The 442,817-nt window shown below is 40.4% G+C and overlaps 3 protein-coding genes across 6 annotated transcripts; 2 read left to right on the plus strand and 1 right to left on the minus strand.

Moving 5' to 3' along the window:
- The first annotated feature begins 86,110 nt into the window (after window positions 1-86,110).
- Window positions 86,111-315,047, plus strand: SNTB1 (syntrophin beta 1). Of its 2 annotated transcripts, XM_004580704.2 has the most exons (7): window positions 86,114-87,072; window positions 185,905-186,121; window positions 232,870-233,077; window positions 281,960-282,099; window positions 305,015-305,211; window positions 310,701-310,891; window positions 314,940-315,047. In XM_004580704.2, exons 1-7 carry the CDS (start codon window positions 86,493-86,495, stop codon window positions 315,030-315,032), a joined length of 1,626 nt encoding a protein of 541 aa, XP_004580761.2. In that variant the 5' UTR covers window positions 86,114-86,492; the 3' UTR covers window positions 315,033-315,047. The 2 variants fall into 2 exon arrangements, with proteins under 2 accessions (XP_058524500.1, XP_004580761.2); XM_058668517.1 differs by lacking the exon at window positions 310,701-310,891 and having other exon boundaries at window positions 86,111-87,072.
- Window positions 315,048-327,449: 12,402 nt separating this feature from the next.
- On the minus strand, window positions 327,450-396,050 carry MTBP (MDM2 binding protein). Of its 2 annotated transcripts, XM_058668516.1 has the most exons (22): window positions 395,737-395,842; window positions 394,899-394,979; window positions 393,114-393,187; window positions 392,880-393,031; window positions 391,078-391,136; window positions 389,075-389,219; window positions 388,048-388,165; window positions 385,517-385,651; window positions 383,219-383,313; window positions 381,138-381,210; window positions 379,249-379,366; window positions 361,433-361,606; window positions 359,414-359,521; window positions 353,036-353,197; window positions 351,672-351,789; window positions 346,082-346,237; window positions 343,977-344,072; window positions 338,027-338,293; window positions 335,860-336,109; window positions 334,903-335,016; window positions 328,681-328,746; window positions 327,450-328,109 (listed from the first exon to the last, which is right to left on the minus strand). In XM_058668516.1, the coding sequence occupies exons 1-22, from the start codon at window positions 395,840-395,842 to the stop codon at window positions 328,071-328,073; spliced, it is 2,706 nt and encodes a 901-aa protein (XP_058524499.1). In that variant the 3' UTR covers window positions 327,450-328,070. The 2 variants fall into 2 exon arrangements, with proteins under 2 accessions (XP_058524499.1, XP_058524498.1); XM_058668515.1 differs by lacking the exons at window positions 393,114-393,187; window positions 395,737-395,842 and adding an exon at window positions 395,912-396,050 and having other exon boundaries at window positions 327,457-328,109.
- A 45-nt stretch (window positions 396,051-396,095) lies between these two features.
- MRPL13 (mitochondrial ribosomal protein L13) lies at window positions 396,096-437,982 on the plus strand. 2 transcript variants are annotated; one of them, XM_004580823.3, is made up of 7 exons: window positions 396,096-396,226; window positions 396,965-397,088; window positions 409,322-409,415; window positions 413,587-413,647; window positions 420,135-420,221; window positions 423,633-423,754; window positions 437,934-437,982. In XM_004580823.3, the coding sequence occupies exons 1-7, from the start codon at window positions 396,200-396,202 to the stop codon at window positions 437,956-437,958; spliced, it is 540 nt and encodes a 179-aa protein (XP_004580880.2). In that variant the 5' UTR covers window positions 396,096-396,199; the 3' UTR covers window positions 437,959-437,982. The 2 variants fall into 2 exon arrangements, with proteins under 2 accessions (XP_004580880.2, XP_058524502.1); XM_058668519.1 differs by lacking the exon at window positions 420,135-420,221.
- Window positions 437,983-442,817: the final 4,835 nt, after the last annotated feature.

Raw genomic sequence — 442,817 nt, forward strand, 5'->3', positions numbered from 1 at the left:
CTGATGTATAAAAAGCATTAAACTAAATACGTTATTAAGCTTTTTTCCTTTATTCAGGTTAGCTTGGCCTACTAGCCCCAAGCTATTATTCTCCTATCAGTGTAGAATCTCTACAGAGAAAGACTCACAGTAAAACCCATGAGGAAGAAACTTGGGCTTTGAGGACAGCTGAGAAAATGTGGCTTCCTACATTGTATCTTATAGTCTTCAAATATGCTGGGGTCCGTTTGGATACTTACAAATATTTTGGAACTATGTTCTTTTTTCCTTCATAGGAGGAAATATTTTTTATTGTTACTTGAAGAGGCCCAAGCAGTAGTGTTCATTTTTCCTCATCCAAGGTGAGAATCCACTGAAACAGAATCAGCAAATGAAACGAAAAACCGAATTTAAGGCTGAAAACATATTATGGTAATTCTTTTGTGCAGCCACATTGGGTTACCTGATTCAACCCTGGAACTGACACATGAATTCATAGGTAGCTCTGGACTACCTCAGACCCGTTCCCTCCAGGACAAGGCCTTTACAGCAATATTTTCATCATGGCCCAGAGGAAACAACAGCTCATGTTTTATGTAAGCAGGGAGGACCAAAAGGTAAGTTTTGAGTGTCTAATTTCTCTCTCACAATCAGCATTAAAACACCACCTCTCAGCCCACAGATGGAATGTCTAAAGGACAGAAAGAAAGACACTGGTGGGTAATCGTTCATGTAGAAACATGAATGGAGAGTAACATTGTTCCTAACGACTACAGTTACATGTGCGTCTTCCATCCTCCAGCTGTGGAAGTCAGTCATGCCAGTTAGCCTGGGCTCACATTCATGACACTTTCAGGGACGCAAATAGCTTCCACTTTGCTTCCAGTTTCTGAGGCTATTTCACCCTCTGCTTCTCAATTTCTACAAATTTTCTTCAAGAGTGGTGCTGCACAAGCCCCTGTTTTGACCCTGTTCTGATTTTAAGGTTTGAAAAGCATATGTGATTTCACAGAATATTTCCTACATCAAGTCTTTTGTCTAGCTACAGACTTATGCACCCTCACTCTGAGCAAATGCCTTACTTTGTCTGCTCTGCTTCTCATCAGAATCTCTGTCCTCATCTCCACACACTCAAGTTGCAGGACAGGTTCTGGCACACATTATACGCTCAAAACCTGTGGTGTGTACCTGAGAGAAAGAACACAACAAACAAGAAAGAACATGGGGAAGGAAGAAGAAAAGAAGAAAGTTCTCAAGAACTTAAACACGGAGCAAAAAATGCTTGAAAATCTTGGTCTATGAATAAGAAGCAGAAATATAGCTGTGATAATTAAGCATAGGTCCAATGTTGAATAACTTTCTGAACCTGGAGCAATTGGTTAAGCTTTCTGACTTCTCAGTTATAAAATGAAGAGCCATATTTATTCTAGTGAATTGGTTCGAAAGGAATCATGCTACTGTCTGAAAATGCCTAAGACAATGTAATAAACACTCAATTAAAAAGTGGTTAAATTAAACACATTTTTTTTAAAGATTTACTTTATTTTTTTTTTTGGAAATTCAGATATATAGAGAGGATGAGAGACAGAGAGAAGAATTTTCATCCAATGATTGACACCCCAAGCAGCCACAACAGCCAGAGCTCAGCCAACCTGAATCCGGGAGCCGGGAGCCTCCTCCAGGTCTCCCACATGGGTGTAGGGTCCCAAGGCCTTGAGTCATCCTTGATCACTTTCCCAGGTCATCAGTAGGGAGCTTGAAGCGAAGCAAGGCCTCTGGGATTAGAACCTCATCCATATTGGATCCTGGCACGTGCAAGGGGAGGACTCCAACCACTAGGCTACTGCGTCAGCCCTGAATTAAGCACATATTCTAAATCAGCAATATTCTGACAACAGCTGAATTCTTTAAAGTTTTCACTTAACTCCATCTCAGGTTTGAAAATCCTGGAGTTAACAAAGATACATGGATTAGGTCTGCAACATGGAGTAATTTCACTTAGAGCTCTTTATACAAAACTACAACAAATATAAGAATATGGGCTGACTCCAATGTGTCTTTAGGTGGGCATTAGGGGAGCATCCACCCACTGTGCAACTAGCAGGCCAGCTGTGCAATGGAGCAACTCAATGCTCATCTGAAACCTTGTTAATTAAAACTAGTGTACATTGTCTTAGATAGTTTCTAAAAGCACTGCTGTACAACAGAGCGTAATTGTGGTTACCAAAACAGTTTCTCTTCTGTGAGGGAGATTAAAAGCAATAATACATTTAACTTTCTACTATGAATTCCTTATTAAACTTGTGTACAATTGAATGAATTATAGAATCTCTTCCACACCTTGAGTACTAGACATCACAGCCTACAATTGAACTTAGAGTTATCAGAGCAAAGGAAGGGTACAATTAGGATCTAGGATTGGGACTCTAGGTTCCTGTACTGGTTTCTCTTGAGCTAGAAACTGGACTCAGTTTTGTATTACCCTTAAAGTAGCCATGCAGTATAACTCCCAACGATACTTCTAAAGAAGATGCTGTATTTTACCTCTTGTGGAATGAAGACTGTCTTAATGCCTACCAAATATCATTCCTAATACATGGTGGATATAAGTGGTGGTTACCAGAGTTAACACCAACAACCACAAAGAATGAAAGAAAAAAGCAAATGGAAGAAACTTTGAAGAACTGAATGAATAATGAATGAATAAATGAAAGTCTTAAGATTCTTCAAAATCTATCAAGCTGTGCTTATTCAGGCATTGACTTTACACATTCAAAACTAGAGTTCATACGGCGCGACACAATGCAATCTAAGGATTTTAATCCATGTTAACCTGATTTACAAATCAGTGATCAACTAATCAGAAAGTGTAATTACTAACCTACCTTGAGAAATTTTAGCTTGTTGTATACAAAACACCTGGTTCAATTTCTCACAACATACAACAATATTTGCCAACTGTGTATATTATTTAGTCAATTCAATAAATATGCAGTGACCACACACTATGAGTCAGACCCTTAACTTACCATAGGAGAAACATTCTTCAATATATCTTTTCTGTTGGGACAAGAGGTAAGCCTTTCTGATGAGAAAGTCTGTATAGGCAACTTGATAAAACTGGAAGTTTCCTTGTTCCATAAGAAATCAGAGAAAGGAGAATTTATATAGCTTCGTGATAATTATACCAAAATCTGATCAGTTCATATTTGCATCCTCCTGTTCTTAACCTAGCCTGTCGTTTTGAAAAGAGTTAGCTCACAGTTCTTAGATTATGTTTAGCATTTCATCCTGGATGTGCTTGCCCTGGGATTTCTTGAGTTTCAAGCAGATTGTCACACATTATCTTCTTATTAAATTATTCACATGTCCCCATAAAACCCATCCAATGATTAGCATACACTGGACAACTGGAAGTCTCTAAAAAAATCCTATGTAATAGTGACTAAACCTTCTGAGACAGAGATATACACATTAACAAATGTAAAAACATGGTGGAGGATAACAACACAGTTGAAATCCCAACTTTCATTAAGCTGGGGGAAAAAATGAGGTACAGAATTGTTAAAACCAGAGAGAAGCAAAGAAGGACCAGAAAGAGCCATGTTTCACAAACAAATGAAATATTCCCAAAGATAGTATTATGCATATACATGTATCTATGTAGCGAGCAACCATATGTGTACTCATTTCCGAGGGTTTCTGTAACAGCACTGACAAGCTGGATGACTTAAACAACATCAATTTACTATCTGGAAGGTCTTGAAACTAGAGCTTCCAATCAAGATATCAGCTACATCGATACCTCTTGAGGGCTGTGATGGAGCAACCCTTGTATGTCTCTTTCTTGGCTTCTGTTCATTCACTAGCAACCTTTGGTAGGCTTGGGGTTTTGTTTGCTTGTTCGGCCTCAATGACTGCCATCAGGTGCTTGCAGGATTCCACCTGTGTGCATTTGCTCCTGTGTCTACATTGCCTTTTTCATAAGAACTCTAATCCTATTGGATTATAGTCCACCCCAGTGGCTGCATCCATTGTAACCTGATTTCTCTGTAAGGGCTATGTGTCCTAATTGAGGTACCTTCTAAAGACACTGGGACCTAGTATTTCAGACTGCTTTTTTTCTGGTACATAATTAGGGTTATAACAATATGTTTATCATTCATACAAGATTTCTGCACAAATACTCAAGAAAATATTTAAATAAAAATCCTCTCAAATGTTGGATTATGATAACAGGAATTTTTTCCTGCCTACTTCCTATTACTGTTGGAACTGTAATGCATAACTAAACACTGGGGCTGTTTCGCCAGCATCCTATATTTGTGCTGGTTCAATTCCTGGCTATTACACTTCTGAGTTAGTTCCCTGAACATGCGCCTAGAAAAGCAGCTGAATGTGCTGAATACCCCTGCATGTGGGAGACTCAGAAGAAGTTCCTGGCACCTGGCTTTAGCCTGCTGCTGCCCTGGACCACGTAATCATTTAGGGAGTGAGCCGAGAGCTCTCTCTCCTCTCTTCCTCTTTCTTTTTCTCTCTCTTCTCTGTCTCTGTCTGTCTGTCTGTCTGTCCCTCTCTCTTTCTCTCCACCTCTTCCCTTTCGCTGTAACTCTGCTTTTCAAATAAATAATCCTTAAAATGAAACTGTTTATTATATTCTCACCTCTAAAAATTACAACATTAGACGCAATTAACACATCCTGCATTGTGTTAATAGAAACAGGCCATGGAGCATTTAAAAGAAATCGTATTGCTGTCCCAATCATTTTGTCTGAAACAAACTCTGGAAGAGGAAGTCTAGATTCTGCTTCCAGTGATGCATTTGTAAGCCGTATAACTGAGGCTCCTACAGCCGAGGTAGCCTAATCTCTTTTGGACACAATGCCCAGTATGCGTTTGGCCACCAATGTGGGCAAAAGGCAAGATCTGTGACCCACTTTTGAGTGACCAGAGCTTATTTGTTAATGTCAAACATTTTGTTGTTCTTAAAAAGTGGATTAACCTGGAATTTGCTGTCTCTGCTGTGATCCGCTGAAAGGGCTGCAATTAGAGTCAGGCAAGGCCATCTGAGGCACAGGCCGATTCTGCTGCATGTGCACTTGGCAGGCTTCTCTGAGTGGTTCCACAATACCAGGCTTCTAGTTTTCTCTGAGTGGTTCCACCATGCCAGAACTTTAAGGCCATAAGGGCGTTTCCCATGGGGCCCAGCCAGAGAATTTCAAGACGTGCCTTTCATCAGTGCATTTAAGGCCAACACCACACAAAATTTATTTCAGCTGTCTCTCAGCTCCATTCTCACTTCAGTAGACTGAAAGGTTGACTAATGGAAACCTTTGATTTCAGAGGCACTCTGAGGTTGTGTTGAAAGAGGAGACTTTTTATGCTGAAATAGAGAAATGATATTTGATTCATCAATTGATGAGAAGCTTTAATACTCAAAGATCTGCCTGAGTAGCTGACATTAAATTACTAATGTAGGAATGTAGTAATTTACTAATCACAGGGATATCATAAAATATCATAATAGAAAGGCATATCTGTACTAGCTCTGTTTAATATTTAAGGTTCAACTGTCTGATATTTCTAGCATCCAGTATTAGGATATGTAATTCAATCAAGGAAACAAGGGGGAGCATTCTTTCTCACCATAACAAAACCAGTTTATTGTTTAAAAGAAGTGGGTCCAATTAATGTGTAGACTTGATATTAAGAAAAGCATGAAGTATAATTACTATTGTCCCAGGGTCAGGCTTTTTTTTTTGCAACTTGACTTCTCATTTTGGAGGCTAGAGATCTACTAAATGTTCAGCCATCACATTTGCTATTTGAGCAAGAAGATATAAGGGCCAAAAGGCTTCTACTTGGTGGAAGGCCTTCCCATTAGACTTAAATGTACATACCATGTGTCAGGATTGTGTCATATCACCATTGCTGTTTAGACTACGTTTGGAAAAGGGGAGTGCATAGCTATCTAATCCTTGTGCTGTAGGAAAGCAAAATAGAAAGTATTTGAGCATTTCATGGACTGAACAAATATGTGACCAAAGTAGGGACTATAAACCTATTTGAAGCTTATTGGATACGCTATTTACGTATATTTATCTTCACATTAAGATGAGAGTTTAGGATTTAGAGAAATTACATTTTCATAAGATGTAGAAATAGGATTCAAGCTCCATTGTATCTCCAAAGTTTCTGCTTCTACAAGGAATTTAGCTTCATTTAGTTATGAATCTATATAGTTTCTCTTTCAACACCTCAAACCAGAGTAATGCCTCTTCTATACTGTGAAATAACAATCAAGACTGCAGTTGGTAACCCTAACCCTAATCCTAACCCTAACCCTAACTTTTTTTTTTCTTTTTCAGTGGATCCAGATCAGGAAGTTTTATTGCTAACATGCAGGAAGAGTACCCATGTAGTACAAAAATATGTCTTCATACAAACTTTTTTATGACTTTTTCCATTTTGTGTCTTTACAATAGGACCTCTCCATGTGCAGCAGCCAGTGAGGGCGAGCCCAAGCTCCTCTCTGATTAACTTTAGGACACAGCACAATTGACCTTTCTGTGGGCTATTGGAGATAAATCCTGTGAGCCCTGTTGCACCACTGTCGCTGCTGTTCTCTCGATGTAATGGGCAGCACTATTTCCATTTTGTGGCCAGTGATAAAGTCCCCAAATGGATTTAAGTACTGGTAATTGTCACCACCTTTGGTAGTGGTTCAAATTGAAAAACTAATATAGTCATTTTGTGGTCATTTCCTTTGAAACAGTAAGTAGAAGAATGATTGAGCCATTTCCCCAAAAAGCAAAAAGAAACAATTCTCAGAACTTTTGCAAAAAAAAAAAAGTGATCACCCAGATGCTTATCAAATGTGATTGCTAAAGAGGAACCTAATGGCTGGGGTTAGGCAGGTTTGAGTTGGCTGCTTGATACTGCAAACGGTGGATCAAGTGCACAGAGTGTGAGGAGCCGCCTGTGATTTTGACAATAAACCACAATCATAAAGGAGTCTGTGGCTCACTCCAGAGACCAAGTCTTCCACTTGCTACAATGACAGTTCATCTTCACAGTGTACTGCCTCATGGTCTGAAAGCTCTTGTGGAATGCAGAGAACTATCACTTCAAGATAACTCCTACACTTTCTCCCAATGCTGACCGGTCCTCCTCAGCAAGAGTAAAGCAGTTGTGTCCTTGAGAACAGCAACTAAACTTCCTGACATGTGGGAAGTATACAGTATATTACTGTCGTACCAGGAAGGGGGCAGTGTTAGAGAACTGACTTTGGAAATTGGGCCAGAGTAAATGACTCATCCATTCATTCTACAAATCTTTATTGATCACCTACTGAGTTAATGCTCACCTTGAGCCTATTTTGACCAACTTGAGTGCAGACCACTGGAGAAGAGAGCCTTGCTGTAGCATTTGGGCCCAGTTAAGCCAGGCAGCTTCACATTTATTAATGGCTATAGTGTAAATAAACCTATCTTATCACCCTTCCCAGGAACAAGGGAAAAATAAGTCCCGTATGACTGAGAGCATGAAAAATTAATTCTTACTCTGACTTGAAAGGATTTTCAAGTCTTAACAAGTAGAAACCTTTGGTTAAATAGCAAAACATTAAAGAGATTTCTGAGAATTAAACAGGGCTTATGCCAAAATAAGCAAAAGCTATTAGTCATCTGCTCAGTTATCCAATTGTTTATAAAGTATGGTCTTTAAAATGTGTGTGCATTGAACGTTTGGAGATGTTAATGGTAATGGGATATGAACTAGTGACCAGTCTCTCTTAGCACTTTTTAAAATTGGTTTGAACTAGGTACCAAATTCATTAATTTCTTATATTTCGACACCCTTCTCATCTAGTGAAAAATTTCAAATTTTATTAAAATGTCATCCTAGACCATAACTTCTCCAAGTGTTGAAAGTGTCCCTTCATACCTTCTGTTAACATAAAGCTTGGATTATACAATATTCTGAATTTATTTTTAAATAAATGGATATATGGAGTGAGGAGTTAGCCCAGTGATTAAGATGTAGGTAAAACATTCTTATCCCAGAGCCAGCTTGTGGCTTAACAGATGAAACTGCTGCTTGTTATGCTAGTATCCCATGTTCATGCCCTTTCATGTCCTAGAAGCTCCACTTTGGATCCAACTCCCTGTTACTACACTTGGAAAAGCAGTTGAAGGCAGTCCAACTACTTGGTCTTATGCACTCACATGGAGACCCGCATAAAGCTCCTGTGTTCTAGCTTCCACCCGGCACAGCCCTGAACATTGTGGCTGTATAGAAATTTAGGATGTACACCAGAGGATGCTTCTCTCTCTCTCTCTCTCTCTTTCTCTCTCACCCGCGCTCTTTTTCTCTCACATACACACACACACGTAATAAATGAATTATATATATCAATGGATAAGCTAAGTTCTATTTCAAACATAAAATTTACAGTAGCTTAGCAAAATCATGTACATCAGAAGTACATACGTAGTCAATTTTTAAAATTTTAACAAATAGTCAAAGCAAACGGGTGAGTGGATTTTCAATATTTTGCTATCTTAACTCACCAAAGTTCCTTGAGATATTCCTGTGAAGAGGACAAGTTGCATCCTAATTGACTCAGATTGCTCTCACTGATGAATGGGTGAGCTCAACAATAAATGCTTATTTCTCATGGTTCTGGACATGCGAACTCCAAGCTCAAGGTACAGGAACACACCACGTCCTCTGCAGCACCCTTCCCTCACTAGACAGCTTTCTCTCACTGTGTCCTCACAGAGCAGGGAAGAACATGCAAACCATTTCACGCTGCCTTTTGAAGGGTACTTACCCTACTCAAGGACTCCAGCCTTGTAACGCAGCCAGCCTCCAAATGCATCACCACATTGCAAGCAAGTTTAGGAATTCAAAATATGAAATGAGGGTGGATGTAAATATTCAGCCCATAGCAAAATAACTCCTGAGATGAAGTCTCAGGTGTTATTTTGCTTCTGAGTAGCCTAGGTATTATTTACAACTCACTTTGTGTATAGCACCAACTCCACATTGCTTTACTGCTTATTAAATTTGTATACAGCTTCACATCACAACACCACCAGTAGCTACTAACTTGGTGTTATTTTATTTTATTGTCCAATACTTATTTACTTGGAAGTGAGAAACAGATTTTTCTATAAACTTCATATTGAAATAGATTCATTTATTAAATCAAATCTACATATCAAATCATTGAAATAATCTGGAAAAATAATTTTCTCTGTAGCTTTTGTTTCTCTTTTATTTTCTTGTGATCTTTAATAAACATAACATTATCTTGCAAGGATATTAAAGTGTACAAAGTATAGCTAATAAATTCTGGGACACAGCAATATAATGCATTATTTATTTTTTAGAATTTCAGTAAAACTATACCTGAACATGTGAATAGCAAACACTTAACAGATGTACTGGGCATTGACAAAGAGGATCTTTTTTCTTCTCCACTTGAAGAAGTTCTCTATTTAGTCAGGAGTAAGTTGAATTAATCCTAACAATTTGTGTGGTGGAAAACCAAGACACTAGAACTTCGATTCAATCCAAGGATAGATACCCCTGGTTGCCTAAGCTCTGACTGGATTCTAAGCTCCACATGTCTGGACATGCTTCTGCAGCCTAAGATTGACTCCAATTCCATCCCGTGAACCTGCACGGTTCCAATGAATCTGAATGTTGCTCCACCGTGTTCTCAGCAGAAGCCTAAAAGAAGCCAAATGATATCATAAACAGATTTGTAGACTTTTGCCCAATATAGTAAGCCGAAGAAGATTCCTAGGAGAGTCTCCACATTTTCAGGAAAAAAGAATTGCCAGAAATACCACCCACATGGATGAAAGAAACCAAGGTAGGTAAAGGGGAGAGAGAAGTCTTGAGAACACGTAAGAGAACTACAAACCTGAAAACATGGCCACCACTCTTGAAATAAAAAGAATTCAAAGAATAGAAAGGGGCACAAATGACAGAACCAAAAGCCACAAAGAATTATTTCCAAACTGTTAATCCTGCTTGAGGACTACTAAATCTCAAAGCTACTAAATCTACAGATAGATTGTAGATTTATGACAAGCTGATCCCTCCACACCTCCCATTTCCCTCTCTTGAACAAGATTATTTGTGGCAACTATCTCACAGGAGTTCACAACTGTATGTTTTCTGTGTGGAGAGATAGCATAGGTTTTCAATGCCCATGCCTTTAGCTTGAGAGGAACCTCATTTAAAGACCATACTTAAGCAACATTCTAGAAGCCCCATTCAAATCTGGCATATATAAAATTGAAAGCAAAGTATACTACAATGTACGGGATGCAATGAATGCAGTGCTCAGGAAGAAACTTATGCCTATAGGTAGATTAATTTTAAAAGAGAAAAGATTAAAAATAAATAACCTAGGAAGCAACATTTTAAAACTTGGGGGAAAAAGAAGATAAATTAAAGCCAAAGCATTGGGTAGGAAATAAAGGTTGGACTAGACGCAAATAAAATACAGAATTTTAAAACAGGAGTAACAACAAAATCAAAATTTTGTCATTTCACAAAGAAAATCAACAACATTTGAAAAAATATGTGTAATAGTCAAATTCTTAAAGTGAGAAATGAAACTATGAAGATATCTAGTGATTTTGCAGAAATTAAAATGTAACTATATATTGGGTTGCCAAAATAATATGGACAAATCTTATGAACACAGAAGCTAGAAGCTGTTAAAACAGGCTAATATTGTATATTATATATATATATCTCTATATATACTTATATATGGAAGTATCTATATACATATATAAAATATATTTTATATATTATGTATATTTTAAAATGTGAATAAACCCATATAAAACAAACTCAATCAGTTATCAATTAGAGATAGCTTTACTGGCTATTTCTACTAAGCATTTAAAGGAGATTTATACCAATAATTTCTTTCAAAAATTATAATAAAGAAACATTTTCTTATTCCTTATTTAAAGCTAATGTTAACCTGATGTTAAAGCTAGATAAACGCACAAGAAAACAAAAATGTTCACTAATATTCTGTATGAGTACAGTGCAAAAAGCCTTGATAACACCTTAGTGGCCCCAAATCAGCAACATATTTAAAGATGCTTACCTTGACAAAGTAGGATACAAGGGTGTTTCAATATCCAAAATAAATTAGTATAACAGATCATATTCATAGAATTTTAAAAATGTGTTGTTATCTCAAAACACAGTGAAAAAGCATTTGACAGACTCCAACATCCTTTCAAGATAGAAAAAAATTCTGAACTAGCAAAACAAGGTAACTCTGTCATCCTGATAAAGCATATCCCTGAAAAACTTGCAAGCTAACGACATTATTATCTGTTAAAAATGTCATCTCTAGGGCTGGTATTGTGGTATAGCATGGAAAGTTGCTGCCTAAAACATTGACTTTGTGTGTGGATGCTTGTTTGCACCCCAGCTGCTCCACTTCCCATCCAGCTCCCTACTATGGCCTGGAAAAAGCAGCAGAAAATGGCTTAAGTGTGTGGAATCCTGTCCCTCATATGGAAGAACGGGCTGAAAACCCTGGCTCCTGACTTCAGCCAGGCCCAGCACAGATTGCTGCTGTCATTTGGGAAGTAAATCAAATCTCTACCTGTCCTTGTGTTTCTTTGACTTTCAAAAAACAAAGCCCACCCTCCCCATTCCTATTTAACGTTCTATTCTGCGTAATCTGGGGATTAAAAAAAGAAAGGAGGGAGGAAGGAAACAAGGAAACCCAATATGGAAAGGAAGAAAGTATGTCTATTTGCAGGTGACATGAGACTTGGCAAACTGAACTTAAAATTCATATGAAAGTCAAGAGACCATGAATAAACAAAACACTCTTATAAATAAAACAAAGGTGATCTCTCTTACTGCCAAATTTCAAAACTTACTGCAAACCTGCAGTTGTCAAGTGAGTGTGTTAACTGGATGAGGGTAGTTTACATGTAGATAAATGAAATAGAATTGAGAGTACAAAAATAAATGAAATAGAATTGAGAGTATAAAAATAAATGTACGCATCTGTGGTCAACTGAGTTTTCTTACATAAGCATCGGTACATTCAATAGGGAAAGAACAATCTTATCAACAATTAAAGCAGAGGCAACTGGATAGCCATTTATAAAAGAATAAAGTTGTTTTCTTACTGCACAATACATATTAAAGTTAGTTCAGAATACATCAAAAACCTAACATTAAGGCTTATAATCTAAAGCTCTTGGAAGGTTGAGTTAAATATTGATAACCTTATTAAGCAATGTTTCTCAAATATAACATCGAAACCATAAGAAACAGAACAAAGAGATAAATTTAACTTACCCAGAAATTTAGAATTTATACACAATAAAGGGAACTATCAAGAAAGTGAAGGGATCAGGATTGTGGCACTGTATGTTAAGCTGCCCCCCACCATGTCAGCGTCCCATATTAGAGTATGAGTTCAAATCCCCACTGATTTGTTCCCTAGCCTGCTCCCCACTGATGTGCCTGCGAAAGCAGCAGAAAGACAAGAGGAATACTTTGGCTGTGTCACCCATGCAAAAGAACCATTTGTCCCAAGTGCCTGGCTTCAGCTTACCAATCCCCAGTTTTTACAGCTATTTATTTAGACAGTGAAACAGTAGACACCAACCTGGCTTTTGATTAAATAAGATACATTAAAAAAAAAAGGACAGAAATGAAGAAACCAAGTGATAAGAATGTGGCATAGTGCGTAAAACCACTGCCTACGGAGCCAGGATCTCATACAGGTTCCATTTCCAGTCCTGGCTACTCTATCACTGATCCAGCTCCCTACTAATGTACCCACCAATAAAAACATAAGAAATGTGGGGAAACATCGATTACTCCAACAAAACTGACACTTTTCAAAGCCACCAGAAAATCAAATTGTGTTTTTAATCAGGAACACCAATGATTTTTTGCTAACAAAAAATTGTGAAAATCTATGCTAAAATGTATCCCTTCGTTGCTGAACTATCTGTGGCATTTATTTTGAAGCACTTTATTTCATCTATTTCATTTCTTCTTCATTATAAAATTTGTTTAACATTATCATTTGTTTTAGAAAGACACAGTAACAAATCTGAGCGTAGGATTTTCCTCACTATGAACATTTCGGGCCAGATATTTCTTGGTGATGGCCACTGTCTTGTGTTCTCTGGAAGACTGAACAGTGCGTTACCAGTTTCCATCTCTTTTCAATATTCATGATAGCCAAGGTGACCTCAAGCATTGCCAACTCTCCCCTGAAGGAGAAAATCTCCAGTTGAGAGTCAATGCTTAGGTGCTCTAATTTAGCAGAGAGAATCCATTATGAGAGGTTGTGCTTTAACTACAGACTTGCTGCAACAGTAGATATGTATATTTGAGTCTAAAAAACAAGGAAAGAGACCCAATATTATGCCCCCCAAATAAACCATATGGACTGCCCATATGCCAAGCCCTATCCTTTCCAACCCACAATCCTAATATCACATCCCTAGACTTTGGAACTTCTAATAGCTCCTTTACCTCTGCTCATCAAGGAGTATTTTACTTCCACCACAACTACAAAAAAATTATTATTTTGGTCCTAATTTCTTCAGATCACTATCTTCCATTGAATATCTGCAAGATACACATAATCAAAGAAGAGTAAGCTTTCGCCCACCCAACTTTGTGCTACAGAAGATGGGAAATTAATTGCATTGTGTCCTTCTAAGTCTCAGGAATGGGAAACTGCCCACAGGTAGGATGAAATTTTAAATCTGTGAAGACTAGGAGAATGGCAATATCTATCAAATATGAGGTCAACGGGTGTTAGGTTTGCTTCTGATAACAAGGAGATTTAAAGGACATAGTAAGTTCCTTGCCCTAATTATGGAACGTTGGATTACCTCACAGAATGGTGAGTATGGATTTAGGTCTAACTAAATCAGGATTTGCTGAGATTTCTGAGATTACAATAAATCCCATAAATGATCTAGAGTCGACATTTATCAGGCCAAGTGCATAGCACTGTCCTATATTCAGCAAGAACAAACTGCCTGTTGATTTTGGAAGACCCTCAGATTATAAGTGAAAATAATGTTTTTTTAAAAGATTTATTTATTCTTACCCACTTTCCTGTAGCCCTTGACCCTTTGTGCCCTAATCAACTATGTAAAGATTATCAAAATAAAATAATTTAAGAAAGATTTATTTATTTTCATTTGAAAGGCAGATTTTACAGAGAGGACAGACAGAGAAAGGGGTCTTCCCAATGGTTGATCGTTCACTCCTCAATTGGTCATGAGGACCAGAGCTGAGCCAGTATGAAGCTGGAAGCTAGGACTTTCTTCTGTGTCTCCCACGTGAGTGCAGTGTCCCAAGGACTTGGCCCATTTTCTGCTGCTCTGCTGGGCCATGAACAGAGAGCTGGACTGGAGTGGGAGCAACTAGGGCACAAACTAACATCCATTTGGGGTGCCAGTGCCACAGGGCTGAGGGTTAGGTGCCCAGGTTCTGAAAAGAACATTTTAATCAGAGATAAACAAGGAAATGTTAATTCGAGAAAGTTACTTAGAAAAGAAGGAATTGAAAGATAACGGTTGTTGGTGCTGTGATGGATGACACAATGCTTCCCTCAGTGCTGCAATGCCACAAAACAGACCACAGTCACACACGCAGTGCTCGTTACCGCTAATGGGAGTCTAGCATCCAAGGGTGATCATGCCCTTGGGAGATGAACATCACTTTTTTTGGATAAATTAACATTGAGAGAACCTTTGTCATAAATAATTCTTGCCACTTAAGAAACATTTACCCCACTGCAACAGAGTGAGATCTGCAGGGGCAGCTCACAGACCCACGGAGCTGTCTTTCAGATCCAAAAAGGCACAAACAGCAAAATAGGTAAAAGAAATAAAGAAGAGGGGTTGGGATTAGCAGAATTTGCAATGGCTGTCGTATGTACATAATACAAAATACTTGGGTCCAAGAGGAAAATCCAGCTACCATTCCCAAGACTTGTAGTTTACTGTTTTGTGTTAACATTTTTAAAGTGAATAGAAAAACAAAACAAGAAATAAAGCAACGATTTGGAGCCACAGCCCATTCAACCAGGAACTTTGCCCTTGGCAGCATTAATAAAATCGATCTCATGAAGGGAAATATCATCCTATGTTATTTAAAATCATAAGTGAATGGAAGAAAGAAGGAAAAGCAAGCAATAGTCTCCTGCCTCTGCTCATGTAGTCATTCGGGGACACAGGCTCTTCCAATCGCCCCTGATGGCCTTTGGAGTCCATCACTAGATCCACTGCATTTAGCTGATTGATGAATAAAGAGTGAATCTGGACTGAATAGGAGGTTTAGAGACCAGGTCTATAGGTGGCAAAAATAATTTTTTTTCTCATACTCCAGCATCAATGATATAATATTCTTCACAAGAAAAGCCAGAAACAATCTAGATATGTGCCCAGAAGTTAGAGGGAGTGGTTTGGTCAACAACAATGTTTAGCTTTGCTAATGTAGTTCTTCCCAAGCTTGTTTTCCAATCTGAAGAATCTTTGACCACTGCAGTTTTATAACCTTGATCATGTGGCTAGCCTGCCCTTTAAATTCTTCAACACAGTTATTACCTGAGACGTATGTTTTACACACCACAGTAGAGGAAAAGTCAGAGATGAGAAGGGAGGGTATGAAAGGAGAAAAGACAGCTAAGGAGTAGTGATTCCTAAACATCTCATTTCACAGATGAGCAGCCTGAGTGCCAAGGAGAAGTGACATGCTGAAGACCACACACTTCAATTACAAAATCAAAACTTCAATACAGTTCTCTAAATTCTATTTTTAGGATTTTTCTTATTTGAGAGGCCTGGAGACAAAGATGGAAACAGACAGACCGATGCAGAGAGAAATAGAATCTCTTTGATCCCTCAAATGCTCACAACACAGAGGACTGAGGGCCAATGCTGGGAACTAAATGCTATCCATATCTTCCATATGGGTGACAGGAATGTAATTATTTGAGTTGTCAATAATTTCCCAAACTCTATACAAGCAGGAAATTTGAGAAAAGAGCCAAAGTCAGGAATTTAACCCAGGTACCCAGATGTAGGACTTCAGCATCTTAAAACACTAAACACTTCTCATAGGATTTGCACCATTGCCTCATTGTTTAAAACGCATGCATACCAAATATTGGTACAAATAGTCAATGACTTTTCTAAGTAGATTTAATACTGCTGGCTAATATCAGAAATATTTGATAAGCATTCCAAGAATTTACAGCAGCAGCCTCTGGTCCATGCATAGGTGCCTTAAACCTCTGAAATTTAAGTATTCGGAGATAGTTCAAAATCAATTTCAGGATCTCTCAGTCTATCATTGACATTCACTCATTTTTATTTCTGTTTTTAGATTGGCCTGACTCCCTCTTCCTGCAGAGAAGCTATTTGCATATGTCGGGAATCATGGTCCTTCACAACAGCCCTACGTGTTTTAAATTGAGATTCAAAGACAATAATGGGGTGGGCAGAATAGCTGGTCTGGGCTGGAGGCTGCGGCTTTTTGTTCCCCTGGCTGCTGCATGGCTATGGCCAGGATGACTCAGGCTGCCCAGCGGTGCGCTCATTCATCCAGAGTGGATATACAGAGAGGAGGAGAGACAGAGAGAAAGATTTTCCGTCGGATGATTTACTCCCCAAGTGACCTCAACGGCCAGAGCTGAGCCAATCTGAAGCCAGGAGCCAGGAATTTCTTCCAGGTCTCCTACACTGGTGCAGGATCCCAAGGCTTTGGGCTGTCCTAGACTGCTTTCCCAGACCACAAGTGGGAAGCTGGCTGGGAAGCAGGGGTGCAGTGATTAGAACCAGTACCCATATAGGATCCCGGCCAAGGCAAGGACTTTAGCTGCTAGGCTACCACGCTTGGCCTCAGATTGGACTTTTAATGAGCCTAGATTAGTGGATTTAAATGACAATATAGCGAGGTAGAGTAAATACTATGAATGACACTCTTAACAGAATCGTGAGGGATAGAGAAGAACTTCTGTATCCAGGAAAGGGCTGCAGAACACACTAAGCAAAGGAAACTTAGTGGTGATCATAGTCTATTCTGCTTTCTGGTTAGGAAAAGGATGTTACACACACAAAAACTAGAATATGGTTCCAATGCACAAGCTAAAATCCAAGCAACATTTACAACCATAGGCACCTGACACATCAATAATCTACCAGTCAACATGCAGCTTCAAGATGGTTTTCTTCCTCTCTTTTAGTTAAAAACCAGTCAGCAGGCGTATAGTAGAAGTAGGATCGCTCTGTCAAGTTATTCCTACTCTTCATACAAAATAACACAGTTATAATTGTTTTAGGTTAGTATAAAAAATCAAAATTAAGATAACCACAGATGCAGAAAAAAAGTAGAGATAAATATTGAGTTTGGAAAATAGGATGTAAATATTCTTATTTCATCTTTCTCATCTTGAAGATCATGAAATAGAAAATCAGAGAAGCGAATTCATCTAGTTAGGTATGTAGAGTTGTATAGACTAAGCCCTGAGTTAAACTAGCACTTCTTTTCATGTCTTATAGCACTTGTTTCCCTTGTGTACTGATTCCCAAAGTTCATAATTCTAGCTTACATTATTACAGTTAAAATCTTTCAAAAGATCTAAACATAAACGGACAGTTGTCAACAGGGCAGAGAATTTATTGGATCTAGCAACTCTCAATTCTTAAAACAGAAAGTATGTTATTTTTCAATCAGAATTCTCTTTATGCTTTTTTTGGAAGATTAATTCATTTATTTGAAAGGCAGTTTTAGGAAGAGATGGAATAACAGAGAGAGAGATAGGAAGAGAGAGAGGGAAAAAGATACAGGGATGCTATCAGCTGCTTCACTTCATAGTGGCCACAACAGCCAGGGTTGCACTGGTAGAAGCCAATATTTCTTCTGGGTCCCACATGTGGCTAACAGGGCCCTGTGGACTTCAGCTATCCTCCATTACTTTCCCAGACACACTGATAGGGAGTGAGTTGGAAGTAGCATTTCCAATACACAAACCAGCATTCCTACGGGATGCCAGTATTGCAGCCTGTGGTTTACTCCACTATGCCAGAATACTGGCCCCAGAATTCTTCTGTATTTTTGTTTCTAAATGCACAGTTACATAATACCAAGAAAAACAATGGTGGCTCCTACAGAATCAAACGTTAAAATTGTACATGGATGTATGTAAAATTAATTACCACTTGCAAAACTTGCATGAATCATAATAGATATTTTTCAGACTTGGTTCCAGAAATCTTTTCAGAAAAACATCTTTCTACTTCTGGGTCTCCAGGCAATTATACAAAGTATGATTAGAAAAAAAATTCCTAAATACTTGAACAATTATTAAAAAGTTATATTCAAATACTTGATTGGGTATTGTTCCAAAATACACCCTGGATACCACCATAATTATTCTTAACTTTTCTTAATTTAGTTGAAATTAAGTTGTTTTTCTTGATCAATAAACTGCTCAAGATGAAGTATTAAAAATCCTTAATCATCAAATGCAAATTAAAATGAGGTAACATATTTTACCCATTAGTTTAGGAAATAATAAAAGTACTAATAGAGCAAAAAACACCCATTGTAAGGCTGGAAGGGAGAGCCGTGGGGAGGGAAGGAACTGGAGAGGGGAAGCAGACCGCAGTGCCTACTAAGTTGTCATAAAATAATAATAATAAAAAGAATGTGTGGAAAAGTACATTCTCATATATATTCAGAGCAAATATGTAGAAATAATTCTTATTATCCAATAATTCTTATCCAAGAATTCTTTTGTGTACTTTAATCTAAGAAAATAATAATCACTACAATATATGGCATAGAGAAAATAATATCATTAGATCCAAATAAAATATAGGATTAAATAACTTAGAAACACTACATAAGATAAAATATTTTTTGACATATAGAATCAGGAATTAATTAGTGCTAAATAAACCTTACACTGAGCCCAGTGCGATAGCCTAGTGTTTAAAGTTCTCACCTTGCGCTCTGGGAATCCACTTGGGTGCTGCTTCTTGTCCCGGCTGCTCCACTTTCCATCCAGCTCCCTGCTTCTGGAATAGGAAAGCAGTAGAGGATGGCCTGAAGCCTTGGGACCCTGCACCCACATGGGAAACCTGGAAAAAAAACTCCTGACTTCAGAAATGTCCAGGCTTCAGATACTGGCTTAGCTATACCCATTGCAGCCAATTGGGAAGTGAGCCAGCAGACAGAAGCTCCTTTTCTCTGTATCTCCATCTCTCTGTAAATCTGCCTTTACATTAAAATAAATGCATAAATAAATAATGACTAAATCTTAAAACCTTACTTTGTCTGTATAATGAAATCCCAGATTGCCATTTTTTAACAGGCAGAAGTACAACCTAATTCTTATAAAATTGATGTAATATGTCTTCTAAGCTATGAAAACACAGAGATGCACACGGTAAAACACAAATATTTTAAAAGTATATGTGTTAAAAAAATTAGTAGAGGTTAGTTCTGCCTGAGTACAGTATAGTGTCTATTTTAAATTTTGAAACCAGTAATTAATGACTTGTACATGTTGATACATGCGTGTGTGTGTGTGTGTGTGTGTGTGTGTAAAACCTCCTATCAGAAATGCCTGGGAACTAGACTTTCAAAAATACTGGTTTATGCACGACACTCATTGCAGACTGTTCCCTAATAATATTTTCTCCAGTAACAGGGAAGCACCTCAGGAAGACAGTAAATCAAGGCAGAAAACCAACCCACAGTCTCTGTGTCTCTGCACGCATCCTGTCATTCTAGCGTGCCCACGTCAATGTCAGTGGTCGAGTGACAGAACAATGTCAGGCCTTCATCACAGTGCGTGGTCTTGCAGTCCACCTCTGCTGGGTGAACACAGACTGAAGATAACCTCTTTTTCTGAAAGTGCTCTCTTATTGCCTTTTAAAAGCATGAGTCAGTCCCAGAATGGCTAAGGCTCATTACTTTAATATAACCATGTGAAGGAACTTACAGTCACATGTCCAGGGCTAATGGATTCTGCTCCTAAAAAAGGCATAATTTTGGGCTCTTCTTCCGGTTTCCTGTAGCGTTTCCATGGAAGCAAATGTGAGGTGGGGGGTGAACTCTACTCATCTCAGGTTGAGGAGCTGTAAGAGCAGTTAAGAGACATAAAATTTGTCCTATTTGGGTGTTGCTTGGGTCTGACCATGGGCATATAATTGGCCACAGCAGGGGAGCCTGAGGTAATGTGGGATTTAAAGGCCAGACCAATGAAAGCTTCAGCAAAGTAAAACTCCATTGGCATCTCCTCCAAATCGCTACATGGCAAGCCACTGCCAAGCCATCATGAGTCTGCTGGCCATTTGTCCGAAGGAAGGTGGATGACATCTTGTCAGGCTGTGCAGCACAACGGAGAAAGCACTCTCAAAGCTCATCCTACAACATGATTTAATAAAACTCCAAGTCAAATTGAATGGGACATCAAAATATGACTTCCCTGAAATGAACTAAACCAAGAAGTACACAATGACCTCAACTATCAGTTAACTTTCTGTTGCCAGTACTTATCCTTGTGTGGCTTTCCAGTCTCCCTCCAAGCCACAGATGTCAGTTAGCATGCTGGAAAGGGTCTTAACCATTATAAGTAAGGGATGCAAACTCCAAAGCAGTTCTTCTGACCTCAGTGTGGAAATTTGGGCTCAAGTATTAGATGCCATACCATCCATTAAATTCCAGGAAGATGCCAAAAGCATCCTTGGAGATGCTAGATACAAGTGGCAGGAAAGAACATGTCAATACAAGGCAATTTCTACATAGGATTTCCTGGTGTACCTGCCAGTGAAATCAGATATTCATCACACTAGATATTTATTTTTAACTGTATATTCTTCTTCACACTGGCCCAATTTGTACCAACTTTTATCACTATCACAAGCCCATCTGTTAGGAAAAAAGTTGCTTAGACACAGAGAACTTTTTATCCTACTGTTTAACCAATGAAAAAAGCTAAGTGGTCAAATGTCCAGGGCTTTTTTTAAAATAAAAGCTTATTTTATTTTTATTTGAAAGACTGGATTATGAAGAGAAGGATAGACAGAGACATATTCTGTTCACTCCACAAACGCCGCAACAGCCAGAGCTGCGGCAGCCTGAGGGCAGGAGCCAGGGTTTCTTCTGAGTCTCCCAGATGGCTGAAAGGTCCCAAGGACTTGGGCCATCTTCCATCACCTATCCCAGGCCATAAGCAGGGAGCTGGATAGGAAGAGAGCAGCCAGGACACCAACTGGGCACATATGAGATGCCAACACCAAGGGCAGAGGCTCAGCCTGTTGCACCATGGTACCACCCCCAACTATGTGCAGATTCTTAATATCAACTTCTCAAAAGAAATTCCATTAGCACCCACATGTGTCCATTATAAATTCTTAATATATCAATGCTATAAAAACAATCACAAATGAGGAAGACAATCTTCATTGTGCAGCTTGCATTTTGAAGTGGAAGAGATTGTACTATGATCAGAATAATTTGCCCAAAAGTTCATGTTTTGGAAACTTACTCCTCAAATTCATATTAATTATACTCAGAGGTGTGGTCTTTTGGAAAATATTAAAATTAGATTAGGTTATGAGAGTGGGGCCCTCTCTGTCTTGACATGTGAGCCCTTCACCATAATATGATGCAATAAAGTAACACGCATGCAGTTCAAACAACATCCCAGCTCCATATTCTTGGATTTCTCAATCTCCAGCACCATGATTCAAATAGGCTTCCATTCTTTATAAGTTACCCAGCCTGAAGAATTTGGTTTAACAACATACAATAGATAAGGACAGATTGATATGTTAAGCTGTACTGCAAAATGAAAAATAAACAGCGTGGAGAGTTTTTCTTCTTCACTACGGTCAAATCCTTCCTTTTTAGAATTTCATTAATAGTTTCTATCACTCGTTTTCATCCACTCAGCAAAAATTTGCTGCACCATTGTGGTGTTTCAAACTTAAAAGCTGGTTCTTAATTCCCAGCTGAGGACATCTCTTGTCCTATCACATAATTGAGCATCTATTACATCTTCTCTCTTCCATCAAGAAGCCGTTTGTGAAGGGCTAGAATCATGGCGAATCTTTGCCTGACTCTTAATCCTCTGTGATATGTTAGCAACCTATCTCCCCAGTCTCATGCCTACCTTTCTCTTCCACATATACTCTATGCCAAATAACCCAGATTACTGATAGGTGACAAATGAAGTATTCCCAAACCTGTTGGACAGAATGGGTTCAGACTGATAGTTCCCCATGAACATGTGTTAGTAAATTCTTTCCTATAGAAGTCTGTCCAGATTGGGTGCCTTAAATAAACAAAGTAAAATACAACAGTTACCTCTCTCTTTTAATCAAAAGTGCTCAGCTAAAATTTTCCCAAATCATAGTGGAAGATTGCCTGAATACTATACTATGAAATTAAGCAGAGGGGACAAACAGAGGGAAACGAATTGAGAAATGCAATTTTGAACTCTGCAATATTTCCTAAAGTAGAGAAGTTTTTGTCTCATGAAGGGAGATGTAACTAAAACAAATGTATCTGATTACAAGAGCAATTTAGAGAAAAGAGCTGATGGAAACATTTAACTAACTATACCAAACACATCAAACATGTTTTTGATAGGCATTTGGCCTTAGTGGTTAAGATACTGGTTATATCTTGTGCTTCCCACATTACACTACTCATGTCAGCTGGTGACTACAGCTTTCTATTTTACAAATTCTATGAGATTACCATTGGAGCTAATGTAATTGAGTTCCTGGTACTCCTGTGGAACAGCTGGATTGTATTCCTGGTTTCTGTCTTCGGTCTAGCCATCCTAGGCCTTTGTAGGATTGCTGAGAATGAACCAGTAGTTATCCCCTCAATCTCTCTATCTATATCTCTCCCTCTCTATCTCTGCCTCTCTGTCTCCACCTCTCTTTCTCCCTCCAGATTTCTGCTTCTCAAATAAATAAATATTTTTAATTGATTTCACTGCATCTCCACAAACAATGCTTTTTATTTTACTACAGAAAAATACAAAGATTAGATGGCATGTCAATAATCTAATTCCTCATATTTACTTTTCACTTGCAAAGTTTTGAGGACTGGCTAACCAGAACCAAATTTCAGATTTCATTTGAGAAAAATCTATGCTTACATGAAAGAAACAATTAAAGAAATTATAAAAGACAGAATGAGAGAGAAAAAGAATCTAGACTTGTGAACATTTTTATGCATATTAATGTATTAAGAAGAAACAAATTGCTTAAAATATCCAAAAAGAAATAGATAGCCTGAACAGCCAATGAATTTTTCGTTAAGAAACTTCTAATACAGAAATATCCAGTTCCCAAGGGTTTCACTGGGAAATTCTATCAGATACATAAGGAAAATGTAATTCCCATTCCTCACAAATTCTTCCGAGAGAGGGAAACAATTTTCAATACATTCTACTTGGGCAATGTTAATCTAAACTTAAATCAGACAAAACTATCAAAAAAATACAAATAAAGCAAGCTACTGACATCCATTAATGTTCCAGCAAATGCAACTCTGCAAAATACGAAAACAGGGGGACATTATGTCAAACGTGTATTCTATCAAGGCAAAACCTACTTCACATTAAGAACTTACTTTCTTTTTTTTTTTTTTTTTTGTAACACACTGGTTACTCACAACCATGTCAATTCCATAATGTTGCAAATTGCTGTTGACGTTATGTCGGGACTCTTATTTGAATGGGATGACATTCTGCCAGCTCTAACAACGGACCAGAAATGGTCTCCCCAAGAGACTGTTCAACCCATCTGGACAATAAATAGCTGGACTTTATACTTGGTATATGTTTACAAGGAAAGAATCTTGATTGAATTTGAACTGTAATACTGCATCAAGGTGGAGGAAGCCACCAGGGGGGAGGGGGGTGGGGGGGATTCCCAGAGCCTATGAAACTGTCACATAATGCAAAATAATTAAAAAAAAGAAAAGAAAAAGAAAGTCAGTGTAGTGCATTTTGTGAACAAACCCAAAGCAAGATACATGGCATCCTCTCACTACATTCAGATAAAGCACTTGAAAAACTTCAGGCCTCACTCATGGTTTCAAATGCTGTCATTTTGATACAATGGATAACGCGCTACTTGGGATGCTCAAAGCTCATTTAAGAATGCTGGTTCAAGTCCTCATTATTGGTATTCTATTCCAATTTCCTGCTCATGTACAAAATTGGAGGCAGTAAATGTTAGTCCAAATACTTGGGTCTTTGCCAGCCATGTGGGTGAGCCGTATTATGTTCTGAAACCTTGACTTTGGTCTAGCCCACCCCAGGATTTTACAAGTAACCCAGCAGATGGGAAATCTTTCTCTCCTTCTCAACCTGTCTCTATCTGTATCTCCTTCTGCTTTTGAAATTAAAAATAAATACACAGGGCCCAGCACCATGGCCTGGTGGCTAAATCCCCACGTTGTACACCCAAAATCCCACGTGGGCTCCATTTCATGTTCTGCTGCTTCACTTCCATATCTTTCTTGCTCTCTCTCTCTCTCTCTCTCTCTTTTTCTCTCTCTCTCCCTCTCTCTCCCTACTTGTGGCCTGGGAAAGCAGTGGAGCATGGCCCAAAGCCTTGGGACCTACCTGTACCCACGTGGAAGACCTGGAGGAGTTTCCTGGCTCCTGGATTCAAATAGGCTCAGCTCTGGCCATTTTAGCCACTTGGGGAATGAACCAGTGGTTGGAGGATCTTTGTCTCTCCTTCTCTCTGTAAATCTGACTTTCCAATAAAAATAACTATAATAGAAATAAATAAATAAACAAAAATTTAGAAAGAAAATAGAAGTCAGTCACAAGAGAAAATATTCATAGTACCGTGTATCTGGCAGAATACTTGTATTAATAATATATATCAAATATATTATATCCTACAAAGCAATAATAAGATTATAACCTGATTTAAAAGCATATATATGGATAATGTTCTTTATAAAATAATATAGCATAAAATAATATGCACAAAAATGGCAAATCTGTGAAAGTATGCTTCTCTTTCATCATCAAAAAAATACAGAGAGAGTCTTGAGACATGCGATGAGCATTTGGCCTAGTGGACAAGATCCCACACCCATAGGAGAGTTCCTGAGCTTGAGTGTGACTGAGCTGCAGCTTGTAGCCTTGTATCACCGCAGACCCTCAGAGACATCAGAACAGCTCTAGTAATTTGTTCTCTCTCATCCACATTGAACACCTAGATTAAATTCCTGACTCCTGGCTTTAGCCAGGCTAGTCCTGGCCATCACTGGCATTAGGGGAGCGAACCAGTGGATAAAAGACTCTCTCTGTCTCTCTCTCTCTTTATTTCTCTCTCTCTCTTTATTTCTCTCTCTCTCTCTCTCTCTCTCTCTCTCCTTCTCTCTCTCTCATTTTCTCCTGTCTCTAACAACAACAGCAAAATAAATGAAACCATGAGATAATAACACCTCCACTACAATGGCTAGTATTTAAAACAGTCACAATACCACTTAGTTTCATACTGTCAAGAATATAAAACAATGAATGTGTCTCTTGTATTGTAAAAGCACTCTACAAAAACTGTGGCAATTTTTAACGAAGTTACATGTGCTAATCATATATTCAGAAATTCCATTCCTATGATTTTTTTTCCTAGAGGAACAGAAACATTAGGTCAAACTAGTATTCAAGGCCACATTTATTCGTTATAGTCCCATATACAAAGACTTAATACTGCCATCATCATTTGAATCACAAAACAAATCATAGTACACGACCAAGCCATAAAATAAAATTTAGTAACAAAATGGAAAGAATTATTGATAAATGATTTAATAGCATCAATTAATATCAACAATACCTAAGTGAAAGAAATAATTGTGTACTGAGATTCTACTCATGTAGAATTCTAAAAAAGCCAGACTCTAATAAAGAAAAAAGGTCAATAGCTACTGAAAACCAAGTGAGCTTTATCTTTAAGAGATATAAAGAGACTTCTTACGGTGATGAGAAATTCTTGACCATGAATGCTATGAGAAACCCATCAGGAATGACAGAGGTCGTCCATCTTGATACAGATGGCATTGGAATGGCTATGCATACATTCATATAAAAACCCACTAAACTGCATGCTTAAAATTGGCACATTTTGCACCATAATATTTAAGTTTCTGGGAACTGAAATTTAAAATCATGGAAACTCATACATAAGCTTAAAAACAAAGGTAAAACAAAAATTCTGACATATCCTTAGAACACATGACACGGTTCTAGCTCTTTGGATGAAGGTCTGAAGTTGGGAGAAAAAGCTTTGGGAACATTTTCTTTATAAAAATCCTTTGTGATGGGTTTAGGTGAATTCCCAAGATCAGATAAGTGGGGCCTTCAAACCTTACAAAGGAAGAGCAAAGCTTGGTTTATTTAAGATAGCAACATTTGTTCCTTACCACTTCAAGTTGTTATTTCTTCTTCGATTTCCATATCATCCGACAGTGAATAGACTGGGCATGACTGGGCATGACTGGGCATGACTGGGGGGCTGCGAGTTGTTTTTTAAGCCCCTCTTATTCTGAGTGGTGTTGTCTACCAAGGGGAGTGAGTTAACCTACCCGGTGATTTCCAATTTCCTATCTAAGAAAATTTCATGGATAGTAATAATACATCAGCTCCTGCTGACCAAATAGCTGTTGCTGGCTGATTCCTGTGCTGGAAATGTTCCATGAAGTATCTCCAACCTTGCGTGGTAACTTATATCTAAATGCAACATAAAAAGCAGGAAAATGAAAGTCCACATAGGCTATGAATGGGGGAGTCATTATTTATTATGATAAATAATAATAAATATTATTTATTACCATCATGTCCTAGCAACTGAAAACAATGTCAGAAACAAAATGTTCCAATGGGACAACCGCATGTCTCATGTGCTACTCACTTGAGACATCTTTGCATCAAAGTTAAATTATTTGCCACAGAACTGCAGATGACGGAATAGATTTACATACATAACCACCTCATTTCAAAGCCTTGGGATTAAGCCTTCATGAGGGTCATTTTTGTTCAGAAACTATCTTGAAATTCCAATCTTTCCTACATAGTGCTAAGGTCGCCTATGAAATACCTTGTACTCAAGAAATACATAGGCTTTATTGGTTAATGCTCTGCCTACACGTGCTGGCATTCCATACGGGTGCCAGTTCATGTCACAGCTGCTCCATTTCAGTTCCAGCTTCCTGTTAATGTTCTTGGAAAGGCAGTAAAGGAAGCCCAAGTCCTTGGAACCTTGCACCTGTGTGGGAGACACTGTGCGGTTCCTGACTCCTGGTTCTTGGGCTCCTGACTTAGGATCGGCTCAAGCCCAGCCCTTGCTACCGTTTGAGGAGTAAACCAGTGGCAGAAGATCCTCCTCTTTGTCACTCCTCTCTGTAAATCTGCCTTTGTGATACAAATAAGCAAACCTTTTTTTTTAATATGTAGGATTACCTTCTACATATCTGTGTTATGTCCAAGCCACTGAGCTCTAATAGTGCAAAAACCAATGTCTCTGTTCTGGAGCTTACATTCCAGTAGGCTGAGATGTGAAGCGAATAAGAAAATGCAGGCAAGCAGTATTGTCAAATGGGAACAAATGACTGAGGAAAGAAAAAAAGCTGAGGAGCTAGGACTGCAGTACAAGTGCATCAGTATCCAGAAGCCATCAGTCACATGTAACTCTGGGATATTTACAATGTGGAAATGGAATTACTACAAAAGTGGAAAGCGTTTATGGGTTTGGATTTCAGACTTACTACTGAAGAAACCAGAAAATGTCTCATTCATACTTTGTAGGTATCTATTACATACTGTTAAGGGGTAGAGTGCGTATGCATAAAATTTACTGTTTACTATTTCCACATAGCATATTCATCCCAGCATTCTTTCTTTGAACAGTTTCAAGCTTTCATTTTGTATTCTTTTCTCTCCATATGGAAATTTATTAAAATATTTTTTCTAACACAGATCTGGCAATGAATCTCACTTGCTCATATGCAAATACTTATTTTTCATTTATTTATAAAACTATCTTATTTATTTATAAAGATATGTTATTTAGAAAACTGAATAAGGAATTGAGAATCCAGGCTAGCGTCTTTGCATTTTCTGCACTTAGCACATACTGTGCTATTGAGTTCTGGGCCTACACAGTTTGTTATTAGACACTTGTATATTGCTATCTATTTCTCTCTGCTTAATGTGTGTTTTCGTTCTCTGGCTGCTTTTAAGATTTATTTTTTTGTCAAAAGCATCCAACAATTTTAACATAATATGTCCAGATGAGATTTTATTTTTCTGTTTATACTGCTGGAGAGTCAATTGAACATCTTGAATAGGCATCAAATTTCCAGGAAAAAAATTGGCTAGCATTTCTTTTATTTTTTCAGTAAGCTTATGATTTCCTTGCAGGTATTTGTAATAGCTGTCTTAAAGGATTTCCTTGAAGCATTTTACAATGCTTCCTTCAAGGTCCTTGTCTACCAATTCCATTTCCTTTGTCATTTTTGATCTGTTTCCAATGACTGATGCCTCTCCTTGCAGTGGGTTTTATTTTTCTACTTCTTCTATGTCTAATACTTTTCCAAAATTACAGACTGGAAGATACATTCTTTACATTGCTGAGTACTGGGGTTAAAAATATACACTCCATAAAAAAAAGAAAAAAAATGGAGTTTTTCTAAAAAACATTTAAGCAATTTGTTGATTAGCTGGAACTCTCCTGTATTTGTATAAGCTGTGTAGCCCCAGTTTAGTGTGTTCTTTGCTGTAAGAACTGCCTATTTGGCTCGGAGGGCCTGACCCAAAGGCTTGGCCATTGCAACAGTCGGTGAGTGAACTATCCAGTGGAAGATCTCTTTCTAACTGACTTTCAAATGAATACATATATCTTCCAAAAAAATAGAGTGGAGAATATTGCAAATAAGTAAACAGCTATATTTCATGGATTGACCATTTGATTATCTTCACATCAATGTTGATCCAGATCTGTAATTTTTCAGACCAAAGTCTTGCTCTGTAGTTATTAGTAGTTAACCTGTCTCTACTAAATTGTGGATTGAATTGTAAAACTTTAGGCCCTAAACTGTATTTTCCCCCATGGAGGTACTCAAAAAAAACAAAAGTAGAAAATAAATACACATTCATTGGAAATTGGGTGTCTGATATCTGCAAACTCAGTAACAGCACCAAGGATAATATGGAATAAGAAGATGAATCGAAAAGAAAACCTTTTGAAAAAAACCAAAATATCCTAATTGTCATGATGTCGATCACTAAATACAAAATAAAAATAACAATAAAGCTCATTAAAGACTAGCAACTCTTCATAAAGAACACAAGGAGGTCTAAGACCACCCCAATGGCATATTTTTTCCCTCATGAAAATCCTAGCACTTTCTATATGGAACTGATAGAATATTACTAGGCACAATGTGAAAGCTACTTATAGATAAGGACCATTCCATGTCTACTATCTCATAATTATTTAGGTGTAGCACTCTTTCCAATGTCAATAGTCAATCAATCTTTATAAAATGTATCTATTATTTTTTTCTTCCTTTGTTTTAGTCTATCTTATGGAGCTATTGGAAATACAGGAAATTGGGCAAGTTATAGAAAAAGAGGTTTGTTTTGGCTTACCGTTCTGGAAGATGGACAGTCTAAGAGCTGGGTTTGAACGCATGACAGAAAACAGATGGAAGGAGAACAGATGTGTGGAAGAGACAAAACCTTAAGGACTTGACAAAAACTCACTCTAGTGCTAGCTAATTTATTTCCACTTGAACAAGAATTTATTGCTTTGAAAGATAGTAATTAATTCCTCTTCACAACCTTTCACATCTTAAAGTCCACATCACCCACCACCACCACTCTAAACAATAAAATCAGTGGGATGAATACATCCAAACCACATAGTCCCATCGTGGTATTCCTCTCAGCTGAGAACACTGGCTCCTCCCTTCCTCATGAATAATCTTATAGAGTGGTACTATGCACACAGGCATCAGAACGACCCAGATTAACACCCCACAATCATCCATTACTACTTACAGAAGTGTGGGTTGTAACAGAAAGAAGAATCTCTAAAATTATCCCATGTATAAAAGGAGAATAAAGTAGGATATCTGGACATCTGGGTCCATCAAGATACCAGCAGGATGCTAATGACACCATTGTGTTTGGTCATTGAGGGAAATTTAATACAAGAACCAGTCAGTAAGATGTGGGCAGGGTTTGGTTTGGGGGACTCAGCAGCAGGGAGCGATGACCACATGTAAACCTAAAGAGGCAAGATGAGAGCAACAGCTGGTGCTGAGCTGTACAGAAAGATTGCCTAACAGTAGCTGAACCTTTTGGGAGAAGGATGCAGCCAATGCCCAACAACCCAGAGAAATAGTATCCTGATGCCACTCTCTTCCCACCTTCCTGAGGCTTCCAGGACCTCCTACTGATGCAACCCACGAGGAAGCAAGAGAATAAGAGTGAAAGGCAGGGAGAAGAACATGTGCGTGTGAAGTAGGGGTGGGGAGGCAGGTGGAAGGCTTATAAATAGGATGATAACTCATGGTGTTATTTTAAGGAGTAGATGAAATGGCCAGGTGACAAAGGGTGCACACTGTAAGCTGATGATTCACACACCAGCTGTTGAAAGATCCATAGCGTCAGGCAGATGGTTCCACTTTGCCTCTTTGGCATCCTCTTCCCTTCCTCTTAGGTTTTGACTCCTGTCCGTGTTCTCCATTTCCAGTCTTTAGAATTCCTGTCTAGTTCTTCCCAGAGGCCTGATTTCACCCCTCCCTTGGAACCTTTACTGCTTCCATCAGTTGGTGAACACTTGCCTTTCATGAAAAATTGTAGTTGAGTATTTCTAGCCTGGAAACGAGTCTGTTGTCAGAGAAATCCCCTTTCCCCATCCCTGAAAACATTCCCAGTTGAAATAAATGGGAAAAAGCATGAATGCAGTCAAAGCTTAGACATTACTCCATGGACGCAGAACTGTGGCAATGATTTTAATGCATCCAAACAGATGGAACGTTTAGTCCAGAAAGGTAAGCACCATCCAACAGAAAATAGGAAGGCAAGAAGGGAAAAGAAAGAAAGAGAGAAAGAAAGTGAGAAAGAAAGGGAGAAAGAGAGAAAGAAAGAAAGAAAAGAAAAGAAAAGAAAAGGAAAAAGAAAAGAAAGAAGGACAGAGAATGCAAATCCACCAGCATAGTAGAAATTATACTGGAGATCCAAATTGTGAGAAAAGAGAATGAACTCCAGACTCAAAGACCATTCATTTATGAAAATCACTAAGCTGGTATGTATCAAGTGGGAACAGTACAGGTTTGAAAACTTCCATGCATATAATCTAATTTCTTGGAACACAGGAAGATATCCACCATACAGTCATGCAAACCAAAGTCAAACTGTATACTCTTCTTCCTCACGTTGTCTACAACTGCTAGCTGTTCTCAACATCAACCTAGGCCCCTGCAATCTGCCTGAAGCTTCACTGAGACCCCTCTTCTGTTTGTCACTTTTTCATCAATGTCAAGTATTTTCTAGGGAAAAAGAAGCACAGTACTACTTAGATTTAAACCTGTCAAACATTCTGGACACAGCAAACAGTCTAAACAAAGCAACCCCAAAGGATGTCAGTCAAAAGTGACTCAGAGTTTGCCTGCATGATGTCTGTACCCTCATGGACAATGCTTTTCACCGTCCATTCAGTCATGACTTGAACAGACACAAAGCAATGTCTTATTCAATTGACGTGGTAGGTTCGGCTCTGGATTTTGCTTCCCCTTGGACTCAGCTGTGTTCTTCCTAGCTTTTCTCTACAACTAGTTTGAACAAAGCACTTTCATAGGCTGTGCTTTAGGGAACTAATGCTAATCCATGGACACACTTGTCTTTAATTCAGTGCTCTAGGAAGGGAATGTGAAGACTACAGGAATCCTCTTTCCTGTTTATTCCTACAGTCCTTGCCTACCATTCAATGATTACTAGCATTTCTTAGTAACAGCAATTTCACAGGATGCGGCAGAGTTGCAAGATCCTGGGTGATCACGGCCCTGCACATCAAACTTTGGGCCCCAAGAAGAGTTAGGATACAGACAGCTGGATTGGGACTGAATTAGTCCTGAGAGCCCTTGACCATTCAGGTTTGAAAATCAAACGTTTTAAGGTTATCTCTCCCAACCCCTCTAACAACACCTCCAGGAAAGGAGTCGCTGCTAGCAACATCCATGAACAGGACAGCTTAGGTGGTTGTTTTCTCTGAATGATTTCCCTTCATGGAAAGCAAAGGAAAAAAGTTTCATGTGATTTTTTTCATTTGATATTCGTTGAATTATTATGTTTATGTTTCATGATGTAGAAGCATTATGAGTGCCAAAATAGACCTGTATTTTTTCATTCATCCTTAAAATGTATGAAATGTAGCCATGAAGGCTGACAACCCAGGGGATTAGCACTAGCTAATCAAAGTCAGAAGACAAAAGGGAATCAGCATAGAAAACCATGCAATAAACATGTAGTGGGGCCCTTACAGATTTGCAGTTTCTGACTTGCCTCATGAGAACACTTTTTACATAAGCTATTTAGCTTTTTGTTAATGGCAAAAAGAAAGTATTTCCTCCTTTATCTGAAATGTAGAGTTAACTTCACTGTACATAAAATGCCTTTCAAATACAACTGCTTTGTCTAATGATAGCACATGTTATAAATATTGCTGGAAGGTACATGGACCTCTTCAAGTAACCAAAGACCTCATCATAGTTATCACAGTCAGAAGAAATTCTAGTGGTCAAACACATTACAAGGGCCAGCGGACAACACTTCTAAAGAGTAAGAATCAACTCACAGACACCAGCTTTCTTACCCTTTCTTGTCTTTTACATATTTTTAAATGATACATTGAAAAATCAAAGAAGAAAAAACTACTATGACCATTACCTCACAACAGAACTTTAACACCAGTTGTAAGGAAATTATTTCAGAATTTCAAAATTCTTTTGAAAACAAAATGAAAATTCAGTAAATGTTTTTCTCATCTCATGTCCATTCTAATTGCTCTGTTATAGCATCTTCCAAAGGGTGTGTGGATGTGAGCTTTCTGACACACTGTGCTTTCCATGAGTCGGGCTTAGACAGCACTGTTCTTTTTTCCCCATTTTAGAGATTAACATGAGTGAAACTTCAAAAATCTGTTCAAGTTGTAGCTAGTGAACTATGTGATTAATATTTAACTCTTACCAGTATTGCGCCATAGCCAGCTGCAGAACCAGCACCCCATATGGACACTGGCTCAGTCCCCAGCATTTCCACTTCCCATGCAGCTCCCTGTTAATGGCCTGGGAAGCATGGCTCCAAGCCTTAGGCCCCTTCACCCACTTGGGAGACCTGGAAGGAAATCCTGGCTGCCAGTTTTAGACAGACCCAACTCTGGTAGGCGTGGCCGCTTGAGGAGTGAACCAATGGATGAAAGAGCTTTGTCCCTCTGTCTCCCCTCCCAGTTCGTAACTCTGACTTTCAAGTAAAAAATAAACAAACCTGAAAAAAAATAAAATGAAAAAGATCCAACTCCAATTTCCCAACTATGTATGATCATTGGCCTGTTTCTCAATATTCCAATTGTTTCGGTCAGTGTTTGCAAAAAGCAATGGTCTATAAATATTTCTTGTTGTTGTTAATTGTAAATTTTACCAGATATCCTAGACAGTGAAACAACACTAATGTGTTAAAGTAAATTTCTTTTAAATGATGATTGACACTTGTGTTTAGTCTCCCCATTTTCCTCTGCAAGAGAACCATGGTTTGGCTCAGGGTGACTGGTGTTTCCTAAGCTCCCCTGTGGCAAAGGGCAGCTCTGTCACATTGTTGTGATAGAGGAGTTGGAACTGCAATTCACCAAGAAGGAAGACTGGAAAACCTCTAAAAAGAGATTCATTAGGCTATTTTTTTATATGAAGTTTGGGTAAACCAAGTCTTCTGTGTACTTAATGTGAAGTGAAAAGTCTTCATCTAGAGGAACCAATGAAGATTTTAGACAGTGGATAGAGTCAGAAGCTCACCCAATCTTCCTTTTGTAGCTCATGCTTTTGTTTCTTCATTGGCTCACTTCCCACCCAAAAAAAGTTTGTGTTGGATTCTTAATGCCTTCTAGGTATTGCTAGCAAATAGAGATCTCTAAGTATTATCAAAGCATTATTTTCAAGACTTTAAAACTATGAATCAGATACCATAAAGAATCATAGATTACTTAAATAAAGTAATATTATTTAGTGGCCATTATCACACAACATACAAAAAATGAAGGATTGGAAAACAATATGCAAGTAAAATTTCTAGACTAGGTATAAACCTAATAAAATGTCCTCTGAAGGTAAATTTTCTACAGAAGGGAAATTATTTGTATCTTTATTTTTAAAAAAAAGTATGAAGTGGGTAGGATCGAGCTGGACCACAACACCCATTGGTTCAAGTGGAAGACAGGCCTGGAAACAGAATAGCCCAGCAATGGCAACGACCAGCATGAGCATAAGCTGATTGGGGTGACGGACAACGCCGGACCCTGTACTGGCAAATTCACACAAGAATCAGGTTTGGCATCATCTCAGATGAACTTTCTTTGGGGATCCCTCCAATTGAACTGCTGATCTCAGAACCCCAATCATGAAGAGACCATGTCAGCCAGTGGATTCTGAATAGGTTTCATCGCAATTGGAACAGCGAGATTGGCAGCAATTCAGACCTGTTGAACTATCAAAACTGTTTGAGCAGGACCCTCAGAGCGTGCCTCACATCGGGGACCTGGGATGAGTAGGAGGCTGGGTAGGGCTTCTCCCTTTGTTTCTTCCCTGACCCCAGATACAGGGAAAAAATGATGATATTAGTATGGAAACAATGGTATTGCTAAGTAAAATCATTAAAAAAATAAATTAATTAAAAAAAAAATAAGATCTACAATTGAAAATGTAATGGCAGTGATCTTGGGTTCTGGTCCATAATTAAAAGGATAGCTAGTGTATGCATCTTCTTGATTAGTAAGTAGTCCTTGGGTAGACATATAGCCCAGTGCTCCAGAATGAAATAACATGTAGTCTCCTAGGCTTTGTTTCAAGTAGCAGAAAATTTGTGGAACAATTAGAGGTTTCTATGGGTTTTCCTTTGCCGCCATTTTTTCTTCCCCCAAGGAAAGCAGGGACTGAAGAAAATGAAGTCCTCAATAGATTTACATACATCATTGTGTTTAATTCTTACCCAGCTAAGTAAAACAATTATCATTGAACACATATTTTTTTAATTTCTTATTTTTCTGTGTTTTTTTTTTTTTTAGATTTATTTCATTTATTTGAAAGGCAGAACTGTAGAGTTCATCCCCCAATGGCACCCTTCCATGTCCTGGCACATTGGAACAGCCTCTCCAGTAACCAGACGCATATTGTAAGGGATTCCAGGTTTTTCCTTTTCAGTCATTGTCAGGTTTCTATTCCCCAGAAACAGCCTTAGAAGTCACATTAATTGGGAGTGGTTTCCTTAACTTCTGAAAGCATGCTGCTCTTCCTGCCGTCTCCTCTTCACAGATGCCCGCTCCACGTCTCTGTGCCTTCATCATTTCTTTCCCTCCAAAGCCATGTCATTCCCTGAAGTCACAGCGGAGAAGCTTTTTCCTTGCAGGTCAGACAGACTTCTCATGACATTCAGCGCTTCCAGGCACTGGATGACAGAGCAGCTGCTCTAGGGAAACCTGAGCCGCTGGAGGAGAGGGTTTCTGGAATGTCTTTGCACTCCAGCACAGGCTGTGCCTGGGGTGGCAAGTCAGTCCGAGATACATTTGGCTGTGAACTAAGAGACATATGACACAGAGCTGTTCCCTTGGTACAAAATGTCTCAGCTCCATATGGCCTGAGCATAATTGAGATTGACCTTTTGGGCGAGTGGAGTGGAGTCTTTCACAAAGAATTGTTAAAAAAAAAAAAGAGCCCCTTGCCCTCCCAGTAGTGGAGGTTGTGGAGGGCTGCTTTAGGCTCTTTAGCCAAGAATGCAGTCCTTCAGAGCTCCCCACAGACCATCCCTGCTTAGGAGTTGTGGTGAACTCATTTCCTGCCGCTGAGCTGCAGCTATGTGCTTGTGCAACGCAGTGGGCCTTGGAATCCAAGCGCAGCGGTGCTGTAGGGAGTGTATGTCACCACCTCTCCCCCTTTACAAAGAACCCCACCTGAGCCTCTAGATTCAAATCACAGAAATCATGGGACAGGAGGGGGAAAAATAAGAAGGTGGGCCCCCTCCTACCGTTTTCCTCAATCAACCACGGAGATGTTTAAATATTCAGCTGCCAGCGTGTTTCCTGGGGCGTTAGTGAAATCCCTCAAGCCACAGTTTAATAGTCCGTACTTCCCCATTGCTCTGTATTTGTAGAGATGGCGTAACATTGGTCAGGAGGCAGTAAAGTAGAACACATTGCAAACACTTCAACAGAGCCTCCACATCTCTGAATAGTCCTAATCTCCAAATGTCTGGGAGCGTGTGATTATCACAGGTGAGCCTTGAAGTTGAACTGGAATTCAATGTGCTTAGCTTATTGAACTCCCTGAGGGTCTGAAAGAAGAGGCTCTACCCTAGGAGAAAAGATATTTTTATTTCCTTCAGAAGGACAAATAAGTGTCAGGCCACATGTCCCAATCCTAGACCAGTGGCCAGTGCATGAATTTTAGGCTCTAAATCAAGCAAACACACCGTTTGTGTGGTTGGTTGGTTGTTTGTTTTAAATCATTCTTTCTTAAAAAGTTTATCTCCATAATGACAAAACTGAAAAATATTTCTAAAACTATTTATGGCATGAGATTGAATGTAAGAATATCCAAGAAAATTGAAAATTCAAGTTAGGGTGTCTTGTTAAGCTGCCAATATTAGGATGAGTTATAAAGACATACAATTTATAAATTATTGTGTATTTCTTCCATAAAAAATATATTCTTTCCTTTATTTCAGTACATCAGTAATTATGTTGCTAAAGATTTTCACATAATTTATGTTCTGCTGAAAACTAAACCCAATTACACAAGCTTCTCTTGAGTCATTGTAGTTTTCAGTCTTTATATAGCTAGTTTAACTTTAGGTAAATGCTCTTCCGCAGCAACTGTACTTGGAATTAACATAGAATTCTTTAAACAATACTTATATTCTGAAAATAAACATTATTGTATGTATCATTTTAAATGTCTTCATTTGGTCATATGTAATACAGTATCATTTCAGAAACATCATAAAATGCATGCTTTTTATGATACAAAGCACATTACACTGTAATTTTATCTCCCCCTTTAAGAACTTTAAACTGCCTATTACTCATATTTTCTCAAATCTGTTTTATCAGCTAGTGAATCTTATAGCAAGAATTTCATTTTGTTGTTTTAACATTTGTCAGTATTCCCAATGCATATCTGAGGGTGGTCAGAGCACTACATATGGCATGTTCAACAGGATAGTACCTTTTGGCTAACTCCACAAAACAACGTAAATCATCTGGATCGATCCTGATACCAATACTTTAGGTACAGCGGAGAGCAGTTTCCCTGTGAAAGATGCAAATTATGTCCCTAATATGTTACGCAAGATATTTCTGTATCTCGGCCAGTATTTTACCTTTCAAACTTTTTCCTTAGTTCGGAAATTCCCCCAAAGGCCCACGTGTGCAAATGGTTACTGAATTAAGATATTAAGCCCTGGTCTAGTGTCTGAAGGTGGGGCCTATGGGAAGTGATTAGTTTGGATCAAGTTGTTCAGTGGGGCCTGTGAGCTGATCACCGTGCATTGAAAAGAGAGACACATGGGCATGAAGCGCCCTCTCTGCAGCTCAGTTCTCTGCTCGTGTTCCAACATCTACTCGCTTGATGGGACAATGGTGCTGTCAATCTTAGACTGTGAATCTCAACACTGTAAGTTGAAATAAATCTTTTTTCTTCATAATTTTTTTCAGCCAGTTATTTGGCAGAATGACGAAAAGCTGACAGGGGACAGCTTTTTGCAAGCCACCTCTTGCAATATTGGCATCCTTTACTTGAGTCCTGGTTGGACACCCAGCTACTTTGTTTCAATCTGTTTCTTGCTAATGTGTGTGGAAATTCAGATGATGGTCCCAGTCCTCGCCTCCTCTGCCTTTGTAGGAGACTCCATTTGATTTCTTGACCTCTGGCTTCTGGCTGACTGAATCCGGGCTATTACGGGAATTTAAGCAGTGAACCTGCAATTGAAAGATCTCTCTACTGGTTTCCATCCTTCTCACTCTCTGTCACTCTGTTTTTCACATAAACAATAAGTAATCTTCTCAAAAAAAAAAAAAACCCTGCTAGATATGTATGCCTCTGAAGTTTGTGCTACTATCCTAGCTCTGCCATCAGTGATATTTAAATGACTTTAGTAAAGTGCAATATATCAAATTATTTTTAAGTTTGTTCATTTGTACAAAGTATTTCAGTAACAAAATAGAATTATTTGTACTTTTAGCTTCTGTGTCAATTTGGTGATGTACAGAATCAAACGATGAGAGTGTGCAGTGGGATTTCCTGCAGTGCCGGAGACAGTCTCTGCAGTGCCACAGTCCTTCACACATGTGCGTGTGAAGAGTTCGAAATAAAATGCTGAGAATCTTGATTTTTAATTTGTAATTTAGGTCATTAGAATTTACATACCTACTGGTGACTTCCATATTGCACAGCACAACCCTACCTATATATAAAAATTAAAAGTGAACTGAATTTTTTTAATTACAAAATATTCTTCAGTTGCCATTATAATTCCATTTATACAGCTTTGCAAATTACCTCCTTGTCCCCACTATAAAGTCCCATTTTATTATTTAAAAGCTTCTTATTTTATGTTATCCAGGAAGGATCCGTAAAGAAAGTATATTTATCTTTTTCTGTTTATTTATTTATTTTTACTTTAAAGGCAGAGTGACAGATTGGGAGGTGGGGGACAGGAAACACAGCAAGAGATCTTGTATGTGCTGATTCACTCTTTAACTGCCTATACCAGCCAGGGCTGGATCAAGTCAAAACCAGGAACCTGGATGCCAAGGGCCCTACTGAGGCCAACCGCTGCCTTTCCAGATACAATATGAGTAAGCTGGACTGGAAGAGGGATAGCCAGGAGTCCAACCATCCCTCCAATATGGGATCCTGGTAATGCACACGGTGGCTTGACCTGCACCATGCATTAGCCTCTCGGTGCTTACTTATGAGTCGTGCCACTCAAATTCTTCCCATATTCTAACTCAAGTTCTTCCAATACTCTTAACTGTCTGCAAGCGGATGGATTAATGTAAATGTGTTTTGCTGGGTGCTGAGCCGTGTAAGGTGAGACTTTCTAAAGCAGAACCCTAAGACCATGGTCCCTCTTGACCAATTAATTCTAGGGAAAGACATGCAAGTGAGAGAGGTGATACTGGTTTGAAATGGGAAGAATATGAGGAATGGGAGTTGGATGTGTGTATTACTTTATTCTGTGTCCTTCCTTGCTGTGTATACTCAGGATGCCTAAGATGTGGAGACAAATGGTGGTTGGCAGCTTCTGACCTTGCTTTCCAAACATTCGTTATTATGAGACAGAAGGCCTGCATCTTATACACTTGATAAGTTACAGAAAAGTTATACATAGAAAAATTGAATGAATGAGACAGCTCACTTCCATACATTATCCACCATCTCTAAATGAGGATTTGATCAGCTGTTCTTTGTGGTTCAATACAGCAGCACATCAAGCTATAGTCCTGTGGGGACTTGGCAGCTCCCATCTAATCTCTTGGACTCAGTTGTTATCTGTTAAGACTAGTTTGCATAGCGCAAAAAAAGAACCCCTTGTCTAAGTACCTCACTAATATACTTTAACAATCATCATTTGGATTTCTACGTGAAATTTCTCTATCATGAGAAGACCAGACAAATGGCCCTCCAAGCATTGCTCATTATGGAAACACCATTTCAGGGACACCAAACTAGTTTTCTAGAGCTGTTACAACAAAGCACCACAAACTGAGTGACTCATACAACCAGAGTTTGTTTGCTCATATTTCTGGAGGCTAACATTCAAGATCAAGGAATGGACAGGGCACAACTCCTTTTATAAGCTCTAGGGTGGGATTCACTGCAGGCTTGTCTCCTAGCTTCTGGTTGCTCCTCAACACTCTGGGTCTATGCCTGCGTCCAAATTTCACCTCTTTTATAGGCTATTGATTGTACTGAGGCTGCATTTGCCAGTAGAACAACATCTTGACAAATTATCTTTGCACAATCCATATTGCAAAGCAAGTTCATATTTTGAGGTTCTGAGAGTTCATGATTTCAGTGTTTGAATTTGGTGGATTATAATGTGACCCAGAGCACAGCCATTCCAGATTCGTCTATTTTAACTATACTGCTGTGCTGCATTCATAAAGTATTTTCTTTCTTTCTAGAAAACCTCATATATTTACCAGGTAGATTATGCATCATTTTCATTTTATGCACAGTGAATGAGAGGAGCAGAAAGAACCTGACATTCCTAAATTCACACAATTGATTCTAACCCTAATTTCTAGGCAATTCATTTCCAAGGCTGATTTATATTGTCTCATCTCCACACAATTTTTGTGTTTCTAAAGATGCCTTTATTGCTGTTACTCTAATTCCATCTGACTGAAAGTTTAAGATCTGCTTAGTATTGCTTGCTTTTCTTGTCCATGAATATCCCAACTTAAGCTGTTGTGATGTTGTTTAGTCAATAGAACATGATAAACAGTTCAAGAGACTAAACCTGGGTTCTCAGTCTTCCCAAGAGGAACTCAGATGATTTGTGACTCTGAAACCCAAGATCTGGATTCCTCAGCATCAGCAGCATTACTGGAAATCTTGCTGATGGAGTTTCTGCACTTCCTCAAAAGCAAACCAGAGAAGCAACACAAAAAGCTAATGTTGGAAGTACAGCAGTACTCAGTGTTACTCCGTGGAGGAATATATTAACTGTAACAGCTCAGATGGAATAACATAATCTCAATAATAAAATAGACCCACTAAAATTCACTTTATAGATCATAAATCACTTTACAAATGTTAGTTCTTATATGCTAGAAGGAAAATTCCACCGTTGTCCCAGGGAGCCTTTGAACTGGCTACCTCTGCTGTTAACACAAGCAACAGTTTTCTGGAAATTCAGAGTCCATCATTGCTTCCATTTGCATGCTGACCATGAAAAACTCGTGACGTGTACAGAGGTGAATGGTGTAAGCCTGAGGCCCAGCTGGGCACCACTCCATTAGATGACCAGAGTGTGTGGAAGAAGCTGTGAATGGGAGGGCTTGTCTGGAAAGAATTGCATGGAAAATGTTGTGGGTCCTCATCCTGTTTCCTGCTATGTGCTCTAAATAGCTCTTGTTTGGCTTGGTCTTGCATTTAAACTCTACCATAATCATATTATTTCTTTCTTTCCTCTCCCTCCACACCAAGGAATCTTTATTTGTTCTAAGGCTTCAGTATGGATTGGGAAAGACAGACTTAATTCAATAGTATTCTGGTTATTTCTGAATTTTTCGGAGCTACTGAATGAAGATTTTGACTGCTCTCTTTTCTGATCCTCCCTTGACCTCTACAAGCTAATGGAAATTCATGTATAATAACAGGAAATGCTTCAGACCTCAGTACAAAGAAATCAGATTAGTGGAGACAAGTAAGTCCTCTCCTAAACATATTATTACTACCCAAAGATCTGATCGATGCAAAATTCATAGTGGACATTCCTACTACAATACAAGACAAGCAATTAGATGTGTGTGCTGCTACAACAAAATGCATTAGATTAGGTAATGTATAAAGAACAGAGAAATTTTATTTCTCACTCACTTGGAGGCTGGAAAATCTCAATGTACTGGCAGATTTGTTGCCTGGTGAGAGCTGTTCTAGGTATACAAAATGGTGCCTGTTGGCTACATAGGGGTCAAGCTGAAGTGCATGAATGGACTCCCAAGATCCTTTTACACATCTATATTCTCATCTACCAAGTCCTTCCTCTTAACACTATCAGATTGGTGGTTTGGCTTCAACATAGGTTTGGGGGGTCATATTCAGACCATTAGCAATAAGTCTTTTTAAACAAAATTAAATTAAAAACTCATGGTTCAATGGCTAAATCCTCACTTTGCAAGGACCAGGATCCCACATAGACACCAACTGATTTACCAGCTGCTCCACCTCCCATCCAGCTCCCTGCTTGTGGCCAGGGAAAGCAATAGAGATTGGCCAAAGTCTCGGGATCCTGTACTCATGTGGGAGACCTAAAAGAAGCTCTTGGCTCCTAGCTTCAAATTGGCTCAGCTCCAGCCATTGTGGCCACATGGGGGGTGAACCAAAAGATGGAAGATCTTTTTCTCTGTGTCTCCTTCTCTCTGTAAAAGTGATCTGTCTTTCCAATAAAAGTAAATAAATCCAAAACAAACTTTAGGAGCCAGCATCGTGGCATAGCAGATAAAACCACCACATGAATTTCCAGAATCCCATCTGGATGCCAGTTCCTGTCCTAGATGCTCCACTTCCAATCCAGCTCTCTGCTAAGGGCCTGAGAAAGCAACAAAATATGACCCACTTGTTTGGGTCTTTGCCACTTATGTGGGACACTCAGGAGAAGCTCTTGCTTGGCTTCTGGGTTTGGCCTGGCCCAATTCTAACCATTGCAGCCATCTGGGGAATGAACCAATGGATGGAAGATCTATCTTTTCCTCTCCATGTCTTGCTGTGACTCTGACTCTTTCAAATAAATAAAAGCATGATATATATATGATATATATCATATATATATATTTGCAAATACCCCCAAAACTGCCCTTCCCAAATGTATCACACAGAGCTAGTTTGATATAACAAATGAGAGTCTCAGGAGAACAAAAGAAAAGAAAAACTGTCCAGGACAAACCAAGAAGACTGCATGTTACACTGTGAACTGAACTGCAGAAAATGCTAGCATATTCCTTTGGCGTTCAACAGCTCTCCTCAGGCAGCAGTGAGAAAACACTTACAGAAAGGCTACATCAAATAGCACGCCAATCTACTTCTGAGATCTGCCAGAATAAAACTCAAAAGGCCAGCAGAAATTCAAAGGTTTCCCTTTCTTAATAATTTATTCACCCATTTGTAAAATATTTATTGGAGTCTCTTCTTGTAATGCCATGCAACATTCAGTCATTCAACAGATATGTACAGGGTAGATGCTGTGCATCAGGATACACACTGCGCATCCAATAACAGCCCAGAACCTTGAGATCTAATAGTTAACAGCTTCTAGAAAGATCTAACCCTCCACAGGGTGCTGTGATCAATCATCCTGTGATGACAAATAAAGCAGGGGTATGGAATAGGGAGTGTGGAGGCAATTCAGTGCACAAGTTTGGACAAGGAAAGGATCATTGAAGGTAAGTTTGAGCAAAGCTCTTAAGCAGGTGAGGACAACAACCATGGATACCTACTTAAAGAACTTTCCAGGCAAAGGAGTAGCAGTCCCTGGCGGCTGAATTTTCAACAAAGCTGCAGGGTCATCCATTCTGAGAACATGACTGCTTAATTTAAAAAATCAACGTATAAGGCCAGGTGAGGTAGCCCAGTGGCTAAATCCTCGCCTTGCATGTGCCAGGATCCCATATGGGCACTGGTTCTAATTCCAGTAGCACCACTTCCCATCCAGTTCCCTGCTTGTGGCCTGGGAAAACAGTCAAGAATGGTGCAAGGCCTTGGGACCCTGCACCCACATGGGAGACCCGGGAAAAGCTCCTGGATTCTGGGTTCAGATTGGTGCAGCTCCAGCTGTTGTGGCTGCTTGAGCAATCAGTGGACAGAAGATTTTCTTCTCTGTCTCTCCTCTCTGTATATCTGACTTTCCAATAACAATAAATAAAATCTAAAAAAAAAATTGGCATATAGCTTTTTCTTGATGCATGATAAGATTTGGCCCAAAAACCCATTGTAAATTAAAAATATCATAAGTGAAAACTACGTTTAAAACACTTAACCTTCAAAACCTCAACGTTTGTTTCTACACAATGTACATCACTTTTACATGACAATGAAGACAAAGTATCCTAATGGGAAAAGCCTTGTCACACATATTGGGACGCTGTGTATTCCCTTCTGCTTTGCCTTGCTTCCAAAATGATTTGGAAACAGACTCTCAAGCCTGTGTACTTCAATGTAAAGCTTAAGTGTGAGGCTAATGCTTTGCTGAGGAATTGCTTCTACCAAGATGACTTCTTCCCTAGTCCTTTTAGTAATACAAAGAGCAGAAGGAAGGATTTCAAGTAAATGCTCTGAAAGTAAAAGTAAAGTCACCACAGGACCTCTTTCTCCCAAGGGCAAATTCCTCAACAAGAAGCTCACAGGAGGAACAGTGACCAGGAGGCAGAAGCTGCTAAGCCCCAAAGCTGATTCTGGGGACTGTGATGTGATTTCCTTTTATCATTTTTGGATCAGACCCCTTTCCAATTAGGGATCACAGCTGCTAAGAATAAAGTGGTGCCTGTTTCCCTGGCAGAGGCACAATGGCCCACTCAGGCCATCAATGGGAATCATTGTGCTGAAAATATGGCCATTGAGATTGTGAAAATGCTAATGGAATTAATTTCTCTTTCAGTGTTGATTGTCACCCAGCTATTTTTTTTTTCTCAAAAAAAAAGGACGAGAGGGTTTTATTTTACTTATGGAACAAGAATATTTCTCATGAAAATAAAGATTTGGAATTTTAAAACTTTCTGGAACTTGTGCTATCATTTGTTCAACCAGATCATTTCTGGAGGGTAATGCAATAGTGCAACCCCAAGAGATCAAATTTCTTGATTCAAGTAACAGTGCTTCCTAAGGGCAGATTAGAGCTGGGACCCAGTCTGCTCAGCTCCACCCAGCATCATTCCCTATAGCAGGAAGTCCTTCCATACCAGTCAGTCCAGGAGAATAAAAAGAATATAACCCACAGATAGAGGCATGTTCCCAGAGGCAATGTGTTATATGGCTTGCATGAACTTTAGATTTCAAGACTCGTGAAAGCATGGAACCACCTCATTCAGATGTCCTGATTTCTGTTGGTCAGTCACTCCTTCCAAAAAGGTGAGGGAGCTTCAGTCATCTGAATGAATCACCCTGACAGTAAGCCTCAATATAAAAGGAAGTCCCACTCGCTTTCTGGAGGAGGAAAAAGAAAGAAGGAAGGAAAGTAGGAACGGAGGAAAGGAGGTAGGGAGGGAAAGAAAGAAAGAAAGAAGGAGAAAGAAGGAAAGAAAGAAAAAGAAAGAAAAGGAGAAAGAAAGGAAAGAAAAAGAAAGAAAGGGAAGAAAATAAAAGAGAAAAGAAAAAAAAGGGAAAGAAGGGCCCAGCGCCGTAGCCTAGTGCCGTAAGTTCTCTGCTAACAAGCTCAGGGGTCCCATATGGGTACCCCGGTTGCTCCACTTTCCATCCAGCTCCCTGCTTGTGGCCTGGGATAGCAGTTGAGATCAGCCCAAGGCCTTAGGACCCTGTACCGACATGGGAGACCCAGCAAAAGCTTCTGGTTTCTGGCTCACGGCTCCGGATCTGCTCAGCTCTGACTGTTGCAGCGACTTGGAGAGCGAACCAGTGGAACAAAGATCTTTCTCTCTGTCTCTTCTTTCTGTAAGTCTGACTTTCCAATAAAAATAAATAAATCTTTTTTTTTTAAGCAGCTACTTAAAAGAATAAAAGTCTTTTAAAAAAAAAAGGAAGGAAGCAAGGAAGAAAGAAATTGTTTGAGTCAGTCCACACTTAGATTAAGCCAATTCCACTTTATCTACATATTGTCATTACCAGTAAACACAGACCTGCTTTAGACCTACTGTTTTAGCACAAGTAAAACTGCAAACTGAAATTCAGGGCTTTTTGTTTTTAAATATTTCATGTGATCTTTAGTCCAACAAAAGCATTAATAATACCTTGTAAAATGTCAAGTCCTGTACTAGGAATGGTTTTCCTCTCCTGCTGTGATTTGCAACGTGCCTATATTCACTTTAGGAGTCTCTTGTAGCACAGGTTCAGCTGCTGCCTGCACAAGCATCCCAAATGGCTGCTGGTTTCAGTCAAAGCTGCTCCATTTCTGATCAAGCTCCCTGCCAGTGAGGCTGAAACACCTCTGTACCCACAGCGGAGATCTAGATGGTGTTCCAGAATCCTGGTTTGGACCTGCGAAGCTCATGCCACTGCAGCTACTTGGGAAGTGAACAAGCATATAGAAGATTCTCTCTCTCTCTCTCTCTCTTTCTTTCTTTCCCTGTCTCTATCTCCCTCTGTCTCTCTATTTCTCTCAGTCTCCCTTTTCTACAATGCTGCTTGTCAAATAAATAATTTTTAAAAATTTATTTACTATCTCTCAGTTCTAGTCTATTCATCCTTAAGATAGGAAGTTTTTATACTTGAATACTCTCCTTGAGATATTTCTCTCTTCTTTCTATAGCCCTGCCTCTCAAATAAATACTTTTTTAAAAAAAGAAAACATTTATTTAGTTTCTCTCAGTTTTTGTCTAACCATCTTTAGGATAGGAAATCTCAATGCTTGCATATTTTCCTTGAGATATTCACATGCAAAAGATAAATGTAATCTGGAAATGTTACAAATGCAAAGACTAAAAACAATCCTGGAGGACAGTTGTTCACAGCAGTAACAGGCCAGCGACTGTTCTAGTGCTTTTAACTCAGATAATAAAGCAGCATAGGCTGAGTAGCTTAAGCAACATGCATTGATTTCTCATAGTTGTAGGTTGGGATGTTACATGATGAACACAGAGAGATTTCTGGAAGTCCCGGGCCATAGTGCCAATCAATGTGCTTTCTGGCAAGGGCCTTCCTCTTGGCTTTTAGGAAGCCAAGATATCTATTTTCACAGGATAAACAAAGAGAGCTCAAACTTCCTTCCTTTTTCTTATGACATCATTAATTGGAATCTACCCTCCAAACTTCATCTGGCACGAATAACCCTCCAAAGGCCCTGCATCCTTGCATAATCACACTGGGAGTTAGGACTTCAACACATGAAATGTGAGACACAATTCAGTTCATAGCAGCTAGGGCCTTTAACTCATTCCTGCATCCTAGAAGATTTGCAGTGTTACTTCTTGATGGCCAACAGTAACTGAGCCATAGCAAAGAGCAGTGTTTGCTGAGACTCCAAGGACTCCAAGGACTACCAGGTGCAGGGGAGGGGATTCAAACCATGTCAGTTAGCAGTGAAAGTGCCGACATAAACACCATGCATGTGCGACTTTTAGAATGCCAACTCTGGATAAACTAGTTAAACGGGTTTAAAATTCCATGCACTTAACAACGATATACATCCCCATCTCCAGGAACAGAAATCATCTCCCAAGGCCAAATGCCTTACCTCCTGATACAAATTCCAAAAACATCAAAGGCAATCATTGAAATCACATCTTCAGTCAATCGGTCTACAAATTTGACAGCTTAATCAAGAGATGTGTGGTCCTCACTTCTTTTTTCAGTCTAAGACTGGGTAATTCCAGGGTGTTACAATTCTGTTTTTAAAACCTTTACTCAAAGTTCATACAAAGGGTTTCAGAAACTGACTTTCACTGCAAGTTCAAATCCTTTCTCAATCACAAGCAAGAAGCTAATAAATAAAAATAAAATTCAGAAAAATTAAGAATAAAATTTGCTATCTCGATGAATTCTTTCGAACATCAAACATCCAAGAAGAACAAAATGTGTACTTTGAAATTGTCTTTCCTTTTATTTATGAAAAACAGTGGAGGCGCTGCTCACACGGCCCATATGCATGTGACATGTGTTACATTTATCACACCGCATATCCCAAATCCACATATGTGGTCATTATTGTGCTGTTCAGTACATAGACATTGGCATTGCTTTTCACTCATAGAAAACTCCTTGTTTTGTTTAGCCTTAAAACAACCCTATAACAAAACTCAAAGATGTCCATTCACTCCCAGTTTATAGATTTAAAACTAAGGGTTGAAGAGCTTAAATGATGTTCATGGGAAAGGCTAATAGATCTAATAATGTGTTGGAGTAAGAAGGAAATGGATTCTAGAGTTGACCAGGTGCGTCGTTCATACCACCTGCTTCTCCGTCTCTTCTATCATCCCTCCTTTCTCTCCTCCTTCCAGCAGTCAGTAACCACTGAACTCCCTGAATTAGGTCACACAAGCATTAAATTCAGATATTTATTGGCAAATCTGTGGCATTCCAATAACCCCATTCCAATAACCCAAAAGCAATAATCCCAGACATAATGAATGCCAAGCTTGACATTTTAGCTCCATTTCACCTTTCAAAACATGATCCTACTCTACACTTTAGGTACCTGGGGAGCTAAAATGGATTAACTTGAATGCTTTTCAATGGTACTCTTGATTTACACTTTCAGCCATTCCTGTTGAGGTCACATGGCTATTCTGTTGTACGCGTGAGAATAAAGACTTAGGGAATCAAAGTTTGATAAAATGAAGAGAGTTTTGTCCATCTGTCAGAACTTGTGTTGGAGGCTGAGGGAAGAGGAGAAAGTTCTCACCTCATTGGCAAGTCTATAGTCCTTATAACCTTGATGCTGACTTTTGTTTTCAGTAAAAAATGCAAATTTTAATTTCTGTACACAAACATAGTCCTTTCCCTCTCCCATGACAAGTTCTGGCCTTTTCAGCCTTCATTCAAAAAATGAAGACACATCTCCAATCTGCTCATTGTGAAGTCTGAATGAGAGACTTGTATCTGAAGACAATGAGCATTTTTATGATTACTATCCTAGCAGGGGTCAGGGCTGGAGAAATTGTAAATGAAAAGGAAAAAGAGAAGAGGGAGGAAGGAAAAACCAGCATGGTAAAACTATAAAACTGTGTGTGTAACTCAGTTCTGTTGTCCACATTTGATTCCTCCATGAAAGGGGAGAAATGGGTCTTGCCTGGAGTATGTAGAAAGACTTGCTACTCCTGCAATTGTTAACAAGTATTAGCAAGGAAAAAATATCACAACGGATAAGAGCGGGCTAGGTTACAAGTCTAGTAAACACAGGGCTAAGAAAACCTAAAGATTTTAAGTACATAAAGATTTCCACACATAAACTTTAATATACAAATAGAACGGTTAGGTGAATATAGATTCAGCAAATTTAACAAATGTACATGATCCGGGTCTCCCTCCAATTTTCCCATTGTTTTCATTCTGTTTTTGCTCCTTTTCCCCAACAACCTAGCCACAGGGCTGAAGGGTAAGCCTTCTGCTTTTCCAGGGACCCTCAACTTGGGTGGTCCATTATTCTCTTTGCTTCCACTAGGATATTTGACAATGAGAGTGCTGGGAATATCGCTAAATATGAGTGCAAATGGAATTTACTGAGCTCACATTGAGCCTACAAATGTTGGCAAGAGGTGGAAGGGTGTATAAGCATCCAACCAGGATTTTCAAGGAATAAATACAAATCCAAGTGATGTTAGTGTCCCAGATACACTCCAGCTGCTGAGCAAGAGAAGGAAATGATGAGAAGGAACTGTCTTCTATGGCTCTATATTATGAACATTGCTCATGCCGTTCTCTGATTAACAATAGAGCAGAAGAAAAGAATCACCCCGTACTGTCGGCATCATTCTTACTAATGTGGCATTTGTATCATGGAAAACAGCTGTGTCTCTTTTTCCTTATTTTCCTGGCATCTCTGCTTTTGGAGATTCAAGCCTTGCCCTCTCTCTAGATCTATTTGGTGTGAAAAGGATGAACTCTGCACCCGTAGATCAAGGAAAACAGGAGGCCAGAATATTCCACTCTATGGTCAAAGGTCCATAGCGCCTTCTCTTTTCTTTTCTTTTTTTTTTTTTTTAACATTTTATTTATCTATCTATTTATTTATTTATTTATTATTGGAAAGATATATTTAAACAAAGCAGCAGAGACAAAGAGAAAGGTCTTTTATCCACTGGTTCATCATCAGAACGACTATAACAGCCAAACCTGAGCTGACCCAATGTCAGGAGCCAAGAGTCTCCTCCAGCTTTCCCACATGGGCGCAGGGTCCCATGGCCTTAGGCCATCCTCCACTGCTTTCCCAGGTCACAAGCCTGGAGTTGGGTGGGAAGTAGAGTTATCAGGATACAACCAGATGCTGGTGCTTGCAGTGGAAGAATTAGCCAGTTGAGCCATTGTGCCAGCCCCCAAGGTAAGCCTATGTCAAAATTTCTGTTACAACTTTTAAGAATGAGAAGTCTTGTTCTCTGTGATCATTATCACTGCTCTGAGTGTGAGCATAGATAGTGAAGCCATGCTGCTCATCATATTAGAAATGGCTTCCTGAGATTCATTTCAAAACTGAGGAAGATAGAATTGAGAGAGAGAGAGAGAGAAAGAGAAGGAGAGAGAGAGAGGAGACAATTTCCTGATGGCATTATTTGTGCCACTGGATCAGGAATGCAAGGTGGTTTTATTAAAATTTCAAGTGATTTTCTAACACATCTTCAGTGTAACTATGCTTTAAAAATACCTTTTCCACAGTAAAATGTTGATTGCCCTTATGATGACACAAACAGCGATTTTAAAAAAAGGTGTGCTGCAACTGACATTAGTACTGGCAAAGAAGAAATATAATTTTTCTATTGATCATTCTTTGTTTCCCAAAGTGCTTCTGTTAAGTAGAGCATCTAAGGGCAGAGAACACATTTTAATTTGTGTCTTCTGAGTCACATTAGTAGTCAATGTGTCCAAAGTGCTTTTTGAGGGGCCCAGCAAGGTAGCCTTGGCTTGCATTACCAGGATTCCAACAAAAATAAATAAATCTTAACATTTAAAACAGTGCTTTTTTGAGATGAGATTATTCAGCAGCAAACCCACATTTTTCTAGCATAATGATAACTACTTTTCAGGATGCTAATTGACCCACCTGCCATGAAAGAACAATTTTACCTTTGCATTAATAACTAGAGACATCATACTTAAGTGTCTTATTTATTAATTCACAAGCTAAAATATCTTCAGTGGAAGATATATATGCTTTTTGTATTACAATAGCAATGAAAATACATTGCAAAGAAGAATGTTTGGCATTGCTGTGTACCTCCTGAAAATAAAGTGCTGCTTGTGTCGAAGCCACAAAAGAAAACCCATTATTTTCATTATTTCTTCATCATTGTTTCTATAAATGTGAAAAACATTTCCATATTTCTCAAAAAAATAGACCTTATTGAATAAACCCACTTTCAACACCTGCCTAACAAATACTACTTTGTGCTGCTTCTATTCTGTCTATAAAAGGTGAAAAAATTATTAAATTCTACTTCTTAGTATTTAAATAAAACCTGACTTGTGAAAATATAAGTCCAGGAAGGATATCAAAATCCAGCCTTGAAAAACTTGAAAAACTAGCAGTCTAACTAATAATGAGAGATTACCCAGATTCTTTCCTCAAATGCAAAAACAATGCTGTGATCTCTGTTATGTTATCCAAATATTCATTTTTTCTGCATTATGTTTTGATCCATGCCCTATTGCACTGGATATCAGATGCTTGCTGCACCATTTGAAGGGACTTAATTTTTTCCCCAAGGACTGTGAGGATTTTTGTGAAATCCTCCCAACAGAATCAAAACTATTTGGAAAGTAACATTAATAGCCCTACTGTTTGAGGAAAGTGAGAGGGCCATGAATATCTAATACAGAGAGCCAAGCACAGTGCAGCTCTTATAAACCTTGAATCTAAAAATAAGCATTTTCATGACACTTGTTGGAAAAGAGTTGTTCTGAAAGAATATTCTACAAATCAGTTAAATCCAAATGCCTATTTTTAAAATCAGTTTTGAATGCTCTACTGAATAGTAAAGGAGCAATTCACTAGTCGCAGGCATTGGTGGCTGTCGGATTACCTGTTTTCCACAGCCAAGGTGCCCTCAAATAGACTGACATGCTCATTTATTAAAACGGCTCCCCAAGGTCAGAAAAGTGCAGTGAGTACTGAAAAGCACAAGAACTCTTGTCAGCAACCAGATTCTTTCCCAGGATATCCCACCTGCTTTGTATTTAATACCAATCCAACTGGAATTTTGCAAAATTCTGACTATCTGGTTTCTAAACCAAGTGTTATTTCTTTCAAAATTAGCCAGGGGTTGGTGTGGTGGTGCAGCAAACTAACCCAGTGCCCTATGGTGCTTGCATCCCATATGGGTATCAGTTTTTGTCCCAGCTGCTCCATTTCTAATCCAGCTCACTGTATTAGGCCTAGAAAAGCGGTGGGGAATGGCAGGAGTTCTTGAGATCCTGCGCCTGTGTGGGAGACCTACAAGAAGCTCCTAGCTCCCAACTTCACATTGTTTTAATTCTGGCTGTTGTGGTCATCTGGAAAGTCATCTAGCAGATGCAAGAACTTATCTCTCTTTTTTTGTTACATTTTATTATTATTATTATTATCATTTTATGATACAATTCCATAGGCTCCTGGCATTTCCCTTATCCCCTCCCCAATTCCCTCCCCCCACCTAGTTCCTCAATATCACTACTAAAGTATAGTTCTTCATACACAGTCATATGCCCATCGTTGCAGGCATGGACAATGGCAGAGTCCAGCATCCTATTGTCAAGACACAGTGAACAGTTTCATTGTAAGTCCATCTTTGTCTGGAAGTAGAAATGCATACTACATTGTATCCTCACATCTGGATATGTTTGTCTCCATTTCACAGCTACTGTACATCCCCTTGAATGAAAAGTCATGATACAAAATCAACAATAGAAAGAAAAATAGAGATTTACAATGCCATGAAGTTAAAAGACATGTTACTAGAAATGACAGTCTCCATTACACAGCTACTATACATCCCCTTAAATGAAAAGCCACAAAACAAAATCAACATCAGGGAGAAAAAAGAAATTAACAACACCAAAAAGTTAAATAACATGCTACTAAATGACTAAAATGTAGCTGAAGAAGTGAAAATCAAGAACCTTCTTGAAGAAAATGATGCTACTCTATGATCTATGAGTCATTGAATGATTTAATCAGAAGAAAGTGTTTTGAAGAGATGAAACTAACAGAAAACAGCAAAACCCATGCGATATAGTTTTTGCTAATTTTTGTTGGTGAAGTGTGTCTTTTCTAGACAACAAATAGATGGGTTTTGCTTTTTTAATCCAGTCTACTAATCTATGTTTGAGCTTAAGCCATTTACGCTCAGAGTTTAATATGTATGGATGGTATTTTGGTCCTGTCATTTTAGGAATGGGTTGTCCATTGGTTTAGTTTTCTGTTGTCGTTTTACTGGGATGTTCTTCCCATTTGCCTTTGGTTTTGTTATATATTAAAAACTCACAATAGAGCCAGCAATTGTGGCACAGTAAGCTGGCCCTCCACATACAGCTCTGCCATCCCATAGGGGTGCCAGTTTGTGTCCCAGCTGCACCAGTTCCCATTCAGCTTTCCCTGCTTCTGACCTATGAAGGCATCAGAGGATGGTGCAAGTCCTTGGGACCTGCAATTATGTGGGATATCCGGAAGAAGTTCCTGGCTTCCAGCTTGGGATCAGCTCAGCTCTTACTATTGTTACCATTTGGAGAGTGAATCAGTGATAGGGGAATCTCTCTCTATTTATCCTTCTCTCTAAAATCTGCTGTTCATATAAAAATACAATGAGTTTTTGAAGAAAAAATACTACAAGAAAGAATTTAATATCATTTATTTTATATTGTCTACAATTAAAATTATTATTTTGCGATACAGTGCTTTTAAAAAAATATTTATTTCATTTCTATTGGAAAGGTAGATATACAAAGAGAAGGAGGGACACAGGTAAAGATCTTCTGTCTGCTGTTTCACTCCCCAAATTGCCAAAATAGACAGAGCTGAGCCAATCCAAAGCCAAGAGCTTCTTCTGGGTGTCGCCAGGTGCAGAGTCCCAAGGCTTGGAGGCATCCGCCCCTGCTCTCCCAGGCCACAAGCAGGAAGCAGGATGAGAAGTGGAGCAGCCTGGATATGAACCAGTGACCATATAGGATCCCAGTACCCATGTGGTATCCCTTTATTTGCAAAGTGAGGATTTAGCCACTAGGCTATTAAGCTGGGCCTGCGATAAGTGTCAAACATACATTAGCAACATGAGTTTTACATGTTGACCTTGTTTCCATTGGTGACTCATATAATTTTGCACATTTTCTTGAATATAGTAATTACCTACTTTTCTCATCTCACTTTGAAACTAACTTGGAGACAGCCATGTAAGTGAAACAAGTGGAAATAAAAATGTGAACTCTACTTGTTGATTAGAGATTATGTGTTTTGTTCAGTTTATTAAGCTTCCACTGCAATTCCGGCATCGCTCATGGGTACTAATTTGAGTCCTGGCTAAGAGTTGAGACTCTTATATATGTGTTGTGGCTTTTGTGTTGTAAAAAATATATAATGTTTTTGTAATTGACAGGAAAGCTGGAAAGTAGCCCCTATTGCCCAAACATTGAGAGATTCATGGAAGCAGCATTCCAAATTGCTTTGCAATTCATTTCCAAATTTCTTCCATTTCAGCCCATTTGACCTGTGACTTCAGACCAGGACAACATATCTTGTTGTAGATCCTCTTCTTGCCTTTAGGTGTAAGTCACTATTCAGTTTCACTGGCCATGGTCCTTGATGTTATCAATCATTTTTTTGGTTCTCTCCTGCCCATCGGGGCTTGCATAGGGAAGAATCATATCCTAGTATTTCCTGTGTAGCTTTCCCAGATAATTCTAAATGGTCAAAAAACATAAACCCTTAGACTAAGATGACACAGCTTTGAGCTGTTTGTCCCTAAGCAGTACGAAGTCTTCTACATGAAGTGAGCGTCACTTCCCATAGCTCATTTAATACTATCAAGGTTATTGTTATGAGCCCTGCAAGAAGAGGGGAAAGTTTGTGCCCCCCAAAATCCATGGCCACTAGAAGCTCTGGGAAGTTACTGAGACTGTAAACATAACATGATCACTGATCAGAAAATCAGGATACTGAAGAATAAGATTTATGTGACAGAATCCATTCATTAAGAAACTATTGAACTTGCATTGATCTATTAAATTTAATTCTAACCCTCTACTCCATCTACAAGGCTGACAGAGTATCAAATATCAGCTCTTTCTGAGAATACCTCCTCTCAGTTTTGTACCAGAATATGGGATTAGAAGGTTAGTTATGGAACAAAATCAGGAACAGGGTTCCAATTTTCAAGCTAAAGGTTAACTCTGATATCTCAGAATCTAACCCCATAGCATTCCCTTAGCCTCTGACTGACTGCTAACTTTCATACCAGTTTCAGGGCCTAGAAAATATTTTTAAGGTCCAACCTCTCAATGTACTTGCCATCATCTTAGTTTTTGAGTTTTATCTGTTGTTAAGAACAGTCACTAAGCATTGCATAATATATAGATCCCTACAGGTCTGGGAACATGCAATTCACTCTCCTCTTTTCCATTCAGGAGAATCTCTGTACTTTTCTTTGCCCTCTAATCACTTATAATCAAGTCAGTTCTTTTTTAATGCTCATAGGATTTGATAAAGGAGTTTTTGACTTCCATTTGCTTTTACTAAGGTTCCAGTTCCTAACAGGTAAGGTTGCAAAACATGGTACAGCAAAGAATAATGGAAGACACAAAGAAAAAAAGCATAAATGGGTGGTTTAGCCAACTAGCCTAAAACAAATCCTATGAAAGTCAGAGCTTTAGACAGAGACCTCTTTGGCATATACTATCTCTAGTAACTAATGTAATATGTGGTTCACCTGATACGGATTAAATAAAGTAATGAATGAATATTCAGCAAGATTCATATCTACTCACCTTTCCCAAGGTCTACCATGTAAACTGCTTCCATCATTGTCTCAAAATTGGGATATCAATATAGCAATAACCTCACCACACAGAAAGAGGCCTCACCACTTTAGTTTGAACCGTCTGCAGTGCATACATCACACAAGCAAGATACAATTAGGAGCATTTGAAGCATCTCTTGATCAAGCAAAATGTCTGTAATTCTATATGTGGAAATTTGATGGCATGACAGCTAATTCTCTGACCAATTCAAATGTGAAACGATTCTGAAGAGCACTGCTAGGGCAATAGACTGCAAAATCAGCTTCCATTACAACGACAATAAATGAAAAGATAACATGGACTGCAGTAAGGCTCTGAAGCCTTCACTATGTCCTCAGGTTGACAGAACTCAATTTCTTGCTTCACCCACTAAAACATGATTTGTATCTACTCCTATCTTTCCCTCCTTCCCTCCCTCTGCAGAGCCAAAGTATGTCTTCTCTCCTTTTGAAAGCAAAGCATGATCATCCGGCTGTGCTTCGGGTCTGTATAGTTATATATATATATAAACTACATATATATATATATATATATATATATATATATATACACACACACACACATATATACATATATTTAGCAACCTAAATGTGTGATTCTCACCAATATTTTGTGCCATCAATAAGCCAACTATGGCTCCCCCTAAGTTACTTCTAAACTCCACAAGTTTTCTCATTCCAGAATGCAGGCTAAGAACAGATCCCAGGCAGACCGCATTATCTTCATGATACAAGAGACCTGATGATGGGTGTCAAGTCCATGTGCACTCTGTTGAGCTGAGCATTTCAGGTGACTAAACCCAAAGCCAATGGGATGGAGACTTATATATTTTAAAGGGAAGACAAAGTGAGGTTTTTTTGCAAAGTAACACAGCTTCCCCTAGGAGCTCTATCATTCTACTATTAAATGATCCTTTTTACTCTATTCCTTCAAATTCCCTCCAACTTTCCTCCATCCTCACTGCCTTTCCTCCATAAATAAGGAAGACAAATAAAATAAATGGTAAATCATCTTTCAAATACAAGTTCCCTTTATCTATTGCTCCTATTCTCCCTTCTCCTAAGATTCCTATAAACAGAATGAAATCTGATGTCATTATCTTAACATTTCCCACCCTGTTTAAAAAAAAACTTTAAATGGTTGTTTCTGAGATTATCAGTTTTCTCTTAGTAAACCCAATGAGAAACTTCTCAATCTTCACTGTCATGACATATTTGTTGGACAGTTTAGGCTCTCACTTCATTCAGGATCTTTAAAACAATCTCTTTGTTTACTTCCTATTCTCATGGCTATAAACTCTAAGCATCCTTTGAAAACTCATTTTCCTTCTGTTCTGTGTTTGTGAGAACCTAGTTAGCAATACGTCCTTCTCTCATCTCACTTTGAAACTAACTTGGAGACAGCCATGTAAGTGAAACAAGTGGAAATAAAAATGTGAACTCTACGTGTTGATTAGAGACGATGTTTTGGTAAAGTTTATTAAGTTTCCACCTGCAGTTCTGGCATCCCTTATAACCAATGGTTTGAGTTCTGGCTTCTCTACTCTGATACATGCGTTAATACAAACTACATATTGGAGGTATGGCTTAGATGTACAGGAATAATGAATTTCCTATATATGAAACATTGTAGTAATCAGATATGTTGACTGAATTACAGGTGGTGAAAAGTTCTCACAGGCCTCCTTATAATAGCAGAATTTTTTTTAAACTTCGTTTCAGATAGTTCTCTGTAGGGAAGCACATCACAAATAAAAGAGAATAAATGACTGAACCTCCCTTACTATGAAAATGCAAGCCCTGCTTTCTAGAACCATAAGTAAAAGCGATTGACAAGACAATGTGAGCTCAGGCCTGTCACAGTAATGGCAGTCTATCGATAAAAATGCAAGCTCAGAGGAAAGGAACTTCACCCTTCAAGCAATGCTTTGACCCCATTGAACCTCTCTCTTTAACACTGATGTTCATCAGTGGCAATCATCTGTTGAAGACTCCCTCAACAATTTGTTGTGTCCCTCAAGACACAAATAAGGTCTATCCATGTCTTGAACAATGTGAACATGCATTGTGTCTCTACCTTTCGTATAAGGACACCAGTCATGCCAGATTAAAGTCTACCTAACATTTGGATTTTGAAGATGAAATTTTTAAACTTACAGAATTTTTAAGTGATGAGGATGAAGGCATATGTTTTTTGGTGGTTTAAGTTGGAACTCATCAATTTGTTGGTAAAGGGATAAATAATAAATAGTTGGGGTTCTGAAGGATAGACGATCTCAGGTGTAACTATTCTATCCTCTGCCATTAAAACAGGAAAATAATCACAGGCAACATGCCAATCAATGAGCACCCTGCACTCCAATTCAGACTTCATTATAGACACTAGAATGTGAACTTGATATGTGTTTCCTGTGTCATAAAATATTCCTCTTCTTCTAGCTTTTTAAACCTGCTTTTTAGAATGTCAAAGTACCCATTAGTAAAAAAAAAAAAAAAAAAAAGTCCACATGCAAACAGGTGGCAAGCCAGATTTGACCCAAGGGTATTTCGTAGCCAGCTGATCCTTGCTTTAAAACATTTGATGGACTTGGCATAATGACTCAATCACAAATCCTTGCCTTGAACGCACCAGGATCCCATATGGGCACAAGTCCATATCCCAGCTACTCTACCTACCATTCAGCTCCCTGCTTATGGCCTGGGAAAACAGTAGAGGATGAATGGCCCAAAGCCTTGGGACCCTGAACCCACATGGAAGAAATAGAAGAAGCTCCAGGTTCCTGGCTTCAAATTGGCTCAAGTCTGGCCATTTGGGGAGTAAACCAATGGATGGAAGATCTTTCTCTCTGACTCTCCTTCTATCCAGAAATTTGGTCTGCTTTTCCAACAAAAATAAACCCATGTTATGTTATGAGTGTTATATGTTGTGTATAAACTAAAATTGAAGTGTAGGTGAGGTGGTCACAGAAGGTGGCTGGGAACTCGCATTTACTTTTAACATGTTGGCTACTCATTACTATGTCAATTAATTCCATGATGATGTAAATTTTTGCTGATGGTATGTTGGAGCTTTCAATTGACTGGGATGATACTCTGCTGGCTCTGTCTTCAGACCAGAGAGGGTATACCTAAGAAGCCGTTGAACTTGACTGGACAATAAGATGCTGGACTCTAGGTTTGGTATACGCTTGCAATGGGGGAATCTCAACTGAACTTGAGCTGTGGTTATGCAACAAGATGGAGGAATCCACCATGGTGGGAGGGTTTGGGGAGGGGTGGGGAGAATCCAAGTACCTATGTAACTGTGTCACATAATACAATGTAATTAATGAAGTAAAAATAATAAATAATAAAAAAAATTTTTTTTTGATGTCTGGATTCCCCTTTGATTCTGGCTTTTAGTCTTTCCCATTTATAATAGCTGGAATCATTGTTGGTTTTATTTTACTTTTATTAAGGTGTGAGTTATTAGATTTTCTTTGGAATCTTCTAAGGTAAAAAATAATTTCTCACCTTCTCGAAGTGTCACTTAACAGAAAGCTAAGAATGTCACTGCCATTAGCAGTTATGGCTAGAACCCAGCACCGTCTCTCTTCCCTGCTGAGACTGAAATATTTGGCAGGACTTCACTTCTTGTTCTTTCAGCCTAGAACTTTGTTTTGTTTTCAATTTGTTTTCCCTTGCTATCCTTCAGCACATCTCTAGATTACGAAGTCTGTACCCTTCTAGGTCTAAACAGGAAGGCCGATGATAAGACAATAATGACTGTCGAAAATAACCCTTCAGTTCATTGCTACTGGAAAACACTGAGTAAGCTGGGAAACATTCCTTCTATTTCCAAATGATGAGAAATTGAGGACAAATGTAGAAACTGTGATTTCTGGTTGCAAAAGATTCTTCTTGGCAAAAATTCTAAGTGAAATTATTCAGGTTTAAGTCTGATCATTGTAAAGTCTGGGGAAGCGTAGAGTTTGCTTTTTCAGCGTTTCTAACCCTTTTTGTTGTCCTTTTTATCTGTGTAAAAGGTACTGTGTAGTATATAAGATACTACCTGTGTAGTATCTGCTTACTACCCTGCCCCCTTAAGAACCCAGGGTCCTCAAAATGTCCATAATTAGTTCCTTGATTAAAACCATGTACAGATGGACATCTGTTGGATTAGAACTGTATCCATCATAATATCCATCATATATCGCTTTTACCACAGCCACTAAGTGACTACTTTAACATCCATTTTTGCTTTATTTATCTGCAATAAAATCAGAAATTATTACCTAGACCATGACTGTCTAGCATAAAGCCAAATGTCCTTGTCTGCCTCACCATGAGCTTCCTTAGCTGTGAGAAAAAGACTAACACCTGAACAATGACATGACAGAAGGACTGCTGTTTACCAGCTTTCAGAAATAATATTTAGGTCTCTAGTATGAATTCCCCTCATCCTCTCCTTTCAGTCCCCTCTTATTCAAATAAAAATACTGCCGCTGAAGTTTCAATATTCACTTCGACCACAAATAAAAATATGTGGCCAGATATGAGGAATTGTGGGTACAGCCCTGGAACAAACAGCTATTCCTGATTTCACACACCACCACATTAGCTCTGGACTACCTCTGGGTATGTGTGTGTGTGTGTGTGTGTGTGTGTGTGTGTGTGTGTGTTAAGACCCGTTAGCTTCTCCAGGCTGCTGTTTCATTGAGTACTAAATTACTATGACACAGCTCTTAGTAACCTCACTAACTTTAAATAGATAAAATAATGAAGTTAATGAAATTCTTATGGGGAGAAATAATGGCTTTCTGGCTTTTTGAGGCAGTTGAGTGTTTACACTATCCAGCAAGAGGTGGCTGGTAAATGTGGGCACAGCCACCTGCAAGGCTATTGCAACAATTTCCTGCCTTATTTGTCAGACCCAGATCAGAACTCAGTCCAGCTCTGCACTTCAAATTCTAGCACAAACTCCAGATTTCCTCCACCCATACCTGCACAGCTGCTTCCCTGCTCAGGGTGTGGCTCAGAGTAAATGCACTTGTTTTTGTAATAGTTCCTTATCACAAAGAAATGCCAAGTGTCTATTATTGTTATTAATGTTATCATTGTTAGTGTCTTTGATGCTTTGGGCTTGATATTGACAGAACTTATTCTTCATCGTATAATTTGATTCTTGTTTATTTTACGTCCATATGAATTCACTTAACAAATTGTTTTAATTGCAAGAAAGATAAGCATTTACCTTTAAAAATATTGAAATTGTATGTAACTCAATAAAATTAAATTTCTAACCCCTCTTCCCACACTGATTTCTCTTGTTGGCTACCATTATTAATAGCCTCACAGATACATACCTTCAAATATATTCTGATATATTCTGTGAATAGAGAAGTATGCAAAGACAGATAAAGGGGCACTGGAGAGCGAGGGAGAGATGCATGTACATATTTTTTATATTAAAAAGTTCCTACAGTACATACTTTTCCACTATGTGCTATGGATGCTTAATACTATTTGAACATATTTTAAAATGTTTGCCTAGCATTTCTTGTTAAGACACCTAAATTGATTTCAATTTTGTACTTAAAAACAAAGTTCCAGTCAACTTCCTAGAATGATATTGCGCCTGACAGAAAAGTTCTGTAAGATAGAATAGCTGGCTCCAGTGAATGTATATCACAATCAATTTCCCAGAAGGGTTCTTTTAACATGTGGCCCACTGATAGGGAATGCAAGCTCCATCTCCCCACACTTTACAATCGGGGTCACCAAATTTCCCTGAAAGGTTTTTAAAAGTGCTTTATTGTTTTATTTTTTACAAGGGTGCTAAGATACTCCTCAAAAACTTGTCATCCTTTAATTCACTTTTAAAATGAGGTGTTTTTTTGTTTGGGTATGTCATTTCTGCATTTGAATATTCCCTTTAGGATTTAGGATGTTTGTGCCCCAGACTGCCTCACTTAGGAATCTCAATGTGATTTCCGGGTTATGATACAAAATGTGAATCACTAATTCAGGAGTCTGTGCAAAATCTTGTTATAGAACTAGTGTTTGTAACTTACCCATGAGGCTAAGTCTCCTTCATCATTCACTTAAAAGAAAAAAATTTTTTAACAAAAAAGGATAATAAGACTACTATTGCAGTGCAGCAGTTGAAGTCACCACCTCAGATGCTAGCATCCCACATGCTAGCATTGGTTGGAGTTCCAGCTGCTCCACTTGCAATCCAACTAATGTGCCTGGAAAGGCTGTAAAAGATGGCCCAAGTACTTGGATCCCTGCCACTCATGTAAAAGGATCAGAAGGAATCCCAGGCTTCTGACTTAGCCTGATGTGGCTAGCATATTCATTTCAGAAGTAAATTAGCAGTTGGAGATTGCTCTTTCTCTCTCATCAGCTATTTCAGATAAAAATATATTTTTATATCGCGCGAAACTGGCAGCGATTCATAACTGGAGAACTATTAACACCACTTGAGCACATATCTCAGAGCATGCCCCACATCCGGGACTCGGGGTGGGCGGGAAACCGGGTGGGGCTTCTCCCTCAATATCCCCCTTTACCTCAGATACATGATGGAAACAATATTGACATAATAGCATTACCCACTTCCCTATCCCCCTGAACCTTTTTTTTTCTTTTTTTTTTCTTCTTTTTCCCTTAACTGTAATTAACTATGTAAAGATTGTCAACAACAATACATAAAATAAAAAAACAAAAAAAACCAAACAAACAAAAATATATTTTAGTTCAACCCATTCTTACTTACTCAAGTCCCCTCTCTCCTCTACATATGTTGCAAAATTTTATATTTCATTCACCTGAGGAAAAACTTCTATTCAGAAAACTGGCCACAAACAGGGAGCCGGATGGGAAGCAGAGCAGTTGGAATATGAATCAGTGCCCATATGGGATGCTGGCACTTGCAAGCAGAGGATTCACCAGTTTAGTCATCCTGCCAACTCCTGTCCTATTTTATATATTTCCAGCTAGATAAGCCATCTGACCTCTGAGAATAACTTCATACCAGTTGATATTAATTAGTCAATCCACAGTTACTCATGCTTTTCCAAGCTATCCATGCCCTTCTCATCTCCACTTGATCTGCGAGATAATCCATAACCAATATTTTTCTTATGTTCTATCTCAATAGTTCACAACTTCAACCCTATCCCCTCTAAAGATGACCAGTCACATGCTGGGTACTGAAGTGTTCTGCCCCATCACCACAGGCTCCTGTGTTTATTCAGTGAGTCGGAATGCCATGGTAAAACTCTCAAGGATTTTGACAAGTTGCAGAAGTAGAGTTGAAACCAAGTTCTGTCACTGACCAGCTATGATCTTGAGCAAGTTACTCAAGAGTTTCCTCCACTGTTAAATGAACAACCTCATTGATCTGGGAAAAAAAAATCATTGTGAGGATTAAATCAGAAAACCATAATATTTCTGTGTTTGACACATGATATGAAACTATTCTTTATTTTTTCTTGTGAAATACAAATTGCTCATTACTTGAGAAAAGAAACTAAATCTCTGAATTTTCTTTTGTTGATTTCAGAAAATGTCCAGGTCAGACTATTGGTTGATTATTCAGTAATTGCTTCAGAAATTACTGCAATATTCACATAACATTGAGAGCAAACATGATAGGGACATTTGACCCATATTTAAAAGTTGGTAACCTCAACGGAGTTGGCACAGTATTACAGAGAGCAGAAAATCTCCACACTAAAGAAAACTTGGTGGAGGATGGTGTTGTGGTGCACCAGGTTGTCACTGCCTATGATGGCAGTGACAAATATCAATGATGTCTTGAATCTCAGCTACTCCACTTTATATCCAGCTCCCTGCTAATGTTCCTGACAAAACAACAAAAGGTGGTCCACACCATTGGGTCCCTGCACCCATGTGGGAGACCCCAGTTGGAGTTCTAAGCTCTCAAATTTGGTCTAACTTAATTGATCATCTTGGGAGTGAATAAATAAATAGAAGCTCTCCTCTCTCTCTTTCACCCTCTCACTGTAACTTGGTCTTTCCAATAAAACACATACCTCTTAAAACAAAAACAAAAGAAAATTTGAGTGATATTAACCCATCTGAATTCAAAAATCTTACCAAGCTTTTCTGTCCTTGCCAGTGTATCATGCTTCCCAACACTCAACCTGCATACTCTTCAGGGTCAATCATCATATTAGTGCTGGAAATGAAAACAATTAAAAAAATATTAGAGTGAAGATCTGTAAGGCCTCAGAACTCCTGGATAAGTTAGACTTCTTGCTACCATCTAGGGAAGTAAGGAAGAGGAAGGCTTTATGCCTGGAAGCTTTGCGAATCTCTGAACACTGCCAGGATCTGAAACCTTGAAATGTGTATATAATCTCATAACCTGGGTGACTGAGGAGTGAACAAGGATCAAGCATTACTTCCCCAGGCTGCCCAGAACCAGACACGCTTGTCTCCATAAATGCTACTCATTCACCTGAGTCAATCCTGATGGGGCCAAGGCTAATTCTCAATTTTAAGGAGAATCACTGGGTGACAAAGTCCAGGTACTTTCCCAGAAATATTCTCCTCTGGCTTTGCCATGTTTTCAGAGAATATTACTAATTCCATAGATTCAAATAACGAAACTTTATGCAAGTCTTGCTTCTGTGAGCTTTTAAATATTGTTCTCCTTTCTTTTTATATTTTTGGTACTGATTTGTGTAGATTTTTTTCTCTTAACAACTGGGAGCTTGAAAATGGAGAGAAAATTAGCATTTGATAACTGTTTCTTACATTTTTGCAGCAGCAGTTACTCTGATGGAGAAACCAAAATGTCTACCATGTTATTTCTGTGCAGTATTTGGGCACTGGAGTAAGTTGAAGGAATCCAACAATACACAAGGAAGGCCAGCTGGCTAGCTGCCAGAAAATCCACCTTGGGAATTTTATTTGTTGCAGGAATCAAATCAACAGGGCTTTTCAAGCTCATAGGCTTACATGTGCTGTACACTTACGATGTCAACAGAAACCTAGATCTCCAGTTCAGCTGCTTGAACTCAGACTTGCACATTCTTAAGCTTAAGACCAAATTTAGTCTGCAGAAGATTTTTTTTTTGTGGTTTATTTGTGAGGTTAAATGATGCTTTACACAGTTTGAGCAAATTTGAAAAATCATGATGAGCCCACTTCTGTATAGCCTTGGCAGACCAGAAGATTTGGCCCCTCCATTTTCCCACATGCCAACTGTGGCTGGATTGGGTTGAACAGTGATGCTCTTCTACTGTGCAAGTTTGCACATCTTCCTCATGTTTTATTATTACTCAGTATTAGGGTTACTTATCATGGTACTTGCATTGCTTTGCTTGTAATAGAAATATATCTCTCTTACAGTTATGTCTCCATTAAAATTGGGGAAGTGGAAAGTAAGAATAGATACATTCTCCCAGGAAAATTGAAAGTACATGAATTTCTTTGAGTGGGGAAGAATAAACACTCCAAAACAGTCATATTTACTACAAATGGAAATATATACAATATACATAAGAAATGTACTTAAAATAAACATGCATTGTGGTCCTTCAAAAAAATAAACATTATGATATAGTCCTATATACTGTACATGGAAATATAATATGTGCAAGACTAGCATTTTGAATGAACACAATTGTTGATTCTTCAAAACACTCATGCAAATGATGCTCATTTTGGTGCAAAGAAGTATTTTGAAATTCACAAATGCTATCTTAATAATAATTATAATTATTTTCTTTTTTAAGATTTTTTTTGAGGTTTGGTTTTTCATACACAAAAAGATTATTTTTATTGAAAAGACATATCTGAAAGAGGAAGAGACAGGGAGAGAGAAAGAACTTCCATCTACTGGTTGACTCCCCAAATGGCCAGAGCAGCCAGAGTTGAGCCGACCTAAAGCCAGGAGCCTGAAGTCTCTTCCAGATCTCCCACACAGGTGCAGGATTTCAAGCCTTTGGGCCGTGCTTTACTGTTTACCCAGACTACAAGCAGGGAGCTGGATGGGAAGTAAAGGATCCAGGACACAAACCAGCACTCATATGAGATCTCAGCACTTACAAGAGGAGGGTTTAGCCATTGAGCAATCGTGCTGGGCTTTATAATTATTTTCTTTTTTTTTTTTTTTTTTTTTTTTTTTTTTTTTTTTTTTTAAAGATTTATTTTATTTTTTATTACAAAGTCAGAAATACTGAGAGGAGGAGAGACAGAGAGGAAGTGGAGCTGCCGGGATTAGAACCAGCAGCCATATGGGATTAAGGCGAGGACCTTAGCCACCAGGCCACGCCGCCGAGCCCTATAATTATTTTCCATGAGGTTTTCTGTGGTTCCATCACACATCATCATCATCATCATCATCATGAATTCATCACATTACAACCTTCTCTGGTCCACACAACAGAATCACAATGTTAGTGTTCAGAGAATTCTAGAATTCTGATCATATTTTTGATCACCTGATAATTTGGCACTGTTGCCACAAAACCTGAGTTCATTCTATCCTGATCATATTGGACAAAAACGCTCTTTTATAAACAAAAATGATGAGTAAATGGAGGATTAGAGAATGGGAAGAAGGATAGGAAGGAAGGGAGGGAGGAAAGGAAAGAAGGAAGCAAAGAATGATGAAGAAAATGGAAGAAAATAAGGGAAGGAGGAAGAAAAGAATCATAGATGGAAGAAGAGGGAGAGAGGAAAGGGACAGAGGGACAAGGTATGGAAACAGAGAAGAGGAGAGAAGGAGAAGGAAATTCCCATGGTATCCTAACAAGTTATTTTAGTTGCTTGACTTTCTGAAAATAAAATGAAAATCAGTAAAATGGCTTTTCATTTCCTTGGTGAAAACCTCAATATATTCAATGGCTGCATCATTACTAGTGACAGAGGAACAGCTACAGAAAGCTTATGGGATAGTTTAAAACATAGCCAAAGATTAAATCTCTGGAAGAAAGGCTGGTCCTTTGGGAGGTTTACCTTTCAAAATAATTTTAAAGGCCCTAAATCAAAGCACCTAGGAGATGAAATATGGAGGCTAGAACTGCCAGAGATGGAAAGGGCATATGATGTGGAATCTTTCTAACATCTGACGTTTCGACTTCCACTCACAATGAATGTTCATTATTTCTTGGCATTCCAAGGCCCCATTTATGAAACTGGGATGATTTCTGCTTTACAGATGCAGATTGTGAGAAGGCATGCCAAGCCAGCCCATCAGGGCCACGCACACATGCTGGTTCTGATTCCCTTTGTGTTTCCTTCACAGGTTATAAAAATACTCAACCTGAACTGGAAATCTTACTACAGTCATTCCACCGCCTCTCACCCTGATATCCAGGCTTGTCTACTTTTACTGGTGCCCTAGCACTTTCCCTAGTACTTTAGTACCGGGGAAACATTAGAGTAAGGATTATTCTTTTTCTGAAAATAGCCAGATATAAATAATTCAAGCTCTGTAATTGTTGTAGTATCTGTCATGCCTATCTGATATTGCCTGTCATTGTAGCATGAAAGCAGTCACAGACAATATTTAAACAACTGTGTATGGTTGTATAGACATAAAACTCTCTTTATGGAAACAGACAGTTGACTCACAGGTCACAGTTTGCCATTCCTGGAATCATCAGTGTCCTATATATAGTTCTTTCCATCCTAAAATATTGTTAAAATTTTAGAGGAAGGAGAGAAGGGAGCAAAGAGAATGGAAAAAAATAGCTTAAAGAACTCAATGAACTAAGAATGTAGTAGATTCTCTTTCTACTGGTTTTAAGTGATTTGATTTCATTAGTTTGCCACTTACCATTTTAGTAATCTCAAACCTAGTGGTAGGACTGGCTAATCTTTGTAAGTCAGTTCTATTGTGTAGATTTTGTGAAATGTATTGCTTGTGCTATTTTATTTAATCTTTACAACAATTCCACAAGATGAAAGCGATTTGTAAATACATATCTAACAGATGCTATAAGAAATTAAAATATAAATTCAGCTGTTTTTGAAAATTCATTTAATCATTTATTTACCTGAAAGACAGAGAGATAGACAAGTTCCCAAATTCTGATCCACTCCCCAAATGTTCACAATAGCTGGGACTGGATCAGGGACCAGAAATTCAATTTGCATCATTCACATGGGTTGCAGGAACCAATTCTGTGACCTATCACCTGCTGCTTCCCAGGGTGTACATCAACAAGTAGCTGGAACTGGAAGCAAAGCCAGGCCTTGAACAAGCATGAAACACAGGTGTCGCAAGAGGTGTCTTAGCCATTACAGCAAATGTTCACTCACCCTTAACTTTAGGCCGCTTGACATCATAGTTATTTAACCATTAGTGTTAGGTTCTCTACACATAAAAATGGATTCCTAATTTATAACTTTCCTATTTCTGTTAAACATTGCAGTCTTGGAAATATATGAAAATGTCTGGGCCACAACTAGGGGACACTAAATGAATTCATTTTTCTTTTCCTACCCTCAAAGCATCCACAAATATCCAACCATTATCAGTTAGTGAATACTTACAATGTTCTTATCATTGATCAAGAGCTGTTGGTTTCTGGGAGAAGGACATTTTAGCCCTGGCTTTGCCTCCAAGGATGTATGACTTTGGGATTTCTTGCGGCATCTACTCAATATTTTGTTAAGATTTATTATATTTTTATTTTGAAGTCAGATTCATATAGAAAAGGGGAGAGAGAGAGACTCCGTCTGCTTGTTCACTCCCTCAAGGGCCAGAATAGATAGAGCTGAGCTGATCTGAAATCGGGAGCTTCTTCTGGGTCTCCCACGTTGGAGCAGGTGCCAAGGATTTGAGCCATCCTCCTATGCTTTCTCAGGTTATAGACAGAGAGCTGAATTTGAAGTGGAGCATCCAGGACATGATTCTATGCCCATAGGCCAGTACCACAGGTAAGAAGCTGCCCTGCTACATGAACTTCTTGGCCCCTGCCCAGTCTTTTTTTTTTTTAAAGTACTATCTTATTAGCATCCAAATCCTCTGATAAAATACTCATTCCTAAGGCCCAGAGCAATGATGATTCAATTGTCTAATTCTCCACCTTTAAATGCCAGCAACCCATAGGCGAGCTGATTCATGTTCTGCCTGCTCCATTTCCCATTCAGCGTCCTGCTTGTGGCCTAGGAAACCAGTGAAGGATAGTCCCTTTACCCAAATGGGAGAACTAGCAGAGGCTCCTGGATCATTACTTTTGGCTTCAGATTGGCTCAACTCCTGCTGTTGCAGCCTTTGGGGACTCAGCCAGTAGTAGGATGGGAAATCCTTCTCTCTGTCTTTCCTTCTCTGTAAAATCTGCCTTTTCAACTAAAAAAAAAAAAACAAATATTTAAAAAACCATTTCTGGATTCCACTTAAGACTTGAATTATGTGAATCTTTAGGGTGGGGCTCAGAGGTCTGTTTTATTATCTCCAGCTCTATAGTATTAAGTTTGCAAAAGAATTGAAGCTACTGTGCAAAGAATATCACATGATTCTCCTATTGCTAAATTTGCATATTTGTTTCATGGATTCATTTTTCTTGTTTTTGCTTTCCTTTCTGCATCTGAAAGTCAGGCCATGGATCCTTTATTTCTCCATTTAAAAATTAGTTACAGGTCACAGGGCAGTAGCCTGGGGGCTGGAGTCCTCACCATGCATGCACCAGGATCCCATATAGGCACCTATTCATCTCCTGGCTGCTCCACTTCCCATGCAGCTCCCTGCTTGAGGCCTGGAAGGCAGCTGAGGATGGCCCAAAGCATTGGGACCCTGATCCCCCTTAGAAGACCCAGAGGAGGCTCCTGGTTTCTGGCTTCTGGCTACCCATTGGCTCAGCTCCAGCCAATGCAGCCAATTTTGCAGTGAATCAGCTTTCTTTCTATTTCTCCTCTCTGTAAATCTGAAATCCAATAAAAATAAATAAAGCTTAAAAAAAATTATAGGCATCAGGTCTTCCTTGAACACATCAGCACACGTCTTCTAAGAACAAAGGCTTTCTATACCAGAGAATCATCATTATAATTTGACGCCCTTACATTCAGCTTTTGCATTTTTATTGCTGTCATTTTCCATGATACAGTTTTGTAGGCATAGTGATTCCCCACTCCAAATCCTCTTCCCCCCTCATCATTCTCCCCCCAACACTTGCCCTAAATTATTACACTAGTACAGCCCTTCAGCAATAGTCATAAGTCCAACATGCTACTCTTTTTTTTTTTAAAGATTTATTCATTTTATTACAGCCAGATATACAAAGAGGAGGACAGACAGAGAGGAAGATCTTCCGTCCGATGATTCACTCCCCAAGTGAGCCGCAACGGGCCGATGTGCGCCGATCCGAAGCAGGGAACCTGGAACCTCTTCCGGGTCTCCCACGTGGGTGCAGTGTCCCAATGCATTGGGCCGTCCTCAACTGCTTTCCCAAGCCACAAGCAGGGAGCTGGATGGGAAGTGGAGCTGCTGGGATTAGAACCGGCGCCCATATGGGATCCCGGGGCGTTCAAGGCGAGGACTTTAGCTGCTAGGCCACGCCGCCGGGCCCCAACATGCTACTCTTTAAGTGTATCGGGGCATTAAAGATATAGACAATTGTGGAAAGCCTAGTATATTGTCAGGGTATATGTAACACTTTCATTGGGAGCCCTCCTTTTATTATGGAACAGAAATACATGCTGCAATATATCTTCACTTTCCAGCATGCTGGTCTCCATTATACAGCAAGTCTATGAGAATGTATGTAAATACATGTTTACCTATAAATATATTTGCTTTTTATTTTAAGTGAAGATTACCTTATATCAGAGAGAACATATGAGATTCGTCTTTTTTGAGATTAGCTTAATGGTCTCTAAGTGGGACCATTTTGCTGCGAATGGTCGAATGTCATTCTTTTTATTGGCTGAGTAGTATTCCATAGAGTAGATGTACAACACTTTCTTTATCTATTCTGTCAATGGGCATCTGGGTTGTTTCCATGTCTTCACTATTGTGAATTGTGCTGGAATAATTATAGGGTTGCAGGTCACTTGCTCATATGCAAATTCCACTTCCTTTGGAGTGTGATACCTGAGTCATATGATAGACTCAATTTTCAGTTGTCTCAGCACTCTCTATGCTGTCTTTCAAAGTTACTGCACTTGCACCAGCAGTGGAGTAGGGTACCCTTTCCCAGTTTCCAAGCCAGCAGGTGTTGTTAGTAGTTTTCAGAATGCAGATGCAATTAGATTCTTAAATATAGTCTATGATTACAGCTTTTCACTTGTCAATAATGTCCCTGCAGTTTCTCTTTGAAAATTCCAGCCAAGATGTTTTATCTTATTTGGTTTTTATATTGCTTGTGTTTAGCTTTCCTTCACTTAGAACAATTCCGCTTTATGTCTTCCATGACAATTTGGAAGAGTCCAACCCATTTATTTTGTAGAAATTCTCCCATTCTGTATCTGCCTGTCTGTTCACATTTAGGTAGGAGATTAGGTCAGGTATATTCAAGGTGCTTTGACTGGAATATATTCTAGGGCCAAACTGAACTACAAAAAAATGTCAAACCTGCTCAGTAGGACTGTGTTGTATTGCTATTAGAATGGTAACTCTGAAACATGGTCCTTTTTGGTTGTAGGATACAGCAAAATGAATAAGTATTTTTGAAACCCAGATTTCTCACCTACCAGGAAATAAAAATAAGAAAATAACTGGTGGTACTTGATTTAATTGAAGATCTGAATGCGATCTCTGTCTTCTTTGGGAGCAATAATAAACCTAATCTCCAAATCTTGGTTTTTACATGGCAATCCCCAGCTCAAGTAACCAGGGACTCTTGAAGGAATGACTGATCCTAGAGCTGGCAGACAACAAAAATAACTCTATATGAAGGAAAACTCTTCAGTGCATAAATATGCCTTGCTAATAAAAATAGAATTATTAAATTTAATGCCTGCATTTTTAACATACTCCCTAGGTGATTCAAATTCCCTTGACTATTTTGGAACAAGTATTAGATGTTACCCTGAAAGCCTTTTAATTCTGTAAGAATTGCAAACTCATAAACACTGCTCCTTCCCTGAAAGAACTAATACTCAACATAAATTTATGGAGATTGAGGATGCTAGTTAGTCCCTAGCGGTTTGCTTTCTCATTTCAAATACTTCTTGGGTCAGGGGTTGCATTGCAGCAGGGATGCCCACGTCCCCACACTGAAGTGACTGGTGTAAGTCCTGGTTACCCTGTTTCCAACCTAGCTTTCTGCTGTAATGTGCTTGGGAGGTGGCAGATGATGGCGTAAGTATGTAAGTTCCTATTTCCCACATAGGAGACTTGAATGGAGTTTCTGTATCTTGACTTTGACATCATCTAGTCCCTAGTTCTTGCAGGCATTTGGGAAGTAAACCCAAGAATGGAAGTAGTTATTTCATATCTGTGTGTGTGTGTGTCTCCCCTTTCAATTAAACTAATGTTTTTAATGGTAAAATAAAAAAAAATGCTTTTTAGCTGTTTTTCTTCATTGTTTTCTATCTCATTATAACTACTATTGAAATTCGTCATTTTAAGTCGTTTGCTCCTGGAAGAATTTTTTCTTCCGCCTGTGTCTACTGAAATCCTGCTGCAGCATAAAATATCCATACTCACAGTTACATCCTTGAAGATGGGTGAAGGGAGCTCCTTCCAGGCTCCAAGCAAACTTCACCTTTTACTTGCCCTCACTTCCTTTGTCCCTTCATCAGGCAGAGTCTAATGGACACATAGATAAGTCCAGTGTTTTGTGATTCCTCAGAGAGCCTGAGTTTTCATTTCAGATGTAAAGTACAAAAGCTGTGCTTTGCCTTTAACATGCTGTCTTCCTCTTAGCCTCCAACTTTTACAGTTCATTAAAGCTGCTTTTGCATCATTCTCGTTTAGTTAAAAAGCAATTCAAAAATTTACACATAAATTACTATAAAATTCTCTCCTTGAAGCCAACTATTTCCTTTATGTCCTATATCCAATTTTATTGCCAGAGCTGTCAGTTTTTCTTTCAATATTTTTCAATAGTCATTTTTTTCCATTTTCCCCACCATTATCCAAAAGCTATGGTTGCTCTCTCCATAGAGTTTTTATCTTAAAAATATTACACTCTCTTCTAAACAAACAATATTGTTTTAGTCCATTTTGTTTGGCTATAACAAAATACTTGATCCAGATAATTTATAAAAGAACAGAAACTTACGGACTATAGCCTTTCATGCCTATATTCAAAACAGCGGCAGACCCAGTGCTTGGAGAAGGCCTGATTTCTTCCTCAAATATGTCACTTTGGTCCTGCAAGACATATGAATGCAATCTTGTCACATGGCCACGGAGAAGAAAGGGCAAAAAGGCTTAGGATACTTTCACCTAACCCTTTCATAAGATCTAAGACACTGATCTCCAAAACGCAACACCTATCTATACTATCATATTTGACACAAAGTTTCCAAAATATGAACTTTTAGGGGAAGAAACATGTATTAAGCATATACTAAAACAGCATTCTACTCCTATTTTCACAAAGTTCATTTTTCTCACACACAAATTGCGTTTGTTCAATCCCAATAACCCTAATCTTAACTCATTCCAGTTTCAATTTGAAATTCAAGTACAAAGCCTCATCCAAGTCTAGGATGAGCGAGCTCAAAGTAGGATTCACCCTCATGCTCATTGTACTCCAATTACAAAACTTCAGCATCAAACAGGTTGCACGCTTCCAAAATATGATAACAACATAGGCATAGGGTAGAAATTTCTGTTTTAAAAAGGAAAAGTAGGAAAGATGAGAGGTACCAGATCCTGGAATTGACTGAAGCTCATCAAGGCAAACCTTAAGTTCAAGATTTGAGAAATATTGTCTTTTATACAATGACCAGCTTTTCAAACACACCTGGATGGGACTTTGAGTTTGGAAGACTCAAGAATTCACCCTCAAGATTTGCAGGGTGTAGTTCATCCAGAGGTTTTGGAGGAGTTGAATTCTAGTGCTTGTAGCACTCTGGGGCAGGAATTGTATGCTGATGGCTTTATAGTCCTTCAGTGTCAAGGAAGGTCTCTGCTGGGCATCATACAAGCTGGGGCTCTGTTCTGCATCGCCTTCCCAGAGATCATTCTCTGCCCAGGTCCCGAGGCTTTCTGAGGTACCCTTTGATACCTCTGTGCAGGATCTTCATCTCTTGCACTCAATGCACCTAGAATGTTGGCACTGCACAGACACTGCATAAGCCAGCTGCTTATGTCACAGCTGGCACATCCATGGAATATAACACTAGAATTTATAGAGCAGACACTTCAGGTTTTCTAGGAGATAAGTTCTGAAGTCGCATGGGTGCCCTGGGCTCCTAGCTTAAATCTCCTGCTTCGAGGTCCTGACTCTAGCCTGTAACAGAAATGGTGCCCCAGAAGATGTCCAAAATACCTTCAGGGTCATTCTTCCATTGTTTTAGGGAACAGCATCTGGCTTTCTTTCATCCTGTCTAAATCCTTTATGAAATAGTAGGTTGGCAATAAGATAAGGCGATATAATCTATAAACCAACAATTAATGTCAGAATACTTAAGATCTACATCGAAAATCTGTAAAACCTACTATACCCTCAATACGCTATGTTAACCTGTAATGTTGGGGAGTGCAGGGAAATCTTTCAGGACCATAAAAAGAGTGAGAAAAAAGTACAATATAGCCTATCAAGATCAAATCTGGTAATTCATAGATAACAGACTCAAAGCGGCACTAAACAACACTAAAACTACTATACCAATGCATGAGGGGGGAATCGGGTGCGATCCTGACAACCTCTTAACAGGAGGTCATGTGCGTGGAGCAGGGGAGCACTCCAGAGAGGAGCAGGTGGTAAGGAGGAAGCTTGGATCCCAACCATGAAGACTCCCAGACCTTCGCCACAAACTATTAATACGAGCAACAAGGACTATATCCCAACTGCCAAGGAGGCCACAGGGAATTGGATGCCCTCGGAGGCCGAGTACTCTGAGGTCACCCACCCCCAACCGGAGCTTCCACAGGGGATGGAAGAAGTCCAAACACTACCGTGCAGAAACCAACGTCATCGGAAAGACAACCAGAAGCCCTGAGTGGTCTGCAGAAACAGAAGAACAATAAACGTCCTTCGGGACCAGGGAGGAGAGCTTTCTCTGGTCCGAGCCTGGCTCCACCTCTGGACCCCCCCCTCCCTCGCAATGACCATCAGGATCGCTTCAAAAACCTCTCACAGCAAACAAACAATCATACAAACTAAAAAAAAAAAAAAAAAAAAAAAACCTAAAATAAATAAACAACAGAAAGTAGAACTTGAAATCTGACAGGAAAGAGCTGGCATGGATTGGCTCATGCCTCGCTGGGTGGGTCACAAAGATTAGTTTTACTCCTCACCATGGTGTTGAGGATTTTCCTGCACACCCCCCCCCCCCAAAAAAAAATGTTCTGCACCTAAAATGTTGACATATATCTTGTTAGAGTTACAAGCCAGTCTGGATTATCCTAAAATCTGCCAAGATCAGCAAAATTTTACTTCAACACAACAACTGGCTAAATACTAAGATGAAATGGACATGAAACAGCTGAATGGTGCCTTATGGCCATTTTAAGGTATAGAGCAGCCGGTTCTGTATATGAACTAAATTGAAATGTCAATGAGCTAATCATAGGTTGTGGCTAGGACTTGTTTTCCTTTTTTTTTTTTTTTTTATTTATTTTTTTTCTTTTTAATACACTGGTTACTCAAAACCATGTCAACTCCATAACATTGCAAATTGCTGTTGATGTTATATTGGGACTCTTAATTGACTGTGATGATATTCTGCCAGCTCAAACTTCAGACCAGAAAAGGTCTCCCCAAGAAACTGTTCAACCAATCTGGACAATAAGTAGCTGGACTCTATGCTTGGTATATGTTTGCAATGAAAGAATCTTGATTGAATCTGAACTGTAATACTGCATCAAGGTGGAGGAATCCACCGGGGGAGGGGAGGGGGAGGGAGGGGGGGATACCCAGAGCCTATGAAACTGTCACATAATGCAAAATAATTAACAATAAAAAAAAAAAAAAAAAAAGAAATAGTAGGTTGGTCATACCCTTGGTATTCTCTCTCAAACATGACAACTCATTCTTTACATTGCCAGGGTCAGAATTTTCCAAATAGCTTCTTTTGGCCTCATTCTTTTAAATTATAAATCCCATCTTTTACTTATTCTTATGTCCTCATATTTCCTACAAGCAGTGAAAAGAGACCATGAAGCATGCTGACATGTTGCTAAGATACTTCTTCGGTCATATCCTGGTTCTCCTTTGAGTTTTGCCTTCCAGAAAGTACTGAATCATGGACACAATTCAGGCAAATGGCTCGCTTCTGTAAAATGAAGATGACCTTTACTACAGTTTCCAACACTTGGTTTTTCATTCCCATCTGTTAGCTCATCAGCATTGCTCTTACTTGTCGATAATTCTACCGTTATTTTGGCTGCAACACAGTAATCTTTTAGAAGATTGGGGCTCTTGCTACAACTCTCCTCTTTTTGGGACTTCAAGAGACTAGCCCTTTATATTCCTGCTGTTACCCATTACTAGTTCCAAAATCCACTTCCATATTTTTAGGTAAGAGTGATAGCAACACCTCTCTTTCACTACCAATCAAATCTCATCTGGCTCTGCTGTTATAATCAAACATCTGAGAGTAAATAATTAATGAAGAGACATGAATTGACTTCTCACAGTTCTGGAAATTATGGCTTGAAAAGACATGGGACCCATGCAGTTACGTACGACCCAACATCATAGGTTGGCTATACTCATGGGATGGAGGCATAGTTGAGTCTGTACTACACAGGCATCCAACCATCCACCACCGTCATCAGATGCTGGACTTATGGGGTCACCTCATCTTGACCTATGAACCTCTCCAAACCCTGAGTCAAACTAAACTCTCTTCATAAGCAGCTCCTATTCCGTAGTCTGCTTACAGTAATAAAAATCTGACTAATAAAGGTATGAATTACAAAATCAGAGTCCCAGTAGGTTTGATGTGTCATAAGGGTAAGGGCTTAGTCTCTGCTTCCAAGATGAATCCTGTTACTGCATTCTTCAGCAGGAACAAACACTGTATGCTGACACAGCTGAAGGCATGGAAGAGTTTACTCTGTTAGATGGCAGAAGAGATGAAAAGGGAGAAAAGATCCATCTCATTCCCACCAGCCCTTTGATGAGGTTACTTAATCCTATCACAGGGGCTGCGCCCGCAAGTCTTAAAAAGACCTACTTAACAGTTCCATGGTGACTATTAGGTTCTAATCTTTGATTTGCAGTTGAGTACACAGATTTACACTGTAGCAAATGATGCCTTTTTCTAGGCCCTTGACTCAATGCCTTTGGACCACAACTTGTGTATTCTGTTCTTCACTCAAACTGACAAACATAAAATAAACCTGGCTTCCTTCTTTCAATCTAACAAAACATCAATTCCTGGTAAATTCTCCCATCTTTCTGGCTTCCTAAATTCATACCTGGTATATACTAACAGGTAAAAGCCCAAGTTTTGAAGAAAATAGATAGAAATGAAACAGGTTTGAATTTTGGATCAAACACTTACAGGAAATGTGACCTTGGTGTACCCAACATTCTCATTTGTATCATAAGAATATTAACTTCTACTTCAAATGGTGGCTATTTGGAAGCAATGGTTTATATTGTGCTTATATGGGATTTAACTCAAGTAAAAGGTTTACAAAGAAATCTAATTGGCTACTCTTTGTCTTCCTAGTTCTCTAAGCAGTAAATTATCACACGCTAATCAGTCTGTCTTTAAATCCTCTCTTTTATTTCCACATTGAAGGTGATTCTTAGCCACCCTTCCTGGGCTATTTAACCACCTCTTTACTTTTGTGTCTTCAGTTCACCGAAGGCTTGTGATCTGATTGTTTGCAAGGAATCTTGTGAACACACTTAAGGTTTTAGCAGCTAATCCATTTCTCATTCTGTCTCCAATATCCTTCCTATTATAGCTCTCTCTTGATTAAGATAAGTGAATGGCTTCTCACTATCTTAGGATAAATTCTATAGTAACAGAATTATGATAATATTTGCTGTGACTCAGTTTTCTACCCAGAGTAGCTCCAACAGACATCTCTTTCTTTTGGTGAGTTTTGTATCGATCCCATTTTAGCCGTGGAGCACAGAGGATGTCAGTCATGCCCTGTCTCTGTAGATGCACAGGTAACCCAAACTGAGTCACCTGGTTTCTTGCTTCTTTTAGATACATATTTTTTTCCAAATTAAGATGCAGGGAAAAATATTTTGGAACCGTATCTCGGCATCATGAATTTTGGGGTTGCCAGCGACCATGGCTTGACTTTGTATAACCTGAAAGAATGAGGTGTTAGTATAAAGTTATTGCGGTAATTGAGGCTAGTTTCTCCCAGATCACAGATTACATAGTTTACGTAGATTGGCTATAAAAGTTACTATATTCCCATTGGCACCAGTTGGGATGCCAACATTTGAAGCCAAGTATTGTGACCAATAACATTATCTTTCTGCTTGGTCACCAGTGGGGATAAACTTTGCTTCCTGTCTTTATTCCACTTGATCTTTCTGCTAGAAATGTATTCTCTTTTTTTTTTTTTTTTACTCTTCTGAAATTTGTCGTTAAATTTAAGACTTAGCTCCAAATCCTACTTCCTACTTCTTCCATAAAGCTCAATTTCTCTGCCTCATGCATAAGAGAATAAACTTCAAAATTTAAAATCTGAATGCATTGGTTTATTACTCATATCATTCATTCTTGTTCTGCTTTTCCTATCTACTAAATTTGGATAACTCTGAGCTCAATGAAATCACATGATCAAATAAAAAAGAATGCATTCAAATTCTTTAATACACCAAAAGGTCGCTAAAGATACACAGAAAGCCAAATTAGGCCTGGCACAGTGGTCTGATGACTAAAGTTCTCCTTGAACATGCCATGATCCCACATGGCTGCCGGTTCTAGTCCCAGCAGCCCCGCTTCCCATCCAGCTCCCTTCTTGTGGTCTAAGAAAGCAGTAAAGAATGTTCCAAAGTCTTGGGACCCTGCTCCCGTGTGGGAGACAGAAGAAGCTCCTGGCTCCTGGCTTCAGATTAGCTCAGCTCCAGCCATTGAGGCCACTTGGGGAGTGAATCAGAGGATGGAAGATCTTTCTTTGTCTCTCTCCTCTCTGTATATCTGACTTTCCAATAAAAATAAATACACCTTTTAAAAAAGATACATAAAAAAAACCAAATCTACCATATGACCCAGGTGTCCTCCACCTTGGAATGTGTACAAAGGAAGTAAAATCAACATATGGAAGAGATATCTGCTCTTCCATGTTTAAAGCAACCTAGCTCAAAATAGCAGATACACAGTCCATCAAGATATCCATTAATTGGTGGCTGGATAAAGCAAATGTGGCACAGATACACAATGGAATATTACTTAGCCATTAAAAGGATGAAATCCTGACAATTGCAAGAAATTGAATGAAGTTGGATATCATTTTGTTAAGTGAATTAAACCAGGCACAAAATGACAAATATCACATGGTTTCTATTTGTGGAAGTTAATATGAATCTAGAAGTTTATCATTTGGTGTTTAGGCATAAATACTGCTTCACTGAATTATACAATGCATATGACAGTATACTCATTATGATCATCGTTGTGAATTCCTCATTTTGTGATTTAATATTCTTATATTTAAGAAAAATATGGTATATATATACATAGTCTCTACACATAAACTGTGAAAATGATAAAAAATTTTCAAATTTTAAAGCAAGTACATATTACAATATATAATACATATTTATTGTATGTAATATAGACTTTATTTATTATATATGTAATATATACTACATACATATGGATACATCTGCCTAATAGTGAGGAATATGTTGAAAAGGAGAAACATAAACACCCATAAAAGTCCATGCTGTCACAGGTCCAACAGTGAAAAATCATCGAGGCCAGCCTTGTAGGGCGGCAGGTTAATCACACTTACGTCTCAGAAGATCATTTCTTTCGAGTGTCAGTTGTTCTACTTCCTATTCAGCTCCCTGTTCATGTTCTTGGGAGCACAGTAGAAAATGGTCCAACTACTGGGTCCTTTGCTTCCTGCATTGGAAAAACAGACATATTTTAGGATCCACAGGCTCCAGCCGCTGCAGCCATTTTTAGAGTGAACTAGCAGATGGAAAACCTCTCTCTATATCTTTTTCTCCCTCTTTCCCTCTCACTTGATAACTCTACCTTTCAAATGAATAAATATGAGACTCCTTGACCAGTACACGCTCACATGCTTTCCAGATAAGGCTGTTGTTTCTAAAGACTAATTTTAGTTGCAGTTACAGTTAGGTAATGTAGCACTGCTGTTTGTCATAGAGTCCAAGACCCTCAACCTTTGCCTGAAACATCAGCTAGTATTGAAACCTACATTCTTTATTTTTTCTGTACATATGTATTTATGACAAAATTTAGCTTATTAACTAGGTACAATAAGAGATTAATAATAATAGCTAATAATGGGACAGTTAAAACAATGTAACTGTAATGAAAGTTGTGTAAAAGTGATTTCTCTCACTTTTTTTCCATTTCCTTGAAGTGGCCAAGCATATACAGAATAAATACACTAGACAGAGAAATGATCAGTGTCCCAAGAAGGTACTTGTAAATGGTGCATTATTGCATCACATTACACAGCAGAGAAATTTAAAATGTATGGATTGTTTCTTCCTGAAATTTTCCATTAGTGTTTTCAGACCACAGTTGACCACAGATAACTGAAATTGAAAGCAAAGCCAAGGGTGAGGGATAATTCTGTATAAGGAGGAGCTAAGAAATCCATCTAAGTTGAAAGAGAATACGCACACAGCCACAGAAGCTTCAGTACAGAGTTAACGGAGAGGATGTCTCGGGGTGGGGAGGGACTTGGGGGCAGGAAGGAGTTATTTGAGTGAGTTATAAACAACATGTGCTATCAGATTGTGATGCAAAGCAAGGAAGGAAGTTTGCCATTTCTCATGGGTAAGGGACAACACACAAAAAGCACTCCCTAAAGCAAATGGAGGCATCAGAGAAAGGAGCTACGGGGAGATTTCTTCATACACACCAACCTCTTTTGGAATCTGAAGAGCAGCTTAGCAAAATTTTAAATTGCTTATTTTAAATATAATCGCATTAATTTAAAGATGAATGGGAATTTCTTATTTTTTGTCACTATCCTGCCTACTTAGACCAACTTAACAAAGTTTCTAGTATGCAGTGAAATATCTTGTTTTCTAAAATTGTCACATGGATTGTGTTTGACAGTCCAAGCACAATGAGTAAGCAAAAAGGCTTACCTGACCAACTGCCTAGCTGAAAGTCAGTGGTGGTCTATCTAGTTTATCAGGGATCTGCAGGCGTTTCTGAAGTCTATTAAAATGATGATGCACCTGTTAGACAACTGGACACACCTGTGCCCTCCCTCCTTCCCAGGGCCTTATCTTTAAGACAGGAATCACTAACCTAGCATTGATGATGTAAAATCTGGAGAATGTTCCCAGACTGGCTCAAGTTCTGCTAACAGCCACCAAGTTCTGCGCACGCGTTCTTTGCATACTTCCCCTCTTCCAGCTTTCCATCTCTGGGCCTGCAGCACCTCCCTTAGCTCTTTATTCATTCAGTTAAATCAGTGTGTATTTACATAAATAAGCCCTGCCTTGGGGGTGTGGGGGTTGTATTTCCACTGCTCCCACTGCTCCTAGTTCATTTTGTTCAATACTCCCAGACCCTGACCAGATCTTTGGGTCCGCTTCTTCACTGCTCACTTTCCATCCACTCTATATTCTGTGTATTGGGAAACCACTCCTACAAACACTTAATTCAGGAGGCCATAGTAGTGGTGCACTGGGTTAAGCTATCTCGTATGCATTGTAGTTCGAGTCTCAGTTGCTCCGCTTCCAATTCAGGCCCCCTGATTAAAAAAAAAAAAATCTGGGAAAGCAATGGATGACAACATTATTTGTGTCCATGTTCATGTCACCCAAAGAAGACCCAGATGGAGTTATAGGCTCCCAGCTTCTCCTAGTCCAGCAGTAGCCAGCCACTAGGACATGACCAACAGATAAAAGCATTCTCTCTCTCTTACTCAAACACCTTCTTTCACATAAATAAATGGTTTTTAGAAAAATATTTTTCTTTAGAAAACAATACCATGAATATACTAATCGTATTTCCAAAACTAAATATAGGAGCATGTGTTCTAAAAAGTAGACATATCCTTAGAAGATAACAACAATATTTGAAATTAGCAATATCGCTCAAATTTTAGGTATGTGATTAGTGAAGCTACAGACAAGAGGTGAAGGTGTGTGCTAGGATCCCCCAAAGTGCTCTTTATGCAGGGGTCTAGTCCATCCCCCAAAGCCTCTCTTTTTCCCCAAGGTTTTCCTCACCACTTGGACCTCAGTTTTGTACCTTGAACAGAAAAGCTAGTTTCTTCAGCAAACGATTTGCACTGACTCCTTCTCAACCTGGGATACTGTCCCTACAGAGTGTCCTCCATCTGACTTAGTCCTTGTGTTACCTTCTCTCAAAGGCTGTCCTTATTAAGTCACTCCTGATCCTTTTACTCTGTTTTCTAGGTTTCTCAACACTTGGTTATATCTTAAAAATATCCTATATTTTGGGAGTCTTCCTCCACCTCCACCCTACCATCTACTATGATGCATTTTTTTTTCTTTGGGGCTCTGCTGGTTGGTCTGTTCCCACATCCCAGCCTGACAGGTACACAACTTTGACATGAACAGGTGAAAACTGTTCTCTCCACTGTCGCGGCCAGCTGTGCCCATAACTCGGACACGGCGAAGGTCCGGGGGTCAGGCGAAGGTCCAGGGATCAGGCGAAGGTCCGGGGGTCAGGCGAAGGTCCGGGGGTCAAGCACCGACACGTGGAGACCAGCGATGGTGGGAGAAGTCTCTCTCCAGCCTCTCTTTATTACCCCTGTATATACTCTTTCCCCCCCAGCCCGTTAGGGCGCCACTAAGGCGCCAATGAGTCTGATTAGATCAGGTGCTATAGCCGCAGGCCCAATTCCGGAGTGCTCCGCTTAACGAGTGTTAATTAACTCATTAGCTCACAACACTCCACCACCCAGCTCCACTGGAGTTGAGCAGTGTATGCTTAACTGCTCTTGCAAGTCTAATTCCTGCCCATTTTGTAAGGAAAATATCATATCTGTTGGGGTTAGGGGTGGTAGGGTGGTGGGGTGAAGGACCTGATTTTGGATGGGTGGGCAAATTTGGATACAAAAAGAAGAAATAGAGCAAGGCTCAGTGGTAGAAATGAGGCATTGGATCTAATTTCTGACATACTAAAGCTGAACTGGTTGTAGGAATACCTATATGGCATTGGCATGAACTGACTGTGGAGCTGGTACCTCATTGCTCCACTGTGAGATTAAAATACCACACCTATTCAATAAGGAAGCTGAAAATCCCTCTGGTTCCCATATGAGGTTAGTAGGATTTCTTGATGGGAGTTAGAATGAAGCATTAGAGACCAGACATGCAGGATTGTCTGAGGCATACAATAAGCCTACTGGGAAACTGGCCTTTGGCCCAGCCCTTAAGCCACTGACTGGCTCCTCCACTTCAGAGCCAGCTTCCGGCTAATGCACCTTCTGGGAGTTAGTAGGTGAAGATATAAGTGGGCAAGTCTTTGACATGTCGTATATCTTCAATCAGATTCGATATGATTGAATTTCTGGCTCCTAGCTTCAACCTGGGACAGTCATGGCCATTTCAGGTATGTATGGAATGAATTAGCCAATGGAAGGTCTTACCATCTTTGCGTCTTTAAAATACAATGAAAATGAATAAATAAATAAAACTTTAAAAAGTCTCCTAGGCTCACAAGATCACAATACTCACCACTTTCCCTGTATTGACACGTATAAAGGGGGAAAAAAGCTATGTCAAATCAGGAGGGTAGAGTGTTTCTGAGCCTTAGGTGGAAAGTTTTGAATATTCTCAACACAAAGTAATGATAAATGTTCCAAATGATGGATATGCTAATATCCTGCTTTATTCATTACATAATAAATGCATGAATTCAGTCACATTGTATTTCATAAACATGCAATTAAGTACCAATTTTTAAAAAATGAAAAGGAAGGGCAGAAACCAGATGCCACCATTCTACCTACAGTCCAGAGAAAGGACTTGCCTCCTGCCCAGTGGCAAGGCTCCTCAAGGCATTGAGGAACTCAGACTCCACAGCCAACAGACTGAGCATTTTCAGGAGAATGTGAGACAGCGACCTCAGAGCTTAGACCCTTCACATCTAGTTTCAAATCCTAACTCCGCATCTTACTAAATGCATAACTGAAACAAGTTATTAAACCTGCAGCTCTATTTCACCTGTGAAATGGGAAGCAGAATAATGGTAAGGACCCCCAAGAATTGCCTGGAGGATTGACTTACAAATGTATGTAAAGCACTTACAGGAGAGGCTGTAATTACACATCCGTTGGCAAAACCATGCCTGCATAACAGGCATGCCATAGGCCTAATTACATAAAATATTTGTCTCCTCTCACTCTGATGCAACTTGCCATAAGCAGCATATTCCTCTGCAACCTAGCTTTTCTCAAACAGGAGGGAAAATACGCTTTTCAAAGAGATTCTAGAAATACCTTCCCAAAGCCTTACAGCAAACTGATCAGGGCCATGTGGTTGTATCTTGGCCTCCCACGTTGTTGGATGTTGATGGCAAGGTTTCTGGTCTGATTGTAGAACTGTTTGTTTCTCAGTCTTCACCGGGACCTTCGGGCGTCTTGCTCAGCCTCCGCGTGCTAGGATTAGGACACAGACACCAGGCTCTGCAGGCCGGAAGAAAGAAACTTCTGAGGCCTCAACCTCTACAACGTGGCCTTTCCTCCCAACAGTGACGCCACCAGAGCAAGTGTCCTGTCTCATTCTGTACCACACTGAGACACTCAAGAGGCCCAGAAGCTGTTGTCCCTGCTGTGGGCACCTTTCCATAAAAGAATAAAGTGCTTCTGGAAGGAAATGAGTTTTAAAATAATACAAGAAAGAACAGGCTGAAGAGAGAGAGGACTGTAAATGGGCACATTAACACAAGGGCTCTTTCCGGTTGGCCAGCAAAAGCTCATGTGTTTTCAGCACACCTTGTGGCCCTGGCTGGAACTCCATTCATTAGGAATGCAGCTGAGCTCTTAAGCATCCCTGATTAAAAGGGCCAAGGAACTTTCAAGGAGAAGAGTTATCAAGGTGAACACACACCTGTGTTCAGGAAGATAGCTTTCCTCCAGGTGATAGGAAAGGACAGTGAGGAGGAAAGGAGATGTGGTTGAGCAGCAAGAAACACTCTGAGTGGAATCTGAGACCACTTGTGGGAGACATGGAGGTAAAGAACTTGAAGGTTCAAGGAAAGGAGAACTCTGGGACATACGCCTGTGACATGGATGGTGTTGGCATCTCTGGACTGGCCTGGAAGATGATGACCCACAAACTGAATACTCTCACCCTGAGAAAAAGCCTGAGATCCGAACAAGAAAGGTACAAAGGAACCCTGGAGACACAAACGATTCCATCAGAGGATTTCCCCATTGGTACCTCAAGAAGAAGGAGGAAGCTACAGGAAACAGTTGCCTCAGCGCTGGGGTGGCAAGCAGCAGATCAGAAGCGCACAGCGCCTGAAGAATTGGAGCTGGAGAAACGTTGTCCCTGGAGTCTGAGGCAGTGACCTGTTGAAAACCTGAGGGCATGGAGAACCTTCGCAGAATCTGGCCGAACAGACCGCAGGGTTAGCTTTCCCTCTCGAACCTCGATTTGGCCAGGCCCCCCATCTGAGTCTAACTGCTTTCCTGAGAGTCTTCCGACAAGGAGGCACAGGTCTTCCGACAAGGAGGCACTCAGCAGAAGTTGCCAAGTGCTGGCTTGGAGAGACCAGACTGCAGACAAAACCGAGGGTTAAGACTCTGGAACAGTTCTGCTGGTTGGGTGTGAGAGCGAAAAGGACAGAACTCAGGACGCACATGCTAAAGGTGAGGGGTGGGCGCCCACGGAGATGAAAAGGGGCTGCGGAAGCTTAGTCCCCGGGCGCCAAGGTCTGGCCCGGAGTGCAACGAGTGACCGCTGCTGCGGCTGGAACAGGTGAGCTGCCGGCGGGAGGGCGCGCGGTCCCCGCCCTTCCCCGAGGCGTGCCGCGTCCTCCGGACTCTCCCCAGGGCTAGGCTGTTGTACAGGTCTCCTTGGCAAGGGGTTTTGCAACTGGCAGCTGGATTTTTTTTCCCCTCCCCTGTCTCGGTCTCTCCTTCTTTTAGGTTGCTCCACCCCGCCCAGGATCAGGCTAGGGGGAACCGGCTTGGCTGCAGCTGCCAACCCGCGCCGAGTGCGCCTGCGAACTCCGCGCGCAGCCGCCTGCGTGCCGGGCGCGCTCAGCTCGCTGCTCCGGACACCGGGGCCTGCTCCACGCAACCCTTCCCCACTTTTACCCCTCTTTGCAATTACATGGCGTTTTAAGAATGCCGGAAAGATGGCGGTAGCTGCGGCGGCGGCAGCGGCAGCGGCTGGGCCGGCCGGTGGGGGAGCCGGCCGGGCTCAGCGGAGCGGGCTGCTGGAAGTTTTGGTGCGGGATCGCTGGCACAAAGTTCTGGTGAACTTGAGCGAAGACGCCCTGGTTCTGAGCTGCGAGGAGGGCGCTGCGGCGTACAACGGCATCGGAACTACCACCAATAATGGTTCGTTCTGCAGGGGCGCCGGGGCCGGGCACCCAGGAGCGGGCGGCGCGCAACCCCCGGACTCGCCCGCCGGAGTCCGCACAGCCTTTACCGACCTGCCCGAGCAGGTGCCCGAGTCTATCTCGAACCAGAAGCGCGGGGTAAAAGTGCTGAAGCAGGAACTGGGTGGCCTGGGCATCAGCATCAAGGGGGGCAAGGAGAACAAGATGCCGATCCTTATCAGCAAGATCTTCAAGGGGCTGGCGGCCGACCAGACCCAAGCCCTGTACGTGGGAGACGCCATCCTGTCCGTGAACGGAGCCGACTTGCGGGACGCCACCCATGACGAGGCGGTGCAGGCTCTGAAGCGCGCTGGCAAAGAAGTACTGCTGGAAGGTAAGGGGTTAACCGCCGGGCGGGCCGCAGGCACCTGGTTCTCTCCCCACTGCCCGCGCCTGGCCGCGCAAGGCACCTGGCTGTGTGGGTGCAGCCTGAAGGGTTCGGCAGCTTTTGTGTGTGTGTGTGTGTGTGTGTGTGTGTGTGTGTGTGTGACAACTTTTACCGGTCCTGAGCAACTTGTCCCCCTTCACCCCTTCTATGTACCAGAAAAGGTACACAGAAAGACACCGGAGCTGGGTCGTCTGGGGGAAAGCTCTGCTTAATGCGAGGTGCTTCATTTTCGCCTGCGAGTCACCCAAGCGTAGTATGTGTAGAAGCTATACGAAGTGCAATGCACGTGGCAAAGCGGGTTCGCTCAGTAGTCGCGATTCATGGTTTTCTCCTGTGCAAAATTTCCCTCTCCAAAGCCTGGACAAGCCAGGTGACGGAATTGAATCAGGAAGGAGTCAAAGCTAATGAGCAATGTTTCAACGCCCAAATTCCCGTGCACCCTTCTCTGTTTGCCGCCTGCAGTTTGGAGAGCTCGGGGAGTTGTGCCAAGGGCTAGAAGATGTGTTGCAATTTTAGGCAGAAGTTCACTTCCCCTGTGGGTGTTTGGCCGGTCAGTCGAGATTCCAGGCTCCTCTGGGTGCAGAGATGGGTGAAGGGGTTTTCCTGCCTACATTTTCTGAGAGGTGGAGACAGGATTGCTTTAGCAGTTTCCCCTGAGCGGGAGGAGTTTTAATAGTTATCTCCTGAGGTCTGATGTCTGAGTGTGACTAGAGAAGTTGTTTCTGGAGCCTGTGCCCTTAAGGGTGAGATATGAGCTGCAAGAGAGTAAATGGACCACGTGTCTGCAGCTGTAGCTGCATCTCTCATTTGGTACCTACTCCTCTTCTTAGCATTGTGTGCATAGCTCTGCCTGCGCTGGCATCCTGGGAGTTGTCTGTTCGGCCTCCTCTTTACCATATGTACTGAACAGTAGATTTGGGGAAACTGACTTTGCAGCTAATGCAACTCCCTTGTGGGCAAGACAGAGGGCTTTTTTCCTCTCCCTTGTTTGTGCAGAGACGCTTCGATATCTTTGTATTTAATTTAATTAGCACCCTGGATTCAGAATGTGGAAGTCTGTTTGCTTTGGCTTGATGATTAACATAAGTAAACAACAAAAAGTTGTGTTTTTTTTTTTTTTTTTTTTTTTGGCCAAACTGTGTGGTGTTTGTGTGAGAAGGGGCAGCTGGGATCTGGGTAGGTGTAGTTTGGACTCTAAACTGCTGGGAACCTGTGCTCAGACTGCAGTACTGACTTAGTCCTAGGGAAGGGTGCAAGAGCCTGGCCATTTCAATTCTTAGGCACTGCTCTATAGCTTGTGTCTTCCTTAACTCCTTGGTTTCAACGTAATCAAAATCACTTGGCAAAGAGTTAAAAAAAAATCTCATCAAAAAAAAAAAAGGAGGAAAATGTGACTCCCTACAGTTGAAAGTAAGAGAAACAAAAAACAAACAACACTTGAGCAGTTTTGTTACTAGGGAAGCAACTGAAAAGTGAGTTGCACGGAAATCTCTGGTAGGCATTCTTAGGCTGTTTTGTTGCAAGCAGGACCTCAGCAGCAGAGCCCGTGGCCTCCTGGGCGTGAATCACGCTCCGCCCAGTGCTCGAGGTCTCACCCCCTCCAGAGTTTTCTAAAATCTGCATAGGACAGACTCCTCATACAAGCCAGAGTGTTGTTGCTGGGTCCTGGGGAGGCAGTCATACACCGTGACGCTAAACATCATGATCTCCTCTTGCGCAGACTGGCCAAGTTCAGGGCGTCCAAAGGGACTTGTTGGAACTGCCTTAAGGGTTTCTGAAAAATCACACCCTTCTTCCTCATATTCAGGCATGCAGTGCACATTCCGGACTTCTACGTAGAAAAGGCTTTGGGAATGTCATCTAGTTGGATGTGATGACTAAGGGAGGTGCTTAAGGTAATTGTGGCAAATTTAGAACGTTTGTTTTCTGGCTTGTCTTTTGAGGGATTTGATGGAATATCCCAAACACCATTAACATTCCATGTCATGCACCCCCTAGTGGAGAGTTCCTCCCTCTACCTGTGGAACATCAGGAAAATGGAAAGTTTTCCTTTTTTTTCTTTTCTTTTCTTTTTTTTTTTTTTTTTAAGATTTATTTTATTTATATTGGAAAGACAGATATACAGAGAGGAAGATCTTCTGTCTGCTGATTCACTCCACAAGGGGCCAAGGGGCCACAATGGCCGGAGCTGCGCCGATCTAAAGCCATGAGCCAGTAGCCTCCTCTGTATCTCCCACTCAGGTACAGGATCCCAAGGCCTTGGGCCGTCCTTGACTGCCTTCCCAGGCCACAAGCAGGGAGCTGGATGGGAAATAGGACCGCCGGGATTAGAACCGGCGCCCATATGGGATCCTGGCATGTGCAAGGTGAGGACTTTGCCGCTAGGCTACTACTGCGCCAGGTCAAAAAGGGAAACTGCGACTTGGCCAATGTCAGCGTCTTGGTCTTGGTTCTAATCACAGATTCAGCCAGAGAAGTGTGTGAACCTCCCTGAGCCTCAGAACCTTCATCTATTAGAACTGCTCACTTGGTAGTGCTGCCTCTGAGAAAGAGTTCCCAGATAAAAGGCCTGTGTTTCATGTCGGCTTAGCGTATTTCTTTCTGCAGTTCAAGTGAAATGTTGATGAAATCGCGTTGGCCACAGGAAAAGTCCTTTCTTCTTCCTCTACTGATTTTTACTTAATTTTTATTATAAAGGTGTAATTGTGAGATGTCATCCCTCTGGGACCACAAGAGTTAAACAGTATCTTGGGGAAAAGAGAGTTGTAAAAATAGCTGACATTTCTGTGCACTTATGTATATCAGGCTTTCTTACAGGTGCTCATGTGATATTTATTGTACTCTGTGAGACCAGTAATACTGTTGTTCCTTTTGCTGATTAGGAGATTAATGTTTGTGGATATTAGATTATCTGCTTAAAGTCATGTAGGTAGAAGGCTTCCAGCTCCATCTGAATCAGGAGCTCCAATGTTTTAACCTCTAGCTCTGAGCTTTGTTGGATGTGGATGGATCTGTGTGCCTGAGCCAGCTGAGTTTACTGGGCTCAAGACATTCTTCTCCGCTTCTCCCATGTTCTGATGTGTTTAGGTCAGCCCTGAGCAGGAAAGAGTGATTGTGTGAACTATTTTGAAGGGTGAGACAGGAAGGAGGATACAGTCTCAAAAGCCTGGAACACTACAGATCTGGCTGTCAAAAAGAAATGGCTGATATGTTCCAAGTCTACGGTGACACCCATAGCCAACAAGGAGACGAAACTCTAATTCAAACGATGCATGAACTCTGACAGTTGAGACATCGTTTAAGCAAGCATCAATTCTAGGTAAGATCAGAAGTGCTCACACCATGAACTCACGTAGGTGGTTCATGAACAGAGACCCTGAGTTCAGCCATATGCTGGACCACACAACACCATAGAAACCATTCACATAGGTGCTAGAGTAAAGGCTTGTGATGGAGCTGGGCAGGGCACATGGACACAGACCTCCTTGGCAGCTTTGGGAAAGGGGAGGACTTTTTGCTGTATAACTTAAAGGACTTATAATTGAAACATGTCAATATTTTTGTAACAGAATCTGCAAGAAAATGGATTTTTACATAATCTTGCAGAGGTTGCAATTTGCGAATCTGGAGGTGGGAGTAGAACGACCATCCCTGGGCCCATCCACAAGGCCTCTGATGGGACTGAACTGGAATAAATGGAACCTCAGAGGCAAGCAGCAGTGTTGGCATGGATGCTGCCTGACAGAGGTGCCCCCAACTCTGGTTCCCCAGGGATGCTTGGCCGTTGAGGTCATCTCTAGCCTGATTTGCACAGTCACAGTCATTGTCTGGGACTGGAAGTGGGCATGGCAGAGCAAGAAGGTGGTTTGATTTGCTGGTATTAAATCTCAGGATTGGGACAGCATTTGAACTTTCAAAAATCTTACTTAGAATGTGCAAATTTGTGTTTGTGTGTGTGTGTGTGTGTGTGTGTGTATGTATATGTGTAGTCAAAGATTTAGAAATTGAAGTCTTGAAACAAGGGTTCTTTTTTCTGATAGTTTCGCTTTTTTTAAGCTGCTTCATCTTTTTTGGGCCTTTGTTTTTCTCTTTGAAAATCTGGGAAGGTGAGTTAGTTAAACGATCGCTGAATCTCATTCTGTTCTACCTTCTGAATTCAGACGCCCTGGGCATTTTGAATCACAAATTTGTAGCACTCTGTTGCTGTGAAACAAACCTCCTAAATAATGTAGTCTAATTGTAGTAGAACATTTTAAAAAATCAATATAATTTCTTAACAATAATATAAAGGGGGAAGTAAATGACTTAAGTGTTTTAATAGATAAATGTAGGGGTACTGCTAAATCAGAGGTTGGCACCTCCCCTCATCCAAGGAATCCCTGGAATACTCCGTAAATGTCCGCACTGCCACCGGTCAAGGTGCTAACTTCCCCTCCTCAACTTTTCTGAGAGCAAATGCCTTATGAGTGTTTTTGTTTTCTTTTTCTTTAATTAATTTTATTTATTTTTATTTTTTATATTTATTATTATTATTATTTTATGATATAGTTTTATAAGACCTGGGATTTCCCTTCCTCTCTCCCCAAGTCCCCCCTCCCCACTGAGTTCCCCACTATTATTACTAAAGTATAGTTCTTCATAAGCATTGATATGCCCATCGTTGCAGGCATGGGACAATGGCAGTGTCCAGCATCCTATTGTCAAGATATAATTAACAGTTTTATTGGGAGTCCATCTTTGATCTGGAAGTAGAGATGTATACTGCATTGTATCCTCACATCTGGATATAATAGTCTTCTTTACACAGTTACTATACATTCCCTTAAATGAAAAGTCACAATACAAAATCAACAACAGAGAGAGATAAATAGAAATTTACAACGTCATGAAGTTAAATAACGTGCCTCTGGATATGATAGTCTCCATTGCACAGTTAATGTACATCCCCTTAAATGAAAAGCCATAAAGCTGCCTCACTGCTTCGGAGTTCTAAACCTTTCACCTGCTCTTTTTACATACTTGTGTGTAGTGACAACTAACACTTTTAGATTGTGCCACACAGTTTAAGCACTTTATGTAGCTGAACTCATTGGACCCCATGCAATGGATACTTAGGAAACTGAGATGCAGAATTTAGGCTACTTGCCAAATCCACACAGTGTGTAAGGGCTGACTCGGATTCCAGCACAGGCCTCCAGAGTCTGATGTCTTATCTCCAGGAGAGCTAAGCATGGAGGGATGTGCTATCTCCAAGTTGTTTTTAAAAGAGAAGCTCCAACTGAATAGAACGCTTTGTCCTAATGAGGTCCTTTACTTTCTTGCCTGGTGTATTAATTTTCTATTGCTGCTATAAAACATGACCAGAAGCCCTTGTAAATTAAAGCAACAGAAGTGTGTTGTCTTACAGTTTTTTTAAGTCAGGATTGCATGAGCAACACACAAACCAGCATGTCTGCATTTCTTTCTGCAGGCCCCCAAAGACAATGTTTCTTTGCTTTCATAAGAAGCTTGTGGGAATTTCCCATGTACCTTGGCTCGTGGTTCTCTCCCATTTGGAAAGCCTGTAGTGGTAACTGAGTCTTTCTCATGTCAATCCAACTCCCACTTCTCTTCTGTCTCCTTTTTGCATTATGTTGGTCACTCCCAACGTGAACCATGATCAGTTTTGTATTTTAAGGTTGGCTAATTAGGAACCTTAATTCCGTCTTCAACCCTAGCTCTGCCGTTTTATCGTATAAGGGCACGTATTCATAGGATTCACAGGATCACTGTGACGTGGGCGTTTTGCAGGAGGAAGTATTTAATGCCTATCAAACCAGACTGGCTGAGCCTCTGTAAACACTCACTGCCTCTCATCGCAGCAAAGTTTCTCATTCATTCATTTGCTTACTAATGTCACAAGTAGTTTGTTCTGTCTTCCATGTGCCACATACCACCAGGACATTGCCCACAGCAAGTAACATTCCAGTGCCAGGTACAGGTAAGTGCTGTGCAAGTGCCTACAGGAAGGAACAGAAAAAGGACTCAGCCAGGTCATTAGGAGTGTGGTCTCTATGAAGGGAATATCTGGTCTGTTCTTGAAGAAGGCTTTGGGAAGTAAGTTCCTCATAGCATCCCCTGAAAGTGTGTGTGCCTTGGCGATGGACAGTTAACATTATGTTATGCTCTGCAGAGAGAAGGAATAAATAAACATCTTTAAAGACCCAGGAAGCACTCAGCATAGACAAATCTTGAAAGACAGTTAAAGTATCAGAACCACTCAGGTAACTCCTTAGGAGTTACCTTCCCCACATCATGGTCTGTAAGGCACCGTCAAATGACCATCCTCCATCCCTGGGTGCTGATGTAGTTTGACAGCAAGGAGCAGCCCCCTTCCTCTCGTTATCCTTTGGACACATGAGGAAACAAACAAGCAACATGTGTCCCACCCAGCTTTATACCTGACCCTTCCCACCCTAATCGAAGACTCACATGGGTGTGCAGCCCTCTCAACTATGCAAATAATACTAAAAAGAAAAGAATTTTGTCTTAAAGAAAGTTGATAACACGGGACCCAAACAAGATTTTTTCTAAGATTTATTTATTTTCACTAGAAAGTCAGATATATTATGGGGAGGAAGAGAGACAAAAAGATCTTCCGTCTGATGATTCACTCCCCAAGTGGCCGCAACTGCCGGTGCTGAACCTGTCCGAAGCCAGGAGCTTATCCTGGGTCTCCCATGTAGGTGCAGGGTCCTGAGGCTTTGGGCCGTCCTCAGCTGCTTTCCCAGGCCACAAGCAGGGAGCTGGAAGGGAAGCAGGGCTGCCGGGACACAAACTGGCACCCATATGGCGCATGTGCAAGGCGAGAACTTGTAGCCACTAGACTACTACTACCCCAGGTCCCAGACAGGATTGCAATTATCTACTGATTATGCTTATTACCGTCGTTCTTCACTTTTACCACATTCTATTGTTTGGGATCTACAAGTCTGAATATGTGACTGGGGAGACAAAAACTGCTTCAATTTTTAAACTTTTTTTTTTTTGAGCATGTATATCAGCAGCAAAGTCAAGACTCTATTCCTTCAGTGATGTGGTGTTTCTGCCAGGATGGGTTATGTTCTTCATGTTCAGCCATGCATCTTAGCAGTCACCCCATGGAGAATGTATTAAAAATAACTCACCGCACGGCTCCCTGTTTATGAAAAGCATCTAGCTGAAGCCACCAGTGGTTGGCTTGGTGAAGGAAAATTATTCTCCAGCAGCTTCTGGCCTACTAAGCGTTCTATTTGAAATGACACATTTCAAAGCAGTTAATGTTAAAGGAAAGCCAGAAGTCCCTGTGCATTTATGTCTAGTGTTTTATATACCAAACCTCATTACCCACTTCACTGGCCCTGATCTATAATAATGCTTGCCTTTAGCTTCTGCCTGCAGAGTGAGGCTTAAGAGAAAATATATTATTACCGACCACGAAATCAATGTCCTAACAGACAGGCAGATGAGTCTCTCTCAGAGTAGGAACCCCAAATGGGAAAGTTCATGATTCATTCTGATGCTAATGAACATTAAAAAATGATGACTGGTGCTTTAGTTCAGGATTTAATAACTGCTGCTCCTCCTGTGGTTGGGAGCATCTTTCCTAACGTGGAAACGTGGGAGAAGATGGAGCTAAAGGGGGCGGGCTGCTGAGTACTGTTGCTTTGACACATCCAGTCATTCGCCTTGCTGCTCAACCTGCCATTCTTCTCTCATCAGAGCGCCTTCTCAAAGCAGCCTAGTGCAATGCTTTAAAGGATGACAGATTTACTTCGGGCTGAAATTTTCATCCCAAATCTTTCTAGCTGTGTGGGTTCATATAAGATGTTTAAGCCAAAGTCTCAATTTCTTCATCAGTAAAGAAAAATTCCTCTTGGTGGGCTGGCTGTGAAGGGTTCTGTGATTATGTTTGTAAAGAAGTTAGCTCATTTCCTAGGACATAGTAAGCAGTAAATACTAACTAGAAAATATGTCACATCTTATGTTTAGTTAGAGATGCTTAATTCATATAAGATAATGATTATTTGTAAAGTCTTTTGGAGAAACAGAATAAATTGGGTTTTTCTATATTAGGAGACTGAATGGTTTCCTGGCTATCCAAGGAGAATTAGCTTGTTTTGTATGGATGAGAGGTACACTCATGTAGGGTACATTTCACTCATGAATTTTAGTAGCATCAGACGTTTTCCATCAGCCAGACAACAGGATAGGCTGTTTTGGATTCTGGTGGGAAAATATTAAATCTACATTAAAATGCAGGTTATTCAGAAACATGCAGAAAAATATTTTGTAAAGGGAAAAGTCAACGTATAAGCATTTAATGTACAGAGCGAAATTCAAAGTTCTTTGCAAAAAAAAATTCTGGTAATCACAGGAAAATGAAGTTTGTTGTTGTTTTCTTTTTATTGATGTGTTTGTTTGAAAGCCAGAGCTAAGGAGATAGAGGGAGAGACAGACTGAGTGAGATCTTTCGTCCCCTGGTTCATTCCCCAAATGCCTGGCCAGTGTTGAACCAGGTGGAAACAAGGAGCCAAGAACTCTACCCAAGCCTCCCATGTGGGTGACAGGGACTCAGGCACCTGGGCTGTCTCCCACTGCCTTTTTTGAGGTGCATTAGCAGGGAGCTGGATGGGAATTGAATACAAGTGGAATCAGTGCTCAAATGACTTGCCAGTTATCACAGGTGGTAGTTTAGCTTGATGTTTAGCTACAACACTGCTCCCAAGTGTGGAAGTTTCATTAACTAAAAGTTTATATAAAATTTATGAAATCGGTGTTATACTTCAGCTTTTTAATTGTATTTATTGAACTTCACAGACTTCAAGAGACCATCCAGGGAATGGTATGCCATTGCTTGTGTATTTTTATGAAAGAAACAAAGTCTACTATTTGGCAACTAGTAGAATGGCTGATTAAAGTTGGGGCCTCACAGGGCTGTGTCTTCAGGTGCAGGGAGTATAAAAATGATAAAGACAGGACAACGGAAAAACTTGACATCTCGAATTTGGTATTAGCAGAAAGAATAAACAGTATCTCTCCTAATAATTTGAATTGCAAGTCAACATAATAAATATTAGCCCTAAATTCACAATGCTATTGTGAGTTTAAAATAATGTTTTGGCAGGTAATTTAATTCCAGAGGTCTTTCAGGTTAGAAGGCCCCTGAGTAAGTGATGAGAGCAGTTGTGAATATGCCCTGGAAGAGCTCAGCATTTGTCCCTGGCTCTGATGCTGCGGAGGAACCAGCAATTTTAAGGCACATTCTCAAAGCAGGGATGTTGAGATACGAAAGGACACAGTGCAGTTTGAATAGATGGAATACGGTGTGCAAAAGTGGCATAAGACTATTAAGAGAATGAATTTTCTTTTCATATTTGTAAGGGAACTTAGTACACTGAAGTAAAAATCTGTGTAGGAATGAGATGAAACTTCTGCACTTCTCAAAATTGACCAGAGGGGAGACCAATATAGAGCAATAAATTACATTTCGGAAAATTTTGTGAGGTAATAACAGCAAATTAGAATGGAGCAAATCCTGTTACACAGCTTATGCAATGACCAGGGAAGAAGGTGTTTGGAATATGTGAAGCCAAAAAAGTTCTTTACAGAAGTAATTTATGTAGTGAGGTTACGTAAGCTAAGAGAAACTTAAAATATAGATAATTATTTGGCAATTTGAGGCCTTGCATTTCAAATACTTTAATCTGAAACATTCTTTGATCTGCAATAAAAATCAACATTAATGAATTTTTGTTTTTGGTCAGTAGTCCTGTTTCTTTCTCTGCTTTCTGCTTCATTTTTGGAATTTTTCTAAGTCAAAATAGTGAAGTCATAACATTCCTTTGCTTAATTGCTCTCAGAAACCCTCCTGCCTAGAATATGAAATGGTGTATTCTCTTTAATTTGTCTTATAATGTTAAAATATATATTCTAATGTGTATTCATATTATAATTTATTTCAACTTCCAAAGTAATACACCTGTACTGGTATTCCTCAATAAATCAGTTCTACTCATTATTGACTAAATCAATCTGTATTGATAAAACAATATTTTACAGTCAGAAATGTTCTATAATTAGTTGTCCTGGAGTTATTGCTTCTCTGTCTTCCATTTGAGATATATATGTGTGTGTGTGTGTGTGTGTGTGTGTGTGTATAGATATATGTATATATGTAATTTTTTTCTCACTTGGAAATAGACTCATCAGAGTTCTAGGACTACTTTACTTTTTTCCAAATGCTCATACATATCAAAGAACCCGCCCATGTGTTTGTTTTGTTGGTGCTCTGAAGCTCTGGCTCTCTGTACCGGCCTGTTCCTGGCCCAGGGCATGACCCTCTGCCTCAGGCCGCCCTTGGCTCCCTCCTGTCCTGTCCACTCTTGGTATATGCTCCCACGTTTTGCAGAAACACATTTTCTAGGAGCTTCCTGAGAAACATGTTTGGGAGGGCAATATCTGAAACCATTTTTATACCCTATGGATTAATAATTTGAGTATGATCTCCTAACATAGCTGCCATGTTCCTTTAGCATTATCCAGGATTGCTGGAGAGAAATGTTATTTTAATTTCCTCTTTTTTATGTGTACCTGTTTCTTCTTTCTAGAAGCTTCTGTAACTTCTGAAAATGATTTGTTATTTTGAAAAGCAGAGTTACAGAGACAATGAGATAGAGATCTTCCACTCTCTGGTTCAGTCCTCAAATGGCCATAGCTGTGCCAGCCTGAAGCTATGAGCAGAAACTCCAAGCCTCCCATGTGAGTGTAGGTGCCCATGTATTGAGGGCATGTTCCATTGCTTTTCCAGGCGATTTTGTAGGCAGCTGGACTGGAAGTGGAACAGCTAAGCCCCACACTGCTGCCCATTTGGGATGGGCAAGCAGCTTAAACCATTGTACTACGGCTTCCAGGCCCATGACTTCCTTTCTTAGTATTGATGTTCTAATCTATATATAATGATATGCTTTGATGCAGGACTGTTGTTAATAATTTTCACTAAATATCTGATGGACACAAACCAGCAAAATCAGGTGTGTAGGGGTGACATGGGTGCATAGGGTGCTACAATTAATTTGTAAGAGTACCATAAAAAAGTTTAAAATTCCAGGGAAACCATTAACCTGAGTTTCAACATTGCTACCTGCCTTCAAGGATGTGATATCTTTGATAAGCTAGATTTTCTGTAGTGAACCAAATGAGGGTGCCTTTGCCCACTGTAATGCAACATTTGAAAAATGTAGTTCACAGCAAATGTTAAGTGTTTAGGACATAAAGGCCTATTCTGGTTTTTCTCAAGGAGGGGGAGCACAACTGCCTAATAAACAGAATTGTTAGATATTTTAGGGGCCTAAAGATATTGAAAAAAATTGCCTGACACATGAAGGACACTGGTTAGCATGAAAGTTAGAGTCATTTGGATATTGGATCTCCTTTACTGATCACCTAATAGACTGAGTTTTGTTGTGGTCTTGGTTTCTTTGTTTCAGTTGCCTCTCTTTTTCGTTCTTGTTTTTCTGAAGATTTACTGCATTTTTATCTATAACACTTATATTGATTTTTCATTCCCTCTGCCACACAAGTCTCTTTCTTATTCTGATTGTTTCTTTTTAAATATAATATCTTCTTCTTGTTTTGTGAATGTAATACCTTTGTCTTTCTGAGCATGTTAATAGTCTTTTTTTGCTGTTCTTGTTTTTTGGAAATATTTATGCTATTTTTACTTAACAAGCAGAGTTGCAAAGAGAAGGAATGAGAGAGGGAGGGAGAGAGAGAGCTTTGATGTGCTGGTCCACTTGGTTCACTCCCCAGATGGCCTCAATGGCTGAAACTGAGCCAGTCTGAACCCCAGAGCCTCTTTCTAGATTTCCCAAGTGGTGCAAGGGCCCAAGGACTTGAGCCATCCTCTTCTTTCCCGGGCCATAAGCAGGGAACTGCACTTGAATTGGAGCAGCCAGAATATGAAACAGTACCCATATAGTGTGCTGGTGCCACAGGTGGAAGTTTAGACTACTACACCATGGACACTGGCCTCAACAGTGTTTATGAAGATTTTTTGTTTTTACCAATAATGATTCAGGTGTCTCTAGGTTCTTTTCTGTTCCATTTTTGATTCTGCCCTATCTGTCTGATAATTTCTAAAATAGATTTCAAGATTTTGTTCAATGCTGCTGTGCTCTAAGAAGGTTGAACCTGAGATAAGAATCTAAGTGCAAGGAGTGTATTTGTGCAGTTGGGACAGCTGAGGGTGTCTGGAGGCGTGGCAGTTACGGTGCTGCTTGCCACGTGTATCCTATCTTAGTGCCTGAGATTGAATCCTGTTTTCACTTCTGGTTTCAATTTCCTGCAAATGTGCACCCTGGGAGGCAGCAGGTGCTGGCTCTAGTTGCTGGATGCCTGCCACAGGTACGAGAGAGAAGGAGCTGGACTCATGCCCTACTCCCTGTCTTCAGCCTGTCCCAACCCTGGCAGCTGCAGCTGTTCTGGGAGTAAACCAGCACATGGAGAAATTCTCTTCCTTCCAAATAAATAAAATCAACAAATGTTAAAGGACGTTGGGGCTGTATTATGAAGAAACACTAGTACTAGAGTGGAAATGTGAGACACAAAAAGAATGACCTTTAGCTCCAGTGTGAATTGCTGAACCCTTGTAGAGCTGAGGAGGTGCTGGGCAAGACGTGAGGAAACTGAATAGAACTTGAACTCTGCATCCATCAGTTCCTTAAGGGTTGCCTCTAGGTCATTAACTCTTCCAGTTATCATGGCCGTGTTAGAGTACTCCCAAGGAAAAGATGCCCTCCGGGAGAGAACCACAAGTATTCTCTCTTTGCGGTCTTTATCCATGGAGTTGAATGCAGAGGAGCCAAACATGCTAACTGGAGGCTCTGTCAGAAGCACATGTGCTAATCTCACAGTGTTCAGAGGAACTCATGATGGAGGATGTATTGGATGTACCCCTATACACATTTTCATCTTGAATCTTTTGTCAACAGCTGGTTCAGACATCGCTGATATTGAGTGTGTTGTCTTTGGGAAGCCTTGCCAGGTAATACAGTGGGGAAGTTGCAACAGATTTTTTATTTCTTTGATTTTGTGGCTAGCATAGTCTTAAAGATCCAGTTGGAAGCTCACTGCAAAGTTCCTGTGCGTAAGTATGTATCAGCTGATGAGCTGTACTAAGAGAAAGTGCTGTAGACATCAGCATTTCTCAGCCTCTATGCCTTGGTGTTTTGGACCAGATCACTATGGTAGGGGATTGTTCTTTGTACTGTAGATTTCTGCCGCGTTTCTGATCTCTATGCACTCTCCCCTTCGCTGTAATAAACAAAGGTGCCCATAGACTCCGCCTCAAGGGAGAACAACATTTTCAGTTGATAGACACTGAAGTGGTTATCAGACTTGACCGTACCTTGGAAATGTCTGGGAATCCTAAAACATAAACTCTTATGATGGACTCCTTTCCCCAAGAGATTTTGATTTTAATTAATCTGGGCATTAAGATATGTGAACCTCCCCCAGGTGATTCAGTGTATCATAAAGAATGAAAACTCGTGGCCATTCACTGAAAAAAAAAATAGTGAGAGACTGAGTGAAAGCAAGCCAGGAGTGATGAGTTTTGTGCTGAGCTTCAGTGAACCAATAACCACTTCAATGATCTGGCGGAAGTGCAGCTTCAAGTGCTTGTCATATGCAAGGGGTCATCTTTCGCTTCAGCTTAGATTCTCAGTTTGCTTTGGAGCAAGCTGAAGACCTTAACCACAAGCTTCTCTTTTGATGGTGTTTTTCTTGTTTGTTACAACAAGGCAACCATTGAGTCACAGGTAGAATCGGAACAAAGTGGAAAAACTTGCTTTGTGACCTTCTGCAGTCCTCTCACCTGTCCAGACCTTGTTTGTCTTGCTGACAACTTGCAGATAGTAACTGAACTTAAGTGACATAACTGTGAGAATGAAATGCAGAACTTCGTGCAGTATCTGGCTTGGGGAATTCAAAGCTAATGCCTGCGATTATGACCTATTTGATTTCTCCAACGTAGTGCAAGCGCTTGACAAAGGATCAGGCGTTTTGCACCTGAAGACTTCAGTGAACTGAATTGTTTGTTGGTTATAAGCTATACTCTTAACACAGCAGGATTGGTGCTAGATTAAGAAACAGCAGGTCTCATTAGTGAGATGTACTGACCAGAAAATAATGTATGTGGCTTTGGGTCAACCATAGGCCTTTGTTAAAATAATCCCTAGTTTTAAAAAAAAACCATAAAAATTCAAATTGAATTTCATAATTTTCAAACAGTTTAAATATTGAAGAGTTTTAGCTAGGTACTTTTTATTTTAACTTGGAATGTTTCACCACATTGACATTTCTCATTGTGCCAGAAAATGTACTCTTCTCAGATTTATCTTTACTTCAGTTAGGAAATGACAGGCGATCATGTTTCTCATATGGTGTTCTTATCAAACTGTATTTATCAAAGGAGAAAATGAAAGAAGCTTCTTTAGCTATTCTAAGCACAGCATCGAGTTGTGTGTCCATTTTTTTCAAAGAAAGAAACTTATAAATGATTTGTAAAATTTCATCCTTGGCCACTTTAGCTTTATGGATGTATACTTCATATGCATCTATAAGTATGTGTAGATAATGTAAAACAATGGATATAGACATATATATATATACACTTGAGAAAAATTGAACATTTCCTTGAAACCCAGCCTGCACAGGACAAGCACTTCACACTGTGTGTCTACTTTCCTGCATACTACAAAGAGTAAGTGAGGGGAAAATCTAGAAAGCTTGGAACAGTAAAGAATATTTTTGTTGTATAACCAAGATCTAGTGTGATACAGAGGAATTCCTCCATGTCTGCCACCATTCACTTCCACACTGTCAAAACAGCATGCTTGCCACACGCAATGGGCTGAATGTTCATCTTTTACCTCTGTATTGCAATAGGCTCACAAGGCAGTTCTCAGCACTGTCAGCCCATGCATTTTTGGTTTTCATATCCAGGCCTATTTTACTGATTCTGGTTTTTCCTCTTTGGTCTTTCTGGATTTCCATAGTTTGCTCCTGTTATAAGTTGAATGTATCTTCTTAATATTCCTGTGCTGATCATAAGCCCCAGAAACTCAAAATGTTACTTTATTTGGGAATAGTTATTGTAGATGTAATTAGCTAAAATGAACTGATATTGGTGTAGAATGAGTCCCTAAGCCAGTGTTTACAAGAAGGGAGTATTTGATACACAGGCAGAGGGACGTGTGCACATACAATTGGGGTCAAAGTAATACGTCTACAGCCCTAGGAATCACAGATTACCAGACAGCATGAGAAGCTAGGAGAGGGGCACTGGACACATGTCTCATTCCTGGCCCTCAGAAGGAGCCAACCTAGCTTACACCTTGATGTTGGACTTCAGCCTCCAACTGCAAAAACAGTAATTCTTTCTGTTAGAGATGCCCTGCTTGTGAACTAGCACACTCAGTATAGGAAATTTTAGAAAACAACTAATAAGGATGTAGCAAGAAGTCTATGGAGTGGGTGATAGTAAGTCTAGTAGGATATACTTGCTGTTCGTTGAATGTATAATGATACCACTGGACTTTATTATAACTTCAAATAAATTCCTCGTCTTTAGCTGTGTGGTCAGCACAGAAAGAGCTGGGTAGTGACAAATACTGTTTCACTTGATTCATGTTTATGAAATAAATGTGCATGGGTCTCTGTTACTATGTGTGCAACTCTTATAATTTGTCATCATGTGTGTTTGCCTTAGTACAGTGCATTAGACAGCCTTTCCATTACTGCAGAGAATTCTGAGGTGGCTGAGTTATAAACAGAAGCATCTTGTTAGTTTTGCTGAAGGATGTTTCAGGGTCTCAATAGCATAGTAGACTTCAGCTCTCTTCAGAGACCCATCCATGGCAAATGACAGAGCACAAATCTTGTAGCCAGACAGGAAGCAAAATGCATCATTCCATATCAGGGTTTTGCTTTTTGTTTGCTGTTTTTGTTTTGACCACAGTCTCCCAAGGACTCAAGAGGCCACAGAACTACCTGGGGAACATCCTCATTACCAGCGATCTCAGGGTCTCTTGCCAGGCCCTGTCACAAGAAGGTCCCACCACCTCCCCAATAGTACCCAGAAACTCAGCCTTGGGAAACTTTGAATAGAAACTTAATCTTTGTGCAACTGGACTCACATGTGGGTTTCAGTGAGAGTCCTGGCCCTTCCAGTTTTGATGTGCCAGTGGTCCTGGTAGAGCAGTGATGATGACATGGACACCTACCCCCCGCCCCATGAGAGACCCAAATGGAGTTCTTGGCTTCTGGCTTTGGTCTGGCCCAGCTTTGGCTGCAGCTGCTATTTGAAGAGTGAACCAGTGGGTGGAAGATCTCACTAACTCTGCCTTTCAAATAAATAAAATTTTTAATTGAATTCGAACTCTTCCTGCAATTGTCTTGATAGGGCCAGATGAAATTATTTCATGGGCCTTTTGTAGCCTTCCCCCCAGACTGTATGTTCCCCAAACAAACATATATTCAATGAATGAATGGCTTTCTCCAAGTAACCCAACACTCAACAGAGAATGTTCTGGTTAATTAACTTGGAAATAAAAGAGGGATTTTTCCCTCAAAGTCCTCTATGTAAGAATATGAAAAAAATGTGGTCCAGAGAAGGCTTAGAAAAGAAAAGGTGATTTTGTCCGAGTTGCTCAGCATTCTAGCTCAGTGGGTGCCATCAGGCTTCTGGATATTGTATGATCATAAGGAGTTCTGTAAGTGTTTCCAGCTTGTGGTGAATAATCATCAAGTTAACCTTTTCCTGAATTATTTACTTATGTATTTATTTGGAAAGCAGAGTAATAGGGAAGGCAAAAAGGCAGGGAAAGAGGGATGGAGAAATGGAGGAAGAAAGAGAGAGTAGCAGAGAGATACCTTCCCAGTGCTTGTTGGCTTGCCAGAAGCCTGCATGAGCTGACTTACCCACACTGAAACCAAGAGCCGGAGACTTCACCTGCATCTCTTATGTGGGTGGCAGGAAACTAAGAATCGGGGCTCTCATCTGCTGCCTCTCTGACTCATTAGCAGTAAGGCCAATCAGAAGCAGGTGGAGCAGCTAGCCTTGAATTGGGTTCCCTGATAAGGGATGTAGACATCTCAACGAACATTTTAAGCTGCTGTGCCACCTTCCTGCCCTATTTAAGCATCCTCATACTGAATATGTCAGTTACTTCCTCATTCCTTCAGGTTGACTCATAAGGAGAGTGGGAACCAAGCAGAAGAACTTTATCTCCTGGACATCACCGTACTCTTGTCATAACTAAACCTATTGCAGAATTTTTGCCTTCTTCAGCATAAAAATATATCACAATTGACCTATATTAAAAATGAGTTGAAGCGCATATTCCTCATTGAGAAAGACACTATGAGTTAGTCATATCTCTTCAAGTTCTTTCATGTGCTTCAAATAAACAACGGTATGAAGACTTAAAAATACTGTAATAATGTGTTTTCTGGAAGCAACATTAAAATTCAAATTAATTCTTTGGTTGTTAATGCGTTTCAGAATCTTGTAAATAGGATTTTTAAAATCATCTCAGAAAAATCTTTGCTTGACTAGTTGTAACAAGGTAAGGATTGCAATTAACTTCTAGAACCCAACGATGCAACTCTTCATACTTTTTGTTTGAAGAAGCCCAGGACACTAAAGTTGGTGACCTAGATTTGGTCACTTCAGTGGAACACTCAACAGCTCATATCCTGATGGATTAAATTTGAGAACAGCGGTTTTTTTTCCATTGGCGGCCTGTGTCTTGTCTCTCGGATTGCAACTTGCTTATCTTTTCAGCAGGACAATTAGAAGCGGTTATCCCAATTGTTACAGAAAAATCCACAGGGAGGTTACTGTATTTAATGTTTCAGAAAACTCTCTTTTGAAGGTGATAACAGTATTTCTTAATCACTATGCCGTTGGGCAAGCACAGGTGTGTTGCCTATCTTTAAATCATTCTTTCCTTAGGACATAATGTTGTTCTTTGAAAGTATTTGGCTCTTTTTCCATCTCTTTCCTCCCACCCACACCTTAGGCCAAAGAAGGCATATTTCCCAGATCGATTTTCAGCACCCAACAAGGTGTTCTTTCACAGACTCCTGAGTAATGTTTTTTAACTCATTCTCCCCCAGTAGCATGACCAATTTTATGATGTGTATTTCATGTTCACTTCAGGCCTGCAGAGAGTGAGTGTTATCAAAGCACTAGACTCCCCCACGCTTGCCATCTACTGAAAGAAACAGTCTTATTGAGGGGAGGGGAAGTTTCCTCCGCTTCTCTGAGTCTGCTTTGCGTTACAGTCAGGCAGCACCGTGGTACCACAGACCATTCTACACTAGCAATGCAAAGACTGGGTTTTGGAATTGCGCATGTTAGTTACACTGGAAGAATGCCGAAGACTTGTTGATGTGAATCTGAAACTCTGAAATGAGCTACCTTTTAATTTTAATTGCAGGATAAATCTTCAAACCTGCAGTTAGCCTTCACAGTGAGCTAACGTTCCAGGCTCAAGCAACTTTTCAAGTTCTGCCATAGATCTTGAAAGGTTTCTGCCTACCTTCTGAAGCCGTACAGAACAGGACTTGCCACAGGATGTGGCCAGAAGCAGGCAGTTAGTTTATATTTGGATAAATATTAATGAATGAGTACAAATGCAAATATCTCTATCTACTTCTACTTTTTTGGAAGACCATTTATTTTTTTTCTGTTTGTTTTATGACACCGTTTAATAGGCACTGGGGTCTCCCTTCCCCCTCCCCAAGTCCCTCCCTTCCCCTTCCCCACTCTTCGCCCCTCCATCCTTACAATGGATGTCTTTCATGAGTTTTCACATGTCCATCATGTGCCACTGAGGTGTCTCCCAAAAATGTAGATTATTAGCCGTATCGCGAGTCCATCCTTGTGCTTCATGCATGAGAACATACTTCTCTCTATTCCCACATATGAACATATTAAGTTCCGCTACACTTCCATTATGCATCCCTTTGACTGCAGTCCACTACAGGAAGAAAAGCAAGAAAAAGAACGTAAAAGAAAAAAATAGTGTACCTTCACCCACATGAGGTCGATGAACACACAGTAAAGGTATCAGTGTGACACTGGGGTGGTGAAAAACAGTGTCCAGAATCTTCACATGGGAACAGATGCCAGTATGTGTCCTGTGTGGCACTGATGAGATTACGATAACAGCATTTTACAAGCATTCTACACCAAGACTATTCTAATTCCAAATTCAGGTGGGAGAGAAGGACTGATGGATATGGCTGGGTCATGCGTCTCTTCTTTGCTTAGATGCAAAAAAAAAAAAAAAAAACCAAAACTAGGCCAGATACTGATTCAGCAGAATTCTGAGCAGACAGTGGGAGCAGGGGCGCAGGGGTCATGGGTGCCCTCCACATGGTGAAGTAGCTTATAAATCAGCGTTCACTGGGATACAGTTGGGGTTCAGGCACCTGGAAAGCACAGCAAAGAACAAGGAAGCTGCTGCTTTCTTGCCTTTGCTCTTGAAATTAGACACAGGTTGAACAGCAGTGGTCAGAAGTGGAAGGGGTTATGAAGGGTCACAGAGTGGTTTTTCCAGCCCTTGGTCAGGGCAAGTAAGAGGAGCGAGTATTTGGGTAAAGAGAAGGTGATTTTTTTTTCCACTAGAAAGCATAATTTAGTCTATCTTTTCATTATGGGTATTAATATAACTCACTTTCTCTCCATATCTCATTATGATTATACAATTGCTTATTGAATATGCAAGACCAAACCCAAATGTAGCATTGCTTTCATTTTAAATAATGCATTCCAGTTCTAAGTAGTAGTATTACAAATTTGAGGAAAGCAGCTAACTTTCAGATTGGGATTTGCTCGAGACTGTTGAAGGACTCTGTGAAAACAGAGTGAGTGAAATGAGTTCATGAAAATAAACAAAATGAGAAGCAGGCATAATTGGAAGACCGTCAGCTTCATTTAATTCATATGATTTATTCTCAGGAGGAATATTCGCCGTTCTCCATTCGTTTGCTGGCACAATTTGTGATCAAAATGAACCCAGAAGCAAGCCTCCAGGTTAATGTATATTTACAAATTACAAACAACTATTGATCAGACATACATGGTAGTTTCACTTTTATAGTTTCTGGGAAGAGACACACGTGTCCTTGTTGAAAAGATCTGGACATGAATGTTGACTGGAAATCAAAGGCAAACCTGTTTCACTTGTTTTTCTTTCTGATTCAAAGCAAAAGGTAAATATCACAGTCAAAGAAAAAAGCAAATTGGTTTTTAACTTTTTTATGTTTTTTTCTCACTTTGAAGTGTGCAGACTTCATTGACCAGCACAGGTATAACTACAAAGACCTCTTAAAATATGACACATCTGTTAAAGGGCTGAACATTTTTTTTAAATTTGTATTTTCCATGATACTGTGCCATAGCCTCAGGAATTTGTTCTGAGGGTTGAACATTTTAATGTATCCATTTGGTGGGTGCTTTCACTTTACTGCACTCTATTATAGAACATTTGCCATGTTTATTATGTGCAATCTATATCTCACAGTTTTAATAAGGGTAGGAATATGTATTCATATTTGTCTATATTTTAAATGGTTATTTCTTCCCTTAATCTGGAAGCATCCTAGACTATATATTCTTTTGAATGAGATAATGCTGTCATTAACAGATTCTATTTTATTTAAAAGAGGATTTAAAAATAGATGTACGTAAGTGAATTTACCTGATAAATCTTGTTTTAAAATTTAACTTTTAGTGGGAAAATTTTTCCAAGAAAAAAAGAGAAGCTTCAGTACATTTTGTAAATATTTATTTTTTTATTTTTTTTTAAAGATTTATTTATTTTATTACAGTCAGATATACACAGAGGAGGAGAGACAGAGAGGAAGATCTTCCACCTGATGATTCAATCCCCAAGTGAGCCGCAACGGGCCGGTGCGCGTGGATCCGATGCCGGGAACCAGGAACCTCTTCCAGGTCTCCCACGCGGGTGCAGGGTCCCAAAGCTTTGGGCCGTCCTCAACTGCTTTTCCAGGCCACAAGCAGGGAGCTGGATGGGAAGTGGAGCTGCCGGGATTAGAACTGGCGCCCATATGGGATCCCGGGGCTTTCAAGGCGAGGACTTTAGCCGCTAGGCCACGCTGCCGGGCCCTGTAAATATTTAAAGGAAGACTTCAAGGCTCTGGTCATCTCCTGGTGTTAAGGGTCAAATTCTGTTCTTCCCAAATTCATGTACTGAAATTTTCACTCCCAGCTCTTCCAAAAGTGATGATGACTATCGATACACTTAACTAAAAATGAGGTCATACTAGAATTAGATGAGCCCCTACTGCAATATTGCTGGTCTCCCCGTGTAAAGTAACAATTGACTCAAACGGGCTGCCATAAAGGGAGGATCATGTGGAGAGATACAGGAAAAAATGCTCATTCATGGCTGAGCGACGGGGAGACAGCCAGATCAGATTCTCCCCACATAGCCCCTTGTAAGGAACCGAAGAACCAACCCTGCTGACACCTGGATTAGGACTTCTGGTTCTAGAAACTGCTGTCCTTTAAAACCGCATTTATGGTACGCTGCAACCACAGATGAAGGAATAAGCTTGGCTGTGTAATGAATCCCATCAGTGACGGTGGCCATGCCAGGGGCCATGGTTTCTCTCCACGACAGATTCCCACTTTGGAAATTCTGATTCCTCACTCCAGCTCTTGGAGCTTTTTCTTGTTCTCTTGAACATTAGATGTTTATAATGTCTAGGGAGGCTGTGCTAGGATGTGAAAATTTCCCATGAGGTCCTATGAAATTGTCTGAAAAATTCTGAATGTATTCGTTCCCTATTTTGTGAAATGAATAGCCAGGGGCAGTATGGGAGCCTGTGAGCAAGGCAGAGCCCTAATAGAAAGCTGGTTTTTTGCTATGGCTCTGGTTCGCTGCTCTCAGGTAGTTCATGAACCTAGTCTTTTTGTTCATAAAATGGAAGATAGATCTTTTGATGACTCTGAATTGAAACATCTATTTTACAGAAAACAATGTTGATGGGCATGTAACCATGACATTGAGTGGGTTTCATTTTGCACTAAAGCTTAGAATGAGCGGCACAGCCTTGTTTACCCTCCGCAGTCTCCTCTACCGCCAGCTCACTCCCCAGAGGAAGCCACTTTCAACCGCTTCCGTATTTAGCTCTCGGTGGTTACCACCCTAACTTTAATAAGATGCTGATGCTGCATTTCCTTATGATCAACTCCAGACATTATCTCTTCACTTTCCCAACTTACTGAAGAATCACTGATTCAGCAGCCGATCCCGATAGCCTGCAGGTGAACAGGCCTCACACAGCAGCACTCTTGATGGAGCTAATGAGAAAAAAGAGTTTTTGCCTCAGTTAAAGGGAAGCCGGGGAGTAGACAGTTATTTTCACAGGATGTAACACAGGACAGGAAAGAGTTGGCTTAATTCTTGAGCTCATATTGGGTCTGACTTATTAGGTTTCTTACTCTTTTACATTTCTCAGATTAGCTACTTTACATGAAGCTTTAAAACTCAACTTCAAATGACAGATGTTACTTTAGTAAATAGGAAAAATATCTGATAGTTCATAACTTTAGCAAAAAATGTATCACTTATTAAGAAATGCTTAGCTTAAAAGACTAAGTATTTTATTCTTTGACCAAACTGCTGTGAAGATGTCAGTTAAGGCAGGTACTGTGACCATAACATCCAGAGGTGGGCCAGGATTTAGTCATGAACCAGGAGTTTCATCTGGGTCTCCCATGTGGGACAGGAATCCAAGCTCTTGGGCCACCTTCCATGCTTTTCCAGGCACATTAGCCGGGGACTAGATTGGAAGTGGAGCAACTGGGGCTCATAAAAGAAGCCAGCCTATCAGGTGGCACCTTAACCTGCTATGGCACAGTTCTGGTGCCATTTGATTCAGTTTTGCAACTCTTCCTCACCAGGAATTTGCTCTTGGTTATCCATTGAGTAAAATATAAAACAGGAAGCCGACTTGATGAAATGGTAACTGTTTCCTGGAAACAGCATACTACAATTCTGATTTTTCTAGAAATGCTATTAAGTAAATGACTTTGACTTGTAATGTAGAAAACCTCCATATTGATGATGGCAATGAAATTTACAGGTTGATTACTTTGAGTTACTTGGAGTTCCATTCTGATAATCTGACCCATCTGCAGTTCATTTCTAACTAAGTTTTTCTGATGGACAGATAAAGTTGAACAGATTTGTAAAGTACCAGATGATGCTTCAGTACATGTTTGCAAGGTGTAGTGTTCAGATCGGTGTAAGCATATCTCTGTCCTCAAGTATTTATCATTTTTGTGGCAAAAAACATACTCTCTTTAAGATATATAGCACATGATCTTTATGTCTTAGTCACTCTGCTGTGCAGTGAGGCACTAAAATTGCATCTTTTCCCTCTGTATAGCTTAACCAGCTAACTCACATTCACCTACCCCTCCTTATCTCCAGTCTCTCTCCACAGAGACAGAAAACTTAATGGTTAATGTTTTTTATAAATCATTATCTTTTTAAAAGATGCTTTTATTTGGATGACAGAATGACAAATGGAGTGACAGGACTCTTCTGTCTACAATCAAACTCCCCAAATGGTTGCAAAAGCCAGGGCTGGGCCAAGCCAAAGCCTGGAGTGTGGAGCTCCACCCAGGTCTATGCTATGGGTGGTAGAGGTCCAAGCAATTGGATTGTCTTCCTCTGCTTTCACAGGCAACACAATCAGAAGAGCACAGCCAGAACCAGGACCTATGCTCTGATATGGAATGCTGACATCTCAAACAGAGGTTTAACTGCACCACAAATGCCAGTTCCTATATTTCATTGTTCAGTGTGCCACAGCCACAGACAGAGATCAGTGACAAAGCCTAAGAGGTGATATTGAATGACGTGAAATGGGGTAAGAAAAAAAGTGTGCAGGGGTTATGTTTTTAGTGCTGTCTGCTGCTGAACAGACCTCTTTCTGGAAACTCTTCTTACCTGACTTGTTCCATGATGTCATTGTTTTCCAGCTGCGTGTAGTACCATGCGCCTTTCCTCACTAGATCATGCTTTTCCCTACATCTCTGACAGAATTTCCTAAAGTCCCATCAGTGTTACCTTGTTTGTAGACAACTCACAAATCTCTTACCGTTGTCTCTATCTTGAACTTGAAGCATGTCCACTGGACATTGCTACATGGATGACCTAGACGTTTCTCAAGCATGACATACCCCAAACTGAAATCTTCATCTTTGTGTCCTGTTAAATTCTACCACCACCACCCCTCCTGCCACCATACCCTGCAAGTGGGTATCAGGCTTATGATCTCTCCACTTACCCAGACCAGAAAGCCAAGGTTGCCCTCAGCCAAGGCTGTTCCCAGAGTTCTGTTCATTTTACCCAAGTTGGCAAATCATCATAGTTGTGCTCTCAGTTCTTGCTTTCTCTAGTCTTTAGCCCTCATTTTTGACATTCATTCCTGGTCACAACTGTTTTACTTAACAGAGGTTGTCTACTGTCATTTTCTTACTAAAAAAAAAAAAAAAAAGACGAAAGAAAGAAAAAAAATCTGTGATTAGATTATCAAGATGCAACTGAAACCTTATAGTGTGATTCTGCTCCCTTTCAAAATCTACTCAGCATAATATACCTAGGTCCCCATATTGAGCTTGGCATGCATTACAGGCCTCATGAATAAATGAAGAACAAATAAGTGAACGAATCCATGAATGAACAAATGACTCAACAGATATTGAGCCTGCCAAACATATGCGTGTCTCCTGCCAGGAAACCTATTTCCCTCCTTCTGCAGTGGGCTAAGTCATATTCAATGTCATTGTTAAGTATTTCTAGAATATTCCAGTGTCAATCACTTTCTTCCCAATTTGCAATCCTGGGATATTTCATTCCAATTGCAGCTGTAGCAATTAATGTATGTCATGATTATTAATGTCGGGCTTTTGGGTGTGACCAAGATGGGACCCTTGATAGAAGTGAAGGCTCGGCTCCTAACACAAAACTTGTCACACACAGGAAATCAAACCACATTAGAGTCCTCACTGCCGCTAATTTTATTCCATCTTATAATATTTCTCTCAAAGTTCTGCAGTAGCTCCACAAGTATTTTTCTCTCCACTATTTTATCATTGTGGAATATATTCTGCTCAGCCCTGATGCAGGAATCCTTTTGTTCTAACAATGAGCAGTTTGTAGAAATACTAAAGGTTGTGGTTTTCCCCAAAGCATCTGAAGTTTCACCCTGTTTTGGTGACTCTGGTCATTTTCAGGCACCCTAGGGTTGTAAATAAACAGAATATCATTTTGTAAGTTAAAAGAGATTCTTCAATACATTTTTAGCTGCCTAACCATTTCACTCTATTTATACTCTCAGAGTAAATATAGAGTCAGGAAGAAATGTTCCTGGGAACAGGAAGGACACATATCTGAACCTAAAGGGAATTTAATAGCTTCGTATTTTGCCTGCTAACTGGAGTCTGGGAACCCAACTAAGTTGTATCAAAGAAGTATAATGATTGTGGTTTGACTAGACCATCTTCCTATGCAAAGTAATTCTGGTTGTGGCCAAGGTAAATGTCAGGACATGGTTCACAGAGCTGTACTTTGCAGAACTACAGAATGATTTTTTAGACTTGGTGGGGTGGAGGGTGAGAGCTCAGAAAGCAGTGTGTCCAACCGCAGTGTTCTGTTGCTGCTGCTGCAAATTCACCATTAATTGGCATTGCTTATAATTTTGCTCATTTACAGTGGGGCTTTGGGGAATACTGTTGCCTTCATGTTGTCTAAATATGTCCCTACCGCCAGTGACTTGACAACTTGGGGTGTTGTAATGGCATTGTATTGCTTGGGATAGACATCCAGTTTCCTGTATCAAAAGGAGACATTTCTGCTGGGATTTAACCTTCTGAGCCACTTTGGTGGGAAAAAAAAGAAGTGGCCCTAAAAATGCTTCTAGTCACCCGTGGCTTGCTAAGTACTGAGTGCTTATTAATTCATTAATCCTTTCCATTAACCCTGAGAGAGAGATAGTTGTTAAGTTTTGTTTCCATCTTGTCAAAGGCTGTGGATTGGAAGCACAGATATGTATTGCCATTTGGGGGCACACCCTGACAAATCCTATTTTGCAGTGTCTGAAGTCAATATTTAGCAGTTGATTTTTTCTCCTTCAAATCCAAGGTGACTCTGCTTTCTGTAGCCATCAATCATAAATTCTCACTGGGGAAACCTAACAGAGGCACTGGCTGAAAAATACAACCTCGAGAGCAATACACTGGCTCAGGTGGATGGGAGAATGGATACTGGTAATATTAGGACCATCATACTTGATTTGGGTGTTTTTTCCAAATTCCATGTGTTGGTCAGTCTTTTCAATATCCTGTTTATCCTTTTGTAACCAACTGTCTCCTGCTAATTTCCTTAAAATATTCATGAGGCATACAGCAGCACTCACAGGTATTCTTTCATGGGACCCAATCCCTGATGTCTGGAAAGTTCTGACCTTCTGCATTATGAATCCAGATAGTAGAAACATAAAATGTTGGTGATTGGTACTGGATGCTTGTGGCTGCAACTGGGACATAATTGCTGTTTCAGTGAAGAGCCTCATTCCTGTCCTTTACATCTCTTTTTGGAGGTAATACCTGGGGCTGATCCCAGCCACGGGGTTCCACTTCAGAGACACCTCTTACCTTCTGATTGTTTTCTTAATGAAGTCTGCAGAGCCCAACAACATACAGACTGCTTATTCATCCATGTGTGCATGCATTAGTTCAGCAGGTGTGTTTTCATTATGTACCTTGTGACTAGGATATGCTCAGCTCTTGAGTGGAGGTAGAGATACCAGCACGCCCAGGCTTAAGAACGGGGTAGGTCCTGTAGCGCTCGGTTTCACAACCATAAAAAGCCTGAAGTTGAGACCCTTGGCTTTGTTATTGAATAAATTTTCAATTTTCTTTTAGAGAAGGATGATTTGTAAAATGGGAGTGTTTAGAAATCTGTGAGAGTTTTGGTGAGTCTGCCCTGTTATGTTTTAATGCTCTCTGGATGGAAGTTCAGGGGTGGGAGAGTTTCCTTGTGTTTGTGGCTCACATACCCTCCTTCTATCTCATTACCTGACAAGAGATCAGGCGTCCTTCTCTCCAACAAAGAGAGAATACAGTACACCCAGATCACATGAGTGTTCAGTAACAGAAAGGCTACCAGTCACCACCAGTGCTGTGTGTGAGCAAATGGAATAGACTTGAAAAGGTATAGGATTGTTCCACAGAGCCATAGGCAGTTGGTGGCATAATAAGACTTGGAGGGCCCCTCATCTGATGTGTTCTCTTTGTCTCTGCGACATGAGGACCTTGCCAAGAGAACAACGCTAAGAGTATGCTTGATCTTGCTCCATAGTCATTGGTATCATGCCGCAGAGCAGGGGCTGATTTCACTTGCTCCTTCCCTTCCCATCTCCTTTCCTTCCTCTCTCCATTTGCTTTTATCATTTTCTTCTCTGACCTTATATTCCTTCTCTGCCTTCTCTTTTTAATATTGAGTACAGTCTTGCTTTTTGCTCATTAATGGTGTTTTGTGTGCTATACTTCTCCATTGTTCTGGCCAACAATGGGGGTTGACCCACATCAAAAGCAGAAAGTTTGGTTTTTAATCAGGACAATATTTGCATTGTGGACTTTGATCTTGGCTTTAGCCTGGGGCCTGTACAAGACATTACCGCGATAGTGAACTCAGCTTTGCCTTTCCTCCAGAACTGGGGTCATCAGGATGTGGTTAGCTTGTTGTAGAACAAGTATCACTAGGATTAAGAGCTTGCAAGCAGCTTTTCTCAGCAAATTCTCACCATATGAGAAAGACAAAGAGGAGAATACCCCTCAAGAAGCAATTCCTTCTCTTCCTAATATACAAGGAAGACCTACTAGGCTACAGTGACTCCATGTTTCTTCCTGTTTGTTCTGTTTCCTTGAGTTTTAGACAGGTGCAACATGACAAAAGTTTTACTCTGTTCTTGGAGCTCCAGAATTATGAGTGGATGTCACCACTCAGTGTTCCACAAACTTTTCAAACAGCACACTCAGACTGAAGTTACCATTTCCTCTGAGAAACTTGGTATTCCTCTCCAGTTTCTATAATTTGCCACCAGGTTCCCAAGCTACAAACTTTGGATTCATCTCATACTCTTTTTTCTCATTTACTGTGTTCTGTCGATTCTGCCACCTAAATGAATCCAATTACTGCCTCCTCTCCACTCCATACGCTACTCAGTTGTCAGAGAGAGTTGTCTGAAATGCAAATCTGCCTATACCTTTCTCCTTCTTTGAGAGCTCTAAGCATCCCCGTACTGAGGGGTTTACGTCCACATCATATGTATGATACTGACAAGGGGTCCTTCCTGCCCTAGCTACATTTGGCGAGGCAGCCCTACAGAGCAGCCCTGTTATGACCACCCCTGCACAATAGCAGAGTCCACCATGCCTTCCTGATGACAGTATCTATGTTTTGCTCCAGTTAACACATTGGCTGCACTTGTCTTTCCCTTTCAGTTACTACCAGTTCTCCTTTATCTTCTATCAAAGGTCTGTTCTCACTGCATTTGTTAAGTCTTCTGAGGCCTCCCAGGTGGTTGCTGCTGTATCCTTTCACTTGGATTTGATTTATTAGAAGGCACACATGCAGCAGTTAAACCAGACAGATCTTAAGGACTGGTTTCACACTGAACATCAGGACATTATCCATAATAGAAACACACTGCCAATTTCATACAACTTTTGAGGGATTGAAACAGGCTCCAATAAATGTTAGTTTCCTTCTGATACAGCTTGTATAGGATTTGATTTTGTCTCTTAAGGATCCATGTGTTAGAAGCTTGGCTATCAGTGGTGATGTTAAGAGGTGGTGGGACTTATTTAATAAGACATTGTTACTGGCTCAGCTGTCTTGGGTTTCCTATCTCACAATGTGATCTCTGTCTGCCAGCCAATACAAATTCCTCACTATATTGTATCATGCCCTTGAACTTCTATAACCTGTGAGCTGGATGAACATCATTTTTGGTAAATATTTATCTTTTTATTTGAAAGGCAGATTCACAGGGAAAGAAGGAGGGACAAAGACATCTTCCTTCACTCCCCAAATGGCCATGAGATAATGTGATGCCAAAAAGCAGGAGTTTCTGGATTTTCCACATGGGTGCAGGGACCCGAAGCCTTGGGCCATCCTCTGATGCTTTCCCAGGCTGTAAACAGGAAGCTGAATCTAAAGTGGAGCAGCCAGAATATAAACCAGTGCCCATATGAGATGCTGGTCCTGCAAGTGGAGGCTTAACCAAGTATTCCATGGTGTGGGTTCCAATAAATCTCTCTCTCTTTTTTTTTTGTGAAATACCCAGTCCTGGATAATTCATTACAGTAACATGAGATGAACTAATACGCCTTTCTACTGCATATTGCTGGCAGATTGCATGGTGATTAAAAGTATATGGATCAGAATTTTAAGAGTGTGGTTCTAAAACCAAGCCCCTGAGATGCGCTTATATGGATGACCTTGAACAAATTGTTCATTTGTTTGAACAAATTATTCTTCTTTAATCTTCCTTATCACTGTAATAATAGTATCTATCTCATAGGGTGCTTGGGAATTCAAGTGAGATAAGTATAAAGTTACTGTGTTTAGCACACTGTAATCACATAATGAGTGTTGACTGTAGTCATTTTCTTCCCACACTTGCCCTGCTCTATCATAATTATTTGTTTACATGGTCATACCCCAACCAACCTGAGGATTCCTAAAGAGACCAGATGGTTCCTTACTCACACTTGCATTCTCCATCACTGCCATCAAACACAGTGCCAGCACTGAGAAGTCGTTCCTTCAGATGAATCCAACAGGGAACATTTCCTCTAAAACTGTAGTTCTATACTACAGAACAATACAATACAAGCTTCTTTAATGCAGCCTTCATCCTTATATCCATGCCAGTTTCGAAGCTAGTTTTGAAGGAGCTTTCCCTCCACCATTACACCGAGTTCATTCGGGTCTCAGTTCCAGTTTCTTTACTGGTTTTTCTGGATTTCTCATGCCTTTATCTTCAATGGGATGTGGACATCAAAATAACAGGACTTACTTTCTTCTGTTGGCTTTTGAGCTGCACATTTATTATAGATTTTTTTTAATGAATAGCAACACTTGGTCATGTGGCATTTAGTATTAGCGTTTGCCCCCAACCCCCTTCTTTATTCTTCTATTCTCATTCTCCCCCAGTGCCCCTCCAGCCATGAATAAGTATAGTTGGTCCCTGGTTTAGAATTGGGAACTCCCAAATTTGCTCCACACCCAAGTCTATTGGTTTAAATCTGGTCCTATCATTCTTCCTGTCTATAGAAGGAACACACAATTTGGGGATGTTATCCACTTTTCTCATTGCAGTGTAGTTGGAGCAAGTGACATTGGATGCCAGGAGATTATGTATTCATCTTCTTTCTTGAAAGGAATATCTGAGGGACATTCTAGAAAAATCTGAACAGAATAGTTAAAGGGCAGAGATAAAGCAAGTATTAAACAGTCAATCACTAGAAATCCAAAAGGAAAATTCTAATCAACAGGGTTAAATTCTCTGATAATATGATTTAAATCAAAACCCTATATTTGAGGTTAAATTTCCAAGAAGTCAAGCTTTGGGTTTTTAAAGCAAGTGTTATAACCGCTGTCAAATCAGTCACACCAGTTGGAAATGATTATATATATACACATAATGTGTATGTGTGGGTGTATTAAACAGAGAGGGAGAAAGACACACACATTTTTCCATCTGCTGGTTCTCTCCTCAAATGACAACAGCCACTGAAGCAGTCACAGCAAAGCAAGGATCCAGAAACTTAATCTGTATCTCCCACAAGGGTAGCGGGGATCCAGCCACAGGAGCCATTGGTTGCTGTCCACTAGCGTGCGCATCAACAGAATGCAGCAGTCTGCAGCTGGAGCTAGGATTTGAACCCACATACTCTGACAGGGATACAGCTGTGCCAAGTGGCATCTTAATTTTTGCACCAAAACCCCACCCCTGGAAAGAGCTTTAGATTAAGAACAAACGAAACACCCAGCAAGGGTTGCTCCAGGGCACCCTGCTGGCTACTAGAGGGGAGAAAAAGTAACCACTCTCAGGTTTACATATAATCTTAGTTGTATTTATCTTCTTAGCAAAAAGATCACTTAATGTGTTGGAATAGAATTTATTTATGCACTTCCCTCCAGATCTGCTTTTATTGTTCAGAAACAGAACATTTCCGGATGCATTTTCCTGAAGAGTAATTATTTCAGCACTCTTCAGGCAACAGAAATGCTAGATTGTGAGAGAAATTCAACACCCAGAATGCCCCTCACTTCTGTAAATCTTATCTTTCATCACAGTCTTCTGATTCAAAGGTTTAGCTATTGATGAGTCCTTGTGCATGTCTCTTTTCCAAAATGTTGTTCACCTGCCTCTGCGATAGAAGTTTCTTATGTTTCTGTTCTGTTCCAGCCACAGACCCAATGTCACTGCATCGCTCAAGTCTCTTTGGTATCCCCACTTAATAAATCCTTTCACCTCTCCGCTGAGTGACCAACCTCCTGGTTAAAAACTCTAGAAAAATGACAGCATTTCTAAAATCTTGAAATTTTATCAAAAATTTGAAAAATTGACATAAAAGGTAAATTTAGTTTGGTGTAAAAATATTGTGAAATCCATACATGGTGGTTCGTAGTATGTGATTTCCACGGACTTTTTAAAGAGCCCTCATAAATGATCTGGAGTGAGTTTTCCTGTTGGAAATTCTGAGACCATTACTGATTACCTTCACCTGCCTTTCCCCTTTTCCAACCTAATTAAGATATAAACAGGGATCAGTACCAGAAAGAAAGAAAAAAAAAAAACCTGCATAGTCAAGTCAAATCAGAATGTTGCGTTTAAATAAGATAAATCTGTCTTTAAAAGTCTGTATTTTAAGAGTTGCATTTTTCACATAGGAGTTATATTCTCCTTTTTAGTATTTCCAGGGTTTTTTTTGGTTTTTTTTTTTTTTTTTTTTTGGTAAGTTCTGATTTTCAGGTAAACAGTTGAAATCAAAGAAACGTCCCATTATTAAGAAATGAGGTGAAAGAAGTAGGGACAGAATCCACAGTGACCTCATAAAATGATAGGTGGTTGTTGTCCTTTAGTCATTCCTCCCACCAGGATCAACATCTGTTGGAAGGAATAGCTACCTGGCAGTGTAGGATGTAGAGCATCCCAAGGGCGATCACTTTACAGTTAGATGTTGAAATTGCTGCAGATACACACTGATAAGGAGAGATGTTTTTTTCCTGATAAAAAGACTATTTTTCTCCTTATCTCTCCTTACCATTTGACGGAGTCCGTGTTTACTCATTCGTATGTCTGTTGTCTGCCTTCCTCACTATGACATACTTAGATATAAATGATGCCGCTGTTGTTAGACTACAACCATTGCTAGTGTTTGCGCAGAGGCAGCCCCACTGTGTGTGATTGTCTTCCATGAATATCCCCTTGATGAAGCCCTGAAAATATGTGTTGCTGTTTGTCACCTGCTCCTGGCTCAGGGGCACTGCACTTGATGGAAAATCAGTTGATTTGTGCTGATTCATTGCCATTTCGGCAGTGTGGAGACACTATGTTCCCCAGGAGACTGCAATGAGATCCTATAGAGGTGAGACAGTGTCTGTCCCAGGAAAATCCTTCCTGGCTCTGCTATTTTCTGTGGCAAGTTTCAGAGAAGAAAATGTGTCCTTCTTTCCAGGAGAGCACTTAGAAATCAAAATGATTGTTTGGTTCTTGGGTAGATTAAAAAACCGATGGAATGCACTTGGGGCTAAATAATCTGGGAAATCACTGTGTGGGTTGTTTGCGACTGTCTCCTCTGAGTGATCCCTGCAGGATCTCTGGAGGGTGTAGAGAAGCTGAGTGATTCCTCCACTTCATCAGATTCATCATTTACAGTTAATCTAGGAGATGGAGCTTAGTATTGCAAAGTGTAGAGAGGTATAAATGACAGTTACTAGTATATTAATAAGAATGGCATTGTGCTAATTAAGCAACGTGACAAGGATTTCATAATAGAAGGGACATCTTGGGATATGCATTGTATGTTTTGTTTCATTTAACCTTCAGAACAAACCCTCTGTAGAACTGTTATCCACCTTCACAGATGGAGAGCCTGCTGCACAGCAGAGTAAAGATTTCTCTAGAATCACACAATGTGAGAGCCCAGTTCCAAACCAAGGAGGTCTGACTCTAGAGCCTGGATTGTAAACAGCTGCCCCACTCCATCTGTATTCCAAGCTGTTTGTCATATATTGAAATATAAATGCATGGTGTGTGTGTGTGTGTGTGTGTGTGTGTGTGTGTGTGTGTGTGTGTGACAGTGCATTGGGTGGGAAGGAATTTTAGAAGCAGTGTATCTGAGGTTCCTATCCAGTGCAGGGATTTCCAGGGAATCATCATTCAACTTAGCTTGTATTTTAAGGTCAGGTACATAAAAATACCAAGGGTCAGCATCAGAGTTGAATGCTAATCATTCTGTAGCTATGGAAACAAGCTAGACTACATAGAACAACAAGGGTTCTTAAAAGATAATTAAAAACGCAACAAAAGGAGAATGCACACACAAGGCAATGGCTAGGCCGAGGAACCCGAGTAAGTTAATAAAAGCTGACTAAGGCAGGAATGAAGCAAATATATAAACACCGAATTTCTTGTGATTTATAGGAAAGAATCAAACTTGTGTGTGTCTGTAAGATCGTGTCTTTCACATGAAAATAAATAAATATTTTTTTTAAATGTGTGGTGCAAAAACTCTTGGAAATACAAAGATTAAATTTGTGGTAAAAGTTTGAGCTTTGTCGACCTGGCTATTATAAATTCATGAAAATAAAGCAATACTTATGAGTCAAAGGAAGGACACAACTCCACTGACCTCTTCAGGAAATTAACCTCTTTAGTTACTAATATATTTCCCATTTGTCTTTTGATATTGTTTATAGTATTTTTCCATGTACAAATTTCTTCTAAAAATTTCTACAGTCAAATTTAGTGTTTTCAAAATAGCACTCATCTATGGAAGGGACTTAAGATATTTTAATAGGTGGATGATTCTTCTCATACATTATCCATCCATAATTTGTTGATTACTTTGTAAAAGATATGTTGTTTTTTTTTAAAGATTTATTTTATTTTTATTACAAAGTCAGATATACTGAGAGGAGGAGAGATAGAGAGGAAGTGGAGCTGCCGGGATTAGAACCAGCAGCCATATGGGATTAAGGTGAGGACCTTAGCCACTAGGCCATGCTGCCAAGCCCCAAGATATGTTGTTTTAAATGACCTATAAATGTTATATTCTAAAATAAATTATATTGATGCCATACTTTCCAGAATATAAAATATATCCAGATAACTTTTTCCAGATACCAACTAGGTCATTGATTAAAAAAAAAAGAGTTCAGATATTTTTGTTTCTTCATTGAGTAGGGCAAAGCCCTGCATAACTATGTGTTACAAGAAAATTTATTTCTGCTGCTCCAGGAAGAAAGAACATTTGAAAAATTACAAACCTGCGGCATCACAGTGGCATAGTGGGCTAATCTTCTACCTGTAGCTCTAACATCCTATATTGGGGCCATTAGAGTCCCAGTTGCTTCACTGCTAATCCAGCTCCCTGCTTGTTGGCCTGGAAAAACAATGAAGGATGGTCCAAGGCCCTGGGTCCCTCACCCACGTGGGAGATCTGGAGGAAGCTCCTGGCTCCTGGTTTTGGATCTGCCTAGTTCTGTCCATTACAATCAATTGGGAAGTAAACCACTGAATGGATGCTTTTTCTCTCTCCTCATTCTCTCTAACTTTAGTTTTCAAATAAAAAGTTTTTTTTTTTTAATTTTAAAGTCCAACGATATAATCAGCTCCTTATTGCAATTGCCTGTGGCTTAGCAAGCTAGGGATTTTTCTGAATGCTCCAGGAAACTTGTATCTTTTTCTCTGCAGTCCTCTATCTGCTTTTTGAGAATACTCTGCATTTTTTCCATGGTCATAATTACTGAATAGTTTGTAAGAAATAACCATATACAATTATGGACACATGTAAGATCACTCTATCTGGATGTGAAAGGAAATTTTGTGGGATCATGTCAGTTGTGCGAGAGAAAGAAGTTTCTGAGACAGTTGAGCATAGCAGTGGGAGACTGGCTTAGAGTTGGAGGAGTTGGTTCGACTCCAGTAGTATACTCGCCTAGGATCTCCACAGCCTCACTTTCCTTCTCGGTAAAAGTAGGGCATTAAAACTACTGCCTACGACTGTTGTCAGGCATCTTTAAAAGTGTAACTGGTCTACATACATTTCAAAATAAGGACTATCTCATATGTCTTAGCATTTTTAGTACCCTGTGTGGATTAAATTCTGCTGTGAGATGTTGCTTCCTTTTGTTGATTGTGCATGCCTGCTGTGAACTAAACATTGTACTGGATTCTTTGGGTATAAACAAAGATGACTAAACTGTGTACTTTTTTTCCAATGACCATAGATTTTAGTTGTATAGTAGTATGGAGTCAGAATACAAGCAAAATACACCATTGCGTCGATAAGGCCCAAAGCACTGTAATTTGAACTGGAGAATGAGCGACAGATATGGCACAGTAACTCACATTGGCACAGAGCCTGTGGATGAATAGCAGCTGGGTTGCCAAATCAAGGAAAGCCCCTGCACCAACCCCAAACAATCCCTTTCTTTCATGCAGGTAACAAGAGATGACAGCTCAGAGATCAGGTCCTACTGTTAGCTTTTCATGGCCCAACGTCCCTCTTTTCATCCTGATTAGAGGATAAAGGAAATGGGCTTCCTGGTTAGTCTCATCCTGGTAAACATTTTGCCTGCTTTGCAAAACCACCGCCTTGGTTAAGTGCAGTTTCTGAACCTGCAGTTGGTTGAGAACAGCAGGGCCTTTGTCAGTGAATAGAGCTGTAGTGACAGGGAGGACATTCATAAAAATGCTGGTATGTCTCATGCTCTGTGCCAGCTGGTGCTATTAATGGCCCTGTATGTCTCTTAATCATCATTATTATCAATCTTTAAAGCCAGGATATAATGAGTGATCACATGCACTTCTCTCAAGTCCATAGTAGTGGTGGCTTCTAAACAGGGCTGTTATCCCACTGAACCGAGAGGTTAAGGGGACTAAGTTGTTTATGAACAATCTCTCACATTGTTTACTGTTTTCCAGTATCTTTTCTTTAATTAAGAACTGGCAATCCATGACCTGAAGTTCATGGTTAGTTAGAATTGAATGAATCTAGTTCATGGTCTAAGTTACTAAATGGGGAAAAAAAAAAAAAAAAAAAAAGAGGAGCCCTTCTTTTCAAAGTCTCCAGTAGCTCCATCAAGGAATGCCCAGTGTCTATTCAAAATTTAATTTATAGGTATTGTACAGCAGCTTGTAAAATGTCTGGGAAATGAGCATATAAAAAATGGACTCTGCTAGCCGGCCTTTATCAGCAACATTCTATGAAGAGGGGTTTTCAAAAAGTTTGTGAAAAAAATCCTTTTATGAAAACCTATGCATGAATTTCAAATCTTTTTACATCAAGAGAAATCTATATTTTAATTCCATTTTAGCATAAAGCTATCAGCATGTCCTCAGATATGGATAAGGCCTGGAAGAGATGTCTCCAATGAAAAAGATATGAAAGATGGGCATTCAGCTTAAAAGAAAAAGAACCTGCATCTCATATCAGAGTACTTTGGTTCAATTTCCTCCTCTGATTCCTGATTCTCTTTCCTGTTAATGCACACGCTGGAAGGCTCCAGTAACTAGGTCCCTGCCAGGCCTAGGCGAGATCTGAACAGTGTCCAACAGATGGGGCTCTCTTTTCCTATTGAAAAAAAGTTCTTCAGATGCTTTGGTCATTCAGATATGCTATTAAAAATACCAAATACCAATGCAGTTTGCATCTTTTCTTTCAAATCAAAGACGGACTCCCAATGAAACTGCTAAATACATATCTTGACAATAGAATGCTGGATTCTGCCATTGTCCTTTCCTACAATGTCAGCATACACCTAAATAGCAGAACGACTGTTATCTGAAGGACTATATTATTGTAATAAAATAGGGGAAATCAGTGGGGGAGGAGGACAGGTAAAGTGCCAGGGCCTTTGGAATTGCATCATAAAATAATTAATTAAAAAAAAAAGAAAGATCTATGTTTGGGTGTGTCCTTCAACTGGCTGATCAGATCAATTTTCCCAAATGTGGCCATAGCTTCCAGTTTACCAAGCTAGAGGCTAGTACGCAGTCCCAGAGATGTTACAGTGGTGGTGGTGCGGTAAGTGTGAAGGTGGTGGGTACAGTTCAGCATAGAGGTTGGGTAATCATAGCCCTTGGGCCAATTGCAGTCCACACTTGTTTTTGTTCATCTGCCTGGAGTAGGGCATGCTTATCGCTTGCTCTAGTAATGTTAAAAATTGAAGTTCCCTCTGAGGTTCTTGTTTTCATCTTCTCTGTGCCCTGGCTCTCCCTAGAGACTCCTTAACAAATAGCATCTGGATGTTGAAGTTATTTTCATCTGCAATCCTATGTTATGCAGGAATCCTGGTGATATCCTACCAAAATGGGAAATTGAGGGTAGAGAGAAAACACTTAATAATCCCATGATTGTCAGTCCTTAATGAATATCTGTCATTATAAACCTAATAATGTTTTACGCTTTTTGCTTGTTTATGCTTTTTATTTATTTTTCTGTTAGGTTGATTACCTTTTATTATTTATTTAAGATTAGATTCCCTTTTGTTGCAGTTGTGTTTCCCAGGTATTTTTTCACTTTGCTTATAGAATTTATGGAGAAAGTTTTAAAATATTAATACATTTGCCTACATGAAATTATTCACAATCATTTGGGGGTTTTCTTTTTCACCACCTGGGGAGTCAAGAAGGCTAATTGTGTGTTTTTCTTTGCCTAGACCAGCAGGCTCTGGAAAAAAAAAAAAAAGCTCAGTAAATTAGGCTCTGATATCATATAGTCATATGATATATTTAATCATAGAACTGTGTTCTGAGAACTTTAGGTGATGTCATCATTGTGTGGATATCATAGAGTACATTTACACAAAGACGGTTATGGTATCACTAAGTGATACAATCTTACCGGGTCCCAGTGACCCCTGAAATTCTCCTAACCAGAATGGAACCATTTGGATATATTTAGAAATGACTGCTTTTCTCTCACCCTCCTGGATATGAGGGGATTTTTCTTTGATCTTCACAGGAAAAATCAAGGGGTATCCTCAAGGATGAGCCTTAAGGAATCTTAATTTCTTCAACTAGGCCATGATTAGTTTTCAGTAATTAAATAATTACTGCCTTTCAGTAGCAATTTATTAATTAGTTTTCAAGAGTTAATCATTATCACCTTCTTAAGTATTATTCCTCCTTCCTGCCAACGCCAGTAGGATCTCTGTGTGCAGGAAGATAAGAGTGTGTCCAGTTTGGAGGTGTTCATTTGCTCTGACTTCATCTCTCCATTCTACCTAAGAAAGGGTGTCAATTTCAGTTTTTTTGTCTCTGTTGTTGTGAGGAGAGAAGCAGGGACACGCTCTCCAAACATGCAGCCAGAAACCAAAATCCACCATCTGTTTTTGTATAACCTGTGAGCTAAGACTGGATTTTGCAGCAATGTATTATTGAAAGACATAAAAGTAACCATTTTGTGGCATTGAAGAACTTATATCAAATTTAAATTTCAGTATTCATGAATAAAATTCTATTGGAGGTAGCAATTTTCATTCACTCACGTTGTTTATAGCAAAAATGTGTGTTTGTATTTGAACAGCGCTTCACTGAGAAAATTTGCTGGGCTCCGGTTTAGTGTACTCTAGACAGAGCTCCTGGTTCAATTCGGATCGATTGACCCTGTTCTTAGGCTGAAATTCTGTGGTTGAATCGCTGCGGCATGCTGGAGCTCATCTTGAGAAGTGGAGCTGAAGGAAGACTCAGGCCTGCCCTCCCCTATCCTCCAGGCTGCTGGCGGACACCGAAAGGGCAACCTGCAGGATTGTGTTATAGAGTCACAGTGATGGCATTGGGAGTTGAGGCTTGGCCAGTCATTCAACTCAGGTTGTTTGGTACAACAGGAAGTGATTGATGATGGGACAAGTGATGATTTTCCCAGGAGGGCAGCAGGATGCTCATATGCTGTATACTCCCTGCATATTTCTGCACATCTCAACGTTGGAGTAGAAATACTTGATATTTCTGGATTGGTCATGGACTTTTCCAGTAGTGTTTACTTGCTTATTCTAGTTTGGATTTCATGTGAAAACAGAAGCTAAACCACATAAACTGTTTAGCTCACATATATAATATGTGTTTAGTACGATCTTGACAGGGAATAAAAACTTCATAACTCTTAATCCTTATTACTAGGAAGTCAAAACTGCTTCCTCTGTAAAGCAAGTAAATGTTGAAGAAAATCCGTGCTAACATTTGAGGTAGAACAGAATAGAAGCAGGAAGAAATATGACCAGGGTTTTGTTATGCATCTAAGATGACTTTCCTACAGCCCAGGGTGTTCTCGAGAAAGTAATGTAGCCATTGTTAGACCTGCTAAGGAGGCTAAACTATTGAGGTTAGCTTGATTTGCAAATGAGCAATGGATGTGTGTTTTTCTGTCAGTGTCCATAAACTGCAACCCTGATTGTATAACATGCTACGGTTTGTCTTGCAAACAAAGGTTTCGTTGCTTGCTGCCACCTTTATCAGAATGATTATGAAACCTTCCCAAGAGATCTTGTAAGTTTGCACTGCATGTTGATGAAGCTGGAAGCATAATGAAACTGATGGCCCATGCAGAATTAACTGAGGCACAAAGAAAGAGCATGCTCCGGATGGGCTTACAGCTGTCATAGAATTGACTTGATGAGGAGCTCTAACTCAAAGATCACCTTTATGAGACCTGCATCTTACCATCATTCAGACTCTTCTTGAAGGCATCCAGAGGTAGAGTTCGAACTCATGCCCTCACCTTAACCCATGTGCATTAGGATTGACTAATAATACTGCATTGATCAACCATCTTGCTGCAAGAGAGGTACAGAATCCAGCCAAAAGAAAACAAGAAAAAAATGCACATTTATTAGCTCTGCTGACAAAATATGGACAAATGCCAGCGATGTGTAGACATGAAGTCTGAATATTGGTAATCAAACAAATTTCTCATCTTGTTCACATCCTTCTACTTTCCTGCTTTCCACTTTCCATCGCTGATTTTCTCAGGTCGGCTCTTCCAGTGAGTGGAAAGCACAGCCACAGCTGACCTCCTCAGACCAGGCATCACTGTCTCACAGTGAGGAAGGATCCAGGATTTGTTCTTTCTGGTCCCTGTGTTCTCTGTGTGGGAGAGTGAGCTGATTCGCTTCACCCTCACCCAGGGTCTATGTCTGTATCCAGGAAAAAAGGACACCCTCATGAGAATATTGTGGTGGGAAGAGGGAAAAGTTTTCCCAGCAGGGAGGAATGAGAGGTGCCGAAATGAGAGGTAGCTGTGAGACACATCTTGGGTGATTTGGAGTAACTGTGAATTTCATCTGAACACTTACACATCATAAAGTTTCACCTTCTGTTGTAACACAAGATGAATCCTATCTCCCTTCTCTGTGACTTCTGTTATAGGTATATATAGCTGCCCCCAGTTTTTCATGGCCTAGGTCTTCTGACACTGTGCCTTGCAGCTCTAGTAAGAAACCCTTAGACTTCTCCCTGCTCCCCTTTCTTTAGCATCCTTAATCACCTGATCACCTGCCTCACCCTGGCTTCAGCTCTCAGGAGTTCCCCTTCAGACTGATCAACCCAAGACCACAAAGGAATGCTGTAAGTCCTGGGTCTGGCCCACCAAGTAAAGTGTGACCTGGAGAAATTGATTCAACCTTTTGCATTGTTGTGTAAAGACGAAGCACTACTTACGAGCAGTGCCCGTCCCAAAGGCCGGCATGTGGTAGACGTAGAGTAACCAAACACTTCGGTTTCCACTCCTTGTTCTTATCTGTTCTCGGCACTCCCCCATAATATTTCAATTTGTTCTCATGCAGAAAAAGACCAGATTCTTCTTATCCTGGGGAAGACTTCCTGACGAGGCAGTCAAAATCAGACCTTGGGATTTTTATTTCTTCTTTCCCGCAGTCCTTAGATTTCAGTCTCAGCTCTTGGACGGGGCATGTAGTGGTTGCTTTTCTCTTGCTTTCAACCTCAGGTTGTAAGCCAATTGTCTTGAGGAAAATAAAAGTCCATTATCCTATGCCAGGTAATCAGACAGAGTGTGGATTCCATCCAGATGAGCTGTTACAGGCCCTGCAGGTAGAAGTGACTCTTTCTAGGGGTCTTTGCTGAGTGCTAGCTCAACTTATTTAACTCAAATTTAAAAAAATAGTTTTCATATTTTTACCCTGGGTAGGTGACTTGGTATATGAGACTCACCAAATATTCACTCTAACCTACTCTTCTAGCTCAGACTCCGTTATCCTCTTACACTCACCTACTACCCATCTAGATCAAGTCAATTCAACATTTTCTAAGCCTGAACTACGAATAATCACCTCTGAACATTATCTCACACTCTAATGAATATCTCACACCAAACCATCTTTGTTACCACTGCCATCCATTCAACCATTCACACCAGTCCATCCATCCACTGGGGAACAAGTACTGTTATAGGTATTGCAGATAAAGATGTCAATAAAGTCCAAATATCTAACATCAGAATTTATAGTCTAGTGTAAGAAATACAGCAACCATATAAAGTGACACTTTATAGCTTTTTAAGCAGTAGGTGCATAAGTAAGTGAAAATGAAAGCAAAGAATTTGAAAATGCTGTCAAGGATTGGAGAGGTAACAATGGACTGTATTATCCATGCTCATTGTGCTTCATAGAATAGAATGATTTGAAGGAATGGGGAAGGCAAGGCCATTTATTGAAAAGTCTAACTCAATTTAGAAATTTCTTTGACAGGATTTCTGAAAGGTTGTCATTTACACAGATACCACCACTCTTAAAGATGTAAGCCTAGGAGCTGGATAGACTTTGTTGGAGTACTAACTCAACTGTTTGCTTCTGTGTTATCCTGTCCGAGCAATTCACCCTCTAGAGTTAGCGTTCCTTCTCTGTGAGGTGACAGAAATGCTATTTATTTCAGAGCATTAATGACTGGGAATTAAATACATGTCATTATTATAGCAAAACTTAGAACATCATAAATACTCAATATATGTTGCCTATTGTTATCTTTATTATTTCATACATAGGATGAATCTAAACAATAAATTAGCTCATGCATTTGGCATCATGCTTGGTATTACTCTCACCAGCACTACTACCATTATTGTTAATATTTATTTTAACACAGGAGATTCATTGTCCCATAGTTAGCAAGCTTACTCTTTAAACCATTCATTTACTAAATGTGTCTTTATATGAATGCAAATGTGCCTTATATATGAACTTCATGCAAGGTTCTGTTTCTGATCCCTGGATGATTAACTCTGAAGTCAGTGATATAGAGCCCAAGATAGTGTTTGGTTATCCCTAAAAGCGAGAGTCCATGACACATTTTCCTCTTCTGAAGTTCTCAAGCCATTTCTGTTAATATCACTCATTCTTAAAATTTTACATTTATCGTCTCATAGCTCTTGCCTGTGTTCATGTTTAATTCAAACCATACCCCCCAAAATAAATAACATGGATTAAGGATATTGTCCTATATTAAAAAAAACACATATATATATTTTCCTGGAAGACCTATCTCTGTGTTTCTATCTTTGCCTTGGCACTACAACAACATGTGTCCACGTGACACTGTTGTGTTCAAGGTCACTGACAACTAACCAAACTGGTTGAACTGGGAACTAGTCACATTGTCCCAGATCCAAAAGCTACTTATGTTTTGCTAAAACATCTTCTATTATCCCAGTTTTTTCATATGCAAGTTACTGTTGTGCCTTTTAACTATGTTACTGCTAACTCATAAGCATGTTTGTATTTTCCTCTTTATTTACAGCTACATATACTACATATGTAGTAGTGCAAGTTTATTTTTTCATGTTCATGTGACATTAATACAAAGACAATAGATTCAGTGTAGTTCATGGATCAAGTCTTTTTTGTTATTTTTGTTTATTAATTTTATTATTTTTTAAAGATTTATTTATTTTTTTTAATTACAAAGTCAGATGTACAGAGAGGAGGAGAGACAGAGAGGAAGATCTTCCATCCAATGATTCACTCCCCAAGTGACTGCAACGGGCCGGTGCTGCGCCGATCCGAAGCAGGGAACCAGGAACCTCTTCCGGGTCTCCCACGCAGGTGCAGCGTCCCATGGCTTTGGGCTGTCCTCGACTGCTTTCCCAGGCCACAAGCAGGGAGCTGGATGGGAAGTGGAGCTGCTGGGATTAGAACCGGTGCCCATATGGGATCCCAGGGCGTTCAAGAGGAGGACTTTAGCCGCTAGGCCATGCCGCCGGGCCCCATGTGTCAAGTCTAAATGTAATATTTCCTTCCTTTCTTCCTCTTTTTTCAGCTCTTCTTTTCAGTGTCTTAGATAATGTATTTTTCGTTTACAATGTGGTGGAGGGCTTAATATTGCACCAAATAAATAGCACAACAAGTGAAAAGCAGAAGTAGTGATGGGGTTCCTAAGCTCATGTAGCCTTTGCCTGTTTGCTCTTTTTGTTTGAGGATATATTGTAGGACAGGCTTCCAAATCAACTTGCTTCTACTGTTCTCCTAAGGAAAATTTAGTAAGCATTCGCTTTGTTATCAAATATACGCATACATTTTATATGTATGATGTCATTTAATCTTCATAATCACTCCATGAATTTGGACCAGTTATTATCCTTATTTAGATATAAGAAAACTGAGTTAAAGAATCATGGCTCCGGAATTAGATTTCGCAGCAATCTTATATGGTTCTATAAGGCCTTGTGTGGCAATGAAATCTTTTGAGGGCTCTTTCCTTGATGATGTAGTCTCTCCCTACTTAATTATACTTTCAAATAGAAGGTGAATTATTCTTATAGGCTAGAAATGGAAGACACTGGAAAATGCTTACTATGCCATTAATTTACCAATTTTAGTTTAGTTTTAGTTTTAAGCTCCAAATTTGTGGCAAATTAAGATGAATATATCTTTTGGTTCCTCAGTTTTGTTTAGAAAAAGTCATTGCATGCTCCAACTTTTTTGGCACATAGCAATTGGGTGAAATAAGATACAAATGTAATTCTGCTAATTAAAAGTGTTAAATGTATCACTCATTTCACCATTGAATTCTCTTTAATACATGGCTATTTCCTTCCCAGGAAATGGTGGTGTAATCAGTTGACTTCACACACCCTCTTGAATCATCCTGATGCTGGTTTTATTTACTGCTAACTTCTGCCTTTCTTAGTCTTTTTTCTTTTTGGTGAAGGTGGGGGGCAGGGAGGGAAGTATTTCAACATATGCATGCAATGTTAAGTGATCTGATCAACCTGCCAGCATCCGCACCTAAACCCTTCACGTCTGGAGCCTCCCAGCATCATTCTCTTGGCAATCACACACTAGAGAACTTGGGTTTGAGATTTATATTTATCTGCATTGCACTGTGCAGCACTAGATCCTTTGTCTTGTACATGACTATGTTTTTATACCCCCTGGCCCATCTGTCTCTATTCTACTTCTCTCCCGCGTCTCTAACAATCATGTTCACTCAGCGTTCACAGTTCCACATGTTCTGCATTCCCAGGGATTCAGGGACTCGTCCAGCCTTGGGCAACTTCTCAGTTATTTGGGGTGGCAGGGTCATGCTCATTGAATCATTGGATCGTTTGAAGCTCCATTGAAGAATATGGAATATCTTATGAGAAATCTGAGAGGGTTACTCTGAGGCTGGATGGAAATTAACCTGGAGATGGGATCGGATGGGTGGGTAATGAAGGGATGGGACTTCAAATTTGGGAGGTGGAAATGGCTTGACAGTCTAGAACAGTACATGAAGGAAGGGGTTTTGAAAGTTATTTCAGGGCATTCTACTAAGTTTCAAACAATTTGAAAGGTGTGGGGCTGGAGAGCCCCTGGCAAATGAGTGTAGCTGAGCTGATATGAAGGAGGTGGGTTAATAAAGCCCAGCCACCTGTCCTTCCCCAGCTCCAGCCTTTACTGATTACCTGCTGCCATGCCATGCTCTTGTCTCATTGTGTATTTCATCTTCAGTTGGGGGCAAATCAATATTGAGGGAGGTTTGTGGCAACACTGAGGGAGGTGTGTGGGAACACAGAAATCATAAGACCACCTCCCACAGCTGGCAGGTTATAACATTTGAAATGACATACAAACCGAGTGGTAACTTGTGCCTTTTGTGCTTAATAACATTAAGCTACAACAAGGTGAACAACAAAGAAAAGGTTAGAAAAGCTTTCTGACATAATTTCTAACGTTGTATGCAGGCACCGTACTAAAATGTTACGTGATTTTTCTCTGTTAATCATTCCTTTTTGATCCTCACTCTATAGAAAGAGAAAAAAAAAAAAAGACTGTGTAGAGTTGAAAGTAGGTAACTTAAGATGATATAACTATGAAGTGTGGAACCAAAGGACATGGAACTTTTAAAAAAATAATTGTCTAGAAGGAAGTTTTAGCTATGAGCTGAATCCATAAGGGTAAAGAAAAATTAAAGGCCAGCTGTGAGACCAGACATTCTCTTCCAGTGCCAATAACAATGTTGTCACCATGGCAGGTGTAGTTATGATCATGGGGGCAGACATCTTGCACATAAGATGCATTTTTCAAGATAGAAGTTGGATGGTAATTCAAATATGGTTATTAGAAGAAGCTGAAATTGACACAGAAGTAGTCAGAGTGTTCTGACATCCTGAGATGATCCTTCTCTTCCAGCCAGGGATCAGACAGGAGATTCCATCATTAGTGATTAATATCCTTGAATTGCTTTTCTGGGTGTCATCTTCATGCAGGCAACATCTTCATCACCTACCAAAATCTGTGGAAATTCAGAGATTTTTCACATTTACCTCCCCAACTTTCTATGCCAAGATAACATTGTGTTCTTGTTGAACCTTTTGCTTATATATTAAATCTCATTTTATTAACCTCCCTTGCCCCCGTATCACCAGAACATCTCTGTTTTGTGACTCTGACCACTTTTAAAATTGACAGTTGGGCAAGCATATGCTGTCTGATTTCTCTCCTTCTCAGAAAGCAGTGCTGTATTATTTCAAGCAGCAGGCTGAGTCTCTGAGTCTCCAGCCGGATGATTTGTGATAGTTGCACTGGGAGGATGGTTGCAAAAAGGGGAGTTATTTTAAATTTGCCAGGGAATTTTCCCTGTCCTTAAATCAGAATTCCTTTTGCTAATATGTAAGTCTGGTGCTGCTTGGAAAATAGAAAGCAGGCTTTAATTTTCCCACCTGACACCTCCTGGGAGGGAAAAGTCCCTTCTTTTTATTCTTCCACAAACAGGCATGGTAATCCTTCCTGAGCCAATTCTATTATAGCAGAATGCCCGGGGTAATCAATTGTTTTATAATCAATTTCCTCTTCTGTGGCATCTTTCTCCTAAGAGTTAGAGGGAGCCTCGTGGACTCCATTGGCAGTATTATTACAGAGTGGAACGCAGGGTCCTGCATCTGAGGACAAAGATTTAGGAGAGAGGGAATCCAGGAAGACAGTTCTGTTTTGATGAATGCAAGGTAAGCACTCTGCATTAATGACCTAGGATGACTCCTAGAAAAACCAGCTCAATGGATAAATATCTAACAAGGAATTCCAGGCAAGCCAGTGAGCAGTGTTAGGCAGATAGGAGTCCAGCAAGTTATTTCACACCATGGTCATTCAATAAATCTCTATTCACTGATGAGTTTTGTAAGTGATTTAATTCAAGATATTTGTTGAATTCCTACTGTGTGCCAGATATTGGGGCTTGGTTCTGAGGACACAGAGTGCTGAAGCTGCTGCTTACGTCTGCAGCAGAGCATGGACTGTTCACAGTAAGTGATGTGAAGAAGCCCATAAGAAAGAAGACACAGGAGACAAACCTAATAAAGGTGATAAGGAGACATAAGAGGACAAATGAGCACTAGGAAGAGGCAATCTTTAGAGCAGAGGTTACAAACTGGCTGATTGACAATCATCTGATTGTCAATAAATATTGACAATAAATAAAATATTGTCAATAAATAAAATAAATATTCTTTCAAGCCAAAACTGAAAAGTCTGAGGGGTAGATGCACACAGACCCTTGCCTGCATGCACGTTCACACACACTCATGCATATATCCTTAGAGATTCTCATGGCTCTGTCACTTTAGCTGAGGCCAAAGTGGCCTTTTGCATAGGGAAGTCAAGCTTTAGTTACTCACAACTTCCATCCTGTGCACAATAACAGACATGTTCCTTATAGAAAGTAAGTGACTTTGTTTTGCATCTGACACCTTGCCTCTCTGCACATTTAATTTTGAAAAAAAATGCTGCTGAAGGGGTGGGGGTGTCAGTTTTATTTTGAGAAGTGTCAGAAAGGAAGTGGCTCGAGTATTGCTGAATGTTGAAATGTTAATTCAGTGGAAAATAGGGATGGGCATGTCATGCAGGGAGGGTTAGAAAGTGATGGGTGAGCAAGAGTGCAAGAGTGTGAGCTAACAGGGGAGCTTTGAGTATTTTGGTGGAACTGTAATGTTGGAAAAGGGATTGGGGCAACAGGAGAAGGACAGGTGGTGGGACACCTTGCTTTGCAAACTGAGGGATTTGCATCCATTTGCACCTGTTTTTTTTTTTTTTTAAGAAAATGTTTGTTTGAAAGGTAAAGTTACACAGAGAAACAGATTTCTTCCATCCAATGGCTCAAATCATTATAACGGCAAGGGCTGTACCAGGCCAAATCCAAAATCTTCATCTGAGTCTCCCACATGGGTTAATTTGCCCAAGCGCTTGGGGTATTCCTCTGCTGCTGCTGCTTGCTCGCTCACATGTATTAACAGGGAGCAGAATGGGAATTGCACTAGTCAGGAATCCAGTCATTCCCACGTGGGATGCTGGCATTTCAGGTGACAGCTTAACCCCCTACATCACAACACCAGCCCCTACACATAGCTTCTTTCTGTCTGTAGTGTCATCTGCCCGAAGACACTAATGCAACGAATCATAATTCTAAAAACGAATAAAGTCAGTTAGTTACTAAGGCCAGAATTCTGAGACTATCCTGGAAGTTTTTGTCTATAACCATTAATTCAGTTATTATAAACCCTGCCAGTTCCACCTTCTCAATAGTCCTCCGTTTCCACTCCTTTGCTTCTCACTTGTTCCCTGCATTCTTTCCAAACCTTTTCATGGTTTTCAGTGTTTGTTCTCAGTCAGGACTTCTCCGTGACATCACCCTTCAAATCCCTAATTGTCACTAACTTGAATGAGTTACCCTGACTGAGCCCCACTGCTTCCTCTGATTTGACCAACTTAAGTCTATGTGTACAGATGTTCTCAAAACATCCTTATGCTTCTTCTTGATAGACCATTTAACAGTTCAATTGCAGTGTGATTATCTGCTCAGTCACTCTCACCATCACTCAACTGTGAGCTTTAAGAAAGTAGGGGTGAAATTATGTCTGTCTTGCCCACTGCACCATACCAGCAAGATTCAGATAGTACCTGCTGCTGTAATATAAAAATAAAAAAATAATAATTCACTTACAAAAATAATACTTTATTTTACAAACAATATAGTGGAGGAGTAATTCCTGCCATAATGAGTATTAGTAACACAATGGCTGTTTGAGCAAAAGAACTTCATTCATTCAATATATGTTGGATGCTCATTATGGCTGGATTGCTTTATGGAGATAGGTTAAGAAATAAATAAATCAAAGAGATGGGAAAGGAAGAAAGATTAGAAGGATTACAAAAACAAAACAGGAGGAATCATCTGTTTTTGTAATAGAGGAATTTAATAACAATGGCTGGTCCTGCTGACTCAACTGAAATTTTTACCTACTTCTTAATAATTAAAATAATCATGCTGTATGAGTCCAAATTAAAGGTGAAAAATTTTGTTCCTATCCCATGATTGCTAGAAACTAATGAATTTTAAGTTTGGAAAGAACTGTGTTATGCTTTAGTTTAAATACTTCTTAAAGAAGACAGAAAAGCTAGCCTTGAGAGAAATGAGAGATGTGTACAGAGGAGCATTTACGTTGGCACAGACCGGGTCATGCTACATTTCCGGACAATGCCCCTGGGGCAGTAACTGAACTCTGAAGGTGAGAAAGAAAGTTGGTTCCTAACTTCCTGTAAGTCTGTCTTGGTTTCCTTTCTTGAAAACATTTGTTGGCATTTGTGCAAAAGACTTTAACAATTCTCAAAGAAAAAAAAAACCCTCAAAAGGCAACCACAAGAGAGTCATAGCATACAGGCAACTGCAAGATTACCAGAAAACAAGAATAAAAGTCACCAGGTAAAGACAGAGAGGGATGATCATGGTTTATATGGAGTGCATCGATCTAACTTGTAACCATGGAGAAAATCAATAGGCGTAGGAGACTCCTTAAAGGTGAGTTGACTTCTCAGTAAGCAGTTTGATCAACTGCTAGCACGCAATGAAAGGAGGCATGAATTAGCCTCAGTCACAACTAGATTTTGCAAACACAAAAGGAAGAGAGAAAATGCTTTTCCTTTCTCCTCCTGCTACCAGTGGATTGTTGAAATCTTGTCCAAGCAATTAGTTTGAATGCTTGGGAAAATGGTTCCTCGGAAGAACTAGATAGAAACAGAACACAGCCCAAGTTTTATATCAAATGATCCTTTAAAAAAATGTCCTCTCAATTATTATTAAGCCTTTCTCTGATTCAGAGTTTGAAAAATCAGGCAAACTAGCAGATGCTTATTATAAAACATGTTAGAAATGTTTTGGGGTCTGGCAGAATAGCCTTCCCCCCACTGCTCCACTTCCCATCCAGCTCCCTGCCTATGGCCTGGGAAAGCACTAGAGGGTGGCCCAGGGCCTTGGGGCCCTGCACCTGCATGGGAGACCCAAAGGAAGCTCCTGACTCCTGGCTTCGGATTAGCTAAACTCCAGTTATTACAGCCATTGAAGAGTAGAAGGTAGATTTCTCTCTGTTTTCTCCTTCTCTCTGTAAATTGGCCTTTCTGATAAAAGATAAAAGAATTCTTTAAGAAAAAAAAACATTGTTTTTCTAATTTATATTTTATAAGCTAACATGCATTATTTCTTTGCCGAGTACCAGGCACCATATTATACTAAATCCACACAACAGCTACAGTTACACAAAAGTCACTGTGAGGTTAGCACTATTTTTTTTATTTGTCAAAAGGAATTTAGGTTCAGACAGGTGCAGATGTCTTACTTCAAGCCCCACAGCTGTGAGGTTGCACGACAGGAGATTAAATGCTTCAGTCTGTCTGGCTCCAAATCCTGGGCTATTGTCCTGCCACCAAGCTTAATGAAACCAGATGACTGCCTTGTGCAATAAGGCAAAGGATGTGGAATCAGTGCCATTTTAGTCTATTCTTGGTCATGGAAGTATTAACAATAACTCTGGGCGAAAATTTTATTTGGAAAGAATTTTTATTTATTTAATTCATTTGGAGGAAAAGAGAACAAGCTCCAATCCATTATTTCACCCCCTGAAATGCCTGCAAGGGCCAAGGCTCGCCATCTCAAAGTCAGGAGCTGAGTACACAATCCTTTCCTCCCACGTGAGTGCCGGGGACCCAATCTTTGAGCCAACACCTGTTGCCTCTCACAGTGACCATTAGCAGGAATCTGGAATTGAGATGGGAGTTAAGAGTGGAACCCTCTGGTACAGGATGTATGAAGCCAAGTGGCATTTTAACCAGTACACCAAACTCTCATTCCAGGAATTCCCATTTTAAAATTTTCCTTTGAAATTCTGCACCTTGAAAGTGCACAGATAATCAAAGAGGCAACAGGCTTCCCCTTCCCTGGGAAGCTCCGGGCTGTTCCTGCGGATTCGCGGCCCTCTGAGCCTTGACTCCAGCTTTCCGCAGGCAGCAGGACGCATCACCATCCCCTTCCCTCCAGTCTCTGCAATTCCTGCATGTGCCAGATGCTACAGAAAACAGAGCCTTTGTATTGAATTTCAAGACCACAATTCCCAGACCACGGAAGGATGAGGACCAATATTTTCGTATTCCGTCATCTCTATTTTTGTGGATAGTATTTTTAGAGCAAGTTAAAAAGGAAGGGAAAAACCCACCCCCAAACAACTTCCTGATTTAATACAGAGGATGCAGAAGTCCTCATGAGTGCACAGGATATCAACTGTTGCTACAACAGAGTTCATTTCAGCAGAAAGCCGGTGCACTTTATCTGAGAAGACACCTGTTAGCCCAGGAGAAAGTGGAGAGTGGAAGGCTTAGTGTTTATTTGTGAAGCTCACAGTCACTCTTGCACAGCACCAGACAGTTAAGATTCTTGTGAGCTACTCCATTTGAAAATCTCATGAAGTGCAAAATGGCTCAGAATGTATTAAATGTATTTCTGATTGGGGAAAAAAATAGATGAAGAAAGAGGAAAAATAATATATTTTTAAATCTCTCTATCCAAAGATAACACTTTCTTAAGTTAGCAAAGTGTTTGGGATAATTTTATTTATATTCTACAAAGAAGAAAATTCCAAAAAGTTCGTGGAAATGGAATTAGAGAATAAATTACACTTTGGTTAAAAAAAAATGTGTCCAATGTGCAGTCTTTTTGTAATGTGTATTCTCCATGAATTTTTTGAAGACTATTCCTGTGTGACTATGGATTTGCCTGTTTCTTTTTTTTTTTTTTTTGAGATTTATTTATTTTTAGTAGAAAGGCGTATATACAGAAGAGGAGAGACAGAGAGGAAGATCTTCAGTCCGATGATTCACTCTCCAAGCAGCCGCAACGGCTGGAGCTGAGCCAATCCAAAACCAGGAGCCCAGAGCTTCTTCTGGGTCACCCACGTGTGTGCAGGATCCCAAGGATTTGGGCCATCCTCAACTGCTTTCCCAGGCCCCAAGCAGGGAGCTGGATGGCAAACAGGGCCGCCAGGACTAGAACCAGCGACCATATGGGATTCCGGCATGTGCAAGGTGAGGACCTTAACCACTACACTATTGCGCTGGGCCCTGCCTGTTTCTTATTTAAACAAAATAACAACTTTTATGTATCTTTTACTTGCCTTTCCCTTTACTCAAGAGATAGAGAGACAGACAGAACTCCTATCCGCTGGTTGATGCCCCAAATGTCCATAGCAGTCAAGGCCAGACCAGGATGAAGCAGGTATAAGGAACCCAATTCAGGTATCTCATAGGGATGTCAGGGACCCACGTAAAGAAGCCTGCCGCCTCCCAGGGTCTGTGCTGGCAGGAAGCTGAAGTCTTGAGACAGCATAAAGTATGAAACCTGGTGACTGTGATTGGAGATCCAGGTGTTTCAACTCGTGTCTTACCCAGTAAGTCAGACACTATCTCAACCATTTTTTAAAATGTATTTGGATATATTTCTCCGGTGCAAAATAAATTCATTGTTTTGGAATTTTCTTTGGCTGAATCTATAAGAGTTAATTGTGCATCTGTAGCTGTCTACTTAACATTGATTGATTGATTGATTGATTGATTGATTGATTTTCCGTGGTATGGTCTTGTAGGTATAGGATTTCCCCCCTCCACCTGCTCTTCCTTCCATTATTCACCCTCCTACCATTCCCTCAGCCCCATATTATTACACTAGTATAGACCTTCAACAATAGTCACATGTCTAACATTCTGCTATTTAAGTGTATCATGGAATTATAGATATAGGCAATGGTAGAAAATCTAGCACATTGTCAAGGTATATTTAACAATATTAAAAACCGCCCTTTCATTCAAGATTAGAGATGTATTCTGCAACAGATCTTCACTTATCAGTATGCTAGTTTCCATTATACAGTTCGTCTAAGAGAATACAAGAATATAAATGTTTACTAGTATATCCATTTATTTTTTATTTTGAGTGAGGTTTCCCTTGTATCAGAGAGAACATATGATACCTGTCCTTTTGGGATTGGCTTATTTGCTGTGCATAATGGTCTCTAGTTGTGATCATTTTGTTGCAAATGGTAGAATTTCATTCTTTTTATTGGCTGTCTAATATTCCATGGAGAAAACGTACTAGTTTCTATATCTGTTCCTTTTAACTGTCCACGGTATTGGTCTTGTATTTGAGTCTTGGTTCAGTACCTGCTGATTTTCTTGGAATAAACAAAAGTGATATTCATGGACTAAAAGTTCTACATGTACTAAAGATGATTTAACTGTGCTCTGAAAAGAGGTCTCAGTCTACAATGTGGAAAAAGAAAACATCTTTACCCATCCTGAGCATTTTGATTCTCAGTAATAACAATAAATAATTACTTAACTGCTATCTGTTTATTCATCTCAACTTTACACTAAGTACTACAATTAATCATAAGGGAACACTATAAATATTATTTGGAAAAATATCTGTATGGCTTTCCAACCCTGGGACTACACCCTTGGGCATGTTCTTACAGGATAACACTGAGAGAACAGGAAAAGTACCCTACATGATTGTGTTAGTCTTGGGAGAAAGAGCAGCAGTTAGAAGAGAGAAGACACTGAGATGAAAAAAGATACCCGGTGACATGGTGGCTAGTAAGACTTCAGCAGAGACCTGCCAGACAGAAATTCTATATGATGTGGAGAGCAGAAAAAAAAATGGCTGAAGAATTGCATTGTGTCTAAAGTTGATTTTAAATTGTTTCCTGTTTTTCTACAAACAAGAGTTTGGAGCCTGCTTCCCAAGTTTTTAACAAAATTTTGCTAAACAAAACCTGTTATGGAAGTGTGCTCAGGTGAATTAGGAAGAAAGAAATGCTTTCATGAGTGAAGGAAGCACAAGGGCCAGTGCATTCAGGGGACGTACTGTGAGAAATATTATAGATTTAAGCTAGGAGGGAGAATCAACAAAACTGTGATGGTAGATTGATTCTGCTTCTGTCCTGTAATCTTCAGAAGTAAGTTCCAGGGGACTGCTGAAATTCTCTCTGTTTTGGGGCTGTATCAGATAGTTTGGGCAGGAAAATACTGTAGCAGAGATAGGGTTTGATTCAAAAAACCACGCAAGAATATGGGTCCCAGGAACTGGCAACAATGGGGACCCAATAGCACATTCAAGCTTAAGGAGGTAAAGGTGAGACTTTTGTCTTCAAGGGCTAATCTGAGATGGAGCCATGAAAGATACCCGTCCACCCCATGACAAAGACCCTAGTAGATATTTAGGTGGAGGACACTGTGACTTCCCTTTGGCCCAGTCTTGTCTGTGCTCCTACTAGGTGTACCACATGAAAGCCGCGTAAGGCTGGATATTACAGCCTCTGGTGATCAAGTCTCTAGGATACCAAGATGGGCAGAGTGGATCTTGGACTTAAGAGCCAGGATGGAAAGTAGCCTGAATTTTTTCATAGCCAGAAAAATAATCTCATCAACCAGGGAAAGTTTGGGGCATTTGTGTTCTAATGAGCTGCTAAATTATTTAATCAGAATGGTACTGTATTATTGCCATTCTGTAGTTTGTTTCTGAAGAACATGGCAACAACACTAGGTGCTTTTGACAGCAGAAATGCATGACTTTTAGTTTCTTTTGTTTTGGTTCTAGGCATTGGAAATATTGTCTAAATTAATCTGCATAATGAATCTATTCAAGAGTTCCTTTTTCCCCAGGAAAAAAAAAAAACTGCTAAGACCAAAAAACAATAATAAAATATTAAAATGAAAAAAAAATGATCCCCCAAGTTTCTCAGTAATGATTGCAGTATGTTATTATTACTGGTAAAAATGCAATTGAATTATGCCACTGTAAACATACTCAGAGTAACTTACAGTTTAGATCAGAAAGGAAGGCACTTGCTATAGCGTGAAAAGATGAACTGGGATGTCCACTTGTCCATGAGAGTGGCTGGGTTCATGCATTAACTTTTTTTTTTAAAGATTTATTTATTTTATTACAAAGTCAGATATACAGAGAGGAGGAGAGACAGAGAGGAAGATCTTCTGTCCGATGATTCACTCCCCAAGTGAGCCTCAACGGGCCGATGCGCGCCAATCCGAAGCCGGGAACCAGGAACCTCCTCCGGGTCTCCCACGCGGGTGCAGGGTCCCAATGTCATGCATTAACTTTGATTTTACCTTCCTGCTAATCTGTGATGGCTCAAGTCCCTGACCTCTACCAAGGAAATCTGGATGGAATTCCAGGCTCCTAACTTGACCTGGGCTCAGCCGTAGTTGTTGCCGGCATCTGAGGATTCAAACAATGGATGGGTTTCCTCAGAAGAAAAAGCTACGTTATTTTGTTTTGTCATGCTTTGTGGTATGACAATAGTGTGTACTGTCCTTTAGTCAGAGACACACATTTCAAAGCAGATTTAGGCCATTTCAGCACCACCTGCTGATGTAGTAATGATGGCAACCCCAAAGCCCTGCTCATGTAAGGTATCTGCACCCTTAAAGTACCTGGTATCCATTTAATATTTTATTCATAAATTTCAAGGGCATCATAGGTTTATCAGAGGAGAGGGAATTACTACCTTACCTTTACTGCAGAACAAGTTCAAAGTTCGATTTTCATCTTCTGTCACAGATGCACAGCCCCTTAAGCAAAGCCCTTCATGGTCCCTCACTCAGCTTCCCAAGAACATGGTGATTCCCATCTCCAGTACAGCTGTAGAAACAACAGAACTATGTTGGCCCGGTTTTTGGGAACTCCAAGTAAGAAGCATAGGAAAGATGAATAGTTATCTCTATGTTATATGCAATTTCCTGACTCGAGATGAACATGAAAACTGGGGCAGTCAGCCTCTAGGATGTGTGTCCTTTGAAGGTCAAGCTTCATTGGGATTGCTCTCACACCCCCTGTCTTAATCAGAGCTGTCCTTGTGGAACAATTAAGCAGGAACATCCATAAAGAAGAAGGTCTGCTTCCATAGCACAAGCATTGACTTAAAACCCAAGAATGCCAGAGCTGGTTGCCAACTCTGAGCCTTCTTTATTACTGACAGGAGAAAACAACAAAGTAATTAATTGGTATTAGGGCTCTATTAATGGAATGGCCACAAACCCAGCAGGGCTCTAACAGCATTATGGATTTCACCTGTTCTCCATTACAGGTGGGATTCTCATCATCAGTCTAAGAGGAACATGGTTCTATTATGCAGTAACCTGCTTACAGAATTTTCTTTTGACCCTTCCTTGAAATGTAACTATGTTGGTCTTAGGATATGAACATGAATATGAATTACTTTATATATTTGCAAACACAAAGCCATGTAGGGTACACCAAGAAATTTCTGAGTAGTAATATTGGCCCCTCTGGGATTTTGCCTAATACTTTAGAATTGAGCAAATGCCAACTTGTACCACCGGCAGAAGGTATGTCATTAACCTTGTTCAGCAAATTAGTTCCGTATCTTCGATGTGCACACACTTGAGGCATAACATCCTGATAGGTGAATGTTTATTTCAAAGCAAAAGTAGAAATCTTTTTAATTATTTCATGATAAATCTTTTGAGTTACACTCTGTTGTGATGATATCAGTAATGATGGATAAAAAGAACAAGACAGATAATTTGCTGTGCTGAGACACCCTGGGCTGAGACAATGCCTTGAGGCTCCTTGCACGCCCTCCGCTATGATCAGCAAGGGTGGGGGCAGCATTTCTCTGCATTCCTTTTCTGATTTTCAGCTACATTGCTTAGCACTGACCTTCACAGTCTCAACAGGCCCTTTGGGGACTTCCAAAGGTCCTAAAAAATTATTACTGCAGTTTGGTCCTAACTCCTGTCATGTTTATCTTGAGTACTTTGCTTTTACATACCTGGAATTTCTGTACATGCTGCAAACATATATATATTTTAAAGAAGAATCCATACTCTGCATGCAGTTGAACCTAGGAGACCACGTACCAAGGCGTGCCCGTGCCTATTTTCCTCTCTTCTCTTTCCAAAATAAACCAGAGGCCCCCGGCCTGGCTTCCAGAAATCCAAACTTTGTTCTGTACCTCCTCTGACTTACAGTAGAACCTTTGCATCCCTTATGTGTGCCCAAACTCATCTGACCCTAAAATATTTTTGAATAATGAAGATGTAAACTCTTAAAGCTACATATGGTCTTTATGTCATATTTCTCCCTGTTTTTTCCTCTTTTGTACTCCCTTCGCTTTCCTCCTACTACTTCTATTTCTTTTTTTTTTTTTTTAATAGCTTTAAAAAATATAGAGCTATCCTTCAGGCTGGTCTAGAGACTCAACAGGCTAATCCTTCACCTGTCAGCACTGCCATCCTTGTGGATGTAGTTCCTAGTCTTGGTTGTTCCATTTCCAATACAGCTCCATGCGTATGGACTTGGAAAAGCTATGTAAAATGGCTCAATCCCTTGAACCCCTGCAATCACATGGGAGACCCAGAAGTAACTTTTGGCTCCTGGCTTCAGACTCAGCTGTGATCATTGCAGCCATTTGAGGAGTAAACCAGCAGGTGGAAGATCTCTCTCTCTGTCTCTCCTTCTCTCACACACACTATCCTAAACATCCAGGCCACATAAAAAACAGACAGATATCCATACGAGCCCAGGCAGAATGATTGCTGTTCACTTACCACTGATAGAAAAAAATAAAAATAAAGATGAGACTCAGATCCATAATTTTTTAAAAATTAGAAGAGGATAAAATACTACTAGCTATTCTTAGCTGAATATCAGTGTATAGAACATGAATTAACGTTACCTACTGATTTTTAATGAAAGGAAATAAAATCAGTAGTTGCTATCAAGACTTGACACACTTGAACATACATGCAATATAATCATGCACGGATATGCTTATCAAAAAGGAAAAGTTGGAGTTGGAGGCAGTGAACACTGTGAAGCTGAGTCCTTGGAGGCAAACTCACTGCTCTGAGGGCACAGCAGGGTGGCAGATGTGAAGTTAGCATGCCTAAACACAAATGAAATCTTGTTGTTAAGACTTAACCCTTGTCGCAACACTTCCTGAGCTGTGCTGCAACCAATTTTAAGTCTCTTGGAATCTGTAAAATGACCTTAATAATTGTACTCATTTAATGGAGCTTCTGTGACATTTAACTGTGTAAATTCAAATGTGTTTGGCACATGGTAGATATTCCGAAAGAGTTAGCTTTGGCTATTGTTATTTTTTTTTTAAATTACAAAATCACTTAAAGACTGCACTGTGGGGAAGGTCTGGAGGTAAGCTGGAGACTTGAATGTAGATGCTTCATTCTTCATGCAATGTGCAATTCATGACCATTTTAATGGTTAAAAGTTGGAGAAGTTATCACAGCAGTGGCTGCTATGGACTTTACCTTCTCTGTTTGCCACAGGAATAAGCGATACATCCGTTCCCTGTATCACCCTCCTCATCTCACTACAGTTAAAGAGTCTGTGTACAAAAACAGATCATAGTAGAGGCAGACAACTACTCTCGCATCAGATTTCTTTCAGAGCCGTTGGGCTGGTTTTCCTTGCATCCAGATTGGTGACTGTATAGGAACAAGAAGCCATCCATAACTGTCTCATTTGCTGCGTATGCTAGCTCCAATTCTTTCATTAATTTTGAAATTTAGTTAAGTCACACAGTATTTACGATCCTCGGCATCTCACAATTAAATTAGTAATAGCAACAGTTTGTCATCAAACCAGGCAAAAAAAATCTGAAGAATTAGAAATCACTGTACAAGTCCAAGTGCTTTGTAAATATTTAATACCTTCCAGTTAAGGAAAATGTCAGGAGAGTGTGGAACCCAACATTAATCTTTTTGTTATGACAGCTCTTTAAATGTGTTTAATACCTCAATCCAAACACTGGGTGTTCTGAACTTTTCAGAACATTTCTCCTTTTCTTGTTTTCTCCCCAAATGCTTTTCATCGAATATCAAAGGTCAGTTCATTCTTACTCCTCTGTGAAAAGGGATTTCAGTTCCTTAGGTTATACAGTGTACTTCTTGCTGCCCACCCTGAGTTCCTAAAAGCTCATATGGAAAAACCTTAGGCTTCTTGGGAAATTCCCTTCATATGACAAAAGTATGGCTTTGTGTTTGAACTGAGTTGAATACCATTGTTCTGGAACAGCTGATTTTGTTAGATGTCTTCTCTTCTTATTAGGTGAGCTTATGGACAGGATTAAGTTAGTTCCCTTTCAGCTTCCAAGATGTACTAGATCCTTGTTATTAACCAGATTCTACATGTGCTACCATGAGCAAGGCTAACTGATTAATAGAAAGTGGACAGGTAAACAGGGTGTAAGTAAATAAGGAGATCGTTTTAAAACATAGTTTTGAATAGTGCATGGAGCACTCGCCAGGCCCCTCTTGCTCTTGAAATTACAAGAGTTTTGCAGTAAACATTTGGCTGTTATTTCTCAGAGAATATTTGCCGTTCTCAGAGGGTAGCTTTTGCTCCCATTGTTAATAGCTGTGCCCACACCCACTTCAGCTGCTAAACAGAAGCATAATTCTTGTAAACAGTGATTGCCTTGCATTATCAGTTTGTTCCTGCTTCACACAAGTCACTGATAAGTGGAGTCTAAAAAAAGAAAAGAAGAAAAGAGACTAGATTGGAATTCTGAGGGCGGCCATGTGTCTATTGAACAATCCTAAGCTGCGTCTTCTTTGCTATTCAGGAATACCCACTCAGCACTCCACCCCTTAAGGTGCCGCTTGCAGCTACCTGAGGCTACGTATCTTATAACTGTATGGAGCTTTGAAATTCATAGAGGGACTTTATGTGCATTATCTTTTGGGCTTTAAAAGTGCTATTTTTTAAAAAATTATTTATTTGAAATTCAGAACTACACAGAGAAAGAGACAGAGACAGCGAACTTCCATCTGCTGGCCCACTCCCCACATTGTCTCAAAAGCCAGGGTTGGTCCAGGCCAAAACCAGGAGCCAGGAACTGCTGAGTTCCTAATGCAGTTGCAGTGGTCCATGTACATGGACCATCATGTGCTAGGCGCACCAACAGCGAGCTGAATTTGAAACAAGCAACCAAGACTGAAGCCACAGTCCATGTGGATACTGTGCTACTGATGGAGATTTCACTCCCGTAGCACAGTGCCAGCTCCTAACGTATTATTTTGGAGGCTTTAATGATGATGTCCAGTGGCAATTCTGGAATACAAAGCTTGGAATTATGGGGGAGAAACGTTTCTGCTACATTGAAAAAGGAGAGTGAATAAATGAAAGCAAAGAGGGAAAGAAGTCAGTGACTTAGCCTTAATTACTTCATTGCCTCAAAATATAATACCTGTATCATATTGGTCTCACAGCATCTTGGATCAACTGCAGTAGATCCTACAAGAATGCACTACTTCATTTAAGAAGTACTCAGGAGGCTCTAGTGTGTGTTATTACACATAGCACTACAATTCATGGAACATGGGCATCTTTATTCAGGGTGTTGTTACACAATACCACACGTACATGACTTCAAACAATGGAAATTCACTTCACACCATTATGGAGCCTGGGAAGTCCTGAGATCAAGAGGAATTTGCTGTCTGGCAAGGACCCATTTCTTGGTGGATAGATGGATCTTCTGTGTTCTGCCGTAGCAGGGGGATTGGGGGCCTTTCATGCTGCAGGATCTGCCGCATACTCATAACAGATCCTATTAGTTGATTCATCTAAAAGTGTTTCATTCACTGGCCAACTACACTCTAAAGCTCCAACTTTGAAGTAACACCATAGTATTTATTGACCCATTAACGAATTGGCTTTACCACCTAGATATTGCTTTCTTCGACATGGAAGGATAGAAAATGAGATTATACATTATGACACATGAGAAAAGGTTGAGAAAACCTCTGTCTTGGAGGGTAACCAGAAGGAAGTCAGTACAGTACTGCTAGGGGAAGTGGAGAGTGTGCTGAAGCCAGGCTTCAAGAAGGCAGCCCTTGTCATGGCTGACCCTGGCACTGTCCTGGGCCATCAGAGTCAACAGCCACTTTGGTCCTCCTAGTGACTTTTGGCCGCTAAAATTCCCCAAACCTCTGGATACTGCTTGTACTTAAGTCTGTCAGTGTGTGCTCTGATTTTCTGTTTTGTTTGTTTTTTCCATCGAAAATCACCAGTGTAGAGAACATGAGGTCACCATGGGACATAGTTGCCTTCCCAAGGATCATGCACTATACACCATGAGATGTGTTTGAACTGAGAATACCTGCATGTTTTAACTCTCACTTCTTTGGTGCTTCATAGTTGACAAAATGTCTATTTTAAATGGTTTGTCATTTGCTTAGATAATCACCTCTGGGAAGTTGCTATGGCTGCTATGTGGAAGGAAATGAAGGTGACAATAGTCCTCACAAGAAGCCTTAGAATTCAGTGGGACAACATATGAGACATTGTCCAATGTTCCCTTGGATGTGCAGAAGTCATATTTCTGATGTTGGTATGTTACCAACAAAGAAACACATTTTAAGAATGTGTAAGACATTGGAGGTCACGAGACAAGCCAAAGGGGAATCTGCCCTCTGCCACTCTACCAAGTTCACGGTGAACAAGCACAGTGTACTTAAGTTTTAATTTCACATTACTGACTCTTCAGAGGAGGCAGAAGAAAAGAATGTGAAGGAGGAATTTTCAAATGTTGATGGGTTCAGTCACAAATGAAAGATAATGAGTATCTTACCCTGGAGTGATTAGGATATCATAGAGAAGTCATAGGTGCCTGTGCCTAAGGTGTATCATGCAATCAGAAGGGCTTATGATAATGAATGCATTTAATTTTACTCTATCTTCAGGCTTCTGCCATTTCAGCCTTTGCATATTAATAGATGGGTGTTAATCTCTGGGGAGCCCAGGGTGAAGCAGAGGTCTTTGGTAATAAACTTGTAGCTGGTTCAGTTACAGGTATCCATGAAGCTATTTTACATCTGCTTTTCTTCTTGACTTACCAATGTGTATCTTGGAAGTTAGTTCCAGCAGCAAGAGTTTTGATCTTAAAACTTGATCAAACTTTGAGGATAGAATTACGTTCATTGGCTCTGGATTTCTTCCACCACATTTGCAGTTATATTTTCTAGTATCTGCCTGTTACAAAGCTTTATTGCGTAGGGTTTTTTGTTTGTTTATTTGTGTGTGTGTGTGTGTGTGTGTGTGTGTGTGTGTGTGTGTGTTTGCAAGATACCTTCCATTATATACACCCATTACTTCCAAAATACCTGCCACAGCTGGGGCTGCAGGATAAACCCGAAGTGTGATTCACATTTTCCATATGGGTGACAAGGTCTCGTCTACTTGAATCAAGATCTACCTGAGCCTTCCAGAGTGTGCATTTCCAAGAAATGGGAATGGATGTGGAGCTGGGGCAGGATCCAGACACTCATATACAGAATGTAGGAGTCGCTAGCAATGACTTTGCTACTGCAATGATCTCCTGCCCCTGCCAGGTGTATTGTTAACCAGGGCCTCTTCAGAATATCTATCAGCTTTTGTGCTGGGCCCTAGTGATTATATTTCCAATTCCCCATCGTTCATCAGCCCAGAGACTGCATTCCAAAGAGAATGCTTAGCAGTCATACTTGTGGAAATATTATCAACCAACCTGAGAACTGTCCGAATCAATCCGTTTCTGCTTCCTGCCACTTAATGCTCCTTCCTAGGAGAATCTTAAGATGATAATTTATTTTTCTGCATATTAGTTTGCTAAGGATGTTGTGACAAAATGCCATAGACCAGGGGCTGGCATTGTGGCACAGCACATTAAGCTGTCGCTTACAATGCCAGCATTTTATTTTAGAGCACAAGTTTGGGTCTCGGTGAGTATTTATGGTCATTTGGGGTGGGAACCAACAATGAAAGGTATTTCTCTCTCTCTCTCTTTCTCTCTCTCTCTCTTTCTGTCTCAGCCTCTCCCAGTCATTCTTCCAAATTGATTTTTTTTTCTAATGCCACAGACTAGTGTTTGCAACAACATAAATTTATTTTGTAATACTCCTGAAAATCCGAAGTTCAAGGTTAGGATGTCAGGAGTTTCAGTTACTCGTTAGACCTATGTCTTTGACCTGAAGATGGCCAACTTTCTTTCACTAGATCTGTACTTGGCCCTTTTCTGTACACACCAGCCCATGGTCTCTTATTTTGTGTGTCCTTCATATTATAAGCATACTCAGCATTTCTATTAGATTAGGACCTATGCTAGCGCCTCATTCTAATGTAATCTCATGTTTAAAGTTTCCATCTTTGTGATCTTAAATACGCTTTAGGGTTACAACTTCACCATGTACCTTTGGAGAAGGGCACGGTTCAGCCACAACACCTTGTTGGCAATAATGTCTTCATGCCTTAGACCAAGCTGAAGCTGAGAACTCAGTTAAGGTCTCCCATTGTTGTGGCAGGAACACAGCATCTCCAACCACTGCTTGTCGTTTCAGCAGCAGAGCTAGACTCAGACCCAGGTACTCCAGTATGGGATGTAGGCATCTGAAGTAGTATCTTAACCAGTAGGTCAAAAGCGTGCATTGAACTCTTCTCTTATTTAAAAAATTTGAATGACAGAATTAAAGAGAAACAGATATGTTGCATCCACTGCACCATTCTCAAGTGATCACAGCATCTGGACCCGGGCAAGGCTATTGTCAGGAGCTAGGAGCTTCATCCTGGTTTCCCATGTGAGTGCCAGGGACCAGAGTATTTAAGTCATCTTCATTGATTTCTCAGACACATCAGCAGGAAGCTGGATAGGAATAAGGTAGCTGGGACTCAAACTGGCACCTACATGGGAGAGTGGTGTTGCAGGATTAACCCACTACACCCCAACACTGATCCTTGGACTCTTAAGGTAAAATGTGGGGCAGACTTTTGTTTTCTTCCTTAAATCTCCCTGAATACATTTTTAAAAATTTTATTTGAAAGGTAGAGTTCCAGAGATAGAGAGAGAAAGAGTTCCTCCATCTGCTGATTCACTCCCCAAATGGTCACAATGATTGGAGATGTGTTGATCTGAAGCCAGATGCCTCTTCTGGGTCTCCCAGATGGATATAGGGGCCCAAGGAATTGAACCAGTCTCCAGTGTTTTCCCACATTATGAGCAGAGAGCTGAATTGCAAGAGGAGCGGCATAGGGAACCAACCAGTGCCCTATGGAATGCTGACATTACAGAAGTTTAGCCTATACACCATAACACTGCACCTCCCCGACCCATTTTGATTCATTTCTTCATGAAGTCTTTCTATTCTTTTTACTCATTCTCTAAGAATTTCTCATTTACAAAGTAGTGACAATGTGCATATCTAATTGTTAGTGTTGCCATCAGACATGAAATCTGGCACATAGCAAGTTCACAATAAATATTAGCATCCATTTGTACTGTACTATTAAAACTTGGTAAGTTTCTTCCATTAGAAGCTTCTTCCTTAGGGTTGGCATTGTGGCATGGTTTGTAAAGCTGCAGCCTGTGGTGCTGCCATCCCATATGGAGACTGATTCATGTCCTGGAGGCTTTGCTTCTGATCTAGCTTCCTGCTAATGGCCTGGGAATGCATCGTTAAGAAGTTCTTGGCTGCTGGTTTTCCACTAGCTCAGCACTGATGGTTGCAGCCATCTGGTGAATGGACCAATGGATAATTCCTCTCTCTCTCATTCCCTCTTTGTAGCTGTGACTTTCAAAATGAATATATAAATCGTTTTTAAAAAGCTTCTTTATTTCCATTGTGTTTATTATTTGCATTCAGCAAGATACTTATTAATTTCCTGTTGTATTCTAAACACTCTACATTCTTTAGATTTATTGATGATGCTTAATTTCTCACTGTAAGTTTTGAGGTAGAGTTATTAATAAAAAATTTTTCAATGCTGGGATATTGCCTGAAACGACAGATACTGAGCTTACAGTACAGTGGGAAAGTCAGATGTTGAACCAGTAATTACTACAAAGTAATTACACCAGCCTACTTCTCCTTGGGGCAAATGTCTGCTTCTCCATAATGATTACTGGATCCTGGGGTTTAAACAGAATTGCCTTACTGTTTCTAAATGCTGCATGTTGTGAAATTACATCATCAAACTCTCAAATTTTTTATGCATCTTAGTATAATTCTGAGAACAGTTCTGGAAGAGAGCAGAGGGGATGTGAATGTTTGTATTTTTCAGGTAAGAGTTGATTATTTATAATTATCTAGTAAGTAAGAAATGAAAAGCCATGCTTCATTTCTTCTTCCAAATCGGACCACAGGGTTTGGAAGTCCTGACCAGCATCTTTAGGGAAAGCAACTGAAGAAAGAGAAGCATTGGCTGTTGACTAAAAGGGAGATTAGAAAACGCTAACCTACTAGGGCTAGTGTTTTTGCACAGTGGGTTAAGCTGCTACCTGCAGTGCCAGCACCCCATATCAGAGTCCTTGCTGCTCTGCTTCTCACCCAGCTCTGCTCATCTACCCAGGAAAGCAGCACGGAGAGCCCTAACTTTTGTGGCTCCTGACACTCACATGGAAGACCCTGGTGGAGTTTCTGGCTCCTGCCCTCTCGTGGTTTAGTTCTGGCTACTGAGGCCATTTGTGGCATGAACTAGAGGACAGCAGATCTATCTGTTAATTTCTGTAACTCTGCCTTTCAACTAAATTATTTTAAAAAGAAAAATGAGACCCACTGACTCTGGAAATGCAGAAGCACTGAGCCTGTGCCCTGCCATGTGACAGCAGGCAGAACAAAGATCCATATTATAGGAGGAAAATGGCACAGATAACTGTGCAGACACTGTCTATGACCAACTAAAGTCAACTTTCAGAGCCCGCGAGTGAAAACTTCACAGTAAAACAGAGAGCTTGCCCACACAAAGTGATCCCTGAGGTATGATGACTCACTCCAGGAAATCAAACAGGCCAGCCAATGATTCTTGAGTAAGTTATGTTCTTCTTTTTCACTCTTTTGAGTTTCTTAGAGAGGATATCTATCTTTTTCGTATTTTGTGTATATATTGTTTTACTACTCATCAGGTTTGTTAGATGACATTAGCTTCTGCCACAAACCCTGTCGTGTTTGAAATAACATCTGGGGAAACATTGTGGATATTGCAGGAACACCATAGTCCTAGTGAACATGTTCTCATAATATTACTCTGTATGGGGCAAACGTTGGAGAACCTGGGTTTGACACTAAACTTTAGATCTAGACTCCATCGTCCTGTCCGTGTTCATCCTGGTAGGTAGCTGTGATGACTCAAAGTTCCTAATATTCATGTTGGGGACCTGAATTGAGATTCAAGATCCTGGTTTTGGCCTAGGCCAGTCCTGGTCAGTATGCAGGTTTGCGGTATGAATGAGTGAATGGGAACCCTCTCTGTCTCTTTGTTTCTTTGACCCTCAAAGAGATAAATAAACACTCCTCTGCAACAGTTGTGTTATGCTCTGAAGTATAAACTCCTGCTAGTGTGGCAAACGGAGCTGACTAATGCCTTTCTACTGGGTAGTGTGCAGTGTCTGACTGGAATTTTTGCATGCTACCTATTCGTAGAATGTTCCTCAGTTCAAAATAGAAAGGATCTACTTTGAGCAAAGAGTACATGAAAGCAAGGGAGGAAATAATAATCTTTTCATGTTGAAGAATCCAGAACCCACATCCTCAGAGCAAGGTTTCCGCTTTCCCAAATAGGAGGAGTAATAGGAAAAGTCTTTGTTTAAAAAGTGAGCCATGGTGAACATTTGACCTAGTAGATAACGTGTTGGTGGAGATGCCTGTGCCTCATATTAGAGTACTTGGGTTTAAGCTAGCTCGGGCTCCACGCCAGCTTCCTGCTTATGCAGACCCCAAAAGGCAATAGTGACAACTCCAGTAGTTGGGTCGATGACACCTACATGTAAGATCTGGATTGAATTTCCAACTGGCAATCTTGGTCCAGGACAATCACGGGCATTCAGAGGGTGAACAAGCCAATGAAACCGCTTTCTTCTCTCTTTATTTGGCTCTTGCTGTTCCTCTGGCTCATCCATGTCTCTGCCTCTTACATAAATATTTCTAAAAGTGAGTCCTGCTAGATTTAGCTAACATCATTTTGAATGTTTTCACTCCCTCTCCCCTTTTTAAATCATGAACTGTAATTCTTTCTTCCTCTTCTTAGGTCAAAGTTTTAGAAATGGCTTTTGTTAACCAAAGGAGACTTGGAAAAGAGTGCCTGGTTTACCCAAAAGTCATATTAGCACTTTGAAGAAAAGAACACAGCTATAGCACCCTATTAAACATTTCAGTAATAAAATTCTTTACAAAGGTTTGGAGCTTTCTAACTTTTAATTTCCATATCCACATGGAGAGATGAGCATCTTGGAAAGAGCCAAATTAGTTCCCAGGGCAGTCAAAGGAGGCTCTGATATTGAAACACTGCTCGTTGCATGTACAGTCCTCCTATTTTAATGAAATAAAATCATCATGCTGGTCCCCTGTGCCAAGATTATACAGCATTCGGGAATACTACATGATTCCAGTTCAAGTTCATTTTAGGGGAATTTAAAAATTCAACAAGTCATAATCGTAACCCAGAATCAAGCTTATGGTCTCTTGGAACAGCTGGAGTGCAGGTGATAGAGCGAAAACAGTTCCATTAGAGCCCTCTGCAGGGTTTGCGTCTGGTTCTGGTACTCACTAGCTGAGATTCAGGGCCAGTCTCCTGTGCCATGGGAGGAACCAGGCATTTGCATGATGACTGAGAGCCTTTCCTGCGTTGACTTCATGGTACTCTTGTCGGGTAGAGGAGCTAGCTTTTTCCAAAGAAGTCATAAATAAAACCAGATGACTCAGAAGTCCTCTATTCAGACCTAGTCCTTGCAAGTTTCCATAAGTCCCCTTACAGAAAGATTTTGACCCTATCAATTCTCATTTGTTATTATTTGAAAGGCATAGTGTGTGTGTGTGTGTGTGTGTGTGTGTGTGTATGAGAGAGAGAGAGAGAGAGAGAGAGAGAGAGAGAGAGAGAATCTTCCATCAACTAGTTCACTTCCTAAGTGGCTGACATGGCCAGATTTGGGCCAGACCAAAGCCAGAAGCTTGGAGTCTAATGTCTAATGTTTGTAACACTGGCCATCTCTCAGTCTCTGGACGTGAAATAAATGCCTCTTGTTACAGAATATGTGTGGCTGTTGTGTATGGTGGATGCTTCATTTCTTTAACTGTGAAAGAAAAATGAGAGTTAAGCATTCTCTTTTCCTTATTGAACACACCAAAAATAACATCAGAATTTAATTTGAATTTATAAAATTGTAGTTTATTCATGGAGCTAAAAAAAAAAACCTGTATTCTTTCTTCTTAGCTATTATTTCATAAGCCACTATGTGACAGATCTTGTACTCAATTCCCTCTCCGGATATATGCCCTTTGAAGTTTTAAAGTCACTGTAAACAATAGGTAATATTATTTCTCTTTCATAGGAGAAGTAAATGAAGTGTAAAGTTATTCAGTAACCAGCTTGGGGTTACTCAACCTGTATTAGTATGGAATTTTGAACTCATCCCATTGACCCTAATTGTCATATATACACTTACAGTACAGAATTTTTTAATTGAGATTTTTTGAGACCCCTTGTATACATGGATTTCAAAATGTTTGCACCAAAACAAAAATATTTTAATTCCATATGCCCATACATACTTCACAGTACTTTGAAATGCCCGTGTGTTATGAGTAAATTGAGAGACTTACGTAGTCTTCTCCTTTGTAATGACGATTTACTGTAAAATGAAACTTATTTTGAAGTCCTTTTCATGCACATCTCTTAAATATTTAGCAATCAGTAGAATAGTTTTGGGCTTAGTTTTGTTGAACGGATTCTTGTATTTGTGGGTGGACATGCCCTGTGGGGCTGTTGACAGAATAAATGGAACACCAGTTGTACCTAAGTTGAGACAAGATGAGATGACTATTTCTCAGCGGTTGTATCTGCACTTTGGCTTGATGTCACAGCCACTGGCATGGTGTCTGTATGGGGCGGCAGTGCTCATAGAGTGCTGGGACATTAACCTGCACCTCTGCTTGAAAAATACATGAATGGAAAGAATTGGATCTAACAAACCAAGTCTCATGCTAGACAGGTTTTTCAGTAGCACCATCAATCTGTAATGATAAACTGAGCATCACAGCCACTATACTCCTTCAATATGCTGAGAAAACAACAGGATTTGCATTGGGGAAGGGCTGTTTGAATGTTTATCTATTTACCTTTTTGAATTTCAAAGGCAAAGACACAGAGACAACTAGACAAACAGCTCTTACATCCACTGATTTTCTACCAAAATACCCACAACAGCCAGAGTTTGGCCAAATTGAAGTTGGATTTGAACTCCATTCAAATCTCCTGTGTTGGTGTCAGGAACCTAAGTACTTGAAATGTCATATGCTTCCTTGTAGAGTACACGTTAGTGGGAAGCTGGGTCATTTGTGCAAGCAGGGATTGATTCCAAGCACAACGTGGGATGGAGGTAAACCAGGAAGTGGCTTAACCTACTGCACCATCATTTCTGCAGCCATTTTTGAATTCTTTGATAAGCTTGGGTTCATATTGCAATTGATAGCTTTTGTAATTATAAACACATGGGGAAACTTACTTTAAAAATATGAATGTGAAAGGCAGAGTTACAGAGAAGGAAAGGTAGAAGTGCAGAGAGATGTTTTATCCACTGGTTCACTCCCCAAATGGCTAAAACAGCCAGAGTTGGGCCACAGTGAGCCAGGAGCCGGTTCTCCCATGTGGCTAAAAAATCCGAAGTATCTCTCCCTGCTTTCCATCACACAAGAAAGCTGAGAAAAATTATTCTGGATGCTAGCATTCTCATCTCCATTAATTCCCCTTTACTACAGGAAGCTCTTGTCCAATATAGCAAAAAGACCACAGGGTCAAACTCATTCAGAATCTGTTAGCTGTTGATTAGCCCAGTAAGCAGCAAGTTGAGAATTCTCATAGGGCATTACTCATCTCATTACTGGGAACATAGTAAATTTCACATCAGAATGGTAAAAATCCTTGCTTCTTCATGAATCTCTTCTGTGTTAGCCTGGCTCTACTGCAGCCCGTATCTCGTTGAAATATTCTATATACTGTGGAGAAACTGTTTAGCTAGTTTTCCTTTTCTCTGAAAACAGTGGGCCGGCTTTACTCAGTGTTAAGCATCCTACACTCACAGCAAACAATGAGGTGCTTACCACTGTTGATATTACTAGTTTTATTAGACCAGAAATTGAGTAGGAAAATCAAATGACTGGCTCACAGTGATACCTCTAATCCATGGACCCTGGGCTGCCTGACACTAATATTCCTGTTCCTAGTACCATACCTGCCTCTTACACGGACTGAAAGAATCTTGGAGTTCACAGATAACCTCAGTTCACAGCAGGACTATTTCTCTGAAACTATATGACACTTCCTGCAGCAATTTTAATTTATTGCAACTAGAAATTACAAAATGAGGCCGACTTTGAGCCTTCATGTCTGAGATTCCATACTCTTTACTGTGTTAGCCAGCAGGTAGTAAGAGTTGCTTAATCAAGTGCATTTTTCTGTCCTCTGTTACTTCATCTCTAAGTCTTTTATGCAGGAAACCTCCACATCTTTCAATCTCTTGATCACAGCAGGTTCTCTGTATTTCCTGCAGTGTAATGCAAAAGTAGAGGGAAGAAATTGTTGCCTGAGAATTCTGGCCAACATTATTTAAGATGAAGAGGAGCACAGCAGATTGACTATTAGATTATTAGCTCTGGCAATGCCAAGGATGTTTGCTTGTCACCATTCAAATTGCAGATTTTTGTGACTATTTGATTACCAGCACTATTCCACATTGCCAGGATATGCTTCTTCAAAAGTTACTGGAAGTTCATTGTCGATTGCCACTAGTTCCATGCACTCCTTACATCATGGATCTTTGTAATTCTGGCAGAAAGTCCACATACTAGCTCTAATTTTCCCTCTGAAGATTCATGTTTTTCCTTATGTGCTATGAAAGGAGTATGATAAAACTATTATCTTTCTGCTGCGGGGTGCTTTCCCTTGTAATGATTACTGAAACAGACATTTATTTCACAACATCCACTATCATCTTATGTGTTATTTGAAATCCATGAAACATTTTTCCAAAAATGTTGTGTATGATGACCAACAGTTTTTCAGGGAATGTCTGACAGGGAACTAGGAAAGAAATGATCATTGGAATACTCAAATCATATTCGGATTTTTTTTCAATGTTTGCTAATGATTTCTTTTAAAACTATCCATCTTCTGAGTAGATTTTTAAAATTCTAATGAAAACATGTCTTTAAGCATGAGTGGAATAGTTTGTTTATATCCTCTGTGAGTAGAGAAAATTTTACTTCTTATTAAATACATACATGTTAGAAACAAACACCTTTATTAAAGTGGGAAGAAAAAATTAATAGTTTCAAAATGTTAAGCATCTAACTTATCAAGCCTGTCTTGACTCTAATCAACTCTCAGACTGATCAGATCAACGGTGATAACTTCTTTTTGCTTCTGGTACCAACAGTCTACGTTGTTGTCATTGTCTGTGACAATTCAGTGATCTCATTAGTAGTATTAAATTTTCTTATGGTGATTTTTAAGAATGGCTTCCTGGGATGCAGGTGTAGCCATTGAAGAAGATAGCAGACAATGTTTAAGATTTCCTCAGTCTTGTGTTATGATGGCAACATGCTCCCAACCACCTGCTTCCTCGTGTGTTCTATTAGATTAGAGAAGCAGAGTCCATCTGAGACAAGGGGCTGCCTGGGTGCAGGCCGTTTCTTTGGAAGATGTCATAAGAAGTGCAATGGAAGCCCGTTGAGCATGCACTGTGGAGCTGGTTTTTCTTTGGGAAACTGGACGAAATCTCTTTCAGAAATCTTTTGACGAGTTTCCCAAACATACCTAAAGGGTATCAAGGTTGGAGTATTATCCACTAACTCTTCACCTCGCCCTTGCTCCCTCTGCTGCCCTGCTCTGCCCAGCCTCACAGTGTGGAGAAGTATAGACAGAATGAGTTCTGTAACTTTCGAGATTGCTGAGGTTTGAGATGCTGGGAAGCTCTCAGAGTCTAGAGGAAATGTTCACCATGGCTGTTGCTGGAGACAGTGTATTCGATCAGTGGTGGCCCCCACTGTCTGCTGTCCCATGTCCTGGCGCCTCCTTACCCATCCTTCATCCCCACCTTCCAGCCTGCTCCCCGCTCTTCCCTCCCTGTCCTGTGCTTCTGTCCTTGGCCCTCAATGATTCCTATGACTTGCTGTGTTCCCCTTGCGCCCATCCCCAACCTCTCTGCTGTCTTCCTAATCTGACTTCATGTTTGCCAATCCTCCTCCCTCTCTAGCTAATACCATCCTTTTCTAGGGCCTTATCCCTCTTACCTGCTTTCCGTCTCATCAAAATAGCCCCAGCAAACAGTGGCTTAAAACCTCAACTCTTATATTGGACCAAACATTGTACACTACATTGTGAAGTAATCTGCAGCTGTACACTTAAAATCTAGTACTTGTTTTCCATCAAATTACTGAACCCTCTTCCCTGTTCCATGTTCCGTAAATGGGAGTCTACTAAAAATAACTTCAGCATTTGAGAGCTGGAATGTGGTGAAAGTTTTATGTGCATGTGGAGAACTTTATTCTGAGTGTTGGAGGAGACACATACCTCTGCCTAGGAGATGACATTTTGGTAGAACTCAGCAGTTAAGGCCTGCAATAGATTTCATTAATGCAGGCAGACCCTGGCCCATGGATGTTAACTTTCCTTGAGGACTGAAATATGTCAGAGTTTACAAGAGCTCTGATGTACTGTCCTTACAGGGTTGTTGTCCAGGGTAACCAGGCTGACCTTAGAGCAAAAATCAAAAAGCTCCAAAGTCTTGCAGTCTCTGCTGTGTGCCACGGTTGTCCCCAAAGCTCCTGGCAGGAAGCTTTTCCTGATGAATGAGCTGGAACACACACACACACACACACACACACACACACGAGCTTGAGTGGATGCACAGCTTTTCATTAAAGTGAGTCCTAAATCCACAGTTTCAACCATTGTGGATCAAAAATATTTGGGAAAAAATGTACCCATAGTAAGTATGTAGATGTTTTATCTTGCCATTCCTTCAACGTACAGTATGTCATTATTTATAGTACATGCATAAGGAGCTTAGGCTTTTTAAAAGTATACAGAATGATTCTGTAAGTTCTACGCAAATGCTGGGTCACTTTACCTAAGGGACTCAAGCATCCATGGGTTTTGGTATTGTTTGAAGGTTGTTAAAACCAATCCCCCATAGACACCGAAGGCTGATTTATGTAATACAGGTACAATATCATGCCATGTGTAACTCATTTGAGTCTTCCTTATTCATCAAGTAACAGCATAACTTTGAGTATTATCTTGTATAAACACATCACTATTCTCAGAGTTTGGAGAAGTGTTGTAAAAAATGACCAGATTGGAGTTAAATTTTGAAGTCTGCACTAATGGTGTCATTTCTTTCCCCCGAAGAGATCTACATAAAACATCTTAAATAGCATAAATAAAAGTGGCACTAGGGCTAGCTTTATATAAATTCATCTCATAAGTGCAGCTGTGTCACATTTGCTCACGAAAAACCCGGCCAATTAGAGTAGTAAGGCTGCTTCAATTAGACAGCAGTTTTAATTGGAAGTTAAGGATGGCAGCTGAAGTTTTATGTGAGCCTCAGCATGTTTTGGTTCTATGGGAGTGGGAGGGCTATGGTCTGCACAGGTCAGTCTTTGTGTTCATTATAGCTCCACAAATTCCATTGCAATGAACTAAATACATCCTGCAAGACAGGTCAGACTTCAGGGGCTAAACAGAAAAGTCACAGCCCAAACCTGACTGCCACTACGTGGCAGAGTTTCTTGTCAGACACATTTAAATGCAAGAGTGCCACTTTTTATTACAATTTCTTTAAATAATCAACTAAGTTTTCAGTTAAAAATTAAATTTTAACTAAATGTCTGTATAACTCCTTAAAGCATTCTTTATAGATGCTTTACATGACACCCTAGGAATTTCTAAAAGTCATGAGGAAATAAATCCACTGATTTAGTTTCCCCTCTGAAATCTCATTTATTTATAAGGCCTGCAAAACAAGGAACCTACCCAAAACTGCTACAGGAGTGCAGTCAAGTATTTAAATCCCCTAATTATGGTCCTAAAGTTCTTTCTTTGACCTAAGTCTCTTAAGCTGCTGCCTAAGCCTGGTATAGTATGTAGAAGGCTCATGGAAAATCCTTGGTGACTGATAGATTGAGACGTGTGTGTGTGTGTGTGTGTGTGTGTGTGAGAGAGAGAGAGAGAGAGAGAGAGAGAGAGAGAGAGGTAATTGATCATTTTTGTTCTGTCTAAATAAATATGAAATGCTTTCCCACCCACTGCTGAATTGGCACTGGGATAACCAATGAGGCGTCAGCATCATTTTTGATGAGGTTACTGTCCCGTCAACCTAGAAATCACCTTGTCAAGGTACCACCATACAGAAGATGCTTGAGTCACTATATTGTCAATGTTTGAGCTTCTAAAAGATACTCGGCTGTGCAGTTAATAACACTTAATGAGTCTGTAATACACCTTGTCCAAATTCAGCATCGGGCAAGAATTGGTGGTGGATCAAATAGAAAGGAAAAGCCAATCATTTGACCTGCATGTTTGAGTAAGTGATTGCTCAAGAAGAAATCTTATTCTTTTTATAAGTATGCTTCCAGACTTAATTTACCACTTATCATAATATTAAACAAGTAAAAGGTAGAAAAATCACAGTTCCATTGGAGGATCAAACAAGTGTTAAAAATAGCAAACATATCCCAATGTGATCATTTCATTCCTATCCAGATTTTATACTATATATTAACTGCTGCATATTAAAGAATTCTTGATGATATTCTTTTTATGACTGAGTAGTGTTCCATTTTGTGTATACATATATTGCATTATCTTTATTCAGTCAGCAGTTGATGGAAATATAGGTTGATTCCATATCTTAGATATTATAAATTGAGCTGCCATGGGCATGGAGATACAAGTAACTCTCTTTAAGTATCATGAGTTGATTTTTATATAAGGTGTAAGGTAGGGATCTTGTTTCATACTTCTGCACATATGGATGAATTTGTTGAAGAGAGTGTCCTTTTTCTAGGAATTGATTTCAGGTCATTGTCAAAGATTAGTTGGCTGTAGATATGTGAATTAATTTCTGGGATTTTGTTCTATTCCATTGACATACATATCTATTTTATGTGCCAGTACTAGGACATTTTGGTTAAAACTGCCATGTAGTATGTCTTGAATTCTGCTATTGTGATGCCTCTGGATTTTTGTTTAAATTGCATTAGCTATTTGGAGTCTCTTGTTTCAATATGAATCATAACATCTCTAGATCTAAGAAGAATGATGTTGATATTTTGATTGGGATTGCATTAAACTGTAAATTGGTTTTGCTAGTATGGACAATTTGATATTCTATCAACCCATAACATGGAAGATTTTTCTGTTATGCTTGTCTTCCATTAGTTTCTTGAATGCTTCATAATTTTCATTGTAAAGATCTTTCATTTCTTTGGTTAAATTAATATAAGGCATTCAACATTTTTTTAGTTATTGTGACTGGCAATGAGTTTACAGTTTTTTTTTTTCTCAGAGAGGTTGTTGTCTGAGTAAACAAAGGTTATTAATATTATGTGCTGATTTTTTATCCTGCAACTTTACCAAACTCTCTCTCTGCAATGGTCTTACTGGAGTGTTTTGGTTCCTCTATCAATGCATCTCAAGGACATGTGGCAATGACTTCAATACAAATGGAGGTCCAAATACTGCAGGTCTGAACTTATTTGTGTTACCAATCAGCATTGCAAAAGTTAAATAAATTTTTTGCAGCCATAATCTCATTGAATCATACTGAAAATTCTCAAGCTCCTTGGATTTCCACTCCAGAGCTCTGTATAGCAAATCCTGGGGACTTGATGATGGAATACTGTGGCTCAGAGACCCTCAGAAGGACAGACAGGGAAGAGGGATGCTCTCAGGCCTTGGACTGAAGGTTGGAGCCAACTAGACAAGCAAGTGCAGTCTTAAAGGGGGATATAGGCTCCAGGTTGGCACATCCTACTGCCCTGGAGGACTCTTTACCCTAAGGGAAGAGGTGTGGCCAGAGGAAGAACAACCTAGAAGCTTCAAAAGTAAAGGGGACATAGGCCTCCCTTGCCTTTTTCATTGGCAGGACCGCTCAGGGCTTTCCTTCCACCTCAAGTCTGTCCTTGGGACTGCTGAATTCTCCCTTTTTGAAGCACCTGAAGAAAGAGGGCTTTGTTTTGCCTCTCATTTTGTTTTCTCTAAAAATACCCTGAAGATCATCTGCTTCTAAGTGTGGGATGGAATCACAGCCTCTAACTCTGACCCTGTTTCCACGCCTGGAGTTAGGCGACTAAAAGCACATCAGGCTAGAGAGTCTCCATCAATCAGACTGACAGCAGAGAATCTGAAGGCACTGCGGGAGCAAAAACAGAAATTGAGGAATCAGAGCTTTTGTCACATTTCCTGGGCTATTGGAGTCACTCAAGTAACCGTTCGGTATGGACCAGCTCTCTGTATGGGCCCCATGTTTTAGCTCCTAATGTGTGCAATAGGAGAACTGTAATTGAGTGGGCTGTTGGAATGGGGTTCAGCTGGCCACATTTCAGCCTCTGTGCTAGCAGGTGATATTTCATATCCTCTAGGCAGGATGGAAGGGAACATTAAGCTGCATTTCCATTATCACTAAGGTGCTTAGTGGCCTAAGGATCAGAATGAGAATTCTAATCAGTCTGCCTAATGTTTACCTGGGAAGCCTCCCACAGAACTAGCATGAGTTTGCATGGGAAATCTGAATCACCTTCCTTACTCTAAAAACAGATCTGCCAAAATTCCTAAAAATTGAAGCATAAGGGAATCAGCAATGAGTTAAAAGACCCTAGACTGTGGACAAAATGGTCACTTCTGGGTAACCTAAGGACTTCTGCAGAGGGGATTGGCTCTTTCAAATGAAACATTAAAATCCAGGACAAAGGCCGGGAAAGGATAAGTAAGGAAATTAATGTTCAGAAAAGCCCATACTCTGGTCCTCTTGGCCTTTGCCCTCATCTGAATTATTTAGCAGTTGCCAAACCACTTAATAGGACTAGGAAAATGTGCTGCTTCCCATTCTAATTCATGGTAGTTGAGAATTCAGGTTGATGGGGTCAAGGGCATCTAAACTGAATACCAATGTGAGGCTGAATTCCTAAGCTGTTGTGTTCCAGACTGTTTACAGCTGTGGGCACAGATAGTAAGTTCTTATTACTATTAAAAGTTCTTATTATCTATCAAAATTCTGAATATCCACTGCCCAGACAGGAACCTATCTCTAGCATGCTTAAGTGGGAAAGGATACATATTTGCAAAGTCAGCGGCTGGAGTCCATGATAAATTACTGGGACTGACCATCACAAAAATAGAGTGTTTTGCTTACGATGTGAGCTAAAGAGTCAGTTTTGTTCTTTTTGCGTGTGTAAAGCAAATAACATGATGTTAGTACTTTAGGGATAAAAAGTTAAATTCCTAGTATAAGAAAGCACTTTGAAGCCTGCTTTGAAAGAAAATTGTTACAGATCATTATAAAATAGTGAAATTTTGCACACAGTCTCTTCTTTATTGTCAGTCAACCTGTGGCAGGACTGCTTGAAGTGGATAATTTATTCCTATATTCATTCATTCATTCATTATTCATACATCTACCAAATACGTCCTGGACCCAAACTGAACTTAGCACTAAAACCGCAGGGATGAAAGATGAACATTGCTTCTCTAAGGAGCCAGGATTCTGGTGGGAGAGGTGAGTATGTGAACCATTCCTCATGACTCCCTGGAGAAAGGGTGCTGGGAGCTCTGTGGGCTGAGGAGAAGCACGCGGATTCAATCCGAAGGAACCTTGCAGGGAAACGTGGCCATCACTGCTTGATGTTGGTTCGTGTACGCTTCTGGAGTCCTTACTTCCTTGGTGAGTTGCACATGCACACTTGCCTTTTGGATCAACCTCAGTTAAGATGACTTTCTCAAAACACTGCCTCCACTTACCAAAAAGTAGGACAGGATCATGAGTTTAGGTGTGTTTTGTACATATGAAACAAAGAGAGGAAGAACGCTGGAGAATGGCGCCACCACTCTTCCATGTCACTTCTGTCACTGGAGATGATTCTCTGATCTGTGGCAAGTGATTCTGTATTAATTCCTGACATCACACGAAATCTCATCTAGTAGTTTCATTGGGTCCCCCATATCCTTTTATTTATTTATTTATTTATTTTGCTGTGCTATCATCATCTTTTGCTTACACGTCATTTCAAAGGAATGTCTTCAGTTTGTGAAATCCAAGTCTTATTTGGCTTATTTTTTTTTTTAACACTTTTCTTCCTCATGTGAGACGAATCAATTTGCTGCAGTTTTCTGGGCTCCACTAAGTAACTGCAAGCCTCATTTTTTTTTTAGAGAATGAAGAATCTTGAGCACTGCATAAAAATAAATAGAAACCCCACTTAAATATAGGTAATTTTTTCTTTGTTGAGTTAGAATAATGAGCCAAGTTCCATGTTTCTTTCACAAGGATATGAGACAAGCAGATGATTTGACTTTCAAGCATTTGGGCTAGATTTGTCTTGGGTAAGCGGAGGGGTTAAAATAAATGTTGAGTGACCTTGGGTATACCTTATTAAAAGGAATGGAGCATGTTTGTAGAGGGAAACGAAGAGAAAGTTACAAAATGAAAGTTGCTTTTAAAAAATCGTAGCATACAGTTAGAACAGAATCAGAATGTAGAATCAGAATTAGAACAGAATGTGACTATGATAGTGATTTTTCTCTTTTGAATGTATGGAATTTCCTCAATGTAGCTCATCTTTTCGCAGAAATTTGAGGCTGCTGACAGATCAAATGGTTTAACATTTCAAATCATTTCAGTATTCCGCAAATGCAATAAATATCAAGGTAGCTTGTGTTGAGTGCAAGAACAGATGTTGTTTCTGCAGGAAGCAGGAGGGAAGCTTCAAGCCACAGACTTACAGCAACTCTGAGATTTATTCTATGTGCTTCCCTGAATGTAGTTTGTTACTTTTGACTGTGGTAGTTTGATAAATTTGCCATCCATTGATGTTTCATTTGGTGGACAGCTTTCTTGCCTGAGTTGTCTCCTGGATCAGAGACCACTGGCTTGTCTTCCAATTGAATTAACAGAGGCTTCGGAACTTTGTTTTTGAAGGCTTTGAATATATCTTTATAATTAGCCTTCTAAGGGTGGTTCTTAAGAATCGATAGTACTTAGGAATGGTGCCTGCTTCTTATCTCCACTTTGTAGACCATGTTACAAAGTGAAATGCTAGGAAAGGACTTGCCTGTGTACCTCAATGATTCTGTTTCCTCTTGCATTAAGAAATTAATTACTGCGCCAAACTGCCCTCCATGAAATGTGATATACATATTGTCCTTGTGAGGGTCGGCTGTGGGTCTCTTGGGAAAACCGAATTACACAGATGGACAGAGCTCACAGTACACACATTGACTCCTGCTGGAAACATCATTATGGATGGCATTATACACACTGGTGTCTCGAATGTGATGTGATGTAGGCAGGGCTCCGTCTCTACAGGGGTGAGAGATAATACAAGAAAATAAATCATAAATATTCCTGGAAGGTACATTTGGAGTCTCTGCAGAGGAGGAAACTAATTTTTCACCTAATAGATTATTCAACTAAGAAGAGTTAAAAATTCAAATACAAGGGTACTTCAAAAACTTTGTAAGAAAATAGGAATGAAAGATAAGCTTATTTTCAAATAGAAAAAATTGAAATCCATGCATTATTTTTCATGTAATAAGCATATAAAAAAGAGAGAGAGAACCCCCCCTGATTATGTGTTTATAGATTGGAATAATCTTAAACAGGTAAAGAGTATGAAATAAGAAGTGCTAATTAGGAACTTGTTTCTCCAGATATACTCCAGCTATAACAGACTTAAATATTCCTCCTCATGGTTTAAGTACTGTCCTGTTCTTGGATTTCTTCTTTGGAATAATAATAATCTTTTTAGCTGCCCCTATATGGTTAATAAAATGCATGATCTATTTTAATGCTTGTATCACATTTTTGTTATTGGTAATGGCCTGTTATTAATAAATTCACCATGGATCAATCTCAAAAAGATACATTGAGTAAAATAAACCAGAAATACACAGCAAAAATACATGTGGTATGCTTCTATTTATAGACTATTGTGGAATCAGCAAATCTTGTTAGAAATCGGGTCAATGACTGTTTTTTGGTAGGGGGAGGTAGTGAATGAGAAAGAAGGGCAGTGTCTCGGCTGATGAAAAATCTTCTGTGTCCTTATTCAAACAGAAACATGTGCTTAATATCTAACATTTCAATCTGTAAATTGTATTTAATTAAAAAAATAGTATTGCTGTGGAATGTGTGTATGTGTGTGAGAGAGAAGAGGCTGAAAGAAAGACTAAACTGGTTGTTTATGCTCATGCACGTGCAAGACAGTATTGCACCTGAACTCACATGATCTTATTCCAGACCTTCACTCTAAAGCCATGTCCAATAATTCTAACATACACATTGCCCCAAAATTGGGGTCAGTGCGCTTTCAGATGCTTTTTTTTCAAGGCGATAGAGATAGATTTCTGAAACCACAAGAGTTTTATCCTCAACGAATGAGTGGAAAGGGACTAGCATCACAGATCCAGAGCCTGTGTGATAGTTAATGCGGAGTGCTGGACCCTAAAGCCTGGACAAGTCTACTCTGCCACATATTAGGCATGTGATGTTGGACATGTAAAACTACCTCAGCCTCAGCTTCTTCAAATGTGAAACAAATTGAAATCAAGCATACATGTGGCTAGTCATGGACAACTCAATGGTGTGTGTGAATTGTTAGTTCAAGGTTTACCATTACTATTCTCAAAAGTTGTGGTTTACAGAAGCAATAAATGTGCCTATGATATGAATGTCTTCCATGGTGAGGTTTTTCTGTTAGGTACTTTTCTCTAAATGTCCACATAATTTATCATCACATTAAAGAAACACATAGAAAATTGAAGTTCTGTATCTCTCTGTCCTCTTTGTTTGGCAGCAGGTGTTGCTCAAAAGTTTAGGGTTGTGTGAATTTCGAGCACTGCAGGAATGTGTCATGTATTTCTATGTTCTGGCAGAAAATGCATGCAAGTGTAATTGACTTACACATCTGCAGTTCCGTGAACTCTGAGTATGAATCACTGAAGTATGTCTTGATGTTTATAAATGATTGCAGACCTAGAAAGAACTGTTTCTTAGAAGTAATCAGGAAATTATGCGGCAGGGTGTGGGTGGACTTGCTTAAAGAGAAGATTCCATTTAGGAAGTATTTGGTCATTTTTCAAGGATGAAAAGCAGGAAAAAGGAAAGAATCCCTTTCTGTTCTTTTGAAATGTGATTAACAGGAGAAACTGCTTTGATGGTAAAACGTTCCTTCTCTGTGCCGTCTGTGTTATTATAGATAGCGTATTAGGCTATACATGTTTGAGTATTTATCAGATCACTCCTGAGCCTTCTCAGGTCACAAATTCTGTATTGACTTTACTCTTGCCCAACAAGGTAAAATATTTAAAGAAGCATTGTCTGCTGAAACAAACAGAAAAAAGAATGAAGTTTGGGTCCTGTGGAGCAGTCTGAGCTCCTGGCTCCAAGACACCGGAGCACATGCATAGTTACTGCTTGCATGGTGCGTTTGTGTGGACGGGAGCCTGGAGGCTAAGTTGCGGGATGACATGAGCAAGTGCGCATTCTCTAACTCACGGACAGACTTCTCATTAAACATGTGTTCTGAGGGAGCCTTGGGACTTGGGGGTATTGGGTGTACTTTATCTTAGGGCAACAAAATTTAGGAAGTATAAAGATGTTTAGAACGTATGTGACATTTAAAGGTGTTGATTATATGGTGATAGCCCAAATTCTTTTTCAGCCCTTAGAAAACTGTTAAGTTCACATACCTAAGAAATAGTCCTCTTACCCTATTAGCACTTGTTATCAGCAACAACATGAAATGCAAAATTAGCAAAGGGGTAACAGAGAGAGGTTGGATAAAAATAACAAAATATAGTTGAAAAGAATCGGCAATTCCACAGGACAGTGGGACAACTGTGGATCCGCAGCAGTATAATGTAGTGTATGAAGAGCTGGAATCAAGAGCCTAATAGGCTCCAAACATGGAAAAATGGAGGGGGATTGGGATGCTGATTGCCCAGTTTGATTACTTTACATCATACGCTTCTGTTGAGATATTACACAGTGCCCATTAGAGATGTATACATATTATCAAGTTATTTTTAAATAAAGAAAAAAATACCTGAAATATTTTTTTCAGACTGCTTGCCCCAACCATCTTGTTGAAACTTTGTATTTTCTGCAGCTAGTACTTGGATTCCAATGCTCTGCTACAGTCAGTAGTTTATCTCTTAAACGACTCAGCAAGACTTTCGCTTGGGTTCTTATTTTCAAGGTTGTTTGAAATGTTCACATCCCATGTCCCAGTGCCAGAGTTTGAGTCCCAGCTCTGTTTCCAATCGAGCTTCCCTGCAGTGCACACACTGGGAACATCAGGTAATGACCCAAGTGCTCAGACCCCTCCCACCCAGTTGGGCGACTGTATTGAATTCCAGACTCCTGACTTTGATCTTGCCCTAAGCAGCTGTTTTGGACTTTTGGAGAAACAACAAGGTAATGAAGATCTCAAATTATTTGTCTATTTCTGTTTCTTCCACTGCATTTTAAATGAGTGAAAATAAATACTTTGTGTTTACATAGCACATGCAAATATGCCCTAAAATATTTTCTGGAAATTGTTTTAAGATTCTTATTGCTACCTAGGCAGAGTTACCCTTTAGAACACATCTGAACATAGGTTACCATCTGATTTAATGTTTCTAACCAATTCAAGTGTTTCAGGTTATTAGCCCCTGTTTTGCAAATGCAGCAATTGAGGCTTTGGGAGGTCAAAAAAGGTTTCAGAAAGCCATTTGTGGAGCAGTAAGGAGGGTGAACCAAACTGGTCTGATTCAAAGTCTGTATTCTTTTAGCTGAACTATGCTAGTTCTTGAATAAACCAGTAGGTTTCCTGTTTAGTTTGCACTTTCCCTTCAATACCCACAACATCCTCTTTCTTCTGCCCAGCTCCAAGATTAGATCAGAGAACACAGTGTTTCAGAATAAGAGGAGAGTTTTAGGTCATCGCTTCAATTCAACAGCTCCTTCCATCTTCAGCTTAGACCTTTGCCTTTTGTCCTTTGGGTTGGTCCTCACGTGTCTGCAAAGAAGGCTGGAAGAAGGAGCAGAAATGGATAACTTATAATAAAAGAAAAATCACTAAGATTACAGTCCCTAAAATGCCTCGAGAGTGTTTTATGCCCTTGCTCTTGTTCTCTGTATCGGTTTCTTGGGTGGAAAGAGCGAAGGAAACTATCATTATGGTTTACATTTTTTTCTATATAGCAGACACTTTAGATATATATTTGGTTTAACTAACACGTATAACAATGCAAAGGCGTTAGTGTTGTTGTTTTTTTTCTTTCACAGAGAAAGGGAGACATAGAAATCGAGAGACCTCCCGTCTACTGATTCACTTCCCAGATGGCCGCAATAGCCAGTGCTGGGGCAAACAAAAGCCAAGAGCCAGGAATTTCATCTGAATGTCCCACATAGGTGGCTGTGGCTCACATACTTGGGCCATCTTTTGCCACTTTTCCCAGTCCATTAGCATGGAACTAAGTTGCAAGTAGAGAAGGCCAGGCATGAGCTGGTGTCCATTTAAGGTGCCAGCATAGCAGGCAGCTGCTTCACTTGCTATGTAACCATGCTGGCCCTTGTTTTCCTCTCCTTTCAAGAAAGCGCTTCTTAGGCTTAGAAAGCTTGAACACCTTGTCCATGATCTCAAAGCACTTTGGAGACTGAAGATTTTAAGGTAAATCAGACTTCAAATGGTTGGTTAGAGCAGCCCAGTAGGGAAAAGAAAGGGCTTTGGACTCAAATACAGGTTTGTATGGAACACCCTGAGTTTGAGTATATCGAGCCTTCTGCGTCCTCTTCTGCTCGTGGTTTGTAAGAACTCTGTGTCACAAGATTATTGTGAGAATTGAAGAACATTATCCAAGTAAAAGCTTGGCTATTCAGTTAGCACGCTGGATATGCTAACTGCTATGACTGTTAGGCTGCATCTCCTCCCACTGGGACTGGGATGAAGCTATACCCTCTTTCTAGAGCTTCAGACTCCCAGGTCTACTGTCATTGACCTTTGTCTCCCCTTGGCTGTTCCTTCCCCATATCAAATTTGACATCCCCGCAGCTGAAATAGCTCACTCCCATAACCCAAGCCTGCACTGCTTCCCATTTATTTATTTACTTATTTATCCTTTCCAATGATATCAGTGTTTACCTAATTAACCAAGGTGGTTAAAATCCCCAACTTTATAGATAAGGAAGCTTCAAAATAATAGAGGGCTAAATGAGTTGCTAACCACTGCACAGAGACTTAGGACCTCAGCTGTGAGAAAATGTAGGCGCCCTTTTCTACTCCTGCCTTCCTTTTTGCCTCTCACTTACTCATTCAGATTTTTTTTTCTTAGCTTTTCAGTTCTTATGCCTTGTACTGCTTCTTGTTTCTAATTGGCCCACACATGGAGATACCAGAGAGTGTTATTATTTCTGTCCTGATTCTCAGGAAGCTTATAAAGCTTCCACATTGAGAATGCCCCATGTCCCTTTGTTTTTTCCATGATGGATATTCTCTGTCAAATGTGGGAAGGTATCTTCCACTTTTGCTAAGAACAATGTGTTCTTGTCTTACTCTTTCTGTTAGAGATTATAAAATATGAAATATTTTTTTCTCATGTAAGTGATCATGCATTTTTCTAATTTTATAAGTATACTAAATAAATGATTTTATATAAATATATATGATCATGCATACAAAAATAAATAATATATTTTCTAGTGTTTAACCAATCTGTGTTATTCACATAGTTCATACTTAGTCATACCCCATTATGGTCTTTCTGTGGTACTGGGCTTACATTGCTCACATTTTGTTTTGCGGCTTTGCATGTATCTTTATGAATGAAATGGGCTGGAAGTTTTGCTTTATGAAGTTCGGCTTCTCTATTTTTGTTACTGAAGTTATGCTGGCTTCATGGTCTTAATTGGAGAGCCTCTTTCTGTTTTATAAATTTTTAATTATTTTCCTCTACTTTAACTGCAGAGAAACAGAGGGAGAGCTTCCCTGTCCTGGTTCGCTACCCAAATGTCAGCAAAACCTGGGTTGTGTCAGGCTGAAATCTGGAGCTCAAAACTCAATCTCCCTACGTGGGTGACAGGGACCCTGTACTGTCTGAGCCACCATCGCCTCTTGCCTTCCAGGGTACACAACTACAGGAAGCTGCATTGAAAGTAGGACTCTAACCCAAACACTCTAATATGGGATGTGGGCATTGCAAATGGTGTCTTAAGCTCTATACCAAATGCTCACTCCAGCCTCTTTCTTCAGTCTCTGACATAATTTAAGATTTCAAAGAGTTAATCTTTCAAAACTGGGAGAATTAATATAAATTGGTTCTGTGGCTTTCTCTGTGAGAAGAATTTTAACCTGTGTTTCTATTCCTTTAAAAGTTAGCAAGATTGTGCTCTCTGTTTCTATTCATGTCAGTTTCAGTAAGTCTATTTTTTCTAGGAATCTGTGAATTCAGAGTTTTCAGCTTTATTGGCATTAACCTGACAAACTTGTTCTTTGAACATTTTAGAGATCGTTGTTTTCTCTGCTATTGTATCTCAGTGTTGTTTCCCGATTCATGTATACTGATTTTCTGTCCCCTTTTCATTGCACTCTGTGTCATAGAGGTTTGTGTTTCAGAGTTTCCTATACAACCTTTAGATGTCTCCCTTATGGCAGCTGTAGACTATTCTGATGATTTAAATTCTGATATAATTATTGCTGCATGGTATGTGTAATCCTCCACCTTTTATCTGTAGGTTTTCCCAATGTAAGCAGCAACTCATTGCTCAGTAGGCACAGATATCTAACCCTTCTCTACATGTCGCTTGAACTACTTAGACTGTTACAGCTGTGGCTACGGTAAAAAGATTTTCAAATTACATTTAGAAGCTCCATATCCAGTGCTTATGTGAGGTACGATATTTAAACTTTCTGAATCTCAATTTTCCCACCTTTTTTATTGCTGCAATTTTCTATATAGGTTTATGTATTTAAAAAAAAAAACTATACTGACTCTCCCTGAAGCTCACCATCATAGCTGCCTTATTCCCTTGAAAAAAGTCCCTGCCATCTGGTCTGCTTAGAGCCAAGGGGAGGTTCTGAAGGTTTGGAGTTAAATCCTGTGAGATCTGATGCTCTTGCGTCTGACAGCCACGTCAAGAAGGGTATTGAGGCACCTCAAGCACCTTCATCCAGTTCCTGGACACTCTTTTCTGAAACAGTAGTCCAAGAAAAGTTTGACCTCTAGGAGAAAAAATGTTGTTGAGGTCATGTGAGTTGGGTTTAGGTCAGTTCCATAAATACATGTTCTGTGTGCAAGACATACTTGTGTATATGGTGTGTTGGAAGAGGGTAGAATTTGGTGAACAAAGTTGTTAGCCCCTCTTTTGTTAACAGGAGTTTATTTGGGCTTCCCATTCTGGTCAAGGAACTTCACCTGGAAATGGCCTTCTTGCTTGTTGACTCCTGTGTAGTGCATGGCATCGCATGTAAATGTGTGCGTGTGTCTATTCTCTGATGTCTTTTTCTCTCTTCTTTCAAAGCTATCAGACTCCAAACGTGGAGGTTCTGCCATGAGAACCTTCCTGTGGTCCTAAATGCCTTTCAAAGGCCATAGTTCTATATATCAGAACTGAATGAGGTTTCCTCCCACTTACTAACTCACAATAGGGATTAACTTCCAACATGGATAGTGTAGGGAAAAAAAACACATTCATAGCATAAGTAGAACCCAGATGAAACAAGGAATACATAGGTTAGGCCTCCTGCTAGTTTTATGGAACCCACTGTTTAAATGCTGCCCCTCACCATCTTCCCTACCCTCAGGTAGGTACTTTTGTGGTTAGCTTGGGTCTACAGCACGTCCAGTCTGTGTTGTAGAAGTAATCCCTTTTGCCTGAATCTGTCCCTGATAGTGATATTTTGTTCATACAATATGGTCTCGTTTGGAGCTTTATGACTCTGGACTTCTGTTACTGGAAAGCAGCTAGCACTTACTGAGCCCTAAGTCTGATATTTAGGATGCTAGTGCCAAGCTACACCTAAAATAAGAGCTTTATTTTTTCTCCTTGGATACCTGTAAAGAGGAAGCTGGAGAGGTACTTTCTGCATTGTGATGTACATCACATTCACAAGATGATTGATTTTTCTGTCGAGTAATAAGTGAGTAAAAAATATGGAGTTGCATGTTCAGGCATCCTTTCTGCCTATTACTTCCTTATTTTAAATTTTAGGATATAGCCGTTTAAATAGCTACTAAATTTTCTCAAAGAACAGCAATTATTTATGAAGGTAAAGGGGCTAGCTGGCAAATAGTCGGGGAAACATTTGCATCATTAATCCATGTCCTGTTGGTTCATATTAGTATTAGATAAATAATCTTTGGGTTATTGGTTGCATATACTGAATGATTTTCTGTAGTAATGTCCAGGTTTTCCATTGATACACTGACTTTTCATGTATGATTGCACAATCTTCATAAGTAGAAATTTGTAAGTCCAACTGAGTAGCATCAAGCAATATCTGGTCTACACGACACGCAGATTTGAGTGTAAATTTATGGGCTGAGAATTAATAATGAAATGATACTTGCAAGTATTTATGATTTTACTGGTTTTAGAGTTATAAAAGAGATGGGTGTTCTATCCATGCATTCGCTCATTGAAATCTCACAGTGACAGGAACAGCAACAGTGTAGCAGTAGCATTTAGTGTGCCAGGGGTGTGTGAGGAACTATTTTGTTGTAAGGGCTTTGGCTATATCTAATAAAGCTACTTAATGCTTGCAACAATCCCATGAGATAGGTACTGTTACTAGCTAATGAAGACAAAGTAATAAAGAGAGATTACATGCCCTGCTCAAAGAAACCCAACTTGTAAGTGAAAGATTTGGAATTTAAACCAAGGTAATCCAGTTCTGGAGCTGTTAAATTTAACTCCTGTGGTTGTAGTGATTCTCCAAGGAATATGTTGTTTTTCTCATTTTTCATTTGAGTCTAAGACTCAATAGCTTGATAAACTGTCCCATTGTCACGTAGTTACTATATAACTAATAAGTATGTAATAATGAAGAAATGCACAGAAAGATTTTACCTGATAATAAAGCTGAGAACTGACCTAATTAGATTGGAATCTTTGGATTAGGCACTGTAATTAACTGCATTCCAGAAGGAATTACACAGAATGAAAACTTGAAGAGATTTAAGAAACAAGCTGCTATTCCGCATGCTAGAATCCTCTGCAGTATGACTTGGAAATAGCAATCAGGTTTCCACTGAATGTTACTAGCAACTGGGAAGTCATCACCTCACAATTTTTTTCTTATGTTCATCTCAAATCTTAGTACTATAATTTGTATTCATTCACTGTTACTCTGCAGAGGTACACAAAATGAGTTAAACTCAATAGTTATTTAGGTCTTCTCTTCTCTAGATGAATAAACCTGAATAATGGTAGCTGACAATTACGGTGCTGCTGTGCCAAATTGTAATCTCTCTTTTTTTTTTTTAAGATTTATTCACTTTATTACAGTCAGATATACAGAGAGGAGGAGAGACAGAGAGGAAGATCTTCCGTCCGATGATTCACTCCCCAACCAAATTGTAATCTCAAAACCATCTTATGAGATGGATGAAGGAACTGACACATGCGTAGACAGGGATTGGCTTAGGACTGCTGAGATGACTCATGGAAGAGCTAGGGTTTGGACTCCAGCAGCTGGACACAAAGCTTAGGCACTTAGCCTCTGTGGTCATGATGCCTCTCATTCCGTAGATTCTTCCCTTATCTCTTGATCCTATCAACAGCCAGCCACACTCACCACTTTCCATATATATTGGCTGTCTGATTAGGGCTTCAGGAATGAGCTGATCATGAAGGGAAAGAAAGGAACTGTCCTCAACTTCTCTAGACACTGTGCTACAGTCAGCAGAGCACAGCACTGTAATGCTTTATCACAGCAACCAACCATGAACGTCCCAAGAGCCTTCCTTTACATGAACTGTTTACAACACAGTTCTATCAAACATGTTACAGTAATTTTTATTTTAATTTTTAATACACAGTGGCAGAACTTTCTATCTGACTCCTATTGTATTTTCTCAGTTTCAGCCTCTGGGAACGTTTTATGTATTTATTTGTTTGTTTATTTATTTATTTATTTATTTATTTATTTATTTATTTATAGGCAGAGAGATGGACAGAAAGATAAGGACAGAGCTCCTCTGCAAGTATTCACAAGGCTGGGAATGGGCTAAGCAGAAGTTGGGATCTGGGGAATTACTCCAGGTCTTCCATGTGAGTGGCAGAAACCCAACCACATGAGCCATTCCTGTAATCAGTAGTAGAGACTGGGGTTTGAAACCTGGCACTTTGATATAGGAGGCAGGCCTAGCAACTGGTGTTTTCATCTCTATGCCAAATGCCCAACTTCTATGTGAAACTCTTAAGACGCTAATGTTGTCATCTAACACGTTGGGTACTTCTCCCCATAGGTATCTGGAAACCTAAAGTAGTGAAATCAACACTCGTTTCAAAGCTTTTCTATCAGGTTCACCTGTTAACACATTTGTTCTTTAAGAGAATGTGGACCAACAGTTCTCCAATACGCGGAGGCTAAGGTAGCTTGTTCTGTTGATACCAACACAACACCACAGAATGGGAAGGCTATAAGGGCAAGAAGTTCATTTAGGTGCCCAGGTTTGGTCCAAGGTCGAGAGTCTGAGCCTGGTGGTTTCCTTCTTGCTGGAAGATTCCTGAGGCGTGTGTGTGTGTGTGTGTGTGTATGTGTGAGTGTGTGTGTGTGTATGTGTGTGAGTGTGTTTATGTCCTTGGACATCTCCATGTCTGTTACTGGAAAGCCTCCAGTTTTCCATCTTGGGGGCTTCATTCTGACTGCCTTAACTTATTCTAATTACCCCCCAAAGGTTCTGGATCAAAACAGCATATTTGAATGAAGTTTCTGCTCTCTTCATGGTTCACAATGGGGATGAAATATCAGCATGAGTTTTGGAGGAGCAAAAAAAAAAATCTCATTCACACTCCAGCAGAGGCCAGTTCAACAATAGTTGCAGCCCCTGCCTCTCCTGGCTTGTCTTTTCTTTGCAGCACCAAACACATGTATCAGTTTAAAATAGACTGAAATCAAAATATGGCAAAGAGAAAGGTCACTGTGGAGGCATGATTTCTAGAATTTTGTGGTTAGAGAAGCATTTGGTCACATGTAGAGGCAGCTTCCAGGAGTCAGGGAAGAGTCTGTGGAGTGATTCCAAGTGGGGGCTTTGGGGTTGCACCATCTCACTCCCAACCTCAGCTCCAAACATTGCTCAGGCATGAGAGCAGGTGCTTCACTTCCCTACTCCCTGCCACAATGCCTTTGCTTATGAACTTAGGCATAACAATGCATCTACTCTGAGAATATAAATTTTTGAATTGTTCCTAAAAGAACTGTGTGCTCCACAACATTTCCAGGGCATGGCAAGCAGTCAATATTTGCTCCATATTGGTACTGTTCCAACATTGGAGCTGTGAACAAGGACCAGTGAATTAACTCTGGGAGCTTCAAAAGACCCAAGTCCACTAAAGTACATCCCTTTCAGAGCAGTGCCTTATCATTTATTTAATAATTCTACCCCTCCCACAACATGCACCTGTATACTGAAATACAAGAACCAAAGAGAGCCAGTCTGTCTTGCTTACTGTTGATAACACCAACACTCTGGACCCTCCCATAGCAAGACCTCATTAAACATTTGTTGAACTGATAAATAATCAATAGGCTTCGGTTGGTTGTAGGATTACCTTTGGGAGAGGATGCTTTTCCTGGGCTCGCTGGCTTACTCTGGTGGCAATGTTCTTGTTTTGTTAAAGAACTAAGTAAACTATTTAAAATAGAGTACTTTGGGGAGATATTCTTTTACTTGAAGGTCAATGATGTCTCAAGAAATTCACAATCAGTATGTTATTCTCCTGAATCCACATACAAGAATCTAGCCCCTTCATGCAAAGTGCCCTTGTGACCTCTTAAGAACCTTCATGGACCAACCTAATAAAGTTGAGGTGAAATAAATATTGGTAAGAGAAGGAAAAATATGATTCTTCTAGACAGTGCTGCCAAACCAAAGAAAAGGGCACTTGAGATTGTCGTCTCAATATAACTTTATCTTCATATATTGTCAGGTGCCTGTAGGGCTTGGTTAAATTCAGGAGACACATCTGCCCTAGCCTTTTGTCTAAAATTTGGCATGCATTTTAATAAGGTTGTTTGCTCATGATGACACAAATAGCAAGATGAGATCAGACTTATTCTTTCTTATGCTGTTAGAAGCAGCAGCTTCCCACGGAATCATACAATGTTTGAAGGGTACAGACTTCATTTCCCTTCTTTGACAGGTGAGGAAAATAAGATTGGAGAGGTGAAGTGACTTGCCCAGGGCCGGGGAGCTGGTTAGAACTAAAACTGTAATCTTGGTCCCAGGCTCCCTGGACCAATTCTCTTTCCACTACACCATTCTGCCTTCTGAGAGATTCACTGGAGGTTTAAGAAACTGGTATTGCCTTTTTCATCACTCCTTAGTCCTTTTAGATTCCCTTGGCATCTTTCCTTTCTGTGATGACTTAGAAAAATGCCAATAAGGGGAAGTCTTATATTGCATTTTGTTGGCAAATTCTGCTGTCTTCAGCCTGTCCCCAACCTGAATGTTTTGCAGATCTGAACACCCAGGTTTCTTGCTTCCTACTGATCTTCATTTCCCTACACTGTGCTTTCATCTTTCAGAGTAATGAAGTATTCCTTGGCTTCCTGTAAGCTGGAAATCCCCTTTTTGTTTTATTTGTTATTATTTTATTTTTTAAAGAAAATGTGAACATTATTTCACAGTGGCCTTCTGGTTCCTTAGAAACCAGCCTGGCAGGAGAGTTGATTGGATTTTGCCTAAAGCATTTCCTCATTAGTAGCTTATGTGTGCTTCTTTTTTTTTTTAAATGTCATCTGGCTGCCCAACAAAGATTTAATTGTGGCAACTTGGAGAATTAGCAAACTTGGGCTTTATTGTACATTCTTTTGAAAATCTTACAACTGCCTGTCCATCAAATGAACTGCCAACATATTGCAAGTGACTTGGTGGATTATTGGTTTGAAGAACATTTCTTAACTGCTCTCCTCCCCTTTATTTGCAACTAAAGATTGGAATTTTAATTGCTCAACTACAGTTTTTGATTCAGGATGCCCAGAAAGGGCATACCTTATTAATTAGTTCTGATTATTAAGCACTATGAACTGGGCCTGGCTGCCTCTTGATCAGTTTCAACAGCTCTTTGCCTGAAATTGCTGTCTGTAAGCACACGGAGGTGTAATTATACAGACATTGGCAATTCAGTTCTGCCAGGTTAAACCCTCTATTATGAATACATATTGTGATGTCTTAAAAGGTGTTTATTGAAATGCCATAGTTTAACAGTTCAAGCTTACAAAATTAAGCTCTCTTATGTTACAAGCAACAGTCTCTTAATTGAATGTTTTCTCCTAGGACATAGAAACATAGCTTCAAAACACACTCACACGCACACACACACACACACACACGCACCTACAGACACATCCAATTACTACAAAATAAGAAGAATAGTGAGAGACAGAAATACTTGGGCTTAAAAACAGGAGTTTGGAACTTTCCAGCCTGCCTCCACCTTGGTTGTATAACATACGTCTTGTTATGTGTCTGTAGTAGAATGGGGATGCTCATGCTGGCATTCTCAGGTTTAGTGAGTTTCAAATGAGGTAGGAAGCCTGATATCATGGCTCAACTGGCTAATCCTCTCCTTGCAAGCACCAGGATCTTTTAAGGGCACTGGTTGCGGCTATTAGGGAAGTGAACCAGCAGATTAAAGATCTTTCTCTTTTCCTTTCCTTCTCTCTATAAATCTGCCCTCTCAATAAATATAAATAAATAAATGATACAATTTTAAAAAATCAAATCAAATGAGGTAGTACACAAAGGAGACTTAAAGAATGAGAAACACGGACATAGATTTACTTGTGTTTATGTGCTGTCACATTCCGTTAAGCTTTGAAAGAATTAGGGATGTCTCCCTGTGGCAAAAGCCCCACACTGTCCTAATATCTGTTCATTTTTTTTTCTTCATCTATGGCTATAACCTCCTCTCACTACCAATTTTTAGCCAAGTGGTTGTATGGTAACTGTGCACAGTAAGAAGAACGTTTGTTTTCCAACCAGAGGAAGCGATGTGACTGAGTTCTGATCTGTGGCTTATAATCCGATCTTGTATGTCAGTCTAAAAAGTGCTCTTCATGGAGGAAAGGTGTGATGCTCTTTACTTCTTCCTCCTTTCTCATAATGGGAATTTGGTCTTTTTGTTATAATGTGTGTGTGTGTGTATGTATATATATATATATATATATATATGTATATATATATATAGTTTGTTTGTTTGAAATGTAGAATGACAGATTGAGAAGGACAGTGTGAGAGCGAAAGAAATCTTCCATTCACAAATGATTGTAACAACCAGATTTGGACTAGGCCAAAACCAGAACCCAGGAACTTCATGGCGATCTCACAGGCTCAGGTCCATCTTTCGTTGCCTTCGCAGGCACATTAGCAGGAAGCTGGGTTAGATGTGCAGTGGCTGGGGCTCAGGTTGGCACTCTGATAGGGGATGTGTGCATCCGAAAGGGCAGCTCTGTCCTCTGAGCCACAACACTGGACTGTACGAACGTGGTCTAGATGTATAGAGGGCAAGAACCATTTTTGATTTATTAGATGGCATACTGGGGCAACAGTAGAAGGGGAACAAAACTATGATTCCTTGCAACTTCACGGAGCAGAACATCCCCAGCCACCCGTTTATTTAGTTCACGCTAGACTTTTGCCAAATGTGTAACCAAGCTCTGTATTCTTCAGTACATGAATTTTGGGTTCCTATTGCAGACAAATCGAGTCTTAGACCAGTTTTACCTCTAGGAATTAGATGATAGTTTCGTTGTGTCGACAATCATGTGCACAGATCTCAGGACCCTAGGACAGAGAGAACCATGGTAGTGTTTGACATACTCTGTTCTTACGAGCAGCACTGCTTTCCTACCCACAAACATGGCAACACAGCCCTCTCCATCAGGATATACAGCCCCAGACCTCGAGTGCTTGACCTTAGAATTAAACCTGTGGCTGATGGCCAAACACTGTGCAAGTTACTTAGAATCCTTTCCAGCAAGAAGGGCTATTCTGACAATTTTTTTAAATTGCTCTGGCCCAGAAATGATGAGATTTTTGGAAAAAGACAATAAGAATTTTGCTGTGATTTCTTTGTTATGCAGAAAGGCAAATTTTTGCATTTTTGTCCCTTACCAAAAACAAGCAAGCATGCGGAACACAGGGGCTCTAAGTAGAGCTGTGTTGTTTACTCTCCCTGAGGACAGTGATAATAACCTGTAACCTCTTGTATCTCCTTTAATTCAGACACATATTTTGTGGTTGTGCCAGAGATTTTTGAGACTCATTCCGTGATGCTAAGAGTTTCTCGCAACACTCGCAGAAGACAGAGGTGACATCTGACGCTTTCAGAAAATATGGTTTCTGAGAAAAGCTAAGCCTTTAAGCCCACTCCATGGAGAAAAGCGAGCACTGACTTTTGTCCTAATAGTAAAGTTCATGGGTATTGTTCAGTAAAACAGGTTTCTTGAGCGTGTGCATTGTTATTTTTGTGTCAGGAGAATTGTTAAGCTCTGCCATCCTCCGCCCTTTTGGGGCTCCAGTTAAATCTATACTAGTCCTTTTCACCTCATTTTTCACGTTTTCTTGCTGTTTCCTATGTTCTGTCTTTATGTATCATTGTCTTACAAAAATATCATTTATTTTTATCTGTCATTCAATAATTGCTTTTCCGACCTAACTGGATTTGTTACTACTAATAAAAGTAAACGTTCTGTCTCTTTTCCCAGGTTTCATCACTTTCTGGAAGCTTGCTAGTCACTCTGCGATAGGTGTGGTCCTTACTACTATCAGTTCTTGTTCGTGACACCTAGATCTTTGGATGTGACATGTTCTTTATTTACTGCTTGCTTATTCTGCTTGAAAAGGATTCCGAGAGATTTCTAAAAGCCTAGAATGAAGTTGCTAGAAAAGGTTTGCATTTCATTCTTCAAAAATTCTCAGAGACTGAGTTGGCCACCTCCTTAAACCAGGTTGAAGATTTCACACAAGCAGCCACACCATCTCCTTACTTCTCTTCTTTTGTAAATGAAACTTCTTTTAATCATGGACTGTTTTTAATCACCTCTCATAACCCTCAAACTTTTAAAAGACTGACCATTTTTGGCTGATTGAATGAATGAATGAATTTTGGCTGAATGAATAGTTCGATTCTTCCATTTTACATGAAAACTTCTATGCTTTTAATTTCAGTGGGTAAGCCCTGCTTTGTACAGTCTTATTCACAATGAGGTGTACTTTTTTCAAGGCATTGTGGTGTGTTCAGATTTTTTCTTTGTAAATTCCTCTACTGCTGTGCCACATAGGGAGTGCTGATTTGGTGAATATTCAAGATTCACACTTGCTACATTTTTCATGCTTCTGTGCTTGAAGAAGAGAATTCCTGGAATTCTTCACACCTAACATGTATGTTTAGAATAAGTCTTGTGTATCTCTACCAGTCATCCCCAAAGATCTTAAGAACATGTGTCTGTATTCTAATATCTTGTCCCAGTCTCACTTTCTAGTTCTCACTAAAGCCGATCTTTGATTCTGCCTTGAAGAACATTTTGAATGTCATTACTGCCAATAAAATAAGACCCAAATCTGTTAACTGTGCCCTGATGTCTATAATAGTAACCTGCAAAGCATGATCTACATAAAGTCGCTAGTGTTCACAAGAAACAGACTGATCCTAAGAAACATTTCCTTTTAGTAGAGCTTGGAAAGAATAGCCATTTATTCTTGTATTACTATTTACACATAGACACCTAATTAAAAAAACTATAACTTATCCACATCTTCTAAAAACTTTAAGTTTCATTTTGTGGAAAAGAGGACTCTACACGTTCATTCTGAAGCTTGAATGTGGGTAGATGTATAAACTCTCATTCAATAACTAGCATATCAAGCATATAATAAATGTTCCTTCTCTATAATTACTCCTAATTGAGGCCTAAGTTTTCTTCCCCATGAAATTGCAAATATTGTGCATAGAGTGTATTATATAAAAGAAAGATTGCTGTTCTTCTTTCTAATTCTTAAAATCCAGGCTACCCTTTCAGGACAAGTTACAGTGCCACCTTGTCCCTCCTTCTTGAACCATTAATCCACACCTTCAACAAGGGGACAATAACGAAGTCAGAAAAAAATCTTAAAAACATCACAGCTGATGCTTGATTTTCAAGCATATTAAGGAGTGTAATTCTACAGTGTACGGAGCTATGCAGTGTTCTATCTTCTACTAAATGGTTTTAGAGAAAAGGAAATAGAAACTTCAAAAGAGTCCGGAGCTTCCTCTGGATTTCCCATGTGGGTGTCAAGTCCAAGTCTTTGGGCCAACCTGTGCTGTTTTCTCAGGCCATAAGCAGGGAGCTAGATGGGAAGTGGTACCCATAGGAGGTCCCAGAATGTGCAAAGCAAGAATTTAGCCACTGAGCCATCATCCCAGACCCAATGGTTGTGTTTTTTATAACTGTGATGGAGTAAGAACACCCAAGTAAGAGCACATGTCCATATTACACATATTTGGATATATTTGATCTGCTTATTAAATTGTTGTCAACTTGACCGTCTTTTATGTTCCTGGATTCATTTATTATTCACAGACTCTCACAAGTTTGTTTGCTTTTTAATTCTAGTTATAAAACTCAGCTCCTTTTTTGACTGCTTTGGCTTACCTGTGTTCCCTAGAAATTGAACTTGTGTCTTGGGTTGGCACCTCTGTAGCCTCCCAGACCTAGTAGCTTCTTTTGAACCAAGAGCAGTTTCCCAAAGAAGTGAGCAGCTGTGGATTGTTCTCGTCCAATCCACAGTAGCTAGAAATTGATAGAAGGAACCTAGGTGGGGCACCAAGACCAGATTTGAAAGGCAGATTTACAGAAAGAAGGACTGAGTGAAAGATTTTCTATCCACTGGTTCACTCTCAAATGGCCTCAATGGCCAGAACTGAGCTAATCCAAAGCCAGAAATCAGGAGCTTCTTTTGGGTCTCCCATATAGGTGCAGGGGTCCAAATATTTGAGCCATCCGCTGCTGCTTTCCCAAGCCATAAGCAGGGAGCTGGTCAGAAGTGGAGCAGTTAGAACATGAACCATCACCTTACAGGATGCTGGTACTGCAGATAGGGGCTTAACCCAGTAAATAATACTGAGGCAAACATATCAAAGAGCAGAATTGTAGTTTGTCCCACTTGTTTTTAAGATCTCATGAATGTGCATATAGCTAAATATTAAAATGCTATAAAAGGTTGATGAATAGTCAAAATCTTCTTCCTCATCATCTTCACTTGTATTTCTGCTTCCCAAAACTACCATTTGTTCATGTCTTCCTATATGTCACTGCTAGTTGTACTAATTATATTTGTGCTAGTACGCTTATTATTTTCCACACAAGGATAAGCTGTAGGTTGCTGTAGGTTACTGGGTTTTTCTACAAATCTTCAACCTTGCATTCTTTTTTACTTCAACACATCAGTTTACCTCATTTTAAAAATGTATAAATGTTTTACAACTTATTTAACCTGCCTTATTTTTAGCTCTCAAAAGCGGTGCTTTTGCCTTTATGGATTTATGCCACTACAGAAGAGTGCTTTATTTGTATTTCTTTGTATATATATTTTTCTAGCACCATTAAGTTGAAAATGTTATCTTTGCTTCCCAAAAGAAAAGCAGTGTTCTTGACGGTGAGTGTACCTGCCAGTGTTGCACTTTTTACAGAGTCAGGTGTTTTTTAGAATGTTATGTTTCCTCTCTCTGTGTGCTTGTTTCTACCCTGTTTTTAGCAGGATGAGAGTATCTACATGGGAAACACAGAAGCTGTCGCTGTACAAACCTAGAAGCAATTCTCAACTACGGAGCACTATAATAGCAAGTTCTAGGCCCATATTTGTGTATAATTTAAATAATAGGATATTATGTGGAGAGGGACAGAACATCTGAATCTTCTTCAGACTTACAGAGGTTCAGTATGAAAACCTCATCCAGAGTAAGGCCCTATTAAAAGCACAGTGAGAGGTTCCAAAAGTTCTGCCTGGAGGTGCTTGAAAGTACTTGTTGTGTTTCTCTTGCAGTGAAGTACATGCGGGAAGCCACTCCCTACGTGAAGAAAGGATCGCCTGTTTCAGAGATAGGATGGGAAACACCACCACCGGAATCCCCTCGGTTAGGGGGCAGCTCCTCAGACCCTCTGTCGTCACAGCCCTTCTCCTTCCATAGAGACCGGAAAAGCATCCCCCTCAAAATGTGCTATGTCACACGGAGTATGGCCTTGGCTGACCCTGAGAACAGGTAAGGAGAACCAAAAATTCTTAGTATCTCAGCAGCAACTTGGCCTTGAGGTGAAAAGGGGGCCTCTTTTCAGATTCTGAAAACATTTGTAGTATCCAAGATTGATTTTGATTCTGGAAAGAGGTGGAGCATCTTGGAAGTAGATCTTGAGTGTCTGAGCTTGACCAGAGTCAGTCTGTTAACATTGATTGGACAAGTTTTCTAGAATACTAGGCCTTAGTTTTGTCGTGAGGTTAACTGATGTAAGTATCTTTTTGGGTTGTAAGAATTAAATGAGAAAATTTGTATGAAATGCCTAGCACTGCAAACCTTTTGTGAATAGGAACTACCATTGTAGTTACAGTCCATGTTTAACATTTAGCAACTTCGCCTCTGTAAGCCTCACAGATCACCAATGTGTTTTCAGGGAGTTCAAGTCTTAAAGTTATTTTCTACTATAATTCTCTTTGTGTTCAAGAGAGGCAAAGGAACACATTCAGTCCAAGCCTGGAGAGGCATTTCCCAAATCTGTTCATGTGCATGCCACAGGGTAGACCAATCACCTAAGATGCATGGCACATATTAGAAGTCCAGTTAAGAGAAAGTACCTATTTGGGGTCGCTCTTCCCTAAAAGTGTTAATTTAACTCATCAAACAACAACGACAACAAAAAGTAAATTGGAGGAAAATGAGATGTATACAGAAAGAGGCAGAATTGAGTTAGCAAATGGGGAATCTTTGGTGACCTTTGCATCTTATTAAAGCATTAAAAATAGATCCTACTCTACTGGTTATTATTTCTGGCAAATGGGAAGACAGCTGCAACCCATTAAGTAGGAATATTTAGGTAGGTTCAAAGTTGCTGATACAAATAAGCCAAGTGGAAGGAAGTAAAAAAGAAAGTTACTTCTTGGGTCCAGCTCAATGTTTTTTTTCATTCCCATCTCAGTAAGCTTGCACTAAGAAGCTGCTCAGGTCCTAGTGGCTCCAACAAGTTGCATGATTTTACTGATCCACTTTTCCTGCTCCTCGTATGTCAGTTGTTTGTACATAAAGAGCAGCTGGTTGCACAAGAGGACTAGCAAGTTTCAGCAAAAGAGGAGACAGCAAACAGATGGGGAAAGAGGCATTGATGATCCACTCCCACCTTGTTTTTTGTTCTATTCCCTTGATGATTTTGGCTGCTTTTCTGGACTACAGTTGATATCTTGAATGCTGTGAGTTTTCCCTGGCCTCTTTCCAACACAATCAAGTCCTTTCTCCCAAAGAATCCAAAATGGAGGGTTTCAGACATGACGAGTTCACAATTGATAGTGTATCTTGTAACAGCCATTAAACTGATTTAGACCTAGACTGCGAAGTGGTAACCTACAGGAAAAACCAGCTCCTGGGTGCTTTTATATTGATCAGTGCAATGTTTTGAAGAATTCAAAATTAGTTGCCATATTAAATAATTTGGAAATTCCACATTAAAGATGTTGGCTTTACTAGAAATTTGGAAGAATCGATAAAGTCATGGTTGATGATATCATGTAACTAATAATGTTATCCGTATTTGCTACAGGCAGGTATCCAATCTACCAGTAGAGGTTTCTCTTTGGCAAGGTTATTAACTCTGCTTGTCAGTATTACCTTATACATATAGAATCCAAGTAGTGATTCCATCCTTGTCACCATTCTACAGGTGAAAAATTGAGACTGTCTGTGTACATGTCCAAAGTCAGATAGCTTGTATAAAGTCTAACTGAGCCTCAAAACCTAGAGACTGGATGGCAGTGTTGGTTTACCATTTCCAGGAAAACTGTGGAACCAAAGAATTTAGAAGTGATTCGTACATGGGAGACTTTAGATAGATCATTTCTAGAGTTTCTTCCATCAGTGAGTTTACAAGCTCCTAAGTCATTTAAAAACATTAGACTTTCATCCAAATATTGAAAACTCTGGTGTGTGTATCCACTCAGTAAAGGAGAATGAATTTTAGAGATATGTGTCAATGCTCTTCTAGTCTTCTGCTGATGAGTGTCTGTAGAGTTTTCCCTGTGGGAGAGGGGCAGGCCTGTCCACTAGAGAAACAGCAGGGCAGAATTGAAAATGAAAATACAGCTAAGCCAGATGGCTTAAGAGGGGTCTTCAGGACCCAGTGGACCCCAGACTTATATTAATAAAATGTTGAACCTAAAGGAGACTTGCCCATAGTTGAAGAAAAGAAGAAAAAAAGCAAATGGTTTATGTACTTGTTTTATATGCTGAGTAGAGTCTAAAATGTGAAATCTACAAAATCCAACTTTGTGCTAAAATGACAGGAGACACATTTAACACTAAGTGATTTTAGAATGTGAAAAATAAAAAAAATACAAAGTAAATACAAACTATCAACAACTAAAAGCATTGATTTTGATCTTGATACATGGCAAGGTGAAATGCAGGCTGAAAGCACAAAATAAGACAAGGAAATAATGATTTATGCAGAAAACTTGAATTTACAAGGAACTTGTAATAATAATGAATGTGTATCAACAGAGGCATAGCAGCAACCTTGATAGCAGAAAGTACAAAAATGTAGGAAGAAATAGTCAGAAACATGCTCATATTAGAAAATGTAATATATACCACTCTCAGTCCAAGCCAGAGTATTACATGCCACAAGATAAGCAGGGATAAAGAAGGCCCAATGGTGTAATTAATAAGACAGCTTTGGATATATTGCAGACTTTATAGTATGATGGTAGAGAATCTGTCTTATTTTCAAGTACACTGAAAACATTCATAAAATTGGATATATATTTAACCACAAAGAAAATGCTACAAGTTCCACAAGGTGGTAAGAGTGCAATAAAATTGGAAGATCAGTAAAAAAAGAAAATTACATAAAGCCTCTGTTAGATTTATTTTTTGTAATTTATTGATTTTCATTGTGTTTACAAGTTTGAGATAGGTGATGGACTGTTTTATTGATTTTCCATCACCTGTCCATTCTCCAAATGTCCACAAATTTGGGATTTTCCAAGGTCAGAAGCCAAGATCCAGGAACTCGATCCATATCTCCTGTGGTTGGCAGGGACCTAATAATTTGAGCTATCACCTGGTGTCTATTAGCAGGTGGTTAAAATTGGAAGTGGAGCCAGAACTCAAACCTAAGCACTCTGATATGGACTGTGGGTATCCTAAGTTGCTTCTTATCCAACCTACTATATCCCTGTCCTATCTAAACAAAATTTCAGTTATTTATTTTTACTGCAAAGCCAAATTTATAGAGAGGAGAGACATAGAGAAAGATCTTCCATCTACTAATTCACTGCCCAAGTAGGCGCAATGGATAGAGCTGAGCCATTCAGGAGCCAGGAGCTTCATCTGGATCTCCCATACTGGTTCCTAAGACTTTGGGCCATCCTTTATTGCTCTCCCAGGCCACAAACAGGGAGCTACATGGGAAGCGGAGCAGCCGGCATACCAACCTGTGCCCATGGGGATCCTGCAAGGAGAGGACTTTAGCCACTGGGCTACCACACTGGACACCTGTGTATAAATTTTAAAGACTCTGCCTAAAATAATTCTAAAAACAAAAAAGGAACAGCAATAAAAACTCTACTGTTTCTTAAATAAACTAGTAATCATGAAAAAATAGTTATCAGAACTTAAAAACAACAAGGAAAGCAAGAGTATAGATTTTACATAGCTAGACCCATAGGATACTCTCAGTTCTTCTATATATGCATGAATTTAAGCGAGAATCTCATTTAATCCAAACTACATATTGAGGTGCTAGGTACTGTGATCGTTATTGGATAGAACTGAGAGTTAAAGCAAGCTGTGGATTTAGGATTGACATTGAAGTCTGGGTAATACCACGCCCAATTTTAGAAGCATTTCCCCCCATTACCTCTGACTTCAACACATCACAGATAAGTTCACCTCAACTGTACACACCTTTACCAGGAATTACTGGTCTCCTGGGTGCATCAAGCTGAGGACAGATGATGAATGTCCCAGCATCTAGAAGCCAGGGTCCTTGGAGGATGGCAAGCAGCTACTTGCAGTTTGCATTTAAAATGCAAAAGTGCACCATCTTAAATAGAAACAGGAATGGAACAGCAGGCAAGCTTGCTGCTATCTCTGTATAAAGGTCACGCAGCAGGCATTGAATCCACAAGAATATGTCACTGCTGGTGGTTGACAATGATTACAACAATTATTATTCTGCCTCTAAATGCCTTGTTCTTCATATTTGGCTCTTCCCCTTCACAGCGACTGCTTTCGTCCAGGCCACATCTCAGCCCTTCAGATAACTTAGATGTATTTCCTACCATAGGCTTTGTCTCTACTTTATACCTTTCATTTCATCCTCCATCTGCTTTTCACCTAGCAAGCCAAGAAATTTGGCCAATGGTTCCCTAACGCAGATGCTAATGTCTAAATCCCTCAATATTGCCTAAGCTTCTACTAGGTTTTGGTTTTTCCCTAACTGTCCAGCTTCTGCTTATCTCAGACTTAATGCTCCAGCAACCCTTCCTCAGTTGGTAGACCACTTAGTTGATATTCCCCCCCAAAGTTCATGTATCGGAAACCTAATCCCGAAATTCATACGCTGGTGGTATTAGGAGTGATTGGGATGATATTGTGAAATTGTGGCCTCTTTGATGGTAGCAGTAGCTTTGCTAGAGAAGGGAAACCTGAGCACCTGTGGTTTGTCTGCCCTGCCGAGCGCTGCCCTCTTATGGTTAAGTTGAAGCAGGGTATTCTACAAGAAGCTGAGCAAATGTTGACACCACTCTCCTGGATCTCCCAGCCTACAGAACTGTGAGCCAAAACAACTTCTGCTCTTCATAAGAAATTATCCAGTCTTGGGTATTTGTTATAGCAACAGGATCAGTTCCCAAGCTTCTTTTAGTTACCTTGTATTATCATTTTAATGCACAAGATTTTGAGAATTTTTCTTAGTATAAAGTAGGCATTCAAAATGTTTCTGTTTTTAACATTTTTGTCTGTAAGAAGATCTTCTTTAAAGGAAATCTTCCATTAAATATCCTTGAGAATAAGGTGAGAAATAAAAACACAATTCTAGCTTGATAGACATGGAAAAGTTCAACCAACCAAGACAACCCATCAAGCAAACGTGTTCCTGAATGGAGAGCAGCTGAACTAATGCGGACAGTTGACACAGCATTAGTCATCACTAATGCACTCCTATGGTTAAGTAGAGAGATGCAACCTTTCTTCAAAAACCCTATAAATCTCTATTTATGATGCCAGATTTAAAAATTCACTGAAAATTCTGTCCTATTTGAAATGGAAAAACTCTGCTCAGGATGCTATCATAGTGACAGATGTGATCTGGAACATCTGAGGTGGCTGTGTGTCCTCAGTGCAGCACCTGAGTTTCAGTCAAGGAGCATGAGAGGCCTGAGTTAGTGGATCATGGCACGGATCCATCTCTAAGAGGTCGGAGTCACATTAACCTAATGGAATTCACTTAGAAGAACAAATCAAGTTGTCAAACAGGCAGAAACGCTCCTGTGGGAGACCTATACATCCTTCTAGTATAGACAAACTATACTGTGAGGCAAATGTAAATATAAGCATGATTCCAGAAGACCAAGCATCTCAAACAATGTTGAATCCCCAGATGGCCTAGACAATATCTTTCTCTATGTAGCCAAGTTATCTGGGAAATTGTCACAGAAGTTATTTGACAAATGTGTAATCAATACAAGAGATAGTAACAGACATTAAGAAGTGCATTTTGTAGGAGGCAGCTAAAAGTGCTCCCATCAAGGATGGTGAGAACCTTTCCAAGGTGACTGTTATATAACCTTGTTCTTTGTTCAACATTCCCTCTCCTAGGGGTCGTTAGCAAATTACCTGGGGTTTCTCCCTCCTCCCAGGGCTTTACGCTAACCTCTTCAATGTACATAGTTGTTCTGATGCGCATAGGAACTGTGGATTTGATTTTTCCATATCAAATATAATCACTTTCCAGTCCTGATTTCCTGAAGTTGTTTCTGTAGCTCCTACTTCAGAGTTTTAGATACACATCCGTTTAGCTGCACATTTATAGACCAATGGTTCTTTGGGACTACCAAAAAAAGAGTAATTATTTTGATATTTTAGCTTTATTTTCTTCTTTCCCTGTGTTTAGGGATACATTGTTGCCCCCACTACAACCACTACCACACATATCCACACACCTTACACGAGGCTCCCAGTTGAACTCACTGAAATGCGAATGCTACTAATGCGTTCTCTATTTCAGTGCTTCAACACTGAAGATTGATGAGGTGCTCAGGTGTGCCTTGCATTTTCAGTAAACTCTTGTTTATGAAAAGTGCTTCTCAATTTTGCTCTTGGTTGGCTTAAAAGTAAACTATTGATAAGAGGCCATGGTTGACATTCCGTTTTGGAAATAAGGAAAATGTAACGGAATGCATAATGGTGTTACACTAAGTAGATACATTTGAAGTATCTATAGCAGAGATCTAAATGAACTAAGTTTTAGCATCAACGAACAAAGCTGTCTATTTGAAGTTAAATATTAGGGGTTTGAAAATCCCAATCTGTCACTTTATTTTTTTAGGTAAGTGTTTCTCTTCTTGATTCCTTTTCTGTTATGGCTCGAATGTTGGTGTGCCTGCAAAATGTATGTGTTGGAGCCTAATATTCAATACTGTAGTATTTAAACATGAAGCCTTTGAAATGTAATTAAGTTATGAAATTAATCCCTCCTAAATAGGGTTCATGGCCATGTAGAAGAGTTTCCCTGATTCAGCTTGCCTTGCCACTAGACGAGGTCACACACAGCATGTACTGGGGCAGGGGGGTCTGTGTCCTCACTGGATGGCAAGTTTGCTGGTGCCTTGGACTCCCCAGCTTGAGAACTAGGAGTAATACTCTCAAAAACAAACAAAAATGACCTAGCCTTTCTATTGCAGCCTGAACAAACAAAAACAGAAGCTGGCACCAAAAAAAAAAATGGGGTATTGCTACAACATAGCCTAGGAGATCTGTAGAAAAATCCTTCATCTTTTCAGAGATTATGTAAGTAACTGGTTATAATGTGGGAAGATATGGATGGTCAGAGCAATTCTGCTAATAGTACAAATAGAAGAGAAATGGTACTGGTTGAAGTCAATCTGTGTTTTAACTTGGCAAGGAAGTTAATTATGATCATGTCCTAGTGTTTGTGGAAAGAGAAGCTGGTGGGTGATAAACTAGGATATTTGGCAGAAGAACTATCTAAAACAAGAAATACCTAAAGCAAGCACAGCATGACTTCACCTTTTCTCTTATAGTAAAATTCTAGTAAAGAGAAACACATTAAAGATGTAATTTAAAAAAATCAAAGAAGAAGCAAACAGAAGGGAATTCTCAGCCTGGCCATTCTGTAAAGGATGAAAAACACTATTCCAAGGAAATAACAAAAGGAGTTTCTGAGAAAACCTTTGATAAGAAGATGAGAATGAATAGGTGAAAGCCAGAGGTATGCACCTCAGCAATGCGACTGTGACTTTAAAGGCATTACAGTCATCTTGGGGAAAGACTGTCCATCCCATCACAGGCTCAGAATTCTAGAACTTTGGAAACAACAGCTTCAAGACTCTATTCTCCCACCTCACGGTGCAAAACTCCTCAGCCACCCATGCTGTTACTCAAGCTGCTTCTGTGGAAGGCACCTATGCTCAACAGTGGCAGCATCCGCGTAGATCCATCTTCTGTACAGAAGTTTCAGGGCATGGCCACTTCCACCTAGACTTCAAAGCATGCCTTGGAGTGCCTCAGACAGAGCAAAAAGCAAAGCACACCAGGAGAGCTACCTCTAGGATCATGCCCCCCACGACCTTAGGAGCAGTGCTGCCCTGGGAGAACATCAGACAAGTTCCTTACCACCCAGGGTTTGGTCTGAGACTGCCTTGAGCCTTCGACCCAACAGTGAAAACATTCTGTCTGGAAAATGGAACTGTGGTTCAAAGAAAATTATCCTGGAGACTTCAGGTTTAAATTTTGACCCTGCTGAGCTTGATGGCCTGTTGTCCCTTTCTTCGTCTCCATTTCTGTAGTTTGCAATGGGAATATCTATGCTCATCCAGTCCTGCATACTAATTTACAAGCATGAAACATGGCAGATTTCTCAGCCAGGGTGGAGACTGCCTCAAAATGAAGCATGCTTTGAGCCTCACCCATATCTGATACGTAGGTGAGACTTCAGAATGTAGACTTTAGAGATGGCATTGGAACAAGTTAAGACTAGTGACTTTTAGGATGAAATGAGCATATTTTGCATAACAAAAGGACAAGAATTTTGGAGGTTTAGGGGTTAGAATCCTAGAACATGATTGGTTGTTTCTTTTAAAGTGTGTATGCTGAAACCTATACTAAGTGATTAGTAGGTTAGAGTCTGCCCTTATTCACAGGCTTGAGGGAGTGAATTTGCCTACCATGTTAAAACATGTGCCAGGAAGACTGTAGGAATAGACCCTCCCTGGTCTGGATATTGAGTTTCTTAGCCTTCAAAACTATGGATGACAAAGTCCGATTGCTTATAAGTTTCCTAGTCTAAGATACTTTATGATGATTGCACAGATGGACTCAGACGGCATCTACACAATGTGGCTGTTGAACCGACTTGGTATGATTGGTGTGATGGTCAGATGCCTTCATGTTGGCATCTTCTCGTGTTTAGCAGGACAACTGGCGTCAATGTAGCTCCCTGTCACAATAACCTCATTACTAGATGCAGGGGAAGAAGACTCGTGTGTGTGTATAGATCAGAGAGGTCTTTCCAGGACATGTTCCAAAGCTGCTGCTCAGAAATCATGTTGTAAGAAAAGTTTTCACGAGGTTTCTCAGGCCTTGTAGATTTCTGAATTTTTTTTTGCAAAAACCTCAGTTCCGAGTTTTCTCAATTCAAGGACTTCCAAGGCCTTAATCATTATCTTCATATCAAAGTTCAAGTTCTCAGCCCCTCAGCTACTGTCTGATGCACTACCCAATGCTACTTGTGATCCCACCTGCGCCCTACTTACCAGGGATGGCTTAAGGTTTTTACTACCTGCCGCATGCCCCTTTTTGACACCTGTGACATTCATTTCTTTACTTTTTTTTCTTGCAAGATCAGCATTACTTTAAAACACAAATCAGCAAATTTTCCTAATTATACTTTAGCTAGCATGTCCAGGTGTTATCAGTTGGGTTTTTTGTTTATTTGTTTGTTTGTGTTTTTGTAGATGATTATCTTACTGGAACTAGTAACCCGCAGTGTAATGATTTGCTTGTAATTAGCTCAGTATATCATGAATAAAAGTTATTGCCCCAATTTTTTTCAATCGCAATTTAAAATGTCAGTTTTATTTTCGGTCAGATACTTAAAAATGTGCAGTTTTTTAATTTGGAAGGCAAATTTACAGAGAGAGGAGATACCAATCTTCCTTCTGCTGGTTTACTCCCCAATGACAGTCGTGGCCTGAGCTGAGCAAATCCAAACCTAGGAGACAGAAGTTTTTTTAGGTCTTCTGCCTCGCTCCAGGGGCCTGGAGTACTTGGGCCATCTTCCACTGCTTTCTCTGGCACATGAGCAGGGAGCTGGATCTGAAGTGGAGCTGATGCCCCTGTGAGATACCTGCACTGCACGTGGAGGCTTAACTTACTATGCCACAGCGCTGGCACCTCCAGATTTAAAACTGAGACAAAACAAAAAATGAGTATGTCTTTGGATAATCCGATCTTCAAATTCAATTTACTAGTTGCTCTCTAAGGATAAGAAGACAATTTTGGTCATGCTTAATTGAGCTATCTATCTATCTGCAGTTGCTTTTCATGTGGACAAACCCAAATGAAATACTTTGTTACTGCACAAATGCTATGTGTAAGAAGAAAAGTAATGTGGATTTTTGATTTGAGAAATATAGAAACAAGAAGTTATAGTAGCATTTCAACAATTTGAGATGAAAGGAAAGGGAAGGTTTGGGGAAATTGTATTGGATTAATCAGAAGTTTTCAACAGAAAACAAGTCCTAAGTTGTCAGTTATGAATGAGATAAAGAGGCATTGCCTGGTAACATATACAATAAATCTAACAAATAGATAAATAGATCAGATGTTCCCTTTTAAAAATTACCTTCAATAAAATGTTCAATGTTATCAAAACAATTAAGACACGCAATTTAAAATTCAAACAAATCTGAAATATGGTTTGTTTTTGAAAAAATACAGACCAACTGAAACAGATCTGTACAACATGTTCACATCATTAATTTGACAAATGCCAATTTCCCTGTTTGGTCTCTACATACCTCTCTGTGGAAGGATGTTGGACTTCTGAGAAAGATTTGCTTCTGGTTTTTACCTGCTGATGGAGAAAGGCAGAGAGAAAAAGAGCTCCATAACCTGGGTTCACTCCACAGATGCCTGTGGCCAGTGGGAAGGCAGACAACAGTGGAGGTCCCTGGTAGCAGGAGGAGTAGCAAGGATTCAGTCACTTGAGCCATCATTAGCAGGAAGCTGGAATAAGGAGCCAGAGCTGGGAATCAAACCTGGGCACTTGGATGTGGATTTTTCTAAGCTTGCTTTCTTTCCAGTTATTTATCATAGCTTTCAATTTATTTTTTCATGAATATATTTTGTTTCATCAGAATGTCTCCCATGAATATGTTTTGTCTATATTGTAGCTACTGTATTTCATCTCTCTCTCTCTGTCTCTCTCTCTTTTTGTTGTTGTTGTTCTCTGAATGTTTATCACAGAATTTTATTCTTGTTTTGTGGATGCTGAATTTTCTATTAAAACTTAGATTCTTAATGATAGATTTATTGTTTTATTTATTTAGTTAGTCATTTTGGAAAGGCAGATTTACAAAGAGAAAGAGATGTAGAGAGGAAGATCTCCTGTCTACTGGTTCACTCCCCATGTGTCCACAGTGGCTAGAGCTGAGCCAGTCCAAAGCCAAGAGCCAGGAGCTTCTGGGTCTCCCACATGGGTACAGGGTCCAAGACTTTGGTGCATCCTCTACTGCTTTCCTAGGCCACAAGCAAGGAGCTGGAAGGGAAGTGGAGCAGTCAGAATATGAAATGGCTCCCATATGGGATCCTGGGGCATGCAAGGCAAGCACTTCAGCCACTAGGCTTGAAATTGAGTCTTTGATAATTTGTAATTTTAATTTTTGTTTTCATTTTATTTATTTATCTCTTGTATTTGGTTTTCTGTTTGGTTGGCTGTTTGGATCTTTCTCTTACTTACTGGAGATATTGTGCCCAACCTGTGGTGATTCTTTGCTATTTACTTGTTACATTGGGAGACCAAGAAACCTATTGGAATCTAGGTGCACGGGTGGACCTTAACAACCAGTGAAGATTTGCGGAGAGTTATTGCTTGGCAACCTGGCCTTATAATAAGGCTCCTTGCAATTCTTCAGCTGTCCATGTTTAGTAGTTTTCTGCGGGTCTGTCCAGCACTTAGAGGAGAATCATGCAGTGTCTTGTTGTATGTGGTTAGGGTGAAAAGTCAGAGGATACCTGGACAGTAGCACTGAGAGATTGCCAAGACTCCCAAGCTGTCTTCCCACAGGGCCTTACATTTCAGGGTGGACCTGAAAACCCTCTATGGGGCTTCAGATCCACTGCTGATTGTAAAGAGCCAAGGGGCACCCATCTGGCTGAAATCCTCTTTGAGCGTCTTGTGGCTGTAACTTTCTTCACTCCTCCTCTGCAGGGTTGATGAGCTGACACCACTGCTATAAGTCCCTCAGTTAAGTATGGGGCTCTTACTTCTCCTACTTCTCTTATTCTGTTATGGGAGTACACCTATTTCACTGTCTTTTTACTGATACCTTATTTGGGAGAGGAGAGTAACATGAATGGCCTAGACACTGTCAATAGAATACACAAAAGTTTCATTTTAATGAGCTTAAAAAACATTTTCATAGCCTATTTATTTTAAAGAAAATCTATTTCTTCAGAAATAAACTTCAGTATTCATACTAATTTTCATACATTTTTAATTGGTAGGGCATGAATTAGTAAGATTTCGCTGGCAATGGTAAGCTAGTTAAAAAACAAATTTAAGTATCTCTGATTTGCCTTGAGAAAGAAAGTTGAGGTGAGGACATGTGAAGTGTGGCTCCATGATTTCATCAACACAAAACTTAAAAGTTTACTTTAGCTTATTCTTGTACCTCTGAGCATCATTCCAGGAAACCTTCCGTTTCCCCTCTTCTGAGAAGAACACTTGGAGTGCTTGAACTTGCCCATGTGAGTGCTGAAGGATTTTTTCCAATGTTGAACCTCAATGTCTAGGTCTTAATCTTTTGATCTTGATATATTAATTTAACTCTGTTTGGTTTGCCAAATCTACCCCAGGATTTTCCAGCTAAGACAGTGAAGAATCTGGAAATAATTCAAAACTGTTATTTAAGCTTACCCACTCTATTATTCTAGTGCAAAAGGGGACTTCACAGAGAGGCACTTGACCTCTCTTTTGATGCACATGTGGAATTTTGTTTCCTTTAGTGGAGAATGGGTTTGTGTTATGGAACATGCAGGTGCATTTAGAACGACGATGTACAGAGTATGTTTGTCTGCTAATGGAGGCTCTTTCTTCTGATTGAATCTCTTTCCTTAAATTTCAGTTCATAAATAGACATTCTGATTATCAAAATTCTTTGCCAAGTGTCTTTTTTTTTTTGCACTGACTATAATTCGGTAATTCGTAGAAATTACCGAATACAGAAGGGATGTCTAATGTGATCTTAGTCAAGGCCCTGGGAAGGACGTTGGTATCATCATTGAATGGTAACAGGTACTGTGCACAGAGAAAAGAAACCAGCAACAGTTGGAAAGCACTTGGGGCTTACCAACAGCAAGAAAGTACTTCCTATTCCTGAATCTGGAGAGCCAAGAGTGCAAATTACTGTAACCTTGAGGAGTGTAGTCCTGGAGAAGAGAAGAAGCCCTTCTGGGGTTGAGATGGCTGTGTGACAAGTATGTCCTAACATTTCTCCTCTGCTGCCCCAGAATGTTCTGTTGATGCTTCCAAATATTTGCACCCCAATGGCAGCTGAAATCTGCTGAGCCTGAGGATGCCATTTGATCCACAGAGGTTGACATCTTGGAGCAAAGAAATAGACACAGATAAGAAAATGAATGTGGAGGCAAAAATGAAAAGTATGATTTCTATTCTGGCCATTTGAAAACAGGTTGTCAGGCATAATGCAAGCAATAACTAGTTATTAAAAAATATATGGTTCATGCAAGCACTTCACCTCAAAACCCCGCTGGATGAACATTCATGGACTGCTTTGAACAATATGCATAGTTTCCTACACTAGCTAGAGTTGGATAAACATTTCCTAAGTTACTATGACATCAGGTAGATCTAGAGGCTTTGGTGCAACACAAGTTGTTTCAGCTAAGCTGGAAACTGCAGAGGGACCATGCAGCAGGGAGTGCTCAGGGCAGCTTTTCCCTGAAATGCATTTGGAAACAAATTCTTTCACTTTTCTCAGATAGTGGCAGAGGAGAAGTTTAGCAAGAACCTCGTCTTGCGATGTGACAGAGCTGCAGGCTGAGAGAGGCACAGGTAAGAGTGTGGCTGTCATTGTACGGAACCGATTTTGACAGTGAAGTACCCATAAAAGGCACCAGATCAGCCAGAGGTGTCAGGAGAAGAGGGTGGGACCTCCCTCTGCCTCAGTCAGAATCCAAAATATAAGCTTGACAGTCCTTTTAACACTAACTTGCTTCTTTTTTTATTTTTTAAAATTTATTATTATTATTGGAAAGCCGGATATACAGAGAGGAGGAGAGACAGAGAGGAAGATCTTCCATCCGATGCTTCACTCCTCAAGTGAGCCACAACGGGCCGATGTGCGCCGATCTGAAGCCGGGAACCAGGAACCTCCTCCAGGTCTCCCACGTGGGTGCAGGGTCCCAAAGCTTTGGGCCGTCCTCGACTGCTTTCCCAGGCCACAAGCAGGGAGCTGGATGGGAAGTGGAGCTGCCGGGATTAGAACCGGCATCCATATGGGATCCCAGGGCGTTCAAGGCACGGACTTTAGCTGCTAGGCCACGCCACCGGGCCCAACACTAACTTGCTTCTACATGGGATGCTAAATCATTTGCACTTTATGTGCATACTTTTACTTTAGTGTAAATTCTTGCCCCCATTACCCCAGGATAAAACTCTCTGCCTCATCTGGGTTATGAAACACACAACCAGTGCCAAGAAGTGCAATTTGTTTTCCTTGCCTGTGTTATTAAACATTCAGGCAATCAGAAAATGTTTCCTCATGCTACCTGGAAACAGACCTCTACATCCAGAAGTTGAAGTTCTTGGAGCTAATTTCTCAAGCTCTCTGGCAATACTTCTTTTTTTTTTTTTTTTTTTTTTTTTTTTTTTTTTTTTAAACTGGATATGTTGTGTAGTCTTGAAGAGATAATGGACTTTCAGGCCAGGCCAACCTGGATTGGATTACAGGCTTCTTTTTTTTCTCCCAAAATTATTATCTGAATGATTTGGGAAATTTACAAAATGTCTTTTAATTTTTTAATATGTATTAACTAAGAACGATAGTGTCTCTGTATTTGCTATTTTAGAATAAGTTGATTTTCACCTAATGTCTGGGACATGACAAGTGTGTAGCAATTGTAATTTCCCCCTTTCTTTAAATTGTCCAACTCTGTTATGTTATCGATGTTATGAAGGTCTACTAACATACTTTTAGATAGTTTTTAGGAAGTGCTGAGAAATCCTGAGGTGGAATAATGAGTTAAAAACTACAAAATAACTGTTTGATAGGTGAAGAACACATGATTTTATACGTTTCTGTCTGATCCACATCTATAGTGACCAACAGTGTAAAGTACTAGGTCAGTTTTTAAATAACATCTTGAGGTTAATTTCTCCAGGAAACCCAAAGCCAAGCCTTGAGTTACTAAGAAGATAGAGAATCCTACCAAGGCCACTATGATTCTACAGAAATATTCTAAAAAAGCTTTGCTGGCATGGTTCTGTAGCAGCTGTCAGACAAACAGAAACAGAAAATGATATATAAGCAGGCTATATGACCCAGAATGGAAAGTTTGCACCAAAATATTTCTGCTGATACCCTAGTAATCCCAAGATCCTATTGACTTCATTTAGTAGCATTTTCTCAGGTTTCCTAAATCTGTTATCCTTGTACAATAGTGAAGTTCCTGTGCAACCAGCCATACAGAACACATTTTCTGTCGGTTTTCTTTCCCCTTCCACCTCTTTAGTTCTACAGAGAGTTCTTTTGTGTTCCATCCACTTTTTTTTCTGAATTCTTTAGACATGAAGAAGTAGACCATTTTAAGTCAGATAGTTATAGCTTTCTGTGTCTGTAAAAGAGAAAGAAACTAATGAAATAAATTGATGAATGAATAAAAAGGAATTAATAAAGGGATTGTTGCTTTCTTATAAAACTGCATGTTGTAGCAGAAACATCATGTGGCTTTGGAAACAGAAGGACCTATGTTTGAAAAATACCTCTCTGTGACTGCAAACACCTTACTTTCCCTCACTGAGCCAGTTAAACAGTCTATACGATGGGCATAACTATATTTATAATTCAGGATCGCTACACAGTTTAAACACCTCTCAAAGTATGTAGCACCTTAAATAGCATGATTGATTTTAACCTGGAAATAAATAAAGCACTGAATGGAAAGGCATATCTCCCAGGAACAGGAAGTTTACTCTGACATTTGGAAGGAAAGAATTTATTATGAAGTTCATTTACATGAATTTTAAAACTAAAACATGAGACTTCAAACAAATGTATGCTTTTACTTATTTTTGATAGAATCTAGAGTTCCCAACGGCACACATTTACTTATTTCAGAAGTTGTTAGAACTCATTTGTGTGACGATATTTAGCAAATGTTATTCAGGATACAGTGGAAGAAATAGAAACTGGTTTAAATAACTTTAAAAAGGGATTTAATATAAGGAGGCTTTTTTTTTTCTTTTCGCCTACAAGATATCATTGGAAGGATTCAGAAAAAAGCATCTACATTGTGTCCCTGTTACCCTTAGAACTCTATGACACAATATAAGCAGCAATGGCAGCCAAAACAAGACCAGGACCACCTCTTCACTTCTGCCTTTATACAATTTTCTCTTTTGTCTCTGGCTGCGCATTTTTTTAGAACATTTATTTTCTTTTTCATGGAAAGGCAGATTTACAGAGAGAAGTGACAGAAAGATCTTCCATATGTTGGTTCATTACCCAAGTGGCTGCAATAGCCATAACTGAGCCCATCTGAAGTCAGGAGCCAGGAGCTTCTTCCAGGTCTCCCTTTTGGGTGGAGGGTCCCAAGACTTGGGGCCGTCCTCTATTGCTTTCAGGGAGCTGGTTGGAAAATGGTGTAATCGAGACATAGAGGATCCTGGAGCTTGCAAGGCAAGGATCTAGCCACTAGACTACTATGCTTGGCCCCACATTTTTTTTTTAAATACATAGAAATCCTCCTTTGCGTTTGATGCCATCCATGTGAGAGAACACGACTCAAAGGTTCAAGTTGAAATGCAGCTGGGCCTTAATACATTGAAGGCTTATGGAATCATTCCTGTGACTGCAGTTCAGAGTTGTGGCTGTAAGAGGCTTCATCCTGGTGGCTGAATCCCTTTCCCTCTAGGTGTGGGAGATACCTTTGTTGAAGAGGAACCCTTGCTTCTGTTTATTTCAGCAAAACTAGATGTGACTATGGGAAGGTGCTAGAATTTCTCTCTGTTCATGGCATTTTTTCTTCCTTGTTTATAATTAATTGCTTTTGAAGACAAAGCTGACGACTGTTGATAAACAAAGAACAGACACTTGAAAACGCTTGGCCCTGGCCTCTCTACCCATTGTCTCATATTTTCAGCTGTACTAGCTTTAATGCCATAATTCTGGGGAGAAAAATTAGCCTTGTCCTTTGGAGCATTGATATGGAAATCAAATGAGATCATGTAGGCTGATGTACTTCAGAAACCATGAAGCTACAGGAATTCAAACAAATAAACAAAGTTACTAAAGCTGTCCAGGGCACATCAGCCTCAGTTGTCTCTGAGGCCCACAAGAAACCCAAAGCCTAATGCTGGCAACGACTAAATGGAATACGCTTCTTTGGGCTGCATCTCCAGGTGTTGTGACATAGTAATTTAATGTTTATTCTTGACTTGATGTGATTGGCCTGAGTACAGTAGCCTCACTTGCTTTTGCTTGTCCCAGTGCCCAGCACAGTGATTGGCCTAGAGTGGACGTTCATCCTTGGATGACCATTTATATGGATGAATGGATTAATAAGTGCTTTAAGAAAAGAGAAGACCCAGGAGTTAAAGAAGCGCTTTAATAAGCTCTTTCCCATTCAGCTTCTCTATAGTCTGCTTGTTGCCCTGGACAAGACCAAATGGTGCCTTGGAAATTTTCCTGGATAGTTGTGGTCCCCAGGTGGAAAAATTCTTCTCTGAAATGATTGCCTCATTCAGTACATCAGGTTATAAAGCAAGAGAGTCATCAGATCTGAGGAAACCTAGCTACTGACCATGACCACAGTGCAACTTACTCACTTTGGTTTTTCCAAGGGAGGCCAACTCTGGCCTCTGTTGGCCTCTTTGTTGGAGTTGGATAGCTTGAAGATCTCTATGAGTGGCCTCTCTGCTCGGGGAAATAATTAACCTTGCCTTTGGCAGCTTGTGGAGGCTCCTGGCTCTCTGTGGGTTCCTTGACTTGTAGCTACATTGCTCCAGCCTCTCCCTACACCCTTCCTGGTTCGGATTTGGTTGTGAGTTTTCTCCCAATCAGGACCCAGTCATTGAACTGAGGGCTTACTGAGTCAAATATGATCTCAATTTAACTAACTACAACTGTGAAGATCCCATTTCTACGTAAGGCCATAGTCTTAGGCTCTGAGTAGATGTGGATTGTATTTTATACAAATTTTAATTATTTATTTATTTGAAAGAGTTACAGTCGAAGAGGGAGAGACAGAGATTTTCTATCCACTGGTACATCTTCCAGATGGACACAACAGTTTGGGCTGAGCCAAGCTTAAGCCAGGAGCCAAGAGCATGTTCAAGTTCTCCCACATGTGTAGCAAGGGCCCAAGTATTTCAGTCATTTTCTGTTGTTTTCCCAGCTTTTTGCAGGGAAGTGGATTAGAAATGGAGCAACCAGAACACAAACTGGCAGCTGTAAGTGTTACTCGCATTGCAGGTAATATCTTTACTTGCTATGCCACAATACCATACCTAGTCATGAATTTTAGAGATATACTATTTAACCCATTACCTCAGGAAATGGTACATCTCAAATCCCCAAGTAAGATTTCCAGTTCAGGGCCCACTACGGTAGCCTAGCAGCTAAAGCCCTCGCTGTGCACATGCCAGGATACCATATCAGCACCAATTCTATTCCCAGGAGCCCTGCTTCCCATGCAGCTCCCTGCTTGTGGCCTGAGAAAGCAGCCAAGACAGCCCAAAGCCTTGGGACCCTGCACCCGAGTGGGAGACTCAGAAGAAGCCCCTAGCTCCTGGCTTCAGATCGGCTCAGCTCCAGTCATTGCGGCTGCTTGGGGAATGAATCATTAGACAAAAGATCTTCCTCTCTGTCTCTCTTCCTCTCTGTATATCTGACTTTGTAATAAAAATAAATCTTCTTTAAAAAAAAAAAAGGTTCCCAGTTCATGGTTACAAAGAACATGGACTAGTAAAAGTGGAACTACTCATGAAGGAGCTCAAGAATCTGCCATTTTGACACATTTCTAGACAAATCTAACAGTTGAGTTGGTGTCCAAAATGATTTTTTAAAAGAAACCAAAGCAAACATCCCAAGGTATACAACTTGATTCTACCGGCCTGAGAGCAAACAGTGGTTCTGCCATTCCCTAGGGAACTTGAGTCCCTCTGACCTTCAGTTTGTTCATCTTTGGAATAGCACCAATTATAGTACTACATTGTAGGGTTGCTAAAAATGGAATGAACACTGAGGAAATGAATTTTGCATGGTACAGAGCTCCCAGGAGACAGATGTTAGTCCCTAACCCATAACTTCTGGATTGGGGTTCCCCCATGTGCTTTCTGTGGAAACCTGGTTTCCTCAGGGAATTAATTCCTCAGGGAATTAGCCCATGGAATTCTTTTGAAGAGTTAAGTTCCCCAGGGAACTTTTCAATTGGCCCCTATTTATGAAAATACAGAATGTACACACTTATTAGGAAGTCTTCAGTGAATATGGCAATGTGTTTTTGACTTCTGCTTGGAACCATCCTCCCACCTCCCTACTTATCAGCTCCTAACATTAGCTTCACAAGCTACCCAGCATCCCTCTGTTCTGATACAAATATCACCTACTCAGAAGTTCTTTGCATATCTTTCTCAACACACAATCATTGTTACTGTTATTCTGAGAAAATATGGTTTCCAGCACTTGCTATGCTAACACCCAGGCAAGTGAAAGCACTAGGTTTAAGCCCTGACCCACTTTACCTCCAAAGTTCATACATCGAAATAGCATCACATTACATCCTCTGTCTTCAGACCCCTCCAGAAAGTGCTTGAACCCATCAGACAGCGTGAGGGGAAGAGAGCATATTTTCTCCACTAAATGAGTCTTTGCTGACATCCATCCCGAACCACAAACCCACATCTCATTCATTGTGTCCTGAAGTCCAGCACCAGGCCTGACAGTAATTCCCCAACAGTTCCAACTCAGCTAGGCAATATCCCTATCATTGGAAATTTGTAGGAATACAAATTCCTAGAGGTCTTAAGGTTTGACCCAAGAATCTGCATTTCATCAGGCTCTCCACATGATTCTGGTAGACACTCAAATCTGAGATCCAAAAAGATGACAGCTTCTTGCCTACAACTCAAAATCAAAGTCAAGTTAGATTCTTGAGCTCTGTGTACTCCTACCAACCAACCCTTGCTTAAGCGGCTTTGTAGCTCATGTTGTCAAATTATTATTCCCTAGTTTTCTCTCTGCATTTTTGGGATTTGGCCTGGTACATACTTTATTACCCAGTATCACTTTTTCTGCTTGACACTTAAAAGGGACCTGACAAATGTCATCTCACCAAATGAGTGAATTCATGAGTAACAGGGGAGCTAGATAGACTTGTACTTTCTAGAAAGTTAGAAATTTTAAGAGGGGACAAAAACCTTGGAGAAATTTTATCCCAGAGGAAGCAAGTTCAACAGAGAATGCTTCTGGGTTTATAAAAGTGATTTAATTCAAAATGAGACAGTGAGGAAGATCTTGATGTTTTGTAGCTCTTTGCTATATTAAGGGACAACAGTAGCTTTGTATCACCCAGGGGTTTATGTGAGATCTCAGAGCCAACTCCAGGCTTATGGTATCAGAATCTGCATTTTAATGAGACTCATTCTATTATGGCCTGATAGATATTTTCATTTGACTAGATCACAGGATTTTACCAATCTCACCTTGTGTGCTGTGGTTGTTTCTTTTTTTATTTTCTAGAGATTAAGTTCAATTTCTTAGTGAATTTATGTGTGTCAGGAGTTTACTAGGGAGGAGATAGTGGTGGGAAGATTAATTAAATCTGCACAGTGCCTTGGAACTAAAGCTTTAACAAATGATCAGAGCAGTCTCTTTGTTGCAGATGTGATAAGTGCTTTCTCATCTGGAGTAGCACCCACCCTGGCTCACATCCAGGCAGAATTTCAGCTGCTCCAACTCAGGAAGGTCAACAGATCTGCTCAAGCAATGTTTTGTCACATGCTCATCTCAAACCTTCAACCACACTAGAGATGGTATATGAAAGACAGCCCAATGATGTCATCAGTGTTGGGCCCTTACTCCCATGTCCTTGATTCCTTTCAGTCCTAGGATGGAGTGATTTGAACCTTCATTTCTTCCTCTCTGAAGTAGAGCCACATTTCTATTATGGCTGTGGGAGCAGAGGAATAGCATTAAGCAGAGAAATCAACAGCTCATCAGCACAAAGTATTTCCCCCTAGATTTCAAAAGTCATGTGGTTTGAGCTTCTTACTTTCTCCATCTGTTCATGATGCAAAGTTAGTGATGGTATTGCCAGGCACCAGAAGAATGGAGGGAATGTTAAAAGCATGGATCATGTATATATCTTATCGTATCCCTTCCACTTAGTGGTTTCTGTCAACTGATACCAGGAATGCAGAAACTCTGTGAGACTGATTTGTCTTTAAAGTCACAGTGCTGAGTATGCAGTAGCTGCTCAGTAAATACCTTTAAATCACCTAAAGTGAATACAATCTAATTGCATGCTAGAGCACCCAAGATAGCAAGTGTCATAATGTCTTCATAATAAACACCATCACACTGAAAAGGTGGCATCTTAAAGACTTACTTTAAAAGGTAATATATTATATGTATACATATACATATATACACTTTTTTTTTTCTAAATTGGAAAGTCAGATATACAGAGAGGAGGAGAGAAAGAGAGGAAGATCTTCCATCCGCTGATTCACTTCCCAAGCAGCTGCAATGGCCGGAGCTGCACAGATCAGAAGCCAGGATCCAGGAGTGTCTTCCAGGTCTCCCACTCAGGTACAGGGTCCCAAGGCTTTGGACTGACCTCAACTCCTATCCCAGACCACAAGCAGGGACCTGGATGGGAAATGGAACAGCCAAGATTAAAACTGGTGCCCATATGGGACCCTGGCACGTGCAAAGTGAGGACTTAAGCTGCTGGTTCCCGCACAGGGCCCAAGACGTACATCTTCCATTCTAGGCAAGATGAAAATCAGTAGAAACTAAATTTACTATTCAACTAAAAAAATAGGAGAGGTATGTAATACAATACTCAAAACCTTGATCATCAGGCCATGATTCCTGAGATATGGAACAAAGTGACCCTTTTCCAGCTGACTGCATGGAGAGAGTTTGAGATTATGACACAAAGAGAAACCCAAGTGGAGTTCAGCTGGCTCCTTGAGTTGAGAAAACAGAGCTGAGACTCAGAAGATGCAAAGAGCTGGTGAGCCCGAGGCGGATGCCAGGGTGGAGTGAGTTCTGGAGATAGAGAAAGGTCCCACCAAGTTCCACCGGGCACTGATCAGTACACGTGTATGATTAACCTATGTAAGCCCATAGAAAACCCACCCCCAAGAATGAAAGGTAAAGGTACTGAGTGCTCCCACACCCAGGAATGGCACCTGGCCGCAGTTCATGGGCCCAGTGGCATGGCCTAGCGGCTAAAGTCCTCGCCTTGAGCGCACCAGGATCCCATATGGGCGCCGGTTCTAATCCCAGCAGCGCCACTTCCCATCCAGCTCCCTGCTTGTAGCCTGGGAAAGCAGCCGAGGATGGTCCAAAGCCTTGGGACCCTGCACCCGTGTGGGAGACCTAGAAAAAGTTCCTGGTCTTTGGCTCTGGATCGGCGCAGTACCAGCCATTGTGCTCACTTGGGAAGTGAATCATTGGACAGAAGATCTTCCTCTCTCTCTCTCCTCTCTGTATATCTGACTTTGTAATAAAAATAAATAAATCTTTTTTTAAAAAAAAAAAAGAATGCCACAGTTTGGGGGCACAGGCTATTGTCTCCAGCGGGCCCCACTGTAGAGGGAACAGCAGCACTCTGGTCCTGCTTAACAAATCTGTACAGCAACACCGGAAAAGAGAGTGAATGTTTCCCACCTAACAGTGTCCCAGAAAAAACGCTGAAGAGTATTTTTAGAAACATAAAAAATATTCAGCACTCAATAAAATAAAATTCACAAAGTCTGGCATCTACTGAAAAAACTACCAGTCATGCAGGGAAGTAGCTCAGGATGTAGAAGCTCAATCAAGGGACAATAACCCAGAACTGGCACGGATGTTGAAATTACCCAACACACACCTTAATACAGCTTCTTTTATCTGATAAAGACATCACATTTTTAAAGATGCAAGTCAAACATTTAGAGATGAAAAATACAATGTTTGAATACAACTCACGCTGTATGGGGCTCATAGAATCTAACCACAATGCAACAGAGAAAATATTGCCTTGAACGTTCAGAAAAATCAGTGAGCTGTGCTGCATAGCCAATCTGACTAACATAACAATTTAGAGTCCTTAAGGGGCATGAGGAACTGAAAATATTGCCCAAATGTGATTAAAAACTATAAACCCATCAATCCACAGAAGCTCGATAAACCGTAACTACAAAAAAAAAAAAAATCAGGCGCGAACAAGTGACACCAAGGCACATGTAATCCTAACGCCCAACAGTGCTAGGAAACCTCAGCAAGCAGAGAAGCACGCCACGTGCAGGGAAGAGCTGATTTCTTAGTAGAAGCAAAGCAAGTGAAAGCATCAAACAGTATCTTTCTAGTACCCTCCCCCCAAAATAATAACAGGTCCAGTTAACAGTCTGTACCCCCAAAATTAAAGTAAAATAAGGACTTATTCAGACCTACAGAGACTGAAAGACGTCATCATTTCCAATCTGGCACTGCAGGAAGTGCCGGAAGAAGACTTAAGGCAGAAGGGAAATTATATGCAAATAGAAATATGCATATGCAGAAAGGATTGACCAGTTGTTGAGATGACATATACTTCTCCCCTGTTGATGTGTCAATGCCACTCAAAAGGTGAGTTTTCAAACAGAAATTGACAAACTGATTCTAAAACTCATCTGGAAATGAAGAGGACCTGGAAGAGCCCAATAACTGAGGAAACCCAACATGAAGGAGTAACACCCCTCATCCACGACATTTTTTCAAGTTTTATCAAAACAGTGCAGAATTGACATCAAAAGAGATACATTGATTGGAAAACCCTAGCAGAGTGGCCAGAAGTAGACTCACGTGTTCATAAATAACTGATTTTCAATTGATGTTCAGGGGTGATTCAATGGAGAAAAATTGTTCTTTCAAGAAAAATGTATTTTAAGGGCTTTTTTTAAAGAAAAAAAAAAGAAGAGTCACAGTGATAAGTCAAGACAGATCTTTCATCTGCTGGTTCACTCCACCAAATGGCCACAGTGGTGAGAGCTCAGCCAATCTGAAGCCAGTAGCTTCCTCTGGGTCTCCCAGGCGGATGCAGGGGGGCAATCACTTGGGCTATTCCCCACTGCCTTCCCAGTAAAAAAGCAGGGAGCTGGATCTGAAGTGGAGCATCCAGGACCAGAAATGACACCCACGAGGGAAACTGCCAGTGCAGGGGGGGGATTAGCTTTCTATGCCATTACATATAAAAACAAGTTCAGAGGTATCAGCAACCTAAACGTGAAATTAAAAATTATAAACCATGCCTAGCATGGTAGCCTAGCAGCTAAAGTCCTCTCCTTCAGTAGTGCCGGAATCCCATATTGGCATCGGTTCTAGTCCCAGCAGCCCTGCTTCCCATACAGCTCCCTATTTGTAGCCTAGGAAAGCAGTCAAAGATGGCCCAAAACCTTGGGACCCTGCACCCGCGTGGGGAACCCAGAAGAAGCTCTTGGCTCCTGGCTTTGGATCGGCTCAGCTCTGACCATTGCTGTCACTTGGCGAGTGAATCATCAGACGGAAGATCTTCCTCTCCGTCTCTTCTCCTCTCTGTATATCTGCTTTTCCAATGGAAAAAAAAAATAAATCTTTTTAAAAAACTATAAACCTTCTGGTAGAAAATATAGAAAACTTGCTAATTGGTATTTGGCAATAGTTACAGAAATTGCAGCAAAAACACAATCCCTAACATGGGAAGTGATAAATTGGATTTGTTTAAAATTAAGAATTAATTCTTAGAAAAATGAAACCCAAGCTACGCATTGATCAAAAACATTCACAGAGCATATGTTTGTATGTTATTTGTATCCAGAATATGGTTGCACCTCCTTAACATGAAAATCAAAAATCAGAAGTGCTTTGAAATTTGAAACTTTTTGAAGACAGACTTGATGCTCAGAAAGTTTCAGATTTTGGAGAAGTTTGGATTTTCAAAAGTTTTGTTAGGAAACTTCAAATGGTAACATCTATGCAAATATAAAAAAGATCTTTAAAACCTCTGAAATCTAAGATATCTCCTCTCCCAAGTTCTCTGGATAAAGAATGCCCATCTATTTTCCATAAAAGGAAACTCCAAACTGAATGATAAAAATACAATGGATGCAATGTTGAAAAGGCTTTGTTTTTGTTTATTTGCTTGTTCTTGGCAAGCACCATAGAACGTAAATGCGTAACAGTAAGTATGTGTAAAAATGTTTCACATTACTGGTTATTAAAATCATTCAAATAAAAATGATAATGTGATACCCCCGCACAACACATTAAGATGGATAAAATTCAAAGAATATGGCAGAGATACCTGAGAGCTTGAAACTTCATACACTTCTGTTTGAAACTGGAAAATAATATAACCAGTTTGATACAATTTGACAATTCCTTAAAATGTGAAACAGAAACCTGCTGGTAGAATCAGCTATTCTACTCCTAGCCTTTTACCCAAGAGCAATGAAAGCCCATGCCCATACAAAAGCATAAATATTCATGGCAGCATTATTTGCAGTAACTAAAATGTATAAACCATTCTATGTGTCCATCAAGAGGTGAATAAGCAGTGCCCAGTGAATTGCTACGCAGCCATAAAAGTGAATAAACTGATAACATGTGCTATAAAATAGATGAACCTGAAAATAATTATACTGTGCCAGATTGAAGGAGTAATGTATGCAATATGTATCTACATACTTTATACATCATGAATCCATTTATAAAGACTTTAGAGAATGGCAGCTGGTCTCTGGATAGAAAAGTGTGCAGAGGAAGGCCATAAGATAATATATAGTGAGTGTGTTCCAATTTCCTGTTTACTTTGGGGTGGGTGTTTAGCCTAGTGGTTAAAATGTCCCTATCCAATGTTGAAGATGATACCTGCATATGGGTCGGAAAGCTGGCTCTGACCTGGGTGCAAGCTCCCTTCCGATGTCGACTCTGGGAGGCAGCAGTGAGAGCTCGAGTGTTTGGATGCTGACCAGCGCAAGATATTGTGAACATTTCTATACTGACTCAATGAATGAGAGGTTCATTCCCTCTTCTGCTTCCCTCTCTTCCCCTCAATATTTGCAAGGGTGTATGTGTATTTCTGCTTAAATAAATACTTAATAAACAAATACTGCTTAAACAAGTGCTTAAAATCTTATTGTACACTTTAATACAGTTAGGTAAATATGTTACATATGTTATAGCTCAATAGAGCTAGTGTAAAGAAAACGTTGCGGTATTGCAGAAAGTTTTCTGGATGGAGCCACAATGTTGGCCACCCTTGAACACTCTCGGTTTGCATTCCTTTCTGTCCCTGGTGGTGCTTCCCCCACAGAATGAAATGCCCTCTCTCGGTTCTCCACCTGTCAAAATCCTCTTTTTCCCTAAGCTCCATGTTAACCCTCCTTTGATACTCTGTTTCCTAATGGAACTCCTGTTCTGCTGCGTGTGAGAACTGTAATTATTTTGGTACCGTCCTCCATACCAGGCTATAAATGACTTGGGCTACATCTGATTTATCTTTGTATCTGCTGCCTTCCCATTCCAGTGAAACCTCTGTGCCCGTGGATGAGTACTTTTTGACATTAAGTATTGAAAGGTAAAGTTGTTACAAAAATAACTAGTATTAGTTCAGAAATCAAGTGGCCATTACAGAATGCTCCTCTTACTTCACTATGATTCATCTGTTTGAATCTAAAGGTTTTAGAATCTAAGGATGTTTTCCTTTGTAATCACACTGCCCATCATTGAGTGCTTTCCTCTCACCCTTCTTAACCTGCCATGATCTCACTGGAACGCAAGGCTGATTGTGTCTCTCTGTTCCAGTAGTCTGTCAGTTCCTCCCGTCAGTTTATCCCTTCACATCCATGCCTCGCTTTCCTCTGTTCTAAGTTACTCAGAAATTGCCTGCAGATCCCATCACATTTAGTACAGTTTTGCACTTTGTGTTTCAAGCTCAAGCTGCTGTTCTCCTTTCAATACTTTCTTCCTTTTTGGTCCAGCTGACTTCCCTGTCTTCTAAAGTGAGCTCCAGGCTTACGATTCTTCCAGTCTTGGTCCCTGTTATAACTCATCCCATTCTGTTTTAAAAAAGAGTTTTTTGTTTATTTTTATTGGAAAGGCGTATTTACAGAGATGGGGAGAAACAGAAAGATCTTCCATCCACTGGTTCACTCTTAAATGACAACCACGGCTGGAGCTGAACCAGTCCAAAGCCAGCAGCCAGGAGTTTCATCTGGGTACCCCCCCCCCCCCGCCATGGATACAGGGTTCTAAGACTTTGGGCCATCCTCCACTACATTACCAGGCCACAAGCAGGGAGCTGAATGGGAACTGGAGCAACCAGGACATGAACTAGCACCCATGTGGGATCCCAGAGTTTGCAAGGAAAGGTCTTAGCTACTTGAGCCATTTTGTTGGGCCCAACTCAACTCACTGTTATCTATGGATGAGAAAGCAAACACAGAGAGGTTAAAATCTGTTCAGGGCTGCTTTGATCTCAGTATGAGGACCAATGCCACTAGCTCCATCAACAATGACAGACACTGAGCAATGCAGTCTCTCATGTGGATGGGAAACAGTGACTTTTTTTTGCTGGCCGTACCTCCCACACTGGTTTTTACGCATAATAAGATCCTGGAAGGCCATTTCTGTGTTATCTTACTCAGAATTTCTGAGAGAGTATATCAGAGAATTACTGGTAGAGGAGGGACTTTCAATAAAGATTTTTGAATGAGCTATTCAAAAATGATGTAGGTGTTCTGTACTTGGGCCACCTCACAATCCTTGCTTCTTGCACTTGGAGTTTGGGAGGGCACAGGCGCTTTTGTTGTAGTAAAAAGCAACCCATGATAATTAATTGTTAAGAAGCACTCACAGAGATTGCCCAAGGCTGTGATGCTGGGTGTAAACTTTAATCACATCGCTCACGCGTCTGGAGGGAGATGTTTAGAACAGTGAGACGCTAAGGCAGGTGTCCCAGCTCTGGTAGGAAACAGAACAAACAACATTCCCTTCCATCTTATCCCATTTGTGTTTTACCTCCATGCCCAGAATCAAAAGTTTAAAGTAACTATTTTCCTGTTCTACATCTTTAAATATATTTTCTTCTGTGGAACTTTAAATAAAGGAATGATCTCAAAATGAAACAAATCAAACCCCTTAACTTTGCTGCTTCACAGAGATCAACTTATTCCCAACTTGTCTGGCAGCTTGCCATTTACTGCAAGAATGAAGAAGATTGAATTTCATGTAATGTGACCTTCTTAAAACTCAGGATGAACATTTGCATAATTCTGATTTTCGCCCTCTCTTATAACAAGCACAGAATTGTATGACAATTTAAAACTTGTCTATAGAATTCAGATACAGTTTTGTGGATATTTGATTTATTTGTGCTTGTTTAAATCCTTCAGGTAATGGAGATGATTATTGCTATCTACAAAAGAGGTGAAAGTGTCTTTGAGAAAAGCTTTCACAGAGAAAATAATTATGATGCTGTCATTTTCATAAAACCTTTGACAGTGAAATATTACAAAGTTACCACAGTGTGTGTTTGAAACAGAGAAAGAGCTATTGGCCCCAGTGCAGGGCCAGCCCTCTAGAAAAATTGCAAGGAAGGTTGCATTTGCCTCTAGCACACTGCAGGATTTTTGCTCCTTCCTCACTTTCTGAGCTTGGGTAAGCTTGATTATTAAGAAATTCAGATTCCAGGTTCAGTAGTATCAGTATCTGAAAGCACTTGCATAAATCACTTCTCTCCAACTTCCACCAGTGAAATTAGCCACCAGGTTCAGTGACATATAATTCCCTGTAGATGATCTGTCCCATCTTTGATTATGGAGTTGTACACACATGTAACTTGGATAACATGGTTCCCGCTCTTCCTCTATCTGATGCCCCATTCCAAAATCTCCTATGGTCCTTTGTGTTTCCAGAGCCCATATGTTCTGGGGTCTTTGGTGTGACTGATCCTCTTCAGATCCAACCCAGCTCTTGTCTTCATCCCTCTCTTAGGTCCTCTTTTCTGTACCACTGCAGCTGCTGATGGTCTGTATAGAAGCCTCATGAGCACCAAAGGCTTAATGTACTGCCTTACAGAGGTCATACCTCTTTGCATATATGGGTGCCCTAAAGACACACTGTTTTGCCCTGTCTACTCTTTTCTTCTCTTCCTTCCTCACATAGAAAAAATCAGAATAGAATGGACGAGCAAGTGTCTTGGTGAACCAGTATTCTGTTTCTACATGTATGCACTGCCAGCTTTGTGTGGTTGATTACTATTGAAGTAAAAAAAAAGAGAGAGAGAGGCAGTAAAATGCTCTCTGCTCCTAAAACAGAGATAGATTATTCTCCCGCATAATGAATTCCTCATGCTGTCTGAAAACTTAAGAAAGTATGTGGTTGCCTGGCTTGTTACAGTATATTCACAACATTGTTTCGGACAATATCTTTGGTGACATTTCCTTCTCGTCATGCACTTAATGCTGTATCTGAGAGGTACCAGGTGCTCAAAGTAACTGGTGAGTTAGTGAGTGAAAAGACACTTTCCTCACAGTTTTGTAAATGATCAGACAGATACATCTCAGTATTGCGAATGACGCTCTGACATAAGCCAGTTGTGTGGTATCCATCACTGTTGTTCCTGTTGGACCTCAGCACTTGGGATTCCTAATCCCCGTTGCATTCATTCCCTGTCATCTTTTATCCTGCTGTGCACATTTGCAAGACCACAGACCTCTCAATGGAATCTGGGGAAGACTTGCAAGATTGGTTATTTTAGCCTAGAAGTTTTTGTCGATGGTAAAGTATCTGATAATATCAAATAAGTATTTCTGAACTTACTGCCACTGTACATAACCATGAAAATTATCCTTCTCATGGGATATTGAGACATTTTTTACTTTCTTTAATACGCTGAGTTGCTTTATACTTGAAGGACTTTATGTTTGGCATTAAATTCCACTCTTCCAGAGTGAAAGATTTAACTTCTAGTAAGAGAAAAACAGAACTGTAGGAGCTGCCATTGTGCTGCAGTGGGTTAAGCCACTGCCTGCAGTGCCAGCAACTTAAATGATGTCAGTTTGAGTCCTGGCTGCTACACTTCTGATCCAGATTCCTGCTAACATGCCTGAGAGCACAGTGGAGTGAAGCCAAGAACCTGCACTGAACCTCTGCCACCCACATGGGAGACCCAGATAAAGCCCCTTCTGGCTGGCCCAATCCCAGCCCTTGTAGCCATTTGGGGAGTGAGCCAGAAGATGGAAGATCTGCTTCTCCCCTCTCCTCACTGTATAACTCTGCCTTCTTATTAGATAAATGTTTAAAACAAAAAAATTATAAAGGGGATATATATATAATATAGGTGATGAGACACTTGAGCTTTTCAAAAAATTAATTGAAAAATAAAATTTAAAGACTAATTTATTTTGGTACACGAAAAATTGAAATTTCATAGTTTGACTTTTTTGTAGTAGGCATTTTAAATGAACTTCTTGAAAAGTTCTAAACTGTTAAGATCAATCAGGATCTGTTATCAAATAGGTAAAAGCAGGAGTATAGCCAAGATGAGATGAGCTCCCTAGGAGAAGCTTAAGTGACCTGTCTCTAGGGAGCTATCCAGAAATGGCACTAAAGCACCACACTTCCATGCCCATGGCATACCTAGTGAATGCCTGGCACTTTTCCTGTGAGGAGACCTCAGACTCCTTTTAAAGACATTGTTTTCTATGTCATCAAACTTGTTCTAGAAAATAAAACTTCTATGATCCATCTACATAAGTAATTTCCCTAACTGCACTGCAACACTCAGTTTACCCAGGTCTTCAGAAATGGAGAGACAGGATCACACATAAAATGGAGACTGAATGTTTCAATTATCAGTTAATTAATTAATTAATTAGTTAATTAAACAAATAGGAGGCATCACTGATGATCATGCTTATTTATGGAGAGGATGTTAGCATCACTCAAACAACAGGACCATGAAATCCAGCAGACCCAAACAGACTTAGGGTGTAACCGATGCAAGTTTGAGATTATAACAAGACATTTGAAATAGAGATAGAGATATTGATCATTTAATCCGTATCCTCTGTTTGTCTTTGTGAATGGCATTGCCATTCTGCTGTTTAAGCCAAATACGTAAGAAATATATTATCACTCTCTGTTCCTCCCCATTATCCATCAAAGTTCTACATATTTTCTACACGTTTTCATAAATCCACGTATGAGCATATTCTATGTTGTTTGTGGAAGGAGGCTGGTGTTGTACAGTAGAAAGTGAAACCACTGCCTGCAATGCCTTCATCCCTCGCGGGTGCCTGTTCAAGTCCCAGCTCTGTGCTTCTGATCAAATTCCCTGCTAGTAGCCTGGGAAAGGCAATGAGAGATGTCCCAGATATTTGGAATACTGCTACCTATGTGGGAAATTCAAATGGAGTTCCAAGCTCCCGGCTTTCCTACTTCAGTCCTGGCCATTCTGGCCATTTGCGGAGTGAACCAACAGGAGAAAAAGCTTTCTCTCTTTCTCTCTCTCTCTCTTTCAAATAAATAAGTTAAAAAATAAGTTATTTCTTGTTTATCTGAAATTAAACTTCAACTGACCATCTTAAATTTTGCTTGCTAGATCAGGCAACCATAACTCAAAATAATCTACAATTTTTAATAAAAAAAATCAGGCCTTAGACTCCAAATGCTATGCTATGAATTAATGCATAGGATAGATTATCTGTATGACAGACTCATATATTAACACCAGATGTACATTTGCTTAACCTGCATAGCATTTTGTATGTTTAGATGGCATTTTCTCTGCTAAGCATGGTCAAGCCACAGAATATTTGATGAGGACCCGGCACGGTGGCCTAGTGGCTAAGGTCCTCTTCTTAATGCACCAGGATCCCATATGGGCATCAGTTCTAATCCCAGCTGCCCCGCTTCCCATCCAGCTCCCTGCTTGTGGCCTGGGAAAACAGCGAGGATGGCCCAAAGTCTTTGGACCCTGCACCCATGTGGGAGACATGGAAACAACAGCTCCTCGCTTCAGATCGGCACAAGTCTGGCCATCATGGTCATTTGGAGAGTGAATCATCGGATGGATCTTTGTCTCTCCTCTCTTGTATATCTGACTTTGCAACAAAAATAAATTTTAAGATATTTTTAAAAACCAATATTTGATGAGTACAGATGAAGTGTATAGTGGGTAAACAAAACCTTAGTTTTGACATTAGCTGACTCCTTTTCTAAAACCTTGATAACCATATCATATCCACAGGAAAATGCGAAGTGCTGAAATTCTTCACACATCTTTTCAGTTTATGTGTTGCTAAAAAATAAAACAAACAAAAAAAACCCTAACCAATATGAGATACTGTCAGGCTTCCTCAGACCTTAACAAACCCTCTATCATGCATGACCTGTTTTTGAAATGAGATTTTGTGAAATACAGCACACCTTTTCTGGTATCTTTGCCATCAGCAGATTGCTATTGGCACATTTCTTAGAGGGTCTCCATAGCTCTCATCATGACAGCATGCTACTTGCTTCTACATTCCCAGCTGGGGACTGTAGATTCAGGCAATAGAACCAACCTTAGGTTCAGGATAATAGGACACTCGCTTATTTCCCAAAGACTTCTGAGAAGGTTAGGAACACCTCACAACACCTAACCAACCTGTGAGTGCTGCACTAGGGAAAACAACATTCTTGCCATCCACAATTAATAGCCATCTTAATTCACACACCTACTTCGGCTTGCACCAGTGACCCTCAAGACTGGCCAAGATCTGCTGCTGCCACCACCAGGAGCTGGGTGCCCCCATTTGCCAAAAGATAAATTGTATGCATATCTATCTCTTCATATTGCCTATCTCAAGCTTTATGTTTTGAAATTTTTATTTATCTAAAGTAGAGAGACAGATGGGTGGAGAGGGAAAAAAGTCAGAGAGAGAGATTTCCCATTTGCCAATTCACTTACTAGATGCCTGCAACAGTTGCGGCTGGGCCAAATCATAACCAGAAGCTGGGAACTCAATTGAGTTTTACCATTTGTGTTGCCATGACGCAAGTATTTGAGCCATCACCTGCTACCTCCCACAGGGTACATTAGCAGGAAGATAGAGCCAGAACTCTGAGCCAAATGTGGATCCAGGTACTCTGGTGTGGCCTGAGAGTCTTATATGGTGCCTTAACCACTGGGCCAACATTACCCCCCCAAATATCGCTATTTTGTGTGAATGGCTCTGTGCCCCAGCAGCAAGGAAAGTTGAGAACTTGAATTCTGGCTTCTGTAGTAGGTAAACTCAGCTTACAATTTAGAAAGCTTTCCAAGTAAACAAAGTGGATGTTCAAAAGGTAACAGCAACTGACCAATATTGAGGGGGAAAAGGCACATATACTTTGATGTCAAATATGTCTTACAATCATTCTCTTCTGTGGAACATAATCGTTAAAACACAGGCTGCAGAATCAGGTGCCCTTAGGTTCCAGTTCCAGTTTGGCCTATTCCTGATGAGGAGAGGTCAGATAGCATAGCCCTTTTAATAGGCTGTCTTCTCACCCTAGAAGTAGACACATGAATAACACTCACCCCACAGTGGATGGCGTGAGGATACTGTGAAAAAAGTAAAGAAGCATGGTGGTGGAGATTAAATCCCCTGAAACAGATACTCATCATCATAAGTGTTGTTGCTGCCGGTCATCTTGCTTTTTAAATAATTTATTTTATTTATTTAAAAGTCATAGTTACAGAGAGAGAGAAAGGGCAAGATATCACCTTAGAGAAAGATATATTGTATCTGCTAATTCACTCCCCAAATGGATAAGAAGGGCAGGGCTAAACCAGGCTGAAACAGGAGCCCTTAGATTCTGCTGGGTCTGCCACATGCACGCAAGGGCCTAGGCATTTGGACATGCTCCACTGCTTTAGCAGGAAGCTGGACTGGAAGTAAAGCAGCAGGGATTGGACTGGTACCCACGTGGGATGCAGGCCCCCCAAGCAGTGGCTGCAGTGCCGAACTCATCACACCTTCATAAGTCTTTTTCCTGACAAGCACATAAGAGTGCTTTCTTTCTTAGCAAGTTTCAGCAATGACATTATTGCAGAAGGTGTGCAACAGTTTTTTTTTTATTTTTATTTTTTTTAATTATTTATTGTTTAACTTCAGTAATTACATTGTATTATGTGACATAATTACATAGATACTTGGGTTCTCCCCACCCCTCCCCAAACCCTCCCACCATGGTGGATTCCTCCACCTTGTTGCATAACCACAGCTCAAGTTCAGTTGAGATTTCCCCATTGCAAGCGTATACCAAACATAGAGTCCAGCATCTTATTGTCCCGTCAAGTTCAACGGCTTCTTAGGTATACCCTCTCTGGTCTGATGACAGAGCCAGCAGAGTATCATCCCAGTCAATTGAAAGCTCCAACATACCATCAGCAAAAATTTACATCATTATGGAATTAATTGACATAGTAATGAGTAACCAATATGTTAAAAGTAAATGCGGGTTCCCAGCCACCTTCTGTGACCACCTCACCTATACTTCAATTTTAGTTTATACACAACATATAACATTCAAAACATAACATGTTATACATAACATCATATCATCTTAAATTAAGGCAAACATGTGGTATTTAACCTTTTGGGATTGGCTCATTTCCCTTAGCATTATGGTTTCCAGTTTGGCCCATTTGGCCACAAAGAACTGCATTTTGTTTTTTTTAATAGCTGAGTAGTATTCCATGGAGTAGATGAACCATAGCTTTCTTATCCAATCCTCTGTTGATGGGCATTTTGGTTGTTTCCATGTTTTTGCAATTACTGATTGTGCTGCTATGAACATAGGAGTGCATGTTGGTTTCTCATAGAACAAGTGTTCTGGATATATTCCTAGGAGTGCTATTGCTGGATCATACGGTATGTTGAATTTGAGTTGTTTCAATATTCTCCATACTGATTTCCATAGAGCCTGTACCAGCCTGCAGCCCCACCAGCAGTGGAGTAGGGTTCCCTTTTCCCCGCAACCTCGCCAACAAGTGTCGTTGGTGCTTTTATTCATGTGGGCCAGTCTTACTGGCGTTAGGTGGTACCTCAACAAATTTTTCTTCCTACTGACCTCGGTGAAAAAAGTAGAAAATAAGGAAAAGCAGAGATATGAAGAAGTCCTCAAAATCCCACCATCTAGAGAAAACTATTGCTAACAGTGTAGTGCGTGTTTGTATGTTAGCACATGCTTTTAGCCACCATGGAAGCACCAACTGGTTGAGTTGGATGGGCCCACAATGTCCATGTGATATGAGCTGCCGTGACTCCCAAGGTGGCTGTAGGCTAGCCAGTTCCACCCTCTGGGCAGCCTTCATCTGTGTTCGCTGCACCTTCACCCTGGAAGGGGAAAGCTCCCTTGGAATTCTTGTTGCTAGGTTGCAAGTTTTGTTCTATTCACTAATTTTGTTTTAGGAAGCCTCAGGTTTTATATGTTAGTCTCATGTTTCTAAACAAGCAGAGTAGAGAATGCTGGGAGATTCTTTGGCTCAGTAGGGGCTTTTGAGAGAGCAAGAGGGGAAGAAAATTATTCTTTTATTGTGAGATTTGCCAAATGGTCTCTGAAAAGCTGTGATATCATTCATGTGCTGTGCCAAGCTGGATCGAAACTGCTCATCTTGGCAGCCATCTAGAGTGAGTGTATAACTCCTTGGGGTGAGTATAGGCTTTTATCAGAAATAGTTCCATAGGCAGTATTTACATAACTGTGGTGGAGTGTGAGAATAAACACAGCTGTGGCATTGCCCTAAATATTTCTATTCAGCAGGGAATTAAAAGAGAACTTTATCGCTGAACTACAGATAAACACAATTCATCAAGCAGTGGTCAGTTCAACTGGGGAACAAAATAGGAGTTATAAAAGATTGGCCGGCTGAAAATAGCTCCAATCAGCCATCCTGACTTCATGGCTCCTTTGCTCCCTCCCTCCCTCTCCTTCCGTAGTTCCAGAAATGTAGGACTCATCCACTCACGAGGAAGTTGTCTGGAGTTCTTTACTCCGAGAAGAAGCTAACTTCCTGCTTGGAGGGCAAGGTCAAGTTTCCGGTGGGGCCTACCTGAGTCTACACATTAAGAGCTGCCTTGTTCTTGTCTCTCATTTACTTCAGGACTATGGTGTGGAGTGTTTGGTGGGAGGAGATGTTTTAACTGCATTGTGTGTGGAAAGGGACGCTTGAATGTCATGCTTATAAACTGTCTGCTTCAGACAGTTTCTGGGTATTCAGATATTATCAGCATCAGTGTGGTCCTGATTCAACAGTGCACACGAAGGTAGTTCCATGCTCTGTCAGTTTCCAGAACTTCTATTACAAAATCCAACACACTAGACTATTTTAAAGAAAAATGGTAAAAATCAAGATTGTGGCAGGTTGATTACTTCTGAAGACTTGTGTCTCCTAGCTCTGTGTAGTTCCTAGGGTTTTGGGTCTTCCTTGCCTTGTGGTTATATCATTCCAAGCTTTACCCCCATCTTCACATCGACTTCATGTCTGTGTGTTTCTTCGAGTTTTTTTTTTTTGTCTGTCCCAATTACACTAATTTATTTCAGACCTATCTGAATCCAACAAGTGGATGAATGAGATTAATAGATTAGGCATCCCATCCCAATTCTTAGATTACATCTGTAAAGATTCAATTTCAAATAAATCATACTTTGAGGTTCCTCATGAATAAGAATTTTGGAGGATTTTTAGAACAGGGACCATTTGAATCACTTGCCTCTACAGCACCAAATACATGCCAGGAACTCCATTAAACATCCTGGGATATTCTAAAATTGGCTGTTATCAAATACTGTAAAAAAGGAAAGAGAGATCATCACATTTTTCCAACTCCATTTTACACTCCAAGAGATTCACTGGAATTTTCTGTTTCAGTATGCATGCCTTGACTATTAGCAATGTAGATAACAGCCAGTTAGCTTGTATATGATGCACATGTCCAGATAATACAAAAGTGTGTTCACTAATATGGGACCTTTTTCTAAAAACTGAGTTTCCAAATGCTAGAACCATAGATGGAAAGTGCTAATGTCAGCATTTCGCAACTGGTGCTGTAATCATTGTGTGAAGGTTGTTGTTACCTCCCTCATTATCGCATCAGCATCACTCTTGCTATTATCAATCCTTTGCTACAGTGAATGAGGAAACTTGAGGTTCATAGAAATTTAGTGACTGACTTGTGGCCAGTGTCTGAGTCAGAGCTTGCAAGTTGTTTTTAAAAATAGCCCAACTCCTATCTGCTCCAGCAAAAAAGGGCACAGATAAGCAGAGTTGGGATGGGGCTAGATCCAGTCTGTCGGGCCTCAGCTCTGCTTTCCTCTGTGTTGGGTGTATTGGTTGGCAGAGTCTCTCCACTTGATGGCAAGATGGCTGCCCCAGACCTCTGACTATCTGACCGCTCAGTCTATGTGATGAGGAAAGCTTTTTCATAACAATGAGTCCAGTGGAAGTCGTAGGTGAGGATCTCCCTGACCTAAATGCTGTCATACCTACAATCTTCTGACATCTAGTCCTCAGACCACACAGAATGAGAGTAAGGAGAAAGCCTGCTACCGGAGGAAAGAGAAATCGGGACCAGGCACCCAACGACCACCAGCTGTCCATGAGGAAGCCTGGTTTATAAATGGCAGAACCTAAATTTGCACAAGGTTAATTAAATCATTAGCCTAATCATGCTTCTTCTGTATTCACCTTTTCCTCTTCAATTATATTGAATGAATAATACATGCAGGTGGAACCAAATTCAAAAGATTCGGAGTGGTGCTGGAAGTGTAACTTCTGATCTTATTCTCCTGTGCTTTTCTCTTTCCTACTGCATTGCACACTTTTGACTGTCTGACCTGAATCATTTCAACAATCCAGGCTCAGTTGCATTTTAATGCATTCCTTAGTTATTCCTCAACCATAGTTTTTCTTAGTTTCTTTTTCTTCCTTTCCCCTCTTCCCATTTCACATCCTCATCTTTCTATGTGTTTAAATATTGATAAGTAATTAGTGTCCTTTAACTGCCTTTTAAGAAAAATGTGCAACATTAAATATTTCATTCTACAAAATGCTCCTTCTTTGATTTGTTGGCAGTAAAATAAACAAAGAATAAATCATCTCCTCCTCTCTTTTCAGCCACCTTTGTTTCAGGTTAACATAAGCCATGGAATAGCACAGGAACTTGAATACATGTTTATAGCTCTATTATGGCCACAATGCATGTTAACTTGTATCCAGAATTCATATTACTATTTTGAGTAGAAAAAAAATGTTACATTAGGGTAAAAGTCATATCTTATTTAGTTTGCTTAAATCTTTAAGTATCTAACATGTATCTTTCCCTAAAATGAGTTTTTTTTTCTATTTCAAGGTATAAGAAATAGTCCTTATATAATTTTTTAAATGTTTGTCTATTTTCAACTACTAGAAAGGCACCATGGCAGGCAAAGAGAAAGACAGATTTCCTATTTACTGATTTATTTCCAAAATGTGCACAACCGTAAGAGCAGAATAAGGCTGAAGCCAAAAGCCTGGAACTCTATCTGAGTCTCCCACAGGTAGGACAGAAGCCTAGAACCATCATCTTGAACTTGAACCGTCATCTGCTGCCTCCGAGGATGCATTAACAGGAAGCTAGATTGGAAGCAAAATAGCTCAGACTTGAAGTAGAATTCTGCTAAGGGGTAGTAGCATCCTAGATGGTGGTTTAACTCCATGTGCTATGATGCCCACTGTTGTATGTTTTGGCATTCCCCAGGGTTTACTATATCCTGGTGGACAAATAATCTGGAAAAGAGTTGGACCAAAGACTGCCCTGCAAGAGTCATTGGCACACTATAAGTTTATTATGCACAAAATTGGGAAGACTGTTGATGAAAATGAGCTTGGCACTGCAACACCTCATACATATGTTATTATAGAATCTTCCCTATTGTCTTGAGAGGAAAGCATATTGAGACATTCCACAGCGAGACATTTGAGACTCAGAGGAGAGGTAATTTGCCTAAGATCTCACAACCAACAAATCTTAGGGCCAATCTGAAGTGCAAACCCATGTATCTTTCAACATGCATGCTTTACACTGAAGAGAACAAGGGCTGCTAGAAAGACTAGTTAATCAGCTGGTCTTAATGAAATAATATGTCTCTTATTACACTGTGATGTGCATTGCACTGAGTCACATTTCGTTTAAGTGGGATGAGAAGTCGAATTAAAGAATGTGCTTTTAGATCTGTGCTAGGTGATGCATATATATATAAATATATATAATTGAAAAATAAGATTTTTGTGCAAAAAAATGGAGCTAAATGCATAGCCTTTTCACAATATGCATTTCACATGACCCTTTTAAAAATTTTTTTGTTTGAAAAGCAGCGACACAGATAGAGAGATGGATAGAGACAGGAGTCCCATCTACTGATTCATTCCCCAGACTTCTGTTATAGCCAGGGCTTGGCAAGGTAGAAGTCATGATCCAGGAACTCCGTCTGCATTTCCAAAATGGGTGTAAGGACTCAGTTCTGTGTGCCACCACCTGCTGCCTCCCAGGAAGTACAAGCGCGGGAAGCTAGATTCAAGGTTGGATGTGAGGATCAAACAGGTATTCCAGTATGGAATTAGAGCATCTCCAGCAGCACCCAAGGGGTGTGTGATCACCCCATGACCTTATCTAGAATCTTGAGTTGTCACCAAGGAGTTTTTTTTTGGACTTTCTGGACTCCAGATAAGCACCACTTTCTTTAGATAGTAGAGCTCACTAGTACAAAAAATAATTGTGTACCTCAGTTTCTTCCTCTCCTTTGGATTTGATTGGATTGAGGGAAGTGGGTAAACCAAGGTAACTTTATTCTTTTGTTTATTCATTGCACACTTTGAGAACCTTTGCTGAGCAGAGTAGGATCTGGTGTTTAAACTTTGCCTCAAAAGTAGTAAAGGAAACCCCAGCCCTTTACTTTCAGGCTGCAACAGAAACAAAACAAATGAAAATGACAGAAGCTCCTTCATTGTGCTACGGCAGAAGTAATGGCCAGTGATGTATATGCTGAGTATCTTGGAGTATGATAAGCAGAATAGAAGACAGAAGGGATTTGGACATTAATAATTGAACCAAGTCTTACTTATATGCAAGCTATATGTATACAGCTTGTATAGTTTCCTGTCTGTCCATTTTACCTTAAAAATTAATAATAATAATACGTGCTGTCAAAACCTGGGTCTCCACATCACTGCCCTACACCTCTGTTTACAAGTCTGCCTACTCTGAAGGGCAAGCTGACAACTCAACCATGAATATTGTTCTTTTTTTTTTCTATTTTCCTGATATCATTCAGGTGTATGTGTGTGTGTGTGTGTGTGTGTGTGTGTGTGTGTGTGTGTGTATGTATGTTTGTCCCACCTGGAGAATGGCTGCTTCTCAATCTGTCTGTTCTTGAAAAACAAGCCTAATTCTTCAAAAGATATTATTGTAAATGGAACACTTGCAAGTTTTAAATTCCTGGAATAATATGTCTTGATAGAATACTTTGAAAGGCAAATTGGTTTTTAGTAATACTCCCAGAGAATGCTAGCTTTGTTCTGCTTATGACTTTAAAGGAGAACTTTGGGAGAGGAGAAACATTCCTATGGTCTTACTGCCCATTTCTTTGGAAATTGCCCAAGAGGCATGTGATTTTTTTTTTTCCTTCTGGATGAGGAGAAATGTCACCTACACCCACTTCTGTTTCAGCAAGTAAGACCTTAAGAGTTTAAATGAGGAGACTTGTTTTGTGAATTTCTTAAGAATGCTAATTACTACTAAAACCCCTCCAGAGACATACCACTTTCCAGATCTTACCTTTTCTACAATTTAGTTTGTGGGTAGAAAGACTTCTTCCCCCAGGTTGGTTTCAAATGTTAATGAGGCCAGGTTGCATTGAGACTTCTTACTTTCAGGTGCTCTGCAAAATAGTTATTTTGAAAATCCGAAGTAGGTTTTTATCAGAAGTACGACACTATTGGGCATATTTGTTGATGACAAAATAGTGGGCCTCAAACCCTGCAGAAGGCAGTGGCTGCCCTCCAATTGGTTGTGTCCAGTCTACAGGAAAGGGCACTTGTCACATAGTGCTTAAATTCATAGGCCTTTGATTCTAACATGATTTTGAATTTCAGTATCAGCAGTTTTGTGCCCTGATGTACATTTCTTCCTCCATTCTCCCTCCATGCTTCAATTTTTTTTTGTTAAATGAGGTTAATAACTCCAATCAGGGCTTTAGGAACATTGCATATAATAACATAAGTGGATTTCAAATTTTGCATGGCACAGAGTACATTTGCAATGAATGGCAGTAGAATTGTTGAGGGATAAAGGAAATTAATAAATTTCATGTAGCTTGGAATTTCCCAACCCTTATATCTTTTGACAGCAAACATGCATGAATAAGTTGTAAATATTTACATATATATAGGCAGATAGATATAGATAGATAAGTGAATACTTTTTTTCATTCTTACAATGAAAATCATCAATCTAAAAGTCATAGACACAGGAAAGAGATCCTTGGTTTCCCAGGAATTTGGAGTGGTGTTCAGAAAGGGAGGTCATGATGGAAAGTTTAGCATCTTCTTAGAGAGGAATATTTATTTGAAAGGGTGAGTCACAGAGGGGAGGGAGGGCAAGCAAGAAGTCAAGTGAGAGAAAGAGAGCAGGAGACAGAGAAAGAGACCCATGCATTTGGGCTAATTTCCACTGCTTTTGGGCATCCTGGCAATGAAGCAGTCAGATTTAAACCAGTACTCATATAGGATCCCAGAATTACAGGCAGCAACCTAACCTATTACACCAGAATGCCAGCCCAAAAAGTACTGTATATTGATTATAGTGGTACTTGTACAAATCTACACATGATATAATGGCAGGGAATTATCCATCCTCATTATACCAACATCAGCCTATTCACTTTAATATTGTAATATGGTCTGTAAAATATAGCATTTAAGGAGCCAGTGCAATGGCTCAATAGACTATTCCTCCATGTGCAAGCACCCACATCCCATACAGGCGCTGGCTCGTGTCCCAGATACTGGAATACTTCCATCCAGCTGTCTGACTGTGGTCTGGGAAAGCAGCAGAGGATGATCCAAAGCCTTGGGCCCTGCATCCTCTTGAGATATACAGAGGAAGCTCCTGACCCTGGCTTCCGATCAGATCAGCTCTAGCCATTGTAGCCATTTGCGGAGCAAACCAATAGATGAAAGATATTTCTGTGTCTTCTTTTATCTATAAATCTACCTTTCCAATGAAAATAAATAAATCTTACATATGTGTGTTAAACTAGATGAAAAGTATACTAAATTGTGCAATTTCATATTTATATATAATTAATTCCCCCTCCCCAAAATAAAAATACGTTTCCATGAGATTGCACTTCCCACGTCGAGGTAGCTGGGAGCAGCTTGCTCGTGGGGACTTGGGGTTGCAGGCTTGCAGGGGAATAGGGGAATAGCGCTGGTAAGGATGTGCAGGGACCCAGGGGTTCACATCCAGGCAGTCTGAGTAAGCCTGGAGAGTTCCCCATGTGTTTGATCCTAGGCAGTGTGGGGAGATGGGAGGAAAGTACCCCAGGTTAGCATGCTGGCCTTGTGTGCTGGTAGACCAGACCTAGGGAACTTTGAATGAGCCTGGATCTTGGCTATATGGAGGTCCCAGGCCAACATACATGCCAGGAGCTTGGGATGCTGGTGAGCCGGCAGAGCTCTAGACCAGCACAGCATCCACTGAACTTCGCAAGGTTAAGTTGGGGAACCCAAGCTTTCCTGGGCACAAGGATTACAAATTGATTGGAGAAAGGAGCAGGGAGATATGGGGGAGGGAGAACCACTGAAGGAATGTGTTACAGGTGACTTCTGATGGACTCCCAATGATAAGACCAGTGTATTTGCTGTTAAGTTAGAAGACTAAGACCAGATGAATTAGAGCTGGAATAATTAGCATGAAACACTGCTGACTAACACACCAGCCTACATAAAAGCTAGGGCTGGGTGCCTGCCTGGCAGGGAGAGATCACAGTACCAGCCAGTGAGTGTCAGAATAGCGGGTGGGTAATGTTAGGCTGAGCCATGACACTAACCAGCATGTGAAAGACCAGGTACAGGGGTAGATTCTGTGGAGGATATATAGGCCTACCATGGTGGAGCTGCAATTCCCACTGGTTAGCTTAAGAGCTGGAGGTGGTGATGGGCTGAGCTAAGTATGACCACTCATACTTAGGGGTCGGGAATAGGCTTGGTTGGTCCAGGCTGCAGCACCCAAAGATACACCCAAGAAGAGAGTGTGGGACCGACAGGCCACAATATCCACCAGCTAGCTCATACAAAGGACAGGACAGAGAGGGAAGATTATTCTGGGTAAGGGTTTAGCATCCCTGGCATGTGTGAGATTTGGGTCTAGGAGTCGGCATGGTGGGAAAACTTGATAAACACCCCTGGTAGGCCATAGTTCCTGCCTAGAGAGCATGGGGTTCAGGCTGTTGTTGGTCAGTCAGAGCAAGGTAGCTTCATGTATCAGCAAGTATGTGGGTTGTTTTATAAGGGGGGTGGACAGGGCAGCATTAGGTCAACCTTAGCCTACTGGCATGTGCAGAAGCCAGGCTGGAGTGCAGATATGCCAGGCCAGGCTATCACATTTACTGGTTTGCATGAGCCAGGGATGGGAGCAGACAGAGCAGGTACAGCACCCACCAGTCAGAGTTGGGACTGGGGGCAGGCCACAATAGGTCAGGCTGCTGCAGCATCCGATAACAGGAGCCAAGATGGGGAATGGGCTTTGCCAAGCTGGGTCAGAGCAACCACTGGCATGCACAATATATACATGGCTGGTAGCAGTCCTGGTTGGGGAGCTAATTGGATGCCCTAACTGGGTTATGATTTCCACTGGTGAGTGCGAGAGCCAGAATGGGAGTTGGCAATCTGGGCTGGATATGACTGAGTATCACTCAGAATGGATGTGTACTGGGTATGGGGTGTGCCAGACTGGGCTAGACTCCAGCAGCCCCTACTGCTGGTAAGAGCCAGGGTGGCTATAGGATAAGCTGCACTTCATCTCTGCCCCCTGCTGAACCACACAAAATCTGTGTCTGGGCATGGACCAGCTGTGGCTGAGCTGTAAAACCCAACAGTAAGAACGAGAATGGAAGTGGTCCAGTTGGGCAAGGTCACTGTTCCTGCCAGAATGTGAACTAAGTCAGGCTAGGCCAAGGACCTACTAGATCTGCCACTTGGAGGAGGCCTGTTAGAAGATATATGGGAACTCCTCTGTCAGGACGCAGTACCTGCAGGTGAGCACAGGAGCCAAGGCTGGGTGCAACCCAGAACAGGCTAGGTTACCATACCCACCAGCACACCTATGGGTCAGGTCTATGGACAGGCCAGGTTAGGCGAGTTCATAACATTCAGTGGTAGATCTGAGAACCAGGAACAGGTACAGGACAGGCCAGGTCAGACCACAATACCAGCTAGTTCATATTAGGGCCAGAACTGGGAGATGGCTGTGTTGGACTAGGTTGCAGCACCCACCAGCATGAGTTGGTACTGGTGATAGGCCAAGCCAGGCCACGCTACAGCACCCACCAGCACATGTGAGACCTGGAGGTTGGGTTGTGAGCCGAGTAGGGGGCCTTTAGGAGACTCCCATGCTGAGCCACTGCCCTCACTGGTAAGTATGAGAGCTGGGATCAGGGGCAGACTGGTCCGGGCAAGGCTACAACACCTTTTGGCCTGCATATGAGTTGGATTGTGGGAGAACCAGGCTGGGCTAACTAACTGTACCCACTGATGTGTGTGTGAGCCAGAGTGTACAGGTTGGTTGGGCTTTGCTACAGCATCAGCTGGCAAGTGCAGGGACTAGGAGCAAATCCTTTCAAGCTAGACTGCAGAACCACTTGGAGAATGCAAGGCTGGGAGTGAACCTTTACAGAAACTGTGGGGACTTCTCTGATGGGCTACTATTCCCACTGGTGAGCATGAGAACCAGAGTTGGGGAAGGCATGGCTAGACAGGAGGTGGCACCCGCTGACATGAGTGTGGACTGGATAGTGTGGTTGTTTGGGTTGAGCTAGGCTTCAATGCCCATAGACATGTATGAGAGCTGAATGGAGTGTGGGAGAGACTGAACCAGCCTGATGCACATACTGGCAAGCGTGGAAATGAGGGCTGGGGACAGGCCTGGTAGGGATTACTGGGGATCACTCCAACTAGGCTGCAGCTCCCGCTAGTGTACATGAAGACAAGTGTGTAGTGGCCATGTCAGGCTGGGTTGCAGCACCCATTGATTTGCATAGAAGTTGGGGCTGCAGATGGAACTGACCCAGCAACTGCAACTACCAGTGTGTGTGTAGGCTGATGTGGATGGCAAGCAGAGCCATACCCAATACTGGCAGGCACACACATGAATCAAGTCTGCAATCACCTCGGAAGAGCGTTCTTTGGGGCTCTCCACAACTGAACCTCTGGAATCAGAACTCCAGTCATGGGGAGAATTGCAGGTTCTGTGGTCTGACCATGGAGTGCATGTGTCATAGCTGGGCCTGTTCAATGCCTTAGATGAAGCAATGGATGGCATACACAGATGCACATGGGGACATGGCAGTCCTTTGGAGCCTGCAGAGGACATCTGATATCATAACAGAGAAAGGAAAGCAGAACAATTGATCAACTACCTCAGCCAAGAGTTGGCAACAAATATCTGGGTGATGGAGACTCGAAGTTGGACTGTGTCAGCCAGTGGACCTTGGAGGGATTTTATCATTCTGGGAGTGGTGAGACTAACAGCATTTCAGAACTATTGAACTATCAAAATCCACTTGAGCAGGAACCTCAGAGCATGCTCCACATCAGAGACCCTGAGATGAGATCAGCTGGCCATCCCCCATCCCCGGATACTGAGACAGTTGGAAGGTTTGGTGTGGCTTCTCTCCTTATCTCCTGCCTTCCCCCAGATATGGGAAGAAGAAAAAAGAGAATGTGGAAACAGTAGTCTTACCCACTTTCCCCTGACCCTCAATCCTTCCCATCATGATTAATTATGTCAACATCATCAAAAATAAAATAAGGTAAATAAAAGTTTCCATGAAGCATTTTCTCCTTTTATCACAGTGACACGGTAAGATTTGTCCCTCTGTATTGTCACTGAGCCAACTTGAGTTTTGGCATACTGTTGGTGTTCGACTTGAAATATAACATGGCTAGTGTGTCTCTCCCACTTGATACTCTTTTTGGTCCAATTCACTCCTTTACTACAAAAGTCCAAGGATTAAGTGGTGGTTAAATGTGTGATAGATAAGTTTCCTGAAGAATGGAAAACTCAGTCATGTTTAATTCTAAAATACTTTCAATTGATTAACACTGAGCAGTAGGCTGAGGTATATAGTTAGATATTTCTGTCTGCTTCCTGCCAACAGCAACAGCAAGGATGTGAGTATATTATTAAAATTCTCTGTGGCTTGAGGAGCAAAGGGAATTAGTATTGGTGCAGAAGTCTTGATGTAACACCGCTAATAATTTAATCAACCCAATAGCAGGGAAACCAGACATCCTTAATTCACGTGATTTCCTAGTTGCATAGCTGTGCCTGTAATATGTAGTTCAGTGTCCGGACACTTGATAAGTATTCATCGGTAAGTAAATGAATGGTGTGACCATTGAGGTAAACCAAGAAAGAATGACAGAAGAAAGGAAAATAATTAGTCCATCTTTGTGATTGAGGTCTTGACAAAGCAATATCCACAGGGAAGTTTCTGAATCTTCTCTCTTTGCTTCTCTAGGCAGCTTGAAATCCACTCTCCAGATGCTAAGCATACAGTGATCCTAAGGAGTAAGGACTCAGCTACTGCCCTGGCTTGGTTCAGTGCTATCCATTCCAACGTTAGTGACCTGCTGAGCCGAGTGATGGTGGAGGTGAAGGAGCAACTGGGGAAAACCGGCATTGCCGGGGGCCGAGAAATCAGACATCTTGGCTGGCTTGCAGAAAAGGTAAGAACATCACTCTCTGTAATCATTTTCCCCTGAATTCCCACCAAACTTGTAACCACCGAAGTTCTCTGGTTCATTCCTACAACCTATAGTTTTGCATTATATTTGCAAAACTTGTCATAATCAGCTCAGATTCCCCCACATATAATCAACTGTGGCAAATTCTAGGTGATTCCTAATTGTTGGAAGGGTGAATGAGCAAATTGATGAATACCTTCACTTTCATGTCTGTGTATAAAGGGCAGGAAAAAGAAACTCACTACAGTTGTTGTCTTGGGAGGCCTAGAAGTTGAAATTGTTCCTCCAGAGGGTTTGTGTGGGTTTTCATTAACCTGATCCATTAATCATCCAGACATTTTCACTACAAATGAATTCTACATTTAAGAATAACAGCAATAACAGTAACAGCTTTTTGAGTTCCTCAAACAGCTACTAGGTGCTGTTTTGTATATTATCATATAGTTTACTCTTAACACAGAAGATTCTGAATGTCATCATCAAACACCTACATTTCTGAGGTTCAGCACCAGGCAGGAGGGCCAGGGCTATGTGAACACACAGAGGATTAAGATTGACTCTCAACAAGGACAGTTGTTGTGGAGGAGACCATGTCCTATTATAATTGTCACTTGATTTGTTTTTCAGTTTTGTGGTCTGGTGGCCATTTCTTGGGTATTATTCCTCCACTTCATTTCAAAAGGGTGAGCCTTTTCCATTGTCCTGAAACCTGATTGCTGCCCCTTGAAATCGACCTTCTGTGCTCAGGGACTCAGAGCTTTTGGTACAGTTTGACCTCCCGGTGACTCACATTCTAACAGGCAGTAAGCAGGAATAATGATCATTGCAATAACAGCTTTTCTGCCAATGAGCCCTGTCATCTGAGAAGGTCCAGTCTAATGCACTTGAAAATAATACTTGAACACTGTATTCAGCTGTTTTCCAGGAGTATTCTTTGTGCAGTTTCACACATGGGTCACAGCCACAAAGTTCAACACAAAAGGAAAGAACAGTTCCCTGAAACTTAGAGTAGCAAAAAGCCCATCATTATTACAAACTGTGGTCCTTCTGTATCCCTCCTTGAGTGGAGGGAACCACGTGCCTGTGAATGATTAAACAGACAAGACAGAAAAGGGTGGTTTCTCAGTGCAGAGGCTGTACTGTGGAGGCCACGGGAGGCTTCCCAGCATTCACATCCCTGGACCTGCTAACCAGCTGAGGTGATCTCAGCCTCAGTGGTTAGGATATGTCTTCCTCATCTCTTTAAACACAGTGACTATGTTTAAAGGCATTGTCATTTGAAGAATTGAAAGGGTGTTGTGTCATTAGTAGTGACATTGGAATACTTACCAGCGATCTCATTTTATCATGTATAAATTATAACAATTACTAGGCATTCCTATGCAGCAGTAGTAAAGATGTATAAAAAAAAACTTTCTTGTTTTTATAATACTATTGTTGTTATGGCATATAAAATAATTATAATAAATGTCTCAAGTCTATGATGGTATGTATTCATAAAGATAATATTGATTTAGTGATAGTTGTTAGAGACAAGGATATCTGTTATTTCCTTCATCTATAAAGCCTATTTTAAATTATCATGTATCAAGTGCATGAGAGTAAATTCAAATTACAATTAGTTTGAATAAATATTTGATACTGAATCCTGTGGGAACATCTGAATGTTTTTTAGAAAGATGTTACAATGAAAGGCAAATCCTTCACACTACTTTCTTATCACAAATGTCACAGACTCCACTTGGTATTTGTGAATACATAAAGTGTGATCCTGTATACATTCTGTTGTAGTTTACCTCAAATTTCTGTTATTTGTCTTTTCCTATTTTGTTAAGTTTTAGGTTTTTGGATTACTAATAGCTCTGTGATGAACATGTACAGAATGTATTTAATTCTGAGTTTTTGGAAGTGACATTTCCATGAAATAAAAAAACAAAATAGTATAAAACAGCATTGCCTTCCTTTTCAAAATCTGATTCAATACGAATCCTGAAACCTTGACACTACTTAGGAGGCAAACGTAATATTTACGTTATTCATCTCGGTGAGAGAGTCTGAGGGCTTGAAGAGTAGCTCCTAAGAAATAATGAGCTCTTAGATAAATGAGTAGAGAAAGTTTTGTGCTAAGAAAGGAAAGGGAGAGTAAGAGAAGGGCTAAGGTTAATATTAATACAGTTTAGAGGGAGCGCAAGCCAGAGATTGGTCTAGAAAAGAAGCTTATCTCAGAGGAAGATGACAAGCAATTCTATCCCATAAGGCACCCAGTTGTGGATGGTTATAAGATTATGAGAGATGTTGAGATGATTTAGGTGTGGTCTGATGCAGAGAGCCTTCATATACAAAACGATAGAGAAGGCAACTAAGGCCGTGCCAGCCAACCTCTTCTTTCAATGACTGGGGAATCTGCAACCAACAGCATGAAAGAGGGCTTATCTGAAGCTACACTCACCACTAAGATAGAGAAATCATGTAAGAGTAGGATGATTTGGTGGTATTTCTTCTATCCAGTTCTTGGAAGCAATATATTTGTGTTTCTTTCAATTCTGGTGGTATTTCTTCACCCTCTCTACAGTATGAATTTGGTGTTGGGCCAATAGCTTCTGAGCTGCTCAGATTCCCTTGTCCTCCTTCATGGCCCTTGTACACGCTATGACACTTCTGTGCTGTTTTCCCACAGGAAAGCATGATGTGTCCTGCAGGCACACATGCATGTCATTGGAAAGCCTTCTCTGAGCAGAGCAATCTCAAATCTCTCAATTTCAGCCTCCATGACGGCCAAGTAATGCATCAGTACTAATCCCTACCATGAATTACAAAATGTGTCATGCCCCAAACATGTTTTCAAACTGTTTCTAGTTCATCTTTTAAAATTAGTTATCTATTGAGGTGTCTTCAGTGGTCCAGTTTCTGACAAGGGAAAGACATGCTGTGCTCTGCCTCTGTCTGCCGAGAGAAGCAGGAATAAACAGGAGCACAGCAGAACTGCAGAATCTTGTTTTTTGTCCCCTTCCTCAGACTTCTCATTACCTTGTTATCTCTGCAAATGATTTCGTGTAAATATTAAAAATGCAAGAACACAGCACAGCAAACACCTCAGCTGGGAGCTCTGACATTCAAGATCATTCTCAGATTTTACTCACTCCCGTTTAAGCTGCTTTCAAATGAGAACGTTTATATAGGTTTAGATGGCTGTGCCTCCCCACGGCGTTATTGGAGGAAAGGAAATTGGTAGTTGATGTATATTATGTGCTAGCCTGTTTCAGTCAGTGTGCTTTAAATAATCCCAAACCTGTGAGGCAAGCTTAGAGAATCTAAACACCTCTTCTAAGATCACTCCCCTTGGTAAGTTGCAAAATTAGAATTTGAACTTTCTGTTGCTGAAATTCAGCATTTCTACTAATCTGAGCTCAGGAAACATCTGTTCACCTGAGTAAGTAAGGCCTCCCAGAATTTGTGCTCCTAACTGGATCGGGGGTCAAAAAGCACAAGTTCAGAACTAACAGAGCAAGTAAAATAATTTGAGTCCTGTCTTAAAAATTAATAAAGCAAATACATGTATTGGAGCAGAACAGTGCTTATTAAAACATTCTGTTCTCTTCTGGTCTTCATTCCCTTGACATTAAAAGAAGAAAATCAGCAAGGAGTGATTCTCTCTCTCTTTTTCCTTCTATTCTTGACCATGAGGATTAATCCAGTCTCCCTAATTAGGTCCCTTGTTTTCTCTCCCATGCAATAATTCTTTCCTCACCCGCCTTTTTCTGCTGCTTTCTAATTTTGTTCTTTGACAATCCAAAGAACAGGTCCTCCTCCATAGATTTCAACCATCTTTTAAGGGACACACTAGGGGAAGACAGTATTCATGCACATGTACGCACACACACACACACACACACACACACAGGACAGAGAGCTGAACTTGCTTTGCACATTTCTAAACCACAAGCATTTTGGTCATCATGATGTAATTTAGTAGCAGCTTCTCAACAGCATGGATCAAATTTCATTTAGCATTGTATACTAAGAATGAATAATTTCATAAAGTTCACATTTCACTGCTATCACTTTAATTCACAGATCAGGATATCAAGAGCACACAATATGCATCTTGATGATGGCCAATGACTTTACTGATTTTAAAGTCTGTTGGTGACTGATCACCTCAGATCTGGTCTTCAGTTTACACACATGCTGCAAGGTGTTGCACTAGTATTTCCTCCATGTCTTTCAGTGATAAATCTACATTTTACCAGAAGAAACTGTAAACAATGGATAATAGAAAGAAGGGATTGTCCAGCAAAGCTGATAGTGCCATAAAGGGATAAAAGTTATGAAGCTAGGGCTGGAATCTCAATCAAGCACAAATGATATTATAGAAAAAATAGTCAACCATGGAAATGTTTCCACAGATACTATTCAAGAGGCCCTTGGAAGGCAACTAGAACTTAGTTAAGGTTATAAATCTGCAGCTAGAGGTGAAGAGAGTAGCTGTGATTAGAGGATGAAGGTGCACAGAGGAAGGAATGCCAGTGAAAATCCACGTGCAAGGGACACTCAGAGAAAACTGACATCAGTAAAAATGTAAAGGACAAAATGTTGCTAACTGCTCCAAACTTGCAAAGGGATATGATGATTTGTCATGACATAGAAACAATGCTTATTCTGAGTCACAAATTATTTGAGGCAGAGAGGGCAACAAACCCTATGGGAACTATTGCCGATCTGTTTTTACACATAATTTAGACATTGCTATGTGATTTTTAAAATTAAATTTGTATATGAATTTGAAAAGCAGAATGACAAAGACAGGGAGACAGTGAAACAAAGATAGAGCTCTTCCATGCCCTGCTTTTTCACTCCTCAAATGTCTGCAAAGCCAGGGATTGGCCAATGCATGAAAAGAATCAGGGGCTCCAAATACATGAGCTATCACCCGCCATCTCCACGGGTGCACATGAACAAGAAATTGGACAGGAGATGAAAACCAATTCAAAACCCAGCACTCCAACATAGAATGTGAGTGTACCACATGATGGTTTAATCCGATGTCCTGCACAATGCCAGTTCCCAATGTGGATAAGGCTTTTTATTCAATTCTTATTCATTTGAAAGACAGAGTGAATCAATGAGAGCACTTTTTAAAAATTTTCTGATTTGTTACTGAAATATGTATAACAGCTGGGACTGGGCCAAGGTCAAATACAAGTACTGGGAATTCAATCCAGGTCTTCTATATAAGTGACCAAAATCAATTACTTGAACCAATACCATTGTCTCCATAGGTTTGATTGGCAAGAAACTGGAGTCAAGAACTTGAGCCCAGAGTAGAACCAATGCCCCACGCTGTGGGACATAGGCATCTTAATCACTAGCTTAAAATCTGTTGCTGTTGAAACGTTTTTACAAATACAGAAAGCATTTTAATTCTCTTTTTGGAGTGCTCGGAATTGTAGATTATTGATTGAACATTAATTTTACTGGTTTTTCATTTTGTTATGATAGTAAGATAGATCTTAATAATTTGCTAAAAATCTTCAGGGATCAGGGAGCAGTCCTTATTTCCCCAACTGAGTATTAAGATAGTTAATATGGTTGCATTTTCATGGTCTCTTTTGTTATTCTGCAGTCTTGTGCAAAGGTAGGACTGCCCATTTTTCACTCTCCCTACCCTCTCCTCCACCTTGTTTGTATAATCTTCCTTCCTTTACCTGGCTAGTCTCTGTATCCACTGGTTCTTGGAGGCAGGCATCATTTTAGGTTATTTGTCTTCTTCAAATGTACTTCTCATTTGTTAGCAAGCACCATTAATTTTGTTTCAATAGTTTAAATGTTTTTATTCCTCTCCAATTCCGAGTAACATAGCTATACTCTAGTTCCATTGCCTAGTTGTATTAGACGAATCTCAAAGGTAAATGTACAATAGCCCTGGCCTGAACAAAGCAGACTGCTAGTAATCAAGATCTTGACAGTGTAATTAATGGAATGATATTTTTGGAGTCTGTAAATGCATCAACCTCATCATCTGCCGCAAAGGTCGGAATTACACACCCCTTCTCACAAGAGAAAATAGTTTCTGACCTGAGAAACTCCCATGGAAGAAGAGATCCTAATTGCACTGCTGTTCTGGCTGCCCATTGCTTACTTCCCGCCTTAAATCACAACTTCAACGGCATCCCCCTACCTGCCTGAATCACTTCTGAAAGGACCAAGATTGTGGAGAACCTGGCAACAGTTTGGGGATCTGGCCAATCAGCCTTTTACTACAAGTGTTCAAATGTGCCTGTTTGATTTTACCCCCGATTGTCTCCACTTCACTTTGCTTCTAGTAACGCAAAGCATTTTGAATTGAGAAGAGTGGGTAGTTGGGGGGCAGAGGCAGCTGTAGTGAAGGTATGAAAATATGCCCACATTTCTGCATGGCTTCCCAGTGCGATTGGGCAGTGTAGGTCACTCCCAGGAGGCTGGAAACATCAGAGCTGCCCCAGGAAGAGAGAGGTGGTCTGCAGAGATCCTCCTTGAGGGGAGATACATCCAGTGACACATGAGCCCACTTGTCTCTCTGATCAGGACTCTAGAACTTGAGGTAGAAAGTTTCCTGACCCTGGCTGTGGCTAACCTTGGTTTATTGGGTATTAGACACATTGCCCCACCTCTATAAAATGAATGTCACTCAGAAAAGCTGCTTAATTTTCATAAAGAAAAAAAATGATTTGTCCATTGATTTCTGCTATTTGATTTTTCTGATTATGTCCTGTTAGTAAGAGAGGAATTTCCTACCCTAAACATGATGTGAAAGCTAAGCACACAGAAGCCAGTACTGGACAGCTGAGAGTGATGCAAGATCATCAGTCACAGATCCTCAGAGCCCAGAGAGGGGGATGGTGCATGTCACGTAATCACACGTGGGCTTGCACTGGGGAGCAAAATGCAATAGCAGAGTCTGAAGGAAGCAGGCTTTATAGTAACAAGGAGGGAGGTGCTTACTGGTTTCCATGAGAAAATGTGATTTGCTTGCTTTAATAATTTTGTGGGTTGTTATGGAAGCAAAATCCATTATGTTGAGAACCAGGTGGAAAGCCGCTGTTCCAGTAGAACTAGCCATTTACGAGAAATCTTTCCCACTTGTTAGTAGGTTCCCACATGAGGGCTATGTGAGGTTCAAAGAGGTAATACAAGTCACATGGCTCAATGTCTGAGAATCCTGTTGACTATGGATCTGAGGTGAAGCTACTCAGGGAATGGCTTACAGAGGCAGACTCTGAGAAAAAAAAAATCTGGAAGAGAGCAATTGAGGCAGAAATACAGGGAAGAAGCTAAACCAAAACATAGCATCAGCTGAAATCTGAGGTCTACCTCATCCCCTGGGAGCTCGGGCGTGAGAATGGCTGCACAGAGCTCTCCACCCTAAGCAAAAGGTCCAGGATTCTGTCTACTCAAGTAAGCCGGCCACTGGCTAGGGGCTGCTTGGTGGCGGGAGGGGTAGTGTGGAAATTGGGGGTGGTGGTGGAGAGAGGCTAGTCCCGTCTGCCAAAGGCAGATCCCTAGAGAAGGTAAGGGCTATGCTACGAGTACTCAACACTAACATCAGCTGGGGCTGGGACATCTGACCTAATACAGGGAATTTTGCCTGGGACTAAGAGATTTTACCATGAGTACTGATGTGTTCCCCTAGGGACAAAATTTCAAGTTTTACATTGGATCTCTTAGTGGAAGCAAGATAAAGACAGTGGCTCATTTTGAGATGGGCTGAAAGAGCTGCCTCCTAGATGTTTACTTTTATTTACAGTTATATTCAATTTCCACAAACTCATGCTGGATTTATTTATGTCATATCATTCCACAATCACATCATAGAAATATTGTATCTTAGTGCTTTGAAATTCTCAGATGTCTTTTAAGAGTCCCTTTACATTCTTAAAATTTTGGTTTGAACTTTTATTGCTTTATTGCTATTATTATTATTATTCAAGATGAAGATATACACAAAGAGATAGAAAGTAGAGAGATCTTCCTTTCACTGATTCATTCCCAAGTGCTGTCAGTGGTACAAACTGGACCAGGTACCACAGACACTTAGTAAGCTTTCATTGTGGAAGAACTACTAAACACTACTTGTCAGCAATTTTATGTTAGTTGATCACAGTCATGTAAATATTTTATAGTAGGAATAACACTAAAAGTCACATTCCAGGGCCAGTGTCATGGCTCAACCTGCTAATCCCTTGCTTGCAAGTACCAATATCCCTTATCAGCACCAGTTAATGCACTGCCTGCTCTGGTCCCCATCCAGTTCCCTGCTTAGGGACTGAGAAAGCAGGGCAGGATGGCCTAAACAATGGGACCCTGTACCCTTGTGAGAGACCCAGAAGAAGCTCCTGGCTCCAGGCTTTGGATTGGCTCGTCTCCAGCCTTTATAGTCATTTGATGATCCTGTCACTATAGTTCAGCCATCTGAGTGTGTTGGGGATTTCTAGGGTAATGTGTGCAACCTGGCGAGATCAGCCATAGGAACAGAGGTTGAGGGTACTTGCTAGAGAGGAAAAACCAAAAAGTAAATCTTTGGGAAAATGAAGAGGAGTGAATAAAGACTGAAATTTTGGGAAATACCAGAACATGAAAAAGACCGCAATGTATTGGCTTCTAGTCATAATACATTGGCCAATACATCTTTCTAGCAAAAGAATGAACATTCTGCTCCTGCTGTGAGGTCTTCTAGAATAGCGTTTGCAATGATTGGTGCCGCACACTACTTTACTTTGACACACGAAGCATATAGTTGTATAGTTTGGCTAATACTCCAACCTTTTCCCTCTTTCCACATTTCCCCAGTGTCTCACTTCTGGTTCTGTTAGTTTCTGCTTTATTTCCAACATCACCTTGGGAAAACTACACTCTGCTTCTTCCAGATGCAGGTTTCCTGGAATTTTTAGTTTACCTAGAGGGCAACTTTATATTTCATACCTTACTTGTGTGAAAATAAGGAAAATGCAAAGAAACCCAAATGGATTCTTTTCAGAGGGACTGAAAAAAAAAAAAAAACCCGCAGTGGAGGCCTTTCTAGGCATGTCTGAGTATTCCACATTACCTTCAGGAGAACACTTTTCTGTGCCCAGATCCTTCAACACTAAAACTATGGTCAACCAAGTCAGTGTGCAAGAACACACAACTGCCACTGATATCTGTGTAAATGTGGGGTTGGGGCACTGTGTACATTTTAGAGTATGTGTTTGCCCGCTGTACAATATAATCAGTCATATCTTAGCTGTTGAAATAAGCAGCAAGCATGTTGGCTAAGGTAAATTTAAGAAATGAGGTTGGAGTCTAGAAAATAGAAGAACTCATTGATGGATAGAGGAGTAGACCGAGAAGGGTTGATTTTGAATGTGTATGGATTTTGTACACTTAACTTGGGTTTTAATAACCACTCTGTTCCCTAGTTGTCGGAGACCTTTGATAAGTTTCTTTAAACATCAATGCTTGTGTCTGTAGCCAAAAAAAGACACTAATAACTATCTCAAGAGAATTTAAAAAGCAGAAGTGAAGTCCTCCATGTGCTGCGTTTGGCACAATGTGAGCACAGAACATACAGTGAATTCTTGCCTCAGGTGAGGACAGTCAGCTCTCTGGCTTACACAGGTTATTAGAAAGGTAACACTCACTCCACAGGAGAACTTTCAAAGCAGAATTTGTATGAACGCCTTTCGTGATCCTTGCATTTGGATGCTACTTCTTGCTAAAAATATGTAGTGCCTTAGAGTCATCTAGCTTTGTAATTTTTACTTTATTCCTACTTCTATTTTCTGGTGAAAAATGACCATTGCATTGTAGTCTCCTCATCATGTGTCTTTTAAGGCCATTTTAACCAAGAGAGTGAATGCCCACATGTGGACTACGTGTCTTCAATGCCTCCCTATAAATTATAAAAACATCTTACAAAAGCTTATATAAGCGTGGTTAAATAAGACCACTATAACTAACAATGCAAAAATAGATTGTTAACAAATATTTAGAGGCTGGGACAGTAGTTCACTTGGCTAATTCTCTGCCTGCAAGTTCCAGTACCTCGTATGGGAACCTGTTCACATTCTAGCTGTTCGGCGTCCCATCCAGCTCTCTGCTCATGGCATGGGAAAGCAGTAGAGGACAGTCAAAAATTTGGAAGACTTGGAAGAAGCTCCTGGCTTCAGGCCTGAGCAGGTCTGGCCATTCCAACCATCTGGGGACTGAACCAGAGGATGAAAGATCTGTCTGTCTCTCCTTTCTGTAAAATCTGCCTTTCCAATAAAAATAAAGTTTAAAAACTGAAATATTTAAATAATTTATTCTTAATTCCTACTTTTTGATGGACAGATGTCAGTAGTTGAACTTGCAGGAAATTAGGGGATACTGGTAACTTTTACTGAGACTAACATTAATATGTATTGTGATTTTTTTTCTTATGCTTTCTGAATCTTAAACTTGAGTTATGGCAAGCAAGAACTTTGCTGGGTTTTTTTTTTAACCTTTTGAAGCAGACAGATTTCTGAAAGCTCCACCATGAATCACAATGTTGTCTGAAGAACTGTAGGAATCAGCTGCTCCTGGTATTATTCCCCAAGTTGACATTCTGCACCCCAAGCTTCAAAGCAGTAGAACAAGCAGTCACTAGGCTGAAATGTTACGTTAGTCAGAGTCCAGCGGCCATAAAACCAAATGGAACTATCACTAGAAGATGATTTAGCAGCTAACCATTTTTCTGTTTTTAAGCAAGCACATTATTTTTAGAAACAAACATATGGTCAGTCATTTGCTTATCTACCTGATAACTATTATTCAGCACCTATAATTCATTCATTTGATGAATGACTATACCAAGTACCAGCAGCATTCCAAGCAGGTAAATACTTGGACTGTTACGATGGTGACTAAGTCAGACCAATTTGTTGCTATGCTGGAGTTCACTTGCTTCCCAAAAGATGCATATTATGTAAGAAAAGAAACAACTTAGTGATATATGCTGTAAAGGGAATCAGTGAGTTAGATATAACGGAGAAGGAAGTCATTCTGGGCATTTTTATAAATAATAAGGTTGAGTTAGAGATAAAAAGATATTCTCAGAGAACTCACAAATGAAGAAGAAAAACATGGAAACTCAGAGTTTCAAATAGAGAATACCATGTGCTGCACTATATGTATTCAACTAGTGATAACTGGTAGAAAGGAATCAACTAACTTGGCCTTTGAGGCTAAGAAAGGTCTCCAGCTGAATCTCTAAGATCAAGTACAAGAAGACTTTCTGATTTTAGGATTAGCATGTACAAAAGAGTAAAGGCATGGACTCTATGGCTTCATGTAAGAATCGCCATTCGTCTCGGATGCCTGGAGCACTGGAATATATATATCAGAAGGTGATATTGTCTTCCTTAGCAGTTCTGCCTTCACTCCTGGCTGCTGTATTCTATTTTGGATTTCTTTGACAATTCCTTAGCAATGTATGAGAGTTTACTTTGGTTTACATGTGCGCTCTCCTTAGTCTAAATGGATTCTCTCTCTTCTTTTCCCTTCAGCCTGCCCGGTTGCACGCATCATCCTTCACAGTGTCAGAAAATAGCTCTAGTCTCACAGAACTTGGTAACTGGCAATGAGTTTTGAGTAGGGAAGGAGATTGGGTGTGTTGTGCCAACCACAGTTTATCAAAAGACCCTTGTACCAAAATGTGTAAGGATGTTGAATGACATATATCCCTCTGGAAAATAATTCAACAGTATTTTTAAGTGCCTACTACTAGGGCAAATGCTCCTTCTACTATACTGCTAGTATTTGTGAGCTTTACAAGTTCATTCAATTTTTACCAAGTATATATAAATGTGAAAGCTCAGGAGTCCATTTCTTATAAAAAAATCATGTTGGTGTTTATGAAATACAGTGTCACCTTTCATGTAGGGGCTACAACAGTGTGCAATGAACACCCCCATGTTCCCTCCCATAGGAATATTCTTTTTTATTTATTATTTTTAATTCATTAATTACATTGTATTATGTGACACAGTTTCATAGGTACTTGGATTCTCCCCACCCCTCCCCAAACTCTCCCACCATGGTGGATTCCTCCATCTTGTTGCATAACCACAGTTCAAGTTCAGTTGAGATTCCCCCATTGCAAGCATATACCAAACATAGAGTCCAGCATCTTATTGTCCAGTCAAGTTCAACGGCTTCTTAGGTATACCCTTTCTGGTCTGAAGACAGAGCCAGCAGAGTATCATCGTGATCAATTAAAAGCTCCAACATACCATCAGCAAAAATTTACATCATTATGGAATTAATTGACATAGTAATGAGTAACCAATATGGTAAAAGTAAATGCGAGTTCCCAGCCACCTTCTGTGACCACCTCATTGACATTTCAATTTTAGTTTATACACAATATATAACATACATAACATAACATGCTATACATAACATCATATCATCTTAAATTAAGGCAGACATGTGGTGTTTAACCTTTTGGGATTGGCTCATTTCCCTTAGCATTATGATTTCCAGTTTGGCCATAGGAATATTCTTATTGGGTGTCACAGCTCTAAGAATTATACAAGTAACGTTGGCTTGGTGTTTGTGGAATGATTTCCAGTATGTTATTTTCTTTAGCACTCATACAACTCAGTGATTTAACCACCAGAGAGCCGTACACTAGATGAGTATAAGTATTCTTACAAGGTTATGTGCTGCAGAAACTGATACCCTTCTGGGAAGAACACAAGAATTGTGGCTGATGTTGTGTATGCTTCACTGTCATCATTGTGCAAAGTGCTTATCGGAATGCCTCCAGCCCAAAAAGAGTGTGGCTACTGAAAATAAGATGCACTCTTGGAATTGTGCTGACATGAAAGCAGATCTGACATTTGATTTTTCATTTTACAAAAATGAATTCATGGCCTGCAATTTTAGATTTTTGTTGTTTTGTGTGTTCATTATTTTGTTTCAAAAACTGGATTATAAAATTAAGTCAATTTTAAGTATTGTATCGTGTAATAACCCCTAAAATCACCAGCTGCCAGTACTCTCTACCTCACCATTCCACCCTCATGGACAAGGTCCTGTTAAATACTTGCTTTGGGCTCAGGTATTTGGTACAGTGATTGAGATTCCATTGGGGACTCTGCATTCCTTATATGGTGCCTGCAGATCCAGCCTCTGTGCTGCTTCCCCTCCATCTTCCTGAATGTACGTTCTGGAAGGCAGCAGGAGCTTACTCAAGTAATCGAGTCCCTACCACGCACTTGGAAGAACACGATGGAGTTCTAGGATCCTGGCTTTGGCATGACCTGGTCCTGCCTACTTTGAGTATCTGGGGAGTAAACAAAAAAATTGAAGGTTTCTGTCTCTGTGTGTGTGTGTTTGTGTGTTCACATATTCATGTTTGTGCATGCATACTTTAAGTAAAATTATAAGTAGAAATTTAGGAAGAAAAGTTTCTTAGAATCATGCCAGAGTTGGCCATCTGACTTGCATAACTGAGGTCTGTTTCCTGCAAGAACATGTGATAGGAAGTGTTTAGGCAGTACTTGTGTATCAAATGATAAACTGCAGAGGATAATGTGAATTTAGTTAAGAAAGAAATTGGTAGGTAAAGAAAAAATACAAAGGAAAGGGAAGGAAAAGAAGCAGAATGGAAAGGGAAAGGGAAGGGAAGGGAAAAGGAAGGAAAGGAAAGGGAGATGAAACATGTTGTCTATAATTATTTTACTCCCATTAAATTTAAACCAGCTTATGTTGTTCAAATGATAAATATAACATTTGGACTCGAAGAGACTGACTTGAAATCTTTCATCCTTGACCTTGGACTGCTCACTTGGATCTCTGATGAATGGTATATGATTCCTGGAAATATGATAATGCCACTTGCATGTTCTGCTTTCACTTACTTTGCCGTTCAATCCAATAAATCCTTCATGTGAGCAGAAAGGCAAATCAGTCACCATGAAGTCCATGGGTCCTGCAAAGAGATGTTTTTCCTTCCCTGAATTTTTCATGAAGCCCCGTAATCATTGTCTTCCCCAATGGCTACTTTGAACAAGATGGGTTCTGTGTGTGCTGCAGCACTGACACCAAGCTGTTGACCTTTGTATTCAAGAGGCCCTCAGCTGCTGCTCTGACCCAAGCTTATGCATATTGTGGGCTCCACCATGTCAGTTCTCGGATCTGATACTAATGTGCAGCTAATGAGTTGCATGGTGTACATATTAACTTTGGCTCCGGCAGTGCTGACGCCAGATGCATAGTGAGACCCTCAGTGTGCTGGCATCTTAATAGACGTGAGCAGAGATATACTGCAGATTGGCTGTGTCATGGCCCATGGGATGTAATAAGCAATCAGGAGGTGGAAAAAAAACATGCCATTGTCTTATACCTCCTCTTAAATAAAAAAGAAAATGCCTGCACATCAGAGAGATGCTTTATGAACTGTGAAATAGGAAGGAAAGTTGAAATGTTTGAAGAGTCAGGTAATGGATTTTATTACCAAAAAGAAATAGACATATAATCTTGCTGTTGGCTAGCAGTAGATTTAAGACCTCAAGGCACAGCCACGTGGCACTGACCACAAGGACATTGTTGACATTTCAAGGCAGTGTTGTGTTATCTTTTTTTAAGAGGTGGCAGGCCAGAGCCAAGGCACAGAAGGACATGCCACTCTAGCCTTTGGAAGGCTGTTTCCAAATGGGAGTTGTGTAAGCAATGTCTACCAGGACATTCGGGGAGATGTAATATGTTTTCTGAAAAGGAATTGTGTCAATTATGTTACTGTGCTCAGGGTTCAGAGCTCTGTTCCTCACCCTTGGTTTAAGGCACATTGCTTGAAATGATTAAAATATTGAGATACTTGATGGTGAGCTCAGCTAAAATACTAAGGTTGCCTACTCAACTTTAAACAAACTCTTCAGTTTTCCCCAACTGTTCTTATTATAAATGAGACAAAAAAGACTCAGAAAAACAAATGATTTTGCAATCTACTGTCTTGTGTCCTGTAAGCATTTACTCATATAAGAAAGAAGGTTGGAGAAGGCTTTGTTGCATGTTGGGTAAATCCACCACCTATGATACCTGCTTCCCTAAGGGTGCAGGTTCTAGTCCCGGTTGCTCCACATCTGATTCAGCTCCCTACTAATGTGCCTGGGGAGGCAGCAGAAGATGGCCCAAGTACTTAGGTCCCTGCACCCATGTGGGAGACCTGGGTGGAATTCTAGGCTCTGAGAGCCCCTGTGAATGTACGATGTTTTGTTTAAGGGAAAACACAGATTGAGTTTCTAGCACCTGGCTCTATGCAAGCTGTTGTATTTGGGGAATGGACTAATGGATGGAAGGTGTGTCTCTCTCCCCCACCCCTACCACCACTGCCTTGTACATGTGTGCTCATGTGTGTGTTTTCCTATACCTTTCAAATAAATTAACAAATAATAACAAAAAGAGAGCATGGAATATGGAACAAGTTCCCATGTTTATCATTCACAAGACATGTGATCTGGGAAAATTACTTCAATGTTCTAAGCTCCAGCTTTCTTTGAAAGGGGTATAATAGCTACTTTGCAAAGATTTTTGTGTCCATTATGTATGTATGCAATGCGCTTGTCACTTCATCTGATATAATAAGATCTCATTCACAGTAATAGCTACTGGCATTGTTATGGTGAGGACCACTATGCAAAGTGGAAACATCAATTAAACATGATCATTCCCCAGAATGCACATTGTCCAGTGCCAGAGTTAAATTTGAGCAATTAACTGCAGGCATCATGATAAGCACTGCAGGGAGGCATGAAGAAAATCAAACAGAAGCTCTGCGATGCACTCTGATTTCAGAGGCCCAGAAGGGCCCTGCAGTGAAAACATTTGGCTAACCCAGAAGGATATTGGCTGTCTTTTAGGTGAAACTCAACCTTTGTGAGGCACAGAACAAAGCAATCCCAGGAGTACTGGCTCCTGTCACCTCACGTTTCAAAAGTGATTATTCTTTCTCACTTAAATGTCATCATATATTATTGTAGGAAGCATGGAAAAATAATGCTATCAGTATTCTGAAATGCAGTTCTAGTTTACTAACTGATTTTTTTAGCTGTTCACTAGTATTTGCAGGCTAGATTTTGCTGCTGCTGATGGTATAATTGGCTGCCAGGTGGCCAAAAGTGATCGCAAACAAGGACCTAATCAATTCTAGGTTTCCTGATAAATAAGACTAATAAAAGCCACTCATTGCTTTCATAAGCTCTCTAGTAAGTATTTTCAAGAAAATGTGTGCTGAGTGACTTAGCCATTCACACATTCTAAACACAATAATTAACTGGAATAGTCAACCTCCTGGAGAATCCCTAAGGAAAGGGAAAGTTTCGTGCGAAAAGCATGGATTTAGCAAATCTCAGTATGGCACCGTTCATAGTAGTACATGTTCACAAAGAGCATGCCAGCATTTCAGGTGTTTCCAACAAAGTCCAAGAGTGGCCAGTGCCACTGGAGTTTTGTCTGCCCAGACGTGCAATAAGCAGTGATGAAGTGAGCCAAGGTTCATTTCTTTATCTCTCAGGCAGAAAGGGGAAATAATGATAAAATTAATATGGTTTCCTATTTGTGTACTTGATGGTACTTTTATTGCTTTTAAACTATTAGCACATGCTTATTATAAAAATGTTGCCTGTTTAGTTTTTCAGTGTTTTGGTGGATTTTGGCAAAGGTGGCTGTGCAGGACCAGGCAGTTTTCCCCAGAGAGATCCTACGGAGAGCAGGTTACTAAACGTTCCAGCTGACTGGGTGGAAGGCACTCTGCTCTTGGCCGGAGCAGCATCTTCTGATGGCTAAAAATGCCCTGCCGCAGCCCCTGCCGCCTCCTGGCGGGACACTCAGAATGCTCTGATGTCGTTTCATCACCAGTATAGGACAAGTTTCAGCATGGAGCTAAGCTCCTGGTCTGCTGCTTAGCTGCTTTTAGTTTAACACACGTTTCACACAGGAGAAAAGCTGCCAGTTCTGCACTACGGTTTTTCCTGTGTTAGAATTCTTGGTTTTCCTTTTTCTTTTTTATTGTATCTATGCAGTTTTTTCTTCTACTGTATTTATTATTTTGACCATAATCATTTTTGTTACTTTTAATTTCTACTTATTTTGAAATAAGACAGTATACAGGGTACTTTATATGTTTATTTTTTACCTACCTGAAAGACAGAATGACAAAGAACTCTCCCAAAACCACTGGTTTACTTCCCAAATGCCTGAAAAAGCCAGAGCAGCCCCAGGCCAAAGCTAAGAGCCAGGAACTCTGTCTTGGTTTCTCTTTGGGAGACAAGCATCCAAGCAGTTGAACTTCATCACCCGGCTCCCATAATATCTTAGCAGGAAGCTGGCTCAGAAATGGAGTAGCTGAGATGTGAACTGAGTCCTTACATGTCACTTTTACATTTCACTTTTACATTTCACTTTTCCTCTGTTGGAGCATTGTTATAGGTTGCTGAAAGAAACTTGAATCCCATAGAACTTCTGGGTTACCTGGGACCTAACGGATACAGCATTTAAGCCTGGGAGCATAGAACAACAGAGCCCACCTGCCTTCATTACATATCCTATACATCCGTGGTTCTCAACTTTTACTGGCATTGCTCTCACCTGTAGCTCTTGATTTGGTTGAGTAAGTAGATCTGGAACATTGGAGGGAGACTCTGAAAATTAACACATTCAGCTAACTCCCAGACAGTTCCGATGGTGTTGGATCCAAATCACCATTTGAGAAAGGCTGCTTTAGAATGGTGTTTCTCCAAAAGACTGGTGATGACTGGGAAGTAAATACAGAAGAATTCAGGATTTCTTCTGAGGAAGATGAAAATGTTCCAAGCTTTAATTTTGATAGTAGCTCTACCATTCTGGGAATAAAAGAAAAATAAGAGAGTTATGTACTTTAAATGAAAGAACTTGTGGTATATAAATTATGTAGCCTTAGATCTGGCTCTAGGTGCTGTAATTTATTAGGAGGTATTGAAATTAATTTGATGAGTTATGAATATTTTTCTTGGAAAGCAGCAGAATGTATATTAAAAAGTATATTGGTCAGCATTCCCTAGAAACATGGAAGCAATACACTATGTGTGTACAGATAGGCAGAGATTGTCAGCAGTTGGCTCATGTGGTTAGAGAAATTGGCAAGTCTGAAATCTTCAGTGGAAACTGGCAACCTGAAAAATATGGCAAAAGCTGAAACTGCTGAAGTGACTCCAGAGGCAGCGTGAATATAGAATTTCTTCCTCTTGCAGGAATCTCTGTCTTTTCTCTAGTTCTGTAATGGATGGGATACAGGATGCAGCCTGTTCCACTGTGGAAGGGTGATTGCTGTGTGCAGGCTACTGACTCAAACATCAGTCTCCTTTCTTTTTTTTCTTTTTCTTTTTTTTTTTTTTTTTATCTTAGGAGGTTTATTCGAACGGGGCAGGAACAGGGTAGAGGTGGTGAAGATCAGGAAAGAAGGGGAGAAAGGAGAGAGGAAAGAGAGAGGGAGAGACCAGAGAGACTAGAGAGGGAGGGATAAGAGAGACCAGAGAGCGGGCCACACCTGGGGGGACCTTTCTGTCTGCCAGGTGTAGGGGGCAGGGATTGGGAGGGATTGAGGCCAGGCCCCCAGGGGATTGGTGCCTGCAGGTGAATGCCTAGGGATGATTGGTGAGTGGGCGGGGTTGGGGAGGGGGCTGGAAGATTGGGGTGGGATGGGATTCAGGTGGAATGCCAGGTTACATCCGATTGGTGGATAGCTAGGCCGGCGGGAATTTCGTGAGCTGTGAGGAAAAAGGAATGGCGCCGGGTCCAGGGAGGGACATTGGAATAACTCCTTACATTCCTCCCTTTTGTTATATATAAAGGAAGAGGGGCATTGTTCTCTATGGCTTCTAGGAGCTGGTTTCCCTTGGCAGTGGTTGCAGCCTGGTGGGAAGAATTGGAGATGGAGGGACGCTTCTAGTCCTGCAAAAGAAACTGGTTAATGGTTTGATTAAAAAAATTTTACATTTAAGTGGATGGAAATGGAGGGAAGGGTTATTAAGAGTTATTATTGAAAAGAGGGCTTGAGTTGATTTTCTCTTAGCCAGACCTTCTTGTACTCTATTCTTCATCACTCCTGAATGGTCAGCATAGACAGGGTAGCTTCACCAGGAACCAGAGACCCTGACTACCTATCATCCTATCTAACTTCTCAGATTTCCAAACAGAGGAGTGAACAGGGATAAAGGGACGACGACCGCTCTAGCTTCTTCGAGCTGAAAGGGGGCGTTTTTGAGTAACTGCAGGAGTTGGGGGTTTTAGAGGTTCCTGGTAGAAGGTAGAAGTCATCAGATGTCTGAAGTACTGCCTGGCACTTGAAGGTTTTTCTTTGTTGAAGTCTAGATAAGAAAACATATCCAGGGCCCGGCGGTGTGGCCTAGCGGCTAAAGTCCTCGCCTTGAAAGCCCCGGGATCCCATATGGGCGCCGGTTCTAATCCCGGCAGCGCCACTTCCCATCCAGCTCCCTGCTTGTGGCCTGGGAAAGCAGTCAAGGACGGCCCAATGCATTGGGACACTGCACCCGCGTGGGAGACCCGGAAGAGGTTCCAGGTTCCCGGCTTCAGATCGGCGCAGTACCGGCCCGTTGCGGCTCACTTGGGGAGTGAGGCATCGGATGGAAGATCTTCCTCTCTGTCTCTCCTCCTCTGTATATCTGACTGTAATAAAATGAATAAATCTTAAAAAAAAAAAAAGAAAACATATCCATAATTATCATCTTTCCCAACCTAGCAGGTCATGAGTTCAGTTAGAAACCCAGTTGGAATACTTGGGCTTTCAAGCTTAGATATAAAAGAATTGTCAGGTTTCATACTTTGTCAGAGTAAACATTAGTTTAAAATGATGGACTAGATTTATATCAGTTTAACTTAACTACTTCAAGTCCCAAATTTTGAAACATACCCAATGAGTGCAATGGAACACATGAAACCTTTTGGGTTGTATGAAATTGTTATCTGAAACAATGAAAGGATTAGTGTATGGCATCAGAATAGAAACCCATCACAAGACAGGTAAATGCAAGCTGACTCCTTGAGTAACTTAACAATTATTGCATTTGATATTTATAGTAACTTTGAATCTAGCTAGGAAGCAGGCAAGTGCTAGATTTAACAATTATACTTTACCAATTGTTGTAAGCCCTAAGAGTTTCAGGAAGACATCTATAGCCTAGAACATAAAGCACAGCACTCAAAACATTCTGTTACTAGTCACACTGTAGATGGCACAATATTTAAAATAGTTTTCATGTACAATAACCCAGCAGTTTATAGTATTCCAACAAGATTTTACAGAAGTTTATACACTTTAAGGCAGAGGCAAGCAATCTACTAATTTATAGGCTAACAAGTCATGTACTGGCAATTGAACACAAGAATCTTAAATAGGTAAGCTGAGAAATCACAAATAACTTGGCAAATGATGAGCAAGGCATGAAATCTGCCTTAGGGCAGTGAGGGTATCCTACCTAAGTGAAGTCTAGCAAAAACTGAAGAGGGAGATGGCAAACATGTCTATCAGGAGCCTGGTCATTGTGACAGGCTGAATAGTTACAGGTTAACTAAGTTTTCCCTAGGAATGCTTCTTTTCTGAGCTTCTAGATTAGTCTGTCATCTAAGCTAATCTGGGGCTCCTGAGAGACTCTGATGGTCACTGTAAGAGAGGGAAGAAGTCAAAGCCAGCTAGGACAGAGAAGGCAGTGTCCAGATGGAAACTTAGTTTCCCTTCCACTGTGAGAACCACCTGGAGCTCTTGGGTGCTGTTCTGAGCTGTCACCAAAGTCCGTGGATGGCCTTGAGCCTGTGCAGGTTTCTGGGCTGCTTCCTGTCCCACGTGGGAGATCCAATGGGAAATGACTGACCTGAAGTACTTGGCCTTCAGGGGCAGTCACATCTCCAATGACCTCCTTGGGAGTTGGGACATGGCCCTGGGTGTCCTTTCTGATGATCCTTGGTGAAGTGTCTGTTGCTTCTGCAATGAAGAGCACTTGGGAGGCCTCCGGGGGTCTCACTGGAACCAGGAGCACACACCTCTCTCATCCTGCTCTGCCACGGGATCCCCTCCTGGTCTCTGAGGTAAAAGACCATAGTGACCTCTTTAAAAGGATATCAGGGCACTTTCAGGTCCCATTTGTAAGTTTCTAAAGTTCTTTCCTAATGTCAGAGCAGTTAATAATCTGCTATCTGTACATCACCTATTCTTCTCTACATAGACTCTAATGGAATATACTCAAAGTCATTCCTCAAGCATTTTAGGAAGCTGGAGGATTTCTCTGTGGCCCTAATCTCAAGGAATTATTTAAATCAAAATTAAAAGATTTAGCTTAGCAATTCTCAGCTATGAACATTTTCATCTATAAGTCAATTAAAACAGACTACATAGTTTGCCACATAAACATGTACATGCATACCAGTTAACATACATTATAAAACAAAATAGGTTTTGTAACAGCTTTTGAAAAAATCTCTTAGATGTTTTAAAGTTACCAGTTATTTAGAATTACATCTTGCTCTCAGCAACCTGAATTAAAGATGCTTTCAGTTGGAACCTGTTCACACCTTCTTCGACATACTTTAACCTGGAAATATCTTGTAAAACAAGCACATAGGTTTGTCTTATGCTTTGGAGTAATTTAACAGTGGGTTAGGACAACTTTATACCAGAATATTTTATATAACTGTTACATTACATTAAGTTACAGAACAAGTTGCATTTTTTCCTTTTCCTTTTCTTTTTTTAAAGAAAGGCTAAATCACTTATCTCTTACCCCGCGCCTCTCAGCTAAGGGGTGGGAGGGAAAGCTAGAGAAATTTAGGCCCTTAGGGTGGCTGGGTGTGGTCAAGTCAAAAGAAACTGGGAAAGCAACTTAGGCCAAGGGTTAAAACAGAAAAAAAGTTTTAAACAAAATCTTTGCTACCCAGTGAAGAGAGCAAACGGAGACCTTCAGACAGAGGGGGATAGAAGGGAGAGAAAAGGCAAGATGGTGGACAGAGGGATGGGGTGGGGGCTGACTGCAGATGGAGGATAAGATGGAGGTTTCTTAGATGACTAAAGAGATGGGGAAAGCACGTGGCGCCAGAGCCTTGGAAGAGGGCACTGGGGTTTCCTACTTCATGGCTAGAAAACTATGGAAAAGACAGACAGAAAGCTGAGAGTGAAGAGGGAATGAGACCTCCCGCCCATTTTTCCGAATGCACACACTAGTCAGCTAGATTCTGGAGGATGTCCGGATCCAGAGTGCCATTAATCGGCCACCTGGAGGAGTTAGCTAGGGAATATTGAGGCCAATCCACATTACAGAGGCGTATTAGAGTTTTACGTTTTAGATAACGAGCCAATTGAAGGGTTTCTAAATTTGCTAGAAGACAGCCCAAGGGAGTGTTGGGAGGAACTGGCAATGAAAAAATAGCTCCCATGATTAAAAGTCAGGACTGATTATCACAGTGGACCCGGTGGTCCGTGAAAACAACCCTGCGGTCGGACCCGGTGGTCAGGAAAAAATGGCTCTTGTAGAAGGTCGTCACCCCCTACGTAAGGGACAAACCAGGTCCCAAAACACCGCCTGTATGCGAAGTCGTTAACAGCCTAGTAGCCCGATTCAGAGGTACAGGGGGCCCCCCGCAGCCCAGTGGTCGGGGGACTTCCAGCCCAGTGGCTAAGAGACACGGCACCCGGCCGGGGTTTACAGAACCGGTCTCCCAAAAACTCCCAAAAGTGGAAAATCAGACCTGGTTAGAGGAGCACAAACGTGCCGAACGCACCCAAAACTCCAAGGGCTGAGAGGAAACCCTACCTATAACAGTGTATGCATGCAACAACTCAGCATTCGGAAAGATGGGGAATACCTCGTGTGCTCCATGTGGAGATGGAGTACCGGGGAGCACGCGTCTGGGCTATGTCATTGCTGGATAGAGGCAGATGCTAGCACCGTCAGCTCAGGTGAACTCAGGAACGGCCATGTGGAGGTAGAGAATTCTGGAACTGGCAGGCGAAGAAGGCGAGATCAGGAACAGGCCGGAGAAGACGAAATCAGGAACAGGCCGTTGGAGATGAATTCGTGAACCAGCGGGCGGATGGAGATGGATTCTGACCGCTGCTGACGAGTCTCGGTGGCACAGATGAAGACAGTTAACACAGATCGCAGTTCTCACGGCTTGGGTCCAGGTAATGGCCGAAGGCCCGAAGGCCCCGCGGCCAAGTGCCAGGGGAAACCGACCAGTCTCGGCACCAAATGTTAGTTATTTAAAAAGATTGTAGAGTTCTAGTTCATAGGAAATTACGATATTATTACGTGCAGCTAATTCCCACAACCTGGTTCTTTACCGTGAGCTGAAATTACCAGATGCAACGAGGTATCTTAGGAGGTTTATTCCAACGGGGCAGGAACAGGGTAGAGGTGGTGAAGATCAGGAAAGAAGGGGAGAGAGGAGAGAGAGGAAAGAGAGAGGGAGAGACCAGAGAGACCAGAGAGGGAGGGATAAGAGAGACCAGAGCCAGTCTCCTTTCAAAAACACATGCACACCGACATCTACATGGAAGTTTGACCAAACGATGGGGAGCCATAGCCTACCTAGTCTGACACATAAAATAAAATTTATTTCCATTTCTTATGATCTGGTTATGATCTTTAAGTTTTGTTTCTGTGAGTTATGTATGGTAAAATGCATTCCTTGCATCATAAAACAGATCAGAAAAATTCTACTAAAATATTTTTGGTGAAAGGACACTAAATGGGATTCAGTGAAGCCTTCGCTTGTCTCCTACTTAAAGGCCCTGTGCAAAGAATGTAGTCCCATGCATTGGGAGCCCTGCCTGGCTCTCACCTTTATTACTCTAACAGCCATGTCCTGTTAACTGTCTGGGGGCCGTGATGCCAAGCCAGGGATGATTGAATCAAATTGGAAAACATACGCATCTGGAGTGTGCATCTTGTAGACAGGTTGGGATGGTTACACCTAGCCTCCCTGTTTTATTAACATGCAAGGAAGCAGCTCATTTTGAGGAAATTGTTTTGACAGGGAAGTGTCAAAACACGAATACACTGTGATTTCTTAACAAATGAGGTGTGCCGCTCACATCCCTGTGCTCCCACTCCATTCCTAAGTGAAGCACGCAGGAGTAGTTGTGGACAGAGACACACAATGGACACGGATATACTAGCTCCTTACACACATCACAGTGTGTGTGTCTTTTTTAGAGACCTTTAACGTTAACATCTTTGTTTTCATTTAGCACAAGAGATAGGGTGATGTTCTAAGTTGGGTTGCAGATTGGGATAAAGATACCTTTGAGTTACTTTTTGGTGGAGTATAATTTGTTTTTGAAGATAATTTCAAATGGCCTCATCTAAGTGAGTTGTGTCATAATGTGGGGTGTTTTCATCTTTATGAAACTAATGGAATCTAGATACTGGCATCTACATTCACCATCTTTGGGTATGTCCTGAGCCTTCCCACCCCACCACATGTTGTGCGCTCTCCCCACACCTGGGAAGCTGGTGAGCTGATAACAGCAGGAATAGCACATTGCTCTGGGTAGACTTGTGGTGTGTGCCTGCCATGTCTGACCCATCTCTATACTCTGCAGCACCAGTAGACAGTGTACCCAGCCCCCAGTACCGAGCCTTGTTGTACTTCTCCTCCCTGCTTGCTTGGTTTTCCTGGGAGCAAAGCTGTTTTACCTACTTGAATGTGGTATGAGTTTTGTCCTCTTTGCACTGGATGCTTTGCTCTCTGATCCCAGTGTCACCCACTCCCTCTGTTCAGGTGGAGACAGGCTAGTCAGGGCTGGATTAGCCTCTCATTCTGCTTCTTTCTTCAGGCTGATGTCCCAGGAAAGCCCCACTCTATATCTGCTTCTCAAGATTTACTTTTATTGGAAAGGCAGATTTACAGAGAGAAGGAAAGACACTGAGAAAGATCCTTCATCCACAGGTTCACTGTGCAAATGACCACAAAGGCCAGAGTTGAGCCTATCCAAAGCCAGGAGTCAAGAGTTGCGTCTAGGTCTCCCACGTGGATGAAGGAGGCAAAAGCCTTGAGCCATCCTTTGCTGCTTTTCCAGGCCATAACAAGCAGGGAACTAAACCAGAAGTGGTACAGCTGGGACACAAACTGGCACCTGTATTAGATGCCAGCACCACAGGCAGAGGCTTAGCCTATTTACATCTTGAACATCTGCTTCCGTCACTCCACATCCTTGCTTGTGGGTCTCATTCCACTTTCTTATGACCAAGCCCAGATTTTCTTCATTCTTTCGCTGCTCCCCTCTCAAAGCCAGCCTCAAGCTGGACTGAAAACATAGTATAATATGATTTTAGACCTACTGTGACACTTTTACCACACAAACCACAAATTAAATGACAAGTTATTAAAATAAAAGTAGAGAATTTCTGCCACCTATCGCTGGGTAACGTTTCCACCAGTTAGGTTCATTTTAATTAGAGCATCAGTTTAAAAACCATTTTTTTTATTGCTTGTAATTTTGTGGGCTGAGTTTAGCTGGAGAAAAACTTCTGCTCCCCATCTAGAACGCTGACTGAACTATGCCGTCTAAGAAGGTGCCTTCCTGCAGCTGGTGACCAGTACTGGCTGTCAGCTGGAAGCAGAGTTGGGCTGATCAGCTAGAACCCCTTTTTCCTTCCTGTGTCCTCTTTGTACATTTGGGTTTCTCTAAGCATGGCAGCTTAGTTCACTCCTGTGGGTGAAGTGTGGGAATGGGGAGGTTTTAGTTACACAAAAGTAGAACTTGCAGAATGTCTGAAAATACACACCCAGAATTTGCACAGTATCATCTGTCCCCTTCTATAAGTCAAAACCAGCCACAGGGCCTACCCAAAAGAGAGAAATAGATCCCACTTCTTGATGGATGTGTGGTCACTTTTAATCTACAGCAGGGATATAGGAAAACCAGTACAGGATATGTGAATTGAAACATCTCAATGAAAGAGCAGAAGATCATGGTTTCCATGTGCTTTTCATTGCTTCTCTGGATCTTCTTACTTTTCTAAAGACAAATTGCCAGTTTTATCTTTAGTAATTATAACTTACGCACAAGTGTGGTTATACCATTGGTACAGATTATAGAATGTTAACAAAGCATGCGTGTCCGTGTAACCACTACCACAACCAAGAAAGAGAACATTAGCAATTCCCCTGAGAACTTCTTCAATGGCATTGATTTTGCAAAGGGAAATGCATATTTAAAGTGAGGCATCTCTCTTTTTTTAAAAAAAATAAGCAATCATACCCATATCCTCTTAATTATCACTAAATTATATATTTCGCATTGGCAACTAACTGCAAATCCCTAACTATTTTTCCAAATTATAGATTTCAGGACTCACTCGACAAAAGCCAACAACTTCAAACAAATGAATAAAAGTAGCTTTTCCTGATGGTTGAATGGCCAATCTGAATGATTGGTGAATTGACAGATAGACAATATTCTTATCAAAGCTTTTATCATTGTCAAAACCATATTGGATTTTCCAAATTTGTTTTTAAAACAGAAATAAGTATGATCCTGATTATAGCAAAAGTGATGGGCAACTGTTTCAGAAATATCCGCACAAATGTATGCTTGTACGTTCAGTAGCATTTCAGGCAGCTCACTGTTTCAAGAGTTAATAGGCGGATTCTGATGAGGTATAAATAACACAAGTATACAGCACAATATTAATACAAATTATTTACATCCTGTATTTTATTCATCTTTCAGTGTATTTCTGTTTTAGAATGGCCATTGAAGACTTGAATGGTCATTGAAGACCAAGACTTCTAGGCTTCCTCTCACCCTAAACCTCGACTTCAAGTTTCTTCATATCATTTACCTTCCCTGGCCACGCTGCCTAGAGGCAGCATCCTTTCCTCATTCTTGGTTTCTTTTCTACTCAATACCTGTGCTAACTAGCCAAAATAATGCCCTGCAAAGATTCCATATCTCATACCCTAGAACCTGCAAATTTTTTCCTTTTATATATGAAAAGGTCTTTGCATATATGGTTAAATTAAGGTTTTTGCAATGAGAGGTTGTCCACACAGTCATCAAGGGAGCTCAGTGTTGAAGTGTTGTAACAGATTAAGCTGCTGTTTCCAGTATGCTTTGAGCTATTCGGCTTAATGTATTTAGAGCAAGTACAAGGAGCAGCTTGTGAAACTATCCACTTCTGCTTTTTCCTTTGCCCCTTTCGTGTGTGTGTGTGTGTTTGAGAAAGAGAGAGAGAGAAAGAGAGAAGGGCCTAACCCCTCTCCCCCTGCATAATAAAGCTTTCCAGGCTCTCAAAAACAAGCAAACCAAAAAGAGTAATGGGGTTTAAGTTTTGAGAGGATAGAAATGCTCCATGGCTGGAAGGAGTGACTATTGCACCACAGAGTGAATATACTTCATGCTCCCGCCCCACCAGTGAACAACAGCTACAATGCCTGCCTTTTTACACCAAAAACTTTATTGAAATAGAGATCTTGCTGTTCACCTATTTATAGTAATATGGTGATTTCCTATTGCCGCAACAACCAATAACAATGCAACCCAATTTACAGCTGTGTAGGTCAGAAGTTGAACCCAGATGTCACAGGCAGAAATTACAATGTCAGCAGGCCACAAGAGAGAATAGGCCTCTTTGCTCAATCAGGTTGCTGGTGAACTTGAGATCCTGGAGGTTACAGGACTGAAGTCTCTGTTTTCTGTGCTGTCTACAGAGAACCAGTTGCAGCCTCTGGAGGCTGCCTGCATCCCTGGACTCACCCCCATCCAGCACTCTGACTTCTTCCACTAGTGGATAAATCCCCTCCCAAGCTTCACGCCTCTCCCATGTCTCTTGCAGTCTCATCTCTGACCAAGTTCGGGAAAAATTCTTTTAGGGCCTGTGATTAGATTTGAAGATCCATGATAATGACTCTTATAGGTTGACTTTAATCATATACTAAGACATTCTGGTGGTTAGGGAATTGAAATGTAAAACAGTATATAGGAGCAGGTATTGTGGCACAGCAGTTAGTTCCCCACTAGGATTCCTGTATCCCTCATTGAAGCACTTGAAGCAAGTCCTAGTTTCACTTCCAATCTAGCTTCCTGCTAATATACACTGTAGGAAGCCACAGATCATGGCTTAAGTACAGGGTCCTTGCCACCCATATTGCATACATAGATGGAGTTCTTGGCTCCTGGTTTTACCTAACCCCACATCAGCTGTTGCAGGAACTTAGGGAGTAACCTACTGGATAGAAGCTGTCTCTATCACTCTGCCTTTCAAATAAGCAAGTCATTTTTTTTTAAAAGCAGGACATACATTATGTGTAGAAATTAAGAGTTTCTTAGTGGATTTTCCAATTGCAATTGTTTTATGAATTCCTCAAAACTAAACTTCAGGTGATCAGGGCTGCTCTGTTGGTGCTTCTACTGCCTATTGCATCGACCAGGTGCACAGCAGTCCTAAACCCATCCAGCTTGAAGTTCCATTTGCAACTTTCATGATGTCTATTGTGGATCTTACTAGCTTTTCCTCGTGGATTTTTGAGTCCTCCTTGATTTGGCTGAATGTCAGCTCTCCATAGCAGTCTCTCTCCTTCTCAATCAACTCGGGGTTTATCTGGCCACTGCTTTCACTGTAATGCCCCCAGTTCCATATCACTTTTTCATTCTCGACCTTTGCACATTTGTTTATAAGAGAGATTCTTATCTGTAATATTCCCACCCCACTTCTTGAAACCAGACCACACATTAACACCCAAGAACTTCCTTCTTGAAAAAGCCTTCTTAGATACATATTATGGCAGAATCACTTGGTATACAGTTGCCTTGTATGCCAAGCATGTGAGTAGAATGGTGATGAAGACCCACAAGGCCTCTACCCATAGGTGCTTCTATAGGAAATACAAAAGTAAAGAAACTAATGACTCACTTTGTGATAGGTACTGTTGCAGTTCCCTATAGTCTGTACATTACCATCAACTTGGTGATTCAAAACAATGGGCATTTATTCTCTTACAGTACTGACTTTGGGACTCAGTAGTCCCAAAGTCAAGTTATTGGTTGAAAATCAAGATATCCATATAGTCTCCTTTTCCAGCAAATCTAAAGAGAATGATTTCCTTTGCTTACTTTCCCTGGTTTTTAAAGATGTATCCTTGGCATTTTTCTCTCTTATAATAAAAAAAGTAACATATGCTTCCACCATATAACATTTTCTCGTTGTGTGTAATCTCCCATGGTGCCTCTATTTTTTTTAAATATATATTTATTTATGTGAGGGGTGGATCGACAGAGAAAGTGGGAAAGAAATAGGGAAATCTAAGAAGGAAACAGGAGAGGGAAATGGGAGATGGAGAGGCAGAGAGGCAAAGAAGAAGAGTGAGGATAACAGGAGATGGAGAGTAGAAAAGATTGATATTACAATCACTGGTTCACTCCACAAATGGCTGTCATAGTCAGGCTCAGGACTCCATCTGGGTCTGCTGCAAGTGTGGCTGGCATTCAAGCACTTTGACTACCCTCTGAAGCCTTCCCAGATATGTTAGCAAGAAGGTGGATTGGGAGCAGAATAACTTAAAGCTAACGTGGCATGACAGTTGGAAAGGATAGTAGGATGAGAGTAAGAGAGAGAGAGCTTCCACTCACTAATTCACTTCTCAAATGACTGCAAGAGCCAAGTTATATTCCCGGTTGAAGCAAGAGCAAGAGACTTCACCCTGGAGACCCACGTAGGTGGGTAGTGGCACAAGTACTTGAGCCGTCTTCCACTACATTCCCAGGCACACTAGCAGGAATCTGGATGGGAAGCAGAGTAGTGAGGATTTGAACCAACACTTCAATATGAAATGCCATCTCAGGTCTTGGTTTATCTAGTTATGCCACTATGCCAACCTAACCTGGCTTCTGTTCACCTTCTTACCTTCACTTTTGTACATGAGCTATGAGGTACTAGGAGAACCTGGAAGAAATTTGAAATCTGGAATAATTTAGAAATATCAGAATCACTTGAGGTTTCTACATTGAGCTGTAGGCTCTCAGTAGAGACAATCTCGGCTTGTCTAGTTTCCAGATGTGTTGAAACTTCATAAAAACTCAAACAATACAGATTTGGGCAAAATGAACAGTGAAAATCCCTTTTGTTTTCCTTGCCAGATGCCATCCTTAGAAGGAACCCCTGAGCAGTTCAGTCTGTCCCTACTTTCAGACAAGGACGTTGTGTGTTTGTGAGTCTGTGCCAACTTTAAAAATAGGATTCCCAGATGGTTTCCAGATGAAGTGATTTATGGGATTAGGAAAATCCACTGTCCAGTGTGCCATCACTCCAAATACTTTTGTCATTCCATTTTATGCCTGAAACCCCATACTTCACAAAGATGCAAGTGCCTCTTCTAGGCTGATTCTGTAAGCCCTAAGGATCCTGGAAGAAAAAGTTTATTTCAATTGAGTGTGGTTCCCTGTGCTTGCCTTCTTCCTTATCAACTGCTTTCTTTTTTAATCACTATATAATCATTTGCTTGTTTACTTTCTTTATTGTCTTGTAACTACCAAGACAATAATTAGCTTAAGGACAGGGAAAACTTGCATCTTAGTCACTATTTGATTCTTGGGATGGTGTGACATGTAGTTCATGTTCTGTAAATATTAACCAAGACAAGACCTTGAGCTAATGGACTTAGACATGGGACTTCAGATGCTGGCACATAGTGGGAGGCAGAGGGCATGTGGTATGAGAGCTGGGGCTGCTTCCTGGATGGCTTAGCACTTACTTCCTCATGGCACCTGCTTCAGTTGATGTCTGTGCTAGTTGTTAAATATTCTGAATATCATCTCAGCCGTGACAATTAAACCTTAATGACCTTACGGTTTTCTTCGGTTTCCACCCTGTGGGTCAAGACTGTGAAACTTGTTTTCAAAGCTTGAAGAAGATAGAAATTCAGAGCAAGAGAGGATTGTCTGAGTTTGCATTTGAATTGTTTTGATCCCTAAATTTCCTTGTATCCCCATTTTTTCCCTTTAAACAGCTGTGATAAGCATTGAAACCACCCCCACCCCCGAATGGGAACAGGGTGTGAGGGAAAAGGGAAAATCTTTTCTTTGCAAAAATATTTACTGAAAGTCCATCACATCCATACACCTGTTACAACAGATGTGTGCCTGCAACTCCCAGGCCATGTTATCACCTGCCCCAATGATATTTAATTCATAGGAAATGTCAGAATTAAGAAGAGCAAAGTCCCCCAGAGAATGAGAAAATGGGCCTGTCTCAATTGAGCTCTTACATAAGCCTCATGAGAAATGACAGTTGTTATCAGAGTTTACAATTATCTGTGGATTATTTATTTGGTATCTTATGTAATGTCTGTCTTTTAGCTGCCCATAAGCTCTACCTGGGGAGTGTTTGTATGATTCTACTTGTTTGTAGCATGCCCAGATTCTGACACAGTGCCTGAGACACAGTATGTGTGCAATGGCTACTTGCAATATTAAAGAATATATTTCATTGGCTTAGGATGGATTTCTCTCATATTTGTAAGTGATTGTTTTAATTTTCTCATTATTTTAAACCAGCTCTGTTGGTACATGTGTGTATATACACAGTTTGTTTGAGTAGCTTTTGGTCAAAACTTTAATCTTTCCTCACATTTAAAAAAATTATGCTTACACATGGTTTAGTTTTTCTCACAATTATGGTCAGCTGTAGATAATGAGTGACTATCATTGCAAAAGCAGAAAGAAGTTGGCCCTTATGAGTCCCTTTATGGGAAAGTAGCAAGATTACATTGGAATGATCTTATGTAGTTTTAGATTGCTGTCTTCATCTTTTTTAAATGGATCATCATCTCTTTTTTAATTTAAATATTGTGTCTTTGTAGCCAATGAACAGAAATTATTTACGTATCAAGGAAACCAGTTTCTTTAACCAAAATCAAACACTTTTGTGCATAATCTAGAGAAGAGAACTGAGTTTCTGTGAAAGTTTCATAGCAGCATTATACTTTTTTGCACACTTTAAGGAAGAAAGAATTTTCTTTTTTTAATGTTTCTCATTCTTATAAGATACATCTTTATTTGAAAAGCAGAGTTACAGAAAGAGAAGGCGAGATAGAAATCTTCTATCTGCTGGTTCTTTCTCTAAATAGCTGTAACAGCTGGAGCTGGTCCAGTCCAGAGATAGGAACCAGGAACATCTTTCAGAACTCTCATGTGTGTGCCGAGACCCAAGCTCTTGGGCCAGCCTCTGTTGCCTTCCCATGCACGTTAGCAAGTAGCTGGATTGCAATCAGAGCAGCCAGGACTGGAACTGATGCCAATATGGAATTCTAGCACCACAAATAGAGGTATAGCCTACTATGCCACAGTGCCAGCACCAGGACTATTTTTATGAGTTTCCTGCATACAACACTAAGAGCAACAAGTTTGGAAGATCCCAAAATTTGACTGTAAGTTTAGGATGAGGTTATAAAAGGGTCAAAAATACATGAAAACAAAGTACTTACAGACTTGAAAACAGGGCATTTTTTTTAATTAATTATTTTGCTGATCTTAGCAGATTTTAGGATAATCTAGACTGGCTTGTAACTCTAACTAGACATTTGTCAACAATTAAGGTGCAGAACATTTTTTTGGGGGGTGGTGTGTGCAGGAAAATCCTCAACACCATGGTGAGGAGTGACTGATCTTTGTGTCCCACCCAGTGAGGCATGAGCCAATCCACGCCAGCTCTTTCCTGTCAGATTCCAAGCTCTACTTTTTGTTGTTTGTCTATTTATTTTAGGTTGTTTTAGTTTGTATGATTGTTTCTTTGCTATGAGGGGTTTTCGAAGCGATCCCGATGGTCATTGCGAGGGAGGGTGGGGGTCCAGAGGTGGAGCCAGGCTCGGACCAGAGAAAGCTCTCCTCCCTGGTCCCGAAGGACATTTATTGTTCTTCTGTTTCTGCGAACTGCTCAGGGCTTCTGGTTGTCTTTCCGATGATGTTGGTTTCTGCACGGTAGTGTTTGGACTTCTTCCATCCCCTTCGGACGCTCCGGTTGTGGGTGGGTGACCTCAGGGTACTCGGCCTCCAAGGGCATCCAATTCCCGAAAACAGGGCATTTTTTTACATCATCTGCATTCCACGCACGACCCCTCCTGTTGCTGTGGATGGTTCGTTTTCTATCCAAAACCTAACACTCTCTACACTGTGAAGTATAGAGCCAGAATTATTCTTAGACATTCCTTCCTGGCACAGAGCAAGCAGGCCCTGGGGCAGACATGCGTGTCTGGCACATCTATCTAGAATAATATGTATGTCTCTGATCCTCAGGTCTTGGCAGGGAAAGGAAGGTGGCTGTAATGAGAAAGGTCACCCGTGGTGGAAATGTCAAAAGCCAGAGAAGTGGACGAAACCTGAGGGAGTTTGATATATGAAAAGCATATAATAAGATGCTGGAAGAAGAAGTAAAATTTTGGAAATAAAGGATAAAATGATCCTTGGTGCGTTCCTAAGGAATTTGGTGCAACAAGTTTCTGGTAATTCAAGGAGAAAGGAAATCTGGGAAGAGGGTGTCTGAGAACACAAGCTGATGTGAAGGCTCAGGGTGGCTGTGGTGGATATTTTGTGGGTTACCTGCTCTGCAGGTGATCTCCTAGGGACATGCCCTGCCTCTTTGACATCACATTCCAGAGGATCAGAAGAAGCGTTATTGAGACAGGCTGCAATCTTTGACTAACCCAAGTATACCAGAGATTAGACTTGCTTAAGGACGTGCAGATAAGACAGCGAATGTCATTTTATCTGTAATTGGTCCTGTGAGACCATCAGAGAGGATTATTAAACCAGACCAGGAAATTTTATTAATAATGTTATACACTTACACAATATGTACTCTATGTAATGTCTACTGTAGTTCCTGCTTTTTAGTGTTTTTCGAAACAATCCTAAAGTAAATAATTACCTACATTAGTTAGACCAATGTCTGGTATTGGTAGGAAAATTTAAGGGTAAGAGGGCAGTGACACCAAGAGATGTCTTTCCTCCTCTGTGTTTCAAAGGACATCATAGGAATAGCTATGGCTCATCTGTTCTAGCTCCTACATTCTCTATTACCCAAGGTCCCACCTGCAGTTCCTGCTTTGCTTCAGAATCCCGCTGGTGGTGCAAACTCCTGAGCTGGAACAGCATCACCTCCTTTCATTGCATTCTCATCTGTAGCGTTGTAAGAGCCAGAAGCCATTGCTACCCTCTGGATTGACTCCTTATCCTACCTTTGCTTTTCTGCTCTTCCAGTGTCTTCATAATTAGTTCCATGTATTCACTTCTCTAGACAGGCAAGGTGATACGCTTAGGACATTCATTTTTACGTACAAGATTCTTAGCGTTTTCCAGATGATTTTAGATAGAGTGGCAAGGAGAACAGGTATTCTTAAAATCAGAAGGAAAGAATTGATTTCAGGATTTGGTGTTGCTGGTTAAGTACTGACTACAGTGCTGGCATTCTCGTGATGGCCGTTTCAACTCCTGCTGCTCCATTTCAGATATAGCTTCCTGCTAACATGCATGAAGAAGAAGCAATAACTGATGATCCAAGTACTCAGCTATCTGCTACTCATGTGGGAGGCACGGATGGAGTTCCAGGATCCTGGCTTTGGCCCAGCCGAATCCCTGGTGATTGCAGCCATTCGAAGATTGTACTAGTGATGGAAAATATCTTTTTCTCTACCTCTGTCTCTCTCTAACTCTACCTTTTAAATAAATAATGAAAGTCTTTAACTTAGAGAAAATACATAGCAATATAAAAGGTAATTTAAAATAGCTGTGTACATCTGACTAGGGGCTCCAAATTTGTGCAATCATTTACTTAATTTTATAGTTTGGATAATCAACATATACATCTTCCAACCATCTTTAGAATTAATAAGATAACATATGGAAAAAATGTCTAGTGCTTAAAAAATACTCAAAGCATATTCTTATTATTATGACTTAATACAAATGCATATAAATCTTAGAAGTCATTGATTTGGTTTCATTAACTTATACTCAGATTGTGCTATGAGTAGTTTGCCATGTCTAAATTTTTTCAAATGTGAATGACGTTTTCCTATCTTAATCTCGAAATGCTCATCTGTAACATTACACATGAGACTAAGAGGAAGCAAGTCAGGAAACACATGCCACATTCTGGTTGGGATAATGCTGAGTCAGGCATGGGGTTTACTTTGAGGGTCATTACTTAGTCCAGTCAATGAAAAAGAAAAAGAGTGAAATGAAATGAGTGGCAGGCGTAGGTTGCAAATGAGATGAAGATGCTGTCAAGGGTGACAAGCACCTGCTGAGCATGGTTAAGTGAAACCTGAAAGGTGAACAGCTGCTGGTACGACGAACACTCTGATCTCTGCCTTGCAAAGATCAACAAGTGACACTATTTGCGAATTAAGATAGGCGAAGCTGGGAGTGGTGTCCGAGACAGAAAGGGATAAGATGCAAAGCTCCATAGGCTCTGCTTTTGCAGTATGGCTAGCCTCTCTTGAGAATTGCAGTCAATTATATGGATAACGATGCTGTCCCCACCTTTAGCTGACAGTTTTCTCCTTCATGCCACCCAAGTGGTCAAAAACAATGAACTAATGTCACAGAATGCAACTGTGTTAGCATTTTGTCACTATAACCAAGGCGTGAGAAGCTACTTATGGAGGAAGACTCACCCAGGTTCATGCTTTTGGAAGTTCATGGGCCGGAATTGGGTTGTCCCAATGATCTGGTCTCTCATGAGGACAGTTGATGACAGAATTTTGCAACTTATACCAATATTTCAGAAACATTAAGGAAATGCTTGAGTTTTTTTCAGTTGGCACTGAGTCAATGTCATGGATGACAAAATTTAGATGCAAACAACTTTCAACCTAGTGAAAACACTGAACTGTCATTGGGCTATAAATAAATGATTATTTTTACTATATTTTATTGCACATTCAAATCACAGCACTGTGTTTTATCTCTGTATAACTCTTGCCAACTTTATTCTTTTATGTTTGCTTATTTGCTAGTCCCTCTTTTGTCTGCCTTGTACCAGCATTAAGTGGCACTGAGTCTCCCAGCACAGGGCCAGTTACACAGCTTATGCTAAATAAAGGTTGAGTTTCAATGACATCTGAAAGCAAGACAGAAATACAAATGTTGCAAGAAAGTAATGTTCTTTTTCAGTTGTTCATAAAGTTAGCCTCTGTATTATCAATATTCTAAATTCAGTTCTGTACCTCCTTATTTCATTAGTCGGATGGTAACTTTATAAAAGAACTATTAGTAAAAGCCAGGCAAGGCCCAGGATCCTGTAGAAAATGTCCATATTTAGAAAGGTTTCAGCTCAGACATGTGCTCTCATTTGGAGCGTTGCCTTCATATGTCTCATTTGATTTTGTTGAGCTTTTGTAGAATGTGCAAAGGTCTTTGTAATTCTTGTCATGATTTTTTTTTTTACTCCAAGAAGTACTATGTTGCCAACAAAGAAAATATTAAGGGAGGAAAAGGATTAGAATGAGAAACAACAATGTGTATCACCTTGGATTTTCACAGTTATTCTTCCATACCTTTTTAAAATATTATTTGATAGGTTTACAAAGGAGAAACACAGATTTCGAGATTTTTTTTTTTAATTTATTTAATGGTTCACTCCCCAAATGACTGCAATAGCTAAGGTGTGGTCAACCTGAACCTGGAGCCTGGAACTCCAGCCAGGTCTCCTACACAGGTGCAGGGGCTCTGGCATTCGGGGCATGTTTTTTTTTTTTTTTGCTGATTTCCATGCACATTAGCAGAGATTTCAATGGTCAGTAAACTAACAGGGACTTGAACCAGCACTCAAATGGACTGCAAATGTCACTGTTGGTAGTTTAACTCACGTTGCTACAGCAACCGACCCTATTTTTTCTATTTATAAATAACATTTACATGGTTTCCTGTTTCTTTTTTTTTTTTTTTTTTTTAAGATTTTATTATTATTGGAAAGCTGGATACACAGAGAGGATGAGAGACAGAGAGGAAGATCCTCCATCCGATGTTCCACTCCCCAAGTGAGCCGCAACGGGCCGGCGCGCGCCGATCCGATGCCGGGAACCTGGAACCTCCTCCAGGTCTCCCACACGGGTGCAGGGTCCCAAGGCCCCGGGCCGCCCCCGACTGCCCTCCCAGGCCACAAGCAGGGAGCTGGATGGGAAGTGGAGCCGCCGGGACCAGAACCGGCGCCCACATGGGATCCCGGGGCCTCCAAGGCGAGGACTTTAGCCGCCAGGCCACGCCGCCGGGCCCATGGTTTCCTGTTTCATAAGTAGTAAGTGTATACCAGCTGACATTAAGACTGCTGCCTGAAGCAGATTCTTCCTCACTTAAGATGCATATGCATGGATGATCCAACCAAATAAATGTGAACTTGGAAGTATATAACGAACCTAATGTATGGAGTTGGAAGAACTAGACGTGTTAGAATTGTTAAAGACAGATGAATGAGAGATGAGCTGGACATGGAGAATAGAGCCTTGAAAACTAGCTGTATTACCAAACTTAATAATTCTGAAAAATAGAAAGATGCAATCTCCGCCTAAATATCAGGGGTCAGTTTGTTAGTTTGTTTTTATTTTATTTCATGTATTTGAGAGAGACAGCTAGAGATCTTCTGTCTGCTAGTTCACATCACAAAGTGCACAACAGCCACAACTGAGCCCAGCTAAAACCAGGAATCTGAAACTCCCTCCAGGTGTCCCACATGGGTGACAGGAGCCTAAGCAATCCAGCCATTCCTTGGATGTGTTAGCAGGAAGTTGGATCAGAATGAGGGTAGACAAGACTCAAAGTAGCACTTGGATGTGGTCTGCTGCCATCCCAAGAATGGACATAACCCACTCCATCCAGCACAATGCTCCTCCTTCAAGAATCTATTATTTAACAGATATCCAGTGGTACTGAGGCAAGCAGTTCATGGAGACTGGATTCTATAAATCACAGGTGAAAACTAGGTAATGTAAACACAATGGTGAGAGTGACTGTTCTTGACACTTATCTCAGCTATTCTCCAGAGGATGCAAAGGGTGTGTTTGCAGTCCTCACTATCGGTGTAATTTCTGGAAAACACTCTCAGCGCTTTTGAACAGTCACATTCTAGGAGGGGTAAACAGATTGTAACTTTGGAACCAGCAGCCCAGCTGATTCTGAAGTAGGTGATTTACAGTTGAAATTTTGAGAAACACTGATTTTTTAAAGAACATCTTCTTGTCCACTCTGATATTTGGCCTTTATATGTGCTGTCTAATTGCATTCTACTTATAGCCCTCTGCAATGGGCACCTTGAGTACTCCCATTTAACAGACACGGAAATGGAAGTAAAGGGACAGTAAGTAATGAGTCCATGATCACAGGGGAAGACAACTGAACTGAGTTGCAAACCATAAATGGCAGAACAGATTTGTGTTCTTAATACCAAATCACCTCTCTTGTGCCAGGCAGCCTGAGAAAAAACCGGGTTATTTCCAATCATGGCAAATTCTATGAAGTTTAAACTAGAGTAAGTATACTTGGAAATTTGTCCTTGGCAATACAGTTTTATGATTTCCTAAAAATTCAATTCTTGTTTGGTTATTTAGTGTTAAGACTTTGAAAGATCCAGCCAAAATAATGGCGAAATTACCTTTATGCAGCAAATAGTATGGCGATGCCTGAGATAACCGAATAACAACAGAGCCAGATCACAACTTTAGGAAATGATGTGGTGCTCAAGGCCAATATTCCCTACAGTTTAATATTTTCTCCTTTCAAATAACTTGTGGCTTTATCTTTTGAAGAATAAATAAAATGAAGAAGTAAATAAGGAAACTCACAAATACACCTGCCAGATGTCCTTTGAAAACAAAACAGAGACTATAGAAACATAGGCTTCAGCTCCCAACAACAAAAAAAGCTTGCTATTTTTGAAGTTAATAATAATGTCATTTGCCTTTCAACAACCAGCTTTTTAAAAATATATGAATTTCTATTCTCTATCAGCATCCCTCAAAAGGGCATGTTTCTGGGTGTGAAGGAAGTAAGTAAAGGCTGTAAATCCAAGATAACTTGTTTAGCAAACACAGACTGTAATTGGAATAGCCTTTCGGAGTTAATGAAAGTGTGAAATAACTTTGCCTACCTCATAAGGAATCTAATTTAATTATCTGTGAGCATCACAGACGGGAAGCAGCCTTTCATCCATTTCTGGGAGCTAAGTCTGGACAGTTCCTATGCAATGAACAGAGATGGGACTGGGAGCCATAAGAGGGTGAAGAGTGGCATGACAGAGCTCATGGATTGCAGCCTCTGCATTCTTCATGCAGTGTACCAGGCCCAAGAAATAGGTGGTTCAGTGTGAGTTCAGTCATTCAGCTGACATCTGCAGAACACCTGCTGTATCCTGACCTTTATGAGTTACCAAGGATACAGATGTAAAGTAGCAACCATGACATGTGGAGGGCAGAAATTCCAAACAAGATGAGGATTTCCACTGGGTGATTTTTCCAAAGTTGGATGGCATTTGTAAAGGGTTGAGGAATGGTAAGAGCTTGTTAGAATTAGAGGGTTATTACGGAAATCTGGAATTTTGCTGACAGCTTTTTCTTATAGATACCTCATAAAATTTTCTCCCATAAAAGTTCAGTTTTTTTTAATCACATCTTTCCCTCTGCTTGTATCATTTATACTAGAAGTCCAAATCTTATTTGGTACCTATTTCTTATTTAAAAAGAGATGATATTTCCTCATGACCATCACCAGTTAGGCCAGGATGAGTAGCAACAAGCACGACAAAGCCGTTTTGTGGACAGAAGCTACTCATACAATAGTTAATGGTCCACTCTCGTATCTCAGGTCACGTTGACATGTCAGACAAATGTCAGACATTTGAAGAACACTGGAAATTTGTTGAAATCCTCTAGGTTGAATTTGCACATGCCTTTGGAGCTGTACAAGTTCAAGTTCTGTTTAGATACAGAATCAGCAGGACACACATAGAAAAATAAAGGACGTTTATCATGGGAATTGGCTCACAAGGCCTTATAGTCCAAACACTCCAACCATTCATGGCAAACTGGACACCAAAAAAGCCAGTGTTGTAAATCAGTCCTACTTCTGACGCCTAGCACCACTGATGTAAACGCGAGAGACCCAAAGCCTTAAGATTAACAAGTAGAAGCTCCAGTGTTCAAGGACAGGAAAGGTTAGCTGTCTTGGCTCAAGGTGAGAGAGAGGGAGGGATGTGGGGGAAGAGCGAGACTGAGAATGACTCACTCTTCCATGCCCTGTGTTGTCTGCAGTCTCAAGGAAATGGGTGATGCCTGTCCCATTGGAGAATAGAGTCAGCTTTGCACACCCAACCAGAAGCAGTGTTTCACCAGCTCTCTGGCATTGCTCACTGAAATTGGCACATGAAATTAACCTTAACAGTGGTGATTGGGTAGCTGTATAAATTCATCACTATACTGTGCAGCCACTCGAAAAGTAAGTGATTAGCCATTACTATACAAGTAGATGCAAAGTCCTCACAAGGATCTTTCTAGGAGGAAGTTGGAAGGGTCAGATTCAAGAGGAGGTGACTTGGTGACAGATATGGGGAGAAAAAGTTATGTGAGGCAAAGTCAAGAACCTGGAGCTGTAGGAAATTCTGGACATGGGCTCTCCCAGTGTCTAGGAGGAACCAAGCCTGACACCACCTTGACTTTAGAACTTGTGACCTCAAGCTGTGCACAGCTGTAAGTGCACTCTTTGAAGTCAGAAAGTCATAAGTAAAAGTAATAAATACTACCACTTTGATTATTTCTTACAGTCCAAATGGAAATGTAATATACCGAATTTTAAAAATAGAGTTCACCAACATATTCCATATTTTTTGCTTTTCTTGAAATACTGGAATATTTGGCAGTGATGTGCCCGCAATCATGCCTGGTAATAATAGGTTACTCTTGAAATGTAGCTACCCTGCACATAGGATGTAGGTTGCTTTTCTTCTTATTCTAAGTCTCCTCTACTTACCTGAATTTGTAACTTCTTGTCTAGAAGATTCTTGCTACTGGAACATTGATGAAACCATGTAATTTGTATCCAGTCTTTTCCAAGTCATCTGCTTGAAAGGCTGAGTATCTCTTAACATCCTAATAGTGCAAATATCTAGAAAGTTAAGCAGTTTGAAATCCTCAAATGTTATTTCATTGCCTATTGTATTTATCTGTTATATGATGCCAAACATATGACATATTTGATTGAAAATTTCATAGTCCATTAAGTTGAACTTCATGTCTGAGAATGCAAACATTTGCACTGGGGTGAGCACTATCAATAAAGAAGAATTTGCTAAAATAACAAAAACATGCAAATTAAATTGATAGTATAATGGAATGTTTCACCTCCTTCAGGGAGCAAGCTATGTTTCATTTACTGGTCCTTCAATTGTGCAATGAAGAGGAAAGAGAAGAGACTAATTTTGTCCCAGCTACTTGTTATAAATAGAAGAAGCCCTGAGCAGAATAACAAATTAAAGGTTATGAGTCATTTACACCTTGGTCTTGAATTACTTTAATGAAATGTAAGGCTTGGGGAATAAAGAGCTTGGATTATTAAGAGGAGAGTTTAGGAGCTGGTATGAAGCTCTTGATATCTTGCCAGAGCAAAGTCCCTTATACCAGGAAGTAGGAAAGAGATGAATGAAGAGGTTCTGAGAGGGTAGTTGCACTGATTTGCACCCCTGCACCCCAGCCAGCAGGAGGGAGTTCACGGGAACTTCCAGCTGCCTTCCCATCCCTTTGCCCTCATTTTCCTACAAAATTCTCCTTTCCTTTCTGTGTGGCAGACAGGGGCAACTTTCTGTTCTGGTAATAGCACAGGCTTTGAAGTTAAGAAGGAAGTGGTTTATAGCTCTACCCATGACCCATTAAGCCTTGACCAACTTATAAGCCCAGTTTCTTCTGTAAGTGGGGATAATGACAAATACCATCAGAGCCAGGATTGTGGCAGCATAGGTTAAGTCTCTACCTGCAGTTATGGCAACCCATATGGGTGCTAGCTTGAGTTCCAGCTGCTCCACTTCCAATCCAGCCCCTTGCTAATGTGCTTGGGAAGTCAGAAAACTATACCTAGTGAAAGACCCAGAAAAGCTCCTAGCCTTGGACTGGTCCACATCTGGTTGCTGTGGCCATTTGGGGAGTGAACCAGCAGGAAGAAGTCCTCTCTCGATCTCTCTTTCTCTCTCTCTGCTACTCTAATTTTTAAACAAATTTCTAAAATAATGCCTGATACTTGTATTCCTAGCAAGGGCTTCAGTGACCCAGTGCCAACCCCTGGATGGCATAAACAGCAGACACTCATTGCTCCATAGTTTGGAGTTTGGGAGTCCACAGTTCAAGGTGTCACCTGGGCTGATGCCTCTCGAGGCTATCATGCAAGGTCTGTTCCATAGGGCCCATCTGTCTCCTGGCCATCACCAGGTGACTTGCAGTCTTTGGCATTGTGTGACTTATACAGACATAGTCCAGAAGCTTCTATGTTCCCAAGGCCTCCTCCCTATGAACTTGTCCGTCTGTGTGGGAACAGGGAGCCTTCCTGTTCCGGTATGACTTCTTCCTAACCTAACTAATTACATCTGCAGAGGCCCCATTTGCAAATAAGGTCGTATTCTCAGGTACTGGGGTTAGGATTTGACATGGGCACTTTGTGAAGCATAATTTAACCCCTAACCAGCTGGTCAAGAGTGGGCTCTCAAGCACATTCATTCTCCTAGCCACAGCCTTCCTTGATACCTATGATTCTTTCCATGCCACATAAATTTTTTAAATCAACATATTTAAATTAGTTGCAATAAAATATGTTCTGTTTTCTCTAAATTTTCTTTCCTAACTGCCTCTTTCTAACTTACTACTGCTTTTTAAGATACTCAACGAAATAGCAAATGCCAAGTAATTTACTTGATTATAATACTGCGTACTTCAGGAAGGGCATGGACTTGAAATTTACTTTGAGATTTTCCTCAGAAAAGGATGAGCTGGGCAAACAAGTAAACATGATTAAAGGGAAGCTTACAGACTTCGGGGAACACACCATCATTAAGCACTGGGAGCCATTCATTTTCAGACAAACAACAGGTCCTCCTTTGAAAAGGTGCTTTGGAAGCTGTGAAAAGGAAGTGGTCATGTGCTGGGGGAGAGCCAGGATGCTCTCAATCGAGTCAAGGCACCGAGGTTGGATGATGGAATCACCTTTCACCTCTCAATTGCCCACTGGGAAAGGGGCTTCTAGGAGTTTAAGGCCACAGGTGGGACAAGCGTCTCCAGTCTGTATCCAAGAAACTGAAAATTTAGTGATCAGGAAGCCAGGGCTTCCCAGACAAGGGAAAGAAAAAACCAGCTTCCAAGTAGTTAAAACTAATGCATCAATGAAGTTTACTCAGAGTAGGGATGAGAAGCAGGTCATACAGCGCAGTCCAGTTTGCAGTCCAATTCTTGGCCAGATGTCTCCAAGAATGAAGAGTAGGGCTTAAGCAATGCATTGACCCATCCTTTCTTGTTTTTGATGTCACTAACTGAAAGCCAGAGTGCGTGATGGGCTGATGGGAAATAAGAGAAAGCAGATTCCTCAACAGCGGAGCAAATGTCTGATGATTTTGAATGACACACTATGACAAATGCCAGTTTTTGTTGATTATAGTCAAAGCAGTGTGACTTTTACGCCCTGGACAGTTGCTTGAGTCTACAGAAAAAGTTAGGGGTGTGGACCCCTTTGGATCATTCTATTATACACACCATGCAAATAAAAGGACTTGGAACAATAGGGTAACGACCACAGATGGTCGCTGTTGATGGACATAACAATACCTGCTATTAGAGCAGACCCAATGACAGTACCTAGGACTAAACAACCAGACTAATAACTCCTCTTTTTAGGAGGAAAGTTAATTAAACTGAGATGAATAAGGGCTATAAAGAGAGGGGTGAGGATCACTATCTTCACCTGTTTCAGTGCTTTGCAAACGGAGGGGAGGCCTAGTATGGACAACCACTATAAACTTAGAAGAGGCAGGGCTCTTACAATGTATTAGTCCAACATGATTATGTCTGTCCTGGACTCATCGTAAAACAGAAATTCGGAGTAATCCAAACAGAACCCAGTCTTTTTTAAAGCAAGACAAGTCCTAGAAATCACTGCTGTGACCTGTAGGATGTTGTCATTCCGAAGTACCATTTCATTAGCAGTGGGCAAATGAGGCTATGCAACTGGAAGGTCAGGTTCACATGGTTAACATGGAGACCAGGCTTTCTCCCTGTGAACTTTCCCCTCAACATCTGTCAACATTCAAACCCTGGCTGTGCACTTAGCTCCCTGCACAAGCGTGAGCTGCCCTTTGGTTGGCTTCAGTGTGACATCCAGGAGAACAAGGCATTACTTTCAATAAAGTCATCAAAGTTCTCTGTTAGCATCTGAGTACGTTAGCATCTGACTTCTGCACACCTAGGAAGCAAGAAACAGGGCCTGGAAGTACTCAAAGGGAGAAAACACTTTGAGCTGTTGTCTGCACCTCCCTGGGTATGCATGCTTTATTTAGCAGGAAGTTAGATCACTAGTAGCCAGAACCTGAATCAGGCACTCTGATAAGGCTAACCTAAGCATCACTGTCGCTAAAATATTGTCTAATTAGCTAAAATACTAAATAGAAAGTTTAAATGTATGATTATGAAGGTTAATGATCTATAGATTTATATTCTTGCATTATCTTCCTCTCATTTCATTATCAGTATAACATGGCCTCTAGAAAGAGATAGAAATATTATCTGCTCTTTACTTTTCTGAAAGAATTCTAGAAAACTAATACTATTTCTTCTTCAAATATTGGATAGAATTCCTTAGTGACCATATCGACTCTTGAGTGTTCTTTGTAGGAAAGTTTGTAACTAAACATTGCATTTCTTTAGAGGAGATGAGTAGTTTGTGTTTCTCAAAGAATTTGTTGGTTTCATGAATGTCAAGTTTATTACCGTAACATTCTAAACACAATCCTTTAGCATACGTTTAATATTGCTCTTAATATTAAATATTTGCAGCCTAAGTGATAATGTCGCCTACGGCCTAAAAGAGAGTTTTGAGAGGCCTCACTTGGCATTTTCTCTGTGCTCCGTGACTATATTTAAACACTATTCTTCATTTATTTATTTTTTATTTTTTTAAAGATTTATTCATTTTATTACAGCCAGATATACACAGAGGAGGAGAGACAGAGAGGAAGATCTTCCATCCAATGATTCACTCCCCAAGTGAGCTGCAACGGGCCGGTGCGCGCCGATCCGAAGCCAGGAACCTGGAACCTCTTCTGGGTCTCCCACATGGGTGCAGGGTCCCAATGCATTGGGCCGTACTCGACTGCTTTCCCAGGCCACCAGCAGGGAGCTGGATGGGAAGTGGAGCTGCCAGGATTAGAACCTGCGTCCATATGGGATCCCAGGGCATTCAAGGCAAGGACTTTAGTGGCTAGGCCATGCCGCCGGGTCCTTTTTTTTATTTTTTTAAAGATTTATTTTATTTTTATTACAAAGTCAGATATACTGAGAGGAGGAGAGATAGAGAGGAAGTGGAGCTGCCGGGATAAGAACCAGCGGCCATATGGGATCAAGGCGAGGACCTTAGCCACTAGGCCACGCTGCCGAGCCCATTATTCTTCATTTATTTAGGTAGCCTTGATGTTTATCTGCTTCTCCGAGAGTTGACACAAGGAATATCTCATGCATGTAAAGTGTTTGGAAGCTGATAAATGCTAAATTTTATTATACTGATGTATCAATAGCTTATTCCTCTTCTTTTAAAAATAAATACCTAGCAACATGACATAACTAACAGGTGTTGAGATGACCATGATCTCCAACACAAAAGTTGCAAGCAACCCTCCTTGGTAAACTTTTGGTCTCTATCATTGACGTCTCCCCTGCCTTCCTGAACAGCACTGATGAGGAAAGAGGAGCTGAAAGTAAGCGATGGAGGCACTTTAAGATTTTTCTTTTACCATGTGAGAAGTATCTTAGATAAATTGTCTCTGTCTCTTTGATCACGAACTAAGTCTGGGAGCCCATCCACAGCACATTACAATCAGAGAACAAGTACCCACAGCAATGAAATTAGTTAGCAAAGCGGAATTTTGGAGCAGATGTTTTTCAACTCCAAATTATGAGCTGTCTTTGCCACTCATGGTCAAGGCAATATAGAAAATAAATGTGTTGGAAAGAGTGAGCTGACACAAAGGGAGAGCAGGAGAACCCTAGCCAGGTGTTTTTTCCCCACTGTGAACAGAGTCCATTGGACAAAAAAACAATAGAGTAAAAGTCCTTGTGGCCAATGCAATCTCAGCCTAGAAGTAAGCATTTTAAACCTAAAGAAAGGATTATATTATAAAGTTGGAGAGGCCATTAGCAGTTTAGGAACACCTGAACATCTTGCAGATGAAGAAATTTAGACCAAGCAAAGACAAGTAATTCTTGCCCAAATTCTCTGAGACCCTTTAACTGGATACTCGCTGGCCTCAAATTAATGTAATGTGAAAAAGTGAATTTTCAAGGCTGTCTTGTTCACTACATCTAAGACAATTTTGTAAGCCCCCATAAGAGTAGTATTTCACTTGCTCCTCCCCAGAGGCAACAGTATTGCTCTTAGAAAATATCTACAAAAATGAGATTGAAGAGTTCTTTTAAAACTGTGTCTTGGGAAATAATCTGTAGACTCTCACTATCATAGAAAAGAGATTAGTATTCTTTGTACTCTATTGTAAGGATTGCCAACATCCACACTTAGAAGTGTGCCTTGTGTAGGATAAACAAACAAAACCAGAGACCCAACCAGTATGCAAACCCATGTAAATTCCATTTGTACATATTGTTCTATGAGTTCTAAATCTGAACAGAAAGTTCAGTGGGTGTAAAGAGTTGGACAGCAACTGAGCTACCTGATTTCTGAGATCTGTCTCAATTAGAGAACTCAACAACTCCACTTCCTATGATTCTTGCCACTAACTTCCTACCACCAGCTCTTAACTGCTTTTCCACGTTATGAACTGTTCCTCCCATGTTCTGTAAAATTGAACCTGAGGACAGGCTGCAAATTACCAAAGATGTGCATCAGAAAAAAAAACCCAGAACCAAAGTTTTAGTCCTATTTAACCTTTCCTTTACCTACGCTTGCAATGGGGGAATCTCAACTGAACTTGAGCTGTGGTTATGCAACAAGGTGGAGGAATCCACCATGGTGGGAGGGTTTGGGGAGGGGTGGGGAGAACCCAAGTACCTATGTAACTGTGTCACATAATACAATGTAATTAATGAAGTAAAAATAATAATAATAATAATAATAAACAGGATCAGTTCTTGAGCTCCTGATGACTGTAGCATTCAGGAGAAGCTGGGGTAGATGTGTACTTTCTCTTATAAGTCATAAAGTGAAGACACATCTCAAGAATAGTCACACCAACATTGAATTATCATTAGGTACCAATAACATTGGATTTGTAATGGAAGTTTTCATTAAAATGTTAGTATAATTGCATCTGATGAAAATTCTTCAAAGAGTAGATTGTGAGGTTTAGCACAATGATTTGATTGCAAAAATCCCTCTTTTACAGCATGAATTATTTTTTCTTGGCAGAGTTCACTGTCCCCAAGGGTAACTTCTACCTCAAGCATTGTTACAGATCTCCCCCCAAGAATGATGGCAAACACTTGCTCCAAATAGTCTCACAGCACATTTGAATGTATCCACATGGGCTCTTTAGTAAACTCCAAACTGTTTTCAGACCTTGGAATTATTAAAACCTCCATGAACCACTTGAGATGTTAGGTGAGCTTATGATTCCAGCAGTGGAGAGGTCTGGTTGGAATTTATTGTTGAGGATTTTCTTTCTTCTTTTTTTTTGAAAACCTATTATTTTAGGAGAATGATTGTTTGTGATAGCCATGTTGAAGTGAGTGATTCTAGTCCAAGTTAATGGATCAAATCTGACTAGGTAAGTAAGATAGTCACATGGGGAGGATCATTTGTGCTTTCTCCAGTCATATTTAATGAGGTGGAAAAGTAATTTACTAAGTTTAATGTAGAAGAAGGACAAAATATTCTGCACTGCCTCCACCCCTAAAACACACACAGATACTTTATGCCTTGAATCCAGAGTTATTCACCTTGTAGGATCTGGTACATTACCTTCCCTAATAATCCATTCTCATCTTCTAAAGATGCTGGATTTATACTGGAAAAAAAATCTTTATTTTTTTTCCATAAAAGCCACAGACTAAAGTTGTACTTTTATAGTTAATACGCAAGATTGTTGGTCTAAGTCAGTCAATCACTCTCTGGTATAAGTAACTTTAAAATTGACAGAGGATGTTTTGGATTTTTGTTTGATTTTGTTTTGTTTTGGAAAGGGAGGTTTTGTTTGAGTTGGAAGAAGTATGTTAAATGATAAATACACTCATTGTACAATGAGTTCTTCCTTGGATAAGAAAATATATTGCTAACTTCTCCCTTTCGCTCGCCTCATCCTTCTCTCTCTGTGTCTCTCTCTGTGTCCTTCTCCACCTGCCTCTCTGAAAAATAATAAACCTGTGTTAAAAGAAAAAGACACTTAGACACACAGAAAGCACTTGGACCATATTCTACTTCCTTACCAGGTAAGGAAAAGGAACAGTTGGAAATTGAACTGACATGCATATGGGATGCCAACAAAACAGGCAATGGCTTTACCCATTGGGCCATGGCACTGGTCACTCGATTTCTCTTTCCTCATCATGCATTTATCAAACTGTTGCTCAACACTTCTGTGCCTTGTGTTTCAGGTGCCAGGTGAGAGTGAGAAACCGTGGAAAGCAGCCCTGGTTGTGCTGACTGAAAAGGACCTTCTCATCTATGAGAACATGCCACGGAGGAAGGAAGCCTGGCTCAGCCCTGTTCACTCATACCCACTTCTTGCCACCAGGTAACCATGGCCATGGGTTTGCCATGGTTTATTTGGTCAATCATGATTATTTCAACACATTAAACTACTTACTGTTGCTACAGTTGCTGTAAACTTGCAAATATCTAGCCATATATTTGAGCAAAGTAGATGACGATTAATGGCTTTTCTGGTCAAACATGAGGCAACAAAGAGACCAAAAGCAAAACTCCAGTGTATCATTCAGGTTCAGTGATGCCTGTGAAGAGTGCCAGTCTAGCAACAATCCTGCATCTCCATCCCATTGCCTTTGAAGTGAACTAAACTCAGGCATCAGTAGTCTTAAAATCCAGCTAGAATCAGCAAGCAAGGATCATCATTTGGTGGCATGAAAGATGTCGCTTGTGAGTATCTTCTCTTTTTATTTTAATTTATTCTATTTTTAACATTGTTTATGTAGCTGAGCAGGATGCACACACATGTGGGTCTCACACTAGAGTGGGTACTATTAAGGCATAGAAGAAGGTGGATGGGACAAATGTCTCAACTTTTTTTTCTCCTCTGTCTAAAGGGAGGTAAGGAAAGGAGGCTACTTTTTGCTGTTCAACTACATCAGTACCCAGGGATGGGGGACAGTCATTTGATTACACCTGAGAGTCCCCAATGTGGGGAGTATTCCAAGGGTGTTACTTGAGTGGTTTTGCTAGTTCTGAGATGTCATTGGCTTCATTGCATCAGAGTTGAGATAATCTTAAAATCTGTTGACTGACCAAGTCCATCTTAGTGTATCCACAGGCTACAGGCACATGTTGCAAATCTTGGCCACGAGAATGGTCCAGTAGAGGTTACAGCCCAGCAGGGGAGTGTTCACAGTTCCCTACCAGACCTAGATCTTGTACATGCTAATAGGTGCTTCAAACCACCCTGGCATGGCCCATGCACAGTTTCAGCTGTCACTAATGGGTGCTGCAACTTAGCCCAACTGGGTGGCCCACACTCTGTCCTGGCTCTCATGCTTGCCCAATGGGTGCTATGGCCTGGCCCAGCCCAGCCTGCCCCTAGACCCGACCCACACAGGTGCTGAGTGCTGCAGCTTTGCTTGGCCTGGCCAGCCCTCAGCCCCAGCTTTTGTGCACCCAGTAGGAGCTGCCTCCTAGCAGAGGAGTTTCCTGAGTTTCCCTACAAGTCATACTCCCAGCCCCAAATCTCACATGTGTCGGTGGGTACAGTGGCCCTGCTTGGCATCGTCTACCCTTAGTGCTGACCTTTCACATGGTTGTGGGTGTTACAGCTTGGCCCAGGCTTGCATCCTCCCAGTCTAGGCTCCCATAAGTGTCAAGTGAATTTCGTGATCTAACCTGGCTCAGTCTGTTACCACCCCCATCTCTCTGCACAAGCTAGCATGTGCTGCAGTCCCACAAAGACAACCCACAAGTCTCCTGAAGAATCTGCCCCCAGATCTGGTTCTCTCGTGTTCTTAATGGTTGCTGTGACCCAGCCTAATATGGCCCACCCCCTGCTCTGCTACTCAGAAGGTACTGTGACCTAACCCAGCAGACTTTCTCCTATGCCCACCTTTTGCATGCACCAGCAAGCAGTAGGTAATACTATTTATCCCAGCCCAGGTCTTCCACATAGACAGATGCTTCGGCCTGTCTCCTCTCTAAACCACTTGGTTATCAGCTTGCTTGCCTACCTACGAGTACAGTAACCCAATCCATGGAAGCCTCTATAAGCCATCCCTCCCCTGTCAAACATGCATTGAGCAGCTCTCACTCCAATATGTCCCCAGATATCCTTCCCCAGGAAATCTGCCACACCCCTACCTGGCAGCGAGAGTGGCATGTCCTCATGGCCTGGTGTTCCTTGATTTCCACAGATATCTTAAAAAAAACAATAACAGAATAGGTAACTGGGCCTGGTGCAATAGCCTAACAGCTAAGGTCCTCGCCTCACATGCACTGGGATCCCATATGGATGCCGGTACTAATCCCAGCAGCCCCACTTCCCATCCAGTTCCATGCTTGTGGCCTGGGAAAGCAGATGGCCCAAAGCTTTGGAAACCTGCACCTGTGAGGGAGACCCAGAAGAGGCTCTGGGCTCCTGACTTCAGATTGACTCAGCTCCAGCCATTGCGGGCACTTGGGGAGTGAATCAGCAGAAAGAAGTTCTTCCTCTCTTTCTCTCCTCTTCTCTGTATATCTGACTGTCCAAAAAAAATTAATCTTAAAAAAAGAAAAGAATAGGTAACTATGCTTACACACTGGAATAGTTAACACAAATTCGGCATTAACCAGGTACAGAATACCAACCAGCTCTTTGCTGCTGTTCTCCCAGCAGTGTAACACTTGCCTAAATGCAGTTAGCCTAGGCAGTCAACTACAGCTGGGGGCCCACTGTGCTTCTTAAGATTTTCTCAAGAAAAATTAAGTCCCATAAGAAGTTCTCCAGTTCTGTGGAGCCCCTGTCTCTTTCTTAGTATCTTCAGTGCATATTTTTTTTCATGTGAAATGTAGTCTTCTTAAAACTTCATTGAAGTATGATTTTCATGTAAAAAGTTCTAAATATTTAATGTATACAATTTTATGAGTTTATAGATAAGTAAACATTCATGACACTGACACTACAATTAATACTCTAAAGTTGTGCTCCTTATGTTATTTATGATAACGATGTATAAGACCTCCTCTCTTACATTGGAGAGCTAGGCAGTGCTGTATGTGGTAGTTCCTGTGAAGTGGAAAACTCCTCCTCTCTTCAACTTTCAGCTAGCCCTGGAAACCACAATTCCAATTTATGCCTTTATGGAGTTGACTATTTCAACCTAGTCATGTTGGTGAAGACAGGTGGTATTTGTCCTGCTGTGTCTTACTTCATTTGGTATAATAGCCTTTAGGCTCATCTATGTTGTCACAAATAGTAGGATCTTCTTTTTAATGGCAAATATTATGCTATTGTGTATAAATATCATTTCCTCCTTGTCAAGGAACACTGAGAAACATTACATGTCTGATTTCAAGATATATTCTAAAGCTACAAGATTTAAAATTATAGGATACTGGCATAAATATAGATTCATAGACCTGAATAGTAAGTAGCCCAGGGGAAAAACCCACCTGTTTAAGGCCAGTTAATCTTCAACATAAGCGATGGGGAAAATAATATTATCTTCAACGCATAGGAACAGAAAAAATGGATATCCAAAGGCACAAAATTATAATTGTATTCCTTACACAAAAATCAATTCAAAATGAAAAGCCATACAGATCTCAGAAGAATGTACTGGGACAAACACAAGAATGCACAGGGACAAATCTTAACATTGTTTATGACATTGATATCTTTTACACAGGCACCGAAAGCAAAAACAGACAAATAGGATTTATATAATGCTACAAGTCATATATATATTTTTTTATATATATTTTTATATTATATTATATATATAATCTCATGAGCACTAGGAGATTATTTTATATTTTATAATTTTTATATTATTTTATATTATATATATATATAATCTCATGAGCACTAGGAGTCCTAGCTACTCCACTTGCTATCTAGGCTGTTGCTAATGTGCCTGAAAAAGCAGCAGAATGCCTCCACCCACATGGGAGCCCTGAATGAAGCTCAAGGCTTCTGGCTTTAGTCTGGTCCAGCTGTGACAGTTGGAGTCATCTGAGGAGTAAACCAGTGGGTAGAGCAACTCTAACTCTCCTCTCTCTGTACCTCTGCCATTCAAATACACAAATAAATAAATTGGAAAAACACCTGCTCAGAAAAGTAAACATCTGGCTAATGAAAAAACAATATATGGTATGAGAGAAAATATTTACAAGCTGCATATCTGATAAAAAGGCTAATAGTCCAAGTATGAACATAAGAATGCCTTTCATAATAGAAAAAAATCACTCAGTTTAAAAATATGGTCAAAGAACCTAATTAGATATTTCTCCAAGAAGACATAGAATTTTCCAACAGTTACATGAAAAAGTGAGCAACTTAACTGGTAATCCAGGACATGCAACTCAGGGAAACAGGAGACATTACCTTGTCTCTAACCGATAATTATCAAAAGGATCAATCATGTGTTGGGAAGGACAGAAGGGAAAGGACTCTCCTATATTCTTCCTAGAAATATAAAATGCTATGGTCCTTATGGAGGGCCACATAAATAAATGTCTGAAAAATTAAAAATGCATCTACCACATGTCCCACTTCTGGGCATAAACCCAAAAGAATGTAATTCATGATATCAAAGAGATGCCTGCACACTCATGTTTATTGAAGCATTATTTCACAGCAGCCAAGAATGAAATATGTCTTTATCACATCATGTTCTTATCCTCTTGTTTGAAGGCCTCTATCCTGAGAGCAAAAGTGAATCAAACCTGAATTTTTCCTTCAAGTAACCTATAACTCCCAGACTTGACTTCTGTTGCCATCTCTTTGTGTACGCACTTTATGACAATGGGCTGTTTTAGTTCCTTCCATGTCTCTATTTCTTTAGGTATGAGCCAGCAATCAGGCTGTTGGTTGAATGAATTATTGAACAATATGGGACAAACCTTGAAAAAGTTTTGTCCTAGAGTTTTGTTCAACAGACAACACACCAGATTTTCAATGTTTGTGGGCATCTGTCCTCAGCAAGAGGTACATAGATGTGAGACTGATTCCCATTCTGGAAGGAACAAAGCACCACAGAGGCATTAGTCAAGGCTCAGGTCCAGGGAAGAGAATGAGATTTAATAGCAGAGCAAGAGGTAAAACAAGATTAGAATGTCTGTAGCAAACAGAGCTGAAATTCCCAGAATCCTTCCACTCATGGTTTATAATGGAGACCAGCAAAGTGGAAATTATTGATACCAGTGTTTCAGGAGCCAGAAGCCAGGTTTATATCACTTTCAAAATAAAGTCCAAAAGGATGAGATATTTAAGTTTCCCAAGTTTCAGAAATGTGGGAAATTACCCCTGGATCTCTGTCTGCTTAGCCCTTGTGGAAGACCGTAGGCACATGGCACACTGTGTCCCCAGGGGAACCCCCTGACAATGGTCTTGGCTAACTGAGATCTCAATAATGCCTGTTCACTGGGCATGCAGTGTGGTGGGTTGCACCCCAGTCTCTCTTCTCTGACAAGATGTGTTAGGACTTCTCTGATAAGCAACTTTAAGAAGTCGAATGCCACCTTCATACTGTTCACCAGCTACGTGTAATGAATATGTCCTGAAGCATAACTTTCAGCCCACATGTTAGCTTTTGTGCACACTGGGATCTCAGCCTACTTGCCTGTGGCCTGAGGCACAGCTTCCCCCCTTCAGACAGAATGTGATCTGTGATTGGAGGGTCCAGAGAGATAGCACACCTACTAGCCAGTTACAGTGTCACTGTTGGGTTGGAGTATGGTTGAGCTTGCCCTTCTGCCTTTCCCTTTTTTCTCTATATAAGTCTGTAATTCTTCCCAACAAATGAATATCCCTCACCAGTTTGTTTCTGGTGCTTCTGTGGCCGAAGAACACCATCACTTCACCCCTCAGTGATTTTGTTCATTATGGTATGCAGTTTTCCATTGTAGCATCATGTCAGTCTTCAACAATTTTCTACCTTTGGAGCATTTCATATCTTGCACTCTCAGGGATGTTTAACCTGTCCTATTGACTAGGGTAACTAAGCCACAGAGATGTGTTGTTCTCTAATTTCATAGGACGAGTGTCCAAGATAAGGATGAATTCCATTTAGGTTTCTGGTGAGGGCGCTTCTGTTTCCTCCTATACCGTCTTCCATGTGTGCACACACACAAAGTGTGAGCTGTCTGCTGTCTCGTGAACACATTGCTGTTTTAGCTCAGGGGCCACTTCTATGACCACAGTTATACCTTCACTAGGTCATTATCTACCTGCCTCCAAGTATGGTCACACTGGGAATCAGAGCTTCAACGCAGGAATGTGGGGGGAAAGATGTAGTTCTGTCCATGGCAGTGATACCTGCAGGGCCTTGTTTTGGCAGTGAGACCTGCAAGGGCCTTGTTTAGAATGATGCCTGGTCGTGGCGGGACTCAGTGATGTCAACACCTTCCCTTCCCTGTGGCAGTGCTGCCAAGCTTCGTTCAGTGTCCAACAGTCTCTTTCTTCCCACAAGAGAAGACTGGCTGGGACAAAGCCAATAGGAGATTTCTTCCAACTCAAAGTACTTCCTCAGATAGTTTTTGGGTGGGTTTTTTGAGACCCAAGCACATCTAATTTATGTGGTTTTTTTTGTGGGGGGAGATGAAAATCTGACTGTGCCTCAGGGCAGCAGCAGACATGCTCACAATGTGTTCTTGGCGTTGACCGGCCCACAGTGAAGTTTATGAGCAGCCGTCTCTTGTCTCTCCTGCTGACAAACTCCAATAGCACCCCTGTGCATCAGCTGTGCAATTCATCATAGCTCACCCGGGAAGCTTGCGAGCATGTTGTAATTTTAGCTATTATCATCTCTCAGCCTTTTATGAGTCCTTGGGAAAACATTTTTTGCTTAGCCAAAATTCATTTGATCTTGCTGAACATTAAAAAAAGAAGAAAAAGGTACAATTTCCCATATGGAATAGGAGTGTTGGTGTTTTTTTTTTTTTTTGTCACTGTTATCATAATTGGCAAGTGAGATGAGTCTAAAGGGAGGGAGGATTAAGGTCACAATACCTCTGGACTTTTAGAAGTTTAGCACAGAAATTCTGCACACCCAGTCCCAATGGCTGGCAGAAGGTTTGGAAACTTAGAGCGTATTAAAAAAGTGATGCTGCTCTGAGCGCAGGTGCCGGAGTCCAGCTCCAGCCGAGAGTTCGGAGCTCGGGAAGGGTGCGTGGAGTCGGCGATAAAGAAAGACACAGACACTGACACTTGATGCGTTCTCACAACAACCCAAGAAAAAGCTGTCCTTTTTATTTACTCAGACACCTCACAAGCTTCTGCACAAGCAACTAATTGTTCTATTTTTTTACTTCAAGACTAAGGGGGCATATACAGACATTCGGTCATTCCGTCTGCACTTCAGGGCTAAGCAGGTGTCCCCAGAGATAATTCTTTAAAACACTGTATTCATATTCTTCAAAGCAAGCCATTATTCATTCTTTAACAGTAGCCATGGAGCAGCAGCCAGGACTCCAAGACCAAGGCACATGCGATTACCTGCTAATCAGTAGTACATTCCTACCACATTTCTATTTTTACAACTTGCCCATTATTCGATGGGAAAATAGTTTACAAGGGAAAAAATATAATTCTAAAAACAAAAATTACAAATATTAAATCCCCCTACAACTATAGACCTTGCAACCCCATAAATAAAACAATAATCAAAAACATTTTTCTTTAATAAAAGCATCCTTAATTCCTCTAGCTAAAAATTATAAAAGCGGCTGAAACAGCTACATTTTCTATGCTCCAAAAAATTGCAAAAACAGGCTAGCCTATAAAATAACAATAACTATACTTATTGCCATAGCAATTTCAGCTCTCACTCCCATCACTTGCATTCCCGTGGGTCCACTGGGTGCTACCTGACTGGCCAGGCCCTGGAAAGGAGGCAGATCCGCCTCACCTGTGACCTCCTGTCTTCCTGCTGCCTCCTGGCCTTGAACCAGTCATTATTTTAGGGCAGGGCACTCGTGCAGTGCTCCCAACACGCAGGCTGTTCACCCAGGGGCCTGAGAGAAGGGTGAGAATTGCCTGGAGTGAGAACTGAGAAATGTGCCCGAGACTTCCTCACTGCTTGGGAGCTGAGGGCACTGCATTCCTACTAAATAGGCAGACTGATCTGGGGTGCCTAAGGAGCTAACCTGTTTCTAAATGCTAAAAGTAGTTGCTGCCTCAGGCCAGCCTCTGAAAGTTTTGGAAGCTTTACACCAGGAAAGTTTGGTCAATTGCATTTGTCAAACATTAAATTATAATCACCCTGTGATTTGTATGCTAAGCCTGGGAGGCATCCTCCTTCTAACAGCATGTCAGCAAATCCATAAGCATTCCCTAGAGTGCCTAATCAGTGAAACTACACCAAGCTTCCAGGTGTAGTTTCCTAATCAGTAAAACTACACCAAGCTTGCAGGTGTAGTTTTCTAATCAGTGAAACTACACCAAGCTTCCAGGTGTAGAATTCGCTTTTCTCCTTCAGCTCTCCCATTGTTCCCATATACCTTGGAGTCTTGTTAGCTCCTGGCCTGTTTTCCTTCCAGCTAGTAAACCTGAGCTCCTCTGGGGACAGCTCGGTGGCATGGTATGCTAGTCTGCATCCCATATGGGCTTTGGTTCTAGTCTTGACTGCTCCACTTCTGATCCAGCTCCCGGCCTATGGACAGGGAAAGCAGTGGAGCATGGCTGAAATCCTTGAGCATCAGCACCCACATGGAAGACATGGAAGAAGCTCCTAGACCCTCACTATGGATCTGCTCAACTCTGGCTGTTGCAGCCATTTGTGGAGCAAACCAGCAGATGGAGGATCTCTCTCTGTGTCTCTGTCTCTCTGCAAAGCTGCCTTTCCAATAAAAATAAGCAAATATTAAAAAAAAAAAAAACAAGCTGCTTAGAGTAGGTGGGGTGGGGAAAGTTGCAAGCTCCACAGATCTTAGATTTAGATAAACCAAGCAAAAACTGAATCATGAGATTGCTACTTGCTTTGTGCTCTTGGGGAGAAAAAAAAATTCTCCTGGAATCTGAATGCCATCATCTGTGTAAAGCGACCATAGTATCTTCTTATGCTGATTGGCAGGACTGATTGCTGCATGTAAATGTTAAGTAATACATGACTGATAAATGTTAGCAACTGCTGAAAATAAGGACTGGAAGTCATGTGAGTAACTGATACATAATACAACATATTTGACTTTAGAAGTAACACTATTTTTTTTTTCATGGGTTTGGTGTGTTAAAGGCACTGAGATGTAAGAAATGAGGCCTGGGAACTATTGTTTGTAGGGAGTGAATAGTGTGAGCTAGAGGTGAGGGAACACAAATGCCTTAACCTCGTCACCCAAGCCAGCTCTGAGTGACAGCTGAGACACACTGCAGATTCCAAGCCCATGGGTGGCTTCCTAGTGGAGAGAAATGTTCAGCTGCATTTAAGAGTTTTGACAGGCTCCTGTTAGTGGTCACCATTGTTGTGGGGAGTGACGGGAGAGTCAAGAAGCAGAATGGGAGAGAAATAAAAAGCTAAGTGCTTTGCGAGCTGATGATTCAAGTTATTCATTTATGATTTCATTTTCTCCATCAAATAAAACTGATCTTAATTGTTATTACCTTTCATAGAGAAGCTCTTGAAAATCATTTTATAATATGTATTCTGTATGCATTGTGGCATGTGCTGAACTAAGGCACAGATGGGGTAAGACAATATGTAAGAAATAATCAGAGGTTTGGAACAGTGCTAAATAATAAAAAATGTTTGACTCCAAAGAAATGTCCCAAGTTTGCAATATTATGTCATGTGAATATCCATTGGATAGCAAGTCTTGTTGATGTTTTTGGAAGGGCAGAACATGGATGCGATGAACCCACAGATGGCCTGGGATCCTCATTTATACTTTTAGTATTTTTTTTCTCTACTTCCACTTGATGATGGGAATTTGGCCCCATTTTTCAGAGTGATGGGAAGAGCACATACCTTGAGTCCTAGGGACCTGGGCTAAAGTTCTGGATCCTAACTATGGGCGCCTGTGTAACCAGTGTACTGCACAGAGCCGTGCATTGCCGCTCAAGGTGCTGAAGTGCACAGAACTGCTTGCAAAGAGTTCTTGTGGAGACAGACCATGTTTCAACACAACCTTTCACCTTTCCTTACTGTCTGTTATTGGTCAGGAAAGATCACGAGGCCACGAAGAAAAGTATGATGGCCAGTGTTCGTCTCTACCTGGATTAGTATGACCAAATTGTCAAGAATTAACCTTAAACGGTTTTGTTGCCTATTGTCCCATTTTTGGCTGATATTTGTTTATAGTCACTGTTGTTCAATTATACCAAGTTTTTGAGAAATGGTACTTATCCTGACTTTCACCCACCATAATCAGATGGAAGCTAAGAAGATAGAAAAGAGACAGTTGATGAGCTGTTTTGGCGTGGAGGTGGAAGGTTCATGGGCAGCCCTTCCTGCTGGCCAGTCCTTCCTGCTGGCCAGTCCTCCCTGCTGGCCAGTCCTTTCTGCTGACCAGTCCTTTCTGCTGGCCAGTCCTCCCTGCTGGCGAGTCTAGTACTTCTTGGAAGTTCTTTGTCCCTCACTCACATTCTTCCCCTTGGGGTTGGCCAGTGAGTGAAAGCATTTGAGATCACCGTTATTCAATCAATGCATCCAACCCGTCTTCCCTCTTTTTTCCTTCATTCCCTCCCTTATGCCCTTCAGTGCTCCTTTTCTTTTTTTACTTTTTTACTTTTTGTGGCTTGCATTTTGGCATCTGCTGGGAAATGCTAATTACAGCAATTAAGTAAAATGAGGATGTAAGATTGCTTAGCAACCCACTTACCTAATATGTAATTTTACTAATTTGGCTGAATCTGTGTGCTGCAACTGTTGTTGTTTTAATTAAGGATATTAATAATAATGTTTTTGTATGGAACATTTTATGCAACATTCTCTAATACTTACCCAGAATGAAAGAGTTCATAAATATTCCTGTGAGTCAGGTCTCATGTGTGTGTGTGTATGTGTGTGTGTGTGTTTCTGTTTTTCTTAAAGCCTGTCCTGTGAGGGGCATAGAAACAATGACCATGTGCAAGCCATGGCCTCTGTTGCTGGCCCAGGTAGGCACACTGATCTACAGGAATGTGATTCTTTTCTTTGTTTTTTTGGCCTGTTAGGTAGTTTTTATTATGCAGTTGTTTAACATGGATTTTTTTTTTTTTTTTGGCAAGACAATTAGTTCCATATTGTTTCCTTCATATATCTGATGTAAAAAGGGATTTTAAGGGAAAAGCCACACCCAGTCTCCCACCCCAGGTCCCAGATGTGGGGCATGCTCCGAGGGTCTTGCTCAAGTGGTTTTGATAGTTCAACAGTTCTGAATTGCTGCCACTCTCACCACTCCAAGCATGATGAGGTCACTGAAGAATCCACTGATTGACGTAGTCTATCATAGAGTCTCCGATTGCCCAGTTTTTCACTGCCAACATATAGCTGAGGTGGTTGATTGACTTGTTCTGTCCTCTGTCTTTTGGTGGTTAGGGTTCTGAGTCTGGAACCTCAACTGGGGGGATCCCCAAAGAAAGTTTGTCTGTGGTATTCCCAGACCAGATTCTTGTATGCACTAGCAAGCACAGGGCCCGGCACAGTCCATCGCCCCAATCAGCTGGTGGTTGCAATTGCTGGTTGGTTCTATTTCCATCCCTGTCTTCCACTGGAACCAATGGGTGCCGCAGTCCAGCCTGGTTCTGCCCAGCACATACAAAGACCTCACACAAACCAATGTGGGCTGCAGCCTAGTTGGAGTGACCCACAATAACCACCACCAGGCCCGCCCCCTACCCTGGTTTGCCAATATGTGTGGCAGACTAGTGCAGTCTGCCCCACATCCCCTTCTGCTCTCATACATGTCAATGGGTATTAAAGCCTTGTTCCATCTAACCAGCTCTACTATCCAGCCTTCACGGATGTTGTTGGGTGTCTCTCAAGCCACCCCAGCCACTGTGGCTCAGCGTCTGTAGCTCACGCAAACCAGTTGGTGCAAGAACCTAGCTGTGCTCCATTCATGGTTTCTAATTTTACTTGTGGGCTAAGGTTTGCTCAGTACTCTCCGGTGCACCTGTTCCATCGCCATTTCATACACTGACCAGCCGTTGGAGCTACTTTGCCCAGCTTGTCCGACTCCCAGGTCTGGACCATGCGTTCCCCAGTGGGAGCTATGACTCGCCAGGGAAGTTTCCTAGGTTTCTCCCCTTGATCCCCTCCCAGACCTAGTTCTCATACATGCCATTAGGTTTTAGGCCAGTGCCCGGTGTAGTCTGGCCTTCCTTTTGGCCTTGCATGGGCTGGTGAACATTGCAGCCCCGCCCACCTCACACCCTATTCAGGATGCACATTCGGGTACTGCTGCCTTGACCAGTCCAGACTGTTGTCGGTTCTTTAATCTGTGATTGATGGCAGGCTCCTTGGTCACACCTAGTTTAGTCCACCACCACTCCATCTCTTGAAGTAACCTGTGGGGCTAGAATTTCCATAGGGTTTGGCCCACACATCCCCCACAGAATCTTCCCCCGGATATGGTTCTCTAGCATGTTTGTTAATGTCATGGCCCTGATTAATGTGACTGGTCTCCGCTGGGTCAGTTCTGTTTCCAGCCCTGTCATCCACTTGGACCAATGGGTATTGTGGTCCAGCTCAATCCTACCCACTTCATACTCGGTCCTTATGCAAACCAGTGGGAGCTACAGCCTAGTTGGGGTGACTCCCTGTAACCCCCACCAGGCCTGCTCCCTTCCCTAGTTCCCATGCATGCGAGTATGTACTGCAGGCTTGTTGAGTCTGTCCCACCTCCCATTAAGCTCTGGTACTTGTTAATGGCCATTGAAGCCTAGTTCGACCCAACCAGCCTACTATCCAGCCCACACACATACTGGCAGGTGCCTTTCTGTCTAGCCACCCCTGCCCCTGTCCTGGTTTTCATGCTCTCCAGTGGGAGTAGTTACCCACTAGGGAGGTGCCCCACTGTCTCCCTACTAGGCCACTCCAACTTCTGGATTGCGCACTCTCCAGGTGGTTCTGGCATTTAACTTAACAGAATTTGCCCCTGGTGCCAATCTGTGCCATCTGATGATGTGACAAAGCCCTACCAACCCTTGCCCAGTCTAATTTTGCTTGCACCATTCGAAACAGTCAGCCCAATCAGGTTCGTCCCCGATCTAGCTCACATGAGGCCCACAGGTGTTCCCCTCACCTGTCTCAGCCTTTGCCTTTGATGCTGTGGCATAGTATCCCTGCCTCCTATAGACCAGTTGTTGTAAGAGCCTAGGTTGGAATGACACGTGCTCCATCCTGATTTCTATTCTTTTCTTGTGAGTTGAGATTTGTTTGTCCCTACCCAGCCCGCCCCCTTCCAGTTGCAGCTCGGCCCAGTCCACATCCTGTTTTAGGATGCTCCTTCGGGTGATGCTGCCTTGACCTGCTAGATTGCCATTGGTTCCTTTACCCATAAGTGATGGCAGGTGCCATGGTCACTCCTAACTTAGCCCCTTGCCACCCCAGCTCGTGAGCTATCCTGCGGGACTTGTATTTCCCACGTTTCCGCCATAGAGTTTACCCCCAGACCAAATTCTCTCACTTGCTGGTAAGTGTCTTGACCCTACCGAATGTGACCAGTCCACTATTCCACCACCCAGTCAAGTAATGGTGCCCAGCTAGAGAGGCTGGTGTGAACTGGAGTGTGGCAGTCAGTGATGCTCTATGCTAATTTGGCTGGTGATTCAGTCTGGCTCAAATAGATCTTATGCACACTCACCTCCAAACCATCAGGTCTCAGTCCCCACGCTTACCCGAAAGGTTCAGGACCCTGTAACTGGTAATCACCTAGAATTCATCTCTCACATACATTAAAGCTGGCCTTAATCATAGGAGTCCCTAAGCAGCAATTTCATATCCTAAAAACCCCAGAGCTCACCGCTGGGCAGCCAGCAGGCAGAGCCTGGTACCATTTGGTGTACTCTCTGCCCAAAGCCAAGGACTCAGTCACTGCCTTTTGACAGTGGTTTTGGCTGAGTCCCAAGTCTTGGATCCCGCCCAGCAGGGGCGCCCCCCACAGTCACCACACTGTGGGGGGCTGCCATCTGCCCCCAACCCCAAGGCCCCGAATCCCGGAATGTGATTCTTTGCTGCAAGATCTCTCCCTAGTTCTTCATTTGGTAACTCTTCTAACAAATGTTTACTAAGTTCCCAATATGTGCCTGAACCAAGTCCAAGTGCTCAGGAGACAGCTGGGAATAATCAAGTATAAAATCCTACCCTGATTGAACTTTCATTCTGATGATAAGGATGGCTGCTACCATAAATTGTGTGCCAATTGCTGTTCCTGGCCATATGCACATACTAGCTCACTTAATCTTCACTACAACACTGTTAGGGAAGCATATGATGAACATCCCCGTATGGGAGATGAGGAACCTTAGGAATGGAGAGTCTAAGGAATTTCTAATGGCTCACAGTCATTAAGTAGCAAAACTGAGGTTTGTATCCTGTTCTATCCCTCTCGCTTCCTCACACTGATGGCTGCATCCATTTCCCCTGCTTTAGTAGTGAGCCATCTTCTGCAGTTTTTCACGCATTCGTATTCCTTTTAGGAAACTCTCCTGGCATTTGCAGCTCTGCTTCCAACCACAGGAATGCATACATCTGAATGTTGTAACCAGGTAACAAAACATGTACTTGGACTTTTCAAATTGGGTCTGAATTGCAGCTTAAAAGCCTGTCTCCCGTATTTTTTTTTTTTTTTTTCTGATTGGGTCAGAAAAGTGATCTCTCAGGAAACATTATTTTCTTGGTGGTTGCAGTTTTAGTCTCTGCAGCAAAGAGTGAGGTGGCGACATTTTTAAGGGTCCACAAAGAGCTTAAAATGTAAATTAATTGAAAGATAAATAATAACTGTTTCAGTGTCCCCTGAGGTTGCAGATCAGGGCAGGTCTTTGGGAAGAATCTTGGGAGTAAAACAGAAAGAATCTTCGGGGACAGAACGAGAAAAACCCTGGTCAACAGGTTTTTAGCCCTACCTTTTCAAATGGCCAAACGATGACTTCTAACATCTTGATGTGTATCTGACATTTACTTGGCACTTAGTTCTCAGAATCTGGCTACAGTGACATGTTCCCAAGTGTGGGCTCACAGTCATTAAGAGTCTTTTAGGAGGCCTTTTCATCAGCCTCAGATTTCAATAGATCAATCTGTGTGTATGTGTGTGTGTGCGTGCGTGCGTGTGCGTGTGATTTCCTTTGCAAAATCGAGGTCTCATTTTAAAAAAAATGTTTGAAAACTCAGGTTTATTGAACACCCACCATGTGTCAGGCAGAGTGCTAAATAGCTTCCGATCCACAGTGACACCAAGGCTCCTGCCCTGAGAAGATTCAGTATAGTAAGGAAGTTAAAGTGGTGATATGCCAGGGTTGGTAAGTGGGTTGATAAAGATATACAGCAACCAGAGGCGGGGCACCTTCATCAAGCAGCAGATCAGTTGGGGATGTGCCTGACCTCGAGTTCCCGTAAATTACTTTGCTGGCAGTCGTAAATTTGCTTCTCCCAACATCTTCGTATCCAGGTGTTGTCAGCATTGCATGAGCAGGGACCGTTGCTAAGTGAACACTCAGCAACACCTGCTAGCGGCCAGCTCAGGCAGCCTCAGCTTGGCTAAAAGTGGTCCTGCCTCACTTTCCCTCTTGCTTCAAGTATGGTTCTTTTGGGTGGGCCAACGTCTGGGGGATGCCTTTGATGAAGTTGAAGACTCTCCAGCAATAATACTGTCCTTCTCCAGAGCCCTTACTCTTCCTTCCCAGTCCTCTCTGCACCCCCCCCCCACTTCTCTGTCCCCTCTCTGTCCTTCCTTCTCACACCCTCACTCCTTTTCTCCTTCCCCTTTCCCTCTCTCTTTGTTACTCTTTCAAATAAACAAATCTTTTTTTGAACCAAAGGCTTTCATGGTACAAAATGATTAAAACATTTTCTCTCTTTTTAAATGTATATATTAATGTATATATTAATTAATATATATATTAATAATAATTAATGTATATATTAAATGTATATATTAATTACATTGCATTATGTGACAGTTACATAGGCTCTGGGTTTCCCCCATCCCCTCCCCACACCCTTCCCTCATGGTGGATTCCTCCACCTTGTTGCAATATTACAGTTCAAAATTCAATCAAGATTCTTTCCTTGCAAACTTATGCCAAGTATAGAGTCCAGCATCTTATTGTCCAGATAAGTTGAACAGTTTCTTGGTGAGACCATTTCTGGTCTGAAGGTAGAGCTGGTAGAATATCATCCCAGTCAATTAAGAGTCCCAACATAACATCAGCAACGATTTACAACATTATGGAATTGACATGGTTTTGAGTAACCAATATGTTAAAAGAGAAAAAAGAATGCAAGTTCTTAGCCACATCCTGTGATTAGCTCGTTGATATTTCAATTTTAGTTTATATATAGAGCTGGCTGTTATACCCTTTAAAACGGCTATAGGGTACTATTCAGCTGTCTCACATCTATTTTCATTTTAGTATTTAGCCGTTTATTATATTGAAGTATAATTTTGCTGAACTTGGCTGATTTTGGGATAATCTAGAGTGGCTTATAACTCTAACAAGACATTTTTCGACAATTAAGGTGCAGAACATTTTGTTTTTTTGGAGGGGTGTGCAGAGAAATCTTCAATACCATGGTGAGGAGTGACTAATTTTTGTGTCCCACCTAGTGAGGTATGAGTAAATCCACGCTAGCTCTTTCCTGTCAGATTCTAAGCTTTACTTTTTGTTGTTTGTCTATTTCTCTTAAAAACACTTGGAACTTAGAGCCAAATTGTTGTATTTCAAGTGTGGCCTGATCAGTGTCTGTTTAATTCCAGTATTCAGATTAAATTCACATCAGTGTTATAGGCTGTTCTGCATTGAGCCAATCAACACCTGATTTCCAATGATGCTTTATACCACGACTCCCATGTTCTGTTATTATGTTAGTTTTTTTGAACTGCAATGGTAAACTGTCTCACAACCTGATTCTGTATGTTTCTTTCCCAGTTGCGGATTATCCATTGATTGGACGCCCAATCATACAAGTCACTGGTGAAATGTTTAACACAACAGACCTGAGGACATAGCTCGAGCCCTGTCTCTAATTGAACTGACCCATGAAGGCCACACTCACTTAACAATGCAAACTTTGGATTCAAAGCTTTTTACTTTTAAAAAGCAAATGAATATTAAAGGATTTTTCCCGTCAACATTCTTTTTCTGAGTATTCACTTTGCCTACAATTCCTCTAGTCTTCTTGTTTCTGAACAAGATTATGAATGGAGGACAAGCCATATAAGCGCCATAAACATGTTCTTCTTTCTTTTGAAAACGAAAAAAAAATCATTATAAAAATTCATTGCAGAATTTTCATTAGGACCACTGTCATAGAGGTTGTGTTTTGAAAATGAAGACGTGACTTACGTTTCTGTGGTCCTCCTGCCTCTTGCTCAGTTTCTCTGATTTCCCAAAGAGTCTTCTGAGTTGCATTAACATTGTGTTTTCGTCCTTGCCTCACTTTGGTGTGTAGTGCTCAGAGAGTGGACTTGCATTCATCAGAAGCAACTAGGGGCACTTTCAAGAGTGCCACTCACTCTGGACTCAGGTGTGTCTTTTCTTTGCCCTGTACACATCCAAGGAGTGACTCCTGTTGTTTTTGGCATTTTTAGTAATCCTTTCTTCATTTGGACCCTCAATTTCCTATTTCTTTTGAGTATAATTTTGACTGTCAGTATAAAGGTCACCGCCTTAAAATAGACCCAGCTCTTTGTTACCAAACTTAGAACCCTGGTAGGGAGTTCTTTTTATTAGATTTTTTTGTTTACTTGCAAAAATGAAAAACAGAAAAAGAGCCGTGGAGAAATATTTCTCATCTGTTCACTCCCTGGAACTGAAACAGAAACTTGGAATGCTATCCAAGTCTCCCACATGGCTGCAGGAGGCCAAGCACTTAGGTAATTTTCCACTTCTTTGCTAGGCACATTAGTAGGGAGCTGTAACAGAAGTTGAGTAGCTGGGACTCAGTCTGGTACTCCAAAAAGGAATGCTAGTATCACAGGCAATGACTTAGCCACAGCACCAAGCCCACGCAGTGAGTCCTTAAGCTGTTAGGGTTGCTTCCAGTTTTGCTTTTGCTTCTATGAAATCTGACATGCCTGTGAGTCATCTGAGAGTGGAAATGCCTGATGAACAGGCAAGTGGATACACTGTTTCTGAGATATTTGATGGACTAGGGGTAGGCAATGTGCCAAGGCAAATTCATTACAGAGGAAAGATCTCCCAGAGCATGTCTAAGTTACATTATTCCACTGTTTATCTCTGTCTCTTCCTAGAAGTTGCCACTCCTATCATCAATATGGCACACAAAACACTAAACAAAAAGGAATCTTGAGTGTATCTTGATCAGGGGTGTTGGCCCACCTTTGAAATGTCATGATTGGAAAGCAGCCAGCTATCTAGCCTTCTTTAAGTGGTATTGTGGTTAGTGAATATGCAATTTCTATGTATCATTACAACATTCTACCAATGACAAAAGGTGTGTGTGTGTGTGTGTGTGTGTGTGTGTGTGTGTGTGTGTGTGTGTGATAGAGGGAGGGGAGAGATTTCTGTAGGTATGTACTTTTCTTATTCATCTGGGTCGCCGAAACAAAATATCACAAACTGAGACACTAGAAACAATAGAAGTTTAGCTGTCACAGTTCTGGAGACTAGAAGCTCAAGATCAGATTGTTATTAGGGTTGATTTTGAGTGGGGTTTGTGGTGGTACCTTCTTGTTGCAGCCTCACATAGATTTGCCTCTGTAAGTACACAGAAGAAAAAACATCTTCAGTCTCTTCCTCCTCGTACAAGGACCCAGTCCTGTTGGATTAAGGTCCTATCTTTAGGCCCTCCCTTAATCTTTATTACCTCTTTATAGGCCCTGTTTTCAATATAATCATATTTGAATTGGGGCTAGGGTTTCAACATACCAATTCAGTCCACTGCAGTGCTAGTTAAACATCTATGAGTCTATCTGTTGTTAAATAGTGAAAGCTTTATTGATTGGTAAGTGAATGAACGACCTAGTGATTTTTCATGTTCAGTTGAAGACAGAGGGGAGAATGAACTTGACCCTCGAAACATGCACAAATGAAAATAAATCCTATAACTCCAACTCACAGGCCTCAGCATCTTTCCTGGCTCACTTACTGGAGGCCAGTTGATTAGTGTAAGAGAAAAATGAGGCCACAGGTGTAGGTTTCCTGCCATGTGAATCAGTTAACTTCATTCAGAGAAGGGCTGTCCCATAAGTCATTGCCTGTGGCTATTAGGTTTTGGGAACAATATTCAGACAATTTAGAATAATCCAGACACAAACAAATGCAGGGGGGTATAGGTAATACATTTAGTAGGCCTGCACTGAATTGTCACTAACAGTAAGCAAATACAACAGCAACAAACATGTTTGACACACTGAGTCAAAAGCCACACATTCTAAACATTAGGTGATGAGCCTATTTCAGTCTCATGGTTTAAGTGATGCTGGATATTTCCTAAAAAACTTTTTTTTTTTTTACTTGAAAGGCAAAGTTAGAGAGAGAGGAAAGAGACAGAGAGAGAGGTCTTTCTGCTGCTGCTTTACTCCCCAAATGGCTGTAACAGCTGGGGTGGGCCAGACCAAAGCCAAGAGTTAAGAGCTTCTTCCAGGTCTTCCACATGAGTGCAGGAACTCAAGCACTTGGGCCATCCTTGACTGCTTTCTCTGGTATATTAGCAGAGAGCTGGAGCTGAAATAGAGCAGCCTAGGACATGAACTGCTGTCCATAGGGGAATGCCAGTGTCTCATGAAGCATGAAGAAGGTTAAGTTGCTATGCCACAACACTGGCCTCAGGAAATTTTTTTAAGTAAAAATTTAAAAAAATCAAAATCCTCTTAAAATTGCTTAATGTTGTAATGGATTCACTCCCAAGTTTTTCTTTTATATTGTTGTTACATAGCTAGACATTTTCAGCACATGTAAATTCATTTCCACAGAACATATGTACATTGCGTAATCTGTGATTTTCCATCCAGAAGATACACACCCTGAGTTTTTCTTGGGAATCTAATGTTTTTCACTTAATCCTGATGTGTTTCCAAATACAAGGTAGCAGAAAATAAAGACAGTCTGCTTTTTGTCCATGTTTATGCAAAATACTGGACATTTCATGAACTCAATACCTACGTCTTTAAACAATTACAACATAACTGTTTTACCTCAGAGGGCAATTTGTTCTTTGAAATAAATATTAGGTAATTCATGATTGCTTGGTTGAAAATCCCACATTTCCTCTTGTCTTTTCTATCAGAATTTAGCATTGAGACGAACAGCGAACGACACCGTGTTCCTCCCTCCAGAGGCTGGTCCCTGCCTTCCTGTAACACATGCAGTCTGCCTCTCAAAGGGTCCTGTGCATGGCACTGCCCAGCCTGACCCCAGGCTTTCTTCTTGGCTGTGTTCTGTTAGTTATTTAGCTCCTCATACCCAGACGGAAATATACCAAATGTGAATTCACACACCGAATGTATTTTTTTCTCACGAATTGTACTCCTTCGTCACTGTTGGCTTCAATCTTACAGTGACAATCTGCATGAGGGTGGCATGTCTTCTGGGCTTCTTCATCTACTATGTATTTGTGCTGGCTCTGGGTTGTGACAGAGTGGAGGTACTTGGGTCACAGAATGAAACTGATTATGTCAGATAAAGTTCAGGAGAGTCAGTTCTTATTGCAAGTTGACTATGACTTGGCAAGAACTGTACCAAATACTGTAAATGCAAAGATACATTTTTTAAATGTTTGTGAAGACATGGAATAAATATCTAAGTTAGCAGGAGATGAGTGGTCTAGCAATGGAGGTGCAGGTTGGGATTCTTGGTGTGACCAAAGTGCCTGCTCTGGTTCTTGATTCCAGTTTCCCATTCAGGCAGATCACAGGAGGCAATAAGCGATGACTCCTATGATGTGTCCTTTCCAGATGTATGGGAGATGGGACGTGAATCCACAGCTTTCAGTTCTGGCCTGACCCTTGTGAGCAGTTAGCAAAGCAACCATTTTTAGTGCAGAAACTGGGAAACTTCGGTGCGTGTTTTTTATATTCATTTCCCACTAACTTTTTCAGGACCTCTCATGTTATTATATTTTAGTTTAACCATATTGAGTAGGAATTATATTATTCAATTTAGAAAATAAAGATTAAAGAAAAAGAACAGAATATTCTATACTATTTATTTGGTATTAGCTATGACATATTGTGCAACTTTTATTTTTTTATGCGTTTGATTTTTTAATGTATTTTTTGTAACACAGTTCCATAGGCTCAAGGATTTCCTTTCCCCCTCCCCATATCTTCTTATCCCAACCAGTTTCCCCTATATTACTACAATAGTGCTCTCTTTCAGCAACAGTCATAAGTCCACCATTCTTATATTTAGGTGTATCCTGATATTGTAGGTACAATGATATAAAGTTCAGCATCCTACTGTTCAGATCTATTTCACAATTTCATTGGGAGTCCATCTCTTATTTGGGGGAGTAGAGACGCATACTGTGATGGAGCTTCACCTCTCAATGTGCTAGTCTCCATATCTTCATTGAATCATGCAACTAAAAAACTTCAACTTTTCCACAACTTGGCATTGCAAAGCCTCCCAACCTGATGAACTGCCCTCCTGTAAGTAAGGGGAAGCTCTATGAGCTAGCCAACAAGCTTACTGCTAGAACGTTAGCAGACTGCATATATAACATATTCTATGACGCTGGTGACTTGTTCCATAGTATTTGGGTTTACAAAAGAAAACAAAGACTTTACTTTCCTTTATGTAATAGTTACTATAAAGGTAGCCTGAGAAAATAGATATCCCATCCACCATGTGGTTAGACACCTGAAATTTCTCCTAAAAATGTTAAAGTGTTGCTTTCTGTACAAAAAAAAGATAAGGCTGAACATGCAAATACCCCAGAGAGAAGTAACATTCACTAAATTATAGTTATGCTGCTCTGCAAATGATTGATATGAGAGTTTCCCAAGAGGATGCTGAGATATCAAGGAGCAAGAGAGAACATGAGTGTTTAAAGTGACAATGAGAAGTAGGAACCATTGCTGCCTCAGAAGATGGCACTCAGAGGACTTGAACCTTCCTGTTTTAAGTGGATTTTTGAGAAAACATTGAGTGTGTAAGTCACTTTTATGCTGAGGGTAAGATCTAAAGTCAGTGTGAAAATCTTGTGCACTTAAAAACACTTCATTATGCCCTGGCATGGTAGCCTATTGGCTAAAGTCCTCACCGTACATGCACTGGGTTCCCATATGGGTGCCGGTTCTAGTCCTGGCTGCTCCACTTCCCATCCAGCTTCATGCCTGTGGCTTGGGAAGGTAGTCGAGGATGGCACAAAGACTTGGGGTCCTGCACCCACATGGGAGACCCAGAAGAAGCTCCTGATTCCTGGTTTCAAGTCGGCTCAGCTCTGGTCATTGTGGCTGCTTGGGGAGTGAATCAGCAGACAGAATATCTTTCTCTCTGTGTATCTGACTTTCCAATAAAAAATAAATCTTTAAACACCACCAACAACAAATCCTTAAATATCCCAAGTGCAATTCTCCACTTGTCTGAGGAATTCCAGCCTGCTAGAACTTTTTCAGAGTTCAACAAATACACATATACCTGCTTCAGTTGAGGTCTAGGTTGCTTGCTTGCCTTTGGCGGCGTTCTGCATGAAAAATGCATGCTCAAAAGTACATTCAATACACCAAGGTCATCCCCAGTATAGTGGAAACAGAGGGACTAAGTTAAGCTCAATAAGTAACAGATTCACTCTCCCATCTATATTCATGGCATATTTGCATACATGCTTAGCTATGGAATAGTTGAAGAAACTTTATAGCATATTAAATCCTTCCCCCTGCCTTGTTTCTTTTTCTTTGTAACTGAGGATAATTGAGTTTACATAGGTTAAAGTCATATTAATCAACTCCTCTGTATATTTGGCCGATGCACATTTCTTGGGTGCTGTCTTAATCCCATGCTGCTACTGGAGAGGAGATGGCACAAAACCATGGTGAAGAACAAGAAAAGGTGGAATCCTCATTTCCAGATCAGAAAAATGAGAACAAATCACCATCACCATTTTGGGCTTTTATGAACTGGCATGCCAGGCAGATAAAATGATACTCATTTTTATGATCTCTCTCTTTCTTTTCCCACCCCTATCCAGGCTGGTTCATTCAGGTCCAGGGAAGGGATCACCCCAGGTTGGTGTGGATCTATCTTTTGCGACGCGCACTGGTACCAGGCAAGGGATTGAAACACATCTCTTCCGGGCAGAGACCAGCAGGGACCTCTCCCATTGGACAAGAAGCATAGTACAGGGTTGCCACAACTCGGCCGAACTCACTACTGAAATCAGCACAGGTGGGTCCTGCAGGCTATGGGCTACCAATGGTACTCCATCACCTTTTACTTGAATGTGGCCTCCCTGTAGTTTCCATGCCTGTACATTTGGGGTCCTTTGAAATTCCAGAAGTAAACTTAGATTCCTTTAAATTAAAGCTCTACATGCTCTATGTTCTTTGACTTATGAAAATCCATATTTTCATTCCTGGGAAGTGGGTAACTTGGGTTTCAGTTTTGGATGGCTTCCCAGAGGAATGAAAATGGAGGCATGAACTGGTGGGTGGGGTTCTTGCTTATAAACAACACAAACTGATCCTGAGTTGTTTGTCATAGAATGCAATTTTTGGAAATTTAAGCTCATGGAAATTATCAGAAGACTCGGGCTGTGAAAAGGAGCAGGAATCAAAGGTTTCCAGGCAGGGTTAAGAAGAATAAAAGAAAAAGCCCTGGGAAGAGTCCCCAGGACCCCCTGAATGCACAGCAATGGACAGGCAGGGTGGGGTGGGCGGAGCCTGGGTGAGTGCAGTGGATCCAGCCAGGTGGAGGTATCAGAGAGGCCCAGATGTTGGTAGAAATGGGTTATGAGTGTTGGAAGAAGGTCGCGTCTACGCTACGCTATTTCTTGAAAACCTGCTATGTACAGGTATTGTGTATGACTTAGTTATTTCCATACTATGAGAAACAACCATTTTATGGATCCTGAAACCAATTCATTGAGTCAAAACCAACATATTTTAAAGGGAAATACAATAGGCTGGAGATACTAGTGTAAATGTTTTCATATTACTTTGTAGAATTTTGGTGATGGGGTATGTGGGGTGTATGTTCCCGGGTACATGTGTGTGTCCTGGGTCACAACACTTTATTACATGCCCATCTAACCCTCGCAGTTCGGTCAGCCTGACAAATCAGGTAAAGTGGTTTTTGTCTGTTTATTTTCATTTTATTTGAAAGGCAGTTCACTCCCCAAATGCCAACAAAAGTCAAGATTGGGCCAGGTCAAAGCCAGGAGCCGAAAACTGAATCTCAGTCTCCTACATGTGTGACCCAGACCCTGCTGACTGAGCTGCCATCTGCTGTAAGACAGTGTGTGCATTAGCAGGAAGCCAGAGCAGATGCAAAGAAGCCAGGACTTGACCCTTGGCACTCTGATACGGGACATGGGGAATCCCAGCAGTGTCTTAACTGCAGTGCCCAACACCTACCCTGCAAATTCTTTAAGAAAGCTCAAGAAGCTTGCAAAGTATGTGACAGACTTTAAATGTAGCCTTTGTCACTGTGAAGTCCATTCTTCATTCATCGTAGCATCTACAGAGACAGGAATACTCTTATTCAGGCCAGTGACCCAACGAACAGCTCTGACCGGCAATTCTTTTCAGGCTGCTGTGATAAATAATTTTCATCCCTTTATCCAAATGTATAGATGATAGACAAGTGGATGGATGCATGGGTAGTATGATGATACATATCAATAATATATATCTAAGTATACATATAATTTGTTTTAACTGAGAAAAGAGAAAGTAAAAGGATGGCCAAATGATATGGATAAAAAGTGACATAAACACAGTGCACACTGTAAAACATTATACTTTAACTAAAGTAAAATCTGTATTTTTTAAAGATTTATTTATTTGATTGGCAAGATAGATTTAGAGAGAAGGGGAGACAAGGAGTAAGATCTTCTATTTGTTGGTTCACTCCCCAAATGGCCACAATGGCTGGAGCTGACCCAATCTGAAGCCAGGAGCCAGGAGCTTCTTCGGGGTCTCCCCTGTGGGTGCAAGATCCCAAGGCTTTGGGCCATCCTCTACTAATTTCCCATACTATAAGCAGATAGCTAATGGGGAGTGAAGCAACCGAGACATATGGGATCCCAATGCTTGGAGGTGGAAGATTAGACAGTTGAGCCATCGCACTGGGCTCAAAAGCAAACTGTATATCTAACCCAATATTCTTTATCAGGTGCAATACACAATGAACAGCGTCTGTAAGTGTAGTTGCTGATCCTAAACCCACAGTGAATTTCTGATTCTGAGATCTACAAACAGCCTCTCCAGGGGCTCCTGGAGACACTCATTCAAGAGCTTTAGTGACAGCAGTCTTCCAGAAAAGTATGAGCATCACTGAGTTGCTTCTTACAGTTTCTTTTCCACCTTCTTCCATCATGCTTTCTTGCCTGAACCAGATGTTCTGCCCATGGGGGATTCAGGTTCAGCAGTTGTGAATTTACAGGTGGTAAGAGAGAGTCCAGATGGTACTGATATTGCTGGACCACAGACTTCTTCTCTAAGCTGTAACATACAAGGGAGGGCCTTCCACAGGCAAGTGTGCTACAAGATGAAATCTACATGGCCATATCATAGCTTTCTCTGTGAAAGCCATGAAATATGAAAACCCACAAATTCCACACAATTTCTGCTGCAACATCTAAGATAATTAGCGTCTTGTTTGCAATCACCTTAGAACTAATCAGAGCCTCCAAGTTTCCCCTCATCAATGCAATCATTTTGGGAATGACCCTGAAGCTTTTAGTTTAAAACTATTTCTCTAACAGACCAATAGAGATGTAAAAAGATAGAGCTCGTATCTGTTAGTGCACACCCCCAGAAAGTACACAGTGCCTGGGACAGGGCTGAGGCCAAAGCCAGGAGTCTGGAACTCAGAGTCTAAATTTCCCACATAGGTGACAGCCATCACCTGCAGCCTTCTAAGGTCTGCAGTAGCAGGAAGTGGGAATCAGGAACTATAGCTGGGAACCCACGCACTCTGATGTAGAACCATATGTCCTAAACTGTGGCTTTGACTATTAGCCTAAATACTCACCCCAGAAGTTTCTATTGTGTTGTGCTTGTCCATTATGGCAAGAAATACTAGAATTTTAAACCCAAGAGTTAGAAAAGGCCCTGTCATTTCAATACTCTATGTAATGACGTTGGATGTGTTTGGCTAGAGAAATTCAGACTCCATGCAACACTTACAAAACGTGTTCTAGGAAAGAATAAAGATGCCCACATGGATTTGGCTTAGTTTAAATTGTACAAATTTTGTGAAATCCTTTTATCTTTGTAAGCAAAACTTTTTTGACAGGAAAATGGATGAGGGTTTTGATAGATTATCCAAAGGAGAATAACAAAGAATTCTGTGAACTGAGCTAGCTGGCTGATGGGAGACAAGAAATTATGGAAATGGTCAAAGGTGCAAGCCAGTTACAAATTGAAAGATACCTACAGGGAGTTGGGGAAAGGGGCTTCTGTTTTAATCAGAGCTTCAATTAACTTGATAATGTGTTCAATTTATCCTGTGTAGATTGAGAAAATCTTCAGATAACTGATTTCACTATATAAAGGCCATTATATGAAGGCCACAAATACCATTCAGTGAGGTAATTTAGAATTAAAATAATCACAGTTACTTCAGAATATCTGATCACATAACTTTCAAACTCAAACATAAGGAAGAAAAATGTGTGTTTAGAGCAGGTGCAAAATATTAAAAAAGGGAAGTACCAACTGGCTAAAGTTCTCGCCATGTACATGCTGTGATCCCATATGGACGCTGGTTTTAATCCTGGCGGTCCCACTTCTCATCCAGCTCCTGCGTATGACCTGGGAAAGTAGTCCAGGATGACCCAAAGCACTGGGACCCTGCACCCACGTGGGAGACCCAGAGGAGGCCCCAGGCTCCTGGCTTCAGATCAGCACAGCTCCTCTTGCTGTTGCAGCTGCTTGAGGAGTGAATCATCGGACAGAGGATCTTCCTCTCTGCCAATCCTCTTTGGATATCTGACTTTCCAATAAAAATAAAATAAATCTTTAAACAAAGCAAACTTAGCATTGCTCTATAGTCTCTTTAAAAAAAACACAAAAAAGAAGTACCAAGGTGCAAAGTCATCACTGACTCTATGCTGTTGTCATTGATCACCTTTGGCTTTAGAGCGTGGCACAGGGTAGTGTCTAGTGAGCCCTTTCCAGAGTCGGGGGAATCACAGACCTACTAGGGAGCACACATCTGGTGGAGATTTTTATTGCAAGTTGAAGATGCCTGAAGTAAGTCAGGGGAGTGAGAATATGCTTTCTTCAGAGCTTGGATCAAAAGCTGCCTCATTCAGTGAGCCATAAAGGTTTCCATTTGTTCCCTTAAATTCTGTCATTCTTCATAAGAGATCCTCTTCCCAGGATCCTCCTCACATCCCTCCATGTCCAGAGCACCAAGGCATGAGAAAAAAAGACATGGGTAGATTAAAATAACTTGAATTTTGAAAGCTGATAGACTGAGTGTAACATGTTCATTCACCTCTTTGAGGTTTTTCTTTTCTTTTTCATCTGCCAAGTTGGGGTAAAAGTTCCGCCGTAACAGTTTGTGGTAAGGTGAAGTTCAGAATGTTAGAAAGCAGAGTGGAGGTAATGATGACGCAGAGTGAGTTGTCAGGCAGTACTGCCCTTCACTCCGATTCCTCCCTCCCCCACGTCCCTCCTTTACAGCATAACCAGCAGGGAAAATCCCTGATTTCGTTAAAGTCATCTGCCAAGAAATCAGGGCCCAAGCCCATGACTTGCCACATTCATACAGTGTGGTATTCTATGTAGTTAAAAAAAAAAAAAAACAGTTTGATACTGAGTAACCTTTGGTTTTTTGATAGAGGATTTCATCCATGCACAAGGCTTCCTAAATGGAACTAGGATGCCAGTGGGAGTCCACCTGTCTGAATCTAAAGCTTAGAGTCAGGCGTGTTTCCTAAACACAGTTAAGAAGTCTACACAGCGGCTGGTGCCTACCATTCTCAGAAAGTTTTTACCAAGTTCCTTTGGATCAGAGATAGCACCCCTGAGGTTTCTACATTCCATGGGGACCAGTGGGAAGAACCTGCATCCTTCATGGACAATGCCATGTCTGTGATGTCTGTGCAACTGCTTCTCCAGGGCCCAAAAGTCTCATGGGAATTAAAAGAGCACTCCTTTAATGTCTAAGCAAGTTTAATTCAATTGTTTTAAGGCATTAAAATATTACATCTACTAACTTGAGTGATGTAACCCTTGCTTTTCCCCCTAAATAGCAGATATGACTTTCAGTGTGTGTGTGTGTGTGTAGGAACAAGAGTAGGGTGATGATTATGATTCAGAGGTTTCTTATTTCAAATCAAATGTCTGTTATATCTGGTTTGAGGCAAGGCCCATCTGGCCAAGGGAGGGCAGGAATGCCTATCCGGCTATGTGCGGTCTTATAGCAGCTAAGGGCTTGCAATCAAGTGACATTCAATAAGTCCCAATAAAAGAAATTTCTTGGAGTTCATGTCCCTTAATTCCTTGGAGGCAGTTAAATTATAACAACCAAACCAATCTAAGGCTATTTTCATGGCAATTTATTATTATTTTTTAAAATGTAGTACGAAATGTGTGCCTGTCCCGACGTCGGGACTGACAACATTGGAAGCATTCAAGTGTCTGGGAAATTAGACTGACTTGCACTGATAACGTGGGTCTTTCTCCCCTCTGCTTCTCTCCTAGCTTGCACCTATAAAAACCAGGAGTGCCGCTTGACCGTACATTATGAGAATGGATTTTCTATTACCACTGAACCTCAGGAAGGTGCCTTTGCCAAGACAATCATACAGTCTCCGTATGAAAAACTGAAAATGTCCTCAGATGATGGAATCAGGATGCTCTATTTAGATTTTGGTGGCAAAGAAGGAGAGATTGTAAGTGTGTTCTTGACAGTGTGACATCGTGCATTTCATTTTGTAACAAACCTACAGTGACTCATAAACATAACACTGCCTTATACCTATTAAGCATTTGACTATTCACAAAGCATTTGCAGGCCCAAGCCAGGTCTTATTTGATTACTGGGAAAAAACGAAGGAGTAGATTCAGAGAACTCAAAGCTTTTCCTTGGGTTTCATTTTCCATTTGAAAAGTACACAAATAGTTGAAGCAAAGGAAAGAAAACACTGACATTAAATTCTTATCAAACTGTTTTACTAGTTTAAGAATGCATCATTTTTTTTTTAAAGATTTATTATTATTGGAAAGCCGGATATACAGAGAGGAGGAGAGACAGAGAGGAAGATCTTCCATCCGATGTTTCACTCCCCAAGTGAGCCGCAACAGGCCGATGCGCGCCGATCCGATGCCGGGAACCAGGAACCTCTTCCAGGTCTCCCACGCGGGTGCAGGGTCCCAAAGCTTTGGGCCGTCCTTGACTGCTTTCCCAGGCCACAAGCAGGGAGCTGGATGGGAAGTGGAGCTGCCGGAATTAGAACCGGCGCCCATATGGGATCCCGGGGTTTTCAAGGTGAGGACTTTAGCCGCTAGGCCACGCCGCCGGGACCAAGAATGCATCATTTAATTTGAAAATCTAACAGGTATTTAACATGGCTTGATCATCACGCAAGGCATCAGGAATGCATTGAGGGACACCATACAGACCCTGCTGCCAGGCAGTTGTTAATGGAGCAGAAGGGAGAAGAGTAGAAAAGATGGGCTGGGTAAAGGACAGAGTTGGAGGGAGCCAGAAGAAAAATAGAAAGAAACTAATAACTCTACAGAGGAACGCAAGTTTGGGCTGATTACCAAATAACACCCAACAAAATTAGGCAATTTATCAGTTAAGGTGACATTTGTACTTCTCATGTCAATGCTTGAGTTCAAATTTATCATTTTTCCATGAACCTTGGAACTGTCATCAGGAGAAGGGTGTGACAAAAAGAATGAGAACTACTCACATCTCTGGAAGACAACATCTCATTTAAATTCTAGAATGTCAAAACCAGTCCTTGACTGGGTAATAATTGTGTTATGGCTCCTCAAAACGCCAACGAATATCTGTGACTGCTCTGACACAGATGGGAAGTGTAGGAAGCACCGGGTGAAACTGAGGTTGGCAAATGCTGGTAACTCCCATTTCTAAAACGTTTATTTGAAAAGCAGAGTTACAGAGTGAGACAGGTGTAGACAGAGCAAGAAAGTGTCCATGTGCTATTTCACTCCCCAAACAGCCACAACAGCAAAAGCTAGGCTGCTCCAAATCAAAGAGACAGGAGCTTTTTCAGGATATCTGTGTGGGTACAGAAGTGCAAACACATAGGCCGGTCTCTGCTGCTTTCCCAGGCACATGAGCAGGGAGCTAGATTGCCAGTGGAGCAGCCAGGACATAAACAGCACTAATCCACAGCATGGGCCCTGGTAATTCCCCTTCCACGACTGGCTTCCACAGCCCCTCGTCATTGTGCACCTGTCTGTCCTCAGAAATGTCAGTTATTTCTCCTTTGGGATATGAGTGCTCACTTTCTAGAAATCATCCAGTCATCAGCAGGTGCCACCTAAACGAAGGGGATGGGGTCACACTAGAAAGAGTCTTAGGGTTTTTTGGCTTAAAATTTTGGGAGATTTATTTATTTATTTGAAAGAGTTAGAGAGGGAGATGTACATGTTTTTGTGTATGTATACATGTATAGAGGAGGGTGGGGAGAGATCAATTTTCCATCTTCTGGTTCGTTCTCCAGATAGTCATAACTGCCAGAGCTGGGCCAGACTGGAGCTAAAAGCAGGACCTAGGTCTCCCACGTGGCTGTCAGGGCCAAGCACTTGGGACATTCTATGCAGCTTTGCCCAGGCCTTTAACGGGGAGCCAGGACGCAAACCAGAGCCCATATGGGATGCTGGTGTCGCGCGCAGGAGCCTTACCCACTACATCAGCCACTATGGATGATTCTGCTGGCCTTGGTGCAGCACTGGATTTCCTGCTGTGAATGCCACGGGCAGCCAGGAAATCTGTTCCCTTTCCTGTGCTCCCATTTTTCTAACCTTTAAGATGAATTTGCAGAATTTTATCAGGTTTCATTTGTGCGTTTCAGTCAATAAGTTCAGCTGGAATCACCAGTTTACAAATAAGGTAGTGACCTGAATGTCCATTTTACTAAGAATACTTCCAGTTCGGTTATTGTCCTAACCAGTCACTCCACTGTGTCCTTCTTCCTAGAGGTGACTACTGTCTAGCAGAGTGAAAAAGAAGAAAAAATCAGTCTTCTGTTTTATCCTTGCCTTTGAAATGCAAGGCTATTTTTGTCCCTGAGAAAAATCACTTAGGTCTAAATTTTAGCCTTTGTGCCTGCAATTACAACCTAATGTGGAATATTTAACAAGGACTTTTTTTTTTTTTACTGCCAGTATATTCAGTTGATAAGCTCAACTCAGACACAGACCCCCAGTGTGCAGGGAGGCAGTCCTAGGAGGCAGGCACTGAGGAACTTGAGTGGTGAACAGTGCAGAGATGAGTTGTACGAAATGCAATAAACTGGAGGTCAAAGCCTAGGCTCCCCCTCTGACTCTGCGGCTACCGCAGCAGGTGTCTTGGAGAGCCCTTGGATCCGAGGGTCCCTATCCATAAAGTACAGGGATTGAAGCAGGTGATCTTTAATGTTACTTCCAAAATTTGTGTGTAACATGATACCATGTTTCTATTTGATGCCAGAGCCAGGGCTTAACCATGATATTACGTCACTCACAACATTCAATATCACCTACTTCCTTACCTAAAAGCTACAATTTCAGTAGGTTTTACACATTTTCAGACTCACAGGTTGCCTATATAACAAATGGAGATTATAGCAACAACTACTAATACTGATATTTGGAGAGAATTAAAAAAGTCAATGCATAGAAAATATTTAGCATGGTACAGCCTTAATCTGTTGATGTATTATATGCTCCAACTACAGAGAACTCTCTTATTTTGCCTGAACTGTATTAGGTGATAAAATTCAACTCCTGAAGGACTCTCAGGCATGAGCCACATGTCTTGCATGTGCTGAGTTCTGGAGGCTCATGTTGAGGACACTAAGGACTTAGAAACTCCCCACACAGCCATGAGGCATTACATGCAGGTAACAATCGAAGAGCAAAGGGCAGCAAGGACACAGTTGCTTGGCTTGGCTCTCATGGTGATAGTTCACAAGGCATCTTCACATGCAGCATCTTAATTTAAATTACAGATGAATAATTTGGAGAGCTGGAGAGACAGGGTTAGTTCCTATCCACTGCTTCAACTCTCAAGTGCCATCAACAGCTGGGGTTAAAGTCAATAGACATTAGGAGCCAGGAACTTAATCTAAGCCTTCCACATGGTAGCAGGGACCCAGTACTTGGGCCATTCCTCCTGTCTCCCAGGGTACAGGTTAACAAGAATCATGTACGCTAAGTGGAGCCTGGGCTTGAACTCAGGTCCTCCAATATGGAAGGCAGGCTTCCCAACCAGTGACTTAGCTGTATATAAGACATTTGCCTCCCTGTATTTTAAGTAATTTTCCAAGGAGTTAAAAGGATCAGAAGAATTTTAAGTGACTTGCTCAAGATAACACGTCAAAAAAAGTATCAGGACCACAGCTCACAATTAGTCTTCAGATGTGAAATTTAGTACTGCTTCATGCTATCCAAAACCCAGTAGAAAGATCACTACTCTGGTACCAAAAGAAATCATTTTGGGAAGAAGGGCAGCATCCATATTTATGGTAATCGCATCTATAAATTTCACAGAGCCTATTTTAGAAAAAAAAATTGAGATGTAAAGAATAAGTTCAAAGATATATTTCTTTATCTCCTTTGGGGGTAATGATTTTGAAACATAATTGCTCCAGTTAACACTTAAAAAGTAAGAAATGCCCATAGATGTGTTTGATGTGTAAATCACTGTTTTGCATGAAGCATTCATTTAAAATCTTTCAATGCTCTCTTCTTTTTAAATTTCAGCAACTGGACCTTCACTCCTGTCCCAAGCCGGTTGTTTTCATCATCCATTCCTTCCTGTCAGCTAAGATCACAAGACTGGGCTTGGTGGCCTGAACAGGGAGGCTGCTTCTCTTGAGAAGAGGAAGGCTACAGACCCACCGGGGCTTGTGACAGCAGACACCATCCGCAGTGAGCAAGTGTGCAGGTGGAGCATGCCACCATCAGCGTCACTTCTCAAGAGTCACCTGGAACTGTCTGAGACTCCTCCGTCAGCTTCAGCAACTGCAAGGGGTATCCTAAGGAAGTGCCGTGAGGGATGGAACAGTAGAACAGTACAAGGCTAAGGAGATGAGGGCAACTGGAAAAACCCGCAGCATAGTTTTTACATAATAATAGCCAAGGATGAGACCATGAGAACAGCATGTGCAGATCTGAACTGTACCAGTTTCTAGGCAACTGGTTCACCTAGGTAAGCAAGGGCTGAGCAGATGAGAAATGAACGTTTTCACCTCCCACCCTTACCCCGCAGCAGTGATCCCTTATTTTATTGTGATTTATTTCCTAGTTCAAGTTGACTTTCTCTGAGAGTGGAAGAAAGCTATTGGACATCCACCTTTTATTTAAGTACAAAGCAGCTGTTTTTCTTTTCTTCTTCTTTTTTTTTAATGAAATGTCTTTCAGTCGTGTCGAATGATTCTAAAACATTGTCATTAGCATATACTGAGCAGGAATAAATAAAGCATCAGATACTGGTTTCCTAAGTAGCCAAGGTAGACGGCTGAAATTGCAAAGCTTGTTGAAGCACAAAAGATGATTCACTCTGGAACTACACTCAAACCAAGGTCTGCTGCCTTATGGCCAGGAGTGATAGCTTTATTTATACAAGCAAATTGTGTGTGTTTTTTTTAAAGGTTGTCAACTGAGTCATAAATATATATCAAATCATGGGCTTGGGGTTAGCTAATTATCCCTGTTTCATGGTTTCCAGTGGAAGTACTGAGCAATTTATTGACCCTTGTTCTTGCCTGTGCTTGTATGCATGCGTTTTCCAGCGAGTAACAGAGCAGCCTCATTTAATTCTGGATGATGTTGGGTTTTACATACAGACCCAGTGCCATAATCAAACCTGTTGGTAGTATTTGCAGCTCTTTTGCAATTCCAGGGAAATAACACAATGTCCTGATATTTTTCTACAAGAATATTTTCAGATGGTGTATATAGTACATTACTGATGTAATGCTTTTGCTTTTATCTCTCAAAACGAATTCATTAAAAATAGCAGCCATTATTTGATTTTTGAGTTGCTTTTCTCAAACCATGAAAATTAGCTCTAGGATTTCCATAAGCATCTCTAATACATCTCTCTCCTATAGCTTACATAGACAAGTGTTTCATGTGATATCTGTGTGCTTTTTATAAGAGTTGTATTATAGCAAATACCTATGCAAAGAGCTTTAAAAGGTAAAATTGTTTTAAAGGAACATGATGTTACCCACTCAGATATGTATGTAATCGAGTTACAAAGTTTTATTAAAATTAGCACTTCCCCTAATATAAGTGTTGTTTGACACTGATTCCAAGGGGCAATGGTTGCGTGGTGTATTCTGCGGGTGAGGTCAAGGTAGGAGTTTGGGAATGAAAGTCTTTGTTAAATGCTGAGTTAAAGTAATGTTAAATAGTGTTTACTATTGCTGGCTTCCTTGCAGGCTTTGTTCCCTGTGATTCTTGTTGGGGGAATCTGCTGTACCTCCTGCACACTTACTCACAGAGCTTCTTTCTCATGGACACCTTTTGAAATGAGTGTATTTTGGAAAATTGCTTTAGAAGACACAGCTTAAGGATGTTGACTTTAAGTGCTGAAGAGTGAAATCTTAAACTCTGTAGAAGAGCTTTCATGCATTTGTAAATTGTCTTGCACTCTTTTCACTATATTTTCAGAATCACTGGAATGTTGTTATACAAGAGAATTATACATGTATGTTGTAAATAACATGTTAAAATTCATACATTAATGCCACAACAATATGTAATCTAAGGTGCTCGGTACATGAAGTATGAGTTAATTACTCATGATTAGGTTGCAAAGATCCTATTATGTATTTATAGACAAATTAAAATGATCATAATTACAAATATTATTTCTTCATCACTTAAGTTTTGGACTGATGAATATTTGTGTAAGATCAGCAGAATCTACATTCTTTTACATTTATAAAAATTTAATTTAAATATTTATATTTTAGGAAAAATATATTTCAATAAAATGAATGCATTTTCTGAAGTAAATTAAAATGTGTTCTTAGCAAGAAATAGAAAATTTTACTAACTGTGTTTTGAATTTTTCTTTCCTCTAAGGATATAACAGAGTGACTCTGATAAACCAGTTTCAAATATCTATTCTCTCAGATTTTGAATTAGTTTTCACCTCCCTTCAAAGTGTATGGGGATGAAATGAGTTCCCAAGTCTGAATCATGTCTGGCCACCATCAGTCACCACAGTCTTTTTGAGAAATTTGGCTCCGTTCAGTTCACTCTGTGTTCAATGCCAAGATATTACACTAACAGTGTTTGTCCGAAATGAAAATCAATGTAAATGAATACTGTTTCAATCTGCACTTTGTGGGAAGTTACCCATTTGTTGCTAGATGTTAACTGAGCCCTTTGCATGGTGACAACTCTTCGGAGACACTTAACGAAGGCCAATGGGGGTATGGGTGTATCAATTGTTTATTCTGACTTGAATTAAACAGAAGAAACAAAATCATAATCCCAACCTAACGTACCCAGGTGGAGGCATCTAATTGGTTTTAACAAAGGATGGAGTGAAAATGCCTCTCTTTGTCACAAACCTTGCTGACCCTGCCTGGGTGACTTGGAAAGAACGGTTTTAATGGTGACACTGACTGTCCTGAAATCAGTCGAACTCTGTTTTACATAATATTGGAGGAGGCTGCGGTTAGAAAGTAATTCTTGGATATTTTCTGAGTTAAAAAAACTGTGCCTATGTTTATATCATCATGAATATCATGTACAATTTATACCTAAATTAAATAAATATTCACCTCTGATTTCCAGTACACAAGTCTGTATTATGTTGCAAATATGTAATACAATGGACTGGGTTGTGGTGCCGTGATATGCAGTCACATTCCCAGATGACCACAGGAGTCTGAGGAGAAGTCCCACCAATTCCCTTTTGCCACAGTGGCCCAGTGAGCGCTTATGGCTAAAGAGAATGCCATTAACAATTTTTTTTTTGGTGGGTGTACTTTTTTTGTTTTTGCTGTTAAAGCATAGGCTTTGATCCTACTGCAGTCAACTTTGAGACTCTGAGCAATCACTATTGTCACCAAATTACCCTGTTGAATATAACTTCAGGATGGCTGTTTACCTGGGGCTTAGGCCTTTCCTTTTAACTAAATTTTCTTGGGATTTGAACTGTATGCTAAAGTCCACATACCCAAACTCTCTATTATGCAAGAATTCATTTTTTGTTTAAATTGCCTGTAATAAATATGACAGGCTCAGGTTTCACAGTCTCTTTTTATTGGCTGAAACTTTAGATTTAGAATTGCAGAATCTCTTCAAGCACATTTTTTTTTACCCGTTTATAAAACCAGCAGTGCCATTTTAATATATTAAGGCATATTTGCTAGTGACATAACATAGCATAAAAATACATATATAAACACAGCAATTACATTTACGGTAGTGTTTTTGCCACTTAAAGTCATCTCACACATGTGCCATGGGGAAAACACTCGGGAATGTCTTCCCCAGTATCTCTTGGTGTCACTCAGGCAACCCAATCATGCCGTGGGGCAGTGAGCTTCTCATCTCCGCAGACAGGTCATTCACAAGCCGGAGGGCTACAGTTGTTTGGGATTCTATATTCTGGGCCTGAGGTGGTGGCTCAGTTGGCTAATCCTCCCTTGCAAGTGCCAGTATCCCACATTGGCACCAGTTCATATCCCAGCTGCTCCATTTCCCATCCAGCTTCCTGCTTATGGCCTAGGAAAGCAGTTGTGGATCTCCCAAAGCCTTGGGACCCTGCACCTGCATGGGAGACTCAAAGGCTCCAGGCTTTTGGCTCCTGGCTACAGACTGGCTCAGCTCTGGCCATTATAGCCATTTGGGGAGTGAACCAGCAGATGGCAGATCTTTCTCTGTCTCTCCTCTCAGGAAATTTGCCTTTCTAATAAAAATAAATCTTGTTTAAAAAATTCTACATTTTAGAGTCAATACTTCTATCTGCCACACCTTCACTCATGACTCTGATTCTACCTTTGAAGACATCGAAAGTCCAATGTTTTTTCCAGATTCATGTCCATAGGACAAGACAAATCAAATAAGAGAACCATTAAGTAATATAAAATTGCCTAAAAATGGCTTCAAATATAGCTTTTAAGCTTCCTTATTTTCGTCTTTTAAAATTTTTTAAAGTTTTTATCTTAGATGATGCTTACACAATTGATCACAGTTGATCAAGGTGGGAAGGACATTGGGTTAGGGAAAAGTGGGTATGATCATTGTTTCCAAATTTTTCTATTTCTCCTTCCTATTTCTGGGGGAAATGGGAAGACAAGGAGAGAAGCCATACGCAGCCTCCCAACTGGCCCAGCACCCTGGGATGGGAAATGGTCACCCGAAAACAACCCAGGATCCGCATGCAGTGTATGCTGCAAGGGTATTGCCTAGGTGGTTTCAATAGTTCTGAAATGCTGTCGATCTCACTAATCCAAGGATGAGGAAACTCTTCCAATTTGTATTGGCTGACATAGTTAAACTTAGAGTCTCCATTCGCCCAGATATTTGCTGTCATCACTTGGCTTGGATGGTTGTCCAACTTGTTCTGTTCTCCCTCCTCTGCTATGGTAACAGATGTCCTCTGCAGGCCCCAATGGGCTGCCATAACCTCATGTGCATCAGGGCCTGATGTCCAGTATACCATCTTTTCCACTGAGGAGGACCAGTTCTCACAGGTGGGCCTAAGGAACCCCTGCCCCTGGGGATTACAGACCTGGTACCCCACTATGTTCAACTTTAAAGAACCAGTTGATCAATGTGAAAAATTTCTCCAATACCTACTAGTGGGGGCATGATAGCAACGTAGTCATTTATACTAGCATCAGAAAGTATGTGTTCTATTATAATTGGAGGAGACTCTTGGACAACAACCGTAACAATTTTAACATGCATGTACCTTTTGACTTATGGGAGTTTACAGTAAGGCTGTGATTGCATGTGTGTACAAAGCCCAATGGGCAACGATCACCTTGGCAGCATTGTAAAAAGTCAATATGACTTCTTTTTGAGTCTGACATATTTACATGTTTACATTCAATATGGTGACAATGAATTATAATTGAGAAGTGGTGATATTATTTCCCACTTTTTTTTAGTGGCTCTCAACGAGTTTACCATGCACTGTCTCCTCCTTCAGCCCCACAGGAAGTCGGGGGGGGGGCAGGTTTTCTATTTGTTTAATACAATGAGGAGGGCAAGGCACACCATACTGGTGGAGTTCCTGAAAATGACAGACCTTCATCAAATGGTACTGTTTCAGCCATGATTTTTGTGCTTCTAAGTTATTCATAGAGGTGAGAAAGCTGTTTAACCTAAGCCTAGACTTTGCTACCTGTTTGATATGAAAACATGACCTATTTAGTGTATTCTCAATGTTCTAGATATTCATCTACTATGCATGAGTGTATAAAAGAAAACAAAGCATGCTTTCCTTTTGTTCAACGTATTTCCAAATGTTATTAACTAACAAAAACATTTTTATTTGTTTGCAAGGCAAAGTTACAGAGAGGGGTAGACGGGGGTGGGGTGGGGGTGGTCTTCTATTTGCTGATTCACTCTCCCAGTGCTTGTGATGGCTGGGACTGCTCCAGGTTTAAGCCAGGAGCTTCTCTCAGGTCTTCAAAGTTGGTGCAGTGGCCCAAGGATTTCTCAGGCACATTATAAGGGAGCCAGATCGGAATTGGAGCAGCAGCATCTCAAACCAGCACCTGTATGGGATCCCAACCCTGAAGGCAGAAGCTTAACATGCTATGCCACACCAGGCCACATATCATTAACATTTTATACAATAGGTCAGATGTAGCATGCCTGTGTATGTACTTGAGTTAAAAACAAAATAATCAGCTTATAGCTACTTCATTCATGGATTATATAGATAAAAATGAAAAATTACGTTTGATTCTATCTTTTAGTGTCTAGTATAGTTGTGCCATATTATCTTCACACTAAAAAGTATGTTTTCTTTGTTTCCTTCTTAAAAACAGCTTTGTAATTAGAATATACCAACATTTTTTCCAATTTTTATTTTCTTGAAAAGCACAGAGAATGCTGCTTCATTTTCAGCTTCACTCCTGCAAATCCTACAACGGTCAGACCTGAGCAAGGTCAAAGCCAGGAGCCCAGGACCTGACCTGGGTTTGCCACATGGTTGGGTAGCACAGAACAAACTACTTGAGCCATCACTTGCTTCCTCCCAAGGTATACAATTAGCAGGAAGCCCAAACTGGAAGTAGAGCTCTCTTGAACAAGGAACTCCAATATGGGATGCTGATCTCCCAAGTATACATCATTGACCAATATCCTCATCCCAGGAAATGTCAATTTTTAAAGTCCTCACTGTATTGTGGGTTCTGTTCATGTGTCCTGAATATATCCTTTGTGCCTGCTGAAATGCCTTCATGTTGAGTGCCCTCATCTCACCTCAAGCCCCAGCTATTCTCTCAACCCTCTGCACCACCACGGCTCTTCTACTTAGAACCAAGCAGTCAGGTTTCCGCAGATGCTGCCTCCCCCTCCCCGTTGCCTTGGCTGCAGCCTGTGTTCACATTAAGCATATCTACATTTCTGGGCTGGATCATGGAATCCAAAACCAGATGGGAAGCTATATTGTAAGACACAGGACCTGGCTCGCCAAGCAGGTGCTTGAGGAAATAACTTGAACAGTGCTAGGCTGCAGGGGACTGAAATTCTTGTGTGGCCAAATAGGATGTTAACAGTGGGGAGGGGCTGATCAGATAAGGAATCCTCTCCCGACCCAGGTCTTTGAGGCTTGGTGTCCTCCATGTCTCTTGGATGCTGTGACATCCCATGAGAGAAGAGGACACTTGCTACTGAGTGGACACCCCTGCCTCCTGTGCTTCCTGGAGCACTAATTAGTCATCTCACGCTGTTCCTGCTTTCCTAGTTCCCTTTTCTGTCACTTTTGGTGCACTCCAATCAGACCTCCCCATGCAAGCACCAATACTTGATTCTTGTCTCAGGTTCTGTTTTGTAGCAAATAGTTCGAGTAACCTGTAACTGAAATACTTAGGATCAGATATATCTTGGCTTTTGTTTAGACTATTGCATATTTGCATAGACATAATGAGATCTCTTGGGTATAGGACCCACATCTAAAAATAATATTAACTTGTTTCATAGACACCCTATATACCAAGCCTCAAAATTATTTTATAATTTTGATATTTTATGTGCAGAAGAAAGTTTCACAGACTAAAATTTTCCATTTATGATGCTATGTCAATACTGATAACTTTTCCAAATTCTGAAGGATTTTGGAGTTTTGGAGTTTGGAATTTTGGATTGAAAATGTTCAACCTGTATTTTTTACTTTCACTGCATGGAAGCAGAGTAGACACAAAAAAAGGATCTTATAAGAGTGCTAAAGATATGAGAGTAGGAATAGTGAAAGTAAGAGACAGTAGACACATGCGCAATAAGCTTGCATGTACATAAAAATGTTATGGAGAATACAAGAAAAAAATTAAGGACCGATGTTTTAGGATAGTAGGTTGACCCACCACTTGGGATGCTGACATACCATATGAGCAGAGATTCAAGATCTAATTGCTGTGCTTCTTATACAACTACTTGCTAATACACATGCAAAGGCAAAAGACAGCCCTATTACTTGGGCTCCCTCCACACGTGGGAAAACCTGAATGGAGTTCCTAGCTCTAGACTTTGGCCTGAGCACTCCTGCGAAATGTGGCCATCTGGTGAGTGAATCAGTAGATGGAAGATTTGCTTTCTCACACACACACACACACACAGATTAACACTCTGCTGTTCCAAGAAAGGCAGAAATAAATCATTTTGTAAAAGTAAGCTAGTGCTGTGAAATGGGACTAGATGATTGAAGGGAATGACCTCAGTACCCTTCAAATTTACACAAAGTTCTTAAATGTGCACTTGAAAATTCTTTTTTAAAAATGATTCTTTTTATGGGTAATGTTCCGATAATGGTGAATATTTTTAACCTGTTTATAAAATTTTAAATAATAGAGCTATTTGAATTTGTGACCAGAAGTCAATTAACATGTCACCTACAGCCCTCTAAATTACACTAAATTTGATTTCACGAGGGGAGGCAAGTCTAATACCTCATTAAAATGATTAAACCACGTCCAAGGAGGGTATGGAATCACATTTGAATGATAACAGAAGAGCAGCAGGAATTTAGTCTGGGCCTTTTCTTCTCTGTTCAGTTTTCTCCTTGGACATAACTAAGGTCTTTTCTTGGAAGAGTGTAGGACTCCATGCCGTGAACACAGCTCAGACAGTGTCACCACAGGCACTGGGAGATGGTGAGAAATAAGAAAGCCTGTGGGGACGAGGCCAGAAAGGGAATTGGTGTATGATGGACCATCCAGGCCTTTGGTAGCTTGATGAGCAAAAGGCCACTCACAGACAAAGCCTGTAGCATGGGCTCAGGTCTCTGAGATGCAGATAGGCCCAGCATGGGCTTGGCCTGTGCTGTAATGTGGCTTGGACCAAGGCCAGGGACTATGGAAAGAAACTCCGTTAAGCAACAAAGCCCAGTTATGTTTTCAACAACTTTGACTTAGAATTCTTTGCATGAATAAAGCCCATTTCTTCCCAAGAACCCAAAGGCAGTGTCAAGAAAAGACTCTGGTAACACCTCATTGCTTCAGAATTTTTACCTGCGTGTGGCAAGTGGCCAGACTTTTACCATTGCAGTTTTCTTGCTCTCATAAGAGGCAAATTCAGTCCAAAAAGTAAGTTATTTCTTGTTCCTTCAAATAAAAGCTTTAATAAATGAAATCCTTGTAACTTTGTTGTGCTTAACTCTCAATGGGTTTTCGGATGTGCACACAATCCAATGCGTACATACAACAAGCCAGCTCAGAACACAGTGATGTATAATCTCTCACTAGTCTGTGGATTGACTGGGTAGTTACTCGCTTGTTTGCTCACTCATGAGGCTGTATTTGGCTGGGATATTCTGTTAGGCTGGAAGAACCAAGATGTCTTATTCATACGTCTGGCAGTTTGTGCTGGCTGTCAGGTAAGTCACCTCACCTCACGTGTCATTCTTATGACCACACTTCTAGAAGACTAGGCCAACGCCCTGATGTAATTCCTTCCTGTGTAGCAACATTTTATAAAAGTGAAAGCAGAAGCCACAGGACCTTTTAAGGCTTAGCTTATCACTGACACAATGTCATGTATGCCACTGGCACAGCCAAAGCAAGTCACATGGCCAACACAGAAACAGTCTAGGGAAATAGACTCTATATCATGATAGGAAAAGTCAAAGCTTTGTGCATAGGTTTAACTTATCATACCTCACCCTCTAGACACAATTATTTTAACATGCAAAATATTTAATATAGGCTAATGTTATTATTACTTAACGATCTTGTTCTGCTGGGAGATCAGGAATGGGCTTTTAAAATGTTTGCTGTTGTTCTGCAACAGTAGGTTAAGCCACCGCCTGAGATACGGGCATCCCCCTGGACATCAGTTGGTGTCCTGGCTGCTCTACTTCCAATTCAGCTCCCTGTTGGTGGCCTGGGGAATGAAGCAGAAGATGGTCCAAGGTTGTGGGCCCTTGCCACTCATGTGGGCAACCCAGAAGCTCCTTGCTACAGCCTGTTTAAGCCTTGGCCATTGTGCCCATCTTGGCGGTGAACCAACAGATGAAATATATCTCTTTCAGTAATTCTTTCAAAAACACAAATAAGCCAAAAAACAAAACAAAATGAAATTCATTCATTTATTGTGACCTAAGAAAACTAAATGAACTGTCGTCCATGCACCCAGCATGTAACATGGTGAAGCTTCAACGGGATAGCTGCGACACAATTCCTTGTTTTAAGAAACATTCACTAGTTCACATTCCTGTTGAAGTTCAGCTGGGCCTGGAGTGGCAAGGATGCTTTAGGTCAGGGTCTGTTAATTTATTCTCTGGGAGTGGTACTCTCTTATTCTTCATGCTGCCTCCTAAGAAGTATTTGTATTTTGTTTAAAAAAAAAAGCCCACATCTGCAACTTAACATTTTCTTATCCTGTCACCTGCCCACTGAACTTTGACTCTTTTGAGTCCTCTATATTTTCCACAGTATTTTAAGGTGACAAGAAATTCCTTAAACTTTTGTGGAGTTCAGGGTGCCGAGAAAATTCAATGGCGAAGGAATTGTCCTTTCCACACAGGCAAAAAAAAGTGTTGTGACAATTGGATGTCTACATGAAAAAGAATGAAATTGGACATCTTCCAACGCTATTTGACAAAAAATAAGTCATAGACCTAAAAAAGCAACCCAAAGGGTGAGTGTGTGGCATAGTGAGATAGGCTGCTGCTTGGGATGTCTGCATCCCATATCGAAGAAAGCCTAGGGAACAGTCCTGCACCCCTGCTGACCCAGCCTCCTGCTAATGTTTTGAGACAAAACAGCAGATGATGGCCCAAGTACATGTGGGAGAACAAGACGGAGCTCCTGGCTCCTGGTTTCAGCACAGCTCAGACCAGACTATTGTGGAATTTGGGAATCAATTGACTTTATTATTAAGTATGGTAGAAAACCATGGTCCTTGAATGAAAGGGATGAAGTAAAAAAGCTGTGTAAAAGCTAACGCTTGCAGAGACCAGATGTTTGGATAATGGTATATAGTTGAAAAAATGTAGGTTTCCGGTCCAGCTCTGTAATTTTCAAATGTGTGACCTGAATGTTAACATTTAATTATGCTAAACTTCAGTTTATCAATATGGAAAAACCTACTCATATGGCCGCTAGGATTGCATATAATGTGTAACATACTGCCTGGAATTGGTTAGCCTTCACCAAAAGTGAGCTATTACTGCCTTTAAGCACTTCCTCTGTTCCCAGCTATATATATTTTCAAGCTGACAGTACTTATCTATTATACTCAAAGCTCAATTATTATCCCCTACAATATAAATGTTTATTAGTCTATTTGGATGAATTTATACTTAAAAAGCCTACTGGCAGGACTGGCAATGGCAGCCCAGTCGCTACAGTCCCTGCCTTAAATGTGCCAGCATCCCATATGGGTGCCACTTTCTCATCCAGCTCCCTGCTTGTGGCCTGGGAAAGCAGTTGAGGATGGCCCAGGGACTTGGGACCCTGCATCCGTGTGGGAGACCCAGAAGAGGATACTGGCTCTTGGCTTCAGATTGGTTCAACTCTGGCTGTTGTGGCCACTTGGGGAGTGAAGCAGCAGGCAGAAGATCTCTCTATCTCTTCTTCTCTCTATAACTCTAACTTTTCAATAAAAAATAAATCTTAAAAAAAAAAAAAAAAAGACTGGCATACGATTTTTAAAAAAATATTAGTCGAGCTATTAGAATCTGAATATTGATTCCTGGATTAGTGAAAAACTCATGCAAAAGCATCTCAAAGCAGAAACTTCAAATATTGATCTTTCAGGAAAACAATTGGAAATGTTAATGAAAAACCATGAGACACAAATTCTACTAAGTTACTTTAAGGAAATAATCAGGTGACTTATTAGAAAAATCCATTAAGGTTTTAATTACAGGAAACAGCTGAATCTTTACAATCAAAACAGGGTGTTAATTTGCGGTTCACTTTCAGAGTACAACTACTAACATAATGATATACAACTAGTCCTCACTCATCCATGGGGTATGTATTCCAAGAAACCCAGTGGATAACTGAAATCTTATGCAGTACCAAAGTATAACAATCTGCCTGTCTATCTATAACACAGAATGGTTCCTTTCCTATACATTCCGAGAAGAATTTAATATCTTTCCATCTTAAGTACTTTTGCGCTATGCCTTTAACTTTTACAGTTTGAGGTACAATACAAAATTTAAAAAAAATTCTTTTTCTTTCTTAAAATGCAGCTAGAAGATTCCTTCTTACCATAGATGTCAGCAGCGTCAGCTGAGTTGTTTTTTTTTTTTTTCTTTCCTTATTAAGAGCAGAACTTTCACCCTTTTACTTACAGGAATCACTTTAAGACCGTTTTGTTTTGTTTTGCATAGCTAAAATGCTAGCATCACTACTCCAGCGCTTTGAGGATTTTGTTAAACAAAATATTGTCTACCTGAACCCCCCTTATTTCTGGAATTCCCCGTTTTCTATTTTAACTAAAACTGCATAAAGTGAAACTACTGATGGCAGTGAAAGGGAGTCCTTCTGTTTTATTAACTGCAAAAGCAGACTATGAATGACCAACACACACAATGTAAACTGCCAATACTAACAATGTCTGACTATTACAGAGAGGGTATGTCAGTTTTTTTTTCTACTCTTCATGTTTTCTGCATCTTCCAGATTTTATACCATGGGGAAAAACATATTTTTCTGGGAATCTACATTCGATTATTTTCATTATGTCATATTTTCACAATTTTTGTCCTTTATTATATTTAATTCTAAATAAAATAAGCATTTATAGCTCTTACAGTGGCAGCTATAGGACAAAAGAACTGAATTTTTAAAAACAGTATTTCTAAACAGAGTATTTCAATAAACTATGCTGTTGGAACACATAGGAAAAACTGGCAATATCTGACTTAAGACTCAGAAATCTAAGAAGGGCTAACAACAAAGAAACAATCTAAGAGGTAAAGAATATTTCCATTTAATTAAATAATCATTAGCAAAAATTTAAAAACAATAGCCTTAAAATAAAATTGCAGTAAAAAGTATAAAATAAGCATGTAATTAAAAATACATGACAACTAAGCATTGTCAAAACTACATAAATACAAAATATTTGTGAAAATCCTTAGACATGAAACATTCTTTAAATATTTGTGTATAATTTTTAAACTATGAAATAAAGGACTTAGTAAAATTTTACAGTTGTCCTAAAAACAATGCTCCTGTCTCATTTCTTGCTTGTCTTTTCCAACACCCACTGAATTACCTAGGAGAGAAAAGACAGGTGACGACTGTGCATCCCTGGTGCAAATACAAGTAATTATAAATCTGCAGCAACTTCATAGGAGTATGGTAGAAAGGTTTAAAATCAAACACAATATAGCTAAACCTTGCAGTGAAAACCACATTGTATTTGCTAAGTAACACAATTTGCTGCACTTCCAATGTGAGTTCAGTATTGTTTTCATGTGACAAAGTGATCACTCTGGCTCCTTTCTACAGGAAAATACATCTTCAAAGTGTTACTCAAAAGAAACTGAACTTTGTCAGCATCTAATCAAAATGGATTCGTTTTTTCCAGCTCAATGAATTACTTGTATTTTTCTTTTTCTCTCAACATAATTTTAGAAACTCTTTTGTTAACAGAGCAACCTATTAAGCACTCTTAAATACTCTGCTGGAATAAGTCTGCGATTAAGTATCTAAAAGAGCTTTCATAGGGTAAGGGTTGGAAAGACCACTTGCTAATGATTACTGTGTGAACAGCAGCGGCAGAGCACCTGCGACCTAAAACACTAATCGGACCGAAAGCAGCTTCCTGGTAATAATTTACTTACCTGAACAGCATTGTTGTTTGCAGTTTTCTTCATTTCTTCAAGTAAACCCCTTGAGGTTTTAAGATCCTAAACATAATAAAACACAGTATTCTGTAATTTGCATATTAAATTAGAGAACTCATTAAGGAAATTTGACATTATCCTAAGTCATTATACAAGTGTCAATGCAATTACGAACATACTATCCCCAACATCCAAGGTAACAGATTTAACTGTCCTGAAAAATAAACATGTTCTCATCAAAAGACATACACATATGTATAAATGTACGAGCTCGCACACTCCCAGCAGTGCTGGGACCTCCACCAAGCCTGGTGCCCTACATGGCAGCCACTGCTGCTGTGTGACTCGGGAAATTTATCTCCAGCCTGCGTTTCTGAACTTTTTCCTGGAGAGCCACAGAGACCGACCGCAACGGAAAGGGAGCGTGCTCCTCTGCTAGCTCACTCTCCAATGTCCATCAGGCTGCAACGTGGCCAGCCGAGCTAGGAATCCAAGCCTGGGCTCTCCCTTGGAGGGTAGCGGGAAGAGAAATGGGAGAAGTGGGGGAAGAATGGGGATTGAGGTGAAGAGAGAAATCTTCCATCCACTGATTCACTTCCCAAAGAGCCACAATGGCTGGGACTGGGCCAGGCCAAATCCAGGAGCCACCAGCTCCATCTGGGTCCCACGGGTGTGGGGGTGGGAGTGGTGAATGCCTCAGTACTTCGGCCATCTTCTGCTACTCTGCCAGAGTTTCAAAGAGGAGCTGAACTGGGCTTGGCAGCGTGGCCTAGTGGCTAAGGTCCTCGCCTTGATCCCATATGGCCGCTGGTTCTAATCCTGGCAGCTCCACTTCCTCTCTATCTCTCCTCCTCTCAGTATATCTGACTTTGTAATAAAAATTTAAAAAAAATAAATTAAAAAAAAAAGGCGCTGAACTGAAAGTGGAGCAGCTGGGACTGGAACAGGCACCAATGAGATGCTTGATCTGTACCACAATGTCAGCCCCAACGTTATATTCACTTTTAGGTTGACTTATAAAAAAACTTTCTGTCCTGTCTTTTTGTTTATTTCACTTCATTACACATGGGATGATAAAGAAAAAAAAACTAAGTTTAAACGTTATATTCAATTAGATTGCAACATTTTAAAACAGTCTGCAGGCAGTCTGCAGCGACCTTTCCGGTTAGGCTCCACATTAACAGGCATTTCCAGCTCTCTCGGCTGTTCCCCTATTTCCACCTTCCTGTTTCCACCAACAACCCCTCTCGCGGCACATGCTGATCTTATCACGAGCAATGACTACAGATATCTGTGATAATAATTGTGCATTCAGGTCTCAAACACCCACCTCTCTTCACTTCCTCTCAATTACAGTTGCACCATCATATCTGATTAGGAAATAGTGCCTGCATTATATTAGGAAAATAACTGAGCTAATTATAACTAGTGTATTATGGCTATGATTTTTCTGACATCCGATGTTCTGTTAGTCTTGTAGTTAAGCTACCTTTTATTTGTTGTTTATTTATTTGTTTTTCATTTGCTTAGTTCTCCGTGTAGGTAATTCTGAACCCCTTTGGCCTTCCATACTAGCAACAGACAAATTAAACGTGCAGCAAAGTTCTCTTAGGTACTCAAGTATACTGGGTCATCTCTCAGTCACGGCTTCCTGCTTCTATTTTTAGTTTTATTTTTCTAACCTGAGCTGTCTCTCCCACAGCCTGCTGTGATGTGGTCTAATGGCTCCCTAGGCCTGGCCCAGTTAGGACCCGCCTTCTTCACTGCAGATTCGTTTTTGTTCTACTTTTTCATCCTGTTCCTTGTTCTGCTGCACTTCTTCCAGAAGATTCTTCGATGCATGACTCAAAGGAGATAAGTATTAGACACATAATGTCTCAAAGCAGCGTCTTCACTGAATCCTCATATCTAAGTTCTAGATATGGCATCTAGAATATTCAGTAAAGCCTCTTTCCTTCAAAATGTGAATGTATTTTTTCATGCCAAAATAAAAGAAGAAAGCTAAAACATAGCTTATTTACTTGCTTAAAGCTCTCTTATTGTACTTCAGCCTTTTATTGCAGTTGAGCCCACGTCTTCAGGGAGCTGTGTTTGGTTTTCTATGCCTAATATTTTCCAATGGCTGCCACTGCTCTTGGTTAGTTTTCTTTTCAGGATCAAGGCGAGTACTTTCATATGAAATCTTACATTCCTCCTCTGGCAATGGTCCCCTGGGTTCCTTGCTATGCATGACTGTACCTGCAGTGGAACCAGCACCCCAAAGTCATCCACATAAATCTTTTTACTCCAATATCACATAATCTTCAGAACCTACCAGTTAATAAAAAAAATGTCCAACACCAGCTACAATAGATCCTACAGAACCATTTAATATTGACTCCCATGCACAGGGAATGTTTTCAGGACCTAAAATCCCTAGGATTTTAAGCAGTTTGCTTCGTTGGTTCAAGCATCTCCTTCCAGTTGCCAGGCTTGCTGGGCTCTGGTACGCAGCCATGGGGACTCAGGAATGCCCTCTGTTCTGCCCTGCAGCCCAGGATTTGAATGTATTTCTTCACTGTCTTCCAGGATATGATGCTCCTGTGCAGAAGTCCAATGCCACGTATTGACACTTTATATGTAAACCACATTGTCTCCAGGGAATCTTCCAGGAACTGCTCTATGCCAATGATTCCACCAAGACGTGGCTTGCTGTAGATGTTTCATTCCCTGGGCTGGAGAGTGTGCCTGGCATCTTCAGTTCCAGGAAAGTTTCTGTTGTATTTTCAAAACTCTTATCTTCTCTGTTTTGTATTTTTTTGAAACTTCTACTATCAGCATATTGGATCTCCTGAATTAATTCTTTAATGTTCTTATTTTGTGCAGAGTGTTTCTGACATTGGGCTAGATTGTGGGTGAATTTTTCATCTCAACCTGTTTAGTCTTCCCACTGCATTGATTTCATATTCTGGATTTTGTGCTCTATGCATTTTCAGGGGACAAGGACAGCATCTTGTTCTAGTCATGGATGCAACTATCTAGTTGTCAGAGAATTACAGTTTTATGAAGCTTTAATCAACTTTCTGTTCCTTCAGAGCTCTCCTTTTTCCCTTTTATTTTGGCACCCATCACTTGTCTTAGAATATCTTCCTCAAAGCTTATTTCTCGGCTGTGACGTCACATTTAAAGAGACACCGAAAGTCTTACAGCACTTCCGTGGCTGCTCATCAGTGTGCCATGTGGCCAGCTTCTAACTGTTCCTCTACAGAGCATCTCCTGCACTGGCTCACGCACGGGGAAAAGAACTGTGTATAACTGACCTTCCAGGCCCATCAGCGGAAAGGGGCATGCAGAACAAGTTCAGTGTCCCCTAGTTCTCTCTGAAGATCTTTATTTAACTTCCCCATTTTCTTTTTATAAGAACTATTTAATTTTATTGGAAATCCAGATTTATAGAAAGGAGAAACATGGGAAAGACTTTCAATTCATTTTTTCATGTCTCGAATGGCTGCAATGGTTGGAGCTAGGCCAATCCACAGCCAGGAGCCAGGAGCTTCTTCCAGGTCTTCCACATGGGTGTGACGTCAAGGATTTGGGAGATCTCCTGCTGCTTTCCCAGGCCACCAGAAGAGAGCTGGATGGGAAGTGGAGTAGCCGTGGCGTGAACTGGCACTCATACAGGATGCCAGTGCTTGAAGGTAGAGGATTATCCAATAAAGCCATGTGTCAGCTTCCAATTTCTCTTTTATTTGGCACCTTGCACCTGACCACCTTCAAATCCTGAGCACCTAACAATACTGTTAGCCACAGAGGCATGGCCCTTCCGGTACTACACAAGGTAAGAATCAAGGTTATAACTTCTTTGATCCTCTTCTGCTATGTTTCCATGTACATTTTTTTGTTCAGCAATATATACAGTTATGTCTTTTTAGTTGCCACTATGCCTGTGTTTTGTTGTTTAATACTGTTTTCTTTGAGATATTTTAGAATAGACTGCAGTATGCATATCTACTTCTGAATAAAAGATGGGCTCCCAATGAAACTGTTAAATATATCTTGCGCACGACATAGGTGATAGAGGGCTAATTTCCAGAATATACAAAGAACTACAAAACAACCAAAACACCAAAACAAACAAGTCACTCAAGAAATGGGCACGGGAAATGGGCAAACACTTCACAAAAGAACAAAGCCAAATAGCAAATAAACATATGAAAAAATGCTCAAGTTCCCTGGCAATAAGGGAAATCCAAATTAAAACATCAATGAGGTACCACCTAACGCCAGTAAGACTGGCCCACATGAATAAAAGCACCAACAACACTTGTTGGCGAGGTTGTGGGGAAAAGGGAACCCTACTCCACTGCTGGTGGGGCTGCAGGTTGGTACAGCCTCTATGGAAATCAGTATGGAGAACATTCAAACAACTCAAAATCAACATACCATATGATCCAGCAATAGCACTCCTAGGAATATACCCCAAACACCTGTTTTATGAGAAGTCAACATGCACCCCTATGCTCATAGCAGCACAATCAGTAATTGCAAAAACATGGAAGCAACCAAAATGCCCATCAGCAGAAGACTGGATAAGAAAGCTATGGTTCATCTACTCCATGGAATATTACTCAGCTATTAAAAAGAACAAAATGCAGTTCTTTGTGGCCAAATGGGCCAAGCTGGAAACCATAATGCTAAGGGAAATGAGCCAATCCCAAAAGGTCAGATACCACATGTTTGCGTTAATTTAAGAGGATATGATGTTATGTAAAACATGTTATTTTATGTATATTATGTTATATGTTGTATATAAACTAAAACTGAATTGACAATGAGGTGATCACAGAAGACGGTTAAGAAATTGCAATTGTTTTTAACATACTGGTTACTCAATACTATAACTATTAGTTACACAACGAAGTTAATTGTTGCTGAGGGTACGTTGGAGCCTTTAATTGATCGGGTTGATAATCTGATGGTTCTGCCCTCGGACCGGACAGGGTCTCCCCAGGAAGCTGAGGAACTAGATTGGACTATAAGATGTTGGACTCTATGTTTAGTTTATGCTTGCAAAGAGGGACTCTCAACTGTACTTGATCAGTGGATATGCAACAAGGTGGAACATTCCACATGGGGGGAGGGCGGGGGAGGGGTGGGGTGATTCCCAGTTCCAATGAAACTGTATCACATAATACAATGTAATCAATGAATAAAAATAAATAAATAAATAAATAAATATATCTTGACACTAGAATGTTGGACTTTAAACCATTCACTATACTTACAATGTCAGAACTCACTTAAGCAGCAGAACAATGGACTTGGGGCTGTTGTTGAGGGACTAAAGTATTATTACAATACAAGGGGAAAGCAGTGTTGGCTGGGATAGCGAGGAGAGGGTGGAGCCTAAGGAACTATGTCACGAAAAGTAAAGAATTAAAAAATAATAATCGGGCCCGGCGGCGTGGCCTAGCGGCTAAAGTCCTCGCCTTGAAAGCCCCGGGATCCCATATGGGCGCCGGTTCTGGTCCCGGCAGCTCCACTTCCCATCCAGCTCCCGGCTTTGGGCCTGGGAAAGCAGTTGAGGACGGCCCAATGCATTGGGACCCTGCACCCTCGTGGGAGACCCGGGGGAGGTTCCGGGTTCCCAGCTTCGGATCGGCACGCACCGGCCTGTTGCGGCTCACTTGGGGAGTGAATCATCGGACGGAGGATCTTCCTCTCTGTCTCTCCTCCTCTGTGTATATCTGGCTGTAATAAAATGAATAAATCTTTTAAAAAAAATAATCATCATAAATATAAGGAAACTGAATGCATATGGTCACTTCACAATTTTCACCAGGAATGGACAAATGACTTAACACCTAATCTGCCCAATGTCTTACAATTAACTGATAAGCAATCCAAAAGTGATAAAATGGTTGTTCTTATGTTCAATTCACCAGCATTTTGACTATGTACTATAATAAACCACTATTATTAACTAATTATTAACTACTGTTTGAAGCTTCAACCTAAGATTTGTTGAGGAAATACTGACACCAGTAAAAATGCAGCTTTTCCTATATGGATGAACTCAAAGAAAATGTAAACTGCTTTGATTTCATGTCCCATCTTAAAACACCTGGTAACGAGCTCTAAGTAATCAGTGCGAAAAATCCTCATTTAAATAGTTGTATACAAACAGGCACATTAGAACAGGAACTAAATTTTGCCACTAAGAGACAACACCGCACCCACCTTAAGGTAGAATTTAGAGATTTCAAAGAGGCGCTGGCTGCACGCAGGGAAACATTCATGAGCCTCAGTGATGCTGTGCTTCTTCAGGGTTTCAGTAACCACTTCTTTCAGAATCTAGGACAGAACATAACACTGGATGAATATTTACTGGGAGCAGTAAATACACTATTTCACCTTAGGAATTTAGTTTTGTGTACTACACATCATTTAGTTGTACTACATACAAGCAAATCATTTTTTAAGATTTTTTTTTATTTGAAAGGCAAATTTTACAGAGAGAAGGTGAGACAGAGAAGGTCTTCCATCCACTGGTTCACTTCGCAAATAGCCATAATTATCGGAACTGAGCCAATTCAAAACCAGGAGCCAGAAGACTCTTCTGGTTCTCCCATGTGTGTGTGGGGTCATAAGGTCTGGAGCTGATTTCCTGGGTCATAAACGGAGGGTTGGATTGGAAGTTGAGCAGCTGGGACACCAACCAGGGCTCACAGATGCGCCACCACAGGGCAAAGTATTAGCCTGCTGCCCAACCACATTGATCCCTATAAGTAAATCATTAAGACAAAACAATTGAAAGCAAAAGAAAATTGGTAAGAGTGACATGGTTACAAGTGTCACAGGATTTATATGCTAGCAAGAAAATAACTGGAGTATCTTAAGAAGGATTCTAATCGTGTTCCACATTGAAATCTGAGGATAAAGTTACACCAGGTATATATTTCTAAGTTTCCAGAGGGATTGTAACATAGGTTTGTGTTGACAGAGATATCAGTCAGCCTCACAGACAACTTATGTCTAATTCTTTTTCACTTATACCCTCAGTCATCTACCTTCCTCCTTCATGCACTGAATTCTTTTCAAGTAACGAATTTTCATACTTTATACTTTGTACATACATTTCAAAATCAAGGAATGTTTTCCATGTAGAGCTATGAAAAACAGACAATGAATCATTACCCTTGTATGTTTCTGTGATCTTGATTCCTTGTTTTGTCTTGATGATTTTGATTCACGCACACTTTTTAGATCAGAACTGGCCTTTGCAGTGACTTTTGGAATTTCAGAGTCAGGAACTGGAACCAACGGATAAGCGGCTGTTAAGGGCCGCTTAGCCTGTGGCTTTCCAGACGGGGCCACGTGAGGATGAGGATTGCTACTGCCACTTGTCTGGGAGTGAAGGGAATCTGAACTTTCACATTTCATGAGTCTGCAGTAGAAGAAAAAGTCAAGAATATAAGTGAAGAAATAATGAAACTCTTTTCCTGCCTCGAACATTAATCATTCAAACAGTCATTCAAGAAAAGTAAATAAAATTGCCTGCATCTATTGCCTTAAGTAAGCATTTCACATCATATTATAAAGTTGCCCCTATCATTTTATCTGCTAACTACTTAATTCTGTTAACTGTAAGAAACCACAACTTATTCTACTTATGGAATTTCCTGTGCAAAGTAAACAACGTAAAATACAATTAAAACTATAACCCAACTCTTGGATTTTTTTTTTAATTTAAAGATTTATTTCTTTTTACTGGAAAAGCAAATTTACAGAGACGAGACAAAATTCCTCCATCTGGTGATTCACGCCCTCTAGTGGCCACAAACAGCAGGAGTTGAGCCAGTCCAAAGGCAGAAGCCAGGAGCCTCTGGCTGGTAACGCACACAGGTGCAGGCTCCCAAGGCTTTGAGCCACCCTCCACTGCCCACAGGTGCAAGCTGTTTGGGAAGTAGAGCAGCTGGGATTCCAACTGTCTCCCATATGGGATCCAGGCACATGCAAGGCAAGAACTTTAGCCATTAGGCTACCATGCCGGGCCCACTAAGTCTTGTTTTAATTTTTCTAATCACATGTTCTTCAGTCAGGAACCAAAATTTTCCCTTTCAAGACTACAGGCTTTAATGTTCATTTCTGCTAAGCAAAAAACTACAAGTGCAATTTATTTTCCTCAACACATCTCTTTTATTAGTCACAGGTCAGAACTAAAAAGTAGAATTTAGAAAAATGTTTTGCAAATGTGAATGGATTTGCATTTTAACTGTATAGGTAGAGAAATAACGTATAGGTATAAAATTTATGAAATCATTATCAAAATTATTTAGGTCTCCCACATCAGGGGAAAAAAATTTCTAACATTTTTAACTGTTCACAAAAGATCTGAAAATTTGTTACTTATTACATAGTTTTTGAAATATTTAAATACATAAGAATTTAATTTTGCTTTAAATGCCAAAGACCTAAATATGACCAACATTCTAAAGATATATAAATTCAATCAAAATGAGTATTAGTTATACAAACTTCTAATTTCTGAACAAGTATTTGGACACTTCATATAGTGAGCAAAAAGAGTGGCAGTTTTGCTCATGTCACATTTTACAGAATTAATGCTGTAACTTGTATGTGATGAATGTTTTGAAAATGGTGCTTCATGGAACGCCCTTTGGCAGCAAAGTGAGCAGAAACAGGCAGGTCAGTCAGGAAGAGAAGCTACCAGAATTCTCATCTCTGAACACCATCTGCAACAGGGTGGTTGGGTGGCTTCATGGTTTGGGAGAACTCTCCAGTATTTTCATGGCTAAAAAACTTCACAATCCAGTGCCCAGCATGTGGCCCTAGTAGCTAATTTCTTTGTCTTGCATGCTTGGGGATCCTGGATGGGCGTTGGTTCATGTCCCGGAAGCCCCGCTTCCCATCCAGCTCCCTGTCTGTGGCTTGTGAAAGCAGTCAAGGACGGTCCAAAGCCTTGGGACCCTGCACCGGTGTGGGAGAGCAGATTGGCTCAGCTGTAGCTGTTCTGGGCATTTGGGGAGTGAATTAACAGACGGAAGATTTTCCTCTCTGTTTATCTGACTTTCCAATACAAATAAGTAAGTCTTAAAAAAAAATTCACAATCCATTGTGCATTAAGACTCCACATATCAACATAAACAGTAGGAAACTTTTTTTGCTAAGTCATTTATTTTTATAAGGTATAAGCAAAACCACTAACTGCTTAGCGAAAAATATTTCCTAGCAGGGAGGAATATAAAACGAATTCAGGGAGCAACTGAAAAATGTGAAAGACTAAAAGAAAAGAAGCCTAGAACTCTGTGAGAACACCGGTTGGGTGCACGTCATCTCTCACCTTTTGGGGGGAGCAAGGCAATTCACATCCTTAGACCTCCGCTTCAGTCGGGAGGCTTCAGTTCGAAGCTCACTTTGCAAAGCTTCTCCGTCAGGGACACTTCCAGACTCCGACAGAACGGCAGGAGACGGAAGAGGGCTCAGCACAGCAGGCACTGGCAAGCTTTCTCGGGTGCAGGTCGTTTGAGTCTCGTAACGAATAAGACGGGACTGCAGTTCCGAAAATCCTCCATCTCTTTCTAAAGCTTTTCGGTCATCCAAGCAATACCTGAGATGAGAGAAAGATCATTTAACAAAAGTGTCCACGAGAGCAACAGGCTTTCCCCGTTTCAGTTAAGAAACAGCAAGACATCTACCTTAAACAAGTTTTGCTTAACTTTCCAACAATTGTTAGAGGCTGAGTGAATGGCCTACTGCTCCCACAAGATCAGCTGTTTCCTCCTTGGCTGCACGGCAAGCGTAAGCAGCATCTGCTTTCGCTTTGACTTGTTTCTGGGTAACAGATTAAGTTAATCCTGTGGCTTATTTTCAAACTAATACAGCTGCTGTTTTAATGCTTTTTCAAACTCTCCGACCTCTGATTTCGCAGCATGGCTGCTACAGCACACTGTGAAACATTGACTTCTCTTGGAAAGGGCAAGTTTATTTTCGACACGAAGATTAGAAGGGTATAAGGCCTTGTCGACTGCCTCAGCACACAGCTCGGAACACTTCTTTGAAGCTTCCTCTCCATCATACTGACTGACGAACAAGATTTCCTTCAAACATTTGGTGCTTTTGGTTCCCAGCCAAGTCTGATTCAGGCAATCAATGAAATAGGAGCTCAGTGAGTCCCTCTGGACTCAAATATAGGAAATCCCACGTCAGGAAGAACAACAAACACATCAGAAAACAAGCACATCAGAAAAATGCTCCGTGAGACGTGCGACCTTGCCGAGCGCTGCACTTCCTCCATCTGCAGGTGCGTGAAGAAAATACTAATGTCTACACACGTGAAGGCAAGACTGAAGAAATTGAAATTCAAACATTTCTATATGTCTCTTTTTATTTTTAAGATTTATTTATTTCTATTGGAAAGGCAGATTTACAGAGGACAGACAGAGATCTGTCCGCTGGTTCACTCCCCAAGTGGCTACAATGGTCAGAGCTGGGCCAATCTAAAGCCAGGAGGCAGGAGCTTCTTCCGGGTTTACCATGTTTGTGCAGGGTCTCAAGACCTTGGGCCGTCCTTGACTGCCTTCCCAGGCCACAAGCAGGGAGCTGGTTGGGAAGCGGAGCAGCCAGGACACAAACCAGCACGCATGTGAGATCCTGGCACGTGCAAGGCAAGGATTTAGCCACTGCACCATTGCGCTGGGCTTTTATTTGTCCTAGATGTTCCCTAAAATCAAATTTTTGAAGTTCAACTCCAAGCACTGTATTATTATCCAAATATTAGATTTCCTGACAGATTTTAAGAATTTTATCTTTTTCTTGTAAAACAATATAAAGCAAGAAGCCAGAAACCTGGATGTGAGTTCCTTGTTCAGCTACTTATTATTATGTGAACTCGGTCAAACTACTTAACTTTACCTGTGCCATACTGCCTTATTTACGAGCTGACACTTAAACTGCTTATCTGAAAGAAAGATTGTGGGAAATGTGGGTAGCAATAAGCACCTAGAGCAAGCGCTGGGAACGCAGGAGCAAAGCAGTCACTAATAGATGAAGCTACCTCCATAATCATAAGTGTTAGGTTTATTTTCTACCACAAAAAAATCTCATCATATGCTGGCAATAAGGTAGCATAAGCCAGAACTCAGCAGCCATTTTAGAATACTATCTCTTATGCAAAGCATCATCCTACTCAGTGGTCAGCATCTCACTGAACATGAGCACCTCCTGAGAGCTTTTAAGAAATACTACATGCGGTAGCCTAGTAGCTAAAGTCCTCGCCTTGCACGCGCCGGGATCCCATACGGGTGCTGGTTCATGTCCCGGAAGCCCCACTTCCCATCCTTCTCCCTGCTTGGGGCCTGGGAAAGCAGCTGAGGATGGACCAAAACCTTGGGACCCCCGCATCCGTGTGGGAGACCCAAAAGAAGCCCCTGGCTCCTGGCTTTGGATTGGCTCAGCTCTAGTTGATGTGGCTGCTTGGAGAGTGAATCATCGGACAAAAGATCTTCCTCTCTGTCTCTCCTCCTCTCTATGTATCTGACTTTCCAATAAAAATAGATCTTAAAGAGAGCAAGACAGACAGACTACATGCCCAGCCACAGTCTCTGATTTACTTGATTTGAGGAAGACATAATCAGGGACATTTTGAAACACCCAAAGTAGATTGTCTTTAACACTAACTACATAAAACATGGAGTGGAGCAGTGGTTACCAATCAGGTGAGCGATGTCAGTCATGGGATACAAAATTATGGTTATGTAAGATGAGAAGCTAATGCACCACTCAACGACCTGGCTAATAACGTTGTGTTGCAGTTGGCAAGGTTGCCAGGAAAGACGACTTTGGGATACATCCACCAGACAAAAAGAGGTGACTGTGTGAGATGATGGATATCTTAATTTACTTGACTAATCATTTTTTAAAATGGATATTAAGATGCCATGTCGTACACTTCAAATATATACAGCTGAAAAAAAAAAGTTGTCTGCATGTCTCTGAGAAACACCTGGTGCTGAAGAAGTCGCCTATTTAACTGAACAGTTCTGTCTGTGTGAGACACCTGGGCCCAGGGGAAGTACCCACTGGTGGTCATGTCGAAGCTACAGTAAAGTTAGCAACCAAGTCTTCTCTGGAAGACTGTAGGTTTAAACAAAAAGTCCCGTGCTTGCTTAGCCTGCATATATGACACTGCTGAGAGAAAATATGCATATTTGATTCTAAAGTGAATATTTTTTCCTCCTCTAGGGTTTTATTTCTAAAATGCAGGCTTTTGCTTCCAGTTTGACCGTCTCTTGCTGACAGCTGTTCGTGTCATCCTTTCATCTGAATTATCTTTGCTGCGCATGTTTACTATAATTGCCATTTAAAATGTATTTACAATGATTATGCTACAATTTGCTGTTAGAAAAGTTACTTCATAAATTAAAAAGGAAACCAAATGAAGGGGTTACTGTGTATTTGTCCTTGAGCAAAGTAAATATTGTGACATGAATGACGGCAATGACATATTTTGTTAGGAAACACGAAGTAAATGTTTTATGGGTCCTAAGAAGGGAAACATCACTCAGATGAGGAAGCTACTTTGTTTTGTAACTACGAAACAGGCCAAGTGCTGTCTCACACATCAGGGCAATGCCAGAGAAGGCAGGAAAAAGCACCCCATCTCCTGAAACGGATGCAAGAAATTTCAAAGCAATAGATGCTGGTGTGGTGGAATCATCATCACAGTATGAAAGCAGAATTTCATTTTTTGTTTAAGGAAAGAATATTACTTACAATCAATGATTTTCTACTTCGGGTTAGGATAGAAAAGTGAAAAAAACGACAGTGGTTGGCATATTTCATTTTTTGCCTTAAGAAACACTGATTCATACGTGAACATATTTGTTTCCAAACATTCCTTTACGGTGTCCATGGCTTGTAAAGACCCACAGCGACACAAGAGGAGTTCTGTACACGCATGAGCGTTCCTTCTGAAGTTTGTTCCAACTCCATAAGCTGTGTTCAACACACAAAGGCCCTTGCGTACCACACTCGGCCACGTGCACTGTCTTGGAAAACACGCTTCCGGATCCACGGTCCTCACCACCTACCGTGTTGTTACTCCAGTCTCAGTGAGCACACGTTCATAGTTTTGTTTGTCTGAAGTGAGTCCCAGTGAGATCTGAGTGCTCGTGTGTTTCTGGAGGTAGGCAGTGAAGAGGTGTACTCGGGGTGAGGAACGGGAGCTTTGTAACATGGGAGGTGTAAGAAGTAATAAAGGCCTCTGCATCTTATGTTTAGGCCCATCAGGAAACAGCGCTCACTTACGCCTGAATGATTAATAAATCATCAGGAAGAATACATCCTCTGTAAATGCTACATATTTATGTGTACCACAAAATTTTCCATAGTAAATGGAAAGCAACAAATAAAAAAAAAAAAAGCAAGCAGGAAAATGAGATAGAATAGAGAAAGCCAAAGTATTTTAGTGACCTCGAATGTGATTGATTATATGGTGAGTATCTGAGTCAGCAGTTAAAATAGAATTATTGTAAATTGTTTTATTTAAATGAAACTTCCGTGAGTTTATAGGGCAAATGGGGTGAAAACATGGATGCCCAGGGGAATATTTTGGTCATTTAGTAAAGAAAAAGATAATTCTAGGATATTTACTCAGCTGTGACCATTATTTTTTGTCATAATAATAACACCATTTACTGATGCTATCATATGCAAGTTTCATGCAAATGCCTAAAATGCTAATTAGGTTCTTTTCAGAGTTCAGAAAATTAAAATTCTTACCAAACAAAATGGGGGAGGTATTGCTTTATAGCATATAAGACAGAAGTTGAACCAGATTTTAAAACATGAGAGAAAATATTAAAAAATTCAAATTAAGAGAAAAACCAAGTCCACACTACTTGCAGAAGAGTTCATAATATTTTATAATACTGACAAAATTACATCCAAAGCATGGGACACACAGCAGTTGGGAAAGCTGGAAGCAAAGCAATCAAAGAGCTGTTTCAGAAAACAGGGGCTGTAGTTACACAGTGTAACAAGTTGCCGAGTTCATCATGAACTTTTCAACAATGGTTAATGCTATGGCTTGAACAAAATCCAAAAGGAGAGAGAAAAATATCCCAACAGTCAAGTTTTTCTATACAAGAAGCTCCACCTGAACTTGATTATGGCGAATCTAGTATCCACACTTTTATAATTAATCCACAAAATACAGCTAAAGATAGAAATCATTTAAATAAAAGGTTTAGCTAAATTTAAAACTACCTGGGAAATATCCCTAGCCTTTTGATGTTAAAGGGAGGACAAGAATCCTCTCCAACAACAAGTCTTTTTGTCAAATATCGGAAATAAAAATCTGGAAGTAATGGCATTTCTTATCTTCTTATAATTCAGAAATTATCTCTGAATTGCCTAGCTGTTGTTCACAAAATAATGTCAAGCTCTCAGGGGAACGCTGGCATTCACATTAGAGGACTTCTGTCAGAAAAGACTCATTGCACGACACTGTCTTGCCTGAGGAGCAGGGACCCAAGTCTCGGCCGTTACAACTCCCAGACAGCAGACAGACCAGTCCCCGAGGGACTCTGTGGTCCCTGCCCTGCGTGGTCCTGCTCCTCTACCCACCCTCTGTATTCCTGGGGGACCACCCAGCCCCGACAGAGCAAGGGCTTCCAAGATTGAAATGCCAGTGAAACCTACCTAAGTTTTGCCCACTTGCCATCCCTCTGAACACCTCAAGAAGAAAACGCCTGGCCTGCTCATGGGCTGGGCTCCTGCTGCAGGTTCCTTCTGTCTACATCCTGCAGTCGGCCACCAATCCCAAACCAGGAGCCAGGAGCCAGGAGCTTCTTCCGGGTATCCCACATGGGTGCAGGGTCCCAAAGTTTTGGGCTGTCTTCGACTGCTTTCCCAGGCCCCAAGCAGGGAGCTGGATGGGAATCAGGGCTGCTGGGATTAGAATCAATGCCCATAAGGATTCCAGTGTGGGATAGGCAAGGACTGTAGCCGCTAGGCTACCGCACTGGGCTTATAAGTATCTTTTAATTATAAAAAAAATGTACCTTCTCATTTATGTTAAAAATAATTTCTCCAAATTAACCTTGAACTATGAATCTTGTTATTGTTGACTATTGACTATTTTAAAACTAGACAAACCTATCATTCTTTCTTTTTGTGGTTTCACCTTTTGATAGAATGAATAAAAAAATTCTACCTCAATTTTTACCATTTTATTACGATCACTCAGAAGTTACATCATCTGCACTGAGTAAGGCTTAGAAAAAACTTACTCAAGTCCATGATAATGACATGCTGAGGCTTTTTCAAATGGCAAGGCCTGAAGTTTCCTCGGACTCAGTTCTGGTGTTAAGATAAAAGTCTTCTCCCTGAAGAAAAAAACAATCATTTTTATTTAACATTTACTTAATGGCAAATGTAAAGTGTTTTCCAATGTGTATCTCTTACTTTTACAATTGAGTTTTGCATGGGATGAAAGGTGAGGTGTTCCTGGAGGTGGAATTTGGAAAGAGGAAGGTCAGGCCTGTGGCTCTGTCAAGCCCCTTGCCTGTACCTCGGCTTTGAGGACGCTGGTTAGCACACAAAGCTGTTCTTGGGAATGGATACATAATGGATGGAAAACGATCTCTCATGGAATCTCAAAAACGTTATTTCCAAAACAATTAAGATGAATCTTTCTTGGCAAAGGATTCAAGTGACCTTGACTGTTTGGTAACAACAGAAGTATTTCCTTCCTGCCGCAGCACAGGTGGGGACCGCATCTTCCTTGGCCTGCACATGCGGGCCTCCTAAATTCACCGAGACGCTAACTGCTGACTCCAGCTATTCTTATGAAATGAGTTTTCAATCAAGAGGTATGTTAGACCTACTCATTTCATAATATACGACTCAAAGTATTTAATTTCTCTCAGTAATGTTACTTGTTCTGGTTTAATTTCACTTACAACTGCTTTTTGCTAAAAGAAACATTTCAATAAATACATATTTGGTCAGCACGTATTTTATCACAGGGGTCATCCTTGCCCTTTGCTTCCCTGGACACAGCACTGTGTGACCCCTTGTGAGAGCATGCTGGTTCCGGCTGCTCACCCTGCAGCACTGAGGTTAGCAGGTGACACGGCTGGTGATGGTGCACTTCTTCACTCACACCACAGCATGCAATTTTCCTGAAAAAATCACTTGGAAACTACATAAAGAATTAACCATATTTCCCGGACATTGCACCTAGAGAGGCACTCCAGCCAAAAAAATACAATCTACATAACTGAATAATTCAGTTCCACAAGCCCATCTGACCCTGCTCATTGATGCTTCAGCACCTGAATTGACTGCAACCCAACAGCCCAGACAGATCACAGTCTGGATGATGCTTCCCTGTTTTGATTCCCACAAAAAAAAAAAAAAAAAAAAGGTTATTCATCTCCCAAAGCTGTGAGAGACGGCAAAGTACTTCAAAATTCCATAATTTGGATGTCGTTATGACCATTAAATCATTAAGACCTGGTATTATTAGGCCACTTTGCGCTTCTAAAGTTGCCTTCTACCTATCTGGCAAATATGTACATGAATGCAACAGCACTCTAATAATACTTTTGAGATATAAGTACTGTCAAATAAATCCTTTCAAATCTGAACTTTAAAAATTGATATTTACCATAGTGTCATTCAAAACAAGCTTTATAAAAATGATCTAAGTGTTTCACAATTTAAAGGTTCTTTGGAAGGTTTTCAAAATAATGGAAAAGCTATAAAAAACAGAAAATAGGATAATGAGCAAAATAATTTCATTCTGGTAAGGATTTAGAACCATAATTTTGCCAATAATCTAGTCAATTGCAATGGTATTTAGCAGTTGATAATTAATAATTTAGTAGAAGTTGTCTAAGTCAAATTAGTTGGAAATTATTCATGAAGACACTGAGTTCTCACTGGTAAAGCTACAGTTTCAGAAGCACTGTTGCTTGCATTAGCTAGTTCTTCTCAGTGGCAAGACCAACGCTTTCTACTACTGTCAGGCATGACTGACTGATGAGGCCAACTAGTGGGAAAAACTAAACTGGAAAATAATGAAGAAAAAATTTTCTAAAAACTTGCAAGTCACACTCCAATTTTTTCTTGTAAGACAACTGTCTTTTTTATACAAAGTAGAAGTTCCTGACTTCCACAAACAGTATACCAAGGTTGCTTTTATTATTCCCGATTCCCTTACATTTAAAACCACAGAACAGCTGCGTGTAAGGAGTAAGGCCAGCTGACGAATATCAAGTTCAAGCCAATTTTTGTTTCAGCTGCACACAGTGTCAATAACAAAGAAGGCAGTGCTATTTAAAAATTTTATTCCTAGTTTTCTACGAATTATCATACGTGTGTAACGTACCCCTTCTGAGTCTGTAAAGGCTGAAGTTCTCCCACTGGCAAACCATCTGAAGTAAAATGTTTCAGCAATTCTTTAGCATCCAACAATGTGATCGAATCCCGTGGAACCTCTTTGTGGCCTAGCAACTGTTCAGATGAACGGGGCAAAGAGCTTGTTCTGGGAAGACGTTACATAGATTTATTAAAGGAGGACTGAAATTCACCATTGTCATGAAAACAGAAGCGAACACCAGAAAAAAAGCAACAAGAAAACTGAATAATTATATATTTAAAGAAATAAAGTAAAATCTTTGCAAATCACTTAGTCATATTTTTTAAAATCTGTAGGTCACTAAGAATTTATAAATAACATTTCAATCATTCTACTACTTAAGCACTGAAATAAACATTAAGTATATTAGAACGAAGTTATCAATTCTATAAAATTGAAATCTGAACTTTCTTATATGTTCCAAAATAATGTCCCCATAATAATGAAAATCTTTATGGGCAGGAACTTAATGTTCCAATTTTATATGAGCTTGAAGGATTCAATGGAAAATCATGAAGTGAGGCAATAATCTAAATTCTCTAACGTGTTTTAGCCATGAGCATCACTGTACCGATACACACCGGCTCCTTGATATCTAAAATACATGCAGAACTTTATAGTTTCTAAACTACTTCACATACAATATATTCTTGATTCTAACCATTTTCCTTGACAAAGATGGAATAGATTATTTCAAAATAAAGTAAAACTGTAAGTACTTCATAAAGTAAAATCAAAACAATCATTATTTCTATTCCTCAGCCATAGGTTACATTACAGATCCTAGGTGACCAAGCTGTTAAAAGGAAAGTCAAAGTTATCTCAAATTAGGTGCTGTTTTTACTTAATCACTGTTGAAACAAACAAACAAAAAACACAGAACATTACAAAAATTGGAGAGATAGAAATACAAGTATCTTAGTTTTAAAGAATTACAACAGTTTCATCAGGCATTGAATTACAGGGCATCAAAGTTCTGTCATCACAGCAGAAATAATATTTTTCAACGTCTACATAAATAATCAATTTCTTAACTAAGTAAATTCAACTACTTCATGGTTAGTTTATTAATCAAACTAGGCAGTTTCACAGATATTTAAAATATAGGCCAATTTTAGACATATTTCTGTACGTTAAGGATTAACAACAGTAACAGTATTACTTTCCCTTTCTGATTTCCTTTATTTTTAATTAGAAATGTAAACCTAATAAAAAGAGTTAAATAATACACAAATATTTTCTTTGGCCTTCATATTCCAGGAGGGCAGGAACTACATTATGAGTCTAATTTAATTTCTATATAGCTGCTCCCTAATAATGACTCACAAATGTTTCTTAATGAATATTATTCTCAATCAGTGTAGAGGCTAGATGCAATGGGGAAATGTATAATTTGCATTTATATAGAACCCTGAATAAAAAGATATCAAAGCAATTTCAAAATCTCATTTGTGATAAATTGCACTATGAGGATACGTCTTCGGTTAAAAAAATGATAACATCTTATTTCAGTGTTTTCAGGATAAGTATTTTTTCAAATATTTCATTAAATTCAAAGTAGAACCAGATTTTTCAATCTTTAAGATAAGACAAGGCAACTAAGTCATACTACAGGTTGTTGAGTAAGACTAAATCCAAATTATTACAATTTGTGAGCTTCAACATATAATCTCTCTGTAGTTGTGTTTAAACACAACATGAACTCTGAACACATGCATTGTCACTTTCGCTTGAAGAATCTGGTAGCATCTCCTACTCTTCTGACATGTACACTGATTTTTATTGATCATTCACCATATAACCACCATTAGGAAACACCAAAAAGAATCTACTATAACACATAGGATACATAATCACCATTCATAATTTACTGTATATGAATGACTTAGGAGGGAAAGCACAGACACTGAAATGTAAATATATATAAGGACAGAATGAGGTGAAAAGTTGTATCAAAGAATAGTGTATACAGCCCCCGGTGTTCAAGGATGAAGATAACACTGAACTGTGTGTATATATGTGAAGAGGCTTACACCAAATACTTGACCTGAACCTTAAATGAGAAACAAGCTTATAGCTTAAGCAGGTACAATAAACATAAACGTCAACTGCTCCCCTTAAACAAACTGAAAGCACCACAGTGAAGTTCCAAAATTTAAGTTAATAACAGACTTGAGAAAAGAAGGAAAATATAGTGGGCCAAGGGCTTAATGGTTTTTATAGAAGGGATACTACAGCAAGCAGCTCCACAAGAACTAAGGAAATGGAACTGTTCTTGTTCTCTTACTACAGAGTCACAGTGATATTACATTTGGGTTTAGAGGGTGGCAAAGCATATAAATCAAGGCAAGAATTTTAGGAATCTTACAGGTATTGTTGAAATATCACCTTCCCATAATCCACCTCAACCTTTTGCTTTTACCTTCAAGTTAAAACCAAAGAAACTGTTCTATAAGAAAACAGAGCAATGCATTCTAAATTGACCAGGCTTATCATGCTCCAACTTTCCTTTCCCTCCTCCAACATTAACACAGCTGGAATCAAGCAGGGAACAGACCTACACATATGGAGAGAAAAAGCACAAGCCAGCTACTGACCAATACAACCTAGCCCCGAGTTCCTACCTGTGAAGAGACAAGGACCACCAGGCGCTGGAGGAGAACACAAGAGAAAGCCACAGAGCAACAAACTAGACAGTTGCAGAAGTAAGCGAGACTACTTGGGTGTGCTAATGGTACAGTAGGCTAAGCCCTGGACTGCGGTGCTGGCATCCCATATGGGCACCAGTTCATGTGCCAGCTGCTCTATTTCTGATTCAGCTCCCTGCTTATGGGCTGGCAAAGCAGCAGAGGATGGCTCATGTCCTTGAGACCCTTCCATATGGGAGACCCAGAAGAAGTTCCTGGCTTCAGATCACCTCAGCTCCAGCTATTGAGGTCATTTGTGGAGTGAGCCAATGGACAGAAGATCTCTTTCTCTCTGTCTCTCCCTCTCTCTATAACTGTGTCTTTCAGATAAACATTTTTTTTTTAAAATAATGAAGTGAGAATGTTCAAGAAACAGATAAACATTTTAAAAACATTTCAATATCCTTATAATTGCAAATCTCTTTAACATAAGACAGTATAAAAAAAATAGAAGAACATTTCAGGACATAAAGCAGAAAAGATGTTTACCAATAGTTAAACAAATGTTTTAGAGACAGAAGAAAACAGGTAAATGGGTTACAACATTACTGAAGAAATAATAGCACATTTCTTAAGAACAACAAACATTCCCAAGACTAAGCCAACCCAAACCAAGGCCTCTTGGGATTTCCATGCATTAAAGACAACAGAAGATTTTAAAAGTTTCAGAAACAACAGGATAACCACTGAAGCATGAAAATCAATCTGGTATTAGCTTTCTTAAGGTGTGACGTAAAAAAAATATAGAAATCATAGACATAGCATATAAGCACAGTAAATAACAGGAGAGGAGTTGTGCAGTTTGAATGGGTAACTGTACAAGGCAGTGTAGGATCAAGGAAAGCAACTTTCAGAAGAAAATAAATGTTCTAATGCAAGTAATACAAGGTTTAGAGAAGGCAGTAGGATAAAAATAATAATAGGGGTGTAACTGTCATCATCCTCAACAGTGAGAGTTAAAAGGAAACCACTAAAATGGTCTGCCAAGAAAGTGAGGTTCCTTCTGGGAAAGATATACTGTTCTGCTTTTCTCTCTCTCAATTACAACTTTCCTCCTAATGCATATACTGCAAAGAACCAGAGGGACCAATTAAACCTTCTCTTTTTCTTTCCTCTCCCTCTCTTCTCCTCTTCTGTCCTTTCCTTCCCAACCCATCTTCTTTCTTTTCTCGTCAGGGCCTCACCAATCCCATCCACTAATCCCTTCTTAGAATGACTGCAAACTGTGTCCAGCTTTCCTCCAGTAACTTAACATTTCCATTTGGACAATTCACAGATCAAACTTAGCATCCCTGCAGCAGAACTCATTTCTTTTCAAAGTTGAACACCTCAACTTTCTATCAGTCTGTCATATCTAAATGTGAGACCACCACTCGTGAGGTTGTTAAATCAGAAACCTAAACTTTCTTCAATGTCTCCCTTTCCCTGTCCTCCAGAGCAAATCTATCAAAGGAGGGTTATTTTTTCCCTAATTGCCACCAGAATACACTCGAATTCTTTCCCACTATAACTATTTTAGTTTGAAATACAATTATCTATCTACTATTAGATAACCCACAGAAAATAATTCCTAATCTCTCTCTTCTATAAATTATTTGCTAAAAAATAGAAAACTTTTTGGAAAATCAAAATCTCATCAATTTTTGGTCCAAAAAACAAAACAAAACAAAAACAAACTTCAAAAGCTTACCAATGCCATGATGATAAAATGCAAAGTCTGTGTCATGACAATTCAGTCCTCTATGACTGGATGTGCGTCACTGATGTGTTCATCACACTCTAGCCCAAATGTTAAGCCCTCCCAGCGACCACCCGTCTCATCTCAGGGACACTTCCCTTCTTTTTAAATGGCCTTTCTCAGGGTACAGGGGAAATGCATAGTTTGTTCTTCCTCATATCCTCAGTGAATGACATAAAGCCGGTGCTCAATAAATACTAGTTGAAACATGTATATGAAAAAACTCACAGCAAATCACACAATAATATCGATGGAAGAGCTAAAAACAGAAATATAACTTGTAATATTCGCAAAAGAGTTCACATAAGAGATTTAAATTTCATTTTCATTCAGCCATTCAATAATTATGTGCTCAGTGTCTGTTATATACTAAATCAAAACTGAAAAGCAAAGATGAGCCCTAACCACTGGGATTAGTCAAGGGAATATATGCACGCACATGAATGTAAAACAGAAATAATGTAAAGTAGCTCAAGGGGCCCAGCGCTGTGGCCTAGCACCTTAAGTCCTCACCTTGAACATGCTGGGATCCCATATGGGCACTGGTTCTAATTCCGGCAGCTCCACCTCCCATCCAGGTCCCTGCTTGTGGCCTGGGAAAGCAGTGGAGGACGGCCCAAAGTCTTCGGACCCTGCACCCATGTGGGGGACCTGGAGGAAATTCCTGTCTTCTGGCTTTGGATTGGCACAGCACTGGCTGTTGTGGTCACTTGGGGAGTGAATCATCGGAAGGAAGATCTTCCTCTCTGTCTCTCCTCTGTGTATCTGACTTTCCAATAAAAATAAATAAATCTTTAAGATAATAACAATAATAATAAAGTAGCTCAAAACTGGGGATTGCTTCTACTTCATTTCATATGTTCCTGTACAAAGTTGGTTTAGATACAGATATTTTTGTATAAGTTGATGGAAGCTACATCCAGCAATGTTTGCTGTGATTAGGTATATGTGGAAAGTACAACAGCTAAGAAAGAAAAACATTTTCGCTTTGACTTACAGGTTATTCTAGTAACTGGCCATCTTCTTACTGAGAGCATTTTTGTTTGTTTAACAATAAAACAAGATAATTAGGATTCAGAAACTTCATTTTAAAATACTGAGCAACAGTATTCTTTATAGCAGACTCAAATGTTACCTCATTTTTTGTTTAGCTTTTTCCAAAGTTTCCAGGTTTTGAAGAACATGTCTCTCTGGCCATTCCAGAGGATTGGTTTCAGTCAGATTCGAGGAGTCAGGTTCCTCTGGCTCAGCATCTGAAGAGAAACAATTATACATTAAGTATGGAAAATATTCAGCAAACTTAGTTTGCTACATGACGAAAGAGTAATTTGTATATACTAGACACATACGTGTGTAAGTGCTAAGTGTTTAATACTCAGCTCAAGCATCTATTAAAGGCCTCTCTGCAGCCAGATTTGTGCAAAATGTCACAGAAAAGCTTGCTGGAAATGAAAATAAAAAACTCCCAAACAAATTCTATGTATTAGAGTACAGAGAACTGAATGAACATTATAAATATGAACAAAAACATAAAATTACTATTTTTAGTGAGATGATTTTTAAATGAAAAATAAGCAACTTTTTGAGAACTTATTGGATACAATATGTGATTTTCACACCCAAAACAGGAATTAACATACAGACTAAGAAAATGCAGATTTTTAAAGAAGACATTGCCTCATTCTCAAAAGTATAATAATCAAATAATAAATAACTTCAAATGATACTCTCAGGTAAAGGTTACTTTAGAAATAATTCTCACTTATCTATTAAATAAAGACATCTTAACATACATATCTGTAAATAATTAACATTGAATATAATTTAATTAAAAACAAAATAAATGTAAAGTGTACAGATATTTTAGCTAAAATATTGCAGTGAAATGAAGACAGTTCTAACACTGGATTCTCAACAAAAATCTAAAGAAATAATTATACAAAAGAAAGATATGTACATAATTATACATAAGAATTACACATGAGAAAATATTCAGCATTCTTCGTTTGCTACATGATATAAAATGTATAGATTAGACATATGTGTCTGCTAGTCTTATTAGGAACTGATAGTTCATTCAAAGTATTCCTGCTTCCTTGGAGAAGTTGGGAAATTGATAGTGCTGTAAGGAGTGGCAAAGGTGGGGGGCACTGTGTGTACTAACTGGCTTGACCGCCACTAAACATGCAGCATGGGTTTAATTTTCCTCACTTTATGAAAACACAGCTTTATAGAAATGCACAAATTCCAACAGTTTAGTAAGACTAACAAGAAGGATAGCTCAGAAACCAACATACCAAACAGGCTGAATGAATGACGATTCAGAAAGTCTGTGCTGTTTAAAGCATGGGAAGCATAGCTCACGTTAACTATAGATCATTACCATTTAAACTCATTCAATGAATTGGGTTTCATTAATATACCCTGTAAGTTATAATACTAATAACCATTATAGATACCACACTCAAAAAGCCACTAAGGTTAGAAATAAAAGCTTACCATTCAACATACTGGAGGTTTTAATTTTGTCAGTCTGTCCTAAAAGTGTTTTAGGGATAACAGCATCAAAACGAGCTAAAAAGCGTTCTCTTGTCAGTGTTAACAGACTTCTGAGTTCATCAGCAGAAACTGCTTCAGGCTGGTTTGCCAACTTTCTCCTTTCTGTAAGACAAACCACATAGTGAGAAGTGAAGAGATGTTGTAGTATTAGTATATATCTGTACTGCCGAGCAAAACGAGAACTTTCAATGAAGCTGCTAAATACACCTTGACAATGACAGATTTTCTACCACTGCCTATACATACAGTGCCATTGCTGGACCCAGCGTGGTATCATAGCAGATGAAGTCCTTGTCTTGCATGCATGCCAGGATCCAATATGGACACCGGTCCCTGTCCCGGCAGCCCCACTTCTCATCCAGCTCCTTGCTTGTGGCCTGGGAAAGCAGCTGAGGATGGGCCAAAGCCTTGGGACCCTGCACGCATGTGGGAGACCCAGAGGAAGCTCCTTTCTCCTGGCTTCAGATCGACTCAGCATTGGCCATTGCAACCACTTAGGGAATGACGCAGCAGATGGAAGATCTTTCTTTCTGTCTTCCCTCCTCTCTGTATATGTGACTTTCCAGTGAAAATAAATCTTAAAAAAAATATATAGCAGCATGTTGGACTTCTGACTGTTGCTGAAGGACTATACTATTGCAATAATGGGGGGCGAAATATTGGAGAAAGGGAATGGAGAGGATGCATTTTTCTCAGGTTTATTTCTCAAATGTGTCCAACTCTGGCAGGAAGTGCTGCTGTATTTCGCCCATACTAAAAGAAGTGCAACATGAGAAAGAGATTTAAAATTAACAAATGGAGAACAGCTCAGCAGAAACAAAAATACTGCAGAGAACAAAAGACAGTCTGCTATGGCTAATATTCCCACAGAAACAAGAAGATATTAGAACAGGCCCAGAATGCTTTCATAAAAGAGTAACAAACAAGAAAGTATCTGAGAGTGGGCATTTGGCATAGCATTTAAGTTGTCTCATGGGACACTGGCATCCAGTCGCCAGTGTAGTTTGCTGCCAATGCATGCCATGGGAGGCAAAAGGTGATGGCAAGTCTTGGAGTCTCTGCCACCCCTCTGAGAAACCTGGATTGAGTTCTAGTTTTTGGTTTCAGCCAGGTGAGGTCCTGGCTGTTACAGACATCTGACAAATTAATCATTAAAAGGAAGCCAATTCTCACTCTTGCTATCTTTCAAATTCTCAAATAAAACAATAAAGAAGTATATAATTTTTTTTAAAAAATAAGACTATAAATAATGAGAAATATATTAGAAATAATATATTAGAAATATATTACATATAATATATTATATATATATTATATATATTATATATATTATATATAGAGAGTATATATATATATATATATATATATTCTCTAAAATAAATGAAATGGAAGGCCCAGCACAATGGTTCAGTGGTAAAGCCTCGCCTTACACATGCCAGGATTCCATATGGGCACTGTTCATGTCCCAGTAGCTCCACATCCTCTACAGCTCCCTGCTTGTGGCCTGGGAAAGCAGTCAAGGACAGCCAAAGTCTTGGGACCTTGCAGCAGTGTGGGAGACCCAGAAGAAGCTCCAGGCTCCTGGCTTTGGATTGGCTCAGCTCCAGCTGTTTTGGACACCTGAGGAGTGAACCAGTGAACAGAGGATCTTTCTCTTCATAAATATGCCTTTCCAATAAAAATTAAAATAAATAAAATGAAATGAACATAGGAAAGAAAATTAGATCTGCTGTCTATGTACGCCAACATCGTTACAATGACCTATCAGGCACATCGCTGATGGTATGGTAGGAGATATGTATCTATGATTCACAGTCAAGGTTTCAGAGAGGAAGAAAACAACAGCAGAAAACCATCAAGATCTCAGCAAAGGATAAGAATAACATGAGATTTATCAATAGGCCTACAGCAATGATGATGACAACAGAGCAATGTCTTCAAAATTCTGAGAATTTTTGAATTTTTAAATTTCAAATACTATAAGTTGTTAATCAAGTTATTTTCTAACATGCAAGAAATTAAGCATATTTATCATTCAAGAACTTCTACTGAAGAAGCTACCAGACAATATACTCCAATAAAAGATGGAATAATCCAGAGTAAAGAATTAAAGGGCTAGGATAAACGCAACCAGAGAAGAGTTCTTCAAGCTGTCAGTCGGTCTAAGAAGCAGTTCGTTCATGGAGGAGCAACAATATAAAACACTGCCCTGCAAAACTACCAAGGAAACAAAGGCGCTGCTGTGCTCTGACAATAATGAATGCTGATGCTATGAGTGTGACAGCAATGTCGGAGCCTCTGGCAAAACATATTTTGTCCATTTGGAAGTGTAAAACTTAAAAAGAAGATCTGATCATCTTCATTTATTACATGGTTCAATAGTGCACTGATGTATAAAGTTATACTGTTTAGTAAATCACTGATTTAACCAGAATTCATGACGTAAGGGAAAGTGAATATGCGTGAGGACACTTCAGGCTTTAGCTACCACAGATACAAGTTAAGCTGGTGCCGGAAATGGTAAACGAGGAAACAGTAGAATGCACACACTGCTTAGAGAAATGGAGCACAGGCCAGAAGATGCAGCTGGAAGAGCGGGCGATGGTCTCTACAGACAGACACTGACAGGGGAGGAGTCGGGAGGGCATGGCCTTTTTCCAACAGCATCTGCTTCCCAAACTATATCAATATAACACTTTGATTAAAAAATATGCCATTTAAAAATACTCATGGACTAATAGCAAGTTCTCCAAAAATAGCGGATGACCTCTAACCTTATAAAAAGTTCAAATCAAAAAACCGTTCTTGCGAACTCACTGAATGCCCTGCACTGAGTCCTACCATGAGACACAGAAAATTAAAGCACACTACGTTACACTGTGCAAGATCAGTACACCAACAGTGGAAGGCAACGGGCTGAGAAGGCGCCATCCAGCCTCGAGGTTCCCCTGTTGAACGCCAGCTTTATGACACAGTCTTCTATAAAATTCTATCTCACCAGCATGGCTGTTGGTAGGCTTTCCAGGTCCAACCCAAGACAGTCACAAGGTTTCTGCATTCAAGGCACTTTAGAGATGACTAAATGGGAAATGTAGCTGTAGCAGTGGTAAAATCAAGCTGTGATATATCCCGCTCCTAGCTTGCATCCTCAGAAAATAAAAGCTGCTCTACCGTTTTTATTTTTGCACAAACTGCTAAGACTCATTTTGAAATGTATCATTGGTTTGCTTTCGTCTGAAAGACCTGTAATGATTAATGAGCTTCAGAAACTAGCTTCCACCTTTTTATTAATACTAAAAATACACTCAAGTCATGAACTTAAACCTGCATTTATTAAAACTGTCAATTTTATCATACTTTAGAGAAAAACTAACAATTGATATTGACCTTAATGACTGAAAAATAAGAGAAAACAGATGGTGTTTCACTATGAAACAGGGTAACTTACATAGTCATTGAAAAATCTCCATACAATGAAATTTGCATAAAAGAAATATACATTTGGGAGAAAAATTTTAAAGTAGAAAAAGCTTCCCGTGTTCCTGAAGAGACTCCCAATAACTAAGGATTCATCCAACAGAAACCAAGAAGAAAACTATGAGTTTCTGCAGGCTGAGCATCAGTCAGGTTTGCACCGGGTTCTAGGATTTTGCTAAAAGCATGTGGAGAGCTCAGAGTAGTGATTACAATACTAGAAAAAAATGGAAATACTGCTCTTCCTCTAATAGTTATCTTGCTTCATACTAAATAGTCTTATTTAAAAGTGGTTTGGCACTAAGCTTTTTCTCAAAAAATCAGTGAAAAATATATTTACATTTACAAATATAAAATGTGCAATAGTATGGAAAATACAAAACATAAAACTAAAAATTAGGGCCCAGTGCAATAGTCTAATGGCTAAGGTCCACAATTTGCACACACCAGGATCCCATATTGGTGCTGGTTCTAATCCCGGAAGTCCCACTTTTCATCCAGCTTCCTGCTTGTGGCCTGGGAAAGTAGTCAGGGATGGCCCAAAGTCTTGGAACCTTGCACCTGCATGAGAGACCCAGAAGAGGCTCTGAGCTCCTGGCTTCAGATGGGTACAGCTCTGGCTGTTTTGGTCGCTTGGGGAGTGAATCAACGGATGGAAGATCTTCCTCTCTATTTCTCCTCTCAGTATATCTGACTTTCCAATAAAATTTTTTAACAATAAATCGTTTTAAAAAGTAAAAGTAAAAAAAATTATATAATTTATAATGATTAAAATTATAACTAAATTATAAAAAATGCCTTTCTAAAATAATGGCATTAGATACACTTTTCAAATAAACTAAAATTATGATCAAGTTAACACCTAACAGATTGCATTTTCTATGCTGTGTTTAAAAAGCAAAATACCTCAAGCGTGCCCACAGTCAGTATGATTCTGTGAACTTTTTCTAACTGTTCTTTTTATCTCAATACTAGTGAGGGAAAAAGTAGTAGTATAGAAATGTTTATTCCATATATTGCTGATAATTTTGAAGAAATCCTTTTGAACAAATCTTGTTTTGCTGCAAGAAATGCATTCTTTATATCGAGGTTGAATCACTGATTATTGTTTGCTTCGTTACAAATCCAGCTGTCTTAATACATTTGTAGCTTTTCCCATGGTACGAATGAATGAACTCTAAATACTTCTACAGACTTCTGTGTCATTTAACTTATTTGGATATCACTGAAGTAGATATTTGGATATGCTTACACTAGTACTTTTGTTTTACTGTCATTTTCCTTTGAGATAAAAAAAAAAGATTGAAACAGATGCTTCTTTGTTCCTAAATTTTTAATCTACTTTCCACTCCCTAGGTAGAAAGCACTTTCATCGGGTTTCAAATCGTCAGTCGTTGCCTGGATATTCCCAGAGCTGATGTTGGGGCAGTGAGCAGCAAGGCCTTCCTGGATTTCAGATCCCTGCTACCCTCTGCCTGGGCACACAGGCTCAGCGCTTCCTGGCTCCCTTATGTCCTCCTCATGCTGTAGAACTTTCATTCACACCTTGAGGCAGCAACCTCATGGTGGCTGTCAGGATTTCCCGCCCACTCAGCCAGGAGGGCCCTGACATAGCTCGTCCTTCTCCCCCTGCTTCGGAGAGCTCCCAGCTCTCCTGCCCTGACAGTGTTTCTGGCTGCAAGGCTGAGCAAGAGAGGTGAGGATGAACCAGCAGAGATAGTGAAGGAACTGAGTTATGAAAAACTGTAAGAGGCTTATGACAAAGAGATTGGGACCTAAAGGGTTTTTGGCAGGAATAAAACAAAGTCAAGGAGTGAATAATACTGCTGGCAGATGTTTATAATAAACATCTACATCCCACAAAAATACTGGTTTTTCCAAACATTTTTTTTCTTGCTTTTAGCATGCACTACTTTTATTGAAACAGATTTGCTTTTCTAATCATATTTTCCTTGAATGAACATCATTTTGTCAAATGAAAAAAAATCAACAATTGAAGCTCAAGAATACATAGTATGAATTTACACACTGAAAGTTTTACATCCTTACAAGAATAACTGAGACTAAGTATTCCAAAATTATCTTCCATTGAATAAGCTGGCTACTAAATTTGAGATATTTCAAATATTTTTTTTAAATAGTAGTTTTTATATAGTCCTAATGTGTAACTGATCGAATTGTTGACAACTGTAACAATGACTCATATAACAGTAAGCTCATAATTACAAAAATGAACTTAGGAGTGATAATTACATTAACAACAATACAAGCAAACTCTTATATTATGATTCCTGAAATTTAGATTATGACTCCTGAAAGTGTTAATATTCCAAATAAGAAAAGCTCATAAAGTAAACTTTTTGCAGTATATGAATGTGATTAGTTACTATTACTATTGATGGTCATGATTAAAGTCTAAAAATCAATGTTCAAGTTGGAATATTAATTTCACTGTACTTTCATTTTCCTCTATTTGTATTCTCTTGTCTTCCTGCTACCAAAATTAATATATATTAATTCTATGACAAGATCTACATTGGTTAAAACAATAACATCTTTTTCAAACACATAGCTTAAGATAAATATGAAACACAAAATTTTAATGGGAGAATATTTTTACAACTGTTCACAGTGATGTGCACAAATAAACGGCAATCTTCTGAGTCTGGTGAAAATAACATTGCAGATCACTTCTACTCTACATCATCTCTGCCAAGAGCAGTTCTGTAACGAACAGCATCACATCTAAACCAGCACAGAAGACAAAGTGTGCAGATGAGGACAGCTTATGTCGGAACAGGCCAGCTTCCTACACTAGGATTAAGCGCACAAATTGTTACTTACTCAGGTATTCTTTAAAAGCCAAAGCTTGAACACTAGCTAACTGTTTTTCTCTTTGTATGATCTGGTCCCCAGAAAAATGTGGAAGTGGTAATAAATCAAAAGGAAAATCTGAAAACAAAGCAAAACAAAACAAAACATTAAAGAAGTGCTACAGCAACAATCACTGTTCAATTCCTAGGAAATGGAATTGACATTATTAAAAAAAAACAATCACTTACCTCTCTTGATCTTAGCGATTCTAAAGTAACAATTAAGCAGAAGAAAACAAACATACTAAATTACTCTGCATTTCAAACTCTAACATGATTCTTAAACAGTGGGAATTGAAGTTAGCAGATACAGATGGAGATAGCACCTGTACCTGCACTAATACACAACCCCTATCATCCTGCCTTGTACAGTCTCTTCCACAATGAAGTTAGGCTAGACATGTGTGCTGGATGGTCCAAGGATAGCTCTGACTGAATCTCTTCCTTCTAGGGCTTACAATAATTGCAGAATCTGCTGGAAATGTACCATTTTGAGATAAGGAGCAACTGCCCAGAACAACTTGGGCTTTGTTCTACACCCTCCTGGCGGATATATTAGAGATTGTGCAGAGCTGCTCGGAAAGCCTGGATCGGGCTCATCTCTCTGCTAGAAGCAGATGTCCTTCAAAGCTGTGTCCAGTGAATCACAGCAGCCAGGAAGTCATATTTTAGGGTTCCTCAGCTATGGTTCTATGGGCTCACATGTGGTCAATGTGGTCAAAACTTCATCTGCCCTAGCAAGCTTCCCTGAGCATAGAGTGTCCATCCCAGAATGAACTGTGCCGTTCTTCTGTCCTCTACTATCTTTCAGTCCATAATAAATTCACTTTGGATAACTTGTGGATGGTTATGCTCTGACAGCCAACATGGTAACCAGAGCATGGCTGACCTACACAACAGCTCAGGTGCAATGGGTTCAGCTATCTGGACTGTTGTTCCCAGTGGATGGCCTGGTCATTTTTTCTACTTTCCACGTTGTGGCCATGACCACTTGAGACCGTGCTTCATACAATGCACAAATAATGTATGCTTTAAAACAGTATGGAAATCAGCAGAAAGCGTGGGTGCCCATCTCATTTTCACATATTGTGGATGCATCTCTGGGAGCTTGCAGCACCTTTCAACTGTCACTGGGAGCTCATCTGCTACTCAAATCACAGACAAATGTTTAACAAAAATGATGTAATGACCTTCAGTAATTTTCTACTGAACAAGTTCAGCAATTTTCTGCCATTAGTAGGTAATTAGTCATGAAAAAACAGTGACACTGAATGACTTCTATACTAGCTCACAAAAAGTCTTGTGATTTCTTAAAACAACGGCTCTAAAAGAAATCTGAAATCCTGTAAGAGGCCGGGCTACCCTGAGATCACAATGTTGTGAGAAAACTCATGCTGGTCATGGGCAAGGTGTTTTGGAAGAAAATCAGGGCTCATCTCTTCTAGTCATCCTGGCCCAAGCACTAAACATGGAGATGAGGAAGCCATCTTGGACACCATGCCTGTGGGAGTGTGCAATCACATCGAAGAGCTCAAAACAGAAACAGCAGCAGAATTCACTGAACTCACAGAGCCATAGCGGGAATAATGAGTTGGTGCTTTTATGGTACAATTGGGTGGTCTGGTAAACTTAGTGCTTCGAGACAGAAGGGTAATAAACAGAACACGAGGCTTGAAAATAAATTTTTTAAAATAGATTGTAGAAAAATATTATGTGTCTAAAGTAGAAAATAGCAAAAAATTGTTTCTGAAACAAAGGCTAATCTATTGGATATTTCTGGGTATAACTAAAAAGAACCAATTCTCTGCACTTTAAGTTCTAAAAATGTGCTACAATACGGTTAAAACAAAAAACAAATTAATAAAAGAAAAGGAGTTTTGGGAGAATAAGCTTATTAAATTAGGCATTTTTTCTACTTAAAGCGACGTAAAAGTTAACTATATTTACAAACAAACTTAAAAATGTTTTTCCATCCAATGTTCAGACTTACTCAGTTTGGCTTCTTCTCTCTTGCTCTGCATCTTCCCATGAATTAAGCTGAGTGCAAATGAGCCACTGATCTGATTGGCTGAGTGTATCAGTGTGGCTTTACATCTTCTATTGCCATCACCCTGTATCAAGAGATAATAGCTCGAAAATTCCCCTTTCACTTCAACATCTGGAACTAAGGAAAAAAAAAACAATTATCCTTCACTATGGAAAATTCCACACACAACACAGCAGTACCATACAATGTCTTAGGGAATTTAATAAATTAGAGTAAGCCAACATAGGGCTAATGGCAGTCCAAGTCATGGAGGAGGCTGCTAAAATCAAAGTGTCATAGCCAAACTAATAGTCACAAAGTATGAACATTTTATTTTAAATTACAACTGTGTATTCATGACTGGTGTTGTGGTATAGAAGTTAAGCTGCCATCTGCGAAGCTGGCATCACATACAGGCACTGGTTCAGGTACTGGCTGCTCCACTTCCAACCCAGCTCCCTGCTAATGTGCCTGGGCCCTTGGTCATCTGTACCCATGTGGGCGGCCTAGAGGGAAAACTCTCGGCTCCTGGCTACAGCCTGGTCCAACCCTGGCCACTGGGGACATCCGGCAACTGAAACAGTGGATGGAAGACCCCTTGGTTTCTTCCTCCCTTTCTCTGTAACTGCTTTTCAATAAAATACATAAATATTTTATGAAAAGAGTATATTCATTCACTAACTTTTGATGTTGCTTAGTAGTGTTTCACAGCACCTTTCTTACATCACCCCACTCCTTCTCTACTGCTATGTCCAGATTCTATTTCTTCACAGTGTGATGAACAGACTCCAGCAATCACAGCTCCACTGCTGGGAGCAGAAGTGCGGGGATACACTTCAGAGTAGCAGTGCGCATCTATGACACACTGCACAAAGGAACAGGAGCATTCACTAATCTGGTTGTCAGTGACGTGAAAGTCAGTCAGGACAGCTTCTAGTGTACTGGAAAAATAGTAGAATCCTCATTGTTGAAGATGTTGAAGGGGAGTCAGTATTTCCACTCCTTCTTAAATGTCTACTAAGTGAAAGCAGATTTTTAAAACAGCATAAATTACAATGTCTAATATCTGGACATGAGAAAACAGCAACTAAAATTTGAAAGTATATGAACAATTTGTAACAGCTCAATTTCTCAGTTATTACAGAAGCTGAGAAGAATATTGGGGAAAACTCAGAAAAACACACACACACACACACATTTTAAATTCTAGGCACCCTCTAAAGGGCTCTGGAATAGCATCCCCAAACAGTGTTGGAGCGAAATGAAGTGGGGGGAAGAAGGCATGGGAAAGTTGGTCTGAGAAGCAGTGAGATGGCCTGGCCCCTCCCTATTCCATTCAGGCGAATGACTGTCCTTGGAGCCAAGAGGAGAGGCTCACTTTCCGGAGACAGTGAAACAAGGTATCTCCGCCTGGGGAAAAGAAGGCAGGCCAGGGAGTTGGAGTTCTGGACTGATTATTCGTTAATCTGAGTCAGACATGGGAACAATTTTTCTGCCAAGGGCTATCTGGATACTTAGAAGATCATTCATGAGTCATACAAAATGATCAACTTAAAAATTGGCCTGCCATAAATATATTGAATTTCAAGTCCTGCCTGTGGTTGCCTTGATAAGGCCATCACAAAAGCTTTCCCAAGCCTTATATGGCCTGCAGGATGGCCGCTCTCCACCCCTGATCTAAGAGAGCATTTGAATATTGCATGTCATGGCTCCTTACATTCCTTCTCCTACAAAACCTCCAGATTTGTGGAATCCAGAAAGCTGAACTGGGCCTTCCTTTGGAAATACAGCCACCACTAGAGCAGACTGAAGGATCTCAACACTGTGTGGGAGGGGAGGGGGGTGGAGGAGACATGAGTAGTAGTCAATTGATATCTTATTGAGATAAACTTAAAATGAAAATCACAGTCAACAGCCTTTCATCAAACACCGTTTTTCCAACAAGCCTTTTAATACTCTAACTGTAAAGAGGTAACCAAAAATTTTGAGACTTCAAGGCAGTTTTTCCAAAAGGAAAACCAGACACCAGAATCTGTACGAAAAACAATTTACAGGAAGACGAGGAAAATATAGTAACTTAAAAACAAGTTACAGACAGGAATTAAGATCACTAAAATCACCATAAAAATAATACATTCATAAACAAGCACAATGACTATCGCTTGTGCAGAAGAATTCTGAGTATGTGTATCATCAACTACAAGCACCATGCCTTGCAGGTCCTAGACACACAGATAACCAAAATTCTACACCCTTCAACTAAGGTCTCCCAATGGCACCTCCCCACAGTTTTTCAACTGCCATTTTATTCTGTTTCTATGAGTTTTGGCAACTGTAGGATAAATACTTGGAATAAGTGGTAACTTCAGAAGATGACGGATATTTTTACGGTACAGATTACGGTACCTGCATGGAAGCACGCTTATCTCCAAACACACCAACTGTATATATTAAGTGTGCAGCTCTTTGTATGTTGATCATATCAATATCTAAATACAGCCGGTTAAGAAAGAACTCATGAGAATTAAACTTAATTAAAAATTAAGTGTTTCAACTTAGCATTAAAAGTTGAGATAGGGCCCGATGCAGTAACCTAGTGGCTGAAGTCCTAGCCTCACACACACCGGGATCCCCTGTATGGGATCTAATCCCGGCCGACCCACCTTCTCATCCAGCTCCCTGTTCATAGCCTGCAAAAGCAGCTGAAAATGGCCCAAAGTCTTGGGATCCTGCACCTGCATAGGAAACCTGGAAGAGGCTCCGGGCTTCTGGTTCCTGGTTTTGTATGGGCTTAGCTCTGGCCATTGTGGCCACTTGCGAAGTGAATCAACAGATGGAAATCTTCCTCTCTGTCTCTCGTCTCTCTGTGTATCTGACTTTCCAATAAAAACAAAATAAATGTTAACAAAAATTAAGAGATAAATTGTAGTAGTAGGTCTACCAGAAAGTTGAGCAAATAGAAAAAACAACTGAAAATAGAAAACAGCACACACATCAGAGAAAGCAGAACGGTAGTATCAAGTAGGATTTTATAACATTCCAGGGGAAATGCTCCAGAGCTCCTACGAAGAATGCATAGTAAGAATGGCACTAATCTTCTGGACAACAACATTAAAAGTTAGGAGACAGAAACACCTTCCACCACGCTAAAACAAAACGGTCTCCAACCTAGACCACCACAAGAAAGCATGAGCAGAGAATAAAACTTCTCCAGCCACACAGGGCCTCAAGTAGTTTCTTTTAAAGTTGTCTTTCCCAGGCAAACTTTAAAGAGTGTGTCCCACCAAAACTGGGGAATAAATATCTGAACATAAAGGCTACAATGAACCAACAAAGAAAAACCAGAAGAAATCACGATGATGAAATGCGAGTTTTGTACCCAAAAGCCATGGAACAAACCTAGAGAGTAAAAGCACACAACCCCATGGACTAAGATCTGAGAGAGACTTCCTAAACATATTCAACTGATAGAACAGTATGATCCAAGGCTGAATTGTGAGTACTAGTTACACAACCCTAACATCAAAAACAATGGATGCTAATCTCAAATTAACACAGGCCACTCTGAAAGAACAGGGAAATGAAGACTGAAGGAATAGTGAAGGCAACCAAGAGAAACAGAGCTGAGTCCTCAGAATTCTCTAACGGTTAGTCAACACTTACACTTTTAAAGAATGGCAATATAAGTAATTGAATTGTTTGCAGTTGACAACAGTTGGTTCTGGAGAAGCAGAAATAAAAAGGGAAATGGCAAGAACAACTCATTTTCAAAAATGTTTTTGAAACGTAACTGCATGGAAGAAGAATAAAGTTTACCCATGTAAGGGAAACAATTCCACAGCTTTTCCACACATTCAGAGTTGCATGACCATCAACACCATCTAATTCTAGAGCATTTGTTTCTCTCCAAAGGAGAAACCGCACATTCACTAGCAGTGACTGCTTATTTCACAAGTCTCAGAACCTCTTACAACACTCTTGTTTAAATATTATGTACCTATGGCATTGAGAAAACATTGAATGCAAAAATAAGCATTCAAAATTTAATTTACTCATAAGGAACAGAAATTACAGGCAACAGCATAACAGCATCACATATTAACTAAAACTTCTGATTACATTTCTACACTTGTACTTACAAATGAAGTGGTGGACAATGACAAAGGCAAAACTACAATTAAAGGAGGGGTCACTGGAAGAAGACAAAGGACTCATTAAAGAGATGGGCACTAGGTCATTCTCTGAATGCTATGGAGAAATTCGGAAAAGCATAAAAGTACAGAAAGAACACAATGAAATGAAGCAACGGGGAATAACCAATAAATAACAATACTAAGTAATCCTTTTCCACCACAAGGACCACTACCTCATAACCCCCAAGGCTGTGATATGTGGACATGATCAATGTTCAATAATGTTGCCTAACCCATAAAACAAGTCAAATAATCCAAGTAGCCACAAAATGTGAGCATTAATCATGGAAGGTTTCTTGGAATACTGATAGACTAAAAATAATAGTAATGACACCAAACTAAAGAATGGCAGAAAATGAAAAATATTTTCATAAGAAATCACTTTAAAAATTCTTCAAAATAACCATGGGCAACCGAGAGAATTCATTTCCGGGCTGGCTCTTCCCCAAGCCTCTATGAGTGTGTCTTACTGAAAAGTCACCATTCTTTTTCTCAGCTCAACCATCAGTGTTGGCCCCCGCAAACACTCGCACCGCAAGAAGCTACCCCAGGTTCACTGCCTTGTACGTGAGTGTTCTCCCTGGGCAATCATATCTGTTCCCGACTGTCCCAATCCAAAGCTACACCGCAGGTAAGCGAGAGTTACTTCTTCAAAAAGTTATCTGTGTCTCTATTTCCCTTAGGTTTATGTTGGGAGCCAACAGGAAGGCAGGTGAGGTGATTTATGAATGCATTTTGCAGCACTACAAGGACAACTGATAAAATCATCCTTACACTTTTAGAGTAAATGAGTAAAATTTCTTCTGAAAAATATTCTAAAACTGGAAAATTCCATGAGAGCACGAGAGAGATACCACATAGGCCATGACCTGCCTTTCCCAACTCACTCCCAGCAGAGGTGGACAGAAAGTTTCAACTGGGACAGATAAAGATTCTCAGATGGCAGCTGAAGGTTACAGTGCATCACGGGGAGGAGCATGTTGCCTGCATTTCTGATGCCCTTGACTCTGAGTTGCTGACAAGCGTGAGTACAGAGACTCCCTCACTCCACTTAATGCTCACTCAGGTTAGAGACTGCAGCCCAGAATAGGTTACCTGGGAATAACTGGGCCTTCACTCACCTCACCCCCAACTCATAAACAGAAATTCTATGCTGGCTGGGAGAGGTATACAAAGAAAACCAGAAGCTACCACTTTGGCCTAGAGCGTGATCAGATTTTGTTCAGGATGGAAGATGCTAAGTACAGACAGCTCTAAAGTTCTTCCCAAGGAAACTGACTTTATCTGTAACAGAGATGGGGAAGATTAACTCTAAAGGTGGTGGCAAAAAATAATGAGGCTGGCAGGTCACACAAGAGAAACTAGCAAAAGAGCTAGGTCAGAAGAGAGACCAAGGATGGTCAAGAAGAGGCACCCTGGTGCAAGAACCCAGTTCAAAGACTGTTCTCAAAAGTTACCCAAACTTAACTCCATTTTAAAGTTAGATGACTGTGAAGCAGTTGAGGGACAAGACACTGCTGAATACAACAGAGCAATAGCTGGTCATTAGTGGAATCTAACAGGTGGGGGAGATAAAGTGAGGCAAACAAGGAGTGACAGAGCAGGGGACACAAATTCCTGAAAAAAACACCTTATTCCCAGGGTCTGTTTACCCAAACTGATGGCTGCATCCTTTGAGGAGGGAAATTAAGGCCTAAGGCCTTTACATACTGCAGAGAAAATAGACTTCAGTAAAATAATAGCCTAGCCAACTCACAGAATAAACAAGCAAACAGCAAAAACAAACCTACTCAAAAAGTGCCAAGGTAAGTGGCAGGGACCGCATTACTTGGGGCCATCACCTTCTCCCTCCCAGGGCACATTAGCAGCAAGCTGGAACTGGACACAGGGTCAGGCTTTGAAACCCCAACATGCAGACATGAGTATATGTGCTGCCGAAGAGAGCACAACATGCAGACATGAGACAGGGTCCTGGAGGAGCGTCTTAGCGACTAGGCCAAATGCCTCACAAAATGTCATTTTCCTTAAAACAAAAAAAAAAAAAAAAAGAGAGAGAGATAAAGAAATAGGAATACATTATACGTATAGAAGGAGAAAATTAAATGGCAGAAAGTGCCAATAGTGGGACCCCAATGCAGGATGTAATAAAGGTTTCAAAGCAAACATTAGAAACACCTTCAAAGAATAAAAGGAAAGAGGGGCCAGTATCATGGAACAGTGGGTGGAGTCACCGCGTGTAACACCAGCATCCTCTGTGAGCCCGTTCCCAGCTCTCCTGTACCAGGGAAGCAGCAGAAGATAGCTCAGCACTTGGGCCTCTGCCACACACAGGACACTGGATAAAACTCGGCTCCTGGTCTCTGTCGGGCCTGGCAAGGCCACGGCTGTCATTTGGGGAATGAGTCAGAGGATGGAAGATCTTTTCTCTGTCTTCCTCTGTCTCTGCAACCCGGCCTCTTATCTGAGAGAGAGAGAGAGAGAGAGAGGGAAAGAGAGAGGGAGAGAGAGAGGGAGGGAGAGAGAGAGAGAGAGAAAGAGAGAGAGAGAAATAAAGGAAACAATGCTTATGGAAGGTAGAGACATAGTGTCTCATAAAATAAAGACTATGAATTGACAGGTATGCTAACAAAACAAACAATTAGAAATACCAGTGTGAAAGAGTACAATAAACCAAAACTATGAGATCCCATCACAATGCAGTGCGATCAGAACTAATACAAAAAGAATTTTGGTAAAATAACAAATCTGTGGAAATAAAATAACTTGCTACTAAATAACCAATGGGTCAAAGGAAAAATAATCAAAAAGAAACCAAAAATATATATAAAATGAATGAAAATAGGTACAAAGACGAAATCAGTGCTGGGAAAGACAGTTGCAAACGTCTTCAGGAAAGCAGGGAGCAGAGCGCAGAGGGAGATACTAATGACTAATCTTCTACCCTTGTACCCTAAGAGGTCAGAGAAAAGAAGAAACTCATCTAATCCCTCACATTTAAATTCTGAAGCATTAAAAAGCAGATTCATAAGAGCATTATAAATATGCACAATAACCCAAAAGTGGCCCAAATACTCTGCAACCAGTGCAAGGACATACAAAATGTGGAATTTCCCCCAAATGGAGTACTACCCAGCAATCATAAAGGACAGAGTACTAACTCATAAGATTTGAACCTTGCAACCAATATGATAAACAAACTGCCATTTATGGAAACTAGATATCAGAACACTGGTTTTTTTTGTTAATGTTCACAGCATTCTAATAAATAAATAGCAGTTTTAGAGAATGACCTTAAATAAAGTTAAAAAAAAAAAAACATATTCTTGCTACCAGGTTTTTATGGAAACCGAAGTTTGCCAAAAAGTCTGATGACCTTAATTTACTTATTATCTTAGCACTTTGCCAGTTCAATCCATGATATCCTTTGCATAACTAATTTCAATACTATCACCTTCATCAACATTTAAGAGTAACACCTGTAGCCACAGCAATCTATTTTTATAAACAAAACAAAACAAAAACAGAAGACGATATTTTAAGGAGTCATCCTGGCCATGAAAATGACATAATTACTTTTAAAATATTCTAGATTCGGCGGGTGTTAACAGAAGACATTTTTTTTGACACAAAACAAAACCACAGAGTTACCAAAGAACTTTTAATTTCTATTGTCCTATTGATTTATACTATTAGCCAGCGAGGGAGCAAGTATGCTCGCATGGCACTTCTCCCCAGCAAGACAGGAACACATTCTGAATACACTGCGCAGGTAAAATGAGAAGCAGGAACTGCCAATTACGTGCGCCAGATTTTAAAAATAGCATGGAAAATGCAACAAAGCCATATGCTGTTATTAGTATTTCATTAGCAAAAATATTATCAGATAATGAAAATTGCCTAAGAGTCTACATCAACAAGTTTAAGTAGTTTTCAAAAATATCCTTGAATTCTTCAAACAGTACAATAATACAAAAACATATTCCATGTAGTGAAAGGAAAAAAATGAAAATATCTCAGGAAAATTGGGTAAACAAGATATTTTGATTAAGTGAATATTTTGAACTAAAGCCAATTATTACAGTTTGTAGGAGGACATTGTGACCCTAGAAGGTCAGTGAGCCCATGATTACAGTTGGTTGGAAAATATTTGGAGAATAACCAAATGGCTACCTTTTGTATACCTGATTGGATATCATTTGCATAAGAACAGCTGAGTGGACAGTATGTATATGAGAACACCTGATGGAATATACAAGACAAAAGGAGTTCCAAACAAAAGCATTGATGGTTTTGTTGATAAGCTCAATACTTCCTCCCTTATCCCCTTATGACCCTCAGTGTATAAAGTCTGATGCTACTAATAACTACGGCTTTTGACCATCAGTCAGGGTCCACACGTGTTATTATCGGCTCCACGCACCAAGTCCATCTCTGCGGGACAGCGACAATAGTTATGCTCCTAAAGAAAAAGTAAAACAATCTAACCACTTTAACAATCATGTCAAACATTAAATACAAGAAAACCTGGTCTTTGACAGAGTCATTTAATATTTTTATTTTTGTATTTGACAGGCGAGGAGCAGGAGAACAGGAGAGTGAGGGCACTCCCCAAACACCTGCCATGAAAGGGGCTGGGCCAAGCAGAAGCAGAGGACTGGGACTCAACCTAGGTGTCTCTCTTAGGTGTCAGGGACCCAAATACTTGAGCTCCTACCTGCTGCCTCCCATGGCATCCCACACTACACCTCACTCACACACACAAGCCCCGTGCCATGGGATTCTGGCATCCCAAACAGGCATCTTAACACCACACCTCACTCACACACACACATTTTTAGAATGTTACTTCTTTCCATCAATGATAACATTATTCTTCTAAAGCAAATTTTTAAACAGTGTCTAGAGTCAAGGTTGGAAAACACAAGAAGACACGAAAAGATGTATTCCTCATCTTCTTTGGCCAACTAAATTTTGAACAATTTAGCATAAAACTTAAACTGCCAATGATACTGTCACACAAAATTACCTGTGGGTCAATTCTAGAACCTAAACTTAAAAAATATATATTATTTTTGAATAGCTATGCGAAGCTTCTACTATAAATATGGGAGAAATTGTGAAACAACTTATATATTCCATCATGACTATTACATTTTTAGAATATCATGAATACTAAATTTTTAGACAAATGCTAATTCTTCCTCTTCCTCCTCCTCTTCCATCTGCTGGTTATTCTCCAATGTCAACAGCCAACCTGGGTCAGACCAAAGTCAGGAGCCCACATTGATGGCAGGGAGCCAAGCATTTGATCCATCACCCACCACACTCCCTGGCTGAATATTAGCAGGAAGTTGGATTAGAACTGGACAAGCCAGCAGCTGGACCAGGCACTCTAACACAGGAGGCAAGCAACGCAAGCCTTAACTGTCATGCCACTGTTCCCAGATCACTTTAAACAAGTATCGTTAAAGTCATAAACTGTACATGCATCCTCCGTTACAAGAAAGCAAAAAGTGCATTTGTTTACACGTTTTATTAACAGTTTGATTCAAACAAGAATAGAATATTAAGCAAGTCTAGTTCTCCTCATTTCCTCAATGAAGAAATGAAAGCCCAGAGCAGTGATTCTCAATCATGCTCGCCTTAAGCATCTCAAGAATTCCCTTCCAGGTGAGGGCTGAGGAGAGCATCACCTAGGGCCGACTTCTCAGTTCTGGTTGCTGATCTGAATCACCTGTGTGATGCACTTACAAACTCCTAATGGTCTGGGGCCACGCCAGAGATTGGAAGTGAGTTATTCTGATATGGGAGACAGGGGTCCAGGCTCACTGCTGAAAAAACAACTGCCGATGTTATTCTGGTTGGTAGTGGTTGTTAAGAATCACTTGAACCAATGAGAGGAACACTCTGCATTTAGAACAAAGGACTTTCAAGTGATTCTCATAACGAATATAAAATGACATAATAGGGTATAATTCTCTCACACACACATATACATGTACACACACTTACCAGATGTAACTTTGTTGAACTCAGGGTAATTTATACAATTGTGCAACCATCAGTAAAATCCAGTTCTGGAAAACTTCCATAATACCTTTGTACCTACCCTCTTACCCATGGTCTTAGGCAACTACTGACTTACTTTGTCTTTCAAAGAAATCTCATATAAATGAGCACATACTAATTTTGTGTGGCTTTATTTATAAATTTGGTATATTATCTTAAAGGTGCATCCCAAACTTTCCATGCCTTTTTACTGTTGAGGAGTATTTCATTATATGAAAAGATTGTTTTCATTCACTTGTAAGTCAGTTGGTGAATATTTGAATAGGTTCCAATTTTTAGCTGTTATGAAGGTTTTTATACACATTTACTCACAAAGTTTTGTGTGAACATATTTTCTCATTTCTCGTAGGAATGAAAGCACTTGGTTGTAGAGCTAAAGATGATTAACTGCTGAACTTTTTCAACAGTAGCTGTACTGTTGCACATTCCGGCAACAAATGTGTGAGACTGGACCTGGTGTAGTAGCCTAGCAGCTAAAGTCCTTGCCTTTATGCGTACCAGGACCACATCTGGGCGTCGGTTTGTGTCCCTGTGGCCCCACTTCCCATCCAGCTCCCTGCTCAATGGCCTGGGAAAGCAGTCGAGGACGGCCCAAAGCCTTGGGACCATATACCCACTTGGGAGACCCAGAAGATGCTCCAGGCTCCTGGCTTTGGATCGGCGCAGCACCGGCTGTTGCAGCCACTCGGGGAGTGAATCATCAGATGGAAGATCTTCCTCTGTCTCTCCTCCTCTCTGTTTATCTAACTTTCCAATAAAAATAAATAAATCTTAAAAAAAAAAATGTGTGAGAACCACAGTTTCTCCACATCCTCATCAACATTTGAGAGAATTATGCAACCACATCTTAGCTGCAATTTGTATTTCTCCAATGTCTTAGCATTTTTGGACACCTTTTTCATGTAGCTTTAGTAGCTATTCGTTTTTCTTTTGTGATAAAAAGTCAGTTTAAGTCCTAGCATTACAAGAATGGTCAGACAGGGCTAGAACTCTTTCTTTTTTTAACCAGTGAGTAGTTTGTTTTTTAGTTTCCTTAATGCTAGTTCTGAAAAGGGGGATTTCAACTTTTGGTGAATTCACAGACCCTTTTTATTTGCAATGGATTTTACTTTTGGTATTTATGTTGTCATGTAACAATTTTACAGTTTTAGATCCTAACTATAGACACATGGTCCTTTTTCAGAAAATTCCAGGGGCAAAGTCTCCATAGAATTTTTCCATCTGCTCTGTGTTGGATTACCCTTTCCAAAACCCACCGTTGTTGCTGGTCTGTTCCACTGGCCCGTGATTATCTGTAGCCTGAACTCACACTGCCTTGATCACTGTCACTTCCAGTAAATTCTCCTGTTCTCTTCCTCAAAAGTGTTTTACCTACTCTGAATCCTTTGCAATTCCACATGTATTCAGAATCAGTCAGTAGTTTCTAGGAAAAGTTCTGCTAGACTTTGGATTCAATCTAACAATAATTTGGAGAACAATGCCTTCTTAATAATATTGAGTTTTTCAACCTATAAACCTGATAAGCCTTTCCATTTACTTACATTTTCCTGAACTAGTAATGTTTTGTGGTATTTACCACACAGGCACTCATTTAATTCCATTGTAGTTAAAAAAATATGTTCTGTATTCTTCCTACCCTTTTAATTTTATTGAGACTTTTAAAAGACCTAATATAGATGTGGTCTATCATAAAGAAATATTTCATATGTGTTGGAAAAGAATGAGGATAATGTTGCTGGGTAGAGTGTTTAATAGCTGTCAGTCAAGTCGAGTTGGCCAGGGTAAGGCTAGCACGACTAGCCCTTTCACATCTTCAGCAGGCTCCTTTAAACTGCCTCTCATGGTGAGAATCAGTTTCAAGTCAGTAGAACTGTGTTAACCCTGTTTGCTTCAGCCCACTGTCACGCAACACTTTTATCAGGGTGATTTGAGTATGAAGGTTCCTGCTTCCTCAGCTCACAACATTACATCAGTCATTATCAACCCTGTTCTCATTATAACATCTGTAAATCAACAAAATAATAAGATTTAATTTTTCTCCAAGCACATGTTCAAATGCTTGCATTTCAAAAGATTCCAACAAAAGAGCAATAAAACTCAAGATTATAAAGTTACTGATTTAAAAAAAAATTCATAATATTTTGCCACACAATAAATGACTTCCACCAATGTCAAAATGCAAAATAATGGAGGCCAAGTTGCTACAAGTCTTCTCAACAGAGGCTTTACCCGACACAATAAAAAGACCAGACATGGGCCTTTGGATGTGTTTAGAAGAAATTTCTTGATTTCTTTTTATTGTGCTTAGTTTTTTCATTTGTAATGTAAAGATACTTGTTTAATTTCAGTATTACTGTAAGAATTAAAGATAATGAATACAGAGTAGATGTCAGACAGGTTTTTTATATTGGTATCTAACATTTTTACTGCAAAAACTTACGATTTGTATATATTGCACAAAGATCACTCAACCTTTTCACAATTTCATAAAATGACTGAATGCATTAGCAGATAGTGACTCTTCCTTACATATGCGACTTTTACATAAAGTTTTTTTTTATAGAAATCAAATAGGGTATAATTTTATTTGTTCATAGTTCTATATTTTTCTTGTACAACTTCTGGGTGTGCCCCTGAGCATCACTTTTTAAAAACCAGAATTTTTTGGGCCCGGAGGCGTGGCCTAGCAGCTAAAGTTCTCGCCTTGAAAGCCCCGGGATCCCATATGGGCGCCGGTTCTAATCCCGGCAGCTCCACTTCCTATCCAGCTCCCTGCTTGTGGCCTGGGAAAGCAGTTGAGGACGGCCCAATGCATTAGGACACTGCACCCGTGTGGGAGGTTCCTGGTTCCCGGCTTCGGATCGGCGTGTACCGGCCGTTGCGGCTCACTTGGGGAGTGAATCATCTGACGGAAGATCTTCCTCTCTGTCTCTCCTCCTCTCTGTATATCTGGCTGTAATAAAATGAATAAATCTTTAAAAAAAAAAAAACAGAATTTTTTCACTAAGGTAACTTAACCATATTTATACTTCAAATTGAGCATGATTTGCCAGCTTGGTTCAAATTGTATGTAAAAGAGATGTATCAATTTTTATCGACAACAAAATCTACATCCTATCATTCAAATCGATGTGCATGCATGTTATTTCATCAACGAATAAAACCTACAGACCTGATAGAAAACTGGAACACATTCATTGGTTCACATTGCCTCAGTAGATTCCATTCAAAGCCTTTCCATTTCTCTTTAATTTTTTTCTTTTTCCTGGATAGCAATTACTACTGGAAATACATACTTTTTTTTTTTTTAAGATTTGCTTTTATTTACTTGAAAGGCATTTAGAGAGAGAGGAGGAGACACAGAGCAAGAGAATCTTCCATTCACTGGTTCACTCCACAAATGGCTGCAATGGTTAGGGCTGCTCTAGGCTGAAGCCCGGAGCCTGGGACCTCCTCTGAGTCATCCACATGGGTTCAGGGTTCCAAGCACTTGGGCCATTCTCCTCTGCCTTCTCAGCTGTGTTAGCAAGGAGCTGGGTCAGAAATGGAGCAGCCAGGACACAAACCACCACTCGTATGGGATGCTGGCATTATAGGTGGAGGCTTAGCCTTCTCTGCCACAACTTCAGTTCTACATTACTTTTTAAGAGATATTGCAGAGTACCAACCTCAGTCAAGTACTCACATATTTAGTAGATTAGACAGTAGTGTGTCGAAAGAATAAAAACTAAAGCTGGGAAAACAGATACAGCCAGGAGAAGCAGAGGAGGACAGCAGATACTGAATGAGAGCATGTCTCCGGAGCAAGGGCCTGAAAACACCGAGAGACCTAACATGGCTTTCTGCAGTAGGAACTGCACCTGTTACATCCATCACAAATCTAAACTCCATGAGGGCAATTCTGTCCTACATCCACTAGTCCAGCATGTAAATCGGTGCTTAGTATACTGTAGGTTCTCAACAAAGGCATCTACTTAAAAAAAGGAATAGTTCATGTTCAACAAATGTAAATTTTTTCCCAGAAATGGTGGCCTACCCATTTCTCACATAACATAGTGTAAACATTATTTTGAGTCTGTTGCTACTAAATACATTATTTTAAAACTTATAGTTACTTTAAAAAAAAAGATTTATTTATTTTTATTGGAAAGCCAGATATACAAGAGAAGGAGAAACAGAGAGGAAGATCCTCTGTCCATTGATTCACTCCCCAAGTGGCCACAATGGCCAGAGCTAAGCTGATTTGAAGCCAGGAGCAGGAGTCTCTTCAGGGTCTCCCACATGGGTACAGGATCCCAAGACTTTGGGCTGTCCTTGACTGTTTTCTGAGGCCACAAGCAGGGAGCTGGATGAAACCTAGGCTGCAGGGACATGAACCGGCGCCCATATGGGATCCCGGCACATGCAAGCGAGGACGTTAGCTGCAAGGCTACCATGCCAGGTATATTTACTATTTAATATCTATTTTCTATGTTGTAACATAGAGGAAGATCCAGGTCTATTTACTGGATTTCTAATCTACAAGCTATACCACCAAGCCTGAAGTGTAGGGTCTGCTTCCGATCCAAAAGGAAATGAACAAAAGGTATGACGGACTCAATGAACAATATCACAAAATAAAATCAGGAAAAGGTTTTAGGAAACGATTTAAGGTGAGGCTTGGAGACTGGACTATGCAGGGCAGTAACACAGAACCTAATTCACAGGACATAATTCAGTGGGTATGTCAGAAATAGTGACAGTTTGGGGGTGCTTTGAGCTGATAAATGGCTTAGAATAACAAGAGGCAACTGTCAGTGGTCCCAGGACAGGGATAGGAGGCTGTCTAAATGCAAGAGTTATGGACATTTTCATGTTTAAGAAAAACTTGGCTTCTCTATTTTTACCAAAGGAGCTCCGTTAAATGGGACTAATAATGAATTTCCCCTTCAGACAGGGTTGCGGGTAGAACAGAATTTAATAATCAACTGTACAATTTGATTCTGTTTTTACTTCTAAGATTAAAAAAAAAATATCGTGAAGTGTCAGTTTAATCAGCCCTTAATGACCTGGCCTAATCAGTAATCAACAATCTGGTTTCAAACATTATCATGTGATCTAAGTCTTATTATTAGTCTGAAGTTACCAATATTAACTCCCCAAATCCAAGAGATCATGGTTTTAAAATTGAAATATACATGGTAAATTATTTGCTTGAAGTTGTAATGAAAATCAAGCACAAAAACATAAGTTAGAGTAAATTTTAAACTAAAAAATTGCCTTGGAATTAGAACCTCTAGAAAGTCAAAAAAGGAAAAATGACAGCCAATTGAGAATATCATTAATCAGTTTTAGAACTATATCATAAGAACTGGGTAAGTATTATCTATGATTTCATGCAGTGTTATTGTAGAGTAACCACTTAGCAACTCAACTTTTGTTTTGTTTTGGCAACTGTCGAAATCACCAGGTGTCCGTGTATTTCTTGTAAGGAGTAGGAAAAGAGTTAATGCCATAGTTGTTCACATATTAGTACAGTGAAATAAGCTAAATTAATAATGTGTCTTCCTCCCAGAGCTGGAGCTTGTGGCGCTGGGCTGGGGCAATGCTCTGGAACTGCCCTTCACTTAACATTCACAGTGGCAGCAAAATAGGCTTTTATTTTCTTATCTACACTCCTCCCTCCACTGTATGTCCCATGAAGGAGCACAAACCTACCTCCCCAAGTGTAATAACCGACACTTCTGCTTCTTGTGTATTACTCATGCCACGTACCAACCTCATATAATATACTCCATACAGTGCAATATGTGCTTTTTGATGATGTAATTAGTGTCTTCCAACAACCATTTATTATTAAAACTCTCAGCAGCTTCAACTTTTCTGTTGTGCAAAAATTCTAGATCAACTGCTAGCGAGATCGTGTGAAGAGACCATGTGTCAAGGCAAAGGCTTGGACAGGGCCCAGGGAGAGATGCTGCCATCTGTGCCTGTATCCCAGTTGAACCCAGTTTCCCAAGGCTCCACAGAGTTCAGAGCAGGCCACCCAACAGTGACCATTTGGGAAACACAAGAGAACCGCCAGGCTGAGGTCATGTTAGCCCTCCCAAGCCATCCAGTTTCAACAGACAGAACCTCTGGTAAACTCAGGATTCAGCTCTCTACCCTGACTCTTCCCCACAGATCCAGATCTGAATTCCAAACTACAGCTTAAAACTACAGTCAAATTGCAAGTAGCTATCTTGCCTGAATCTCAAATTCAATATTTGCTAATGGGCTTCAGTATGTCCCCTTATCTCCTATAAAATACAGTGTCGATCACTAATTTAAGTATGTTACTCCTCAAATTTTAGAGCTTTCTATTTATACAGGCTTTGTCTACAATAGTCCCAGGGGGAGACTTGTAATGTGTATCCTCAATGCTCTTCATAGTGTAGGTCACAAAAATTACAAGCTCACATTTCAAACAAATTTTTCCTCAATATTTCTTAAGAAATGCTGAAACTGAAACAAAAGCATGAGGGAACATACTAACTGGCTACAGGACTTTGAAAAAGTAATCTGAACATCATGAGTTATAATTATTTTATGAAATAGTAGCAGTTGTCCTCACAAAAATCTCTGGTCTTACAATAGAAATTAAGACCTGATTTTTGTGGCTGCACCCTGAACATACCGGACTGTTAGCAGCAAACAGAAGTGAAGAGCAAAGAGCCTGGGTTCAAATCCTTGGAGAAGTTAGTCTCATTAACTGACAGAGCCAGGATTGGTGCAACATTCTGTCACTTAACAGCTCTGTAACATCTCTAAGCACCAATTTCCCCATCTATAAAATGGGAATAAAATACAGCCTCTGAGTTATTACAAAAATATAAACTGATTGATATTTTTACAGTACTCAGAAAACTTCATAAAATAATTAACTGCTAAATAATGAATTTCACTAATTTCAGATTTAGTAAACAAAAGTTGTAATCATCATGTAATACATTAATGAGCTCTTCTAATATTCAGCAAATTGATTCATGAAATCTCGAAGAAATCCATGTTGGAAGCAATCATCTCTCTAACAACAAGTGCTGAAATTGGGCTGCTATAGTAGCATAGCAAGTAAAGCTGCCGCCTGCAACACTGGCATCCCATATGGGTACCACTTCATATCCTGGCTGCTCCACCTCCAAGTCAGCTCCCTGCTAATCTCCTAAAAGCAGCAGACTGTTCAAGTGTTGGCCCACCATCATCACAGGAAACCCAGAGGAAGCTTCTGGCACCCGCTTAGACCTGGCTCAGCAGATGAAAGATGTGTCTTTTTTTTTTCTCTTTTGTCTGTCTCTCTCCACCTCTCTCTATAATTCTGACTTCCAAATAAATAAATCTAAAAAAAAACGTTCTGCCTTTTGATAACTGTTTTTTTAATTAAGGTTGTTACAGACATTAAATAACAAACACTATTTTCTAACAAGAAACATCATTTTCATTTCAAATCTGATACTTTATCTATGCATCATCATTAAAACAATTTAAAGATTAACTACTTACCACTGATGGTCTTAGGTCTTTTAGCTATGTATTCTTTCCATTTCCTTGAACTGAGTTGGTTGGGAGGTGGAATAAATACGTTACTAACAGTACATGGCAACACAAACAGAGCACCCACCTGGATGAAACAGAACATATGTTTACTGACTGCATGCTCAACGTCATCATTATGACAGAAGTTTTCACTCACATTTTACCTAGGTAACAAATGTTTAGTAGTGATCCCTAGGTGCTGCAAGTCTCTGGGGAGTGAACAAGGAGGTGGAAGCTCTGCCTCTCAAACACTATAAAATAATCATGCTAGATAAGTTTTCAATTTTCTTAGAATGAAGGACAAAAAAAAAAGGTAACCAGAAAGGGTTACAGAGAGAATAACTTACCTATTTGAATAAAAACAGAAAGTGGTTTTTTTTTTTAATTCATAGTACATATTTTTAAATTGCATCACAGGACTTCTATGTGCACAATTGCGTAGAAATGCACAAATTAAATCTTTTTAAAAAATATTTATTTTATTTTTATAGGAAAGTCAGTATACAGAGAGAAGAGACAGGGAGGAAGGTCCTTTATCCCATGATTCACTCTTCAAGCAGCTGCAACATCCAGAGCTGGGCTGCTCTGAAACCAGGAGCCAGGAGCCTCTTCTGGGTCCCCCACACGGGTACAGGGTCCCAAAGCTTTGGGCTGCCCTAGACTGTTTTCCCAGGCCAAAAGCAAGGAGCTGGATGGGAAGTGAAGCTGCTGCGACCAGAACTGGTGCCCACATAGGATCATGGCGTGTGCAAAGTGAGGACTTTACCCGTTAGGCTATTGCGCTGGACCGCAACAAGTTTAATCTTGCTCATCTGTATTTAAAATACATTCTTACAGTATTTCTTCAGTTGTTTCACACCTGTAGAGACTTAGTTCTGGTTTTGCCATCAATGTTAAGCTTTTTTTTTTTTCTTTTGGGAAGGCAGATACATAGAGAGAGGGAGATACAGAAAGAAAGATCTTCCATCTGCTGGTTCACTCCCCAAATGGCCACAATGGCCAGAGCTGAGCCAATGCAAAGCCAGGAGTCAGGAGCTTCTTCCTAGTCTCCTACAAGGTTGCAGGTTCCCCAGGCATTAGGCCGTCCTCGACTGCTTTCCCAGGCCACAAGCAGGGAGCTGGCTGGGAAGTGGAGCAGCTGGGATAGGAACCAGTGCAGATGTGGAATCCCAGCTGATGCAAGCTGATGAGTTAGCCACTATTGAGCTGGGCCAAATATATTGAGCTTTATGAGGATAGACGCTAAATCTGTAAAATTTGTCCCATGGTCCCCAACACTGGCACATGGCCTGAAACACAGCAAAATATATGTTGGATAATAAATTTTACAATTTAGCAATTTTGAAATTTAGTATGTGGGGTTTTCCTAACCAAATGAAAACTTGGTTAACAAAGTACTATAATTTGGGCTACCCAAAGGGTATTTCATTAAATAACTATTTCAGCACAGTAACTCAAAAGACTATCTAATATATGGAAAAACAAGTCTGAAAGCCAAATCAGTAGTTGAACATCTTAAGGTTAAATCATATTTCATTTTCAACATCGATTTTGTGAACAAATTATAAATAAGATTTTGTTATAGCACCATGGGGAAGTGCCATTCATTGTAATATTGATTTTCGCTTTGCAGTTTTGATAATAGTCTATACGGTGTAGAAATACTAAGCAAATGTGATATAAATACTGTCAATAAATATTTTGCATATTAAAATCCAAAATGTCCAAATCAGGAACATCATGATATGGTACATAAAAGAAACCAAGTCATTATGCAAACAGATTACATCCTTTTTCTTACACATGTACAAATGCTAAGTATAAAAACCAAATAGGTAACCCAAACACAAGTATACCTTGCCACGCAGGGAGGAGATCTGCTGCAACAGCAACATGGAATTCTGCCTGGTACTATTTTTTGTCAACCCTCTAAACTAAGGAGTTAAGGAAGTAAGGCCATACGAACTTGAAAAACACTTGTACTCCAGAAAATTAATTTTAATCAGTTCTTCCACATGTTGCTTAAATTCACTTATTAAAAAGTTTAACTATAGCAATTAATACAAACTATTGGTAAGAAACAGTCATACATTTTTCAACACAATGCATACTGGAAAAACATTTCAAAACCACTCAGTGTATACTGATACTCAAATTACCCAAACCTGAACTCTTCCTTTGTGAAACTGCTCTTCCCAGGTCCTCTTCGTGTCTATCAACACAGGCAACCATGCCACTCCCCACTCGGCTTCCTTGCTTTCCCTGCCTGGCACAGGTCATGGCTCAGGTTAAGTCCTTCACTCTTCCTGTGATTTGCCCATGCTCTCCATTCCAAGGGACACTTCTTTGTTCAAACTCTAAGTTCCAATATCCTACCAGTATAATCTAAAATGTACTTAAAATTGATTTATTTATTTTGAAAAAATTGCAGACAGAGAGAACCAGAGATCTTGCTTTCACTGGTTCACTCCTCAGATGGCCACAACAGCCAGAGCCGGACCAGACTTGATCAGCAGCCGGGAGCTTCAGCTGGGCTTCCCACATGGGTGGCACGGGCCGAAGCACTTGGGCCATCTTCTGCTGCTTTTCCCAGGCTACTAGGCAGGAAGCTGGATCCGAAGCAGAGCAACAGGGACATAAACTGGGGCTCACGGAGAATGCCGGTGTCACTGGTGGGAGTTTTCCAGCCACTACAAATTACTTTTATTTTTTAAAAACTAATATTCAATTTTATTTGCATACAGAACAAATGAATAGAACTTAAAATCTAATTAATACTTAACACACTTCATATGAAAGCTGCCTAAAGTCACATATACTCACAATAAGCAAGAGTTCATATTCTCAACTACATTTCATTTTTTGAGATGAAATAAAAACTAAGCATGTAAATAAATAGCCATAGTTATAAGTTCAAACATTCAGTATTTTCAGTTTTCCAAACCGACCTATGCATGCAATGGAATTTTCATCAAAATTCAGATAGATTTTTTTCTAAGGGAAAATTTATTCCTGATTAAGCTACTTCCTGGCTTGCAAATCTTCAACAGTTCTTCGCCTTCTTTAGGACAGTTTAATCCAACTGACAGCATGTGGGCCATTTGAAAAGGTACTGCAGACTGATCTCTTGGCAAATTCCCTTACCAACAGAATCAACAAACCAAAAACTTCCCTAAACAAACCAAGAAACCACTCTTAGTGATCCCAGAAAACAGTTCTCATCTGAGTAAGGTTCCCTTATTCTTTCATAAATATATCTTCTGTAGAAAGGAATTTGCAATAAGAAAACAATCAACATTTTGGTTGGAGCTGATGTATATGTATAAAACAGAGTCACTGTTATTGAAAATCTACAATATACTATAACATACTACAATGATAGACTTTTTCAACAGAAATATTTATGGAGAAAAACATAAAAGTCATGAAGATGGATTCCTGGGTTTCCGACAAAGGAAAATTATTTTTAAACAGCATTAGTACTAACAAGAGGGACAGCAGAGGTAATAAGAACATATACAATAGGAACGTGGGGCTGTGTGATTGGAGATAGGAGGAGTAAGAGTTTTAGTTACTGATGGACCAAGTGACAGAGATCTGGCCTTTGCTCAGGTGGAGATCATCCAAATTAGAAACCAAGACTGTCACTTTTGGCTTCCTTCCAGAGTTCTACACACAGAAAACATTCAGCAAATACTGCCAGAAAACACTTGCACAGGGAGACAGATTTCCGATAGGGTAAGTACTCGATCCAGAATGTGGAAAGACCAAGAAGTTTTTTCTTTGGCAGCTTCAAAATTAAGGAAAGCCACATGAAAGCAACGCATATAGTAAAGTAAGAATGAATGTACACTTATAATACAGTTACCTGACAATACAAGCCCATTATACTCGATACAGAAAACAAGACCTAAATGAATATGTACATTAAGGATACAATTCAAATTCAATGTCCGATAAGTAGCAGGAAGGTAGATCAGATAATTTTATCATCTGCACAAATTCTAAAGCAGGGCCGTAATAATGAAAAACCTGAAAAACATTAGAATTAGATAGTACTTTGAATGCTCTGAAGAAAATAAAAATTACAAAATTAGTTATAAAGGGCTCAAAACTTTCAATCTAATATTGCATACATTATGCAAGCCAAACATTTATTCTATCGCAGCAAAAACAATTCTTCAAATCAAATTCCACCTCGGAAGTATAGACATGGAGATATCCTTCTCTAAAAAGAACTTTTAGAGAAGCAAACGCACACAGAGACAAGGAACAGAAGAGTTCTCCACTTGGCACTGTTTATATTCAGAAGCCTAAGTGAGGCAAGGGCTGAGAGCGCTGAACAAGCAAATGAGTAAGCTACCTCTGCAGGTGGAATCCTGAAACAAAGAATAGATACCCCAAGATGAAGGAAAGAAACAAACAACAAGCTGGAGAAGACAACAGCTGCCAATTAAGACAGAAAGTTCCACTCACAAATACAATTTCAGCATTTCTTAGGGTTGAGTCTGAAACGAAATTAGAGTGAGCTAGAAAAAGGATTAACATTTCAACAGTTGGTACTATAGCACTTCACAAAAACAAAACAGAACAGAACAAACAAAAAAACCAAGGGACTACATCTTGATGAAACTTATATAATATGCAGAAGAAAGCTCCATAATTCTACCATACACAATTACGTATATGTACAGTATATATAAGGGGTCCTGAAAAAGTTCATGGAAATTAACTTTTTCTTTTAAGATTAGTTCATTTGTTTGGAAGGTAAAATTACAGAGGGAGAGGGAGAGCCAGAAGGAGGGAGGTTCATTCCCCAACTGGTCACATGGCCAGGGCCAGCCCAGGCTGAACCCAGAAATCAGAGCATAGTCCTGGTCTCCCACAGAGGTGGCAGGGGACCAAGCACTGGGGTCATGTGCTGCTTTCCCAGACCCCTTGGCAGGAAGCTGGATGGGATGTGGAGCAACCTGGAATCAAGCAGGAACCCTACAGGATGCCAGCATGGCAGGCAGCAGTTGAACCCACCACACTCCCATCCCCAGCCCCAGAAAAATGCCTAGTAAAAAAGTCCTATCCAAAGATTTCAACAATTTTTGAACCAAAATAGTTATCTTTCAACTCCATTTTCCACAAGATTTTCGGTATGAATGTGTGTACACACATATATAATAATTTGCATATATGTATTTGTGTATGGCACACACAGGGAGAGGAAACCTTATATTCAATGAAAAAGCTGAACCCTAACACTCTATTCAATAGTAACAAAAAAATTCATACTTGAGTGGTAACATTACCAAGAGAGAGTAATGGCATCCATCCCATGATGCTAGTCACTGGGAAATAATATAATGTTATTATGAAAGATGGACATAGTATGTTACATAAACAATTCTAAAAAAATACAGAAAATGAACTCACATCAGGAATTACATTCTTTTTCATACCACTCTTTGATCAGAAAACATTAGCCATCAATTGGCCTTCCTTGTAACTTCCTGACTAGTATATTGGAAAGGTAGGACGGGAAGTATCGTATCCTCATGTTCTTAAAATTGTCTATATGAAATACATGAAATTTGTTCACTTTTAATATTAACGAGTACTTTTAAATAAAGGATGGTTCCAAAGTGCTTTCACAGAGATATCTCTTCTCATGCTGCATTCAAAAATTTTTTTAAGTCAACTCATCCTTTTTCTAATTTTTATATTTAATGATTACATGTATTTTATATTTAATGATTACATGACCCACGATAAAAACGCATACTTCTGAAGTGTATGCCAAATGCTAATCTCTTTCCCTCATCTAAACTGGATAACTTTGTGAAGATAAATGTGTCATTATCACCCACAACTATAAGCCACATTGTACCCAACACCTGGTTTGTGAGGCAGGTTTCAAATCCAGGTCTAGCTTATCTCAAAGGTCATCCTTTCCTCATTCCTTCACATTCTCCCCAAATTGAGTCTTAGAAAGGTCACAGCGTAAAGTCCAAACCAAAGGAGTTTCATGTGTGTACTGCCAGAAAATTAGCACTGTTAACAATTTTTTAAAATTTCTAAAATATTAGTAGTTTTACCAAAGCTTATACCTCCTTTTAATAAAATTCATGCTAGCAAGCACACTTCAGCACACATATTAGTGATATTAACTCAAGACTCAAATATATTTTACAGGAATAAAAACACACAAATAGATTAGTGCAAACAAACAAATAAGCATAATTACCTTTGGCAAAATATTCTTATCCTTTGAAGTCACTATTTTTGGGGCAAATAAGCAAGTGTCTAAATTATATATACTAAAGTTCGTAGGTGTGACTCCAGTTAAACAAAATTCAGGAAAACTAACTGCACATCCAAACTGAAAAGGAAACAAGAGAGCACAGTTAGCAGCATCATGAACAAACTTAGAAAGATTCATTCCTGAAAAAATTCATGAATCCCCAGTGTAAATTCCTGAATCCCCAGTTTAACAATTGGCTCTTCCATCTAGGTACATATCTTTCCATTCTAACTGACACACCAGGTTTTCATGAAGAGCTCTCATGGGCCCTTCATGAGCCAGCAAGAGCAGCTCATTCTACGCTATAACAAGGCCAAATAACCTCTTTCGCATGTGCTTAGTCAGAATTCCGGTACTAGTGTATAAGTTATGCATAGATAGAAAATGTCGGTTCTCCTCACCACTAGAATCTAAGTACAAGGCTTTCAATATATGGTGTATATGAGAAGATGAATTACTTTAGAAGTAATAATAGCAGCAGTATTAACATGGTAACAACAATAATAGGTAATATAGGATGGTTACTTTGAAACAATTTAATATTCATAAAAACCCATGAAATAGGAACTATTATTAACTCTTTTATAAATGTGTACAAGTGGGTTATCAAGAGGCAAAGTATTATCCAACATGTCACAATGAAACAGAGGAGAGACGGGAATGAACCCATTGTAATGCCAGGTCCCATGTACTGAACAACTACATATACTAAATGATTTTTGGCTGAAAGGTATTCTGCAGTGAAATGTGACTTTAGGTTAGTTTCTGATTCCAAATAAGTCATATTCAAACATACAGATTAAATATATATATGAAAGCAATCTTAGCTCTTCATAATTTCTACTCTTCTACTTGGCTATATTTCCTTTATATTAAAGTCAATTGCACAAAAGGTTCACTTGCTGATATAACCTTCCATGAAATTAGGATGGGTGAACTTGGAAATCAACAAATAAGCCCATCAAACTAATTCTCATCATCTTCCTTTAGATTTTAATAAGCTATTTTAAAGGATGAATTGCAAAGGAGGGAAAAAGGTCTAGGGACAGGGACTACAGCCTAGCAGTTAAATCCACTACCTGTGCCACTGGCATCCCATGGGTGCCAATCCGGCCCTAGCTCTTCCACTTCCTATTCAGCTACCGGCTAATGGACTGGAAAAGCTGCAAAAGATGGCCCAACTTGTTGAGCTCCAGCCACTCACAAGGAAGAACCAGAAGAATCTTCTGGGTCGTGGTGTTGTTATCCTTTGGGGAGTATAGCACAGGATGGATGATTTTTCTTCCTCTTTCTCTCTTTACCTATACCTCCATCTCCATCTCACCCTAGCTATATGCCTTTCAAATAAATACATAGATCTTTTAAAAAGTCTACTGATACATGCAAAAAAACAAAAAACAAAACAAAACAAAAAAACCCACACACAGACCTTATAAAAATGCAAGGTCTGACTCATATTCCAATGCTAACCGCACAAATAGTATATACATATAAAAAAAACCTGAGGTTTTGCTTTGCTTCTCTATAAAAGATATAAATTACTTTGAATACTTTTGCAAAAAATAGTTTAAAAGACTTCTTTTTGAAACACTTCTTTTAGAAACAGAGAGATCATTCACCCTCGGGTTCCCTATAAATGGTTGCAATAGTCAGGGCTGGGATAGATGGAAGCCAAGAGCCAGGAGCTTCATCTGGGTCTCCCATAAAGGTACAGGGACCCAAACACTTGAGCAATCATCCACTATTTTTCCCAGGCTACCAGCAGTGAGCTGGATTGGAAGAGAAGCAGATAGGACTTGAACTGGCACCCAAACAGGAACCTGTATTAAGCTGTGGTGGTTCAACCCACTTACCACAAAGGCAGCCACAAGGAACAAAGCTTTGCAAAATGTTTGTTCTCAGTAAGAAATGCCAAAAGAGAATCAAGTCTCACAGAAGCTCAGGATTAAAATAACCTAACACAATCATCTTGTTGTTGAGAAAACTAGGATCTAGTAACAATAAAAAGATTCATTCAAAATTAGAAAACTGGTTAGTGGAAATTAGAAATCATCAAGGATAGGATTATAAGTAACCTAACACACTCCAAGCAGTTTTTCCAGATATTTCACACAAGCAATAAAAAGGGATCTGTAGATAAATATGAACTTGGTTAAGGTCAAATTCTGGTTTACAAGTGTTACATTACAGAATAGCAATGATCAAAATAGGAGTGAATATTTTAATTAGAATCAAAATTAAAATGTAGCTCACCCATCACACTAGTCATATGTAAAACCCTGAGTAGCAATACATGGCTAGTTGGTTACTGCATTAGCACAGAGAACATCTCCATCAATGTAGGAAATTCTAATAGTGCTGATCCGGAACGTCTTTAAAGGCTACATTTCCATTAAGATGTACTTACAGTATCTGCATAGTCAAGAGTTGAAAGACCTGCTTTGCACACTGTGATAACAGAGAAATCCATTTACCTTTCTTTCCCATATCTGAATCCTTCCCCTCCACAATTCCTTTGAATCAATAGCATTTCTGAGATCCTCTAAAGATACAACGTGAGCGGAAAGATATTCTGCAATTTTCTGACAGTTTCTATTTAAAAAAAAGATTATAATTAACTGCAGGGTTTTAAATTTTTATAAGAAGCAAAGCTGAAAATTTCACAATTTTTCTATGTGTTACAGAACAACCATTAATTCAGTCTCTGAATGAAGTGCTGTCATGCTGATTTAATCCTTCATATCCACAAATTAAAGTAATTACCCTTATTACCAACAATGAAGAAATAGTTTCTTTTCAGTGTTGGCTTAACTATTTAAGACACACACACACACACACACACACACACACACACAACATTGGTTCTTCGTGTCCAAAGACAGAATTGTTCAACTAAACTGTTTCCAAATAGCTTTGTATAAAATTTGTTAATAACATTGATTACAGACTATCTTAACCATTGTCACTCTTGTTACATCTGCATTTTGATGAAAAAGATCATGTCTTTTTACATTTTTTAACTCAACAGCACTGACTGCTGTGTTTGGCAAGCGTTCAACAATATGGTGGAATGAAAAATATCATGAATAAATCCAATTTAAATGCTTATTTATGGATCAAAACTGTAAAAAAAACAAACAAAAAAAACTAGAATGTCATAAACGACAACAGAGTTTAATTCCACACTGTCACATGACACACAAAAAACGACATTACAAATCCAGTGTACCCATGATATTCACTATGCTATTCACTGAACACACAAGCCAATTTAAATGCACACACTGAGTTTAAGAAATTAATGCTGAACAATATAGGACAGCATCGATAACATATCTGCTAAAAATATATCTTTAAAAATGTAAGAAAAATCTAATTATTCTCAAGAGAACAATTCTCCAATCACAGTATGACATAAAACTATGGTATTACCCTAACGTAATTTCAAAATGTTGAGCAGCATGTTCGGAACCATGAACAAATATGAACAAAAAAGCTTACACTTCACAGTGATTTCCGGCTACAGTAATTTTTGCAGAATGCCACTCCCTGAAATGTTTTAAAGCCCCTACAGCAGGCAAGCAGTCTTTCACTTTTGGAGGATCTTTGTCAGAAGGCAATAGTATTACATCTATCATTGCTCTACCTAGAAAGAAAAGACAAAAATACACGTTTAAGAGATGTTATATCTGAATTGTGCCAATGTTTCAGTACCGAAAAAAACTGGATTTCACTTATTTAGATGATAAAGGAGAATTTTAACTTGAATTTCTGAAATTCTTCCTAAGAATACATATCTTAAGGACCTCAAAAATTTTTAATGTTCCGCATTTAATGAAAAGCATGTTCTTCTGAAAGTTAGCATGTGCTACAAAGCAATGAACTGTATAACTACTTGCCAATTCTACAGTAGTGGTTAATGATACACATTACTCTTCAAGATCATCAATGCTATCGTTGTACTCAGTAGGGAAAAAAAAAACCCTGTGCAATTCATTATATTTTTCTATATTTTGTTATCCAAAGGGAATGGATTATTATAAAATTACATACTCTAAGAAATTACATTTTTAAAGTACAATGAAACACTTAGAAAACCCAATTATACCGATAACATTATTTGACCCTGAAAAAAAGAATAACTTCACAAAGTTTAAATTTCATAAGGCTGCAAATTTACTGGAATAAAAAACAAAATGAAACAGAAACCAAATAAAAATGATAATGCAAGTCCTCTAATTTGGCAAAACACCACCTATACAATATTTTAATACATATTTTGAAAATGAAACATTAAAATAATTGATAAGTTCATTTATCAATGCATTCAGTTATTTACAATGTGGGACATTTTGCATTGAAATATGATTGTCTTGAATATAAAATTAGACTTTTGTGAGCCACAGGTCTTAATAGTCATCATACACGCTTTATTCATCACTGCATACTCAACTCCTCATATAATGTCACATTACAGGCACTGTAATGTCTGTATAATAAACAGCCTTCATAGAAAATATCCAGAAAAGAATATTCTTCAAAAATATTTGTGAACGTCAGATTGTCCCAGATTCTTCATGGTAAGTATTTAATTAACACAAAGAAATATTACTTTAAGATAAAAACCAGTTTTAGGAATATAATGAAACAGTATTTCACTAAATATGATTATCAATATAGGGAAAAATGTATTTTGTAAAGAAATAGTGACTCAAGGATTTCTTTTACTATAAGAAATTTTGATAATTTTACACTGACTTGTCCATAAAAGAATATTATCCGAATTCCCTATTTCCCTCTTCCTTAAGGAATTGTCCATAGAACTTGTACAGCACATGGTGTGCCCAACAACGGTCCATGGAAAATGGAATTACAAGATAACTAATTGGACCTTGTGGATAAAGCTGCATCTGCAATGCTGGCACCCCAGAGCGGGACAGCAGCTTCTCCATTTCCAACCTGGCCTTCTAACATGCCTGGGAAAGCAGCTGAAGGTAGCCCAAGTCCCCTGTGCCCATGTGGGAGAACAAGATAAAATCCTGGATTCACCCAGGCCCAGCCCCGGCTACTGTAACCATTTGGAAAGCAAACCAGGGAATGGAAGATATCTCTCCTTCCATAGGTCTGACTTCCAAATAAATAAATAAATCTTTAAAAATGAAAAAGATAAATACGGAAGCAACAATGAGTACTTAATTTTCTAAAGAATTTAATGTTTCAGCAATGTATTTCAATAAAATGCTAGCGTATATTTTATGTGAACTCGAATGAAGAAAATGTTCTTCATTTGAGAATACTAGCAAAAATGCTGAATCATCACTCATTTATAAAACATGCAACCTGGGGTTGGCACTGCGGCACAGACTAAGCCTCGGCCTTAACAGAAGAGTCTTTGGTCTATCTCTCTTCCTGTGCAACTCTGCCTTTCAAATTAATAAATTTTAAAAAATAACAAGTAAGTATAAAATAAGATGTACATTATAAAAATAATAATAAAATGTTACCAGGAGCAGGAAGCTTGTCCGATAACTGATGCAAACTTTCTGCAGATTCTTCATAGAGACTACAATGAAAGGATAAATTAGCAACACGAAGGCAGAGAGTACATGTACCAAAATTTGAACCATTAACTAAAAGGATCAACATGAAGCATGTTACATGTACTATCTCATCTGATCTTGATATCAATGCAATCATGCTAAGTAACACTGCTGTTATATTTCTACTTTAATAATTTGCCTAGAGCCACATAATTAGCATACGTGGAAATCCAAGCAAAAGTTCTGGTCCACACCCAAAATACTAACAAACTCCCCAAATAATAGATGGTGTATTAAACATAGTTGAGAACAAAACATTGCTCTAATATTAAAAAGATAATAAGTATATAGGAAGGGTATTACTTTTTCTTCACAGTCCTAATAATTTAATGCACCCCTCCGATTCTTGAAAATCTATTAGTTTGAACTATTTGACATTTTTCTCAAGCTGCTCATTATACAGCATGAAACTGCCTAAATTCTTTACTATAAATCCACTATTGTTAAAAATCTCAAAGTATCTTATGTTAAACTATGGTTTTCTAGCTCCCTCTTGTGGAAATTGCTATTAGATCCCATATCAGAAATGACATTTTTGAAGCTGTCGTTTTAATAGCAGTCAGAGCTTTGGGGGGCTGAGTGAAGGCACCCTAGAGATTGTCTCAAAGGATCCCAACGTTTATGGATGAGAAAGCAAAGGACAGGAGCAGTTAAGAAACTGGCCCAGCACCATGTAAGCGAGGACCATCGCCAGTGCTGCCTAGCTCTGGGCTCTTTCCCTCAGCCTAGAGTCTCCATTCACCAGTCACCAACAAATATGATCTAGAAACGGAAAAGGAAATATTTAAGCTTGCAGTTATTTACAGGTACACAAGCACCGTATCCATATAAGGAAACGAAAGCCGTTCGCTGCCATGAAATACTGAAGCTAAGATGAAAGGTTGTTTACTCAGAGTCAGAGATGAAATACTGCACAAAGAAAATAGCACCACAACTGTCATCTGAGGCAAGTTAAATATCACACTGCAGTTCCAAAAATCCTACAAGGGAACGTGGCCATGTAAATAATTCTCAAAATTTCTAGGGATTTTAACAGCTATTTGAAATGCAGAAGATAAATAGAAATCATATATCTGAGCCTCAAGTTGTAAAGTGAAAATGACAGTTTCTTTGTAACATTTCAAGCTTTAAAATAAAATATCTAATATAATTTTTTAAAAGTGACATGTTAATTAAAACATTACTTCGCTAGTGCCAGCATCATGGCATACCAAGCTTAGCCTTTGCCTAAGGTGCCAGCATACCATATGAGTGCCAGTTCAAGTCCTGCCTGCTCTCCTACCAATGCAGCTCCCTGTCAATGGTCTGGGAAAGCAAGAGAATGGCCCAAGTACTTGGGGCGCTGCACCTGCATGGAGACCAGGAAGAAGCTCCTGGTTCCTACATCTGTCTCTCCTTCTCTCTCTCTATAATTCTGCCTTTCAAATAAAAATAAGTAAATCCTAACAAAAAAAATTACTTTGTATCATTTTTGCAACCACATAAGAAACAAAACATTTTCAGGTACCCATTTTTGCTCTTAAAGAATTTCATTGAAATAAGAGGCCCAAAATGCCTAACAGTCATCCAAAATGAAGAGCAAACATCTCTAATTAATTCATTCATTACTACAATTGCTACAAGATCCTAATCCTCAGTCTCATGGTTCTGAATAACTGCCAAGCGTGAAATCTTTAACGGAGCAGAGAGGAAGTATACGGACATACTCAGCCAAGGACAGGGACTCCCTGCTGTTACTGTCCTCTTCCTCCGCAAACTCAGCAGCGCTCAGACATTCTCCCAGGCTTGCTTGGAGGATGTCCTCAATTTCATCTTTCTCTGCATCAAAATGTACCTCTTGCCAATCAGAACTGCAAAACTGACAGAGGAACACAGTGCGCTAAGTAATGGAATTCACAGGGTTCTTTGTATCGGCAAATATATTCACTAATAACTACTACCTGTTCCAATCCACATATTGCCTGCACTGCAAAGAACCACTTCCTGGATCCGGGTCCACCGCCAATGGAACAGGCTTGAAAACAAAATCACACTGATCAGACCACAAGCGAGACAACGTCACAGCATGTGTATGCAGAGAAGTTTGTCATTTTGAATCACACAGCTTTCCAAAGTTGCAGAAGTGTGGGTCTTCTAAAATCTCCTAAAAATTCAAACTGAATGTTACCTGCCTCAAGAAGAAAAGCATGTACCAAGAAGGAATCCTTTGCTTTAGGCCAACACAGTTCAATATCTAAGGTATTCTTATGATCCTGTAGATTGAAATCTATCATAAAGATGTTTAAAATTAGAACTACTTGATTTTTTCTGAATGACACAAAAATCACAGAAACCATACTAGCACAACTTCCTCTCCATCAGAGTTGAATAAACCATGGCCTAAGGGCATGGAAGCCAATCTTGGAGAACGGAATATTACAGGAGGATTATAAAATTAAAGGCAACACCATGGTATATGTCACAGGAAGCATGACGGATTTAGCACAAGTACAAAAATTGGATTCCCCAAAGCAAAGAGAAATATGGCTACCGAGGTGTCTCCTGGAAGCTAGGGAAGATGCTAAGTACCTATTAACATGTTCTCCTAACAATTTCAGCAGAAGACGTCATCTCTTACTTTCTGAAGAAAACAGAAGTTATCATGCAATAATTTCCAAAACATCTTTTTAGGAAAAACACAGGTCTTTGCTGTAGTAAGAGCAGTATGGCCTAACATGATGTCAACTTAAGCCATTAAAAGTATTACTGGGACTTGGAAACAGGCTGGTGCGGTACATACATGTTAGAAATGATTTCCCACTGGCAGCTAACACTAAGGAATTTCTGGAGTGGAAAAATAAACAGAAAAAGAACCGGACTGTAGAGTCATGACAATGTCAGTGTTATCCAATGATCAGACTCTCCCTGGCATTCAGAGACCCACTGGAGTCCTTAGGGATTAGTCTGTATTAGAGGCAAAGAACGAGAAAAGATAACTAGTAAAGCAGGCTAACGGATCTGTATAAAGCAAACAGAAAATAACGGAGGAGTGGTCCAAAAAGTGAGATGCTTCAGGGCCAACACGGTGTTGTAGCCGGCTAATCCTCCACTTGCGGCACCAGGATCCCATATGGATGCCAGTTCATGTCCTGGCTGCTCCACTTCTCGCTCAAGTCCTTGTTTATGGCTGGGAAAAGCAGCAGAGGATGTACCCACATAAGGGACCTGGAAGAAGCTCCTGGCTCCTGGTTGCAGATGGGCTCAGCTCTGGCCATTGTGGCCATCTGGGGAGTGAACCAGCAGATGGAAGCCCTCTTTGCCTTTCTTTCTCTCTGAAAATCTTTAAAATAAAAATGTTAAAAAAATCTTAAAGATGAAGTGAAATACTTCAGAAAGAGCAGATGGGAACACACCGCTTTGTTCAACAATGGAGTGACTTGGTAGGAGATAAGAACAGAATATTAAGTAATGGTAATGAAGTCGCTGGTGGCATTAATCCTCCTTAGAATGCAACATTCCCATTTATAAGGGGAACAAAAGTCAAGCTGAATACTGACATTAATTATCGTAACAACTTGATGACGTTCAAGCATCACAAAGAGAGAAATAACACTTTCTTCAGTTTCCAATCTTCAGTTCCCTCCAAAACCCAGAGCCCTGCAGAGTCAACAGTACACCTTGCATTCCTAGCGGTCCTAAGTTCATTTCAAACACATCCTCTGCCAGAGAGGCCATTTTATACCTACCAGGGAAAGCAGTGTCTTGGGGGTGAATTGATGCACCAATGCTTCTTTTCAGGAGCTGATAAACACCTGTTGCTGTGAAGTCTGAAAGGGAAATCAGACTAGTTCAGCGGGCTCCCGGGCACACGGACTGGGTCCGTCCCAGTGTGACCATTAGATTGCCATCCATAAACAACCGCACTTTACCCAAAAGGTATTCAAGTTCCCACAGAGAAGAGCCAAAGCATTTGGAAGAACCTGGGGCGGTTCCTGCCTTGAACACGCCACGTCGTTAACGCAAACTCAAAATCCCTTCCCAGATACAGTATTGTTTTCAAGGAGGAGGGCGAATGACACGACAGAGAACACCTTATACACACCCACACATGTCGCCTCCTGAAAATGCCTTCCCGATCCAAAAAAAAAAAAAATTATTTCAGAATCTGAACAGGTGCACCAAGAACATCATCAATAAAATGTGTCATTTTTTTTTTAAAGCTCGGGGTATTCGTGAAATGTGTCCTTCCAATAGAAAGTAACCTCGAGAACAACAAACTCTTCCTCGTCTTGTTAACTGCATGTGGAATTCAGGAGGCAGAGGGACTGTACACGTTTCCACGGAGCGGAAACCCCACTGCTGAGGGAAAGCTCTTTCAGCTAAACTGTCCCAAATTTTCCTCAGGGCTGGGATCTGGTGTCCCCGTTTCTCCACGTAGACGCCTCTGTTGCGCTCTCCTGACCCACCCTCCGGCCAGCCTCCTGGGACCCTGATGTGTGAGGTGCATCCCCTGCAGGAGTTGATCCAAACCCCAAACTTCGCCTCCCGCCAGCCGTTCCCGCCCCTTCCCGGCACGGCGCTCACCGGGCGGCTCCTCGGTCTCCCCAGCCGCCGCGGGCTCCGCACCCCCACTGGCGGCCGCTGGGGCCTTGCCGTCCCCCCAGACCACCAGCAGCAGGTACCGATCCATCTCGTCCACAGTCACTCCAAGTTCTAGGTCTCGGCTCCCATTTCCAAAAAGCCGCGCGCTGTGACGCACTTCCGGTTCCTTGCCGCTCAGCCCGGCTGGAAATTGGGTCCTGTATTATGTTTCGGCCGTTTTCAATGAAATGGGTTGTTTTCTGGAGTTATTATCTTAACTACTGCATTATATCCCTGCTGCAAGACAACACTGTTTCCTTGCGGAGACGGGAGGGAGCCCAGGAAAGAAGCAGCCTGTGTGTCGGGCCGGGTCGGAACTGTCATGCTTGGCTCCGGGCGTTTCCGGCCGGGTCTGTAAAGCTGTGCGACCGGGCCGCGCGCCTGGTGAGAGGGCTGTCTGGGGAGCATGTCGAGTTTCTCTAAGGCGTCCCAGGTAAGCTGGGTGTCTGATGGCTCCATGCAGTTTATTGCCGCAGCTGAAGGAGAGAGAGGCGAAGCTGAGTGGACGGGCCAGCGAGACTCACCCGGAGGAGTTGCCGTGCCGGGGGCGGTGTGGGGGGACGCGAACTCGGGCCGAGAAAGCCAATACCGCACCTGTCATTCTGTCCTGTTCCTCATTGGCCTCTTGGTATCTCTGCTTTTCCAGAAGGGTACATGGTGGCGGGCCATTGTGGGTCGTTGTGAGGATCTGTGTTTTGCTAAGTGAATGGGGCCCTGTGGAGGGCTTGGGTCCGCCTCGGGTCCACCTTGGGTCCACCTTGGGCGTGGACTCTCCAGGCAGGGAAAGCGGGGATCTGGGAGACCAGACAGCTAACCCGGCTAGCCAGAGGGTGCCAAGCCGGCAGTGGAGGGGCTGTTTGACCATGGAGCCACTAGGGTTTCCTGAAGGGTCCAATGTGGACCAACATTAACTCCAGGGGCTTTGCATGTTTTGTGTTTTGAAGAAAAACAAAGAAAAAACCAGTTTCCGTTACACAACCATAAGAGACATGCACCCTCCACCCCTTGCAAAAACAAAAACCCTCTAGTGTCTTCTGTTCACTGTAGTTTCCGAGTTTAATCCTACAATAGAAGTGACATAGAGAGAATATATACCATAGAGGTCATGTTACAGTACCTTAAGTGATTTTCATGTTAGCTGGGATTTTTTTTTTTTTTTTTTTTTTTAAAGCAATGGGCCACTTTTGCCCGAATGTGGTATCTCTTGGATGGGAAAATGCAGCCGCCTGGAAAACTTGCCGCCCTCGCGTCGATGAAGCTCCAAGGACTCCACAAGCCTATATACCATCAACTGAGTAAGTACCTGTACATTTCTCCTTAGCAAGCGGGTGTTCATGCCACAGTCAGGGCTCGATCGCATTTAACAGAACTGTATTTAAAGACATGCCCTCCCCTGCCAGCTCCCCAGCCTTTATTCCAGGTTTGCTGGCAATCTCAACAGGGCACAGAACTGAAGTGACTTCTTCCTAGAAAACCTTGGGGACCAGTTTTCTTGGGAGTGTTCGTTGTATGCCACTGACCAAATTAGCATTAGCCGCTCGGGGCACCCTCCTGAAAGGTTCTTGATTTGCACTAGGAATGAAATGTTCGCCTTTGCACAGGATGTCTTCACAGGATAGCATGCATCTAAAGCAGAGGTTTGCAAAATAATCTTGCCCTCTCCTAAAAATGTCCCTGCGCTCGGGGAGACCGGGAGAGCTGGTGGGACGGACTGCCTGTTTCTCACCAGTTTGAATTGGTCGGTGCACTTTTCTGCATCTTTTTTCCAAAACAAAAATTTTTCTTGAGACTTGTGCTTCACGTTTTTTTTTGGTTGACGTCACCTTGGCACTTGACTGCCACCTGCCGATGTCAGTTCTTCATCCTTAGTTGGGCTGCAATTGGTCACATTCTTAACTCTTGTGAGATGTAGCCGGTGTGTAAAAGTGTTTATGTGTGTTTGTATACGTATATAAATGTCTGTAGATGTGTGCATACTTTAAATTTGCAGTAATAATAATCTTCAAATGAATACTTACACACCTACCACGACAAACAGTGTAGCTCCTCCGTAGTCCTGTGCCTTGCTCTCTGTGCAGGGGGAAGTAGTTCTGAGGTGTACCTCGGCAGAAATGACCGAGTTTTAAGATGCTTTGGGGCCCAGCGTGGTAGCCTAGTGGCTAAAGTTCTCACTTTCAGTGCATTGGAATCCCGTATGAGCACTGGTTCTAATCCCTGCAGCCCTGATTCCTATCCAGCGCCCTGCTTATGGCCTGGGAAAGCAATCAAGGATGGCCCAAAGCCTTGGGACCCTTCACCTGCTTGGGAGACCTGGAAGAGGCTCCTGGCTTTGGATTGGCTCAGCTTCTGCTGTTGTTGCCCCTTGGGGAGTGAATCATCAGAGGGAAGATCTTCCTCTCTGTCTCTCCTCTCAGTATTATCTGACTTTCCAATAAAAATTAATAAATCTTTAAAAAAATATATGCTTGGGAAGCTGCTAAGTCTTTATGCCAGCAGCATATTCTAGTTTCTGCTGCTCATTTTTAGTGGGATTTGATGGTGTGATTTTGAATTTTGAATACTTAGATAGATGTGCAAGTCTGTGGCTGCATCATCCTTATTACAAATAGGCTTGAACAGCTTTTCATTTGTTTATTGACCTTGATGTGTCCTTTCTATAAAATTTTGATGCATGAATTTTGGCCTTTCTTCCACTGGATTGTCCTTTATTTTTTTTCTTTTGTTAAGAAGCTCAAAGAATAGTAGAGAGAAAATTTGTAATTCTTCATCTAGATTACACAGCTGTTTGTGTTGTAAAGCACTGTGTTTTTTCACTCAGTCATTTGAAAGCACGTTGCAGATATTTAAGTTCTTCAGCATATCTCATAGTACTATTCTCCTATAAAATCAAAATGCCATCATCACACCTAAGAAAATAGACCACGTAACTGGATGTTCTAATGTTCAGTGTAATTTTAAAATTCCCTAGTCATTCCAAAAATGTGTCTTAATGGTTATTTGTTCTACTCTAGGATCCAACCAGTGTTTCTGCATTGCCTTTAATTTTTATATTCCTTTATTCTGTTTTGATGTAAAACAATCCTGTTTTTCTTGCCATACCCTTTCAGCAGTGCAGCTAATTGTGGTGTACAGAACTTTCTTCTTAAAATACATTTTTCATTGTTTTCTTGGATATATTCTGTTTCTTACTTTCTCCGTGAATACAAGTCCCCTTTGCTATCTTCAGCTTTCCAAACTATCACTGATCCTAAAAAATCTGAATCCTAATGCCTTCCGCATGTGTACCTCCCGCTTTGATCCCTTGCTTGTACTCTGGACTCACGTAACTGAATTACTTCACTGTGTGGTTGACAATGTTAATGAATGTATGGCATGTCTTCTTAGTTATCTGGTAGACATCACCAATGAAGAGGACTGTTTGGGTGTGGCTTGCTTCTTAGATTGTCCTACTCAGACTAGCCTGTTCCGTCTCAATTTTCTGCAATGCCGACTAATTGCCTTTCTGCCTTCGTACTAGCTCTAGGTTAAGCCTTTGTTTTATCTACAACTCCACTTGATTCACTAGCACTCCGTCTCCCAAAATTGATTTTAAAATTTTAGTTAAAATTTGATACCTTTCATCATCTCTGCCCTCTGCACTAGTATGAGCTGCTGTACTCTCATGTGTTGTGTCAAATGTCTCTTCCCCAATCTCTCTCCCTGGGTGATCCTTTCTCCACATTACAGCTCCGATGATCTTTCCCACAGTGACATTCAGAGTAAAAGCCAGAGTTCTCCCAGTGCCCTACAAAAATATGTACGAGGTGGTTCCTCTTACAACTCTAACTTTATTTCCCTTGGGCAAACCTTGCGTACCTGTTGCTGTTCCATTTCCCTGCCAGCCCTGCAGGTTTTTGCCCAGCATGTTTGACCCTCTCACTTGCTGTTCTTTGCCTGGATGCTGTTTGACTGATGTCTGTCTGGGTTACTCCTTCACAGATTGCAATCTTGGGCTCAGTCAGATTCCCAGTGGAGGTCTTTCCTGACTCTGCTCACCTGCTCTATATCCCTGTGTGCTTAAGCACCCTGTAGTGTTCATGTCTCATCTGACATGCCTCACTCCTCCACCTCCCTTCATCGGACAGATTCCAGGAAGACAGAGAACTCTGCCTGTTTCCTTCACAGCATCATCTCCAGGGTCTCATACATAGTTGGATGCATGACATTTGTTTTTAATGTTGTTCACGTGTTTGAGAAGGATGTGTGCTTATGTGGGCCCACATGAGGGTGAGGAGTGTCAGACTATGGAGGAAGGTGGCTGGCGATAAGTATTTCAGTTATTTTTCGTTTTCCTTTCTGTATGGCACGTGACAGACAGGATTCCTCCATATTGTCAAAGTACATGAGCACCTGGGGATGGGGTCAGTCTTCTGGTGTCACCTTAGAGACCCTGTTGAGGGTGTTACTTGACCAGACTTAATAGTTATGAGATGTTGTGGTTGAGAAAATGTTTCCAAGGTCTGTTAGCTGACGAAGTCCACCTCAGCACAGCCACTTGCTGCAGTGCGTGGTCAGGAGAGCCGTCCGAGCTGCTCGGCGTTCTGTCCTCTGATGAGGCACTCACTGTCTTCCGCTGGCCAGATGAGCTGGTTGCCCATCTGTGTATGCTTTCCTCATATGCTTCTTTCTTTTACAAAGACATTATTTGAAATCTAATTATTTCAAAGTTTCTCTTTTGCACCAAAGTAAACTGATGTTTTATTGCCATTTTTCCACAGACTTTTGAGATTCCTGGGTATGTTGATTCTTTTAATATCGAACTCATGCCCAACAGCATTAAAACTCATGCCTAAATGAAGTTTATCAAGCGTATTATTTCTGTGAGCTGTGTCACAGCCTTCTAACTCCAGTACCATCCATGAGTGATATTTTGAATGGTGAAGTCATGAACAAAAAGAGCATGCATGCCAAAAACAGGACATTAAATATACCACAGTAGAGGACACTCGCTTACACTAATGAGAAGTGAAGCAAAGCATTGCTTTGTTCAGTCTCTGCTGAAAATAGCAGTTAGGCAAGTTTGCAAACACAGAAATCATGAATCATGAGGTCAGCTGTGTTTTGATGGTAAGTTAGTAATCACCAATCGTACAGTTTTCATTTCTCATAAATTAATTTCTTTACTTCAAAAATATGTTTTGGCATACCAGAAAAAAACGCCATGCTTATAGAATCAACTTTATTTCCCTAGGACTGTAGATATTCTGTTTAATTGCCTCGTTGATAGATTAGAAAATGAAGATCAAAAGAATAGAGTGACTTCCTTGCTGTCATTCAGCTACATTATAGTAAAAGTGGATGTAGGGTGGCAGTGGTGGCATTCAGGCTAATCCTCTGCCTGTGGCACTGGCATCTTGGGTGGGTGCCAGTTCATGTGCCTTCTGATCCAGCTTTGTGCTAACGGCCAGGGCAAGCTGCACAAGGTGGCCCCAGTCTTTGGGCCCCTCTCGCCACGCAGGAGATCCAGAAGAAGCACCTGGCTCCTGTGTTTGGTCCTGCTCATCTCTGGCCATTGTAGCCATTTAGGGAGTAAAACAGTAGTTGGAAGATCTGTCTCTCCCTCTTTCTCTCTGTCACTTTTTCAAGCAAAATAAATAAATTTAAAAAAAAAAAGAAGAAGTGAGAGTAGACTAGACTATAAGCGCCTCTTTTCTCATGGAGGTAATTTCTGTTCCACTTTTGCATGATAATTCATAGCCACTTACAAGTACATTTTCCTGCTTGATTTTTTGTTTTCTTTTGTTCCTTAGCATTGGTATCAGCAGGTAATAACTGCTCTCCTGAGTTGCCTTGGCAGAAATGAAAAATAACAAATTTGAAGGAAAGTGGAATCATCAGTAGTCAGTTAATTTTCATTTCCACGCAGAGTACCATCTGTGTGCTTGATTGAGGCTCTCCTTCCTTACAAGCAGGTGGTTTTTACAAAAACATTTCTGACATGTTGGAGATCATGCGTTCTGCTAGTATACTAGAAGAGTCACTATGGCTAGTTATCAGGTCTCTAAGAAATGAAAAGTTAACTTTTTTCTTCTCCCTTTAGATTTGTTTGTTTATTTGAAAGGCAGGGTTCGAGGGGGAGAGACAGATATGTTCCATGTCCTGCTGCTTCCGCAGATGGCCCCGCAGCCCGGGCTGGGCCAGGGTGAAGGCAGGAGCGGGGAAGCCCGTCTGGGTCTCACACATGTCTAGCAGGGGCTCGAGCGCTCAGGCCGTTTCCACTGCTTTCCTACGAGCATTAACAAGGAGCTGAACTATAACTGGAGTGGTAGGAACTTAAACCACCTCTCATGATATGCCAACATCACAGTTTAACCTACGGCATCAAAATGCCAGCCCCAAGAAATTTCTAAAATCTTTGTTTAAACTTGTATTTTGGAATTCTTGAAGATTTACAGGAAAAAAAAAAATGTGAGGTAGTGCAAAGAGTCCCTATATACTCAAGACCCCATTTCCCGTATGTTAAATCTTAAATTAGTGTCATATATTTGTCACAGTGATAAGACCAAATTGCGTTTTTCTTTCATTATGTTCATTATGGTTTGTATCACCATAACTTTTTGTGTCCACAAGGTGTCGCTAAAATCAAAGCTTAAATTGCAAGTAACTTTCAACTGATGAATATGATGTGCTTTAAGAGTTTATTTCTTGTGAAGATACAATGCAGTATCTTCCAAATCAGTATCTCTACTTCCAGATCAAAGGTGGACTCCCAATGAAACTATTAGCTGTATCTTGACAATAAGATGCTGGACTCTGCCATTGTCTGCACCCTCAATGTCAGAATACACTTGTGTGGCAGAATGATGTGCTTATGAAGGACTATACTATTGTAAAAATATAGGGGCAGTCAAGAGGAGGGGATAAAAGCCCAGAGCCTATGGAATTATATCAAAAGTTTATTTCTGACATTTATGTATTTAATAAGCATGCATTAAGTAAGTGTAATGGGCTCGTAATCACTGTGAACTTTCCTATTTGGCATTGCTTACAGTTTCCCAGAAAATCTCAAGTAGGTCTTCACTCCTCAGATACCATCCTGTGAAACACTGAAGGAGATCATGGCTTCATGTTGTGCCCGTGACACTGGTTCCTTTGGGAAGTGAGGATTTTGCCTTGCCCCTTAAGTCATCTTAGAACCCCAAGAACTGCCAGATCCAGTGCAGAGATCACTGTGCTGGCTTAGAGCGCTTGGAAGGAAGGATTGGACATTTGTTAGCCACGTGAAAAGGCACATTGCCAACTAGAGGATGTTTGTGAACCACATAGCCAACAAGCATTGTTTATAGAATACATCTAAGCAACTTTGGAAATTCAACATTTTAAAAAAATTATTAAATGGGAAAATTCCAGGATGCAGATGACCTCATGAAAAGATGTTCAGTCTAAGTAGCCATAGCAAAATGCAAATGGGATGTCGCCCTGTCAGTGGCTAAAATGAAAACTGGTGACAGCAGTTAACGCTGATGAAGATTAAGAGAGGCAGGATTATGCATATATTGTCAATGAATATGTAAATTAGTATAGCAGCTCGAAACAAGACTGGCAGGTTTGTTTTAAAATTTTTTTAGATTTATTTTTATTGGAAAGTGAGATTTACAGAGCAATAAAAACAAAGAAGATCTTCCATCCACTGGCTCATTCCCCAGTGGCTGCAACAGCCGGAGCTGAACCAGTCCAAACCCAGGAGCCAGGAGCCTCTTCGGGGTCTCCCACAAGGGTGCAGGGTCCCAGGCTTTAGGTTGTATTCTGCTGCTTTCCCAGGCCACAAGCAGGGAGCTGGATGGGAAGTGGAGCAGCCAGAACTAGAACTGGTGCCCATATAGGATGCTGGCACTTGCAGGTGGATTAGCCAATTGAGCTATGGTGCCAGCCCCAGCAGTTTCTTAATAGTGTAATTGGAAAGGTATTTTTTATAAAATGCTAGGACAATGAGGAGTCAGCTCAGTATCTAGAAAAAGTTAGACATCTTTAGGGAGACAAAGGAAATTTAATATTAGGAAGGGACTTAAGAAGAAAAGGATATGCATTTTGGAACTCGAAGTATGGGTAAAACTTAATAGATGAGATATGTCAAAAGGACCTTCCTAGTGGAAGAAACAAAGACCAAAGTCAAAGAAGGAGACCATGCACATGCAAGTCCAACAAGGAAGGTGGGATGCTGCTTTACAGCTGCTGCGGCTTCCCTGCTACAGTGGCCTAGGAAAGGCTTGTAAATACGGCTGGAAAACCTCCTTCCGTGCCGTAGGTTTCCTTGAGTACTTAGCTGAGGAACTGGCACTTAGTGAAGTGCCAAGGCAACACGTCGCTTTGACTTTCAGCTTGGAGCAGCATTTCTGAAACCTTAGAAAGTAGCAGAGCAGGTGGCATGCACATCACGTTAGAGCCGTCACTTCCTGTCAGCCGGGATGGGATTAAAACAGCAACAGTGTAAGTGTTGGAGATGGATTTTGACTGTACTGAGTACTGGCCGTACATCCTTAGCTCTTTTTAATCCCTGTGTTCTCATTAAAAAATACCTTGAGGACCTGGCAGCATGGCCTAGCGGCTAAAGTCCTCGCCTTGAACGCCCCGGGATCCCATATGGGCGCCGGTTCTTATCCCTGCAGCTCCACCTCCCATCCAGCTCCCTGCTTGTGGCCTGGGAAAGCAGTCGAGGACGGCCCAATGCATTGGGAACCTGCACCCGCATGGGAGACCCGGAAGAGGTTCCTGGTTCCCGGCTTCGGATCGGCGCTCACCAGCCCGTTCATCGGATGGAAGATCTTCCTCTCTGTCTCTCCTCCTCTCTGTATATCTGACTTTGCAATAAAATAAATAAATCTTTAAAAAAAATGCCTTGAGTGATGGGAGACAGAAGGTACAACAAAGACCATCTAATAACTTACAGCATGTTTGGTGTTAGTAAGTGTGAAGACAAAATTCCTGGCTCAGTCTCTCACATCAGGAAGATATTGAATAAATGTCGCTTACTCTCCATTCAGGCAAATGGGAAGAAAAATTATCAGTTGTGGCTTAAAAGAGAAAGTGGGCCAAAACACGCAGGCTACAGGACTGAGACATGACAGAGTGATGCCTGGGGGACCTGTGTGCCCTCATGTGAAGCTTTGCAGTTTTGTGTGGCCACCTAATTTAGCGTCCAGCATTATACAAAGGAGTCAGATACAGTTAGAAATCTAAGGTGAACATTTTTGTGAATAAACTCGAAATGTGTGTTTCCAAAAGTTGCTTACAAACCGTTTTCACTATGCAGTGACTCTTGTGACCGTCTGTTGCTCCAGCAGTGGAGACGTGGCTTAGTTACAGTGGCTACAGAGATGTAAGATTTTAGGTACAATATTTTAAGTGAAAATACATGTATTCAAGGAAATTAACAAATAGGGACAATGATCCTATATCCAGAGTCGCTGCCTTCGCTTTTTTGAAGATTTATTTTATTTGAAAGACAGTTAAACAGAAAGGAGGAGGGACAGAGTGACAGAGAGAGATCTTCATCTACTGGTCTGCTCCCCAGATGGCTGGAACTGAGCTGGTCTGAAGCCAGGAGCTCCTTCCAGGTCTCCCAGGTAGTGCAGGGCGCTTCCAGTGCTTTCCTGACCAGAGCAGGGAGTTGGATCGCAAGTGGAGGATTAGTGTGCTGTGCCCCCACAGTGGTCCCAAGAGTGGCAGCCTTTTATACTACTGACTTGTGTTACTATGAGGGTATTTCCAGAGTGTGTGGGAAATGGAGGTAAAAGATAAGTTCATTTTAGCAGAAAAAATAATTGTGAAATTGAAGCATATGAAGGTCTTCAGAAACTCAATGGAATATATATAATTATAAAACTATGCATAGTGTTTTTCAGCCAAAATGAACCTTTTGTGTTTCCCATTATCTTTGAAGTCCTTTCCAATGCAGTGTAGCTAAATGTGAACATTTGCATGATGAACTTATTTACATTAACTTATTTAGTTAGTGGAGAAATGCATTTTTCACTTCATATGCAGTATTCTCTCAAAAGTGCCTTCAAAGACTCTTTTTGATTAATATAAACATTTTTGAGTGGCTCAAGATGCTTTTTGCTTATTAAAGCTTAAATAACATTTACAAAATAGTTTAGTAAAAGGTGCTCCAGTTTAAATAGATTTGCATTGAAAGGGCCTGCAAGGAGACTGGGTGACTTGGAAGGGTGGCTGTGTCCTCGGATCTCGGATTCCTGCTAGCTGAGGTGATGCCAGCCTTCGTTGTTGCTGTCAAGATATTTCCTCACACCCAGAGGCTCTTGCTGTCAGTACACCACTGCATTGCTAGCTCCTTGTGTGTCAGTTACACGAACTTCTGTCACCTTGTCGTGATAGAATGTCAACCTACTGACAAGTTTTCTAGCTCTTACATTCCAGCTCAGTATTCTGTTTTACTCATATAATGAAAACACCTATTTCATCTTCTTTTTGTTATTGTTCTCATATCCCATATAATTTATGAAGCTCTGTAAAAACCATTTAATTTAGTGCAGTACATAGATCTTATATTGAGATCCTTCCCTGTTTATGTATGTTTTTTCTACTTATTTTTCACTAATGTTTTCTTTTTTTAAAGTTTCTAGATCTTTTGAAGTTGTTTTTCTTAATAAAATAGACATTTGTTGTGACTCAGATTACTTGATTTTGCCGTGTACAGTGATTCAATGTGAAACTTACATGTTGGGGCTGGCATTGTGGCACAGTGGATTAAGCCCCTGCCTGCAACTGGTTCAAACCTGGCTTCTCTATTTCTGCTCGAGCTCCATGCTGTTGTATCAGAGAAAGCAACAAAAGCACTGCCACTTACACGGGAGACCCTGATGAAGCTCTTGGCTCTTGGCTTTAACCCAACCCAACCTTATATCTGTTTGGGGAGTGAATCAGAGATAGAAGTTTCTCTCTTGACTATGACTAGCCAAAGCTATTCTGAAGAATAAAAACCAGGCTGGAGGAATCACAATTCAAGATCTTATGACATACTACAGAGCAGTGGTCCTCAAATCCATCTGGTACTAGTACAGAGACAGAGAAGATGATCAGTGGAACAGAATAGAAACCCCAGAATGGAGCCCACACATGTATAGCCAACTAATCTTTGACAAGAAAACTGAAAATAATCCAGGGGAAAAATTAGTCTCTAACAAATGCTGTTGGGACAATCGGATAGCAGCCTGCAGAAGTAAGAAACAAGATCCTCACCTGTCACCTTATACAGAGATCATCTCTAGATGGATCAAGGACCTCAATCTGTACCCAGAAACCATCAGACTATCAGAGGAGAACATAGGAAGCACTCTCCAAGATATAGGAACAGGGAAAGACTTCTTAGAAAAGATGCCAAAAGTAAAAGCAATCAAAGCCAAAATAAACTAACGGGACTACATCAGACTAAAAAGCTGTACAGCAAAGGAGACGATCAACAAAGTGAAGAAGCAACCAAGAGAATGGCAAAGAATCTGCACACCACACAGTTGATAGAGGACCCAGCCATTCCTCTGCTGGAAATATATCCAAAGGAAATGAAAACTACATATGAGAAAGGGACCTGTGATCCTATAGCAGCACAATCTATGATAGAAAAGACATGGAAAAAATTCAGATGCGCATCCAAAGAGGAGTGGATAAGGTAACTGTGGTTCATCTACTACTCAGCCGTTAAAAGAATGAAATTCTGCCATTTGGTTCCAAGTGGGCCCAGCTAGAGACCGTTATGCTCAGTGAAATAAGGCAATCACAAATGGTCAAATATCATATGTTCTGTCGGATACAAGGCAACCTGCTTGCAAAATGCATGATCAATAACCCTTTCAATACTCTTTTTGTTATAGCTCATGGGTTTTTTAATTTTCATTTATTCAAAATAGTTTTTTCTCCTCTCATTAAATTCTTCAAAGACTTGTAGATTATACAGTAGTATCATTTTATTTAAGATCATTTTTTATTTTCCTTTCTTCAGTAACACATTGGTCATTCAGTAGCATGTTCATTTCCTGGCATTGTAAATTTTCTGTTTTTCTTCCTGTTGTTGATTTTATATTATGACTTCATTTAAGGGGATGTTTAGTAACTATTAAGAGACTGTCGTGGGTCCAGCGCCATGGCCTAGTGGCTAAAGTCCTCACCTTGAACGCACTGGGATCCCATATGGGCGCCGGTTCTAATCCCGGCAGCTCCACTTCCCATCCAGCTCCCTGCTTGTGGCCTGGGAAAGCAGTCGAGGACGGCCCAAAACCTTGGGACCCTGCACCCGTGTGGGAGATCTGGAGGAGGTTCCTGGTTCCTGGCTTCGGATCGGCGCAGCACCAGCCATTGTGGTCACTTGGGGAGTGAATCATCGGACGGAAGATCTTCCTCTCTATCTCTCCTCCTCTCTGTATATCTGACTTTGTAATAAAAATAAATAAATCTTTAAAAAAAAAAGGAGACTGTTGTGTACTGATATGAAGATACAATACATGTGCTTCTCTATTTCAAAATCAAAAATGGAGTCCCAATGAAACTGTTAAATATATCTTGATAATAGGATATTGGACTTTCTGCATTGTCAGGATACATTTGAATAGGAGAATGATGGACTTGTGGCTATTTAGCAAGGACTATATTATCATAATCTAGTGGTGATCAATGGCGAGGGAAAGAATTTAGGGAGAGGGGTAAGGGAAATCCCGGAGCCTATCTTTCTATCATAAAACAATAATAATAATAATAATAATAATAATAATAGTAATAATAATAATAATGCTAGTAGTAGTAGTAGTAGTTTATCTCCTCTAGCTCTTTCTGTGTAACTCTGCCTTTCTAATTAAAAAAAATTGTTGACTTTTTGATTTGTTTTTAAGTGAACAGCCAAATTTAGGGACATCTCTCACTGTTGATAGAATATATACATTTTGGTTTTTCAAGCCATCCTTCAAATACATTTTATTTGGGAGTGGCACTTTTTACATAACTAGTTTAGTGTGATTGGCAGAGGCCTTGAAGCCTAAGATCATAGTTCCCTATTGTTCTCTAAATTTGAAAAGAATAATCAATTGTAAAAGCTCACATTTGTTTTCAGTTTACCTACTGAGCAAACAGTTTTTTATATCTGTGTGTATTGTTTTCATTTGCTTTGCTCTTTTTTAGGGGAAAACTTGTGTCATGAATTAGAAGGTGGTGAATATCAACATTTTTATGTGAAGTGTAATAGGAATAACAGGAGTTTCCTTTTAGGATATGTATTGTTGTTATTGGAATCTTTTGATTTTGACTTTTGAAAGTTCTGACTTTCCAAATGGCCAGCCAGTTCTTTCTAGGTTTAAATGTTATGTAAAAATGTGAAAGAAATCTATTCCTGAATTTTTTTTTTTACGCTACACTGTGACTTTCTTTTTATTTTTTGGTATATTTTTCCTACTTCCTTAAATTTTATAAATAACTAAGGCCATTTTTCTTAAGCTTATGATTTTTTTATATAAACTTGTCCTTTCATATTTCTTTTGTGAACTAGGTGACTGTGGCGATCATGTTGTCATAATGAACACAAGACACATTGCATTTTCTGGAAACAAGTGGGAGCAGAAAGTATACTCCTCACACACTGGGTAAGAGAACAGTCCATTGTTGAGGAAGGTGGAAGTTGCGATGTATTGTTGTCAGAATACTTTGAGCATTCTTTTAAAAAAGTTTTCAAAAGATGTTTTAGAAAGTACTGATTTTATTCATGATGCATAATGATTTCCTTCATTAAAAAAAACCTTACAAAACAATGCAAAATATTAGCTATTACCTGGTAATGTTTGTTCCTCCCACCTTTTTATAGGACCTTTCTGGTCAGTTACTCTCTCTTTTTTTTTTTTTTTTCAAGTCAGTTTTGTCACCTTTTTCTTTTTCCTCCAGATAATTCATCTTACTGTGTTTCCTGAACCATTGAGAACATTGGGAAGTTCACCTGACACTCTTCTCTAAATGCAATCTTTCTTAGAAGCATTTGTGTTAAGTATGTAGACTTACCTACATGTGCTTCCAATCACTTCCAAGTACAGTGTAACTTTTTCTTCCATGTTTCTGTTAGGCAATCTATTACAATATAATTGTTCCTCAAAGCCATGTTGTTTATATGATTCCTGGAATTTACTGTCAGCTGAGTTTGCTAAGTCCTTTTCAGGCATGCCCCCATTCGAGGATGTGTCTGTCTTCAATGTTCTTTTGTGTTTCACAGTGTAAGACTGTGTGCTTATTCTATGCTAAATTTTATCTCCAGTCTTTTAAGATCTTTGATTCTGATTTTATCGTCTAACAAATTAGTTAACTGGGAGCTTCAGATCACGTGCAAATTTAATTAACCCTAAATCTTTTCTGTCGCTTTGTAGTTAGAAATTCTGGTTTTTTTCACTCTTACCAAAATCATTCTTTTATTAGCAACTTTACGCTGTCCTTTGATAGTCCCATCTGTTTCATATTTTGCTCAAGTTCATCTTACTTATTTTGCCTTCCTCAGCGGCATTCACCCAGTCCTCCCCTTAGAACACGTGAAATATCTGTATAACATAACAAGAAGCGTATTTACATGCATCTTCAATAGTTTCTGCTTCTGGAAAATCTCTACATGGTAGCCAGGTTCTCCAAAATTGAGAGAGATTTGGAAACATCAGAAGAACGTAATGTGACCACGTGTGAAGGGCTGGCACAGCTGTGGAGTAGCTGCTGAGCAGTGCTACCTGCACCGTGACTGCGTGGAGGCAGAGGACCGCACCGGCCACTGATGGACTGCGGCGAGTCTGCATCCGCTGCCAGCGCTCTCACCACTGGCTGCCAGCGCGGCCTCCTGGACAAGTCCCAGCCCCCAGCTGCTGCTCCTGCTTCTCTGCTTAGCTGGAGTAGTGCTGTTTCTTACCTCTTTGGCTTCCCTCATGTCAAGATGTTGTTCTTAGGGCCCGGCGGCGTGGCCTAGCGGCTAAAGTCCTCGCCTTGAAAGCCCCGGGATCCCATATGGGCACTGGTTCTAATCCCAGCAGCTCCACTTCCCATCCAGCTCCCAGCTTGTGGCCTGGGAAGGCAGTTGAGGACGGCCCAATGCATTGGGACCCTGCACCTGGGTGGGAAACCTGGAAGAGGTTCCAGGTTCCCGGCTTCGGATCGGCCCGCATCGGCCCGTTGCGGCTCACTTGGGGAATGAATCATCAGATGGAAGATCTTCCTCTCTGTCTCTCCTCCTCTGTGTATATCTGGCTGTAATAAAATGAATAAATCTTTAAAAAAAAAAAGATGTTGTTCTTAGAACTGACATTTTACTCTGTTTTTCTGGGACTTTTAATTATCCATTAAAATTTGGCTCAACTTTCTGGGTTGAATGATTTTTCTGGTTGTGTTGTTGGATTCAATTAGCTCATATTTTGTATGGATTTTTGCATCTTTGTTCATCAGTGGTTTTGGTCTATAATTCTCTTTGTTATTTTTCTGTCTTTGAAATTAAAGTGATGCCAGCCTCATAAAAGAAGTTTCAGGGTATTTCCTTCTTTTTGATTATTTGGAAAACTTTCAGAATTGGAATGAAGTCTTCTATAACAGTTTGGTAGAATTCAACAGTAAAGCCATCCCCGATCTTGGGCTTTTCTTTGCTAGGGCGATCTTCATTACTGATTCAGTCTGCCTTATCATTGTGTTTGGTTTTCTATGTCTTAATGGCACAAGTATCCAGAAATCTATGTTTTTTCTAGATTTTCCTGCCTTTTGGCATACAGCTTTTTGCATTCTGATGATACTTACTTCCTTTGTATCTGTTCTAAAATCCTTTTTGTTTATTTTGTTGATTTGATTATTCTGTTTGCTTTTTTTTAACATTAATTTGGTCAGTGGTATATCAATTTTATTTCTATTGTTGAAAACCTAGCTCTTCATTTCCCTAATCTTTTGCTTTGTTTTTTTGTCTCAGCTTTGTTTATTCTCTGGTATTAATTGTTTCTTTCCTCGCACCAACTCCGGGTTTCCTTTGCTGTTGTTTACGTCCTTGAGATTCATTAATCAAGCATTAATTTGATGCCTTTCTAACCTTGATGTAGGCACTAATTACTATGGAAACTTTCCTCTCAACACTCCTATTGTTGTTAAGGATTGTCATAAATTTTAACATATTATATTTTCTTCTTTATCTGTTTCCAGGAATGTTTTGCTTTCCCTTTTGATTTTTATGACCCCCCCCTTCATTCAGGAACATGTTGTTTATGTACTTTCTAGAATTTCTCGAGCTGTTAACTTCCATTTTCATTCCGTTTTGATCAGAAAAAAACATACAGTGTTGTTGTGGATTCTGTTTGTTTGTTTTTAATTTGTTCAGGCATGCTTTTCGCCTAGCATGTGCTCTATCCCTACCAAAATGTGTATTCTGCAATTGTGGGATGAAATGTTCTGTAGGTATTAGGTTCATTCGGTCCACTGTGTACAGTAGCTCTGTTGTTACTTTGTTGATTTTCTGGCTAGTTGGTTTGTCCATGAGTGAGAATCGGGTGTTGAAATTGTCCGTTACTGCTGTTTTGCAGTGTGTCTTCCTTTAGATCATAAACAGTTGTTTCAAGTAGCCAGATAAGCTGACATTGGATGCATATGCATTTGCTGTAGTCACTTATTGATCCCTTAATGATTTGGGGAGTCATATTATCTCCCTTGTTCTTCTTTGTGGTTTTTGTTTAAGCCCTTGGTTTTTTTCCCCTCTGATGGCTTTAATCTTTGATATGCACATGGTGGCTTAGTAGGGTGTCTGCTCCCTTAGTGGGTATCGAAGCCTGTGCTTGCCCTCTGAACCTGTGGTCTCCTTAACCCCTGCGTGTGGGGTCACAGTGATGTGCCTGCGCACTGCTGTGTGGGTGCTGCCCTCTGCCCCACGGCTCCTCTCTTCCTGTGGGATGTCTCTTGCCACCTTCTCCCCAGCTCTGCCCTGGGAATGTGCCTCCTCCACGTTTCTTTTGGCATCTTCTGTTCAAAAATCAACCCCTTTTCAGCCAACTTATAATTTGCTTGTATTCTGTTTTGTTATTGTTGTTTTTAGTGTTTCCAGCAGAATAGCTTACTATGTAATTTTTAAGGTTTTTAAAGAAAATGATTTATGTGTTTGAAATATAGAGGGGAGGGGAAAAAAAGGAGGGATGGAGCTATTCCATCTGTTGGTTCGCTCCCTTAACAACCCCTATATTGTTGAGCCAGCCTGGAGCCCACAACTGCATCTTGGTCCCTTTGCTCAGGTTGTAGGGGACCAAATACTTGTACCATCTACTGCTGTGTTTTCAGGCACAGTGCTAGGGAATGGACCAGAAACACACAGCTGGGATTCAAGTTGGTGTTCTGAAACGGGATGCCGGTGTCACCAAGCAGCAGCGTAATCCAGTGTACCATCACGTTTGAGATACTAGGGAGCGGCAAATTTTTTGAAGCCACGTTTTATCTGTTAATACGGTTTTCTTATTATAAAAAGATCAATTTAAGAATATAATTCCTGACAGGCAAGGTTAAGGTGCCTCTTGGGATACCTGCATCCTTAGCGTGGCACCTGTGGTTCAGGTCTGTCTCTGCTTACTGCCTGGTTTCCTTCCATTGCATCCACTGAGCCATCAGATGAGTTCCTGGCAATCCCTTGGAAACCTGGCTGGAGTTCCTGGCTCCTGGCTTCAGGCTGTCCCAGCCCAAGCTGTGCTGGCATTTGGGGATAAAACAGTACATCCAAGTTCTCTGTGTATATCTCTGTATATGTGTGAACATTTGTCATATCTGGTTCTTTAACAGCTACCCAGGTGGATTTAGACAAGTAACAGCAGCAGAGCTTCACCAGCGGGATCCAGTGGCAGTAAGTGTCTTTGAACTTTTATTCACAATTTGTGAAAGACGGATTCAAATTTTTTAGTCTCCATTCTTTTTCAGTGTAGAGTATTCAAGGCTACAAATGCGTTATGTTAGCTGTAGTATGTAAGTTTTATTAAGTATTATTTTCATTTTTCAGGTTTGTTTGTTTTCTGTTGACTGTACTTAGTTAAAGAATTCAGATGATTTTTAATTTCTTGAGAAACTGCATAATTTTTTTTTAAATGATGAAGTTACTGAAGGTGCGTTGAAGAGCATGGGAAAAACAAATACTGTACAAAGGTACTTCTAAAAGTTCTTAGAATAGTAGAACTGAACATACGAGTTTCGAGGGCTGGTGCCATGGCTCATAGCCTCTGCCTGCTGCATCAGCATCTCCTAGGGCACTGGTTCAAGTCCCCGCTGCTCCACTTCCAATCCAGCTCCCTGCTATTTGCCTGAGAAAGCAACAGAGAACAGCCCAACTTCTTGGGTCTCTGCATTCATGTTGGAGACCCAAAAGAAGCTCCTGGTTCCTGGCTACAGACTGGCCCAGTTCTAGCCATGGCAGTATTTGGAGGGTGATTTTTCAGGTGAAAGTCCTCTCTGTATTTCTTTCTTGCTCTGCAACTCTGCTGGTCAAATAAAACTAAATCTTTTTTTTCAAGTATGAGTTTAGGGCCTGGCGCAGAGGCCTAGTGGCTAAAGTCCTCACCTTGAACATGCTGGGTTCCAATATGGGTGCCAGCTATGATCTCAGTGGCCCCGCTTCCCATCCAGCTCCCTGCTTGTGGCCTGGGAAAGCAGTCGAGGACAGGGCAAAGCCTTGGGACCCTGCACCTGTGTGGGAGACCTGGAAGAGTTCCTGGTTTCAGATCAGCACAGCCCTGGCCGTTGCAGTCACTTAGGGAGTGAGTTGTCGGATGGAAGATTTTCCTCTCTGTCTCTCCTCATATATATCTGACTTGGCAATAAATAAATATTTTTTAAGTGAGTTTGTTTTGCTGCAAGATAATTAAAATCCATGCATAATTTTCTCATGCATTTTCCATGAAATTCTTGAAAGTCTTACATGGGTAAAGTATGTGTGTATGCACTTCTAAATATTTATGTACTATCCAGCATGCTGTTTGCTATTCCAGTTTTACATTTAACTTGTTTATTTGTTCATTTGATGTACTCATTACTTGAAATATTTCTAATTGTTAAAATCTGTTTTGAGCTAATTTTACCTTCCATGTCTATGAATTTTTGCTTCGAGTGTTCTGAAAGCTTTGTATTACATCAATTTTTAGAGTTTTTGTGGATCCGTGTTTCAGTTCTGGAAACTCGTTAGCTTTTGTGTTTTCTGATATTGCCTCTCTTTATCCCCGATTTGTTCTCTTCAGCCAGCTGGCTCTATTTCCTGTAAACTAATACTTTATCTCCCTTGTCTTCTAATGTGTCCTCAGTAATTCTTTCACATTTGTGGTTCTGTTTTCTGTCTTTCAACCAATATCTAATCTGACTAAGTTTTATTGAGTTCCTACTCTCACCTTTTTTTTTTAGATTTATTTATTTATTTATTTGAAAAGCAGATGTACAGAAAGAGAAAGAAGGACAGAGAAATCTCCCATCCACTGGTTCACTTTCCACATGGCCACAATGGCCCACCCTGGGCCAGCATCAATGCAGGAGCCAGGAGCTTCTTCCTGATCTTCCACCTGGGCAAGGGGGCCCAACTCCTGAATCAACTTCTGCTGCTTTCTCAGACCGTAAGCTGGGAACTGGATCAGAAGTGGAGCATTTGGGAACGAACTGGTGCCCATGTGGAGTGCCGGCACTACTGATGGTGGCTTTACTCACCATGCCACAGTGCCTGAGTTCCTGCTTTCAGTCAATTAGAATCTTCTTTCCTTTTCCTGAGACTTTGTTCATTTATTTATTTATTTTTACTTATTTTTTTTCCAGATTTCTCTGTAGCCTGTGGAACTCTGTTCCTTTTTATATTTGGGCTCCTCATATTTCTTTCAGCATAATAAACATACTTCTTAGCATTCACATCTGATTCTTGTGTTTGTGGTTTTTCTACTTATTTTGTCTGCCTGAGATACTCGGGAAGCTCACATTTATTGGTAGTTTATTCTAGGAATTCTTTGAATCTGTGTTAAAAGTGAATTTCTTTAAAAAATAATTCTGGCAAGTGAATACCAAGCCTTCTGACTTTCTGGATTTTGACCCCATAAGGAGGGTGGATTTTAAGCTCCAAGACCTGTGATTTTGTGCTTGGGATTAGTAGTTACTTATCAACAAATGCTTTGTCTTTTTGCAAATGTCTTCCACTGTGCACTTCTGCTGTGGTTTTTCAAGGTAAAGGGAGATTTATGAAAGGGTCTTTCAAGTTACTCGTGTAGCAGTCGTTACCTTTTTCAAATCCAGGGCCTGGACTGTGGTGCCGCGTGAGGACAGCCGTCCTTAGGCCTCCCCTGCCTTGGGGCGTTGGCCTTCTTCCTGCCTACAGAGGAGTCCATGCTTCAACGTTACCTTTGTAAACAGTATTACAGTTTTACCAGTATTTGTTTATTGCCTACTCACTAACTCATATATTGAAATTCTGATTCATATTAGTCTCTGATACTGGTAAAAGTGAAGTCTCCTGTTTCTGCTTTTGTTTAGAAGACAAACAGGCACGTCCCCTATCCACTTGTTCACTCTCCAGCCTAAGCTAGGTCAAAGCCATTGCCTGCTGTTGTATCCAGGTCTTCCATGACAATGGCAGGGATCCGTCACCCACTGACGTCCAAGGCTCACAGCAGAAATCTGGGAGTCAGGAGGAGAGCCAGGACTCCAACCCGGCACAGCATGTGGGACGAAGGAGCCTCGGGCAGGTTTCTGACCAGCACTGCAGTCGCCCTGTCATGCTGCGCACTCTCAGTGCTTCCTTATTTAACTCTATTTTTGGTTTGTTTTTCTTGGAAAGGCAGATTTTACAGAAAGGAGAGATACAAAGATCTTCTGTCCACAGACTATTCCACAAGTTGCAACAATAACCAGCGCTACACCGATCCGAAGCCAGAAACCAGAAGCCTCTTCCGGATCTCCCACACAGGTGCAGGATCCCAAGGCTTTGGGCCGTCCTCTCTGCTTTCCCTGGCCACAAGATGGGAAGCGGGGCCATGAACCAGCACCCATATGGAATCCCATTGCTTGCAAGGCGAAGATTGAGCACTGAGCCATTGCACCAGGCCCCTTACTGAACTCTGGATAGACCTGGCTATGGAGTGATACTCCTGGGGCAGATAACATATGTCAGCCCAAAGACTGTTTTAGTTTTTCGCTTAAAAGTATTCATACATGATCAAATGTTTTTATTTAACCAAAGTGACAAAAATATGTATTTCAAGAAGGCAAACATTTGTTCAGGATAGCGCTTAATTTTTTTTTCTTTTGGCAAAGTGAAAGAGAGGGATATTTTGTTATATTAAAGCTGACTCAGTGTTTCAAACTACTTTGTTTCATTCATTTCTCCGATTTTCCAAAAATGCTCAAAGATTACTTCTTAAAAAGTACTTAACATTCAGTTTTATAAGTAATATTTCAAGTTCCCTATTTTGACTGTGAGTATGGTTTCTGCATAATGTTTATATGTGTGGTAGGGCCGGTGCCATAGCTCAGCTGGCTGAACAGCCCCCTGCAAGCACCGGGATCCTATATGGGTGCCAGTTCTTGCTCCACTTCTCCTCTTTCCACCTGGTTCCCTGTTTGTGGCCTGGGAGGGCAACAGAGGATGGTGCGAACCCTTGGGAGCTTGCGCCTGCGTGGAGACCCGGAATAGGCCTGGCTTCGGGTCGACTTAGCTCCAGCTGCTGCAGCATATGGGGAGTGGCGCAGTAGATGGGGAGGTCTTTGTCTCTCCATTTCTCTATAAACCTGCCTTTCCAATAAAAATAAACAAATATTCCAAAAACAAATGTAAAAACTTTCTAAAAATAATTTCTTTTATTCAGATATGTTAAATATACACTAGGAGGCAGTATAGTCCAGCTCTTATTAAAGAGTTCAAATTAACATTTCCACAAATTTCAGATTTATTGTTTTTAATGAGCAAAGACTGAAATGTATTATAAAATGTTCCAGGAAGGGTTAGAAAATATTGCAGAATTGAAGTTGTTAGTCATCACCTCATTAAATGATCTTTAATTTTTTATGTCTTAATTTTGACCTTGTATTTCGAAAGTGAATGTCTTTATGGAAGAAATCAGTTTTTTTATTTCCAATTCAGGCACTATTTTTCTGGAAGAGTAGACCTTTATCAGATCTAACTTGCTGAAGAATTTTTTTATAATGAAAATTTCTGATTATTAATATAGAATCAGAATATTGTTTATAAATAGGTGATATGTTGAATATTTCAAAGACTCTTGCAGTTACATATATTCTAATTTCAAATAGATATTTTTCTTCTACCCTTTCCCTGTGTCCTTTGCTTGTGTGTTATCCACATCTTCATGACCATAGTCTCTTTATGAGATCCTTCATCTATCCTCTCTTCCAATGTAATTCCTTGTTCCACATTGTCTTTCATATAATCGAAATATTTTGTGTGAAGTAGATGTTCAGGCCGTGGGTTATAGATTGTTTTTTCAATCGCTTCTCAGCGTTTTGGCTAAGATCAAGTGTAGATTGTTTTTTCAAGTATGCATTTATTTATGTGAAAGAGAGAGAAAAGAGTGGGAACAAGAGAAAAAGAACGAGATCTTCCATTTGCTGGTGGCCTTGAGGCAGCATCTCTAAGCTGGATGCTGGAGTGGCAAGCAGTGACTTAGCCCACAGCAGCCGTGTGCTGGGACTGTTTGCTTGTGAACAGTATCTGGCCGTGTTGTGTGATCCGGAGCATGCGCTTCTGCGCACAGGGGTTGTGGGGGTTCACTCTTCAGAGGGCGCTCAGGCAGGGCCAAACACTTGGACCATCTTCTGCTGCTTTCCCAGGCCGTAGGTAGGGGGCTGGGTGGGAAGCGGAGCAGCCAGGAGAGCCAGCACTCACAAGGCACGCTGGTGCCTCTGCACCTTTACCAGGCTCCAAGGGCCAGACCTGGGTTCAGATGAGAAAGGTTTTTAATAGTATCTGCTTTGCCACTTCCTGACTTTTGAAAAACTTTGCTTAAGTCTGTACTGCTAGAATCATTTTATTATGTATCTATGTTGTGTTTTTTTTTTTTTTGTCTGCATATATTTGTAGGGGACTTGTCTGTTAATGTAAGTTTTTCATATTTTCTGGTTTGCCCCAACTTAACACACAATGCTTGCATTCTCTGAAAAAGAGAATTTAGGAAGCATCAACTCGGTAATCTAAGTGATTACAGCTGAATATTTTTAAATCATGAAAATTAAGTTCCATGCGGCCCTGCTTCACTCACTTAGCATTATAGTCTGATTTGATGGAAGGGTAAAAGGAATAGGAAGTCCTCTTATAGGCAGCCCTGTGAGAATGTGTTATTTTAGTGAGCTTAGCTTCAACAGACGTAAAATTATAGTACAGATGATAAAACCCAATGTACCATTTCAGAAATTCCTATTTCTGAGTAAAAATTTCAGAAATTTCTATTGGTGATTTTATGCAGGGCTCACTGTGTATTTTCTGTATTTGTTATAAACCGGGTGACCCTCAGAATTGGCGAGCTCTGGGAGACACAGTGTGGCCTTCTCCTAACTGGTGCAGAGAAGTCATGCAGACTAGCAGCAGGTGGCAGCAGGTGTAGCCTTGGAAGGAAAGAGTGAACCACAGAACGACTTCCTGTCTTGGGAGGGGATGTGCTGGGTAGAAGGGACTTGGGACTTGGTTGTGGGGAGGGGTTCTTGAAGTGAGGCATATTATAGGGGTGAATGCACGTGTCTGCTCTGGAAGAAAGATTTCTTGGTTTGAATTCCCGTACCCCATTTAGTAGACACATGAAATTGGGACATTGCTTGAAGTGCAGTAAGTCTGCTCTTTGCCGTGAATTGGAGCTGTTATAACCTACTTCACAGCATTGTAAATAAGATATTTCTGAAATATAATGCACTGATCACTATACACAGTTTCATTACATTTTAGACATTTGCTGTTGTTGTAAACCTGCTTCTCACAGCTGTAAGAGCTGAAAAAATGTTGATCTTCTTTTGGAGGAAATAGGTTGTTCTCAGCATGTGATAAATTATTTTAGCCACAGGTTCTTGTTTATTCGTAGAGAATTTCTTCTTAGTCTATCCAGAATTGCCACATACTCAAACACAGATTAGTTTTAACTTGTTTCTTGTTTTCTTTTTCTAAATAAACTGTAAAACAAATAGAGCCTAAAGAAAGTCGTCACGTGGTGATTAATAAGCCCCTCTTGTGTTGCTCCACGTCTGTATCCTCTCTGTCCCGTGTTCCTGCTCGGTCTTGCCCACCTACTTCCATCACCACCACTCTGCTCGCCTTCTTTTTACTCTGAGTCATAATTTTCTTGTTAATTGTAAGTATACCTATTTTTCAGATTGTAAAATTGGCCATTTATGGCATGCTGCCCAAGAACCTTCACAGAAGAACAATGATGCAACGACTACATCTTTTTCCCGATGATGTAAGTCAGTAATTGCTGATGAAATAAACGTCCTAAATTTCCAATTAAATATTTTTTTCTGATTCTTAAATAATTGCTGAAGAGCTGTTTTTAATAATTATGTCAACTTCTAAATTTCTTTTATTTTTTTATTTTTTTATCTTACTTGTTTAAGCAAAGAAACAGAGAGGGAAAAACAGAATCATTTCCTGTTCTCTGGTTTATTTCCCACACATCTGTAACAGCTGAAGTGGGTCTGTTCAAACAAGGAGCTAGACACTCAATCCGTGTCTGTCTTGTGGATGCCTGAGACCCAACCACTTCAACCACCACTTGGTACTTCCCTGTGTCTGCATTCACAGGAAGCTGGAGTGGGAGGCAGCGCTGGGACCCTAATCCATGTGGTTTAATCAAAGATGTTGAGATTCCAACTAATGTATCAAGTGCTACTCCAATGCCGATCCCTTATTTGTATTTTAAAGTGAACATATATGTACACAAACACAGGTGTTAGTATTGTAATGATCAGTGCACACCATCCCTTATTGTAATAAAACCTCTAAATTCTGGCTTTTCATTTTAATAGCTACTTCAAAAAAAAAAGTTTTAGTTGTTACCTGGGCCTGGCACAATAGCCTAGCGGCTGAAGTCCTCGCTTTGCATGCACTGGGATCCCATATGGACACCAGTTTGAATCTTGGTGGCCCTGCTTCCCATTCAGCTCCCTGCCTTTGGCCAGTCGACGATGGCCCAAAGCCTTGGGACCCTTTACCCACGTGGGAGACCCGAGGGAAAAACTCCAGGCTCCTGCCATTAGATTGGCTCAGCTTTGGCCGTTGCAGCCACTTGGGGAGTGAATCAGTGGATGGAATATCTTCCTCTGTGTCTCTTCTCCTCTATGTATATCTGACTTTCCAAATTAAAAAAAAAGTAAAATGAATCTTAAAAAACAAAACAAACCAACAACTCCAGCTGAGCCTCTTACACAGGTGGTTGGAGCCCAGGCGTTCAAGCCATCTTTCTCCACCCTCCCAGGTGCATTAGCTAGGAGCTAAATGAGAAAGAAGTGCAGCAGCCAGAACTTCAGCCGGCACTGATAGGGGATGCCAACGTCCGAGGCAGTAGCTTAACCGCCGCACCACATTGCCGGCCCCGTGATAACTACTTTGGTTTGACAGAAGTTATGATAAGAGCTCCTCTTATATTGCAGTACTTATGGATAATTTTACCAACTTATGGGAAAAAAATTAAGTGAATCCACTCTTTTATTTGACCAATAGTGAAACTTCCACAAATGATTTATTAATAATTCTTCTTGCTAATTATTTTCTATAAGTTACCTTTAGATTTTTCTCCTATTCAAAATTTAGCTAGCTAAAAAGTAATTTTAAAAATTAAACATTTTTCTTTATTGCCATCATGCTATTTTAAGCACTGAGGTTTTTAGTGTAATATCATAAAACAGTATATATAGTTGTCTTTAAACATAACCAAGGATTTGTTTAATAATTACCCAAAGAAATGTGTAATATCATACATTTTAGTAAAATTCTAAATCCCAGGTAGGCCCCTTCATAAGTAAAACAGGTGTCTTAACAGTACATGGTTGTTCAGACATTCTCTCCTGTCCTGTTTTTGTGTAGTTATACTGACAGATTTGAATTGAGGACGTGACGGAGCCGGGGAAAGGCATTTTGCATCTCGCTATAGTACTTTTCAGTGAGAAGCCATGTGGTCAACACTGTTGCATGTAGTGATAGGGGCTGAGCCAATCTGAGCCATAATTGTAATAGCCATTTTAAGTCTTTAAACTACTATAAAAAAAAGTTTGCTCTCTGGGGTTTTAGAATTAATATAGTAGAATTCTGTGATTCTAAAGCTACTATAAAATTGTATTTTATTCTTAAAATATACTGAAGGTTCCTAAGGGGCCAAAACTTTCTTCTTTGGTGCCGTATCTTTTGCCAAATGTTTGATTTGAAATTGCAGTGTTACTCTCTGTAAAGAGATCTGATATATGATAATCTTTTTGAAAACATCTGTAAGGAAAATAGGAAATCTTACTGACTCTCCTTGTAAAAACACCCATAGGATATTCCCATATTGGCACATTACCATTATTTCAATAGGGTTTCCCAAACTAATTTGTCTTGGAGTCTCAAAATAGAATTTTTCTAACTGCCATATTTCTGTGTCACAGGTGCAAGATGAATGTTTATCATTGGTTACCTATGCTCTTTATTTCATTGTTTCCTTTATTTACTCTGATTCTTATATTTTCTTCTTTTAAATTACTTTTCAGAGTCTTGCTTTACTCTTTAACTGATTTATCTTTACCGACATTCAGATTTTCACATTTTAATTTGATTGCTGAAATAGCCACTTAACTGTTTTCCAGTGTCCCCCTATTGCAGTCCATTATGCCTGCTATGCCAAGTCGGTCTTCCAGGTTTTCATTTTTCTGAACATTTGCATATATAATAGGGTAAAAGTGGTTCTGAGCAGAAGGAGTACTCTTAATAAAGGCACAAGGGTTTGGGTTTAAACCAAAACCATGAAAAGTGAGGAGGTTAAAAGTAAGAAGCCATACGTGTGTGGAAGTCACATTGGAGAGGCCAGCGCGGAGTGGGGACATTGCTGCAGTTATGATCTGATTTTTTTTCTCTACATTCTTGGCACAATTTCTGGTAAGAAATTCAATAAACATTTCACAGTGAAGTAAATGACTGTAAGATCATTTAAAGTTTTTTTTTCTAGCAGCAACCTGGGGCATAGATTAAGGTAGTGAGTCTGGATACAGTAGCCCTAGTTCCTGCACCCATCAGATGAAAAGATTGAGAATAAACCATGGCAGGGAGGAATAAACAAAATAGTATTTTTCTAAAAAGAGGTAGTACATTGTTATAATGAATTTGGGGGAATTTATACAGGTTTTGTTCATTTTAAAGATTAGTTTCCTGATTCTATAATTATTTGTTTTTAAGATTCTGCCGTAGTTGTTGACCTTTTATATTGTTGTTGTTTTGTTTATTCTGTTTATTTGAGAGTCAGAGAGATATTTAGAGGAGACAGAGTCCCCCAACCCCCACTGGTTCACTTGTCAAATTCCCACTGTGGCTGAGATTGGGCCAGGCCAAAGCTGAAGCTAGGAGGTTAGGCCAAGTCTCCTTGGGTATCAGGGAGCCAACTACCTGGGCCACCACTTAATGCCTCATAAGGTGTTCATTACAACAAAGCTGGACTCTTGACTAGAACTGGCTTGTTTTCACAGGCACTCGTGTATGGGCTGTAGTATTCCAGCCATTGTTTGAACCATTAGGATAAAGGCCCATCCTAGCATTCTTTGGCTTGTTATTCCTAAACATTTGCTAATATTATTGATACATTCTTGAGAAATATTCTGAGAAAATTAAGCTTAATTTTTTATTGTAGAATATTCCAGAAGATATTCTGAAAAATTTAGTGGAAGAACTTCCTCAGCCACGCAAAGTACCTAAACGTCTTGATGAATACACACAAGAAGAAATAGAGGCTTTCCCAAGAGTATGGTCTCCGTAAGTGTTTCCTTTCTGTTTCCTGGCTTTCTTCTTTTTTGTTTGTAAGGTTCAATTTGGTAGCCTGTTTCCTCAGTGATAAGAACCTTGGAAATAGGAAGAATGAAATATTTTTTTTTCATTCGTAGAAACTCAGCAACTACTACCTTTAAGTAAATTCTACATATAGATATTAGAACCAAAATTATGTATGCCTCAGCCTGTTTGCATAAGTTCAAGAATGTTTTTAGATGCCTCTAGTTGTCAGTTACTTTTTTAAGATGGCTTTACTTGGATTGCCTGTAGTCCCTTTGCATGATAAATAATTCAGTTAATTGTCATTAACCTAAAAGAAAATGATTTCCAGTTTCCAGATTGCTTCATAAACCAAGAATATCATGTAATGAAAAGTTATTCATTCTGGAATTGAACAAGTAGAAAAACAAAACGAAACCTTTTTGCTCTCCTGGATGCGGTTGTCCTATAGCCCATAGAGCTGCGAAGATCTGAGCTGCTGCCTCCCATCTGATTGCTGCAGGCTGCTCTGCCTGGCCTGCGCAGGTGCAGCAGGAAGCCATGACACGCCGTAACGCTTGGACTGGCTTAGGTGTCCTCTTATGCAGTGTCATCCAACACTTTCCTTTTCATTCACTAAATTCATCTTAAGTAATTAAACATTGATGTGATTATCTGGTCAATGTCCCATACTAGATTTCTTTTTTTTTTTTTTTAAGATTTATTCATTTTATTACAGCCAGATATACACAGAGGAGGAGAGACACAGAGGAAGATCTTCCGTCCGATGATTCACTCCCCAAGTGAGCCGCAACGGGCCGATGCGCGCCGATCCGAAGCCGGGAACCTGGAACCTCTTCCGGGTCTCCCATGCGGGTGCAGTGTCCCAATGCATTGGGCCGTCCTCAACTGCTTTCCCAGGCCACAAGCCGGGAGCTGGATGGGAAGTGGAGCAGCCGGGATTAGAACCGGTGCCCATATGGGATCCCGGGGCTTTCAAGGCGAGGACTTAGCCGCTAGGCCACGCTGCCGGGCCCCATACTAGATTTCTTGAGGGAACTACATTTATCTCTTGTTTAGCTCTGAGCTCTCTGCCTAGTACATTAAGTAGGCACTTAGCAAGTACTTATGGAATAAATTTGTGAAGACTTACAATATCCTTTTAACAGTTTTATGAAAGAATTTCTACAAGAAACCAAGCAACACTTTTCATTTTTCACAGCATTTATCACTGCCCAAAATAATTCATTTTATATCTTTGCATCCTATGAGTAATTGCAGTAATAAAAATAACAAGTGCTTAGGAGCCTCAGGGCAAATGAATGAGTTAGTTTATCCCTATTTTTCAAACATACAGAAAATAAGAATCAAGATGAATTAACTTACCTAAGATTAGATCTTTCTAAGTGTTAGATTAAGGACTCAGTCTTAGTGTGACTAGGTCCCCACATCACATTGCTGGTCACTGCGCTGGAGGGCCCTTGTTGCAGGAAGTACCCATAACTGGCCAAATGCTATTCTTAAGTGGTGATAATAATGGTTTCCATTTACATCTGTTTTGTGATGAGACAGGATTTTATCTTTTATGGCTGAGTAGTATTCCATAATGGGTGTGTGTGTGTTTATTCTTTATCCAGTCATCTGTGATTGAGACCTGGTTCACTTCTGTACCTTGGCGATTGTGAATTGAGCAGCAGTGAACATGAGGGTACATGTAACTCTTGTGTACTGACCTCATTTCATTTAGGTAAATTCCCAGGAGTGGAATAGCTGGCTAGTATAGTAAAATATTTTTCAAATTTCTGAGAAATCTCCATAGTGTCTTCCATAATGGTTTTACTAGGGTTTTGCTAGTTTATATTCTCACAGTTCTCAATTATTTAGTTTTGCAAGTTATATTATGAAAAAACATGTAAGTCCTTATGTTTTGGCAGCTTACCTTCCTAAAAGAAGCTCTATGAATATAGTAAGTGGGTCATATGTAATTCTTACAGAAATACCAATCTAAAAGCATCTGATTTCTAATCAAGAGAGATGTGTTACCTTTTTTAAACCAGAAGTACCAAAGGTGTGATTTTATCAAATATATGATAATCACATAAATGCATTAAAATTGTAGATCATGAATATTCCAAAATATGTTGTAAATCAGTCAAACTGAGCTGTATAGTAATGTAGTAACCATTCATAACTGTGTGTATTAAGTGTGACTATAGTCAGAGGACTGTTAAGAATGTTCATTTTGGGCCCGGCGGCGTGGCCTAGTGGCTAAAGTCCTCACCTTGAAAGCCCCGAGATCCCATATGGGCGTTGGTTCTAATCCTGGCAGCTCCACTTCCCATCCAGCTCCCTGCTTGTGGCCTGGGAAAGCAGTCGAGGACGGCCCAAAGCTTTGGGACCCTGCACCCGCATGGGAGACCTGGAAGAGGTTCCTGGTCCCAGCATCGGAGCGGCGCGCATCGGCCCGTTGCGGCTCACTTGGGGAGTGAATCATCGGATGGAAGATCTTCCTCTCTGTCTCTCCTCCTCTCTGTATATCCGGCTTTCCAATAACAATAAAAAAATCTTAAAAAAAAAAAAAAGAATGTTCAGTTTACTCAATAGTTCCTGCTTCATTGTAAAACAAATGAGAAGCTAAGTGCCTTGATTTTAGTAATAGATTTGGAACACTTGGTTTATTGTTATTTTAAAGAAACTTTTGGAGGAACTTAGAGCCACTTGAAGCATTTTTAAGTGACTGCTCTGAAATGGGTTTTCCTCGCCTATATTTTTCCTCCCAGTTTTCCCTCTGGCAGGAGTTTGCATTAGACAGCACACATTTCCTGTACGCTTTGTCAGGTTGGAATCGTTCCTCTTCAGTGTTCACATAGCTTTGCGATAACTTCTGTCCTCTAAGTAATACAGTGACTGCTCTAACTGAAGCCAGAGGATAGATCATTATATGATATTTTCATAATAATGCAACAAATCACTCAGTCTACTGTTTTCTTGCACAATAGAACTGATGTCTAGCCCTATTAGTGTTTATCACATGAAAAGTATGTGACAGGAAAAATTAGTCATTTTGTGGTTAACCTGAATTTGCTATCCAATAAGTAGATGATCGTTTAGCATCATCCAATAGAGCTATCTATAATAACTTCCAGAATGGAAAGAAAGAAAAAGCAGGCTTGTATCTGAGTTCCAACTACCATAGCTCCTAGTCAAAAGTGGCTCGTTAGGCCTAGTGTCATGGCCTAGTGGCTAAAGTCCTCACCTTGAACATGGCAGTATCCCATATGAGTGCGAGTTTGTGTCCTGGCGTCCCTGCTTCCCATCCAGCTCCTTGCTTATGGGCTGAGGTGGCCTGGGAAAGCAGTCGCGGATGGCCCAAAGTCTTGGGACCCTGCACCCGTGTGGGAGACCTGGAGGAGGTTCCTGGCTCCTGACTTCAGATTGGCGCAGTACCGGCCATTGTGGTCACTTGGGGGGTGAATCATCGGATGGAAGATCTTCCTCCCTGTCATTCCTCCTCTCTGTATATCTGACTTTCCAATAAAAATAAATCTTTAAAAAAAAAAAAGGGTGGCTCTTCAGGACTTACACTAAGATGGCTAGTGTGACCCAGGAACTGTTATTTTACCTTAATTAAACTTAAATGTCAGTAGCCTCAAATGGAGTCCTGTTGGGTTACAACATTTTGGTCATTTCCCAGTTCAAAAAATTTTAGTATTAATTGCTATATACTTTAGAATTAGAGTTAAAATATTTGTTATACAACCAAATACATTAAAAATGGGAGTCTTAGTATACTGGAAGTTTTATCTTTCTGATAACAAAATGCCATGCTCCTTAGGAGAAATCCAGCTGTGCTCTCCTGCCACCCAGAACTATAAACACATATTGTTAAATTCAAACTATTTCCCATATCAGTAGTATTGCCTGTTCATTGGACTTGTTAAATTAGCAGTCATATCTAATGTATTACTATTCATGTTTCTTGGTAGTGTGAATGTATTTGCGTGTGCAGGTGGTGTGATTGTGGGGTTTGCACATAGAATTTGCTTCTCCATTTCTTTGAAGAAATAGCATGATCATTATCCTTTCTTTTTATACTCTTGTTGCCTGAAACTGTGGCATGTAAGTGGTCAAGTTAATACTAGGAATAATCATATTCATAATTTTTGCAATGTTCCCAATATATTATAAAGCCCAGTCATAGAAATTACGATGCTTCTGTTGCATTGAAAATGTTTACTATGTGAGCCGAAAATAAAACTTGGATTATTTAAAGCTTTTTTAATTATTATTTTCAAATTTTAAAAGTAGGAGAGCTTTTCTTTGGAAAGCCTTTGAGATTTGGAAAATTTCTGAGGTGAATTGTTTTATATTGTTATACCTCAGTGTTAAAGCTTTATTTATTAAAATAAAATGCTTTATTTGAAGCTAAACTCGGGCCCTTGTAGAGATATTAAGCATGGAAAGTCTAGATATCATTGAATGCATAAAAATAGCTGTTTGCTTATCATGAAAGCCACATCCCTGGTGCTTAAACGTTATTCCAGAGTGTGTTGACAAATGTGTCTGAAAAGGCAGGAAGGGTGGAAAGGATGAAGCAGGGAGGAATGAGGATAGCCAGGATGGGATTTGAAATTTGCTTCCTTCAAATGTGATTAAATTTGAGAATCAAGATGGCAGAATGGGGTAAGGACATGTTGAAACGAACGGAGAAATATTTAATCAGAATGAAGCAGAGAGGACACATTCCAGGAAATAGGAGAGGACAGAACAACAGCAGAGGGGTACCTGGAGACTGACAGACACAGGAAAGCAGCGGACACAATGGTGTGCTGTTGCAGTGACCAATATTCCAGCAGCATTCAGCTAATGGCGATCTGAACTCCACCAGCAGCCGGAACTCCACCAGAAACCAGGTGGGAAGGGATGTTCACTGGGAGCTTGGGAGGTGAACCCAACAAAGAACTGGGGTTGATTTGACCAGGAGTAGAGACAGAGCAGCAGATCACAGACAGACAGTGCGTGAACAGGGTGGATTTCATAGCCCAATTAGCCCCCTAGATCCAAATTGGGTGCCATTTTGCGTAAAGAGACACAGGCAAGGGAAAGGACTGAGCATACACAGAGCTGGGAGTGAACTCATTTCTGACTCAGTGAACTGCAGCAACGTGGCATTCTACAGGTTCCACCCAAGACAGGTCTGGGTAGCCCTCAGACCTGACAGCCAGCAGATCAAGAACTCTAGTAGTGGTACGGCAGGCGCCATTTTGTACTCTGTGACAAAAGCTTTAGGAGTGCAGGGAACAACAGTGAACTGCGCATGTGATAAGCTCGTGAGAACTCACTGAGTTACGTGGATTGCACTGGTCCCACAGGAAAATACTCACTGTGGCATCATACAGGTCAGAATAGGTCCCTGTGGCACCCGGACCTAACGTCCAACAGGTTCCGACAAGATCAGTGCCACCAACAACCTAACTATATAGGACACCTGGTGTGTCTCTAATCCTGGGGCCTGCTTCAACCGGAAGTGGGAGAAAGGTTGTACACACAATGGTGAGGCCTCAGCACAGTGTCACAGGAGGTGGAGAGTGGTGAGCCAGGAGCTGGGGCTACGGGGTTCTTTGTGGAAATCTAACGTAAGAACCCAGACCTGGAACTCGCTGGAGGGAGTGGCACAATTGACTGCAAGCAAAAAGTTGCGTACCAACTGCAATAAGTAAAATCAGACTGCAGACCTGTGGGTGATACAGCTTAGAAACCTGCCCCAAGGAGAAGACTCTGCTACCCAGAAACACAGTGAGCAAGAGCAAACGAAGAGACAAAGGCTCAATGAATATTACTGAAAACTCCCCTACAAAGGAGCAAAACCCTATGCCAACCTCAGAGTTCACTGAGGAAGACATTGAGAAAATAGGGGACACAGAATTCAGAAAACTCATTTTAAAGCTTCTAATCAGCAATGAGAAGCACATACAAGAGTTCAAAGAATTTAAAGAATATTTTACACAAGCAGTAGCAGCAAGAAAGCAAATCAGGCTGATATATCAGAAATGAAGAACACAGTAGAGCAAATTAAAAGCACAATCGAGAGTCTCCAAAATCGAATATAGCAAACAGAAGAAAGAATCTCAGAATTGGAAGGTATTTCCTGTCATCAAGGGGAAGCAAACAAAAAGCTGGAAGCAGAGCTGGATCCGGCCAAAAAAAGTATTCAAGAATTGAAAGACACTTTTAAGAGGCCTGATATAAGAGTTACGGGAGTCCCAGAAGGTGCAGAAAGAGAAACTGGGTTTACAAATATATTTAATGAAATTATAAGGGAAAATTTCCCTAATCTAGAGAAAGAATTGGGAAACAAGATCCAATAGGGGCACAGAACTCCCCTCCCAACAGGCCTAATCAAAAGCAATCTTCAACAAGACACATGATCATCAAGCTCTCTTCAATTGAACATAAGGAAAAGATCCTTAAATGTGCACATGAAAAAAATCAATTCACATGTAAAGGGATGCCAGTTAAACTCACAGACCTCTCACAGGAAACTCTATAGGCAATAGAGAATGGAGCAACATATTCCAGATTCTAAAAGAAAAAAATTGTCAGCCCAGGATAACATATCCAGCAAAGCTTTTTTTGTCTTTGAAAATGAAATAAAATTCTTCCACAGTAAAGAATAGTTGAAAGAATTTGCTGCTTCCAAACCTGCCCTAAAAATGATATTTCAAGATGTTCTCTTTACAGAGAAGAGGAATAGCACCAAACAAAACCAAAGGCAAATGTGAAGAACATCCCAATAAAATGACAACAGAAGATTAAACCATGAACAACCCATTCCTAAAATGACAAGACCAAAGCACCACCCATACATATTAATCCCGAAAATAAATGGCTTAAGCTCAATCAAACGTCATAGATTAGTAGACTGGATTGAAAAACAAAACCCATCTATTTGTTGTGTAGAAAAGACACACTTCACCAACAAAAATCAGCGGAAACTGTATTGCATGGGTTTTGAAGTTTTCTGTTTGTTTCATCTCTTCAAAACACTTTCTTCTTCTGATTAAATTCTTCAATGACTTCTAGATCATACAGTAGCATTTTCTTCAAGAAGGTTCTTGATTTTCATTTCTTCAGCTACACGCTAGTCATTTAGTAACATGTTATTTAACTTCATGGTGGTGTTAATTTCTTTTTTCTTCCCGATGTTGATTTTGTTTTGTGGCTTTTCATTTAAGGGGGTGTATAGTAGCTGTGTAGTGGAGACTGTCATATCTAGTAACATGTCATTTAACTTTATGGCATTGTAAATTTCTATTTTTCTTTCTACTGTTGATTTTGTATTATGACTTTTCATTTGAGGGGATGTAGAGTAGCTGTGAAATGGAGACAAACATATTCAGATGTGAGGATACAATGTAGTATGCATCTCTACTTAAAGACAAAGATAGACTTACAATGAAACTGTTTACTATATCTTGACAATAGGATGCTGGACTCTCTGCCATTGTCCGTGCCCGCAATGATGGACATATGACTGTGTATGAAGAACTATAGTAATGATATAGGGGAACTAAGTGGGGAGGATTGAATCTGGGATAAGGGAAATCCCATGAGCCTATGGAGCTCTATCATAAAAGGATAATAATAAAAATAATTTTTAAAATGTGATTAAATTTAAAATTTTAGTCTGTGATCCTTTGGGCTCCTTTCAAAGGCAGGCAAGGTTCTAGGTGCTGGGAATATTAGCATTAGAAGAAGGCCTGACTGAGCTCCATGTTTAGTCTGCAGCTTAAAGGCGTGCAGAAACTTAAGGTTAAGGTCTGTTTTCTGATGGGCCACCTATTAATCCTCCAAATCTACAAATTCTTAGATTTAATTTAATACTCAGAAAATTAGTTTTACCTATGCCTTTTTGTTATTTTAAAGATTTATTTTATTTTTATTGGAAAGTCAGATATATAGAGAGTAAGAGAGACACTGAGAAAGATCTTCCGACCACTGATTCACTCTCCAAGTGGACACAGTGCCAGAGCTGAGCCAATCAGAAGCATGGAAACTGGATCTCCCACGTGGGTGCAGGGTCCCAAGGCTTTGCGCTGTCCTTGACTGCTTTCCCAGGCTACAAGCAGGGAGCTGGATGGGAAGTGGGGCTGCGGGTATTAGATCCAGTGCCCATATGGCATCCTGGTCATGTGCAAAGCGAGGACTTTAACCACTATGCTACCACACCAGGCCCTACCTATGCCTTTTAAATATGCTTCAGATCAGAGAATTAATTTTAAGAAAGCAAGAAGTTTTTTGTTGGTTTTTATTTGGTTTTGGTTTTTTGTTTTGTTTTGTTTTGTTTTGTTTTTTTGCCTTTTCCGATCCCATGAGGAGTTGATCTTTGGATAGCTTAAAATTTTCCATAATATTATGCATTTCTCGTCATGTGGCATTTTCCCACCAGATTTAACTTAATTTGCTGTTCTTCAGGGTCAAAAGTTATTAGCTCGATTTGGGAGCAAGGTTACTTTCCAACTTTCCCACGCAGTTCCACCAGCTCAGTATTAGTTTCAACTCTAACTCTCAGTATTTCCAGGGCTAAGTTTTGCTCAGCTTAGTCATTCTAAACTGTTTTGGATCTGAACACATCAGCAGTGGTTGTTAAAAACTCAGCCTTACATAAGCTTAAACAACAGAAGTTAGTTGATTGACAAGTCCTGACCAATGCAGATTCTTTTTTTTTTTAATTAATTACATTGCATTATGTGACACAGATTCATAGGCTCTGGGACCCCCACCCCTCCCCGTGCCCTCCCCCCTGGTGGATTCCTCCACCTAGTTGCAGTATTACAGTTCAAATTCAGTCAAGATTCATAGGCTCTGGGACCCCCACCCCTCCCCGTGCCCTCCCCCCCTGGTGGATTCCTCCACCTAGTTGCAGTATTACAGTTCAAATTCAGTCAAGATTCATAGGCTCTGGGACCCCCACCCCTCCCCGTGCCCTCCCCCCTGGTGGATTCCTCCACCTAGTTGCAGTATTACAGTTCAAATTCAGTCAAGATTCTTTCCTTCCCATGCAGATTCTAACCAAATAAATAATTACTGAATACAATGGCAATTCTGTGCATATCCATTGAAAACACTGATCATTTAATTTTAAAAAGTCTTTAAACATTCTAGATGTTTTGTTTTTGAGAGCACTTACTCTGAATGTTTTCTGATCAGGATGCTGTTCCAGTGCCTGTCCAAATGGCTGTGAAGCCTCTCTGCTCCACCTCCCTGTGCCTGAGCGTCTGACGTCTTTAGAGCAGACTGCCTGGAGTGGTTTCTCCTACTTCCATTCACTCAGGAGAAATGACCTAGCACTCACTCAAACTGACTTTTAATTGTTTTTAAGATTAATTGACTGTTTCCATTTTATTTTCGTCTTTTTGCATATTTTGTGAAGCAAGCATTAAGAGATATTTAAATAGGAGAAGACTTAAGACCAAAGGAAGAATAAAATAGTTTTGAGATTTCTCTAGAATTAATTGTACCCTATTTCTTAGATTTGAAACAGATATATGAATGCATTTGTACTTTAAAATTAAGTTACGTTAACAAGACAAATACTATTAGGTGTCACAAATTGAACTGTAATATACACCATTTGCTTTATAGCTTTATGTTTCATTTTATACACAACTGCATGGACTTTTGCCTACATTTTATAGTTAAATCTAAAACCCTTAAAAGTTTTTTCCTGAAGTCAAAAGGTGAATTATTTTAAATGACCCCATTTTAAAGATGATAGAAATTTGTTGACCATCATTTCTATATCCTGAAACTTCATTCTGTTGGAAAAAGAATCTATTAAAAAAATGGACATATTTAAATTAACTCATTAACCCTCTAATGCAAAATAAAGCCATTTTGCTAAAATTTCAAAATGTAAGCATCCATAGTGTTATATGAGGTTTCTTGGTTTTAATAATTCGCATAATGAATGGGTTAGATATATTGAATGAAAAATGATGCAGGAACCTGGAACTCTGCACCAGTTCCCACATGGGCTGCACGAATTCAGACACTTTTCTATCTTCTGCCTTGCCCACACATGGGCAGGGACCTATATTAGAAGCTGAGCTCACAGGACTCAAACCAGAGTTGCAATATGGGATGCTCACGTCAGGCAGATTTAAGTGCTATGTTGAAAGTCCAGCCCCATGTTACCAATTTTAAAGAATCTATATACGGAGAAATTTACTCAGTAATAAAACTGCTTGAAAAAAAAAAAAACTGCTTGAACTAAAATTTAATCTTTTCTTGATGACACCAAACTAATTCAGTATACAGCTTCATTTGGTTATTATCATTATTAAAAGCATAGATATTATTCTGTCAATAAAACATGACATTGCCTATTATCAAAGTGCTCTGGTTGGGAACTGCCATAGAAGCGAATTCCACCAAACAGTGCTTCTTTACTTTCCGGCCCTTCTGACCAGTTGTTGCTGCATCTGAAGTGTGCTGTGAGCCCACACTAGTCAGTGCTAGCAGTGAGCCAACATCGCATCCCAGGAGAGCTTCTAGGAGGGCAGGATGGCGAACCCTTCCACACATAGGCAAGGGGAAATCTCAGCCTGTGCTCAAGAGCATGATTGGTGGGCAACTCAAGTTTGAGAAGTACCAAAGTAAATACCCCTGCCCTCCCTTGATTGTACTGTCATTGGATCTCCTTCTAGTTGGTGGGAGTAAGGAATCCAGGAGAGTTATGTGTATGCTTGCTTTTGTTTGTTTGTGTGAAATGTAACCATATTGAATAGAAAGCCCCCGTGTTTCCCGCAGTTATGAAGCCATGTCATAGGGCTAATTGCCCCCAGTGAGAGGTGATGTTTTTAACTGTACTGGCATCTAAAGTTTCCACTCCCCTGGCCATTGTTCTGTTTCTCCCCCTTGGAAATAAACTGAGAGTCTGGTAAAGAGCATGACTCTTTGTCATTAGAAGAAGGAAAGGGGCCCAGCATGATGGCTTAATTGGCTAAATCCTCTACCTCCAAGTGCCGGAATCCCATTTGGGCAACAGTTTGTGTCCCAGATGCTCCACTTCCCATCCAACTCCCTGCTTGTGGCCTGGGAAAGCAGCAGAGGATGGCCCTAAGCCCTGGGACCCTGCACCTGCATGGGAGACCCAGAAGAAGTTCCTGGCTCCTGGCTTCGGATTGCCTTAGCTCCAGCCATTGCATCCATTTGGGGAGTAAACCAGCAGATGGAAGATTTTTCTCTTTGTTCTTCCTGGTCTCTGTTAATCTGACTTTCCAATAAAAATAAATAAATCTTCAAAAAAAAAAAAAAGGGAGGAAAGGATGAGTTTGCAAAATGGCCTTTTCAAGGCAGTCAGGATATTATAACAAATGTCTTATTCTGCATCCACTCTGCTGGGATGCTGCTAGTTGCTGGAGGGGCAGGGCAATCATATTAACATCTTGTCTTCAAAGGAACTTGCAGTTTAATAGGAGTTTGGTGGAATGAAAGGGTGCTTTCAAGCAAGGACCAGATCAGATGGTCCCTAACTCCTGCCTTAGCCAGGTTACTGAGAATCAAAGTGGCATCTAATGAGAGCAGCTTTTTCACAAATGTATGTTACACTTTTGCATTTGCCATGTGTTACTGCAAATTAGAGTCAGTATAATTCAACAAACTCTGTAGTAGCTGCATGCATTCTGAGAAGCCATACCAGAGAAAAGAATCTCTTCCTAGGTTGGAAAAGAAGTGATGTGATGTAACCTTTAAATTACATCTTGAAAGACTAATGAGGTTTGCCATGCAGAGAAAGGTTCCAAATGGAAGAAATCTGAAGTTCCCGAGGACAGTAGTGTGAGGGTTTTTATCTGAACAAAAAGAAGAAATGACTCGGCAAGATTAGCTTGGCCCATTCATAACGAATCATATTTAACTCAAACATATCTGACCTTTAATAAAACAAGAGGGATCTTGAAGACTTAAGCAGGGCCCTCTTAAATGGCCAAGTAGGCTGTCAAAGAATGTGTGCGGAAGACATTCTGCTTTATTCCTCCCTGCCTCAACTCTCCTGAACTTCTGGCCCGTTTTTCTCTCTGCATATTGTGTTAGATTTCATCCTATTCAAAGTCTATCTTGGGGACCAGTGTTGTGATGCAGAGGCTTAAGCCACCCCCAGTGATGTGGTATCCTTTAACAGAGCACCAGTTGTAGTCCTGACTGCCCACTTCCAAACCAGCTCCCTGCTAATGTGCCTGGGATGATATCATGGTATCGGGGTGACCCAAATGCCTGGGCTCCTCCACACATGTGAGAGACCCCAAGAGAGTTCCGGTCTCTTAGCTTCAGCCTGAGCAAACCTTGGCTGTTGCAGCCACTGAGAATTAAACAGTACTGGAAGATATCTGTCTCTCCCTTCCTCTCTCTGTAATTCTGCCTTTCAGTAAGTGAATTAAAAATAATAATAATACTGGATTAATGCTGCATTCCAAACCCTTCAAAATAGGATGGCCATTCACTGCATTCTTTAAGCAGAAAATGAGTATTATCTTGAAGTATCATTTCCCGATAGTTCCTTCCCCATCATGTCCCTGGCCCCCTTCCCCGTCTCACCCTTTTCCCCCAGCCCCATTCTAGCATATTATTCTGTTGCTTCTAAAATCCTGAACCAGATCTTGTTCTCCCAGTAAGCCATCGTCTACGTTCTCTTCACTTCCTGCTAAAGAATTGAATACAGCTTTGGGCTCCCCTGCCCCCCTCTTAACTTGAGGTCAATCATTGCATTCCCTTGCCTGACAGATACCACCCTCATATTTATTTCTGCTGAAAGGTGATATTCTTTTCCTTTGGACTTCACAAATTAACCTTTACTGTGCAAACAGCTCGTGCCTGTGACTCAGCACATTTACTTCAGTATTCAGTGGAGACGCGCAGACTTCTCTGGGACATCAGCTTAGATTCCTTTGCAGCTGCATCACCACCACCCCGTTGCAATTATAGGAACCAGCTGGATGGGGGAATAAAGTGTTTCTTCTAATGCACTGATGTTTCTTGGCTAGAACTGCTTTGATTGTCTTGAGTCACGTGGCAGAGCTTAGAGGAGGGCACACCAGGGGGCCACTTTGAGCTGCCCTATCGCATGCTCATTCCCCACACGCCACACGCAGTTTTTACATTTGAGAGGAGATTTCAGAACTGCAGTGGCACAATCCTGCAGTTCATCTTCTTAGGAGCAGCTGATATGGCGAAACATGTCTGGCTGCCTTCCCAGCTGTGACCCTCCAAGTTGAGCACCACGCAGTTCTGAAGAGTAGTGCAGCGCTCTTACTGAGCTGGTCGTTGAGCTTAGCTGGGCTCTCTGCTATTTTGTGAGTACTCAGTTTAAGGAAACACACTGTGAATGTTAAGGAGACTTAGAGAAGTTGTTTCAGGCATAGCTTGCTATTTAAGGAACTTTAAACTGTCAAATATTTTTAAAGCTGCTTCAAAAACATCAATTTAGATTACTTTTTACTAAGTTACTTCAGAAATAGCCACACAAAAGCCCAACACTGACACTCCAGTGGTGAAAGACAGCAACGACAAGTTACGTTTGTGGCGTTTCCTGTTTGTCTGTTGTTACTATTTAACATTTCCTTGAAATCTTTCTTCATTTTAATTGACTAATGGACGCAACTTGGACGTGTAACATTATAATTGTATAAATGAGGAAATAGTTATTTGTAAATGAAGCATCATAGGACTGGTTTTTATGCATGTAATCAGTATATCATAATGAAATTTGAACTTAGCATAAGGAAAAGGATATAAATTGGAAAATTAGTCTTGTTAAATTTGTTTTTACAGATCTTAAACTCCTGAAGATTACAATAACCCTTTTTTTGCAAAGCATGTTTTGGAAGTATTCAAAAATGTAACAGAAATCAAATTGAAGTAAGGCACTAAATACACTCAATTATAGAGGCACACATCGATGTATGTTCAAAAGAAATTCAGAATCGTCACTTCAAAGGCCTGCTTTAGCATGACTTGGCTTTCACGATTTTCCCCAGAAATCAGAAAATGTTTGCAGATATTTTTCAGTGAAAAAAACTTACATTCATTTTAAGTCGCAAAAATAATTTTTGTGCATCAGCCACAAGAAGTGAAATAGTGATTCATGAAGGTATAAATATTTGTTGATTTGATTTTTGTGTTTCAGACCTGAAGATTATCGCATAAAGTAGCACTGAGGCCATTGAAACTCCTTCTGACGAATTCCTCTGACTGTGACAGAGCGAAGCAATTTCTCCGGATCTGCGTTGATTGCACATGCTAAACACTTTTAAGGAAAGGTCAGGGAGGGATATTCCTTCAAGAGGAAAATGCAACAAAATACATAACTTGATGGAATTATTTTATTACATAATCTTGTTTGAATGGTTTCAATAATGATTAAAAGTTTTCTGACTTGGTTATTCGGGTTTTTTTCTTTGATGCAAATGTAGGCCCTGGGTATAGAATTGTACTTAAAAGTTGCCAAAAAACACCCATCAAAGCAAATTGTCCTAAGCTGCAGTTCACTGTTCTCTCCCACCGTGACTAAACCCCACACAGCTTCATGCTTCCTTTCAATGGCTGTTCCACCTACTCTTTCTACCTTACTTCACCCTTGTAGCTCAGTTTACAGGAAGTCTTTCCTTGAAGTCTTTATAAGCTACTATCTTTTTCTGTATCCTGTACAGCGTGTTGATCTTCTATGACACCAAAATAGTTAAATGCCTGGCTGCTCCCTGGAAATCACTGCCCAGACTCGCCATGGGTTCTCCATACCTGTGCTAGGGCTTCTGTTTGCCTCTGTGCAGCCTACTGAGACTGGGGTCCTGCAAGGAATATCCCTGGGAAAGTGTCAGCTCTAGAAATTACTGTGTTAAACCACTCTGTCTGAGATTATTTATGGTAATGTGTTTCATTTCCATTTTTTCTTCTGTTGTTCTAACTAGCCAATCAAGAAGTAGGTTTCAGACCACATTTTCGTTCATCCGGCAAATATATACTGAGTACTGCTGTATGCCAGGCATAGTGTTAAGCACTGGCTAAGCAGATGTCACTCAAATCTTTCTCAACCTCCATTCCCCACCAGATTGCTATCCGTAATTGCATGTACATGCCAGAGGCACTAACATAAGTATTTATGCATTGTGATATACACATGTTTAGAAAGGAATTACATTTCCATTGCATTTGCCAAGCTGGACAGATGTTTGGCCTACTAGGTAAGCAGCGACTTGAGACTTCAGCTTTCCACGTTGTGGTACTTGAATTCAAGTCTCTGATCCAGTTTCCTGCTAATGCACACCCTGGGAGGCAGTAAGTGTTGGCTGAAACCCTGGGGTTCCTGCCACCACATATGTGGGAGACCTGGGTTGAACTCCACATTCCCAGGTTTGGCAGGGCCGAGCCCTAACACTTGAGGGCTTTAGGGAGGGTACCAGTGAATAGGATTGTGTTCATCCCTTTTTTCTGTATCTGCCTCTCAAAAACCTAAATATTATTACCACGTTCATTGCTCTAATTAACTATCAACTGCAGCTGGGGCATGAACCAGCACTCATTTGGGATGCTGGCACAACATGGAAGATTAATCTGTTGAGCCATACTGCCAGCCTCCAGGAGTTCTTTTGACTGATGTATCGTAAGCACCAGGAACAGTACCTGGCACGTATTTGCTGCGTGTTGAAATGGTACTGAACCCTTAAATCTGATGTTTTGAGGTGAAATCATAGTATCAAATATTCAGTAAGAATATTGAGACTGATTATTGTAAACTTTCCTGTCTTTTGCTATATATGACCAGAAAGAGCTTCCACCTCCCTGGTGGCTATTGGGGAGAAGGAATTCCCCAACACTGCCTCCCCCGCCTGTGGGAGATAGTTTGTGTTCAGAGGGAGAGAGCAGGGAAGATGCCGCACCGAGACACTGCAGCAGCTCAGGGGCAGAAAGTACGCCGGAAGGATGGGAAAGTTATTACACGTTTTCTGTTAACTGTGTTTGTCTTTAATGTTCAAATTAGTGCAGGTAAATGTGTAATCAAATCACCAAAATCAAATTTGTTTGCAGGCAGCTTTGACTAAGTGAGAATGTATTGCACTGCTAAGTAATAACAGCTGTGAGACTCTCACCCAGCTGAAGAGACCTGAAACAATACAGAGCACACGCCTCACCCCACTGCCATGTGTGCTTTGTCTTGCTGATTCCAACTTTATGTATTTTCTCAGTGAAACATGAGTAACTGTCTTGCTATAACTAGCAAATTTAAAGCACTTCTCATATTCTGAAGTCTTAAAATGACATAATGTGGTATTACCTCAGTCAGTGGGCCCAATGCAGTCAAATCAGTGAACACAGGAGGCAACACTGAAGACAAAAGGAACAAGAGCTGCGTGCGAGCAACATGACTGCTTTCCAGAGAGCTGAAACCTGAGGAGCGTGTGTGGTGCTTTGGTGATGCCTGGAAGCCTCTTGCAGCAAGAGAGCACTTTGTGTCAACCGTTGTTAGCGGAGCCACACAGACATCTTCATCTCAGAGCATCATTAAACAAACAGGGTTGCAGTTCTGCGTGAAGCCAGCTCAGCATGCCTCTGTCCCCTCCTGTATTCCCATTTCAGTCACAAACTTACAATCTTCCTTGCATATAACTGGAAATCCTTCAAAGCTCATGTAAGATTAGTCTTCCAACTCCAGAGTATCTCCTTTCTATAAGGATATCTGCCAAGCAAAGCACATATTGTTAAAATAACGGTATTTAATATGATATTCCTTAGCTAGAAATGTATGATGTTTACAATTATGGTAGAGTTTTCTTATATGACTTATAAGAATACTATCCTGGAGGACACACTAAATTCATTGTAATTACTAATGAATGCATTCTCCTGCCAACCAGCCTCCTGTTTCAGAGGCCTGACACATTGGATCAACCCCAGCAGACGTGGCCACATGTACAGTAAGTGGTGGAATTCTCTTGTCTTGCCTTGGTTGGGTTAGGCTGGGGGCACCTCACTGTAAGGCATTTTGAACGGGCATGGAAACACAGCTGCCAAAACCTAATCTCCACACGTTTTTGTTAGCAGCTCGATCAGAACCTAACAGATGGGCAGGATAAAGCTCCTGATTAAAGTGGGTCTTTAAAACCAGCCCTCCCCCAGCTTGCCATCCTTTCCAGTAGCTACTCAACCAAGATAGCTGCGGGAGCTGTGGTCGGTGAGTTTGATGAATAATCTCTTGGTTTACACAGACTGGTTCATGTGCTGAAGTAAAGACTTGGGGAGAGTGGTAAAGGATGAATAATGTAGTCTTTAAAAGTAGTTAAAAAGCAGAATTTTGTTTACTTGGAAGGTTACTGTGGATGGAAGAGGCTTAAAAAAGTAGGCACGTAAACTGTAGTACTTATCAAATTCCCACTATAGTTCCTCTCCTTTATTATGAACTCCACCAAAGCCCAATCAAGACACTGTCACTGTGCATGTTTTTGTGTGTGTGTGTGCTGTAGTCAACTGATTTTTTTCCCTTATTTTTCCTGGAATAGGGGGTTGGCGCCACATTCAGCCAAGAACAATTAAATGTCGAGGTCTCTCCTGGCTGAAAATTGCCCCCCTGGAACAGGTAGCGAGGTCTGAGTCCGAGAAGCCTGCAAGCCCCAGGAGGGATTTGGCTGCCAGGTTCTACAGTGCAGAGTTTGAGTTGGACAGAGCCCTGTTTAAACGTCTGATCTTTCCAAGGCAGCCCTTAAGGCTTCCATTTAACTTAAATACTAGCTTTTGCAGAGAAGCGGTATTTCTTCGACTATGCCCAGAAACCCAAAATAGAGTTGAGCATTCTCGCATCATTGCTAGTGCCTGAGGCTTCACCTTGAAAGAATCTGAGATCAGCTCCACCTGAGGGCCAGCGTGGATTAGGCTACTGGCCAGGAAGCCTTAAGATCCAGTTTCCACACAGACTGCATAAATAAGATCTCTAAAGGAGACACAAGTTTGTATCTATGCCATTTACGGGTTCATGAGAAAGTCTAATTTCAAACAAATCTTTATTTCAAGACTAAGACCTCTGCTTCCACCACGCCCAGTCTTGCATCTCAAAGCTTTGCCGAGTAAAACCTTGCAAGCAATGGCTGCTGCAAGAGCATTTTCTTTGTGCTGGGACACCTGTGCTTTGTTGTCCGGGTTGTTAGCACTCTGGCTCATAAGCCTACATTAAATTGTTCAGAATCACTTTGAAATTACAGTGCCATTTGGCATCTTCTTTAGCAGTCACAAAACCAACACAGGCCTGGAAAATTACAGGAACTTCTGAATAAAGCATCTGTCTAGTTTTTAGTGAGAACACCTGTCTCAAAGTATTTATATAATTTGATAGAATAATATTACCAGGTTGTTTTTTTTTTTAACCATCAGCCTACGGTTACCAGTGTGGTGCATATTACAGAGCCAGTAACTCAATGGAGAAATGTGAATGTCTGTTCCCCAAGCAGTTTGATCTGGAATCTCAGAGTTGGAAGCCATGAAGGGTCGTCTGCTACCTTTCATACAGTCAACCAATACTTAGATCTTAGAAATGATTCTAGGTGCTAAAGATACATACTTATGCTTATGAATGGTTCCTGCTAAACTGGAGCTACATTCCAGTGGAAAGGGACAGAGAAAGACACACACGTGTATGCAGATAAAATGCAAATTACATGTAACATTCTATACAACAGTTAATAGTGTTAGATGTGAGCTCTCTGAAATATTAGCATAACAGTGCTGCCCAGCTACCTCCAAACAATGTTTTTTACTTGCTTCCACGTGTGACATGGCTGGAGCTTGGCTGATTAAGGCTGGACTCACTTCCATGTCTAGGTGTAGAGTACCTGTGTCCTGGTCATCTTCAGGCTAGGGACCTACGTAAGAAATATATAAGAGAACAGCCTAAGTGCAGGCACCGTCCAAATCTGTGTATGCACGTGAACATCTCATAGGCCAAAGGAAGTCAAAACCAAGGCCTTGGGAGGTACTCTGTCATGGAGGTCAGAAAAGGGGCAGGAATGAATATTTAAAAACAAAA

This window comes from Ochotona princeps, chromosome 9 (assembly GCF_030435755.1).
Source record: "Ochotona princeps isolate mOchPri1 chromosome 9, mOchPri1.hap1, whole genome shotgun sequence".
Classification (NCBI taxonomy): domain Eukaryota; kingdom Metazoa; phylum Chordata; class Mammalia; order Lagomorpha; family Ochotonidae; genus Ochotona; species Ochotona princeps.

What these genes read in the sequence shown, in the direction of transcription:
- SNTB1 (XM_004580704.2), top strand. Translation starts at nt 86,493, where the DNA reads ATGGCGGTAGCTGCGGCGGCGGCAGCGGCAGCGGCTGGGCCGGCCGGT. An exon ending in TTGGCTGACCCTGAGAACAG is followed by an intron (nt 186,122 to 232,869) that starts GTAAGGAGAACC and finishes TTGCTTCTCTAG; the next exon opens with GCAGCTTGAAATCCACTCTC. An exon ending in GTGGCAAAGAAGGAGAGATT is followed by an intron (nt 310,892 to 314,939) that starts GTAAGTGTGTTC and finishes TTTAAATTTCAG; the next exon opens with CAACTGGACCTTCACTCCTG.
- MRPL13 (XM_004580823.3), top strand. Translation starts at nt 396,200, where the DNA reads ATGTCGAGTTTCTCTAAGGCGTCCCAG. An exon ending in ACCAGCGGGATCCAGTGGCA is followed by an intron (nt 413,648 to 420,134) that starts GTAAGTGTCTTT and finishes CCTATTTTTCAG; the next exon opens with ATTGTAAAATTGGCCATTTA. An exon ending in TTCCCAAGAGTATGGTCTCC is followed by an intron (nt 423,755 to 437,933) that starts GTAAGTGTTTCC and finishes TTTGTGTTTCAG; the next exon opens with ACCTGAAGATTATCGCATAA.
- MTBP (XM_058668516.1), bottom strand. Translation starts at nt 395,842, where the DNA reads ATGGATCGGTACCTGCTGCTGGTGGTCTGGGGGGACGGCAAGGCCCCA. An exon ending in GGACAAGCTTCCTGCTCCTG is followed by an intron (nt 389,220 to 391,077) that starts GTAACATTTTAT and finishes TTTTCTTTCTAG; the next exon opens with GTAGAGCAATGATAGATGTA. An exon ending in TTCAGATATGGGAAAGAAAG is followed by an intron (nt 385,652 to 388,047) that starts GTAAATGGATTT and finishes TTTCCTTTTCAG; the next exon opens with TTTGGATGTGCAGTTAGTTT.